The sequence below is a fragment of the Lissotriton vulgaris genome, chromosome 7 (genome assembly GCF_964263255.1).
Source record: "Lissotriton vulgaris chromosome 7, aLisVul1.2, whole genome shotgun sequence".
NCBI classification, from domain to species: Eukaryota; Metazoa; Chordata; class Amphibia; order Caudata; family Salamandridae; genus Lissotriton; species Lissotriton vulgaris.
Window position 1 is genome coordinate 947,923,291 of NC_141695.1, and position 540,013 is coordinate 948,463,303.

General features: G+C 45.0%; 1 protein-coding gene and 1 long non-coding RNA gene across 2 annotated transcripts; one reads left to right on the top strand and one right to left on the bottom strand.

Annotated features, from left to right (window-relative positions):
* Positions 1-67,560: 67,560 nt before the first annotated feature.
* Positions 67,561-69,494, bottom strand: LOC147702800 (uncharacterized). The gene is made up of 3 exons (XR_015297248.1): positions 69,417-69,494; positions 68,691-68,906; positions 67,561-67,768 (listed from the first exon to the last, which is right to left on the bottom strand). It is a non-coding gene; the product is annotated as an uncharacterized LOC147702800 (long non-coding RNA).
* Positions 69,495-206,840: 137,346 nt separating this feature from the next.
* Positions 206,841-457,408, top strand: APBB3 (amyloid beta precursor protein binding family B member 3). Its single transcript, XM_086931390.1, has 13 exons — positions 206,841-206,970; positions 207,312-207,423; positions 315,567-315,754; positions 333,190-333,260; positions 342,634-342,694; positions 343,298-343,432; positions 350,715-350,842; positions 366,509-366,623; positions 371,032-371,119; positions 379,396-379,479; positions 382,551-382,666; positions 446,254-446,439; positions 455,788-457,408. Exons 2-13 carry the CDS (start codon positions 207,375-207,377, stop codon positions 456,013-456,015), a joined length of 1,449 nt encoding a protein of 482 aa, XP_086787516.1. The 5' UTR covers positions 206,841-206,970; positions 207,312-207,374; the 3' UTR covers positions 456,016-457,408.
* The last annotated feature ends 82,605 nt before the right edge of the window (positions 457,409-540,013 follow it).

Genomic DNA, 540,013 nt, shown 5'->3' on the forward strand with positions numbered 1-540,013 from the left:
TCAGCAGCGGACAGGTACTCTGGGAGCAGAAGTACCCACACTTTTATAATTCCATTCCATCCAACGTTCTGTCTTAAAAAGGGGGACATGGTGCTCGCATTAATGCCTCTCTGTAGTGCATGTTGTGTAGTGTATGCATTTATTGTTTCAATGTTTGGAAAAAGGGGAGATATGTAGTGTTGTAGTCTAGTTTATGCACGTTGCGTGAGCACGCAACGTGCGGCGGCGGCCATCTTAGAGATGCGCGCGCAGCACCAATTCATTGGCGCGAACGCCGGAGCGCGAGACGGACGGCTCGGGGCTCTCTGTGTGTACCACTTGATAAATAAATACTATAACCCACAAGCAAGTGTCTAATGGTCATTGGGGGCAACAAACAACATTACAATGGCGACGAGACCGGGATGGCAGTGAAAGAAAAAGAACCCCCCCCAAGGAAAAAGTACTTAGACAGCCAAGCGGGTCCAATTGACGAACCACCGGCACCAGCAGAACCACAGACCACCTAGACACGAGACTGCACGCGGCAGTCAGGACACCAGAGAGCGCGGCAGAGCCCATACCCCCAAGAAGGTAGGCGACTTCAGCACAGGGGGAGGATATAAGACTGAGAAGGGAGCAAACCGACCAGGACACCCCACCAAGCCGTACCACATAGAGCAGGAGCGCTGGCGACCCCCAGGCACAGCGGAGGGGCAGAACAGAGAATCCCTCAAGCACAGATAGACCATCAAGAAGAGAACAGCACACCAGGGAGCCCAAATAGCCGTGGTGAAGCCCCGACAACAGAAAGGCGCAAAAGGATGAGCATGCAGACAGCGTCAGCCACGGCCCCCGTGCAGTTCCTACCTAAACCAGGGGAACCGATTATGAAGTGGGAGGATTGGAGAGACTACATTGACAACTTTATTGAAGTGTTGGAGGACAAGAGTGGGGAAAAGTTCTCCAGCAAACGCAAGAGACGAATACTACTGCACAATCTAGGCCCGGAGGGGTTAAGGGTTTTCAAGAACTTAGTACCCAAACCACGAGCAAGCACGGACGATGATGTATATGCTCACGCCATTGAGGAGCTGAACGAACATTATAAGCCCACAGTTTGTGTGTCAATAGACAGGTACAATTTCCAGCAAAGGAAGCAACTTCCAGGAGAGACGGTAGAGGAATATGTCGCTGCATTGAGGAAGCTGGCGTCCACATGTAAATACGATACGTTCCAAGACGAATTAATTAAGGACCAGATCGTTATGCACACGACGAGCACTGCAGTTCAAGACAAGCTATGGGCCAGCGGTGACACCACACTACAGGAATTGATGATAATAGTCAGAAGAGCGGAATTGGCGCAGAGGTGCGCAGAAGCGGCGAAAAGAGAAGCGACGGTGAGTCCGATGGTGAACAAGATTGATGACGAAGAGCACCACAAGGAAAACAGGGGCAAAGGACCCCCTTGGAAAGGACCCAACAGGTGGCAAGGGAACCCAGGACCACCGGGTAGACAGATGGGGAGCCACAAGAAATCGTGCTATAGATGTGGGAGTTGGGCACATGAGGCCCACGACAGGAAGTGCCCAGCGTTTCGCGCCAAGTGTATGTACTGTGGAATCGTAGGGCACTATGAAAAGGTGTGCCGAAGGAAATCATCCAAAAGTGTGGTTAAATTCATTGACCAGGGACAAGAGGACAGAGAGGTGGAAGATCATGAAGAGGAAGACACGGTACTCTGTATCTATGACCAAGTGTTGAGGGTGGACAACAAAAGGTCGACTAAGCCAGTACTGGACATGACCATCGGTGGTGTACCGATAAGTATGGTAGCGGATTCAGGGTCACCCTATACCATTGCACAGCGGGCAGTGTGGATCGACACCTTCAAGCCACACCTGGGACCTGAATTGGAGAAATTGGACATCAGGCCAGTCACATACAATGGCGACCGCATACCCATGTTGGGGTTCAGACCACTGGAATTCGTATTCAGAGGACGCAGGGCCTACTGCAAGTTGTACATATCGGAGAAAGGCCCATCAGTGTTGGGATGGCTGGACCAAGGTGACCTGGGCTTCAAACTTGATCCGGGGGGTAAGGAGCAGATCTTGCTCACCGACCTGGAGACATGGCCAGACCTGGAGAAGTGGAAGGCAGACTTTCCCAAAGTCTTTGGAGGCACGGTGGGCAAGCTAGAAAAGTTCGCGCACAAGATTATCCTCAAGGCAGATGCCACACCGGTGGCCCACAAGGTGCGGAACGTACCACTGCCGGTGCGAGAGGCGGTGCAAGTGGAGCTACAGGAACTAGAAAAGAAAGGAATAATCGAGCCGATCACATGTGCCGCATGGCTGGCGCCATTGGTGGTGGTCATGAAACCCAGTGGGAAAGTCAGGCTCTGTGTAGACCTGCGCGAGCTAAATAAAAACATTGTGGTGGAGAAGTTTCCCTTGCCAAGAATTGAGGAAATGCTAGCCATGACGAGGGGCATCAAATGGTACTCAACCATTGACTTAACATCCGCTTACCATCAAATCGCCTTACATCCAGAGAGCAGAAGATTAACGTCATTTATAACTCCATTTGGGTGCTACCAGTTCCGCCACATGCCGTTCGGGCTAGCCTCAGCGGCAGCGGTGTTTCAGAAACTTATGCACCCGTTGTTTAAGAATATGGACGGCATCCAGTACTTCCAGGATGATATTCTGGTGATGGGGCGAGACAAATTGGACCATGATGCCAAACTCACGAAAGTCCTGAAAACGTTGGAGAGCAAGGGTTTAGCGGCCGAATGGCAGAAATGCCGCTTGGGTATGAAATCTGTGACATACTTGGGACATGAGATTGGTGTACATCACACCCAAAACTGAGAACGTCAAAGCGATCTGTAATGCACCCCCGCCGGCCAACAAGGAAGACGTCAGATCCTTTCTAGGTATGGCGGAATATTACAGTAAATTTGTGCAGCACTTCGCAACTAAGACACACCACATGAGGAAACTCACCAGAGACAGCTCAGTGTTCCATTGGACGGAGGAGGCACAAGAGGAGTTTGAGACTATCAAAAAGGAGGTAGTGGGAGCCATTCCCCTGCAAGGATATGACCCACAAGGGAAGACGGTGCTAATTACGGACGCCAGTGACAAAGGCTTGCGCGCTGTGTTGATGCAGGATCGAGGTCAAGGGGTAATGGAAACGTTGAGCTTTGCCTCGCGCACATTGAGTGACACGGAGAAGAAATACAGCGTCATAGAGAAAGAGATGCTGGCCGTGGTGTGGGCCATGACGAGATTCAGACAATTTCCGTGGGGCACCCATTTCAAACTGAAGACAGAAAACAAACCTCTAGTGAAAGTGCTAACGTCCAGTGGCCATGCAAGTGCCACCCCTAGAATCTTAAAGATGACACTGAAATTACTAGAGTTCAGATACGACGATGAGTACATCTACTTGAGTAGAGCGGCAGCCATGGAACCAGGGAAGGAAGACCAGGCCGGCGGGGAAGAGATGGTAGCATTGGCTGAAGATCAAGAGAAGGCCATAAGCAACCAAGAGTGGAGCGAAGCATATGACAAAGACCCCATTATGCAGGAGATGAAGAGGTACATAATGCAGGGCTGGCCTGAGAAGAAACAAACCAGCGAAGCTCTCGGACCGTTCTATGAAATAAGAGAAGAACTGTCGTGGATGATTATGGAGTGTTCATATATCGGGGAGACAAGGTGATCCCTCCCTAAAGCATTGTAGGGAACTTATTGGCGCTACTCCACGAAGGACATATGGGAATAGTCAAAATGAAATTAAGAACCAAGCAAGGGTATTGGTGGCCGGGCATGGATCTAAGAACAGAAAGATATGTCAGGGAATGTCTGCAATGCCAGGGCGCAGACAAATCACTCAAGCCTCTGCGCCCGCATTAGGAAAATTTGATCCGCCACAAAACCCATGGGAGGAGTTGTCCATTGATATCTTGGGCCCCATATTGGATGGACTGGGCATATAAAAATATGTATGTGTCATCATCGACAGATACTCGAAGTGGCCTGAGATGAAGGTGGATGAAATCATGGACACGGATATGATCTTAAACTTCCTGGACGACACGTTTCTGAGGGAGGGCATTCCCAAGTCGATCCTGAGCGACAACGGCCCACAATTTACCTCGGAGAAGTGGAACAATTTCATGGGAAGAAATGGCATCCTCTCCAAGCATACATCGATCTACCACCCAGCAGGTAACGGCCTAGTGGAACGATTTAATCGGGTGGTGATGGGCTTGGTGCAAGCTGCAATAGCAAACAACAAGGACTGGGAAAAGGAAATATGGAGAATGCTCTGGGCCTACAGGATCACCCCCACAGGCACAGGATACAGCCCATTCCAAATCCTAAGAGGCCGTGACCCTTTCACGAAGGACAATAGAGTGTGGAAGGAGAAAACCATAGTGAGCCAATGGTCGCTGGCAGTGGTCCAGGAAAATCTGGAGAAGGCTCAGGCCATATATGCGAGGCATTACGATCAGCGGCGGAACGTAAGGGACACAGGACTGGAAGTAGGTGAATGGGTCCGTGTGAAGTTGGCAACGATGCAAAGAAAAGGGGACATCAAGTATAGTAAACCGCTGCAAGTGAAGGAAGTGTACGATAGGGCTGCCCTGTTGAGCGATGGAAATGTGTGGTCGCAGGACCGCATGGCGAGATGCAACAAAGTGTTACAATGGGAGCAAACAGGAAGAAGAATGGAAGTAACAGAGGATTTGAGAGTTGAGGAAGGTTGGGTCGATGGAGAAATAGACATGCAAGGAGAAGAACCCGGTGAGCAGCGGAGCAAAGGAGGAAGTCCCAGAGCAGAGAAGGAGATCTGCTCAAAGGGGCCAAGAGAAAGCCTGGCTGGGCCGAGCGGCTGGGGAACCAGTGCAGAGACTCCTGTGAGAGAGACCATGGCCACCCCGGCAAGACTTACCCGCAGGGGCAGAGCAGTGGTCAAGCCAGCCAAGTTCCGGGACTATGACATGAGCGACGGACTGTGAGTTATATTGTTTCAATGTTTGGAAAAAGGGGAGATATGTAGTGTTGTAGTCTAGTTTATGCACCTTACGTGAGCACGCAACTTGCGGCGGCGGCCATCTTAGAGATGCGCACGCAGCACCAATTCATTGGCGCGAACGCCGGAGCGCGAGACGGCCGGCTCGGCGCTCTCTGTATGTACCACTTGATAAATAAATACTATAACCATGGCTTTAAGTAGGATTAAAAAACTGGGGGGTCTCTCAAAGGGGCGTGGTCAGTGTAGTTAGGGGCGTGGCTTTATAACACGTACGCAAGAAATCTCTGTTTAGCATAGTGTGCCACCCGGATTGTATTTTGCGATTTCTGTCGGTGCATCCAGATATGTGATAAAAACAAGTCACATCATACTTAGAACAAGTAAGGACAATTGGCTTTGTCAATGGTGATTAGTTGCATAAGATAAATAAGCGGCAACTATGGCTTGTTACATATAATATTGAAAAAGCTTCCACTTAAAGCCCTGGTGACCCTACCATAATATTGCTGCTCTTTCAAAAAGAGAAGGGAAATCCATAAAGAACATTACTCTTTAAAAGATTTCTTTCCCCCACAGCGCTCACCTGGCATGACATCATGCCGTAACTTATCCACTGGTGAGGAGTGAGCAGTGTGAGCAGCGCACATGACGTGCCTGCTGTCTCGAAACTGGTCTATAACGGGCTCTGTTTTGTGCCCTGGCACTTTTTTCCGGACTGCTGTCACTGCAGTCCGGGAAAAAACACGGACCACCTGTGCCAGGGCTCAAAACAGAGCCCGATAGAGACCCGTTTCGAGGCCCCCTTTAAAAAACTGCCGGTGCGCAGACCCCTTGAGACCCGGCCCACTTAACGCCCTGACTATAACCCACAAGCAAGTGTCTAATGGTCATTGGGGGCAACAAACAACATTACACGTTGGTGAAATTATGTCTGAGCAGATTCTTTTTATGCAAGTAAATGTACTCACTGCTATATTGCAGACCTGGCAACCCTTTTAACCTGTAAAATGGGAGATATTGTAAACAAAAGCGGGGAATGTATTTTCCCCATCGACTTTTTAGGTCTCGCCTACGCTAATACGTAAGCGATGCATTGGCGAGATATTAAGTAAGGGTCTTTTAAAAGTGCTCCCAAAGGCTACAGGCGGATCGGGTACAGTGCTAGTGCGCCGGGTGCGCGCACAAGTTGTCCGCCTGCTGATCACTTTCACAGCCGCTTTGATGTTCTCAGTGAGCCGCGCGGCCACTCAGAACATCAAAGCGGCAGCGAAAGTGATCACCATTTACGTGTGCACCACTTGCGTTCATTCTGGTAACGTTCTCATGTACTCGCCTGTCAGTGTATTTCTAATAATGTCTTGCTCTACCGTCGCTCTGATGAGCAGCCATCCTTAACATCCTTCATTTTATTCATTCCTTGCTTCCTTCTCCATCCATTTTGCCCATCTGCTTTCTTCTTCCCCACCCCGACACCCTGTCTTCCATCTTTCTTCCCATCTCCTTCCTCTTCCTTCTTTTCTTCCTCCAGCTAACACCGATTTCTTTTCTGTCCCTTCTTATCCAGTCCATCTGGGTCTGTTATGTTATGTTATGTTATGTTATGTTAAAATTCTTATAAAGCGCAATTACACCCAACGGTTTCATTGCGCTAGAGGCAAAATGGGACCAAACAGGAAGAGGTGCTAGCTACAGAGGAGAAGAGGGAAAAGAAAGAAGAAGAACACCTAATCAATCGCATGCCTTACGAAACAGGTGGGTTTTCAGAAGAGATCTGAAATGGATGTAGAAAGTAGCGAGTCTGAACTCCAAAGGGAGCGCGTTCCAGAAAGAGGGGACAAGGAACGAAAATCTAAGACCTCCATACTTCCTGCGTTTAAAAGTGGGAATTGTGAGCAGAGCGAGATGGGTGGATCTAAGATTGCGCAATGGAGAGTAATGGTGGAGGAGAGAGGAAATGAAGGCAGGGCCGAGGCCGGCCAGGGATTTAAAAATGATACAGCCCAGTTTAAACTCACAGCACTTGGCTACCGGGAGCCAGTGAAGGCAGGGGACGGACATGGTGGTGCCTAGGCTGACAGAAGATCAGTCTAGCAGCCTGGTTCTGTACCAGTTGCAGGCGATTCAACTGGTAAGCAGGGATGCCAACATAAAGGGAATTGGCGTAGTCTAACCTGGAGATTACCAGAGCCAGTAGTGCCAAGGTGAGGGCCTCCGTCGTCAGGAAGCGAGATATCTTCCGGATCTTGCGCAGGTGAAAGAAACTAGACGAGACCACCGCGTTATTATGGGGCTTCATCGAGAGATCTTTACAGATGATGACTCCTAGGCTTTTAGCATAGTCAACAGGGCGAGGGGGGGGGGCAGACATGGGGGCCAAAAATTGGATCTCCAAGGGTTAGAAACACCCCTGATCAGGACCAGCTCGGTCTTGTCGGGGTTGAGCTTCAAATGGTTTCCCCCCTTCCAGTCACTGATAAAGCACAGGGTAGATTGAAAATTGTGAATGTATTGGGCCGAGGAGTCAATGTTAATAACCAGCTGAATGTCGTCTGCATAATTAAAAGCAGTGACATTGTAGCCACGTAAGAAACGAATAAGAGGGGTAAGGGATAAATTAAAAAGAAGAGGGGAAAGGGAAGAACCCTGGGGCACGCCACAAGTCAGCCTAACTTTGTCGGCAGAGAAATGGGAGAGCCGGACAGCCTGGTGACGGTCGCCGAGGAAAGAGCGGACCCACTCAAGAGCCAGCCCCTGGTTGCCGGCTTCGCTGACACGGCGACCAAGATGTCATGGTCGACCATGTCAAATGCGGCTGATAAATCCAGGAGCACCAGGATCTGGTTGATCTTAAGGTCCGCCCCCTCCGCAGCTCCTCCATCACTGAAAGGATGACTGATTCAGTTGAATGGGCGGGTCTAAAACCCGCCTGTTGAGGTTCAAGGAATTGAGTACGTTCAATGAAGGAGCTCGAAGAGCTGGTGACATGGGCTTCCAGTACTTTGCTAAGGTAGGGGAGCAGGGTCTGTCCTCTGCCACTTTCTATTTTCTCGGCGATTCTGCGCTTCTTCCGCTCATTCACTTTCTGTTTCTCCTTCGCCTCCCACCCTTACATTTTTGTGGTTCTGTCACTCTAGCTCAATTTTTATCCACCTGGCCTCTTTCTTCTCTGGCCACTTTTAATCTCTGCTTTCTTCCCTCATCTCTCTTGCCCAAGAATTCCCTCTATTGTGCTCTGTTTTCTCTTCGCACCTCTAGATTCATGTCTCCAAACTGTCTGGCTTGTCTTTCTATCACTCTATCTCTTTCTCCCCAGCCTCTACAAACTCTCTCCTTTCTTTCTGGCGCACTTTCTATTTTCTCAGCGATTCTGCGCTTCTTCCTCTCAATCACTTTCTATTTCTCCTTCGCTTCCCACCCCTACATTTTTGTGGTTCTGTCACACTGCCAGATTCCACTGTCCCAACCTCTCTTCTAACACACTGTTCCCCTTTACATTTTCTTGTTTGTTTTAAATCATAAAGTGTCTAAACTGTTGTGATCTTTTTGTGGGCCTGCCTTTGCAGATGACAGCACCAATTTAGACCTCCGCCATCTCCTGGCAGTATAAATCTGTTTATTGCAGTGAGCGAATAACACTGCAAAAATATACAAGTCAGCGGCACAAACAGGTCTTGTAAATATTGAACTTACATAGTGACAGCAACATGGAAATAAAGTGCCTTTTCCAAAGAGGAAAATAAAATAACAAGATTTATAATGTAACAAGAATCTAAAGCGTCTTGTTAAATTCGTATTGGGACAGGCTATATAGAGGCAAAAATCTCACTGCCCTTTGCCTTGTTTACCATTATTTTGAATTAACTCTGCAAAAGCCTAATTGCTTTGCCCCGTTTTTCCTTCCATGTATTTATTTATTTATTTATTAAGCAATTTGTATTGCGCAGACTAAACCCGAAGGTATCAAGGCGCCTATCAAAATCAATAAACAGAAGATATACAGAATATAGAATGCCACTAATGCAGAGTGCCACTAGGGGTATGCAAGTATGAAAAGATGAGTCTTGAGCGCAGATCTAAAAGTTTGCAGAGAGGGGCTAGATTTTACTTCGAGAGGGAGGGCATTCCACCACTTGGGTGCCAAAAAGGAAAAGGCCTTACCTCCCCATCTTACTTTTCTGACACGAGGTACCGAGAGGAGGAGTTTGTGACCGGAGCGAAGATTTCTACTAGGGTTGTGCCGAGAAAGAATGGATCCCATACTAGTAAGGTTGGGTTTAGCAAGAGCTTTGTACACCAGGCACAAGGATTTGAAGCGGATCCGGTATTCAACGGGGAGCCAGTGCAGTTGTTTTCGGGCTTCAGTGGCAGAGGCACGCTTAGGTAGGTCAAGAGCAAATCTCGCTGCCGCGTTCTGGACCACCTGCAAGCGCTGTAGATGACTCTTGTTCAACCCTGCATACAGCGCATTGCAGTAGTCTAGACGCGAGCCCAGGAAAGCGACAGCAAGTTGCTTTCTTGCCTGGGGTGACAGGAAATGCCTGATTTTCCTCAGTGTGTGGATAATCCCCCAGCAGGTCGAAACAGTCCTGTTGACCTGTTGGCACATACTGAGGTTGGGGTCGATCATAACTCCCAGGTTTTTAGCTGACAGGGTGGGCTCGGGACATGCACCCAGCGAGTCCGGCCACCACTCCGCCGACCAGATCGATTCCTTTCCACCAAAAACCATCACCTCCGTCTTCTCCCCATTCAGCTTTAGTGAATTGTGGATCATCCACATGTAACATCTTAGTTATGTTATCTCTATGTATTGACATTTGTATTTAAACATTTGTTGGTCTTTCACTACTAGAGTGATTGTAGTTAAATATTTTTATGATGTACTCTTTTTAATGATATGATGTATTCTCCTTGATGATTTGATCTTGTGATTTGATCTTGTTTTTCTGTTTGATGTCTTATTAAATGGATACTATATATATTTTTTAATTATTGTGTTCTTGTATTCCTTATGGAGCTGTTCCAAGTATGAAACAGATATGAATGATAGCCCTATGTGTGGGAAGTGAGCTAAACCGAAAGTGGTCAGTCCAAAGGGAATCTTTCTTTTTATGTGTGATTACAGAATACCACTTTCCTGCGACGAGCCAAAAGGGTGCTCAGGCCATCCAGGGCAAAGCATCTCTCACCCACACATCTACCCATCCTCTTACCCACTCATCTGACCACCTTCTTACCCACTCATATCACCATCCTCTCATCCATTTATCCATCCTTTCATCCACTTATTCAACCATCCTCTCACTCATTCATTATTCTATCCACCCAACCATCCATCTTTCACCCACCCACAAACGCATCCTTCTATCCACCCATTGATCTTTCACCAACTCAGTGTTCATCCTTTCACCCATTCATCCATCAATCCATCTTTTCACCCACGTATACACTCATCCTATCACAAATGTATCCATGATTTCATGCACCCACTCATCCATATATCCTTTTATCAATCCATTCTTTCACCAGCTCATCCATCCGTCCTTTTTCCCCTTTTCTTCTACTAGTCCTTCTTTTTTCTTCTTTATTGCGTTAATGTTGCCCGTTTATCTGCCAAGTTGCAGACAGGAGAGGTACATATAGAGCCCCACCCCGCTCTAGCTGCTAAAATGGGGGGTTCAAAATGTCAATGCAACAGATCTATGATCTGTGGCTCGGAACCTGGGGTGTGGCCTTTGGGGATACTGCCCACCGGTTATTCACAGCTGTCTCTCCCGTCTCCTTGTAACCCTGCCCCTCTGTTTCTAACCCGCTCACTTATTTCATCTCAGCCTTTCAGTCTATCCTTGTGGCACTCTCCACCACCAGTCCAGGCTGTCTCTGCGCTCCTCTAGTCACCCTGTCCCTTCCTTCACTAGAGTCTCTGCTTCTTACCGGTCTCCTCCATTCACTTCACCCCTTCAGTCTCTACTACTTGCCCTCCCCATGGGCTGTCTCTCCCTCTCCGAGTCACTCTGTTCCTCCCTTCACCAGAAGCTCTCGGATTCTTGGTGGACTCCTCCTGCCACTGTCTTCTAGTGGTACTGCCGTCCTGTACTACACGGGCTATCTCTCCCCTCGTTATTCTGTCCCTCCTTTCAGTAGAGGCTGTCCTTTTCTCAACCAGTCACTCATTTCGTCTCAGTCTTTCAGTCTCTCATGGTGAGGATGGGGATGGAAGAAAGACTTGAGGGGACACCAGGGAGGAATAAAGTGATAACATTTGTGAACCTACATCATTCCAGTGCAGAGAAGCAAGGTGACTGGCCGCCTTCACCACCTGGCATGTCATCGTGCCAGTGCAACGAGGCAGGTTGACTGGCTACCTTCAGCAAATGGCATCTCATTGTGCCAGTGCAGTGAAGCAGAGTGACTAGCTGCCTTCAGCAGCTGGTGCAGGGTGGCTGGCTGCCTCACACACACACAACCACGCACACACAACCACTCACACAACCACACACACACATACACAAAACAACACACACACACACACCCACAACCACACACACAACCACACCAACACACAACCACACACACAACCACACACACACACACACACACACACACAGCCACACACACCCAACCACACACAACCACACACAACCACAATCACACACACAACCACACACAACCACACACAACCACACACACAACCACACACACACTACCACAACCACAGACACAACCACCTACAACCACACACACACACAACTACACAACCACAAACACACACACACAGCCACACACACACAACAACACATACAGACACAACAACCACACACAACCACAACCACACACACAACCACATATACAACCACACACACAATCACACACACACAACCACACACACAACCCACACCATCAGTGCACACTTTCACCAGGCCCAGACACCATCAGTCGTCAGTGCACGCTTTCAACGGGCACAATCACCACCAGCCATCAGTGCACGCTTTCACCGGGCACAAACACCACCAGCTGTCAGTGCACGCTTCCACCAGGCACACACCACTAGACATCAGTGCATGCTTTCACCAGGCACACACACACCACTAGACGTCTATGCACGCTTTCACCAGACACACACACACCACCAGCCATCAGTGCACGCTATCACTAGACACACACACATGACCAGCCATCAGTGCACGCTTTCACCAGGCACACGCCACCAGCCGTCAGTGTACGCTTTCACCAGGGACACACACCACTAGCCGTCAATGCACGCTTCCACCAGGCACACACACCACCAGCCGGCAGTGCACACTTCCACCAGGCAAGCACACCACCAATCATCAGTGCACAATTTCTACAGGCACACACACCACCAGCCATCAGTGCACACATCAATTGTTAACGCATCCACAATTAACTATTGTGGCAATTGCACTATGGCGCACTTTACTTTTAAGCATATTCACCTAAAGCGCAGCATGCCACCATTGCTAAAAAAAGAATACACATTTTTTTGGCCTCCAATTTATTACTTTTGTTGCAATTGGTGTTGCAATATTTTAGCAATGCCATTAGCTTAAACTTAATTAATGCAAGACCTATTGCATTACAAATGCTTGTTTTTGAGGCCGAAGCAATTTTAGGCAGGAGACAGCTAAAATGAAACCAATGATGGCTTCAAAAGTCTGGAGTCTCCCGCAACTTTTCAAACCAAAATTATTGTGGCGCGGGTGGCTCACGGTCACAGTGTCTCCCTGGCCTGCCCTTATTGATATACTTCAGTCTCTCGTGTACTTACTGGGTCTTACCCCTTCCACCCCTTGTGCCTTGAGAAGAGGCTTCAGGGCCTCAGAGTCCCGAGGAATCACACTCATCTCCGGGACTGCCCTGTGTGCCAAATATTGATCAAAGAGAAGGGAAAAAGTTACAAGGAGAGGTCGCAGTAAACAAGATGGGGCATTTACTAAAAGCAAGCATTTGCAATGCAATAGGTCTTGCAGTTACGCGAGTTTAAGTTATTGGCATCGTAAATAACAATGCCTTTTATTTATGTTTTTAAAAAGAAAACAAAAATAAAAAGCATTGTTATTTGCAATGTCAATAGCTCAAACTCGCCTCAATGCGTGACCTATTGCTTTGCAGATGCTTGTTATTATATGGCAAGGTTCTCCTAGCAAGGCAAGAGAACTTGAACAGGAATTAAATCAGAATACATTGAACTCGGACTTTACAGGTACAATGATCAATTAGGAAATAGAATTTCTGAATGTTAAGATTAGGATAGAGGAAGGTAAGATGAATAATACTACAGTTTTTAGAAAACCAACATCAGAAAACCTACTTACTATATATATGCAAATAGTTTTCACTCAATAGCGTGAAAGGAGAGCATCCCGTGCAGAGAATTAATATATGAGAAGGAACTGTAGCACAGAGAATCATGTAAGGAAACCAGTGATGACATGAAATCTTGATTTAAAGTTTGGAGGGTACACTGAAAACACAATAAACAGGGCAGTCGACAGAGCGATTTGTAGGCCTAGGGATGATGAATTATTGAAAAATCAGGAGGTGGTAGAGAGTGGACCCACTGAAACATCTAGACTTATAAAAACATACAGAGGAGATGAAATGCGAGTATGTAGCATATTGCACACAAATTGGTATCTAATCAGAAATTATCCAGTAATAGGGAGAGATGTTTCCAGAAGATCGTTACTTACTTTCCGTAAAGCTAGATTTATGAGAGATCAGTTGAAGAATGAACGGTTAAGTTAGAAACCACAATAGCCACCTATTCAACAAGGTCTCTGTAAATATCAATCGTGCAAAGCTTACATTATTGGTCATAATGTTCAGAAACTCACCAATCCATTTCCTAATAAAAGCAAACCACTGAAGGCAGTATATTATTGCAAGACTGAGTTTCAGTATACATTCTCACATGCACATGTTCTAAGAGGTATTTAGCCAGTACCAAATTAGGAAAATATAAGAGAATCATACAACATCTGTGTGTAATCAAGAACATGGATAACAGTTACCCAAATAGCAAGACACCTCTAGGAGAAACATAATAGAAAGACGAGTGGTCTTAAGTAGAGTGTCATTTCTTCAGTTCCTTACAATCATTTGAAGTGGGTGGGGAGAGAGATAGGGAAGGAGTGTGAAGAATAATTTAATCCAAGTATATTTTAGGGCTGGATACAAAGAAGTCTTGTGGTCTAAACATGGATGAGGAACATTTGCACAGCTATGAGTTGGTATTTTATCAATAGCCTGCAGTAGGAAGGATATGCTTTATGTAAGCATTAAAGTTGATTGATAGGAGTGAGAAATTATAATGATCTATATAAACATTTACTTTTTAGTTGACCTGCAGGGAGGTTAAAGTTGAACATCCATCAAAACCAAAACATTTAAATGAATCACACAAAAATAAGTGGACATTAAACACAGATTGTAACTTATATTGATTGTTATTTTCAATAGGAATACAAATGAAACACAGACTCAAGCCCATATGGGCACTATTAATACAATGTTTTGAGGACACATGAGAATGTATTTTGAGTTATTTTGTAAGATGTGTTATAATGAGGTTACATAGTATCAATAAGTAAAGAGACTGACAGTAAGTTGGTGAGTACATTGCTAATAAGGATGAGTCCACTTTGGTATGATGGCATATTCATGAATTAATGAAGAATTATATAAGCGTATAGAGTATTATTGTGGATACTGAAACAAGTGATACAATTTTAATATGTCAAAGTTTGTAGAACTTTTTTCATGTAAGCAGACAACTGTTGTATTAACTTCAGCTGAATTTAATTTCTGTTAATCAATCGTACACGATCACATGGTGTGTATGTACTTGTTTTACAACAAAAATTGTGTATTCCATTGTGAACAAAGCTACTGAGGTAGCTGAAAATCCTCAAACCTCAGTCTTCTAATATATTTGGAGTAATGACATCTTTCTTAGATGAAAGAGAATGTATTTGAGTGTGTATATATATATAAAGAAAGCTGACGGCACTCCAAGCTGGTGATACTTCATTGGATTTATTGGCAGACCCCCTACCCCATAAAAAGACAGACGCGTTTCGCCGTGAAACGGCTTCCTCAGTGAAAAAAAAAAAAAAATATATATATATATATATATATATATATATATATAAAAAATTCAACTCACATACACACACACAAATACCATAAATTTCTGAAGCACAAGTCTTCATATACCCGGCAATACTGAATATTTTACTGAAAAGGGAGGACTTCCTTAGATAGGGCCGCCCTGTATCTCCAAGGATAAGGTTTAATCTACATAGTAGCTGATCTTCAAAAGACACGTTTTTACATGGTTGTGAACTCTTTTGAGGACAAGGCTTTAGCTATAAATGTATGTAGTGGGTCTCCGATGGACAACACTTTATGTAACCGGTGAAACAGTAAATCTCTCAAAGGAACAGCTTTATGGAATCATACTTGCCAACTCGCTCACTTGGCAGGTGTCATCCTCTTTTCAATGATATTCGCTTTGCTAAAATGCAACAAGCCTCCATAGGCCATCATAAGAGCACTCTGTTTGGAAACTTGTATCGCCCCTTAAACATGTGTTTAGACCATTAATTGTCTACTGATCACCATCAAGTGCTGTCCAATAGATTGACGGCTATGTATATATATATATATATATATATATATATATATATATATAGCAATAAAGCCGATCTTCGAAAGACTGGTATTTCTGTGATGCGTTATACATTTCTAAAGGACCAGGCTTTATTTATAGTGCTGACTTAACAAGTGGTGCAGTGTCACTGTGTGTAACTCCAGTTAGTACTCGGTTTACGGCTAAGAGCCCTCTAAATGCTGGACGTTTTAGGTTTATAATTCTGATAGGAAGCATAGCAAAAGGTCACAGACTGCAAACTTGAGGTGCATACAAAATGACACAGGGGCACTTAGCAGCTGCGTGCACGAATATAATGGTATTTCACACTAATCGGTGGGTGTCTAAGGATACAGATGCATGCACTGAGATACAGCTAAACAATGATAAAAGATGCAGCAAGTCTTGCAGAATAATATAGCTAACCCATTAACCTCTCCTTGGTCTAATTTTACCTGCCTTAATTGCTTCACCCCTCCAAGCCCCCGTGCACTGTCACTTACCGAGGTCCAGTTGGGGTGTGACATCCTTCCTTCTGCACTGCAATCTCTCTCGCAAGGAGTCAAGTTGTTTCTTACGCACCTAGATGGTGCTCCAAATTCCAGACATGCTGCCGACAGACAGCAGCCGGAACCACCAACGCACGAGCCAGTTACTCAGGGGAAGGTTTTGGCGATAGGATGACTTTTCCACACCGCCCACAGTAGTTTCCCAGCCCTCTTCCAGTCTGTGTCTCGGCTGCAGCCATCTTAGAAAAGTACAGTTTTCCCACTGCTTAAGGAAAGCTACACAATCCGTATAGATGTCCTTGTAGCGCCATATTAAAATGGGAATGCGTCATCGCGCAAGGTCGCTTAATTAAGAACGGACATTTGTGCCTGAGAAAAACTCGAATAACAGACCGTCCTAGGTTTAAGAATAATAAGCGCTCGCCATTCCCGCTGTTTATTTTTGCATCACGCTTTCACTTTAAAGTGAAAGCGAGATGCAAAGATAAACACACTGCACCATGTCTCCTTTTTTGTCTGGGCCATCCAGGCTGGATCGCACAGCTTGTTTACATAACACGCTTCCTTGCGATAAGAAACTGCTTCACGACAGCCGTGAAGCAGGCGATCCAGTCCGGATGGGCCGGACTAAAAAGCCAAAAGGAGGCACCCCATGAAGCTTATTTCCAATGGCAGGCCACTATTTACCATAAACGGTGACGCCAGCCAATGGAAACAAGGGGCAGGGCTTCAAGTCCTTTTCTAAAAGTATTTATTAGCAATAAATCTCACCGAGCGGACTGCGCATGTGCGCAGCAACGCTAGGCGAGACCTAAAGTGAGGCAAAAAGGGAGCAACCAGAAATAAATAATGCCACATTTAATTATGCCACTGATCGCTGATCAAGCATAAGAGAGGGTTTTAAAACGATACAGACTAGTACTGGCAATGGCAGCGCAGCTGTAGCATGACTGCAGTACATTAATTATCCTACAACTGGATCCGACCCCACTGGCGCTGATGGCAGTGTGAATCTGTGGAAGATCTTGGTGACTGCTGGAGTGTTCCTCAGCAGCCCAGAACAAATGCAGCTGAGCCAGAATGATGTGTAATTGCTGCAGGAGTCCACGAGGTGCCGTCGGACACAGACTGTCAATTACCGCCGGCTCACTTCGCAAAGAATAAGTGCCTGAATGACGGGTATCCTAGGCTTGCTAAGTTGCTAATACTTTTATAGTTGTGACAAAGTTTGTATAATTATATGCAATTACAAATGTGTGGCTTTTAATGAGATTATTACCTTTCACATCTTGCTCATCTGAGCTACTAGATAGTAGCATACATAACTTAGTGGCATTTGGACAACACATATGCCTCGGTACTTTGTAGGCATGGTCAAAATCACGAAGCCACATGACATGCGCAAATTAAAGCTGGCAGTTGCAATAGCATGCAATTTTGTAGAAATAATTCCAGTCCATAGTTACTTATCTTTTTCACAGATCCTCAATACCTGCATGTACTTCAATACTCACAACATATAGTAATCATGTGCCTTCTCTTCTTCTTAAACTTTGGGGTATGCAGGTATTTACTTGACACTTTTATTGTTTTTTCGCACTCAACATAGTTATGTCCTGCGATCTATTAATCTTGGAATATTACACTAGTCTCTTCTTCAAAAAATAAAGACAAGAATAAAGACAAATATAAAAATGTAAAATATTTTTAAAAATATATTTTTTGCAGATTTGTCTCGAAAAAGCAATTTAATTAAAACAGCTGTACAGTGTTCATGTGGACTTTTTAAATACATAACAGGTATGCTGTATTAATTATAATACCTTGTGGGTAGTAAAAGAAAATTTGTAAGTGACTGTCCTTACAGATTGAGCAGATATGTTTATCTTCCTTTTGCGTTTATTTATGAAATCATCTACAATGAATCACAATGATGTTATGCACGTTATGTAACAATTGTTTAGGGCATTTTACTTCTCAGCATCATTCTCCCTGTTTCACAATCTCTGTTTTTGTTTGAATAGGGATCTGAGCTGTCTCCCGAAGAATATGTTTAAAATGAATCGATGTGTATTTCTGCTATGTCAGCATTGTACTTGATTGGATATAAATTTGAGGTGTCTTCTGATGATCATGTCAAAAACGATCTGGAGTTGATTTCTGTTACATTACAAATTTTTCCTTGCTGACTATATATTAAGTCTGGGTCACTCTTTTTTGTCAACATTTTGTAAATATTGTGTTTTTATAGGATGTATGACGTTAGCACGCATACTATTACCACGCATACTATTACCACGCATACCTTTACAACGCGGTATTTACAACGAATACCGTTACAACGCATAGCGCTTTGAGGTGCTGGATAGTGGTAAGTATAATTTTATATTCCAACTCCAGTCCCCGTGGACACTAGGGAAGGTGTTGGATATAAAATTATACTTATTCCCTATCCTAGAGCGCCCCCCAGCGCAATGCGTTGTAATGGTATGCGTGGTAATGCCTGCGTTGTAATGGTAGTGCGTGGTAAAAAATGCGTGCTAAACGTTGTATACCGTTTTTATATTATATAGTAATGTTTGTTTATTATGTATTTTTATAGCCTTGAAGAAGTCCCATTGGGACGAAACGCGCCGCGTCGACTATGAATTTTGTGTTGTGTTTTTAACAAGAGAATCATGAACAAATGAATAAAAGAATAATGGAAGAATACGATTTATTTGTTTCATTTTGGAAGATGCTGTATTAATGTCCAACTATTTGATCTTTACATACTACTGTTAACCTTAGAAACTGTGCAAGAAAATAGATGTGTGCTGAGCCAGTTTGCTTTTTGTGTTTTTGTGTTTCCAATTAGAGGGGACGTAGGGAGGTCACGTTCCCGTCTCTTAGCACCACATTTTGAGATAAGAAGGGAGATGATAATCCTGGTTGTTAGTGGCGCTACAACAAATATCGGCAGTTTATAGGAATCTCCCTTAAGATCAATCAGAGTCGTTGGGTGCCTAGGTATGGGTTATCATCCAAACCCACCGATGATCCAAAGATCTACTACTAGTTGTGAAAATCCTATCACACCAACTTAGATTATTAAATCACAATGTCCCAAAATTCACAAATGCAATATCATGTTGAGTGAAAACAATGTTCATTTAATCCATAAGATTTTCTCCAAGTCCAGCCAACACGTGTTTCGTCGTAAGGGTAGGAACCCACGACTTCATCAGGGCTGATTTTCAAAAGGTGGCGAACTGTCTGCCTTCTGGCTGGTTATAGTTCCGACCCAGCCTAATCTGGCTGGGTTGCACGAATCCTGTCAAAAATCACGGGTCTTATCTCTATTTTCGTGCTCTGTAATACGAGGTTGATATTTTTGCCTGTTTTTAGCTCAGGAACTGATGCACAATATCCGAATAAATATTCTGTGTGTCCGCACTCCCTCGTATCCGGTCAATATCCAATCGTCCCGTCACCATAACTGATAATCGGGCGATCCCTTTGAACAAAATCTATACAGCAACAGTATAGATTTTGTTCAAAGGGATCGCCCGATTATCAGTTGGGGTGACGGGACGATTGGATATTGACCGGATACGAGGGAGTGCGGACACACGGAATATTTATTCGGATATTGTGCATCAGTTCCTGAGCTAAAAACAGGCAAAAATATCAACCTCGTATTACAGAGCACGAAAATAGAGATAAGACCCGTGATTTTTGACAGGATTCGTGCAACCCAGCCAGATTAGGCTGGGTCGGAACTATAACCAGCCAGAAGGCAGACAGTTCGCCACCTTTTGAAAATCAGCCCTGATGAAGTTGTGGGTTCCTACCCTTACGACGAAACACGTGTTGGCTGGACTTGGAGAAAATCTTATGGATTAAATGAACATTGTTTTCACTCAACATGATATTGCATTTGTGAATTTTGGGACATTGTGATTTAATAATCTAAGTTGGTGTGATAAGATTTTCACAACCACATTTTGATTTTAACTATTATATACTAGACTGACTGGTGCAGGTCTCTAGTGATCTGACCTCCTTTTTCTTGTTGTGTATTGTATAGTTTTGCGTTGCTCACAGGTAGCACCCATTCTTTTTTTAATACATTTATTTATTAGATTTTTGCATACAACATATGACATTCAGGACTTACATGCCATTCCTCTTTCATCTTCTAAGATAATGAACATATACATATTACAGAGGGGTAATCGCATTGACATTTTCTATTTCTATCTGAAAAGATCAAACATAGGTGATATTAGCATTAACCTGGGTTACTGAGCATATACCCTTCCCATCTGTGACATTTTCCAAAGTTAACAGATTAGAGTACATTGTTATTTAATCATTTACAGACATGTGGAGACTCTCAAGTTGTTATCATGTGGTGGCTAGAGTTTGTAATCTCCTTGGGAAGTATAGTTAATGGAGTACCATAATTATGTTATTCCTATTATGGCAGCGTTATCCCGAATTATATCTGGTACTATTGGGTGCAGTCTCGATTGTGTTATCAACAGAGTCAGTGAGGAGGTACGTAGGTAGCACCCATTCTTTCCATTCACTGATGTGTATTCACACACATTTACCCACTGGTATGCATACGTCAACCAATACAGCCTTCATCCAGACTTACCCAGAAATCCATCACCTGATTGTTTACGTGCCTCTTGGTATAGTCTCTGTGCATACGACTGCATGCACATATCTTTTTGGTTGTGCGTCCAGATGTTTCACACAACATAAGATATTTACTAAAAATACCTTTTGCACGTGAAATAATTAGCCAAATCTTGTGCCTTTTCCAATGCTTGTTTCTGGGGTGAGAAGAGATTATGTGCGTGAAGGTGTACAGTGTTCATTTCCACTCATTTGTTTACAGTACTTTTATTTTCTGTCTGTATGTTATACTATTTTATTGTGTCCCGCCAAGAAATTAATGGGTGAAACTTCTGGTATTTATGTTTCCCTCGTCTTCATTGCTTGATTTTGCTTGCGAGAAAGTGTCACTCATAGTCATTGAAATGCTACTTATAATTACACTGAAATTACGAAAATGCCACACTTGGCAATCTGAAACCTTGGCAGCTATGATAAAGACATGCAGCCACATAGTATACAGTTGTCTCAAGCGACCTCCGCCCATTTATTTATGCTCTCTGGCCACACCTGGCCAGAGAGTGCTACAGTGTGTGCAGGCACTTCCGGGCCAAGGGTCCCGGGTCGGTGCTCACCTGGCATCTAGACCACTACAGCCCATCCCAAGTCAGTGTTCAAACAACTTAAAGAAATCAGCACACAAAGTCTGAGAGCCTTTGACTTGGCCTTGGTTTTGGCCTCAGGTTGTACTTCCATTGGTGGCCTCCTCGACTCTCACGAGGGCTGTCAGGTGACTGGGTACTGTTGGCCCCACTTGTCCCAGCCTTTGCGTTCATGGGTGAAGGTGGGCTCGCCATGGCTTGTTCTCCATCTGGGCATGGTGAGATGACCTCCGCCGTTGCTCCTCCACTCTTTGCGGATCCGTATGGTATCTGGTCTACACCACAGCCCTGAATTCTCTTGAACCAGGATATGTTTTGGGTGATTGTTTCATCACCTCTTGGTGCCGCGAGGGCAGTCCCATTTAACTTCATTACGGTCCATGGCTCGGGTTCATATGTAGTGCCAAAATCCCCTACGCTGCAGCAGTTCCATATTAGGACTGTGCACCCTGGCGCGATGACTCTGGTCTTCGCTCTTCTCCTCTCGATAGTCCGCTCTTTAGTTGCCGCTCATCGTGCCTGGGTATTTCCGGGGTCATAAGGTTTCAGGGCCTAGCCGTCGGCTGCGGGAACGGTGTCTCGACAGGGCCCATTAAGCATCAGGGACCAGGGTGATCTCTGCGTTGTGCAGTGAGGGGTGCTGCAATACTCCCTTAGGAATCTGTGAAGCTCCGCCTCTGGGCCCGTCTGTTCGAATACCGCAATACGGAGGACTTTGTTGAGGGTCTGCATGAAGCGTTTGGCTTCCCCAATTTCCTGCGGCCATTGGGGTGTGATTTGGTGGTGGTGAACTCCCAGCATCGCCAATGTGTCTCTGAACTCTGTTCCTTGAAATGGTGGCCCATTGTTGGTCTTGACTTCGTGGGGCAGCCCAAAGAGTGCAAATGTCTTCTCTAGGACTGGCTGTAAGTGAGAGAAGGATGTGGAAGCAATCACCTCGACTTTGGGGTATTTTTGTGTAGCTGACAATTAACACAACTGTTACCCTGCCGTCTGGAAAACTCCTGAAATCCAGACTTACTCGTGACCACGGGGACAGCGCCGGGTCTTCTGTTATCACTAAGGGTGGGTGTTCTTGGCGGCTGGTGAGCTGGCAAGGTCTGCAGTGTCTCACTAGGGCATCACACCTTTTCCCTCATGCGTGACTTCATCCGCATGGTTCCTTGGTGTCCCCCGTGGGCTAGGGCCGTGGCTTGTTCTTGGAGACTTGCAGGAATGACAATTCAGGAACTTCTTAGTATCACCCCATTGGCAGCGGTGCTTAGCTCATCCCGCACTTTCCAGAATCTTGGTAGCCGGACCCTGTCTGCTTCATTCCATCCATTCACGCCGTGAAGGAAGTCTTCCCAGGATCCTCTTTGGCCTGAGCTCAGCACTTGCATTAGTAAAAAGTCTGTGCTGGTTTCTGTTTTGATTTCGTCATTGAGACACCATGTTGATGTATTCTTCCGTTCTCAGCTCCTGATCGCCTCTGTCTCCATCTATCTCTGGTGGATGTTGTGACAAAAAGTCTGCTGGGTTTTTCGCCCTGGGTCAATAGACTAGTTCCATTTGCTAGTGCTGTAACTGTATTGCCCAGCACTCTATTCTTGGTGTAGGGTGTGGAGCAGTGCTTCTGAACAGCGAGATTAGTGGCTGGTGGTCTTTCACGACTCGAAAAGGGTGCCCGCTGACAAACAAATGGAAGTGGTTGCAGGCCCACTTGATCGCTAATGCCTCCCTTTCAATTTGTGAATATCGGGCTTCCGTTGGCGTGAGGACCTTGCTCGTTAACGTGAGCGGAGTTAATTTCCCAGGTTCCGTTTCCTGGGTCAGGAGGGCGCCTAGACCAACAGGGTTTGTATCCACCAAGAGCTCAGTCATCCGCGTGATGTCAAAATACGCCATGGTCATTTTACCCTGAAGTGCTGCTTTGATCTTTTGGAAAGTTTCTGCCCCACTTCCAGGCAGCATCCTTCTTCGCCAGGGCGCACAGTGGTTCGGCTAGCGTGGCCAGGTTTGGTATGAACCATCCGCAGTGGGTGGCCATCTCTAGGAAGCTTTGGGTCTCAAATGCAGTTGTTGGGGCAGGGGCTTGCTGTATAGCTTGCGACTTCCATGGGTCCACCTTGAGTCCGTCATGGCTAAACACTTAGCCAAAGAAATTGATGGACCTCTGAAAGAATGCACATTTGTCACAATGAAGGGTGTCTCCGTGCTCGGCGAGACGTTGAAGAGTGGCCCGGAGGTGGCGATGATGCTCCTGCATGGTTGCCAAATGTATTAAAATGTTGTCACTGACATTTAGTACTGCCTGGAATCCTGATAATACTTCTTGGACGGCATTCTGGAATATCTATGCCAGCGCCGAGAATCCAATGTTCAGTCTTTTGTACCAGCGTAGGCCTATTTGGGTTAAGAAAGTTGTGATATACCATCTATCTTCAGCTAGCCTCAACTAGTGGTATCCTACGTTGAGGTCGAGCTTGGAGAACCAGCGGGACCCGTTCAGATCAGCCAGGATATTGTCAACGGTTGGCGTGTCAGCACATAGCCTGATCTTGCCAACCTGTTTTGGTTTTTCAGCGATCACCATAGGTGAGATCGATGGCGTCGGCCCGGTGACCTTCTCGATGACTCCTTGTTGTTCAAGATTGCAGAGCTCTTTCTCGAAAAGCGGTCTGAGGTTGAACGGTATTCGCTGGTGTCGCAAGGCAACTGGTTTCACCTCTTTGTCTATGTGTAAGTTTGTAAGCCTCTTCATGCACCCGAGTCCTTTGAATAGTTGTGGCAAGAGTTGTAGAACATCTTTGATCTGCAGGGTATTGACTTTGTTGGCAAACTTGACAAGGCCTAGTTCCTCGGCTGCGTGGCTCCCCACTAGGATGTCTGCTTTCCTGTTCTTCATGTGGAATGTGGTGGTGACCTTGTGATCCTCTGGCTTCACCTGTACGGTCATCTTACTCTTGAGCAGCAGGGGTGTTTGGCTACCATATGTGAGGATTCTGACATGCGACAGAGTCAGTGCTGGTCTTGGGTTTAGTCGCTTGTAATGTTGGCACCCCATCACATTCACAGAAGCTCCTGTGTCAATCAGCGAAGTGATCCGGGATCCGGCGACTTACAGAGCACACGTGGGTGCCTCTTCTGTTTGAGGTCGCTAGCGAATTATATGAGGTAGCACTCGCCTTCCTCATGTATGGATGAGTCCTCGAGGTATTGTGTTTGCCATACTAATGTTCGGGGCATCTTTGGATTTTCGAGGTCTTCGAGTGACAGGTGTTTCACTGATTTTGACGGCGGTCTTCGTCCTCTGCATGGCACATCGTTGGGGTAACGCACTTCGAACATGTCCGTCCTTGCGCCGGACATTCTTCCTGCGGGTGCTCTTCCCTCCTGCAGTATCCGCAGCGCGACCCTTGTGTGCTCTTTCCTGGCCACTGCCCGTGAATACATCTGCTCTGGGTGTGTATGGCATCTGCTCTTTCAGTATTGACCATCAACTGTTTCTCTGCCTGTTTTGTTATGGCGACGTCCATTGCGGTTGCTCTGGCGTTAGATAGGTTGTGTGACCGAGCCATGATGAGGATGTCTTCGAGAGTGATTCCTGGTTGTCGAAGGATGAGCGTCCGGAGGTTCTTGTTCCGGCACCCCTGAAATACTTGGGCCCTCACTTCTTTGTTTTGGTCGTCGTCCGTACATGAGCTCGCCAGCACTCCAAGTCGTACATGGAATGCGTCCATCGACTTCCCTTCCCTCTGGCGCGCCAGGCACAGCTTAAACCTTTCGCAATCAGGGTTAGTTGGGGATCAGAGTGTGCGCTCAGGGCCCTGACTGCAGCATTGTAATCGTTCGGTGCTTAGGTGGGCAAACAGCTTGTATATCTCCTCCCCGCGAAGTGTAACTGTAGAGACCTCTTGACTGCTCCATCTGTTTCCCGCGTTGCTGTAAAGTAGTTGGTGATCCAGAGTATCCATCTGGGAGATGCTGTGGCTGGATCTATGAGTTCACTGAACGGGGGCAGCACATTGATTTGAGAGTGCTGCAGCGTGTTCTGTACGACCTGGTGCCCAGCTTGTTAAGCCAGAGGTAGGTTTTATGGAGCTGCATGTGCTGCCTGGTCCGTCATTGTTATGCATGTGTGGAGCGACTGGTATATGACTTGCTGTGGCGCTGTAGGCTTCTACTCCCTTGCAGGTTGGTGCCTTGATTACTCTTGTGCAGCCGGTGCCTCATGTTTATGGCTCTCACTCCTTTGTAGGCTTGGCCTGTGCTTCTCCTCCCCAGAGCATGTCTGGGCGCAGTGGTGACACTGTGCTCTGGCAGGTGGTAGCATTGTCTGTTGGATACTCGTTTACGGCTCAAAGACAAACCAGCAGGAGGCGAACTGCGAGTGCACGCATCTCAGTGCGGTGAAAGGCAGGCTCTGACATTCACCAGGGAGCGCACAGCTTTAAAGGCTTGCCAACGAGTGCATGGTGCTCAGACCGGGGAGCAGCCGACACTCCGTACCTTCTGGGTCCGTCGAGGACTGGGGCTTGGGCAAACTGACGCTGGCTGCGCTCGGTACTCTGGCTTCCCTCGATCACGGCGGGTGATCCTCGTGCGAGCTTGTGATGACACCGCACCTCGCCCTGCGGGGCCGTCTGCCAGGGAACAGGTGCCAGACAGGCAGGGGGTTTATGGAACGGTGCTTGGGCGATGGATTCCCACCCTTCGTCATCAGTGTGACGGTGCTCGGTTGCAGGAAGGAGCCTAGCAGCAGGGAGCTAATAAGGCCACACAGTATACAGTTGTGGGCGGGAAGTCACTAAAGGCCTCCGCCTGTTTATTTATGCTCTCTGGCAACCCCTGGCGAGAGAGTGCTACATGTGTGCAGGCCCTTCCGGGCCAAGGGTCCTGGGTCGTTGCTTACCCGGCCTTTAGACCGCTACATCTGTGTGTGCAATAGCTGCCACATTTTCAGATTGCTTATATGTCACACTTCTATGATTTCAGTTGCATACTTGCCAACAGAACAGATTCAGGCAGAAGACTCCCGATTTTGTAAGTCCAAAAGGCTTTCTTTCAGGTGTCTCCTGCCTAAAATCTCCTCTTCTTCGATGGAACTTACAGCCTCTTTTCTTCGTATGTAAATTTTAAGTGCACCTGATGGACCGCTAGTGGTGTTAATTCCCTAAGGATTTTGTTGTTCCTCAACTAGATCAGTCAATCAATTTTAAATGTAAATTTAACAATGTAAACAGTAATTATGATTTACAATTAAAACAAGACAACATTTTAAAAGGAATCAACAAAGGCTGAATAAACGATTAAGGGCCAGATGTAGGTGGCTAAATACCGGTCGGTAATGTCGAAATTTGGTAAATTTCAGCGTTACTGACCGGTATTTACCCATGTTCGATGTAGGTATTACCGACCGGCATCAGTAATAAGGAATCAGTAAAAATAAGGGAAACCAATTACTGATTCCTTATTTACCGATTGGCAGACCAAAAATACCAAATCAGTAAATAAGGAATCAGTAGAAAATCGCAAATGCAATGTACAAAAATCGGTAATACCGAATTTTGCAAAAAATCGGTATTTAAGAATCGGTAATTAACTCTGACTCAAAGCAGGTGGTAATCAGGTGCACTGCATATAAACAGCCCCAATATGCAACAGTGTGAACACAATGGCGGCCCTCTACGTGATAGCAAGGCCTCTACGTTTCCGAGTAGCAGGACTGAGGATCTGGAGACGAGAGGAGCGTGTGTACAGACTGCTCGTTACACTGTTCCAACTGACTGAGGCTGAAATTCATGAGAGGTACAGGCTACACCCAAACGCCATCCTGGACCTGATACAGGACCTGCACCCACTCCTGGAGCACCAGACACCAAGGGCGCACGCAATACCCACTCATGTACAGGTACTCTGTTGCCTGCAGTTCCTGGCATCTGGCAGTTACCAAGGTGGAGTCTCACAGAGTTGCTGTCACGTTTTTTCAATAAATTCCTGGATGCCATGTTGCAAAGGATGGCACATTACATCTAATTCACCAGCGCACAGGCAGAACTGCTGAAGTCCAAGTTGGACTTTTATCAGAAGGCCCAGTTCCCACACGTCATTGGTTGCATTGACAGGACACATATACCAATCTGCCCCCCTGCTGCAACTGAGTACATCTACCCCAATCGCAAGTCCACACATTCCATCAATGTCCAGGTCATATGTGATGCGTCTTCCATCATCACCGACATAGTTGCAAAATTCCCAGGGAGCACCCATGATTCATACATATTCAGGAACAGTGGGATCTATACCCGTCTCCTTGCAGGTGAATTTGGAGAAGGCTACCTGCTAGGCAAGTTCATGTGATGCCCCCTGAAGTATACACCTGTCAATCAATCAATCAATCAATCAATCAGTGAATTTGTAAAGCGCACTACTTACCCGTGAGGGTCTCAAGGCGCTGAGGGGAGAGGGTGCTGCTACTGCTCGAAGAGCCAGGTCTTGAGGAGCTTCCTGAAGGTGAGCAGGTCCTGGGTCTGCTGCAGATGAGTGGGGAGGGTGTTCCAGGTCTTGGCGGCGAGGAAGGAGAAGGATCTGCTGCCGGAAGTTGTTCGTTAGATGCGCGGTATGGCGGCGAGGGCGAGGCTGGCAGAGCGGAGCTGGCGAGCGGGGGTGTGGAAGTTGAGTCTGTTGTTCTGGTAGGCTGGTCTGCTGTTGTGGAGTACTTTGTGTGCGTGGGTGAGGAGCTGTTGACGGGGAGCCAGTGCAGGTCTCTTAGGTGGGAGGTGATGCTGCTGCGTCGAGAGATGTTGAGGATCAGGCGGGCGGAGGCGTTCTGGATGCGTTGCAGCCGTTGTAGGTGTTTGGTCGGGGTTCCTGCATAGAGTGCGTTGCTGTAGTCGAGCCTGCTGATGACGAGGGCTTGGGTCACCGTTCTTCTGGTTTCGGTCGGGATCCATTTGTAGATACTGCGAAGCATGCAGAGGGTGTTGTAGCAGGAGGAGGAGACAGCGTTGACCTGCTTCGACATGGAGAGGGAGGAGTCGAGGATGAATCCTAGGTTGCGTGCATGGTCCGTAGGTGTCGGTGCTGTTCCCAGTGTGGTCGGCCACAAGGAGTCGTCCCAGGCAGAGGGGGTGGGGCCGAGGATGAGGAGACTTCCGTCTTATCTGAGTTCAGTTTCAGTCGGCTGCTCCTCATCCACTTGGCGACAACCTTCATTCCCTCGTGGAGGTTGGTTTTGGCGGTGTGTGGGTCCTTGGTGAGGGAGAGGATGAGCTGGGTGTCGTCGGTGTAGGAGATTATGTTCAGGTCTTGCTGATGGGCCACTTGTGCGAGGGGGGCCATGTAGACGTTGAACAGAGTCGGGCTGAGGGATGAGCCCTGGGGTACGCTGCAGATGATGTCAGTGGTTTTGGATCGGAAGGGTGGGAGGCGGACTTTCTGGGTTCTGCCGGAGAGGAAGGACGTGGCCCAGTCCAGGGCCTTTTTCTGGATTCCGGCTTCTTGGAGGCGTGTTCTTAGTGTCAGGTGGAAGACTGTGTCGAAGGCGGCTGAAAGGTCCAGGAGGATGAGGGCTGAAGTTTCGCCGTTGTCTAGTTGGCGCTTGATGTCGTCTGTGGCGGCGATGAGGGCTATCTCAGTGCTGTGGTTTCATCTGAATCCGGACTGGGATGGGTCTAAGATGTTGTTGTCCTCAAGGTGGCGGGTCAGATGTATGTTGGCAATTTTCTCGATGACCTTCGCCGGAAAGGGGAGCAAGGAGATGGGTCGGAAGTTCTTGAGGTCTTTGGGGTCCGCCTTGGGTTTCTTGAGGAGGGCGTTGATTTTGGCGTGCTTCCAGCTTTCTGGGAATGTCGCTGTGTCAAAGGAGATGTTGATGACTTTCCGTAGTTGGGGTGCGATGGTTGTGTCTGCTTTGTTGAAGACATGGTGCGGGCATGGGTCAGACGGAGATCCTGAGTGGATGGAATTCATGACCTTGCGTGTCTCGTCGTCGTTAACATGGGACCAGGAGGTTAGCTGGTTGGTGCAGGTGGCGTTCGGGGTGGGGTCTGTCGTGGTCGGAGCGGACGGGGTGTTGATACTGACGTGGATGTCGGCGATCTTGCGATGGAAGAAGTTAGCCAGTGAGTCGCACAGATATTGTGAGGGTGGGATGTCGTTGGTGTAGGCGCTGGGGTTGGAGAGTTCCTTCACTATATTGAAAAGCTCTTTGCTTTCATGTGCGTTGTTATCCAGGCGTGCTTTGAAGGAAGATCTCTTGGTTGTTCTGATGAGGTGGTGATGTCTGCGGATGGCGTCTTTGTAAGTTGCGTGGCTGTCTGGTGTGCGGTTGTGGAGCCATTTCTTCTCCAGCTTCCGGCATGTACGTTTGGAGGTCTGGAATTCTTCGGTGAACCAGGCGGCTTTCTTGCTGGGGTGGTTGATGGAAGGTTTCTTGAGCGTGGCGAGAGTGTTGGCACAGTCGTCGATCCATTGTCTGAAGTTAAGGACGGCGGCGTCTGGTTCGGTGGGGTCAGTGGGTGGGTCCTGGACGAGGGTGGAGGTCAGCTGATCCTCGGTGACTTTGCTTCCGCAGCAGCGGGGCAACTGTTGGGTGCGGTGGTGCGTGGTTGGTTTCTTGAAGGTGAAGTGGATGCAGCGGTGGTCGGTCCAGTAGAGTTCGGTGGTGTTGTTGAAGGCAATGTGGGTGCTTGTGGAGAAGACGGGGTCGAGCGTGTGGCCGGCGGCGTGGTTGGGTTCGGTGACGAGCTGTCTGAGGCCGAGGTTGGCGAGGTTGGTGGTAAGGGTGGCGTAGTTGACGTTGTTGTTGTTCTCGAGGTGGAAGTTCAGGTCCCCGAGGAGGATGTAGTCCATGGAGGCGAGTGCGTGGGTGCTGGCGAGGTCGGCGATGGAGTCGCTGAACAGGGCCCGTGGTCCGGGGGGATCTGTAGAGGAGTGATCCTCTGAGGGTGGTGTTGGGGTCAGTGTGGATCCGGAAGTGGAGGTGTTCGGCGGAGTTGAGGGAGTCGTCTGCGACGGTGTGGACCTGGAGGGTGGACTTGTGGGCGATGGCTATTTTTCCTCCGACTCCGTTGGTGCGGTCTCTGCGGGAGATCTTGTAGCCGTCTGGGATGGCTATGGCGATGTCAGGTGCTGAGGAGTCGTTCCACCAGGTCTCGGTCAGGAAGGCAACGTCTGGGGGGGAGGTGTTGAGCAGGTCCCAGAGCTCGACGGCATGTTTGTGTCCGCAGCGGGTTTTGAGGAGGATGCATCGAAGGTGGTTCAGTCCGGTCCTTGGAGGCTTGGTGGTTCTGTTGCAGGTGAAGTTGCAGGTGTGGCAGGAGAAGGGTTCGTGGGTGCGTTTCGGGGCGGCCTAGAAGCAGCGGTGGTCTTGGCCGGTGTTGAGAGCGTGAAGGGTGTTGGCGTCGTATCGGAGTCTGGCGTTGTGGAGTGCCAGGGTCCAGGGGTCCTGGCTCTGGGCGCGGTCCAGGTGCGGTCAGGCACAGACGGGCTTGCTTTTGGCGCGCCTTCAGCGCGGCCGCTGTGCGAGTCCGCTGCGCGTCCAAGCGGCGGCCGCCATTTAAGGAGTGGAAGGAGGGAGGGGCAGTTGGGAGGTGGGAGCGAGGCTGCGAGGGGGCGTGGCCTCAGGGGCAGTGACGAAAAAAAGGAGCGGGAAGAAGAGCAGAAAAGGGAGGGGTGGGGGTGGCACTAGAGCGAAGAGGGGAGAAAATAAGTCACAGAAAATACAGAAAGAGGGAAAAATAAGTCACAAGAATGCAAAAATGCAGAAGATCCAGAATACAGAAGCCAAGAATCAGGCAGAGCGCAGGGTCTGACCCGGGTCACGGAGGTGATCCGAGGCAGGCAGCGGGCGTGATCATGCGCAGCAAAGGAGCAGGCACTTGGCGGCAGAGCTGTCCGGCTGCAGGGGGGGGGGGGTGACCTGACCTGCAAGCAGGGTCAGAGGACCTGTTGCTGCGATTGTAGACTGTGAATTACTTACTTACTTCCCACACACAGGTGACAGTGCCTACGCGGTGCGCTCTTTCATCCTGACTCCGTACCTGCACACATCCACCCCAAGTGAAAGGCGATACAATGTTGCACATAGATCGACTCGCAATGTGGTTGAGCGAACATTTGGACTCCTCAAAAGCCGGTTCCGCTGCCTGCACAAAAGTGGAGGTGCACGGCAGTACCAGCCCCTGGTGTGCTGCAAAATCATAGCTGTTAGTGCCATGCTGCATAACCTTGCCACTAAGAAGAATAGGGTACACCTGTGGAAATGTGTGATTCTGAAGAGGAGGGTGAAGATGAGGAAGGAACACAGCCATAGCACAGCACAGCTGGCGGCACAGCTGCAGCAGGTGGGAGATAGAGACGGTCAGAGATCACACAAACGTATTTCTGAGTAAGTAAGGAGACAAAACCAGGTAATCCATTTGTGTCAGGGTGTTTAATACACCTTACAACAGGCACACCGTAACACCAGCTATGTGTCCAAAGGTTTACGTCACCCACAACAGAATGGGATTAGAGGGCTGTTCCTAGATCCTGTGCCCCCGCACACCAGTGCTGCGTTCAGCATGCACACTGTCCTCAGCAGCGCTGTGTCCTGCAGCAGAACCATGCCTCACACTGCACCTCCTGCTTTCTGGCAAGGGGGGGTTCAGTGCTGCGACTACTTAGCTCCTCACAATAGTCCACATCCCCTGTACCAGTGGCAGCAATCTGGTTAATCTGCATCACCTCTACAGCACTGGTGACTGTGACCATGCCCTGAGTAACATCACGGCTGCACTTGGCCATTTCAGGTTGCATGGCCACAGATCTCCTACTCAGCACATGGGTTGCATTGCACAGCCTGTTCACGGACTTGGTGAAGCCTGCAAGTACCTGCCTGTCTCTCCGGCTTGCAGCGCACTCCCCATCGATTCTGCCACAAAACTGCCTCACTGCCTCCGATACCTCCTTCATTCCCTCTGCCACAGTATTGTTGAGGCAGTAGATGGCCTCCGTCATGTCGTCTACCTTCCTGTTGTTAGCCACCATCTATCTTTGAATGGCCCTCATTGTCTTCCCCTGGAGGCACTGCACTTTGAGCATTTGCCCTTCCAGTCCAAAGAAGACACTGGATCCTTCAGCATCAGGACGCTGTGACCTCTGTCGCCGTCTACGGGCACCTGTGCTGGCTTCGTCCGGTGTGGTCTGTTGGGCTTCCTGCCTGTCCTCCTCTGTGGCATCTATCTCCTGGAGTGGAGCCACTGTGTACCTCTTTGACCGTGGTGGTGGGGATGTTGGTGTAGTGCCTGCAGGTGACATGACTTCCTCCTCAATTGTGTTTTCCTCCCTGGAGGCATCGCCAGTCTCAGGGATGTTCAGTGATCTCTTGCCAAAGAGCTGGTCATGGTCTTTGACAACTTCCTCTATGAGGACCTCCAACTCCCTCTCACTAAACTTGTGCTTCCTTTTCCTCCCGGCAGCATCTTTCCCTTTCTCAGGTGTGGACATGGTGCAGTTCCTCTGTGGTAGCTCTCTGTGGTAGCTGGGTGTTGGCTGTGCAGCTCCTCTACTGTTCCTCTACTGTTGCTCCTGCTCCCTGCCTCTCCAACAGCTGCAGACAGCTGCAGATTGAGTGCACCTGCATGGGTGTGGCCACTTCCTGGTTGGGAGGTCATGTGGATGCTCAGGATTGGCTGATTCAACAAATACAGAATTTTTGATATTCCGAATCGCTAATTTACAAATCGGTATTACAGAATCGGTAATACCGATTTGGTAATGCGGTTTTGGTAACTTTTTTACCGATTTCTATGAAATGGCTATTTTTTAGCGATTTTTACCGAATCGGTATTTTTTACCGATATTTTACCTACACCAGTAATACCAATTCCTTAATAACGATTCGGTAAAAATCGCTATTAAGGAATCGGTATTTGGAAATTACCTACATCTGGCCCTAAATTTTTTACAGAAAACAAATTTAAATGGTTTAAATCAGTCAATTAGTCATTAAAATCAAGTAATACTATTATTCTCAAAATGTATGGCTTTAACAAACAGAAATAAATACAGATCAGCTCTAAGAAATAAAACAAAGTTAACAATCAGAGGTCAGACTGACTTGGAGCTACCCCATAAAGGTCAAGTGAGAGTGGGACCATAAACCTCAAGAAGAGGCTTCTTTTAGAAAACAAAATGCTATAAAGCCCATTCATGAATACAATTTTATAAGGGTCACATGATTTGGACCAATTATGTTAAAGAAAGAACAATACAGTTTCGGAAATCACATTGTTCAGCACTTAGCTATTATTATAGTAAATGCAATCAGCTTCATATGCATGCTATCTATTTTCCTATTAATACTAATATTCACAAAAAGAGTTTCCCGTACGTCAATAGGGTAAGTCAGGTTAAAAATGTTGACATGTTTCCAGCTGGCGTGTGAATATCATTCTACTGTCAAATGTGTGACAGGTTGATTGACATTTTAAATCAAAGCAATGACTGCTTTTCAGTGAGTTTTCTGTTACTGTATCTAGACGTATCAGATAACCAACATATGCCTAAAACAAGACCTATTTGTGCTGCCAATGCTTGTTAACAGTATCAGATAAATGAATACTAATAATGATTTTATTGTGAGTAAATAGAATTGAAAATGCTTCAATTTTGAAAATATTCGACAATGCAGGCCGGCAGAGCCGTCCGAGGTTCATCAATCGATAGGATGACATCGTCAGCATAAAGGCTTATAGTGTGTGTGAACCCTCCCATCCGTACTCCAGTCACTGCCGGGTTGTCGCGCACCCGCTGGGCGAACGGGTCCATGTAAAGAGCGAAGAGCAGGGGCGAGAGCGGGCATCCCTGCCGAGTGCCTCGTTCGATGTCAAAGGCCCCAGAGGTATACCCATTAACACGAACCACCGCGGTTGGCCGTTTGTAGCAGTTAAAAATCATGGAGCGGAACTTATCCCCTATGCCTGCCTTCACCAGAACTCGTTCCAGATAAGGCCAGTGCACCCGGTCAAATGCCTTCTCCGCGTCCACCACCAGCATCATCCGTTCTCCTGGAATCCGGGAGGCCTTCTCCAGCAGGTGGACGATCCGTTTCGTATTGTCAACCGTCTGTCTCCCCGGGACAAAACCAGCCTGATCAGGATCTATAAGACCGGGCAAGTGAGGAGCTAATCGGGCGGCCAGGATCCCTGTGTACAACTTCATATCGATATTCAGAAGAGATATCGGCCTGTAAGATCCACAATGTCTTGGGTCCTTTCCAGGCTTGGGGATGACTGTGATAGAGGCCCGTAGAAGATCAGGTGGAATGGCTCCCGGTTCAGCAAACGAGTTGAAGAGGCGAGTAAGGATAGGGGCTAACGTCGTGCAGAACGTCTTGTAATAAAGCGCAGTGTATCCATCCGGGCCCGGCGCTTTGCCGTGTTTAAGCCTGGCAATGGTGGAAATCACCTCCTCTATTCCGATGTCTCGATTCAAGTGTTCCACCTGCAGGGGATCCAGAGAGGGTAGGGTGACCGAATCCAGGTAAGCGGCCATGGCCGTCTCATCCGGTGGCTCACCAGCGTAAAGATCCGCTTAAAACCTGCGGAAGACGGCTGCAATGTGAGCGTCCTCCGTCTCCACCGCCCCCGCAGGGTCGGAAATCTCCTTCACCAGTTGGTTCTGGCGTGTCACCCGGAGCCTATTAGCCAGCAATTTGCCACAACGGTCCCCCCAGTATAAAAGGTATGTCGCAGCCGGAGTGCAGCATACTCCTCCCGGTCCAGGTCCAGGGCCGCTAGGAGCTTTCTCGCTTCCTTGAGCTGCCGCCAAATCCTGGGAGCCCCTGTCCTGCGATGTATCTGCTCAAGCTCGCGGACCCTATCTGTGAGTTCCTCCCTCTTGGCCCGTCGTTCCTTATTGTCGGCAGAGGAGATCGCCAGAAATTCCCCTCGGAGAACAGCTTTCAGGGCCGCCCACTGCGTGGCCTGGCTGGTGTCAGAATTGTCATTGTGGGATAGATATTCCCGGAGCGCGCCCTCAATACGGACCACCACCTCTTTCCTATACAACAACGTGTCGCGGAGGCGCCACGTCCTGGGGGGGAGAACCGCCGGGGGCAAACATAACGTGGCCTCAACCGGGGCATGATCCGAAAGAGACAGCACACCTATTTCCGACCCCGAGGCCAACGCCTGCACCGGAGATGTGACCAGAAGGTGGTCCAACCTCGCGTACGTCTTATGTGCGTGGGAATAAAACGAATAGTCCCTATCCGCGGGGTGCAGGTGTTGCCAGAGATCAAGGAGGTCCACCTCTGCCAACCGAGCCCTACAGTCAGCGGAGAATTTCCCGACCTGCTGGGAGCGCTGCGCCGATCTGTCCATTGTCGAGTCAAAAACTATGTTAAAATCGCCCCGAGAATAATATGTCTATCCTGCGAGGCAGTAATGTCCTTGACCGCTATCTGTAGGAAACGATCCTGCCGTTCATTAGGGCTATACAAGGACCCGATCGTAAAAGGAAGACCCCCTATCTTGAACCGATATGCCAACAATCTGCCTTTCTGTTCGGTGAATTTGTGGAGGACTTCCCTTTTGAAGTGTCTGGCCACCAGTATCGCCACCCCCGCTGTCTTGGTGTTACAAGAGGAGAAGAACTGTGACGGGAACTTATGAGAGCGCAGCCTATGTGTGTCCTGTGGCAGTAGATGCGTCTCCTGGAGAAGACATATTTCCGCTCGGGTGCTCTCCAGTAGAGAAAGCACTGCTCGCCTCTTGACAGGATTGTTCAAACCCCGGACATTCAGGGTCACGACCTTACAGGTGTCAGGGGGCATACGAAAGGATGTAATGGAAAGCAGAAAGACCCCGCGCTAGCAGAGCGGAAAATACAGGGGCTCCGCACCCTACCAGAAGCAGCAGAACAAAGAAGAAAGCATAGGTGTTGTATGTAGCCTTCTTGTCTGGGCAAACCAAGATGCATGCATATTGTCAGGATGACTAGTAACCCCCCGTGCACTGGACGATCCTCCCCCCACCCCCCCAACTCCCTTGTCTCACTCTCCTCCCCACCCCCCCAAACTCCCCGTCCCCCCAGCCCTTCCACCCTCCATCCCAACTCCCCAACCGCCCCCCATCCCGACCCGCAACTGGAACTGCCCCAACCACCCCAATCCCTCCCCCTCGGTCCCCCAAAGAACTCCAAGAAACCATTGTCCCAGTCCGGTCCTCAGCGGACAAGCCTGCGGAAAGTCACAAAAGTGGACGTCCGGCCACTACGCACCCCCTCACCTCCCCCCCTCCCCGGGACCCTCAAACCTGCATTACAGTGAAGGCGATGACCCCGGAATTCCAGGGATGGCCTCTTTCGTGCTTCGCGGAGGATCCTTTCCTTCAGGGGATAATCCGGCAAGAAGGCCAGGATATCAGGAGGAGGCGCTGAAGACCGGCGTTCCAGGCCCACTCTATGTGCCCTGTCTATCCGGATGGGGAAGTCGGCCGATTCTCCCAAAATCTCTCTGAATAATTCCCCCAGGTAGCCAGCCACGTCCTCCCCCTCCTCCCTGGAAGGAATTCCCCGGACCCGTATGTTGCTTCTCCGGGACCGGTTCTCAAGGTCCTCGGTTTGTGCCTGAAGATCAAGATGCTGGTCCCACAGCTGCAGCACCTCTTGCTGCAACTGCGTGATCTCTTCATCCCTGGCGTGGCCAGCCTCCTCCACTGTGGTTACCCTCTCACCGAGGCCATCAACTTCTCTCCGCATCTCTCAAACTTCGCAAGCCACCTCCTATTTTAGCGTTTGAAAGTCCTCCCGCAGGGAGCTGAAGAGGGACTCACGAAAGGATCTTGTGAACGGCGGCTCCCCTCTGCTCGCCCCCTGAGAGCCACTCGTTCGGCTCTGGGATTGCTGCCCCCGATCTTGCCTTGCATTGCTCCTGCTCAACATGTCCAGCAAAGTACGCTCCCCCTTCTTGTTCCCTTTGTTGCCCGCAATTCTGCACTTGGGGGCGCACTTTTGGGTGGTCTCTGGCGCTGCCGGGTAACTGCCGGCACTCGTCTCGCTCTTAGCCGTCGTGCCCTCTCACCGAGAACCAGCGGGTCGGCCTGCACCACCGGCCAGCCCCCCCAGCGTGTCCGCGGCGCTGTCTATGGGCCGCCACCCCAAAGTCCAGCCTCACCGGGCCCTTCAATCCAAGCACAGGGCTAGCACTGGCTTCACCTCCACCGTCGCTGGCATAGCAGGCGTGCGCCTCCCAGGTCTCCTGAACACCCAACAAGCAAGGCGATCGCCGCTTGCGCCTCCCCCCTGCAGGGAGGTCGCCTCTTGATCAGGCACAAAGTGGATAGAGTGTCCAGTTCTTCAGACCACGCACGAGTAACTTGCGTGTGCTCCCATCGCCACTACACAGGAGGGGTAGTTCAGTCCGTGCTGCCTGTTCCGTATATCTCTGCACCCCTGCTGGATCAGGGCGGGTGTTAGCTATACAGTCTGCGCCAATTCCGATTGCTTCCCAGGCCCGGTTTGCTTGGGCGCCAGCACAGCGGTCAGGGCCGTCTTCAATACCGGCAAGCAAAGCGAGCCCCCTCGCAGTAGTCAGGGAGCCCCACCAGCCTTGTATCCGCCCTCAGGGCACCGCCAGAGACACAGGCCGCAGCCGCAGCATCGCGTGATTTTACTCCCCCAGCGGCGTCACAGCATCCGGTCGGCTCACCAGGGGCTCCACCTCGCTGCCGGAGTCATCCGCTTCCTCAAGGATGCAGCGTGGTACCTCAGCAGCACCTTTAATGGGGCACAGCAGGTCGAGGGCATCCCCCAGCACCACTGGGGTCCGGTGTGCAGGCCGCAACCCCGGCCTCTCGTAGCGCTCGGTTCCGGTGCCTGCACCTCAGCTCTTCCACCTCCGGGGGCTAGTTGGCCCGACCACTGGAATCTCCCGCAGGATCGGGCAAGGGGTACCGGTACCGCCAGGCAGGTCTTATAGCTCCGATACACCCACTGGGCTGAGTTGCCGCCGCGAGGCCCGGCTCCGCCTCCGGCCCGCTTCCAAGGCCGTCCCCGCCCTCGGCATTGCCACCGGTCTCCGGGATCGCTCAACCGCAGCCACAGGCGCCTCCGACCCCCTGGGTAGTGGCACTAGGGTTCCCCTTCTTCGCGCTGCCGATTTGCAGCAACCTGGGGGGAGATCAGCGTTGTTCCAGCGGTTTAAGGGTTCAGGCTCGGAGGAGCTCCCGGCGAGTGCGTCCACTCACTCCGCCATCTTGGCCACGCCCCCATCAAAGTTGTTTAAAAAAATCCAGTTAATTCAATGCGTCTCCCTTCATAAGAGACCGGACTTCTATCAGGAGGATTAAGAACTTTGTTTCCCCAAGCATTCCCAAACACTTCTTCTGTAATCATGGTCATCCTTGCCCCTGAATCAACCAGAAGTTGCAAACATTTTCCATCCACCAGAATATCAATAATGGGATCAACACATTCTCCAGACTTATCCTTTACTACCACTACAAAATCAGTTAGAGAACTAACTACTTCACACACAGGATCATACTTTGATTCATCAGAGTACACAACATTGACACACCCAAGAAAAATACACATTCTGCAAAATTTCCTTGTTTTCCACACTTCCGGCATGCTGCATATTTTGCTGGGCAAATCCTTGAATCTGGAAAATGCTTTGGGAAACCACACTTATTGCATGAATTTTTAGAGAAGGAACCCTTCCCCCCTATTTTTATTGGTAACAAATCTATTACTCTTTTGTTCACTATTAGATTTGAATTTTTCTCCCTGTGTTTTATCCTCAACAAATTCTTTCTGTTCTTTGACCACACCCACTGGGTTCTTCTGAGATTTGAGCTCTTTTTTAGATTTTTGTGATAATTCTATACTTTTTACGATGCTAATCATTTCATCTAAAGTGGGATTCTTTAAAGTAAGTAGTTTTTCTTGAACTTTACTATCCCAACAAAGCACAACTATTTGATCCCGAATGAGTTGTGAACAAAAAAGCCGCTACATAAGCTACAATACTTTCTTCACACTCTTGTTTTCTCGTAAAAAACTTGTGTCTAGAAACCACAAGACTACTCTCGACATCAAATTGTTTCTCCATCATTCTCACCACTTGATCATAAACATTCAACTCTTCATCCCCTGCTTCTGCAACAATGGGGGGTAAATGTTCTAGGACAGCTTGACCTTCAAAACCCAAATTGCGTTCCAAAATAAAACGCTTCCTCTCTGCGCTGAACCTCGAACCCCCTATTGTCCTTATATATTTTTCAAAAGCATTATGCTAAACCTTCCATTTCACAGGAGGATCACCTGGAAGCTGTAAGAAAGGTGGGGGAGCCTGTACATTTTGCATACTGATAACTATGAAAACCCTAAATTTTCTACAAATACCTGAAATAGAAAAGTAGTTTTAAAGTACCATATGAATTGCACCTTCAAAATGTGTAAATTGTACAATAAACACTTTTGTTAATTAACAATTACACTTTGAAAAGAAAAAAAAAACAGTTTGCAAAATCAAAAACAAAAAATATGATGAATCCGGGACTGTGCTGCAGTACATAAACCGAGTGAAAATTAAAGAAACCGTCACACAGTCACTTGTTTATCCGTAGCGCTGAAGATGAAATTTCCCTGGTTAAAATATAATACAACAAATGTGAAACCTTCTTGCATGCGATAAAAATCAGCAAAAAATGCAGATCATTAATAAATTAACATTCCAGGAAAAACATCATGTTGAAAGCGCCATAATACTACTGAGCAATAAATAAAACCTGTGACTGTGTTTCTTGTTCCACACACTGTTGTGGTACTCACAATCCCCTTTAAAAAAAATTCCTGTGTTTTAAAAGATAAAACTTAGAAAGGAAAAGAAAAGCGGACCGCCTTCCTCCTTCTTACTTTGGTAATTCAAAATACGCTGAATTCTAATGAAACTGTATGACTTCCTCCACGTTCTTTTTTTTTTTTTCTTTTTACTTACTTTCAGCATTTTAACACAATAAGTCAGTCGTTGACATAGTCCAACATCATAGCTCCACTCTAAATCATTACATAGACCAACAAACTGCATGACCCCACTATTTTGCCATTCGCCAGCAGTTAAAATCAAGCCCTGACCCGCCACCCACAGCGTCTCACCCTGCATCCGAATCTGAGTCATCGTCCCCTCTATCGGGCAATGGATCACAAATACCCCCCCCCTGTAGTCATTCCAAGTCCTCCAGGTTTTAGTCAATTTTCTGGGGCATCCTCTATTTCTAAACACTGCCCTTTCGGTTATCATGGCCTCATCCATGTCTCTGCCCCACGCTGCTAGAGTGGGTACCTCCATCCCGCCCCACTTTTGTGATATATTTCTTTTAGCTACCATAATTCCTAACGTAACCCAACTCTGCCCATGGCGTGTAAGATAATTTGGCTCCCATATATTTAGCAAACATCTACGTGGTTCTGGCAGGAGTGACATTCCCTGTGTTTGTGGCATAGTACGCAACACTTGTGTCCAGCACACTGCTATTCTAGTACAATCCTACATGGTATGAAGAAAGGATCCCTCTTCCCCACAACCACGGAGACAAAAGGAGTGTTCTATTCTTCCCATCTTGTGCAGAACAAGTCTCGTATATTATGATCGGTGTAAGATTCGGAGTTGTACAAGCCTAAGGCGTGAGGATATGCCCACCTCCCTTGGGGATGCCAACGCTTCCTGCCACTCTGAGTCGTCCATATCTCCTATGTCAAGTGACCATTTCGTTTTCTGGAGTCCTGTTGGGTCAGCCAGATTATTCACTAATTTGCAGTAAGTAAATGAGGTAGCTCTCCTCTGCATGTACTCAGTTAATAATCTATCTTCCATAGGGCATGCTTCCGGGACCTCGGAACTAGGCGGCAGCGCAGTCATCAGGGCATGTCTAATTTGTGTATATCTAAATATTTCAAAGGGCGCCAGGTTATAGAGCTGTTGCAGATGCTCAAATGACATCACCTCACCTCCCTGCCACAAATTGCCCTCCTCCACGTTGTTTTAATCCATTAGCATAATCCGAATTCCTGTTTCAATCTCCCAACTGCGCATAACATGCTCACATAAGCCGAAATCTTGTTTCAATACTTCGACTTGTACATGCGCACAAGAAAAATGGGGAAACGAGTAAACTGCTCTTTGACCCCGTGACGCGTTATCCTTTGTTTCACTAGCACATGCGCACACAAAAACGTGGAAAGACGTGGAACTCTCTCGCACTTTGTGACATTATCTCCTTTGCGCTGAATCCCTCTGAAGATTCCATTATGTCATAATTCGTAAAATGAGACAACTAGGGAAGGATCTCTCTGCTCAGAAAACCGAACCGTCACTGTGCCAACTAACCACCAAGTGCACTCGAAACTTCAGATGCACAAGAAATCACCGGATCAGGCAGATTTGGCACTGACTAGTACACACATCCAACAGGTAAACTTTCCCAAACTTCTGTTTAGTTTTTTTTCTTTTTACCACACAAGCATCGGGCAATAGGGTGTGATATAGAACTTGCTCACCTAAAATCCACAGCTTATGTGGAATGTCCAGAAGGCGGGAGTCCAGCGTACTAGTCTGGTTCTATATTTTCACAAAATTTCAGACCTTAGAGATTTATCCAAAATTTTGACAAAGCTGCATGGGAGGAATCTAATACAGCCACACGACACACAGGAAATACTTTACACACGCACGTGTGGGTGGAGACAGGGACAGACCTTGTCGCAAATTTGAAGTAATCACTCTACACAGGAGAGTAAAGGAACACAGACTTTATTGGCTGTATGGCTCCACAGCTTCCAGAAACTGACACCAAGGTCCCTGGGATTCAAACTGTGAAGTTTTATCACTATGACAATGACATCATGAGTAGCTCATGCAAGAAACATCGCCATAGAGCTAAAGAAGAGACTACTACAATATGTTTTTCAAAAGTTTAGGTGTCTATCACCAAAAGTAAGGCCGACCACGATGGAGTGCGGGTCAGATACGGGGACCAGGTTCATCATGGTGGAAACTTTACCCTTTAACTTAATTGTTTTTCTGCAGGAAAGTCCTTATCAACAGGGTTGTCAGTGGGTAAGGCTGCCAACTTGAACCTGAAGAATGGCTCACTGATCACAGCTGTCTGAAGCGCGGGCCATGGGGCAAACCTTGAATCCAACTGGAAGTTTGAGGCTCTCAACATCCACTGTGTGAAAACTCAGAGCGGGCAAAGTCTGAAGTTGCGGCCCAGGAAAGGGTTGTGATCAAGGGGTTGCTCCTCGGCATTGCGCCTGGTGAAATCCTCTACATTTAGCCTTAGAAACTTTCCTGAAAGTCAGGATCCTTTCAGTGGAGCAAACCAGCAAGTTGAGTCTGACCAGCAGTATGAAGTTCATTGCTATGGCTAGGTGCTGGGCCTATGGTATCCTCTGGTTCTTTTTGCAGAAAATTCTAAAAATGTTTCTAAGTGTCCAGTCTTACAATTTTGAATGGGAAAAGAGTACACTCTAACATGAGTAAAGGTCCAGGACCCTTTCATCCCGACTTAGGGATTAGGACTCAATCTTCTGGAACCTGGAAGCCACCAGTTGGAACTGGTCTGCTAGGCTCAGCAGAGATTTGGGATTCTTTCAGCTTGTGTGTTTCCGGATCTGAACAGGAGGGTTGCCAACTAGCCCTTGGAGTCTACTCTTATGTCATGGGTACAAGTGGGGAGCAGGGCCATTGATTTCTCTCCACAGAGTCACTAATAGGTGCAGTCCTCCTTCTGTCTTCAACTGGTCCAAAGGTGTTCTGAAGAGGGTACTGAGGGTTCCACTTTTATGCCCAGTGCCAGCTTGTGGGTGATGGAAACGCCTGGCCACTGCCTAACTATTGGGGTAAATGTTCAAAGGAATGCATCTATTCACTTTATCAGCACTTCCTATGTGTTTTATAGATAAACTGTAATTTGTTACAAATATCAATGCCTTCCCTTCTTCTAAAGTATTCCAATGAATGAATGAATGAAGAATGAATGGGAATTTGTATAGCGCGGACTAAGCTCAAGGGCATCAAGGCGCTGTGAACAGACAAACCTACAGGCACAACCAGCATTACGTACTCAAGCCCGTCTCGCCGGAAACAACCAGGTCTTGAGGGTCTTACGGAAGATTGAGTGAGCTTGTTGATCCGAAAGGGAAACAGGGAGAGAGTTCCACGCCTTGGCAGCAGCCTGTGAAAAGGCTCTTCCACCCCATCTCATCTTTTTGTATCTAGGAACCACGAGCAGATATTTATTAGCTGACCTGAGGTTCCTAGAAGGAGCGTACCTTCAGAGGATATTCTCTATGCCTACTGGGCCCTGTCCATAGTATGCATTGTGGGCGAGGCATAGGGTCTTAAACAAGACTCTACGGTCCACCGGGAGCCAGTGCGGTGAACAGAGAGCAGATGAGGCAGAGTGACGCTTGGGAAGATTCAGCACCAGCCTTGCAGCGGCATTTTGTACCAGCTGAAGGCGGCGCAGCTGCCCCTTGTTAATTCCCAGATAAAGGGCATTACAATAGTCCAGCCTGGCTAATATGAAGGCCACAACCACGTTTTTACGAGCTTCAAGTGACAAAAACTGGGAAATTTTTCTTATGACTCGAATAAGTCCAAAATAAGTGGCGACTGTTCTGGAGACCCGACGAGACATAGAGAGACAGTCATCGATCACCACTCCAAGATTTTTCCCATGGGAGACAGGAGTAGGACAGGTACCCAGGGAATTGGGCCACCACTCACTCGACCAGATGTCAGAGTTGTTCCCAAAAATCAAGACTTCCGTCTTTTCCCCATTTAATTTAAGTCTTTAAAGTTTTGCGCTGAGTCCCTGATCTTATGTGTAATAGAGACCATGATCTGCCTGTCGTCCGCATAAGACAACACCTCCAGTCCAAATGATTTCACCACCCTTGCCAGCGGGGCCACATAAATATTAAAGAGGGTAGCACTCAAGGAGGAGCCCTGAGGCACTCCGGCGACAAGGGGGGAGGACTGAGAGTAAAAATTGCCCATTCTAACGGTTTGAGACTGCTGACTAAGGAATGAGGCAAGAAGGTACAGGGCCTGACTGCCAACCCCTATCTCCTTGAGATGCTCTACCAGTCTCAAGGGAGACAGGGTGTCGAAGGCGGCAGTAAGGTCGAGTAAGATAAGGAGAGTGGTATGCCCTTCATCCACCTGAACTCGAATATTATCCAACACCATGATGAGAGCAGTCTCCGTACTATGAGCCCATCTGAACCCATGTTGGGAGTCATCCAGAATATGGTGGTCCCTCAGGTAAGCGCTCAGGTGTGAGTTCAGATGGGATTCAAGGATTTTAGCAGGGAGTGGCAGAAGGGAAATGGGTCTGAAGTTTTTTTAATTTAGGGGATCTAAGGAAGGCTTTTTCAGGATGGGCCTAACCACAGCAGCCTTCCAGATCAAAGGATATTGGCCTGAGGATATGGCTAAGTTCAAAACGTGAGATGCGGGGTCAAAGCCACCTTGGCCATTTTCATGACTTTGAGGGGACAGGGATCCAAAGGTGACCCGGATTTGATACCTTCAAGCAAGAGGTCTACAGTTTCAGGTAATAGCATCGGAAAGGCACAAAAACTTGCTGAAGTCATTTTACTAAGAGAACTGTTCAGAAGGGTTTCGGAGGAGGCATCAGGTGTCTGCCTGGCATTAAGACTCTCCAGCTGATCATAAATATCGGAGATCTTGGAGCAAAAAAAGGAAGATAGGCGATCGCAAATCTCCTGTGAGGGCTCCACTTTGTCAGAGACTGTAGGAGCCACAAGGGAGTTAAAGATGTTAAAGAGCTCCTTAGGAGTGGCGATATACCCGGTGATCTTGGAGTAATATCTTTCCTTTTCCTCAATTATGGCTGCTTTGTATGCCTTTAGACATTGCTTGTGTGACTCCCTGCCAGAGGTATCCGGGTCCTTCCGCCAATATCTTTCCTTCCTTCTGCACTCTTGTCTCATGTTCCGAAGACTATCAGAGAACCAAGGAGCGGAAGGCGTTTTCCTGCCAAGTAACACAATTTTTTAGGGGCAAGAGAGTCCATCATAGCAGTATTTTTTTTGGAAAGGTTTCCCGCAGCCATATCAACGTTATGAAGGTTGGGTTGCTGGAAGTTGGCAAGAGCAGTGGCGACCGCTTTGTTTGTAAACAGAGTGAGATTTTGTTTTTCAACCACCTTCAACACAGCCCTATGAGAGCCACCTAAAGTAGTGGCCCTCAATTCAAACGAACTGCAAAGTGGCCACAAAAGCGGAAGAGGTGCGCCCACCAGGATTCGGTCATCATTCGAAAAAATCCCGTTGAGGGTGTGGCCCGCAATATGAGTAGGGGTATTCACTAATTGTGGAAGGTCACAACCCAATGGTATACAGTGTATATATGGTGTGCAGGTAGGGTATTACCTCCTGATCCTAGTTGTGTTCAATATTAGTAAGTCAGCACTGTTCCTTTTATGGACCAGTGTCTACCCCCCTCCCATACTATCTTGTCCAGTGAGGCTCACTCATGTTGATCTTAATGTTGTGTGTTTATTATACTTTTTCATTAAAACCATTTAGGAAGTTATTCAAATCAATAACTTGGTAAGCAGTTCACCAATAACTTCTTCAGATGAAATCTCCACTTCGTTTATGTGTTTTCATCATTTATTCAAATTCATGTTGTATGCATATAACATTTAATACAGGTTACATCTGTCTCCTCTTTCCCCAATACATTTTGGACCTTGCTTGTTCCTTCACCAGGGGTTATTTTTCTGGAAACAATGATAATAAATGGTATAAAGAAAAAGAGTGATAGAAGGTATTGAGCAATACATATAATATTCAAATTCATTGCTACACATTCAGTGCCACTAATGCAATATCAACCAATAATACAAACGTTGATAGCTCCAACCTTTAAATTTGAACTAATTCTGATCCCTGTCAGCATAAAACCTCTCACTGAATCAACCTCATGGGACAAACAAAATCAAATTCTAATATCCTCTCCAAAAACGGCACTAAACTAATTATCGAAAAATACAACGCTTAACCTAGAGGTCACCTCACAATGCCATAGACAGATTCCCCAGCGTACAAAACTGCCACAATGTTATTCACATGTTTATATCTCAAACATGTGGGTCATCAAAAGAGGACTTCCTAGGCCCAAAAACCTGCGTTAAAAAATGACACATGTAGCCTATGTGATTGATGCCTGCAGTTAAATGGAAAAGTTAACATTCATTCATCACAGTAACCAAAACCAATAAATGTAAGACTTTATGTCACCATGTGTAAATGGTCTCCATCTTGGAATGGCCCCTTCCTCTCGTTGCTATAAACCGATTCCCCGACGTACACAGCCGCCACTGTAATTCAGAGCCCCTGAGAGTCATACGGTCAAAATGATAAATTCAAAAACAAAGTTAGAAAATGTAAACCATACCATCAAAATTGAAAAGTCATGATCTAAAAAAATTGTCCAATGTAACCTATATCTCCAGGTAGAATTAACTTGACTACAATATATGTTGATAAATGTGTAATTGAACGTTGAACAACGTGCTTTGTTGTCAAATGGGCATATGATTTCTTGGAAGATGTCAATGTATCCGTCTGAGTCCTCTCTATGTCATATTTCTGTATGAATCAACCATATCTCTATCGGGTACCTCATACCAATTTGCTGTTATCCTTCTACGCTTGTCCCCAGTACTTATCCATCAGCCTGCGTACCCTGGTGTCACTTATATCTAGACGTTAGTGTGTGTGTGTGGGCCTTCACATACAAAATATATGCGGTAGACTGTAAATTCATAGAAAATTGTAATCCAACCCATGTTATCATGTTATCATCATTCTAAAGTTATAATAATTGAAGTTGTGTCCAACTCAAAATGCTTAATTTCTCCCTGTGTATGTGGGTTTCTGATAACTCTTGTGGGGAAGGTGGATGTTACAAAGTCTCTTTCCTTAAACAGATCATAAAAAACAGCTATATTGTATTTGGTCATTCATTCCTTTTGGTGTTAGTGTATCAAGTTTTTTGATCTAATAACTCTCTTTGCATAACAGTGTTTTCTATTGTCAACATCATTTCCATTTTTCAGTGCTTCCAGTATCGTAAACCGGAACTTAGGTTATGTCCATGGGTGTTGAAATGAATTGCTAAGGTTGATTTTTCATTGTTAGTATGAATGTTGCTCTTATATTCCATTATTATGATCTTGTTTCTTTGTTCAGTTCTGTCCACATATGCCAACCAACATGGGCATGTCAGTAGGTAAATCACGTTCATGTACTTACAAGTAGCGCTTGTTCTTAATTTGATCTTGGTACCTTTAAAAGGTTGAGCTATTTCAGTACCTTTGATAATATTGTTGTGATTACTGCAATTCAAACCTGGGTTTGTGCCTTTGTATTTGTGCTCAAAATCCTGTTGGGCATCAGCTGTACCCTTTGTCTGTATTAGTTCTTTAAAATTATGGGATCTTTTACAGGCGAACAATGGAGGTTCCTTAAATGTCCCTCTGAAGGCTGGTTCAGTCTGTAACATTAAACCAATATTTCAAAAACTCTTGATTGTAAAACTCCTTGTTGGATATTTAGATAGATAGATAGACTGTTCTCATTGAGTCTCCGTTTGTTATCTCTCATGTTTAGGTGTGATCTGTTCTAACTATCAGCCCTGGTAACTGCCTCCTCCATGACGTTTTCGGGATATTATTTTGCCCTGAATTTAGTGCACTACATATTCTTCACTTGTTCATATTTGTCAATGTCTGGGGCTATTCTTTTTGTGCCCAATAACTGCGAGTAGGGTAGATGATTAGGACATTTTGATGCAAGCTGTCATAATGTAACAAGTTGTTACAATCCATAGATTTCACATAAATGTTCTAGTTTATGTTGTTTCCATTCAAAGTAATTTCTTCATCCAAACATTTTATTCGATTCTCCCTGGTCTCATGTGTGAACCTTACCCAATTGTCCACAGAGTTCAAAATGGACATTGCCTCTGTTAACTCATCTTTCGTACCTTTCCACAATAGAAATGTCTCATCAATGTATCTCTGGTAAGTTAACAAATGTCTTTGTCATTGTTCTAAGGCTAAGACATGGCCCTGTTCAAAGTGTTTCATTAACAGATTAGCATAGAATGGGGCTACACAATAGCCCATTGCATTTTCAATAGGTTGAAGATAAAATGTGTTGTCCCATTGAAAATAACTGTGCTACAATGTGAATTGCATGAATTCCAGTAGAAATATCTTAAAGTTTTCTTTCATGTCCATCATAAGCAATGTCTCTTCGACAGCGCTGATTCCTAAGTCATGAGGAATAGATGTATACAAGAATCTTACATCTATAGTACACATTATAATCTTTTCATCTGTGCGTATCTTGACTTTGGATAACTTATTCAGAAAGTCAGTGGTGTCTTTGAGGTAAGAACTCATGGCGTGAGCATGGGGTTGAAAAGACACATTCAGGTATTTTTACTTTAGTATGGAATTGTTGGTGAGTATAATTGGTTTGAAGGGAGGATGGCGCAGATCCTTGTGTATTTTGATAATGTGAATTGTAGGTGATTTTGGATGTTATTTGCACTAAGTACCTCATCCATTTCCGTTATGATACCATTGTCTAAGGATCTGTTCAAAATGATTCTCAAGATGCTAGAGAATTCTATGGTAGGATTCTCACCAATTTCCATGTAGGTAGAGTCATGAGAGAAATGAGCATTTACATTCTGTAAGAAATATTCCCGATCCATAACCACCTGTGGCCCCCCCTTTCTCAGCTTTACAAAAGGTTGTTCAATGACGCCCCTTTCCTTCATAGTGAAATTGGTGTAACGTTCTTGTCTGTGTTTGAATAGATCTCTCACCTCCGTTTTTACTACTGCCTCAAAGGAGTCCAGTACTTTGTGGCTGAGAAGGGCCATGTATGTACTCTTTAGTCTTAGGTTTCTTAGGTTTCCCTTTTCTTTACATTCCTGTTCATCAATGATATTGTCAAAGTAATTCCATAATCTTAGTGTGCACATACATTTAAACAAGCTAATCTCACTATCCAGTAGCGACCAGTGGTGGGAGTGCTGCCGGGTGCTGACGTGGGGTGGGGGAGGGGCTGAGGGGGGGTAGTAAACCCCAAAATGCTGCCGCCCAGAGGTAAGTACACAAACAAATAAATAAAATGAATTTCGTTGCGCGTGCTACATCACCAAATGCGGTGTTTAGGCCTGATCAAAAAAGTTTATTTTCCCAGGACAAATGTCCATTTTTTAAACAGCACACTCAGGCTGTAGGGACTGGCCTGAAATATTTCTTTGTCACTATAGTGGTGGTACAATAAGTGCTGTGGTCTACTTGTAACATTTAATGTACAGTTACTGGGTACACATAGTGCAATGTACTTGTAGTGTATTGGTAAGTTAAATATGCCAATCAGGGATTCAATAATTCTACATGTTTGTAAGGGGTGAGAGCATATACAATGGACTCTGGACGGCAGCCTGCCAGTGTTCACGGTCCATATACCAACAATAAAGTTCAGCAAAAAGTGGGGGAGGTGATCATGCAAAAGTAATTTTTTTTTACTCAACTTGACGAAAGAAACCTACAGATATCTCCTGTGTTGAGCTAACAGTTAAAGGTGCCATTTGAAGAAGTTCAGAAAGACAGTTCTGGCCCTTACTTTGAAATACTTGACAGTAACTTAGCATTTTGTCAATGAGCTGGTCATGAAAAGGAAACTAAACTCTTTGCCTGAGTAGTTGCTTCATGGGCGTGGTACCTCTATGTCCTTCATGAGCAGGATAAATGACAATTTCAAACCAGCTTATCATGTACATGATAGGCATCCTTCAATACCTTAATGGCAACATGTCTGTTGGTCTTACTATCACATTCCAGATCTCTCTAAATTGCTTTTCCATTAAGTCAGTCAGAACAAGGAGCTTTGGTTGCTTCTGAAGGACTTGAAGAATGCCACTTCTGCTTATCATTTCTCAATTACTATATTTGACGATGTAGCACAGCTATACATGTAAAGTCAATGGTCTTAATGACATATGGAGCCACTGCAAATTGGGGAAGAAGACGTCAACAGGTCTGATCCTTCGCAGGAAGGAATAGCCTTTATAGGTACTCCTATTGTTCTATTCTCTGTGGCAACTTTTCCATTGGATTGATAAATATTATGCTAAGAGCCTGGTGATTAGTGACATCGATAAATATCTTCCTGTAAACAAAGTAAGGGAAGTGTATACATAACTTCACTGCCACAAAGCTGTTTTTCCCAAAGTGCGAGGTGGCTTGTTCTGGCTTTTCAAGAGCTGGATGCCAGGAGAGCTGTCTAGGTCTGGAGGTTCTATATTTGAAGCTTGGATTATCACCTCTAGAAACCACCTTGCCAGACAGTGAAGGGGACACAAAGCTTGAATGAGCCCTATAAGGAAACCACTTGTAAGACAAAAGTGTGAAGCAGGAAACACCTCCTGAATTTGGCCATAATAACAGCATTACCCAGTACTGAGAGGGAAAGACAAGAACAATCAAGAAACCAGTACAGAGACACCCGGGAGCGTTGAGACACACAGAATGTACAATTCAGAGGGGTTATTTAGGAAAAATGACCTGTAAGAAGTCAGAAATCAAAGGAAGTAATTACCCACATCTTGACCTGCGTAAACACCACAGAAATCAATGGGACAGCGGCCAAATGGATTGAGCTAGGTAAAAGAAAGTCCTGCACGATCATGGTACTGTCACTTCCTGTGTGATTGCTCCTTGTGGTGCCCAAAACCAACTAATGACCAACAAATAGGAGGACCCTGCACTGGGACCAGCAGCTGCAGGTAAGTGAAACTATGGGCAGCCTGATAGATGCTTCTGACCCTGCCAACAGGACGTGCTCATCAGGCATGTATGAGTCTCAAGCATGTGTGAAAGGCCCAGTGATGCTTTGGCGGGTATATGCAGCAATTCTGACTGAAGCGTCGAGGTTACTGTCTCATCGCATCACTACTGCGATGGGATTAGCATCCAGAATAATCTCATTGTGAAGTGGGGATTCATGTTTTCCACCTCAGCTATCCTCAGCAGAATGCTCTCAGAATGTTGACGTATCTTACACTATAACCCATCATGCCCCATAAGCCATCATGCACAGTCACTAACTGAACTGGTCTTGCCGAGTAAAGTAACAACACATTATGGAGTGCTGCCTCCAGTGAGGGCTACTATTTTGTGTGGATCAGATCTAATTCCAGTAAGTGAAAAGATTTGGCAGTGCATACTTTGCATTATCACTTTAGCGGTGGCACAGTAAGTGGAATAATAAACAGCGGCAGAATTCACAATTGACTTGGTGCAGAGTAGCGTTAGCTAGTGTCCTGCAGTCTTTCACACATGCATCATGGTAGTCCTGGTAGGGCTTGCCAAAACCTTTGGCAGCAGAGGAAATACAAAAAACTGGGGGTCATTTAGAGTTTGGCAGAAAAGGCGAACCATCATAACTCAGCAGTGATCACACCCCTCAAAGCCGTAGTTCATCCACTCTATTTAGCATTGGTGAAAGTGCTGGGTTTCCTACCAGCTATCTCCGGTACTGGAAACCTCTGCCCTGAGACTGCATCCGCCACTGTCAGGAGTCCTGGCGATGATGCCCTGTACTATTTAGAGCGGCGCAGCCGTCACTAGAATTCTTTCCTGGGGGCCAATCCCAGGTACTGAAATCACTTAGGGGCACATGCATCAACAGAAATTGCATTCGCAAACAGAGCGAATCGCTAAAATTTGCCGTTTGCGAATGCAATTTCTGTTTTTGGTATGCATCACTTTTTTCATGTTTAGGAATCGCAATTGGCTTTGCGATTCTTTATTTTTTCGCAAACGGGATTGCGAGTTTTCCTAAATTCGCAAAAATAAGGATTTCTTAAAAAAATTGCGAAAAGCGGTATGCATGAAAATTCGCTATTCGCGATTTCCATAGAAATCACTATTAAGAATTCCTAAATTTAGAAGAAGTGTGAGGAGGTGCTATTTTTTTTTCTCAAACAGAAACATGTGCAATTGATTAGGCAACTACAAAAGGGGTTTCACAGACCCTCAGGAACTCTTCCAGGATGGCAGCAGTGATTGTGCTGGCACGTAGGTGGCGTTTGAGAGCAGAAGGGAGGAGGAGAAGAATACTGAGTGAAAGAATCTTCAGTTTGCGCATCACTTTGTTTGGGCAGACATATATGATAAGTATAGGCTTAATGCAGACTCAATTTTAGATCTGATAGCAGAATTAGACCCCATATTGCAGAGGCAAACAGCCAGGACTCAAGCCATACCCACCCATGTACAGGTGTTATGTTGTTTTCATCTTCTAGCCTCTGGCTCCATTCAAGGTGTCATTGCTGTTGCGGGGGGGGTTCACAGAGTGCATTGTCTAGATTTTTTAGAGACTTTCGTAATGCAATGCTACATAGAATAAACCATCACATAAAGTTCCCTACAACTCAGCAGGAGTTGCTGCAGACTAAGTTAGACTTCTACAACATGGCACATTTCCCACATGTAATAGGATGTGTAGATGGAACTCATGTTCCCATTTGTCCCCCTTCTGCTAATGAATATATTTTCAGAAACAGGAAAAATTATCATTCCTTAAATATTCAAACAATCTGCAATGCAAAAGGAATCATCACTGACTTAGTTGCCAGTTATCCAGGGAGTGCTCATGACTCCTACATTTTTAAACATAGTGCCATCCATGCTCGCCTGCTTGCTGGAGAATTTGGAGATGGATATTTACTAGGTAAATGCAATTATTCAATGTGAAAAGTATTTAAATGTCATGCTCTTGCATGTAATTGATACTCATTTCCAACTTGTATTTTTAAACTTAGGTGATAGTGCATATGGTGTGAGGTCATACATACTCACACCTTACCTGACTCCAAATACCCACAAAGAACAGCAATACAACCATGCCCATATCTCAACCCGCAGTATCATAGAGAGGACTTTTGGTGTCATGTAGTCTAGGTTTTGCATATTGCATAAGACTGGTGGAGCATTGCAATACCGTCCGGATGTCTGCTGCAAAATAGTTGCAACATGCGCTATCCTGCACAACATAGCTACTAGGAGAGGCCTTGAACTTGATATGGAGGATATGCTACCAAATATTAACAAACAGCCTCAACAACCCCGGCCAAGATTACGTGGACCTGACGCAGCAGAAGGGAGGAGAAGAAGGGCAGAAATCACTCAAGACTATTTTTGACAAAAGGTGAGTTTAATGTAATGTGTTTTACATTTTTTTTAAACTTGACAAATGATGGTGGAGCTTGGCACTTCAAAAAACAATACTGCTTGTAATTTGAAGAAAAAAATAAAGTGAAAACAAACTTCAATCAGTCAAGGTGTAAGTTTCAGAATAACATGAAATCATGACAATATTTGCAAATTAATAATGAAAATCATTTCTTCCTTCCACGCAAACCTAAAGCTTTGGTTTGGACATTCTCAGAATTTTTTGGTTTTCCTGTACTCATATCTTGACCTCTTGCACTACGGCGTTCTGGCAAATCTTTAGGTTTAATTTTGTCATTGCTTACTTCATAATCTATGTTTGGACCCCCTTCATCAGATTTGTTAAGGTTATCTTTAGGCTGCATCTCAGTAGCAGCACTTCTCATGGACAGCATACCACAACAGAGTACCCCACAACATTGCCGAATGTCCTTTTGAATGGAAATTGTATGTTTCATTACTCGTGCATTGCTGGTAGTAACTCTATTTAATGCCCTGGCATATGTGTGCATGCTCATCATTGACCTCATGTGTCTATTGCAATTTGCAATCCTCTGCCCTTCCATTCCATGACAAATGTTCTCCAATGCACTTGCTATGCGGTCAAAATGTTCACATGAGGCCTTATGTGCACCTTCAATCACTTTTGTTAGTGTTGTAAATTTTTTGTTCATTTCAGTAATATTTTCACTGATATCACTGAGTTTCCCCTTCATTATTCTCATGTACATCCCTTGCAGACGCTGCACTTTCAATAATTTCAATTCTACAGCACTTGCAAGGGTGTTATCAACTATGGAGTCACTTTGATTTGTGGACCTTGGCCTTCTCCTGAAGAATTTTTGCAGTCTTTTGTGCCGACTTGACTGTTTATAAGTATTGTTAGGGATTGCTGCAATTTCCTTTTCTACTTCAGGGACATTATTTTCTTCCTCAGTGTCTGAGTTCAGAAGCTGGCGCACTCTCTTCCTACCTTGCAATGTGTGCACAGCTGTAGAAGATAATTTTGACTGTGGATCACATGTGTTCTGCAAATCCATGTTGTTTTCTTCTGAGACATTTATTTCTGTTTCCTTATCAAAAACTACAAATGATAAAGTGCATTCAGTATATGTTTGTTTTAAACTAACATGTTTTAATGTTCATTAAAATGCACATTTCTTTACCAATAAAATGTATGAATGCAAGCATTTAAAAAAATCCTAATGTGATGTTTGATTTCATAACTTACAACATGAAAATTTAACAACCTTTTGCAAATTATGTGGAAAACTACATTTCCCATGATGCACTGCTTCCTTCAATAAAATCCCTTTTTAACTGCCATAAGCAAAAGCAAAGTGTCCGATTCTTAAAGGGGTTTAAACATGAACTTTACTACTATGTGTAATTACATCTTGCAGACCAAGGGCATGAAAATTAAAATTTAACCAATTTACAATGTACACATACCTTGTGAAGTGCCAGCATGCTCAGAGGTGTCTATCTAAATCACTCCAATCATAGCTTCAGTCACAAGCGTCCCCTCAACCAAATCCTCAAGGGGGGAAGTTGGTGTGTCCTTGGTAGGGCCTCCACCAGTTTTATTGGCACTTTTGATCCTTGTCGCAATCCTTTCTTTTGCGCGAGAGCGTAAGTCATACCACCTTTTTTGCAGGTTGGTGATATCTCGGTGGGCAACCCCCACAGCATTTACCTTGGCTTGAATGGCCAGCCAATGTTTTCTTTTGACTGCTTCTGGGACCTTCAAAGACAATTTTCCAAAAATCTCTTCCTGCCTCTGAGAGACCTCCTCTATTAATATCTGCAACTCCTGCTCACTGAACTTCATCTTCCTTTTTCTAGCATGAAGGTCTTGACTTCCAACTTCTGAATCCATTTCTCCCTCTGCAGCTCACAAAAAACAGTCCTCCTGGTGCAGCAAACAAAGCTGTACTGACCAACTGCCACTCCCTAGTTCAAACTAGGTCTCAGGTGCATTCAATTAGTGTGTAGGCTTCCTGGGTGTGTCCTCAATCCAATGCATCAAAATGCAAATTCGCAATTTTGCGATTTCATTGCAAATTCGCAAAAAAATTGCAATTTTTTTGCGATTCCTTAAATTTACTCAAAAATAATGATGCATCCCGTTTTGCGATTCGCAAGTTGCGATTCCTTAAAAATCGCAATTTACGAATCGCAAAACGGAACAATGATGCATGTGTCCCTATATGTCTCCAATTCGCAAGTAGAAAACTTTGCATGCCAAGGTCATTGATTTCTTTTTTCGAGAATAAACTTCCACTTTGGGAATTTATTTGGGAGTTTATCCTCAGAAAACAAAAAACGACCTAGCAGGCACATTAAACACCCACTCGACAAAGCTTCACTGCCTACAACGGACACACTGCAACCGAAGCTCCATTGAAGGAAGGGAGAGTCCTACCTTCCCGGCAGAGATCTCTGAGTATAGTGGGTGGTCATCCTCCAGGGCATCAGAAGCAGCCATAGTCCATGCTGGTCTGGCTTCCTGCAGGCAATCGCCATACTCCAGACCAGAGCCTGACTCCTTTTGCATTGAAATGGACCTATGTGGGTGGCAAACATTGCAATGTATGTCAGGCGTAACTGAGCGCTTTATGAATTCAATTATTATTATTAATCACTCTTCCAGCTCTAGCTGTTGTTAACCTTTGATTAGGAGTTTAGAAAAGATTTACGAACTTTTCAATTGATGTATTATGTCTTAAAGTGTTGGGATCAGATGTTATTCTCTTCCTATAGGCAGATTTGGTAAATACATGTCTACAGACATTCACAGTGTACCACCCATCTCTTGGGCACTGAAACTATGAGAGGGACCCATGGTATATGTTCTATTAGGGGTTCAATGAGTCAAGAGGGCACCGAAAGCATGCCAGGTTTTACAGATATACAGAAACTAAACAGGTACATTGTGTTATGGTTAGATTAAACTAGAAACATACCAATGGCACTTTGTCGTTCCTCGAGAGACAACGAGGCATAAATCCAGTCATAAACAGGGCAGGGATCTACTGGAGCTCTATGCTTGTATTTTCACCTCTGTGGGTTGCAGCAACACATGACCTGGTAACTTCTTCAATTCGTCTCAGTCATCATATTGATTTGTGTTTCTGAATCCACCCGAAATTGTATTCTTGCTCAGCAGATGTAGAGGTTTAGCACAAGTTCGGGGATGCCATCGTCTTCAGTCATCTCATTTGCTCAAATACAATACACTTTTATGTTTTTCAGTTCTAAGCATTCAAGCGGCTTGAGAAGTCACTTGTGTGGTTTCCCAGTAGAAAATTCCACCTCCTGATGTCTTGACTGACAGTTTATCATGTGAGATGGCGGATGGTTTTGGGGGTCTTGTAGTGAGGGATGAGGTCATTGGGAAAGTCTGCAGTTGCATACTTGGTGCAATCATCCTCAGAGCCGACATGCATTGCAGTCATTGGTGGAAGAAAGACACACCCCTGTGTGTTTAAAGACAGGAACTGAAGCACTAGGACTCTTTGTGATTGTCTTTCATTCAACCAATTTTACCACATGGTGTCATTGTGTTTCTGCAGACAACATTGTAAAGTACTACAGGGGTATGACCCGTCAAACAAGTTGGGATTGGGGTAGGTAATCAGAATAAACAAACAATATCCCAACTGGTATTATTAAAAAGACGATTAAACAAGTATGCATTTCTCATTAAGAGAACAGAAACAAGGAGACTCAGTACGTTTTTTCAAAAGCGCTCATGGCATCATATAATAACAAGCACTGGCGTTGCCAATAGGTCTCGCAGTAGGAAAGTTTGAGCTATTGGTTGTGTAAATGACAAAGCCCTTTATGTATTCTAAATGATAACAACAGTGAAAGGCATTGTTATTTGCCATTGTAATAGTTCCACCTGTCATACTGCGCGATCTATTGGCAACGTGAGTGTTGTTCGTGTGTGAGTGGCGTTGTGTGTGTGAGTGGCGTTGCGTGTGTGAGTGGCGTTGCGTGTGTGAGTGGCGTTGCGTGTGTGAGTGGCGTTGCGTGTGTGAGTGGTGTTGCGTGTGTGAGTGGCGTTGCTTGTGTGAGAGGTGTTGCCTGTGTGTGAGGCGTTGGCTGTGTGATTTGTGTTGCCTGTGTGAGTGGCGTTGCCTGTGTGAGTGGCGTTGGCTGTGTGAGTGTTGTTGGCAGTGTGAGTGGCGTTGCATGTGTGAGTGGCGTTGCATGTGGCAGTGGCGTTGCATGTGTGCGTAGTTGAGTGGCGTTGCGTAGTTGAGTGGGGTTGCGTTGTTTAGTGGCGTTGCATGTGTGAGTGGTGTTGCATGTGTGAGTGGCGTTGCATGTGTGAGTGTCGTTGCGTAGTTGAGTGTCGTTGCGTAGTTGAGTGGCGTTGCGTAGTTGAGTGGCATTGCGTAGTTGAGTGGCGTTGCGTAGTTGAGTGTCTTTTAGTAGATGAGTGGCGTTGCGTAGATGAGGGTGAGGTGTTGAGGGTGAGTAAGGATGAGTGAGAGTGAGGGTGAGTGAGGTGTTGAGGGTGAGTGAGGAGTTGAGGGTGAGTGAGGTGTTGAGGGTGAGTGATGGTGAGGTGTTGAGGGTGAGGTGTTGAGGGTGATTGAGGTGTTGAGGGTGAGTGAGGGTGAGTGCGGGTGAGGAGTTGAGGTGGAGGCGTTGAGGGTGAGTGAGGGTGAGTGTGAGGTATTGTCATTGAGTGTGAGTGAGTGTGAGTGATGGGGTGTGAGGGTGATGGGGTGTGAGGGTGAGGGTGTGTGAGCGTGAGGGTGTGTGAGTCTGAGTGTGAGTTATTGTCATTGAGTGTGAGTGAGTGTGAGTGAGGGGGTGTGAGGGTGATGGGGTGTGAGGGTGAGGGGGTGTGAGTGTGTGAGTGTGAGGGTGAGGAGTTGAGGGTGAGTGCGTGTGAGGGTGAGTGAGGGTGAGTGTGGAGTTGAGGGTGAGTGAGGTGTTGAGGGTGAGTGAGGTGTTGAGGGTGAGTGAGGTGTTGAGGGTGATTGAGGGGTTGAGGGTGAGTGAGAGTGAGTGAGGGTGAGGGTGAGTGAGGGTGAGTGTGAGTTTGGGTGAGGTGTTGAGGGTGGGTGAGGGTGAGGCGTTGAGGGTGAGTGAGGATGAGTGAGGGTGAGTGAGGAGTTGAGGGTGAGTGAGGGTGAGTGAGGGTGTGTGAGGGTGAGGGTGAGTGAGGGTGAGTGAGGGTGAGTGAGAGTGAGTGAGAGTGAGTGTGAGTGAGGGTGAGTGAGGGTGAGTGAGGGGTTGAGGGTGAGTGAGGGTGAGGTGTTGAGGGTGAGGTGTTGAGGGTGAGGTGTTGAGGGTGAGGTGTTTTGTGTGAGGTGTTGAGGGTGAGGTGTTGAGGGTGAGTAGTTGAGGGTGAGTGAGGGTGAGTGAGTGAGGGTGAGGTGTTGAGGGTGAGTGAGTGAGGATGAGGAGTTGAGGGTGAGTGAGGGTGAGGTGTTGATAGTGAGGAGTTGAGGGTGAGGGGGTGAGGCGTTGAGGGTGAGGCATTGAGGGTGAGGGCGAGTGAGGGTGAGGGAGTGAGGGGTTGAGGGGGTGAGGGTGAGGCGTTGAGGGTGAGTGAGTGAGGGTGAGGCTGAGGTGTAGAGTGTGAGTGAGAGTAAGAGTGAGGGTGAGTGAGGTGTTCAGTGTTAGTGAGGGTGATGTATTGAGGGTGAGTGAGGGGAAGGGTGATTGAGGTATTGAGAGTTAGTGAGGGTGAGGGGTTGACGTTTAGTGATGGTGAGGTGTTGAGGGTGAGTGAGGGTGAGGGTGAGTGAGGGGGAGGGGTTGAGGATGAGTGAGGTGTGGTGAAGTGTTGAGGGTGTGGGTGAGGAGTTGAGGTGGAGGGAGGGTGAGTGAGGGTGAATCGTTGAGGGTGAGTTGTTGAGGGTGAGGGGTTGAGGCTGATGTTTTGAGGGTGAGTGAGGCTGAGATGTTGATGGTGAGTGAAGGTGAGGTGTTGGGTGAGGCGTTGAGGGTGAGTGAGGTTGAGTGTTGTTGAGTGAGGATGAGTGAGAGTGAGGGTGAGTGAGGAGTTGAGGGTGAGGTGTTGAGGGTGAATGAGTTGAGGGTGAGTGAGGGTGAGTGAGTGTGTGGTGTTGAGGGTGAGTGAGGATGAGTGAGAGTGAGGGTGAGTGAGGAGTTGAGGGTGAGGCGTTGAGGGTGAGGCGTTGAGGGTGAGTGAGGGTGAGGGTGAGTGAGGGTGAGTGAGTGTCAGTGAGGGTGAGGTGTTGAGGGTGAGTGAGGATGAGTGAGAGTGATGGTGAGTCAGGGGTTGAGGGTGAGTGAGGTGTTGAGGGTGAGTGAGGAGTTGAGGGTGAGTGATTGTCAGGGTGAGTGAGGGTGAGGGTGGATGAGGTGTTGAGGGTGAGGTGTTGAGGGTGAGTGAGGTGTTGAGGGTGAGTGAGGGTGAGTGAGGGTGGGTGTGGGTGGGGTGTTGAGGGAGTGAGTGTGAGTGTGTGAGGGGTGATGTTGAGGGGGTGAGGGTGAGGGGGGAGTGTTAGGGGGTGTGAGGGTGTGAGGATGAGTGATGTTGTTTGCGTCTGAGAGTGTGTGAAGTGTCGTGAGTGTGAGAGTGTTGTGATGAGTTTTAGGGGAGCGTGTTTGTGTGAGGGTAAGGTGTTTGAGGATGAGGGGGTGTGTGTGTGTGAGGGTGATTGAGGGTGTGTGAGGTGTTGTTATTCAGAGTGTGTCTGAAGGTGTTTGACGGTGTGTGAGGGTGAGGGTGTGTGAGGGTGAATTTGAGTCATTGGGATTGAGTGGGGGTGTGAGGGTGATGGTGTGTGAGGGTGAGGGGGTGTGAGTGTGTGAGTGTGAGGGTGAGTAAGTGTGTGTGAGGTTGAAGGTGTGTGATGGTGTATGAGAGAGATGTTGTGTTAGCGTTATTGAGCGTGTGTGAAGGAGTGTGATAGTTTTGGTGTGTGAGGGTGATGTTATGAGTGTGTGTATTTTAATATTAATTAAGTAATGTGTTGTTTTTAACAAAAGGTGTCAGATGTTCCCTTTGTATTCGTTCTGTCTTATGTGTATATTTGTATGTAATGTAAGTGTGTATGTTTTGTACTAACTGTGTGTTCTGTTTTTAACGTGTTTGTGGAGTCCCTTTTTTGTTTTTTTTTTCAAAATGGCCGACGTTTTGCGTCACGTCGACGTCGGCTATGTTTAGCGGTCTAGTTTTTTTTTGAGTTGTGTGTGTTTTTTGTTTACGTTTTTTTTTAGCCAATCGGAGCGCGACGTTTTTGACGTAGCGTTCCGATTTGCATACGTCAACGGTGGAATTCCCCAGAACTCGAGAATGTTGGTGCGCGGAAGGCGTGTTCTTGTTCCTGTGGTGTTGCTGCGTCGTTTGACAGGTAAGAATGTAATCCAAAGTTTGTTTTAATGTAATGTAATGTAGTATATATACTATGTTTAAGTTAAAGACTTGCGAAATGTTTTTATTTCGATCGTAATATTTGTAAATGTTTGTAATGTAACGTAAAGTATATTTTTTTATTGGCGATATGTAATGTATATGTTTTGTTAAACTGTAATGTAATGTATTTTTTGTTTTTTTTGGTAATTCGACGTACAAAAGATGTTTTTTGAAATTTGAAGTGCTAAATTTGTTGTAATATATTGATGTAAGTTGTGTCTGCATTATGTTTTCGTGTGATGCTGAAGTAGTCGGATAATATGTTATTGACGTACTTGATGTATGAAAGGAAAATTTGTGTCTTTGCTGACTTTAGTATTCGTAGCAATGTATGAATTACATGTACAGTGATGTAATGTATTTTTTGTTTGCTTTTTGTGAAAGAATAGTTCTATTTTCGTAAGATGTTTCTTATATTAGAACAAATTAAGTGTGAATAACTGCTATTGTGGTATGCGTATGGTTTTTTGTGTAAGTGTCGACTATTGTCTTTAATCCGTCCCATTTTCCGGATGAATCGTTCTTGTTTATTGCCCTCAGAAAAAGTTGACTGTTTCCGAATAGTTGTATTTTTGTAATTTTTTTTTATATTAGATGCAATTCTGTGTGAAGAATTACTATAGTTGTATGCGTACGGTTTTTAGTGTAACAGTTGACTATTGTCTTTAATCCGTCCCATTCTCCGGATGAATAGTGCTTGTTTATTGCCCCACGAAAAAGTTGGCTGTTTCACTTTTGTCTTTGTACATCCTCGTCCTCGCTTCCTGCCACATATTTGTATTTGTTTCCTTTGTGTAATATTGTTGTAATATTGTACGAATTAGATTTACTTTTTGGGCCGAAGCCTGATTACCATCCTTGCATCCTTTTAGGTCAATTTTTTTAAGTATTTTTTGTGTCTAACGTATCTGATGCAGTACTCCGTCGACCCCCTTGTTTTCCGTTGTGAAATTTTTTTATGTGTATGAAAATGGCCTAACATTCCTAAAATTGCAGAGTGGGTGAATGATGCATATTGTGTGAATGATGGAGATTGGGTGAATGATGCAGAGTGGGTGAATGAAGCAGATTGGATGAATGATGGAGAGTGGGTGAATGATGGAGAGTGGGTGAATGATGGAGAGTGGGTGAATGATGAAGAGTGGATGAATGATGGAGAGTTGGTGAATGATAAAGAGTGGGTGAATGATGCAGACTTTGTGAGTGATGGATAGTGGGTGAATGATGGATAGTGGGTGAATGATGGAGAGGCAGAGTGCTGTTGCGTTTTTGAGGGTCAGTGTGGGTAACTGAGGGTGAGTCGTTGAGGGTGAGTGAGTGTGATGTTGAGTGAAGGTGAGGGTGAGGTGTTGAAGGTGATTGAGGGTGAGGGTGAGGTGTTGAGGGTGAGTGAGGGTGAGTGATAGTGAGGGTGAGTGAGGGAGGGTCATTGAGGGTGAGGTGTTGAGGGTGAGTGGGGGATGTGTTGAGAGTGACTGAGGGTGAGGTGTTAAGGGTGAGTGAGTGTGAGGTGTTGAGGGTGAGTGAGGATGAGTGAGGGTGAGTGAGGTGTTAAGGATGAGGTGTTGAGGGTGAGTGAGGGTGATGTTGAGTGTAGATGAGGGTGATGTGTTGAGTGTGAGTGAGGGTGAGGGTAAGGTGTTGTGGGTGAGTGAGGGTAAGGTGTTGAGGGTGAGTGAAGGTAAGGTGTTGAGTGTGAGTGAGGGTGAGATGTTGATGGTGGGTGTGGGTGAGGAGTTGAGGGTGAGTGAGGATGAGGGGTGAATGAATTGTTGAGGGTGAGGTGTTGAGGGTGAGTCATGTTGAGGGTGAGTTAGTGTTAAGGGATGATGGTGTGAGGGTGAAGGTGAATGATGGTGGGCGAGTGTGAGTGTGTGAGACTTATTGAGAATGTGTGTGGGTGTGTGAGGATGTGTTATTGTTTGTGAGGGCGGGTGTGTGTGAGGGTGGGGGTGTGTGAGTGTGGGAGCATGTGAGGGTGTGTTTTTGTGGTCATGAAGGTGAGTGTGGGTGAGGGTGGGTGAGGGTGAATGAGGGTGAGGTGTTGAGTGTGAGTGAGCGTGAGTGAAGTTGAGGGTGATAGTGAGTGTAGGTGAGTGTGAAGTGTTGAGGGTGAGTGAGGGTAAGGTGTTGTGGGTGAGTGAGGGTGAGGTGTTGAGGGTGAGTGAGCGTGAGGTGTTGAGGGTGATTGAGGTTGAGGGTGATTGCGGGTGAGATGTTGAGGGTGAGTGTGTCTGACTGAGGTTGAGGCCTTGAGGTTGAGTGAGGGTGAGTGATGGTGAGGGTGAGTGAGGGTGTGTAATTGTGGTTGAGGTGTTGAGGGTGAAGTTAGTGAGGGTGAGTTGTTGAGGGTGAGGGTCTGAGGGTGAATGAGGGTGAGGTGTTGAGGGTGAGTGAGGGTGAGGTAGTGAGGTCGCACTCTGATGTTTATTTTTTCTCTGACTTGGCTTTTGCTTGTGTTTTTTGGACCCGTATGTGACTTGTTTCGCCGCTATGCATTTTTTTTTGTTTGTTGATTGTTGTAGTTAAAATTATTATGTATGCACTGTTTCTGTTCTCTTTGTGTTTTTTTTGTTTTTATATTTTCTACATTTCAGTGAATGAGCTGCTACGATCGACAGGTAATGACAATTTTATTTTCATATTCTTAAAGAGTGTATTTGTGAGTTCTTATACTTTTGTTTATGAATTTGCTTATTGTGAAGGTAATGTAATTATTGTTTTAGGTCTTGTTTTGCTCGCATTTACCTTCTGTCTGTCTCCTTTCATTAGAGTGTGTTTTGGATTTTATCAATGGCTGCTATTTCGGTTTATTTGTTGCCATGGATTGAGTTCCGTTTTGCCGTACGTGTTTTTCGGTCGCACTTGGCTTGTGTTTAGTAATTTTCTCTTCCACGGCATCCCTGAAGTCCATTCCTGCAGCACGCAGCAATCGCACATTATTAACATTCGGCACCCCCACAGTACCATTGAGCAACATCAGATCATCACTCTTGCCCACTAGAGCCGTATTTAGCACACCCCCAGTGTCATTTAGATATAGTACTGCAGTACTGTACAGCAGCAAAGCATGCTTGTTTTGCTGTAATTGTGTGTGCAACGTAAAAAAAGTTGGCCTAAAGCGTGCACTTCCGGCTGGTGGTGTGTGTGACTGTTGAAAGCGTGGACTGATGCCTGTTTGTGTGCGTGTATGCATGGTGAAAGCATGCACTGATGACTGATGTGTGTGTACGCCTGGTGAAAGTGCCCATTGCTATCTATTGGTGTGTGTGCCTGTTAAAAGCGCACATGTTTTGATTGTATGACATTTGCCTGCTGAGTAATGCTGTAGTGGTAATGAGTGGTGCTGTGGTGGTAAATGTTTGTGTGTGGTTGTAGTGTGATAGTGTGTTCTTGTTGAATGATGCTGTTTTGGTGGTGTAGAGTGATGTTGGTGTGTTGCTGAGTGATGTTAGTGTGGTGCTTAGTAATGCTGTTGTTGTGATGTGTTGTTCTGTGCTAGTGATGAGTGGTGCTGTGTTGGTGTTTAATAATTACCAGCACAGCATAACTCAGCACCACAACAGTTGCACTTCTCCCAACAATGGCATCACTGATGTCCACGAATGCAACACGCAGCAATACCACTTTATCATTCAGCACCCCCACAGTACCATTGAGCAACAATACAGCATCACTCTGCACCACCACAGCCCTATTTAGCTCACGAACAGTCTCATTCATACATACTACAGCAGTACTGATGACAGTTGTGTATGTACGCCTGGTGAAAGAGTCCATTGATAGCTGTGTGTGTGTGTGCTTCTTAAAAGCGTCCATTTTTTTATTGTATGACGTTTGTCTGCTGAGTAATGCTGTAGTGGTGATGAGTGGTGCTGTTGTGGTAAGTGTTTGTGTGTAGTTGTAGTGTGATAGTGTGTTGTTGTTGAATGATGCTGTTGTGGTGGTGCAGAGTGATGTTGGTGTGTTGCTGAGTGATGTTAGTGTGGTGCTTAGTAATGCTGTTGTTGTGATGTGTTGTTCTGTGCTAGTGATGAGTGGTGCTGTGTTGGTGTTTAATAATTACCAGCACAGCATAACTCAGCACCACAACAGTTGCACTTCTCCCAACAACGCCATCACTGATGTCCACGAATGCAACACGCAGCAATACCACTTTATCTTTCTGCACCCCCACAGTACCATTGAGCAACAACACAGCATCACCCTGCACTACCACATCCGTATTTCGGACACCAACAGTCTCATTTATACATACTACTGCAGTACTGATGACTGTTATGTGTGTATGCCTGGTGAAAGTGCCCATTGATAGCTGTTGTTGTGTGTGTGACTGTTAAAAGCGTTCATGTTTTTATTGTATGACCTTTGTCTGCTGAGTCATGCTGTAGTGGTGATGAGTGGTGCTGTGGTGGTAAGTGTTTGTGTGTCGTTGTAGTGTGATAGTGTGTTGATGGTGAGTGAGGGTGAGGTGTTGAGGGTGAGTGGATGATGGTGTGAGGGTGACGGTGTGAGGGTGAGGGTGAGTGATTGTTGGCGAGGGTGAGGCTATGAGGCTTATTGAGAATGTGAGTGGGTGTGCGAGGATGTGTGAGAGTGTGTGAGTGTGGATGTGTGTGAGGGTGGGGGTGTGTGAGCGTGTGGGCATGTGAGTGTGTGGTAGAGGTCATGAGGTTGAGTGAGGGTGTGTGAGGGTGTGAGGGTGAGTGAGGATGTGTGATGTTGAGGGTGTGAAGGTGTGTGAAGGTGGGGGTGGGTGAGGGTGCCTGAGTGTGAATGAGGGTGAAGCGTTGAGGGTGAGTGAGGGTGAGATGTTGAGGCTGAGGGTGAGGGGCTGAGGGTGAGTGAGGGTGAGATGTTGAGTGTGATTGAGGTTGAGGCGTTGAGGGTGAGTGAGGGTGAGGTGTTGAGTGTGATTGAGGATGAGTGAGAGTGAGGGTGAGTGAGGGGTTGAGGGGGAGGTGTTGAGGGTGAGTGAAGTGGTGCTGTGGTCGTAAGTGTTTGTGTGTTGTTGTAGTGTGATAGTGTGTTGAGGGTGAGTGAGTATGAGGGTGAGTGAGGGTGAGGTGTTGAAGTTTAGGTGTTGAGGGTGAGTGAGGGTGAGTGAGGATGAGTGAGGGTGAGGTGTTGAGGGTGAGTGATGTTGAGGAGTTGAAGGTGAGTGAAGGTGAGGGGCTGAGGGTGAGTGAGGTGTTGAGGGTGAGGTGTTGAGGGTGATTGAGGATGAGTGAGAGTGAGGGTGAGTGATGTGTTGAGGGTGAGGTGTTGAGGGTGAGTGAGGGTGAGGTGTTGAGGGTGAGTGAGGGTGAGGTGTTGAGGCTGAGGGTGAGGGGCTGAGGGTGAGTGTGGGTGAGGCGTTGAGGGTGAGTGAGGGTGAGGTGTTGAGGGTGATTGAGGATGAGTGAGAGTGAGGGTGAGTGAGGGGTTAAGGGTGAGGTGTTGAGGGTGAGTGAAGTGTTGCTGTGGTGGTAAGTGTTTGTGTGTGGTTGTAGTGTGATAGTGTGTTGACGGTGAGTGAGGGTGAGGTGTTGAGGGTGAGGTGTTGAGGGTGAGTGAGGGTGAGTGAGGATGAGTGAGGGTGAGGTGTTGAGTGTGCAGTGTGGGTGTATGCCTATTGAAAGCGTGCATTGATAGCTGTTGGTGTGTGTTCTTGGTGAAAGCGTTCATGTTCTGTTTGTGTGACGTTTGTCTGCTGAATAATGGTGTTGTTGTTATGAGTGGTGCTGTGTCGTTGTAGAGTGATAGTTTGTTGATGGTGAATGATGCTGTTGTGGTGGTGGAGAGTGATGCTGATGTGTTGGTGAGTGATGTTAGTGTGGTGCTGATTAAAGCATTTGTGATGATGATTGGTGCTGCATTGTTGATGAGTGGTGCTGTGTTGGTGTTAACTTATTACCACCACAGCATAAATCAGGCCCACAACAGTAGCACTTCTGACAACAGCATCACTGAGCACCAGCAATGCAACACGCAGCAACAGCACATTATCACTCTGCCCCCCCACAGTACTATTGAGCAACCACACAGCATTACTCTTGTATAGTTATTGTCTTTTTAAAAATGTAACAGCAACAGCTATTGTTCTGTATGTAGTATTGGCACATTGAACATTGTTTGAAAAAAATTTACCCACCCAGAACGAAAATGACCATGCTACAGGATATGTTCAAAATATTATCTTTATTTTCAGTAAACACAAATCAATAATTATTTATTTTACTTTGTCAAAAAATTGTAATTGTGAGGATTTTTACTTAATCACTTAAATCTTCCTCCGACATTTCTTTAACAATTTTAGTAATTTTGCCATTGCAAAATATAACCTCACATGTTTGAGGCAAATAATGAAGTAGTGCTTCACCAATGTCATCCACCTCTTCGTCCAACATAAACCATTGTATAAGTGTTTGATTTTGTACATCCATCGATTGATAAATATCTGTGTTGGTTATTTTTGTTGTTAAGGTGCTCCAATCTCCGTTTGTGCTTTCCACGCCATATATTTCGACGTCAATATTATCTTGTGGTGGTGTTGTTACCTGTTGTAGTAAATAAAAACATAGTTATTTTTTTTTCCCCAAAAATGTTACAGTGTGTCTCAGAGAGAGTGTTGTACAGAGGCAGTTGTACAGAGGCAGTTGTAGAGAGAGGCAGTTGTAGAGAGAGGCAGTTGTAGAGAGAGGCAGTTGGAGAGAGAGGCTGCTGTAGAGAGGCAGTTGTAGAGAGAGGCAGATGTAGAGAGAGGCTGCTGTAGAGAGAGGCTGCTGTAGAGAGAGGCTGCTGTAGAGAGAGGCTGCTGTACAGAGAGGCTGCTGTAGAGAGAGGCTGCTGTACAGAGAGGCTGCTGTACAGAGAGGCTGCTGTACAGGGAGTCTGCTGTACAGAGAGGATGCTGTAGAGAGAGGCAGTTGTAGAGAGAGGCAGTTGTAGAGAGAGGCAGTTGTAGAGAGAGGCAGTTGTAGAGCGAGGCAGTTGTAGAGCGAGGCAGTTGTAGAGCGAGGCAGTTGTAGAGAGAGCGTGTTGTAGAGAGAGCGTGTTGTAGAGAGAGCGTGTTGTAGAGAGAGCGTGTTGTAGAGAGAGGGTGTTGTAGAGAGAGGGTGTTGTAGAGAGAGGGTGTTGTAGAGAGAGGGTGTTGTAGAGAGAGCGTGTTGTAGAGAGAGCGTGTTGTAGAGAGAGCGTGTTGATGAGAGAGGGTGTTGATGAGAGAGGGTGTTGATGAGAGAGGGTGTTGTAGAGAGAGCGTGTTGTAGAGAGAGCGTGTTGTAGAGAGAGGGTGTTGTAGAGAGAGGGTGTTGTAGAGAGAGGGTGTTGTAGAGAGAGGGTGTTGTAGAGATAGGCTCTTTTTAGAGAGAGGCTGTTTTAGAGAGAGAGTGGAGAGAGTGTTGTAGAGAGAGCGTGAGTGTGTGTCTGTGTGTTGAAGTGATAGAGTAAGGGGTGCGTGAGAGAGCGTGTGTTCCTTACTTTTAATTTGCTGTGCCTTGTCGTGTTCAATATTTTCTGTCCATTAAATTCATGTACTGTGACATGAGTTAACATGACATATTCTCCAATGTTTATTGAGAAATCAGTAGCCTCTCTCCATAATGTGACTTTTATGTCATCAGTGGCATCTTTTAATGTAATTGATTTTATTGCCGTATGTTGTCCATTAATGAGTACAAGTTTACTTTCCTCTTCCTAAAAAGAAATAATAGTGTTAAAAATGTAAAAGCACAGAAGTAATACGTAATAATTTTCCAAGCATTGAAGACATAATTATTAAGGGCTATTGCTCTTTTCCAATGTACGGTGTTGTTCCCAAGTATGTTAAAAAATCTTGAACTCTGATGCCTCAGTTTGGCGCTCTTCTTAAAACACCTATCAACTTTACTTTTAGAAATGCAGTGTATCTTTAGCTCACCTATTTACACATTGTTAATTGTTCTTATTTGGCTGCTGTACAGATCATTTATGATGGATAGAACCCCTCAGAAACATACCACCATATGTAATGTGTTACAGAGACCACACACAGAACTGCAGCCACTCTAAATGAAAGAACATGTAAGCATCAAATAGTACACATACACACAAAGATACACACACTGATAAAGGGAAAATAAATATTGTCAATGGCATAGACAACACGACACACACAAACGGACAACTCAAGCAGCGAGACCAACAGTATAAATCACCACAACTTACTTCTGAAATGGTCCCACACACTGTCATAAGACTTCTCAAAGATGCCCGCTTTATTTCTTTTATTGGCGAAGCAGATGGTGCAGGAGGCTGCAAAATGTTTTCCGCTTCTTGAATTAGTTCTTGAGTTATAGTCATTTCTGGAAATGTTCTTCTCTCCATGGATAGTGCAACATTAATAGTTCTCTATAATATTCTTCTGGCTCTTTGTCTTTGTTAAATCTGCAAAAGCGTATAATTTTTCGCCGTTTGCGCTTACTTAAAGCATACTTGCTATTTATATTCTGCATACCTACATCCTCCTCTGTACATTCTATTTCAATTTCTTCCTCATCTGAGCTGTAAAAGTTTCTTTCAGCAAGTAAATCTTCGGAGTCATTTATTTCTCTGGTATATTTTTTTTGCTGGAGTAATTAAAATTTGAGGCATAATCAGCTAAAGTACACATTTCTAATGTTTTGGGTCTCTTGCAGTACTTAGCAATAATATTTTCACATTGAATGTCAGTCGAATTTTCTGGCAATGAATTAATAGTTTCCATATCGCGCATTAAATAAGTTCTTTTTTCTGGTGGGCTAGTATTAATAAATACAAATGCCCGTGAACTTTTCCGTAATGGTATCTGAAGAATGAGATATGCTGCTTCTTGAGCACTAATTTCTGTGCAATTGAGGAATTTGTTCCCTATGTGTTTAAGTTGTTCTTTGACATTACTATTGTTTTTCACTTCTTTAGCAGCTTGTGCAATAAGTTTGCTAATTCCTCTTTGCGATTTGCTAATATATGAAATAATATAGACTGCACAAGCATAAGCATCTAGTACAAACTGCAAGTCTATGTTTGCTCGCCAAGCTTTTAAAATCGTACTATTGTAGTTATTAATGAAGCATTCATCTGGTGTTCTTTTAAAAAAAATTGTTGGCTTTTCTAAACTAGTTTGTATCGAAGTGATATATTCTTTATTATCCATCTTAATAACACCTAAGAAATCATCAAAAGAAAGTGTGCTAAAAGTAGCATTATTCATAGCTTCATGGATACGTTTTAGATTATCTTTCCATTGCCTATCTGTGCCTTCAAGTGTCAATGGCTCTAATATGAGAGTTTTTGACATAGGATATTTTGGGTATTGATATTTACATGTTCTTTTTTCTTTGCGGCGGCAATTTTTAGTGTGCCCATGCCTTTGTAAATTTATTAAAGGCTGTAAAACAGTGTCATGTGACTTATTACATTGAATATATTGCTCAATAAAATCATTGACATCTTCTAATGGCGACACACCATAGAGGGGTGCATTTTTTACCCATAGTAATGCATGTATATGTGGAGAACCTCTCTGTTGGAATTCTACTCTGTAAAAGTAGTCAACTATTTCCCCAATTGGATTTGTCCCGTTCATCAAAACACAATTAAACAATTTCCTCACTTGATAGTCAAACTGTCTAGCACATGTAATAGGATCTTCTTGTATTAATCGACATTTAGTTTCCCAAGACATGTTATTGAATTCCTCTTCTGTGCATTCATTTAAGTTTTTAACTCTCAATAATATATTTATTAAATGGTGCCATTTTGTTTCAGCAGCAGATAAAGTCAAGAAAAAAGTTGGTATTCCAAGTTGTCTTATCATAGCAAAAAGATCTCTTTTACAACTTTCCCAATAAGGAGGTGAACTGCGTATAGTTTTCAAAACTTTATAACCTTCATTAAACTGGAACAAATTTTCAATATTATATTTTATATCTTTAGCAGTAATATTCTTACCATCTGTATATTTTTTCCGTATCGAAATATTAATTTTCCCTTGAATTTGCTTAATATGTAATTTTTTAAGTTTAAAGAAAACATTAGTCATACTTTTAGCTACTCTTCTATCATGACTTCTTAATTCCCATTGGCAAATAGTACTATAATGTACCGGTATATGTCTTTCCTTATTGTTTGGCCTTCGTTCTCCACAATAAATTGTAGGGAAAGCCAAAAATTCTGAATCTTTATCCTCATATAAACCTCTTGGTGTATTATATTCAGCTGGAGCTAAACTTAAAACATTTACCCTATTTGAGGTAATTGTTTCATTTGTTAACATAGTATCTAAATTTCCAGCTTCCATGTTCTCAGATGTATCTGAAGAATAGCTTGTGTCGGAATTATCATTTACATTGTTGATTTCTGGAGGTATATACTGCCATTCGGGGTTAATTGTCACACCATATTCATTAAACATGACACTATTGGTTGCTAGCCATGTAGCTGCCTTTTTAACTGTGTTTGGGCGAATATTTTCATAATGCGTGTGCGATCTATACATTAGTTTCCTTTTTAATTTTACTGGGATGGTCATGGCATCATTCATTTGCCTTGGTAAAATTGTAACTGTTGTCATTACATCTGCAGGTACATTAACAACAGCACCTGATAATGATTTTTGAAATCCGCGTGGTAAACTACGAATTTGTAAAAAAGGTATCCTAGGAGAAACTAATCTTTCTTCTAAATCGTATAATTCTAATTCAATTGGTACATTTGGAAATGACATGCCATTTAGGACTGAACATGGTGGTATTTTATCTTTTCTGATGTAAGCATAGCAAGTCATACAAATTAAATTTGTTTTCTTGCTACTAATGTTACACCTTTTAAACATTTCTGTTTCACAAACAGTGCGAGTATTTTTAATTGTTTGTTTATGCCACAACTGGTTGCAAATAGTACAAACATACTCTGGTCCATGCAATATTTCACGATGGAATTTATTAATAATTAAATGGATTTGTTTATTACCTTTGCGTTTTTCTCCCACCGTTAACATTACATTTGTTGGGTTTTTTTCAACACCTTTATTTCCAAGATTGTCAATGGGTCCTTGTGCATCACTTCTATTTTTCCTTTTTTTCAGACTATGTTCTGAAAGGCTAAAGTAATCAAAGTTGATTTGACAGTGTTTATTTGTCTCCAGAATAGAAGTACTTGTTTGTAGCAAATGAGTTTCCTTACTAGTATTGCTATTATTCACCTTACTTTGAGTTGCTAAAGCGTCCATAGAAAGTAAACTCGCTTTATTTGCTTTTCTTTTTCGTCCCAGAGGTAAACTTACAGTTGGTCTGTTTGGTTGACGTACTTTATTCCCAACATTGTCAATGGTTCCTAGTGCAACAGTAGTATTTTCACTATTTTTTGCACTATGTTCAGAAAGTGTCAAGTTTGCTTTTTTTATTAGAGACTGTTTGTTTGTCCCCATAATAGAAATACTTGTTCCTGCCAAATGATTTTTCTTACTCGTATTTCTAATACTGCAATTACTTACAGTACCTAAAGGCTCCGAAGAAAGCAAACTCCCTTCAAAAATCGAATTGTCAATCACTTGAGTAGTATGTCCAAAGATTTTAGTAACTGGAGTTAAATGACTATTTTTCTTGTGCACTCGAAGTGCTTTTTGGAATGTTTGCTTCAAAATTTCTTTTACATCTATTGGTGTTAATTCAAATGGTATGCAATCCTGCGAAGAATTTCTAAATTTTTTGGCTAGATTAATTACATATTCCATAAGTGCTTCAAAAGTTGGAAATTCTAGAGTTACACAGGTTCCATTTGAATGAGGCATGCCTTCATTGTCCCTGCTATGTGAATCAAATACATAGTATGTTTGCCTATTTTTAAAAATAGAAATGACATATACACTCATACAAAGTAGTACCCCACAGTACTTAGAAATCCCTAAATGCAATGCACTGTTAATATCTGGATAGTTTTCATCAAAACGTTTAAGGACATTACCATAGAAAGGGTTGCGTAGAGTAAGTGAATAAAACCTATTATTGTGCTCTATATATTTTGGCAAATCATCAGGATGCATAAGTGTTTCATTGTTAAAAGAATGCATTTGTAGATACAAAGCATCTCCAAGGTCCATGATATAATGTAGATCGTTGGAGTTCCATGTATTAACTGGTTTGCATACATTGTGCAAAATAGCAAAAGTACTATTTGGTAAGCATTGCTTCCCTTTAGATGTACTATTAAATCTTGTATTGCCTTGATGGTAACTGGCTTTTAAACATCTATGCATGTTTTTTTTACTCCCTTTACTTTATTCCTCTAAAGTCTATTCACAGAAGTAAGTCAAATTACTTATGTAATAACTATTTATAGTTGTTTCCAACCAAGAATATTATTTACCTTGATTTGTGGGTGATTGTACCTCAATGGATGAATCTGAAATAAGAGTAATATGAATTGTCAGAATATTATTTACATGAAATGACACGTCAAATCCTAAACAAAAACAGGAAATGCAATTGTAGTTTGTAAAGTTTGTATACTTTTGTGTGAGAGTGTGACAGAGGGCATGATAATAGATTGTGTGTGTGTGTGTGTGCGCCTTCTTTTAGTTTTATGAGCAACTTTGTAGTGTGAAAGTGTGTGATGTGTAGAGTGTATGCTTGTTGCCCTGCATACTGAGTACAGTTTGTGAAGTAGAGAAAAAATGAATGTAGTGAGATAAACATTTCTATGTTTTGTATGAAATGAGTGTTGATAGAAAATACTGAGAAGTAGGGTGAAAAATAATTGAAGCATGAAAGTTAGTGAGCCAGTTAAAGTAATTGGTATTTTTTTTGGTAATGTATTATTATGAACACATCATTCTGACAAAGGAAAGTTGTGAGGTAGTATAGTAAGCGGCAAAGTGTGTGCACTTTGGCATGCGCGAGAAATGATTAATGTGAAAGTGAAATTGATAACTCAGTTTCCCTATAAAATAGTCACTATGAGCATCCTCCACCCCCCAAAAGTAAAGAGTGACAGTATTTTACGTTGTTAGTCCGAATACCTGAGTCTCATAATGCCAGGTAAAAGTGGGAGTCAACTGTTGTAAGAAAGTAGATGAAAGCATCTGCTATTCTAAATAACAATTAGCATGAGGCTTGTTATAGTTGTAAAATAGCAGGAAAAAAACAGTAATGTTAATGTAATAAACGTTCCTGATAAGTAGCAAAGTGTTGTAAGCTTTGTGTGCCAAAGGATGGAGCAGTGGAGTAGCAAGGAAATGTTGTGCAGGGAGGGGACAATATGTATAATTAGTGTGAGCTACATATGCAGAGGTAGGAGCTGACTTTGATAGAGATTCTGTGCATTTATGGGACCTGTGCTGTGTTTGAGTAACATATGGTTCGAATTAGTGTCCCCTGTTTGTTACCATAAGGAGGGCTCATCAGAGTTGGAAGGGTAGGCTGTGCAGGCATGGCCTTCTTATTTGTACAAAGCATTGGCACTTTAGTATTGAATTAGCAGGTCAAATAGTTCAAGAGATGTGGCAAATGGGTGTGAGATGCCCATACCCGAACAAAATGCGTGAGCAGCAGAGTTGGCTCACGAGTGTGCATGCATTTGACTGTGTGTTGATATGTAGTGTAAATTTGTAGTGATGTGTGGCCAATTTGTGTATGTATTGTTTTTGTTAGTAATTGTTATGCAACTGTGCTTTATAGATGTGGCAAAGTAGTTCGATGTGTGTGTGCCTTAGGAGGACCCAGCGGAATAGGCTCTAGATGTAGTTAAAAAAATTTTTGGAAGGAAGGGTGTGCTGTATAATAATAGGTATAGCTGTAGGAATTATAGTCTAAAAAGCCGTGTGTTCAAACGATTTTTTTTAGCTCTAAAAATTCTTAATGTAAATGTTGTGAATTGGTGCAAACTGTATTTTTAATTTAAAAAATGGATGGAATAGCGTAGTATGAAAAATGGGCTGGGCATGTAATGTACAAATGTGCTTTAAATCCCAGTTTCCCATGTTTGTTGTGTAAATTAGCACGACCCAACGTTAGAATGTCCAAATACCAATTGACATGCATGTAATAGATTGCCTAAAAAAAGGTGTATTTTCCCAAGAGAGTCTGTGGGCTGCTTGTGCGTGTTGACGTGCGTAACTAAAAGTCGAAGGTGTGTTTGAAGAACGTGGCGATGAATGAGAGCAAAGCTATGGTGTGCGTGTTTCCGTGTAAGAGAGACTGTGAGTGTGGGGGTGTGTTTGGGATAGAGAATTTGTGTGTTGCTTGTGTTTTAGTGTTTATTTACGCTAGTGAAACACATAAAAATTCTGATAAGTGAATGAGACAGAAGGTAAGGCAGGATGGGTGTGTATGCTTGCAAGATGCACGTCTAAATGTTGTGAACGTGTGCGTGTTTGCGTGCGTGTATGGAAAAGAGAGAGTCTGTAAGCTGTTTGTGCATGTTACCGGGCATGCGTGTAATAAGATAAGGAAGAGGCACTCACGTGTGCGTGTTGGCGCGCGTGTTATTTTTTGTGGGTGGGGGGGATGTTTGGAGAGAGAATTTGTGTGTTTGTTGTGTTTTTGGGCGTATTTACGCAAGTGAAACGCAGAAACATGTGGATGAGTGAATGAGACAAAAGGTAAGGCAGGGTGGTTGGGTATGCTTGCAAGATGGACGTGTAAAAGTCGTGAAAGTGTGCGTGTTTCCGTGGATGAATGGAAAAGAGCTAGAGTCTGAGGGCTGTGTGTTACTGTCGTGCGTGTGGACGTGCCTGATTGGGATAGGATAAGCAAGAGCCACGACCAGAAAGATAATTTTGGTGGACTGTTTGTGCATGTTGCCTTGCGTGCTGAATGGAACAGAGAGATGATTATGTGTGCCTTGCGTGCTGAATGTAACAGAGAGATGATTATGTGTAATAGTTCCAGCAATTGAAAGACAGGGTTGTATGTTTAAAAGTGGGAAAAATTTTTACGTCAGAATATGAAAGGCAGAAAAGTGGAGATGAATGAATGAGACACAAGGCAGGGGGCGTTTGCTTGGAATAAGAACGTGTAAATGTGTTCAAAGTGTGCGTGTTCCTGTGCCTGAATGCAAAAGAGAAAGACTGTGGTCTGTTTGTGCGTGTTGGCGGTCGTTATTGGGATAGGATAAGAAAGAGCCACGAACAGAGATGTTTTTTCGTGTATGTGTCCCAGCTGGTGAAAAAGTAGAAATTTCTTTGATTGTATGCATTCCTGATGGCGGTGTGACTGCACCTTCTGCACGAACGGAAATCGTGCCTCTGAAAGAGTGTGTGCAAGGGAGAGGGGAGAGGCATGGTGAGCTGTGCTTGGTGTTTACTGAGAAGGACCCTGTAGGGCGTTGTAGGTGACAGGGCAAGTCACCACAATAAATATATAGAAAAGAAATGAGCGTCCGCCATTATTTCCTGTTAAAAGGAAGACAAACATGTGTCTAAAACGTGCTGGAGGGAGAGGTGGGGGTAGGAAGCGACAGTAGCAGGGGGAGTTTGCTTAAAAAGAGAAAGTCTGTGGTCTGTTTGTGCGTGTTGGCGGTCGTGATTGGGATAGGATAAGAAAGAGACACGAACAGAGATGTTTTTTTCGTGTATGTGTCCCAGCTATTGAAAAACTGGAAATCTATTTGATTGTATGCATTCATGATGCGGGTGTGAGTGCACCTGCTGCACGAACGGAAATCGTGCCTCTGAAAGAGTGTGTGCAAGGGAGAGACGGGAGAGGCATGGTGAGCTGTTCTTGGTGTTTACTGAGAGTGTTTGTTCTTTGACTGCGTATTTGCGCGAGTAAAAGGCTGAAAGGTGCAAATGAATGAATGAATGAGACAGAAGTGAAGACGGGGCGATAAGGTAAGGCAGGGTGGGTATGCTTGCAAGATGTACGTCTAAATGTAGTGAAGGTGTGCGTTTTTCCGTGGATGAATGGAAATGAGATGTAGTCTAAGGGCTGTTAGTGCATGTCGTGCGTGTGGACGTGATTGATTGCCATAGGATAAGCAAGAGACACGAACATGGTGCAAATGATGTCAAAATGGCATTTAATATGAACGATTAATTGTAATGAAGTCCGCAAACGTTTTGCTGTGGCCCCCTCCCCACCTTACAGAGGTGAAGATAAAAATGAAAATCAAAGTTGTGGTGCATGGATGTGAACGATTCTAGAGTGTTTGTTCTTTTACTGCGTATTTGCGCGAGTAAAAGCCTTAAAGGTGCAAATGAATGAATGAGACAGAAGTGAAGACAGGGGGCGATAAGGTAAGGTAGGGTGGGTATGCTTGCAAGATGCACGTGTAAATGTTGTCAACGTGTAGGTTTTTCCGTGGATGACTGGAAAAGAGATGTAGTCTAAGGGCTGTTATTGCCTGTCGTGCGTGTGGACGTGATTGATTGGCATAGAATAATCAAGAGACACGAACATGGTCCAAATGAATTGAAAATGGCAGTTAATATGAACCATGAATGTAACTGCTAAACACATTTTTAAGATATTGCGAAGTGGTGTGAGATACGTGTCCTAAATGAGTGAGCAGCGGAGTAGTCCAAAAAGTGTGTGCAATCGTGTGACGCTTATGTGGTATGTCATGTTGATCATAGAGTCAGCTAGAGGGAGTGTATAGTGGCCTTTAAAAATACCCTTATTTCACTAAGCGTTTCCGTAAGACAGATAATTCTATGACAACAGTAACATGCAGATGTACTCACCTAAATTATTGTTTGTTGAAGATCACAAGTGGTACAGAATGATTAGCAAACAGTCTGTGTTGTATCTGTAAAAGAAAAAGTATAATTTAGTCACATGTATTACGTCCGTCTTTAATGCTCATTAGAGTACGATTGATAGTTTTTGGGTGAGGTCAATGAAACAAATGTGTTGGTTAATATTATTGTGGATCTGGCAATGTAGTTATAGGAACCATAAGAAGGAGGGTAAGATCGAATAAGAAAGTATTCATGAGCTGAAGTGAGCAAAGTAAAGGCGAAAATGAATGGTAAGAGTGTGCTGTTAAAGGGACCGAAAAGAGTGAACGCTGAAAAAATATCTGTTTAGAAAGTGGAGAGATACAGGGGAGAATGTGTAGAGGTAGAAAGCTTGAAGATGAGAGGAGAAAGAGATAAGGAAATGTTGAGACGACCAAGTAATTTAAACTTGTAAGGAAAAGTCAAGTGTAGTACGAAAAAAAGTACAAATGCACTTACATTCCAAAGTAGTCGCGTAGTGTCTTTGAATCTGTAGTCTTCGTTGCAAATACAGCGTCGTTCCGTGGGTCACTGTTGTGTTTCTGGAGACGAAAAAGGCTATGGCTCACAATGAGCCTTTCGTGATCTTAAATAGGCCGAAGTGGAGAAGTTTCCTGGTAAGGTGTTTGGAAGTGGACAAAGGATGAAAGGTACATCCCCTTCCCTTGGCCCCGGGAGATGTCTCCAGAGATAATGTGTGTAACTCCCAAGTGTGAAAATGTGAATGTGTATGTAGATGTAGGTTCGATTGTGGCGCCACTAGCGACTTTCGTGTCTCCTTGAGGCACCACTTGTTAATGTACGCGTCTTCCCGCACGCAGCAAGGAAGAAGCATTCAGAAAAAAAGTAACGTAAATCCGAGGAAAGCTTATATTTATCCATATATTTTTAAAACTAAACAAAGTATAAAGCAATGAAGGGTGTAAAAGGGTCGTGGGTATAAAGATAATGTAAAAATATTGCGGCGTTGGAGTCCTAAATGTGACGTTAAGAATTCGTGCTCATTATTTCACAATAAATGCTAGTGAAGTAAAAGAGCACTCGGCACACTAAGATGTCAAACATATTGTAACTGTGTAATCTATCCATCAGTTGTGTGTGATAGAAAAGGATGTATAGTGTTTGTGTGTATGCATGTGCTAAGCATATACTGAGGGCTAGTGTTCTATGTAGATTGTTAAGAACTGCACAAAAAGTTCCCGACTGAGGCCTGTGTGCACTGACAGGGAGGGCTGTTTGGACTGAATGATGGTTGTGTGCACTGTGAGTTATGTCTGTGTGCAGATAGTGTCTGCAGTAGGAACGGATATCGTACTGTATGCAGTGTGTTTGAAGGATGTGTGCATTGTTAGTGAGGCCTGTGTGCAGTGTGAGTGACGCCTGTGTGCAGGTGGATTTAGAGTTGATAAAAGTCTCAGAATGAGTTCTGTGTGCACTGACAGTGAGGTCTGTGTGGACTGATTGATGGTTGTGTGCACTGTACGTTATGTCTGTGTGCAGATATTGATTGCAGTACGCACTGATAGCGTACTGTATGCAGTGTGTTTGAAGGATGTGTGTGCATTGTTAGTGAGGCCTGTCTGTAGTGTGAATGACGCTTGTGTGCAAGTTTTTTACTGTTGCGTGCACTGAGTGAGTGCTGGGTGCACTGTAAGTTCTGTCTGTGTGCAGTAAGTATGTGCAGTACGCACTGATAGCGTACTGTATGCATTGTGTTTGAAGTCTGTGTAAAGTGTTATTGAGGGCTGTGTGCACTTTGAGTGAGGCCTGTGTGCAGTGTGAGTAAGTGCTGTGAGCAGTGACTGAGAGGTGCTTGCACTGAGTAACGCACTTGCTTACATTTTTCTTTTGATGGTAATGCGTTAGTGATATGTTTAGAATTAGTGTGCCCTGTGTGTTTGCGAAAGGAGTGAGCAGCGGAGTCTGAAAGGTAGTGTGTGCAGGCATGGCCTTATTATATGTAGAAAGCATTGGACTTTCGTTTCGTATTTGCAGGTGAAATTCTTCAAGAGATGTGGCAAAGTGGTATGAGCTCCCTGTGCCTAATGAGTGAGTAGCCGAATAGGATGAAGATTGTGTACATGCATGTCACTAATGTGTGTTGATAAGTAGTGTACATTTAGTGTGATGTGTGGGCAAGTTGTTTTTTGTTTGTCAGACATTGTCAATTCCGATGACACAGACTTTTATATATGTGTCGCAGTGTTGTGATCTGTGCGTGCATTAGGAGGGAGCAGCAGAATTGGCTCAATATACTGTGTGGATCAAAGGTAGTGACGAAGGGTGTGCTATTTAAGAGCACGTACAGCTGTAGTTAGTATATAGTATTGAAGATGCATGTTCTAAATAATGTGTTTTTCGTCAAATGCGTCACTTATTAAAGTGTTGTGAGTTCTATGTAAAAAGAAAGGATGGAAGAGCGTAGTAGGAAGGATGGGCTATGGAGTCATGGGACAAATGTGTTAAAACTGGCGTGTAATATTGTCTGAAAATTTGCACTCCAAATAATTTTCAAGATGTGGCGAAGTGGTGTGATCTGCCTGTGCAAAGTGAGTGAGCAGCAGGGTTGTTTTTCGAGGGTGTGCATTTATGTGACGAATGTGTGTTGTGAATGAGACTGAGGTTAAGACAAGGTGGGATAAGGTAAGTAAGGGTGGATATGCTTGCAAGATGCACGTGTAAATGTTGTGAACGTGTGCGTGTTTCCGTGGATGAATGGGAAAAGACAGAGTCTGAGGGCTGTGTGTTAGTTACTGTGGTGCGTGTGGACGGCCCTGATCCGCACACGTAAAATATCGTGTCATGATGGTCGATTTGTTGTGGGTGAATGCCCTAAGCAGGCCCTTAGGGATGTTGCTATGCATGTTTTGTGTGTAACTTTGCACTATGAAACGTAAGTATAAAAACAATAAGACCATTGTACGTGCATGTCATCGAATGTGTAAAAGAACGTGCCGCTTGACACATTGTTTCTAAAGTTGCTTCCCTTGATTTATGGTTTGTCTGAAAAAAAAGGCGCCTTTCGGTCTCTTTAGTTAACATTTGCATTTCCCCGCGGATGGCCGACAACAGATTACAATCTTTACGACTCTGCTGAAAGCAATTCAGTCTCCTGGGGTGGTTAGGCCACAGACGTTTGACTCTGGCCCCCTCCCCACCTTACAGAGGTGAAAAGAAAGAAGAAAAAAAAGTTGTCGTGCATGAAAGAGAAAGAGTCTAGCCTGTTTGTTTTAGTGCGTATTTGCGCGAGTAAAAGGACGAAAGGTGCAGATGAATGAATAATGATGAAGTTAAGACAGGGATGGATAAGCTAAGGCAGGGTGGGTATGCTTGCAAGATGCACGTGTAAATGTTGTGAACGTGTGCATGTTTCCGTGGATGAAAGGAAAAGAAATAGAGTGTGATGGCTGTGCGTTACTGCCATGCGTGTGGACGGGCCTGATTGGGATAGAATAAGCAAGAGGCACGACCAGAAAGCTGTTTTTGGTGGACTGTTTGTGCATGTTGCCTTGCGTGCTGAATGCAACAGAGAGATGTTTTGATGTTATTGTTTCATCAATAGAAAGACACGGTGTTATGCTTAAAATGAAAAAAAAGTGCACGTCTGAATAAGAAAGTCAGAAATGTGTAGATGAATGAATGAATGAGACAGAAGGAAGGGGGTGTTTGTTTGCAAGAAGCACGTGTAAATGTGGTCAAGGTGTACGTGTTTCTGTGCGTGAATGCAAAAGAGAAAGTCTGTTTTTTTTTGTGCATGTTGTCGTTCGTGATTGGGATAGGATAACAAAGACACGAACAGAGATGTATTATTCGTGTATGTGTCCCAGCCATTTAAATATTGTAAAATAATTTGATAGTATGGATTGCTGAGTCCGGTGTCACTGCACCTGCTGCACGAACGGAAAGCGTGTCTCTGAAAGAGTGTGTGCAAGGGTGAGGGGAGAGGCATGGTGAGTTGTGCTTGGTGTTTACTCAGAAGGAACATGTAGGGCGTTGTAGGTGACAGGCCAAGTCAGCATAAGATATATATTCCAAAGAAATGCGCGTCCAACATTATTTACTGTGAAAATAAAGACAAAGATGTGTCATAAATGTGCTAGAGGTAGAGGTATTGTTCGGAAGAGACAGTAGCAGGGGGATTTTGTTTACAAGATGCACGTGTAAATGTCGATGCTACAGACTTTTCTATATGTGTCGGCGTGTTGTGATCTGTGCGTGCATTAGGAGGGAGCTGCCGAATTGGATCAATATACTGTGTAGATAAAAGGTAGTGACGAAGGGTGTGCTATTTAAGAACACATACATCTGTAGTTACTATATAGTATTGAAGACGTGTGTCGTTCTTTTGAGTGAGTGCTGGGTGCACTGTAAGTTCTGTCTGTGTGCAGTAAGTGTGTGCAGTACGCACTGATAGCGTACTGTATGCAGTGTGTTTTCTGAAGTCTGTGTAAAGTGTTAGTGAGGGCTGTGTGCACTTTGAGTGAGGCCTGTGTGCAGTGTGAGTAATTGCTGTGATCAGTGACTGAGAGGTGCTTTCACTGAGTAACGCACTTGCTTACAGTTTTATTTTGATTGAAATGCGTTAGTGATATGTTTAGAATGAGTGTGCCCTGTGTGTTTGCAAAAGGAGTGAGCTGCGGATTCTGAAAGGTAGTGTGTGCAGGCATGGAATTATTATATGTACAAAGCATAGGCACTTTCGTTTCGTATTTGCAGGTCAAATCCTTCAAGAGATGTGGCAAAGTGGTATGAGCTCCCTGTGCCTAATGAGTGAGTAGCCGAATCGGATCACGATTGTGTAGATGCATGTCACTAATGTGTGTTGAGAAGTAGTGTACATTTAGTGTGATGTATGGCCAAGTTGTGTATAGTTTGGCAAACATTGTCAATTCCGATGACACAGACTTTTATATATGTGTCGCAGTGTTGTGATCTGTGCGTGCATTAGGAGGGAGCAGCAGAATTGGCTCAATATACTGTGTGGATAAAAGGTAGTGACGAAGGGTGTGCTATTTAAGAGCACGTACAGCTGTAGTTGGTATATAGTATTGAAGATGCATGTTATAAATAATTTGTTTGTCGTCAAATGCCTCACTTATTGAAAGTGTTGTGAGTTGTATGTAAAACGAAAGGATGGAATAGCGTAGTAGGAAGGATGGCCTATGGAGTCATGGGACAAATGTGTCTAAAATGCCGTGTAATATTTCCTGTTATTTTTCACGCAAAATATTTGCCAAGATGTTGCGAAGTTGTGTGATCTGCATGTGCAAACTGAGTGAGCAGCAGTGTTGTTTTTCGAGGGTGTGCATTTATGTGACGAATGTGTGTTGTGAATGAGACTGAAGTTAAGACAGGGTGGAATAAGGTAAGGAAGGGTGGGTATGCTTGCAAGATGCACGTGTAAATGTTGTGAACGTGAAAGTTTCCACTATGAAACGTAAGTATAAAATAAAAATAATAAACAACAATAAGACCATTGTACGTGCATGTCATCGACAGTGTAAAAGAACGTGCCGCTTGTTTCTAAAGTTGCTTCCCTTGCTTTATGGTTTGGCGGAAAAAAAAGGCGCCTTTCGGTCTCTTTAGTTAACATTTGCATTTCCCCGCGGATGGCCTACAACAGATTACAATCTTTACGACTCTGCTGAAAGCAATTTAGTCTCCTGGGGTGGTTAGGCCCCAGACGTTAGACTCTGGCCCCCTCCCCACCTTACAGAGGGGAAAAGAAAGTCGTGCATGAAAGTGAAAGAGTCTACCCTGTTTGTCTTAGTGCGTATTTGCGCGAGTAAAAGGACGAAAGGGCCAGATGAATGAAAAGACTGAAGTTAAGACAGGGAGGGATAAGCTAAGGCAGGGTGGGTATGCTTGCAAGATGCACGTGTAAATGTTGTGAACGTGTGCATGTTTCCGTGGATGAAAGGAAAAGAGATAGAGTGTGATGGCTGTGTGTTACTGTCGTGCGTGTGGACGGGCCTGATTGGGATAGAATAAGCAAGAGCCACGACCAGAAAGCTGATTTTGGTGGACTGTTTGTGCATGTTGCCTTGCGTGCTGAATGCAACAGAGAGATGTTTTGATGTTATTGTTTCAGCAATAGAAAGACACGGTGTTATGCTTAAAATGAAAAAAATAGTGCACGTCTGAATAAGAAAGGCAGAAATGTGTAGATGAATGAGACAGGGAGGGATAAGCTAAGGCAGGGTGGGTATGCTTGCAAGATGCACGTGTAAATGTTGTGAACGTGTGCATGTTTCCGTGGATGAAAGGAAAATGGAAAGGGGCGACCACTCGGTCCCCCCGAACGTATGGCGGAGTGCCTCGATCCCCCCGGGAAGCCATTTTGGGCGGGAGGCGCGTCTCGGCTGGTATGCCCGAAGCGGCGTAGCCGGGGCGCGCCTGTTCCCGCCCTAGAGTGGGCTGGCCTAGACACTGACGCAGCCAGCCACGCCCTCGGGACGGGCAGGGGCGGGTTTACGCCCGCCCTGAAGACGGATAAAAGGAGACGCAAGGCCAGAAGACGTCCTCTTGTTCTTGTGCTCCGAAGCTGCACCTCCTCGCTACACGTGAGCTCGGGACAGAACAAAGAGCCAATTTTGAGCGTTTTGATCTTTTTCTTTGTCTTCCAGATACTTCGTCGAAGAAGATGCCCAGGAAAGGCGAAAAGAGAATGACGACTGACCAGATGGTTCGGGCACTCTTTAAAGATATGTCCGACATAAAGAAACGGTTGGCGGAGCGAGATGGGGAGGAGGGTTCGGGCCCTTCGCCGGCTGGAGGGAGACCTAAGAGGCCGAGAAAGGTTCCAGCCGGTGGGGACGTCCCGGTTCCCTCTGCTCCTCTCGAGGCGCCGACCCCAGTACCGATAGAGGGGAATCCAATCCCGGGGGTCGTCTCCCCGACATCCAAGGAAGACATGCCCCCTGAGCTGGCAGCACAGCTAGCAGCGTGGTTGGGGGATAGTGGTGATGGCGCCACGGCTGCCGAGGCACAGGCGCTGATAAAAGGGCTTCGTGAGAAGAAAGAGGCAGCTAGAGTGGCGGGGATAGACAAGCCGCAAGCGGCAGAAGCTGCGTCCGGTGCAGGTAAGCGGCCATTGCCGATTGCAAGGGACGAGTCAGCACCCTCTCGTAGAGAGAGATTGGGACAACATGTGCCGTTAGCTATAAAAGAAAAGATCTGGGCGGGAGAGTACGTGAATATTTTTTCCCTGCTTGTTGATCATTATGATGTGGAGCATGTGAAAAGTCAGAAGGACTTGATGCATCCGAGTGTTTGGCGCGCAAAAATGGCCGCCTTTAAGGTTAATGAGAACATTGGCAACTGGGGCAATGCATGGGGTATTTTCACATCGATTTTGGGGGAACGTAGGCCCGAGTTGCTCCCTGAGTTTCCCGTTTACCAATCACGAATTATGGGTTACTCGACAACGTATCAAGGTAACCATTGGTTGTTATGACAATCTGTTCAGAAAGGAAAAGGAACATAACAAGAGTTTGGCTTGGGATTGTTACGATTCGTTAACTTGGGACAAAATGAAAGAATCAGGAATGTTAAGAATGCCATTGGTCGGGAGCAATGTTGTTGATTACTCCCGCCAAAATGTGGGGACGCCCTTTCGACCAAGTACGAGCACCGACGACCAGTCAAGGCCCGCAGGCAATACAGGGAAAAAGGGTTTCTGTTTTAATTTCAACAAGGGGAAATGTACCAGGCCTCCGGGATCGTGTAAGTTCAAACATGAGTGTAGTACGTGTGGGTCGTCCCATCCTGAGTCATCGTGCAGAGCCAGAACGGGTGAGAATGGGGGTAAGGGGGGCGCCAAACAGGTCTAAGCTAGGCCGAGGGGCGCCTTTACCAACCCCGATTGATACCTTGGCAATGATTCCCTGGCTCAGCGAATACCCGGATCGTACTTCTGCCGGGGTGTTACGGAACGGTTTTACACATGGTTTCCGCATCCCGGTAGGGGACTTTCAGGGTGTAGGGACGTGCAAAAATCAACTTTCCGTTTTACAACATACATCGGTAGTGCAGGAGAAAATTCAGAAAGAGGTTAGCCGGGGACGGGTCGCCGGCCCGTTTAGTGAACCCCCGGTACCAGGTTTCGTTTGTTCTCCGTTAGGGGTGGTCCCCAAGAAGGACCCGGGTGAGTTCCGTTTGATCCATAATCTGTCTGCTCCACGAGGTCTTTCGGTGAACGACGCAATTGATCCAGAAGTTTGTTCGGTGCGATACGCATCTTTTGATGAGGCAGTAGCCATCTTGAATCGCCTGGGGCACGGGACGTTGATGGCGAAATCTGATATCGAGTCAGCGTTCCGGTTGCTCCCGGTACACCCAGACGATCAGCGTCTTTTGGGATTCGGGTTCCAGGGGTCATTTTACATGGATAGGTGTATGCCAATGGGTTGCTCTATTTCTTGTGCTTACTTTGAGCAATTCAGTACTTTCCTGCAGTGGGTGTTCATTGAGACAGCGGGTTTCCGAAATGTAATGCATTACCTTGACGACTTTCTGTTCCTTGGCCCCGCCGGTAGTCCCGAATGTGCCCAGGCTTTAGACAAATTCTGTGTGTTAATGGGTCATCTCGGCGTGCCGTTGGCACCGGGTAAAACTATGGGTCCCACGACTTGCCTCGAGTTTCTGGGGATCGAGTTGGACTCAAGGGAGGGGTGCTTCCGTTTACCAGCTAGCAAGGTGTCGAAATTCAGGGCAGCCCTCCAAGTATGTTTAACTGCATCCAAAGTTACACTGCATCAGTTGCAACAGTTAGTGGGAAAGTTGAACTTTGCCTTGAGAGTGATACCAATGGCTCGCCCCTTTTCCCGTTCAATTGCCCAAGCGATGGTTGGCCTGAAGGAGGGTCATCATCGCACAAGGTTATCGACTGAGGTCCGCCAGGACATGCGGATTTGGTTAGCATTCTTGGCGGACTTCAATGGCCGAGTTGTCTGGAACAAGCCAGTCATGTCCTCCGATGAGCTTGGGCTATGGACAGATTCAGCAGGAAGCGTAGGTTTTGGCGCCATCTTCGGCACAAAATGGTCGGCACAGAAGTGGCCCCTATGGTGGCACGAGAAGGGGCTGACAAGTAACATCGCTTTCCTCGAATTATTTCCCATTCTGGTGGCCCTGAGAACCTGGCCAGATGGGTTCAGAGATCATTCTGTTGTGTTCTGGTCCGACAATATGACCGTAGTAGAATGCATCAATAGTCAGGCAGCCCGTTGTAAATTGATTTTGAGGTTGCTCAAAGAAATTGTCTTACTGTGTATGCAACTGAACGTGGTATTCAGAGCAAAACATGTCCCTGGGGTGATGAATCAGGCCGCTGATGCACTGTCTCGTTTTCACATGCAGGCTTTCTCGGGTTTCCTTCCTTCAGCGGACCCGGAGCCGGCACCCTTCCCCGAAGCTCTCTGGTCTCTCGGTGCCCCGAACTTCGTCACCTCGTGGGAGAGAGTCTAGCACCCAGGACAAGGAAGGCATATGAAGGGGCGTTCCAGGCCTATTTAGCCTTTTTGGGGGCAGAGAGAGGGGGACTTTGGGGGCAGGAGGAGTTGGTAGTACTTTTCCTGATGTCCTTACGTAGGGCTGGGAAATCGGTGGCCACGGCCCAAAGGCATCGTGCCGCCATTTCCTTTGTTGCCAGGGCCCATGGCATCCTGGACCCGACAGCGTCTTTTACGGTGCAGAAAGCGCTGCGTGGGTGGCAACGTCTGGAGGGTCGCAGAGTAGACGTAAGACGACCGATAGGTCTAGACAGGTTGTCCCAGTTGCTGACCACACTCCCTAACACATGCTCGTCCCCGTTCGAGACCTGTTTGTTCCGGACTGCATTTATGCTGGCATTTCACGGGGCTATGAGAGTTAGTGAGCTAGTTGCAAGGAACAAACGGGATGTGACGGGGGGCTTGTGCAGGGAGCAGGTTCAGATCAGGGGTGATGCGATGATTGTCTCCTTTCTCAGGTCCAAGACTGACCAAGATGGGAGGGGGGACTGCACGATCATTCGCAGGATCCCCGAGTCATCCATGTGTCCGGTTCAGTGCTTAGAAGATTACCTAGCACGAAGGGTGGCATCATGGGGGGGGACATTGTTGAGGCATGTAGACGCCACCCCGCTGACGAGGTTTCAGTTTCAGCGGGTGCTTGCAATGGCCATTGCCGCAGCGGGCTTGGACCCGGGTGAATTTGGGACCCATTCCTTTCGTATAGGGGCTGCCACAGAAGCTACAGCCAGGGGTCTTAATGTAGAACAAGTGAAACGGGTGGGGCGTTGGTCCTCCAATTGTTATAAGAGGTATGTGCGATTGCACATGTTGTGAAGCTGTAATCATGTACTCACGCTTCTTGTCTTTTGTTTGTTTTCAGTTGCGCAAGCCTACGCGGCAGGGCGGACTGTGCAGTTGACCCAACACCAGGCCAGCGGTCACACATCACCGGCTGAGAGAAAGGAGGTGTGGGTTGTAGGCCACTCATACGTGAGACGGGCCGCAGACGTATTCAAAGCAGGTGATATGATTCACGTACCTGGGGAATACGGGTACAGAGTGTCCTTCTACGGAAGGGGCGGTCTCTGTATTGACCAGTTTCAGGCATTTTTTGAGGGTTTGTTAGAGCGGATGAGGTCACCGCCGTCCATAGTCATAGTACATTTGGGGGGCAATGATCTAGTCACCACCGGTAGACGACTTCTCCTGGAGGCTATGCTTTCCACGGTAAGTTGGTTAGCAAGGAGAGTTCCGGGGTGTACAATTGCGTGGTCTCATATGATCCCACGAAAAGTGTGGCGGGGGGCTATCTCGATCCCTGCTTTGAATCATTCCGTTAAAAAATTAAATAACAAAGTGAGTCGGTTGTTCCGTTCCAAGACATTGCATTCGATCTCGCATAGTTGTATTAATGATGACAGTATGTATTTGGGGGATGGTGTGCATTTGTCAAGGGTGGGCAATGAGTTACTCATAGGTGACTTCCTAGCTTGGTTAAAATCGTTAAAACATGACCTTTAGGTAGGAGTTTGGTGGGGGGTCCGGATAGCCGGTCAACTATCCGGACCTGTGGCGGTAAGGTCATGATCGGTGAGCACTAATTGGTAGATCCCTATGAGTGGGCGTCACCCAACACGGATGGGAGCGCTCGGGGGAGGTGGCCATTGGCCCCTCAATGGGGAGGCGGTCCCGTCTAAGGGCGGGTCGCCGGAAGTTAAGGAAAGGCGGTCAAGGCCCCTTCCTGTGTAGGAGGGGTTACAGCCCCCTCCTGAGGAATTTCCCGGGGCCAGGGTCATCTGCGACGGCAGATGCGGTAAGTTGTGTGGGGTGGGGGGAGGTCCACGATACCTTCTAGATACCACACACAAGTATTCGAACGACCTTTAAATGGCGTCGAGTCTTAAGTGCCCCCGACAAGTCAAGGGAAATTGTTAGTAGTTGCACTTGAGGTAAGCCTCTGTGCTGTCGCCCTTCCCAAGTGGGAGGGCTAAGTCTGGTTAGGGATCTTGACACCGGTTATGACCTTGCCGTTGGCCCTTAAACGTTAGGATGTACAATTTCAGTGTTTATAGAGAATGTTTCTGTAGGATGCTAGTTCGGCTAGGAGAACCTCTGTATTAGAGAATATGTTAAGATTAGCCAAACATCGCAAATGTGATAATGAAATTGTACATAATATGAAACGTTTAATGTTTAATTTTTTGTTTTAATAAATACGGCCGCGGGAGGGTCACTCCCTCCCACATCCAAAAACTTTGAAGAACTGTTTCCGGTTTCCCTTCTTTTGGGGATCGTGTTGAGAGGGGGTGGCGGGTATCTCAGCCATATGGAAAGGGGCGACCACTCGGTCCCCCCGAACGTATGGCGGAGTGCCTCGATCCCCCCGGGAAGCCATTTTGGGCGGGAGGCGCGTCTCGGCTGGTATGCCCGAAGCGGCGTAGCCGGGGCGCGCCTGTTCCCGCCCTAGAGTGGGCTGGCCTAGACACTGACGCAGCCAGCCACGCCCTCGGGACGGGCAGGGGCGGGTTTACGCCCGCCCTGAAGACGGATAAAAGGAGACGCAAGGCCAGAAGACGTCCTCTTGTTCTTGTGCTCCGAAGCTGCACCTCCTCGCTACACGTGAGCTCGGGACAGAACAAAGAGCCAATTTTGACCCACCCACCAGCCCCTGAGGACAGCAAGTTGTTGTGCAATAAAGTGGATTTTCTAAGTATGTTCTTCCTTTTTCGTTTACAGGTTGTGAAAGTATCAGTTTTGTGTTTTTCATAATAAAGTATGGTGAATATCATTTAGGTTGTTACGATTAAAAGGACTTGATGTAGTGTTGCTTTTTGAGCATGCTCTTTCGGTCGTAGCGACCAATGTTTTCATAAGTTCGAATTGTCGTATTTATTTTTTGGTAGGCGGTAAGGTCATGATCGGTGAGCACTAATTGGTAGATCCCTATGAGTGGGCGTCACCCAACACGGATGGGAGCGCTCGGGGGAGGTGGCCATTGGCCCCTCAATGGGGAGGCGGTCCCGTCTAAGGGCGGGTCGCCGGAAGTTAAGGAAAGGCGGTCAAGGCCCCTTCCTGTGTAGGAGGGGTTACAGCCCCCTCCTGAGGAATTTCCCGGGGCCAGGGTCATCTGCGACGGCAGATGCGGTAAGTTGTGTGGGGTGGGGGGAGGTCCACGATACATTCTAGATACCACACACAAGTATTCGAACGACCTTTAAATGGCGTCGAGTCTTAAGTGCCCCCGACAAGTCAAGGGAAATTGTTAGTAGTTGCACTTGAGGTAAGCCTCTGTGCTGTCGCCCTTCCCAAGTGGGAGGGCTAAGTCTGGTTAGGGATCTTGACACCGGTTATGACCTTGCCGTTGGCCCTTAAACGTTAGGATGTACAATTTCAGTGTTTATAGAGAATGTTTCTGTAGGATGCTAGTTCGGCTAGGAGAACCTCTGTATTAGAGAATATGTTAAGATTAGCCAAACATCGCAAATGTGATAATGAAATTGTACATAATATGAAACGTTTAATGTTTAATTTTTTGTTTTAATAAATACGGCCGCGGGAGGGTCACTCCCTCCCACATCCAAAAACTTTGAAGAACTGTTTCCGGTTTCCCTTCTTTTGGGGATCGTGTTGAGAGGGGGTGGCGGGTATCTCAGCCATAGAGATAGAGTGTGATGGCTGTGTGTTACTGTCGTGCGTGTGGACGGCCCTGATTGGGATAGAATAAGCAAGAGCCACGACCAGAAAGCTGATTTTGGTGGACTGTTTGTGCATGTTGCCTTGCGTGCTGAATGCAACAGAGAGATGTTTTGATGTTATTGTTTCAGCAATAGAAAGACACGGTGTTATGCTTAAAATGAAAAAAAAAGTGCACGTCTGAATAAGAAAGGCAGAAATGTGTAGATGAATGAATGAATGAGACAGAAGGAAGGGGGTGTTTGTTTGCAAGAAGCACGTGTAAATGTGGTCAAGGTGTACGTGTTTCTGTGCGTGAATGCAAAAGAGAAAGTCTGTTGTCTGTTTGTGCATGTTGTCGTCCGTGATTGGGATAGGATAACAAAGAGACACGAACAGAGATGTATTATTCGTGTATGTGTCCCAGCCATTTAAATATTGTAAAATAATTTGATAGTATGGATTGCTGAGTCCGGTGTCACTGCACCTGCTGCACGAACGGAAAGCGTGTCTCTGAAAGAGTGTGTGCAAGGGAGAGGGGAGAGGCATGGTGAGTTGTGCTTGGTGTTTACTCAGAAGTAACATGTAGGGCGTTGTAGGTGACAGGCCAAGTCAGCATAAGATATATATTCCAAAGAAATGCGCGTCCAACATTATTTACTGTGAAAATAAATACAAAGATGTGTCAGAAATGTGCTGCAGGTAGAGGTGTGGTTCGATGGCTGTGTGTTACTGTCGTGCGTGTGGACGGCCCTGATTGGGATAGAATAAGCAAGAGCCACGACCAGAAAGCTGATTTTGGTGGACTGTTTGTGCATGTTGCCTTGCGTGCTGAATGCAACAGAGAGATGTTTTGATGTTATTGTTTCAGCAATAGAAAGACACGGTGTTATGCTTAAAATGAAAAAAAAAGTGCACGTCTGAATAAGAAAGGCAGAAATGTGTAGATGAATGAATGAATGAGACAGAAGGAAGGGGGTGTTTGTTTGCAAGAAGCACGTGTAAATGTGGTCAAGGTGTACGTGTTTCTGTGCGTGAATGCAAAAGAGAAAGTCTGTTGTCTGTTTGCCCTGATTGGGATAGAATAAGCAAGAGCCACGACCAGAAAGCTGATTTTGGTGGACTGTTTGTGCATGTTGCCTTGCGTGCTGAATGCAACAGAGATATGTTTTGATGTTATTGTTTCAGCAATAGAAAGACACGGTGTTATGCTTAAAATGAAAAAAAAAGTGCACGTCTGAATAAGAAAGGCAGAAATGTGTAGATGAATGAATGAATGAGACAGAAGGAAGGGGGTGTTTGTTTGCAAGAAGCATGTGTAAATGTGGTCAAGGTGTACGTGTTTCTGTGCGTGAATGCAAAAGAGAAAGTCTGTTGTCTGTTTGTGCATGTTGTCGTCCGTGATTGGGATAGGATAACAAAGAGACACGAACAGAGATGTATTATTCGTGTATGTGTCCCAGCCATTTAAATATTGTAAAATAATTTGATAGTATGGATTGCTGAGTCCGGTGTCACTGCACCTGCTGCACGAACGGAAAGCGTGTCTCTGAAAGAGTGTGTGCAAGGGAGAGGGGAGAGGCATGGTGAGTTGTGCTTGGTGTTTACTCAGAAGTAACATGTAGGGCGTTGTAGGTGACAGGCCAAGTCAGCATAAGATATATATTCCAAAGAAATGCGCGTCCAACATTATTTACTGTGAAAATAAATACAAAGATGTGTCAGAAATGTGCTGCAGGTAGAGGTGTGGTTCGGAAGAGACAGTAGCAGTATACTGTGTAGATAAAAGGTAGTGACGAAGGGTATGCTATTTAAGAACGCATGTGGCAGAGATGTAAACAAACTACATGCGCGGCCGCCATTTTTTTTTTCCTGGGAGGTGCTGGTGTGGCAGGAGTGCTGATACGGCAAGGCTGTGTTGGCGGGGAGAAAGAGAGGAGGTGCTGATGTGGGAGGGGGAAGTCGCGGAGAGAGAGGGGAGGTGCTGTTGTGAGAGGGGGGAGTTGCTGGTGTGGGAGGAGTGCTGCTAGGGCAAGGCTGTGTTTGCGGGGAGAGAGAGGGGAGGTGCTGTTGTGGGAGGGGGGAGTTGCCGGTGTGGGAGGAGTACTGCCAGGGCAAGGCTGTGTTTGCGGAGAGAGAGAGGGGAGGTGCTGGTGTGGGAGGGATGAGTTGCTGGTGTGGGAGGAGTGCTGCTAGGGGAGGAGAAGCCCTGGACGTGAATGCTCGTGCATGTTTGATCACGTGATTCACATGAACTGCAAGAAAACCGCGGCTGAAAGCCCTTTGGTTTGAAGAGAAAATAGCCGACTTGAATTCTCCCCATTTCCCATTCCTGCGGAATGGTAAAGGCGAGACCTAAAAAGAATTGTTAGGCGGTTTACAGTTATAGCAGCACTGTAAGTGAATGGATAACAAAACATCCCGAATTGGACTTGGTGCTCAGCATGTGCAAGTGACACAAAAGGTGGCGACGCAAGTGACAATTGTGGTCAGCATATGTGGCGCATAGTGAATTGTGCTTGAATATATACAGTGAATTAAGGAAAACAATGTGGCTCCAAATGAATAACTAAGCATGAATTTCTCAGTTGTGTTGGTTTATTTTGGATGAGCCACACTGGGGGGCTGCGCCTTTTATTGCGCTGAACGGTCGACGACGTTTCAATCCACTTTGATTGGAATCATCTTCAGGACTGGGTTGCAATTGATCAACAGTGCTGGAGGAATCCGAGGAGGCAGTTCGGAACACTGTGTTGATCAGGATCGCTGGGGAAGCGATCAGTGCAGTAAATTGAACCACTAGGCTATAAACTGGCCATCATCATCCCAATCTTCATCAGTTTCCAATATAGAGCTTCAACCCAAAGACAAGCGCTACCCAAGAGCTCAAGAAAGTGTGTGGCAACACACCCTCTTGGAATAATCCAGTCTTCACATCTTTCCAGAAAGTGAGCAGATGAATTGTTAAACTGAAGTGTTCAAACAGCTTGTTCCACAAATTACCACATTGTCCTACAAATGATTCCCCCCCGCCCTAAAATCTGAGCTATCTTTGTTGAACCAGTAGTTGATTGTCATTAGATGGGAGATTCCGGCAGGAATGCTGCAATGTGATGTTATTTTTAGGTTGAGCTTAGCTCTGCGAGACATGCTGTAATAGAATATGCACTGGAAGCCCTGCCCACTTTCACCCATATTTGTCATTGGCTTATATTGTTGTCCTTCTTAAATGCGGGCTTCTGATTCATAAATAGGCTTGTTAGTCCCTCCTTGGTACTGCCTTATCGGCATTTGTTACCACCCATTACAACTGTAACTTTTACTTGGCTTGTTATAGGGTCTGCATTGTAAGTGGGTCAGCACTATTTTCTTTATTGACACTGATGGGGACAATGGCAGCTGCTTTCTTTTGTATTTACATGCTGTGCCCATCTCCTGCTATAGGGAATCTGCGCTCAGTTTAAATTTATTTTTAAAACTTTGAATATGAACGTGGTGCCCGCTTCAGGGACAACGTGCTCTGATTATTTTTATTTTTTTTAAACTTTAATACTGAGCAGGGTACCCGCTTCACAAACACGGCGCTCTGCAATACAATAGGTATTGTTTTTGCAAAACTTGAACTGTTTGCATTGAAAATGACAATGCCATTTAATATTATAAAAGGCATTGCCATTTACAATGCCAATAGCTCAAAAACTAGCAATTTCAAGACCTATTGCATTGCAAATGCTTGTTATGTATTTGAAGCATTGCCATAATTTACTTTATGCGTCATGGCTTTTTAATTACATTTTTCGAGACCTCTTAGTCGCAGATAACTGTTGTTCAGGAGCTAGATTTTTTACTGCTCATACTTACCACTGCTTTCTAGATGGTCTTGAGATCAATAATGAATTTCCATAGTCCATCTTTCTGCTGCCTACTGTTATGGCCATTCTGGCTCCCTCAGACTCTCCCTCCCCATAAATGACTGACTTGTGCTATCCACTGGACTAATAGGCAGGGTCACCAAAAGAGGCATTAGGTGTATGTGGCCTTTAGATGGGCCCTGACCAAGACTGATGACTTGGGGGCTAATTTAGTTCAAAATAAGTTTATTGAAAGAAAGTCATCACACATCAATACTTCGTACAATTAAATATTTGAGGATATATAAAACGAAAAAAGGCACTATTTATATAACAAGTTTTGTCTAGGCGGAAGGAAGAAAAGTGAAAAGAGAAAAAAATAAGAAATATAAGGAGCTGGTTTATATAAGCCATAAGAGAGAAGGAGAAGGAGAAGAATGAAAAAAGAATTAATATACTATGAGTAAGCAAGTGTATGAAATATCAAGAATAATATACTAAACATTATATTAGCAATAATAAGGAGGTCAGGGAGGTTGAGCAACTTCCTGTATCAGGGGGTAAGAGCAAAATATCTTTTTGCACTTCTATCCAAAAACTGTGTAACAGGAGACCATAGTTGTAAACGTTTCTCAGCAAGAGATAGAGGGCATACCAATGTTGTGACCAATCTCTGATTATGACAGACCGCGTACCACCAGGCCAAATAAGATAATTTTGACATATCTTTCCAGTTCATTGTTATCTGTTGAAAAGCACTGCCAACAACAAGTCTATAATCTGCACTTACGATTGACTTATAGGCCAATCAACAGATAGGCTGCCTTCAAAGATATTAGTGTATGAAAAGGGGGCTGTGCAGCGAAATATAGTATTAATATGAGACCATACTTATTTTCAAAATCTAATTACAAACGGACATGTAAACAGTAAATGTTTTAGATCAGGATGTTCGAGAGAGCACTACCAACAAGTAACAGGAATTTCAGCATGTATTTTGTGTAAGGTCATAGGTGTCAATAAAAGCCTATTATAAATAAAGAAGAGAGCTTGTGTAGTTTTTGCTGCCCTAGATGATTTCCAAATTTTTGTCCAGATCCTGTTCCATAAGGTGATGGACCAACTTATTTCGAAATCTGCTTACAAAAAGAGTTCCATCTTTGTTTTGTCACTATCAATGGGAGAAAGTGTCAAATGGGAATATATACTAGACACTTTAGGATTTAACTTGAGAAAATTGTACCAAGTATCATCATTCAGAGAGGAAGAAGGAATAAGAGCTTGAAATTGAACTTGTGCCTCATGTATTGCAAATCATAGAACTGCAAATTTTTGTTGAAAGTAAAGGGGTAGTTGAAAAAGAGAGCTTTCTTGAGAGAATGTGAGTAATGTGTCTTGTTCAAATAGTTGTTGTACCCAAAGTAGTACTTTATTTCTCCAAGTTTTCCAATAAATAGGTTTGATTAGTATATATTTGTTATGCCAAATGGTGGTGGTGAGAAAGGTATCAAGAATGCTCAGAATAGAGTGAAGGGTAGAGTTTAATAACTTGCAAGAGTGCTTAATAACCTGTGTAGACAATTTTCACTTTTTGTGTGTGAAATATATATATTCCTGAAATGAGAAAGGTGAGACGAACGACTTCTCCAGGTCAACCCAAAGTGGTCATTCTGATGAGGAATCAGACACCCACTGGGATGATCGTCTTAACTGGAATGCTTTATGGTATTTAGAGAAATCAGGCAAATGTACACCTTCTTCCGACTTTGGACTTGACAATTGTAATGGTGACATTCTAGATTTCTTTTTGTTCCATTGGAAAGATAAAAGGATGGAATGAATCCTATGAAATAACTTAATTGGTATAGTTACTGGAATGTTGGATATAATGTAGAGTATAATTGGGGTCAACATCATTTTGATGGTGTATAGGCGACCCCACCAGGACAGATAAAGGGGGATGGTATTTTGACATGCATATAGATAATTTATTTAAGCATTTATCAAGATTCAAAGAAATTGACGTCTTAATAGAGGGAGTGAACCATAGGCCGAGGTATTTGATATGTTGAGGGCTTCATGTAAAATTAGAAATTAAGAATTCCTCTATAAAATTGTATCTGGTCAAAGGTAAAATGTCACATTTTCCATTATTTAGTTTATACCCAGATACCGCGTTATAGGAGTCAACCTCCCTCAAAAATGCTGGGAGTGGAGATTGTGGGTGAGATAGAAATAAAAGTACATCATCTTCATAAGCTGTAAGTTTCACGCGTTGAGTGTTATATGTAAACCCAGTTATGGAATGATTTTGTCAAATTCTGGGTAGAAAAGATTCTAGTGCTAAGTTAAAATGGAAGCGGGATAAAGGGCAATCTTGACTTACTCCTTGCTGTAATGGAAAAGTAAGGCAGTTAGCAAAAATGATTTTTGGGCCAAATCCAAACCACTTCAGTGTGTGAAAAATAAAAAGACAATATACTGTATAAAAGGCCTTCTTCGCATCTAAGGCAATCGCTTCAAGAGGGCTTGAAAGATGTGATGTTTTCTATAAGATATAAAAAACAAGCAGGTGCTATCAGTGATACAACGTCCTCCGACAAAGCATGATTGTTCCTTGCCAAGTAGCTCAGCAGCTATGATTCAAGGCGAAGTGCTAAGGCTTTGGAGAATATTTTGTAGTCAACATTGACTAGGGAAATGGGTTTGTAATTTTTGCAAAAACGTGCATCTTTTCCCTCTTTTGGAATGAGACAGATTAGAGCTTCCAAAAAGGAACCTGATGATTTATGTGACTCAAGAAAAGAGGATATGAGGGTGTGTAACTGCGAAAGTGCGAATAAAAGGCAACTGTTAATCCATCTGGACCTGGAGCTTTAGTGTCTGTAGAATCTTCAATGCACTTAGCAATTCCGCTTGTATTATATCGGATTCTGAAGGGTCGAAAATTATCAATAGGTCTGAAGGTTTCTGGATGGTAGAGAGATAATGGGACATGTCTGTATCTAAGGGTGTATTCTCTAGTGTGTAAAGTGATTTGAGGAACTGCACAAGCTCTTGTAAGATCTTAGAGTCTTAATGTCTTGATGTCAATAATGGATACAATTTAAAATTTGTTCTGCTTAAACTTGAGGTAATTTGCTAACAATTTACAATTTACAATTTACCTTATTTGTTTTGGCCACCATAAAACGATGCACTGGATTTCAATAGATAAAGAGATGCATTCTCTGTAGAATCCTTATTAAACTGAATCTTTCTTTTTAAAAGTTCTGCAGGCTATCTTTGGATTTAGAGGTATAAAAGGAGTGCTCCAGTCTCTTTATTTTAAATAGAAGTTCAGCATTAAGTGTTCATGAATGTTTCTTTTTGCTAGAGATATATCTGATGATAAAACCTCGTGCAGCAACTTTAAAATTATCCCAAATTGTGTGGAAGGGGATACTGGGAGATTGATTAAAATGAAAGTATTAGTGAAAAAAAGGTGACAAAAAAGGAGTTAAATTTAGGATCTAAAAGTAGGGAATTATTGAAACAACATCTTTTCAGAAGAGCAGGTTGGGATAGTATGTTCAACTGAATTCAAACAGGGGCAGGATCTGATATAAGAATGGGGCTCATTTCCGCTGCGCATAAAGAAGACATTATGCAAAATAAAAATATGATCAATTCTGGATTAGGTCTGATGAGGAGGGGAAAAATAGGAGTATTCTTGTGAGGAGGGGTTGTGTAATCTCCATTCATCTGTTAGTTTTCGTTGCTTTATGGCTTGTAAAAAAACCTTTACAAGCTTTATTCGAGGTGAAAAAAACCTTGGATTTTTGGTCTACAAAGGGATCAACCCCAAGGTTGTAATCACCTGCAAATATAAAGTTTTCTGCTGGGTGGTTTGTGTGGGACTGAAAAATTTGGGACCAGAAAGGACCATCTCCATTAGTAGGGGCATACACATTGAGCAAAGAGACTAGAGTCCTCCCTATCAATAAATTGGTGAACAACCACCTGCCCTCATTTTATTGGGTAAACAGCACAAGGGTCAACATATGACACATTATACATTCAATCATCCCATATGTCCTCATTAAAGCCCCCAACTAACCCCATAAATAACCCTCCCCCGCTACTGTTGGTGTGGGCATATTTCAAGCATATATTACAATAGTCAGGAGAAGCCTAATGGATCAATACTCATCTGCAGCTGCATTCGATGGAACTCAATACCGTACTCATCCTCCCTAGTCTTCATCTTCCAAGCGTGGCTCAGTGGTTAGAGGCGGCAGACCCGGAAGCTGAGATCGGCCGTGGACCAGGGTTCGATTCCCCGCCTCGGCGGGTCTCGGGCTCAAAATTCCACGGAGTCGACAATTCTCGCTCCGGTGCCTACTCGACTCACGGGGTCACACTCTGCGACTCTGGGCAATAGCTTGCTTAATCTCCACTACGGCCCCTCGCGGCGGGATGCCTGGCTTTCACCTTGTGGATACCCAGCCGGGGTATCTCACAGGGGAATACCAGGACGGGTTCCCTAAGCAAGCGCCTTGAGACCCCTGGGTTAAAGTGTTGCACTATACAAATCGAAACACATTTACATTTACACTTGAGAGTTCCTTAGCGCTTGCACCAATGCCTCCCATGCCCGTGCCATCTCTAAACTCTTCTCATTTGCTGTACGGGTGGCCTGCCTAAGTCTGACCGTACTCTCACTGCGGGCCCATTTATATAATTCAGTTGTCAAATCTCTGTTGTTTTTTTTAACGTTATAGTTGCACTATCGATGATGATGTACGAATTCCCCTCCTAATATGGTACATGTCTAGTAACTAGATATTAATTGAGATCAATCTTTGGTGTTTCTTTAATGCATTTATGTATGTATATCTATGAGGATGCTTATAATGAATTCTGTACTTATAGATAAGTTTTTAACTGTTTTTAGACTTGTATGTGTAAACTGATATGACCTTGTGTTTTTTCATGTATGTATCTTTTATGGCTAAAGCGGACGAAATAAAGATAATAATAATAATAATAATTCAGTTGTCCATCTCCTACTAGATGGCCCCTCCCTCGACTTCCAGTGCCAGGTTATTTCCCTCTGGGCTTGGATTAGACCTAAATCAATGAACTTGCTAGTAATTTTTGTTTTAGTCGTGTGAGGAACCAGAGCAACAGACACGTCACCATGTCATACTCCACCTGCCTGTCAGTAACTTCATTAAGGAGCGCCCCACCTCAGACCAGTACTGCCCCAGCTTTGGACAATCCCACATCATATGGTCCAGTTCCGCATCAGGCGTCAAGCATCTAGGGCACGCTGCGTCCTGCGCGTGGAAATACTTGCTGATCTTCCCTGGAGTGAGGTATGTTCTATGTACTATAAAAAAGTGTACCTGCTGGAACCTAGCATTTCTACTCCCTTTCCATGTCCTCCTAAGGATATGGCCCCATGCTGTATCCGGTATGGGTCGCCCCACACTCTCCTCCCATTTCAATTTCAGTGCTGTACGTGGTGCTAAGCCCTCGTGTAACATTCTAGAATGTAAGCAAGTGACCGCTTTGAATGTTCCCGCCGCCATTACTACGTACTGGCAAGCCATGGTGGTCAGTGGTTCCGTCTGCCCTGTCTTCCAGTGTTTCCGTATCGCCGTTGTGTCAGCCGCATGCAAGAGGAAACTCCCATCAGGAAGGCCAAACTGGTCCTGCAACACCCGAAATGGCAATAACTCGCCATCAGTATAGAGGTCGCCTATCATCTGAATTCCTAACTCTTCCCAGTCCATGAGCGAGGACCAGTCCCCTCCGTGCGGCAACGCTGTTACCATACCCAGAGGAATTTCTGGTGCGTACGAATGTGCTACCCCGGCTCTCCGTTGGCTTCTGTTCCAACATAATCGCAGAGTCTTCTCCTCCAATGTTAAATCCCGTACGTCCAGCTTCTGCTGCATGATTATATACGAGAGGACATGCCTCTGTATCCCAGCCCCTCGGGCCAGGCCAGGGCCCCTGAACTCTACTGCAACATTTTGGGTAAGGATCTGCAGTTGCGCTGCCAAATAATAAAGTTCAAAATTAGGAACTTCCATTCCCCCTTCCGTTTTAGGCCTCATCACCGTAGTTAATGCTACCCATCGCCGTCCATGCCCCCATAAAAATTCCGTAGTCAGCGTTCTTAATTCCCGAAATATTCGCTGAGGGATCCATATCGGCAGCGTTCGGAAATAGTAGAGCAGCCGAGGCAAAGCCACCATTTTGAGCAGTGCTACTCTCCCCACTACCGAAAGAGGAAGAGTTGCCCAGAATGCCACACAACCTCTCAGGGCTCTTATACAGCTTCCTATGGTCACTTCTAGCATGTTGTCAACTCCGTGATAGATACGGACTCCCAGGTAGGTGAAACATGACCGTTCCCAGATAATGTCCCCGGCTAGCCGCGGTTGGGGCATCTCCGCTCGTATCGGGAAAAGGCCCATTTTACTCCAATTAACCCTAAGGCCTGATAATTTTCCAAATCTCAACAACATACCTATCGCACCCTGCAATGCCGCTCCCGTGTCCTCTAAGAACAGCAACAGGTCGTCCGCATATAATGATATGTATTGCGGAGTCCCCTCACATTCAAGACCCCTAAATTCCATCCCTGTCCTAGCCTGGGCCGCCAGAGGCTCAATCGCCAAAGCGAACAACAGAGGGGAAAGTGAACATCCCTGCCTCGTTCCTCTCCATACAGGATAATCGGAAGATATTACTGCCCCCAGTCGCAACCTGGCAGTCGCTGAGGAGTATAACACTTTTGTCCAACGCCCAAATTGTGTGCCTAAGCCGAACTGCTCCAGTCCCTTACGAAGGTACACCCATTCCAGGCTGTCAAATGCCTTTTCTATATCTATTGATAGCACGGCTGACATCAGTCCTGTTCCTAGGTTGCTCCCCAGTACCCGTAGCAGGCGACGGATATTAGTCGAGGTATTCCTGGTCGGGATAAACCCAGCTTGATCCTCATGGACCAAAGTGGTCATGTGAGGCAGCAGTCTGGTAGCCAATATGTGGCTCAGGATTTTATAGTCCACCGTCAACATTGACAGCGGCCTGTAAGAAGTCACATCACTCTTCTCCTTCCCAGGCTTTAAAAGGGGAACAACCAACTCCTCTCTCATTGACCTAGGCAGGTGACCTAGCACCGCCGCTTCCACATAGATCTCCAGTAAGTGGGGTGCCAAAATGTCTATATATTTTGCAGAAAATTCTATTGGCAGCCCATCCACCCCCGATGTCTTGTTCCGGGCCATCTGCTTGATAGCACCCCTAATCTCCGGCAATGTTATGTTTTGGCCCAGTGTCTTAGCGCTCTCCTCATCCAGTCGTGGGAGCTGAATCCCCACCAAATAGCCCTCTATGTATGACTCTTCAGCCTCCAGGTTACTTTGATAAAGGGTCGTATAATAATCCAAGAAGCACAAGAGGACTGCAGTTTGGGAACAGACCATTTCTCCCGTCGCCTCACTCACGCTCATAATTGGGCAACCGCTTGGAATCTGGCTCGCTAGTCTCGCTAGGAGTGTGCCCACCTTATCCCCTTCAGCATGAACCTTCACCACGTACTGTCTATAGTCATAGCTCCTCAATCTCTCTGTCTCCGCAGCCACTAGTTCCTTAGCCTCCCGTAGCTGCGTTTGCAGCGCCGGTTGCTCTGGTCTCAGCTTCTCTATGTCCCTCAGTGCCCTCTCTGCCTCTTGTACATCTGCAAGTACAACTGTCCTTTCACCTGGATATATTTACCAATGCATAGCCCTCTCACCAATACCTTAAATGCATCCCATTCTACTGCCCTGGTAGATGCCGTCCCTCTATTCTCGGCGAAGTAGTGTTCAATGCCCTCCTGAATTTCTGCACGAAATGCCTGATCTTCAAGGGTCTCCGGGCGCAATCTCCAAGTGGGGACCGCCGCCCCCATGCGTTGCCATTGAAGGGACACCAATTGGGGATTGTGATCGGAAATGGTCCTAGCCAAATATTCAGAGTGTGTTGCCAGGGAAGCTATTGAGTGGCTACATAAGATGGTGTCAATTCTAACATGTAGTTCATGGAGTGCCGAAAAGAAGGAATAATCCCTATCACTGGGGTGGTGCCCTCGCCACACGTCAGTTAGTTCCCACCTTTCTTGCCAGACTGACATCTGCATAGAAAGCCTACGGATCGGGGAATCAACCAGTGGAGGATGTGATCTATCTAATGCTACATCTGTGATTGAATTGAAATCCTCCCCCCTAATATCATCGGGCCCGCCAGATAGTGTGCTAATGTCCCTGATATTGTATCTAGGAAGCGGGCTTAATCTACATTCGGAGCATAAACACTACAGAACACCACATCTCGTCCATACAATTTCCCCTCCACTGCTACATATCTACCCTCTGGGTCAACAACATGATTTGTGGCCTGGAAAGGGACCCCCGCTCTCACCCATACCAAGGCTCCCCTGGCAAATACAGAATAGGCCGTGCCAAACACCTGGCCCGCCATCGCCACTGTAATGCAGTGCACTCCATTTTGGTGAGATGGGTCTCCTGAAACAACGCTATCTGGATCCCACGTCGCACCAAATACGCATGCACCTTATGGCATCTGGACATGGTATGCAGTCCACGTACGTTCCATGTAATACATTTCAATTCAGGTAACGTCCCCATTGCAATTGTTCCCCAACTTCTCCTCCTTCAAATCTCGCCTGCCCACACCGAGGCTGCTTAATCCCCAATTCTCAACTTCCCGCATAACACCCGTCGCCCTCCCCCCCAGAACAGGACCCAATAACAGACCATCAGCCACCATCCAAACTTCCACAACAAATCACACAATTCTATCCTGCAGTAGCCACTACAGGTTGCCTTAAGGGCAATGGCAGGGTGGTTCAGCCTCAACAGGTGGCAGCCCTTGCCGCTACCCCTCGCCCCTTGATCCCATACGATAGTGTGTCACAGTCATAGTGTTCTCATACGTCATTAGGTACATTAGAACCCCCAGGATCAGTCCATAAGAGGAGTCCTTCACGAAGGGTTGTTCATCCAGCATTCCTTCTGCTGTGCCGGGTGTGACCTCCGGGCCCTTAGTGCTGTCTGCATCCGAAAACTCAGTGCCCAATTTTCTCTTGTCATCCTCAGAGTCCGCCCCCATCACCGACTCCTCTCTCTGTGAGCCCGTTATTTCCGCCGTCGCCGCCAGAGCTCCTCGTTTATCAGCAGCCATTTGAGTGATCTGTTGTGCTTGCTGAGTTTTCTTCCGCTTACGGAGACGTTGCGATTTGTGCATTTGTATCTGTTTAGGTGGTCCGCGGTCCCCTTTGCCTTTATGATCCGTGCCCGCTCTGTATGATTCGAGCCACGTCCAAGCTTCCTCGGGCGTCACGAAAAACTGCGTCGAGCCATCCCTGATCACTCAGTTTGGCTGGGAAAATCAGTGAATATTGGATCCCCTCATCTCTGAGTTCTTTTTTAACAGCCAAATATGAAGCCCTGCGCTTTTGTATCTCTTGGGTGTAGTACGGGAATATCGTGACTGTGCCATTCCCCACTTTAAAAGGCCCTGTTGAACGTGCCCTCTGTATTAGCAGATCTCTATCTTTGTAATGAAGGACTCTGGCCACTATTGGTCGGGGAGGGCGGCCAGGCAAAGGCGGTTTGGCAGGGACCCTGTGCGCTCTCTCAAGTGTGAAGAAGGAGGATAGTCCTTCCGGGGCCACCGCGGTTTTGAACCAGTTCTCCAAATAGACAATCATGTCAACTCCCTCTGATTTTTCGGGCAGGCCAACCACCCGTACGTTGTTGCGCCGATTTCGACTTTCTGAATCTTCGGCCCGTTTTTCTAGAATTGCTAAGCGTTCCAACGCATCCCCCAACTTATGTTCCACCATCACCAGCGCTGGCTTAAAGTCTTGAACGACCAATTCATTCTCTTTTACCCTGTCCGCCAACTTTGAGTGGTCTGCTCTCAGGAGTCCCAGTCCTGTTGCGACCTGTGCTATGTCCTGGTGTAGGGAGTCCTTCGATGCCACTATAGCTTCCAGGATTTTATCAAGGCGTTTATTTAGCCTCTGTTCCGAAGTCGTGCCCTCAAGTTCACCACCTTCATCACGGTTGTCCTCCTGCCCCACAGCCTCCTCCTTCCTGGTCTTTGGTTTCATCTTGTATTAGTATGCGTTCTACTGTTCAGCAGACTTACTTTCCTCTGCGCAATTACCTTCGACTAGTGGCTGTGTGGGCTATTATTTGAGTAGGGTGCAACCGAGTGTGTGGACAGAGCACAGGACCCCCGTTTCTGCAAGCCCACGGCCCCTCAAAGTCTGCCCTCACAGTGGGGAGCACCAGCCAACCTCCCACTACAATCCGCAATCAATCCTAAGTTAGCACTAGTCAGCCATGTCCAACATAGGTCTTCACGCCGTCCCCGTGGGCCCTGGTTATTTTCTGGCTCTCACTTTCTCCGCCAGCCATTGCGCTGCTCTCGTCACGGATCTAATGGTATCGCCTCGTATAAATCCGGAGCTCCGTGCAAGGTTTCAATATTTCTTGTGTGCCCAAGGTCAGAGTGCCACCTTTAGACCCGTGGTTGGCCATGCCCTGTTCAGCGCTCGCATGTTCCAGATATGTCTGTTCCACTCGTATTCAGGACACAATAGGCTCGGTCTTCCGCTCTGCTACGACCCTTTTCCTTTCAGTCCCAGGCTTGCTCCCACTATTCAGTGCCGCTGGCTGTGCATCCCCGCCCCCCTCCATGCAGCGCCGCGGACCTGCCTCCACTCCACCTCCGTAGCACCGGGTTCAGGCCCGCGCCACCACACTCACCGGGGACCGCGGGAAGACTCCTCAGGCGGCTGCTCGTCTGCCGTTCCGTCTCGGTGTTCCCCCAGTGCTCGTCCTGCTGCACAACACCACGCTGGGTTTCAGGGTCGCTTGGTAGCCTCTTCAGAGGGTGCGCGCTGTCCACTCCATTTACCCTAGCTTCTTAGCGCCCCCGCAGTACTCAGGTTTCTGTAATTCTGCCTTTGCCCAGGGGCCGCTCTCCGCTGCACAGGTTTTCACCGCACCACCAGCCAGCCGTAATGTTCTTCTATGCGCGGCCTGACAGGCGTGCTACACCTCGATCAGCCTGCCCCCGGGCGCCATTTTAAGAGCTTCGATCCGGTCTATTGTCCTCCGTCTCTTTAGAGCCTCGGGCCTCTTTACTCCCCACTACCGTTGATCTCTGTTTAGAGGCAGCAGTCTACACTCTGTGCTGTGCGCACTCGGCTCTCTCATTCGGGGTCCTCGTTCCTTCTGAGATTACATGTCGCGGCTCAGCCCGCTCCCATCAGCCGATCGCCGCCGCCATTTTGCCACTTCACTTCCGGCCTCCCCGATAACTCAACTCTCTTCAGGATCGCACTGGAGCCTCCGGATGGTGTGATGTCAGTCAGGCAGGCTTCCCCAGTGGTTCCGACGTACGCTCCTCCAATTTGGTCAGTGTACTGGAGGGTTTTCAGGATATTTATCGGGCACAGAGCTATCAGCTCACGCCGCCTCTCCCATCAGCGCTCAAGCCACGCCCCAACCATCTGCCCTCATCATCTGACTCTTGAGATATAAGCTTAACATTTAAACCCTTATGACATAATGTTATAACACCATTTCTCTTGCCATCTCCAGGTGAGAAGAAAACGTCACCTACCCAATTTCTTTTTAGTTTTAGTGATTCAAATTTTGTAAGGTGTGCCTCTTGCAATAGGGCTACTTTAACATCTAATTTAGATAAGTATGATAGAACTCGTTGTCTTTTGAATGGGGAGTTTAGACCTCTGAGGTTCCATGTAACAATTTTTAAAGACATAAAATATTCACATTAAAGTAATCACAAAACACACCAGCAATGATTTAAAGGATATCAACCTTAGACCAAAATACGAATACAAGTACGACAAGAATGAGACTCAAAAAGTTGATAGATAGAAGAGGAGTAAGACAAGAGATACAAAAATAATAATCAAAGATTGTATAGAAAAAAAGTAGAATTGAGTAGAAAAAACAAGTTAGAGTCATCAGAGAAGAAAATCTAAGCTAGTCTTAATAGAAGAACATAGAACATGCCTACAAAAATTCCATAAAGCACAGGTGTGGGGGGGATGAGGCCACTTGGACTAGATGACAGGTCCAGACTCCATAAGGCAAGGAAGGAGGACGCAGCACAAATCACATGAAAAACGGGAAGGCCATATAATGAGAAGATGAGACCTGTAAGGAATGATCAAGAACATTGTCACTTAGGGCCTGATTCTGATGCGGTTAGGGAAGCATTCCCACCTAGGGCCTAATTCTGATGCGGTTAGGGAGGCCTCCTAAGGGCATTTGCTCCTTCCAAAACGGATCGGGAACGTGTCTTCCCGACAAAGGGCCCAATTATGATGCGGTTAGGAACATATGCTCCCATTGAAGTCAACGGGAGTCCAACAAAATCGTATCTGGAAGCATCAGGATGCATCGTACTCCATCAGTCCGACTCTCCCGATCTGAGTGGGTTGGAAACCATTTCCAAACAGATTCGGTCGGGAAACTTTCCAACCCGCATCAGAATCAGGCCCCTAATAACTTTTGCTAAGTATTAACAATTTCCATATTCCATATCCTACAACTATAGAAGAAAATTATACAATCTACCTAGCACTCTCTATAGAGGTGCCCATAGTAACTGTTGTACAAGAATTAAGAAAACTTTTCAGTGTAATAGGGTCTTCATAGGTGGTTGTCTTGTTGTTATAAGTTACTTTGAATAGACAAGGGTGAAAAAGGCAGAAGCAAACACCAATAGAGGGAAGATCTGGTCTCTGCGCCTGTTGGCTGTATTTTTTGTATAATTCTGCGGAAAAATAGAGGATTGCCTGACAAGGAATCTTATTTGATGGATCTGACTGCCTTCAGGACTTTAAGAATTATAATGAATTGTAATTGTAATGAGATTTTTAAAGCGCATGGCTGCCCGAGAGCGTCCCAGCGCTGTCAGAAGATCTGGATAGATCAGGCGAGAGTGGGAAGATGGTTAAGGGATCAGCCAAGTCTTTAAAGTCTTTTAAGAAGATCAGTATACTCCAAAAAGTACATTATAACCCCTCTTGGTTTTCTCATGTTGGAAGCAGTGGTGCTTGGAGAGCCTAATCTATGGGTGTGCTGAATGTCAAGAAGATTGCCCTCTGCTAAATTTAGAACTATTGGAAGGAATGATTTGAAAAAGGCGATGGGATCGGAGTGTTCTGAGCCCACTGACAAACTATACATACGTACATTGTTCCTTCTGTTCCTATTTCCCAGGTTCTCAACCTGTATCCGAAGGGATGCAACCTGAGAGTGAAGAGCGTTAACCTTAATAGTCGTTGACTCTAGAGATTCAACATTTTGTTCAGCTGTAGTAATTCTTTCTTCCATCCATGTCCATCTGTCTGTGAGGATTTGTAGTTTAGAATTGGTCTCCTCCACAAATGTACGTAAAGCATGCATTTCTTCCAAAAGAAGATCCATGGATACAGTTGGAACTTGTTTTGAAGGAGACGGAGAGTCTTTTTTCAGGCGTTTGGTAGGTGCTTTACTAGATGTAGAAGGCACAGTAATATTGGATGAGGAAGCATTTTTAGGCAGGGAGGCTGCTGAGTCATCCATTAAGGCAAAACATGTGAGGAAAGTTTATTGATTTATGTGTTTGTGAGTAGAAGGCGTCAGCAAAGATTTTAGTTTTTTCAATCTGCCCACATGAGAAGGCAGTAATACACAGGTTAGAATATTTACAGCGCAGATATCCCTTTATATTAATCTGAAAGACTACTTGAAGCAACACAATATACATTTAAACGGGTAGAAGAATCAGTGAAAATCCTGTTTAAGCATGGAAACGTATAATACTAAATCAATGCTTAATCTAAGGTAATTAATAAAGTATTGTTAAATATATTTGTGCAGGAATTCTTTGAGTAATTGAATATTTGGTGAAATATGCTCTAAACTCCTACTGATAAACATGACTTTCACCTCAGAGAATGTCTCATAATGAAACAGAAACCATCACTCTTTAGTTATCAAGGTCTGATAAGTATGAGATGCTCCGCATGGTTCCTTGAAGCATTTCAAAATCTTTCCTGAAGGGGAAGAGTTTTATTAAAGCTGCCACATAGCATCACTCTGTAAAATGTTGGTCAGCGCAGTGCAAGGACCACTTGTGACGAGGAGAGTGGAGATGAAATTAAGAGGAGCAATGAGTCTGAAAAAAAAGACTTACTGCCACATCCTCGCGGGTTCTTTCTTCAGGATGCGACTCAATTTCCAGACCGCCCACGCTTAGCCATGTACTTCATTAAAACAATGGGGTAACCCAACAAAAGTCAAAGGGCCTGGGTATCAATTAATAAAGAAAACAAGGTGGTCCTTTACATTTAATTAATCTTCAATAAATGAAAGAATAATACTTTTCACAGTGTTTTTCAATCCTAAAAAAGGAAAGAATGGAGAAAACACAACACTAAAGAAGCCAGATACATAAACCAGTTAATAAAGGTTTAGACCAATTTTATGAAAAATCAATTTTCAGAATTCGAATACAAACAAATTATTTTGCAACACAACATTAATTAAAAAACATTTTTTCAATTAGGCACAGTTTGAAAAAACTGCTAGATGCAGTGAAAGAAGTGAAAAGGTATGCGCTCAAGTGAGTGAAAAGAAGAAGAAGAAAGCAAGAGTATAACGAATTAAGTAGAACTAAAATTCAATTATTCTAAATGAACAATAGGGAAGCCTGCCCACAATACAATTCAGAACAGGAGAGGGACAGAGACACAAGGGTGCAGGCCCCTAACGCACAGTCAAGACGGGGGGATGGGCGTCAACGTTTCGACTCTAACGCAATGGAGGGCAGATTAACACATCTGCTACGGGTCTTCTTCAGGACAGGGAAGGGATGGGACGGGACCGGGAGAGTACCTGGAAGGGAATTATTACAATGTATTAATAATCCCAGCTTCAATTCCAATTGAGGGAAATGAAACAATAAATAAAATACTTTACCACGATTTCAAAGACAATGCAGATAAGTGACCGATAATAATTCAAGGCGACCTGCAAACACAAAATGAAGTAAAATCTGGCTGAGTGCCTGTCTCCATTGGCACAAAAATATATAGTGAATTAACATGTGTATTATTACAAAAGGCACTCACTGATTAATGGTGTGCCCAATGGTTCCAAATGCTGCCTTCAGATTAGGCTTGTAGATTTAATTAAGAAATGCCCCAGAGCGATTATTTCCAATCCATTTTCTAAAGAAACGATGCGCGAAACATATAATTACTTAACCATCCTACATCCTACACAATAATCCCTTATACACAATTACCATAACATCGAGTTCATTACACTACAAACACCTACACTCACGAGTCACTATCAAGGTGAGGGCAGGAAGGGGTTAAGGATGTCCCTTCAAAATAACTTGGGAAACCAGCAGTCAGTTCTGTAGAAAGAAAACCACTGTTAGCTACCGCCAATCGTCATAAACCAGATAATGCACTCTATAGTCCATAATGTTAAATAACCCGTCTCCATTTACCTCAAACAACGTCCTCAAGGCAAAAAAACGGGGGGTGAAGGGTGTCTTTCCAAGATATTCGAAGGTGTGTTTATTCAGCCTGTAAACGGTTCTGTAGAAAAAACACCACTATTATCTAATATCAGTCCTATTCAAGGGGAGCAATCATACCAAGATCCAAGATCTACATACGGAAACTGCATTTACCTAAACGGGTCTAGCGGTCGCGTACTCAAAAGAGGAGCGGAGGTTCCAATTCAAGTCAAAACAGAGGGTTTCATAAATGCCGGGGCAACAGCGTCCTAGTCCGCGGTTCCATACGCAAGCTACTTCGATGTTTACCACTAGTTAAACGCATGCGCGAAGGTGTCAAAGAACGTCAACATGCAGCGTGATACTACTACGCTCCGAGTCAGAGGTCAATACTTACAACAATTCAAAATTTGCAAACATTCGTGACAAGAATTTTCAATTCTATTAGGGACTAGGAGGCGAGGATTATGCTATCTCATTTCTTTAATGAAATGCCCAGCAGCCATAGAAATAAAAGAACTACAATACCCAGAAACACATGGGCAACAACCATAGAGACTGTGGTATAAAAGGTCATAGAGACAGTCACTCTTCCTCTTTCTTTCGTGAGAACAAATCCAGGAAAACAGAACAAAGCCAATCCGGAAAGTCAAACAATGAAAACAGCATCACCAATCCAGGAAGGCCAAGGAACATGCCGAAGGCAACCAGGTGAAGGAAACTGAAGGAAGAAGACTCAGATGAAGCAGGAAGGTGGACATCAGACAGTTCAGAAGACTCCTCATTTGGGATCAGATCCTGAAAAGAAGACAAAGCCGTAATACCAAGCTACGGACAATAGTGTGCATAAAAACAAGGGAGGGTGAATAAACAGTATGCATATAAGGAAAAACATCATGAGCATAAATGCAGAATATGATCCATTAAGAAATGCATACACAAACGGGTGGGGTAATCCTCGCCTCCTAGTCCCTAATAGAATTGAAAATTCTTGTCACGAATATTTGCAAATTTTGAATTCTATTGCAGGACAGGAGGCTCCGACTATGCTTGTTCAAAGCTGACCCACTACAACAGAAGCAACAGTATCAATAGGTTTAAAATAAAACGTCTTGAAAACAGAGTCTGAAGACCAATCAGCGGCTTTCATAATGTCAAACAAAGTGACCCCCATGGAATAAGCCTTAGAAGCCATGGCCCCACGAGCTGAGTGTGCTCCAAACACAGAAACATCGATCCCAGCCTCAGCCATGAGCCAACAAACCAATCGAGCTAGAGTAGCAGGGGTGACAGGACGGAAAGGCTTTTGCAAAGCAATTAACAACTGACCCTGCATATCTGCACGAAAAGAAGCAGTACTTACCTCATAATCCTTGAGGCATTGGACGACACACAGATTAGGACGAGCAGGGAAAGCGGGATAAGAAATAACAGTAGTGTTCGTCTTAGTACGCTTGATAAGATGAAAGGTAACGCCATCAGGCGTGAATCGGCGGCCGGCCAGATCCAAAGCACGGACATCAGACACGCGCTTGCAAGAGATCAAGCACAGCAACATAGTCAATTTGGCCGACAGTTGCTTACGGGAGAGCAAAGAATTAACAGGCCAGGCCTCCAAAAAACGGAGCACAACCGGCACGTCCCATAACGAGACATATTTAGGGCGCGGAGGGTTTGCGAAACGAATACCCTTCAGTAGCTTAGAAACCAGTGGGTGTTCACCTGCAGGCTTGCCGTCCACCGGGAGGTGGCCCGCCGAGATGGCCGATCGAAAATTGTTCACTGTGCAGTATGCCAAACCCGAGGTAGCCAGTGAAGCCAAGAAATTGACTATGACAGAGACATCCGCCGAAGCGGGATCAACTTGTTGTTGAACACACCAGTCACACCAACGCTTCCAGGATCCCCTGTAACGTTTGTGAGTGCCGGAAGACCAGGCGTCAGTAATTAATCTGGCAGCGTCTGCAGAAAGGCCTGGGACTGACCAGCGTTCCCCGAAATCCTCCACGCTAGCAGGAGGAGAGAGTCTGAGAGAATCAGGGGATGCGGATTCCGAAGAGGATCTAAGAGGAGATTCCACTTCCGGGGAAGAAGGAGCGGCACTGCACAACTCATCTCCAAGAGAATCGGGAACCACGGTTGAGCCCGCCAAAGTGGAGCAATCAAGATGATCTCCGACTGGAACCGTTTCGTGTAAGCCAGAACCCTGGGTATCATCATGAAAGGGGGAAAGGCATAACATAGAGTCAACAGCCACTGCTGAAGAAAAGCATCCGTGGCCAGGGCCTCCGGATCCGGTCTCTAACTGAAGAACAGAGGGAGCTGAGTATTGAGCCGAGAGGCAAACAGATCCCTGTGACACGGACCCCAAGTCCGGAGAAGAGCGCGAAAGACACGGGGATGCAACCTCCAGTCGCTGAAGTCTTTCAGGTGTCTGGAGTGCCAATCCGCAATCTGACTGTCGCGGCCGGGAAGGTATTCCGCAATAACTGTGATCCTGTGCTGCAGACAAAAATGCCAAAAGTCCTTGGCAATCTCCGCCAGAAGCTTCGAGCGAGTACCGCCCAGCTTGTTGATGTAACGGACTGCAGACACGTTGTCCATGCGGAGAAGAATGCAGCACTGGGTCTGAAGGGGAGAGAAGCAAAGGAACCCGCCAGGAGTTCCAGACAATTGATGTGGAGTGAGAGCTCCTGAGGAGACCAACGACCCCCCGTCGAGACGGAACCACACCGGGCTCCCCAACCCCACTGACTGGCATCCGACTCGATCACCAATTCCGGAGAGGTCCCGAAGAGACTTCACCACCGGCCTCAGAAGCTTCGTAAAGCACCAAGAGAACCCTGTACTCGTACCATTTCCCCAGCCACTGAAACTGAAGAAAGCGCCGATGAGGGGGAAAGATCGGGACCGACAAGTAAGCGTCCTTCAGATCCAGACGAACCATCCAGTCCTTTTCCCGCAGAAGATCTCTCAACAGATGGATGCCCTCCATCTTGAAATGCCTGTAAACCACTCCCCCGTTGAAATCTTTTAGGTTGAGAACCAAACGGGATCCCCGCCTTTCTTTTGCACCAGGAAAACCATGCTGGCGAACCCCTGTGGATGACGCACGGTCGGAACTATGGCTTCTTTTGACAGAAGAGCTTCCAGTTCCACGGAAATGAATTCCTGATCCTGCGTCGAAAAAGAAAGAGGGGGAGGAGGGTGGGTCTGATGCGGGCGTTGATAGAATTCTATTCGGAAACCCTGAACCGTCTCCAGAACCCAAGCATCGCTGGAGATTAATCGCCAATTGTAAAGGAAATACTGTATCCTGCCCCCAAGAATCACACTGCATGCAGGAATTAGGCTCACCTGATGTGTTGGAATCCTGGTATCCACCATAGGATCCTCCAGAACGACCTTTCTGGTACTGGCCACGTCCTTTCTTCGAAGGGTAGAACTTGGACTTGTTCGAATAACCGGAGTCTTGCTGATGGCCTCTGTGGGACTGGGTAGGCTGACCACGGCCGGACGGACGTCCCCTACCATGTCCGGCCCTGCCAAAAACCGGACGAAAGGCCCGGCGTAAAGAGGCTTGAGCTTTGTCCAAGCCACTAAAGGTGTTGACAAATTTTGTTAGCTCCTTTAAGAAAGGTTGGCCAAAGAGCAAACCTTGGGCCTCCGGACCAGCCTCAGAAGTGCACAGCTCAGCAAGTTTGGGATCAAGTTTTAGTAATATCGAACGACGACGTTCGCTAGAAATGGCACAACTTGCATTGCCGAGTTGGCAAATGGCTCTCTGAGCCCATTCAATTAGTTCGTCAGGGTCCACCATAGTGGAGGACTTTCACTTCCATAGTCATAGTACAGGCCTTGCAGGCCCCACACTTGTAATGGCCCAACACTGGAGGTATATTCCATAGGGTTGTCTGTCCTTCTACATTTTTCGGTTTTAGGAGAGAATGGACCACATAATCTCTTATGCTTCTTCCTTTTCGAAATGCATGCATTGGAGGTTCCAATACTCCAATCTCCTCTCCAACTAAATGCCAGTGAGAATTTATGATTTTCTTCATTTCTGTGCTACGAGTGTTAAAGGTAGTCACACATGTCATCCTTTCCACTGTATTCTCTTTTTTATTCTTCGGTTCCAGCAAAAGGTCCCTATGGCAAAACCATGCCCTCTTACGTGCTTTTTTAATCAGACTCCTGGGATAACCTCTATCTATCAGGCGTTCAGTTAATACTTCTGCTTCCGAAAAATAATCAATCTTGCGGCTGCAGTTCCTACGCAACCTCAGGAATTACCCGTACTCCATCAAAATGGTGGACAATGCCCTGCAAGGAGCGCTCGTGATCAGGAGAGGGTACTTGGATGTAAGCAGAACATTGAGACTCAAACAACCTACTGCTGCATCATCTCTGGTATCTAGCAAGCATGCAGCCCGATTTTCAGCGGTCTTCAAGCATAACGAGAGTTGCTGGTGCCGTTGGTTCCCGTGCTGTTCTGAGAGAGCTACTCGGATACCGCCATCTTCCTCGGGTGGTAGCCACATCCCCTATGGGCTGACGTAGAATTTGGTAGGCAGAGATAAGTGTGTCGGTATGGCAGAGTACTTTACTCCTGCTATACTGAGGGTCCTCCGCCTGCCAAATTTAGAGTTGTCTGCCAGTCTTGCAGGCAACTCTAGACATTGGCAGAATGTGGAGAATGTACTCTTGATTCCAAGTTTTGTATGATATATTTCTAAAGGCGTTTGTAAAAAGTAATGCCCAAAAGGTTTCTTCCACTGATTTTGGTGGTAACCAGTAAAATAGTTTTGTGAGCTAATAGATCACTGCTGAGATAATCTGTTGCTCACAGCAGTGTCTCCGCCTTTCATAATTCTCGTCAATAAATTACATAGTAGCATCATCTATTATTTACAACACTAAATACACAAAAAATAAAACAGTGGCAAGTTGTATACAAAACAAGAATGCCTACTCCAAGTTCATTCAGATATCATTATTTAACATTCTGTGAGACAGCACATCAGTGCATGCATTTCACTTCAGTGGTCAACGCACCAGACAGCACAAGCTGTCTGGCTGCAAAAGATCTATTTTGAGCTTACCAAGAGGTTACAAGGGTTTACATTCTGTCCATTGCTTACCATTGATTGGCTTAAGTGTCACTTTTGTTTGCTTGCTTCTTATTTGATGGCTTTCCTTGTCCACCATGTATTTGTCCCTCCCCGGAAGCATAGTCTCTTTGCCACCCTCTTTAATGGCTGACTTATGTTCTTCCACTGCTCACTTTTAGTGAACTGCTTTTTTCTTTATGGTTAAGCACTCCATCAGTGTGCATATATTTTCCAGCCTTGTCCCTCTTGGTGTCTCTCCCCTCTGCCAAAAACCCATGCCCTGCTCAGTGCTTGTACTCTGCCTTGTGACAGCCTGCTCTCTCTCTCATGTACTTTCCCGCCTACCCAGCGCTACATTTGAACAGGTAATTTCTTGTGTTTAGCACCAGTACAAAAAATGTCATCACTAGCATTTAGAAAATCTGCCAAATGGTGGCGCTGTCTATCTAGTTTAGAGGTGAGCACAACAACAATTGTTTATTTATGCAATATACATTATAAAAGACTAATTCCTGCCACCCAAGCCATTCTTATAGCTTTAGGGGCCTCAGATAGTCTGAATTGCCCCAGTTGTAGGACTGCAATGGTTAGTAGTTGTCTTGGTGCTGGCAGCACTGGCGGGGGCAATGGGTGGCGAAGACTGCAGTGGCCTCCTGAGGAGGGCCTTGGCACTTATATTTTTTTTACAAATTAAGTACTGCGCCTATCCCAGCGTGGTCTGTGTTGCTGTCTCTCGTGTGCTTCTCCCCCTCCAGTGTGTTGCTCTGTTTCTCTTGTGCTTCTTCCTTTTGCCCCATTTTTCTCGCTCCCTTGTGCCCCCACCCACTTTCCATTGCTATTAGCAGCCCACTTCACCCACCTGACCCACCCCCATAACATCAATTCTATTTTTATAAACATTCGTTTTTTGGGTTGAGCCGGCAGCAGATTGCTGCCGGCCCTCTGCAAATGAGCTTCAATGCACTTTCAGGTTTTTTTTTCGGCCTAAATGGTGCCCATTGAAAGAATGGCGCTCCTTCCAGGGTCCGACTGGGATAGAAAATAGGCCCAGGCATCAAAATAAAAGAGGCCCCCTTTAGCCAATCAGATTGCTGAAAAGTGGCTCACGTTTGCAAATCTGGGTAGTTTTGAACTTGTATAGGTGTTTTGGAAGGTGTGGAAGATTGTATGCAGTTGTGCTTGCTGCAGTCAATGATTGTGGTAATATTAAAGAAATCAAAAGTAAAATCTGCCGTCCCCGACTATAAACAGGTCCACAAACAGACAAAAAACGTGCTCAATCACAAAATGTTAGGCCAGCCCTTCTGGTACTGCAAGCTTACCCTACAAGCCAGTCCCACCTTGGATGCTTGGAGCTGAAGGAACGCTCTATATGCGAAATGCTGCGTTTAGTCCAATTACGCGATCTGGCTTATGTTTTCTGAAACAAGTGTGTACTCACTCCTAATCAGCGATCTTTTCAATGTCAGTTCCATAGCCACATTCTGTAAGTCATTCATTCATTTGTGCGTTCTATCAGCTAATAATTAATTCTTTCATTAATTAAACTGTGCTCGTGGGCAGGTAGTCTCATGCAGGATAGCAAACATTCAGAGCAAAGTTTTGACTCGGAAAAATAATTAGACTCGCACCTCTCCACGGGGGTCAAAGAAACAACATTTATTTACTGTATGAATCCCCCACCATCCCTATGCACAGTGGCATGGCACATCATGCGTCACGTCGAGTGGAAGGCATCCTTTCACCTGAGTTGACTAGGGAGCCCAGGCAATATCTTTCCAACACAGCCACAAGCTCCCAGAGGAGGAAACGAATCTGGCAGTGCCATGCGTTCTGCTGCAGACGTTTGGCGAGATCAACTCCCTGGACCCATAATTACCTCTCTAATTTTAGATAATGTTAACATAAGGTTGTCCCTCAGCTGCTTAAGGGGCGGTTAACAAGAAGGATGAACCTACACAACAATTGCAAGCACAAAACACAACATGAGGACGAGGAGCAAGCAAGAATGATACTTTTATTAATTTACACCTGGCTTCTTGAGAGACTTTTAAACAATCCTGTCTGTGACTGAGTCTTATTACAGACACTTTTCTTTAAAAGCAGTTAGTATTCAGTTTCCAAAACAAGTTTCCAGCCCTGAAATTACACCTTCTCGTATGCAATCATTTCTGCAGTGATGAGAACATAGATGGCTAAGTGCTCTCTGGTCGCGTATTGAGAATATATGTGCAAAAGAAATGGACTTCTAGGGGAGTTTGAGAATAGGGCGCCCCGCCATGTGTTTTTTCTATGTGGTTGAGTGTGTCGTCACAGAACCAAAGCACACCACAAGACACACACTAGACCCCATCTTCACCACAAGCGACAGCATCAAATACAACTCCACCGCATAGCTCACATGGACCAACCACTCCTTAATCCACTTCCAAATTAACACCACTCATGTCAACACCCCTACCAGCTTCAGCACTCCAGGCCACAGCTGGGCTAAAATCACAGAAGCAGACTGGCTCAGCAACCTCAGCACTGATCAGCCTAGCCCCACATACAACATCGACAAGCACATCAACAACATGATCAAGAACTCCCTTACACCCATCAAACCCAACAAGCATAGTAGATAAAACAAGCAGGCCAGATGGTACACAAAAAATCTCTGTTACATCAAACTCAACTTTAAACAGCGAGAAAAGAAATAGAGAACCATCCACTAACCACCGCTAGAACTACCTACAAAACTGCACTCAAATCCTATTACCAGCAAATTAGAGACAGCAAGAAAAAAGCACTGGTGGACTGCATTGAAGGAAGCTCCAACAGCTGCAAGGAAATCTTCTCGATCATCAAGGATTTTACCTCACCCTCAGCCACTATCAACATTGCTGCCTCCCAACAACTCTGCGACAACCTATCCAACTTCTTCCACAGCAAAGATCTACAGCAACTTAGCACCTCAACACTCCCCAGAGAACTCATCGCTAACCTACCCACCACCAACCCAATATGGCCACCTGACTGAATGGACAACCCTCACCTAAAAGGACACAGGTTTAATAATGTGAACCATCCACTCAGGGGCCCTAATGGATCCATGTTCCCACCTCATCTACTAACGTATCCACGCCCTCACCACATCTACAACCTGGGAACATCACCAATCAGTACTACCCTGACCCACATCATCAACATCTCCATCACATCTGCCACTTTCCTGAATGAATGGAAACTTGCAGAAATCAACGCCCTCCTCAAGAAGCCCACAGTCGACTGAATCAACTGAGCAACTTCTGACCCATCTCCTTGCTCCCCTATGCAGCTAAAGTAATTGAGGAGGCAATTAACAAGCAACTCACAACCCACCATGAACTTCCCCATCTTCTAGACAACACACAATCAGGAATCAGAAAGAACCACAGCAATAAAACAGCACTCACTGCATACAGCAACGACATTCAAAACATTATGGACTGAGGAGAAATAGTAGCCGTCATCCTGCTCAACCTCTCCGTGGTCTTCCACACTGCCTCACACAACACCCTCATCAGAAGACTCCATGAGATTGGCATACAAGGATCCACTTTCAAATGGGCCTGTTCCTTCCTCATGGGAAGAACTCAAAGGGTCAGGCTGACCTCACATCAAAGACCAAGAAACTGATATGCTGTGTCCTATAGGGATCGTCCCTCAGCCCCATTCTTTTCAACTGCTCAGGACCACCAACCTCCTGCGACGATACTTCTGCATCTGGCACTCCAGCCCCATCTGCTGGTACTAGTTGTGATCCGAATATGGCTCTGCGCTACCAGGCTTCCATATGCGTAATCCAACAACTCAGTTTCACTTCGGCCTCTTCCAATAACAAATCAGCCCTTTCCTCAGGGGCTTCTTGGCCTCGAAGGCCATTTCCAAAACGTTTGAAAGTGGATTGGATATATTTAATAGTTTATCATGATGTGCTCACCCTGCTTGATCTTTGCCCTTCTTAGGGTCTTTCACATATTTCTTTAGAAAGGTTAGCATTCCTAGATCAATGTCTGGGCTGTCTGCGATCCTGCAAAGTAAATTGTGTCTGATGCATTCGGGCAGCAATTTATTCCACTTTTTTATATCAAAGTTTTTCGTCCAACAGGCCTGAAGATATTGTCACTGCTGGGACAGGGACCCAGTCTAATGATCTTGGATGTATAGTATCCTCTGGATTGAAGGATAACAGATTAAGCATGAGCAGAAATACAATCAGTATTAGGGGTAGTGTCTCTCAAGCTCTAACATTTCTGCACCTTAGATCTGAAGTGGTCAGAATGGGTTGACTGATCTGTGTCAGTATATGGGTCCACTCTTTTGGATGTCTTATCTGAGTTGGTACCCCAACACTATATCTGGGGTCACCTAGACAGTCCTGGGACAGCATTGACAGCATCTTGGTTGGAAGCCTATTATGGTACATGGCTTTGGGGTGCTTATTAACCTCCCTCCCGATGGTATAGCTGTTGATCCAGAGGGTGGGCCACCATCCTGTCTCTTAGCGTACTGCGATTGCTGTTTTGTGAAAGGCTGTAGAGCCAGTTGTCGACAGTGTGTTTTGTACTAACTTGCTTAAGGGACCACACTCTAGGTCAGTGATACTCAAAGTGCGGCCCAGAGCTGCATGCAGCCCTCCTGACTTTTACATGTGGCCCCCTGGTCAGGAGCAACACGGGCTAATGTTTACATCAATTAGCACAAACATAAAACATATGTCAAATAAACCGGCAAGCAAATGTGTAATGGTTAATTGACATTAAAGAAAGATAGTAAATAGGGTGTCCTAAACCACTTAACTTTAGGAACACCTTCATTTATAAAGACATCTTGCAGTAAAAGTATGATAAAATATGTTAATAAGTAATTAACATGCAGAATCGTTTCACCGTAGTACATTAGATTATCAGTGCATTGAGAAGTTTTTTTTTTTAAGTGATAATTTTCAAACATGCATTGAAAAACTTTCATGGTTTCCTACACCCTGATAAAAATGCCAATAGTGTATGAAGAGGCAAATGAGTTGTCATGTGCTTTTTATGGGGACCGGGGTTTCTATTATACATGAACATATCAGGGAGGAAAGTTATGGAACTCCCTTCCCAGGGCTCTCCGTTCACAGCCAGCACTGCAGCTATTTAGAAAGCAGCTTAAAACTTGGCTGTTTCCACTTTAAGTAGCATGATTACCCAGGTTCTAGTTCTCTCTAATCCTGTGGTACCTTTCTCTTGGTCTGGATCCGCTTAGCGCTAAGACAACCTCGGGTAAGGCGAGCTTTATAAAACACTGTCATTTATTCATTCAACAACATATAGTTTATTAAATCAAACACGGGAGAAGGCTTTGTACAGCCCATATCCTGAAGTTATGTTATGTATTTCAAAATCCTCATATGTGATAGTGAAGAAAAAGGAGGGAAAGTGAAATAAAATAATTGCCTAGGATCACACAATTTGGTAAAGCGGAGAAGCCGGGATCAATCCCACGTTTTTGGTTTCACATTGTGCAATTCAGACACTTTGGACCTTGGGGCTCTATTAGGATGGAGGGGGGACTTTGTCCGCGCGCCATCCCGTCGTACAAAGGGACCACCCGCCATAAGGGCAGGGGTCCCGTGGCTGCCATTAGGATGTGCCCGCCAAAGTGGCAGGCGCATCCTGCATTCCTAACGTTGTGGCGGGCGGTGCACTCAGCACCACCTGCCACAATGCCACAATGGTGTTATGGGGGAATCCCTAAGTTCATTTAATCAAACACCTAAAAGATGATGGGAGGATGATTGCTATGAATCTAACCATAGGCGATTTTCCAGGAAGCATTCCAAATCATTGTTCTTTTGCTCACCATGCCACCTCAGGTTAGACCCAGCCATATGCAAATCAGTCTTGACCCTGCTCCAACAGGAACAGTCCAGCCCCAACTGCCAAGCCAGGTCCCTTCTTAACCAGAACACAAGCAACCCAAGACCTGTTTCGCCATGTGGGATGGAATGCTACACTGTGTGATTGCCAGTGGTTAGACTTATTGCAAGCATACTCCCATCATCTTCTTTGGGTTTTATGTAACATCCTCAGTGGCTAAGAGTATGCCCAGACGTGAATCTCTTGCTCCCTGTGCCAATATAATGAAGCTACACTCGACTGAAGTATCCCCAATCAGGGCGAAACCAAAACTTCGGTTGCGTGTGTTCCAGTTCAAACAGGTCCTGACTAGGCACTTCGGGCTGAACTGTTCCTACTGGATCTGAGCCAAGACTAAATTGCATATGGCTTGCTCTAAACTGAGGTTACATGGTGAGTAAAAGAACGACGGGCTGGAAGCTTTCCTCAAGCGATTGCCAGGATTAGACTTACTGCAAGTATACCCTCATCACCTTTAATGTGTTTCAGCCCATTTACTGCCTTATGTAGCTGGCCTGGCACAGTCATTTGAAAATAATTTGCCCCTAAACAGGCAACTATTGCAGCAAGGACAAGGCTGGTCCCATATGATTTTATCTTCTGAGGCCTCTATCAAGTCTGGGCACTGAATTTTGCCCAAGCTGCATCTTTTGCACTACATAAGTAGACATGCTCAGGTAAAGTGAGCCATAATATTTAAATTAAGGAGAGTGAATGCACTTGCAATTCACACTTTAGATAGAAATGAGAAAAGGTGGATGATTTATTTCAGTATGTATCTGGAAAAAATGAACTGACAATTCCATTAAACTTATAGCTCATAGTCGGTGTAAATTGAAATTTCACTCTCAGATTTTTAACATAGGGAACAAGTGCTAGAGCTTGGGGCCAGAAAGGATATTCCCAAAACGGGGAATCTCGAAAAGGTAGTAGGATTTCAGTCTGTCCCCAATTATATTCAGAGGGATAAAACACATCCAGGTTTCCACTGTGGGAAGTCAACTGTACAGACTGGAGGCACTCAAATCTAGGTTGCATGTTATCCTAAAAAGTATAGAGCGGGAATATCGGCGGCAAAATATCGTGTTACATAAATAACTCCGCAGAAATATCGAAAAGAAGAAATATCGACAACAAAAATATAGTTTGACCAGAATATCGACTGACAGGTAAGTAATATCAATAACAATAATATAGTTGTAATAAATATCGTTTACAAAAATATAGTTAACAAAAATATCGATTTTTTAATAATTATAAGTATTTTAGTGTTTTTAATGAGTATTGTTTGTCAATTTATTATATGTTGTAGCATTTTATTAGTTATTAATGTATTTTATATTGAATTTTGTGTTATTAGTTCCGTAGCGGGTTGTGGGTTTATAGGGGAATAGGGTGGGAAGTAATTTAAATATATTACATTAATTGATTAATTAATGTGTTAATTTAATATAAATTGTTTAATAATTATGTGTTAATTAATTTCAATTAGCTAATTGATAATTAATTATGTTAATTAATTATGTTAATTGTTTATTTAATTTTAGGTGTGTGTAGTGGACTTTATAACAGAAAATGTTGTGAAGTAATTAAATTGTAATTGAATAATTATTAAATAAATTATAAATTAATTATAATTAAATAATTATTAATTGTAAAAGAGTAAATAAATGTAAGTTTTTGTTGTGGTGTTTATAAGTGTATATGGTGTGAAAGCTGTCAATTAATTAATGAATACACTAATTTAAAAATACATTAATAATCATAATTAATTAGTAAATATTAAATGTAATTGAGTAATTATTTTTAGGTTTGTAGGTGTTTGTTAATATTAATATATTTAAATGTATATATTAAATATGTTTATAATCTAAATTACATTTTATACTAAATTTGATAGATGGTTTTTATTTTGTTTTGAGTTCCAGCGCTTTCCCTACTGTTGTACCCTGTAGAGTGGGAATAGTAATTTTTATGCCTACACTATCCAGCGCTTTCCCTACTGTTGCACCCTCTGGAGTGGGAATAGTAATTTTTACCCCTACGCTATCCAGCGCTTTCCCTACTGTTGTACTCACTGGAGTGGGAATAGTAATTTTTACCCCTACGCTATCCAACGCTTTCCCCACTGTTGCACCCTTTGGAGTGGGAATAGTAATTTTTACCCCTACGCTATCCAACGCTTTCCCTACTGTTGCACCCTTTTTTGAGTGGGAATAGCAATTTTTACCCCTACGCTATCCAACACTTTCCCTACTGTTGCACCTTCTGGAGTGGGAGTAGTAATTTTTACCCCTACGCTATCCAGCGCTTTCCCTACTGATGCACTCACTGGAGTGGGAATAGTAATTTTTACCCCTACGCTATCCAACGCTTTCTCCACAGTTGCACCCTTTGGAGTGGGAATAGTAATTTTTACCCCTACACTATCCAACGCTTTCCCTACTGTTGCACCCTTTGGAGTGGGAATAGTAATTTTTACCCCTACGCTATCCAGCGCTTTCCCTACTGTTGCACTCACTGGAGTGGGAATAGTAATTTTTACCCCTACGCTATCCAACGCTTTGTCTACTGTTGCACCCTTTGGACTGGGAATAGTAATTTTTACCCCTACGCAATCCAGCGCTTTCCCTACTGTTGCACTCACTGGAGTGGGAATAGTAATTTTTACCCCTACGCTATCCAACACTTTCCCCACTGTTGCACCCTTTGGAGTGGGAATAGTAATTTTTACCCCTACGCTATACAACGCTTTCCCTACTGTTGCACCCTTTGGAGTGGGAATAGTAATTTTTAGCCCTACGCTATCCAGCGCTTTCCCTACTGTTGCACTCACTGGAGGGGGAATAGTAATTTTTACCCCTACGCTATCCAACGCTTTCCCTACTGTAGCACCCTTTGGAGTGGGAATAGTAATTTCTACCACTACGCAATCCAGCACTTTCCCTACTGTTGCACTCACTGGAGTGGGAATAGTAATGTTGACCCCTACGCTATCCAACGCTTTCCCTACCGTTGCACACTTTGGAGTGGGAATAGTAATTTTTACCCCTACGCTATCCAATGTTTTCCCTACTGTTGCACCCTCTGGAGTGGGAATAGTAATTTTTACCCCTACGCTATCCAGTGCTTTCCCTACTGTTGCACTCACTGGAGTGGGAATAGTAATTTTTATCCCTATGCTATCCAACGCTTTCCCTACTGTTGCACCCTTTGGAGTGGGAATAGTAATTTTTACCCCTACGCTATCTAACGTTTTCCCTACTGTTGCACCCTCTGGAGTGGGAATAGTAATTTTTACCCCTACGCTATCCAGCACTTTCCCTACTGTTGCACTCACTGGAGTGGGAATAGAAACTTTTACCCCTTCGCTATCAAATGTTTTAACTATTAATGTTTTCATATTTTTATTAAATGTATGTATTTTTATTGTTATATACTTTTATGTGTTAAATATATGTATATGTACACATTTATTAAGTTTATAATGATTAAATTTAGTTAATTTGTTATAAATAGTTAAAATATAAAAGTAATGTAATGTATTTTGTTAATAATAGTTATATTTTAAAAATATTTAATTTAATTTATAATAATTATTAAAGTCGATATTTTTTACATATATATTTATTACATCTATATTTTTGAGTCGATATTTATGTACTTACCTGTTTAGGTATAGGGAGTCGATATTTTTGTAAACGATATTTATACATCTATATTTTTGTAAACTATATTTTTGTTAACAATATTTTAACATGGAACCATTTTAAAACAGCATATGAGTACTGTCTGCATACATAAAAAAAATCAAACTGAAAAAAGATCATACATAATTTAAACAATAAAGATGGGTGGGGGGGTGGAAATCACATTTTGAGAGTCCCAAAAGCCACATTTTTTATGAAAGAATTGAAAGAAGAGCTACTGACCTCATGCGGCACATCCTTCAAGAAATTCTCAAAATATATCAAAGATTGTGAGAGTGAGATTATTCATCCTAGATAAAAGTCTGAAGATCTGCGGTGGCAAACACTGCTCACAGGCCCAAAAGGATAAGAGTTAGCAGAAAACACTGAGCGGCACAGGAGTGTTGCTCATACACATTTCCAACCACCACAGTCTCCATGATGCATCCTGCATGATAACCAGCTTACATAGGCTGTAACAAATAATTACCCTCCAATTGTTCTCATCATTGAAGGAGTGCTGCTTTCTCAAGTAGCTTTATCCCATCCGGTAGCTGTGAGATTGGGGTAGTAGTTCCTCTGAACATCTAGGTGTAAATATGCTTTTTTCAGCAGGGTGTGACATAACTTTATTTTCACTGGGCACAAGCCCTGATATTAATGACATATAAGCAAACTTGCTGTAGAGATATCAAATGAAAGAAGATTTGTATGTAATATTTCTGGGAAAAAGTGCGGTGGGATCTCAAAGTCCCACTGTTAGAAAACAACTAAATAGAATCAACTGCTTCTATTGCAGAGAAACAAGGAAGAGTATGAGGATGCTGCAGAGATTGTACTTCTGAATATCGACTCCAACAATATCGTGGTATAAGAATACTGAGGACAAAATATCTAGGGACAAAATGTCGAAAGGTAAGCACATATAGGGAAGGATAGATTTACTCTTCGTAACTCCACATCTACATACCTTGAAGATATATGTACTGAATAGGTGTCTATTTTTGTAATTAGGTATAGATAATCTAGAATCACTTACCTGTCAATATTTTTTTAAATAATTTGTCCTCTATATTTTGTCCCACCCATATTGTGAGTTTGATATTCAGAGGGCGTACCACTTGAGAAGGGAGAGATCCCAATCAAGAAGAGATTTGCAAAAAAACTTCTGTTCAGTAAGATTGGCGAATTGGTTTATTTTAACAACTCCGGCAGTGTAGGCAGCTTATGATGCACTCTGTGAGTTTTGATCGCAAAAAAAAAAATGGACAGGTCATGTTAGGGCCAGAGAAATGTTTTTGGTTATAGAAAGCAGACTTCGTCAATTTAATTGCACACATGTAATAATAGCGATTCACCTACCAGTTAAACTTGGAAAAACGAGTATGTTCTTGCCACAATTCAGGAGCATTTCTTTCTTGGTACTCAGCTCGGGAGAAAACAAGGCATCTTTGCTTCAGAGATTTCTTACAGAAGACTTTAGTGTGGCCAACTGGTCAAGAGCATTCTAAGTTGCTTATTAGAACAATTTAACATCATATGTGCAGGGCGGGACTGGGAACAGAAACCGGCCCTGGCAACCTGCAGAACTGGCCCCCCCTGGGGTGAGGGAGAGTGCAGCCGAGCAGTTTGCGACAGCCGATTTTGTTACGGGGGCTGATATTGCCGACATCCAGTAACAAAAACGGCCCCCAGAGCCCAAAACTGGCCCCCACCCTAGCGGCCTACCGGGGAAACGCTTGGTGCCTGCTATGGCCAGTCTGGCCCTGCATATGTGGATTATTCAAGAAATCAATATTTGAAAACGTTGCTAATGATACTAAATGCATGCTAAACATTTTACTGTGACATTTAACCATTTACAAGACTTTACAATTACTAAACTCCTGATCCTCTTGATAGGCACTAAGAAATAGTTCCAAAAACCACAATACAGAAGTCGTCAGGCCATGAAATACTAAACGGGGGCCCAAACTGGCATAATGTAGTGTCTGCATAAACAATACCTAACCTTTGCTATGACTTGAAAACAGTTCCATAAACCGCTGTCAAGGTTAAAGAGGAATGATCCAAATGGAGACGTAAATTTCCTATTAGCATGGATTTAGCCTTTGCTGAGCTTACGGGAAAGAGCAATTCAAGTGCAGAATGATGACATCAAGTGCAGAATGATGACATCACAACCAGGAAGTGTGACTCCCCATGCTGCACCTGATTGCCTGCACCTGTTCCAGAGTCAGTTGCTGGCTGAGAGACAGTGAGGAGGGAGTGTGGAATTGTCTCTGAAACCAAAGTTGCATAAATGGAATCCCAGGGTTCTGAAAAGCAGGGTGGGGACAAGCAGGCTGATGAACAGAGCAGGAAAAGAAAAAAAAATTCTCAGAGAGGGCGCTGGAGGTACTGACTGAGGAGGTAGTGAGGAAACATGAACTCCTGTTTGGGAAAGCCTCACTTCGTGTTCCTGAGGCCAGGAAAAGTAAAATATGGTCTGACATTCAAGAAAAGGTAAACGCCATAGGCGTAACTCATTGTACCACAGAGGACTTAAGGAAGAGGTGGTACGACATGAGGCAGAGATCAAAGGAGAGGATGGCCACAAGATTGGCAGAGGCAAAGGCAACTGGAGGTGGGACCTCCATCACACCAGATCCGACGCCCCTGGAGGAGTTGGTGGAGGGCACCCTCATTCCTGAGGCAGTGACGGGCGTGGCTGACCTTGACAGCTCCAACATCAGAGACACCACAGAAGGTAAGATGCAAGCCAATATCCCCAAAACATCCCCATCCCACTCCTACCCTAACATCCCCATGCATGAATAGGAATCCGGTCCATGTTTTGAGGGTCACCCAGTGAGGCATTATGGGAAATGTAGTCCCATGTTCTGTAAGTTGGTCCAGAGACACATACAAAGGGTACATAGGGAACAGTCACACTAGCAATTGTAAATAGACAAAATAGGCAAGTAGGCATGTCATTTGTAGTATCAAGAACTTTATTGAAATGAAGAAAAAAAAATTGACACACAACTCGTGTGCTATTATTTGGCAGATGGACCAACAACAGAGGACACTGTGGCTGCAGTGGGGGAGACAGCTACAGCAGAGGACCAGGCAGGGCAGGAGAGCCAGGGTGCGACACGGGACACACCATCAGCCCAAAGCAAACGGCGCAGAATTGTTCCTGCGCTGATACCAATGCCATCCGGGTCAACAGATGCAGAAGAGGACACACAGGCTGCAGCTACTCCAAACACAAGTCAGGGCAGATCACAAACATGCGCATCAAACACGACTGGCAGTGGTGCAAGACAGAGGACACGGGCCAACACCAGCAATGCCTCCTCAGGTACAGATTTCGTCTTCGCAGGGCTGGAGGGCAACATGTTGCGTGTGCAGCGCCTGCAAAGTAAAGGGATCACATCAATACAGCGCCAGCTAGCACAACACAACCGGCACATGTCAGAGCTGAGGCTTGGTGTCACAGCAATTGCACAAGCCTCAGAGGCAAATCTGAGTGAAGCTAGTATTGATAGGCAGGCCCGGCGCAGGGAACAACGTCCGTTACACACCCGCCTGGACCAGTTTGCAAGGGCTGTCAGCCGGCAATCCACAGCCATATCCATGCTAGCATGAAGAACTGTCAGCATGCAACATGAGATGGCACACTGCTGCCAGGACGTTGCCAAGAGCATGGTGCAGGTGACCCATGCACTCGACCAACTGCGGGCTGCTGTCACTGGGGGAATTGTAACGCCAGGGAGCCTAGACACAGATGGGCAATCCAGCAGGAGCATACCTACTCCACCTATTCCTGCAGAAAAGCGTAGGAGTGGCCGCCAGGGCAGAGCTGTGGACGACAACAGCAAGGCAACTGCACAGGCTGAAGGAGGTACATCAGGGCGTGCACGCCGGAGGTAAAGGGGCGGCATGCACAATGGCATGTTGTGAGGCAACACATGCCATGAGGTCTACCTAAGTCACTGATATTATGGCACTGTGAGGACATTAACATGTGCTAACTACAAAGTTACAGTCACACTGTGTGACTTTGCATATCCTGCATTTAAGGAAATAAACATATTTTTTTTACATCAACATTGGCCATTGTGGTCTATTATCTCACCTAGAAGTAGTTCTGTGTGATGTCATCAAGTCTCAGGCGCCCAGCAGCTGCCCTGGCTCCTCCTGCACGTCTGCGTTGGGGGCTGGATCCTCCTCATCGGATGTGTCAGACTCTGTCAGATCCACTGGGGTGCCCTTCTTGGTAGCAATGTTGTGTAGCATTGCGCAGGCCACCACAATCTTGCAACACATCTCCGGGCTGTACTGTAGAGTACCTCCACTCTTGTGGAGGCACCGGAAACGGCTTTTGAGGATTCCAAAGGTCCTCTCGATGGTGGCTCTTGTGGCTCTGTTGGCAGTGTTGTATCTCCACTCAGCAGCTGTGGTTGGATTAAGGTAGGGTGTGAGGGTGTAGTCCCTCACACCATATGCACTGTCTCCTGCAGGGATAAAGTATGTAGATGTTTAGCGAGATACTGCAAGTTTAAACATTTCATACTACTGTTTGTGTGTGCCATAGAATTACCTAGCAGGTATCCCTCTCCAAAATCGCCATTTGTAAGTCTGCGATGTAAACCACAGTGTCTAAAAATGAATGAATCATGAGTGCTTCCAGGAAATTTTGCAACTATGTCTGTCTGTGATTACATGTTTGGCATTGCAGACTATCTTGATGTTTAACGAATGGTATGATTTTCTGTCTCTAAAAACATACTCATTGTGTGATGGGGGGACAGTGCGACATGTGTTCCGTCTACGCAGCCAATCACGTGGGGGAATTGGGCAATTTAGTAAAAATCCTGTTTTGTTTGATCCAGTTCCTGTTATGTGTCTGGGAATTTGATGTGGTGATGCATCCTCTGCATCATAGCATTGAGGAATGCACGGAAAAAGCGTGAAAGTGCGCTCTGGGACACCCCTCCTACTGTGCTATTACCCCCTGAAAACTCCCTGACGCTAGGAGTTGCAGTGAGCACAACACCTGTATGTGTGTGGGAATGGCGTGTGCCTTGTATGTGGGGTGCTCCATTATGGGCGTCAGCTCCTCTATTAGCTCCAGGATACTTTCTGGATGCAGCCTGTAGTGCACATGGATGTCCTCCTCAGTGCTTTGGAAGAGGGTGATGCGTGTCCTGTAGATCATCTCCTGGCGTCTCCTTCTCTCTTCAGCCTCTCGGATACACAGCCTCCTGGCTATAACATAAAGCCCAGCCATTGTGAGGAGTCACTGTTGCATTATGGGCCACTTTAAATAGTTTGCATCTGATTACCACCTGGCCAGAGTTGGTGGTAATTGAGAAGTGCAAAATTGCGATTTTCGAGAATTCGCTATTTGCGACTTTTACATACATGGGGAATTGCGAATTCGCATATTGCGTGATGGTATTTGCGATTTTTGCAAATACTGAGACGCAGCTTGCAAATTCGCATAATTATTTGCAGAATCCACTATACGCAAAATTGGTAATCGTAAATTTTGCGATTAGCAATTTTGCATGGGACATTACTTACCTACATCGCATCACACACTTTTGCGAACGTAAACAGCCGGAATTCTGCGAATTTCTGGGTTTGCGAACGGAAACGACCTACCTACATATGGCCCTATATGTGCTTCTAATGCAGACTACTGATCAGAATATATCTGCTTAGACACAGATGACAGGATAGGTGACAGAGTAGCCCTGACTCATAAAGACTATTTGGAATGGAGCCAAATACAATGCAGCTGCCCTTGCCATGCATCTCCCAAAAAAGGGGCCCTAGCATTTGTCGTCTCACAGGGGCTAAAAAGTTTTTTGTGGAAAAATGCTCAGAACATATTCTTAGATTATATGAACTTTCAGAGAGACCTGTTAGCAGTCTCCCTCTTTGCTCACAGCTAACTCAACACTGCCACAGAAAAAAGGATCAAAGAGTCTCCAAACTTGGCTTCATTTAATAACGAAGTGGACTGGATCTGTTATTGTTAACAATTGTTTTTGTTGGGCAATCTGTAGATCCCCTTTGCCATCAGGTGCAACAAAGTGAGAATAAAATTATAGCTTAATAGGAATTGTGTTTTTGATAGAAAAAGGATCAAAACTATACTTCCTGCAATTAACCCCTCCCCTGCTGATGACGGAACTGCTCCGTCATCAGCCGCGGTGGCGCTGTGCTGATGACGGAGCGGTTCCGTAATGGCCTGCCCGACGCTCCTGCGCGGCGCGAATTCCGCGCCTGCACTGAGCGTTCTATTGAGCTGGCGGGGCCAAGACGGACCAGCTCCGTCATAAGTACAGCGCAACCGACGCTGGTGACGGAGCGGTTCCGTCACCAGCATGCGCCCGCCGCATTTCCGCCCCGCCCCCTTAGCACTGCGGCGCCGCAGTGAAGGGGTTAAAGAAGCATACCATGGACAACATCCGGCTTCTGAGAGGCTTGCAGTACAGACACCTTTACTCTTTATTTGTTTGTTCACAACCTGCATACCCTCTGCAGTGGTAAAGCCTACCTGATGGTTTACATACTTAAAACAAAAGGTTCCATTATAGACAAGCCAACACTAGAGACAGAATATCCACACACAACCATTTCACACATCCCTCTTCCAGGAGTGTTTGAAGTTAGATAAGTGTAGCATATACGGAAAAGTGTTCCCCATGATCCTGCCTCCCTTATTCATTTGTAGTAGGAAAGAAATTTGAGGTAGAATAGTCATTAAACATTTAACAAGGAGTGGTACACCTCATAACTCTTCATATAGCAAGTTAAAAAAAAAGTGAAAACAAGCACCGGCAAAGCCTGTAGGTCTGGCCTTGGCAAGGGGTAGGCTGGTTATTTCTTTCCTTTAAGTATTTGTTACAAAAAGAAAAAGAAAACATGTTGCTGCCTAAACCTGATGGTTACATGACTCCAATATTATTATTTTTTTTAAACGAAATTACTACCTCACATAATTTTAAAAGAATAGTGCAAGTGCTTCCTAGCAAGGAGATGTACTTAGAACAGGCATAGAAACCCTTCTTCTCCTTTTAGTTTTAAGGCACTTCAAAGGAAAATATGATTTTTACTGGCACAAAGAAAGGGGACTGTTGGCTTTGAATAACGGACTCCTGAAAACATAGTTTAAACACACAATGATGATTGAAATATTTAAAAAAATTATACATAAAAGAAAAAAGCATATGCAATTTTTGGCCCACCAGCCCTGTCACCAAAATACACCTCTTTTTTTTTTAGGTTTAAAGTATTTTATTGAAGCAGGGTAAGGAAGGAAACAACAAAAACAACATGAAACCACAGGTGCCCCTCAAAATTAGTGCGTATGGTACATTAGATACATAAAGGCAGTCCTTTCGACACGGTGGGCACAGTCGTGCCTGGATCTCACAGCTCGCGCTCCTGTGGGTGAAAACAAAAGGGGGAGAAAGGAAAAAGGAAAAAAAAAAAAAGGGGGGACAGCCCAGCCCCTCCTCCCACCCAACCAACAACCCCCCCACCCCCTGTACTGTGCCGTCAACCACTCGCTCTTCCTCTGTGGCAGCCTAATGTCTACCCCCACTACCAGTTGCCAGCTTGGGCCGATCAAACAGGCGGGTCTGGCGGCGGTGACAGCCGCAACAGTCTAAGATACCTAGGGCAGATGATTTCTTTGAATTCTGAGCATAACAAATTATGGAAGGGTGCCCACAGTGCCTCAAAAGCGTCGACGTCTCCCGCCACTACTAGAGACAGCTTCTCCATGCCAAGGACATGCCACAATCTGTGCAGCCAGCCGACAACAGTGGGGAGCGTGGTGGAGCGCCAGTGGATGAGTATGTTCTGTACTGCTGACCCCAAAGCTATCGCTGTCTGTCTACCCCTTTTAGATCTGAGAGGGTACATCAATCCATTGGGCAAACCCAGTAGGACATATGCAGGGAAACGGGGTAGTTCTATTCCAAAGCATTTGTCAACCACATTGAGAACCTCCTCCCAGTAAGGAGCCAGAAGGGGACAATCCCACAATATATGAGTAAGTGTGCCCGTCTGACCACAGTTGCGCCAACATGTCCCAGGTATTGAGCGGTCCATCTCATGCAATTTCTCAGGAGTGTGATACCAATAGGTTGTGATTTTGGTGAAGGTCTCTGTGAGCCCGGTGTGATAGGCGGAGTGGCGCGCTCGGTAGGAGATGTGGTCCCATTCAGTATGGCCCAGCACTCGACCAAGCTCCCGTTCCCACCGCTCCCTACCCAGGTTATAGATGTGAAAGGGGGGGGGGCTGCAGCATCTTATACAAGTCGGAGATGAGCTTGGCGTCCGACGAGCGAGTCACTAGCCAGCGCTCATACGCTGTGATCGTCCGGTCTGCCGTCGCGCGCACTTGAGGCTGTTGCGCCCAGTGACACACCTACATATACCGCATGCGTTCCGTCTCGGGGAGGCCATAATCCCGACGCAAGTCCTGGAAGGGAACGACACCGCCGCCCGCCAGTGATCATAGGCTCCAGGCTCCATACCCGGGCCAAAGTCCGGGTTACCAATCAGTGGTGTGAAGGGAGAGGGAAAGGTAGTGAGTTTGTGCTTGGTAGCCACAGAGTCCCACACACTAAGCGGGACCCGCGTCACAAAGGAGGCATAAAGGTTAGGGGGCCGATGGGCCCGTCTCAGGAAAGGCACCTCTTGTAGCGTTCTGCCTGCTAACGCCTGGTCCTGAAACAGCCAGTGTTTATCCGATTCCCACCGGCTCCACTCCACCAAATAGCGCAATTGGGCGGCCTGAAAATACTTCTGCAGGTCTGGTATCCCAAGTCCACCAGACTCCGGCGCCAGCGTAGCTATGGTCCGTTTAATCCTAGGCCTATGGCCCTGCCACACAAAATGTGCGATGGCCAATTGAGTCTCCGCGAGCCATCCTTTGGGAGGCTGTAGCGGGAGCGCCCTGAACAGGTACAGGACCTGTGGTAGGAGGGTCAACTTCATTGCGGCCACCCTGCCCAGCAGCGACAACGTGCCCCTATCCCAACGGGCCAATTCCTCCTTGATCTTTGCACTCAAAGCTGTGTAATTGGCCGTGACCATCGCGGGGAGTGAGGGCGCCAAAAGGATCCCCAGATACGGAATCCGGTCCCCAGACCAGCTCAAGGGGAAAAGCCTCTGCAGGTCAGCTCTGGTGGCGCTAGTCAGTGAGATATCAAGGGCCGAGGACTTCCCAAGGTTCACCTTGAAGCCCGCCACCGTGGCAAAGAGGTCCAGTTCCGCAATACATGCAGGCAGGGACCTTCGCGGTTCATCGAGTGTCAGTATGACATCGTCCGCGTAGAGGCTGAGAGCATGGTGGAACTCTCCCATCCGGACTCCTATGATGTCGGGGTTCTGGCAGACCCTTTGAGCGAACGGCTCCATATAAAGAGCGAAGAGCAGAGGGGACAGTGGGCACCCCTGTCTTGTACCACGCTCTATTGGAAAGTGCCGAGAGCTGCCCCCGTTCACCCGGACCACCGCGGATGGAAAGCGGTAGCAGTTGAAAATCAGGTGCCGGAACTTCTCGCCGACCCCAAACTTGCCCAGGACCTTCTCCAAATAAGGCCAGTGCACCCTGTCAAACGCCTTTTCCGCGTCAATGGAGAGGAGCATGCGTTCCCCGGGAATCCTCGAGGCCTTCTCAAGGATATGAGTCACTCTCTTCGTGTTGTCCACAGTCTGCCTGCCTGGTCCAAAGCCGGCCTGATCCGAGTCGACCATGCCCGGGAGATGCAGTGCCAGACGTACCGCCAGAATTCTAGTGAAAACCTTCAGGTCTGTGTTCAAAAGCGAGATTGGGCGGTAGGACCCGCAAGCAGTCCGATCCTTGCCCGGTTTGGGGATCACAGAGACCGTAGCCTGAAGAAATTCAGGGGGAATGGCACCCGGCTCCGAAAATGTGTTAAAAAGACGCGTCAACAGAGGCGCGAGCTCCTGGCAGAAGGTCTTATAGAAAAGAGGGATGAAGCCATCAGGTCCCGGGGCCTTACCAGTCTTGAGCCGGGAGATTGCCGTAACCACCTCCTCAATCCGGATCTCCCGCTCCAGATATTGGGCCTGATCCGGCGTCAACGACGGAAGCGACACCGAGTCTAGATAGTCCGTTTCCGCCCGTGCGGAAGGGGCCTCGCCAGCGTAGAGGTCAGCGTAGTAGTTGCGGAAAACTTCCGCGATCTGCTCGTCCCCCGTGACTGACCCCCCGGTAGGGGTAACTAACTCCTTCACCCGGTGCTGTTGGTGTTGCACCCTGAGCTTGTGCGCCAGGAGTCGGCCGCACCTGTCCCCACCGGTGTAATACTTGTGCTTCAGGCGAAGCACCGCGTACTCCGCTCGGTCTGTGTCAAGAGCGGACAGGAGTTTCCTGGCGGCCTTCAATTGCCTCTAGACTCGGGGGGCGCCTGTTCTGTGATGTACCTGTTCCAGCTCCCGCACCTGCCGAGTAAGCTTGTCCCTTTTGAGCTGGCGATCCTTGTTCTCCGCCGAGGAGATAGCGATAAATTCGCCGCGGAGCACAGCCTTCAGGGCAGCCCATTGCGTCGCGCGGGTGGTATCGCCGTTGTCGTTTACACGCTGGAAGTCCGCTATGGCCGCGCAGATCTGTTGCACCGTCAATCGCCTGTGCAGTAACGTGTCCCTAAGACGCCAGACCCCCCTCGGGCGAGCCACTGGAGGTAGACGGAAGGTGCCCTCCACCGGCGCATGGTCGGAGAGAGAAAGGACCCCTATGTCGGCATTCGAGGCTAGTTCGAACATCGGGCCCGTCACTAGAAGATGATCCAGCCTCGCGTAGGACTTGTGGGCATGGGAGAAATAGGAGTATGCGCGAGTCGCGGGGTGGAGGCGGCGCCACAGGTCGTGCATGTCAAGCTCCTCCAGTCGGGTACGAACCGAGCCCGAAAGCTCCCCCGACTGGTGGCGCCGCTGCACAGACCTGTCCAGAGTCGCGTCAAAGACCACATTCAAGTCCCCCCCTAGTACAATGTGCCTGTCAGGAGTGGATGCCACGTCTTCCAGCGCCCTGTGCAGAAATTGGTCCTGATGGTCATTGGGGCCGTATATTGGGCCTACAGTAAACACCAAGCCCCCCACCTTGATCCTATATGCCAGAAGTCTCCCCTTCTGCTCCGCTACCTTCTGCAAAACCTCCCCTCTGAACCCTCTTGAGAACAAAAGCGCCACACCTGCTGTTTTAGAAGCACTGGAAGAAAAGAGTTGCGTGGGGAACTTAGGGGTGCGCATTCTGGAACAATCCTTGGCCAGCAGGTGGGTCTCCTGCAGTAGGCAGATGTCGGCCTGGGAGTTCTCTAACAGGGACAGGACAGCCCGTCGTTTAACCGGATTATTCAGCCCCTTCACATTCAGAGTAACAACTTTAAGGGCCATCATGGAGGGGAACACCAGAAACGCACATGAAGGCGGGCAAGGCCCACCGGGCAAAACACAGAGGCCACAGCAAGAAACATCATCTCACAGCGAAAGCAAACTTCCCAACGGCACAGTACAGTCCCCGAACCCCAAAACACCCCAACTGTGTGGACCCCCCCCCTCCCCCCAGAACCCCGCACACCCAGCCCCACACTCCCCCCAATCCCCTTCCCCCAACAAACCCCCAAACTCGAAACTTTCCCCAGCAACTCCCCTTCCTCCCCCCCGCTCCCAAAGCCATTCAAAAACGTCATTGTCCCAGTCCGGTCCTTATCGGACAAGGCCGTGGAAAGTCGATCGAGTGGACGTCCAGCCACCACCACCAGCACCAGCACCCCCGCCCCCCCCTACCCCTAGAACCCCCGCACCTGCAATGATGAAAAGCTAATGTAGACTCCCCCCGGAGTAAGTTCAGGCCGTCAAGGCCACATCGCCGTTCGTTGTCGCTCTGGAGGCCTCCTCTGGATAGCGCTCGACATGTCCGCCTGAATCGTGGGCGAGTCAGGCCTTACGGGCGGCGGGGATCGCCTCTCTCCGACCTGTTGCCAGCCGTCTCGAGTGCTTCGCCTGCGGCGCGGCGCCGGGGTGTCCGTGTCCGAAGCCGTGATCCCCAACACTCCGCAGACGTCCTGGAGGGACCGAAGCTGATGCAATGTTCCATTCCACCGGAAAATCAACCGGAAGGGGTGTCCCCACAAATACTGCGTTTCATGCTCCCGAAGGAAGTCCGTGGCAATTTTAAATGTTTTCCTCTTCTGCAGCGTGATCGTGGCTAAGTCTTGATATAGAGCCACCGGGTGATCTCTGAAGCGGAAAGGCTGCTGCCGCCGCGCCTCGCGGAGAATCCGCTCCTTCAAGGGGAAGTCTGGTAGAAAAGCCAAAATGTCCGGGGGGGGCGCCGAGGCCCTGCGAGGACGGCCAACCCTGTGCGCCCTGTCGATACGTATTTGGAAGTCCTCAGGCTCCCCCAGGATTTTGCGGAATAGGGCTCCCAGGTAGGCGGCCACGTCCTCACCCTCTTCGTTGGACGGAACACCCCGGACCCTGATGTTGTTCCGCCTGGACCGGTTTTCAAGGTCCTCGGCGTGGGCCTGTAACTCGATCTGTTGTTCCCGCAGCAGTAGGACCTCCTGCTGCAAGTGGGCGATCTCCTCGTCTCTAGAATGACCAGCCGCCTCCACAGTGTTAACTCGCTCCCCCAGGGAGTCCACTTCCCTTCGGACTTCCCGGACCTCTCCAGCCACCTCCTGCTTCAAAGTCTGAAAATCCTCCCTCAAGGAGCTAAACAGCGACTCCAGGAACGACCGGGTCACTGGGGGCCCTCCGCCGTCAGCGCTCCTGGAGTTGGCCGGGGGGCTCGGGGCAGGCTGCCCCCCCCCGCTGCGCAGGGCACCGCGCCCCAACATGTCCGGCAAAGTCCGATCGCCTCTCCTCTGCCCCCTGGCATTCGACATCTTGGAGAGGTGGGAATCACCGACGTCCACAGCTCAGTGAGTAGGCGCCACAGGCCGGGGCAGCTGAGCAACAAAAGCTGGCCGGTCCCTCAGTCGCTGGCAAGGGGGCACTGCAGTCCAGAGGCCCCGGTCGAGGCCGGGCGGCTGCTCAGAGTTCCTCAAAATGGCCGCCCGTTACAGGCAATGGGGCCAACGCCCAGGGAACGAGGCCGACCCCCGTCACGGGACCACATGCAGGGCGCACAGTCAAAGGGCAGGCTCGCAGGGCGCGAGGCAACCAGGGCCGGCTCGCCGGGATGTGCAAACGCGCTGGAAGCGCGACCTTGCTCCGTTGCGGCCAGGGGGGGACCGGAGCAGCCACGTGGGGTAGGCCTTCTCGAGCCCCGGTCTTGCGTAGTTGCCGTAGGCCGGCTACGCCTCCGCTGCCACCGTCTATTCAGCTCCGCTCCGTCGACGAAGGCCGTCTCAGCACCCACCCAGGCGCCGTGGCATGGGCACGCCGGCAGGCCACTCGCAGTCGCTGAATCACCTCGCCGGAACACCAAGCCTGAAGGTCTTGCGGCTCTCGGGCCTCCCGTAGGTCGCTCAGCGGGCCCCGCCTCAGTCGGTACCCGAGCGGAACCACCGCCGCGGCGGGACAACTGGGGTTCGCCGACTGCTCCGTACCACCACGGGGATCACCAGGCGTGGTAGCCGCTCGATCTGGGGGAGATCAGCGGGTGTGAGCGGTGCAGGGTTTCCAGGGGCTCTGGAGCTCTCGGCAAGTGCGTCCTCTCAGCCCGCCATCTTGGCCACGCCCCCATACACCTCTTTTTAGACAATAGTGTCTGTGATTAGCTAAAATGCTGACAGGCCCATGATTGCAGGCATGGATAACCTGAGGGACACACGCAGAAGCACTGAGTATGTGAAGTGACTGAGCATCTACAATAGCTTTGAGCAATAGAGGAGCGGTGGCAGGGAAGACATGCCTGCTTCCATACACCGGGAGATTTGAAAAATGCTCCTGCTGGGTGGGAGCAGACTTTTCTTTCCCTGCCCATGCAGGCAAGGAATTACAGATTGCTCCCACCTGGAGGTAGCAAACAAAAACAGCTGCTCCCTCCAAACAGGAACAATGCTGGCTCCGCCAGGATGCTGGGAGCAGACTTCGGCCACGCGGCCCTGGTGCTTCCCCTGCAACCTTTAACTAGTGGTTTGTGAGTGCCCATTTAGGCACTGGAGCACTCATCTTTGGCCCTGGGAGTTGGGCTCCCCAGAGCCCAAGGAGGCACAGGGAGGGGCATTGCACTGCAATCTCCTTCATTTAAAAATTAGGCCCGAGGGATGAGGTCCCTGGGGCCAAGGAGGCTCGAGGAGGGGGTCTGCATGCCCCCTTCTCTTTATTTATAAGAAAGGTCCTGAGAGGTGGGGTCCTCCTGACCCAAGGATGGCCGGGGAGGGAGGCCCCGCCCCTCCCCTTGTTTCAAAACGAATGCTCTGGAGGATGGGGTTCCCAGGGCCAAATTTTGCTCAGGGAGAGGGGCTGCACCCCTTTCCCCAATAATTTTATAAGAAAATAGTCTCTTCGGTGGGGTCCTGGACACCAAACTAAATAATAAATGAGCAGCAGGACCGCTCATTTATTATTCACTGCTCCACCACGGGGCACCCATAATGCCCTGCAAGGCTTTATTGTTTAATTTCGTAGGCTTGGTGGTGCCTATAGAATGGAGAGGGGCACCACCAAGTATTTTTGTAATGTTGGGGTCTTCACGAAGTTAAGCAGCCACCCAGAAACATAAAAAAAGTAAGTCTCCTGGGTCGTTAAAACTATGCCCCCAGGAGAGCTTATAATGTTTGTAATGCACTTCCGAAGCTGGAGCTTTTGCGCCACAGCTAGGAGTAGTTCTATGGTGGCATTTTGTGTGGCCTGAAGAGGTAGAAAAATGATGCAAGGGTTTAAAAAACCAAAAAAAAATAGGTCTCTGACTATCTTTTTTCAACCACAAAATGTATTAAATAAAAACTGTGTAAAAAGAAAGAGACACAAGTACAATAAACCCTTATCAAAAATGTTTTACTAATAAAAACAAAGGAATATTGCATTGTAGGAATGAAATGATGAGTGTTATATTTTGATGTTGCAGAAGGGCACGTGGCATAAGGTTGGCTGCACAGAGGCCAGGCGCTCAAAAGGCCAGGCCTTGCAGCTTACCCTGCTCAGAAGCCAGGCCCTGTGGCCAAATCCCTGCCACCTTCACCAAAGGTCATGCACAGCGGGATTGTTGGTTGCCCGAGGGTGGTTGTATGCAAGCAACCCTTCAGCAGTGCATGGCAGGAGTTAGTTTTATGTATGGCAATAAAATGTGACTTTAATGTAAAATAAATCCTAAAACTTCAATGAAAAACCAAAGGTTAAAGTGCTGTTATAGTTAGGTGAAAATGTCAAATAAAACATGCCATTTTAAATGTACAAAAGCACTGAAAATTACCAGTTGTAATTATTTCAAATAACTATAACTCACACCCTCACCAGGCACTGCTAATTACTTCACATATATCTCTCATGACATCTTCTATGATATCATTAAAATCACTGCAACATTTGCAATTACATTATTGATGACAAAGCTGTGCATGGTGCAGGTTCGGGTTATGGTTACCTTGGGCGCTTCAGATAACTATAGCTGGTAAAGTTCTGTGGTTGTATATGTTTAAAATAGCATATTTTAACTGACATTTTCACATAACTATAACATCACTTTAACCTTTTTTAGTGAAAAAAATATAAATATAGACAGATAGATAGATAGATAGATAGATAGATAGATAGATAGATAGATAGGTAGATAGATAGATAGATAGATAGATAGATAGATAGGTAGATAGATAGATAGATAGGTAGGTAGGTAGATAGATAGATAGATAGATAGATAGATAGATAGATAGATAGATAGATAGATAGATAGATAGATAGATAGATAGATAGATAGATAGATAGATAGATAGATAGATAGATAGATAGATAGATAGATAGATAGATAGATAGATAGATAGATAGATAGATAGATAGATAGATGTTATGTTAATTGTTTATTTATTCAGCGCACGTCCGCCCATGGGCTTCATGGTGCTATTGAACAGTGGGTTTGAAGACATAACACAGCGAGGCATTTTCGGCAGTCATCTATTTAGAGTATGCCTGTTTAAAAAGCCAGGTCTTGAAAGCATGTCTAAAAGAAAGAAGGTTTTCAGTTTGTATCAAGGATTCTGGCAAGGTGTTCCAAAGGGAGGCTGCAAGGTAATGAAAGCTGCTGCCTCCCTGACGTTTTTTCTTATACTGGGGTAGCAAAAGTAAATCTTTATGGGCTGAACGAAGGCTGCGTGAAGGGATATTTTTACATATCAGCTGCCTTATAAATTTCGGGCCCTTATTTTCCAAAGCTTTAAAAATAATACATCCGGCCTTGAATGCGGCTCTCAGGCAGCCAGTGTAGTTCTTCTAAGCCTGGCCTGATGGACTGCCACTTAGGTTGGGTATGCACCTGTTACAACGCATTTTTTACAACGCACTACCACTACAACGCAGGCATTACAACGCATACCATTACAACGCATAGCGCTGGGGGGCGCTCTAGGATAAGAGGTAAGTTTAATTTACTATCCAACACCTTCCCTAGGGTCCACGGGGACTGGAGTTAGAATAGTAAATTATACTTACCACTATCCAGCACCCCAAAGCGCTATGCGTTGTAACGGTATGCGTTGTAAATACCGCGTTGTAATGGTATGCGGAGTAAAAGTATGCGTTGTAACGTCATACATCCCTTAGGTTGCTTATAAAAAAGCCTGGCTGCCTGATTCTGCAGATACTGCTGACCAACTGGAAGACCCAGATAAAGACTGTTCGAAAAATCAAGGCGGGATAAGACCAAGGCGATGACTGCCTGAATCAGAGCCGAGTGGGTTAAAAGATGGGTGATTTTCCTTATCTTTCTCAACTGGAAGAATCCAGAAGAGACTACCGTTCCTATCTGGCTTTTCAGTGAGAGATCCTCACTGAGGGTTACCCCCAGACTCTTGACGGAGTGAGATTTGCTGGGGGTATTTCCCAAGTCCAAGGGCCAAAAATGGGGGCCCGAGCTGATTTCACTTTTCCCTGGCAAGACAAGTTCTGTCTTGCCCGGGTTGAGCTTAAGATGGTTCAAAGTCATCCAGCTTTGGATGTGGGTCATAGTGGCTTGGAATTCTACAACTGCATCAGGAGAGCTCAGGGAAAAAATAAGTTGTAAATCATCTGCGTAGCTGTATATCGTGACATTGTGATTTTTTAAAGAATACAACAAAGGGCGCAGATACAAATTAAATAATAAAGGGGACAGGGAAGAGCTCTGAGGAACTCTACAAGAGGTACTGATTTTGGGGGCTGTGAACATACCTAACCTCACAGATTGAGTGCGTTCAGATATGAAGGACTGCAGCCAGCTCAAGGCAGGGCCACTGAGGCCGGCCTGTTCGACACGGTCGACCAAGATGGAATAGTCAACCGTGTTGAACGCCGCTGACAAATCACGGAGCACCAGAGCCTGATGCAAGCTGTTATCAGCATTGGTTCTTAAGGTATTCTGGACTGCAAGTATGACTGTCTCTGTCGAGTGGCAGGGACGAAACCCTGCTTGATTGAATTCTAGGTATTCAGAAGATTCAATAAAATTGGAGAGACAGTTGGTGACATGGGCCTCCAAAATTTTCGATAAGTAGGGTAGAAGAGAGATAGGCCTAAAGTTTGTGAGGTCCAGTGGATCAATGCCCGGTTTTTTAGTCAACGGGATCAATAGTGCATGTTTAAAACTGCTAGGGACCTTACCCTGAGCAAGAGATTCATTAGGTAAGGGAGGGATGCTCTGGGGAATGGTGCGTCCTATTTCTTTAAAAATGTAAGGCGGACAGATGTCGTCGGGCGACCCCGATTTGACTCGTGTGAGGAGTTCAACAAACATTTTGTGACCAATAATAGGAAAAGTGTATAGTGTTGAAGGGTTGTAAAAAATATCATCTAAAGGGGTAGGGGTAGGAGAGCTAGTTATATTTTGTTTTATTTTTGCGATTTTTTCACTGAAAAATTGGTTCAATGAATCACAGAGTTTCTGTGTGGGAACTGTGGGGGGGGCTGTCCTGTCGTCATTGCACAAGTCGTTCACAATGCTGAATATTTCTTTAGATCTGTTCACTGAATTCAGGATTTTTGCAGAGAAATATTCAGTTTTGTGTTGGAGCAGAACCTTTTGGTACGCCTTTCTGGCAGAACAGTAAATTACCCTATCAAGTGGTAAATAGTTCGCTCTCCACTTTCTTTCTTTTTGTCTGATTTCAAGTTTTAGTTTCTTTAGGTCAGAGGTGAACCATTTATGAGCGTTGTTCCCTCGTGATCTACTAAAACTAATCACGGGGGCATGACAGTCTGCGGCTTGGTGCAGCCACTGAGTGAGCATAGTTTCGGCTGTCTCTATGTCTTTACTTTGCACGGGGAGGGAAGAGTTCAGTGAGTTTAAAAATGAGGGTAGGTCCATGGTTTTCCATTTCCGGATTTCTCTGCCTGCTTGTAAAATAGGTTTAGCGGCCCCCTTGATGGAAAATGAGAAATAGATAGTGAAATGGTCTGACCAACTGCAAGGGCAAATGGTCTTTAGCTGTAAGGGCAGGTTAAGTGACCAAATCTGATCTAAGCTGTGGCCCTTCTGATGGGCTGGAGTGTGTATATGCTGGTTCAGGTTTAGATCTGTTAGTAGGTCTGTCAGTTCAGCTGCCTGGGGGTCCAACTTTGCATTATCGAACCAGTAATTTAAGTCCCAGATCAGAAGAATTTTAGAATAGTTGGTAACATGAGAGGCAAGTTGTTCTGTTAGAGTTATAGGAAAAGTGGCCATCGACTGGGGTGGGTGGTACAACAGAACCAGTACTAATGCTCCACTGTCAGTATCCAGCTTAATGACAATGTTCTCCGTATCTGGAAGGAGTAGAGACGGTAGTTCTCTAAATTGGTGGGATTTGGGAATAATAGCTGCAACTCCGCCCCCGGTTTTCCTAGGTAGGCGGTTGACTGAGAGAATGTAGTAATCAGATGGTAAAGATGCAAGTATGTCTAGTTAAGAGCCTGGAGTGAGCCATGTCTCAGTCAATAAGAGCATATCTGGTTTCTCTGACGTTAGTAGGATAAAGATATCGATCTGGTGTTTAACCATCGACCGAGTGTTGAGGTAAATACATCTGAATTCTTGTGTAAGGCCGGTGGTAGTTGGGTTCAATATATTTATAGGTATTAGATCATCAGCTGAGATATTGGTGTTCACTATCTCCAGCTGAGAAATGCGCTTAAGTGTGTGTGGGGATAGAGGGGGGCGCGAGTTAGCATTAGGTTTGAATGCGATTAACTCAGAAGAGTAGATGTGTATTTGGCCAGAATCCGTGGCCCCTGGTCCCGAACGCTCACGGATGGGCGCAGACGAGCTTAACTCAGGCGCAACTCCGGCGCGCCTTCGTCGCGCCCGCTGCGCTCCCGTTGACACATAGCGTTTTATGGGAGTGAGCCTCGGGCAACTGGACCGCTGACTCTGGTTCCAGTGCTCTTCAGGCTCCTCCCAAAATGGCACCCGCTCTCTCCACCAGACCGGCACAGGGAACCGCGGTAGGGGAGCCGCCCTCCACACTAACGGCAGGGGAGCCGCGATGGACCGGGGCAGAGGGGGCCCTAAGCAGCAGGTAGGATTACAAGAATGTTCGGCAAATTAATACAGTACGGTACAAATCTTAACAGCGAGGCGCCTGCCTTTAGATCTGCAGAGCACCGCAGTATTGATGAAGCAGAACGGAATTCTACCAAATTTGGCAGAAAGCAGCATCTTGGTCCCGGGAGCATGTTTTTGTGATTTGGTGTAATTCCATTCAGAAGTTTCAGCGAAATTAAGGTTTAAAAATATATAGCTATTTAATGCCATGGTGGATCCACAGAGCCGACAAATCTCAAGATGAAATCTCATTAGCTCCCACATCATCAGCTAAGATGTGATGGCAACCCTTTTAAAACATAGAAAACATAAAGGGGACAGGGTAGAGATACTCTGCCCCCCTAGGCCAGCAATTGTTTTATGAGCGCCGCAAATCCACAACTCCAATAAAAGAAATGTTGGCCTCCCGCCTTTTAAAATATTACCACCTTTTTTGAGGAGTGGGAGTGTGCGGCCCTCCTCCCCGAGCCTCTAAGAGGCACCAGGGACCACATCCTCTGGGCTGCATTTATTTATTAATATTTAATTCACCAGTGATAGGAATCTCAAGGAACTATAACTCATGCCCAAAAGTAAATCTATCTTGCGAACTCACCATGCACTGCTAATTACCTAAAAAATGACATCATAAAATGTAATGACATCTGAAATAATGTAATAATCTTCATGGAGTCAAGGTGTAGTTCCAAGTTAGCATTTATTGTAGATGAAGTTACAGATGGTATAGGTGAACCAAGATGGTAGTTAAATGGTCAAGTAAGTAGGTAAGTTAGCTAGCAAGTAAGCCCCACCTGGAGCTGTCCTCCTGGACACTCAGCCTTCCATCACCAAGTGAAGGCCCATCTCAAAGCCAGCATTCTATGACATACATAGCATTCTAAATACAGACCAGCTGGAAAGGATGAGAAGACAGATGACAGATAAGGAGATTAAGAAACACTTTACAACATAATTGATAACATCACTGCAACATCTGAGATTACATAATTGATGACAAGACTGTGCTTGGCAGGGGGGCAAGTTATACTTACTTTAGAGCATGGGTTATAATTGCTTATAATGAATGATGAATTTCAGTGGTTTTGTTTGTTTAAAATGGTATGTTTAGCTGAACAGAATAGCACCAAATTTGGCAGGAGGCTAGATTTTGGTCCAGAATGTGTGCTTTTAGTAAATTGGTGTAAACTCATTCAGCAGTTTTTGAGAAATTAAGGTTCAAATATGATATGTATATAGAGGTGCAAAGAGTCTGCAGATCCAACAAATCTAAAGATCGGATTGACAGCCATCAAATCAACAAAGATGGGGTGGAAGCCATTTTAAAAAGTATGAAACAAGATAGGGTGGCTAACCCTATGCTATGCACAGTGATGGACTCCTAAGTCTACATTTGTTTTCAAACTTAGAAATTCACTGAAAAGAAACAAAGGTTGAAGTGACATTATAGGTTGGAATTGTATTACTAATTATCTTGGAATTAATTGGAAAAAACAGAGGTTAAAGAGTAGTTACAGTTAGGTGAAAATGTCAGTTAAAATAAATTGTTTTAAACTAACAAAACCACTGAACTTCACCAGTTATAGTTATTTAAAACTTGCACCCCCACCATGCACAGTGTTGTCACCAATGAAGTTGTCAATGTTGTCATGGGACGTATCACGGGTGTTGTACTATGTATGGTCATAAGCAGTACAAAGATGTCAGCAGATGAAGACTAACTACCTCATCCCATCTATCCATAGAGGTTCTTTACTCAGTGGCCTCTGCAGGCTCCACATTTACCCTTTTCCTATTTCAGGACTATTTCTCCTCAGGGTCCTGGGGCCATTTAGGGAGCCTGTTTCCAGCCTGCTTGTTGCTGTCTTCATCTTCATACTTCCTCACTCTAGTACAGGACTCACAGTCAGTAACATTATAGTTATTTGCCTGTACATTGAAAAGTAAAAATAAGTAATTACGAAAGGAGAGGTTGATGGAAAGAGGTAGCAGATAGGAGAGAGAAGGAGTGGGTACTGAGAGAAGGGAACATCGCTCCATACAGTGAGTCACGGTTGTGACAAGCTTGCCAGGGTTGCTTTTAGCTGCCAATCTTTTCTCATGTCCCTTTTCAATCAAAAGACCTGTTCCTCTGCAAACTCAGAATACAGCTTGAAATGCACATTCAGCCACATCATTATCAGCCCTCCTACTGTTTTCCAATGTATTTAATGGTGGTTGCTACCAGAATTTGCTTTGATTATTTTCAGAAATTTAAATCCTTCCAAAATGCACCACTCGATGAAGATGTGTTTATTACCTTGTATATTTTATTTTTGATTCAAACATTCTTGTGTAGCACCCCCTTGTGACATAGGCTGTTCAGAAAGAGAGAGAGACATTGTGTGTGTGCTTGGGTCTACTCCTCACATACCCAAAAGGGCATTCTCCCCTTACAAATGCCACATGTCGGGGTTATTACTGGCTTTATGTGCAGCATTATACTCTCCTCAAGCCCACACCCAACAACACCAGGCAAGTCCTGACCGAGAACCATCAAGGGAGAGGGAAAGGAGGAAGCCTAGAAAAAAGCCTGTGGCTGAGGCCTCGAGGCTGACTGCAAGGAAATGGGTTACACCTGGAGTCACACTGAAAGAAAAGCCCTGAACAGAGATGGCGGGAGGGTCCTGGATGATTGCCTATACCCCAGGAGGGTTAGTAGGCATAAGTAAGTAAGTAAATAGGTAAACAAGTTATGTGCAGCTATAGTTTGGCTACAGAAAACACCCTGGGGATCCAACATCAGCACTTGGAGTATCACCGGAGTGATGAAAGAGGGAGGAAACTTGGTCTGTTGCTTGAAAGTTTAACTATTGTGAATGGTAGATTTGTTAGGGATCAGCCTGCTCAGTGCACCTTTGACAATGGTAAAGTGCTACATTAATAGATTATGTAGTGATCCCTAACAAAATTATTTGTTTGATAAAAGATCAAGTGGTAGGAGGTTTAAAAGGTAGTGATCATAAAATTATAACTCTTACTTTGCAAAGGGATGTACGTTTTACAGACAAGTGGCAAAACTATGCTGCAATATATAGGTTGAATACACGTACGCTAATTTGCACAAGCTAATTGAAAAGTTATACTCAAAATAGAATAAAGGAAGTCTTGCAAGTTCAATTGTTGATGAGTACACAGCTTATGGTACATGAGTATGGGACCCTAATTGCCTCCATAAGCAAAATGGCAGCAGAAGATATAAAATGTGGTAAGGTGGAAAGGTTCCGGGGGACTGCCAAAAAACAGGCTATGGTTGCATTAAATAAGAACAGAAGGGAAGCTTATAAAGGAGGTGGGGAAAACGTAGCATTTAATTAAAGGCTATACGAGAACTTATAGGAAAAATATTCGGAGAATTGCTTGGGAAGAGAATACATAGATTAAAGCAATAGCTTTGTTGAGAGGGGGAAATGCAAAGGTTTTTTGGGTAATTGTAAACAGAGTGCTGGGGGTGACAAAATGTATTGTAGCAGCCCTGGTACCCAAAGAAACTTGAATTAGCTACTTATCGGAGTTGTATAAAGCTACAGAGGCTGAAAAAGATGGGATAGGGAGTGGACGTGTTAAGGAGTCAGAGCAAGGGGAAGAGGTTTGCCACGGGATCCCATCATATAAGGAGATAGAAACCATCATAAAGGGCTAAAACATTTAAAGGTTCAGGGCCCGGATGGCCTCTCCTCCGATATAATTAAACTTGATGCAAAATTATGTGCCCAAATATTAGTAGCGGTTTTCAGAGCTATAGTAAATGGTGCAGGATATTCCAGAAACCTGGAAAGGAAGTATAAGGGTCCTGCTCATTAGAAAAGGGAAACGGGGCCTACCGCCAAACTATCCTATGAGCACGCTACTTGATATTCCCAGTAAGATATTTGGGAAACACCTCCTAGGGTTGTTAGAGGACTGGGTAAGTGAAGCTAATAGGCTCCAGAGAGTCCAAGTTGAGTTTCCAAAAGGTTATTCAACAATGGACAGTTGCCTTATATTACATTTTTTAACTGAAAAATATGTCTTTAAGAAAAAGCAATCTTTAAACGGGTGATATCTTGATTTGTCAACAGTGCTGACATAATAAATAGGCACTTACTTTGGGAGAAGATGAGGAAATTAGAGTTCCCATCAGGTCTGCTAAAACTGATTATCCAATTACATGAAGGCCCATGGACTAGAGTGGAATTGGAGGAACATGGTGCATTAACAAGAAAAATAGACCCCCCCTAACAGATTACGGCAGGTGTACATATTGGCCCCCCTCTTGTTTTCCAAATATATAGCGGACGCTATGGTTGGATTAAGTGCGGTCTGAGCATTCTGGCCAAAACTTGGCAAGGAGGCCATCCCAGTAATATTTTATGCTGATTATACGGTTTTGTTGGATCTGACGCAGGTTGGCCTGCAGAGACAATTGGATGCAGTCCAACTTTTTGAAAATAAATATGGCTAAGACTAAGGTAATGGTTTTTATAAAAGGGAGGGGACAGAAGAGAAGGCCTACGTGGTGGCTAAATAGTGCTAGAGTAAAGGAGGTAAAATAATACTGCTATCTTGGCCTTCTGTTCAGGTATAATCTTAATTTTACACTGCATATAGATATGCAGGAAGGGAGGGTTAAGGCCATTGCAGGAGCATTACTTAGGATGGATGTTGCACTGGGTCATACATCCATTGAAGTGCTCAGGGAGACATATAATGTAAAAATAGTGAGTTTGCTGCTGTATTGGTGTGAGGTTTTTCCCATAGGCTTTGCAAGAAGAATGCAAGTCATTGAAATGAATGTCTGGAAGAAATGGTTGGGCCTACCCAGAGGAACTGTAAATAGTGCTCTGAGACTTGAATTGGGTGTAACCAAGGTCCTGGTTAACTATAAGCAACGGCTCCTTAGTTATTGGTTTAGTCTACTTAGAGCTGAGGAGGGTTCCTTAAGGCAAATCATAAAATCCGGCATGTAGGAAAAGTATGCTGACAGGTGGGTGGCTGCCCTACTGGATGTTAAGGCTTCATTAGATATTACAGTAGGGGTGAAATTCCAAGGGATGGCTGTCACACAGCAGAAGCAAATAGTAACTCATCTAGTAAAAGAGGGCTCTAGGACTTACAATCTAGAAGATGTGTATAAGAAAGATAACCTGTGCCACTTAAAGGATTTTGGGTATGAGGTGCATATACAACCTTACTCACAGGATATAAAGAGCACACATATAAGGAGGTGGGCATTAAAGGTTAGATTGGGGCAAGTACCAGCTTTTATACGATGAAAGCTGATCCAGCCAGTTGTGAAGGATAAAGCAATGTGCCCCTTCTGTTTAAGGTGACCACTGACCTTTTTGCATTTATTTATAATCTGCTTCAAATTTGCTGCTAGCAGAAGAACATTGTTACTACCGACCTTTAGCTTGACTCAGATTAGACATACAAAGGGTCTCCTTCAGTTAATTCTAGGATGTAAAAATATGCCCATGGCTATGAAGTAGGGAATTTTTTGGCCCTTGTCTAGGATCAGTTAATTAAGGGGAAAAAAGGCCTGTTGCACTAGGAATATGGAATGCAGAGGTTGTGATGTTTTAGTTACATTCTCAAATATAAGAAAAGGTAATGAGAGGACAGGTAATTTTACTTAATAGTAACAGAACAAGCATTTTGCACTTTGTCTATCCCCGCACAAAAGAAAAATCACCATCTATACATTAATAAGTGATTATTTGTAGTATATAAAATTTTCATGTCTGTTTTATTAAAGGTCATTTGGTTTATAGAGGACTGTTGAATTATAGTTTCTCTCCTTTTACTATGTAATTATTTCTTAATATAAGAAACCATTTTTTATATTTAGCGATTCTTTTATTTAATGTTTTTGACTTCTAGCATGAGAGATAAAAATAATCACAACTGTGAAATTATTGCAATAGTTTGCACAAAACCCTATTGTGTGGCATGGTCTAGGGGGGAAGGAAGATGGCGGATTGACACCACCTCTGGGAAGTAGATGCAGAGCGGTCTCTGAGCACTCGTGGAATCAACGGTACAAAAGGGGGTGGTGATGGATGGAGCATCTGAATCGATCAAACACTCACACCCAGTCAAAACATCGGGTTTAATCCATCACCGTTCTTTAGCCCAATCTGCCACCGCAGTTCAGACATGGCTATATGCAAATCAGTCTGACCCTGTGCCTCATGGGAACAGTCCAGCCCGAACTGCCAAGCCATGTCTTCCCTGGACTGGAAACAAGCTTCGAGGACCGGTTTCTGGCATTCCAGCCGTCTTCAGCCCGGCTTGCTTGAATCCAGTGGCAAAGTGAGCAAGGGACTCACGTCTGAGCATACCCTGCCACACTTATGGCGGCCAAAAGCGGTACAAAAGGGGGTGGTGATGGACGGAGCATCTGAATCAATCAAACACTCACACCCAGTCACGGATTGTTGATCTTATGTAGTCAACTTGCTTCAGAGATCCTTTCCAGAACTGGCTGACTGGGACTGGGATAGTAAAATTCAACTGGCTCAGAGACTACCACTGAAAACTAACAGACCTCCTGGTCGCTTTCCTAGACCTATTTTTATTTATTTGGGGAAGTTTCTACTACGACAAGCACTTTCCATTAAAGCTAGGCCTACAACTCCTGTTCGAACAGAATTTTTTTCAATGTTTGTGAGATCTGATTTCTGCAAAGACACTATGGATCGTCGTTGGAGACTTCAAGAAATGATTGACCCTTTGAAGGCGGCTGGGGCACAGGTCTGTCTTCAGGACCCTGGGCGTCCAACAATAATGAAACACGGTCATACCAAGATGGTTTATTCGGAGCAGGAGGCTCAGGAAGTGCTGAAATCTTGGCGACAAGAGTCTGGGAAATAGACTGGATAATTTTCTGTATTTTGTGATGGTATAGATCTCCTTCTTTCATGATTTTTTATTTGGTTGGTACATAGCTGTCAATTTGCCTTGAAAGAAGACTTTTTTTGTCTTTAGTGTATGGCTGGAGAGACACATTGCATCCGAACTTCCTAAGAAGGCTGCCTCTAAGACAGTATTAAGGGGGCGATTCCTTTCTCAAGGCACGGGGTGGGAGAGATGGGAGGGATGGTGGGGAGGGATACTGGTTGTAAGGTTAAAGCAGTGGATTGAAACAAGATTTTTCTTAGAGGATGGATGACTTTAATAGGAACTGGCAGGAAGTTTGAAATAATTGAGATATTGGTTATTATAAATGGCAGTGATTAACTTTTTATGTTGGAATGTAGCTGGGCTAAACACTGCTCGTAAAAGACAACTTGTTAGAGAGGAGTTAAAGATGTATCGTCCTCATTTTGTTTTGGTTACAGAAACGCATATAGCATTTAAAGATAGGGCACTGCTTAATCAAATAAGGAATAGTACTGTGATCTGTTCTACTCAAAGTGTTTCAATAAAGGTTGTGGCCATATTGGCCAGTAAATTTTGGGGATATAAAATTGAACCGACTAAGGCAAATGGAAGAGGAAGGTGGGCTATTGTCCAAATGGTTATCTACGATTCTAAATATGTTTTAGCAGTGATCTACGCGCCTAATACAGATGACCCTTCGGTTTTCAATACACTAATGCTTAATTTGCTTGCATTTCAGGGAATTTTAATAGTCATGGGAGACTTCAACTGTGTTATGAATCAGACCGTAGATACAACCTACCGTCGCCTGGTTGCAAGAATGGGGAAAGTAAGAAATTCAGTATTAGAATTGGCAAGGGTGCATGATTTAATAGATGCTTGGTGAACCCTATATCCAGACTCCCCGGGGTTTACATTCTACTCTTGCCCGCATAAGCAATATTCGAGACTGGATATGGCTTGAGCCAGTAATGCAGCCTTGAGCACAGCAAAGGTGGAGATTTGTCCGAAAGTCACCTCAGATCACAACCCAATTATATTAAGTATTCGATCAACAGGGGCTGTTAAAATTGGTCACCCCTTTTCTTTTCCATGATATTTGGTATCTGATGAGGAGTATACACTGTATATGGGGAAACATTTGGCTGAATTTTTGAGTTTTAATATTCCTACTGCCTCTTCCCATATGATTTGGGACTCTATGAAAGCGTTTATTAGTGGTAGCACTCAGCAATTTATATTATCTAAAAATAAAGCTAAGGAGGATTCTGTTAAGGAGACTTTAAGGAATTTAGTTGGGCTTGAACTTTCTCATGCACAATCAATCAGAAGACAGGATGAGGATCAGCTATCAACCTACTTTAAACTTGTTGGGACAAAGGAGAAAGTATTGGAGATTATTAAGGAAAGATTTGCAATGGTCTTCAATAAATTTCGGTGGGAACAGTCTGAGTACAGTGAACAAATTGGGAGAGTTCTAGCTTATAAAATTGCTGATAAAAAATGTAAAAACAAGATAGCTGAGATTAAAGAGCGGATAATATCATTGACATAGTAAGCTAGGGCGATTTTGGAACAATTTGCTATCTTTTATGAAGATTTATATGCCCCCTTGAAAATGGTTGAACTAGGAGAGGTGGCTCAATATTTAGACAATGCGTGGATCTCATCTTTAACAGATCAAGAGGCAGCTCAATTGGAGAGGGAGATACTAGTGGAAGAAGCATGGTTAGCATTGACTTCCCTTGCCACGGGTAAGGCCACAGGTGAGGATCAGATCCCGATTGAATTCTATAAAACATTTAAGAACATCTTAACCCCATTGTTCATAGGAGTGATTAAAGAAGTAGAAGATACAGGGGCGGTTCCTCCTTCATGGGATAACACGAATATGGTATTATTTAAAAAAAATAATAACCCGTCTGTCTCCAGTTATGATAAAGCTGGTTTCAGGGCAACAACGTGGTTTTATTAAAGGAAGGAATACGACCACTCATATTAACACTGCCATCATGGCATTTGAAATGGCTGAACAAGTCAAGAGCAAACTAGGGATGATATTACTAGATATAGAAAAAGCGTTTGACTGTCTGGCTTGGGCTTATTTGTGGCCTACCCTGTCGGTAATGGGAATTCCATATCGATATTTAATATGGGTAAAGGCGCTTTACCGTTTACCCCAGGCTAAACTGAGCTATGAGGGGTTACAGTCTAGTGGGTTCCGGATAAATAGGGGCACACGGCAGGGGTGTCCTGTAGAACCCCAGCTGTTCGCCTTATATTTTGAACCTTTTATTCAAACTCTTACAATGAACGAAGGTATTCGGTCATTAACTAGTGGAACTGATGAGCTAAAACTTAACGCTTATGCGGATGATATTGCAATCTTCATGATAGATCCAATCCAGTTGCTAGGAGTGCTTAATCAAGAGGCAATTAGATTTGGCATTTTTGCCGGCTATAAGCTAAATATCGATAAAACCCAGATTTTGTTCAATTATACACCGGAGACACCCATATTGGGACACTGTCCGGAGACCACATATCTTGGAGTGTATATAACTCCAAAGATTCAAAACATTATTAGATTAAACTACAAAGCACTTTTGATTGATACTACTAGGAAACTTAAGAACTGGCATAAGCTTCCCATTAGTATCATTTGACGATGTAATATTGTCAAAATGACAATTCTTCCTAGGTTTCTTTATTTATTTAGATCTATTCCTTTGAAATTGCAGAATCTATTTTTTTTAAAACTAGATGGGATAATAGGTAGCTTTATTTTGGGGTATGAGCGGGCACGTTGGGCTATTGAGTTCTTAAAATATCCTTTTGGTCAAGGCGGTCTAGGATTGCCTGACTTTAAATTATACTATTGGGCTTCATTTACGAGCAGATTTCGGAGCCTGCTCTCTAGTAGTGACCAAGATTTTTGCCATAAGCTGCTGTTAAATCAGGATAGTAATAGATTTCTTTACCATATACATGATCCTAACTACTACAAAAGGGTACGTTTTAAGACTTTAAGGGACATAGCTTCAAATTGGATAGAAATATCTAATATGTACTCTTTGCCAATTGATTTTTAATAAGTTCCCGTTTTTGGATAATCCACTTCTCCCAGACATCTTTCAAGGTGGTATAGCCAAACAATGGGCTAGTATGGGGGTAGATAAACTTGGAGATTTATACGATACGGAGGGCTTTCAAACTTTTCAAGACTTGAAAGACTCTATTTCTTTACCACAACAGCATTATTATAAATATTTCCAATTAAGGGATTACTTCTTGAGATCACAAGGGCTTAAAATTGTGGAATCCCATCAATTACTGACTTTTTTTCATGAACCTTCCCAAGGAAAATCAATTGGTATTGCGTATCAATTATTTAGTCAGAAAAAAACGGATCCTACTGGCCTTTTAGCTGAGAAGTGGAGTGCAACGCTGGGGGGGGAAATATTGGGTACAATAAAATGTGCACTTATTACATTAAAAGATGCTGTGTGAAGTCGCTGCGGGGTCGGCAAATGGGCATCGCCATGCAAGCGGCCACGCGGCACATATTTTCACTGTGGGGATCCACAACTAAGCCTACACACACGGGATGGCTTCATAAGCTTTGGTTCACCCTTGGGATGGAACTCATCCACACCACACTCACTAACTCTACTGAAGCCTTTCGGAAGACGTGGCTTCCTTTACTGACCCTCCTATCCAAGGAGTTCAATGAAATCACATGCCCGAAGTACCTTCGAGTCCTACGTCTTACCAATGCCACCGACGACTCTCGGTGACTTCCCGGACAGCCACACTAAACCTTCCTGGAGCATTAATGGTCCCACTGACAATTCAGAGCACACTGGTCGGGGTGGGGGGTGGAGGGGATCAGGGGGGGGCGGGGAGTTCTTGGTTGTTGTTGTTCTTCTCATGTAATTTGATTGCTCTGCAGCTCTTTCGCACTTACGATGTCGTAATGCTCCCATGGCATATTTATCTTGCTTGTTCCTTCATGATAGGGAAGACATGCTTGTTTGTCCCGCCCGCTATTAATACCGCTTGCCTGTACCTCTTGCTGAGATGTCTCGATATATGCTTGCTGAAATATTAAATAAAAACACATTTGAAACAAAAAAACAAAAAAAAGATGCTGTGTGGTCCATGAATGTTGGGAACATTATATGCGAGCAGACTCAAACGTGACTTTTATCTCAGCTCGTGGCTGACCCATGCATGTAAGAATGTTATGTTTCAAGTTGATGTGGAATGTGGAAGCGTGGATGTGATGGGAGGTTGGGACATTACAGAGCAGACTTCTTTATGAGCAGATGTGCAATTAAACCTCGCTGCTCTTCACTGTGTCTCCGTGTGCTTCCTTTCCTGACAATTGGATTTATTAACATTGGCAATGAGCGGGATTCGTTTCACCGCAATTTCAAGCTTATGGAATTATTTTTATCTTATTTTGATGTGTTTTCCTTCGACACCAAACGGATGAGGAGCTTGTTACTTCAATCCTTCAGGATCACTGTGTTTAAGGATTGCTCACCAGTGTAAGGACTTGTTTTACTTGTTATTTTATTAACGTGAAGAAAGGGAAAGATTTACTTTTGCTACCGCATACCCGCTGCATTTTTTGAGTGGCTCAGGAGTTCCAAGTGCTTTTGTCAGCCTTCTCTCTGTTTCGAACTTCTTTTTGGAACTCCGGATGAGTCATCTGTGCAGCATTGTCTTCCTTTCGACGCACGCTACGTGAATGAGCGTCATTATGTGAGGTATTACAGCGTGAGCGCCATCTTGGATGTTTATCGTATCCTAGCAACATCACCTTTTCACCTGAGTTTTACAAGACTTGCAGCGTCAGGATTTCGATGCGTCAAGGATTATTGTAGTAACTACGACATTCTTCGGTGACACGCACACCCTGTGTCACATATATATTTATGCATATTGTTTTAATATTATATTATTTCACAATCAGATTATTTCTTCAATATTAGATTAGCCAGCTCTAATTTTCAAGTTGTTTTAGTGTTACTTGTTTAATCCACCATGTCAGGTATTTTGCCCCCTCCTTCATTTTTATCTTCTCCAGGTGATCCCCCCATGACTTGGGAGATTTGGGAACCTGTTTGTTTAGCTTATGTTGAAGTTTTGGAGGGAGAGGAATGCAAACCTGATAGGAAGCTTTCTCTTTTAAAACATTGTTTAGGTGGAATTGCTTTGAAAGAATTTAAAACCTTACCTGCACTACTGAATCCAGGTAATCTTAATGCATACTAGCAGCCCGCCCCAGCGTTGCCTGGGGCAGAAAGGGGCTGGGGGCAGTACACCCGCTCCCGCCCGACCCCCTCCCGTCCCGACCCGACACCCTCCCGACTCCCTCCCGCCCCCACTCCTCCCGCCTGCCCCTCTGTGCACACCCGCTCCCCTCCCGTCCTGACTTCCTCCAGTCCTGACTTCCTCCCGCTCCGACTCCCTCCCGCTCGGACTCCCTCCCTCCTGACTCCCTCCCGCCCTGATTTCAATGTTTACATTACCTGAGCTGCCGCTCCGCTCCTCTTCGCCATGACGCGCCCACGCTCCTCAGCTCCAGGTCCGCCGCGATTTCAATGTTTACATTACCTGAGCTGCCGCTCCGCTCCTCTTCTCCATGACGCGCCCACGCTCCTCAGCTCCATGTCCGCCGCTCCAACACGTCGTCATCACGCACATCGTCGCGTCGCGTCGCGTCACGGCCAGCGCTAGGTCCCCGCCGGCGCTACTTTCAGGGGACTACTTTGTTTACAAATTAAATTTTTTTAATTTACTTTTTTTAATTTTACTTATATAGCCTATGTCCATCTACACACCCTGACATTTTCATAGATGTATCGGGTGTGTAGATTGGCGCTGTGGTTCCTGAGTTTACCTGGCCAAAAGGTGCAAGTTCTCTCTTTATAATAGTAGTATAGATGAATATGAATCCTCGCAACTTAATCTGCATTACAGTAAAAAAAAGAACATTGTATCCATCGAAAGGTTTATTTTTTATTCACGAAAACAACGAGCAGATGAACCTGTTGAAGACTTTGTATCAGGTCACTAGCTGTCACATGTGATTTTGAACACATATCATATGAACAGGTTCTTAGAGACCAAATTTTAATGAGGACGAATAACAAGAAAGTTCAAGAACGTCTTTGGACTACATCTGACATGTCTCTGAATAATGCCATTGACATAGCCAAATCCATTGAACACTCCGAAAAATGTGTGAAAGAGATTAGAGGTAGTGATAAAAATTATGTTTTTAACGTTCCTAAGGAGTCTGATAAACAAAGAAAACATTTTCTTTTTCTTTTTAAAATTTTTGGGGAACCTTTATTATTACTTCAAGCAATTACAAGCATGGGCCTACAACCACCCCGGCGGGCCGCTAGTCAAGTCGTAAGTACAGCAAATCAATGTGGGGTCTAACAAGTGTCCAGGATATGACTTTTATTCAAGCGTATTGGCCGAAATTCAGGATTTATGAAGGTTCATTTTGCAATAAAGAAAAAACTAAGAATCAATGCCATACGGCCATACATGGTCCTACAATAACAAGCATGAATCAGGAAATCCGCAAATAGTGCAAATACAATTGAAGTATTGGGGGTAAGGTATTCGAGTCAGGATAAATGTAAACACAAACCCGTTCCGTAGCAAAGCTGCACCCCACCCCTCAAAATGAAACATACTGTAGGAAACATGATAAACAACGACACTAAAAAGGAAGAAAGACAAAAGGGCCATAGAAACAAATAACGGACAAATTAACAAACCCCATCGCCCTACCCCCCACCCTGCACCCCTGCAGAAGGCCACGGCCTACCCCCCCCCAGCAGCGTGCCTGTCGCCCTAATTAAGAGACCCGAAATATAGAAAAAGAGGAGAAAGAAGAAATGAAGAAAAAAGAAGAAAACAGTGGAGAAGGGCCCTCGATCTTGCCACCCGGCCCCCCCCCACCCCCGTGCCCAGTAAACATCCTAAAAGCAAGATCAGAATAGCCAGGAAAACATTAATCACCGACTGCACCATCAATATAATCCCCGCCAAGTGTCCCCCAAATCGCCGTCAGCCAACAATAAGTCCACTGGATTCTAGACGGTATCACCCCTGGCCCTTTCTATCAGTAGTACCAACATACGTCCACTTATCAATCAGCATACAGAGCGGCGTGGAGGGTCCAAGTGAGCCGGGCGGACCGGGACGTATTATTACTCCATGGGACTTCAGCAACCAAAACCCAGCCGAACATGTATGGCGGATATCCGTCTGTGTCGGTATCGACCCCGAAAACATCCTCAAGTCCGAGCACAGTCTCACCATCCAAGGAGAGAGAGTCACACCATCCGGCGAGCGCTGAGACGTCGCCGGGGCAGCCCAAGACATAGATCGGCGTTGTTTCCCCAACCGCCGATTAGATATGTGCCCCGACGAGTCACTCACATGTACTACAGATCTGTCCAAGGCGATCTCATGAGCCGGGTCTTCCAGCGTCTCCACGAACCTAGGCGCAGCTGGAGCACTCTTCACTGACATAGAGGAGGGCACGTCGGCATTTCCTTGATATCGAACTGTGCCCGTTTGGAACGGCGGGACAACAATGGCGGCCATCAATTGGAGGAGCCAAGATGGCGATCGGGACGGTCGTGTAGGCTCCCGGCTCCGCAAGCCTTTGAATCCCGCACCGACATCCTGACCTCCATCCTGTAATTGTGCCGCGGCGGGACGACGGTATAAACGCGCTGTTGCTGTTCGCGTTCCTCTGAGGTCTCTGCCTGCCGGATAACTGGAGATATTGTCGAGATTGCTTGGAGACTTCCATAACCTCGGCTCCGGGACTCGTGTTGCTCTGCGCCGCTGGATGCTGCTGGAGCGGCATCGGACAGTCGATCTGGGGCGGAGCCGGCACTCGGGGACACACTGCCTGCCGCAAAGGGAAACGGACGAGATCCTTTCCGCTGTGAGGGGATTTTCTGCCACATGCGGATTGCACACACTGGCGAGGTGAGAGCCCTTTTGAAACTGCTTCTCCCTTGTGAAACGCTGGTGACGGGTTGTGCCGACCCCATCTTGGAGCTTGCACGTTACTGGCGGCTCACCTTCGACTTGGCCCCCGTCTTGAGCTGAAGGAGGAATGGCTCTCGCTGTGGATCGCTCCCTAGCAGTGTGTCCTGTTCTTATCAGCGGCCCAGACTGCAGCCTCCCGGTGCCGATTTTGCCCCCCTTCCATTGTGGTTCCCCTGACGAGGTGGAAATGGCTGCTGGCTCCCTGACTGGGAAGACGGGTGCTACCTTGCCTCAAGACTGTTTCACCCTGCCTGGTTTTGAGCTGTGTGTTGGACCGTGTGTACCGCTTTGTGGTGAGGAGCTGTTGGAACTGCAGCCTGCTCTGACCTGTGGTGCCGTTCAGGCCGCTCTTGCTGACTTCCAAACTGCATGGCGAGCAGGCTCCCGCGCGCTGAGTCAGAAGCTTGACGATGTCGCACTCACACTGGGGCGAGCGCGACTGGCCAGCTCCCAGCGTTGCGTTGATTTACCTTTGCCTGTCCCTGAGGCGGCTACCACGTTGCCACACGTGTACAATGAGGAGCGGACTATCCCTGGCTATATTAGTGTCTGCTCGTCCACCAGCTTTGACTGCGCTACAGTGTTTCTCTCCCCGCCGAAGATTGAGACTTTACCCATGATGTCGCTACTGTTGCCTCAAATGCCATTTTCGAAGTTATTGGCCCCCCTTGCTGCCTTCGCCTCGCAAGCCTTTTTCTTCCTACAATGGAATGAGTGTCATCGTGCGACCTTTGGGGTGCTCATCTTTTGGGACTATGGATTTTATGGTAACTGTCGACGTCCATTTTGTTGTCACACGCCTCTTCTTTGCCGAGTGTGGCCACCTTGTCCCTTTGTTCTGCTTGGGGCGGGCTCTTTTCGGGGGCCATGTTTGAAGGGATTTCTACGAACAGGCCAGGGCTGATGGTTTCCTTTTTGCTATTTCTGACTGCTTGGCTGGCGGAGACCCGGGTTGGAACGCTTTTATGATACACTTGGCTGTGCGATATGTGATGCCTCTCCCCTTTTAATGCTGTAACTGACATTTGTTGTTATTGACTTTTGTTTATGGGGTGGAGGTCTTATGCAGGGCTGGGGAGTCCGGGAGCGTGTGGATTTGGCCCTCCTCCGGTTTTATATGATTCTCTTTTTCTTTTCTTCCTTTCTTTCTGTGTCTATATTTCGGGTACTCTTTTTTTGGGCGACGGGCACACTGCTAGGGGGGGGTAGGCCGTAGCCTCTGCATGCGTGTAGGGTGGGGGGTAGGGGGGGGTTTATTTCGTCCGTTTTAGTTTCTATGGGCCTTAATTTTTTCTTCTTTCTAACTTCTTTTCTTTTCTTATTTCTGTCTTTGGGTCCGTGGGTTGCTTGATACGTGATGGGTAGCGGCCGGCATGAAACATGATGTTTGCTTGAATATCCTGTTGTATAAATCCTTATGCCGCTATTCTGACCACAGTTTTTCTTAGTCGGGTTTCGTTGCTGAAGTTGCCCACTCATGTCGTAGGTGGATGGACTGGACTCTGATGTTTCTTAGTTTTTACATTTAAAAATGCTTAAAATTTTTAAGATTAACCTTCACGTATCCTATTTCTCGGTGGTACGATGATACTCAGTGTAATTCTGATTGCTTGTCAATTTGTATTGCGGGGCTATCGAGTTGCCGTATAACCTGCTACAGTGCTTAAAATGTTTTCGAGGCCGGCCGGATGGTTGTGGGCCCGTATTTGTTTGCTGATACTGCACAATAAAGGTTTCCAAAAAAAAAAAAAACAATGGCGGCCATCCTTCTTCCCAGGTCCCGGGCATTACGGATCAGTGTCGCATGCAGGGTCGTTAAAGCAGCCAATATATCTTTGGACGTGGGCTCTTTCTCGTGCCGCCAGTCCCCTGAACTCTCCGGCACAACAGCTTTTCTATCCGGATGTGGTCTGCGTAAGAGGGTGCCAGCCGCCATCTTAGCTGATCCGGCCTCGTCCTTCTTCACCTCACCTCAGGGACCGGGCCCCACACCAGGGCGCAACAGGATTCACAGCGAGGACCCAGAAAGTCAAGGCAGGCTTCCCAGAGAAGAGTCACCAAAGGGCTAAACAAAATCTCTGCCGCTCCCCGGGAGCCGCCCGCCGATTCCGGGGGTAGTCCTTAGTTATGCCCGGACACAAAACTGGAAAGGGGGCCAAATATCATGCACTCCCCTCGACCCTGCTTTGCCACGCATCCCCACGAGGCACTCCGCTAGATGGACTGGGTCGTCACTGTCGCCATTGGCCCATCAAATCTGCGGCGCCCTCCGGCCGACTCTTCACCTCCACCAATGGCCGCTGTTGTCGCAGTCGCAGCCGGCTGCTCTTCTCACTCGACACCCTGGTCCCAGCTCCGTGAGGGCCGCAAAACAGTCGGGGACATTTCTTCGGGTCTGCCGCACGTAGAAGCCTAAGGAGCAAACGGTCAGTGAAAGTTTTCCTTCGCCTACTTAAATATGCCGTTACGGCTCAGGATAGTTGCCAGGATGTATGCGCGGGGTGAGAGGGCTCACGGAGCCGAGCGTCTATGCGGCCATCTCGGTCGCTAGCTTGGCTCCTCCTCCAAAAGAAAACATTTTCAACAGAGAAACGACAATTCATTTAAAATTGATGGTAAATTCAGAAGTACCAAATATGGAGAAAAAAATCTGCACCTTCTTTGCCACAAATGTGGAAGCAATGGACGTCTAGCTGATTTTAAAAACTGTCCTGCTATAGGGAGAACTTGCTTAAAATGTAACAAAAAGGGTCATTTTGGAAAATTTTGTAAATCAATTCCTAAAAGAGTGAATTATATTCATGACAATTGTGATAATGATAGTCCATATGATGATAATGAGTACGAAGTCAACACTGTTATTAACATTTGTGAGGGTGGGGAATGTACCAAATTTACCTCATGTTTTATCACTGTTGATAACATCGATCTAGAGTTTCTTGTAGATTCATGTGCATGGTACACTATTATTTCTTTAAGCATTTTTCATGACAAGTGGCCTAAAAAACACTTTTTCCACCTGATGTTTCTCCTGGAGGTTATACAGGACACAAGATTGATCTTGTTGGTTTTTCTGTGCCAATTTACTGTTCTCTGGCCATCATACTTTTGGGAAAATGTATGTTGCAAGATCAGAGCAAACATTATTAGGGTGGCCGCATCAACAACAATTAGGAATTGAACTGGATCCCAGAGCTGATCCTCCAGTCTACATTATGGAGTCCCAAGGTCTTGCCAACAAATAGAATTCCCAATTTGTCAATAACTTTAAAAACACATTTCCAAATGTTTTCAGTGGGTAACTAGGAAGGTATCAAGGTTTTGAACATGTCATTAAATTACATGACAACGTTGTTCCTGTTCGGCACAGAGTGAGGAACGTCCCTCTCACATACAGGAAAAAATTGAAGGATATGCTTAAAGACTTATGCCAAAGAAATATCATAGAACCTATTGAGTTTTCTCCTTGGGTTTCTCCCATCATTATTTCTGTTAAGTCCTCAGGTGAGCTCAGGATGTGTGTGGACCTTGTCAGTGTGAACAATGCCTTTTGGGTTGATGCCCACCCCTTACCCAATCTTCATGAGATGGTTTCCACACTAGCGGGTGCACAAGTATTTTCTTGTATTGATTTGGCTAGTGCATACCACCAGGTTGTTCTTTCTGAGGAATCTAAAAACATCACGGTTTTCATTACTCCTGGAGGCTTTTACAGATATTATCAGATGCCCTTTGGCCTTGCTAGTGCTGCCTCAGTGTTTCAAAGACTCATCATGAGAGACACTTTGGAGGGACTAAATGGTGCCTTTGCATTTCAGGACGATATACTTGTTTACGGCAAAAATGATGAAGAACATGACGCAAATTTAGAATGCGTAATTGCTGCTTTGTCAAGTCAAGGAAGGGTCTTACTCTCCGTCTTGACAAGTGCAAAATCAAGGAAAAGGAAGTAGAATATCTTGGGCATACTCTTAGTGGAATGGGGATCAAACCTAAACGTAACCACATTGGAAGCATTGTAAATGCTCTACTACCTACTCCCAAAGCACAACTTGTAGATTTCCTGGGTCTCATTGAATTGTATGCAAAGTTGATACCGAATTTTGCTTCTAAAGTAGATCCCTTTAGATGCCTGTTAAAGAAAAATGCAAAATTTAATTGGACTAATGATATGACTAACGCTTTTGAAAACTAGGAGTTCATTGTGAATTCTCCATGCCTCAAACCCTTTGTGTGTGGTATGAAGTGCATTGTCATGGTAGATGCTAGTAGCACCGGTTTGGGTGGTGTCCTCTTACAGAGAGATAATGAAAAAGAGTGGGTTGTTGCGTATGCTTCTAGAGCATTGAGAGCTGCAGAGAAACATTACTCTGTTATAGAAAGGGAGTTACTGACGGGTTTTTGGGGAGCTGAACATTTTAAGACCTTTTTGTGGGGCACAAAATTTATTATAAAAACTGACCATAAACCGCTTGTATTTTTAATGGCCCCAGGTGGAGGCCAGACCATGTCGGCGCATCTTGCAAGGCTAGCTTCCAGACTACAGTCTTTTCAGTTTCAGATTGAATATGTTCAAGGAAGAGCTAATGTGCACGCTGATTGCATGTCCAGATTAATTTTACCTACCGAAATTACAGATAAGGCCCAAGATGAAGATTGTGAAGTGGCTTTCACCATGTGGGATATTAATTTAGTGTATGGTGAACAATCAAATTTACAAGAAGATGTTTGGTTTACGGAATTGGAAAAGGACGTAGAATTGTGTAATGTCAAGAAGTGTTTAGCACAAGGTTGGCCTGAACAGAGGAAATTATCAGGGGAAATGATGAGTTTTTTAAAGTTCAAGTAGAACTAGCTGTTGAGAATGGTTTAATTTTGAGGGGAGATAAAATTATACCTCCTTTTTCACTCAGAAATACGATCCTTGAAATCGCTCATGAAGGGCATTAAGGGATTCCTCTCACTAGGAGACGTGTCAAAGATTCATTTTGGTGGCCAAGCATTGGTTCTTGTGTGGATCATTTTGTACGTTCTTGCATTCATTGTTCAAATAGTGACAAATCTGCTGTAGCTCTACGTCCTGAACCTCATCCCACAGATTTGCCTCTTGGTCCCTGGCGTAAACTTGGTTTAGACATTATTGGTCAGTTCAGTAGTTTACTTAAGCATGAATGCTTTGGCATTGCTCTTATAGGCTACTACTCCAAATGGCCTGAGGTCAAAATGGTCAAGGAAGTTACCTCTCATAATGTTATTGAGTTATTGGATGATATTTTTTGCAGCGAAGGGATTCCCCAAAAATTTGTAACTGATAACGGTCCCCAGTTTGTTAGCAAAGAAATGGAGGATTTTATGCTGAAATGTACTCACAAGAGAATTGCTGTTTTCCACCCAGAGGCCAATGAGCAGGTTGAGTGGTTTAATAGTGTTGTGAAAGAGGCTATGCAATTGTCTATTAAGGGTGGTTTAAATTGGCGTAATGCATTACAATCCATGGTATTGGCGTATAGGACTTCTCCCAATTCTGTCACTTTGATCAATCCAATGATTTTTTAAGGGTGGATTATGAGACAGTCCAACACAGAGTTGAATTATATAAAAACAGAATAAAACATGCTATGAAAGCAAAAATAGATTTGGCAACTAAACATGTGATTAATGTGGGCGATTTAATTCGCATAAAAAAGAAAGTGTTAATAAGGTTTTTCCCGTATGTTCAAGTCCAAGGAAAGTAATTGAAGTATTCAGGAATGCTGTTAGAGTTGATGGTGGTTCTGTTTGGAATCTAAACAGAATCTCCTTGTTTAAAGGTGTTACTTCTTGTCTAGAAGACCTTAACAGCAATGTATTCTTAGATCTTGGGCAGCAAAGTGACCAAGGGAATCCTGCTCTTCCCAGCTGCAGTTCTGAAAATTCTAGAATTGTGCGCACCCATCGCCTTCCTGTTAAGTACAAAGATTTTGTCATGAGTTAATCTTGCATTTATTGTTAATCAAATTTGCTTTTTGTTTCTTTTTAATGTTTTATTTCAAGAGGGAAGGTGTGTTGGGAACATTATATGCGAGCAGACACTAGTGTGACTTTTATCTCAGCTTGTGGCTGACTCGTGCCATGTAAGAATGTTATGTTTCAAGTTGATGTGGAAGGGTGGTTGTGATGGGAGGTTGGGACATTACTGACCAGACTTCTTTATGAGCAGACTTGCAATTAAACCTCGTTGCTCCTCACTTTGTCTCCGTGTGCTTCCTTTCCTGACAATTGGATTTCTTAACAATGAACTTAAAGCTTCAGCATTTTAAAACTATATGAATGGTATACCATACGCCCGATAAAATTGTAAGATGGGGACAAGCAACCACGCAGCATTCTAATAATAAAATGCGTTTTCCTAAATGTGGGGGACACGGAGTAAATATTGCTCACATGTTTTTTATGTGCCCTATGCTAACATACTTTTGTCAAGGAGTTCGGAATGTATTAAAAAATCAGCTTGGCCTAGATTATATTTTTTCTACAATGGAGATAATGCTGGGCTATAGAGAAGATGCTAATAGAGCGAAGAAGGCTCTAATGGCTATAGTTATAGTCTCTGCTAGGTTGGCTATAGCCCGGGCATGGATTTCTCTGAAGCTGTGCAATGTAATGGAGTGGTGGAGTATCTTTAGCGAAATTTTTCACAAGGAAAAGCTTTGGCTAAAGTCAGAGGTGTTAAGGCAGTACGAAAATGTAATACTATCTGGCAGGGTATGATTCAGCATCAAGTTGTCAAGTAATGTTCCTGCTATATGTGTTTTGGACCTTTTTCATTACTTAGTTAGTTCTTTTTAGTGTTATTTTTAAATATATAATTTCACCTGCCTAGCGTAAATGAAATGAATATGAAAAATTATGTGATGGCTGAACTTCTATCTGTAAATTTTCTGTTTGAATCCTCTGCAAATAAAATGTAAAAAAATATATTAAAAAATGAACCCTATGGTGTTTTGCACAGGGATAAATGTTAACCCTGGTTGGAAACAATATGGAAAAAATGTTCCCGTGATAGGGGGTTAAGGTCTGTCATTTTATTAGGAATTAGGTGAAAGTTTAATGCTTTTTAATGTTGTTATACATAAAAAGGTCAGGGTTAAAACGAGTACTTGTTGATTTTAAATGCTTATATATAGGCGTGTAAAGTATATTTGTATATTAGTACCCACATTGTTTTTGTCTTTGTTGCAAAAGTATACACTTTAACATGATGTGAATTATGTGTGTATATGAACTGTTTGTATGGCCTTTTTAGGCAGGATACCAAACTGTTAATAAAAACTGGTTTGTTTTTTGCCCTTATAATTATTTTTCACCTATTTTTAACTTTTACGTCCTCTGGTAAGGGTGGGCCTTAGCGCGCCCACACCGCCGAGGTACACATCTAACGGTCCTGAAGAAAGCCCAGTAAAACTACACATATACGGGGAGAAACATGTCAACCCCACTTTAAGTGGAAATATCCAAAATAATATTTGGTAGTTTCCAAACACATACAATTTTAACCATGTCAGGCTGACCACTGAATAAACATTTTTCTTCTGGTACCGCTCCTTGACATTTTTAAACCACTATTTTTTCACACTATTGTCACAAAAAACCAGCTCCGCAGTATTCTGGCATTGTAGCACACCAGGGAGGCACTCGGCTTCTCCTGGTGGGCCCGATGATGAAGCATGTCACCACCCAGTGTGACGAGTGAGGGCTTCTAAAAAATCCCTAATGATTTCCAGTGTGAATTATTCAGGTTGATTCCTTCTCTGTTCCTGTGCTTATATATATACATATATTTCGCTTGACACTATTTTGTTGTTTAACATAGATTGACCTGGGGGACTGAGAGTGTCCCTGTGTTTCCCTCTCTCTCTAATTGTTACTACATACAGTGTGGAGATTACGCCACGAACTGCTGGAAAGAAATTCTGCTACCACAACAAACTGAGCCCCCAGCGCAATCATGGAAATTAGGCCGCCCCAGTGGAATCACTAATGGAGCAGTAAACGCCTTTGCACAAGTAAGCCTGATTACTGATTCTCCTACTGCTCACAATACCACGCTTTCCGCTGCTAGAGAGGTGACCGGCGGGGATAGTGCATTGTGACCGGGATACGAGCATGAGCGCACTTGCCTGAGACTGCTGCAGCTCCCGCGACCATCTTGCGTGAGTCCCTTAATAAGACGCGGATCGCTCAGCTTGTTGGTACGTGGGGAGCGAGGTGCGCTTGGACCTCCTAATGATATTTATATGCACGCTTACCAGACGCCGGTGTGGGAACGAGTGGCTAAGAGGTACGTTACTCCTCGCCTCACCACAATCCATGCACTCCATATGGCGTGGAGGCTGCTGAGCCTGCAGATCAAAGACACCCTAGCTATTACCAACCAGTGGCACCTCAGTTTTTTTTTTATATATTTCTTTTGAATTAAAGCAAATCAACCACAGAATACATGAGTGCATAGAACATACGAGGGCTGTCCACAATATCAACATACGATACAATTAGTGATGAGCTGAGGGGGGGGAGAGGAGGATAGTGTACTGAAGAGACACAATGTCAGCGTCAATAATTAGGGGTCAGAGGGAAAGTGGGACATCAAAGGTTGCAGTCGCAGGTGGTATACATATGTTCCCCCTGTATCGATTCCACAGGCCCCATACATTATTCCATTTCCTCGGGCGGCCCTGAGCCAAATACACAGTTTTCTCCCAGAACATGTACCAATCCATGTTTTCTATCCACACCTCAATAGTGGGCGGCCTCTGGGACCCCCATTGCTGTGCTATGTTCCGTTTAGCAATCATGGCCCCCAAAGTCACCCACCGAGTTTGTGCCGTATTGAGATCAGTCGGCTCCCAGACATTCAACAAACATCGCCTAGCTTCTGGCAATAGGGCCACCCCTGTCACTTCTTGCATTACCCCATGGACCCTGCCCCAAAATTTTACCAAATATCGACATTCCCATATGATATGGAGAAATGTTCCCAAGTGTCCACATCCCCGCTGACACAGACCCTCTGTCGTAAAACCCATTTGTACTATTCGAGGACCTGCGATATATATACTCTGTGTAGTATTTTAAGCTGTACCAATCTCAGTCGTGCTGGAATCGCGACCTCCTTTGGTGAGGAGATCGCCGATTGCCAGTCCTGATCATCAAGTTCTAGGCCGTCTTGGGTCCATCTATCCCGTAGTTGTGTCAAAAGGTCCGCTCTATGATTAATCGTTTTCTTATAAACAAGGGAAATGGTACTATCGAGCAGATAACCGTCCAAAATACAGTCCTCCAATGGGGCTGTCTCCGGTATCTCCACCCCCTCAGGGAAAACCGATGCCAGTGCATGACGAACCTGCGCACATCGAAAGTATTCCGACTCTCCTAATTCGTATTCAGTCTGTAAATCTACAAATTACTTAATCTTTCCTTTCACCCAGAGGTCGCCTACTGTGGAAATGCCAATAAGATCCCATTTGTCAAAACTCTTTGTATTCCACAGTCTGCCGAACCTCTCAGAGCCGAAAAGCAGGGTCGCTAAAGGCAAACGGTCTTTCCAGCCAAGCGAGCTAGTAGCATCGCCCCATATCCGCACTGCCATTCTAGTCGGCCCAGTCAAACTCTTCTCCACAGACCTAGTATACAACGCTCTGTTGTAATTGCCTCCAGGAAGTATCCATCTATCCATGGCATTGCCGGGATCCGACACAGGCCCGTACATACCATGATTAATAGCCACCAACTGCAACACCCAATAATATCTTTTGATATCAGGGAGAGCAATCCCCCCATCATACCACGAGAGCGCCAATTTAGCCAATGCTATACGCGGTCTACCATCCCATAACAATTTCCGTTGCAAACCCTCCAATTCGCCAAAATACTTTGCTGGAACGATATCAAGGGTATTCTGGAGGGCATAGAGAAAACGAGGAAGTGACATCATTTTAAAGAGGGCAGCCCGACCCAACATAGACAGCGGAAGCTTCTGCCAGCACGCAACATCACGCTTCAGCCGAATCAACGGGGGGAGAAGGTTCTGTTCGTATCTGACTACAGGATCCATAAAGACATATATCCCGAGATATTTGAACCCATCCTTCGTAATTTGGATCGGACAATTACGAGCCAAAACAGGCGCATCACCACACAGGACATACAAATAAGATTTCGCCCAATTTATAGCCAATCCTGAGTTTCTACCATAGGAGAGCAGAACATCACAGAGAGCATTCAACGATTTCCTGGGAGAGGTCAGATACAATAAAATATCGTCCGCATATAATGAAATGCGGAGACCATCGAATACCTTTGATCGAAGGCTCCCAGCAAAGCCAAGCCGCTAGAGGTTCAAGGGCCAAAGCAAACAAAAGCGGGGAAAGGGGGCAGCCCTGTCGGGTGCCCCTCCCAAGATAAAATGGCGCAGAGGCACGACCATTAACCACTACTTGAGCAAGGGGTGCGGTATAGAGAAGACGCACCCAACTGATGAAGTCTGGGCCGAAAACAAACTTGGTCAATACTGTCCATAGATACGGCCATTCAACGGTATCAAAAGCCAGCGTGGCGTCTAATAACGCCAAAACGGCTGGCTCCCGTAACGTAGAGGCCCTCGCAAGAACCCCATGCAGACGCCTAAGATAAGTGGCACCTCAGTTCTGTCGAGGAAATTACCTTACTGCACAGGCACAGAACTGACACAATAACCAGCGCTTTCCTAGGCTCACCTCCATTGAGTCCAAAATGGACTCAAGGAACACTCGAATGGACTCCATCGTACATAAGCTAGCCAAACATGAAGAACGGATCGTGGATGCTCAGAGGCGCATATCAGACAGCGAAGATCCCATGTCTCAACTGCAAAAACAGATTGCCCAAATGGATAAGATCCTTAAAGTAATTACCGCAAAAAAGGAGGACTTAGAAATGCGCAGTAGGCGTAATAATGTACTTATCATTGGAATTCCAGAAAGTACGAATGCTGGCCGAATGGAAGACTTCATCGAATGCCTGCTGCACAAAAAGCTTGGTGCTGCAACTTTCTTGCAGCAAATGACAATAGCAAGAGCACATCACTCACTGGGCCCTCGACCTCCCCCGGGAAGCAATCCACGCCTGATCATCGCTTGATTCCTTAATTTTCTGGACCGTGATACGGATTTGAGATTGGCACAGGCAAAAAAGGCATCTGAACTTTGAAGGCAATGACTTCACCATATACCCTGATTTCACTACCGCAGTGCAAGAGGCGAGATGTAAATTCATTTCAGTCAAACAAAAATTACGTCAGGCACAAATTGCCTATGCATTGTTGTATCCAGCACGATTGTGAGTCACACACCGGGGCAAACAATACTTCTTTATTAACATACACCAGATGGAAGACTTCCTTAAGCATATTAAACGACAAAACTGTCCTCTCACAACGCAGAAAACTCCATCCAGATCAATATCTCCAGCATTAGACTAAGCTTGGAGGTGAGGGACACAACCTTTTTACGCTGTTGCGGGATTGCGGAGGCGCTGGAAATCTTCAGCCGCATCTATGAACAAAGAGAACCATCACCTTACCTAAAGAATGCTTACCAGTCTGAGCGCTCCAGCACGTACTCTGCTTGGAAGGCATTTACATGCCGTTATACACAGATAAGTGGATTGGGTGGCTGGGAGGCGGAGAGAGAGAAGAAGTAATGTACGAAATGGGACAATAACATGAACTATGCCGGGCAACCCTCTTCCCCCCCTCGCAGATTAAGTTTGTACACTCCATCATCAGGTGGGAAGAGAGAACCTTGTGTGCCCCTGTTGTACCCTCCAAGGGCATTCCCCCAAATAATTTGCGACTTTAATAGTTGCATAGTGAGTTATGTTGTATGGAAGGTGGGTGGGCAAAGAAATTCCAGCATAGTCGGGTTGCTTTTGTGGGGGGTTGGAGGGATTGGGAATATTATTTCATATTCTAGTAAGATATGGTATAACTGGATAGGTTTGTTGATACATGCACAGAGCATCATAGACAGTGGCAGATCTGAGACTTCTTGTAGCACTTTTCTGATACTTACCTTATGTCTCAAGACACCGAAATATAAAAAAATACGAATATTGACATACAAACAACAAAGCCCCTGCACTGGACAAACAACAATAATGTCTGGGTGACTTCGAGTTTCAGTATCATAAGTCAAACGTGCACATCGAAATTTCCAAAGTCAATAGACCACATAGTGCGGAAAAAGGAATTCAAATGATGTAAAGTTCTTGGTATAAAACACCGGTTTATTGTTCCTCTTGTACTGGCCAACACGTGTTTCATCGCAGGGAAACAGACTGCGAATCTTCAGGGCTGGATATAGATACAAAAGATGCATTTGTAAGGATGTTCTACACGAATTATATTAAAGTGGTTTGTGAAACCTCGGTGAACACTAGGCATGCCATAAAGTGACATTGTGTCAAGATGTGACTTGGATTCTGTTGTACAAGTGACTTTAGTGAGAGTGAAATGTGATATTGGTTCAGTCATGAGTCTACAGATTGTGCAGATTTGACTACACTTTAGCAATCTAGAGCATTATTTTTTTTAATTTTTTTAAAAAGAACACAAAGACCAGTGCGAAAAAACATGAAGAGTGGCGGAGTAAAAAATAAGTGTCTGTGTTTATTATCGGGTACAAACCCCCATTGTGACTTGTAGTGACTGTTTGATAAGTACATATGAACCATGCTGTCCAACACATTACATATGCTGCGTTGAACCTAACGGTAAACTTAGCAGTGTATAATCGATTTGGAAGTAATTAAAACAACCAAGGCAAAGGTAGATTGCACTCATTTATGTCAGAGAGGGGCGTTAATTTATTAAATAGATTGTGCTTATTCTAAAGTTTCATGTGTGTCAAGGTATCTTTTTTGGTAAAAAAGAGGCTCGTTTTATTTGTTTTGTTCTAGACAAAACAAACCCCAAAAACTCATATAATGTTATGTTTTAGACAAAACAAACTCCAAATGGTATTTCGTTCTGAAGCCAAGGGGTAGTGTCCACAGTTGAAGTGGAAACGACAATTAATTTGCACGCCACTGGTCAGTGCGAGTGCATAACGGAAAAGGAGGATATCTGAAGATAGGTCCTGGTAGTGAAAATCTGTTCACCAAACGGAACACCAACTGTAGAATACCTCGTATGTGTATATACACGTGTTACGTGGTATTCCGGTAATTTGAGCCCGTATTAACATGATTGCCGGTCGTACCATGGGAGTAGAACCAAGTCCGGATTGTTTACAAAAAATGTACAGAACTATAGGACTCACCCTCATAAAGAATGAACCGGAAATGGTGTTGTGGCCAAAGCCCGAAAGGGCGAAGTGTGGAAAATAAACGTTGCTCGCGTAGTTTGATGGTTTCTAGAAATATACATAATGCGTGTCATATAGAGTTAAATACAATGACGGGTATCTAGACTAGACAACAAAAAGGGGGAGGCGGGAGGTTTAACAAACCCCTTGATTAGTACTCATACCTTAATGTAGTAGAAAGGAAGCCATAACCGGGAGGAGAAGATTTAAAGCAGTAGCGCTAAAGTTTGAGAACACAGGCGGATACACCTGTAAAGGGAGTAAAGAAAACAAAGGGGTATAGTGGATGCCTCCTCCTTTGCATTTTGGCACTTATCGGTAAAGAGAAATGGATCAGTTAAAACCGCGGGATTGTTTACCTGACTGATTATGTTCCCCCTCCTGTAGTTCCCGACGCCGTTTTTCAAAGACGGTCACCTGACAGGAAGTTGGGACATCTTTTATGATGTGGTTCCGATTATGTGTTCTTAAAGAACTAGACCGGCGGTGTGTTTTACTCCTAGTGCAAACACGGGTCTATTTAGAAGAAATACTAGAATACGCCGTTATGTGGAGTAGGTTGATAATTGGTGAGGGGATTTCAGAAGAAATACTGTTTCTTCAAAAAGTTGGTGTTCGAAAAAAAGGGGGTCACATCTTTGGGATTACAGAGAATCAAAAAACGGGGGTGGAGCAGTAGTTAATTGATTGGTTCTTGGTCTCGTGGATGCTTATCCCTAAAGGTTATGTTGTGTGTCAGTCAGAAGACGACATAACAGTGAAATACATGGTTGTCAGCTAAAATTGCACTGTATTAAGTGAAATGAAAAACACACAGATCAAAGAAACAACAAAAAAACAGACGTTTACATTTATGTGGCAAACCTATTAATTCTGTTAGAGTAGTGTCCCGGGGGCTCAGGGAGGATTGGAGGTTCGACCACTGGAGAGGGAGGGGCCGGCTCAAAGAGAAACACTGGGGCCTTGATTAAAGGTTTTAAGGAGGGCTTTATTGATATATACGTTTTCTTCATGAAAAGGAATAGAGTCTTTTAGTCTCTGGGTAACGCTGAATGCCTAGAGTCTTTAGTCACTGGGTAACGCTGAATGCCGCGGTGCCTTCTGGTCGTGGAAGTCTTTGTCTTGATGCGTCTCAATAACAGGATCCCACGTGGAACCGGAAAGAAAAGGAAATTAAGAGAAGGCGGATTACTGCCTGCACTCTGGGTGGGAACACACAAGGACCGGGAGTGAAGGACACGCAAACCCCGTGAAGTGCTCCAGTTAACTACGGGAGTGACGGGAGGTGCTCGTGCTCAGGGAAGGGTTTAGTTGCAGGAAGTTTTACACCGGGGGCTGTCTCCGCCTCCCAACCCAACCCGCGACCCGGCCCCGTACCTCTTTAAGCCACGCTCCTCCCGTGGGCGCGTGGCAGGGCGACTCGTCCGACCGTTGGCCTCCTGGCTTGTCGTTTCCGTCTGCTTCTCTTCCTTGACCTGGTTCCGCGCTGCTCTCCTCCTCGATCTCCTCCGCGGGGAAAACGCCGTCCGTCCTCGATGCCGTGCTTCCTGCTTTTGTCGTCACTAGGGGCGTGACTCCAGAATCCCAGCCATCGGCCTTAAAGGAGCCGTATACATTCACCCCTGATGGCCATTCCGTGTCGGGGTCTCCTTCTTCCTCATGCCACGTAGAAGTCGGCGGCTGTTGAGACAAGACGCAAGGTGAAAGGGGGGTGGCGCACCACCAGTCTTTATACTCAGGTGTCTCTTGACAGTCAGACCCGTGACAAGTAGCATACTCTCCAATGACATTGTGACATTCATTACGTATTGGTATAAAGCCTGTTGGTATTAGTATACATTTATGAATATATTGGTGCTCATGCTGCAATGTGGTGATGGGTATAAAGTATTATAAATAAATTTGAAATCTTGTTGCAATGTGATGATGGGTGTATAACAGAATAAGTCTAGGTGCATACAAGTCTCAGTTTAGTTCCCCAAGAAATATTGCATCTCAGGGTCGTAGTTTAGTCCGAATTCTATACTGCGAAGACGCATAATCCAAGTTGCTTCTTTGCGTCTTAGAGCCAGCTCCCGGTTTCCACCCCTTATATGGATGGGTACCGTTTCAATGCCATAGAAACAGATACGGAAGTCTTCAATGGTAGGCTGGCATTTGGCTATATGTAGGGCAACAGGATATTTTGGGTCTTGTTTTTGGATTGCCCTCATGTGTTCAGAGATTCTGTCTTTCAAGCTCCTTATTGTGCTGCCCACATATTGTTTCCCACACTGACATTCAATTATGTATATCACATATTTCGTGGTGCAGTTGATGTTTACTCTGATATCATATGTGTCTCCATTTGGTCCATTAAATTTCATGGTCTTGTGTTTGGCCCATTTACACATTACACAAAAGCCGCATTTGAAAAACCCCTTGCTGTGTTGTGTCAGCCAATCAGGGGTCATATCTGTTCGTGGAACAGTGGGGCTGAGTCTATTCCTCAACGTTCTTCCTCTGCGGAAAGCTATTTGAGGAGTTGAGGGAATCATATCTTTTAGTACTGGATCATTTCTTAGCAGACTCCAATGTTTAGTCATACTATTGCGGATTGATTTGTGTAGACTGTTGAATTCAGTGATCATTCTCACTGTAGAGTCTTTCGCCTTGTTAGAGTTGTTAATCTTCAGTGTCTCTGGTCTTGTAATTTTGGTTAGTCTCTTTTTGGCTGAGGATAGGATGGTTTGAGGATACCCACGTCTTTCGAATCTCAGTTCCATGTCCTGTAGGGTATCAGCCAGGTCACTCTCTTTGCTGCAGTTCCTTCTGGCTCTAAGAAATTCCCCAAAAGGTATGGATCTAATCTGGTGTGACGGATGATAACTGTCTGCTCGAAGAATAGCATTACACGACGTGGGCTTCCTGTATAGTCTGCTATGTAGTTTGTTTTCGAGGACGTAGAATTCCAAGTCCAGAAACTCCATTTTAGTTCTACTGGACTTCATGGTAAAGTTCAATTCCCAGTTGTTATGGTTAAGGTGTTCGAAGAAGCTTAGGAGTAATTCATCTGAACCCGTCCAGAGTAAAATGCAGTCGTCAATGTAACGTCTCCAAAAAAGTATGGAGTCGGTATATGAGCTGCCTTGGGTGCCCCAAATGTGGTCAGCTTCGAAAGCACCCATGAAAAGATTGGCGAAAGATGGCGAAAACTTTGAACCCATGGCTACTCCGCGTTTTTGTCGATACCAGTTTTTTTGAAACATGAAGAAGTTATTGCTAAGGATCAGGTTCATCATGGATATTAACATTTGGGTATGAGCCCACAGGGATGCCCGTCTGTTGGATAGAACCCGCGTGACTGCTTCTATACCCAGGACAGGATTAATGCTCGTATAGAGGGCGACCACATCCATTGTCACTATAGTAGTGTTTGGTTGCCATTCCAGGTCGCTTAGTACACTCAATATATGTTTGAAGTCCTGTATGAAGGAGGGTAGGTTTTTGACCAGTGGGCCTAGAAATACATCCACATGTTCTGCCAGTCTCTCAGTGGGGCCCCCTATACCAGAGACAATGGGTCTGCCTGGTGGGAAGGGGAGATCCTTGTGGATTTTAGGAAGGGTGTATAGCCATGGGAATGTCGGTTTGAGTACTTTGAGATACAGGTATTCATCCTCATTTAGGAGACCATCTTCTTTCCATTTGTGTAGGTGGTTGTTGATGGTCGTTGTCAAAGTACCCATGGGGTTAAGTGCGATCGGTTCATAACAAGAGGTGTCTGCTAGTTGATTTAGTATTTCGTTGTTATAGTCGTCTGCATTCATGATCACAATGTTACCTCCTTTATCCGCCTCGCGGATCACAATGGTGGAAGTCTGTGTGAGTGTGATGAGGGCAAGACGCTCTCCTTTGGTGAGATTGTCTTTAAAAATAAACGTTTCATTGAGTTTCTTGGTGTTGATTTTGTTGATGTCATCAAGAACCCGTTTGTAAAAGGTGTCAATGTTGTTACCACCTGGTAATGTCGGTGTCCATGTGGATTTACTTTTAAGACCACTAACAACCCCCAGATCTGTGTCTATGTTCAGTTCTTCTAGAAGCTGTCCCATCTATAGGGGGCTGTCTTCACATTCAGTAATAGATAACAGTAGATGAATGGCTTGTATATCCTTTATTGTTGTTACATTATCAGTTAAAACATCAGGAATGCTTTTAACATTTTTGGTGTTGGTAGTTTTTCCAGCAAAATACTTTTTTAGTTTAAGGCTCCGTATAAATTTAAAGAGATCTATTTTTGTTTGGCATGTGTCTCCTGTTGAGTAGGGGTTGAAGTTAAGACCTTTAGAAAGAAGGTTGGTCATGTCAGGAGTTAGTGGAAAAGAGGAAAGGTTAACCACTTGAACTTCATTGTATTCGTTCTCTATTTCTTTGCTGTTCCTGACCTTAGTTTCCTTCGGTAATCTTCGTTTGCCGCCCCTGCTGCCTCTATGGGTCTTTGATTTGTTGTATCCCTTTGGGGTTGGGTCTTGTTCCCTTTGCGCATACGTTCTAGTTCCACTAAAAAAGGGGTACTGTTGGTGTCTTGCGTGTCCCCCCTTTCTTGTTCAGGTTCGCTTACACCTGCAGAATTTAGGGACGCATTACTGGATGAGACAGAGCTGGGGGCAGATGAGATGTTGCCACCTTTTTTGGGATTATTGGGTCGAATTAGAGAGTCGTATTTGCGATCATAAGTAAAAATTCGACCATTACGGTAACCTGCGTCATCTCTTTTAATTTTCCTAGCCTTCCTGTTTTTTATCTCTTCCTGATGTTTAAATAATACCTCATCTAGAATGGTGTAATTTTTTACAGTGGGTTCAGGCAGGTTAAGACCTTTTATTTCTTGTTCAAGTGTCGCAATTTCCCCCAGTAGTTTACTGGATTTGCGATCCGCACTCTCTATCAGAATGTCCATGAGGGCAAAAGAGTTGTTAGTTACAGAATCTTCCCATTTTTTTACTAGGTCTAGATCAAGATCATCATATGTCGGGAAGGTGGGAGAGCGTAAGCCTCTCGGTATTTGTTTTAGACGCATATATTGTTTAAGAGTCGTAGAGTCCCACCAGCGTGAGTTCTCTTGTTTTTTGAGTCTTTCTAGTTTTTTGAATTTATCTTTAAGGCCCTCCACTCGGGGGGGACCAGCATTAGCCGTGGCAGTGTGAGCAGGCATGCCTTTGGCTAGATTTTCAAATAAATCTGCTGCTATTTTATCTCTATCCATGTTGGTGTAGAGATGTTGTTGGTTGATTATGAGTCGATGTGCTTAGTAGAGAGTTGAGATTTTGGAGAATATAATGGCGGGGGGCAGCCTTCACTGGAAATCAATATGCTATTGATCTACTGGGAGGGTTTAGGGTATTCCAGAATTGACCAGGCACGCACCTGAGTAACCGCAAAGTATTATACTGCTATGGAGTATAGAAATCCAGGCAAAAGGGCGGGCGGTAATCCCTCGTAACCGCTCACGGTTGGATCAAGAGAATCCACACAAATTGCACACAAACAACAAAGCCCCTGCACTGGACAAACAACAATAATGTCTGGGTGACTTCGAGTTTCAGTATCATAAGTCAAACGTGCACATCGAAATTTCCAAAGTCAATAGACCACATAGTGCTGAAAAAGGAATTCAAATGATGTAAAGTTCTTGGTATAAAACACCGATTTATTGTTCCTCTTGTACTGGCCAACACGTGTTTCATCGCAGGGAAACAGACTGCGAATCTTCAGGGCTGGATATAGATACAAAAGATGCATTTGTAAGGATGTTCTACACGAATTATATTAAAGTGGTTTGTGAAACCTGGGTGAACACTAGGCATGCCATAAAGTGACATTGTGTCAAGATGTGACTTGGATTCTGTTGTACAAGTGACTTTAGTGAGAGTGAAATGTGATATTGGTTCAGTCATGAGTCTACAGATTGTGTAGATTTGACTACACTTTAGCAATCTAGAGCATTATTTTTTTATTTTTTTTTAAAAAGAACACAAGGACCAGTGCGAAAAAACATGAAGAGTGGCGGAGTAAAAAATAAGTGTCTGTGTTTATTATCGGGTACAAACCCCCATTGTGACTTGTAGTGACTGTTTGATAAGTACATATGAACCATGCTGTCCAACACATTACATATGCTGCGTTGAACCTAACGGTAAACTTAGCAGTGTATAATCGATTTGGAAGTAATTAAAACAACCAAGGCAAAGGTAGATTGCACTCATTTATGTCAGAGAGGGGCGTTAATTTATTAAATAGATTGTGCTTATTCTAAAGTTTCATGTGTGTCAAGGTATCTTTTTTGGTAAAAAAAGAGGCTCGTTTTATTTGTTTTGTTCTAGACAAAACAAACCCCAAAAACTCATATAATGTTATGTTTTAGACAAAACAAACTCCAAATGGTATTTCGTTCTGAAGCCAAGGGGTAGTGTCCACAGTTGAAGTGGAAACGACAATTAATTCGCACGCCACTGGTCAGTGCGAGTGCATAACGGAAAAGGAGGATATCTGAAGATAGGTCCTGGAAGTGAAAATCTGTTCACCAAACGGAACACCAACTGTAGAATACCTCGTATGTGTATAAACACGTGTTACGGGGTATTCCGGTAATTTGAGCCCGTATTAACATGATTGCCGGTCGTACCATGGGAGTAGAACCAAGTCCGGATTGTTTACAAAAAATGTACAGAACTATAGGACTCACCCTCATAAAGAATGAACCGGAAATGGTGTTGTGGCCAAAGCCCGAAAGGGCGAAGTGTGGAAAATAAACGTTGCTCGCGTAGTTTGATGGTTTCTAGAAATATACATAATGCGTGTCGTATAGAGTTAAATACAATGACGGTTATCTAGACTAGACAACAAAAAAGGGGGGGGGCGGGGGGTTTAACAAACCCCTTGATTAGTACTCATACCTTAATGTAGTAGAAAGGAAGCCATAACCGGGAGGAGAAGATTTAAAGCAGTAGCGCTCAAGTTTGAGAACACAGGCGGATACACCTGTAAAGGGAGTAAAGAAAACAAAGGGGTATAGTGGATGCCTCCTCCTTTGCATTTTGGCACTTATCGGTAAAGAGAAATGGATCAGTTAAAACCGCGGGATTGTTTACCTGACTGATTATGTTCCCCCTCCTGTAGTTCCCGGCGCCGTTTTTCAAAGACGGTCACCTGACAGGAAGTTGGGACGTCTTTTATGATGTGGTTCCGATTATGTGTTCTTAAAGAACTAGACCGGCGGTGTGTTTTACTCCTAGTGCAAACACGGGTCTATTTAGAAGAAATACTAGAATACGCCGTTATGTGGAGTAGGGTGATAATTGGTGAGGGGATTTTAGAAGAAATACTGTTTCTTCAAAAAGTTGGTGTTCGAAAAAAAGGGGGGCACATCTTTGGGACTACCGAGAATCAAAAAACGGGGGTGGAGCAGTAGTTAATTGATTGGTTCTTGGTCTCGTGGATGATTATCCCTAAAGGTTATGTTGTGTGTCAGTCAGAAGACGACATAACAGTGAAATACATGGTTGTCAGCTAAAATTGCACTGTATTAAGTGAAATGAAAAACACACAGATCAAAGAAACAACAAAAAAACAGACGTTTACATTTATGTGGCAAACCTATTAATTCTGTTAGAGTAGCATACTCTCCAATGACATTGTGACATTCATTACGTATTGGTATAAAGCCTGTTGGTATTAGTATACATTTATGAATATATTGGTGCTCATGCTGCAATGTGGTGATGGGTATAAAGTATTATAAATTCATTTGAAATCTTGTTGCAATGTGATGATGGGTGTATAACAGAATAAGTCTAGGTGCATACAAGTCTCAGTTTAGTTCCCCAAGAAATATTGCATCTAAGGGTCGTAGTTTAGTCCGAATTCTATACTGCGAAGACGCATAATCCAAGTTGCTTCTTTGCGTCTTAGAGCCAGCTCCCGGTTTCCACCCCTTATATGGATGGGTACCGTTTCAATGTCATAGAAACAGATACGGAAGTCTTCAATGGTAGGCTGGCATTTGGCTATATGTAGGGCAACAGGATATTTTGGGTCTTGTTTTTGGATTGCCCTCATGTGTTCAGAGATTCTGTCTTTCAAGCTCCTTATTGTGCTGCCCACATGTTGTTTCCCACACTGACATTCAATTATGTATATCACATATTTCGTGGTGCAGTTGATGTTTACTCTGATATCATATGTGTCTCCATTTGGTCCATTAAATTTCGTGGTCTTGTGTTTGGCCCATTTACACATTACACAAAAGCCGCATTTGAAAAACCCCTTGCTGTGTTGTGTCAGCCAATCAGGGGTCATATCTGTTCGTGGAACAGTATTTCTTCTAAAATCCCCTCACCAATTATCACCCTACTCCACATAACGGCGTATTCTAGTATTTCTTCTAAATAGACCCGTGTTTGCACTAGGAGTAAAACACACCGCCGGTCTAGTTCTTTAAGAACACATAATCGGAACCACATCATAAAAGACGTCCCAACTTCCTGTCAGGTGACCGTCTTTGAAAAACGGCGCCGGGAACTACAGGAGGGGGAACATAATCAGTCAGGTAAACAATCCCGCAGTTTTAACTGATCCATTTCTCTTTACCGATAAGTGCCAAAATGCAAAGGAGGAGGCATCCACTATACCCCTTTGTTTTCTTTACTCCCTTTACAGGTGTATCCGCCTGTGTACTCAAACTTGAGCGCTACTGCTTTAAACCTTCTCCTCCCGGTTATGGCTTCCTTTCTACTACATTAAGGTATGAGTACTAATCAAGGGGTTTGTTAAACCCCCCGCACCCCCCCTTTTTGTTGTCTAGTCTAGATAACCGTCATTGTATTTAACTCTATACGACACGCATTATGTATATTTCTAGAAACCATCAAACTACGCGAGCAATGTTTATTTTCCACACTTCGCCCTTTCGGGCTTTGGCCACAACACCATTTCCGGTTCATTCTTTATGAGGGTGAGTCCTATAGTTCTGTACATTTTTTGTAAACAATCCGGACTTGGTTCTACTCCCATGGTACGACCGGCAATCATGTTAATACGGGCTCAAATTACCGGAATACCACGTAACACGTGTTTATACACATACGAGGTATTCTACAGTTGGTGTTCCGTTTGGTGAACAGATTTTCACTTCCAGGACCTATCTTCAGATATCCTCCTTTTCCGTTATGCACTCGCACTGACAAGTGGCGTGCGAATTAATTGTCGTTTCCACTTCAACTGTGGACACTACCCCTTGGCTTCAGAACGAAATACCATTTGGAGTTTGTTTTGTCTAAAACATAACATTATATGAGTTTTTGGGGTTTGTTTTGTCTAGAACAAAACAAATAAAACGAGCCTCTTTTTTACCAAAAAAGATACCTTGACACACATGAAACTTTAGAATAAGCACAATCTATTTAATAAATTAACGCCCCTCTCTGACATAAATGAGTGCAATCTACCTTTGCCTTGGTTGTTTTAATTACTTCCAAATCGATTATACACTGCTAAGTTTACCGTTAGGTTCAACGCAGCACATGTAATGTGTTGGACAGCATGGTTCATATGTACTTATCAAACAGTCACTACAAGTCACAATGGGGGTTTGTACCCGATAATAAACACAGACACTTATTTTTTACTCCGCCACTCTTCATGTTTTTTCGCACTGGTCTTTGTGTTCTTTTTAAAAAAAATTAAAAAAATAATGCTCTAGATTGCTAAAGTGTGGTCAAATCTACACAATCTGTAGACTCATGACTGAACCAATATCACATTTCACTCTCACTAAAGTCACTTGTACAACAGAATCCAAGTCACATCTTGACACAATGTCACTTTATGGCATGCCTAGTGTTCACCCAGGTTTCACAAACCACTTTAATATAATTCGTGTAGAACATCCTTACAAATGCATCTTTTGTATCTATATCCAGCCCTGAAGATTCGCAGTCTGTTTCCCTGCGATGAAACACGTGTTGGCCAGTACAAGAGGAACAATAAACCGGTGTTTTATACCAAGAACTTTACATCATTTGAATTCCTTTTTCAGCACTATGTGGTCTATTGACTTTGGAAATTTCGATGTGCACGTTTGACTTATGATACTGAAACTCGAAGTCACCCAGACATTATTGTTGTTTGTCCAGTGCAGGGGCTTTGTTGTTTGTGTGCAATTTGTGTGGATTCTCTTGATCCAACCTTGAGCGGTTACGAGGGATTACCGCCCGCCCTTTTGCCTGGATTTCTATACTCCATAGCAGTATAATACTTTGCGGTTACTCAGGTGATTGCCTGGTCAATTCTGGAATACCCTAAACCCTCCCAGTAGATCAATAGCATATTGATTTCCAGTGAAGGCTGCCCCCGGCCATTATATTCTCCAAAATCTCAACTCTCTACTAAGCACATCGACTCATAATCAACCAACAACATCTCTACACCAACATGGATAGAGATAAAAAAGCAGCAGATTTATTTGAAAATCTAGCCAAAGGCATGCCTGCTCACACTGCCACGGCTAATGCTGGTCCCCCCCGAGTGGAGGGCCTTAAAGATAAATTCAAAAAACTAGAAAGACTCAAAAAACAAGAGAACTCACGCTGGTGGGACTCTACGACTCTTAAACAATATATGCGTCTAAAACAAATACCGAGAGGCTTACGCTCTCACACCTTCCCGACATATGATGATCTTGATCTAGACCTAGTAAAAAAATGGGAAGATTCTGTAACTAACAACTCTTTTGCCCTCATGGACATTCTGATAGAGAGTGCGGATCGCAAATCCAGTAAACTACTGGGGGAAATTGCGACACTTGAACAAGAAATAAAAGATCTTAACCTGCCTGAACCCACTGTAAAAAATTACACCATTCTAGATGAGGTATTATTTAAACATCAGGAAGAGATAAAAAACAGGAAGGCTAGGCAAATTAAAAGAGATGACGCAGATTACCGTAATGGTCGAATTTTTACTTATGATCGCAAATACGACTCTCTAATTCGACCCAATAATCCCAAAAAAGGTGGCAACATCTCATCTGCCCCCAGCTCTGTCTCATCCAGTAATGCGTCCCTAAATTCTGCAGGTGTAAGCGAACCTGAACAAGAAAGGGGGGACACGCAAGACACCAACAGTACCCCTTTTTTAGTGGAACTAGAACGTATGCGCAAAGGGAACAAGACCCAACCCCAAAGGGATACAACAAATCAAAGACCCATAGAGGCAGCAGGGGCGGCAAACGAAGATTTGCGAAGGAAACTAAGGTCAGGAACAGCAAAGAAATAGAGAACGAATACAATGAAGTTCAAGTGGGTAACCTTTCCTCTTTTCCACTAACTCCTGACATGACCAACCTTCTTTCTAAAGGTCTTAACTTCAACCCCTACTCAACAGGAGACACATGCCAAACAAAAATAGATCTCTTTAAATTTATACGGAGCCTTAAACTAAAAAAGTATTTTGCTGGAAAAACTACCAACACCAAAAATGTTAAAAACATTCCTGATGTTTTAACTGATAATGTAACAACAATAAAGGATATACAAGCCATTCATCTACTGTTATCTATTACTGAATGTGAAGACAGCCCCCTAGAGATGGGACAGCTTCTAGAAGAACTGAACATAGACACAGATCTGGGGGTTGTTAGTGGTCTTAAAAGTAAATCCACATGGACACCGACATTACCAGGTGGTAACAACATTGACACCTTTTACAAACGGGTTCTTGATGACATCAACAAAATCAACACCAAGAAACTCAATGAAACGTTTATTTTTAAAGACAATCTCACCAAAGGAGAGCGTCTTGCCCTCATCACACTCACACAGACTTCCACCATTGTGATCCGTGAGGCGGATAAAGGAGGTAACATTGTGATCATGAATGCAGACGACTATAACAACGAGATACTAAATCAACTAGCAGACACCTCTTGTTATGAACCGATCGCACTTAACCCCATGGGTACTTTGACAACGACCATCAACAACCACCTACACAAATGGAAAGAAGATGGTCTCCTAAATGAGGATGAATACCTGTATCTCAAAGTACTCAAACCGACATACCCATGGCTATACACCCTTCCTAAAATCCACAAGGATCTCCCCTTCCCACCAGGCAGACCCATTGTCTCTGGTATAGGGGGCCCCACTGAGAGACTGGCAGAATATGTGGATGTATTTCTAGGCCCACTGGTCAAAATCCTACCCTCCTTCATACAGGACTCCAAACATATATTGAGTGCACTAAGCGACCTGGAATGGCAACCAAACACTACTATAGTGACAATGGATGTGGTCGCCCTCTATACGAGCATTAATCCTGTCCTGGGTATAGAAGCAGTCACGCGGGTTCTATCCAACAGACCGGCATCCCTGTGGGCTCATACCCAAATGTTAATATCCATGATGAACCTGATCCTTAGCAATAACTTCTTCATGTTTCAAAAAAACTGGTATCGACAAAAACGCGGAGTAGCCATGGGTTCAAAGTTTTCGCCATCTTTCGCCAATCTTTTCATGGGTGCTTTCGAAGCTGACCACATTTGGGGCACCCAAGGCAGCTCATATACCGACTCCATACTTTTTTGGGGACGTTACATTGACGACTGCATTTTACTCTGGACGGGTTCAGATGAATTACTCCTAAGCTTCTTCGAACACCTTAACCATAACAACTGGGAACTGAACTTTACCATGAAGTCCAGTAGAACTAAAATGGAGTTTCTGGACTTGGAATTCTACGTCCTCGAAAACAAACTACATAGCAGACTATACAGGAAGCCCACGTCGTGTAATGCTATTCTTCGAGCAGACAGTTATCATCCGTCACACCAGATTAGATCCATACCTTTTGGGGAATTTCTTAGAGCCAGAAGGAACTGCAGCAAAGAGAGTGACCTGGCTGATACCCTACAGGACATGGAACTGAGATTCGAAAGACGTGGGTATCCTCAAACCATCCTATCCTCAGCCAAAAAGAGACTAACCAAAATTACAAGACCAGAGACACTGAAGATTAACAACTCTAACAAGGCGAAAGACTCTACAGTGAGAATGATCACTGAATTCAACAGTCTACACAAATCAATCCGCAATAGTATGACTAAACATTGGAGTCTGCTAAGAAATGATCCAGTACTAAAAGATATGATTCCCTCAACTCCTCAAATAACTTTCCGCAGAGGAAGAACGTTGAGGAATAGACTCAGCCCCACTGTTCCACGAACAGATATGACCCCTGATTGGCTGACACAACACAGCAAGGGGTTTTTCAAATGCGACTTTTGTGTAATGTGTAAATGGGCCAAACACAAGACCACGAAATTTAATGGACCAAATGGAGACACATATGATATCATAGTAAACATCAACTGCACCACGAAATATGTGATATACATAATTGAATGTCAGTGTGGGAAACAATATGTGGGCAGCACAATAAGGAGCTTGAAAGACAGAATCTCTGAACACATGAGGGCAATCCAAAAACAAGACCCAAAATATCCTGTTGCCCTACATATAGCCAAATGCCAGCCTACCATTGAAGACTTCCGTATCTGTTTCTATGGCATTGAAACGGTACCCATCCATATAAGGGGTGGAAACCGGGAGCTGGCTCTAAGACGCAAAGAAGCAACTTGGATTATGCGTCTTCGCAGTATAGAATTCGGACTAAACTACGACCCTGAGATGCAATATTTCTTGGGGAACTAAACTGAGACTTGTATGCACCTAGACTTATTCTGTTATACACCCATCATTACATTGCAACAAGATTTCAAATTTATTTTTAATACTTTATACCCATCACCACATTGCAGCATGAGCACCAATATATTCATAAATGTATACTAATACCAACAGGCTTTATACCAATACGTAATGAATGTCACAATGTCATTGGAGAGTATGCTACTCTAACAGAATTAATAGGTTTGCCACATAAATTTAAACGTCTGTTTTTTTGTTGTTTCTTTGATCTGTGTGTTTTTCATTTCACTTAATACAGTGCAATTTTAGCTGACAACCATGTATTTCACTGTTATGTCGTCTTCTGACTGACACACAACATAACCTTTAGGGATAATCATCCACGAGACCAAGAACCAATCAATTAACTACTGCTCCACCCCCGTTTTTTGATTCTCGGTAGTCCCAAAGATGTGCCCCCCTTTTTTTCGAACACCAACTTTTTGAAGAAACAGTATTTCTTCTAAAATCCCCTCACCAATTATCACCCTACTCCACATAACGGCGTATTCTAGTATTTCTTCTAAATAGACCCGTGTTTGCACTAGGAGTAAAACACACCGCCGGTCTAGTTCTTTAAGAACACATAATCGGAACCACATCATAAAAGACGTCCCAACTTCCTGTCAGGTGACCGTCTTTGAAAAACGGCGCCGGGAACTACAGGAGGGGGAACATAATCAGTCAGGTAAACAATCCCGCGGTTTTAACTGATCCATTTCTCTTTACCGATAAGTGCCAAAATGCAAAGGAGGAGGCATCCACTATACCCCTTTGTTTTCTTTACTCCCTTTACAGGTGTATCCGCCTGTGTTCTCAAACTTGAGCGCTACTGCTTTAAATCTTCTCCTCCCGGTTATGGCTTCCTTTCTACTACATTAAGGTATGAGTACTAATCAAGGGGTTTGTTAAACCCCCCGCCCCCCCCCCCTTTTTGTTGTCTAGTCTAGATAACCGTCATTGTATTTAACTCTATACGACACGCATTATGTATATTTCTAGAAACCATCAAACTACGCGAGCAACGTTTATTTTCCACACTTCGCCCTTTCGGGCTTTGGCCACAACACCATTTCCGGTTCATTCTTTATGAGGGTGAGTCCTATAGTTCTGTACATTTTTTGTAAACAATCCGGACTTGGTTCTACTCCCATGGTACGACCGGCAATCATGTTAATACGGGCTCAAATTACCGGAATACCACGTAACACGTGTTTATACACATACGAGGTATTCTACAGTTGGTGTTCCGTTTGGTGAACAGATTTTCACTTCCAGGACCTATCTTCAGATATCCTCCTTTTCCGTTATGCACTCGCACTGACCAGTGGCGTGCGAATTAATTGTCGTTTCCACTTCAACTGTGGACACTACCCCTTGGCTTCAGAACGAAATACCATTTGGAGTTTGTTTTGTCTAAAACATAACATTATATGAGTTTTTGGGGTTTGTTTTGTCTAGAACAAAACAAATAAAACGAGCCTCTTTTTTACCAAAAAAGATACCTTGACACACATGAAACTTTAGAATAAGCACAATCTATTTAATAAATTAACGCCCCTCTCTGACATAAATGAGTGCAATCTACCTTTGCCTTGGTTGTTTTAATTACTTCCAAATCGATTATACACTGATAAGTTTACCGTTAGGTTCAACGCAGCATATGTAATGTGTTGGACAGCATGGTTCATATGTACTTATCAAACAGTCACTACAAGTCACAATGGGGGTTTGTACCCAATAATAAACACAGACACTTATTTTTTACTCCGCCACTCTTCATGTTTTTTCGCACTGGTCTTTGTGTTCTTTTTAAAAAAAAATAAAAAAATAATGCTCTAGATTGCTAAAGTGTAGTCAAATCTACACAATCTGTAGACTCATGACTGAACCAATATCACATTTCACTCTCACTAAAGTTACTTGTACAACAGAATCCAAGTCACATCTTGACACAATGTCACTTTATGGCATGCCTAGTGTTCACCCAGGTTTCACAAACCACTTTAATATAATTCGTGTAGAACATCCTTACAAATGCATCTTTTGTATCTATATCCAGCCCTGAAGATTCGCAGTCTGTTTCCCTGCGATGAAACACGTGTTGGCCAGTACAAGAGTAACAATAAACCGGTGTTTTATACCAAGAACTTTACATCATTTGAATTTCTTTTTCAGCACTATGTGGTCTATTGACTTTGGAAATTTCGATGTGCACGTTTGACTTATGATACTGAAACTCGAAGTCACCCAGACATTATTGTTGTTTGTCCAGTGCAGGGGCTTTGTTGTTTGTGTGCAATTTGTGCGGATTCTCTTGATCCAACCTTGAGCTGTTACGAGGGATTACCGCCCGCCCTTTTGCCTGGATTTCTATACTCCATAGCAGTATAATACTTTGCGGTTACTCAGGTGCGCGCCTGGTCAATTCTGGAATACCCTAAACCCTCCCAGTAGATCAAAAACGAATATTGACATAGAATGTCAGGGGCCTGGGAGACCCACGTGAACGTAGGCAGATATTGGCACATCTAGATAGACAACATTGCTATGCTTCAGGAAACACACTTCGAAACCAGATATACCCCTGTGTTTGCCTACAAATGGGCCAAACATAGAGTGTTTTCCTCGTATTCCAGATGCACGGAGATTCTTATAAAGAAATATTCTCCATGCATCACAGATGGCATGAAATATGACTCCAAAGGGAGATACTGCATGATGTGGGGTAGATGAAATCACACTCTGTCACATTAGTGTGCTGTTATGGCCCAAATGTAGATGATCCAGAATTCTATATTACAATTTGGGCAAGAATTCTGGAAATAGGCTCTACGCATGTAATATGGGGAGGAGATTAAAGTATTAAATCTTGTCAGTGATAGATCTAATCCTCTCCCACACTACTACACTAAGAACCATGGTATATTACCCATTATATTTGCTGACAATGGCCTATTGGATACATGGAGGTATATTCACCCTGAGAAAAGGGAAGGAATACACTACACAACAATGCATTCCACATGGGCGAGGCTGAACTTCTGGGTAGTTACCCAAGGTATTGGGCCATGGATAGTTAATGCAGAGCATTTAGCCAGGCCATAATCCTATCATACCCCGGTCTACTTGACACTATCCCCTCCAACATTGTGTGCGACTCCCAGAAACTGGAGACTTATTCCAGAGGCACTGCTAGATACCATTTTCAATTCCGAACTGGTACAAGAAACTACAGATTTTTTCCAAAGGAATGTAGCCTCAGTCATACAAATAGGTATAGTATGGGAGGCCTTGAACGTCACTATGTGCGGCTTCTGCATAGCCAAGAGCTTTGGAGTCTTGCTGGACAGAAGTCGGTACTTACAGAATTTAGAGGGAGAGCTAAAAAAAGCTGGATGGTGAAATTGGGAATGATATAAATGGCCCACTCCAAGCAACCTTCAGGGACAAACTTTCGGAATATAAAACTACTGCCGATAGGGAGACCTGATTCAGGGGGAAATATTTCATGGCGCACAGATACGACAAAGGGGAGCGACCATGCAGAGCCTTGGTGGAAGGAATCTGCAAACCCTGTTTCTCCAATTATGTCGCAGAGCTCTCAGATGATGACGGGGAGAGACATAGAGATAGCAGGGACATATTAAATATTCTCACCACATAATATACCAATTTATATAGTACCCATAGGCATCAAAAACTAGATCTTTCTGATTATCTGAGGGATCTAGCTATTGGATGGTTAGGAGACACACAAAGAGAATTCCTTGCAGCTCCATTTGAGGCGGATGAGGTACACACTGCCATTATGCAAAGGAAATCAGGTAAAGCCCCGGGTCAGATGGTCTCCCAATAGACTTTTACAAAAAATACATAAATCAATTGATTATATACTGAAAGAGGTCTATGAAGAAGCCCAGGAAAGAGGCATTCTTCTGAGCTTCATGAGAGAAGCTCTCATCACATCTCTTCTGAAACTGAGTAAACCATCAGATTCATGCGACTCCTACAGGCCACTGTCCTTAATTAATAATGATGCAAAAATATTTGCCAAAATACTGGCTAATAAACTTAGCCTTCTGATGGAGATGTTAGTACTGCCTGATCAGGCAGGTTTCATTCCAGGGAGGGGGACATCCAATAACCTCCGCACATTATTCTCTATACTGCATAATGTGGACCCGAAATTGGCACTCGCTGCTGCCTTCTTCGACGCCACGAAGGCCTTTGATTCAGCTGAATGGGACTATTTATTCACTATATTGCAATCTATGGGTATTCCCATACGTTTCCTGGCATGGATCCTTCTATTATACAACTCACCCATAGCCAAATTCCTCGTTAATGGCCTAGTCTCATTGCCATTCTCTGTTACGCGGGGCACGAGACAGGGGTGCCTACTTTCCCCTCTCTTTTTTGCTCTTGCAATTGAACCCCTTGAGGCCAAAGTGAGACAGCATCATCAAGATAAGGCTCTGCATTGCCAAATGCACCCAATAATCATCTCTCTATATGCATACTATATTACCCTGTATCTCAGAAACACTCAGAAGAATCTAAACCCCATACTACGAGAATTTGTCCTCTTAGGGGAATTGTCAGGAATATATATAAATTGGAAGAAATCCCAAATTTTCCCCTCACCACATCTACGACACCATTTAACCCTGATTTCCCAATACTTTGGTGTGCCACAGAGGTGAAATATCTGGGAATATATATTACTGCTGATTGAGCGGAGCTGATGCACTTAAATTATGGCAGGTCCTTAGAAAACATCACTAGCCATGTCACAAAATGGATCTCTCTTCCCCCATTAATGGCGGGCGCACCTCTCCAATAAAGATGGTTATTCTCCCTAAACTCTTATATTTATTCATGAACATCCCATTTGACCCTGACAGACATTTTTTTACGGCCCTATGCTCTGATATGATTAGACTAACGTGGGGTGGCAAACAACCTAGATTGAAGTGAGATGTGCTTACTAGGCCCTTCTCCCAAGGAGGATTTGATGTTCCAAATCTGAAATTGTACTATACCTGTGCACAAGCTCACAACGCCCAGCACTGGATCCCCCCACCTAAATATATGCCACAAGTGGTGGTGGAACAGTGGCTGGCAGATCCCATACCCCTGGAGGGAGTCATATTAAACACACCTCAACCCTGAGATACCAATCTTACAGCAGTAACATGCACGGCGAAGGCTTGGCAGCAAATAGTCATACACATGCGAGTTCCTATGCCATATTCACCTGTACTCCCCCTAGTATATCATCCTAAAATGCCAGTATTACCAGAAGGTGTTTTTAAACAAACCAAACATAAGTTTGGCTTACACAACTGGGGAGATTTATATTTGAACTTGATATTTCGCACATTACTACAGATGTTTACTACATCAACACCCACTCCCATGGACATTTTTTTATATGTCAGATTGCGACAAGGCATTAAAGAATATATGCCTTCATATTCACAAGAACCACAAACGCTCACTCCACTACATACATTGTTACAAAACGAGACAGCTTCCCATAGGTTATATCATAACATATACTGTCTTCAATCAGACCCTGGTACACTGTGATGCACTGGGAAAGTGGCCAACACAAATAACGGAGAAACAGTGTCTCTACTGCTGTAAACAGACAGAGCAGGTGTCCTCCAGTTGTCGCCTGCGCATCATTCATTACAAATGTTTACACTGCACATACTCTACACCCATTAAAATGTATGATTACAAATTACGAGATAACGACTGTTGTGACAGGTGTGGGATGGAAAAAGGCAGGCTTTCTACACCTCGCTTGGATTTACCCCAGTATTCAGGAATATTGGAAACAAGTGTTTGTAGCCATATAACAGATGACATCGCCCTCAATCCAGGCTTCGCCTGTAACTGTTCTCTTGGGCTACACAGAAAATATAGCGGTGGCACACTGCTATTTAACTTCTACTGGGCTTCTACTAGCCAAGCGAAGAATAGCATGCAGATGGGGACGAGGCAGAGCTCCTAAATTCAAGGACTCGATTAAGGACATGATATTCTGGCAGGATCAAAAAATTATTTATGCGGAACGACTCCCACTGACCTCGAGTACCAGGGACATTTGGGATCCCCTCAAAGCATAGGTTGTGTTATGTTATTTTAATTTATAATGTGCATGGATACTCACGAGGGTCCTGGCGCAATACCAACAAAAAGGGAAAGGTGTCCATTTAAACAAATAGATTTGTTTTCAAATGTTTCCTTAATATCACCAGGTCCTGAATATTACATAGGGCAAGGGGCAGGGCAATCCAGGCAGCAGCCGCCTTCCTTGTCAATGAATTACCACCAAGCCTTTGAATCGAGGAACCAGCGCCAAGCGGAGGGACGTGGCGCGCAGCTGTCTAGATGGAACAAAAAAAGAAAAACGTTTTTGTAGATATAATGGTCCAAACCCATGCAGCGCTCTGTGAGCCACAACCAATGATTTGTACTTAACCTGTTCCGCAACGGGAAGCCAATGCAGTGAATATAGATAATGTCACACACTGCTCCTGGTAGAAATACCCAGAAGTAGTCTGGCCACTGCATTTTGGACAACCTGCAGCTTTGTCAGCAGGTAGCTTAGGATGCCAATGTAAGGTGCATTAGTATACTCCAACCAGGAGAAAATGAGTGCGCATGTCACAGTTTCTCTCGCTCCGTGGAGTAGAAGAGGGAAAAACTTCCTCAGAGTTTTGAGGAAGCCAAAGCAGTTGCCGGCCAGCTTCTTAATATGGTATGAGAAAGACAAGCTCTCATCAAACGATACCCCAAACTCTTGGCGGGTTTCCCTAGAGAGATTGACACTGGGAGCTCAGGAGGCCAAAGAGATTCTCGGAAATTGGGAGAAAATTTCCTGAAGGGGAGAATTTCGGACTTCCCCTCATTGCACTTTAGCTGTGCAGCTGCTAACCATTTAAAAATGGATGAGAGGCAGTGATGGACCAAAGAGACCGACTCATCTTCTCACACACCCAATAGACATCACGAGAAGCATGTAGACACTGATGAATAATGCTTAAGTATTGCCCTCGCACGAATAACCGGGGAAAAGGAGAAAAACACTGTTATGGTCCTGAGTGTAACATTCCCATGCCATGTACTACAGTCAAACTGTACCAAACGATGAATGTGTGTAAGTAATATATTACAGACCTCTCACTGAAATGCTACTACCGAAAGTATCAAGTATGTTTTTTTGTTGACACATACAATGTATATGTGTATACTACCTGTGCAATTTATGTATCATGATTGTTCTATGGTTTAAAATTAATAAATACATTTTAAAAAAATGTTAAGCGCCGAGAACAAGCTTCTCAGTGTTTACGCTTTTCTAGAGTTGGAGGCCTCCGCAGTATCCTGGCGTGGTAGCACACCGGGGAGGAGACATTCGGCTTCTCCCTGAGGTAATATAAATTTTTATAGTCAATTGTGTATCCTAACGTGAACCCCACCGTCTCCATGTACGAGCTTAAAGTGCATGTAACTTCCCTCCTCGACCTGCTATGAAGACGCAAATACATTTGCGTCCAACGTTAACATGTCCTCTTTCAGATCCACCATGAATGGATCGAATATTCAGTTCCTAAGTATGCCTTGCCAACGTCTTTTCATGGTGCACTCCCACGTTTTTCCTAGCCCTGCAGAGCTAGGCCCTGATTTCTGCCATCGAGCCCTTTCTGTTCTCTGCCTCCTGAAAAGCTGCAACGTGGGATGCCTCCCTGACCTCTGTCCTACTCCCTGCGCGGCGAGCGGTGCCCGGCTCGGCCTGCTTGCCTGCCAAAGACAGTATTTTGCCTTCAAGTTATCAGTATAGCCGAGTTCAGCTCCTCGAAAACACATTCCAGTCTAGCAGAATAGATAAACATTTCCCCGGCTGCAGAGCAAAGGGCCCGGCCTCTCTGCCTCCATGCAAGTAATTCATTGCTCCTGTTACCATGGTAGGCCCATGGCCCCTCGCATTACACGCAGACACGTAGTCACATATGCACGCATTAATTGTCAGTATAGAGTAGCCTCTGCCCGAGAGACCTTTCCTTCTAGATAATATAGTTCCCCAAACACAAGATATCAGATATGATTTAGGAACGAGTTGATCTGACATGCCAGACTTCTGTCTCTTTCCTCTAGTGCTAAATGTCAAGTCCCCTGCACCCTCCAGCCTCACGTCAGTCACACGTCATGCTGCTGCGCGCGCATCCTTGCTACAGATTTCTGCTGACACTGCAAGATCCCACTAGGTATCTACCCACCTGTGACACTTTCATGTGACGTTTTCTAGCACACACCTCTGTGTACGCCCTAGTGCACGCCTTCTGATTACGTATTGCTACGCACATGTGTTCTTATCTCGTTTCTCTCAGCTGTTACGCCTTCTGTATTGATCACCATTCTGTGCATTAACTATAAAAGTTGTACTCTGTCAATAAAGTATGCTCTATCCCTCCCTGATCCTTTATGGTGAAAGGAACATGATATCCTGGTTCGAACCATTCCATTTTATGGAATAAAACCCCTTTTAACCCAGCTGCCACGGACTTTGTCTCTTTATTTTCGATTGAGTTATTTTATTTAACTTTACCGCATAGAAATTCCGACGGTAAATATTTATTTACCACATTAATTTGGCGCCCGAATAGGGACCCCTCCCACACCCCACGCGCCGGTAGGTACGTTGCAGGCTTTGCCCCCTGCCCCAGCCAAGACGGACAATTACGCGTACCCGCAGGATTTCCTGTATCTCCCTCAGGCCTACGGAGGTGACGGAGACTGCGATCAGCACCCAGACGAGGCGGTGAGGAGTGCGGAGGATCCCGACCAGAGCCCAGCCAAAGAGAACAAGGTCCGAGGTATCTAGAGGCCACCCAGTTCTGAAGTATCTACGTCACGAGTCGAGTCGAGTCCAGTCCGGTCCAGTCCAGTCGAGTTTCCGAGGCCTTCCGTTCCGTGCTTCCCGGTGAGTACCGTTGCTGGGGACGCATCTAGACGGGTGCATTACTATGTATCCGGTAAAGACGGGTTTGGGTACACAGACCCGGTCTGCACTGTTTTAGCAGTGTATCTGTACTGTTTAGCAGTATATCAAGACATTCAAGGGTTCGATTTTGTTCTCGTTTTAGAGTTCAAGGGTAGTCAATATGTGTTCAAAATGTTTTTATGTGATTAATGTCGTGGTATGAGTGACTGTTTGATATACATTACTGTGTTTCTGTGTCAAAAGTGTGTTCAGGTTCAAGTAAGTATCAAGTACCGAATATCAAGATGCCATTATTCAGCAAATTAAGACAGATAGGAACTAGGAAAGGGATACTAGAGGAAGCAATTCCTGTCCCACCCAGGGACACTCCTGGAAATGTTATGTACCATAAGCATGGCTTCGAAGCCATACTGTACCTAGATTTATGGGCCGATTATACTAAGAACCTAGAAGAGAAATACAGATGGCCCGTTACAGGGACATGGGATGCAGATTGCATCATGAGAGTAGAAGAAGCGCTATGGAAAAAGAAAGCCAGACAATCTCAGAAAGATGCCATAGAATTGTGGCGTAAAGAATCACATAAAAGAACAGAAAAAGAATTCAGAAAAGCAGAAAAACATAGGGAAGATTCAGAAAAAGCCCGAGAAAATGAATTAGTTGAGGAAGGTATACAAGTCAAAGCAGAACAAGTAGACCGACAGCGAAATACTCTTGCGAATGGTATGTATCCTCTTTTGGCCGAGGGTTTACCTAAGGCCACTCCGGAAGTACCAAAAGATCTGCCCCCTCCATTAGTTCCGACTAAATTACGCCACAAGACCGCAAAGGACATATTCCTTTCTTCCTATTTAGACGACGTAGCTCCCGCATATACAAATGCACGTGTCCATGTACCGCCTGCTGATGGCACCCCGCCCCGAGATAATCTACCACTTCCGCAACAACAAACTCCTCCTCCCGTTCCACATCCTGCACCTATTCCCCCAGCCCTTCCTGCACCTATTATTCCTGGCATTCATCCACTAAATCCTTTTGGACCTGGCACCTCGGGAGGTGCGACAGGAGGTTTTCAAACACCGCCACAAACACATCGATTGACTTATAGGGATTTAGCAAAACAACGTACACCTCAAACAGCGAGTTACAACATACTTAAAGAGCCTCTCACAGACTGTAGATATGATCCAGTACCCGGTAAAGACGACAGAATGATCCTAGCATCAGTACGTCTACGACGAGTTGCAAACTATTTAATGTTACTACCAGGAATGATTGATCATCTAGACAGAATATATCATTTTGTCCAAACGGGGGAAGGTCCTGAAAGTATTGGCGAGGCCATGGCATACCAGAAAGTTGACACTCAAAGTATGATATTACGTTTCTTCATAAACTGCTTGATAAGAGACCAAGATAGGCCTGGTGTAGACAAGGAAGAAATGAACGCACTTAACAAATGGGGTCAGAATATAGCAGACGGAAAGCATGATAAACAGAATTGTATAGATAACATGTACAGAAGGATCCGAAAAGCAGTAGTAAAAATACACAAAAGAAGACAGCCTGAAAGAGAAATAGATACAGACAAGAATGAATCCTCGGAGGAGGAGGAACAACCAGAGACCACAGCAGAAGCTTTGCAATTACCAGCTAGAGAAATGATAGCATATGTAGGTAAGGGAAGACCCTTTAATAATACAATACGTCCGGTACGTCCAGAAAGCAAGAGACTTTTTCAAGCAGCCATGTCAAACCCGAGGATTCCTGAACATTTGTTTCAGGCTACCGATAAAATACTTCAAGATCGAATGGGGTACCATGTACTCAATTCCATGGATGAACAAGAACTAGCCCGGTCCGCCGTACAATGGGCTGACAATTCTAGTATGTATAATGATGATACAGTAGCTCAGACGTTCTGAGCCTTTCCCCTGATGAACAAAAATTAGCTAGTGTATACATGATTCAGCATCTCATTACGTTGTTTAAAAGCCAACACTCTGATCCAGGTCCCTTACCAGACATATTGGTAGAACTGCTCTCTAATAGATGGAGAGGCCTAGGTACCGATTTAATTAAAGAAATTCTAGAACATAGACACAAGTATAGTACTTTTCTGAAACCACAGTTTATGTCAGCTCCACCACCCCCAGAAAGAAAAATGTTTTACTTCGACAGACAGAATCCCTTACGAGAAGTACATCCAGTAAGAAAAGAAGATGACACACTAGAACGTGTATATGTATATACACCCCTCACTAAAATAGAATTGCTAGAAATGAAGAAACTAGTACCCTGTCACGATAAAGACCCTGCAGGTTTTCACCGAGAAATTAAAGATATGCTACTCATGGGTGACTACACGTATTCAGATATTATGAAAATGTTAAAAGTACTGTTGCCAGCTGGCATTTACGAGAAACTCAAAGAGAAAGAATGGGAGGTGGGAGATAAAAAGATTAATTGGACCGAAATAGAAGACGAGGAAAATGGTCGTACTCCAGGGTTAGGCCTTGGGGAAAAAGCTAAAGCATTACCAGGATTAATTGTACAGGTTTTGCCAAGATTATTGACAACGAAAAAGGAAGACTGGGACGCAATCTCAGCTTGTAAACAGAAACACGATGAAGACACTAGTGATTTTTATTCTAGATTCGAGAAATGTTTTATTATTAATAGTGGCCTGAAACCAAGTAGCGAGTCATACCCGCACCTTTTTGTAACCAAATTAGTCGAGAATTCCCTGCCCCAGGTTAAGAACCGTGTATATAAAGTCGAGAGCACATGGCAAGCAAATACGCCATCCCAAATGTTACAAATGTTACAGTACCACCAGAACAGAATTAGAGAAGAACAAGATCACGAACAAAGACGTATGAAAGATACGAAAATGAAAATGTTAGTCGCTCAGTCAGTCCCAGCTGACGGTCAGAAAAGGGGTATGACACAGTCTAATAATTCGGCGGCTCCTGTTAAAGGGACATGCAACTACTGTAAACAGCCAGGTCACTATGTAAATGAATGTGCAGTCCTGAAACACAACATATCCACAGGTAAAACTAAAGAGAGACCCCGTCAGCCTAGACAGGACCAGATTCAACATCAGGTCCAGCAACATGTTCCACAGAACACCCAGCCAATGCATGCTCCACAACAGACAGTACAGACAGTAGCGGCACCACAGCCACAGCCTATTGCCGTGACACAGCAAGTTTCACGACAGATGTACCAGTATGCACAATCTGATTACCCCGATTATCAGCGATACACATGAAACAGCCTAGAGAGGGAAGTTGGCTTGCCTCTTATTGAAATCCCTGTAGATCAAGAGGGTCCTTATGTACATAGTCAAGTTTTGGGAAAGGATAGAAAGTTTCTGATTGACACAGGGGCAAGTCGAACAACGATAAGTCACAATGAGGTTCCAGGGGCACCCCTCTCAGGCTCACAGAATGTTTCCCTTGGTTTTTCAGGACAGCCTATTGTTAATGAAGTATCGAAACCTGTTCCCCTAGCAGTTGGTCCATTGTCACGCACTACAGACTTGCTACTCACGAAGTCATGTCCAGAAAACTTGTTAGGTATCAAGACACTGAAGGCTCTAGGAGCCGTGATATGTTGTTCTCCGGAAGGAGTTAGACTATTTCTGCGTGACTTTAAAGGTCACTATGTGTTACGAGATTTTGATGACAGATTGAAAAATGTACCAAAACATTTGTGGGCGAAAGGCCCAACTGATGTAGGTTGTATGCACATCACACCATACCGTGTTACACTCAAGCCAGGAGTTGTACTGCCCCGAATCCGACAATACAAGTTACCACCCGATGCTGGAGTGGCTTTACTGGAAATCATTGAAGAGCTCATTGCACAAGGAGTAGTTGTCGAAACCGACTCCAATCTATGTAATTCCCCTATCATTCCGATTCTTAAACGTACTGACCCGAATGCCCCACCAGTTTATCGGTTGGTGATTGATCTGCGAGAGCTAAATAAATGCATTGTGCCACAGTACCCTGTGGTCCCTGACATCTCATCCTTATTGACTGCTATTGATTCAGAGGCGACGTTCTTTACTGTAATTGACCTCAAGAACGCCTTCTTCAGTGTCCCCATTGATCCGGAAAGCCAATATCTCTTCGGATTCTGTTTAAATGGCCAAAGCTTCAAATTTGCACGCGCACCTCAAGGATTCACAGAAAGCCCCAGCATCTACAGCCAAGCATTAAAAAGACAACTTGCCAGTATTCAAATGCCAGTTAACACTGCCCTGCTGCAGTACGTCGATGATCTGTTGATCACCGCTCGTAGCGAACCTGAATGTGAACACGCATCACTGACAGTCTTACATTTTCTGGCTGACAAGGGACACAAGGTTTCCCCTTCAAAGTTACAATTCTGTGTTCAGCAAGTGGTGTACCTTGGGCACTTGCTGTCCAAGAGGGGGAGACAGCTAACACCTGACCGCATCGAGTTAATTGCACACTTACCGCAACCTATGACACAAAAGGAAGTGCGGGCCTTCATTGGCCTCACCTCTTACTGCAGGCAATGGATTCCCCAGTACGCATTTCTAGCCAAGCCACTTATACAGTTGACAACACAGGAGGCAGCGACTTCGACTGTCCTCCCTTGGACTCAGGAACACACACAGGCTTTTGATGAATTAAAGAAAGCATTATGCCAAGCACCAGTTTTAGCAACACCTTGTTACAGCAAACCTTTTACACTCTTTGTTACAGAACGTGATGGTACAGCATTGTCTGTCCTCACACAAGATCAAGCAGGTTCACATAAGCCTTGTGCTTATTTTTCGAGTACATTAGACCCAGTAGCCCAGGCTCTGCCTGCGTGCTTAAAATCAGTTGCAGCAACGGCCTTAGCAATCCGACAAAGTGATTCCATAGTGTTAGGACATCCTCTGACAGTACAAGTTCCACACTCTGTGGAAGTTCTTTTAAACAGAACACAGACTCAACACTTGACTATAACACGACTGACAGGTTATGAATTGACATTGTTCCAGCCACACATAGAAATCCGACGCTGTAACATACTCAATCCTGCCACATTGTTACCTTCGAACATTACAGATCCAGCTCCACATGACTGTATAGAGATCATTAATGCAGTAACAAAGCCGCGACGAGACTTGACAGATGTTGCACTGACAAACCCAGACCTGACACTTTACGTGGATGGTTCATGTATGAGAACAAGCACAGGCGAATTAGTGGCCGCATATGCAGTGACCACTGAAACTGAAGTCAAAGAAACACACCGTATTGATACATTGTCTGCTCAAGCTGCAGAGCTTATTGCTCTGACCCGAGCCTGTATAATAGCCAAAAACAGGAATGTTAACATATACACAGATTCACGTTATGCATTTGGAGTCGTACACGACTTCGGTGTACTCTGGCAGGAAAGAGATTTCTTGACCTCTCACGGAGCCAAAATACAACATGGTCCCCTCATTCAAGCACTGTTAGAAGCAATACATCTGCCTTCAGCCATAGCCATCATGAAGTGTAAAGCACATACTAAAGTTACCGATACCATTTCCCAGGGTAACGACCTGGCAGATCAAACCGCAAAACACACGGCTCTGACTCATACACATGCAGCTGACATGACAAAGACAATAGTTCCGACACCGACACATTGCATGACAGTTAAGGATCCCGCACTAGATGTACTTGGCATACAGACACATGCTACTCCAGACGAAATAAAGAAATGGACTGAACTAGGAGGGGTCCAGACAGATCAGGGATGGGTGACGAAGGGAAAAGCCACATGGTTTCTCCCCGACTCTATGGTTCAAGTTATGATCAACACTGCACACAGTCCAGCACACCTGGGAGAAAAAGCCATGTTAGACAGTTTACAGAATCTCTGGTACAACAAACATTTACGAGCAGCAGCAAAACAGAAAGTGCGTACTTGCATGATCTGTTGTCAGTTCAATCCAGGTAAAAGCATTCCCGTAGAGCAAGGTGGATTCAATCCTCCCGATCACCCTTTTGAAGTCCTCCAGATGGATTATATCCAGATGGAACGATGTCGAGGTTTCAAATATGTCCTCGTAGTCGTTTGTGCACTTTCCCGTTGGACAGAAGCATATCCAGTCCCAGATTACACTGCTCCGACCACTGCCAAGCAGCTGGTTCGTGAATTCTTCCCACGGTACGGTTTGCCTCGTGTCGTGTACTCAGATAACGGCCAACCATTCTCGTCCGAATTAATGAAGCAGGTTTCACTCCTGCTAGGATATCAGTGGAAATTCCACTGCGTCCGACATCCCGAGGCAGCAGGTCTCGTGGAACGCCACAATCAGACACTGAAAACACGTCTTGCTAAAATCTGTGCCGAGAAAGGGGTAGACTGGATAGTCGCCTTGCCAGTTGCATTGTTTTACATGGGAATGGTTGCACACTCTAGAACAGGGCTATCCCCATACGAGGTGGTCTTTGGTAGGCCACCGAATATGTGGGGGACGCCTCTGCCTCGTAAAATTACTGATGTTGATAGTAACATGTTGACAGATTACCTTGCCTCCTTGATGTCTGCACTACAATCTTGTCGTTCACAGGTAGCTGCAGTCTTTCCCGACAATACCGAGGTGAAGCCGCATGAGATTACACCGGGGGACTTTGTTTTTGTACGACATTTCGACAGGAGAAGCCCGCTGGAGCCCCGCTGGCAGGAGCCGAAGCTCGTCTTATTGACCACGAGGACGGCAGTGAAGTTGGAGGGCCGCAAAGGATGGGTCCATATGAGTCATGTTAAAAAACTTTACGGATCGCCGCCAGAGACTGACTCTTCCTCCCCCTCTAAGGACTGCCCAGATTCCAGTGACTCTAAACTTCCCCTGGTAGAGAAAACTCCTCAACAAGAGTATAAATTAAAGCTGAGGTCTAGCAAGTCAGACAGTTTAATTGTTTAAGTCCTCCCCTAGGTGAATTGGTTAGACAGTTTCTGACATGTACCCGTTAGACCCCCATAGAGAGAGAGATAGACAGAAACAGCTCAAGAAACGAAAATATTGTAAATCTCTTCGTAGTCACTGTATTGTGACATTATTGATTATGTTTTTTCTGAGTCTTACGATTATTGCTGCAAGTATTCTGCTACACATGTATTTCCCTCTTTCCATACATGCACATTTCTTTTCAAACAGCACTGTCGAGCATACTTTCAGTGGACTACCCCCGCATGAGTTAGCTTACCGACTTGCGCTGCGCAACAATACTTTTATCAGTATGTTACATCATTCTCATCAGACCAGCAATGCTACCAATTGTTGGATATGTGGCCGACTTCCTCCCTATCAGAAATACAAGGGAGTCTTGCCCCTCTTTCCGTATCCGTTCACACATAATGGTTCCTGTGGTGCCTGGTTTAGTTTAATAAATTCATTAGACTCCGAGTCCATAGTCTACAAAGGCAGTTGGATATGGGGAAATCTGAACACAGTTCTGCATAAAGTATGTTACCCTAACAAGGAGGGTCTTCCACAAAGGACAGGGACCGATCTAGAAAATGAAGTATATGGATTAGGTAATTATACACTCAACCTCATGATTCTAAATGTTCAGTCTGATACAGGACCAGACTTACCCTCTATGTCAGTATTACCCGTCAAAGGCGAATTATGTGTCAGAAAGAATGGTTCAGTACCTCTAGGTCATAGTAAATGTACTACTGTGATCGAATTCAGTGATAAAGGCAAGTCTACATTCAAAGCTACCCGCCATTCCTATTTCATTTGTGGTCATACAGCCTATATACGTTTGCCACTAGATTGGGATGGGACATGTTACATTGCATTCCTTCTGCCACCTGTTTTCCTAGCTCCACCTGATTATCATAGAAACTCCCATCTAGTTCATAGACCCAAGAGAGATCTCCCGCTTGTCGACTATACTGAAACGGCATGGGAACGATACACAGATTTCAATAAAGGTTTCTTTCCCTATTTAGGTGCTGTCTTTAATAGTAAATCTATACGTCACTTAACCAGAACCCTCGAAGCAGTAGTGAATGAAACTACTTCCGCCCTAGGTAACTTGACCGAGGAACAGTCTGCTATGAGACTTGTCGTTCTTCAAAATCGTCTCGTCCTTGACGTCATCCTGGCCGATAGGGGCGGGGCCTGTAAAGTCCTCGGATCGAGCTGCTGTGTTTTCATTCCAAATAATGCACCGTCAGTATATAAAGCCATTACACGTCTCCATAAGATTGCAAGTCAGATACACCAGAATCCAGGTACCTGGACTTGGTCCGGTTGGTTCTGGAGCGTGTTATCAGCCTGGGGTTGGAAAGTCCTATCCTTCCTCGGAATAGCCCTTCTCATAGTATTCAGTTGTTGCCTATGTATACAATGTGGGCCGGCGATTTGCGGCTTGTGCGCCACATCTTGTTTTCCTCATCCAAGTCCACGTTCTAAATCCCGTCTGAAAAAGGAAGAGCAAATGATGTTATATGAACAAATAGATGGACTAATGAGGATTGATGTATCATGAAGGGTCCGTAGGGGACAAGGAGGGAATGAGGTAATATAAATTTTAATAGTCAATTGTGTCCCCTAACGTGAACCCCACCGTCTCCATGTACGAGCTTAAAGTGCATGTAACTTCCCTCCTCGACCTGCTATGAAGACGCAAATACATTTGCGTCCAACGTTAACATGTCCTCTTTCAGATCCACCATGAATGGATCGAATATTCAGTTCCTAAGTATGCCTTGCCAACGTCTTTTCATGGTGCACTCCCACGTTTTTCCTAGCCCTGCAGAGCTAGGCCCTGATTTCTGCCATCGAGCCCTTTCTGTTCTCTGCCTCCTGAAAAGCTGCAACGTGGGATGCCTCCCTGACCTCTGTCCTACTCCCTGCGCGGCGAGCGGTGCCCGGCTCGGCCTGCTTGCCTGCCAAAGACAGTATTTTGCCTTCAAGTTATCAGTATAGCCGAGTTCAGCTCCTCGAAAACACATTCCAGTCTAGCAGAATAGATAAACATTTCCCCGGCTGCAGAGCAAAGGGCCCGGCCTCTCTGCCTCCATGCAAGTAATTCATTGCTCCTGTTACCATGGTAGGCCCATGGCCCCTCGCATTACACGCAGACACGTAGTCACATATGCACGCATTAATAGTCAGTATAGAGTAGCCTCTGCCCGAGAGACCTTTCCTTCTAGATAATATAGTTCCCCAAACACAAGATATCAGATATGATTTAGGAACGAGTTGATCTGACATGCCAGACTTCTGTCTCTTTCCTCTAGTGCTAAATGTCAAGTCCCCTGCACCCTCCAGCCTCACGTCAGTCACACGTCATGCTGCTGCGCGCGCATCCTTGCTACAGATTTCTGCTGACACTGCAAGATCCCACTAGGTATCCACCCACCTGTGACACTTTCATGTGACGTTTTCTAGCACACACCTCTGTGTACGCCCTAGTGCACGCCTTCTGATTACGTATTGCTACGCACATGTGTTCTTATCTCGTTTCTCTCAGCTGTTACGCCTTCTGTATTGATCACCATTCTGTGCATTAACTATAAAAGTTGTACTCTGTCAATAAAGTATGCTCTATCCCTTCCTGATCCTTTATGGTGAAAGAAACATGATATCCTGGTTCGAACCATTCCATTTTATGGAATAAAACCCCTTTTAACCCAGCTGCCACGGACTTTGTCTCTTTATTTTCGATTGAGTTATTTTATTGAACTTTACCGCATAGAAATTCCGACGGTAAATATTTATTTACCACATCCCGATGGGCCCGATGATGAAGCATGTCACAAACCAGGGTGGAGCGTGAGGGCTTCCTGAAAAATCCAATGAGATTTATTTCTTTCACCTTTCTCCCTCGCTTGTGCTTATACACACCTATTGAATTACACTCTTCTGTTGTTTGAAATACATTTTCCTGGGGGACTGAGAGTGTTTTCTTCCCTCCCTCTCCCGTTGTTAAAACCAAGGCCTTTAGGCTTGCACAGTATACGTCTGTGGCACGTTCTGCACCACTGTGGAATGGTTTTCTGAACGCACGCCAAGAGGCGGGCAGTTTCTAGCAGGAGAGCTGCAACTTCCACCCACGCAAAATCATGAGATCACTGCTCAAGTCACTTAAATGACTGGTAACTCTTAGTCATCAAAAGCAACCGCAGCGCCCTCTGCCCCCAACCTCTGCTCGTGGCTGCTTCGTTTTACGTCAATTCGCACCCGCAAACCCACAAAAATGCATAACAAATACATTATAATATAGTCGCGAATAGCAAACGGTCTGCTCAGGAGCAGAGCGACGGGGTTCTTAAAGTCAGCGTAACTTGCAGGCTACATTAGTCAAGGCATTCTGATGCAGGTATATATTAGTCAGGAAAGTATGAAAATGGTAGTACAATATTGCATATAACTGGACCGTTTGCATCGCGCGCTTTCTAAATGGCTTGTGTGATTTCCCGCGCAGTATGCCAGCCTCCGCTGTTGCATCTCCTCGGTACACCGTGAGCACCCTGTGTCAGGGTCGGGATGCTGCATTTCCTGATGCCGAGAGAGAGCGCCCGCGTTATTGGTGGCAGCTCAGCAACGGTACAGATCAGCACTGGACAGCTCCCCTCCAGCTCCGCCCGCATCCCTCCCCCGCCCTTTCCATCTTTCTACCTCCTACTCCCCGCCCCTGGTCCAGGCAGCTCTCAAGCTCTCCTGCCTCCCTGGCACATGGGAGCCCCTGCATTGCTGCCTGCCCTTTCACTGCAGCGGGAGGGAGTGGGTGAGTACCTGCAGTTCCCTTCTGCCACGCGTTCCCTCCACCTACAGCCATCATATCTGGCCACACTTTCTGCTTTCAGGCATCTCTCGCGCAGCCTTCCTGCCTGCTTCACCCCTGCCTCTCCTCGAGCTCTCTTACAAGGGTTGCTGCTTGTTGCCTGCTGCTCCCGCCTCTTCACCTCCCACCATCTACTTCTCCCGTTGCTCACTCCATCCCTCATTGCCTGTCCTCCCTTCTGCTTCCTTCCCTTGTTCTCGCTCCACCTCTATGCTTCTCCGCATTCAGTGCTCGCTCACTCTCGCCTGTTACCGGGTTTGCTCACTCTTCCCTGTTGGTTCCAGCACAGGAGGACCCGCCACACCCAAGACCCCTGCTGGTGCTGCCAGCGCGCGCCTGCTGCCACCATGCTGGGGAAGGACTACATGTTGGCCATCATTCTCGTCAACTATGACGGTGAGTGACCCCTGGGAGCTGCCCCTCCGCGGCACTGGTTTCATCTGTACGGGGGCGGGTTTGTCTGACTCCTCTCAGGAGCAGGGTGCAGGCGCAGCTGGTAAGGGTCTAGGCAGGGCAGAGTACAGTCAGGACAGGGTGCAAACGGGGCAGGGTACAGTCAATGCTGGTGAAGTCACAACTGGGCGCAGCCAAAGCAGGAATCAGGGCGGGGTCCGCCCTGGGAAGTTTGCAGGTACGGCTGCGGGTAGCCAACTCTGGCTCCAGAGAGGGCAACCTCTAGGAAGACAGTGGACACCCAGGAGAGGATGCAAACAGAGCCAGCTCCAGGCAGATCACGGTGCAGCCAGGACAGGGCCATCCTGGAACGCTTGCAGCCAGAGAAGGGCCCAGCCCAGGCAAGGTGCAGCCAGAGCAAGCCCCAGTCAGACGTCCGTGCTTCCACTGCAGGGGGCATCCAGAGCCGCGAGCAGCCAGGACAGGATGCGGCCAGAGCAAAGGCCAGTCAGGGCAGGGACAGACAGGACAGGATGCGGCCAGAGCAAAGGCCAGTCAGGGCAGGGACAGACAGGACAGGATGCGGCCAGAGCAAAGGCCAGTCAGGGCAGGGACAGACAGGACAGGATGCGGCCAGAGCAAAGGCCAGTCAGGGCAGGGTGCAGATAGGACAGGATGCGGCCAGAGCAAAGGCCACTCACTGCACGGTGCAGACAGGACAGGATGCGGCCAGAGCAAAGGCCACTCACTGCAGGGTGTAGATAGGACAGGATTGGTGGAGATAGGACAGGGTGCAGCCAGAGCAAAGGCCAGCCACAGCAGGGGGAAGATAGGGCAAGGTGGGTGCAGACAGGACAGGGTGCAGCCAAAGCAAAGTCCAGTCGCGCCAAGGTGGGGATGGGGCAGGGTGGGTGCAGATAGGACAGGGTGCAGCCAGAGCAAAGGCCAGTCACAGCAGGGTGCAAATAGGGCAGGGTGGGTGCAGATGGGGCAGAGTGTGTGCCTATAGGGCAGGGTGCAGCCAAAGCAAAGCTCAGTCATGACAGGGTGCATATAGGATAGGGTGGGTGCAGACAGGACAGGGTGGGTCCAGACAGGACAGGGTGCAGCCAGAGCAAAGTCCAGGCATGGCAGGTTGCAGATAGGACAAGGTCGGCCAGACAGTTGTGGCTGGCATGACTCCTGGGTGGGGGACAGGTGGTGGGGGCGGGGCGGTGGGGGGGTTGGGAGAGTTGCATGGGCGTCTGTGTGGGGAGAAGGGATTTAAAAACGTATAAAAAAACACATACCTTACCCGGTCCCGCGCTGCCTCCGCTCCTGGCCAGGTCCGGTGTTTTCCTGCTCTCCTGCCTCCGGCAGTAACAGAGATAGGGCAGCCTCCCTCCCCTCCCCTAAGCCAATCACAACACTGCAATGGTAGCGTTGTGATTGGTGAAGACGGCGCCCAACCAGGCGCCTATGGGGAGGCCATTTTCACTATGTAGGCTTGTCTACATAGAGAAAATCCAATGTGCGCATGACTGGTTTGGCCGGCCCCAGAGGGCCGACCAAACAGTGGGGGCCCAAAGCAATGGGCAAGCCACTCCTCCTTCACCTGCCCACCCGCCTGCACCCAACCAGGCATACCCTTCTGCTTTCTTGCAGTGCGAGAAAACAGTGGGGTAATGCTCCTCCGCCCTAATGGAGGAGCGCCCCTGTAGCCAGAGCAAAGGCCAGTCACGGCAGGGTGCAGATAGAGCAGGATGCAGCCAGAGCAAAGGCCAGTCACGGCAGGGTGCAGATAGAGCAGGATGCAGCCAGAGCAAAGGCCAGTCACGGCAGGGTGCAGATAGAGCAGGATGCAGCCAGACCAAATGTAGTCACAGCAGGGTGCAGATAGGACCGGATGCATCCAGACCAAAGGGTAGTCACAGCAGAGTGCAGATAGGACAGAGTGCTGCCAGAGCAAAGGCCCGTCACGGCAGGGTGCAGACAGGACAGGGTGCAACCAGAGAAAAGGCAATCAGGGCAGGTTGCAGACAGGCCATGATACAGCTAGAGCAAAGGCCAGTTAGAAGGGTCCAGACAGAGTGCAGTCAGAGCAAAGGCCAGTCAGGGCACATGCAAGATTAGGACACAGACAGGAGTTGGGTTCTGGAGTAGGCCACAAACAGAATGATTTGAGGGTGTAGCCAAGCTCTGGGCTTTCGGGTCAGAATTTGGGCAGTATCAGGGTGCACATGGAGTTGGTCTAAGGCAAGATTAGATCCAGTATCATGTTTCAGACAGGATCATTGTACTACCAGGGGCATTATGTAGCCAGAATCAGGATTTACCCGTCAGAGGATACAGCCAGGACAGGGCTCAGCGAGGAGACGGTGCATTCCGAATCGGAAAGAAGCCAGGATCAAGATGAAGCAAGGACCAAGGTGTAGCCAGGATGAGGCTGTGAAATCACAGGGCAGCTAGGATATCCACACAAGGAGGGTGCAGGGTTTAATGTCAGCAAAGGTTACAAGATGTATTATTGGAGACTATGCTAAGTGGACCACTTACTCTTGAGGAACTGATATATCAAAATGCTCCTGAGCAGCCTAGTCGGCCCTTGATTAGCCTCAAAATCTAGTAAAAGGAACATTCAAAACAAGGCTAGCGGCCTGGTAAAATAGTTGTTTGATGTAACACTTGAGATATTGTTTTTAATATTGGTAATTTTATTAAATGTTTTGTTTATATTATATAGGAAGAAGTGTAAATATCATGATAATAAATAGTTTTATCTTTAGACAACACAAAAAGCGATATTTGTTTTATTGTTGCTATTGTTGTGGTTTTAATTAACTGAACAACAAACGTATTTTGTACCGTTTTGTACCGTAATGTCAGCAAGGATCATGGGGCAGCAGCGACCAATGCGCAGCCAGGGTCAGGGTGTGAACTCCCAGGGCAGCTAGGACACTTGTACACAACGAGGGTGCAGAGGTTCAGCCTGAATGCTGTTGCCCATGAGAGTGCAGGTAGAATGAGGGTTCTGGGTCAGGTGGCAGACTGGGGTAGGGTTCGGGAACACAGCCAGCATAAAGAGTTGAGATGCTGTGTCAGAGCGCAGGGATTGGTGCATTGGACCACAGAGAGGGATCAGGAACCATGGTCAGGGTGAAGAGTCAGAGGGAAGCACCCTCAGGGCACGGGTGCAGGCTTGCTAGGGCTGCATGATCCGGTGGGGAGATCAGCCTGCAGGACCTGGTAGGATTAAGGAGGCACGTCCTCACGGTGCACTGTCAGTGTGCAGCTGCTGTGGAGTGGTGTGGCTCACTGGTTAGAGGCGGCAGACCCGGAAGCAGAGGACGGCCCGGGACCAGGGTTCAATTCCCGACGTGGCAGGGTCGTGAACCAGGGTCTGTGGACTCGATAATTCTCGCCTCGGTGCCTACTCTAACCAGCGATCACACTTGGCAACTCTGGGCATTAGCTTGCCTCATCTCCACAACGGCCCCCCACAAACACCGGGAATGCCTGGTTTCACCTTGGAGATACCCAGGAGGGAACATCTCACAGGGAAAGCCAGGACGGGTTCCCCAGTGGTCTATAGCGCCAGGATGCCTCCGGGTAGCAGTGCGCTTTACAAGACACACACATTTACATTTACATTAAGTTCCAGGGTTAACATGTAGGACCAGGGCTCATTAAGAGTAGGGCATGATAGCGCGATAGTGCGTGGCACAGTGGAAAAGAGGATTTGGCTACATAAAGCAGAATGTAGAACATGTATACCACGTGTTGATACAGTTGATAAAATCTCTATTTATATGACCACATTTTGGCCCATATTAACATCAGGTCCCCTGACAGATCAGAGAGTTTGACAGGGATTTGGCAAAAGCTTTAGATGAATATTCCCCCCATGAGGACCTAGAACAAAGGGAATATCTTCTTTGAAAGCATATGAAATGGTCTCGAACTAGAATCCCTGTTGGAACCGGAGGTCTCTGGTTGGCACAGGTATGCACTTGTGACAAGCAAGGACCCTCAGCTCCACGTCAGGGCAAGGGAACTACTCCTTCGAATAACCCCTGCTCACCCTCTAGGTAGTGTGGCGCGAGCAGACAAGGCTAATCCTCAGGGCGATAGTAAGTTAAGCATTCATGATCACACACAGTAAACCCACTGACCCACCACAAATGGACACCAGTCGTATGATTGTATCAAAAATACGTATACTTTATATAAAAGTTAGATTCAAGCAGGATTATCACAAGACCACATAACGTTTAGTGAGTTGAGGTCACCAGATTACAATAGGCAAGCTTAGTCTTTAAATGTTCGTTGTTCAGCAAGGTACGAAGACAGGGAAATAAGAATGTTGCGGACCCTGGATCCGGGATGAACTCGGGACGGAGTTCAAGTGTACCTTGCTGGGTGAAGTCCGAGGCGTTTCAGGCGCGGCTACTGGTGAGGGCGGACCCTGGATGAGGCTGACGGTTCTCCAGAGGATCTCTCCGGCTCGGTCCCCCTCGAGGAGCGAGGCGGGGGAGCTAGACTGTGGGGGGTTGCGGCGATCCGGGATCGATGCAGCGCACGGGGCGAGGCGCCGTTCAGGCCTGCGGGACGCACTACTTCTTAGCACGCCGGGTCGTACTCCTGGATCTGTGAGGGGCATCGCCTTCTCGGGCAGACGGGTGCAGCACCAGGCTTCCGGTACCACTGTACGGGGAGGCCTTTCTTGGGGTGCGGCACGAGCCTTGGTATGCAGGAAACCAAAGATAGACAGTCGGGTACGCTATGACGTACAGACCGTCCGAGGCTATGAAATGCTCTCCGTGCAGATTCCGGCTGGAGAAGATGAGAGGCACACAACGCGCTCCGTTAGCGGCGAGGTGACAGGAGAGCGGGCGGCCCGGCACTGAAGCGGAGAGTGACTCAGGGATGAGCGGGGCTCTCTACGGCGGGGGGACCAGGCTCCGAGCTGTCATGACCTGGGAGGGGGCGAAGGCACCCGAGTCACAACTCTGGCGAGGGAATAAGAACTGAGGCCCAACAGCAGACGGGCACAAGTTGATAGAGCCCAGTGGTCCTGGGGTTCCGTTCAGGGCGCAAGCTCTCGATCAAGCCCTTGGAGATCGTTTCAGGCACAAGTCTACAAAGTCCTTTCTGGTCCTTTCCTCTCCGTTCTCAGCAAGGCACCACTGCAGGCCAGTCTAACAGGATACAGACTGGTTTCCATCCTTCAGCTTCTCTTGGTCCTTCTAGTCAGGCAGAGGTTCGTCATGGTCAAAACTGGATCTCATTTGTAAGGAGCGGAGCTCCTATATTTATACTGCGTTTCTTTTGTCTTTGCAGGCCAGGGGGCCTGAGCTTGGTTCAACCCGGTTCTGGAGTACTTTGTTGACAGGACGCTGCCGTCTTCTTTCAGGGTGCAGGGCAGAGACATCAGACGCTCCGCAGGAGGTGGAGCCAGCATTGTGGTGGTGGAGCACAACCCTATTCAGAGTCAAGGACTACTCCGCCCACCCATCCTGGAGTAAGCACCCCATCAACCACCTGGAGCACCCAACTATCCCCGGGAATCTCCCAGCCCTGTCACTCACACAAACCCTGACAGCAGATACACATCCTGGCAGAGGCAGGCTGAACAGTTTAGGCGAGCAAAGGCTAACTTTCTAAAAGTAGCATTTGCAAACACAGGATATTAAAATAAACCTTGCTAAAGGAAGTATTTTATTATTCTGACTTCAGGTACACTAAACTCGACCTGCTACCGTGTCCCCTGAGCCTGCCGGGACTATAGGGTGTAATAGCTCCGACAGCTCATCTGGCCTAAGAGAACAGGTAGCCCTTCAATAGTGAAGAACGAGAAAGGGCGGTAATTCACTACTAGGACATGCCACTCTCTAGGCTTGTCCTACCTTACGCTTACATTGCACCCTGCCCGTGGGCCTACCATAGGGGTGACTGATATGAAGGTGAGGGAAGGTTCCCGGACTGGCAAGCGTGGGCACATATCTTCCAAGGCCGCTTCTGTGGGTGGCGCAACCAGCTCTGTAGGCCCACTAGCAGCATTTGTATCTAAAAGCCCAGGCACGCCTCGTGCACTTTACTGGGGACTGACAGTAAACCAAATAATCCAATCGGGGAAATCAATTACACATACACTTTACATTGGGAGCACTTGCACTGCGGCACGGATCGGCCGTGGCGCAGTACCCTGAGCATCGGACACCAGCAAAACATCTGAGGCACATCAGCAAAAAGTGGAAGGGAAACTGATGCCAAGGTGCCAGGTCTAACAATCCCCACACAAGAGAACACATTTCAGTAATTCACAATAACATCTCAATTAAGGAGCATGAGTTGAGTTGATAGTGTAAGAGAAAAAAGAGCAATTTTATAAGATCAAATACAAATTCATAATTTCATACGAACTTAAGAAAAACTATAGCACAGCGTGCTAATAGTTGTAGTACTAACCCTTCGGCAGGAAGGGAAAGTCGGGGTGATCCTCACAACGTGTGAGGAGCGAAGTTAAGGAGTTAGCTCACAGACAGCGTCAGCCAAAGAATCTCAAAGAAACAGCTCACACGAACGCCTCATACAGAAGTCTCGTTCTATCCTGACCATTCCAAAAAACATGGATTCTATCACTCATAGTTATAACCTAAAGTTAAAAGCCCGTCCCTACTCTTGCATCAAAATCCGGGAAAGTCTCTCTCCTCATTGGTCAAAAAGCAGAGTGTTAAGTCACACCACTTCCATCGCTCTTCTCTTTCAAAAGTTCTTTGTTCAGTTTTACGCTGTCATCATCATCCTTCAGCAAAGGAAACCAAAATCTTCTTCTTCTTCGACACAAGCATATCCGAAATTGTTTGTGTCCTACTTTTTTAAAACATTTGTTTATTGGCATTTAGAGAAAAATACAAAGAATCGATGTTCAAATACGCGTAACCTGATGTTACAGAGAAGGATGACAAATATGGCATAACAAGAAAAACAAAAACAAAGCAGAAACAGCTCAGTTTGATCATGTGTTGAAGTGAGATTCTGCATCGAAAACAAGAAAAGCAAGGCACAAATGTACGGATATAGATTGTAAAGCATTGTTCAGTGTGAAGGCTCTTTATAAGAAGTAACACAATTCAGCAACAGTAAACACATTATAGGGCATCCAGGTAATCGTTAGTTGTTGTGTGATTTAATTCGTGGATAGACGCAGCAGCCTGGATAGGAACTGAAATTCGGACAGTTAACCAAGCTAGGAATGGTCCCCTGATGCTGGTGGTAGTAATTCCCAATATATGTTTCCTGCTTCTGACAAAATGTGGTGTCCCGAACTCAGGCTTCGATGTCAGGTGATTTGCGCTTGACCCAGTGCATCGCAACTCTGCGCTTGGCCAACAGTAAGAGCATAGCGAGCAGCCTGCAGTGTCCAACTGGGTCCTCCTTGACATATCCCAAAAGGCCCACTTTAGGTGATGGAGTCATGTTGGGATCCAAAATCTCATTTATATTGCTAAATAGTTCTATCCTCGCCATGGGGTACCGGGTACATTTGTTTAGCCACAAAATAAGTATCTATGTATGCTGTATATTTGAAGCTTGATTTTTTGTTTAATAAAAATATATATATATATTTATATATTTCTATACCAAATTTTCCCATAACCGGGCAACTCCATGCCTTGTGGAGAAATGTGGCATTGGCAGTCTTGCATCGCCACCAGTTCGCATCCGGGGGAATGCCCATGTGTTCAAGTTGTATAGGGGTTCTATAGATGCAATGCAAGTATTGAAAATGTATGAGACGCAATATATAATTAGGTGATAGCATCTCTAACTGCCCTTAACAGAACTCCCAAGGGTCATCTGAAATGGGGTCTTCTAGTTCTTCATTGCAACCCATCAATTCTTTTGGTTGAGTCACTGCGGATGAGCGTTGCATGGAACTATAGAGGCTAGTGATAAGTTTGCTGGGTGAAGGGTTTGTGAGCAGCGATTCTAGTGCTGGGAGAGAAGTTGTGGGGGAAGGAAACTTATCATGAGGTTTACGGCATGTACTTCTCATATTATAGAATAACAATAGATTGGAGAATCAGGAGATATCTCCGGGTTCTGTTGTATGAGGATATATGAAGTTGTCATTAGGATATAGGTCGGCGAACATGTCCCAGTACATGTTGTGTGCGCATGTGAAGTTACCTTTGTTTTGCAGTATTGGTAGCTGTGGATTTTGAGCAAGGATAATAGATGGGGCATATAATATCGAGTGTCCCACACGTAAGCGGAGCCTATCCCAGGCCCAATGTAGAGTGTCTGCAGTATTTAGGGTAACATGTTAGTGTTTATTGGGTCGGTAAAGAGTTGCCGTTAAAGGTAAAGGGCTTCACTGTCAGCTTCAACTGCCATATGGGGTTGAAAGGGGGTGGGAAAGATCCTGTAATGGAGAGACTGTGCCTGTGCACAGAATGCATGCAGAGCTAAGTCGGGTGCGCCCAGCTCACCTTGAGCCAATGGGAGCGTGAACACTAGCCATGATATACGTGGTTGTTTCCTGGCCCATACGAGTGAGATCATTAAAGATCTAAGAGTTTTCAGGAAAGATTGAGTTAGTTGCAGCAGCAGGTTGACAAATAAATATAAGAGTTTAGGCAAGACTATCATTTTAGTGCGACCGGCCAGAGAGATAGGGAGTTTTGACCAGATGGCAGTCTTCTCCTTCAACCATGTTAGTGTGTTTCCAAAGTTCATGCCCCAAAGGTCTTGGATGTTAGTACTTAGCCATATACCCAAATAGCGGACTGGACCAGTCACGCATTGAATAGGATAGTCTAGTTCAAAGGGGGCGTTGTGTTAGTGAGTGGGAGCAGGTAGGATTTGGACCAGTTCATGTGGATGCCTGAGAGGCTGCCAAATTTGGTGAGTTCGCGAAGGACTGGATTCAGATTATCTAATGGATCTCTGCAATATAGTGTGATGTCGTCAGCGTATAACAATATAATTACATCTCTGGTCGAGAAGTCAAGTCTGCGTGTTTTATGGTGTTGCCTAACCCTTGTAGTGAGGGGTTCCATGGCAATGGCGAACAGGAGGGGTGACAGAGGGCACCCTTATCTGGTGCCTTGTGTGACGTCAAATGGGGCCGAAGATAATCGGATTGCGCGTAGCCTAGCGATTGGTTTGGAATAAAAAACCCTGATCTGACTGATAGAGGGTTTAGTCCTAGTCTGCCAAGGATGGGGAAGAGGTATGGCCACTCAAGTGAATCAAAGGCCTTCGTGGCATTGAGAAATGTCACCAAGGCAGGGGTCTGGGGGTCAAGTTGATGTAAGATGGAGAAAAAAGTCCTCAAATTATGCATGGGGAGCGTCCCGGTATAAATCCAGATTTATCAGGTCTAGCGATAAATGGCAATAGGATTTGTAGTCTGTTGACATTGAGTTTTGCATATATTTTCTTATCAATATTTATAAGGGAAAAAGGTCTGTAGGTCGCATTTGTTTGGGGGTTTGCCTGGTTTAAGTAGCATTGAGATGACAGCCTCCCTAGTTGTTGTGGGGAAGTGAACCGTTGTCCAGGCATTCTAAGTACATTTCCATGAGGTGGGGGGCTAGGAGCATGGCATAATTTTTATAGAAGGTGGTTGTTAGGCCGTCAAGGCCAGGGGCATTGTCGGTGGGAAGACTATTAATCACTTGAATTATGGGGCCTTGTCGGTGGGAAGACTAATAATCACTTGAATTATATCTTCTATGGTAAATGGTTCATCCAGATATTCTCTGTGAGTATTGCTGAACCATAGCAGCTGCAAGGAATGTAAGTGAGCAGTGATGTCGGAGTGAACATGTGGCATCTAGGAGGTGTATAGTGAGGTGTAGAATTCGGTGAGGTGGTCGTGTATCACTTTGGGGCCTCTGATGGGTTCATCGTCATTGTCTAGGAGTTCTGCTATATAGGGAGAGCTACGCAGGGGTTTAAGTATGTTGGCAAGCATTTTGCCTTGTCGGTCACTTTCTCCATACCGCCTGGCTGTGGCAAATTTACCCATGAATTTTAAATCTCTGGTTGCTTCCTCTTCGAAGTCAGAGATCTTTTTGCGAATGGGTGCTAAGAGTGAAATGTCATTAGTGTCGAAGTATTAGAGTTCTAGTGTTCTGATTTCAGTTTCTAGTTTCTGTAATGTGCTGCGTGTAGCCTTCAGCACTCCCACCTGGCGATCTATACATTTCCTCCTTATGAGGACCTTAAAGGCCTCCCAAAGAACAGAGGGAGATGATACTGAGCCCTGGTTTAAAGAGAAATATTCAATGATGTTGCCTTTGATTTCTGCCTGGAATGCTGAGTCTTGTAAAGCATTGGGGGGGGGGGGTCTCCACATGAATTCACGTTTAATAGATGTAGGGAACATAATAGTCCTTGGTAGGTGCTGTGCATCTACTGTCCATGTCGCCATGTCTCCAGAGATCCGCCAGCGGTCCAATCTAGACCAGTAGTTGTGTTGTGATGAGATACATGTTCCTTCTCGTTTGTGCGGGTTCAGTTGTTCCATTTGTCTACTAGATGACTGTCAGACATGATCAAGTTTAGTGCATGACCAGAGCGGGGGTGAAGAGCACGACCAGAGCCCAATCTGTCTAAGTTATTACATAGGATTGCGTTAAAGTCTCCCCCCTTACAACCGTGTCATATCCCATAGCAACGACCTTTGCCCAGTACAGGTTGTCTACGTTCGGTCCATAAATGGCGAGGATGACTATCTGCATTCCATCTAGAGTCCCTTTTAATATAATGAATCTTCCTTCCTTCTGTATCTATATTTGATTGTGTCAACGTCCAATTAATCCCATTGCAAATCCAAATAGCCACTCCCCTTGCATAATTGGAGTAGGTAGAAGAATGGCATATACACCAGCGCTTTTTCTTCAGTTTATGCGAGTCAGCAGAATTTAAGTGGGTTTCTAGGAGAAAAAATAAGTCCACCTGTTGCCTAGCAAGGAAACCGTGAACCAGTCATGCCTTCCTGTGATTGTTGAGGCCCTGGACATTCCAGGTCAGGAAATTGTATGTTGCCATCCTAACTGGTTAATAATGAAATGTAGAGTTAATGCGATTATCTTTAAGTGTAAATGTCAGCTGTCTCAGTGTGACAGAGCCGTCGCTAGAGTGCCTCACTCTGTGTTTTGCGAGCAAAAAGTCTGTGTTGCAGTGTGAATCTTCAAATTGTATCATGAAATATTGTTTGTGTGCTTCCACGATAACCAGTAGAAACTACTTAACAACCCCTCCATCCCCTACCCACACCAACCCCCCAAATTAGTCAAGTATTTTAAACCCCGCCTCCCATCCCAACAAATAAAACAGTAAACATTAGTGGAGTTCAAAGGGGGATCTCCGAGTGGCCATGGGGTCGCTGGCGTACAACCCAACCCTCTGGATGAGAGTGGCTAAAGGAAACTTATCCCTCAGTGTTCTCAGGCTGTAGCCTGTAGTGCGGCATGGTCAAGTCCCAGAATCACCCAACCTACTTGTTACCTTGTTGGCGATAAGATCAGTGTAACCAATAATCATCGTAAAATAAAATGATTAATCACATGCATCAGTCATTATCATTTAGGGTAGCATCTGAAGTGGTGCGGCTGGTTGAAGCTGGATTCTTGTGCATTGATTTATCAATGTGTGTTGCGAATTTGAGTGCAGATTTCTCATCAGTGAAATAGTGTGGTAGTCCTTTGCATGTAATCTTCAGTTTTGCAGGGTAAAAGAGTGCATAAGTTGTACCGGATTTCTGAAGGAGGAGCCTGACAGGTCAGAATTTGCGTCTGGCTGCCTGCACTGTAGGGGTGAAGTTTGGAAAGAAAGATAGGCTGATACCTTGATGGGTGATGTTTCCCTTTTCCCTGGACTTCCTCAGAACCACATCTCTGTCTCCATAGTTCAGCAGGTGAGCTATGATGGGTCTGGGGGGTAGCGCCCACTGGAAGCCTTCGGGCCAGAGTCCGGTATGCCCTTTCCACAATGAACATGGTTGATAAGCCTTGACCAAACAGTTCGCAAAGGAGGTCCTCAATAAATGTTTCCATTTTAGTGATTGCGGTAGTCTCTGGAATACCAAAAATGCTAATGTTATTGCTTTGTGAGCGAGCTTCAATGTCTTCATTCTTTGCTCTTATGACATTCAAGACTTTCTACATGTGCAATAGGTGCTCTTTTGATTGCACCTGGAAGTCATGTGCGTTGGATGCTCTGTTTTCAAGCTGGTCTAAGTGCATTTCATGAGTGTCCATGCAACTTCGGACCTGATCAAGTTGGGTTGAGAGTTTGTCAAGTTTATTGTCTATGGTTTTGACCTCCAGTAAAATGCTTTGTATGTCATCATCTTGTTTATCTGGGAGATTGCTCACCGTCGATTCTGTGTATTGGTCCAAATCAGTTTTGGTAGTTTGTGTAGATCTTCTGCTGTTGAACGATATTTTTGTTTGCTTTGTGTCGGTTTTTCCCCATCGTTTTCTCTTGTGGGTGATTGATGGAGAGCGCCCGGGTTTGTATGACGCCGCTGGTGCTGGTTTCTGTGGGAAGTGGGCAGGCGAGAGAAAAGTATAGGATCTCCGGTATCCTTTGAAAGACCCAGGGCTGTTGAATATTGGATAGTGTGTGCACATTTCTGGCATGTATTGCTAGGTGCGTTGTAGCTGTCGACTTTCGCCCACACAATAGGCATACATCATCAATGTGCTCACAATTGTGCAGAAATGTTGAAACTGAATTAATGGGCGTTTAGCATTGTGCCCAGGTGTTGAACAGTACAGAGTGATTAATTTAAATCTTAGCTTGCCTCAGCCGGTTGCATAGGGCGGATTGCTCTACTGTCATTTGAAATTTACAATGTGCGACAGTTGGCAAAAGAGCAGGTCAGAGGTTATATTATAATGACAGTGTTATATCAATAGTATAGCAGCCTCCCGTTCAACCTGTGGGTGATCGTAATTGGGATGATACCTTTTCCCAGGATCGTTTGACGGTGATGAGAGACGGCAGCCGCTGCCCAGGGCAAACATATGAGCGGTGCGGTGGAGTCGGAGTTCAAAATTAATACACTTACCTGCATACGATGCAACCACCGCAAGTGTAGTTTCCTCCAACCATACATCTGCTGCTCTGGCTATTACTTTGCTGGCCTCTTCAGGACCGCGCAGGAAGGACCGGCCCCGTCCAGTCTCTGGCCTCGGTCCTGTGCACCCAGCAGCATTGTAGATTCTGTGTGCTGAGCCGCGGTGCGCGGAAGTCGCCCGAGCGTAGGCTGACTCCGGCACCGGGTCTGGCGCTAAGCCGCTCCGTCTCTCTCTGTCAGTGCAAGGCTGCTGACCGATTGCCTAGCGTCGTTTCCCACCTTGATGCGTCATGAACGGGGCCTCCCTGAGTTGGGCCTGATGTGTTCTTCAGCCCGCGGCGCACAAACCGCTCACTGTTATACGAATGTGAGGGGTGTTAGCAGGCATGGTCGGCCGATCTGCGCGCTCCGCCACTGCACGGATACGCGCCTATGGCAGGATCGTGACTTCTCGTGTGGCTAGGCCTTCAGCACTGGCAGGGCCGTTTCTAGGTGTTTTGCTGCCCTAGGCGAGATTTGAAAAATGCCCCCCCTCCCTCCCTTTTACTACTATCACTCTCCCCCAGTCATCCCCGCGGATTAATTTAATTTAAGTTAATTTATTCTTCAGCCCAACTCTCTTGGTTACCAAGTACTAGGGAGCGAATTCAACGAGTTAACATTTTCTAACTAACAGCCTAGTCTGCAAAAAATCTAACATTTGGACGTCATTCAATAATAATTCATCACCAAATACTCTCGTAAAACTGATTGGTGAAGAATGAAGGGCAAACTTAAAACACACCCGAAAAAGAAAATAGAAATAAAACTTTCCTGTTATGAAACAGCAACTGTACTAGAAAGTTCTGGCAGTGCCGAAGAAGGATCGCTTTTTACGAGGCTACCAGGACCCTAATGCCCCCACCCCCACCTTGTAGGACCTGGCAAGATAGTGAAGATCCTGGCTGAAGTGCAATGCATTGAACCTCGGGGGACTGGAAAACATAAAGATCTACTATAGTGTGGTGAGTCATACGTCATTGTGTATAGACTGTGACACAGTGTGATGTTTAAGCCCCAGCCTAGGCCAGTAAAAACCAATAATATTTCCAACCTGGCTGGCCGGGGTTTTCTGAGAAAGGAGTGTTTGGAGTCTCAGTTTAGTGGTGGGATTGCTAACTATCACATGACCATCCCTCCCAGAGCTGGTGACAGTCTCCATAAAGAGGATGCACATTGGATGGCGATGGAAGCTAGCCTGCCCAGGAACAATGTTGGCTTACACAGTGGGGACCGTGTGTATTAATTGGGGGCTGTTACCCCTAGGAACCGTGCTCTGTCGGCCCGTGCAGCAGCTGATCTATTGCTCCCATGTGCAGCGAGGTAACGATAAAGAAAAGGGTACGAAAGACATCATTTCTGGCATGTTGAGTGGCCCTTGTAAACTAGTGTGAGGTTCTGCTTCACAATCAGCTTTGCCAGTTTTATTTGTTGGAATCGAGTGATTTATTGTGCTTTGCATCAGGCTTACCTCCCTCCGCCCCCCCCCCCCCACACACACACACACACTGTTAAAGATTAGACTGCAAAACGTCAACATTATCGGCGCCATCTTGCCCCTTTTCCAAGCCCATTCGTGCGCGTAAGCGGCAGCCATTTTGAGCACCATGGCCTCCCTGCCCCTCGCTGATAGCCAGCGCGTCTCTCTCTCTCTCTTAACCTCACAAGCATTCCCCCGCACACTGACAACCCCCGCTCTCTCATGTCTTGGGTCATAAACCCCTCTCCAGCGCAGTTTCACCACTGAATCTCATCCTGTTCCCAGCGCGACACCTCCCCTCATTCCTTTCATGGCCTCAAACCCTTTTGATGCAAACCCCCTTTTCCTGTATCCCCGTTTGTCTTCCCTGTTCCCAGGCCGCCACCTGGCTCTGCGGATACTGTTTATTACCCCGTACAGTAGGAAGCCTCCCCTCCCCATCAAAAGACCCCCGAACCGATCAAAGCCCCCACCCCATGAGATCCGATCAACCCCATGCATTCCGTGAATCGGCGGAATGCCCTGCTGTGTGACAACTATCACCTGTTGTGACCGGGGTGGGGAATCCGACTGTAAATGTATGTGGGAACGGGTCTGAAGGGGAGATTCCGAGGATGTTCTTTCTAGTACTAAAGTATTGCGAGAATGTGTTATGTGTAATAAAGGTCGTAAACTCCAGTATAAGAGGCCAGGCCTCAGAGATGTGGTTAGAGCACCTCGTGACGATACTTGCTGTCTGAATTGATGTGTTCTCCTCCGGAGAGAATAAAATCCTCGTTTCCCGCCTTCCAGTCTCCAGCGCCTGCTTCTTCATTGATTAATATTGGTGGGTCATAGAGGCGATACCGCCGGGCAACATAAAAGGGTCTTTGGTTACCGGTTGTCTTTGGAACCCTTTTTAACAATTGGCGTCCCAAACGTGGGGCCCATCAGCGACTCGTGGATCCAGTGGGAGAGGTCCCGACGACAGAGTGAACGACTGCAACGATCGGAAGGTACCCTGTCCGATAGACCCTCGTCTGACAGCCGATCATCCGAACTTCACTGGTTCCGAACAGACCTCTCTCGAGTGATCTGCGGTCCTGACTGGGAACCATCAGGAGTGCCACGAGAAGTACGAAGAGAAGAGGACGATCGGGCGCTGGATTCGGAAGACGAGAAACTGTCCATGCGGTCCGGGTAAGGTCGTGTAAACACGACGAATTGCGAAAGTGATAGATAATTGAAAGTAATTGATAATTGTTGAGAAAATACTAGTATTACTCTTTGTTAATTTATTGGAGATTCACTGTCTACAAACGGAGAAACAACAGGCTCTCCCTTTATAAACAGCGAAGGATAGGTACGCACCCGTCGGACCTATTTTTCTCCCCCACTGAACAATTGCCCCTTCGCCCCATTGATTAACTGTTAAAGATTGTTTTCTGGAGATTCTCTGTCTGAAAACAGGGAAGATTAGGTCCCCTCTTTACAGATAGTGAAAGGGTAGGTGACGCGAACCTTTGCGAGCCTACTTATTCTCCCCATTGACCATATTGATTTTTTATTTTTGACCTAACGTTGATTGATTGCTCAGAATTGGTTCATGAGGTATTCACTACGTGCAAACAACGTAGAATAGAAATATTCTGTCTAGTCTTTGCGCGCAGTGATAAGATAGGTAGTGCTGACTATTATCCCATTGCGATCCGTCATGCCTGTCTTCTCCCCACTGGTTAGTAGCCTGTTTAACCCGGACCGCTTATTAGAGATGAACCATCCGGCTCCGCTGGAAGGCACCCCTAATAAGGACATGTTCACAAAGCATGGATTAGTCGCTATAGCCTATAGCCAGCTGTGGCATAAATATACGAAAAGGGATCGAGAAAGTCAGTGGCCACTGATAGGATCCTTCGAAGACGATAGAATAATCGCACTAGAAACAGCCCTTGGTAAGAACAAGACGACGTCCACTATGCTTGACAGCTTCGGCATGTGGCGAAAGGAAGCCGAACAACGCAAAAAGAGAACCGAGAGTAGGTTGGGAAAAGAGCTGCGGAAAGCAGCCCACCTAGCGGCCCAGAAACTAGAGAAAGAGATAAAAGAAAGAGAGGATACCAAACAGAAGCTAGAAATAGAAACATCAAGCCAGTGCCTGGTTAGAACTCCCTCCACGCTCTACCCTGATTTACACTCAAAACAGCGAACCAACGATGATCTGCTGCTAGGTCCTCCGATCATCCACATGCCCCCTCCATACGCCCCTTCCCAACCCTTAGCCCAACGCCCACTATCCCCAGGTACCACCGAGAGTAGCACCACGGCTTCAGCCCCCATGGCCTCCGTGCCGGCTGAACTCCTTGTACTAGATACTACGCAAACGACAACGCTGAGCGACCCGGAAGCCCGAAGGGGTGGTCCTGCTAGAGCATATAGACTAAACAAACATGAACGAGCAGGGGTCGACAAGATAGCAAAGATACTGATAGAGAGGAGGGAGGATGAAGAGTCCGTCATGGATGTGTTTAATTCTTATACTAGGAGTCACAGACGACACTTCACTGTACAGCTGTGTTACCATGTCTTAAATGCATACGAGGACCGATATCAAGAAAAGGGTCCACAGAGCCTAACGACTCTGTACCGGAAGGTTGACATCGGGGATGAGAGTGAGAGTGATGTGACGGACCTCCTTACGCGTACGCTTGAGGTTTTCCGCCACCTCACTGAACAAAAGCCAAAAATCGAATCCACTACCTCCGTAGCAACCAACCCGCAAACTGAACGACCTAACACTATGATGCCGATACGAGAGGCTGCCCCTTACTGGGTTCCTCCACGAGGTGAAGGGACTCACGATGATGCAAACCACAAAGATGCAAAGGGAAGGGTAGTGTACAATTGGGTCTACCAACCATGGGACCGGCAAGAGATTCTGACCTTCCGGAAATCTCTGCCAGACCTACGTAAAAACCCCACTGCCTTCTATACTGAGTTGGGTACGGCCCTAGGATCGACGATTATGACTCTAGCTGACATCGACTTGTTTTTCGGGTTATGTCTACCAGCTGATGTGTGGAAGCAAATCCGGAAAGTCGACCACTCTGAGCTGTTTGGACATAACTGGTCACAACTTGATGGCATAGACAGACAACGAGAACCCGGACAAAAGCCTTTAAAAGCCATTTTAGACCTCCCGGATAAAATCGTGCAGAAATTAAAAACCCTGATCCCAGAAAAGAAAGTGGACTGGTCGATAGTAACGGCTTGTCGCCAGAAACCTCAGGAGGATGTATCGGAATACTTCTCCCGGTTTGAAACGGTGTTCTCCGATTACAGCGGCCAGGACCTGACCACTGCAACCGGACACCATCTGTTTGTCCAGAATTACGTTAAGGGCTTATCACCGGAGGTCTCGCAGAAACTGCAGGCCAGTGAAAGTAGTTGGGCAGCCTCCAAACCTACGGCTATCCTCCAGATGGCCCAATATTATGAACATCAGAAAAACGAAAACGATAGAACAACAGAGAGGAAGAAGAAAGAATTAAAGGAGAGGGTGATGATAGCACAACTGCAAGGGGTGACTCTGGGACGAGACCAATACCGGGGAAACCATCAGATGAACGTCCCTAAAACGGCACCTCCCAAAGACCGTGCTTCAACTCCCCACATTGGACGTACAGACATTAGAGAGGACCAGTGTGCCTTCTGTAAAGGATCGGGCCACTGGAAATCTCAGTGCCCGGTTCTTTTGGAACTCACCAGAAACAGAGATCCTAGAGATTCAGCAAACGAACCAAGAAATAGGGGACCACAGCGAGGGCCCCCAAACAACGCAACTAATGATAGATCCAGTAGACCAAACACATTTGATCGACCCCGACAGAACCAATGCCAGCAATCTGACTACGATGACGTTCATGACTTTGCATAGGACTGCCTAGGGCAAGGGAGGGATCCAGTCGAGCTCCATGTTGACCAGCAAGGCCCTTATGTCACTGCTAAGGTCTTGGGTACAAAGTCACCATTCCTGGTAGACACTGGCGCAACACGTAGTGCATTATCTAAACGACTGATTCCAAGGGCACCCTTGTCTGGCTTACTAATAACATCGACAGGTTTCGATGGGACGCCCTCCACTAACCCTTTGTCCGCCCCAATCCTCTTTGACTTAGAAAACAACACCACTGACACCACGTTTTTACTCTCCTCCAATAGCCCTGACGCAATTATGGGACTCGACTTATTGAAACACTTCCGAGCAACGATTAGATGTTCTCAAGATGGAGTCCGAGTTTTCCTTTACGACAATCCTGTTCTGCTTAGACATTGCCCCCCCAGACACATGTTTTCCATCACCGACGCTGACACTTCCCTACTTGACACTCTGCCTCCGTATCTGTGGGCCAAAACGGATTCGGATGTAGGGCGCATGATGATTGACCCAATACACATCACTGTTCGACCAGATGCAACACTCCCAAAACTTCCACAATATCGAATATCGCCCGAGGGCGAGAAGGCATTGGTAGAAATCATCCAATCACTGATAGACGCAGGAGTGGTAGAGGAAGTAGTTAGCAACGTTTGCAACAGCCCAATCTTGCCCATCATTAAGAAGCAGGGAGAAGGGGATGAGAAAGCATACCGCTTCATCATTGACCTTCGGGAGATCAACAAAGTGGTGGTACCCCAGTACCCTGTGGTCTCGGACATTACCACCATCCTGACTTTGATTCCCTCCACTGCCACCACCTTCACTGTCATTGACCTCAAAAACGCATTCTTTTCTATCCCCATCCACCCAGACAGCCGATATCTCTTCGGTTTCACCCTAAAAGCCCGCTCATATAGGTTCTGCCGAGCACCCCAGGGCTACACAGAAAGCCCTAGCATCTACAGCCAGGCCCTCAAGAGACAACTGGATCAAGTCCAGTTACCCGATGGAGTGGTATTAGTACAATATGTCGATGACATCCTCTTGGCAGCCGACACCACTCCACTAGCTGTCACAGCCACCATTCAACTCCTGCATTTCCTTGCAGAAAATGGCCACAAGGTCTCCAAGAAGAAGTTGCAATTCTGCCAACCCCAGGTCACTTACCTAGGCCACCTTTTGTCCAAAGACGGAAGGAAACTGACTCCTGACCGGATCCAAACCATTCTCGACACCCCCGTCCCTAAGACCCAGAAACAGGTCCGCTCCCTACTAGGCCTCACCTCCTTCTGCCGACAGTGGTTGCCCAACTTTAGCCTTGTAGTAAAACCACTGCTTTCATTGTTAGCAAAGGACATCCCTCTCCCACTCCCTTGGACCCCTGAGTGTCAGGCTTCTTTCGTGCAACTACGAGATGCCCTCTGCTCGGCCCCTGTGTTGGGTACCCCCGATTACACAAAGCCCTTCTCCCTTTACACCCATGAGAGGGAGGGGTGCGCTTTATCTGTCCTGACCCAGTCCATCGGCCCAAAGCAACGACCATGCGCTTACTTCTCAGCCACTCTTGACCCCGTAGCCAGAGCCCTGCCTGCTTGCCTTCGAGCCGTAGCTGCTGCTGCGATCTCTATCCGACAGAGTGAGGGGATCGTGCTCTCGAATTCCCTCACAGTACTGGTACCCCATGCAGTTGACACCCTCCTAAACCAAACCAAAACGCAACACCTGACGAGTGCACGGCTGACAGGATACGAACTGACTCTGCTCGCATCCCACATCACACTGAAGAGATGCACCACACTGAACCCAGCAACCCTGCTGCCCTTACCAGAAAACGATCCCAATGTGCACCCTGTACACGACTGTGTGACCCTCACCGACGAACAGACCAGAAGTAGGGTTGACCTCAGAGACACGGCTTTCCCCGACCCCGACGGAGAGCTGTGGGTGGACGGTTCTTGCATCAAGCTCCCCGATGGCACCACTTCAGCTGCCTATGCAGTCACCACGGCTCGAACTGTAGTCGAGACAGCCCGCATAACGCAACGATCTGCCCAGGCAGCGGAACTGATTGCCCTGACACGAGCCTGTATTCTAGCAACAGGAACCACAGCAAACATTTACACCGATAGCCAGTATGCCTTCGGGGTGGTTCACCATTTTGGGCTCCTTTGGAGGGAGAGGGGATTCTTGACCTCACACGGCACCCCCATTTTACACGGGGACCTAGTCTCCGCCTTGATCGAAGCCGTCCTTCTCCCCAAAAAGCTTGCAGTCATCAAATGCCAGGCACACAAAAAGGTGACAGACATTATTGGACAGGGAAATGCACTAGCCGACCTCACTGCCCGAGCGACAGCTGAAAATAGGACGACAACACGCATGTACGTGACCAGGTCACAAGCAGAAAAATGGACTGACGCTAGGGACACTATCAGAGACATTCAAATGGCTAGCACACAACACGAACTGACTGAATGGACACGGGTGGGACTGAAAGATGACGAAGGCTGCTGGCGGACAAAAGACACAAACAAATGGTTGTTACCTGACTCATACCTGATTCCCATATTGACTATGGCACATTCCCCTGCCCACATAGGATCAGCCCCCATGATTGAACTTGTCTCCAGAGTCTGGCACAATGATAAGATCACAGAGTCCGCCAAACGCCTGGTCCAACAATGTCTGATATGCCTGCAACACAATCCCGGGAAAGGAACTGTAGTACCCCGGGGAGGGTTCGGGGTCCCGAATCACCCATTTGAAGTCCTGCAGATGGACTACATCCAACTAGACAGATGTCAAGGCCTGAAATATGTACTTGTGGTAGTATGCTCATTTAGCAAATGGGTGGAAGCATATCCAACCCGTGACAACACTGCTATGGCCACAGCAAAAGTACTGTTAAAGGAGTTTTTCCCCCGTTACGGCCTTTGTCGAATTTTGTGGAGCGACAATGGCCCCCACTTCGTAGCTGAAGTTATCCAACTCATTTTGAAGGGGTTGGGTGTAAAACAAAAGTTCCACGCAGTCTTCCACCCCCAATCTGCTGGACTAGTGGAACGACATAACGCCACACTGAAACTAAAATTGGCCAAAATAGTAGCTACCACAGGACTGAAATGGCCAGACGCACTCCCCTTGGCGCTGCTTTCAATGCGTTCCACCCCCACCAAACACCACTTGACACCATACGAGGTTGTTTTCGGCCGGCCTATGAATGTCTGGTCTGCACCAAAACCAACTTCCATTCATGACGTCCCGGACGTCCTAATGTCTGATTACTTATGTCAGTTGACTAAAACGCTGTCTGTTATCCATCAACAGGTGCTGCATGCCATCCCTGACACTTCCAGGGGTCCCGGACACACCATTCAGCCTGGGGATTTTGTCCTGATCCGGAACTTCCAGCGTGCCAAGAGTCTGGAACCCCGGTGGACGGGCCCCTGGCAAGTCCTCATCACCACCCGAACAGCACTACGGGTGGAGGGAAAACGCAACTGGCTGCATGCACACCACTGTAAGAAGATCTCCTCGACCCTGACCTCGACTGAAAACATCGACAGCCAAGAAGAGCTCCTGAACAAGGACCGACCGTCACTAACCTGCTATCCTGATACCGACACACTTGAACTTTCAAAATTCTCTGATCCCACAGTGCCATCAAAAGAAGGGTATTTCCTGCGTCGAAAGGAGGGAGTCTCGGCTAAGTAGACCACGGACTGAGTTAAATCTCAGAACGGTGACCTAAACACTACCAAGGGTTACCCGGAGAGAAGCAAAGCAAAGTCTGTGGTTCTGCCCGCTACCGAGCCCCTTGAAGATGATGGAAGCGCCAGATAAGAAGATGATGGAAGCGCCAAATAAGAAGATGATGAAGGAAACAGGAAATACCCACCGCAGAAACCCAAAAGCAGACAAACTCCATAGCCCAAAGACTATTGCGCTCTTCATCACAATCCTCCTCTGCTTTCTCCTCATGACCACACTCTGGATTGTGGAAGAAAATGCACCTGCTCACGAAACATTCCTGACCACTGTCCAGCCTACCACCATGAAGGAACATTATCTGATCTCGCTCTCTCCCCAACTCAGAGAGAGGCGAAAAGAATTTTGGAATAACTCCTTCGTACAACTACTTCACCAGCACAACCTTGCCACCAATGCCACCAACTGTTGGATCTGTGGGTTGCTACCCCACGCCACTGGACACTCGATACCATTCATCCCTTCACCTTTCTCAGTTCACGGTTCCTGTCTTGCCTGGCTGATGCTTCTGCAAGAAAGCTTTAAGGACAATGCCACCTCCAGCAAAACGGTAACGCATTTCTACCACGGGGTCTGGCGGAACAGAACAAAGACACACTTCTGCCCGCAGACCAACAACAACACAATCCACTTGGACATCCCTGCTAAAGAACAAGTTTAAATGCAAGTGTTCAATAATCCAACCAGAACCACCTTCTCCTACCTGCGAAAACGAACGGCTGCCACTCTGACTGTGGCCCTGTCAGTCATCAACGTCACTGGCCACATGTGCATGGAAGGGCTTGGGACTTAGCTGGTAGGCCACAGTGCCTGCCGGTTTTCCAGAACTCTGGACTCCATCGACCCGCCTTCCTTTGTGGCATCTCCAAACACGTATTTCGTCTGCGGCACGAAGGCTTACACCTGGCTCCCCAAAGGCTGGGGGGGCACTTGTTTCATTTCCTTCATCCTTCCTCCGACTTATGTGGCACCAGCAAATCATCACAGACAAAAGCGAGCCAAGGACATCGAACAAGCCGATTCAACAGGAGCGCAATTCATCGATGCTATGAAAGGACTAGTCCCCCTCTGGGGCCCGATGGCAAACAGCCGTGCCATCCGACATCTGACTCAAGCAGTCGAGACAACAATGAACATCACGGCTGGTATCCTTGCTAACAACACCGCTGAACTTCAAGCGGTCCGCTTGGTGGCCCTCCAGAACCGCCTTGTCCTGGATGTGGTTCTTGCGGACCGTGGTGGAGCATGCCGCATCATTGGGTCCAGCTGCTGTACATACATACCGGACAACTCACCCTCAGTGTACAAAGCCATCGAACATCTTCACAGACTCTCTTCAGAAGTACACCAGGAACAAGAAGAATGGTCGCTTGGTGGTTGGTTCTGGAACACCGTTAAGAACTGGGGTTGGAGACTGTTCACCATTATCCTGATTCCTGTAGTTGTGATGTGCGGTCTATGCTTAGGAATTCAATGTCTGCCACCTCTGTGTTCATTATGTGCAAATTGTATTTGCCCTAAGACTGTGGACTTTGAAAACGAACGTATGAGAGCAATATATGATGCCGAGGTTAGGAATTTGATGAAGATTGACATTGAGTAAGCAAGTTGGCTAAGATATGTTGAAAAGGGAGGACTGTTAAAGATTAGACTGCAAAACGTCAACATTATCGGCGCCATCTTGCCCCTTTTCCAAGCCCATTCGTGCGCGTAAGCGGCAGCCATTTTGAGCACCATGGCCTCCCTGCCCCTCGCTGATAGCCAGCGCGTCTCTCTCTCTCTCTTAACCTCACAAGCATTCCCCCGCACACTGACAACCCCCGCTCTCTCATGTCTTGGGTCATAAACCCCTCTCCAGCGCAGTTTCACCACTGAATCTCATCCTGTTCCCAGCGCGACACCTCCCCTCATTCCTTTCATGGCCTCAAACCCTTTTGATGCAAACCCCCTTTTCCTGTATCCCCGTTTGTCTTCCCTGTTCCCAGGCTGCCACCTGGCTCTGCGGATACTGTTTATTACCCCGTACAGTAGGAAGCCTCCCCTCCCCATCAAAAGACCCCCGAACCGATCAAAGCCCCCACCCCATGAGATCCGATCAACCCCATGCATTCCGTGAATCGGCGGAATGCCCTGCTGTGTGACAACTATCACCTGTTGTGACCGGGGTGGGGAATCCGACTGTAAATGTATGTGGGAACGGGTCTGAAGGGGAGATTCCGAGGATGTTCTTTCTAGTACTAAAGTATTGCGAGAATGTGTTATGTGTAATAAAGGTCGTAAACTCCAGTATAAGAGGCCAGGCCTCAGAGATGTGGTTAGAGCACCTCGTGACGATACTTGCTGTCTGAATTGATGTGTTCTCCTCCGGAGAGAATAAAATCCTCGTTTCCCGCCTTCCAGTCTCCAGCGCCTGCTTCTTCATTGATTAATATTGGTGGGTCATAGAGGCGATACCGCCGGGCAACATAAAAGGGTCTTTGGTTACCGGTTGTCTTTGGAACCCTTTTTAACAACACAAGCAATTCTGATGCATATTTATGGACGTCTATTTGCTAAAATGTCTGGGTGAATGACGGCGAGGTCGCGCCCCCATTTGAATCCACCGGTGACGTCACAGGGCGGACCTTTTTGCCTCATAACAGCATCCCTTTTACTGCTCAGTCCTACGATATACGCAAGAAGGGGTTAAATGCTAAGGGTAAACATGTCTCACAAAGCGCTGCTTTTCTAGACCCCCGTGGCCCAGAAAAGGTCAAGATCGGGGTCGCAGCAGCTGGCTACATCCAAGTGCCCTTTATATGTTGCTATTGGCTGAGCAGAGACTCGTGCAAGGCTATTGATTGATTGGCAAAGAACGCTCTTGAGGCAGCATTAATCGCACACAACTCCTACTCTAAATAACATCCAGACGTCCGCATGAATTTTAGTTAACACAATAAAATTCAGGAGAAACAGGTACTCTTAATGAAGGTCTAAATAAGATATCAAATCTGCGCATCAAGATACAGAAAAATGCAGAAAATAGAAGTGGTTGAAATATTAAAGTAATCAGCGTACATGAAACTCTGAAAGTACAAATAGTTCTCTATCGTTATCTAAATGAAGAATTCTCGATTATAGGAACTGCCACTGGGTACCCGTCTACTCTCAGTCTCCAGTGTTGTCCACTGCGTAGGAAACAAGGAGAGGAAGAGGTGCATGCAGTCCCCAGTGATGTAGGCTGTGCACCAGCCAACACAAGTAGAACTGTGATCTCCTCACCTGTACTCTGGGTGTCCGGTGTGTCGTTGCCTTGAGCGGTGACGTGGCCACGAGATGAGCACAGAGGTCTGACGAGAGCGGGCGCACATGGCTGCCCCCTGTGGCGCCCAACGGGACGACGTCACATCACGTCACGTTGAATATTTGAAGATGCAAATGCGCTTTTGAGATCGAAGACAGTTCACTCAAGGGCCAGGGCCGGTTCTATCATTAGGCAAGACTTGGCGGCCGTTCACTCATGAGATTTTCAAAACTCATGGTTTTTGCCGCCCTCCCACTTTTGCCGCCCTAGGCAGCCGCCTAGTCTTGCCTAATGGTAGAAACGGCCCTGAGCACTGGACGATCAATCTGCAGCTGCACGGCAATGCCGATTCCCAATTTTGCAGGAGGGGGATCACAGGCTCAACCTCCAGCAGATGCTCACTTTGGTGAGAGATAGTCCCTTAATGCCAGGTAAGTGCCGGATTTTGAGCTCGGCCAGCAGAGCGCACTTAGCAAGTGGCCATCTTGCTGCTCTGTTAGGCCACGCCTCGAGTTTTTGGCCTACTTAAACATATTGGACCTGAGCACTTCTTCTAGAATAAATCTATACAATTTTAAGTGTCATTTACCGCCCATTACCTCAACAAATCAATTATATCCACCGGGTATGTATTTCTCTTTTTGAATATTGTTTTATTTACTCAAATATTTTGTATATTCGTTTTTTTACAACACATACTTTTTTCTATATACACTCTTTTTAGTACTATACATATAAAATTGTACTATTTACACATCACAGCAAGCAATTTACAAAAACATCTACAACAAATAAGAAATGAAAAGTTAAGCATTCACATATTGTTTCCAAAAAGCCCCTATTCTTTATATGGATGCTCTATATCATATTATCTAAAGAGCATTCCTCAAAAATACAGATACACCTTATTAATGCAGTATTAACGGGATCAGTTATATGATCCTTCTACTTTATACTGCTGATTATTATTTGTCACCGAATCTCAATTTAAAGGGTGTCCGTTTCAAAGGTTGTCGACGCGTTTCAGCCCCTTATTTTCTGGACCTCATCAGGACTAGGGCTTTAGCATTAACATAACAAGTGTGCTGCACGTACAACATGAAAAAACACTATTTATTGTCTACATATCCACATGGTATTCTCATAATGAGGTAATTTATGCAGGACCTATATATATCTCATGCGTGACCCTATATTGTTCAAAACTACAAAATATACTATATCCTGAAGTGACGGCAAGTAAGACTCCAACAAACGCGTCCCAAGGTACACTTATCCTACACACCACCACTGTGTAGAAATAAATACCTCAATAGTGCTACCGCACACACCTCCATAGACCAAGTGACCAAAGTGAAGCTGTCCAAATATGTGGCAATAATAAACCTCCAATGGAACTGTTTATGCACATACCGATTGGAATGTTTCAATTTCCAATTAATTGTCGGAAGTAGCGGCTAAACACATATATTGGGCTGTGGCCCTTCCACTTTGTTTCTCTATATTGAACTGGCAACTGTGGCTCACCTTAAGGATGATAAAAAAGAGAAGAGATAGGGAGGGGGAGTGAATCGGGGCGAAAACCAGAAGAATAAAATATATACAGCAATACCGAAATGGTATTGAAAAACCATCTCTATACCAGGTCTACTCAAATTACGAATTCTCCAGAAAGTCTAACGTGTACGGTATTTAATGGAAACCAACCTACTTCTGGCCGTCTGACGTCATCTTATCCAACTGTGTCGCCTCGGAAGTAGAAAATATATTCCACAAAGTGTAAGCAAAACCGGGACCTATCGAATTTCTGTAAATAAGAACTGAGGGATCGAGCATTGGATTAAACGTTCTCCATAGTTAATCTTATTACCGCAAACGTACATAGTGATTGTCATAAAATGTGGTACTGAGGGATGATGGGCAAACGTTGCTCATAAATACCCTAAAATCCACACATACTTAATGTAAAATTACATAATGGCCAAAGGGTCAAAAAGTATAATGCGCAGAATAATCAGGAGATTACACATGTATGCATAAATGACCCCACATGTGGTTTTAGCAACGATTGGGGCATGGCAAGGTACCACACATATCCATCAAGAATGTTTAATTCAATGAAATGATAATTGAATTTTAAAGTTGGAACTACTGATCCCACAATGCTTCATTGCGGGTGGAGTGTCGATTCTGTATAAATAGAGGAAACAAACAAAGGACTGTGTTTACTACCGTGATCAAGACCTAGTTGGTCGAAACGCATAGGAGGAGAGTGATGGTTTGAATAAGTCCAGTTTAATTGTCCAAGGAGAGTGCCGCATATATTTTTTCTAATTGGTGATAAATATATATATATATATATTTATTACATAGTGGCGGTAGTGTAATTATACATGAGTTTCCATAGGAAGTTCATTTTTTGTTTTGCTAATAACTTTGGCGCTGTTTGTTGTATCTTCACAAAACTTTACACCTTAGCTCCTTTCTGGAAAGCTTCGGGTGAGCTCTCAAGCGGGGGCTTAGAGAAAAGGGGTCCCCAAAAACTTTTTCCTCCTGAAATTTTCATAGGAAACATTTTACAACGATACAGAGAAAATATTTGAACAGAATTACACCAAAGCTAAATCTATACTCAGAATCTGTACTTCTTGTGATTCAGTGTAAATCTATTTAATACATTTCGACTAATCACAGTTAAAATATCAAGATATCTGGGTGGCTGGCCCTGCTGGACTACCTTTGAGCTCCTGTGGGGCGGCAAATTCATATAATAAAGTGTTTCGAGTGGTCAAGAGGGCTTTTTCCCATCAGCTGTCTTTCTACCGCAGGAGTTAAATGGGCCTGCGAAAGCTTGCACTGTCATTGGCTGGTCGCAATGTGAACAAAAATGCTGCGTCTGCTGTTACAGGACTTGGGGTTGTAGTCTCTGTGTCCTGCAAATAAAAAAATATGGTATAAGGGGCAGGGTAAGAGTACCCTGACCCCTTAAACCTTGTAGGGGGGGAGGGTCCCAGAGATTCCAACTGGGGTTAATTAAAAAAGAAATTGGGGCACACAATCCCACGGGAGTCCCGAGGTTGACCAAGCACCCTCTGGCTCCCACAGGAGTCCCACAGGATTGAGACAAAAGTTTTAAAAAGGAAGAATGTGGGGTAGGCATCCATGGGAGTTTGCCTATTAATGGGACTGGCCCTCCTGTGGCACTTTGGTTGTCTGCATGAGGTTGGGCACAGGTGGGACTTGTCCGAAGGCCAGGCCCTGAGGCCAATCTCATGCTGGACATGACCAGAGACAGTGTGTGATGGGTGGTTTGCCACCTGTACGGTATGGGGTGCTGAGCCTGACCACAGGCCAGGACCTGTGGACAACCCCACACTGCATACAGCCAGAGGCCATGTGTGGTAGGTTTTGGCCAGCCATGGGGTGGGAGTTGACTGGCACCGGGATTTGGCCACTGCGACCAGACACTGCGGCCAACTCCAGACCCAGACCCACCCCAGGGGAATTTTAATGAAAAGGGGCAAACCCATATTAAAGTGTTTTAGACTTGCAGGTCACAGCAGGATAGGGATGGTGTGGGGCATAAAACAGAGGTATGATGAGATGCGAATACTTTCAAAAAGGGGTACCTTAATACCTATGTTAAAAATGCCCTCTTTTCAGCTTTGTTCACACAAGAATGCTGCTCACCAGTGGTGCAGCTTAAACTGTGAGGGACAACTGTGTGCTTCAGTTCATTACCCTAGTTACAGTTCCATTGGTAAAAAGAATGAACCCAGCATTATTTTCCTTTTTCAGCCAGGAAAAAAGAAAAGATTAATTCTATTGTTCAGTTTATCCCAGGTGAAGTATGTTGTTCAGTTATTCCTGGATTTTAGTTTCTCGTATATGCATTCTGGTTCAGCCTTTTATCCCCACGACAAATTTAAAACTCTTTTCTGCTTAAATGACTGGCTCTTGGAGGCCAAAAGAAAGGAATTCAAGTTATTATGCATTTTTCTGCTTTTGAAACTCAGACATTTACATATTACTGCACAAGCCTCTCACTAAGGGACAGAAGTACAAAGGCAATTAATGCGATTCCCTAAATCAGAGGGCGTTGAACCACTAAATGGCTTGTATTCCCATTGGTCCCTGCTTGGCGAATCACAAAATTGGTTTACATACTGAATCTCAATTTGGAACGGGCATGGTTAGGGTGTCCCTTCCAAACTACGATGCATATCCTACATAGCAATGATTTGTGATTTGCGACTTTGGTTGCAAACCATTTCTGTGTTACCTACTCCTCAAAAAGAGCTTGTCACTCATGCACACATGCCTTTGTAACTGTGAAAAAATGTTAGTTTAGGAAAGGGCAGTAGTCCAAGGGTCACTTCCAAAACGTTAGCAATTTTTTGGGCCCCGTGGGCACTATGCATAATATGGTCCCTGGAGGTCATTACACATTTTATATATGCATGCATCCATTTATACTTATAGTTTTACTTTATCCTTGGTCAATGTAGATCTACAAGGGCCGAAATGCAGGGAAATAACAAGACTGGATGACTTACTCACATGTACGGTAGAACAACATGAGATCTTAGTAGAGCCTCAAGTTTAGATAACATGAGGTCTAATCTGCAGCACTCCCGTATCAGTGTAACATGCCAGCACCAAGTGATCAGTACCAGCTGTAGGGACATAGAATAATCGTTGACAGCTGGTTATATACTGTAGAACGATCTACCTGATCTGGCGAGACAGCATAGTAGGTTCAAATTCCTACTACTGAAAAATGTGTGTGCAGCCTCTAGGGCGCAGGTTTAAATCCTACCAGGGACCTTACAGAAAGTACACAAAAGTAACTACAGTCTATTGACATCAACCAATACCTCGCCCATGCAGTGCGCTATGTTTCCTACAAAATGCATTTCTTCCATGCACGACAAATTCAGGGCAAGTGCACATTCATATGGACCAAGTTTGCTCCATCCATTTATGCTTTTTTTGTACATTTTTAGTATCAAGAGATCCATCTATTATGGCCACTTCCTGTCATTCCACTACACAGTAAGCACAAGCAGCTAGTGAGACCTTAGCTCCTAATGAATAAGGATGCCCTGCAACTGGGCACATTTTGCTGCGGCAGCAGAACGACGAGGCGCGATAAAGTCAGTGCAAGGAAACAATCGATCTGTATGTGGCTGGGTTGTTGCCAATGTGTCTGTTTCTCAGAAAGTATATTTTTATGCTGTTATCGCTAAATAAATAAAATGTGCCACTCTCACTTTTTTTAAGTTATTTGTTTTGTGTGGCATTCCGCACTCTTAGCACCAGACACCAATTAGCTGAAAACAAGCACCACGTTGTCCACGGTAAAAAAAAATGCATACTTTGAATCTGCCGAGAAAGGTAAATTGTTGTTTTAAAATCTTGTCACTTTGTGTGAATTCTAAGCTCACTTATCCTGTTAGCTTGAAAATGGCATTGGATTTGCTCTATTACCTGAGCCTTTAGGAGTATGTATTAAGTGCCCTTAAGGGCACATGTGATGGGGAGTACTTGGGCATTTTCATCGATGAGAGAAAAAACTTATATGGTTGACACTCCCTAGAAGGCCCTCCATAATCTTCTTTCCTCATCCAAAGTCCACAATGAGGCCCATTATTTTACCTATTCATATGCACGAAAGTACTGGGGGTTCAGCGCTTGCGCTCTGAACAAGTGTGCTAGTCACTAGTGAAACAAGAGCATGTGTGCAAATATTAGTAAATCTTTCCCTGGAGACTTTGATAAGGTGACCCCAAAGGAGTACCAGAAAGTCTCGCCCACTCCCCTTTTGGAAGATTCGTTAATTCTCGCTGAAGTATTGATCAATCCACAGAGGACAACGAGGAAGCTATAAGATGTTTTTGTAGGTACTGAGCACATCGACTCACCAATCAGTAAAATCAGGCCAGGTTTTCAGCCTACAGGTATGAAACAAATTGACCCCATGTTTTTGCTCATTTATTTATTTATTTACTTATATAGCGCTTGCATTGAACCCATAAGGGGTATCTCTGCGCTTAGGACGGACCGTGAGGATGTATTGCAGCTACAGCTGAATCAAGCACAAAAAAGAGTAGTCTTAAGCAGCTTCCTGAATTGTAGGTGATGCATTTTTTCAAAATTATGGGGCGCTCGTTCCAATATCAAGGGCCAAAATGGGAGAGGGCCTTCCTTACTCGAGGCACCACAAGAAGATTTTTGACACCTGAGCGACGAGATCTGGAAGGTAGATACGGTGTAAATTTCTCCGAAAGGTAAGAGGGGTCTAAATTAAACAGCGACTTGTGGAAAAATGCGCAGATTTTAAATCTTACCCATTGGCGGATAGAAAGGCAATGCAGCTGCATAAGAAGAGGGCGGGAAAGTGTCCTAGGAGTAGCATTGAGGACCAATCGCGCCGCCGTGTTCTGGACTACCTGCAGTCTGCTGAGCAGGGCATCACTGGCAGAAGTCAGCAGGCCGTTACAGGCCGTTACAGTAGTAGAGACGGCTTAAAACAAGTGCCTGAGTTAGAGTTTTCCAGGTTGAGTCAGGGAGCAGAGGGAAGACTCAACGGAGCAGGCCTGTTGTGTGAAAACAGGAGCCGACTGTCTGAGCAGCATGCTCCTTCAGAGTGAGGGCTTGATCCAAATGGATACCCAAGTTCTTAACCGTCAGCTTGGGGGCAGGATGAGGACCTAGATCGATCAGCCACCATAGGGAAGGGGCTTCTCCGAAGAGCATAATCTCTGCTTTCCCCACATTGCACTGGAGGAAATTACTCTTCATCCAGTGGAAAATAGCTCTCATACCGTTAGAGAAGGCCAACTGCACAGAAGGAGTAAATCTGTTGAATGGAAAGAGCAACTGAGTATTGTCGGCAAAGGATATGGGGGTGAACCCATGCGTCCTCAGATTGGCCAAGGAAGCGACATAGATGTTAAACAGCGTAGGGCTCAAACATGAGCCCTGAGGAACTCCCTTGGACAGTTCTGTCGGAGCCGAACGATACGGGCCTAAGTTGACAGTCTGGGAGTGAGCTGATAAAAAGCTCATCATCCACTGCAAGGCTGAATTTCTTAGTCCGATCTCCTTTAGTCTTCTGAGCAATATACGGTGTGGTACTGTGTCGAACGCAGCAGATGGGTCCAACAGCACCAAAATCATAGAGTGGCCCTTATCTAGGGTCATCCTGATGTTATCCGTGACCACTAGCAGTGCTGATTCAGTGCTGTATTTGGGCCTAAAGCCGGACTGGGAGGGGTCTAAGCAGCCCGTAAGTTCGACATGATTCGAGAGATGATTGTTGACATGTTTCTCCAGTAATTTGCCCAGAAACGGAAGGATTGAAATAGGGCGGAGGTTGGAGAGATCCGTCCAAGGGACTTTAGTGTTCTTGCGAATCTGCCTGAACTGTGCAGCTTTCCATTCTGACGGTACATCTCTCAGGGAGAGATTAATGAGAGATTGGATTGAGGGAGACAAATGATTGGCCAAGAGAGGGATGACTTTGGCTGCGATAAGGTCCAAAGGGGACCCTGATTTTATCTTATAAATCAATAATTCAACCTCAACTGATCTTAGTGTTGGGAAATGCTCTAACAGTTGAGCATTTGCCTGTTTTAATTGGTCAGATGCAGTTAGGATCTGCGGCTGTTTTCCTGCCCAGATGATTTTTTCATAGATAAGCTCTATTTTCTGAAAGAAGTAGAAAGCAATATCATTGCACAGCATTTACAAAAATGGACTGCATTTTATATCTTAACTCCACCTGTAGATATCTTTGCTGATGATTGACGGTTCTTATGAAATTCATTTTAGTAGACTCTCAGACTTTAAATGGGGCGGGTCCTCACAGCACTGTAATCCTGTGGTAATAAAAAGTATTTTATTTGGGTCTCTACAGGTCCCTATATTGGCGTCCTTAACTTTAAAGCAAAAACAAAAACAGATCAATTTCGCAGCGATGACTGTAAAAACCCTTAAGGTGATCCATTTAAAATTACACATTTTACTTGTACTTCATCCTGCATTCACTTAGAACATTAGCTTTTTCCAGATGCTGTATTTCTATGTTTTCTCATACATGGTATGACTCTAGTAATAGTGCATGCTGAGGTCTGAGTCACCTTTGGGTGAATGCATGAGCTCGGTATGAGGGTGGATGTACAAGCTAATGCTGAAGGCATTGTGAGTTTCTAACAGTGTATGTAGTGGGTCATATAGATGTCCAGCCTGCACTTTCATCCAATCATTGGGCTCTCTGAAGAGCGCACCGAGTGATGGTCACATATATCTGCCAATTGCAATTACCATTTTATGTGACGATGTGATGGAGTAATACACTGCTGTTGAAGAAAGATAAAGAGAGAAAGAAAGTGAGAGAGAGAGTGTGTGAGACAGAGGTAGGGAATATGATTGATCGGTGAAAGGGGGAAGTGACCCAAGCAAGAAACTGATGAAAAGATAGGAGATGAGGTGAGATATGCAGATGGAGTACTTCAGAAAAAAGAGGGGAGAAAAAGGGCCTAGGTGCCTAACAGAGTGAGAGATTTCAGAACAAAAGTGGTATGAAGGGGAGAACAAGGGCGCTAAAGATATTTTGAAACTCACTCCTTCCACATACCCTTTGTAATGTTTATCTCAGAGTCTCATTTTTCAGATTTGAAACATTTTTAATTTTGGTAATTTGCAATAACATCATTGTTGTTATTCATTTATTAATACTACTAAGAAGCATCCACAAGGCTAGCAAGTCTGGCTTGGTTTAGTTCTATGTGTTGATTGTTATGTGAAAAGCCTGAATGCAATAATTAGAAACCTTAAAGAGAAACATTCAGATACCAGTGAGGTGGCCTGCTGCACGAAGCACAGGATTCTAGTTTACATTTATTAAGCCATGTAAGTAATTACTTATGCCACATCTCTCAAAGGTATGCTTATTTAGATACACCCCTTTTAGAAAACACTGTCCCCACCTGTTTCATCCCACTTAAAGCACTGCTTGACGCTAATTAAAATCAATATTAAACAAACAGATATATTTTTTTATAAACAATGTGTTATAACATCCTGTTTAAAATTGTATTCACTTTTTACAGCCCATTAGCTGGTAAGACTGAGCACCTCTTGAAGTACATAACCACAAGATCAAGTTTGATTGGAAGAGACGTCAGTTGTCGTGGTTCCAAGGTCAATAAAATGAGTACCATTGATACAGATATAAGATAAATGCTGTGCTAACAAAGCACCACGTGGAATGTCAGTGCATGATGTGTATGTTAATATATCAAACTTGGATGAGACTTTCAGGTGCTGTCGAAGTAGATGTTTCCTCAGATGTTGAAACACAAAAGGCCCTATTTATGAAAAAACATGAAGGTGTGGAAGAAGATTGACATATGTACTTCACAAACTTTCATGGGTCTTTTCTTTTCATTAATATCCCCCTTAGTCTTCCAGGAAAGCTGCATGGGCAGATGCTCCTGACACACTAGAGGCAATGCCATATGGCTTTGCACAAGGGCTTTATGTGGATTGATCTGGTATAAAGAATAGAGAGGAATGGAGCCTTCTGTCAAAGTGCTTGTTCTTAGGTCTCACCTTCCATAGGCAAAATCTCTTGTTTGGAATATACTAAAAACGTCCAGTGGGCTGAGTGCCTTTCCATTGCTTACCATGGGTTTGCCTTATTGTCACTCCTGTTTCTTTGCTTCTTATTTGACGTATTGCCCTCCTCTTGTATTTGTCCAACCCTTGGAGTGTAGTTTCTTCACCATCCTTTTGATTGGCTGACTTGTAACCTTCCACTTCCCACATTTAGGGTACTACTTTTTTAGGTTTCGCCTCGCCGAAGGATGCGCTCTGCGCATCTTTTCGGCGCAGGCGAAATCCTGTTGAGTTGCATAGTGTGGCTTGGTTCGGCCCTCGTCCTTGATTGGCTGGCTCCGTAAACGGAGCCTTGCCATTGGACGAGGGGCCTGTCCGTCAATGCCGGACCAGACACGGGGGCGTTCCCGACATTCTTTGGCTTTTGCCGACGTCACGGGACGCCGGGAACGCCCCCGTGTCTGGTCCGGCATTGCCGGCACTACTGCGTCTCTTCTTCCCGTTTCCCGCCCCGTGACTGGCCGGCCGGCCAATCCTAGCGCGGCCGGCCGGAAGTGCCCGCCCCCCCGCCGCCCAGGGGAAGAAGGAAGACGGCGGCCCACAACAAGTATGGCGGCCCACGCGGGGCTCCCGTGGCCTGCCTGGAGGGAGCCCCGGAAGAAGCGGAGGACGTTGCCGGGCAGGTGTTGGACGGCGACATAGGCGAGGTCGAGGTGAGCAAGGGCCCGGAGCAGGCACAGAAGGTAGAGACTGGTGCGGGCAGAACGGGGGCCATAACGAGGGCAGCATGCGATCGAGTGAAAACAGAGAGAGATCCAGGCGGGTCGCGCACTGCCCCTATGGTGATAGCGGGATAATTCCCTGAGACAATTCAAAAATGTAGGGATGGAGAGTACACAGAGGCCGGGGCTCAAATTTCCCTCTGCAATGTTGTCAAAATGTTTAGGAGCGCGGTTTAAGCTGTGAATACCTTTTTCTTAATGCACGATGTTACAGCGCTTGGGCCAGGCCTCGGGGGGCCGCAAACTGCGCACAAGCGGAAAAAGTATAGTACGAGCTTGGTGTGGTACATGGTGAGTACGATGAGGAGGTTAAAAGACTCTTGGCTTGCTTAGTGATAAAGCAACAGGCACGGTCTAAGCATTGGCCTCGAAGTGGCCTTCTGAACTATTTACAGACGGTATTTTGAGGGCGAGGGACCGCGGGCGATGGTACGGGGCAAACGGCAGTAGACGATTAATTTGCACCAAAGGTTTTGAAGTACGTTTGCTAACAACCCTGTTTTGGGCGTAAGGGCAACAAGGCGGAAACACGCACAAGTGAGAAGAAGTTAAAAGATACCCGCACTTCGTTTTGTCGGGAAAGGAGCGTAGCTAGTAGCGTTACCAATTGGCTTCAGGCACCCGAGATCCACACCGGGTCTCTTCTCTTTTACTACCAACTGCACCCGTGGCCCTGCCCCCTTGCGCGCGCGGTGCAGCAAAAACACATAAATAAATAACTTAGTGCGGCAATATTCACCCCGTCGGGAATAGATGCAGCGCGTGCGGAACTGGTTTGGCTTAAATAAATAAATAATAAGGAACCAAATCACACAAGATGAAATAACGGGAGCGACTTACAAGCGCTACAGATTAGGCCGAACTACCAGGGTAGTGGCACATATCGGGGAATGGATCCTGTAAGCGCATTTCGGGGTAGAGTGAGCACAGGCAGGTACCGGGGCTTACGGAACCCCAGCCCAACACATTCTAGGGAAGGGGCATAAAAGGAATATAGCGTACCGACTAAGGCCCGGAGAGAGTACAAAAATGTATATTTAAGATGCTGTCAAAAGCGAGCAGAGAGGCAAGGCTGCCCTCTGGTGGCCCCATTAGCAATGGTGCTCTAACTCAAGAATATCGAGTTCGAAAATGCCCGGTGGCCATAGTGTGATGAAAGGTCAGGAACGATCTGAAATTAAAAGTCCCAACACAGAGGATCACGTTCAAAAGCCACGCTAATAGGCTTAGTCACATCACCGCAGGTTCAAGGTGGAGCAAGGGGTTAGCACACCTGTGTAGCCGGGTTATTTGAATGCCTTACTGTGGAATTATCAAAGCTAGAGCAGTGATGCATTGTGCTACAGAACGAAGGGAAATAAACATTTGAAGTGCTGCCTGGAACTATTCTTGGTTGCTAGAAATTGCGTGGGAGGTAGTCACCGAGTTAAAGTGTTTTTCTTTCACTGTTAAAGATGTTTGAGAACTTGTAGTTCTAGCATTCCAAAGAGCCTTGGAGTCCAGCGGGTGTAAAACACATGCGGGAGTCCACGCAGTGGGTGCAGTAACGGAATACTTTCCTTGCCCTCTGTTTCCAAGCGTCCCATTTGTAGAGGCCTCGTCTGGTGGCTCAGTGGATTTCTGCACCCATCGCCGGGGCCTGTGTTAGACCTCATGGTCACAGGTTCAAATCCCGGCGGGCCCACCCAGCCTCTCATTCATCTGGGGTCGATAAAATGAGTACGAGTTGGGGGTAACAAGAAACAGCTGTTATTCAGCATCGAGGTGAACGTGCTTTTTAAAGTACATATGTTCGATTATGTTATGCTAATGAATCTGAACAACCGATCCAACCAATGTCACTGCTACTGACCTCCGCCAACCCAGAGCCATGGCAGAGAACGGCAGAATAGTAGCAAACTGTCGCACGTCACTACAAGTGCTCCAGTGGTTTATGTTTTGGAACGCCGGCCATTTCAAAGGGGTTAAACCAGTCAATGCTTTCTTTGGGCCTAAATACGTTAATTTAGCAAGCAAGAAAGCGATGCGTCTAAAAGCAAGCATGGGCAGTTTTGAACAGCCGAGTGAGAATATATCGCGTGAGGATCTTGATATACAGGTTGCGCAAACGTTGGTTACCTACTGTTTTGCAGCAAGCCGTTAGTTATAAAAAAAAAACAAGCATTTGCAATGCAATGGTCTCGGCATCATTAAAGGTAGAGCTATTGGCATTGCTCATGACATTTTTTTTCTTTAAATCAAAAATAAAACTCTGCACTCACCACTCTGCACTCACCACCACTCTGCACTCACCACCACTCTGCACTCACCACCACTCTGCACTCACCACTCTGCCCTCACCACTCTGCCCTCACCACTCTGCCCTCACCACTCTGCCCTCACCACTCTGCCCTCACCACTCTGCCCTCACCACTTTGCACTCACCACCACCCTGCACTCACCACCACCCTGCACTCACCACCACCCTGCACTCACCACCCTGCACTCACCACCACTCTGCACTCACCACCACTCTGCACTCACCACCACTCTGCCCTCACCACTCTGCCCTCACCACTCTGCCCTCACCACTCTGCCCTCACCACTCTGCCCTCACCACCACTCTGCACTCACCACCACTCTGCACTCACCACTCTGCACTCACCACTCTGCCCTCACCACTCTGCCCTCACCACTCTGCCCTCACCACTCTGCCCTCACCACTCTGCCCTCACCACCACTCTGCACTCACCACTCTGCACTCACCACTCTGCCCTCACCACTCTGCACTCACCACTCTGCACTCACCACTCTGCACTCACCACTCTGCCCTCACCACTCTGCCCTCACCACTCTGCCCTCACCACTCTGCCCTCACCACTCTGCCCTCACCACTCTGCCCTCACCACTCTGCCCTCACCACTCTGCACTCACCACTCTGCACTCAGCCCTCACCACTCTGCACTCACCACCACTCTGCCCTCACCACTTTGCCCTCACCACTCTGCCCTCACCACCACTCTGCACTCACCACTTTGCCCTCACCACTCTGCCCTCACCACCACTCTGCCCTCACCACCACTCTGCCCTCACCACCACTCTGCACTCACCACTCTGCACTCACCACTCTGCACTCACCACTCTGCACTCACCACTCTGCACTCACCACTCTGCACTCACCACCACTCTGCACTCACCACTCTGCACTCACCACTCTGCACTCACCACTCTGCACTCACCACTTTGCCCTCACCACTCTGCCCTCACCACTCTGCCCTCACCACCACTCTGCACTCACCACTTTGCCCTCACCACTCTGCCCTCACCACCACTCTGCCCTCACCACCACTCTGCCCTCACCACCACTCTGCACTCACCACTCTGCACTCACCACTCTGCACTCACCACTCTGCACTCACCACTCTGCACTCACCACTCTGCACTCACCACCACTCTGCACTCACCACTCTGCACTCACCACTCTGCACTCACCACTCTGCACTCACCACTCTGCACTCACCACTCTGCACTCACCACTCTGCACTCACCACTCTGCACTCACCACTCTGCACTCACCACTCTGCACTCACCACTCACTACTCTGCACTCACCACTCTGCACTCACCACTCACCACTCACCACTCTGCACTCACCCTCACCACTCTGCACTCACCCTCACCACTCTGCACTCACCCTCACCACTCACCACTCTGCACTCACCACTCTGCACCACTCACCACTCTGCACCACTCACCACTCTGCACCCCTCACCACTCTGCACCACTCACCACTCTGCACCACTCACCACTCTGCACCACTCACCACTCTGCACTCACCCCTCTGCACTCACCACTCTGCACTCACCACTCTGCACTCACCACTAGGTAGAGATAATACTAGCACCCTAGCCCGCTCACTGCCTTTTGTATCTGAAACCTGCAGGGACTTTTGTACAGGCTGCATGCAAAGCTTGACATACATACATCTTGGAGCACCTTGGAAGTGTTGCAGCAGAAAGAGCAGTCGTTTTAATTTAAGTAGACTTTTTCGTCGACGAGTGCAGCTCATGAGGCATGCATCTACTTTTTTTTTTTTTTAAACTCGCCTATTTCCATAGTGAGTTGTTGTAACTTCATTCATTTCATTGAGTGTTACTTCAGTATTACTGGTAAAAGTCATCATCACGTCGATTATGTCAGGTTAAAGTAGATTAGCCTTGCCTTTTTATGCAATATTGGGCGCAAACTCTTAGTTAGCTTTTTTTATATCTACTATTTTTGGCAGCCTTGTCATTTGGAATAGAAATGCTTTGCAGGTGCGCATTAGCAGTATAGAGTAACTTGGATTTCTAAGGGCATTCAATGCAAATCATATCGTGAGATTGCAATGTCCGTCTGTCTGTGTGCCTGCGGTGATCGGCTGTCTGCCTGCCTGCAGTGTCTGTGGTCCGTCTGTCTGTCTGTGTGTGTGCCTGCAGTGTCCGTCTGTCTGTGTGCGTGCAGTGTCCGAGGTCCGTCTGTCTGTGTGCCTGCAGTCTCTGTCTGTCTGTGTGCCTGCAGTGTCTAATGTCCGTCTTTCTGTGTGTGTGCTGCAATGTCAGCCTGTCTGTTCGTTCCCCCAGCAAAAAAAAGTGAGCACCTACTGTCAAGGCAACTACAGTGTCATGGAGCAGCCCCTCTCCTATCTGTTCCTTCCTTCAACAAATCTCGCACCGGGTGAAACGCCGAAGATGCGCCACTCCGTGCCAGCAGGAATAAGAAACAACCCTTGTGTCTAGGTTTACAATGTCAACCGGCCAGGATACGGTGCCTGTCTGTGTGCCTGTAGTGTCCATCTGTCTGTGTGCCTGTAGTGTCCATCTGTCTGTGTGCCTGTAGTGTCCGTCTGTCTGTGTGCCTGTAGTGTCCATCTGTCTGTGTGCCTGTAGTGTCCGTCTGTCTGTGTGCCTGTAGTGTCCGTCTGTCTGCCTGTAGTGTCCGTCTGTCTGTGTGCCTGTAGTGTCCGTCTGTCTGTGTGCCTGTAGTGTCCGTCTGTCTGTGTGCCTGTAGTGTCCATCTGTCTGTGTGCCTGTAGTGTCCCGCTGTCTGTGCGCCTGCAGTGTCCATCTGTCTGATTGCAATGTCCGTCTATCTGTGTGCCTGCGGTGATCGGCTGCCTGCCTGCCTGCAGTGTCCGTGGTCCGTCTGTCTGTGTGTGTGCCTGCAGTGTCCGTCTGTCTGTGTGCGTGCAATGTCAGCCTGTCTGTGTGTCTGCAGTGTCCGGGGTCCGTCTGTCTGTCTGTGTGCCTCCAGTGTCCGTCTATCTGTGTGCCTGCAGTCTCTGTCTGTCTGTGTGCCTGCAGTGTCTAAGGTCCGTCTTTCTGTGTGCGTGCTGCAATGTCAGCCTGTCTGTTCGTTCCCCCAGCAAAAAAAAGTGAGCAACCACTGTCAAGGAAACCACAGTGTCATGGAGCAGCCCCTCTCCTATCTGTTCCTTCCTTCAACAAATCTCGCACAGGGTGAAACGCCGAAGATGCACCACTCTGTGCCAGCAGGAATAAGAGGACTTTGCAAACAGCAAAAAAAAATGGAGCACATTAAAACTTGGCTGCGCAGCCATGTAAGAGGCAGGGCATGTCTGCGCTTGTGCAAAGTAGTATATTATAACCAGCCACGTAAGAGGGCCGATCTGCGCTTGCGCAGAGTCCCCATCTCCAGACCTCACACGCGTCACCCAGCATCACAGGCACTGGTCACGCTCGAACCCACGCCATCTTAAACCTTTGCACCTAGGATCTCCGTGCAAACCAGAGCGCTCCACAGCCCGGGGATGAAGTGCTGTGTAAATGTCACAGTGCAGTACATGGTATAGGCCAATTCTACTACAGTACCTGCTTCAGTGCACACTTGCACTGAGAGCAACTGCTGTGCTGTGACAGCTGTGTGGGCGGATGGCTGTGAGAGCTGTGTGGGCTGTGAGAGCTGTGTGGGCTGTGAGAGCTGTGTGGGCTGTGAGAGCTGTGTGGGCTGTGAGAGCTGTGTGGGCTGTGAGAGCTGTGTGGGCTGTGAGAGCTGTGTGGGCTGTGAGAGCTGTGTGGGCTGTGAGAGCTGTGTGGGCTGTGTGGTGAGGGCTGTGAGAGCTGTGAGGGCTGTGTGGGCTGAGAGAGCTGAGAGCTGTGTGGGCTGAGAGAGCTGAGAGCTGTGTGGGCTGAGAGAGCTGAGAGCTGTGTTGGGCTGAGGGCTGTGTGGGCTGTGTGGGCTGAGAGAGCTGAGAGCTGTGTGGGCTGAGAGAGCTGAGAGCTGTGTTGGGCTGAGAGCTGTGTGGGCTGTGTTGGGCTGAGAGCTGTGTGGGCTGTGTTGGGCTGAGAGCTGTGTGGGCTGAGAGAGCTGTGTGGGCTGTGAGAGCTGTTGGCAATGTAAATAACAATGCCATTTATTTATAAGTCCTCTCCTCCTCTAGCCCTCCTTCTCCTTCCCGCCCTCCCTCTCCTACCTGCCGCCCTCTCCTTTCTGCCCTCTCTCACACACTCCTACCTTCCCTCCTGTCCTCCCACTCCTTCTTGCCCTCCCTCTCCCTTCTGCCTATTTTCCTTCTTGCCTTCCCTCTCTCTCCTGCCCTCTCTTCCTTTTGACCTCTCTTCCTTCTTCCTTCTTACTCCTGCCCTCCTACATGCCCTCCCTTTCCCTTCTGTCCTCTCTCTTGCTCTCCCACTATTTTCTGACCTCCCACTCCTCCTTGCATTTTCGCATTCCTACTCTACCTCTGTATCCTCCCCACTCTTCTTTGCATATGCCTTCTCAACATGCGCTATCACTGCACACAGCCTCTCAACACACGGCCTCTCTGCACATGCCTCTCTCCATATGATCTCTCTGCACAGGGCCGTGTGTAGAGAGGGCAAGTGAAGAGAAGGCATGTGTAAAGTGGGCGTGTGCAGAGAGGGTGTTTTCCAGAGAGGCACTCCATATTTCTGTGTAAAGTAAAACACATCAACGTTTTACACATAATTCAAAGAAGTTAGAAAAGACCATTTGTCAAAAGCAATACCAAAAGCACAAACTTTAACAAAGGCGAAACCATTGCATTGTAAATGCTTGTTTCTTTTCCTTTCAGCACTCCAAGGGAGTGCATGTGTTTTATTTTCTCTCTCCCCTTGTGTTGCTTCTCCTCCACACCCCCCTTTCCCCTGCTGTGTTGCTTCACCCCCCCCCCCCCCCCCCCCTCAAGCTCATCTGGTGTGGTCCAGTGGGAACTCTTGAAATCTGGAGGCCATAAAAAGCATGGGCTGCTGTGAGAGGGCTGTTCAGGGTTAAATAGCGAAAGTGGTTGTTCAGTGTTCAGAACCACGCTGCAAGCCATCCCTATATATATTTTGTTTACCTAGCTGTCAGTAGCTGGAAAGCGCTGCAAGGCCTTTCGCGTGTTTCGTGCTTGTTGCAGAAAGTTTTTCGCGCTGCTGTTGAGTTTAAGACCTCTGGTCTTGCTTGCTTTCTTCCTAAGCTTTGTTATCGGAAGTACTTTCCAGTCAGGCATGTTACCCTGCATTCAAAGTCGTTTTTCCTTGAATTATGTTGCAGTATTAATGCAGGCATTTCGACTTTACATTTGGTAGCCAGATGAGAGATGTCCTTGTGTTACTCATGAAAATAAAATATCGCGTTATAGTCATAAAAATGCTATAGATGGCGTTTCCAGATTCAACAATACATTTCATTTTTGTGTTTTCTATTTTTATTACAGTTATCTCTTTGCTTTTCCCTATTTTGTGATTATTTATGTTTTAAGTGAGATGCCATGAACATGCAATGTTTGTGTTGATTTTTTATTTTAAGTAGCCAGAGTAATAGGACTTTTGATTCTGCTTTCGAGCAGCTAAAGCCCTTAAGTACAGCTGATTGATTTTTCTTAAATACACCAGTGTTAGTGATTTGTAGCTTGTTATCAGCTGTCGGCTTTGCTGTGATCTTGCAGCCACACTTGAACTTGTCTTCGGCTGCTGCTGCTTTTTAAGAGCGGGACTCTTGCTATTCTCCGCTGTTAGGTTTCTGAGCATTGTTTTAGCCGATGGCTTTACTTAGATTTGTCCGCAGGCTGCGCAACATTATTTCTGTCCTATCTCTTGTTTTTAGGTGGGCGACAGCAAATGTTGGTTCTATTGTGGCGCTGCTAGATTTCAGTGCGCTTCGATTTCCTTTCATAATGTTTAACTGCAGCCGCAACCGAGGCAGGTTGTACAGACTACAACTCTTCCTAAGTACTAGTTCAGGATTTAGCATTTTTTGTTACGATTGTGTAAAAAAAGCAATTTGAAGCCATGGCTCAAAATATATCAGTGCTTAATTAAAAACAAAAAAAGGTGCTGGCCCTCATCAGGTGCTACTGCTGCTTGGACCACCCATTGTCTCTGACAGCACTACCCATGACAGGACCAACACAACTAATAACCATCATACCTTAAAAGTGTGACAGTTCAGTCTATTCAAGGCCCCCAAAGGTATAAGAACGGCTTAGGTGGCACAGTAGCATAGGAAGGGGGGGGGGGGTGCTGTGGTGTGGGTGTCATCACAGAGGGGGGTGACAAGATGTCACTGAGTGGGGTGACGAAATGGCAAAATATGTGTAACTTTCTTTTTTCCTCATTTTAATAATTTTAATGTGGGCAGTGGGGTGACAAGAAATTTTCCGCAACAGGTACCACCTGACCTTGCTACACCACTGGGGTGGCAACTCATAATCATTTTAATGTACATTGAATTAATAAACTACTGCTGTTGTGCTCATCTCTAAATTAGATAAACAGTGACACCGTGTGGCAGACTGTCATAAATGATTGTGCTGACAATGAAGTGCCGGTGCCGAGCACCGGAGACCACTGGCTTAAACTAAGCACTGAAATACATGTTTCCAACATACACTATATGGTATTAATAAATGAGGCTTTGGAAAATTTAAAACCGAAACTCTGTGCCCGGTTATGTAAATCAATGTTTTCGGTTGGTGAACTATATCCACAAACCAGCTAAGTGGTACAGCCTACAGCTCTTCTGCAGGGACATGGAAACATTGGCATGATACAATGATCTGAAGTTAAAACAACAAATTGCCCTTTTACTGGGATTTTGCCTTTAACTTGACTAATGCACCCACACAAGGGATCTGTGTGCATTCACTGGTGGTGATTACTGGTGGGTTCACTTAGCATTTCATCCTTCCAAGGATGATAAATGAGTATCATTAAGTTAGGTAACAGTATACACCTGCTACCTGTCAATAGTATCCTAAGACCAACTTGACGGTCAACACTTTCCTTATCCATTATTCATATGTTCCTGCTTCTTCTTGTGTGTACATTTACAATATGTTTTGGATGGAATGTCATTTTTATGCGAGGCTATTTTTCACAAGTAATTGAAGTATGATCAACAGAAATTGCCAGCTCTAAGTGTAAGACAAGCATCATAACTTTAATGGAATAGGTAGTTTACAACGTTGCTCCAATCAAAAGCTTAGGCCAGAAGGCATTCCAAAGGCCCAGCTCTTCAACAGTTCATGCACACAACTCCCCCCCCCTCTTCCACAACTCCTGCACATCTCTCTTCTCTCAGCAGTATATATGCATCTTCTCACATAACCCCACATACCTCACTTTATTAACAATGGTCAACAGTTTATCAAAGCTATAATAATGTACTTATTTATCACGCCAAACCTATTGACTTTCCAATGTGCATCTTCTGTTTGTCCTTGTACAGGAGAATAGCCTGTTTACCATGCTTTTAATTGGATGATTTGTATCCTTTCATTGCTCAAATTCTAGGAGCTATATTTTAGTTTCTCTTGTAACATTGCACAGGAGTGCGTGTGTTTTCTTGCTCTCCCTCGTGTGCAGCTTGCCCTCAAGTAGCCACCTCCCAACCCATGTGCTCCCTGTTTCACCCCTTTCTCCACCCAGGCATCTATTGCTTCCTCCAACCTAACTTTTTTATATTGTATTTTAATTTCCACCTAATGGCCTCAAGCTCGTCCATTTCCCACATCCACTCTCTGCCATACCCCATTGCATTGATTTCTACCCCCACCTGCGCCCCCATTTTTCTCCCACCACTTTTGTCACTCTCCTTTGAAAAAATGTTTTTTCCATGTTTTTGGAGGATCCGGCAGCTCTCACTTGCTGCTGAGCCACTCCGTTGTCACAAAGTGGTTTCATGCACCTTGAATATGTTTTTTTGTATTTACTACTACTACATATGGCACCTGCCATCTTGGAACAGTAAGAAAAAAAAATTAATAAAAAGTGGCAGCAGCATCATTCTGCATTCACATTAATACGTCATCATGCTGGGCCAAAACAACATAATGCCATGTACACGTCATTGAGCTGTTTTTCGATTTTGTGGTACATTTTTTCTGATGCTCTACAGCATTGACAAAAAGCCTTTCAATCTGCAAACGCTGTACAGCACCATCAAAAATCATTGACAAAGGCAAACTGTTGAAAATGTGAGACCTATTGGCTTTGCCAATGCTTGTTTTTATCAGTGAGTAAAGCTTTTTTCCCTGTGGACAAAGCCTTTTCACTACCACCTCGGCAAATATTCTACTTCCCTTACTGGAAGGAGAACATTCCAAGGTCAGAAAGCAGTCGAAGAGGAGTTTGAGAATGTTCACAAATATACGAGTTTGTAAGCGTTCCAAAACCTCCAAGGCAAACCACATTTTAGAACACCCACATCCCACCCCTTGACTGGAAGTTACTACTGCTTACTTAACAGCAATCATAGTGTAGAAATATGCAACAGTACATTGAATGTGAAATTGCATTTATATAGCGCTTGCTACCCCTGATGAGCATTGACGCACTTTACAGCTTTTGGCACTCTACCAAGGAACCCAAAGTTAGTTGTCAGTCCATTGCTTATTGGGGTTAGTCTTGCATGCTAAAGCAAACCGTTCCTTGCATTGAAGCTTTTTTGAGGTACATTAGGTACTTAGGGGTTATCATTAGAGGGGACTTTATAAGAGAATAATGAATCCATAAAAGATTTAAGACAGAAAAGTATGAGATTCAGAATACTTTATATACTGAAGAGGCGTATAAAAGAGAAGCAGAGGTGCATTCAAAATAAATAAAGTAAGGACATTGTAATTAAAGGTGATTGTTCCATGCAGGATTTTAATTAATATAGCAGCTGCAACCATGAAGCAGCGCAACATTTAAGCACACCCCAGTAGTATATTCAATATCATCAAGTATTCTTACCATTTATGCAAATCATTTTACACCACACATAAACTAAATGTACAACATCCACCAACTTAAAATATGTCAAGGCAGCTGATAAATACATTGCAGCAATCATAATTCACTGCATATTCACTCCAATCATTACTTGGTGTCAGGGACTGTCCAGGACTTTCTGGGACCAAAGTGAAGGACGTGGCAAGGACTGGGAAATGGGTAGCAAAAGTACGCAGAAAGAGGAGTACTGAAGTGCCATTAATCATACAGGAAGTCAGAGGAGAAAAGAGATCCAAAAGGTACCCTGCACAAAGGAACAAGATGGCTAAGACTCAGAAAGGACGGGGACACCTGAGGCGATTTAGCATTCCGAAAAACTACACCCAGGACGAATATGCATGACATATATATGAAACAACATTAACAGTAAAGGGGAGTGTGGGGTAAAGCACTCAGGAGCCCCACACGGTAAGACTGAAGCTCAGTACGTTTCTTACCCACAATTGCTGTTACAGATACTGACTGCAAATACCCACATATAGGATATGCGTGCAAAGGCAGGGTCTGTGGAGCTTAAACCTATGGTGATATAAATGTAACTCAAAGACAATACTCACAGTGAACAAGAAACACCATCTAGGTAATAAGCTGTGCCCACGGATCCTGGCGATCAAACAGGAACACGCAAGGCAGTAACAGCAAAGAAATAGAGCTAATCACAAGCACAATAGACAAGCAGCTTGCAAGGAGCAGGGCTTAACAGGAAATCACAGGGCACACATGGCAGAAAGCATGTGACAAACATACCAGGTAACAGAAGCCAGACAGCAGAATACAAAGACAACAAACTAGGAACTGGAACCGAGAAAATGGGAAGAAAGGCAGGGACAGGAAAAGGATATACAGAAGAGGAGACTACAAGGGTATACTAGAATAGTGCAGGAACAGGAATCAAGAAAACAAAGTAGCATAGAAGGCAGTGCTGGGGCAGGAACAAGAATTGAGCAAAGGCTCAGGAGTCAAGGGGGCACGGCAGGCAGTGCTAGTTCATGAACAGGAATTTACTAAAGCTTCAGGAGTCAAGGTAGCACTGCAGGCATTGCTAGTTCAGGAACAGGGAAATTACTAAAGCTTCGGGAGTCAAGGTAGCACTACAGACAGTGCTGGTCAGGAACAGAGAATTACCAAAGCTTCAGGAGTCAAGGTAGCACTGCACGCAGTACTAGTTCAAGGAACCAGGAAATAGATACAGCTCAGGAAACAAGGAGTCAAGAGAGCACTGCAAGCAGTGCAAACCAGGAACAAGAAATAGCTGAAGCCCAGGAACAGGAACAAAGAATAACTATAGCTCAGGAACTCAGGAAACAAGGTAGCACTGCGGGCAGTGCTAATTCAGGCACAAGGAATAGCTATAGCTCTGGAATCAAGGAACAAGGATTAACTATAGCACAGGAATCAAGGAATATCAAAAGCTCAGGAAAAAAGGATTGGTCTCACTGGAAAACAGCTACAATGACCAACCCTGGGCTGAAGGGAGCTAGGGCATAAAAGAGCTCACAGTAATCACATGCATCAGGTGTGAGCATGCTAGCAGCAGCCAGCCTCAGGTGAGCTGAATTCCTCCACTCATCTTTGGCCTACAGGGGTGTAGACAAAGCAGTGAGCAGGGGATTATAGGTAATGGAGTTTTCAGCATTATCAGACTGGCTTCCACAAAACCCGGCATGGATTGGGAATGGATGTAAATTCCTAAATGGTGTCCAAATGCCTGGAAGTCAGGATATGCATGCAGGGGAGTGTCTGGAAGCATATTAGAAAACTGGAAAGCCCCACAATTCGGCTCCCTGGTGGTTGGCACGAGAGCACAGGGAGTGAATCGTGACACTTGGTTCGAAGGTGATGTCCCCTGCACCCAGCTGAAAAGCACGATGCCCTACAGAACAGACACCTTGACCTGCAGATTGGATTCACCTGAGGTTACCTTAACTCTCCAGCATCCACCTTGCGTCATAATGCATCCATATGTAATGTGTGTGCAACATGCTATTCTCCTTGAGCCTGGTACCTGTGTATAGCATCTATTCTCCGTGTGCATGGCCACTGACTCAGCCCTGCCATATATATATCTTGAGAAGCAGCTGGTCTGGCTATAGGAACCCTTCAAGGGGCATGTCACTCTGAAACAACCCTCCTCAACTTGCCTACATAGCCCTCCACAGCTGGGTGTAGGGGGCACCACAGGGGTTACATATGGCCTAGTTCACAAGGGTCTCCTTTCAAATGTAGAAACCAATAACCAGTCGGACAGCCCATAGTTGTTCCAGAACAGAAGTGTTTGGGCAGAGAACTTTCTCCGCCTAATTTCATTGACCTCTGTAGTGACCCTTTTCTCAATATCACATGACATTCCAGAAATCTGAACATCTTACTATGAGAGTCAAGGAAATCAGCAGTAGGCTTCACTAAGCATATATTCTGATAAGATAATCAATGAGCTTAGCACGCCACTACCCGAATCAACACCTCTGAAATAACAGCAGCATGTGCCCATTCAAGGAAAAGTACCATACTTGTGTATCTGCATTACTACATACAGCCAACAGTCACTGTAATTTGTGGTGCTGGTTGGCCGCAGTTTTATTACTCATTACATATGTCATATTTGTACAACTACCAGGCACACCTTCTTGGGGCCGGGGTCATAAATCATTATCATACATTATCGCAAATTGTGTATCACTCCATGCTTTTGGACATCATAAATCAGGGGTCTAAATCGTCGGGTATCGTAATTCATTCTGCCGCAATCGGTAAATAGTTTGCTGTCATAAATCACTCTGCCTGACCATCATAAATCAGCAACCATAAATCATGGTCATAAATCATCGGCATGTCATAAATCATTCTGTCACAAATCTGTCATAATTTTGTTGTTATAAATCCTTCCGCATGAGCGTCATAAATCATCAGCCATAAATCATCGGCTGTCCATAAAGCACTGGTTTGTCTTTTGCTCATTTGCATCTCGCAGGGTCGTAAATCACCCTGACAGCTCATAGACTGTTCTTTGTTGTTTTCCATGTCCCTTTGCGGGTGAGGGTAGCCTATCCCCGAAGTTAGGCCCCAACTCGCTACCTTGCTAGTCTCTGTTGTGCCCTGCCGTCTGGCGGGGGCTGGGCTGCGAGTGTTGTCTCCGTTTGCTACCCCGATTTTTGTCAGGTGTACTCACCCAGCCGTGAGGCATCCCAGAGTGAGTGGCCCTCCTTTACACACCGCCCTGTCAGTGTTATTCCATAACCAAACCAATACACCTTTTGTTTCCGCCCCTTCTTGGTTGGATTTGCGCTCTCTTTTCGCTCTCTTCACGTGGGGGGAACTTCTTCCCGGAGTTAGGCTTCCAACTAGCTACCTTGTTAGACACTTTTGTGCCCTGCCGTCCGGCTAGGGCTGGGCTGCGAGTGCTGTCTCTGTTTGCTGCCCCCTTTTGTTAGGCCATTTCACTCAGCCGTGAGGCATCCCAAAGTGAGTGCCCCACTCCCACAAACCGCCCGTCGGTGTGTCTCCATAGCCAACCATTGTACCATTAGTTCCTTTTGTCCATCTCAGCACTGCGACGCTGCTGTTGTAGGTGTGGGTGGGTGGGACTCGAACATCTTTGCCGCTGCTCCCCCAGCTTCCTGAAGTGAAGGTGAGCTGCCCAGGGGGAGCGTTGCCTTATAGCCCCCCTTTCTCTCTTCCCTTTGTTCTTGGAAGGGGGGAGAGAGCCTCAGGTGCATTTCGCCATGCATCCTTTCCTGGCGGCGCAAACCAGCGCCAACCAGATCTGTTCCTTAGTGGGCTCTGGCGGCCGTTATGGCGCCGGCCTTTGAGGCTCCCTTTGGGGACGGCCTTTACTATCACCGAAGGGCTCACTCAAACATTGGGTGATCTCTTGGAGCAGTGTTTCCCAAATGTGGACGGCAAGCCGATTTTTGGTTGGTCTCGAACGTCCAAGGAATAAATAAAGATGACTTTAAATTCAGTATCCTGTCACATTTGCTGCTCTTCAAAGACAGAGGTTAAATGTCAGTTTGTGTCTTCTAACAAATGTCTGCTTATGTGTTTTTTTAAATTTCAAAATCATTTTTATTGGAAACAAATAGTGCAAAAGCATTACAGAAGGAACAGGAGCAATCGCATAATGGGATATGAAGAGTGGGAGAGGAACAACACAATATGCAAAAGGGTTATGGTGTCATGGTAGCATAGTGTCATAACATATGATAATATCAATGAGCCATAGTATCACAGTGTCACAGATGGTAGAGACAAGTGAGGTGCTATGAGAGTATAGGCAGAGTATAATGATTTGGAATACCCCAGAATAGTATTAAGATATGGAGAAGGAGAGAAGAAAGAGAGATGAGAAAGTGGAAAGGAAAGAAACAGAAAGAGAAAGAAGCAATGGAGAAGGGGGTATTGGATGGGTAAAGGGTGTGGAGGGAGGGGAGATGGAAGATGGGCAGGAGTTTGGCCTACATTGTGCCAAGGAGGGTGTAATCTTATTTGTTGTTAGGTTGGACTAAGTAGATGGCCAGTTTAGGGTCATGTTATGTATGGTGTTAGAATTTTTCAAAATAGATTCCCATTTAGTTTGTATTTAATGAGGGAGGAGGTTGTGGCAGTCAATATAGAGTAGAGTTTAGGAGCTATGTGTCCCCCCTTAGTTATATCCTTTGCTGTGGTAGGAAGGTTGGGTGCTCTTGGGCGTTAATGCTTGGTGGTAACGGCTTTGATCCTTAGAAAAGGATATATGTTCAGCGGAGGAGGCTAGGTCCCCTTCCTGTAGGATGCCTTTCTGTGTCTATTTCCCAGGAACATATTTGTCCCCTCTGATTTGAGGTTATCGTTATGCCATATCAAGGCAAGGGTAGAGTATCATATTTTATTAGGAAGTTTGTTGTCGATTTTCTGCAGGGGCTGTGCTGTGCTGGAGAGAATGATGGAGGAATTCGTCGTCCTTGTTTTATTGGTAGTAATAAAAGAAATTGTTAAATAAGAGATCTATCTTTGCAAAAAAAGGTGTCCGACATTTGGAGCTGTGACATGCCAATTAAGAAGTTAATGAGAGGAGAGATCATCATTTTGATGGTTGAAATACATCCCCACCAAATGATGAACCTGGTTGACCATTTATCTAGTATATCTTTAATTTTGGTTATGGTTCTATTTCATTGTGGTCAAAGGATTCTCTATGGTTTTGGCTAAAACAAATGCCTATTGATGTTATTTTGTCTGGAGCTGTTGCCCCCAAAAACTGAACAATGCAGTCGGCATTCAATGGCAGGACCCGCATTTTGTTCTTGTTAAGAGTGTAACCTGAGACTTGAGCATAATCTTTGATAGATGACTTGATGTTGGGTATGGAAGAGTCAGTCTGAGTTGTTAAAAGAATGTGGTCTGCATATGCTGCCACATTTTGTGTACCTACAGAGAATGGGATACTGAGAATAAAGGGTCTCTCTCTAATTTATATAAGTAGTGATTAAATGGTGAGTAGAACAAGTAGTGGAGAAAGGGGGCAACCCATTTCTAGTGCCTTTTTGTAGTTTGAAGCTGTGTGACAGGGTTCCATTAATATTAATTCTGGGCTTAGGTTTCTTATAGTGCGAGAATTATTCTAGATAGATTTGGACTGAGATTAAATGCAGAAAGAATAGCCTGTAGAAAAGACCACAAGACCTTGTTGAAAGTCTGTTCGGCATATAATGGAATCGTGAAGGTGGGTTGGTTGTGATAGTGAGCTTTTTTCAATGACATGACTGAACAGCCTGATATTGTCCTCACTGAACCTTCCCCCAATGAATCCAGATTGTGACAGATGCATTATTATTTGGAGGAAGGGTTTCAGTTTATTGGTGAGGATTTTCACATATGTTTTGAAGTCAGTGTTTAGTAAGCGGATTGGGCAGTAGTTCTTGGGACTAAAGGAGTCTTTAGCTTTTGCAGCGCTCCCTGTGACCGTTCCCGTGGATGAGAAATAAGAGAAGAGATCATGCAGGGTTGTGGTAAGGGAATATCCCCAGATATGGGAGAAATAGTCAGGGAAGCCTTCAGGCCCTGGTACCTTTCCAGCTTTAAGTAATTTAATCATGTTTGTAATCTCACTTTGGGTAATGGGTTTCTCTTGTAAGGTTTAATTTTGTTGTCTGTTTTTGTGATGGGGATCGTGTTATGGTATTGCAGGCAGGTTTCTCAGGGAGTGTTCTTGCTTTTAGAGTGAAGGTTGCGATTCAGATTCATTTTGTCCACAAGAGGAGATACTTTTATTTTTTTGTACAACGATGTGTACTTTGTCTCTTAAAATGTTATTGTATTCATATTTTATCTGCGTTAGCTGATTTAACCTGATTTTCTGAGTTTAGTTTAAGATCCTTCTCCAGGGATTTTATTTGTTGTTCTAGTTTATCTAAACAGCGGTTGTCTTGTTTATTTTTCCAAGACATTAGTTTGGTCATTTGAGCCCGGATGGTGGATTTGAGGGTGTCCTGTACAATTTGGGGACTGTGTCCTGAGTTTCTATTAAATTCTATGAATTGAATAATTTTATTTTTAATATTATCCCTAAATATAAGGTCTTCTGTAAGAAAATTATTCATTCTCCAGGTTTTTGGTTTGCTTGTGGATTGGGAGATATCGTATAGGAGGGATATGCAAGCGTGGTCTAATACTTACATTGGTTCGATGGTGGGGTTGTAGGTGTTGGGGATGTGAGCCACACCTCCTAATATGAAGTCTAAATGAGAAATACAGTTCTGGAGATGGGAGAAAAATGAGAAGTCCTTGCTAGTAGGGTTAATAATCTCCATACATCCTTCAGCTAGAGGGCATTGCATAGGTTTAGCATTTGTTTGTGAAATTTGTTTGGTCTAAAGGGGCAGGTGAAGTTCCTGTCTAGAATACTGTCCCTCAGTTGGTTAAAGTCAAAACCCATAAACTACAGTGTGAGGGGATGAGTGATAACTTTGTTTTTAGCTGTGACCAAAAAGATTGGTGGTCATTGTTGGGAGTGTAAATATTTACCACAACAATTTCGGTGCTATCCTTTTGGAGTTTTGACATTAGCCATCTGCCTTCCAGATCGCATTCCGAGGATGTCAACCCAAGGTCTAAGGAGTTGGAAATAAGGGTAATTAGGCCATTTTTAGGTCTCGGCCTAGCATACACTGCGCAGCAGTATCGCGCAGCCGAGATTTAATGTCAACAGCATTGGGGGCTGGAACCCGCCCCTCTTCTCCATTGGCTGGCTTCCTAAATGGAGGCCAGCCATTGGAGGGGAGGGGCGTCGCTCCGTTCAAGCCCCGTCTTTTTCTGATTCGGGGCGTCTTTTTTTCGCTTCTTTCTTGTTTTCTTTCTCGCCTCTTCCCATTGGCTGGAATTTTACCTTCCAGCCAATGGGAAGAGGAGAGAAAGAAAACCACGCCCCGAATCAGAAAATGACCGTGCTTCAGCCCCTTCCCGTGCCCGCCCCTGTTTCAGCCGATCCCGTCATCAGAGGCTTGTAATCACTGGCGGTCAGGCGTGGTGAGTAGAGTACTACACCTCCTATGAAAATGCTGCTGCGCCTCGTCGGGGATACAAAGTGAAACAATAACATTCTCAAAGCAATTTCATTGAAAACGTCTGCTGCAGAAGATACTTTTCATGTGGACGGTGGATGCGTTGTGTGATAGTGATAACTTTCAGCAGTATCACATAAAACTGCCAAAAAAACGTGCCTAGGGGGCAATGTCAAATAATAACATGCAGTAGTCGGCCACACTGAAGTTGTTGGGAGTGGATGTGCCGGTGTGGGCTTCTATTCTTACATAGTTTAAGATGGTTCCTGCATCTGACATACATGGGGTAGGGGTTGGGTGCCACAACTCTTCCTCTAAACTCGGAGTCTTCATACTTCTAAGGCCGGGCTGGACGCCTGGCACACTTGGGTGAACAGAGCTGGCCTGAAGGCGGGCGCTCCTGGCCCCCTCCCGCCGGGCCTGCCCCTTCCTTCATGGCTGGCCACCGCGGGAGGTGCGCGGGGCGGGGGAAGCAGCGTGTGGCGTCCCTCCCCCTGCCGCTCAGAGTTTGGGGCGAAGATGGAGGGTTACAGGAGTTTCCTCTGCTTCCTTGACTGCAGCCTGGTGCTAGACTGCCTGCAGCCTGGTGCTGGACTTCCTCGCCGTCCTCTTCGCCCTGATCTGGGTCTTCCGCTGGCGGGAAGGGCTGGGCTGGGACGGAGGCCTGACCGAGTTCAACTGGCACCCCGTGCTGATGATAGCGGGCTGCACCTTCATCCAGGGGATCGGTAGGTGCGTGCCATGCCCCGGGGAGCGAGGGACTTGCCACTCAGTAAACAAATGCTGGCCTGGATGTCCTCAGTTGTGCACCAATGCCAGCCCTGTTTGCGTAACCGCACAGTCGAGCCGAGCTACTTCCCCCGACTTTGGGTGTCTGCGTCTGTAGTGGACGGATGTTGAGTAACTGTCCGCATTCCTCTGCTCATAGTAAATCACACATGCATCAAGGGAGCTCCTGCGTAGCTGCTGCACAGAGCACAGCGGTGCACATCTGCACCAGCTCAAAATCTTTACTGGCCAGAGAGCTGTGTGTGGCTCTGTGTGTGTGTGTGTGTGGCTCTGTGTGTGTGTGTGTGTGTGTGGCTCTGTGTGTGTGTGTGTGACTCTGCGTGTGTGTGTGTGACTCTGTGTGTGGCTCTGTGTGTGTGTGGCTCTGTGTGTGGCTGTGGGTGTAGCTCTGCCTGTGTGTGGCTCTGTCTCTGTGTGTGTGTGTCTGTGTGTTTGTGTGTGTGGCTCTGTGTGTGTGGCTCTGTCTGTGTCTCTGTCTGTGTGTGGGTGTCTCTGTCTGTGTGTGTGTCTCTGTCTGTGTGTGTAGCTCTGTGTATGTGTGTGTGTGTGTATCTCTGTCTGTGTGTGTGTGTGGCTCTGTGTGTGTGTGTGTGGCTCTGTGTGTGTGTGGCTCTGTCTGTGTGTGTGGCTCTGTCTGTGTGTGTGTGTGGCTCTGTCTGTGTGTGTGTGTGGATCTGTGTGTGTGTGTCTGTGTGTGTGTCTGTGTGTGTGTGTGGCTGTGTGTGTGTGTCTGTGGCTCTGTGTGTGTGTGGCTCTCTGTGTGTGTGTGTGTGGCTCTGTGTGTGTGTGTGTGGCTCTGTGTGTCTGTGTGTGGCTCTGTCTGTGTGTGTGTGGCTCTGTGTGGCTCTGTGTGTGGCTCTGTGTGTGTGGCTGTGTGGCTCTGTGTGCGTGTGTGTGGCTCTGTGTGTGTGTGGCTCTGTGTGTGTGTGTGTGGCTCTGTGTGTTTGTGGCTCTGTGTGTGTGTGTAGCTCTGTCTGTGTGTGTGTGTGGCTCTGTCTGTGTGTGTGTGTGTGGCTCTCTGTGTGTGTGTGGCTCTGACTGTGTGTGTGGCTCTGTCTCTGTGTGTGGCTCTGTCTGTGTGTGTGGCTCTGTCTGTGTGTGTGTGGCTCTGTCCGTGTGTGTGTGTGGCTCTGTCTGTGTGTGTGTGAGAGAGACTCTGTCTGTGTGTGTGTGTGTATGGCTCTGTCTGTGTGTGTGTGTGTGGCTTTGTCTGTGTGTGTGTGTGGCTTTGTGTGTGTGTGTGGCTTTGTCTGTGTGTGTGGCTCTGTGTGTGTGTGTGTGTGTGTGTGGCTCTGTGTATGTGTGTGTGGCTCTGTGTGTGTGTGTGGCTCTGTGTGTGGCTCTGTGTGTTTGTGGCTCTGTGTGTGTGTGTAGCTCTGTCTGTGTGTGTGTGTGCCTCTGTCTGTGTGTGTGTGTGTGGCTCTCTGTTTGTGTGTGCTCCGTCTGTGTGTGTGGCTCTGTCTCTGTGTGTGGCTCTGTCTGTGTGTGTGGCTCTGTCTGTGTGTGTGGCTCTGTCTGTGTGTGTGTGGCTCTGTCCGTGTGTGTGTGTGGCTCTGTCTGTGTGTGTGTGTGGCTCTGTCTGTGTGTGTGTGTGTGTATGGCTCTGTCTGTGTGTGTGTGTGTGGCTTTGTATGTGTGTGTGTGTGTGGCTTTGTGTGTGTGTGTGTGGCTTTGTCTGTGTGTGTGGCTCTGTGTGTGTGTGTGTGTGGCTCTGTGTGTGTGTGTGTGTGTGGCTGTGTGTGTGTGTGTGTGTGTGTGGCTCTGTGTGTGTGTGTGTGTGTGGCTCTGTGTGTGTGTGGGGCTCTGTGTCCGCTAATACTCTCTACTACTCTCTAATGCTCACCTATTGCCATTGTAAATGACAATACCATTTATTTATGTTTAAAAAAACAAAAAATGAAAAAAAATGCCATTTGCAATGCCAATAGCTCTAACTTTTTATAAAGCAGAGACCATTTCATTGTAAATGCTTGTTCTTTTTTACGGGAGGGCACAGGAGAGGTCATTCACCCACTGTTTCCCATAGAAAGTTGGCTTTCTTCATAGCAACTTTTGTCTCTTGTAAGAGAATTAGGAGACACTTAAATTTGTGGAACTCAGATTTTATGATGCTTCGTGGGGTGGTCCAATCCCTTTACAATGAGGGATAATATCTCTATGTTATGTATATATGGGATATGTGGGTTTTGTAGAGTGTCTGTTGATGTGTAGAAGGGAGAGTGGGTGGATTGATGGTAACAATGCCGCTAAGTGGAGATAGAGGGAGGGACGGGGATGGATTGGGGTTGGGTGGGGGTGACAACAGGAGGCTAGTGGTGGGAAATGGTGGGAGTCATAGGGTAGAAGGGGCTGCTTATGTGTTTTTAACATGAGGATTTGTGCTTTCAAACTCCTGAAAAGTAAAGTGCATTATGTGACAATCTTGCTAGAGTACATCGAGTGCAAAACGAAAGGGTGTAATTTATTTTGTAACACAACAAAATGTAAATAATTATAAATGAACTGTACACACTCAAAAGTCAGGAAAGCAAATATGGTGCACCTTTGTGTAATTCAGAAGTGTATTGGAAACAAAGATTTTAATAGGATCAAACCCAATCACCACACTTTACCTGGTGATGCACAAATAACAAGTATTCACTGAAATATGATTTCCTCATATTATTATTTGTGACTTTTATCAGTAAAAGTCTATGCAAATTTAGCGGCCATTGCAATGGAAAATGTGCTGTCTGTTAATGACAGTGAGCTACTCACATGATGCCATATCTACATTAAAAAATAATCTGCTTTGTGTCCATAAATCTAAGTGGGTGGTGAAAGTTTGTCTATCTAAAAATTGGGTCGTGGTTCTAGAAAGTTTGAGAAGCACTACTTTAGAGGAATCCTGGCAAGTGTCAAAAAAAGATCAGTTCAGTTGAAAACGTATCTTTAGGACCTAATTTGCGTTTATGGTTAGACCGCCAGGGTTTCAACTTTCTCTATTTCAATTCAGCTCAATAACTTTACAAAGACAAATCAAATCCAGTTAATTTGTCCTGTGTGCTTATGCAGAGGTATAGGTAGAAGTTGTTTATTTTCTTTGTTTTCTATATGGGTGTCTGGGAGGCCTGGAAGATTATAGGCCACATAATACTACTGTACGCAGTGGCGTCACTAGGGGGGTGCGGGGGGTGCGGACCGCACCGGGTGTCACCCCATTTGGGGTGACACCAATCTAGTAAGTGAGCTGCCTGGCTACAGTAATGCTCACTGGCTTTAGTGCAGCGCACGCCACCACGGTGCGCTGTGCGCAGTTGCGCACGCACCTTCTTACAAAAAATTAAATGCACTCACTGCAGCCTGCAGCACGTCGCCACGCACGCACCAGCATGTGATGATTGTCAGTGTCTGGTGCGATGTGGATGCGTGCGGCGTACGCCGCGTACCCAGCAGTTTGTGGGTCCCAGGGCCGTCAATCTTGGCGCTACCAATGACGGCCCTGGGACAGCCCCCGCGCGCTGTGCGCACCTGATACGTCACGGCGGTCACGCGCTTGCCAGTGAGAGGAGACAAGAGTGCGTGCGTCGTGATAATAAAGAATCAGATTCTTCGGGCGGGGTGCACCGTCACCGTGTACTTTTATGAGCCGGGTATGTAAAGTTCAGAAACTCATCACGAGTGCTGAGCCCGTAAGTTATCTCTATGTTTTATGTTTTTCTTTTTACTTTGATGACACCCGTTATTACTCCAAGTGTCGCCGCTTTTGTTAGAACGCATACAATTAGAAACTATCATCTCTTGTTGCACAAGAACGTCATAGGCACACTGCCTGTTTATTCCCACTGTGTGAGCACTCGGAGGGATATTTTCTGCACATTTGGCTAAAGTGAGTGCTCCTCGCTATGGCGTGCATCCCGCTTCTCATGCTTACGCAGGTGTTTCTCTAATTAGAACTACTGCCGCCGCGGGGATGTATTTGTATAAGGGAAAGGCCTGACGTGGCACCAGGCCAGATGAAGAGGTGACATCTGGATGTTCATTCAGAGAAGGAAATGATTTCATATCGGCACCTATAGACTGCTTTAAGGCCTGCCCTTTGAATAATACTATAATATGTACTTACATAGGGCCCTTAGGTCAGCGGGATTTTTCCATTCATCTGCTAAATTGTTATTCTCACTTTGCTTCCACCAAGACCAACATGCAGCATGAGGCAATTGGTCAGCTCACTGCAGCCATTGGTTCTATTTGGCGGCATCCATGGTATGTCAGCAACCTAGGAGCAAGGAGGCCTTTTGAGCAGCAGTCAGGTGCGCACCATGCCTGTGACCCCTGACTGCTGCTCAAGCCAATGGAATCAGAGTTTACAAACAGCATATGTAAAATAGGTATGTAAAACTGTGCTTGCAAATCTGTGCTCATGTGAATATCACTCAGTTCACGTCGCGGGTCTCTGTAATTTCATTCTGTTTGTTAACCTGCTCCCCTCCTTGTGAGTTTGTTTCTTCAGTGTGTTAGTCACAGCAGCCTACATATCCACTCGTGACCCTGTGTTTGACCGAGCTGTCAAAATGTGTGTGTGGCTGTCAATAACTATGTTTGTGTGATTCATCTATCCCAGTGTGAATGTCTCAACTGTCTATGCATGTTCACTTATGTGGCCCAGTTCGTGCATCTTTTGATTCATCTGTCTGAAAATGTGCGCGCCAGCTGTCCCAAAGGGCGTGTGAGAGCTCTTTTGAATGTGTAACACCTCAGCTTTTGTAATATTCCACTCTGCTTGTTGTCCTATATCAACATGCACAGGGGTTCCCGTTTCCAATCTTCCGTCATCACACAGCCCCTAAGTGGTATCCGGTGTGAGCAGCCTAGACAACCTTTCTAGTGAATGGGGCTCTGGGGGTATGTTCTATATGTTTGTAGCAGCTCTTATTACTATTGGAAATGGGAAAACAACGTATTTCCCAGTCAATACTGGGATGGGAGATATTGTATGTTTTGTTAAGGTGAGTACATGGATGTGAATTGGGGTGAGCAACAGTAGGTTCAAATTGCAATCTAACACGAGCAGATGTCTAGCTCGAATGTGAATCTGATTCGAAGGAGGCAGGCACCCTTCACATGACATTGGCAATGAATTGAGAGATTTGAAGTTGATACATGAAAATAATACGTGAACATAAACTTTTTCTTTATAACTGGCAATTGCCGCTGTTTTAAGACTAATACATTATCCGAGGACCTGCCACTGGGTAAAATTCGAGGGCTCTTCTTTGATTCTTTGAGAGAGGATGTGGTCCGTCGGCTAGATAGCCGACTTTGGTGCTGGATACCAGGGTTCGAGCCTCGGGGTCGCGTCCACATCCTGTGATTCTTGTCAAATCACTTAATCTCCCTGTGCCTGAATATGTACGTAACCGACGCTCATGTAAAGCGCTCCAATACCTTCGGGTCGAGTTTGCGCTGTAAATCTGCATTAAAAAAATGCTGTGTTTTAACTGTCATTATATCATTTTAGTGGATAAAAACTTTGTGTCAGCCCTCTTCATCCATGGATCAGTTCCAAAGTTATTCCCATTTTACTTCTCCCCACTACAGCAGTGATGATGGTGTAAGCCACTGGTTTTCTTCCTCTGTGAGTGGCAGTATTTTTCCTGTCCACATGTGCAAGCCTGCCTAAAAAGAAGAAAAACAACGGCTCCTGTGGGATAATACAAAAAGCTTTTGTTAGAAATGACGCACAATGGCAATATGGGGGGTGGTTTGGATGTCAGAAAAAGAATCTGTCTACACACTTGAACAGTTTGGTTTCTCATCCAAACCACACCCCATATTGGCATTGTGCGTCATTTCTATCAAACTTTTTTTGTATTATCCCACAGGAGCCGTTGTTTTTCTTCTTAATCTTCATACCCAGGATCCTAGTGAGTAGGGTTCCCTTGTTCCCCCTTCCAGTGCCTAAAAAGAGGAGCACTTCAATGCCAGGGACAGTGAACTAGTACTTTACTTGTGAAACGCCCTTTTCTCTCCATTCTTTCCACATGTTTTATTTTGTGTAGTCATCCATGTGTTTTAAACCATGTTCTTAGGTTACAGTAATTCAAAGTTGATGGTAGCTTTTTTTTGGTGCCAATTGGAATAACATTTTCTTATAATGTACATTACAAATAAGAAGGGTTTCTATACCATGCCTCACTGCATAATCCTGACAGAAGGCACCCATACGTTTGTATTAAAATTTCATGCCACGGTTGATGTTTCCTAAACTGCTAAATTTATTAACAGCCATACACACCTGACCTGCCTCCCTCTGTTGTCCAAGTAGCTTGCTGCCACCCACCTCCTTCATTCTCATTGTTTGTGTTGCTTACCCTCACCCACACTCCATTGTTCTCTGTTCGCTGCGGAGGAGGTCCACGCGGTAAGTTGTGAGGGGGTGACACCATGAGTAACCCGCACCGGGTGACACCAACCCTAGTGACGCCACTGACTGTACGCCCGTGTTAGACGTGTCTGTCAGACGCTCGGGCAGTGAGGGTTTGGACTCGGCTCAGAAATGAAGCCGCGCGGAGCCGCTGACCCCGGTGAATGTGGCTGATGGATGCGGATCGACAAAATCCGCCGATAAATCCAGAAATACCCAGCCAAGATACTAATCCGGCGGCTGAAAGCTTCTGGTTTCCTAATTAAATTCTGCGGGCTGACATCGGTGAGCGGAGCCCCGGGCCGGCTGCTCTCGGGCGATGAGGACATGTTTAATGCAAATGAAATGAAAATCCCTGACGATTGAGGTCGTGAGAGGTTTCACTGGATGGCTCAGTGACGTCAAGCAAAATGATGGGACCCCCGTGCAGGATGTGATGAGGGCCCCGGAGTCTCCTGCTTCTCACAGATATGTACTGGTCTTGGGCTAAAGTGCTGGGGGCGCAGCAGGGGCCTGTCTTGAGCCCCAGGGGCTGGTGGGTTAGGTCACTTTGTGCTCTGCACAACATTTGTGAGCAATGCACTACCAGACACATTTCTCCCTTTTAACCCACTGCAATATATTTGCATCTACTTTTCTTTAGATAGTGCTAGTGCTACACATCGCGTTTTTTAAACAACTAAAGCTCTACGTGCTACCGGACTGGAAGGGGCAATTGCATCGTTTGGGTAATGGTTCCATTTGGATGGATCTGTATGCGGGCCTACATTTTTAAATGACTCTAATAACGCCCATTAATTAACACAGCATATCTTATATTGATCCAGGCTAGTCGAATATACTCTTAGTTGATAATGCTGGGGGAGATAGCGCCTTGAGGATTTACTGCTCCTTGTTACGCCATCGATCCAAGTTATTCCTTTCTTTTGTATCCTGCTTTTTGCGCTTCTGTCTGTTTCTTAGCCTGGAAAAATCAGTGCATCAGGGCAGTTCCTGGCCGTGCATTATCTGTGAATTTCTTGTTTTCATGGTCCCCAGAGATCCGTGCCGGTTGAGACTGGTGTGTTGGGCCCTTACATTGGCTCACTCAGTTTGCTGAGGAATGGAAGTAAGTGCAGGGGTCAGCGGCGTAGCAAGGTCAGGTGGTACCCAATATGTGGACAATTTCTTGCCACCCCCGGCTTGACACAATGGCAAAAATATGTCTTTAAAACACATATTTTTGCCATGTTGTCACCCCCCTCAGTGATGACACCCGGGGCGGCCCGCACCCACCGCACCCCCCTTCCTGCGCCACTGGCAGGGGTGGAGCAGATGCCCAGGCCAGCTATTTCCGCCGAATTTCGGTATCACATTGTAGACTGGTTACATTGATAAAAGTGCTTCATTCTGCCGATGGAACTGCTGAACCCCAGTAGCACAGAGGTGTAAAGGAGGCCCTTGCTGCGAAGGGGCGGAGGGCAGCCCTTCAGTATCGATGAGCGAGCTGCTGCAACACGCCCAGGATAAGCTTGCAGGAATTCAGAAGGAAAATGAGCAACACAGAGGCCTTTATATTTGACTTTTTACTTGTCCATTTGCTTCTCATTCAAATCCGAGATCAAGCATCAGGCAATGTCTTCTGACAAACTGCAGCATGTTCAGCATGGAGATTGGCCTTTATTTTGCCTTTCCTTCATTGCAAAGTGAGGGATTTTTGTTGACTGAACCAAGTGACAATCTTGTTGGGGTGCAGGATGTGGAATGTTTTCTGACACACAACAAAATTTAAATACTTGCAACTCAACAAAAAATATTTCAAAACACATTGGCAGCAAAGGATGTACAAATGAGGTACATTTTCTGTAATTCTGAAATGTGATGGAAAGAAAGATTAGAATAGCATCGAAACAAACCCACATCTTTAGTTGTGTGATCCACAAATGATAAATATGCTCAGAAATATGAATCTCACACGTTGTTTGTTCACCATGTAGGTTTAGTCACAAAGCTGCATGTCAGATGCGAACGTTTGTTGTCATTTCATGATGGCATTTCAGTGGAAAATGTGGTTCCCGGAAAGGGCAGTGCACTACCACACCATGCTTTAGTCACAGTTGGGACAATGTGTTCCAAAATGAAACCCTGGTCATACACTACTCTCCCACCATTCTCCTACTGAAGAGACAAGACTCATTTGCTACACTTGTACTTTGTGTAACGCTTGGATTATCAGACATACTTTTGACTTCACTGCCTTACCATGGATGTCTGCACCCCCTCTCTTAAAACTGTTCCAGCACCACTAAGTGTGTTGCATTGTAGAGTGGCCTGTGTGGAAAGTGCTTGTTGCATGATATGATCAGAGAGTTGTTCTTATCCTGTCATCCCTCACGGCCTGTCAGCATGTAGTTGAACAAGGAGGAGAGAGGGATCAAATGCTGGACCTTTACATCACAGTTGTATCCGGATGGCGGTCAGGGGTGTGGCCTGCAGGGCTGGCTTTTGGGAGGTGCGACCAGTGCCATTGCACCGGGTGCTGACTTCGGGTGTGGGTGTCCTATTTGCAAGTATATTATTCTTTTAAAGCACCTGCTGCCGCGTTGATGGCCTCCAAACATTTTCAGGCAACTATATAAATGTCAAAATAACTTCCGTGATTAATGTTCTTGATGGAACGAGATGAGTTTTGTACAGAGGAAGTTCTGACTCATCCAAATGTAGCACAGAGAGTTAGTATGCCTGCTGCAAAGAAAATGTACCATTCAGATCACAAAGTACATATAATGTAAATAGGCCAGTGGGTTACTGCTTTTGTCTGAGAGACCCTTTTGTTACTTGCAGTTTATACATTATGATCCTAACATGGAACTGTGAGCTATTAACTGTCATCAAAGAGCTGCATGCAAACTGCAAGGTATGGTTTAGAGCGTTATGATTTTTCCCCAGGCTTTCATTATCTTAATGTTGCAAAAAAAGTTCATTTGGATAAAAATCAAGTCTGATGATTAAAGAGAACCCCCAATCATCATGCTAAGTTTTAAATTCTGAGTTTTTGCTTCTGTAGACCAAGCACTGTTAAACTATACTGCCTACCAGTATGGATGGCATGTGATGTGTTTCCTACACCTTGTAGTCATCTGCCTTATGTAACATTTCCTATACACTGATTTACATACCTATGATTGCTTGTCTCTGTGTAGTGTGTGTCATGTAAAGTGCTATGACACCCTACACTGGTATGAGTGGCGGCGGCGCTATAAAACTAATTAAACACATCTGAGAGAGAGTGGTTAAGGAGACTGGAGGGGCAGTGGTAAAGAGTGTTAGTGAGGGAATCCATGGCGGAGGGGGTCATTGGGGGGCACCAAAAAACATTGTTGCACTGGGCGCCACCAGCGCTAAAGCCGGCCCTGGTGGCCTGTGTGGTTAGCTTGGTGTTCAGCATGATGAGTGGGGATGTTGCTGCGAATTCTTAGCCATGCTTATCTTATGAGTCAAATTATATATACTAATGGATAATTACACAAGTGTTCAGTTCTAATACTCTTGTGGTAGAATTCAGGTCCAGTTCTTGCGGTGGTGTGGACCTGTGTCATCTGATACGGTCCTTGTGGGCGCAACTGAATCTGCTTACTGGACAGGGTGATCCTGTTTCATGTGCTTCGGAAGAGTCTGTACTAGTGCCCTGAAATTCGAGTCAGCGAAATTGACACTCATGAATTTTTTTTACATTTCCAATACATTTCTTTGCTAGACTTTCCTGCAATTCCTGCAGAGCTGCAATTCAGGACAATTCATATAATGATTGCTGAGTATACGAGGGAAAGTGCGGAAAAGGATCAAAACTGCTGAGATTTAGACATTGAGGTTGAAATACAACTAGTTGCAAGTCTGTGGGTATCAAAACCTGGGCCTTTGAAAAGAAGTATCTGTTTTGTAGCTACAGAGGATCAGCTTGCAATAGGAACCGCTGGCAAAGCCAAGAGGGACTCTAGGAAAGGTGTATTCTTTGTTGCGTTACATTCCAGGTATGGTGTCTGCAACATCCAGTCTAGATAGAGAATAGTATTTAAGAACAACTAAAGCAAGCTGTTCCATTCAAAAGTCTGATATGTCGCTCAATATTAGAGTTTAGAACAATTTATTGCTCCTCAATTTGGATGCTGGTGGGAAAGAATTGGTGTGTCCTGTACTGTGCCTGTTGTCAATGAACATGAAGCATAAATCTAAAGAACATGATGCACCGGCATCTCTGGGCCGCAGAAATCTGGTACAGGCCATTAATGTGATACAGACCACTCTGACAGAATTATGAACCAGGCTATGCGACCAGACACAATTTGTGCAACTGGAATCAAATGCAGTCGAGCAAAAAAAGCAGGATTTGGCAGTACTTCCAGTTCCCCTTCTGAGATGTATAAATACATTTACTCTGAATCTTCTTCCCTGCCTCGCCCAGCCGATTTTCGAGCCGGCGTCTGGCAGCGGTGGGCGCCATCTTAGGTGCTGCTGGGGGAGCGCTCTAGTCGCGCCGGCCTCCCGCCCTCCCTGAGTATTTAGTTGGGCTTCTCGGCGGCCGCGCTGCCTTTCGAAGCTCTCCCTAGTGAGTGCAACTAGGGCTGTGAGCTTGCTGCTTGATTTTACTGTGTGGGGAATACCTTTTACCATTTTAGGAGGCACTTGGACTTTTTAGGAAGCATTTGGGCATCGTTCTGCTATTTTAGCATTGGGGACTTTTATTCTATGATAATTGGGGAAATATATTTTTAGGCACTCTGACACCCTTCACACGCTCTGAATCTTCTTCCCTGCCTCGCCCAGCCGATTTTCAAGCCGGCGTCTGGCGGCGGTGGGCGCCATCTTAGGTGTGGCTGGGGGAGCGCTCTAGTCGCGCCGGCCTCCCGCCCTCCCTGAGTATTTAGTTGGGCTCTCGGCGGCCGCGCTGCCTTTCGAAGCTCTCCCTAGTGAGTGCAACTAGGGCTGAGAGCTTGCTGCTTGATTTTACTGTGTGGGGAATACCTTTTACCATTTTAGGAGGCACTTGGACTTTTTAGGAAGCATTTGGGCATCGTTCTGCTATTTTAGCATTGGGGGCTTTTATTCTATGATAATTGGGGAAATATATTTTTAGGCACTCTGACACCCTTCACACGCTCTGAATCTTCTTCCCTGCCTCGCCCAGCCGATTTTCGAGCCGGCGTCTGGCGGCGGTGGGCGCCAACTTAGGTGTCGCTGGGGGAGCGCTCTAGTTGCGCCGGCCTCCCACCGTCCTCACACCACTATATAATGTGTGTCATGGCCAGACGGCGCAGCGGGCTGGCGCAGCGGGCTGGCGCAGCGGGCGCGCCGTGCGCGCGCCTAAGCCAAGCCCGTCTGCGCCCATCCGCGACCGGACACGGCCCCCACCCCTGGTCCAGACAAACGAGTGTGTTGGAGTAGGAGCGATCTTGTAAGTCTTTCCACCTCTACCTGCATGCCGGGCCTTCATAGTTTAAAGATAGGGGAAGAGGGAGGGTGCAGGCACTGTCAATTTCGTTTTAGCACATTGACAGTGGATACCCGGGGCAGTTCCACCTTGTCCTGTGGCCTGCTTAACGTGAGATCGTTGCGATGCCGCAAGCACGATATATATGATCTTCTTGTGGATAGACAATTAGACTTGCTCTTCCTCAGGGAAATGTGGTTGGATGCTCACTCGGACCCCGACATCATTCAGGCTTTGCCAGAAGAATATCTGATGGTGAGACTGGACAGACTCGAGGGCAGAGGGGGAGGCATAGCGATTGCTTTTAAACAACAGTTCGCTTGCCAATTGGAATTAGTCCCTTTGGCGGGTAGCAAGGTTGGGGTTTTCACCATAAAAATTAATGGGGGTACCACAGTGAAGGGCTATCTAATCTACCGTTCCCCGGGACCACTGGCAAGGTTTAAAGGGAACCTACTAGAGTATGTCACGGAGACAGCACTACGGAGAGACAAGTTTCTGTTACTCGGAGACTTTAACATGCACTTAGAGGATCCATCAGATACAGGAGCGATGGAGTTTTGTCAAGAACTTCAGGCCTTACAGCTCGAGTTAAAGGGTCAGCTTCCAACACATCAGCATGGCCACTTGCTCGACCCGGTCTTTGCGAATTGGGAGGATGCCACAGTGGCGCCCCCGAGCCCTTCCCCTGGACAGACCATTTCATGGTGCCATTTAAAATTCCTATCCCTAAACACAAGGTGTCAGACCCCCCGCCCCTCAACTACCCCAGGCGTAAATGGGCCAGGTTCTCCTTGCCAGAGTTCAATGAGGCTCTTATCGCAGGGGGCCCTCCTGGAGGCGATGACGCGGATACGGCAAACAAGTTGCTTAACGACCGTATCCCGGCTGCACTGGATCGTACGGCCCCTTTAGGCCGACCGAAGGAGGGCGGCCGTAAACAGAGAACTGCACCGTGGTTCAATGAGAAACTACGAGGCGCCAAGAGGGACTGCAAGCGGGCAGAAAGGCAGTGGAGAGCAGCCTATGACAGCCTGGCGAGAGAGATATCTCGTCATTAGACGAGCATATCATAACCTGATTAGGACAGCGAAAACTGCTTATTATGCAGACAGGATCTTGGGTGCTGATAACTCAGCTAAAGAACTGTTTAGTGTCTATAAATCCCTGGCTGTCCCCAAGTCCTCAGTAGGATTGGAGGTCTGTTCAGTTGCCGCCTGTAATCGTATTGCTGACTACTTTGGTGACAAAGTGTCTAAAATTTATTCAGCTTTCCCTACCCAACCCAAGGCAGGGGGAGAGTTTGAAGCATCTGCTAGAGAGGCAGGTGGACAAAATCTGCTGCTTAATTTCACCACCCCCCCAGCAGACGACCTGATTAAAATATGTAGATCTGTGAAATAAGGCTCTCCACGGGACCCAGTATCACCCAAGCGGCTGGGGGACAGCCTGACAACGCTAGAACCTTACATTAGGCATCTGATGGATGTCTCCTTTAGGTCCAGCACCATGCCAGAGCAATGGAAACAAGCCATGGTGCTTCCCCTCCGCAAGAAGCCGAATATCAGCTTCGAGAAACTGGACAACCTGCGTCCCATCTCCCTTCTACCCTACTTCTCCAAAGTGGCGGAGAAGGTGGCTAATATGCAGTTAATGCATTATGTAGAAGACACTAACCGGCTACACCCCACCCAGTTTGGATTTCGGCCCCGACATTCGACGGAGTCAGCGCTCCTCATGGCTTCCGAAACCATTAGGAAGGGTGCCGATGAGGGCCAGACTATGGCCCTGATCCTTTTGGATCTCAGCACTGCGTTCGACACTGTAGCACATTCCATCTTGCTACAGTGTCTGAACAAAGGGGGAGTAGGAGGGGCAGCGCTGAAATGGATCCAATCATTTCTTTCTGGCCGAGGTTTTCAAGTCAGGCAGGGCGACTGCTACTCCGAGCGAGTTGCCTTGGACCAGGGGGTGCCGCAGGGCTCATCCCTGAGTCCAACCCTTTTTAATTTGTATGTTGCCCCGGTTGCTACCATAGTGGAGAGTCACAGCCTGAGCATGGTGTCGTACGCCGACGACACGCAGCTGGTCATCTCCCTCTCGCGAGCACCAAGTCTCGCGACGGACATCTTCAGAGCATGCATGCAAGATCTTGCTGCCTGGATGTCTGCCAATTGCCTTAAACTCAACGGAGGCAAGACTGAGGTGCTGGTGGTGGGGGGAGACCAAGCGGCTTGGACGTCGGCGTGGTGGCCTCCTTGCCTGGGACTAGCACCAATTCCCTGCCAGGAGGCGAGGAATTTGGGTGTTTGTTTCGACTCTAAGCTGACTTTTGGACCCCAGGTGAACCGGGTAGTTGGTGCCTGTTTCGGGATTCTTAAGAGCCTTAGGAAGGTCTTGGAGCTTCTGCCAATCAAAGCCCGTCAAACTCTAGCACATGCACTAGTCACGTCCAAGATGGACTACGGCAACCTGCTCTATCTGGGGACTCTTGAGAAGAACCTGAGCCGCCTGCAGGTCCTGCAGAACGCTGCAGCGCGACTGGTTCTCAAATTACCCAGAAGAGCATCATCTAAAGCCGCGCTCCAGGCCCTGCACTGGCTTCCGGTGAGAAGCAGGGTGGAATTCAAAGCACTATGCACATGCCACCGGATTGTTAACAGCAGGGCTCCTCTCCCTCTGCAGGGCCTGTTAACACAATACGAGCCCCCCCCGTGATCTCAGATCTTCTGGCTCGGGGCGCCTATCCATTCCTAAGGTATCTAAAGTACGGATGGGCGGCAGATCCTTTAGGTATCTGGCGGCCTCAAGCTGGAACAAACTTCCTGTGGCACTGCGCCTGGAACCTTCAGAGCGCACCTTTAGAGCCAAGTTAAAAACCTTCCTATTTGCCCGGTAGTTGGGTCCCTGTCCCTGTACTTTCCTAGTAGCACTTGCTTTTCAGCGCAGGGACACGCCGTGGTGCGTCACCAAGCGCTCTATAAGACCCACCTATTATTATTATTATTATTATTACTGTGGCAGCACGGGTCCCAAAAGACTGAGACCTCGAACAACTGCCTTGACTGCTTCCCATTGTGATGGCCCCAAGAGTAGCAGCACTGGGCCAATGATGGTTCTGTTAGCCCTGATGTCTGTGCCAAGGGCTCTGAAGGGAGCAGAAGGGTTTACAACGTCGACATTGATATTCAAGCCATGTTTATTTTGTTTTCACTGCTTGCACTGCTCCAAGTCCCACAACTGCAACCAGGAGGCTGTTGTGAGACAAAAATTTGGATAAGTAGCCAATCCTTACCAAAGTTTGCATAATATTGCTTTTACTACCTCTAACATTTTGATGATTTAGTATCCATGAGGGCTGGATGACAATATGTCCCGATTTCAGTGCTTACTTTGTAAAAGAATGAGTGGCGGTGGCCAGGGCTCTGCTCAGCGACTGGAGCAATTCAATGTGGGTGTTCCAGATTCCAAGACTGCGTGGTCCTAAATCCATCTCATGCCTCGTCAACCACCAGACACTCCTAGTCCATTAATCTCATTCTTGCAGATTCTTGCTTTCAACCTTGGTGAAGGTTTTTCTCTACCTTCTTCGTTCCACTGTGGTTTTTTCCAGTCTGGGGCGCTCTGTAAGTGTCTGTTGCAGAAAATAAGTGCTGGTCCCCAAAATGTTTATTTGTTGTTGCATTGAAGAAGAGCATATAATAAGACAGTATATTGTGTATTTATTTATCTCCTTCTTGGACACATTTCTTTAGGATACGTCTTTGCCTCGATGCAGTTCTGCCATGGCTTTTTTGGGCTGTATGTATATCGGGAGTTGTTTCCCCTCGTGCTCCGGTTGGTGTCGGATCGGAATGATCTGTGCCATCCGCAGATTATTCGCCTTCTGTCCGTGTCTCGGTGCCCGGGGGCTCCGCGAGCACAGTGACCTTAGAGTATTTTTAGCATCACGAAGCAGGAGGCGAGATATGGTTACAAGCCCTCCTCCTGCCTCTGTGCTGTCCAGACTGCAGGTGGGGGCGTGGCTCTGCCCTGCAGGAGTCTGCTGCAGGCTCGAGTGGCCAGGACGGGCCCTGTGCCAGTGCACACGCCGCACACCCAGCCGTCTGGGACAGTATCAATCCAGTCGTGTTTTGGCACCTGAACAAAGCATACATTAATCCGCCCGAAAGTAGTCCGCAGAACCTACAGCCTCTGGGACATAGAATAGGCCTCGCGGCATGATTGGTGACTGGTGCTGGGATAGTCCAGGGTTTTGGTACAAACGTTATGAGTTTATTAGAAAATGAGCACTTTAAGACTCAGCTGGAGTCTGTGGAGCTGGAGACAGAGGCCTGGTGCGGGGCTGAACAGACTCTATGATGTGAAACTCAACATTAATGAGTGAGACGAGGTATTTATTTATTAACTTCATTGTTCTAGTCTCACGAAGTCACACTCCGCACTTTCCCTCCTTTCTTTCTTTTCGAAGACCCTCTCCTTCCCTTTTACCTCTGCATGCCTCCTGACTATAGAGTATATAACTAGAAACAGAGGTTCGTGTAAAAAAACGAAAGCAATAAACAATATTGAAATGCACGATGGCAATAAATAGGGGTAAGGAGGATGTCCTAATGAGAAGTAAGACCATATGCAACGTGATACTAGTAAGTTCAGAATGCTTATGTACATAAATCCGATATTGAAGGAGCTTATTATCCCCCACACAACCAATAGAGTCCTTCGTTCATCTCACCTCAGTACCTAGAATTAAGAGAGCCCGCTCCGGCGGCCGTCTCTTTTCCTACAATGCTTCCAAGCTGTGGAACACTCTCCCACTGGATATCCGGGCTCAACCGAACCTGCTCTCCTTTCGTAAACTCCTAAAGACATGGTTGTTTCCTTAACTCACTTCCCTCTCACCTTCTTCTTCTTTCTCTAGCGCTGGGACGCTTACGGGCAGCCATGCGCTCTATAAATCTGTAAACATTAAACATTAAACATTCACAGTTATATTAAAAATAGGTGCATGGTGTCCCCAAGTGAACATGGAACTTATAAAACCGTGCGTGACATTTTGTGACATAGAGAAAAGGTTTCTATAATGACAAAAGTGACAATTAACTTAGTACAAAAATGAACACAGCATTTTAATATGGTAATCAAGACTGGTGAATGGTTTGCTTTTGCTATTGTCGACGACGTTTCAACCCCATTAGCAGTATGGGGTCTCTTCAGGACCTATCAATGCAGGCACATCTGAGAAAAAATAATAAATTGTCCAAGTGACAATGGTGCACCCCAATGGAAGTGAAAGTATTGGAAGGGTACTCACATGGGACCCAGTCGGGAACCCAGTGAGGGGAAGGGCAGCCTTGTAATGTGCTATGTACAATGACCAGCATACATATCCATATGACACAGCAATCCGTGTAGTCAATTATTTAAACATGAGAAGATACGACAGGGCGTGTTGATTTGACGTGTTTCGGATGTGCAGGAATGATGACCGCAAGATGAAACCAAGAACGCAGGCAGCCGCTACGCATCAAGAAAGAGAACCACACAAGTTCTGTCTCCTCTTGTGAAATTACCTGACTATAAAGGCCACTGCAATTCGCATGTCTAACCATATCCCTTCAATCTAACAATAACAATTAATTAAATTAAATAGAAACGCTTTCCTTAGACTACAACGGCTAGAAAATATGGAAGTGGTCCACACCCTAGCTACATTTTTGAACTTTTGGTAAAGTTTAGGAACTCGATGTAACGTATCATATGTATTTATGTATCTTAGACCTTTTTAATCTATTAGATTTTAATGTACATGACTTTTTTTTGCTTGTTGTTCTATTGTTATTTCTCTGTTTTTTAAATGCACTTGCCACTTTGTGATCATACCCCTGTTTTTAAAATACATGGTGTACCCATGATGGAAACGCACTGGCACTTTGTGACTTAACATTTGTTCTTAACAATGTTTGCTTTTATGATATTACTTTGTATATTGAAATAAAGCTTTTTGAATTTGAATTTGAACAATTAATTCTATGAACCATTTGCTTGCCACATAGCACCCACTATCAATCGCGCCTAGTGAATGCATGGAATTGTTTCCATGAGAGCACAAAACCAATCCCAATAACAAACAAGCATTTACAATGCAACGGTTTCGCCTTTGCAAAAGTTAGAGCTATTGGCATTGTAAATGACAACATTTGTATTTATGTGTTGGTTTTGAAAACAGATAAATAAATTGCATTGTCAATAGCTTAATCTCTCGCTAATGCAACACACACACACACAGAGAGGCCCCCCACACAGAGCCCCCCACACACACCCACAGAGCCCCCCACACACCCACACAGAGCCCCCCCACACAGAGCCCCCCCCCACACCCACACAGTGCCCCCCCACACACCCACACAGAGCCCCCCTCACACTGCGAGATATGTGACTAGAGGCCTCGAGGCAGACAGGTTTTCTCAGGCTCCGATTTAAAACACCCCGTCCTATCTTGCAGATGGACAGGGGAGGGGTGCATTTTCTAATTTCTACTCCATTTCAATAATCCTACAGTTTGGTAGCTGCAGAAGTGGCTATAACTATTTCACTTCCATGAGTGATATTGCAGGTCTCTAACTCTTTATTTTAGACATCACTATTATTTTTTTCACAGAAGCAAAGTTTATTGCAATCCTTGTGGGGGAGCTAGTGTTTCTTTAAACTTTTGCTACAAGCACTCTCTGTACTGCACTTGTCCTATGTTCAGAAAGGTGCTGTGTCATGTTTGACTCTTATGTTCTCTTTTGGTTCATTGTTACATAGAATAAAGTCTTCCTGCATCCGTCTGAGTCTCTTTGAGTCCAGTTGACTCCCTTTCCTTCTTGTAAAAGCCATAGTACCTCCTGGTTTCCGCCAGGATTCTTCAACTGGCAGTTCTCCTAGTTGCACAAGTTTGTGCGGCACAAGTTGTATAGCAGCATGTCATTTGATGCCATTTTGCAGGCCTGTACTTAACGGTGCTCAAATCTTTCAGCGCATCTGCGTAGGTGTGTGGTGCATGCGCCTGATTACATGTGAACCTTATTTGAGGTGCAGGCGCCGGCAGAACCTCAAAATGTACATATCTACTACTTCACCCCGTTAAAGGGACAGTGACTTTGTCTGACATCCCGAGACCACTAGCCACCAGGAGCCTGCATAAAATATCAAGAACACTCCTCGCGCAGGTTAACGTGTAGGTGGGGCGTCTTCTTCAGAACGGACTCCTAAAAGCTGTGTTAATATAAGCTTGTGTTCTTGTGCAATGTAACTGGTGCTAATGTAAAGCGTTACCTTCCAGTCGAGTTTGCGCTCTATAGAACTGCAAAAAGAAGCTGCTTAGCTGGGCCATTAGCGAGATTAAAGACTGCTTGTGGCATGTGCATGCACAATCGGCAGCCAATCTCTTCCTTATCTGAGCATTAACACTAAAGGAATGTCTCTTTATAAAACGTAGTTTCCGCAGCACGTCATTAAACAGCACACAGAACAAACCGTGCCACCGGTGGGCTTTCAGATATCACTCGGAGACATTTTTAAGTTCAGGCGCATGGGATTCACAACAATTAGAACGAATCACATTATTGGTTTCTCCTTTCTTTGTGTGATGATATATTTTATAGATTGGGTGCGACTGTTTGGCACCTACAAAATCATCTCAGTGTTTTAGTTAAGGACATGAATACAGTCCCCGACATGGACCTGTCTCAAAGTGCGTTTTTAAATACTTTCAGGTCCGAGACCAGGAGGGACCCAGCCCACTTAAAGCATTGACATGTTCTTGCCCCTGTTTGTAGAAACGCCGAACCGCCATTAATACACTCAAACATTTTCAAAATTGGTTTTTATTGTTTAGGCCGAAGAGTAGGGGGACCGTGAGAGGAAGTTAGACCCAGGAACAGCGCAAAAAATGTTTGACATCACCCAGGAAACATTGATGTAGACATTTCCAGAACAGGCGCGTGACAGATATGAGAAATGTAAAGACATAAAAATGCAAAACAGCAATAATCGTGACGTTCCTTTTACTGCACCACTCCAGTTTACTCCTGCAGCTGTTGCTCTGCCTTCTCTGTCACCCCTGCAAGAAAATGTTCAAATCGGCCTAAAGAGGACACAAGCCAAGAAGCTGTCCCGGCCCGCTCTCTGGAGGGGTCCGCGCCCTGCTCTGGACATGAGGCAGAGATTAAGGGCGATCGCTGGGCGGAGCCAAAGATGGGCCTGAGCGATGCCGCACCGGAACTCAGGACGCAGGGGGCCTCCCACTAACCCCACACCAGGAATGACACGCCCGGAATGAAGGGCACACCCCAGTCATGTAACACCTCCTTCCTCCGCCTCTAGGCGTATCCCTGGCCCCACTGCTCCTCAATCCTACCAGTCCCGCTGGCTGACCCCTTCCTCCGGAACGAGGTCCGGTTTAGCGTCTTCATCTTGAATACCCAAACGTATAGAAGCCGCTGTCTCCTGATATGTATGTAGCCTACGAAGGAAATGTGGCTTAGACGATAGTTGCTAAGTTAGGCCGGGTCATTGAAACTTTGCACTGATGTAAACACTTTTAAAAATGCACCTTTTTGTTGCTTCTGTAATTTGGAACGGAGCAGAAACATTTTGACTGGCCACATTGCAAAAAAAGATTTCCACACCAACGGAAAACAAGAAGCACGGGCACACCAACGGGGGGAGGGGGCGGGAACGGGCACACGGACAGCGGGAGGGGGGTGGGAATGGCAACATGGACAGCGGGGGGGGGGCGAAAACTGGATAAAAATAAATATTTAAAAATGCCGCTTACCTGCAAGGAAAGAAATCGCGCAGCCCACCGCATCCTGGCAACTTCAATCTCGCAGCCCACTCCTGCAAAGGACACTTTGAAACTGACCAAAACAGGACGAGAAAAAAAAAATAACATCCGCCCACCGCCGGAATGACGTCACAAAGGGGCTGAATGAGAAAAAATCTCAGGAACGCCCACGAGTCGCCTCACAGAATGACGGACGCCTCGGTCTTCCAATGGCTAGCCTCCATTTATGGAGCTAGCCAATGGAAGACTGAGGCGGGACAAAGCCCACATACTGCAAAACAAAAGATTTCGCCTGCGCGAAACGCTGCTTGCGCAGCTTTTGACAAGCGAAACCTAACCAGTGCTTAATTGAGCCAGTGGTTGTGGGTGGGACCCAGCGTAACAAATGTTTTGGGACCAGCACTTCCTCAACAGACTTTAATCCAGAGCGAGAGAGAAATAGACAAAAGAGGAAAGAATGAAGAAGATGAAAATGAATAAACAGTGTCATAGAAAGAAAGCAGGGATGAAAAAGAAACTGGAGAAGTGAGATAAATAGGTGTTGTGTTCTATCTAGGACCCCGATCGATATTGTGACCTCATGCCGCAATACATATACCTATAATGGCATAAACTATCAGAGCCATATTTCAGTAACTCGTCTCTGCAGCTCATGACAATCCATGACACAGCAGAAGCCACTTCCTTAGATTCCTAGATAACACACCAAGTTCTTTCGACATTTCAAACCCCCCAGCAACCTGGGAAAGCCTCGCTTGCTTTGTTTTGATTAGTAACAGAACTCCTGCGAGCACTGTAAGAACGACCAGTTCTTAGTGACATCTTTATTGACGTCTTATGTCCAAAAACTTACGTCAAACTCGGCACCTTTCAGGTATAAACATACCAGCGTTGCCTTAAGGAAGCTCACAGTGGTGGTGAATACTGGAGCAGAACAGCTGTCCCTTGCAGAGCCCAGCAGATGCGAGAAGCCCACGGACGCTGCCCCTCCTCCTCCTTGACGCGTTGAGAAAGACGCTGTCTTTTCTCCTGCCGAGAAAATCCAGCTCCGGCGTTTCGAGCCTACCCTTGCAGGTAACTGGGATATCGGGTCCTGAGAGGAGATACCAGACCTCCTGCATTCCATTCCAGAGGTACTGTGTTGACTAAACCCTTAGAGAGAATTCTTGAAACAAACTCTTGGCAAAACCAACTTAACTTAAACTGCTACTTACTCCCTCCCATGTGTTAGGCTTAGGTCAGGTACACCGGGGTAGGCGTAGTTAGAAGCAACAGTTGAGGTCGTTAGCCAATGTATATATGAATGTATATATTTTATTCATTTTAACTATCTTATGGCTAAGAAACCATATCAATATTTTTACAGTATTATTTCGTAATACTCCTTTTACTGTACGCACTTTTCATAATAACAAGTCTTGCAATTGTGGAAATTCATTTCTCTTGCATGAGAAGGAAGACTGCTCAATAAATAATATCTTTTATTGAAAACGCCCGTCTCTCTATTCTCTGCATCCTGGTGAAAGTAAAATCTGCACAACTGACTGAGTGAAATAGCTGTCTATTGTTTCACACGACTCAAGAGATTGACTCTTATTCTGAGGAGCAAAGTTGTCATGTTAATGCGGTTGTCAGAAGCTGAATCCCTTCTTGTCTGAGCCAGGGAAGCTTATCACTTCCCATTCAGTCAAGAAAGTTTCCAGTGACCTCTGAGCTAGCTGGCGCAAACCTAAATTAAGTCTAACATAGTCAGTAGAGACCTAGAAGACCGCAGACCTACGTCTACACTGCTTTTTATGTTATTCCAATGCGCAGGACCTATAGGGAAAATAGGAACTACACTACATGGCACCCAACGTTTGGTAAGGCGATAAAACTAACGGAAGACATTAGAGTAACTCAGTCGTGCTTTTTCACACAGACCCTTACTCCAATAGACGTCTGGAGTGGGTGAAAGGTTAAAATCCGCCGGAACTCAGTAGGAAGAGATTCCTATGTAAAGTTTCTGGTTTAGTCAACGTTGAAGGATACAGTGTTCCAAAATATTGTGCACCGAATCTTTGTTTCCTTGAAAACCTGATCTGCAACAAAAAACCTTTCTGACAGTAAAATGAGTGATGAAGAAAGGGATGCTGCTATACTAGTAAATCAACTAATGGAGGAAGACACGAGTCTCCTACAGACTGGCCAGAATGCAATCCTCATGCCGGTCAACATGAGAAAAACTATAACGTTAAAACTTATAGAAAACGGACTGACATCACGAGGTGGTACAGTCATTTTCATGACAGAGGCACACGAATATCGGCAAACAGAAGTATTCTATTCTTGGATAAACTTTCCAGCGGCAAACGCTACAACACACAAGTTTCACTATTACAAAATAGAGGAACCACCGGAAGAGTACGCTCCTTTCGAGGAGATTGAAATCCCATTAAAATACCAAGAGCACCTGCTCTGGTTTAAAGGTGCCCTAAAACATAATGATCACATTACCAGGCTCGGTCCACTAGGTAGACCAGGAGCAACGTGGCCGGTTCTAGCCAGCTACACACCACATCCAGACATTGAAAAAATGTCAAGAGAAGAACTTTTAGCACAGCTAAAATTACTGATTAAAATACATAGACAGTTAGTCCAATATGTAATGTGGACTGCAACAGTCCAAACAGCGGTTAACGTTCCACAACTGACCCCTCATCAGGGGAACACAAATAAAATTACACCACAAACATACAATCATGTCTTGGAAAAACTCCTGCAAAACGGGAACAAATTCCGTTCTGGTTAGCACAGAAAATTACTCAAATAGAGGCAGTATTCCCGAATACTACCCCTATTGAGAAACACAGAATTCTGACTATCTGCCTTCCAATGGGGGTCGCACCACATGTGGAGGACTGTGACACTTGGGGTACAGTCTTTGCTTCCATTTACACAAAAACACATGGTCTGTCCATGGCGGTAATACCAGATGTGCTAAAACAAATACGGTCCAGAAACTGCTTTAACTCTTGGTATGAAATTACTGAAAGACTACAAGCAGGTCTCGGCTATCTTACTAGCCAACATAAAAGGAGAAGCAGCATCTATGGCGATCCGCCAGAAATTGAAAAAAACAGATATAACAGATCAACCAATTGAGCTTACCAGAATTATAAAAAAATGCCATGAAGAATTAGGTAGAGATAGTTTGGGTGAGAAAGCAGTAAAACCCCAACTACTCGAAAATCCTGTAAAATTATTTATTAAAAATAATCGGAACACTCCTAAAAAGAGCTGGGATGGAAATAAACAATCCACTCCCAAAGAAAAAGTTTTCCAGTCCAGAGGAAGGTCTCCTCGGCGAAGGGAAAGAACTCCGACTCGAGAACACCAGTCTCGCCAGAGGGAGCACTCTGAGAAAAGATATAACAGGGATAACTTGAAAAAGCCTGATAGGTATCAAAGTATTGATACACGTCCCTCTCGATCTTTTTCGCAGAAATCAGAAAGAAGAGGACGATCAGACCCAAGGGAAGATCACACCAAGTCCAAAGACAAGGAACCTGCTCAAAGTAAAAAATTACAATTCTCAAGGAAGAAGGTAGCCAGTATTAGAGTAATCGAACATGCCGAGAATACTGAGGACACAGCTGAAAAACGGAGAGTGGGCGCAGACAATGCTAGACAGTGCAGCAGAAATCAGCATAGCTCGCAAGATCCTGATGAGTCATCTGGAGACAGTGGACACGAATGAATACATTCAAGTAGAAACTGCAGACACCAGAGTTAGCGAACCTCATAGGATATACGAAATAACACTGTGTATAGAGGGAGATAAGACTAGAAAAATAAGGGGTCTATTTTGGGATAACCTCTCAGAAGGCTATGACATCCTGTTAGCCGAGAAAGATTGGCCCCCAGAGTTTGTCAAGGAGTGCCCTCATGGCGAAGAAATGATTATGCCTGCCTTCTCAGATCACATTCCAATTCACACTAAGTATATATATGAGAGGAAATGGGCAGTAGCCCAGGCACCAGCATTATATAAAAATCATGTAGGATAGGATGAGGACTCTCCTCGTCACAAAATCCAGTTAAAAAGTCAACCAACTGCACAAAGGCAGTACCCAATTAAACAAGAAGCTAAAAAACAGGTCAAGGAGATTTTAGATCAACTTGAATACCAAGGGGTGATTGAAACATGCACCTCTCAAATGAGCAATCCTTTGTTTCCTGTCTCCAAACCGGACGATTCGTATCGTCTAGTATTGGACTACAGACACCTTAACTCATGTTGCAAAACATTTGCAGAACAAAATTTGCATAGTGCTGCACTAATGAATAACATAGTTCGCAAAAAAATACAAAACGACATTAGACATATCTAATGGGTTCTTTTGCCAAAATATTGCACCAGAAAGCAGGTATTTGACCGCTTTCTCAATAATGGGGGTCACAGAAAAATTTCTGTAGGCTCCCACAGGGATTCAAGAACAGCCCAGGAGTATTCTCAGCCAGAGCAACAGAGTTACTACAAATCTATGATGATGAGGCATTATCATATGTCGATGACATCTATCTCACAGACGACGACTTGGATACTCACTTGAAAAAATGAACACCATAATACTTGGGTTCGCAGCAGAGGGTTACAAATTCAACTTTAAAAAGTCGAGAATTGCCCATCTAACAGTCTTATTCTTAGGATACGAATTATCAAGTGAAGGAAAAAGCCTAGCGGACAACTTCTTAGAAAAGTGCGCTGTACTCCAAGCCCCAAAAACGCTGAAGAACTTACAATCGATTCTAGGCTTCCTGATTTTCGGAAGAACTTACATTCTAAACTACGCAGAAAGAATTAAACCTCTCTACGAATTAATAAAACCTGATTTTAAACCAATCAACTGGACTCAAAAACACACAGAAATTTTGAGATCGCTGCAAACAGACATGTTAGCAAAAACAAAATTAGAAACACGTGACAATACACGCAACCTTGTAATCCGAGTCATCCCAGGAAGATGCGGATTCATGTACCTGACCTCTAATGAGGGAGAAACGGTACCAATAGCTTACAAATCACATTTGTACACACAAGCAGAAAAAACATTCAGTCTCACAGAAAATACTGTGAAAGCAGTACAAACTGCTATAGCGAAAGAACGAGAATTAGCACAAGGCAAAAGGATCCCTGTTCTCACAGCAGAATCCGCCTTCGAGGCACTATTCAGGCCAGTAAACCTGCCTACAGTATCACTGGATCCGAAATGGATACAGTGGGAAAATTCTCTTGCTGCAGAAGACGTGAAATACTATTTCGCCCCGCACATGAAAAAACTGAATGATTTAAAATATGAAAAAGAATATCCTCTGCCAATCGAAATTCTCCCTCTAGAACAGTACTCCTGTATAATCTATACAGACAGATTTGTACAGCATTACAATGTAGAAGATAAATCCTATGATGCAGCCTGCGCGATTGTTAAAGGTCGCTGGCTCTGCGGTAAATTCAGACCGAAAATAACAAAAACTGAATCACTGAGAAAATGTTCGGCTCAACGAGCTGAAATCAGATCTTTAAAGATGGCGCTTGAAAATGCCGAACGTGAATTCCCGACACTAATCGTGTGCGATTCGCATTTTTGCGTCAACTCCTACAATAATGATTTGCAGAACTGGATTCAAAATGATTACAAAGATGACACAGGTGCCACAATCAAGCATAAGATGCTTTGGAAACAAGTAGTTCTTTTACAGAAAGAACTACAAAAGACTCACGTGATACACACTCTGAGTCATCAACGTGATGGCGTTCACGTTGCAGGGAATTCATTGGCTAATAAAGCCATAGTGGAAGCCAGTAAACCGGCTTCCGTAGCCATGTAGTGTAGTTCCTATTTTCCCTATAGGCCCTGCGCATTGGAATAACATAAACAGCAGTGTAGATGTTGGACTCCGGTCTTCTAGGTCTCTACTGACTATGTTAGACTTAATTTAGGTTTGCGCCAGCTAGCAAAGAGAGCACTGGAAACTTTCTTGACTGAATAGGAAGTGATCAGCTTGCCTGGCTCAGACAAGAAGGGATTCAGCTTCTGACAACCGCATTAACATGACAACTTTGCTCCTCAGAATAAGAGTCAATCTCTAGAGTCGTGTGAAACAATAACTTTTTGGGAAAACAATCCGGCACACAGCGTTCCCATGAACTCTGAATTTGGCCTTCAGCTTTGAACAACAAAAGCTACTGAAAAGCGTTTTTGAACTAATTTTTACCCGCTCACCAAGAAATTAATTTTTCCAAAATATTTACCTGTTTTCCTGGCACACGTCTGTTGCTTAAAGTAGAACTATTCATAAAGAACAGAGCTTCTATTTTTAGTAAATCTGGAGACAAAATATAAACTCAGCCTCTAGCACATTTTTAATGCAATAGTAGTTAATATGTGATGAAATAGTCTCGCCCTTCTTTTCTGTACTTAGAGACATTTCATGTGAAATTATTCGCAAAGTCGTTCAACTGAATACATATGCAATATTTCTTTGAATGATTACTATGCTTGATAACGTACAGTACCAATTCATTTCCATGTATTTCAAGTACACCATTTCAAACGCAAAATGTATTTTGGGGTCGGTATGAATACACGTGCTTCTTATTGCTTTAGTTTTAGTAATTTGATGGACATAAATTCGTGGAGTGGGTGTTGTTTTCTATCTAGGACCCCAATCGATATTGTGACCTCATGCCCCTATACAGCTATAATCAATACATATCCCTATAATGGCATAAACGATCAGAGCCATATTTCAGTAACTCGTCTCTGCAGCTCATGACAGTCCATGACACAGCAGAAGCCACTTCCTTAGATTCACAGATAACACACCGAGTTCTTTCGACATTTCAAACCCCCCAGCAACCTGGGAAAGCCCCGCTTGCTTTGTTTTGATTAGTAACAGAACTCCTGCGAGCACTGTAAGAAGACCAGTTCTTAGTGACATCTTTATTGACGTCTTATGTCCAAAAACGTACGTCAACCTCAACACCTTTCAGGTATAAATATACCAACGTTGCCTTAAGCAAGCACACAGTGGTGGTGAATACTGGAGCAGAACAGCTGTCCCTTGCAGAGCCCAGCAGATGCGAGAAGCCCACGGACGCTGCCCCTCCTCCTTGACGCGCTGAGAAAGACGCTGTCTTTTCTCCTGCCGAGAAAATCCAGCTCTGGCGTTTCCAGCCTACCCTTGCGGGTAACTGGTATATCGGGTCCTGAGAGGAGATACCAGACCTCCTGCATTCTATTCCAGAGGTACGGTGCTGACTAAACCCTTAGAGAGAATTCATGAAACAAACTCTTGGCAAAACCAACTTAACTTAAACTGCTACTTACTCCCTCCCATGTGTTAGGCTTAGGTCAGGTACACCGGGGTAGGCGTAGTTAGAAGCACCAGTTGAGGTCGTTAGCCTATGTATATATGAATGTATATATTTTATTCATTTTAACTATCTTATGGCTAAGAAACCATATCAATGCTTTTACAGTATTATTTCGTAATACTCCTTTTACTGTACGCACTTTTCATAATAACAAGTCTTGCAATTGTGGCAATTCATTTCTCTTGCATGAGAAGGAAGACTGCTCAATAAATAATATATTTTATTGAAAACGCCCGTCTCTCTATTCTCTGCATCCTGGTGAAAGTAAAATCTGCACAACTGACTGAGTGAAATAGCTGTCTATTGTTTCACACAACTCTAGAAATTGACTCTTATTCTGAGGAGCAAAGTTGTCATGTTAATGCGGTTGTCGGAAGCTGAATCCCTTCTTGTCTGAGCCAGGGAAGCTGATCACTTCCTATTCAGTCAAGAAAGTTTCCAGTGACCTCTGAGCTAGCTGGCGCAAACCTAAATTAAGTCTAACATAGTCAGTAGAGACCTAGAAGACCGCAGTCCTACGTCTACACTGCTGTTTATGTTATTCCAATGCGCAGGGCCTATAGGGAAAATAGGAACTACACTACAGAGGCAGGAAGTGCCTGGTACTTGATTAAAGCGGCATGGCGCGCAATAAAGACTACACAACCTTGGTATTCGGCACCTTGACTCCAATAGCACCGCCCACAAGCATCTGAGCAAAACTTTGGACCCCGACACTGAGGCCCTCATTTACAAGAGGCCTGCATCGCTGGAGCATCACTTATTATGACAATTTGGTGGCGCAGGCCTCTCAATCATATCTATGGGGCGACGCAAATCCACCCTGCGTGACTATGCATGGCCTTATAGACATGGAGTAAGCTAAGACAGCGCAAAGTGATGCATTGCCTTATTCTGCGTCACGGAGGCGTTAAATGGACATTGCCGTGGCTGTTCCCACTCAATACCCATTGATTATGACACTGCCCCAGATTTAAACATCACATAAACCTGAGTCAGCACCAAAAACGTATGCCTCTCCAGGGCAGGCTAATGTGGAGAAATATTTACATTTCTCCTCGTTCTTTCATCTTTGTATGTGTGCTGAGTTAAGCAGCACATTATAGAAAGATGAAAACACCTCCATAGAATGTTTTTGAGCAGGAAGGTGCCCCTTCCTACACAAAGACAATCAAGCCAATAACACAGGCACCTTTGCACCCAGGGTGCCTGCATTGGTACGAAGCTGCATTCTGTGCGCCGGCTGAAAGGACAGGAAAGCACAGTATCTTGTAAATACGGTGCATTTCTGCTCTTTCGAATTGGCATAGGGCAGCTCATCAAAATGACTTGCGGCGCTGTCCTGTGCCAATTCTTTGTAAAAGAGGCTTTTATTCTTTAACAAATGATGTACTGTAATCAATAATTACCTATAACCATTGGACTAACCATTAACATTGGGTTTATGTTGAGCGTGCGACTCACCATACAGAGCTTCAACACCTAATCTGGGCTAATAAGCACTATAAAAATACAATTTAAATTCAATTCAATCCATATTTAGGACTCGCAATGTGTGTGGCTTTCATATAGCCTACCTCTCTGGCAGCACATAGAGCTTGCAGACACTGTGCAGCTCTGTCAATGTGCACGGCTTACACACATTATGCATACCTGGCCTGGTGTCTGACTTGCAGACAGTGTGCCGGACATGCAGGATGTAAGACTACATTCATGGCTCACACAATCGAGGGCATTTAACAAGCTCACATTGCTGGTAGTGCATAGGCCTTTTAGAGAGCATGCAGGGATGTCAATGTGACCTCTGACTCTTCTTAAGGGCCGATTCGGCCCCCTGCCACGGTTCTGACTGTGGTCTGATTTCAGTTTTTTCTCCCTCCTGCCTGTTTGTAGTTCGTTTTTGTTTTTCAGTCTGCCCCTGTATTGCCGTGTGTAGCCCACCTGCCCCACCACCCCCCCTTTTCTGCTCTCTTTGACCCGTTGTTTCCCGCCGCTGTCCCCCGCGGCCACGGCCCCTCGCCACCCCGCTCCCGCCTCCCAGCTGCTCCTCCCTCTCTCCATGCCTTATATGGCAGCCGCTGGCCGGACGCACGCAGCAGGCGTGCCGCTGGACCTAAGGCAAGCCCGTCTGCGCCCATCCTCACCTGGACCGTGCCCAGCGCCAGAACCCCTGGACCCGGCACATACCACAACGCCAGAATCCGATACGACGCCAACACTCTCCATGCTCTCAACACCGGCCGAGACCACCGCTGCTTCCAGGCCACCCCGAAATGCACCCACGGACCCTTCTTCTGCCACACCTGCAACTTCACTTGCAACAGAACCTCAAAAACCCCAAGGAATGGATCCAACCACCTTCGCTGCATACTCCTCAACACCTGCTCCGCACAAAAGCTCGCCTTCGAGCTCTGGGACCTGCTCAACACCACCGCCCCAGATATTGCCTTCCTGACCGAGACATAGTGGAACGACTCCTCGGCACCTGACATCGCCATAGCCATCCCGGACGGCTACAAGATCTCCCGCAGAGACCACGCCAATGGGATGGGAGGAGGTATAGCCATCATCCACAAGTCCAACCTCCAGGTCCACACCCTCGCAGACGACTCCCTCAACTCCGCCGAACACCTTCACTTCCAGATCCACACCGACCCAAACACCACCCTCAGAGAAACATTCATCTACAGACCCCGGACCCCGGGCTCAGTTCAGCGAGTCCACCGCCGACTTTGCCAGCACCCACACACTCACCTCCACGGACTACATCCTCCTCGGGGACCTGAACTTCCACCTCGAGAGCAACAACGACGCCAACTCCACCGCCCTGAGCGCCAACCTCGCCAACCACGGCCTCCAACAACTCGTCACCACACCCACCCATGCCGCCAGCCACACACTCGACCCAGTCTTCTCCACAAGCACACACGCCACCTTCAACCACACCACCGAACTCCACTGGACTGACCACGGATGCGTCCACTTCAGCTTCAAGAAACCAACCACGCACCACCGCACCCAACAGCTGCCTTGCCGCAGCTGGAGCAAGGTCACCAAAGACCAGTTGACCTTCACCCTCCACCCTCTCCCAGAACCCACCCACCGACCCCACCGACACAGACTCCGCCGCCCGAAACTTCAGACAATGGATCAACGACTACATCAACACCCTCGCCCTGTTCAAGAAACCTTCCATCAATCACCCCAGCAAGAAAGCCGCCTGGTTCACCGAAGAACTCCAGATCTCCAAACGAACATGCCGGAAGCTGGAGAAGAAATGGCTCCACGACCGCGCACCAGACAGCCACGCAGCCCACAAGGACGCCATCCGCAGACATCACCACCTCATCAGAACAGCCAAGAGGTCATCCTTCAAAGCCAGACTGGATAACAATGCACACAACACCAAAGAACTTTTCAACATAGTAAAGGAACTCTCCAACCCCAGCGCCAACACCAACGACATCCCGCCCTCGCAGGATCTGTGCGACTCACTGGCCACCTTCTTCCATTGCAAGATCGCCGACATCCACGACAGCTTCAACTCCTCATCCGCCCTGACCGCAACAGACCACACCCCGAACGCCACCTGCACCAACCAGCTGACCTCCTGGTCCCACGTCAATGACGAAGAGACAGGCAAGGTCATGAACTCCATCCACTCAGGATCTACATCAGACCCCTGCCCACACAACGTTTTCAACAAAGCTGACGCAACCATCGCACCCCATCTGCTAAACATCATGAACATCTCCTTCAACACAGCGACATTCCCTTAAAGCTGGAAGCATGCCGAAATCAACACCCTCCTCAAGAAACCCAAGGCTGACCCCAAAGACCTCAAGAACTTCCGGCCCATCTCCCTGCTCCCCTTCCCGGTGAAGGTCATTGAGAAAATTGCCAACATGCAGCTGACCCACCACCTCGAGGACAATAGCATCCTACACCCATCCCAGTCCGGATTCAGACGCAACCACAGCACCGAGACTGCCATTATCGCCGCCACTGACGACATCAGGCGTCGGCTAGACAACGGCGAAATCTCAGCCCTCATCCTCCTGGACCTATCAGCGGCTTTAAACACGGTCTGCCACCACACACTAAGAGCACGCCTCCAAGAAGCCGGAATCCAGAAGAAGGCCCTGGACTGGACCACGTCCTTCCTCTCCGGCAGAACCCAGAGAGTCCGCCTCCCACCCTTCCGATCCGAAGCCACCGACATAATCTGCGGCGTACCCCAGGGCTCCTCCCTCAGCCCGACCCCGTTCAATGTCTACATTGCCTCCCTCGCACAAGTGGCCCGCCAGCAAAACCTAAACATCATCTCCTATGCCGAAGACACCCAGCTCATCCTCTCCCTCACCAAGGACCCGCACATCGCCAAATCCAACCTCCACAAGGAAATGAAGGCCGTCGCCGATTGAATGAGGAACAGCCGTCTGAAACTAAACTCGGACAAGACGGAGGTCCTCATCCTACGTTCCACCCCCTCTGCTTGGGATAACTCCTGGTGTCCGACCGCAATGGGATCAGCTCCAACACCCACGAACCACGCACGCAACCTAGGATTCATCCTCGAATCCTCCCTCTCCATGTTGAAGCAGGTCAACGCCATCTCCTCCTCCTGCTACAACACCCTCCGCCTACTTCGCAGGACCCACAAGTGGATCCCGACTGAAACAGGAAGAACAGTGACCCAAGCCCTCGTCAGCAGCAGGATATACTATGACAATGCACTCTATGCAGGAATCCCGGCCAAACACCTGCGACGACTAGAACGCATTCAGAACGCCTCATCCCGACTGATCCTCAACGTCCCCCGCCGCAGCCACATCTCCCACCACCTCAGAGACCTGCACTGGCTCCCCATCAACAAGAGGATCACCTTCAAACTCCTCACCCACGCACACAAAGCACTCCACAACACCGGACCAGCATACCTGAACGACAGACTCAACTTCTACACCCCCGCCCGCCAGCTCAGCTCTGCCAGCCTCGCCCCGGCCGCCGTCCCGCGCATCCAACGAACGGCCTCCGGCGGCAGATCCTTCTACTTCCTCGCTGCAAAAACCTGGAACACCCTCCCCACCCATCTACGTCAGACACAGGACCTGCTCACCTTGAGAAGGCTCCTCAAGACCTGGCTCTTCGAGCAGCAACAGCAACCCCCCCCCCTCCCTCAGCGCCTTGAGACCCTTACGGGTAAGTAGCTTGCTTTACAAATTCACTGATTGATTGATTGATTGATTGATGTCTTGCTGACACTGCAGGGTGCTCGCTAAGTGCAAGGCTGTTTTCAAGGCCGGCACTGAGTGCGGCATTCAAGACAGCGTCCAAAGCCAGCAGCATACTGGGCTCGTAAACAATGTGCAGGCCTGGCACTACTATGGTTTACAAAGTAACGTGCTAGCAGAATTCAAGGCTGCCCTTGGGAATAGCAGTGTACAGGGCTGACTGTGTGTAGGGCTGTCAAGATCAGTGCCAGTGTTCTGGGCTGGCAGTGCCCAGAACTGCCCATGTTGTGCAAATCAGATCATAATTCCCACTGTGGTCAGGGATGCTTGTGATGAAAGATGCCCCTGAGCAGAACTTAGAAAGCAGAACTTCAGTGCACTGGAATTCCAGTTTGAACGTCTGCCTGCGGGGTGTGGGGGCCAGCAGGCAAAGCCTCCTGAGGTAATAGTTCACTAGGGCAGCATAACTGACCAACTGGCAACATTGCTTTGGGGGGACAGTAGAACCAGATGGATCAATCTTAAAATCATATTTGCGTTTCATTAGGATTAAAAACTTTTCTATATCTGTAATCCTAATACTAATTATGGCTCACCTCTCACCAGTCAAGGCCCACCTCTCTCCCTAGTCAGCGCTCACCTCTCTCCCCAGTCAGTGCTCACCTCTCTCCCCAGTCAGCGCTCACCTCTCACCAGTCAGCACTCACCTATCTTACCAGTCAGCGCTTACTCTCACCAGTCAGTGCTGACCTCTCTCCACAGTCAGCACTCACCTCTCTGCAGTCCGCGCTGACCTCTCTCTGCAGTCAGCGCTCACCTCTCTTCCCAGTCAGCGCTCTTCTCTCTCCCTAGTCAGCACCCACCTCTCTTCCCAGTCAGCGCTCATCTCTCACCAGTCAGCACTCACCTCTCTCACCAGTCAGTACTCACCTCTCACCTGTCAGGGCTCACATCTCACCAGCCAGGGCTCACCTTTCTCACCAGTCAGCACTCACCTCTCACCTGTCAGGGCACACCTCTCACTAGTCATCACTCACCTCTCTCCCCAGTCAGCACTCACCTCTCACCAGTCAGGGCTCACTTCGCACCAGTCAGCACCACCTATCTCACCAGTCAGCACTCACCTCTCACCAGTTCAGGCTCACCTCTCACCAGTCAGGGCTCACCTTTCTCACCAGTCAGTGCTTGCCTCTCACCAGTCAGTGCTTGCCTCTCACTAGTCAGCGCTTGCCTTTCACCAGTCAGCGCTTGCCTCTCAACAGTCAGTGCTCGCCTCTCACCAGTCAGCACTTGCCTTTCACCAGTCAGTGCTCACTCTCACCAGTCACCACTCACCTCTCACCAGTCAGCACTCACCTCTCACCAGTCAGGGCTCTCCTCTCACCAGTCAGGGCTCACCTCTCACCAGCCAGCGCTCACCTCTCTCACCAGTCAGCGCTCACTCTCACCAGTCAGTGCTCAGCTCTCTCCCTAGTCAGCGTTTGCTCTCACCAGTCAGCATTCACCGCTCTCACCAGTCAGACTCACCCCTCTCCACAGTCAGTGCTCACCTCTCTCTCCAGTCAGCGCTCACCTTTCACCAGTCAGGGCTCACTTCTCACCAGTCAGCGCCACCTATCTCACCAGTCAGCACTCACCTCTCACCAGTTCGAGCTCACCTCTCACCAGTCAGGGCTCACCTTTCTCACCAGTCAGTGCTTGCCTCTCACCAGTCAGTGCTTGCCTCTCACTAGTCAGCGCTTGCCTGTCACCAGTCAGCGCTTGCCTCTCAACAGTCAGTGCTCGCCTCTCACCAGTCAGCGCTCACCTCTCACCAGTCAGCACTCACCTCTCACCAGTCAGGGCTCACCTCTCACCAGACAGGGCTCACCTCTCACCAGTCAGCGCTCACCTCTCTCACCAGTCAGCGCTCACTCCCACTAGTCAGTGCTCAGCTCTCTCCCCAGTCACCGTTTACTCTCACCAGTCAGCATTCACCTCTCTCATCAGTCAGACTCACCCCTCTCCACAGTCAGTGCTCACCTCCCTCTCCACAGTCAGTGCTCACCTCTCTCTCCGGTCAGTGCTCACATCAATCACTAGTCAGTCAGTGCTCACCTCTCTCACGAGTCAGCACTCACCTGTTCATCCAGTCAGTGCTCGCATCTCTCACCAGTCAGCGCTCATTTCTCTTTCCAGTCAGCTCTCGCCTCTCACCAGTCAGGGCTCACCACTCTCCCCAGTCAGTGCTTACTTCTCCCACCAGTCAGCGATCGCTTCTCTCACAAGTCAGCATTTACCTCTCTCATCAGTCAGCACTCACCTCTCTGCAGGCAGCGCTCACCACTCTCTGCAGTCAACCCTCACCTCTCTTCCCAGTCAGCGCTCATCTCTCTCCCTAGTTAGCGCTCACCTCTCACCAGTCATCACTCACCTCTCTCCCCAGTCAGCACTCACCTCTCACCAGTCAGGGCTCACTTCGCACCAGTCAGCACCACCTATCTCACCAGTCAGCACTCACCTCTCACCAGTTCGGGCTCACCTCTCACCAGTCAGGGCTCACCTTTCTCACCAGTCAGTGCTTGCCTCTCACCAGTCAGTGCTTGCCTCTCACTAGTCAGCGCTTGCCTGTCACCAGTCAGCGCTTGCCTCTCAACAGTCAGTGCTCGTCTCTCACCAGTCAGCGCTTGCCTCGCACTAGTCAGTGCTCACTCTCACCAGTCACCACTCACCTCTCACCAGTCAGCACTCACCTCTCACCAGTCAGGGCTCACCTCTCACCAGTCAGGGCTCACCTCTCACCAGTCAGCGCTCACCTCTCTCACCAGTCAGCGCTCACTCTCACCCGTCAGTGCTCAGCTCTCTCCCTAGTCAGCGTTTGCTCTCACCAGTCAGCATTCACCTCTCTCACCAGTCAGACTCACCCCTCTCCACAGTCAGTGCTCACCTCTCTCTCCAGTCAGTGCTCACATCTCTCTCCAGTCAGTCAGTGCTCACCTCTCTCACACGTCAGCACTCACCTGTCTCACCAGTCAGTGCTCGCATCTCTCACCAGTCAGTGCTCATCTCTCTTCCCAGTCAGCGTTCGCCTCTCACCAGTCAGGGCTCACCTCTCTCCCCAGTCAGTGCTTACCTCTCCCACCAGCAGCGATCACCTCTCTTGCAAGTCAGCATTTACCTCTCTCTCCAGTCAGTGCTCACTCTCACCAGTCAGCGCTCACCTGTCTCCCCAGTCAGCGTTCACTCTCACCAGTCAGTGCCCAGCTCTCTCCACGGTCAGTGCTCCCTCTCACCAATCAGAGCTCACTTTCACCAGTCAGCGCTAACTCTCCCCAGTCAGAACTCACCTCTCTCTTCCTAGTCAGTGCTCACATCTCTCACCAGCCATCGCTCACCTCTCTCCCCAGTCAGCGCTGACCTCTCTCCACAGTCAACACTCACCTCTCTGCAGTCAGCGATCACCTGTCTCTGCAGTCAGCGCTCACCTCTCTTCCCAGTCAGCGCTCACCTCTCTCCCTAGAGAGCGCTCACCTCTCTCCCCAGTCAGTGCTCACCTCTCTCCCCAGTCAGTGCTCATCTCTCTCCCTAGCCAGCGCTCACCGCTCTCCCCAGTCAGCGATCACCTCTCTTACCAGTCAGCGCTCACCTCTCTTATCAGTCAGCGCTCACCTCTCTTATCAGTCAGCGCTCACCTCTCTTGCCAGTCAGCGCTCACCTTTCTTACCAGTCAGCACTCATTGCTCTCCCCAGTCAGCGCTCACCTCTCTTACCAGTCAGCGCTCACCTCTCTTATCAGTCAGTGCTCACCTCTCTTGCCAGTCAGCGCTCACCTCTCTTATCAGTCAGCGCTCACCTCTCCCCCCAGTCAGCGCTCACCTCTCTTACAAGTCAGCGCTCACGTGCTGGTGTTCTCCCATCCATACTTCCCATCTGCATGTTTCCCTGAAGTGCCCTTAATTCTATGCTTCCCCTGAAACTCGCAGGAAGGGCACAGATTCACACCCAACTAACTATTCAAGGAGAGGTTAGGACAATGTACTATCCTAACTCCAGTTCTCTAAGAGTTCTGGAAGTGCTTGTTTGTGAACCTTGCTGTACATTCAGCAATCAGGGATAGTAATACTGGCATGTGAGAGCAACGCATGTGCATGCGCAGAAGAGAGTGAGGGGCACTTGCAGACAAGAAGCTTGAAAAGATGGAACACTGTACTCAGAGAGATAAGCAAAGGAAAGTGTGGGTGCTTTTCCTGGAGTCACCTGACAATCAGGGGATACAGGGCTCAGACTGTGACAATAAGAGCCTTTCACCTTTGGTTTCCTGGAGCTTTATCTTTCTGTTGGATCCACAACTGATCATCAAGTTAACCCCATTAGTGATTGACCTTAGGGAGCTGGGAGAGCTGTCCAAGGAGTACCTAAGCGATCGCGTTGAGCAGAGACTCGGAACTTCATAACAACAGAGATAAAGATTAGCACAGCAAGATTAGTCCATAAACACACTAAATTGCCCCCTGAACTTTTGCAGCGCAATCTGCATTGCACTTTGTTCCAATGGCAGTGGGTACAACTGTACTATGGCAAATAAGGTACGGGCGTCCTTACACTATCTGCAGGCTGGCACTGGGTCAGATGCTCGAGTGGTCCCCACATCCTCGATTGCACACAGTGCCTTTGAACGTAGGTGCGGGGGTCACACGCGTCGCTGCCTAGGCTGGCTGGCTACGCTGAGGCACCGCACTAGCTGGTGCCTATGCTTGCAGGCACTTTCTAGTGAAACACAGGCTTGGGCCTCTTGCAATGTCCCCAGTGGTGCAGTTGTGCACATGTTCACACCTCTAGACCAGAAGAGGAGGGGTTGTGTAGACACCGATAGACAGAAGCTGGACTTGCACGTTCCAGAAGGGGAAGCAGAGCTCTCCTTCGCAGGGTCTTCCTCGGGCTCAACGCTCCAATCCCCGACCCAAACACATGAAGAGTCCACTCCAGGTGGCAATGGGGATGTTACTGAGGTTGGAATTGCAAAGGCATGTTCAGGGTTTCTTCTAATGTCTCGCCATAAGCACTTCTCCCTTCTGCAGTGGTAATACTGGCAAACACAGTTTGACGTTTTCCTAGCTCTGGGCCATTGCAGGCGTTCCCTCACTGGTCCTGTCTTTGGACTCACTTTCATCATTTCCAGTCCCTTTTTGTAATGTTTCGCAGGCCGGCCTGAGTGTTCAAAGTTCCCAATGAAAGCACAGATTTGGGGCGCTAGTTAACGTGCTGGGGGCCCACTGCAGTGAGACCAAGATCACAAGGCCTCACTGTAAGGCCTTATCGTGCAGACCCTTCCCTGGATGACAGCGGACCAACTTAATTTCTTCCTGTCAGCTCCTCAAGGTCCTTCTTTTCTAGGTAGTCTTTCCTTCATGCAAGGGTACCTCCTGCGCCTCTCCTCTGCAGAATGTAATCTCTTCATCATAGTTGGTTCATCTGGCATGATGCACAACTTTCAAGATTCTGTTCATGACCTTTCAAGGGGAGCTGGCAATCCGTGACCACAAACCTGGAGGTCAGAAGCCTTTCTCAGTCTCCGCTAGTGTGGGACCCCTGGCTCTGGTCGATGAGAAATCCTGGCACAGGTACTGCAGGTTTGTGCCCACATACTTCTACTCAGTTTACAGAGCGAGACTGTGGATTCCACATGGCGGGCCCTGGGACCAGTTTGAGGCTTTTCCTGTCGTTTTGTGTGTTTTCACATTCTGGTCAAGCTACAGACTTTGTACTCTAGTGCCAGAAGGAAGAAAGGTTAGGATTGGGAATTCCCCTCCAGGGACACTCAAAACAAACACACAAAATAGGGAGAGGCTTCCTCACCCAGCTACTTTTTAACACATTGTGGTTAATACATCTAGGAGAATTGATCAGCCAGGTCAATGACCCTCCTATATTTGAAAGGGGCCCTCATTCTCAGGAGTGCTTTAGGAGAGCTCTGCAGTTGACAGTGCTGTGTGGCTGATTCCTTCCAACATCCATGTAATGTAATCCTTTCTGTATCAGACAAACAACAAAATAGGTGCTCAAAGCTTCTCCTGCAACACATGTATATTGTCACTATACACGTGACATATACTTCTCACATTCATGGCGTAAGGTATCCAGTTGCAGGAGAATGGCACACAGATGTAACCAGGATAGGCCAATAGGCAAGGGTCCCTGTGAAGGCAGCAGGTACTAAGGCCTATCTTTCACTGCCTCTATTATCAGTCTCTAGCACTACTGTCAGCCCTCCACAGGTGAGTGAGCTGGCTGTAGTTACTCAGTAAGGAAGGGATATATGGGCAGTACCCCTCTAGAGCAAAGGCAAACAACTACAATGTACCTTATGCTATTATTTGGCGCACGCACTCGCAGAACATTAAAGACCGATAGTAAGTGTGAAAAAAGAGGCCAGGATCAACAGGAAATGATCATATGATTGTGTTGATCTGAAGAAAAAAATTGTTGAATGGAGGAAAAACACACAGACAGAAGTGCAATGGTGCAGGGAAAAAGTACAGGAAGTGAAAAAAGAAAAGTTAAAATAAGTATATGTAGTTAAAAGCAATGAGTCAGAAATTCACAGTTTTTCATAAATAATCTGTGGCCAGTTTGCCGATGTTTTGACCTCAACAGATAATAGGCAGGGTCTTCATCAGGACAAGAGAATAGTTAGGCGTCCACACACACAAACACACACCACCCAACCCCACCTGCAATTAGACATTTGCATTGAGTGCAATGTTTGGACTTGATTGCTCCCTTCACATACTCTATAGGTTGCTGTTGGAAAGAACTTGTTTGAAAATTACACAGACCCCACCAGTTCTCAATACATTTCTATGAACACTTTCCATGTAAGAACATGGGCCAGAAAGATCCTCCTGTAGAAGTGTGAGATGAAAACGAAGGAGATAGAGAGAGAGAGACTGCCTGGAAAATAAAATAAATCCAATGGGGACATGAAACAGATAAGAAGAAAAGCAGCCAGATGATTATATTGAACAAGAGTTATAAAATGGTGATGTTCCCAGAAAATAAAGGCAGGGATAAATGATAATAAAAATATGTATTAACAATACGTAGATAGGAAGAGGGGAAATGAGAGGCTTAAACTGGATTTGTTTCATGTGCAATTTTTGTATAGTGAAGTGTCCATCAGTTATTTGGCCTCTTGGTCCTCCTGGATGTTACACTATGCAGTTTGGTACCTGCCGTTCATGTTTTTTTCCAAAATGCAGGGGGAATTTTAGGGGTTGGTTTGCAATTTTCACCTGATGTGTATTTCAATGAATGCCAAAAAACCAACATTCTAGTCGTAGCAAAAGTGACATCATGTGTACTTTGACCAAGATAGCATCACAAGCTTAACACCTTGTGCCATTCTTACTTCCTAGCTTACTAGTTGTTGATGAGGAGTTAGTTAAATAGCAAGGGATGCAAACTCTGTGTTCCTATTTTTTTCTTACTTTCCACATGCGTCTATCGGTGCGTAAATCAGTGTCTCGCTGGATTAATGGAGGTGCACGTGTTTCCTTGTCCCAGAGGCTATGCTTCTCATGTCTGTAAATTTCCAGTCCCGGTGTCAGATCATTCGGAGTCACTTTGTCCTTGTAAATGTATATGTACACTTGTAAAGCACACAGCTGCCCCCGTAACGGAGCGTCCCAGCACTGTATAACGCTGTGGAACCCTTCCTGGCTCTCCCTCTGAGATGCCCCTCCTGGGCACCCCCAAGGTGAAGCCAGGCATCCCAGTGTTGTTGGGGCCGTTTTGGAGATTAAGCAAGCTATTGTCCAGAGTTGCAGCATGGGACCCATGATTAGAGTAGGCGCTGAGGCGAGAATTATCGAGTCCGGACATTGAGCCAAAGACCCTGCCGCGTCGGGAATTGAACCCTGGTCCCGGGCCTGATCTCTGCTTCAGAGTCTGCCGCTTCTAACCAGTGAGCCACACGTCTCCACACTTTGTATTGTTGGGCCTGGTGTAAGTGTATTTCTTGTCAGTGCTTTGGGTTCCTGTGTCAAGTCAGCTGGTTTACCTCATGGAAGTCTGTGAAATGGATTGACGTCCCATGACTCCTCCCTCAATTAGCACCAGAAGGAAGATCTAAATAGGTAGGGATTCTTCAGAGTCTGACAGATGCAGGATGTCCCGCATCCACCAAACTCCAGATGAGCTCCTCCGAATCAGACCTACTTCCCATAGCCGAACTTCACTCACACACACACACACACACACGCACGCACTAAATAGTATTCGACACATCTGCATTTTACACTAGGCAAGTACACAAAGGATTTATCAAAATACCAGCAAAAATCTTAATCATATTGGCAAAGATGAATGTTTGAAATGTACACATGATAAATAACCCAAACATTATATAGGTAGGCGTCTAATTAGAAAACTACCATAAGACGAACTTTGATAGGAGGGGCCCTATTACGAATACGGTACACTTTCCTTGTTTGCGCCACAGTGCACCTTTCAATAGGTGCACCCACTGCAAATAAGGAAAGCAAACCGTATTTAAATAATGTGCTGCCCCCAGGGCAGCTGCGTACACACGCTGCCCTCAGGGCAGTGCATTCAAATGAAATGTGGGGCAGCTGTTTGCAAGCTGCTCTGTCTTTCACTGCACTTCTAAGGGGGGGTAGACATCCCCTTACAGGCGGATGGTTTGAGTGATTGCACCTGCTTGTAGGGGCAGGTATAAGGGGTCTATAGGACCCTGTTTCTACCCCTCCCGAGAGGGCTGCCTTTAAAAGTTGCAATGAAAGGGCTACCTTTTTATGGCGCACTTTCAGTGCTCCTCTTAAAGGCATGTTTTCCTCTGCGCTCACATTGGTAATATGGCACAGGTGCAGAAGCAAAGTGATTCCCTCATTTGCATGGAGCCACGCCTGATGCAAATGAGGGTACATCCTCTCAAGATAGTGCTGACGTAACATGTTCATCAGTGCTATCAGTGTTACAGAAGGGGACACACAAGCATCTACAGCCCCTTTTTTGTAATACCATTGTGCCCCAGGGGCACTCAAAGTGGGCGCTGCGCCCGTAGCACCCCCAGGACACAATGAATTACACAGGCCCAGGGGTGCAAATTTTTGCAAAGCTGAAAAGCTAATGAGTGCCCTAGAGCTGCATGCTCCCATCAATACCAGCAAGCAATATACAATTCAACCCAGCTCCCTGGACAAAGATGTTCTTTGCTCTTTATTAGAAATGCATGCCCTTTTCTGTTCTCTCTTATAGGGTGGAAAACCATATGTTACAGGGCCTCTCTATTTCTCAAACTATTCGTGAGAATGTATTGGGAATTACACATATATAGCATTGTTTATCTAGCTCTTATTTAGTATTTATTTTTATTTAATTATTTTAGGAGTTTTGTATAGCTCTGATACCCAAGGGTATCAGAGCGCTTCACAGCAAATACAGTAAAGTGCAAACAGATGATACAGGAGGAAAGTGAAACACGGGGGGTTAGGAGAGGGAAGGGAGCAAGACTATGGGCGAAGTGGCATAGGAGAGGAGGGTGCAAGCCAAGTCTGATGATCATCCGAGCATATTAGATAATTAAGCCGTTTATGTACACAAAAATTATATGGAGCTACCTGGGCTGTCAGTCCTCTCAAAATCGGTCGAGGAGGAGGGTTTTGAGTAGGCTCTTGAATTTAGGGAATGAGGATGTTGTTCTGATGTGGGGAGGGATGGAGTTCCAGATTTTTGGACCGTTCCCGGCAAAAGATTTGATTGTGGTTTTGTGCTTGTGAGTTTTTGGCGGGATGAGTAGTAGAGAGTTGGAGCTCCTGAGGTTTCTGGACTGGCCTGCCCTTTTGAGTTTGGCAGCCAGGTATTCCGGTTTGCCTGTGTGCAGGGCTTTGTGCATGAGGCAGGATGTTCTGAAGTTGGCTCATAACTCAACTGGGAGCTATCTGAGTTCCCTGAGTGCTGGCAAGATATGATCAAATTTCTTGATTCCAGTGAATATTCTGGCTGCTGCATTGAGAGTTGTCTTCAGGAGAGTGAGGTGGGATTTTGCTGTCCCCGTCAAGGTAGCGATCCCGTAGTCTATTCTGGAGAGGAACCAGTGCTTGGGTGGCTTGTTGAAGGTCTTTGTGTGGGAGGAAGGGTTTTATTTTGTATAGTAGTTTAAGGTTGAGAAAGGCACTTTTAGCGGATCTTGTGATATGTTTCTTCATGTCCAGTTTTGGGTCTAGGGTGATCCCTAGAGATTTTACCGAATCCGCCAAGGTGAGGTTACCATTGAGGGCATCAATGGCTTTAAGCCATTCTTCGACTTGTGGGTTTTGTTGAAAATGTAAAAGCAGCAGTAGTGTATTTGAGGAGGTGAAAATCTATTACCGAAAAACGACGCTAAGATCAATTTCTATATAAATACACACAAGTGTATATAACACAAGTATGTCATGTATGAGTAAAAATGCACAGTTGTCTACATTAAGGATATTACAAGTCACTGAGGTGTTTCTTGAACATACAGAGACACGAGGCTGCACTCTGAGTGCTTTTAATGGTCAAGAAACTCCGAGTTGACTTGCAATAACCTTCATAATGCAAATTAAAGGGGCATTTTATTCCATCTACTATGGGAACCTCTTGTCGCCTGCTTCTCTCAATATATATTACATGTGTGACATGCAGCACTATTATGTGTGACACCTTCTGCTGGCACTGATTATTGAAGCTATGACGGCATGACCTGCTGATAGTGTAACATATGAAATGGGCTTCTTGGCAGCTAACTTTAAGCAGCCTCCAATCAGCAGTAGCGCTGGCGCATAAAAGAAACAGAAATAATGTATTCCATCAGGGAGAGAAGCCCATTTGCGCTCCTAAAACCTTTTTCCACGAAATAAATCACTTTTTTGTTTCTCATAGAGACGGGCTCTGCTCATTCCTGCAGGCGGCTAAGGTTGTGTTTAAGATTTAAGAGCTAGCTAGGGACGTTGGAATGTGGGGCCAAGTACTGTCTATGTGCCGAGATAGATAGTTTTACAAACTGCTCTGCACACCAACTTCATTCCCCTTAATTTCCCTGGGGCGCTGTGATGGCTCGAGTTGCCCGTAATAACTTATTACAAACTACTAAGTGCATCGCTTTCGTATAACACATTCTGATGTTGGAGCGCATTTGCAATAAAGAAATAAAATGCAAAGTAATATAGGGAAATTACAGTCTCCACTTGTTAGAAAGATGCCATGCTAAATGCCATCAGGATATAGGAAACAGGGTTTAGGTCACAAAGGCCATAGTGTTAGCGGGCACATTCCTTGTCTAAGTGTCTTCCTGCACAGAGATGGCATTTCCCTCTTTATAACGCGTGGGAACTGTAATTTCGCCATATAAACATTCCAAATACAGACAGGGATAGAATCACACCGGGAAGGAGAAGAGGATAATTCGTCACGGTATCCCTGTTTCCATGTCAGTCCTTTCCCGTTTGTAGTGACAGTCTGATCTCACTCCCAGAATCTGTTTATTTCCTCTCAGAATTTGAGTATTCTCTGCCCATCTGTCAATGAGAATGTATGACGTTACAACGCATACTTTTACAAAGTATACCTTTACAACGCTTTTTTTACTACGCAACTTCCATTACAACGCATTCCATTACAACGCATGCCATTACAACGAATTTTTAAAAACTACCTTTACAACGAATTCCATTACAACGCATACCACCTTTACAACGCATACCATTACATTGCATGTATGGTAAGTATTGGATAGTGTAGGGGTAAAAATTACTATTCTAACTCCAGGGGGGTAAGTGTTGGATAGTGTAGGGGTAAAAATTACTATTCTAACTCCAGGGGGTGCAACAGTAGGGTAAGTGTTGGATAGTGTAGGGGTAAAAATTACTATTCTAACTCCAGTGGGTGCAACATTAGGGTAAGTTTTGGATAGTGTAAGGGTACTATGCGTTGTGATGGTATGCGTTGTAATGGAATGCGTTGTAATGACTGCGTTTTAATGACATGCGTTGTAATGGTATGCGTTGTAGTGTCATGCGTTGTAATGGTTGCGTTGTAATGGCATGCGATGTAATGGATCTTGCGTTGTAAAAGTTTTGTTGTAATGGTAGTGCGTTGTAAAGGTTGTTTCCCGTCAATGAGTTGTCCCCTAGCTCCTTGTCAGTCTGTCATTTGCCCAAGTGCCTGTGAGCCCCCATGGCAGGCTCTAGAGAAGAGTTCAGAGGAGCAAGAATTGTAACGCGACACAAGGCTTTGTGACACGAGACCAAAAAAGGAGCACTGGCAAAGAGTGAAAGCAAAAGTTGGCTGGAGAGGGATGACATTAATCATTAATGCCCCATAATCACGGGCCCTCGTTACCTGATATGCACCAGTCTGCAACATCCTACCAAAGTGGTTTTACAAATACAGGTATTTTTTCACTACAACTTTTCAGTGTCTTAAAGCCGAAATCTGTGTTTAAGGAGAATTCAGGATAGACATTGTGCAGCCGATAGTTGCCTATTATATTAAGTTGTCATAAAACTTTCAATAGTAACTGAGTGCAATATATATCTACAAACAATATTTTACTTTGGGGAATTAGAAAAACAAAAGGCACGTGCAGAAGGCACAGCCAACGCACAGACTTTTTGTTCATTTCTGTTACTGCATGGTTTCGTTGAATTGGATTTTTACAGCTACCGTGAGGCTTATACTTTTAGCACTTACTTTTGGAAACCGGCACTTTTTTCCTTGTCACACTTTCACCCAGAGGAAGTGAAATTAAAATACAGAAAAGCGGCGGGGGGGGAGAGAAAGATAAAAAAAACAGTGATAAAGGAAGAAAATAGGGATGAAGAGGAACCCTAAATAGTGCGGTAAAGAGCGGTTGGTGGTGGATTAAAGAGGCATGGCTAAATAGTGAGGACGACACCGATCCGTAAGTGCCGGAAAAAGAGTAGGTCCTTAACAGCACATAGTTGTAATCATAAGACCACATTAGATATATATAAGATACGTGAGCCTGGAGTGGCAACCTATACAAGCCTGCATTGTATTACTGGAGACCACCAACTAAGCACTGCTAATGATTATTGATAGAACAACGTAACACTGGAAGTGACATGGCTGAAAGGAGGGTGGGGGAGGGAAATATGTGAGTGTTTTAGCTTAGATTTGTTAGGGCTAGTGATGCAGAGCTATTTTAAGGGCACTATTAAGAATTTGAGGTTATTCCCCTTGACTCATGTCTATTTTTTCTCCAAGACAAGGAGGATTTTTTTTATTGTCCAGTCAATTATTCTGCGATATTGTAATTGAAAGTATCATGGATATACTCTAAAGATCCTATATTTATATGATTGTAAAGCATGCCAAGAGGGGAGAGAACAGACTTAAGATTTTTGAATTGCCAATGTATTGAATTATAAACCTAATAAAGTTTGTTTACAAAATAAAATCAAGGACTGCATATGATTTCAATGCGTTATCTATCAAATATTTGTTGTTACATCTAATTTGAGGTGTTCCCAGACATCCTGGACTGGGTAAAGCCAAGGCAGGTTTACCAAAGGTAAGCCCGTCTACGCCCGTCCGCGCCTGGACCGCGCCCAGCGCCAGACCCCCTGCCTCTCGCGCTGCCCAGCCCCCCCGCGTTACCTACGATGCCACCACCCTCCTAGCCCTCAACCCCGGTCGCGCCCCCACCTGCGTCCAAGCCGCTCCCGGACACACTCATGGACCTTTCTCCTGCCACTCCTGCAAATTCAGCGGCACCGACAACATCTCCGCCACGACTACACCACAGATTCCCGGCCCCAACCACCTACAATGCATCCTTCTCAACACCCGCTCGGTCCACAGGCACGCCATTGACCTATGGAATCTACTAGACACCCTCTCTCCAGACGTCGCCTTCCTCACGGAAACATGGATGAATGCTTCCTCCGCTCCAGACATCACCATTGCCATCCCTGAAGACTACAAGATCACTCGCAAAGACCGCACTGACCACACAGGAGGAGGAATCGCTATCGTCCACAAGAAATCAATCCGCATCTCAACCAGCTCTGACGCCAACCTCGCCAACTCCGAACACCTTCACTTCCAGATCCACACCGACCCCAAAACCACACTCAGAGGCACCCTCCTCTACAGACCACCAGGACCCCGCGCTAAATTCAGTGAAGACATCACGGACTTCATCACCCCACACGCGCTCCCCTCCAAAGACTACATCCTTCTGGGAGACCTCAATTTTCACCTTGAGAAGATCAACGACCGCAACACCGCCACCCTCGTGGACAACCTCGCCAACCTCGGACTTAAACAACTAGTCACCTCCCCCACCCACATCGCAGGTCACACACTCGACCCCATCTTCACTTCCAGCAATCATGTCTCCTTCAGCCACACTACGGATCTCCTATGGACCGACCACAGCTGCGTCCACTTCACCTACAACAAGCCGAAACCCATCAACCACTCCCAACCTACCCTGCAAAGAAACTGGAACAAAATTACCACGGACCAAATCTCCGCTTCGCTCCTTCGAAACTCCCCAGCCCTCTCCTCTAACGCCAACGAAGCCGCCGCCAACCTCACCCTATGGTTATCCAACACCGCCGACACCTTAGCACCACTGAAAAAACGTCACAGCAAACCTGGCAGCAAGAAGGCCTCATGGTTCAACGATGATCTTAAGAAATCCAAGAAACTCTGCCGCTCCCTTGAAAAAGCCTGGAAAAAAGACCCAACCACCAGCACCAAGGACGCCTTCAAAAGCGCCACCCGCACTCACCACCAACTGATCCGTAAAGCCAAGAAAACAGCATTCAAAGATCGACTTGACAACAACGCCCACAACAGCAAGGAACTTTTCAACATCGTCAAGGAATTTTCCAACTCCTCGGCCAACTCCAACGACATCACCCCCTCTCAAACCCTCTGCGACTCCCTAGCCTCTTTTTTCCACAACAAGATTGCAGACATCCACAACAGCTTTGACAACCAACCCGGAAACCAACCCACCCTACCAGCTGCTGACCATCTTCCCCCCGTAAACACCCTTAACGCCTGGAACTCAATCTCCACTGAGGACACCATCCGCCTGATGAATTCCATCCACTCTGGATCCCCCACAGACCCATGCCCTCACCACATCTTCAACAAAGCAGACTCCGTCATAGCACCTCACCTCCGAGACGTCATCAATTGCTCCTTCAACTCCGCTACCTTCCCAGAAGACTGGAAACACGCCGAACTCACCGCCCTTCTGAAAAAACCAACAGCGGACCCCACCGAACTCAAAAACTACCGCCCCATCTCGCTCCTTCCATTCCCGGCAAAAGTCATCGAGAAAGCCGTCAACAACCAACTCGCCGCCTTCCTCGAAGCCAACAAATCCCTCGACCCCTCACAATCTGGCTTCCGAGCAAAACACAGCACCGAGACCGCCCTCATCGCAGCAACAGACGACATTCGAACTCTACTGGACAATGGAGACACAGTCGCCCTCATCCTCCTCGACCTCTCCGCAGCATTCGACACAGTCTGCCACAGCACCCTTCTACAACGCCTCAATAACATCGGAATCCAAGGAAAAGCACTTGAATGGATCACCTCGTTCCTCACCGGAAGAACCCAAAGAGTCCGCCTTCCTCCATTCAAGTCCGAGGCCTCTGAAGTCATCTGCGGCGTACCTCAAGGATCCTCACTCAGTCCCACCCTCTTCAACGTATACATGAGCCCCCTCGCGGCCATCGCACGCCAACACAACCTCAACATCATCTCTTACGCGGATGACACTCAACTGATCCTTTCTCTCACCAAGGACCCCTGCACCGCCAAAACTAACCTACACGAAGGAATGAAAAAAGTCGCCGAATGGATGAAACAAAGCCGTCTGAAACTGAACTCAGACAAAACAGAAGTCCTCATCCTAGGTACATCCCCCTCTGCCTGGGACGACTCCTGGTGGCCGGAAGCCCTCGGAAAAGCACCCATCCCGACAGACCACGCACGGAACCTTGGCGTCATCCTGGATTCTTCACTCTCAATGAACAGACAAGTCAGCGCCGTATCCTCATCCTGCTTCAACGTTCTTCGCATGCTCAGAAAAACATTCCGCTGGATCCCCTCCGAAACAAGGAAAACAGTCACCCACGCTCTGGTCACGAGCCGACTGGACTACGGAAACACCCTCTACGCAGGGACCACCGCTAAACTCCAGAAGAAACTCCAACGAATCCAAAACGCCTCAGCCAGGCTCATATTAGACATCCCACGTAACGAACACATCTCTGGTCACCTTAAAGACCTCCACTGGCTACCCATCAATAAGAGGATCACTTTCTGACTGCTTACCCACGCACACAAATCACTCTACGACATCGGACCAGATTGCCTCAACTCTCGACTGTCCTTCTACACCCACTCCCGCCAACTACGTTCTTCCAGCCAAGCCCTCGCCACTGTACCTCGCATCAACAAGACCACCATGGGAGGCAGATCCTTTTCATACCTGGCTGCTAAAACATGGAACTCACTCCCCGCTTACCTTCGCCTCACCCAGAACCACCTAGCGTTCAGAAAGCAGCTTAAAACGTGGATATTTGACAAATAATCCTCCTCCCCTTCCTAAGCGCCTTGAAACCCTCTGGGTATGTAGTGCGCTATACAAATTATTTGACTTGACTTGACTTGACTTGTAAAGCCTTACCTTAGATTTAAATCCATTCATAGGCTCACATTTTGTACATAGTATTAATACAAAATATGGATGTAAAAATATTGGGAGACACAAATATTGTGTCACACATTATTGTGCTGTCAAACATAATGTGGAACATAATATAGAACAGAAGAATATCATTTTTACAGTACTTTATAATGTTTTGTTAATATAGTTTTATATATTTTTTTAAATAATATTTAGTTGAGTTTTATTAGTTTGAATGTTATTAGTTATTATTTTAGAGTTAAGTACATTTCATTATTTTAGTTTCTTTTTCTAATTTGATAGTATATTTTAATTTTAATGTGTTCTATTTTATGTTAATTTTCTTTGGTGGTAAATTTTCAAATATATTTCATTGATTGTAACATGTATTTTTATAAGTTGCAACATGTTAATTTGCTATTTAATTATGTAAATATTTCTAAGTTGTTTAATGGATAGTTAACAAATATTGTAATATTATATATATAATATAAATAATGTGTTTTGTTATTTTATTCTGTTAGTATTTTCATTTGAACTTTAGGGTGAAAGGGTCAGAATTTCACATTTCAGTTCAATTTTTGTAATTGTAATTGTTTAATATAATGTTACGTATAATATAGTATGCCAGTTTTATAAATTGTTAACTATATACATATCTATATACCTATACATATATAAATATATATACACAAAATAAATTATATACAAGTAATATATATATATATATATATATACTAAATAAATAAATGACATAAATATATAATAGATATACATACATATATATAAATTAAATGTATGTAATTTATTTTGTATTGACCTAAGATGGGAAAATTATAATTGAGTTTTCTAAAGTTTAACATTTTCTCTACTGTTACTTACACTCAAGTAGAATTACTTTCACTACAGTTGCTTACGTTGGAGCGGGAATAATAAATCTGACCCCTCCAAGTCCAACATTTTCTCTAATGCTGCTTTCAGCAGAGTGGGAATAGTGAAACTATCACCCCCAAAGTCCAACACTTTCTTACTGTTGTTTAGAGTGTAGTACAAACAGTAAATCTGACCCCTCCAAAGTACAATACATTCCCTACTGTTGCTCAGTTTGAAGTGAGGATATTAAATCTGAGCCCTCCAAAGCCCAACACGTTCTCTATTGTTGCTTTTTTTGGAGTGGCAGCAGTAAATGGAAGTCCTCCAAAGTTCACCATATTCCCTACTGTTTCTTATATTGGAGTGTGAATAGTAATTCTAAACTCTTCAAAGTCCAACACGTTCCCTACTGCTGCTCAATTTCAAGTGGTAATAGTAAATCTAACCCTTCTGGAGAAATGTGTTGCTTACATTGAAGTGGGAATAGTAAATCTAAACCCTCCAAAGTCCAACATTTTCTCTCCTGCAGTTTATGACAGAGTGATAATAGTCAGTCTGACCCCTCCAAAGTCCAACACTTTCCGTAGTGTTGCTTATTTCGACGTTAGACTATTCATTCGGTTCATTTGAATCTAAATATTTGTTATTGTTTGGTTATATAATTAATTTTAATTTTAAAAATGATTTTAATATTTTTATATTTCCTTTTGTAGCAATGTATTTTTTATTCATGTGATTTTATATTTATTTCATGCTGTTATACTTTTTTATATTTACAAATTTTGTGTTTCTAATCATACTTATTACTAGTCTTTTTTATTATTTGTGTTCAAATGATATTCTTATTTTTAATGCCATGTTAATTGTTTATTGATATTATTTTAAAGCATATATTTTTACTTTATGAAATTTAAAGGTATACATTTGTATACATTTTATGTATTGTAAATATATCTTTTGAATTGTAATATTTGAAAGTTACTTACCTGTTGTCTGACAATATTGTTATCTTCTATATTTTTGTTGTTGTAATTTTAGACTTTTCATATAGGGTATGTAGAGTCAGTATTTAGGTTCTCAATATTTTAAAATATTTTTGTTGCTGATATTTTCATTTACAATACTTTGTCATACAACCACTGTATACATTATTGCGAACTGTATGACACATACTTTTATTTCTCTCAAATAGTATATGTTGGAAAATTGATGTTCACATTACAGAGTCCCAAGTCCACATGAGGAATAAAGAGTTTCCCTTTGTTCTTTCGAGCAAGGCAGACAGAATGTTGCAGGTTCAGATTTGCACAACCTTAGTCTCATGGTTGCGCCAGCTTTACTACATCCTAAAAATGGATGATGTTGTTTTAGAGGCACTGTGGTTTTATTCATCATTATGTGATAATGCGTATTTCAATACAGCTTGCGTACGGGTCCCAAAAATAAGCCTTACATTCTAGGTTATTCATAAAGCTGTTAATGTTAAAGTGCTTGTTTTTTGGGGGGGAACTCATCACAATGTTACCCAGCGTTTGCTTATGAAAGACAATGATAACTTGGCAAAAAATGTTACATGTGAAGAACTCAGTTTTTGCTGTTGTCAGCTCACATGCTGTTGTTCTTGTATTTTCATTATCTCTTCATTTTCTTGCAGACAATGTGTGGTCTGATCAGAATTTGGAGCCAGACCCCCTTCTCCCGCCAGGATGGAGGACCATTCGAGATACATCTGGAACCTACTATTGGCATGTGCCTACGGGGACCACCCAGTGGCAGCATCCAGGGTGTGGGTCTAGTACAGGATCCAGTCCTCTTGCGGGCGAGGACGCGTTACAGGAAACAGTAAGATTGTCCAGCAAGAGGGACACGTGTACTTATTTATTTCCCCAAAACACAATACATTGTCATATTTTCCAAGGGTGAAGCACATTTGTTGTTTTCCCAGAATCTCCTGGTTTGTGGTATCCTTAAGCAAAAGGGTCCATGATTTGTCAAAAGTTAGCTGAAGTTTCCAGGATCAATGTAAGGCTTCCAAGGAGATGAAACACATTGGTGAGTGTTTCAAGATCATGCTTTGTGTTCTAGTCGAGGATGGGGGCTCTCATCGGGGTAATCATGTGTTCAGGTTTTACACATGATTGCTCCAAAGAGCAGATCGACACACAAACAATTGCAGCAAATACAATACACACAAGATCACATTGGATAATATATTATTGAATTATTAATAACCTTGAATTATAGGTTAACCATCCTACTAGAAACCCTTGTTCACATTGTAGGATCCACTGATATTCACAACATACCATCTCTCTGTCTCCCAATATCTATGTGAGATTTGCAAGTCACCACTGAATGTCAAATTCTGCAGCCAATAGTTTATGTAGAAAATCTAAATGTGTCAAACAAGATGTCTCAATATACACAACAAAATACCTCTAACACCATCAATAGGTTTTTCATTCTGCCTCAGTGGTTATCTCAATTGACCGAGGGCTACCATTTATTTATGGAATCATTCAATATTTTTTAAATGCAAAGAAGAGGTAACCATCACCTGGTATTCTCAAGACATATGACCCCTTCTATTCTGAAACAGTGTTTTCAACACTAATATAAAAACACATATACACTATTTTAATTGCAATCATTAATGTGACCTAATACTTAGACAAAAAACATACAGACAACCATGTTTCTGGTTAGGACAGTGCAATACACATTTCTTATTGACAACAGTGGTCAGTCCTACATTCTTATCGTATAATTGAGACTTTATTATATTCGGTCCTCAATTATTTTTTAGTTCAGGTCCTAGAGAGGTAAGGGACTTATTATCAGACTCTAATGCAAAGCATCAACTATTCAGATTGAGTGTGCCTGATATGAAACAATGTCTTCGAATTAGGTAGGTCTGAACCTCTCTTTTTGACAAGCCAACGCGTTTGGACCTTCAGTTGATGGGACCAAATGCAATCTTTCAAGCGAAGGTCTTCATCAGGGCGGGGCTTTAAGGCGGTAGGACTTTGAATGCCGTTTTGTGGCTCACATGTAGGAATAACATGGTATTCCTATGTTCCTTTGTATGGCATTTCAAGCAGGGTGAAAGTAATCAAGTCCAAGTCTGCTGTCACTTTCTTTTAAGGGCTCTTCTTTTGCGGTGTGTGGCTCCCGGTCTGCGGTGATTTGAGGATTTTGCCGCTCAGTCCGTTATAACTCTGTGTCAGCAATGTGTTATGTTGCTTCGGCATTGAACTACCGGTCCGCAAGATGCCTGGCACTAATTTCTCTCAGACTCTGTTACAATAGCATGTCAGTTTTGTGCAAAATGTACTTTGCACCTATTTCCAGAAAGGTTTCTGTGCACACCAACTGATCCAATATTGACGTTAAGGTTTAAATTCTAATTATAAATCTGTCTCAAATGTGCTCACATGAGAAAGCTTGGCGTCATCAATACTGCTTTTTTAGTTTGGAGATGTCCAGGACAGCCATTTATCACCTCTCTTCCAAATTTCTCCAGTGGAACGTTAAGAGCAAAGTACCTTAATTTGACTCTTACAAGGCATCCCTTCTATCCCCCCACTGATGGATTTTCACAGATGTTAAGAGAAAGTCACAGTCAGTCAAATGCAATGTATGAAATGTTTGTTTGAGAATCAAATAGGCCGACATTAATTGCTTCAGAGATAGAATGTTAGTTGTAAAGTTAGCTGTATAGCACTGTAGTCTCCACACTCCAGTGTTTATAGATATTTAGGGATTAAGTTCTACAAATATATTTGTTTTCTAAAGGCCAACCCACTGTTGGTCCCCAAGCCGTCCCTGGTCTGGTATCAGTACATTGTACTGGAATACACATCATTATCATAGTTAGGGATGAGGTTACGGTTAAAGAGTGGATATAGTAAAAGAACAGAGAGGGTCTCTATTCGGGATCAACAATGGACAAAAGAGGGTACTTGATGTTTTTTTTGATGACACATGAGATGGCCCTTAATGAAATGCATGTTCTGCTGGTTTCCCAATTGGAGGAAAAAGGAATGATAGATAGATTGAGAAGGCGTTCCTTCAGTTTTTTCTCCTCTTTGCATCTCTTGATTTCCAGTTTGATAGTGTCATTCTTTGTATGTTGTATCGGCTTACTGAGAAGGTGACATTTTAGGTCAGGAAGGCAGCCTGGCTGGGAGAGTACCGGCCGGGCAGTGATGTGGGGAGGGGTAGGGGCAGGGTGGGGGGTAGTAATGTATGGATTACGGAGTTTAACAGGTAAGTAAACATATAAATAAATAAAACTAATTTCGTTGCATGCACTGCATCACCAAATGCGATGCAGTGCGCGCAACAAATTTTGTTTTCGTTGCGTCTGCTCTTCCCCCTCCCCACGTCACTGCCCGGCCGGTACTCCCACTACCGGCCACGGCTGCAGGAAGGGCCTAAAATGTCACTGGTTTTGGTTGATTCAATAGATCTTGAAGATGGTGCAGGTCTGTTGCAACCTTAAGAGCATTGTTGTGTTGTGGTTGCATTTCCTTAGACCTTGGAGATAGGTGTATGAATGCTGAGCGCTGTTAGCTGAGCCATTTCGGAGTCTGGCGCTCCATACAGCGGGTCATCACCACTATCCTGGGAGAGAGAACCCTGCTTTGTACAATGGTTATGAAGTTTACTTTAGTAAGGCTGTGATTTATTCTGAAGAGGAGGCATAGTTGATTTAAGGATGCTTGAGTTTTTATGGTGACATTGGTTCTGAAACCTAGAATGCTAACAATGACAAATCCTAACCCTTTACATGTGCAACAAGTTGTTTGTGATTTCGTCGAGGGTTTGTGCAGAAGAGCCACTCCTAGACTTGGGCTTGTTTAGAGCTGTTGACATTATTTAAGTCAGTGCTTAATTTGTAAAAAAAAATAATTGCCACAGCCCTCCTCAGAGGGCCACTGCAGCCTGCACCACCCATGGCCACTGCCAGCGCTGCCAATGACAGTACCTACACAACTACTAACCATCAAACTCCTACAAGTCCAACAATCAGACTATTTCAGGTCCCTAAATCTCTTATAAGAATGGATTGGACAGCAGGTTATTAGTTGCTTTTAATGTATATTGAATTAATAAACAACTGTTGTTCTGCTCATCTCTAATTTCCACAAATAGTGCTGTCATGTGGCAGACTGTCATAAGTTACAGTGTTAACAGTTAAGTGCCGGTGCAGATCACCAGAAACCACTGGCTCAAATTAACCACTAATTTCAATTGGCCTACGTTTTAAGTCAGTCCTCGACATGAGGCATTGTTTGTATATATTTCATGTACAGTATCATCAGCATACAGGAGGATTTTGGTAAAGATTATTCTAAAAGGCTCCATATGTAGATTAAAGATTGTAGGAGAAATGGATGTTTGAGATATTCTTCATTTTACTAGTGTCTGCTGGGACCTTCAGGTATTAATCTGGGTGAGTTGATGCTGTTTGGCGAGACAGGAGTAGTTAATAAATGTAGGCTGGTGCTGTTAATCCCAAAGCATGATGACAGGATGTCTATCAGGGCCAGATATTTAAGGGTGTTGAGTCTGCTGACTGAACTAGAAGAACCAGGAGGGGGACTCAGTGGAGAGGGTTGCTGTCCTTGTGCTGCAGCACAGGGCTCCACATGATCTATAGCTCTATAAAAGGAAATTGATTTTGATTTTTTCCATCAGTTCAGTGATTTTTGCTATCACGTTTCAAAGGAATGGTAGATACTTCGTTGCTTGATCCATATATATTGACAGCTTTTTGAAGAATGGGAACAACCTGTCCATTTCTGAGAATGTGCTATGTGCTGGCCTTCTTTATGTTAAGAAGGCTTGTCGGGGTAGTCTTATCTATCTAAATTCGTAACTCTTGAGTCCTAGAATGTCTGTGATTGGTCAATTTAGAGTTGGATGAACATCACCTCATCGTTTTACTGTTTAATTTGTGCGGAGTCATCCTTATGTCACGAAAAATAGGGGTGCCATTGTCCAAATTTTTACTTCCTTCGAAGTGTCCTTTAAATTGTTATTCGATGTTCTTTTCCCACTAGTCAACTTGCTGACTTCAACAAACTTGGCTTGGGCCCCATGAAGTAGGCCACGCTGTCCTTGACCCATACTGCTCAGTCACAGGCAGTTTGCATCTCCGATCTGGCGCATGCGCACTTCTACCGCCATCTCGGAATTTCAGTCAGCATTCATCTTTGTTGGTTCACATAGGTTTCAATTTAGGAACTATTACAGAAACAAACACAAATAAATATACATTTACACAATAAAGCCCTTTCTGTTTACCTCCCCCTTTCTAATGATATCCCAGTTAGTATTTACCTAGCTTTAAGCAACACATATGCGTGAATTTACTTACCAATCTTCATGATTTATGCCACAAATAAACAGACAAAAGTCTATTCATGCAATTCTCAATTAGATTACAACAAATGTGTACTCTTTATGACACAATATTCTACAAATTAGTGAATTATGTTTGGCAATTCCATGCAATTTAGTATCCCACTTGTTTTTGTGTATGTGCATTCTATTCTATGTTGATTAATTTCAAAACCACACGTTTAGTGCTTATTACTGTTATGGAAAGTTGGTTTCACAAGGGGTATACAAAAACATTTGTTTCCACCTTGCTCCATCAACTTCCCACTTTAGTGATTTTATCACCAAATACCTCCAAAAATGTAGGTGTGCTTTATCTCAACATGTTTTAAATTCTTTTAACTAGTACATGTTACATTTCTGTTTCTTCTAACTTCTTTCATCTTGATAAAACTTTTCTTTAAACTGTTCCATCTCAATATCACCTTTTTCTCTTTCCCTGTTTTGTTTTTCTTCTATCTTTTTCTTCAAAGACCTTTTGACATTTCTTCTCTGCCTATATTGACAACTTAATCTCAAAACTAAGATCACTATTATTATTATTATAGTTACTGGTGTTAGTATTTTACCTATAATAGATCTACTTATTTCATAAAACCAATTTCTAACTGCTGATAAACTTCTACCAAGTTTCTCAAGAACACCTTCTACTTCTAGTGGTTCAATTTCTTTATGCAATTGTATAATATTTGTAATGTATCTCTCAATGTTCTGACTTTTATCAGGAATCGATGTACAACAGCGTTGCACCTTTAAAATTCCATAGACTCCTCCTTCTTTTGCCCAAATTATATCTAAAGCAAGTCAATTTTGCATTACGAATGAGAAAAGGTGGCTTTTCATAAGTTTTGGATTTTAGGGCAATGTTAGTGAGATCAATGGGTGCAAGTCATTTGTGATATTCCATTTACGTTTGGAGATGAGAGGGTCAGAAGTTAATTGCCTGTTATTCAAAACGCAGAATGTGACTTTATATATTTTACATATGAAGAAACATATCTCTAGGTTTTGCACTGACTGGAATGTCTTGGTTTGGATTGATGCAGTGCTTGAAGGCTTTAAAGAAAGCTCTGAATCTTTGTGAGGCATCACAGTGGTCTGGGGTATAGTGGATGGTGCTGGCTATGGTGATGGGCTTTCTGCAAGATGAGTGCAGCGTTATGCATTTGCAAAATATTCTTGGTAGTCACCTAGGGGCTTATTTACAAGCCTCTTGCACCTCTTTTGCATAATATTTAACATGGGAAAAGTGACGTACGTGTGGCGCGAGGGGTTTGTAAATAAGCCCCCTAGTTGCTAGTTCATTTCTTCTTTGCAAATGATATTTGCTATTGGTGAGTTTATGGCTGCACTGGTTTATGAATGCTTTGCTTTTACAGAATTTAACTTCAAGGATAATTGGTGTCAATATTGCCTTGGCTTGTCCACTAAGGAAATGAGCTCAGAGGTGGAGTTTACTTTGGCTTCAAGGAATGTGTGATTTTGTTTGAGGCACCTAATTAAAAAGTATTGAAGAATTGTGACTTGTGATGACGGGGGTCCAAGATGGCGGATTGACACCGCCTGTGCGGAGGAACGCTGATGTCTACCGATTACACAGGGCTGAAAAGCGGATAACTTGGTTGGCTCAACTGTCCCGAAACTTACGAAGGAGAAATTGATCAAATTTAAACGGAAAATTGGACTTACTGGCTGTGCTGGCTGAGCGGGGCTGAGCTGGGCTGATACGGCAGGGCTCGGCTGTGTGAAACCCGATAACGCAGGACAGCTGAGGGCGGAGTGCTGAGATGGAGCACTGATCGATACGGTGTTTGGAGCCAGAGCCAGGGCAGAGCAAAGCGGATGCTGCGACTCCGGCTGATCGAGAGCCGGGTGAGGGGACTGCTCTGCTCCATACAACTGCAGCAGCGTCTTCTCCCTGTAACTGTGAGGGGCCGGGCTGCAATTAGTTGGCTCAGCCTTAAAGTTTACCGGCACTCTAATATCTCAGCAGTTTCTGCAAAACCGGCAGTGGAGTGCGGGGAAATGGCGCCGAAACTCCAAGGACGGAGTACGCGGATGACGACAACGGCAGCGACGGCTAAGCAGATAGCACCGACCAGCCTTGCGGTCTCTGCTCCGGTCGGGAATGCATTGGAAAATTCAACGGTGGCACACAAGATGGCTCTGGCAGGCAAGAAAAACTCTGGTAGGCAAGAGAGAGTGGAAAATTGTTCAGTTGCTGATAAAATGACCCCTCGCCTCCCTATCGATTCGAATACTGTTAAAAATGACTCTGTCTCAGATATTTTGTTACCAGTGATACAAAATAATCTTTTGTCTCCACACTTAAATGGCTCTACTGGGGCTGGTTGCAACATTGTAAATAACCAAGAGAATCAGCAAACAAGCAACATGCTAAAAGACAGCGTTTTGGTTGATGTTGATAATGGTACGGGTATTGTTACTCCTGCATTAATTATAACAGAAACCATTACCCCTGCTATGACTCCTCAACCTATGTCACTAACTGTGACAATCAATGGCGCTCCAACACATTCAGCGATACAATGTGCTGAGAGTAATAACATGAGCATTATACAGGCTACACAATCTACTACTACTCTGGCACCAAGAGACGAGGAGGTATTAAGTCATGAATCAGTGGGGCTTAAGGAGAATATAGGGGTGGAGCACTTGGAACACCTGGAGCATACAGATGGAGTAGAAACTGATGAGGAATATTATGACGTCTCTGACATGGGTAATAATAAATCCTTCACTAAAGATAAAGCTAATAGCATTAAAAAAGGGAGAGGTAAAATTAAGAATAAGTCTAAAAAGGTGTTAAATAAATCTAAAACTACCTATGAAATCGATAGCGGAGAATAGTCCGATTAGACAATGGGTACAATCTAAGGGTGGAGTGAAATCAATGGAAATCTGGAAATAGCCCAACTGAGTCAGGTACTATCTCAGCAGATGTCAATGACCTTACCACCGTGACGGATCTGACTGCTAATGAGAACCCTGTAAAAGAGACAATCGGTGGTGGCATTCCAGCTCATAATAATGATAATAATAATAAAGGGGTTTATAGAGCGCCTGGTGACGCCATCTCGGCGTGTCCCCGCGCTATGGAGAAGAGAAAAGTTCAGTGAATAGGTAGGCTACACTCTATAGATTGTAGAGGTGTGTTTTTAGGAGTTTTCTGAAATTAGCCTCTGTTTCTACTAGCCTAAGTCCAACCGGGAGTCGGTTCCAGTTGTTGGCTGCTAACACTCTGAAAGAGCGGCCTCCCAGTTTAGCTTTTTTTACACGGGGGATCCTCAGTAGGCCTGTTCCCATTGAGCGTAGTGCTCTATTTGGCTCATAGATATGGACAAGGTCTTGGAGATATAGAGGAGCTTTGTGCCATATTAAGAGTGCTTTGAAGATGACTCTCTTCCTTACCGGCAGCCAGTGTAGAGCCGCTAGAGAGGGTTTAGAAGCTGCTCTTTTCTGGAGTTTTAGGACCAAACGTGCTGCTGTATTTTGGAGGACTTGCAGGCGCCCCATGCTTTTTTCAGTGGTACCTAGGAATAAAACATTTCCGTAATCCATACGGGAGGTTACCAAAGCTTGAGTAATGGTACGTCTGGCCTCCAACGGAAGTAGATCTAGGGTGCGATTGAGAGTTTTTAGCACTCCAAAGCACTTTCCCACTAGTCTATGAATATGTCCATCATAGGATAGTTTGGGATCAACCCATATTCCCAGATTTTTTGCCTCTTTACAGGGAGTGGGCATAGGGCCTAGGCAGGATGGCCACCAGTCAACCATCCAACTTGAGTCGTTCCCTCCAATTACCATTACCTCCGTCTTGGAGCCGTTAAGCTTCAAGCAGTGAGAATTCATCCATCCTGCTAGGTCCTGCATGCAGGCCTTGAAGTTAGCTGCCGCAATTGTTGGTGCTTGGGACAGGGAGATCAGCAGTTGGGTGTCGTCGGCGTATGAGACTAACTCTACACCGTACGTTTGCACCACATCTGCGAGGGGGCCATATATAAGTTGAACAAAGTGGGGCTCAGGGCCGAGCCCTGAGGCACCCCTTGTTCTAAGGCTATCGCCGACGATGTAAAAGAGCCCCACTGGACCTGAAAGCTACGGTCTGTAAGAAACGCTTTCAACCAGCCCAGCGCTGATTCAGTGACATCTGCTTTGTTTAGACACTGTAGCAAGATGGAGTGTGCTACAGTGTCAAACGCCGCACTGAGGTCCAGCATGATCAGTGCCATGGTGTGTCCAGCATCTGCCCCTTGTCGCAAGGTCTTAGTCGCTCCCAGAAGGGCCGTCTCAGTAGAGTAGCCCGGCCTGAAGCCAGACTGAGAGGAGTGCAGGAGGTTGTTCTTTTCCAGATGTGACATTAGCTGACTGTTAGCCACTTTCTCCGCCACCTTGGCTAAATACGGTAGCAGGGAGATTGGTCTTAGATTTTCAAGTATTTCATGGCTAAAATTAGGTTTCTTTTTGATGGGAAGAACAATCGCTTTTTTCCAATCTTCCGGGAGTCTAGCGGAAGCAAAAGAGACTTGGGGCACATGCCTAATATACGGCTCCAGTACCGTGAGGCTCTCTCCCAGCACCCTGGGTGGAGCTGGGTCCCGAGGGGAACCAGATTTGATACCCTGACATATACTGCTTAGTGTCTCTGGTGGGGGTACCGAGAAAACCTGTAGACATTCCTCCACTGTACTTATGCCTGCCATTTCTTCAAAGTCGCGTCCACATATCGTGTTGCCAGAGAAGGTCGCATAAATGTCTCTAACCTTTCCTGAAAAGTAATTCGCTACTCTATTACATTCTTTAACAGAGTCATTTTGTGGAGTATTATCATTAGTTACCACTGAAATCTCCTTGAAAATTTTAAAAAGCTCCTTCGAGTAGTTTTCTGCCTCCCCAATACGATCTTTGTAGTGCATGGCTTTAGTTCCTCGCAGTTTAGTGTGGTATTTCCTTTGTGCTTTCTTATAACTAGTCTTAATTTGAGGACAGAAGTCTTCCCGCCATCTCCGCTCAAACAACGCAAACCATATTTACTACCTCCATCACTTCCTCTTGTATTTCTACTTCTGCTTCTGATGGGATTGTTGAATTGGGTTCATCACTGGACATATTACCCCCTCCCAAATTGGACTCTCAACTAAACTTAAAGCCTACATCAATTGCTCCGGCAACAGTCTCTGATACACTCTCTTCCATCTCTAATATATCGAACGCAGTAAATCTTACAGTGTCAACTACAATAGCTGCCTCAACATCAGTAATATCTGAGACAATACCGAGCACAGGATTACTAAATGAATCAGTAACAACTGAAATAACCGAATTACAGAACTTTAATGATCGACTTTCGGCCAGCACTTCTCATAATAACGCTTCTTCAGCAGATTGGACACTTCAGGGAGAGGTATCCTCCTCATTCCAGATGATTTTACAGCTACTAAATGAGCAAAAATAAGAGGCTCAATCCCATTACCAGCAGATGAGGGAAGATAGTTGTAAGACTCAGTCTTCCCTGCAGGAAATGTCATGCAAACTTGGCGCTATTTCCCAAGAGATGGAAGAGCTTCAGCAAAGAGTTGTTTTTACGGAGGAGAAATCAGCCTGCTCTGAAATAGCTGTAAATAAACATGAGTCCCAACTGTACCAAATGCAAGTAAAGCTTGAAGATTTGGAAAATCGGCAACGTCGTAGGAATCTACGCTTATTTGGAATTGCGGAAGGGGCCGAGGGAGCTGATGTGAGAGCATTTATTGTTCATCTGCTTCAGAAAGCTTTTCCTGAACTATCTGATTGGGACTGGGACTCACAGATACAACGTGCTCACCGACTTCCTCTTTTCCAAAGAAATAAGAGTAGTAAATATCCTCGCCCAATTTTGATATATATTGGTAATTTCTTGCTTCGCCAGGCTATCTCACTAAAAGCAAGACCAAATAGTCCTGTTACCATTGATTCAACTACTTTCTTTGTAAGATCTGATCTAAGTAAACTTTCTATGGAACGACGATGGAAACTGAAACAATGTATAGATCCAATAAAGGAACTAGGTGGCCAAGCTTACTTGCAAGAACCAGCTAAACTGAAAGTGCTTAAAAATGGCCGAACATATTACTTTCTGCAAGAAAACGAAGTGGAAAGAGTACTGGCCGATTGGAAACTGGAAAAGAAAACTATTACTGAATAGCGTCCCATTTTTTTTTCTTTCTTCTCTTTTCCCCTTTTTTTTCTATATAGAGTGGTTTTTTTCTCTATTTTTTTTTTTTTTGGTGATGTTATAACAAAGATGTAGGATGCCGTATGAGATCAATAGATAGAACAGGATTGTTTATATAAGGTCTCAATGCTAAATCCCTTTTTTTCTCCCTCTCTTATTTGTTTTAATATAAAAGGCAATACAGAAATGTAAAAAGTGAAATATCACATAATAATTAGACGTGGTCTACAACAAACTGTGTTTATATTTGAACGCCCAAAACCTCGAGGCGTTTAACCCCGCGCTGAAGCTGCCAAACAGAACGGCAGCTGTTCAAATGGGGGGACCTGTAAGTAGGGGTGGGGGTGGGTGGGACAGGCAGCTGCCTGGCAAGGGGAGGGTGGGGGGTGGTCTTTCTTGGGGCAAAAATTGCATCTTGGGGCTAAATAATTATATTATCTGGAAATATAACAAGACGGATATGATTTTTTTCGAGCGTTTTAAGAATAGGGATCTGTATCTGTTGCAATGCATTTAATAAAATGTTTAGTATGGAATGTGGCAGGCCTAAATAATAAGAGTAAAAGAAACCTTGTGTATGAGGAGCTCAGGATGTACAATCCGCAGATCGTGGTCATTACTGAAATGCACATCTATACTACTATTATAAAGGAGGAACTTTGAGGCTTTGAGGCGGGTAAACTCGGGAACCACAGCGCCAATCCACACACCCGATACATTGTTGTAATCCTCAGGGTGTGCAGATGGACATAGGCTATATAAATTAAAAATAAATACGTTATTAAAAAATATAAGTAAAAAAAAGTAGTCTCTTCAAAGTAGCGCCAGCCGCGACGTGCTTGCTGACATCAGGAGTGGCGTACATGCGAGGAGCGGCGTACAGGAGCGGTGGAGAACAGCGTGGGGAGGAGTGGCAGACATCAGCGCGGGGAGGAGCAGTGACAAGGAGCGGCGGAGATCAGGGGAGCAGCGGACATGACCGGCGGACAGGCGGTGAGGATCGGTGGGCAGACAGTGAGGGGCTGCAGAGATTGAATATTCACTGTACTGTACGGCTCTAATAATTTAGTGAGAGCTGGTACCGGACCTATCAGAGGAGCTGCACGTGCTCTCCTATTAAAGGGCCCGCACGGGGGGTTTTAAGGCTGCAAACACTGCGAGCTCTTACGCTTTCTTCCCCATGGCAACCACTGTACCACTGCCATCTTTTCAGCCCCCCGCTGCAGCTGTCCGGACATCGCCACCAGTGCTGGGAAGGTACAAGCATGCCATCTCTGCATTGTTTTTGGTATGCTGTTTTATGTTAAGGTAGAGGCTGTTTGTATAGCACCGGTGGCAGCCATGGATTGCTTCTAACCGCTGAAAATCATGTTGTATCGTCAGGTGTGAGCCAGAGTGGAGCAGCTGCTGTGTTCTTCTCGGATAAGAGCGTAAGGTGCTGATAACATGGAATTGTGAAACGCGCAGAGCACTGCTATCAGGCCCATGAGCACAGTGAATATAAAGCATGTCTGCTGTTCAGAAAAGGCATTTCCTTTGAAATTGAATCAATTAGTTGTCGGGGGAAGTGACGGGACAGTACAGGAACTTCTGAGGGCAAGCAGGTACTCTGTGACACTAACTACCTGCACTTTTCCATTAAGGAGATAAAGGAGGCTCAATAAAAAGAGCATTTATAAAAATAAAAAAAAGCAAAGAATGTATAAAGAAAGAAAGAGAAAGCACACGTAGACAATCTGTTCTGTTATGTTAATCACTGGCAGGTGGATGGGTAACGTTCAACACAATGAAAATAGAGGGGATTAAAAATATAAAAAGGTAGTGGACACAGCCTGTGCGTCACGCAGAGCACCTGGGTCACCACTCTGCGGAGAACAGTCAACAAGTCCTAATAATGTGTCTCGTGGGCAGGTACCAAACGGGGCATTACAGCAGGAAAAAGTGACATGAGCAGTGACGTGGGCAGGTTACACAACGTCAGGGCGGGCAGGGGGCCCTGAGCCATGATTGCTCCCGCACAACGTCGGGACGGGCTGCTAGTAGCCTATAAAGATAAAAAATTATTAAAACAACTTGGATATGATATTATGGTTTGTACTGAGTTTAATGCTTCTATCCGGGGGGTGGCAATATTAAAACATAGACATTTTAAGGTAAAAATAAACAGGACATTAACTGATAAGGCTGGTAGCTGGGCAATAGTACAGATAACACGGGAAGGTCACAAATTTACTATTTGTGGGGTGTATGCATCAAATCAAGATGAACCAAAATTCATTGATCAAGTGAATATGGAATTACTTTCATGGGATGGGGAATATATTGTGCTTGGGGATTTTAATTGTATTATGAATTATAATTTAGATACAACTAGAAAAGGCAAATTTCAGAGAATGAGGAAGACTAGGGCGGCAATTCTAGATCTTGCTACGATTCATTTACTTAAGGATGCATGGAGATGCTTACACCCCCGGGTACCCGGTTATACGTACTATTCTGCTGCACATAAATTATGCTCACGCATAGATATGATATGGGTTACAGACTCTATTCTGGAATCTAGCACTATTACAATATGTCCAAGAGTAACCTCGGATCATAATCCAATTATTTTGACATTTAAGATATCAACAGAGCGACCTTCACCACGCCCTTTCTCCTTTCCTAGATATCTATTTACAAATACTAATTTTGTTAAGCAACTGAAAGAACAAATAAAGGAGTTTATAGACATAAATATCTATTCAGCTTTACCTTTAACAGTGTGGGATGCATGTAAGGCCAGCATACGTGGATTTACACAACAATATATATGGCGGCAAAATAGAGAATGCCAATCCCAAAATGAGCAAATGATTGCCGAAATACTTAATCTTGAACACCAATTATCTGAAACTTTATCAACCGGGGTAGAAAATTTAGAAGCTTTAAATTTTAAATTGATTGAACTAAAGGTAGCGATGAAAAACATCTTTAGGGAGAAAAGCATTATTAAATTAAAAAAATATCAACTTAACCAATACGAAAATGGTGAAAAAATTGGCAAAGTTCTTGCTTATAAAGTGGCTGAAGATCGCGCTGAAAATGCTATTAAGGAAATTAAAGGGGATAATAATCAGATCTTTCAGGATCCTAAACTAATATTACAACAATTTGCATCCTATTACCAAGAGCTCTATACGCCAGAAGCTGTAGTTAAGGAAGATAATATCAAAAACTACATAACAGTAAATAAAGTTAAAATTTTGGAGGTTGAACAATCTGATCAGCTGGCAGTTGATATTACAGCAGTAGAGATTAGAACAGCTATCAACTCCTTAGCAAATGGCAAAGCTGTAGGAGAGGATTGTATCCCCTTAGAGTTATAAAATAAAATTGCATGGAAGAGCTAATCCCATTGCTTATTAGAGTTATTCAAGCAATTGGTAATGGAGAGCAGGCTCCAAAATCGTGGAACCTCACTAAAATTATTTTTTTTCTAAAGAAGGGTAAACCATCGCAGGAGAGAGGCTCCTATCGGCCAATTTCGCTTATCAATAGTGATGCAAAAATTTTCGCAAAAATATCGGAAATCCGACTTGCACCATTAATGTCTTATATGGTATCACCCCAACAACATGGGTTTATACCAAAAAGAGATACCACGGCACATATCAATATGGCCATTTCTGCATTTGACCTGGCAAGAACTAAACTAACCCAGCTCGGTATGATTTTATTAGATGCAGAGAAAGCATTTGACCGAGTGGGGTGGGATTTTATATGGGCAGTGTTGCAAGCGTTTGGCATAAAAGGTCAATTCTTGAAATGGATTCAATCACTATATGACATGCCGCTGGGAAAGGTTTGTTATAAGGAAAAATGCTCTTCTACTTTCATGATGAGGCGAGGGACGCAGCAGGGGTGTCCTCTATCCCCTTTCTTATTTGCCTTAGGGATGGAACCTTTCCTAATAGAACTTCAGAACCAAGCTTTTATTAAACCTTTTGTAAACGGCCCAAACTTTCTTGATATAACTGTCTATGCGGATGATATTGCCGTTTTTTCTACGAATGTGCCTGAAACTATGACGGGCATTTTAGTAGAAGCGGGGAAATATGACTCAGTGTCCGGCTACCGACTGAACACTAGTAAAACCCAAATTATCTTGAATCATCAATTACCATCGTCGGTGATAGGGATATGTGATGTAGCAACTTATCTGGGGGTAAAAATCTCATCAAATATAGATGAAATTGTGGCATTAAATTATGAACCGCTATTAAAGGAAACTGCTATATTATTTAAGAAATGGCACAAGCTTCCACTTAGCATTATTGGCCGAATAAATCTGGTTAAAATGAAAATACTGCCTAAATATCTTTATCTCTTTCGCTCTATCCCCTTAAGGGTAAATAATTCTTATTTTTATAGGTAAGAAGGTATTATTAGTAGCTTCATTTGGAGCTATAAGAAAGCAAGGCGAGCTATATCTCTTCTTAAACTTCCTTTTTATCAAGGTGGATTGGGCCTTCCAGATATTAGACATTATTATTGGTCCTCCTTTCTGACCCGCTTTCGAAGCTTGTTGATTCCTGATAAATGCTTATATTTTCATAAATTTTTGCTGGGAGCAGACGCAGCTATGTTTTTTACAGATTAAATGACCCCAATTATTTTAAACGTGTTAAGTTTAAGACGGTGCTGGATACCGTTTATATTTGGCACTCCATTCTTACTAAGAGTAAGATATCTTTATTTCATGATAAAACTCCACTATGGTTTAACCCAGGTTTTCCTGAAATTTTTCATGATACAGCAGGTGGCGTATTATCAAAATGTGGCATTAATCTGCTCGGAGATTTATATGATCATAGGGGATTTTTTTCATTTAAAAGACTGAAAGTCTGCTATAAACTGCCAGAAAGGGCGAGATTTAAATATTATCAGATTAGGGATTATTTCCTGAGGAAGATAGAACTTACTTCTCTGAAAGAATCTGAAGTCTGGAATTGTATTTACAGGGAAGAAGATAGAGCACTGATTAGTATACGGTATAAAATATTTTCTGGATATAACACGAATGATACTCATAAATTGGCTGAAAAATAGACTAACAAGATGGCAATAGAAATAACATCAGATTTTATCACCTCCTCTTTAAATAGCCTTAATCTTGCTGTTCAATCCTCAAATCTTAAGTTACAGTTATTTAAAACTAGATGTCAATTATGCTATACACCGGATCGGATTCTTAAATGGGCAGTAAATAACAACTTCAATGATCGTACAAAATGCCCAAAATGTGATTTAAGGGGGGGCTGATATCATTCATATGTTTTTCTCTTGTCCGAATCTTGTTGAATTTTGGAATGGAGTAACTAAAGTTATCTCTACTAAACTCGATACTCCTATTATACTCTCACTAAAAGATGTATTTGTAGGAGTGTCAGGGGAAAATAATGTGTTATTTGATTTACTGAATATTTTAATCACTTGTGCTAGACTGACTATTGCTAGAGTCTGGGTTCAACAAAACTCACCAAAGGTCATGGAGTGGTGGAGTCTTGTTAAAGAGATACATAACATGGAACATTCCCTTGCAAATACAAGGGGTCTACAGACTAAACGGAAAGTGGACAGAATGTGGGGATTAATTATGTCATAAAATTGCTTCTTTAATTCTTATTCTTTCGTCTCATCACGTCGATGAAGATTAATTCTAATATTTTCTGTATATGTCATGCTGTATAACGTCGATGAAGATTAATTTTAGTATTTTCTGTTTATGCATTGCTGTATAATTTGTTTGATGTTCCCCATGATGCAAAAAATAAAAACAATTATAAAAAATTAAAAAAAAGAATTGTGACTTGTGACAGGAGTGTTTCTGTTGAGGTTGGATTGTAGGTGACCTGTGGCCGAAGAGGATAGCTAGAGCAACGTGACCCTACACAAGTAGTTAAATCACAGATGTCATTTCAGAAAGCACGCAAATCCAACGATGAGATCAAGACTTTTATGTAGGATAGTTCAAAACCTTGGTGCCTAAAGCCTTCCTAGAAAAGACGGTGGGTGGGGAAAGATTCCTTCCTAGCCCCCAATATAGAAATTCTGAGTCGGTCCAAAACATTTTTGTAAGCGTGATTTGGGTTTGATAAGGGGAACCAAAGTAATAGGATTTAAAAATGTCTTTATTGATATCACCTTGTGTGCAATATTTACTACACAATACAGCTGCATTGTAGTAGTAAGTAGTGAACAGGTTACTGGTGACCACAAGGCATGGAGCTCAGTAAAGGATTATTGATTTCTGTAGTCGTGTCACGTTTTTCACAGAGCTGTCTCTGACATGAATATGTTTGCTGGTGCTTCTGCAACTTTATTTTTTACGTCAACATTTTTTATGAGGAGAGATAAGCACATAATGGAATGCAAATAATATACAATTTTATGGATGCATTGCAGGAAGGGTCTAATCCACGGACCATTTTTTACATGAAGTTAGATCACACTTAAAAGAGGGTGTATCAACTGATCAGCATCATCACACACACCCCTTTAAAGCCTACTGTAGAACATCTTCACAATCTTGCTGAAAACATTTACAGTCTTTAGGTGGTTATAAAATCACATTCTTTACTTTCTGCAGGGATCTCATCATGTGGCAGTAGGGCAGGAGGTGAAAGAGAGGCCCTTTCCAGCACCATCTCTAAACAGAAGGTAAAGTGATGACGGGTGACACACCTATGAGACACGTTTCTGAATTAACCTTGGCTAGTTTTGCTATTATTTATTTATTTGTTTGTTTGTTTGTTTATTTATTTATCATGTATTTATGTTTGTATTGGTAGTCACAAAAATATTTTAATCAGAGATGCTGAACTTAAGCTTGTTTGTGGTATATAGGACAGCCATAGGTGGATTGGCATTTTGAAAAAGCAAAATAAATTTGAATGCTAACAGTGATGATCTTAGGCTCCACCATTTAAGTGGGCAGTGAAGACAGAATTGTAATGACATGTATAAAACGACTGTGATGTACAGGCAGCAATATAAATATGTATAAAGTATGCAACATATTGACGAGGTTTTCAACCAGGCCACATCTCCCTAAAGAACACTACAGAACTATGCAGAAACAATCCAACAACTAGGTACCACTCATATCACTCGTTGACTGTAAGATTGCCTTTGTCCCTGTACAGCACTCCACCACTGTTTAAGCTAGGGTTGGCCTATATAAATACCTCATACATTCATGGTCTGACCATTGACCACACCTATGCCCTTCATTCCCAGATCTTGCAGAAATCTGGGCAGTCACTTGCCTTGGGAGCATTGCCCAACCCATTCACCACATTATGTAGGCCATGGCTTTAGGCAGTCCCAGTTACACTTTGGGCATGAGATTATATTGCCTCTTACCCCAGAAGCCACAAGTGATGCCTTTTGACCTTTCAAAAAAGGCTTTGGGGACTGAGCACAATCTTTGCCTGAGAACCCACGTGATAGTCTGACCTTTAGCCACCATCTGCACTTTTTTCTAATAGCAGCGCCTCCTGCCCTGTGTCCATTACCCCACGCCAACCACTTTTTCTTTCATTGACTCCTTAGCCAGTGTTATCAACACACAAAGCACGACTGCTAATTATCATTCAGGATGAGTTTAAAATGCATCTTTGGCCACCTTAAGTTTCAAGTGAAGGGTGGGAATTACTTGCTCATCTCAGGGGCTCTGGCTCCATTTATCTTGTTATTAAGTCATTAGGCACTTTACATGACAAGCTGTCTCTTTACAAAACATATTTACAAAAATATGGGCATTTTTATAAATATGCAGTTAGAAACTACATCTCTAATTGGCAGAGGTATGCCCCCTGTCGAATTAGGGATCACAATCCTAGTCAGAGTAAGTCAGATACACACTATACCTGTGCTCACCCTTTGGTATCTTGGCACAGAGCAGTTAGGCTTAACTAAAGTCTTTGTGCAATACTTAAAACAGTAAAACAGTGACAACACCACACAAAAATATAACACATCTGAATAGAAAAATAGAACTTAAATTATTGAACAAAACAAGACCAAAACAACAAACATCCAATAAGTAGAACCAAAGGTATGATTTTTTAAAGAATATCTGCAAATATAGTGCTTAAAAGCATGAAGCACCAACCGGGGACATCTGGTCGTGCTTCACCAGGGTGAATCAAAGAGTTCAGGTCGACCGAAATGGAGCGCAGGTCGGATATAGGGAACAAACTTGTCCCGCTTAAAAATTACCTTTGAATGATGGATGCATAGATGTCGAAGACCCGATGTGAGGAGCAGACGAGGTGATCAGTCATTGCGGATCCGGCTGGATGTTGGGAATGCGTCGGTTCTGATCTGGGCAGTCAGAGATGCGTCGTCAGAGAACCCTTTATGATGGAGGCAATACTTTGTCATTGTCGAGCCACACAGCCAGCGATGCAATGTCTTTGTCCTCTACAGCAGCGGTGATGTGTTGGTATTGTGGGGAGATGTGTGACTTCCGACTACCTTAACATTGATGTGTGGTTTGTTCAGCAAACAGCCAAGAAACCTACTTCCAAGAACTGGATTGGCACCACTTGGCAGGGCAAGACTCACAGTTCACAGAGTCCGGAGGCTGTAGCAGGGCTGTTGGAAGTCTTTGATGTCCCTGAGACTTTAGAACAGGAGGCAAGCCAGCAAGCCAGCAAGCCCTTGGAGTCACTTTGGTTCTGGGGATGTAGAAAGACAGGCCCAGTCCATCTCCCTCCCAGGCAAGGAGAGCATCAGGCAGCAGGGAAGGCACAGCAAAGGAGGAGTCCATCAAAGTCCAGCATCGACCACCAGAGTGACAGCCCTTTCAGCAGCACAGCAGCCCTTCCTGGCAAAATTACCTCAGGGCCAGAGGTAAACTGTGTTGATGATGTCAGGGGACCATTACTTAAACCCGGTTCTGCCTTTGAAGTGGGGAGACTTCAAAGAGAGGTCTTTGAAGGGCACACGCTCCCTGCCTTTCCTGCCCTGGCTCCAGACTCACTACTGAGGGGTATGCAGCTCTTTCTGTGGGGACAGGCACCGCCCATTCACGTGCAAGTGTAAGTTCCTCCATCCATCCTGCCCAAGATGACCCATCAGGATGTTAATGGCCATCCATCAGGATGTGAGTGGCCCATCAAGCATACCTAAACTCCCTTTGTGTGTGATTGTCCAGAGTTAATGCACAAAGCCCAGCTGTTACACACCCCGGACGTGTATTCAGACACAGGCGGAGGCATAGAATGGTTAAAGTGAGAAAATGACAACTTTCTAAAAGTGGCAATTTCAGACTTACAAATTAATATTTGACTATACCATACATTGTGATTATAAATTGTGAGTCCAGAGACACTAAACTCAAAATATCTATATCTTGCCAATTGGAAATAACAGTTATGAAATGTAATAAGATAATTCCAATGTTAACCTATGTACTGAAAACAAATGTAAGAGTTTTTCAGTACCAGTACATGTCAAACTCAGCAAACTCAGCAAACATGCCAATAAGAGTTGAGATCTCTTGAGAAGCAACATGTGAGACCTCCTGTACCTCACAGAAACCTGTCTCAACCCCAAGTCGGCACCTGACATCTCCATGGCTATACTAAAAGGCTAAAATATCCCACAACAAGACTGTCCTTACAAGCCAGGAGGAGGACTTGCCATCATCCATAAGGAAACCATCAAATTCTGCACATCCAAGGCGAACAACACCCCATTCATGGAACACATACACAAACGGCAACTCAGCGACCGATTCATCCTAAAAAGAACCCTCACCTATCAACCACCAGGACCGCGGACCAACTTCAGCAGCCTCATCATAGACTTCATCCCCCTCTTCACCATCCTCTCCAGGGTCTTCATAATCCTCTGCGTTTTCAATTTCCATCTAGAAGACCTAGTCAATCCTGCTACAGGACCCTCCTTGCAAGCCCAGACAACACCAGACTTACCCAGCTCATCACAGACTCAACTCACATTGCAGGACACACACTAGACACAATCTTCAAAACCAACAAAAGAATCATATACAATTCTACCTCACTGCTCACATGGATAGAACATTCCATCATCCATTTCCAAATCACCACACCACAAGCCAATGCGCCCATCAGCCTAGCATGCAGCAGCAAGAGGAAACATCTTCTAATCTGACTGGCTCAATGACCTCCACATGGACCAACCCAAGATCACCAAAAACCTCAACGAGAACATCACCAATTTCAATGAGTGTATCAAGAACTGGGAAGACTAGTTTGCACCAATCAAAGCCAACAGACAAAAAGAGCATCAAACAAGCCAGCCGGTACATAGGCAACCTCCAAGAATCCAAATGTCACAGCAAACAACTAAAAAGAAGATGGAGAACCAACCATGAGATCACTACCAGAACCACGTACATGGCTGCCCTCAGAGGTTACCAAATGCAAACATGAAACACCAAAAGAAGAGCACTAGCGGAATGCATTGAAGCGAAGCGAGCATTAAGAGCTGCAAGAAAACCTCCATTGTCAAAGAATTCCCCACCCTCGAAGCCGCAGTCAACATCATCACACTCTCACTGCAACTCTGCGACACCTTATCAAACTTCTACCGCAGCAATATAGCAAATATCTACAGTAACTTTGAACTATAACTTGATCCCAGAGATCTCATCTTCATCCTGCCCAACATCATCCAAGGCAGACACTTACCAAAATTGAAGACACTTACCAGAAAAAACAGCAGCGATCATGCAGATGGTCCACTCCGGAGCCGCAACAGATATTTACCCCATCATATCTACAACACAGAAGGGTCTCTTGATCAGCAACACCCTCACCCACAACATCAATACCTCCATCAGATCCGATACCTTTCCAGAACACTGGAAACACGCTGCAGTCAAGGCCTTCCTTCAACAACCATCGCCCAACCCACACAAGCTGAGCAACTTCTGTCCCACCTCGCTGCTTCCCTACCCAGCCAAAGTGATGGAGAAGGCCATCAACAAACAACTCACCAGCCACCTCAAACTACACCACCTTCTGGACCACTCCAAAATCAGGATGAAGAATTAACCAAAGCACCGAAACATCACTCACCGTGACCACAGATGGCATGGAAACATTACTGGACCAATGAGAAACTGTAGCACTCATTATGTTCCAACCTCTCCATAGCTTCTGACATGGTCTTTTACCACACACTCATATGAAGACTTCACAACCTTGGCATCCAAGGACCAGCCCTCAACTGGGTAGGCTCCTTCCTCACAGGAAGAACACAGAGGCCCTAATTACGATGTGGGGCAGAAATGCTCCTGCCGAACACCATAACGGTCTGGAACCGCCCGACCATAGGTCGTGGGTTTTGACAGCCTGATCTGGTGACCATCCATAGGGCGGTTGGAAACATCCATTCTACAAAGAAGGCTTGTGTAGTGGGTGGAATAGACCCACAGCACAAGCTTCCGTTGTAGAATAGATATTTTTAAGCATCCCTGCACTGTGTGGCAGGCACCATGCGGTGCCTCACACACATTTTACAGGGATGTTAAGGGGTGCCCCACAGGTGCCCCCCAGGTCATTAAGCAGGGGGCCGGTGAGAAGGGCGAAAAGCTGACATGGAATGGCTGTCGGAAATTGACATCATAATCCCGGTGCCGGAGCTGCTGTCACTATGGGATTAAGCTGTTTTTCTGATGTACCAACGGGTTGACCACAGGGGAGATGTCGGTGGGACACACTGATATCACAATTAGCCCCAGAGACTACCACCCCATACATGAGAATGCAAGAACCTGATCTGCAAAGTTCCTCAGGGCTCATCCCTCAGTTGCACCCTGCTCAATATCTACATGACTCCGCTTGCTAACATCATGAGATCCAAAGGCATACCCATAAAATCCAATGGCCATGACACCCATCACTAGAACCAACTTTACTAACTACATGATCATGGTGGCAGAATGGATGAGAAACAACTGCCCGAAGCTTAACTTCAGCAAGATGGTAGTGCTAGTCTTTGGTAACAAGAAGTCCTCCTGGGATTTTACCTGGTGGCTGTCAGAGCTAGGACCCACACCAAAACCCACTAACCAAGCCTGAAACCGGGAAGGATCACTGAAATAATATCGACCTAAAAAATATCGAGTTGCCATAATATCGTTGACAAAATATCGATGGACAAAATATCGACTGGCTATCTTTAAACAGGTAAGTACAAAAATATCGACTCTAAAATATCGAGTTACTAAAATATAGACTGTAAAAAATATCGTTTTTTTTAAATGTCTTTAAATTAAGTTAAAACTAATGTAGTAATAAATATATTTATTATAAACTTACTTAAAATTATTAAAATACTGTTATATTAATAAATGTTTATTTTAAATTAAAAAAAATATATAAAAAAAATACATATATATTTATATAAAACATTTTTTATTAAATAAACATATAAAATAATTTTACCGTAGCATAGCAAAATAGTTAACAATTATTGTAACAACTGTAGTGAATTCTACAATAGCTAAAGCGTTGGATAGCGTAGGGGTAAAATGTACTATTCCCACTCCAGTGGGTGCAACAGTAGGGAAAACGTTGGATAGCGTAGGGGTAAAATTTACTATTCCCACTCCAGTGGGTGCAACAGTAGGGAAATCGCTGGATAGCGTAGGGGTAACATTTACTATTCCCACTCCAGTGGGTGCAACAGTAGGGAAACCGCTGGGTAGCGTAGGGGTAAAAATTACTATTCCCACTCCAGTGGGTGCAACACTAGGGAAAGCGTTGGATAGCATAGGGGTTAAAATTACTATTCCCACTCCAGTGGGTGCTACAGTAGGGAAAGCGTTGGATAGCGTAGGGGTTAAAATTACTATTCCCACTCCAGTGTGTGCAACAGTAGGGAAAGCGCTGGATAGCGTAGGGGTAAAAATTACTATTCCCACTCCAGTGGGTGCAACAGTAGGGAAAGCGTTGGGTAGCGTAGGGGTTACAATTACTATTCCCACTCCAGAGGGTGCTACAGTAGGGAAAGCATTGGATAGCGTAGGGGTTAAAATTACTATTCCCACTCCAGTGGGTGCTACAGTAGGGAAAGCGTTGGATAGCGTAGGGGTTAAAATTACTATTCCCACTCCAGTGGGGGCAACAGTAGGGAAAACGTTGGATAGCGTAGGGGTTAAAATCACTATTTCCACTCCAGTGAGTACAACAGTATAAATAGGCAAAAGTTCATAATTAATTATAATTTATTGAAAAATTAGTACCAAGTAAATTTATTTTCCTAGACCAATTACTTTTATTTACCAATTCTTTTTATTTTCATGGACAATTATTAATTAATTAAACAATGTAATTAATTAACTTTATTAATTAATTATTTATTGATTTACTTCCCACCCTATTCTCCTATAAACCCACAACCCACTACTGAAACGAATTTACTATAAATTAATTATTTATCAATTAAACAATTATTATGAATTACCAATTATTTTTTATTTAATTACCTATTAATAATTATTTTACAATTAATAATAATTTACATAATTAATTCATTATATTTAAATTACTACCCACCCTATTCCCCTATAAACCCACTACCCGCTACTGAAACTAATTTACTATAAATTAAATATTTATCAATTAATCAATTAGTATTAATTATTTGATAATTATTATTAATAATTACATAATTAATTAATTCTATTTAAATTACTTCCCACCCTATTCCCCTATAAACCCACTACCCACTACAGATTTATATTATACAATTATTAAAAAATAGTCAAAACTTACCTTATTTCCCATTTTCTTTTGTCTATATTCTATCTAGTCGATATTATGTCTAGTCTATATTTTTGATTCGATATTTTAGCTATTAATATCGATATAACTCGATATTTTTGTAGTCGATATTATGTCTGGTCGATATTTTGTCTAGTCGATATTTTTTACTCAATATTATGTCCTGTCTATATTTTGGATTCGATATTATGTCTGTTTACCCCTACGAATGCAATACAAGATCTTTAAATGGCAACCACAGACTACCAGACATACTGTCACACATCACATTACATAACAAGCAGACTCTGCTATGACAACGTACTCTATGCTGTGATCTTCAAATAGGTCCTACACAAACTCCAGACCATTCAGAATGCCGCAGCAAGACTCATCCTCAACCTCCTTCATAGCACCTGCATCTCAGCACACCTCAGAGAGCTTCACTGGCTCTCCATACACAAAGGCAGCCAATTCAAACTCTCATGAATGGATACAAGCTATTGCACAACAGTGGACCAGCATACCTGAACAACCGCATTCAATTTCACCAGCCGATCAAACACCCACACTCGATCTCACAGAGGCACACACCCAGCATTCGCAAAAGTAGAATAGGAGAGCACTCATTTTCCAAAACATGCTCCCAAAATATGGAACGACCTCCCCATACACATCAGACCCATCTCTTCGCTTCTCGAAATCCGCAGGAAGCTGAAGACCTGGCTCTTTGATAAACGCTGTGGGGCCCAGTGCCTACGCACCATGCTCAAGCAGCTGGATACCCTGGGGGTTGATTAGCATACTGCACAAATCCACTTAACAAAACATAACCAAACTATCAGATATCTATAATTTTTTATTTGCAGTTTTTTGGGGGGATTTTTGTAAAACTCAGTAATGATTTACACCATGTAGCACTAAACAACAGCTCTATAATAACGCAAAATTCATGCAACATTTGTTCATAGTTTGTCCAACTTTTTTATTACTGTCTTTTGGCAAAATTATAACATGGTAAGAAGCATCATGCTTGGGTTACACTTTTAAATTTCTCTCTTTTAACCAATATGCACAGAGCTTACTAGAATCAGTCTCAAGTGTAAGTGATTTTTTGTAATGTTGTATGCAGATGCCCAAAAGAGGGTCAAAGTAGCAATAAAAATGGGGAAATTACAACGCAATGCCTTTACAACGCAGCAAATACAGCGCAAGTTCCATTACAATGCATGCTATTACAAAGCATGTCATTACAACCCATATGCCTCACTGACCAGCACCTTCCCTGAGGTAAGCATCCAGTGGTGTTAGAATAGTAATTTATGTTGTAATGGTACATGCCTTGTAATGACTTGCGTTGATTTGGAACTGTGATGTAATGGAAGTTGTATTGTAAAAAACACATCATAAAAGTATGCATTGTAATAGTTTGCGTTGTAACGTCATACATCGGTGTATAAATGTGTTGCCTGATGTGAGTCACACAATAGTTAGAATCTTAGGAGCAGATTTACAAGTCCCTTGCGTCACTTTTGCGCCACCGTTGTGTCACTTTTCTGATACAGCGGTGGCGTAAAAGTTGCGGCCCAATTACAACGTTACGCATCTAGGGAGATGTGTCACGTTGTAAAGCCCTGTGTCACAGTATACCTGCGTCAGGTATAATGTATGCAAGGTGGGCGTTCCCATGCAGAAAATCCATGTAGAACTGACGCAGTGAAATTTACAACATTTCACTGCGTCACTCTACGCCTTCGCTGCGTCAAAATCCCAACACGTGCTCAGACCAGGTGTAAGGAATGACGCAGGGCTTTTTGACTGGGATTCACCCATCTATTGTGGTGCATTGCTGGAGTTGCGTCACTTTCATGAGATACTCCAGCAATGCGTTGCACGGAGTGCGCGCTGCATCGCATTTGGCGATGAAGGGCGCGCTACGAAATTAGGTTATTTATTAAATTGTTTACTTACCTCCAATTATCCATATTCCAAATTTATAGAACCCCCCCACTCTTCCCCTCCCCCGCCCCGCATTTCCGCCCCACCAGAACTCCCTCTACAGGCCGTGGCTGGCCATGGAGCGCCGTATTTACAATACAGCGCATCCATTGTAACGCAAAGGCTTTGCATGGTGGCGCAGGGAAAGTCACGCATCTCTACAGATGTGTCACTTTCTTGTAAATCTGCCCCTTACTGTGCAATGTTGTCAGGTAACTCGCCTTTCTGTAAGTAGCATTGCAGACATAATTCATCTCTCTCTGTTGCAGAAGTTCTCTCTCCTGGCCTGATGAGGATTTTTCTCAGGGCACCACTGATCCAGGATCCAGGGTAAGAGCGTTGCTAATTATTTCTCACTACTTAAATCATATCCAAGGCCAAGATGAGTAAAAATATGAGGGATGAAGGTCATCTACTTTAATGTGGAAAAGAAAGAGCAGCAATTGAACTACGATGTGATGAGATGCAACCAAGGCCTCCTCCTGCCTGACCACCCATATTGTGCCTGAAATAAAACATAGTCCCCTCATTGCCATAGGGATATATTTCTCACCAAAGTTGAGAGCTGAGTAGAGACTCCAGGGGAAGACTTGGCAATCATGTTGGGAAGCCTCAGGGGGAACAGGCAGTGGTCTGGGCCAGCAGGTGGGTTGATGTCCCTTGAAGGCTACCATCTCTCCATATGCAGCTATTCACACAGGGTCGTAAATAGCATCCTGCCTCGGTAAAATTGATTTTGGGTTGTCATTTTGCAATGCATCCTTTTGATACATAGGGCACATCTCAAATTGCATCCCCATTTTCACACCAGTAGGTGTGCAAACTGTACTTCCTGATTTGCAAATGGCTCTTGGTTTATTTGTCCCGGCTTTCGTGAATGATTCCATGAAGCCTGCAGTAAGGAACTGTTTCCCATTAAGTCTGTTCTTTCAGTGTTTTGCAGTGCGCTCACTGGGGTGGGTAGAGATACCTGAGGAAGACCTGGCTCCAGGAAAAAGTGGCATCACTGTAAACAACTGCATCCAGCAGCTGACACACAGTAAAGGCGAGGGCAGTGATCTGAGAGAGGTGAGTATTTGTCTTCAATCCAAAAAAAAATCCATCCATTCCCTCATTATTTTTTTTGTTTTTGCTTTTGTACAGAGCACGCACTGCATTATGACAGCCACTGGCATGGACGACAAATGCGCTGATTCTGAGTTACGCAGAATTCCATGCAGGAGATCCCCAGCGGCAGTGCTTAATTTGTAAAATATTAAGTGCCAGGGCTCTGACCAGGAGGCCACAGCAGCTTGCACCACCCTTCGCCCTTGTCATTGCTGCCAAAACAACGACTAACCATCTCTCTCGCATGTAAATACAACAGTTCAGATTATTCCAGGTCCCCAAAGCAAAAGGAATTGCTGGTTAGGCCGGTATTTGCAACTTTAATGTATATTGTATTCCTAAACTATTCTTGTTCTGCTCATCTTTAAATTAGATGAGCCGCGCCACCATGTGGTGGACTGTTCCAAGTATGGTGTTGAGAATTAGGTGCCGGTGCCGAGCACCGGAAACCAATTAAGTGCTGGTGCTTAGCATCGGAAAGCCCCGGCTCAAATTAAGTACTGCTCAGTGACCGGAATTACAGTTACTGCTCTGTATCTCCGAATGGAATCCCGCACATTAAGAACTAGACCCCTCAGAATCGAGAATAAGTGTGCAGACACAGAATTACCATGCTGAATTCCAGGTTATTTGCTGTCCGAGGCATTTAATACTCCCATATACCCCCTGCCCATTTACCAGCTGCCTGGAGCAGATGGTATATGCGATCAGTGGCTTCCCTGCAGGGTGAAGGGGGCTGAGATGCTAGTGGGAGGGAAAGGGATGAATAGTTTAGGGAGGGGGAGCCAGAGAAAAACGTTGTCAGGCTGCAGCCAAAGCCTCATGTGATTTTACCAGATCATGTTCCTGAACAAGGGAAGACCAAGTGCAGGAGCATGAGCCAGCCGTGACCAGGTGCAGTGGAATTACATACAGTAAATCTGCTCCACTCAGTAGAGGCTGCTACAGTTTGGGGCTAGTTGGGTGGGGGTTTGGGGAGTGAATGAAAAAAAAGCACTTACCTGAAACGGCCGGCTGCTGCCTCTCCTCCGCCCTCGTCCTCTTCCTTCTCCCTTTGTTGGCTTCTTCTTGTCCTTCCTGTCCCGGCCTGCGCCAATCACAACGCTGTTGTGATTGGTCTGAGTGCCGTGGATTGGCAATCAGATGGGTAGAGGGAACCTGTGCATGTTCCTCACCAGGCTGTGTAATGAAGCCTGGTGGCAATATACAAAGCGCGCATGACTTCTTAGCCAGTCCAAGAAGGCCGGCCAAACAGTCATGAGCACTTAGGTAGTGCAAACCACTGCTCCCCCTGCTCTGGCCAGCCCTGCCCCACCCTGCCACTAACTTCAATAGGAAAAATAAAATGATATTAACGTTATCATTTTCATTTTTCTTTTGAGCCACTGGCTCCACCTGACTTATTATTGGGGTGAATGAGGGACGGGTATCCATAGCAGGTGCTACCTCTTGCTTGGTCTATGGGAACTCTTGCACTGCCTCTCTGGTCCCAGAGGTGATAACATCAGCAACGGGAATGAAAAGCATTATTCTAAGAGCCCTGTTTACTTTTGGTTATTTACTTCGAGACTTGCGATCAATGGAGCCCTTCAGCAGCAAATAAAAAGCTGTGATGGCTAATCATGGGTCGAAGCGTCATCCTGTGACACCACAGGAGGTCAAATTATGTAGAAAATTAATTCTGCTCTCCCAGGGCACTTAGTGAATCGATGTCTGTTCCTTCACAGTGCTTTTATGGGAGAGAGGAGGAGTAAAATCTCTTTCTTTCACGGTCAAAGGCTCAGCACCCAGACTAAACTATGCTTTTGACTGTTGTGTCCCACAGAGATTCACTGTAAAGTTCATGTATATTTAATGACAAATATTTAAAAATAGCTCTTTCCACTTACAAGATTTTAGCTGTAACATTTTTAGGAACCATATTTTTTTCCCAAAGAGCTAGGAGTGCAGCCTGGTGTAGGCAACATCTAAGTGGGAAGAGAGATGCAAGGCAGTTCTGTGATCTTACCAATAAATTAATTAAGGGCTAAACATTTTGGGCCTTATTTATGGGAAGTGTTGCATTGCTGCGACAAAGAAGCAATGCAGCACTTCTCAGTGTGCCCTCCTTGCGGCACCATTGATGCGTCATATTTACTGTATGACGCATCATGTCACAAGGAATGACAGATACGTCAGTATAACCCTGGTACTGCTTGACCTCTCGGCGGCCTTTGATACCGTCGACCTCGGGATCTAGGCCGACAGGGTCGAAGAGGCTGGCATTAGGGGCCCAGCTCTCTGCTGGATCAAATCCTTTCTAAACAACTGCTCTCAGGCAGTCCGCTCCGGCCCATTCACTGCCCCCAAGCTAAAAACAACTTGTGGGGTCCCACAGGGCTCGTCCCTCTCCCCCACCTGTTCAATATCTACCTTCACCCACTAATAAGCGCCCTTAAGGAGAGAAGAATCACCATTTTCAACTATGCTGATGATCTCCAACTCCTCTTCCAGATCGACAACTCCCCTCAGTCGATATCTGACTTCAAAGACACAATGACTTTCATCCACCAATAGATGGATCACAACCATTTAAAACTGAACCTCAGCAAAACCGAACTTATACTCCGCCCCAGGGTAAGTCATGCGCTATATAAGCTTCATACACACACATACACACACACACAAACTCATTGGGGCCCACACTACTGGCCAAGCAACCTAGGCCCCCCACCCTCTTCCGCCATCTCAATAAAAAGCCTTGGGGTTATCATAAGCAACGACCTGTCCCTCAAAGCTCACATAGGCACCGTGATTTCCACCTACTTCCTGCAATTACGCAAAATCAGGAAAATAAGCAGGCTTTTATCCCAAACTGCACTGATCCAGGTCATGATAGCCCTGGTTTTATCCTGGCTTGACTATGCAAACGCCACCTTTCTGGGACTCCCAATTGGACTAACCAAACGACTACAACTAGTGCACAATCAAGCGGCTAGACTATTTATCACAACCCAGAGAGCAACATGACTCCCCTCTCCTAAAAAACTGCACTGGTTACCTATACCCCAGCGTTGTACCTTTATAATCGTCTGCCTGGTGTACAAATCCCTAAACAATCACAGCCCCAAATTTATCACTGACCGCATTTCCCGTTATACACCCTCGCGCAACCTCCGCTCAGCCCATCTCCACCTCCTCACAGTACCCACCTTCAAACTCAGCTGCGGTCGGTAGTGGGAGTACCTGCAGGGCGGTGACGTGGGGAGGGGGAGGGGCAGGGTGGAGGGTAATAATGTATAGGATTATGGTGCTTTACAGGTAAGTAATCATGTAAATAAATAAAACGAATTTTGTTGCGTGCACTGCATTCCCAAATGCCATGCAGTGTGCGCAACGAAATTCGTTATATTTATTTATTTATATGTTTATTACCTGTAAAGTTCCGTAATCCATAGATGATTACTCCCCACCCTGCCCCTCCCCCTCCCCACGTCACCGCCCTGCAGGTACTCCCACTACGACCGCGGCTGTTCAAACTGAAGCGGCAAGGGGGCTGCAGGTTCGCAACCCTTGCCCCTTGACTATGGAACTCCATCCCAGTGGAAATCAGATTAAGCACAAACCTTATCAAATTCAGAAAGTCTCTCAAAACATGGCTTTTCTCATGCGTTATAATTAATCATTTCGAACTGGCGATCCCTCTCCTCATCAGCGCCAAAAAAACATCCGGTGAACGAGAGCTCTAAAAAACCCTTCTAACATACCATAACATAACATAACAAAACTGTTGTATTTGTCGGCGCAAAACTGAAGCCTTGCTGGAGTTGTGTGTAAGATATTGATGCAGTAGTGTCCTAGAAAATCTTATAGGTTTCAACGTGCCACTTCTGCAAGGCTTTTTGCGGAGTAGCACCCACCCTGCATACATTATACCTGGTGCAGGTATAATGAGGTGCAGGGATTTACAAAGTGATGCATCTGCCTAGCTGTATCACTTTGTAAATAGGGCACAATGTGGCACATTTTTTATGCCACCGGTGCCACACAAAAAGGGGCACACCGGCAGCGTAAAAGTATCACAAGGGCTCATAAATAAGCTCCTTTATTTCTTCTTGGTGCACAAATTAAGAATACTTTTTGTTAATTTATGTCATTTCATGTCATGTTGTGTTATGTTATGTGTGTTATATTATGTTTTCCAACGTGATTACCAATTGACATTATAATGTATTGAATAGGATCCATCCAATCCTGTATAGTCCCCACCTGTTCAATAGTGCCAGGTATACACAGGGACATTCATAAATAAACAAAATAGTTTTGTGTTTGATTTGAAAATATGCGTATAAAAAGATGAAAAACAAGATATATTGGTGAACAAGGATTGACAAAGCCAAGAGGTCTGGAATTGGCAGCCAGCTTTTAGGCTTTGGCAGTTCCTGTTTTGTTCTGTCATGGTTTGTGCAAAACCTTTTTTGTTGGGAAAGCAGCAGGCTCTCATCAATCTGAAAACGTTATTAGCTAAACATATTTTTAGTGCAAAAAAACAACAGAAAATTGGCCCTGAAACCTGAAATGCCCTTCCCCTACATCTTCGTGCAGAACAAAACCACAAGAGATTTTACGAACTACTGAAAACTTAGCTCTTCCAGCTCTAACAAGTGACCACTCACAGTATAGTATATCTGAGTATTCCGCTGGCGCTGCGAGACCTACGGGTGATACACGCGCCTGACAAATACCAATATATAATACAAAATACAATACAAAAAACAGTTTCAACAGACACAATCTGACATGGTATGAAATAGAAGTTGTCAGATAAACAAAGGACACTCCAAGGGGAATTTACATTATTAGCAGAAGACAGGAACTGATAAAGCTGGAAAAGTGCCCCATGCTCAATTTGGAAGAGCTGTTAGAAATGGGCTTGCTGTCATATCAGACTCTAAACACAAAGGATACACCAAAATAATAAAGTTAAAAAAAACTTTCTAACTGAACAGAACTACCTTATGTGCAGATGTGCTCCTTTTGAAAGAGCAACATGCAGTCAATCAAAGTCAAGTTAGCCAGTGACTGAAGTGGGCTGACCTCCTTTCCTGGTGCTGCATGTTGTTGTGGGCAGAAGCAAAATATGAACGACACAACACCAATTGATGAGGACAGCTGGTTGAAACCCCTTTCATTCATTATATTCATTATATTATGCATGTATTTTATTTAATATCAAAATGACTTGCCTAAAGCCAGACCTAAGAATTAGAGAAAGACACCAACACTTAACAATCAGCCTGGTCTTAAGGCAACTGAGCTGTGTCACTTTTTCTGTATGATGACAAACTGATTATTAGTATATCAGTTGGTAATAAGGCCTCGTTACTGGCATAATAGTTGCCTGATGGGAACATTTTACTGGAACCATAAGTGTCTACGGTTTAAAGCTGGCTGTGACACATATGATATATTCCATCTCTATTCAATATAGTGACCTTACACAGTATACAGACATCTCAAAAGTTTTACAACTATTACGTAGGTGCACATTTTTTTTAATTCTTTTCGCCTTTTCCTGGTGCCAAATAAAATAAATGTGAAAAATCCTAGTTGTGTTTTTTTCTTTACAGAATGTAGAAATGCCAGTAAGATTAAAAAAAAAAAACAGTGAGAGTAAAATGCGCAGACAAATAAATGACAAATATCCATGAGGCACGCTTGTAAATAATACATGCACATATATGTTAACCTAATTTCTTGGCTGATGAATAAAGATTGGCTGAAAAAGCAGATGCACAGACATTAAGCAGTAAAGTTAGTAGGATCAAAAATGCTGTGACTTTTTCTTCAAAGTTCTAAAGTTCATTTCATCTCGAAAAAGCCACGGTAGAGTTCCATTTTGTAAGGCTCAGCAAGTGAAATAATTCATTACAATAGTATTTTTAGGGGTACGGCCTATGGCTGAGCTGGGGGTAATAGAGAGTTTTTGAAGTCCACTGTAGTGGTGCAATCAAGCGAAAGGAATAGTGTAAGCAGTTTTGTTGGCATCAATTACAATGTTTGTGGCAAAAGTTTGCTGTTTTGCCGCCTGTTGAAGAGCTTCATGGGAGCCCCTTAGCAAAGTGACTCGGAGCCAAAGTTGAAAAGATGTTTCCAAGGGACTTGACTGCCCGGTGCCAGCTAAGTGCACCACCCTTACACTGTTACCATCTGTCTTAAGTTACTTTATTTTAAAAAAAACTTTTTTTTTATCTCGACACACTTTAAGAAAAATTCATTTCGATTTTGAATAGGAGCTCAATAATAGAAGGCTATATTATAGCAAATAATACACATATTGTAAAATAGAAAATAGGAAAAATATTTTCAATCTTTCCAAAAGCAATTGCCAACATGTGCTCAACAAATTTACGCCCACTTACTTAAACAGTAAAAGAAGGCACTTACTCCATGTGGCACAATCATATAATTCATATTTGAGGATGTTTAATCATTTATTGCAAAAATGTGTACTGATATTAAAGTAACAAAAGTAAAAAGTTTATATTGTTATAATTCAACAAAGAATGTAATATTTACACCAATCTATCTATTCTATAATTATATCGAATTTATTAATAAGCTAATATTGTTTGCTAAAAAAAAACTCTTGCGCTGTTTACATACAAGATAAGTTTTTCTTAGTCTTATACCTTGAAAATACAATACTTGTTAGTTCTTTATCAGAACACTGAAGAACATGATGGGTTTTAAATCAGACCACAAATGAATCTTTAGAAGAAACCTTTGTAAAGTGCATCTTGTTAGTGAAATCCTTCCTATGGGTACCCTGGTTCCACAAACGAGTCCAACATCTAGGGCAAATAGGCCTTCCCTTTATTAGCACTTGGAATAGTCTTGGGAGAGCTAATCTCCAGCCATATTTTCTTCTAGGGCTTGGTGGGATTTTAGGCTCTTGGGCTCTGGACTCCTCTTACTCACATGCAGGACTCTCAGGATTCTAGATCCTTCAGAAAGAAAGAAACACTGACAGCCTTGGGTAGTAGTTACTGCTGTAGACAACTTTTGCATTTGATCCTTTAGTGAGAAAGTGCAGTCAGACACTGCCAAAGGTTTTTAAAACAATGATAGAATAATACAGCATATAAATCATCGCCAAAAGTACTTACCTGGTCCATTTCCTATTACTCTCAAACTCATTGTAAGCTTTGTGGTTGTTTGGGAGAAAGTACATAATATATGAGCTGCTCCTCTGTCTCCTAAGGGCCAGAACATGGTGATGATCCTTAAGAAAGACACGATGAGCCTGGTGGACCCCCTCGACCACAGTCTGATACACAGCCAACCAATCGTCAACATCCGGGTGTGGGGCGTTGGCTGCAATAATGGCAGGTAAGTGCCTCTTCAGCCCATTACTGTATACAAATGAAGGTATTAGATCCTACTACTGATCAGCCCGGATCTAAACAATTGAAAAACAGAACGAAATAGCTGATCAGGATTGTTTAAAGAGAATTCAAGGTCCACATACCCAAACCGTACTGCGAAGCAATGGTTATATATTCCAAACAAATTTATTGTCATTTAGAATCAATTTGCATTAGTTCATCAGAAACATGACATGAAAAAGGGACTTTCTATCAAAACAGTCAGTTCAAAAACATGCAAGAATATATACAATATATACAAATATACAGACATTTAAGGTAAGTACTCAAGATGGAGTGACACCAACAGAAAACACTTGAAACCAGTTACATTGCAAAGTAATCACAATCATAAATCACCTTTACAGAAAAAACACAGTTTACACGTAAAGAAAACCAGTCCTTTGACTAGAAAACCAGTAGACAGGCGGATCTAGAATGGGTTTGCCTGCCTGTCTCAAAACACCTGTGGTAGAGTATTATATAGATTGACAGCAAGGGCCCACACGAGTGGTATTAGTTAGTCCCTAGCTGCACCCTTCTTTCTTGACACAGGCTGGGGGTCAACGTGTTTCGAACCGTGAAAAGTATGGGTTCTCCTCAGGACTGGGACTGGGTAAGAGTTTACCTGAAAAAAGAATTAGGGGGTGGTGTCATAAACTGTATGTATTCCTAGTATTGTCATATTCAGAGATTCCTCTCTGTCTCTCTACCAAAGGATAAAAGGAAATTTACGTTATCAGCAAGCACAGAGGCTGCACAGGGGAAAATAGGTTGAACATCAGGTACGTGTTCTGAAAGAGCAAGAGTGGAGGCATTCAGAACTGTAAACAGCATAGTTGGCGTGCTGGTACACAGGCGGGTTTGAGGGGAAAACAAAGACCAACTACCTGTATGAGGTAACAAGGTGTCCGGATCCAGAGCGCCCACGGCGCGGTACGCAGTTCAGGAGGCGACTCGCATGTTCTTTATTATTTTCTGGGAAGGCTGGGTGGCAGAACAGGGAAAAGAAGGACAGCACTTTGATGGGCAGTGGGAATCGAGCGAGTCAGGTTTGTAGTAAAATGGTACAGAGAGTCAATTATCGCACGAACGAATATATAACCATTGCCACGCAGTAGGGTTTGGCTGTGTGGACCTTGAATTCTCTTTAAACAATCCTGATCAGCTATTTCGTTCTGTTTTTCAATTCTTCAGCCCATTAGCCACAAATATAGATGCAGCAATATTTCTACTCACTGTATTCCAGCCTTAAAGCCAGCAGGTAGTGCGGTTTGCAACAATTCTTCAGGAACTGCCGTAATTGTTAGTAGGTTTGTTATTTTAAATTCTCCGGGTGAATCGATGTACAATGGAGATGGTAAGGGGGATGTGTTTTTAAACAGAATAATATAATGAAGTGTTATGTGTCTGTATACAACAAGAATATCCTGGGTCTCCCAGTGAAGTATTCTAAAAATAATTCTGCCAAAGAAAATATTACTTCTCAAACTGGTCGAAAACACTGCAATTAATCTAGCGCTGAGAGGTTTCTAGACATGTCATACAGAGCTGCAGGGACATAAAGTGGCAAGCCCAAAATCACACTGTTAAGAAGAGACTCCACACAAGAGTCTCTTGACAACCACTAGAGTGAGCTCACCACTAGAGTGAGCTCACCAACATAACACACACAATATAGTTTGTTGCGGAAATCAGGTCTAGAAATCAAGCTTTTTGGCTACATTGTTAGGAACTCAGCCGTCGGACACCATTTCAACAATAGGGTTGAATGAAATATATTTTCTGAAAAAATAACTTCAGATCAAAATTGCCCTAAAACCCTTTTTCAAGTGGTAAAAACGTTGTCAGATCCTGCAGACACTGTTCAAGTCACCTTCTTTTCACAACATCAGTGCGACAAATTAGCAAACCTTTTCCCGTACACTCGAGCATAACTGCGGTCACTCACATCCCGACCCTCCTCATTTGCTGAGCTCCTTTCAACATTTGGACAGCCTGATCTCATCGCTTCTTACTGGCACCAAATCAAGCTCACCTTTAGACCCCTGTCCACCTTTGGTATTTTGCAAGCTTGCCCCATAGTTGCTGCACCTGCTTACTCAGCTTCTGAATGCATCATATTCAGAAGGCATTGTCCCGAAATCTTGGAAGCACAGAATGGTCATACTCTTGCTGAAAAAGACAAATCTTGGCCTTTTCATCTGATCCAATTGGAGGCCAATCTGTCCTTTGCATACTTTGGGAAAAGTTCTGGAAAAAAACATGAATAAACAGCTCATGTTGTATACAGAACTAAGTGGCATGCTTCACCCTCGCAATCGGGCATCAGAGCAGGCTCTATAGCACGGAGTCAGTTCTTTTCTGCGTCACTGAATATCTAAGGCACCAGTTAGATACTAGTGATACAACTGCTTTCTACTTCTTAGATCTTAGTACCGCATTTGACACAGTTAACTATAACACTCTTCTACAAAGATTAGAAGAGATGGGTGTGCAGGGCAAGGCCTTGTCCTGGCTAGGTTCTTTCCTGCAGGACTGTGTCTTCCAGACACACACTTATCAGCATCGCTCAAGCCTTACCATTATCATCTGGCATGCCTTAGGGCTCCACCCTCAGGCTGACCCTTTTCAATCTTGGCCACTTGCAGGGACTGTGGAAAGTTGTAGTCTCACAATCTTTGTATACTCTGAGGACATCCAGATTGTGGTCCCCCTGTCATCACAGGAGAATCAGAGTGCTATGCCTTACACAAGTTTCATCTTGGATGAACGCTAACTCCCTTAATTTGAATGGGGATAAGACTGAGATCCTGTTGGTTTTCAACCTCCCCCACCTTTCGGTACCTCAGCTTGGCCCGAGCTATGGGTAATAATCGAACACCAGTATCTGTGGTTAAGAGGCTTGGACACCAGTACCTGTGGTTAAGAGTCTTGGGGGCATATGTACAAGGGAAGTCACCTTCAGAAACGGAGGGCTGCACCATATTTACAAGAATATGGTGCAGACCTGTGTTTACCCCTGCACTGGCGCTACACTTAGCAGCCTTACGTGTCTGCGTTGGGGGAAGATTGTTTATGTGCAGGAAGGCCCCGTTCCTGCACATAAACAATCTTTAAATGCCTTTTTGTAACTACTATGTGTGCTGCTTAATGCAGCACACATAGAAGTTGCAAAACAGCATTTAAAAAAATGATTGTTTATGTGCAGGAAGGGGGACCTTCCTTTACATAAACTATCATTGGCCTATTGCTGTTTTCATGTGTGCTGCACAAGGCAGCACACATGAAAACAGCAAAAACAAGGAGAAAATAAACATTTCTTCTTCTTGTGCCAGGGTAAGACCAGGTTTTCCCTGGTCTTAATTCAGGTACTGCCTCCTATTTATGCCTCCCTTGTAAATAGGAGGCAGCGTCAGAAACATTGGGTGTTGTGGTGGAACACCCCCAGCAACACCCATTGCCCTCCGCTTTCAAGCTAAGCATAACATGAAAGGGGGCCTTATTTACAAGGTAGCGTTGAGCCACATTAAGTGGATTAAAGCTGCCTTGGAAATAAGGCGATGCACCTATCGCCACAGGAACATCGCGAAAAGTGACGTTCACATGATTAGAGGGGCTTGTACATATGCCCCTTGGTGTTTGGCTGGATGACAGGTTGTCTATGAGTCATCAAATTAACAAGGTCGCTTCCACCTGTTTTGGTATTCTAAGATGCCTTAGGAAAATTCTTAGAAGTCTTCCTGTCTCAGCCCAAAGAACAGTAATCCAGGCCTTGATTAACTCCAGGCTGGATTATGATAATATTCTCTATCCAGCCGCTCTGAAGATCCTGCTTAAGCGACTTCATAAAGTGCAAAACACATCCACAAGACTTTCACTACACCCTTCTAAATTTACGTCGACAGCCAGCGTTTTCCAAGATCTTCACTGGCTACCAATTGAACAATGAGTGCAATTTAAAGCACTATGCTACGTGCATGAATGTTTCTCTAATTCTGACCCCATCTTTCTCAGATCCTTGGTGTCACCACATAAACATAGTCATTCTTTGCGCTCAAGCAATCTTTATACTTTTTGTAATCCCCAGAGTAAAGCAATCTCAGCAATGAGGTTGAGCTATTTTCTATTTAGGTCCTAAGCTGTGGAACTCCTTCACCCTGTCTAGGAGAGTATGTTGCTCTCTTTTGGTTTTTTGCAAACTGCTAAAAACCTGCTCTGTGATAGAGAAAGCATGACTTGAGGTATAACAAGGAGCATAGCGCTGGGAAACCAATTTTGGGTAGCCATGGGTAGCCATGCGCTTTACAAATCTCTATACTAATTATAATAATAATAACAGTAGATGAGTTTCCACGAACAAAATAAGTAGATTAAAGGCCCACAGAGATCAGATTTTTCATTTGCTGTTTCACAGAATGATTATAATCACTCCTGAAATGTAAGGGGGCTTAACAAGTCTGATGACCTCATGTGGAGAACAGATTTCACTTGCACTGTTAGAGCATTGCACTCATGGAGCACTGCAATGATAGAACAACTATGTGGAAAAAATGAAGGGGCATATTGACAAGCCCCTATCGCCACCACAACCTCACTTTTTAGGTCTCGGCTGGTGAAAGCAGCGAGCATACGCTGCTCTCGTCATACGAGAGCTTCTTGGAATCAATAAATATTCCAAAGCTCTCGGAGGCGGAGTTGTAGCCCCGCCCATCTTCCTCATTTGCTGGCGTCATCTTCTATGCAAAATGCTGGCATCTGATTCTTAGTCCCTCCTTGTTGCTGCCTTGTCTCCTTTTGGCTCTGCCCACCGGGATTGGATCGTTTACTGGCGGTGTGACACTCTCTCCTTCATTAGTCCCTACGCACTTTTTTATTCTCATTCGGCTTTGGAAAGGTCAGCCGCGTGTTTACTTTTGCATCGCGCTTTCACTTAAAAGCGAAGCAAAACTAATCACGCGGCTACCTTTGCGGTACCGCGCTTGTTTCATCCCGACGGTTGAGTCTTCCTCTGTCTAATTCGAGCCTGTGACTTGCTGGTCGTCTCTTTTTTGAGGTAACCGATACACTATCCCACCGATCTATCTCGGATAACGTTTGGAGTTCTCGTTTGTGTATTGATGTGATAATGGAATGCTCTTTCTCTGGCATGGCTGCGCTTTGAAACTCTTCAGGAAGACAGGTTGTCTTACTTCCCTTTGGATCTGGTTCTACCCCACCATCTCGACTGGCACTTTCTCCAGCTAGCCCTGGTCTCAGCTCCCGTCTAATGCTACGCAAGTTGTTGAGCAATATGACCGCAAAGTACCACTAGACCTTGAAGAAATAACGATATGACACTAACTACCGCTGTGCTGCAGCGCCTTTAAGCTCTACACATCAGGTGCTACTTTCCAACTATCATCTGGCACTTTTTTCACAACCCCAGACTGACGAAAGGTTCAATCAACAAGTTGTATTTCAAACCAGCAGTTTGCATGCATAACTCAGCAGCTGGTGAACTAACCCGCTGAGCTACCTAGCAGGTAAAATTTTAGCTGAGTTTTTGAAGTGGTACCGGGACAGTCGCTCTACCCACTTTTAAGGAACTGGGATTGTGGTTCACTGGGCCTAGGAGGTCCTGGAAAGGAATGACCCGGTACAGGGCATCATGAACTTGCCCTGTTTGCTGGAAACCCCTGTGGTCTCCTGCAGCCGGCGCCTCTCGTTTTTACCATGCATGTGAGGATGGGGCCATCGGCGGCTACCCAGGACCCCGGAACACCGCATGCTACTGTGACTGGACACCGTGGATATGGTCCCTGTTTTGGGGGAGTGTGGTCAGCTCTGTGTGGAGTTCTTTCAACCTGGCCTCTTCGTTGTCCTCCTCATCCACGAACTCGCAACATGACCGTCACTACCACGGGACCAAGCAACACTCCGTGTCCATCTTGATCTACCGCTCGCCCGTCTCCCTGTGCGGGAGCCATGATGCTTACCACACGCTCTCTTCAATTCGCCTTTCTGGGAAGAAGGGTGGGCGCGCGCAGTCCGAAATGGTTAGCGTTCTGTTAGTGGGGGGACCTTGATCATATTTTACATACAAATTGTTGGAAAACAGAACATTTATCTGGATGTGGGAATCCCCACTGGGCTGGCTTGTACCAGGAGTGTACGAAAATTAAATGAAATGAAAAGTGGATTTTCTATAGCGCAGCTGCCACGCCTACCGGACTCTCCTGGCGCTGTGAGTGACAAGAATCAGCTGTATAGAACAGAACCTAGATAAGGTCTAGACAGCAGGCCTCCGATATTCCAAAGATTCACGTCTTTAATGCTTTTCTGAACTGCCCCTCCTGTTCAATTACTCTAAGTTTTTTTGGCATACTATTCCAGGCCTTTGCTCCCAGAACAGTGGCTGATCTTCCGCCGCTGGTAGCTAATTTAAACCGCGGCACCTTGAGCAGGCTTGCAGTGCTGGATCTCAATGTTCTTACAGTGGTATAAGGCCTAAATCTTACTGAAAGATATGTTGGGCCCAGGAGACGATGTGCTCTAAAAGTCGTCAGTAAATGTTTGAACAGAATTCTTTTATGGACTGGAAGCCAATGGAGGGTCTTCAATGCAGCCGAAGACGACGCCCTACGTGGCTGTCCTAGGACCAGTCTGGCTGCAGTGTGCTGGACTACCTGTAGTGTCCTCAGGATGGTTTTGTTAATTCCTGCAAGGAGACTATTACAGTAGTCCAGCCACAATAATATGAGAGCCACCGCCACTGTCTTCTTAGCGGCCAGTGGGATCAGATTGAAAAACTTTGTCAAGGTTTTTATAAACCCGAAACAGGTCCTGTTTATTTTCAGGACATGGGGTATAAATGAAAGGGCAGAATCAAACCACCCGTCTAGAATTTTTGCAACTTCCACCGTTGATGGAGCGGCTGTGGTATTATCTGGCCACCAGTCCTTTGGCTGGAAAAGGTTGTTTTTGCAGATGGGTAGTAATTCTGTTTTATCAGAGTTACAGCAGAGATGGTTATTTTTCATCCATTTTATTACTGCTGTAAAACAAGATTTGAAGTTTTCTTCCACATCAGTAGAATTCTTGTCTAAAGACAGGATCAATTGGGTATCGTCGGCATACGACGTGATTTCGATCCCATAGTTCGAAATCAATGAGGTAAGAGGGGCCATATATATGTTAAATAAGAGAGGACTTAAAGAAACCCCCTGTGGCACACCAGTGGAGATGGCTTGTGCTGGTGACAGGAAGGATACCTGCAAAATCCCCTGCTTCCTATTTGACAGGAAAGATGTAATCCATGCCAATGCAGAATCGGATATGCCGCAAGATCTCAATCTGGCTAGCAGGATGTTATGTGAGATGGAATCAAACGCTGCAGACAAGTCTAAAAGAATTAGGACTGCCTTCTTGCCATCATCCATTATAAATTTAATGGTGTCTGATATCTCAAGTCTCGGTCGAATGTTTTGATCGAAAACCGGATTGTCGGGGATGGAAAATCTGTGCTGACTCTGAGTAACTAGAGAGTTCCTTGTATACTATTTTCTCTGTAATCTTACCTTTAATAGGTAAGAGAGATATGGGCCTGTAATTAGTAAGATTTGAGGGATCGATGTTCAATTTTGTCTTCAAGGGTTTTACTGTAGCAAATTTGCACTCATCTGGCACAGTACCCGTAGCAAGTGATGAATTCACAATATCATTGATCACCGGGTTGACAATGTCAATGATATCGTGTAATAACATCGGAGAGCAGGAGTCAAGTGGAGAGCCCAATTTACAGGCCAATATTGCCTCCTTGGTCTGGGAGAGCGTGGCCAGTTTAAAGGCTTGGAGGCCAGGTCTATCATCTCCTTTTTCAGACACCTGTCCCTCAATAAGCTCCGAGTAGTCCTGAGTCACAAAGTTCTTTTGAATGGCCTTGATCTTATCTTCAAAGAATGTTGCTATTTCATCACATAGCTTCTGTGAGGGAGGGATTTCTACATGTACGCCCTTGGGATCTGTAAAGGATTTTACAATTGTAAAAATCTGGTTTTGATTATGCTTTGCCAGGGTTATTTGATTAGGAAAATATTATTTTTTTGCTGATTTAATAGCTGAATGGTATTTTTTCCTAACATTTTTAAAAGTCTGCAGGTTGAATGCATCATATCCGTTTCTCCATCTGCGTTCCAACTGTTTAGACTGCAGATGAAGTCCTTCTAGTTCTTTTGAGAACCAAGGGTCCTTATGAATTTTCCTTTTGCTCAATCTGACTGGACGCTTAGTTGGGAGCAATTCTTCACCTATAGACAATATCAAACTGTGAAACCGGCGAGAGTCTTCTCCTGGTTCTCCTATGAGAATTGGGACCTTATCTTGTGCGACTGTTTGCAAAGAGGAATTAGTAATTAGATCATACCACTCCTTCCTTGGGGCCCTTACTTCTGTCTTCCTTGCCCTACTATCCTTATCAGAAGCCACTGTCAGTAGTGGGTGTACCTGCAGGGCAGTGACGTGGGGAGGGGGAGGGGCAGGTTGGGGGGTAGTAATCTATGGATTATGGAGCTTTACAGGTAAGTAAACATATAAATAAACGAATTTAGTTGTGTGCACTGCATTCCCAAATGCGATGCAGTGCGCGCAACGAATTTCGCTTTATTTATTTATATGTTTACTTACCTGTAAAGCTCCGTAATCCATAGATTACTACCCCCCACCCGGCCCCTCCCCCTCCCCACGTCACCGCCTGGCAGGTACACCCACTACCGACCGCGGCTGCTTATCAGGAATCGGAATGTCTAATGGATTGGAGCAGTGGTCAGACCAGTCCTGTGGAATTGGATTTCCTGTCTGAAGTGCGCTAAAGTTGGTACAAACAGCATCCAGGGTATGCCCTGCCCTGTGTGTTGGTCCCTGGACTATTTGCTTCATACCCAGCAAGTTAACCATTTCCAGGAAGGATGTAACCCCTGGGCTGTCACAGCATTCTAAATGGAGATTGACATCGCCAAGTAGCGAAAAGTTTGCATATCTAAGCATAGCTTCGCTAAGTACATCTCCAAGTGAGGAATGCCTTACAGTTGCCTGGAGGGCGATATATCAAAACCCTGGAGAAGGAGAAGGAATTATTGATAGTACAGCTAATCCCCATGTGTTCTGCTCCTCTAAGTGGAGTGGTTTTCAGTGGGGTGCTATTAATCCTTTAAAATTGTGCCATACGTGTTGAAGGTGGGCGCCAATAGCACAAGTGTTACCTCAATTTGGAATGTCAGGAGTGTGCCAGCAGTGAGCTCAGAGGGTTCCGGGGGCGGGCCAAATGTTCTGGACTGGGTTGGTGCTGTTCTTTTTGGGGTTATATCTGTAGTACAACACTCTGCCCCTACGAGTGCTCGCGGTGTGCCAGGAATGTGCTAGCTGTATGACTGGCTGTGGCCAGGACTTTGCCAGAAGGTTTTTACAGGCATGCCAAGAGCGTGTCATAAGTGTGCAAGAAGGGTTATGCCTTGAGTTTAAAAGTGTGTGCCGTTACTGTGCCCGGGATGTGCCGGGCATGCGTCATGACTCTGGTAGTATTGTGCTAGAACAGGCGGGAGTTAGAAATTTACATGGAATATATTGGCGGTGTGCCAGAAGTCTCTATCAAGCATTTGCCATCTGTGGCATGGGTTGTATTAGCACTCTGCTTGAAGTGGTTATAAATGTGGGAGGATAGTGTCAGCAGTGTGGATAGGGTGTGGTAGAGTGTGCCCGCAGTGTACTAGGAGTGTGCCACGAGTGTCCAGAAATGTGCGAGGGCAGTGTCAGCAGTGTGTCAGGATTCCGTAGTCAGCGTGCGCAGTGTGCCACCTCTGTAAATAGATTGTGGCACAGGTGCAACAGCAGAGCACTTACATGTGAGCCAGGAGCGTGCTGCATTGTGCAGCACACATAGAAACAGCAAAATGCCATTGATTGTTCATGTGAAGGAAGGTGACCCTTCCTGCACATAAACAATCAATAAAAAAAAGACGTTTTGCAACTTCCATTCATGCTGCATTAAGCAGCACACATAGAAGTTACAAAATGCCAATTCAGATTGTTTATGTGCAGGAAGGTACACCTTCCTGCACATAAGCAATCTTCCCCTACAACACAGGCACCCTTTCACTATGGGGCAAGGGTGTCTGCGATGGTGCTAGGCAGCTCAAATTAGCACCAGCACCGGGGGAGGCGCAGGGCTGCACCATATTCTTGTAAATACGGTGCAACCCTGTGTTTTGGAAGTGGTGGAGCGTGGCGTGAAGCCAAGGTGGCTAACGCCGCGCTCTGCCACTCCCTAGTTAATATGCCCCAAAGTGCTTAATGAGAGCGTATACATCAAATGGGGCTGGGAAAGAAATATATCTTTGTGTCAGTCATAGACAATTGGAGGGCTATAGTCACAATATTGAAATGGAAGAAACTGTTGGGATAGAGGAAGAGAACCTGTATAACTAGTGCACTGTAGGACACGACAGATAGGATATAGATTATAGAACGAGTATAATAGCACCGTATGCTGTGGAATTTTTCTTTACTTCCTGACGGAATTTCCACAGTAAAATTAATGGGAATTTCGGTAGGAATAAAAAGGGCAACTCGTGCTCCTTGTTTTATCCATAGGAGACACTTTTCTCACTTCGCTGAACATTTATTAAAAATTCAGAGCTTTTCCTCCCATATACTTTCATCTTTTCAAACGGATTTTCCTATTTTAGCACAAAATATTTAAATACATTTTCATTTTAATTATGAATTACATATCCCCAAAATTTGTTTTTGCTGATTTGCAATGTATATTTCAGATTGTTTGGAATCCAAAATGATTTTCAATCTCATCTTCTTTTCACTCAAAATTATTATTTAATTATTTTTTGTTGAAAATTCAGTTTCTTTTTTCTGCAAATTGTTTTAGTTTTTGTAGTAGCTTTTTCCACTGAAGCTTGAGATGTTATTTGTGCTCTCTTGTGGATAGTGGGTTCGCAGGTGGAACTAGCTATCATTCATCCAAGTCAGGTGACATCAACGTAATTTGTATTTGCCTCTTGAAAAAAACACAAACACACTGTCAGAGAAGGTGTTCCCTTAATTTCTCTTCAGGCTGTGCCTGAACAAAACAGGCAAGGGTCAGATAGAAATCTGACAGAAGTATGTCATAATCTTTGTAAGGCGCAGTTATCAAATGAACAGCCCACCGCCTATGTTATAGTGTGACATGCCTTCTGGTCCTGATGCCACAGGTGGTGGTGGAGGGATTGAAGAAGCCTAGCATGACCTGGTGCATGTGAGATGTACGTGATTACAGAAAAAGTAACATTTCTGTGGGTTCTTTGATAGAGGAAGCAATGTAAAATAGTGCTCTGTATGTTATATGCATCCTATGTATGAAACATTTCATCTGCTTTGCATAAGTATTACAAGTATCAATTCCTCACCCTTTGTTTCCGAGTACGCTAAGGGCCCAACCAGGAATCCTGAACCGACTGAGTAGGGATCAATGCCTGGTGCCTTCACACGTTGCAGGGCCTTCTCTTGCCTGTACCGGGAACAAACAATTCTTATTCGAGATGATTGAGGCTTGAGACCAGCCAAGGTCCCAGCTTTCCCATCCTCATCTCATTCATGAGACAAGAGCAAAAACAGGCAGAGTTTGCGTCTTCACTTTCTGTTCTTTCTCCTGTCTGAGAGGTGAAGATCACCTCAAAAGTAAAGAATGTGGCAAAGCGAGAATGACTAAGGATAATTTTGTCATAACCAACTAGGAGTACGGCATGTGCATTTTCTCTGGCTGACAGGCAAACTGAGGGCCACATGCTTCATGCATTAAACTGGTCGCAAACAGCCCGATTTGCAGAATGGGGTCGTTTGCGACTGGTAAAATGCTTTTTGATATTTATAAAATCCAATTAGCATTTCGGTAACATGTTACCGAATCACAATTTGGAATTGCGAATACATACCGATTCTGTATTAGGAAGTGACGTGTTTAGGATGTTCCTTCATAATAACGAATTGCAGCGGTATGTCGGAATGTTTTGCGACCGAAATGCGGTTGCAAAACATTCATATTTTACCACATGTTTCAAGTAGGTGGTAACCCATTCGCAAACCAGACGGGGGCCCAAGGGACCCCTTCCCTGTGGTGAATGTTGGTAAAAATGTTTTTAAGAGCAGGCAGTGGTCCCACGGTCCGCTCCCTGCTCATAAAAATGCAAAGAAAACTTAAAGTTTTTCTTTTTTAAACGCAACCCATTTTCCTTTAAGGACAACAAACTCCATTAAAAAATATATATTACTTTATTTAAAAGCAGTACCAGATATGGTGATCTGCTGACCCCAGTAGGCCACCATCTCTGTGATTTTAGTGATTCCTAATCATTTAGGAGCCTTTAAAGGCCAGCAGCCTTATTCTTTGGAATCTTGCATGTCCCTCTAACACTTCCTCACAAATAAAGAAAATCCTAGAAGACTTCCCTATGGTGACGAAGAATGATCAATGGATAACTTTGTCAATCAACCAGCATAAATGTCGGTTAAGTGCTGGACCCTTTCATTCACTTGTATATAAGATCTAAGGGTGTCAACAACCTCCCAAAAGGGGGTATTAACGACCAGACAAAAAGCGCTGCTAACTTTTAATACACTAACCTGATCTAGTTGACCCCAGGCCTCCTTCCTGATGGCTTCTTTTTTCTCTTTATTAGCCTTCATATATCTAAGTCTACTTAAAGACACCTCAGTACCAAACCGGGGTATTTGTTTAAGAGCATAAATAAGGTTATGACGAGCAAGAGAAACAAGCAAGATCAAACCACTTAGGAGGTTTTATTCAATTTAGCATGAAAGAAACAGGCAAAATACTTTTTTTGTGCAGATTGGATTCAAAGAATTTAGTATCACAATCAATATCAAGGATGTGAAACAAATCTTTAAAAAAACCTGAAATTAAGCTTTTAGAATTTTTTTTGGGAATTATAATAGCACAGCAGAATCTATGAACCCGAACGTGGGTGAGTTCAGACACTTGGTAAGTATCAACCCTATTTTGTTTTTAGAGATACCAGTGCAAAGACATTGATAGAGGATTATGATTACTGAAATTGCTAGTCCTGATATAAAATCCCAAACAAGACAACAAAGAGAAGCAGAAATTAAAATATAGTCAATATTAGTATTATGGCCGATTTTAGTAAATGAGAGAAATTTACTGTGGGGACACTCATCCACCCCATTATTAGTTAAAAAATAAGTTACGTTCCTATAGTAGGTCATTCAAAGCGTCACTCTGGAAAGAATAATTAAAGTGCAAGGGGCAATCAATTCAATAATCCAGAGACTGATCAAAGAGTTGACAAATGTGCTTTATTAGATGCAAATTAAAACAATATAAGAAAAATATGTACTGGCGAAGCACTTAAAAGCCATCTTTCAGATATTCAAAAACCCCGGTTTATATTGATTACAATTATCATTCTTGTAATTAACAACTAGCATCTTCTGGTGTTTTTTTTTTAAATGGCAAACAAATTGGTGCGCAAGTATCAATCAAGTTTGGATGACATTTCTGAGAAAGTGTAATCATAGTAAGCAGGCCCCATCTTGCCTTATCTGAAGCAATGGGTATAGCTGGAGTAAAAAAAACAGAAGAATAATCACTCAAGAAAAAAAGTAGTCAATGTCCTATTATCAGTTTTTTAATCAATACCTGCAATATTCCATCATAAAACGTTCCACTTCACCAAATGGGGAGTACTGTAGGATGGTAAAGTAACTGCAATAGGAGACCCATCATTATTCACTAGCAAGATATTGTTCAGATTAAGTTAATCAATGTTATCAATGGCTGAAATCGGTTAAGTATCGGGACATCATAATTAGAAATAACTGGAAAAAACGTATACAGAGTGAGACGCCAGAAAGGAACTAAAGTAAACTAAACTAAACTCAGAGATTCAAATGTGTGACCTGTAAGGAAGACGCTCAGATTAATGCCATATACGGGATGACAATTTGAAATATTAGATTTGGCTAGCATGTTCCTTCAATTGCCTTTGGTATTTTTATTTGTGAACTGTGTTTTCTCCTTAAGCAAGCGTATGGTAAAAGTCAGTACGTCAGGTCCCCAAACATGCTTATCATCCATAAACATAGGACATGATCTGTCTAGCGCCAGATGTATGTGAGATTCATGGATGAGACATTTGCATGAAGGAGAAAGCCCCAGAGAGCGTCAGCCTCGTGTGGGGTTTGGACCGGGAATGCCTTGCCAAATATTGAAGCTGCCAGTTCAATTTTCTCTGATAAATCCTGAAATTCTTAAAATGTTGTATTCTGTGATTTGTTAATTCACACCCTTTCTTCGCCTTTTTTTCTCTCACTATTCCATGCGCTTTGGCCAAAAAGAGACAGGTAAGAGTTTTTTTTCTATAAAATGAAATAAAGATAGATGGGTGTGGATAGGCAAACTTTTACCGTGTCTCACAACAACAGTTGCTTCACAGAGCCCATCATTCCAGGTGTTGTGGGTATTACTAGAAAAGAATATTACCTTTTTTCCCCCTACAAGTTGACCCAATTTGAAGTGGTGACATTTTTGCAAGGAAACATCTCTCCGGCTGTGTGAAATTTGCACACACTTTGTCATCTTTATTCATTTGTGACTGGATTACTTGGCCAATACTTGGCCCACAATGTCCTCCTGTGGTAAGTGATACGTTACCTGCCCTCCCTGCTCTGCTGCCACACCTCTTCCGTTTATCCGTCTTGGATCCTCTTCTGGTGCTATTCCGACACCCCTTCCCAAACCTTATCTGCAAGGCCCACTCCCTCCACTCTGTTGCCGAAAGGGAGATCACCGAGACTGACCAGTCATTCCGACAGACAAGAATGGCTTGAACAGAGTCCTCCACATGTCAAGAATGGTCCAGAACTCTTTCATAAGAAACAACCTTATTGAACCTCTCCACAGCTCTAGGAGCCATACTCGCTTTTCTATGATAAATGACTTCCACTTTCTATTGAACCCCCCGCCCCCCACCTTCTATCACAGTTTATCTTTTCAACCTTTGCCATTTTCCAATCTACCACTTCTCTTGCAGTTTCTTAATTTTTTGTTAGATATATTTATATAAAATGCAATTTCTATAATTTCTAAGTGCTGTAAATAACAAGTGTTACTATTGCCCAATTTAATGATACTCTATTTACCACCCTCAAAAGGATCGAAGGGTAAGTCTGCCTTGGCACAATTTGAACGTGTGACCACCACTTCACCACGTCTCAGCAGCTACCCTTTAACCCACTGCTGGCATAACACTGCATCTGACATCTACCATCTCCATTGAAATTGTGATTAGAAGGGTTTACACCTCATCAGCTATCAGCTTTGATCCCTGTTGTTTTGTGAATGTATGTTGGAAGTCGTATGTAGCACCCTCACTATATACCATAGATGCACTTGTATAGTGACTTCAGAAAACACGCGAAAAGAATCAGGAGAGGTGTATAGTGCTGAGTAACTTCACATCACTTTATGAATCATAAAATAATTGTCAATACTCAGCTTGGTCTCACATAAGATCCCAATGGGTAGGCTTACAGTAACATTATTCGTTCATTTTCATTGCAGAGACTTTGCCTTTGTGGCCAATGACAAAGACACCTGCATGCTAAAGTGCCACGTGTTCCGGTGCGACGTACCCGCCAAGGCCATCGCCAGTGCGTTGCATAGCATGTGCTCTCAGGTACTGGACAGAGTAACCTACAAGTGATATTTAGTCAGAGCATTATTTGGGTGTGTTCTCAAGCATGCTTGCCATACCTCTGCAAGAGCAGGAAACTTTTCTTCGATTATTAACAACACCATCTTAGCACTGAAGAAAGGCCAAAAAATCAAACAACATGTGGTTCTTTGGGATGAGTGAAGACCATAAGGATGCATCTCAACTTAACAACATCTTTCCATTTGGGATAGGAGGAGATGTGAAATGTTATAGTAGCAAAATATCTAATATGAATGTCCAGATGGATGTTGACAACAATTAGCTGTTTTGAGGTCTGTGGGACCCCAAGTATCGGTGTTGACTGGATGTTGAGTGTTTGGAAAGTCTGGGATCTGTGAAAGTACGGGTGTGGACTGGATGTTGATTTCTTTAGGGCCTGTGGGATCTGTGAAAGTACTGAGGTTGACTTCATGTTGACTGCTTTGGGATCTGTGTGATCTGGAGAAAATGCAGATGTTGACTGTTTTGGGATCTGCTGACCTGTGAAAGCAAGAATGTTCTCCGTATTGATGTCTGTTGTTTACAGGACATTTATTTATTTAAAGTTGTTATATAGCGCCTGTCATTGGACAGGTATTAAGACACATTGCATCGCCCCAAATAATTTATATGACAATGTAAATTATCACCAGGAAAAAACGGGAGATGTGACAGCCAGGGGAAGATGGTTAGTGGGGTGGAATAAGAAGAGGTCAACAACATTCAATTAGATTGATCTCTTTGCCCGTTGACCCTAAGCATTTCTTTAGTGAACTTCTTATGGCTATGAAGTATGATACCCCCAGCTTAATGATAATGTATCATCTACCATAGATTTCACACTGCCACTTCAATCATTGATTCTGTATATTTATGAGCCATGAGGTCAAAGGTCAGTCTTGGATATCATTTCTTTCCTTTTCCAATGAGATATTCAATTATTGATTTTGACCTGCTCTCAATTTGCGCCTTCATCACGAAAAAGATATGAAAAATTTCTGTTAATAAACAAAGTGATTGCCTCGTCATGTTGTCAATAAGATTCATAGAAGGCCAGAAAAAAGGTTACATGATAGTTGAGAAAGAACACCTCCCTAAATCCTTCCTGCCGACCAATAATCTCAATCTTGTGCTTCGTCTTTCTTTGGAGATGGGGCACAATGTATCTTATTCCCACGTAAAACATATTTAGGCCTGTTCACTGTACACTTGGCCATGCATAGGCATAATGATGTTACCTTCAACCACTCAACAGTGGAGAAGTGTGGCTCAGGGGTTAGAGGCAGCAGACCTGGAGCTTGAGTTCGGCCCTGGACCATGGTTCAATTCCCCGCCTCGGCGGGTCTTGGGCTCAAAATTCCACGGACTCGATAATTCTCGCTCCGGTGCCTTCTCGACTCACGGGTGTACACTCTGCGACTCTGGGCAATAGCTTGCTTAATCTCCACAACGGCCCCTCGCGGTGGGATGCCTGGCTTTCACCTTGTGGATACCCTGCCAGGGTTATCTCACAGGGGAATACCAGGACGGGTTCCCTAAGCAAGCGCAGAGATGCCCCAGGGTAAGTCGTGCGCTATATAAGTTTCATTCATTCATTCATTCATTCATTCAACATGTTTGATTGGTAGTTAACTTGTGAAAAAGTAAGTGCTGGAGCTCTCGTCAGGAGGAAGCTTGCACCAGCACATTGCTCCTATTAGCGCCGTCTATAACAGAACCAACTACTAAGCATGAAATCCTACATGTGGGGGAGAGGATGTGGTGTAACGGCCAGAGCTGCTAACTTTGGAACTTTGGAACTGGGGAACCCAGGATTTAGTCCCGGCGTATGCTCAACATTCTGTGATTCTGGGCAAATCACTTAATCTCCCTGTGCCTACCAAAAATGAATGTGTCCTTAACTGGTGCTCATGAAAGGATCTATAATACCTTTGGGTCGACTTCTCTGGTGCTGGTGTTGACGATTAAGTGCAGATGCCAAGCACTGGAAACCACTGGGTCAAATTATGCACTGTGTATGATGGAACGTGATACTGAAATTATGGACCTACCATGCCAAATGTATAGAGACAGGCCCCAAAACATAAAATTTATGAGTGAACTCCAACCATTTTCTTGAAAAATAAAGTGCTGTAGAGTAATCTTAGTGCAAAGTACTATCACACTCGACCTCTATGGCTATGTTTATTTACCTGAGGGGAGGGTGATGACTTTATATTGTTATTTTCCAAATGTGAAAAAGCTATTTACTGACCATAAAAAATACTGGCCCTCATTATGATGCCAGTCAGAAGAGCGTCCGACTGACATCGTAGCAGGATTGGGACTGCTTGACAAAGTGTCAGAGGTCCCACCTGCTGAATTACAATGCGACCTCCAGCGCGGCAGAAGGAAACATGCTGTACTATTGCGGCTTATGATCAGTGGGAAAAGGGCCGCATCGTAAGAAGCAATAGTAAAGGGTATATTTACAAACATCCATGCACCGTGTGTCAGGAACCACGTGGTGCCTAGCACACGGTGCATGAATGTTGGGAGGGGCAACAGATATGCCCCCCTGGCCCCATTGCGGAGGCCTTTGGGTGACGAGGGTCCTGCTAGAGGCCCTCAAAGTCACTTTCCGACAGCCTTGTCATGGCGGTCCTACCGCCATGAAACAGCTGTGGGAAACTGACATCAAAATCCCTACGGTGGTTTCTCTGCAGGCAACGCATCATTGTAGGGATTACAGATCCGATCGCGGCCACGACGGCCTCCTTGAGCCTGTCTGAGACGGCAGTCTTTCCCCCCGCTCGATACGCTCCGACCACCCGCCTCGTAATCCGACGGTCAGACCGCAGCCCAGATGTCAGATGAATCGTCACTGATAGCCTGTCGGTTGCAGTCCGTCCTACATCATAATCAGGCTCACTGTTATGTACTGTTACTAAAGACTGAAAGGAGAGAACAAGTGAGTGAGTGAATATGTGAGTGTGACAAAGATTGATTAAAATACTAATATTTGGCCCAGCTATGGGTTCACTATTTGACGTTGATCCAGGTTGCAATCTTATGTACTAGGACACAGCAGTTAAACGCCTAACTTTATACACAGAGGTCAATTTCAGGGTATGGGTTTCAAAGGATCAAAATTATTGAAGAAGTATTTTGTAGTTCTTAATATATTCTCCCTTCAGGAACACTTGTGCAGTGTTTCTTAGGGCCTGATTTAAAATTCGGTGGATGGATTACTCCGTCACAAACGTGATGAATATCCCTTCTGCTTAATTACAAGTGTGTGATCGCGACGGAGTATACATACCGGCAAGATACAGATCCACCTGCTAAATCTAAAAGCGGGTGAACCTTAGGTTTAATAACGATGGAGAGCGCTCTATCTCTGCCGTGATTAAGGCCTCCAATAGCCCTGTGGAGTGAGGCCCTTCGGAGGCTCGCCTCTAATTCCACTCACCTAATTTCAATGGACTGAATTAGAGGTCAGTTTTCACTGCCTGTCACTACAGGAAAACCCTGGAGATAAGGAGCAGTGAAAACTGCTAAATCTTACCCCTGACATGGGAAAAAACACCCCTGGCGAAGAAAGCATTTTCTTTTTTATTTTCAAAATAGAAATCCTTTTGAAAAAAAAAAAAGACAACAGTTTGGTGCACGGCTCTGTCCGTGATGGCGGGTCCTAACAAAACTTCAGAAATGGCCACCTGCCTACATATAAATTAAGCACTTAACATTATTTTGCTCAGTTCTCAATGTGGTTTAATAACTAAAGGCACGGAGAGCGGCAGGGAGTTTGAGGCACCGGATACTCATATCTTTCTGCAAGATAATGAGGGAAGATCAGCGTAACTTTAGCAAGTTTGCTAAATTCAACAAACATTCTCAATTTTGTGCTTTTAAGGAAGGTGCACAATCACCCTTAAGGGTCTCTAGGCGCTGGCGGCCGTCGGGAAGATTAAGCAAGCTATTGCCCAGAGTCACATGGTGCTGGGCTAATCTGCCGCCGGTGCCAGGATCCCCAGATTCCGGAGTCAGTCGCCCTAGCCGCGGCGCCACACCAGAGATGGCCCGAGTCAAAGCGGCGCCTGCTTGTTTCAGAGAGACTCCTAAAGGTTCAGGGAGACCAGAGGTGGCAGCATGTGGGGCTTTAAGAACCACAGTATAGCAGAGGAAAACAAAGGTCGAGGGAAACCTAGGGAAACATAATCTGTAATGTAGACTAAGTCAGAAACCTAGCAGTTTCTAGAGAAAGCCCTAGTCATGCCATGTTGTATTAAAATGTGGTTACCCCTCGAGCTCTCTAACTTGAGCCGGTGGGTACAGTGTCAAAGGAAATGTATTGTACGGCTTGAAGATTTAACGAGACCTGAGACTCGTGTTTCCCTTCTCTGTGCAGATCATTTCTGAGAAGGCTGTGTCGAGCAACAGCATCACTCGATCGGTTACCTTGGAAACCATCTCGCCAGAGGATTTACCGCTGCAAGGTAACTGTGTTGTGATGCCACGTTTTCTCTTCTCATTTTGTTCCTATGTTTTATTTTTGAGATGGAGAGAGTTATCCTTACATACTGCCTTGTACAACAGTGTACCCAGTGACACAAGCTTTGCACGAAAATAGTATCCGACAACCCTGTGCCTCTAAAGTCTGATACATTGATAATGGTGAGATGTGAGGCTGAATCCAAAAGGCATTTACGGCTACTTATTTATTTTGCAAAAGCGCTATGACATTTCCAGCAGTCGTGTTTTATATAAGGTTAATAATGGTGTATAGCTCAGTCCTTATCATGGTCTACATGAACCAGAGGGTGATCGAGGTTTTGGATGGAGTTGCTGTTTTGCGGGGTATATTACACAAACATGCACATATTTAAGAAAGTAACAATATGCTCTGCAAGAATGGTCACTTGTTCATGAGGATGGGTTCAGAAAAGGGAATGCATCACCTGAGAACGAGACTTATCCATATATATAGTGTAAAACAAACAAAGGCTTCTCCCGCTCACTTCAAAATTACCTCCCCAACTTTTTAGTATATGCTTTAAATAGCTACCCAAATATAATTTGAAAAGATATGCATAATGGGACTCGGACATTTTAAATGATCCGTCGATATTCCATGCTTGGTGAAAAAGGCTTTTCTTAGTGTTACAGGTTGCAAAAATGCACACGACCATTGAGTTCACTTGAGATGTGCAGCAATAAATCGTCTTGTATATAGTGACAAGAAATACCATTGGGGTGAACGTGCAATTTAAAGCATGTTGTGTTAGATTGTGCTAGTTCAGCAACACATTTGATGGTGTTTTTACATTATTTATCTCGTTGATGGGTGGTGGTTACGGTTGCATGCCTTTACATCGCAAGTTTTACAGCGCATGCTGTTACAACGCATAGTGTTGGGGGGCGCTGGATAGTGAATAGTTTAATTTACTATTCCAACTCCAGTCCACGTGGATAGTAGGGAAGGTGTTGGATAGTAAATTAAATCTATTGCCTATCCTAGAGCGCCCCCCAGCGCAATGCGTTGTAATGACATGCGTTGTAAAACTTGCGATGTAAAGGCATGCGTCGTAAAAGTTGCGTTGAAAAGGATGTTCCCCGGTTGTTACCCTTCAAAACCATTTTTGTAAATTTTGTAGAGAAAACAACAGTTTTTGAAAATTCAGTCTTTAGAGAATAGTGGCTTGTAATGACATTGATACAAGTTTCTCAGGCTACATTATAAGAGGAATTGCCATCAAGCAAATTGCGGTATAGCAGGTTATTTATATGTCACCATGACTTTCTCTGCTTCAATCATATGTCTATGCCAACTTGAAAGTAATTTAAACTAAAGTCAGTGGCCTCTAATGTTGCAGAATATGTGTGTTAATTACTGCACCTGGTAAATTCTGTTATCCCAGGGTGGGTTATTTCCCAGGTGTGGAAAATACCAGCTATTCCGAGTTTGACATTGCAGAATGAGGTGTACCATGCAGAGTCAGTGTCTACAGCACCAAATGGTATATGTTTCATCAGGACCAAAATATCTAAACGTAATAGCCGTATTACACACAATACTATCTCTGGAATTCTGCGTGCTCTGAGCTTATACCAGAAAAGAGTTCTATCCACCCAGCCAAAAGCTGCAGAGAAGTCAATGAAGTAACTGCCAGCTGTCCTACTGTGCAAACAAACTTCCAGGCCTACTTACAAAAGGAAAACAATGATGGGTGATATCATGACTTTCAAGGAATCCATCACGATCCTACAAAATGATGTAATTAAAATAAATTAAGCCAGGAATTCAAGACATGCAACACTTCCCTATGAACGATCCATCTGTCACAGTGATTTAGGTAAATAAATCTATATAAAGATGAACACATCTGCTTCTTTTTAGGTTTTGCCTGCACAGCGTGTGTGAAATCTCTTGTGAACAACAACAAAAAAACTTAAAACGGGCTTAGAGCCCTCCCAATATTTACCGTTGCTTACCATTGGCTGGCTTCAATGTCACTCTTATTTCCTTGCTTCTTACTAGTCAGCATCTCCTCATTGCCTCTTGTATTCTTCTGGGCATCGTGCTTGTCCCTGCTGTGGAGAATGGTCCAATTACAGATTCCTGACTGTGGTCAGTGCACTACCACTAGCCACAGGCTCTTGTAGGTCTTCTTTTTTTACATTTTATCATGCACTCTTGTAGCAAGCATATCTCTGTGGTCCGTCTCCATCCCCTGAAATTACTGCTCCCTCCCTCGTGTTGCTTTCCCTTGCCCGCCTTCCACTATCATTGTTTCTCCCGCCCACCTGTCCCGCTGTATGTTGTTGGTTTCCTACCCCTCCTTCCTCCCGCTGTCCGTTGTTAGGTTAATCTGTTCATCCTCTCGTTGTCCATTTGTTTGGTTGGTTGATTCCCTGCTCTCCTCCCTCCTCCCACTGTCCACTGTTTGTATGGTTCATCCCCATCCCCCTGAACTCCTCCCACTGTCTGTTTGGTTCTTTCCCTGCCCCCTCCCTTTGTCTGTTGTTTGTTTGGTTTTTCCCCAACCCCTGACCTCTTCCTTCTGACTGTTTGGTCCGCTCCCCAACCTTGTCCTTCTCCCACTGTCTGTTATTTGTTTACCACACCCACCCTTCCCTCTTGTGTTGCTTGCCCCCCTCAAGCCCCTTACACTGTTTTTACTCATATTGCACAGCGGCTGTGCAACGTGGCTTATAGGAAAAAACTGGTATGACACAGTCAACGCTGGCTCAATCATAGTGCTGTTTTTTTTTCTTTAAGCCATGTTGCACAGCGGCTCGCTCTGCCTAAAACAATATTGAGAAAAACAATGGATCTTGCATCAGTGAAACCTTTTAGCTTTGCCAATACTTGTTAATGATTGACTTTATACTTACCTCCTTCAAGGTGTATAGCCTTGGTTTTCCGCCAGAATCGACACTACTGATAAAGTGAACTGGAGGCTGCTAAATTATTACCCACTTCAATTTGATGGCATCCAGGAGCTGTTACCTCTGTGTTGAGAAATGTGCTGTTGCCAATAGCTGTGATGAGACCTCATCCGTTTACATGTCCAGGAGAAGAGGAAGGACATCTTGTGCTCTTGTTTCCCATTGCTTGGTTGAGCATCTGCATCACCTTGATTGCATTGGAGTTTTCCAGCTCACAGTTATCTGGATTGTGGTTCTGTGAGCTTCATGGAGTGCCAGGCATAAAGGGTGCCAGTGAGACTGAAAAATTCAGTACTGGGCAAAGATGAGATTTTTCCTTTTGTGCCAAACAGACACCATGAGTTTCACAAAGGGGTGTGGACAGACCTCCTAATCTGCCCTTTCTAAGATGGTGGTCTTTTCATAAAATGCTATCCAAGGTTCCCAACCAAGGAAAAAGTGGAGTCTTTCCTGAGATGTAATTTGCTGATTCAAACATATATAAGGCATTTCCAAGTGAGGGATGCATCACAGCCTATTGGTTCCCTTATTATTCATAGCATTCTATGCCTTTCGGCTCCTATTTCGGCCCATGCATTTTATTTCTCCCAGTTGACATTTGTACAGGATCTACTTCTGGATATGCTTGCTTGGCTCTTTTCTCTTCCCTGATCTTAGAGGGAGTTTGGTGTCTTTTTAATAACTTAAGTAATATTCAATCACATTTCTGAGGAGGTTTTTTATCCTTAGTGGTTTACCCATACCTGGGACCCTCTTAAGGAGACATGTGACACCTTTCATTTGTACTTTTTATCGTGCAGGGTGGCACTGTGTTTACTGGGAGTAGTCCCCCTTTCTTCAGGCAACCAAGAAGGGAAGTCAACAGACCATCTCAGCTTCCACTGCTTGAAAGGGGCATGGCTTGGATGTAAGCCTTCAGTAAATTTCACTGGATTGTAAACAGACATGAAACCCTTTAGTTCGCGATCAGTTTATGATCTATTACCTAGTGCATTTGAGAAGTGAAAAAGAGGCCTTGGTATAAAATAAACCTAACCACCGGAAATGTTGCCTTGCATATCTTGTATTGCATCCTTATCACATTCTTGACAATCATTCATTTTGAATGCACATTTTCTAACTGTAATCCCGCTCTTATATTGATTTCTTCTTCTTTTATACTCGATAAAGTCTGTGTCCACACTCATACATTTAAACTGTCTCAACAACATATTCAACAGCCCTACAAGGATTAAAGCATCCAGGGTTCAAGCGAGAGGGCATACTTGGTCCTTTAACCTTACAGTAGCGAACAGAGGAAACAACTGCTCAACATTTGGATAATAATTCCCATACAACTGTCCGCAACCTCATTTACATTATTACCGTCTGTCAATTCAGTCGGATTGTATCACAGCTGCTCAATTGCATCCATACTCTGAAAACTCCAACTTGTAATAACTAAAGTTATCAACAAATACATATCAATAATCAATAATGCAAGGCTACAAAAATAATATGGGTTCTCTCCTTTTCGGTTGGTGCCCACTAGTGTGACCATTCAGCACCCAGAACAGCTTTCCATTAAAATTATTCTTCAATTTATCTGACTTGACATTTACCAAAAAGAGAAGTTGGCATGACCACAAAAATATTCCAGTTGTCTTCAAACTACTTTTTGAATGTAGTCGAATCAACCTGTATTCAGTTTTATGTTCAAGTCACATCAGACAGTTAAAGAAGACACCTGTATCATTACCATAGCCTTTTAAGTGCACTTATTTCTATTTTAAAATTAATATTTCTTCTTAGTTGACTGCAATAAATCTTTTGAATTTGCCTCCTCCAAGGATTAACTTCAATTGAAACTAGTCTTTCACTGCCACCTCTTAGACATGAACGTTGTGCCTGCCAAGCAAACGGAGTTAAGACAAGTGTTAAGAGGCTGCTTGAAGGGCAACCCTCTTAGGTTTTTCATCACTACACAATCAAAACTGTATGCGTGTGGATCCCAAAGGCAGGTCTCCTCGCAAGAAGCAATTCAAGATGTATCCACATGGGAATTAAAACAAGAATCGTGTTGCAGATGAGTGAAGTCCTATATGTTCCAAACAAGTATTGGCCATTCAGACCCTCATCTCAGCTCTGTGAAAAAGTTTCAGCAACCGTGTAAAGTGAAGGTTGATATATGCCTTAAGCTTCAACTTGGAGAGGGAAAATCACCCCTAGCTTTCCAAGTCTCAACGTGTTATTGTTTGTGATCGTCATACACAAGCTTGGTTGTTTAAATAGAGGTATTAGCAAGACTTTCTAGTTAATCAACTTTTCAAAATACAAATGGAATTTACAACCAATCTGCCATCTTATATTCTTGTAAGACACTACCCAAGAGTTATAACTCCCGATTGAAAGCCACACTCCTGCCCTGCCACCGGGACTCAATTTACTGTAAAGTAGTCATCGAAAGATGCATACTTTACACTGCAAATGTCAGGGTCGATCGCCTCATTGACGGAAGCCCCCTTCGGTGCCGACAAATTATGGATGAGCCTGTACTCCCCCGGGTCCTTTTTAGGCACCACCCCTAATGGGGAACATACAAAATCAGCTGTTGGTGGGTCACCAAAAGGTCCTGCAACCCGCCCCAAGCTAACCTCCTTGGCGATCTTTTTGGCCCCCCGAAAATCGCCTGCCGGGATCCTGAAGCCATGTGAGAAGCCATCTCGCAGGATCCCAGCGGACGCATGATCAGGGTATCTATTCAGCCATTGGGTCAAAGCCAGGATATCTACGGGTGAAGGTGTGAACTTCCGGGGCAGCGCATCAATCCTGCTTGGTACCCTCTTTACCTCCGGTACCATTGGCTCTGGATCGGCAGCTAGTTTCAGGGTGTGAGGTGTTACCACAACTGGAGCACGCATGCCTAAACTTACACGTTCCTTGCGGCCTGCTACACGTCCCCTTATTGAAGCCCCAACACACTCCTCGCTTACTTCCGTTCCCGCCCGATCTAGGCTGAGACTCCCACCCGTAGCTTGGCCGAAAGGGCTGCGCCTGTTTCTGTGGAAAGGCCCTGGGGCCGTTTGTGCTCGACCCTGAACCACCCGCTGATCCCGGCAAGAGCTGTGCATGCCAAGATACCGTATCTAAACAATCCCCCAAGTCAGTGTTTCATTAAACTCTTTTGCCTTTCTAAACGCCATGTCATACCCTTTCCATTCTTCTCCTCAATACTTCTCATGGAAGCTTGTGATCCTGCTCTGGTAACAAGCCAGGTCACTCAACACTTCTGGTGTACGTTCAGCGATAATCACTACAAAAATAGAAAAGGCCCTGATCCAGTTCATCATCGACTCCTCGACCCTGAATTCTGCCATTTTCGCCCGCCATACACTGGGGTGCCATAAATCCTTCTGAGTCTTGGCATATTCTAACTCTCAATGATCAGTTAACAATGAAAACATGTTAATATATTTATTGGCCCATACCATCTCCTTAGTAACCATGGGAATATGTTGCGCCAAGCTTTCCCGCCTTGAGGGTACCACGCCCTCACTCATCATTGGGAGTGATCTCTTACCGGCCTCCGCCGCACCTCCAGCCGTGTCCGTCGACTTATTCTGGTTTTCGACAACGACCACCTTCGGCACCTGTGGAGAAATAGAAGGCACGTTCGCCGCCCCAGCACCCCTTGTCTGCCTTAACTGCTCAATAATCAGTCTAGCTTCTTCGGCCGGGTCTTCTAGAGCCGCGGATCCCCCCGCTCCCTTCTTCAACCAGGGTAACACAGCCGCCAACTGAAGCGCTAATTCAGGAGGCATTTGGTTGTCATCCAGCGGTGTGATAACCACAGGGATTGGCAATCCCCCATCCGGTGTGGGTACCGGGCAGTACGCTGGTGCAACTGGGACCGGTGGGACTTCCATCGGGACTGGGGCCTCGCTAGGACCCGCTTTCCCCTTCTTCCTTTTCCCCTTATCCCCCCCTAGGATAATGTTTGGCAAAGCAGGCCCTACGATCCTCTTAGGTCGCCCCGAGGGCCCCTCTTGGGCCTCCACTTGTTTCCTGAGGGCCGCTAAGCCGCGCCCCAGCTGGTCTACTTTACCGAACTTTCTGTCCATCGCCGACACTTGGTTCACCAATGTGCGCAGCATACGTTCCATCTCGGAGCTCTTTCCAGTCTTCTTACCAGGCATGTCCGCGTTCAACGTTAGCTCAGCCTGTCCTCCCGAAGTGACTTGGATTCCAGCTACGCCTTGACGACTGAAACAGAAAAAACAACGATTACACGTTCAAAAAACAGCAGCTTGTTCCCTTGAGGGCTCACGAGCGACGAGTTGTGCAGCCTTCAGAGCGCAGGAACAAGAGGACGCTTCCCTGGATTCCCGTGCCTTTTATCCAGCAGCGGGAAGGCGGGGGCCGCGCCCCCATCCCGCCCATAGGTACACGGACTTCCGGGCGGGTGTTTAGGACAACCCTTTTAGGTGGTGGGGGCACGCTCCGACCACGCCGCTATGGGCATACCGGCCGGGACATGCCCCCCGCCGCAACGGTTTCCCGGGGGATCAGGGCACCCATCCATACGTTCGGGGTGACCGAGTGGTCTCCCCTTTCCATTCAGTCATTCAAACATCCGAATTCATACCCACACATACTCATACGTCCTAAAGCTCAGGGTTCAAACAATGTATGATTGACAAATGAAAAAAACAAGTGGACCAATCTCCCCCATATATATGAATAACATCAATATTAGTTCATACAGAAAAAATAACATAAACACAAATACAATCAATAAATAACGCCTGTTGAAAGATATCAGTGGGCCCCCACTGCCCATTACCTCGCTTTAAACTCCACGAGACCTATCAATGAAATACTGGTTTTTAATATATGTATCATTTGATTACACTTTGCTGATATTCTATTTATTGACTGTATTTGTGTTTATGTTATTTTTGCTTTTGGGTCATGTATGAGGTGGTGGCATAGTATCCATATGAAATCCAATGACCTTTGAAGAAACAGGCATTCCATTTGATGCCACGTTTGTTCAATTTTATAACAGAGTGAGAGTATATATGAATAAACCTTGCAGGAAAAATAGATAAATTAAGAAAGTGTCAATTGAAAGCAAAATGCAAAGAATCTAAAGTATTTTGAAAAGGGGTGGTAGAAGAGAATTTTAATATCTAAGTTGAAAGAGTCAATGTGAAGGTATACATGATAAACCCTAAGCAATGACAAGCATTCTGATTTTCTGTTGCCACCTAGCTGTGCAAACACTAATCAGAAATATCTAATGCATGTAGGATAATTCAGCAATGCTCCATTGTCTCCTCAGTTGACATTCTTGATGCGGTGAGGCAGTCCATTCAGAAGTACGATACGCTTTACGTTGGCAGCCGGCCAGTTCCCAAGCCAATGGGTAAGTGATATCCACTGACGGTGCAGTCTTCCTTCTCTTTGTCCACATTAAGATGCATTTATTCCCGCATTCTATTCTGCTTGCTAAGCAGGGTACAGATTTGTACCATTTTTTCGCTTCAGCATCTTTAAAAAATGTATTAATAATTCAGAAGGTTTCCTGATACTTTCCTTGGCTCATAACATGAAGCAATCCTTGCATACCTAATCTTTTTTCTTATTATGTAGAATCGTTATTTGCTCTATGTTTACATGGTAGTTGTAGAATGATATTGTTAGTGCAGGGCAATCATTGCACGTTCTGTAGCACATCCTACGAAAAGCATTACTCGTAAAATAAGGTTTGCTTTTCGGAGAGGGCTTAGGTATCACCACATGGCTAAGATAATGGTTATTAGAATGATTCAAATTGCAGCAATAATAAGACATAGCCTTCAGAGTAGGTTGGCAGTAGTTGATTACTTTATTAAGCCTTGATTGTGTGACTGGAATATTTGTTGTTAAATATCTACACTGCAGGTAACTCTCAATGCTCAGTATTTGGTATCTCCTTTAGTAGATAATGGTGGGCAATATCAAGTGTTCTACATAATTTAGCATGTCAGCGCGGGCTCAGTTGCTCAGTTGGGCCATGACAGTTTTGTTTTGTTTTGCTAACACTAGTTCACACAATTAGCTAAATATTTTGATGACAGCATAAATGTAAAGTTTCTTGATCTTGAAAAGTTGATAGCTGAATAACTGAAATCTCACTTAGATTGTAAATATTGAAAGCATGCATGGCAGCGTACGTAGGTTGTTATGAGTATTGACTCAAACGTGGAAGAGGAATTGACCTAAACCGGTTGAACACAAGACAAATGGAGGCTTTGTCAACTTACAACAGTTGAAGGAAGCATTAATGAAAGCTCATTACTATTATAATGATTAGTGGCTGTGTGAATGCAGGCTCACTCAAAATATAAAGGTTAAATGAAGCATGAAACAAAGGAAAAATAACGGGTTGAATAGCCATGTTTTGATATGTTTACGAAAGTGCCTTTGATTGCTCATCCGACGCAGGTGCACTGGGAGTTCACTCCATGCTCTGGTAGCTACAACAGAGAATGAGCATCCACCTTTCTGAGATAGCCAAAACTTGGAAGTTAATACCATAAAAGGATTGCGTTGTTGTGGTGGGTATGAAATGGGCTGTCCATTCGGACAGTTATTTCGGTCCTGTGGTGTGAAAGGTTCTATAGGACAGTACCTTGAAATGGATGTATGACGTTACAACGCATACTTTTACTCCGCATACCATTACAACGCGGTATTCACAACGCATACCACTACAACGCATAGCGCTTTGGGGTGCTGGATAGTGGTAAGTATAATTTACTATTCTAACTCCAGTCCCCGTGGACCCTAGGGAAGGTGTTGGATAGTAAATTAAACTTACCTCTTATCCTGGAGCGCCCCCCAGCGCCATGCGTTGTAATGGTATGCGTTGTAATGCCTGCGTTGTAGTGGTAGTGCGTTGTAAAAAATGCGTTGTAACAGGTGAATACCCCTTGAAATGGATCCTCTGATGAATGGGCAGCCGGTGTAGCTGGCTGTGATGCTGAGAAATGGAAGTTGATTGTGGTATTTTTAAAATGAGGCGAGTCTGACACTGCTTGTTTAGGTAGGCTGGGAGACCAAAATAGAAATCATTGGCATAATCAAGCCTAGCGTGATCACGGCATGTACAACTATTTTGAGCGTCTCAAACATATGAAAGGGAATACATTTCTTTATCGCTCCAAGCATGGCGGAGCCCATATCGGCCACTGCAGAAATTTAGAGTTGGGAGGAGAGTTGATTGTCAACTTTTACTCCAAAATATTTACTCCCAATTGTCTTGAGTGGAGCTGAAGAGTAAAATGTCGATCTATTCTGATTTACCTTTAAGACTGGTCTCTCTCATCCGATCTAAAAATGATGAAACAGGCATGGAAAGATTCTTGAGTGATACTTGTACCTTTATCGATTTAAAAGATCATCTGTGTATCATCTCCATATGAGATATTCTTGAAGCCTAACGCTTCAACCGAGGGTGACAAAGGGGATATATAGATGTTGAATAAAGTTGTACTTTGCAAAGAGACCTGTGGTACTCCCTGGTTTGGCTGTTTACTTCTTGAGGTGAAGGAAGCCATCCATACAAATTGCTCTCAGTCAACCAGAAATATTTCAATTCAGCCCCAGGCTGGCCCACCAACACCAATATCTGCCAACCTTTTCAGGAGAATGGACTGAGAGACCATCTCAAATGTTGCCAATAAATCTGACATAATTAAGGCAGCGTTCCTTCCTTGGTCAAGAGCAATTTAAATTAAGTCCGCCACTTCTAAAACGTAGATCTCCCTACTGTGTTGGGGTCTAAATCCAGACTGAGTTTGATGTAGTACACTGAACAGTCCCAAATAATCGGTAAGTTGTCCATTAATTTTCGATGCTGCAGGCAGAAGAGATATTTCCCTTTTGTTGGCTGGGATGGTAGGGCCTACTGTAGGTAACCTCAGCTATAACCTTTTCCCAAGAACGTGGAATGCATGCAGAGTCTAAGGACAGATTGAAGATCCTGTTAAAGTTGGATTGATTACATCATCTGCCATAGGTAGTAATCAGGGCCTACATGGGTTATTAGGAGATCCAGATTTACACAATAATATCTTCCAAACCATTGTATTGAGTTGTATTACTTCATTTCTACAGCATTTTCTTACCTCTTATTAATGTCTCGAAGTGGGTTTGCAAATAAATTCAATGGTATTGATTCTGAGCTGCATGGATATGAGAAGGGTGTTAGTAGCCGTGTCATCTATGAGTGTTGAGTATTGCTGTTGGGTATAATGATCGGAATGAAAAACAGATCCATAATAACTCATTAACTTTCAACTGTGGAGAACAATATTTCATTCATCAAGAGATAGACCCACCAGAATCCAACAGCAATTAACTTTGAATACTTGCACCCCGCCTTCTACATGCAATGTAATTTGGGCAGATCTCAAATTTACAGAGCTGCCTTCTTTCTGTTGTGCTTTGTAGGGATAGAAGTGTTAAATGATACGATTGAGAAGTTGACAACTACGACAGACCGGGAACAGTGGAAGACAGGAGTGATGGAAGTTTCTGACACAGTGGTCGCAGTGCATCCACCAGAGGTAATAAGATAGAGCTCAGGAAATGTGTGCACAGCAAGCTAAAGTAATTTTCCTTGGATCACACATTTTGTTGCATGGGAGCCATCAAAGTCGCAACTGGGCAGCTTTAGAGATACTATGCACAAGTGCAAAAAAAGGCAAATGCATTTAACTTTAGTTTCTACATGTAGAATGGTGAATGGGGCAAACCAACTTTATTAGAGTCCAGAGCAGAGAAAAGATTTTATTCCAGGACAATAGTTTGCACATTTTATGGCGACTAACTCATTATTTCTGTATATTAGTTATTAAAACAATGAAGAAGCGTAGTCCTTCAGTAACAATAAAATAAAGATCTAACTTATCTTTGTACTACATTTACTATTTGTGTCATAAAAAAGTAACACTGATGTTGCCTCAAACCTAGCTCCCTCTTTTACATGTATAAAGCGGATAAAAAACATTTTCTGCAAATTAAAATACAGTGCGAAAACAGTGTGGGATCAATGTACCGATGCTTCACCCTGGTTCAAGACTTCAGGTTGCAGGAGATACCTTTTGCTCAATTTCCTTATACATAGGCACCAACATCTTTCTGTATTTCTAATAGTACAATTATTCTGTACTGTTATGCTTGGTGCTGTAGTTGAGATTTTGGAGGGGTAATTTCAACCACCCTGGTAAAGCATCAGAGAGGGAGACATGGTACTTGTATGTTTGTATTTGCATGTATATGGTATTTTTATAGCACAAACCTAGACAAAAGGAACAGAGTTCTGTAAAGGGTGATAGACAACCAAACGGTCAACGAGTGATAGGAGAGGAACTGGTTTATTGTATTGTAATGTATTGTTCTCTAAAGAAGAGAGCAGTCATCTCTTTCCTAAATTGGATTAGTGTTGTGGCAGTGCTTAGGTTGTTCCAGATGGGAATGGCCTGCTGTAATTCTTTTTCTTGTTTACTCTTCTTAGTCTACATTCTAATGGTGTCTTAGCTACAGGTATGCAGATGGTGTGCTTGTCTGCAAGATAAGCAGGGTGCTGGTTGTGATGGCTTTGTAAATAATGCAGCTAGTTTTAAACATGGTGGGGTTGGAAAGGGGGGCCACTAGTGTTATATCAGGATGGGTGTGATGTGATTATGTTTCTTCAGCCCTGGATGAAATGTTCTGCTGCATGTCAGATGCCCCCATGGGGAACAGACGTGGAATCGGGAAGACTATGGAGCAGTGTTTTACCACCATCCAGAACAGCAGTTATCAAGTTGTTTTCTGGAAGAAATTGTTTCATTTTCTTTCTAACAAGGGTCTCTATGTGTATTTTGTATCCAGTGAAGGTTGGGTTATAAGCCATCAAGGTTCATGCCATTGAGTCAGGGTTGTACTGTTGTTGTGTGTTGACAAATACCAGGAATTCGCTCTTGGTTGCATTGAGCTTTAGAAAGGTGCTGGGCATCCAGGTCTGGATAATATGCAGGTGTTTGAGGCATTGAACATCTGGTGCACAAGATACTTTCAAGTAGAGTTGTGTATCATCTGGATATTGGAGAATCCTAATGCTGTTATCTACATGGTAGAGCAACAAGGGGCACGAGGAGACAGTATCAAACCTGGGTGGGCTCTGCAAGTGATAGGGGTCTGTGGGACCTGGAGACACAAACGTGAACAAAGCAAATCTCTACTTACACAGAGTCCAAGGAAGTCAATGAAACTTTGTCCTTTGCATAGAAGGCTAAAGTTTCCCAACTTCGCCTGAGTTTACGTTATTTCTTCATCTGGCCCAGGCCATGCAGCCAGATGTCCTTGTCAAGAGAGACAGGACTTAAGGGTGCAGGGAGTTATGTTTACCCACTGTCACTTAGGGCAGCCGTGGGGAAACACAAAAACTGCCACTCAGTAGAGGTGTACTTCTCATTCTCTACTGCTTGATATCAAGCTCTGGTAGATTGAGCTGAACTGTTCTTATTGGAGCACGGCCAGGGCTAAACTGCATATGGCTGGTTTCAGTTTGAGGTGGCATGATGGGCAAAAAATCAATGGACTGGATTTGGCCCATAGTAATTACTCATGGCTGAGATTGATTCAGGCAATACACATCCCTTTTGTTTTCCTTGGTGCGATGCTTTAGTGTGACAGGTATGCCCCGATGAGGATACTCATACAAACTGTGCTGCAAGACTCGAGTGGTACCCTAATAAATTGACCAAAACTGTTCTAGGGCTGCTTGGTCTCCCGCTCCGAAAGGACCAGTCCTATCAGTTCATGTTGGACAGTTCCTTCTGGAGCATCACAAAGACTGATTTGCTTATGGTTGGTTCCTGTCTTTGGTGGCATGGTGAGCGTCTATCCTCTTGTGTTGTTCTCACTAGAATGTTTGAGAGAGGTGAAGCAGAAATGTTCTGGCTGCTGCGCAGGGCCCATTTTTTACTCCACTTCAAAAAACAAATAATATCATTGACAGATTTTTGCTTCACGGCGCTGATAACGTTTTTGAAAGTATGTTTACTGGGGAAGTAGATGTTACACAACAATTGAGCACAAAGAGGTTCTCACCCGTCAATGCCTCACAGCAGTTTGACAGTCAGTCAATGTGCCCCAGATGAGAAAGGAAAGTAATAAGGAGGATTCCTCTGATGCCTGGTAAAATGGGACAGGTAAACAAAAAGAGGGTTGAATATCACCAAGCAATGTTGGAAACAGCAAAAAAAGGAATTTTAACAGAGCCAGTTTTGAAAAATCCACACACTGCGGTGGTCTTCCCTTCAGTGGCTAGCCAAAATCTAAATCAAGTGGGCAGACCGCCAAGTTCGGGGGCAGGAAGACCCTTAAAAAGTTGACGATGTGACTTGATTCACCAAGGTCTAAATCAGGCCCTAAGACTCTGCTTGCACACAAAGCAGGAATGTTGCTGAAGGGAAACCGTGTCTGGTAATTGGGTTGACAGATATTTTTCCTGTTCCAAACTATTAAAAACATTTGCATATTTAATATTGCACATCATCCCTTGAATTCTGGGGACAACTTCAGTGCAACTAGTACTGGTTTGTTACCTGAAGGATCTTCTGGTAATACCAGAAAAAATAATGTTTTTGTCAGTTATTCCTGAAAAATATTGGGAAAAGTTAAAGAAGGTTGATGAGTGACTTCCGGGAAACATCCTTTACAACGCAACTTTTACCACGCAGTGCCTTTAGGACGCAACTATTACAACGCAAACCATTACAACGCATTGCGCTGGGGGGCGCTCTAGGATAGGGAATAGATTTAATTTACTATCCAACACCGTCCCTAGTGTCCACGGGGACTTGAGTTGGAATAGTAAATTAAACTATTCACTATCCAGCACCCCAAAGCACTATGCGTTGTAAAGGTTTGCATTGTAATACTTGTTGTAAAAGCATGCGTGGTAAAAGCATGCGTTGTAATGTCATACATCCGTGACTTCCCGTTTGGACACAGTTGGAAAGTAAGGCCTCTTTTCCATATTTTCTCCTTCAGTGAAACTGTTCCTTTAGTGATTTCCAAGTCCTAGCACAGATATAGAAACAGTCCTGCTGCTGATAGCCTGATTTGCTCCCACATTGCCTCTCTTGGCCTATATGATAAGTGCATTTCTGTGACTGGATAAACCGCTTTGCTATGTTTCTTTTATGGCCTTGAACGCGTTGCACTTCATGTCACTCTGCTATTTTATTGTACTGAAAATTTATTTTAGCTTGCTGACTGTTCTATTTAGCTTTTTCGCCAGATTGCAGTATCCTTTTTCAAAATCCAAAACATGATTAAATCATATTTAAATGCATTGTCATCACCTTGAAATATTAATCCTCTTCAATTCATGTAAATAGGTTATACCCTAGAGTTATTTTTACTACCTTGAGAATGAACAAAAATGACCCAATTTTTCTGAATTATATTTTATTTTATGTTGATGTATTATTCTTTTTTTTAGTTGGATTGAACATTTTCCTATTTTAATCTTGTTTCTTGAAGTTAATGATTTGACTGAGTAATTTTTATGGGACGAATGTAATCCGTTGAGTCCACCTGTGCCCAGAAGGCCTGAACTCTTAAGCTACTTTGATGTGACTCCCTTCATCAATGTTGCGATGCCTGATCCAAGAACAGCTTACTTGAAGCGATTTGTGCGTGTGTCGTCATCATTATTACTAAGCTGACACAATACCGACGTTACGCATTAGAAACAAGCTATTATTATTGTCTGAATGTCGCTGGTGGAGGTCAAATGGCGCACATCGCCGGTGGTCTATTTGGGGTAACCAGACTCTTTCTCTGGTTCATGGTGGCCCATGAATGTGGCACTAATGTCAATGTACTAGGGTGGGCGCTCCCCTGTTGAGAGATTTCAATGGTCTATTGCTTTCTCATTTTGCTACCATTGCAGATAAAGCTTTCTGGATGGGGAAGTTACACCCCAAACATGTTGTGCATGACTCCAATTGAGAACTAATATCAGCCAATCTGGCTGTTCACTGCCGTGATGTCACAGCTGCAGGGCAGTGGGGAATGGTTTCTTCTTGTTTTGCATAAAGTCTGAAGAAATAGTGGAAGGTGCACAGCGTTTCTTTTTACGTAAGTTTTAAGTATCTCTCATGGGTTGAGGGCGCGGCCTGGGTGGCGTCGCTTGTCGTCAGAGACCTTTAGTAAGCATACACAAGTTGTGCTCCCAATAAACATTAGAAGCATCCCCTGGCGCTCCACTCATTCATCTTCTGGCATTCCAGAATTCCGTATTTATCACAATTATCTGGTTTCACAGATTTCTTTTATTCATCATTATTCTCATTTGTTTCTTTTCAAGGCTTATATTCTATTGCTCTTCATATAAACCGACATTTCAAAATTTGCAAACATTCGTGACAAGAATTTTCAATTCTATTAAGGACTAGGAGGCGAGGATTATGCTTTCTCATTTTTTTAATGAAATGCTCAGCAGCCAATAAAAACAAAACTACAAATCCCATGAACACTTGGGAATGACCATAGAGATTACGCTATATAAGGTCCAAACATTAGTCCTTCTTCCTCTTTCTTTGGGGAAACAGTTCAACATCAAAAAACAATCCCAGGTAGAGTAACAAAAGTAGTTCCAAGCACGCTGCCAAAATCCAAAGGATCCTGTAGCAGAGGATGGAGGAATCCTGGGTTCGAAAAGCAGGCAACATAGGGGACTCTTGAAGAAGATCAACCACATCATTTCTGGTCTGAACCTGAAAAAGATACAGAGCCGTAACATCCAAATAATGGAGTAAAAATCAAAGCAAGTCAAGGGGGGGAAAAGAACAAGGAGAAATAGACCTGCAACAATATGCAATTATTATACAGTACATAACAATGCAACAGAGTCAAAATAAAGGGTGGGATAATCCTCGCCTCCTAGTCCTTAATAGAATTGAAAATTCTTGTCACGAATGTTTGCAAATTTTGAATTCTATGTCAGGACAGGAGGCTCCGATTATGCTTGTTTAAAGCTCGTCCACCACAACAGAAGCAACACTAAGAATCGGTTTATAATAAAACTGCTTGAAAACAGAGTCCGAAGACCAATCTGCAGCTTTCATAATGTCAAATAGAGTAACACCCATGGAATAAGCCTTAGAGGCCATTGCCCCTCTTGCAGAATGTGCCCCAAACACAGAAACGTCAATGCCCGCTTCAGACATGAGCCAGCGCACCCAGCGAGCCAGAGTAGTCGGGGCAACAGGACGAAAAGGTTTTTGTAATGCAATTAGCAATTGACCTTGCATGTCCGCACGCAAAGAAGCGGTACTCACCTCATAATCCTTCAAACACTGGACAACACAAAGATTGGGATGATCAGGAAAAGAAGGATATGTAATGGAGGAAGTGTTGGATTTAGTCCTCCGAGAGAGAGTGAACGTAACCCCTTCAGGGGTGAAACTGCGACCCGCAAGATCTAAAGCGCGGATATCAGAAACGCGTTTGCAAGATACCAGGCACAGTAACATTGTCAATTTTGCGAATAATTGTTTACGAGATAATAAAAGGTTAGTAGGCCAAGCCTCCAAAAACCTCAGGACAACAGAAACATCCCACAAAGAAACATATTTAGGAGTGGGGGGTTTTGCAAGACGAATCCCTTTAAGCAGTTTGGAAAGCAAATGATGTTCACCAACAGGCTTACCATCAATCTGGACATGGCCAGCAGAAATAGCAGAACGAAAACCATTAACTGTCCGATAAGCTAGACCGGAGGTGGCCAAGGAAGTCAAAAAATTAATGCTTAGACTGACATCCGCTGAAACGGGATCAACTTCCCGTTGAGCACACCAATCACACCAGCGTTTCCAAGCTCCTCAATACCGCTTGTGGGTATTGGGAGACCAGGCGTTACTAATGAACTTGGCAGCGTCGCTAGAAATGCCTGGGATCGACCAACGATCCCCGAGATTCGCCATGCCAGCAGCTGGAGAGTGCCGGACAGAATGAGGGGATGCGGATCTCCGAGAGGATCCTGCAACAGATTCCACTTCAGGGGAAGAAGGAGTGGAGGTGCGCAACACATCTCCAGGAGAACCGGGAACCACGCTTGAGCCTTCCACAAAGGAGCAATCAGAATCAGCTCCGCTCGAAACCGCTTGGTGTAAGCCAGCACTCTGGGAAGCATCATGAAAGGGGGAAACGCATAACAAAGAGTCGATGGCCACTGTTGGAGAAAAGCGTCCGTGGCCAGAGCTAAGGGATCCGGTCTCCAACTGTAAAACTGGGGAAGTTGCGCGTTGAGGCGAGAGGCAAACAGATCCAGGTGACACTGGCCCCACTGCCGAAGAATGGCACGGAAGACTCGAGGATGAAGTCTCCAGTCGCTGAAATCCCGAAGATGTCTGGCGTGCCAATCCGCAACTTGGTTGTTGCGGCCCGGGAGATATTCTGCAATAACCGTGATCTTCCGTTGCAGACAAAAATGCCAAAAATCTTTGGCTATCTCCGCCAAAATCCTGGACCGAGTCCCGCCCAGTTTGTTGACATAGCGGACTGCGGACACATTGTCCATTCGGAGAAGAATGCAACAACTCGTCTGAAGGGGAGAAAAACACTTTATCGCAAAGGAACCAGCTAGGAGCTCCAGACAATTTATATGGAGAGACAGCTCCTGGGGCGACCAGCGACCCCCCGTCGAGACAGACCCGCAACGGGCTCCCCAACCCCACTGGCTGGCATCGGATTCGATCACCAGTTCCGGAGACGAACCGAACAGGGCTCGACCATTCCAGGCCTCCATGTGGTCCAGCCACCACTGCATCTCCCCCCGTACTTCCTCCGAAAGAGGAATTTGATCCGAATAGCGGAGGCCTTTCCGGAGATGCTGAATCTTTAGGCGTTGCATCGCCCTGTAGTGTAGAGGACCTGGAAAAATCACCTGAATGGAAGACGCCAGAAGACCTACCACACGTGCCAACGACCTCAATGACACAGTCGGTTTGGACATAACAGACGTCAATTCCCTCCTGATGTAGCGCAGTTTCTGATTGGGCAAAAGAAGTTGGCAAGTCACCGAGTTTATCTGAAAGCCCAGAAAGTCGATAGATTGAGTGGGCACCAAAACCGATTTCGGGACATTGACCAGAAAACCTAGAGACTGCAAGAGTGTGATGGACCACTCCTGATGTTGCAGAAGCTTGAGAGGACAATCCGCCATAAAAAGAATGTCGTCCAGATATATGATCAGTCTGACACCCCTGGAACGAAGATGTTGTACAACTGGCCTCAGCAATTTCGTGAAGCACCATGGTGCCGACGAAAGGCCAAACGGGAGAACCTGATACTCGTACCAACGCCCCAGCCATTGGAACTGGAGAAATCGGCGATGGGGCCTGTAAATTGGGATGGACAGATATGCATCCTTCAGGTCCAGACGGACCATCCAATCTCCCTCCCGAAGGAGATCCCGCAGAAGATGGATGCCCTCCATCTTGAAGTGCCTGTAAACCACCCCGCTGTTGAAGTCTTTCAGGTTGAGAACTAGGCGAGACCCGCCTCCTTTTTTCTCGACCAGAAAGACTGAGCTGACAAAGCCCTGTGGATGGCGTTCGGTAGGGACAATTGCTCCCTTGTTGAGGAGAACCTCGATTTCTTCTGACAGACAAGCCTGAGAGTGATGGGAAAAAAGTATAGGAGGTGGAAGACGGGACTGATGCATTGGGTGATAGAACTCTATCTTGAAACCCTGAACGGTCTCTAGCACCCAAGCATCGTTGGAGATCATGCGCCAATTGTTCAGATAAAATTGCACTCTGCCCCCCAACATCACATCGCATGCTTGAATTAGGCTTACCTGTAGCGCCGGAATCTTGATAGTGGCCTTGGTGTCCACCAGATCGCCCTTTGCCGTATTGACCTTTTCCTTTACGGGAAGGATAGAAATTGGCGCGAGTGGAGTATCCAGTGTCATACTGCCCACCACGCTGCTGCGAGGCACCTCTCTGGGACTGCTGCTGCGACCCACGGCCGAACGATCGTCCCCGTTGTCGTCCGGCCTTGGTAAAAACCGGACGCATGGCCCGGCGCAAGGTCGCCTGTGCCTTATCAATTCCGCTGAAGGCGGATACAAATTTAGTCAGTTCCTTCAAGAAGGGTTGTCCAAATAAAAGGCCCTGCGCCTCCGGACCGGCCTCTGAAGTCGCCAATTTTGCCAATTTGGGATCCAACTTGAGGAGAATGGACCTACGCCGTTCTGCAGAAATAGCGCAATTAACATTCCCTAGCATGCAGACCGCCCTCTGAGCCCACTCGATGAGCTCATCTGGGTTGACAGTTGCCGAAGCTTCCTTAGCTTTTCAGCCTAGATCTAGTATCTTGGAAAGGGGGCCAAGCATGTCCAGTAATTTATCCTGGCAAGACCTCCAGGAACGGTCTAGGCCTTTCTTAGGATCTTTTGAATACTTTTTAAGGTAGGTAACCATCATCGGGTCCACCTCCGGAGTCTCTGCTAGGTGGTCCGCAAGGTCCGGTCTCAGGGCATTCGGAGCGAAGTCTAGCCCGGACAGGCGCCTCAACGGGCTGGCGAACATGCGCCTCAAGGTAAGCGGCCACTGCCGGAGCGGGTAACCACGATGTCGAATTTGGATGGACAATGTCCTCTGGTTCAAAATTTAAAAGGAGAGGACGCTCAGGGGCGTCAACAAAATGCTCCTTGTGGAGACGCTTCTTTGGAGGGGTAGAGTCCTGACCTGAAGAGGCCTGAGCATGGTCTGACTCCTCCGTGTAATGTGACGCAGAAGATTTGGGCTTTTCCGAAGTCAAAACCTTCGCCAGGCTCTGAAAGTCCGATTTATGTGGGTTATGAGGCGACTTGGCGGACTTCTGGGATGGAGGTAACCAGCCCTGTTGAACAGCATATTCATTCAAATGACGTTTCAGGGGATTAATAGCCCTAACAAGCGCCTTATTCACTGAAAGCTGTACACCTTTATCCAATTCCTCCACCAGGTTGTACTCAAGAGAGTCATCCTCTTCTTCATTATAAAAACAGTCATTATCTGCGTCATAGTAATCAGCCATCGCACCAGAGTGCAGAAATGCAATGCCCACAAGATGACTGGAACAGATATTGAGTATCAAAGATACAATTAAGGGGGAGTGACAACCCCAAATCAGGCTAAAGTGAGGTTGGAAGGACCAAACTCAAAGCAAAACAATTCAAATGTGGAGGGAGACAAGTCTGCCAACAAAAATCACTCTAGGCAGAGCCTATGCACACAATAACAGCAACCAAAGCACTTTCCTGTGCTCCGGCGTAGAACGGGGTCGAAAGTTCAGGGCTGTGGGCGTGACGCTGGTGAGAAGCGTTCCTTCACTCGACCGGCGCGAGGAGAAACAGCCTGAAGCCGGAAATAAAGCAGCGCGCATGCGCGACGCTGCTGCCGCTGAAACACCGGCTCGAGAGCGCTCGCGCTCTCCTAAGAAGCCGACGACTCCTGCTCCCACTCCACCAACGCAACCGGGCACACAAGCGGCCAGGCGCAGGGAGGCGAACACACGCTCCCAAGAAGACATGCCGCAAACGGACGCTCAAAAAATACCGGCACCGAAAGAGGAGCCAAGAGAAAGTACACAAGCACCGCGCACAAGATATACAAGCAGCGGAATACAAGGCAAGTGTAAACAACAATATGCCACAACAGCAATATCAGCAAATGCAATGTAATAAAGGTAAAGAGACTTAACTGGCTGCGGAGCAGCAAAGAAAGAGGAAGAAGGACTAATGTTTGGACCTTATATAGCGTAATCTCTATGGTCATTCCGAAGTGTTCATGGGATTTGTAGTTTTGTTTTTATTGGCTGCTGAGCATTTCATTAAAGAAATGAGAAAGCATAATCGGAGCCTCCTGTCCTGACATAGAATTAGTTAGTCCAATGCATTTCGGGCTTTAATGCCCTTCATCGGGGACCAAAGGATGAAAACAAGGTACATAAAGAACGTAATCAGTTCATTGAACTCATAGTGTCATCATAAGCATACAACTCAAAACAGAATGACATAGTGAAATGCAACTGTATGGTGAAACGTAAAAAAAGCCCAAGTGACCGTGATAAGGTGCATAGAGATAAATAATCACTCAGGTATAGTTGTTTACGCGGTAATGTTTCCAAAGGTTTGTGTGGACTGTGAGGGAAAATTCGCCATTAGAATACGCTAAGTCCATGCTCATTGGTTGTTTCTTATCTGATAGCTCATTGGTTGTTTCACTCCATCGCCTTTCATGTTCGAGCACAATTGTTGATCGTGTGGGAGACGCTGCGGCGTCCAAAAAGTAAGTTCTGTGTCACTCGTTTTTGTACTTATAGGTGGTATTTTAAGAATGGACTTAGCGTATTCTAAAACTGCATCATTGACTGAGTACATCAATGCCTAAAAGCCTCCTGGCTGGGGTTACTGCAGTTTAATGAAGCATTTGCTGCATTACAAGATAATGACGTTAATTTGTTAACAACAATGATTGCAGTAAATCCTCGGCTCTGCTCTTGTAATCCTCACCCCTTCGTTAGAAATTCACATTCATTCCCTCACAGCCTGCCTTCTTTATGCATTGGCGTCAATTTATAGTTACAATAACTGTATATATTTCCATGGCACTCAGTGAGTTTTCCTAATAGATAATCACTAAAATAATGTGGTTCGCATGTGTAAATGTATCAAATTCAAGCTCCAAAAGGTTACAGAAAAAAAGTAAAGGTGGAAACAATAATCACTTCTGTGCACACCAAAAAAATAAGAGGTGTATGGAAAGTTTATTTTGCCAAGCAACAATTCAGCTAAGGACTTATTTAGCGTTAAGTGCAAATTATGTTTTGCATCCTCTTGTCCCAGTTGCAAAAATTAGGAAGAGAAGGAACCTGGTCTCATCCAATAAACTATTAGCAGGAAAACACGAAATGCAAAAATAATACACGTAAATCAATTAAAAGTATTGACCTCTGAGACAAGAACTCTTTAAAGGTATTTAAAATACATGTTTTCTTACAACAATAAGCTTGAAGACTACAGTCGACTGGACAGGTGTGGTCTGGAGTTATGAATTATAATCTGCCTCAAATAATTTAAATATTCTTCTTTAACAGTTTTGAAAACTCCTTTAAGTGACTTATCTGTACTATTCGTGCAGTTGGTATTTTTCTGCTGAATATCCTTCCGTTTATTGTGTGTAGGTGGTTTGTTTTACAAATTGAAGTGTATGAACCTCCAACTAAAATAACTTCCTTTCATCGCACACTGCTGCAGAGGAAGGGGTGGTAACTGGCCATTCCCTGCAGGAAGGGAAAGTAGATGACTCAGCAGTGTACAACTTTAGTACCTATTGATGCATGTTGTCCTTGGAGTTTAACGAACAATAATCTCCCAGCTCTTCCTCAACATCAACTACTGGAAAGAGGTTGCTGAAGACAAAGGCAGGGTTGTCCACACTTTCTGATCCTCAAAGCCGAAGCGAGAACCTGATGAGCTCGCCCATGAGTGGTAATAATGTTTCTGTTTGAGGCGGTGAGCACAGTGCAGCCCTTTAGTTGGGCTTGATTCATTGCAAAAAAGCAGACTGTTAACCAGTTGCTGAAAATGGTGCCCGATGTGGTTGTAATCAGGAATTTGAATTTTGCCTTTATATATTTAAATATGTCCTATCAGAGTACGCACCCAGAACAACAGAAAGAATACATGTCTTACATTAAGACTTCCAGGACAGAGCCTTCATCATCAGCATGGGAAAGGATCTTTACATGGTGCGCAGATGAACTTTAAACTAGGGTCTTTGCGAAAGCTCTCCTTGTTTTAAGCTCAGACTAGATGAGCTTTTTGAGTAACATATCATTGGGAAGACCTACTGTTCTGTAGTCCTTGTTTCAGTTCAAACCTGCCACCAGGGAGTGTTCAGTCTCATCCCAGTGTTTCTGTGGAAGCTCCAATATTTTGGACCAATGTAGATTGCCTTATACTGGCACCTCGTCAAACATTGGGTCAGGATTGTCTGAAGTCTTGGATGATGGAGGAGGTCGGACCAGCATAGGGAGGTCAACTTTTTGAACAGCTTAAATTGGGCTGTGAAATGATTCTCAGCTTCCGCTATAATCGCAGAGTGAAAATCTCCCTTTGGTCATTAGATAAATTTGCAAAACCCCTTTGTATTAACCTGCAAGATCTTTTGTCAGCATACCTTCTTGACTTCCTCTCAAGATGTCTTCTATCAATTCTTCCATGAACTAATTGTTCCTCCACAAAGTAGCCACTTTATTTACATTATGGGAGCAGAACCCAGAACTCCAACATTTAAGATACCAAAAAATTCAGATCACCCCAAATTTTCTTCAGGCACTTCTGCTCCATGTTGATCTTGCACTAAAAGGCACCCTCTCCAAAATCAAACCTAACATTAGTTTTGTAGAGTTGCCAATAAGTAACTGGGGCGACTCAATAGCTGAATTGTAGATTAGAGAAAAGTTAAAGAGTTTTATTACAAATTCTTAAAATCAAGTGATACAGATTACATACCATGAAGGCTTAAATGCAGAGTTATAAAGAGTAGTCAGAATCAGAGATATTCTAAATCAAAATGAACAGTAAAATCATAAACTAGTTGGACAACATCTCTAGTGGAATGGGAAAGTCTTCTAAAATCTATCTGTAAGAATTACTCACAAAAAAACGGCCTGCACCCCAAACTGAAGGAAGTTAAGGAAAATCTCTGGTTCATCCCCTAAATCAAGGGGTCCTTATACACAGTTCTTGCATAGCAAATTAGGAAAAATGCAGTCTCATTGTGGCATGATCAAAAATAACAAGTTATTCTACAATCCAGAGTTTTCTGCATAACTTCCAAAGTTCATAAAAACAAACGCATTTTAGGAAAGCATTGATCATCTTTCATGTTGTTGCTATCCAAAGATGTGCAAAGAAATATGAACCATTTGACAATGAGCTTTCTACAACCAAATAAGACTAGATCCACCAACGGAACTACAGTAGAAGGGCTTTGAAACATGTTTGTAGCTCAAACCTCACAAGTTCATTCACAATACATGCACACTAGGAAAAGACTATTATACCGTCTTGTTTTAGCTTTGTGGAGCCTATGGGGATAGACGATGGGACGGGGGAACAAGATGGGAGGGGGAAGAGCAGGAGTGAAAGAACAGTCTAAGAACAGCATCCACATTAACTAACATGGGGCCATATGTGATGGAGCGGTAATTTCTTCTGGTAATTTCTCAATGCAAAACCCTCATGCTACCTCTGATTTACCGCTCAAAAGGTGTTGGGCCCTTCACACCATGTAATACCTTCAGGAGACTTTAAATAAAGATAAACTGTCAAAAATGCAATTATTATTTCAAGCCAATAAAGAGAGTTGTTGAGTGTTTAAAGGGTTTTATTTTCTAGTAAAAAGTTAATTTTCTCTGACCCTTTATTCATTAATAAAATATCAATCAGGTTACAGAATTTGAAAACCAGGAAAAATAGCATTAATACAGAACACATTACAGTCTGCATATAGGCATAACATGTAGGAATGTGGCGCAAAATGTCATTCAAGACTCAGAGTTTCTAAGAAAAATATAGTCTTGCAAGGCTAATCAAAAATCAAATAGTTTGCAAAAATCTCCCATTAAGAGAAATAAATGCATAAGTCAAAAAAAATCTTTTCAGACCTAATTAATTAGTCAAAGCATAACTGAAGTTTAGCATCTAATTCTATTTAATCAGCTGTTCTTCTGCATCTGTCTGTGTCTAAAGAGCAAGCAGGGAGGGAGACAGCCCGCCCTTCACGAGACCTCAAAGGAATGTGGCCAAGATATGACTTGGAAGCAAGAAACCTCCCCCTGATTCTCCTCGGACGCCCCTGCAGCACCCGTGACGATCTCGTACCTAACCCATAGGCTGTCTGGCCTAATCTGTTCCTTCTCTTCAAGAGCTCACGAACCCCCTAATGAGCCTAGAAGCCAGCTGAGCTGAGAAAGCCAGCCCCTGTCAGTTTTTATACACAAAATTTTGGCAGACTACACAAAATGTTGCATTTCAGGAAAACCTGTACGTTGATTGGTCAAGCATGATGGCATGAGTTTGCACTTTCCTGACGCATTAAAAAAAACAGTTTTAACAAAAGAAGCATACATGAATAATACATTTATAAACATTTGCAACATTTACTAGGGAAAATGTTTCATTTTAATTCTTCCTTTCTTTTCTCAGCGCAGTAGGACGGATACTTTAGTTAGCTGGTACATTGGCACAATCAGAAGAATGTACAGTTCAAGCTGTCCTTCACTTCTTGGCATGAGGAAAGCTGCCACAGTCTGCGCATGCTCCCTTCTCATTCAAAGCAAGCCATAGCTTTTGATGGTTTCACAGGCAGCCATTTAATGGTAGGCCCCAAAAATAAAATAAACAAAAAGATAATGTTAATTTCATGTAAATCAGCACATTATGTTTCCAAACTCCATACAAATACTCATTATAAATGTTTTCCTAGCCAAGCTACTAGTGTAAAGCAGCTTTTCTATTATTTATGACAACATGTAAAATAAATGTGCACTGTACAACAAAGAAAAAGAGGTGTTATTAATGAAAATATTTATCAAAATATGCAACAAGTCAAAGTCTCTTTAGACAGAAATAGTGGATTTAGATTACATGGGATGCGCTGGGAAGAGAGAAACACATTCTATTAATCTTCAAAGCTAAAAAGGCCACTTTTCTCTACATTGCAAAAACACATGTTAATTCAGCAAAAGCATGTCAGACTGATTTGGCCTCACTTTCATATTTTTTTATGTGCCATGTTTTTAACTTGCACCAAAATGTGCGTGGCAATTTAAATGCAGTCTGTCTGAAGCACAAAAATAAAACAATGCCTGACTGCAGAGGAAATCTGCTCCATCAATCCACCCTTCTGATAATTCAAATCATAATAAAATGATTTATAATTAATCACACATTTCATTTTCAAAAGTGACTTTTTTTTTTTTTTTTTTTTTTGCAAAAGCTGAGCATATAACAATTTTACTTCTATTTCTAAGGCAAACACAAGTCTATCTGTAATCAGATCATATATAGCCAAGCTCAAATGTTTTAGTGCAGAGTTCTGTAAGTAGCTCCTTGGAACAGTAGTCTTCTTTAAAATAAGTAACTAAAATAATAAAAAAAGAATTCAACAGGACAGTTTCAGCATATCTTTTCTCTTTGTCATCAGCTTGCCATCAGAATGGCTCATTGGCATTCTGTACCTTTTTCAATGCAAATTAGACTACTTAGGTGCTGAGAAACTCGGACAGAGCACCATCAATCCTTGGCACTTTTTCAATCAATGCCTTTCACTCTTATTTTCACTTTGATCAGATTCAGATGATTCACCACTTCATCTCTCAGACCAAAGCCGTTGCACCATCCATTATGCAGATCTTGTGTAGCAGCTGCAATCTGGTGAGAAACTGCACACTGTACATCAACCAGATCTACACAGCCATGGCTAGTGTTCTCCTCAGTGTTTTCCACAAGTGCATTTGCATATGCATTTTCAAGCCACTTTGGTGTTGGTGAGACACCGTCTTTGGCAAAAGGTAACTCAGTGCTGCTATTGTGTTGCTTTATTATGCTTGACACTTCAGGCAGATAGCTGCGATCCATTCCTTGTCCAATCTGTTGTTCTGCACTCATTATCTTTGAGACCACATTATAATCTGATTTCAGAGAAACTGGCAATCTATACCTGGGCATCAGTCTTTGCAATAACACTTTTGCCACTATGCAGTTGTCACTTTTCTCAAAAACTGTTCCGATACAACCCTGTTGTGCTGCTTCAAAAACATTTTCTTGAGCCTCTTTTAATACACCTGTGAATATTCCATAGAATGTGCATGCTAACAGAACACAAATGTGTGCAACTGAATAAGCATTTCTCTCTCCCATGACAACAGTGACTCTCATTTGAGCAGATATACTGCATGTTATGGTAAGGGCAATCAATTTCGAATTTTGGACCGGGGCAACTACTGAAAGCCATGAAGCTTTGACAACATAATGTTCAAGGAGCACAGCATGTGCTGCTTTTGATGTGTCACCTTTCAAACATGGGCCATCTACAAAGTGGACATTGTTGGGCTGACTCAGACATTCATCATTAAAGTCTGATTTTGGCTTTATGCATATTTTCATGATATTTAGACACTCATATTCATTATCATCACAAACCAAATCATTTGCTGACATTTTTGTGACGTTAGGGTCAAAGGTCATTGGGCAATACATCACAGACCTTTGAACACAGTCATCTTTTTGAATAGGCAATGAGAGAGTGCAGCCCTCCCTCTCACTGCAAATTGGTATATTTTCTTTTAAATAAACTTTCATTCCTAGTGCTGGGACGCAACATTCTTTCTCTTTCAACTCTAGGAATGCTTTTGTGCAATTGTTGTCCAATGGAAGCGGATCAGACACACCTTTGTGTGTCAGCCTCAGTAAAGGCTTAGCCACTAGGGAAAGGTTTAGTAACCACTCTCTACAGCAGCTAACCATTCCCAAAAATGTCCTGACTTCTTTCTCAATTTGAGGTGGATTCATCTTGGAAATTATTTCCACCCTCTCTGGTGACACCTTTCTACCTCCCTTTCCAATTTTGTGTCCCAGATATTCATCTGCTTTTTGACAGTACTCCTGACTATTCTCATGCAATGGCACTGTTACATGGACTTTGCAAAAATCAATAAAAGTAAGCCATTCTTCAGCACATGGAATGTGAAAAAATATATTGGCTGGATTCGGTACCACAGGACAACATGGAAAAAATATGCTTTTAATCTCCTGCACTATTCTGTTCTTTTCATTTATTTTCTGTGAAACTGTGATCAGAAAGTTACACAAACTTCTAATCAAGTCCATCAAAAATCCTTTTATTGGTAAAATTCCTGCAACTGATGGTGTCCCTGAATACATGTCATTTGGTTCTAATTTTAGTAAGACATCTTCTGCACATGTTATTAATCTGACATCCTTCTCTGTGAACTCTCTTATTTCTGTGTTTATTTTTTCCAAAGCAGAAGGTAATTTTTCAACTGTCTTTTCTGAAAATAATGCTACAGCTGTTTCTTGTTGGGCCATTTTAAAATGTACATCCTCATCAGGAATCTGAAAAATAACATTATCTGATGCACAGTAATCTGTGCTGTTTAATTTGCAAAACAATTGTTTTCCTGCTAGGCCTGAGTCACAGACAACAGTTTTGCAATTTTCCTCAAATGGGCCTAATTTTGGTGCAAATTTTTCTGAAACTGGATTTGTAATTTCTTTGTTTAAAACTCCTGCATTTAAATCTGGACTTTCCACTGCCTTCACAATGGACTTGGCAAATTCAGAATTGTGAGGGTTAAAACTCTCATTTTCAAACACAGCAACCTGTTGGACTGGGTTCTGATTTTGTCTCTGGAAATAATTCACATTTTCTCTGGACATCTTATTTAAATTAATTTGAGCTTTTTCCATATTTTGTGGGACCATCTTTGCTTGGAAAATTCCTGCCATAGGTACCTGTTTCTGGTTTTACATTTGCATTTGCTTAGCTGGCATATTTTGCTTCTGCATTTCTCCATGTTTTTGTGCATCATGTTTAAATTTATTTTTCTTCTTCCAATGCTCAAATCTGCTATAAAGATGGCAAAAGGACATATTTTCCAGCAGTACAACATCCATACCTGAATTTTCACAAACCAAAACACCTTTACTTCCATCCTGTGTTCTTTTAATCTGTACCCAATCAACAGCCTTTGCTGGCACTCCACCCTTCAGGAAAATAATTACTGCTATGTTTTCCTCCATATCAACAGAAAATGATGGTGCATTCATGCAAACCCTTTTCATTGTTTCTTCACCTGGCCTCTGCACAACTTTAGATTCAAACCACATTTTATTCTGCATGGCAATGTAAAAGAACATTTCCAAAATAATGCACAGCTCTTTTAAAATCTCAATAAATCCATCAACATTTGGGTACCTCAGCATAATTCTGTCTCTCAATTGTGGGATTGTGTTCAGAAATGCTGCAAATTCACTTTTATTCTGTGGCATAGGAACATGCACTTCTCCCACCTTTTCTCTCAATGAGTAAGCAAAAGCTTCTCCCTCATTCTGCTTATTATTTTTCTCAACTAAATCTGGTGGCTTCTTTTCCTTATCCAGTTTCAATGCAAGGTCTGGTGGTTTCTTTTTCTTCTCATGTTTTCTTGCCCATTTGTCTCCTAATTTCTCAAACCCATTGCATTTAAAAACATACTTTATTTCTGCAATTTGCAATTTCATTTCTGAAGAACATATTTTCTCATTTGCTTCATCATCCATATGTACCCTAAAACTTTTCTGAAATGGGAAACTTCCTAAAACATCAAATTCATAATTTTGGATCAAATCTGTCAGGCCATTATGTGTAGTTAATGCACATGCAACTGTTTCCTTACTCAGGGAAATTAATTCTTTTTCCTGACACTGGTTCACATTTTCATTATTTAAACAGCATGGACTGTTATTTTCTCCACGTTCAAGTGCTGAATTTAAAACACTAAGCTGTTTCTCTTTTTCAGGGCCTGTGTTAATATGTTCTCCCATGTTTTCTATCTTTTTAATCACTGCTGCTTCCTCTAAGCAGGTTTGAAAAATCACATTTTCAATTATATTTATTTTATTCTGAGCTGTAGATGTTGTAAAGGCCATTTTTCCCTCACCCTTCAGTGCTTGGGGTAATTTCTGTTCAATAATCTGTGTATTCTGAGTTTCTGAAATAAACCCTGCCATAATCACTCCTTCTGCAGCTCTTTGAACCTTTTCAGTAGGGACCATATTAATTGGGACAGTCATAATTTTTCTATTCATTATCTGTGCATCTGCAGTTAGCACTTCTTGGACTGAATCAGGCACATTTGAAGCAGTAACACCTGTAGGTATCACTGTCAGTGCTGAATCAACAGGTAATGGGTCAAAATAAAATGTTTGCACAGTTTTCTCAATCTGTGTTTTTCTCTGCTCAACAGAAGCAGTAGCCACTGTAGTGCTTACTAGTACACTATTTTCAGTATTTTTAATAGGAACCACATAAAGTGGTGGACACTCAGTTAACAATGCATCCATTATTTCATCACCTGAATCATTATTTATTTGAAGCTCTTTATCATCATTAATTCTCTTCTCCTGCATTTGGTGCTTTACCTTTTTATCCTCACTTGCTTTCTCTCTTGCTACCTTTTCCCACATGCTTAAGGCCTCAAATTGTGCAGCTTTAGATTGTGTCTTTGTTTCACATAACACTTCCCTTAATTTGTCAATAATTTGCAGTTCAAAAGTACCATCTTTTGGAAACCTCAAAACACCCTCTTTTTCAGTAATCTTGCACCATTGGTGAACCCACATACATGTATTTTGTCCCAAATTGGTAGACATAAAATGCACAGGTGTTCCTTCAGGAGCATCACCAATAAAAAACAAATTTTTCACTTTACCTCCTAACAGCTTCTTTAAACCTTCAAACATTTTCATTGTTGCAATAGTTCAATGCAATGTCTTTTTTCCAAAGCTGTCAGTCTCAATATCAGTCAGTTTTACTCCTACTACTGACCCTCCACAAAATCTTACTGCAATATTTCTCTGAATCAATAACTCTGTTAGTAACAACATAAATACATTCGCTACTCTGTCTGTTGTGCTAAATAAAGGATAGATTTATATTCACTGCGAGTAACACATTCCGCTTACCCTTCACAAAGTAAGACTTTCCATTTACTCTTCAAACACTACAGGTAAATCCCTTCCGCTTACCCTTCACACAAGCTCAGAAGAACCTGCTACTCCTTTGGACTTATCCTTCAGGATATATCTTAGGCCAAAGTTTCACCAGCGAACCCTTTTGCTGTCACTCAAGCTCAGAAGAACCTGCTACTCCTTTGGTGTGACCCTTTCTAGGTGATATCAGACCAAAGTTTCACCAGCGAACTCTTTGCTATCAATCACTCACACGGAAAATAGTCCCTAATTTAACACTGCCAGCCCTACCTAGCTTCTCAGTGCTATTCCAACAGACGAGTAACCTCAGTGCAGTGTGGCTTCCATTTACCACCCGCTATTCCTTCCCGGGATTCCACAGGTGTGCATACCTGCGTGTTTCAAACAACATAGAACAAGACACTAACTTAACATGAAGAGTTAAAACATGTAATCAATAACCAAAAATTATGTCCTATGAATTTACCAATATTTAATCAATAACACCATCAATTCAAAATGAGCAAAATGTCACCAAAAAAAAAATCCTTACTATTTTCAACACTTCAAAAATACATACATGCTAGCATATTGACAACATTTCACAACCCTATTTATACTCACACCACTTCTTGCATCACCTTCCAGTACTGCTTTGCCAGTCTTCAGGTTCTGAGCATTGGAGTCAGGAATCAGGACTTGGACATTTATCTAACTTGGGCAATTATTTTATTTCCCTCTTAAGGTCAATGATCCATTAGTTGAGTAGTTGATGGTGAAATCAATAATCATTAATCACCAAACTAATCAATAATGACCATCCTCTGATTACCAAAAACTGGTGGAGCGGTAATTTCTTCTGGTCATTTCTCAATGCAAAACCCTCATGCTACCTCTGATTTACCGCTCAAAAGGTGTTGGGCCCTTCACACCATGTAATACCTTCAGGAGACTTTAAATAAAGATGAACAGTCAAAAATGCAATTATTATTTTAAGCCAATAAAGAGAGTTGTTGAGTGTTTAAAGGGTTTTATTTTCTAGTAAAAAGTTAATTTTCTCTGACCCTTTATTCATTAATAAAATATCAATCAGGTTACAGAATTTGAAAACCAGGAAAAATAGCATTAATACAGAACACATTACAGTCTGCATATAGGCATAACATGTAGGAATGTGGCGCAAAATGTCATTCAAGACTCAAAGAGTTTCTAAGAAAAATATAGTTTTGCAAGGCTAATCAAAAATCAAATAGTTTGCAAAAATCTCCCATTAAGAGAAATAAATGCATAAGTCAAAAAAAATCTTTTCAGACCTAATTAATTAGTCAAAGCATAACTGAAGTTTAGCATCTAATTCTATTTAATCAGCTGTTCTTCTGCATCTGTCTGTGTCTAAAGAGCAAGCAGGGAGGGAGACAGCCCGCCCTTCACGAGACCTCAAAGGAATGTGGCCAAGATATGACTTGGAAGCAAGAAACCTCCCCCTGATTCTCCTCGGACGCCCCTGCAGCACCCGTGACGATCTCGTACCTAACCCATAGGCTGTCTGGCCTAATCTGTTCCTTCTCTTCAAGAGCTCACACACCCCCTAATGAGCCTAGAAGCCAGCTGAGCTGAGAAAGCCAGCCCCTGTCAGTTTTTATACACAAAATTTTGGCAGACTACACAAAATGTTGCATTTCAGGAAAACCTGTACGTTGATTGGTCAATCATGATGGCATGAGTTTGCACTTTCCTGACGCATTAAAAAAAAACAGTTTTAACAAAAGAAGCATACATGAATAATACATTTATAAACATTTGCAACATTTACTAGGGAAAATGTTTCATTTTAATTCTTCCTTTCTTTTCTCAGCGCAGTAGGACGGATACTTTAGTTAGCTGGTACATTGGCACAATCAGAAGAATGTACAGTTCAAGCTGTCCTTCACTTCTTGGCATGAGGAAAGCTGCCACAGTCTGCGCATGCTCCCTTCTCATTCAAAGCAAGCCATAGCTTTTGATGGTTTCACAGGCAGCCATTTAATGGTAGGCCCCAAAAATAAAATAAACAAAAAGATAATGTTAATTTCATGTAAATCAGCACATTATGTTTCCAAACTCCATACTAATACTCATTATAAATGTTTTCCTAGCCAAGCTACTAGTGTAAAGCAGCTTTTCTATTATTTATGACAACATGTAAAATAAATGTGCACTGTACAACAAAGAAAAAGAGGTGTTATTAACTGAAAATATTTATCAAAATATGCAACAAGTCAAAGTCTCTTTAGACAGAAATAGTGGATTTAGATTACATGGGATGCGCTGGGAAGAGAGAAACACATTCTATTAATCTTCAAAGCTAAAAAGGCCACTTTTCTCTACATTGCAAAAACACATGTTAATTCAGCAAAAGCATGTCAGACTGATTTGGCCTCACTTTCATATTTTTTTATGTGCCATGTTTTTAACTTGCACTAAAATGTGCGTGGCAATTTAAATGCAGTCTGTCTGAAGCACAAAAATAAAACAATGCCTGACTGCAGAGGAAATCTGCTCCATCATATGTATGAAGGCAATTTTGCGATCGCAAATGCCGAAATTCAGCGTTTGCGATCGCAAAACAGCAGTGTCATATGTATGACACAAAAGTACCCCTCGCAAAATAAGGAATCGCAAATTTTCCGAATCCCTATTTTGCAATTTCATTTAAGGAATCGCAAATTGCGATTCCTTAAATTTAATGTAAAAAGCACAGAAAAAGTGCAATTTGGACTTAAGGAATCGCAAATCACCACCAACTTCAAGCTGGTGGTAATTTGCAATTTCCTTGAAAAATGCACTTTTATGCATTTTTCAAAGTGCCATGTGACTCACATACAAGCCCTTAGGACATGTATGTGCTCCACATCTGCACCCATGCGCATTTAAAGGGTGTCTTTTTGACAGCCTTTTAGAAAAGGGGGTGGTGATGAACAGAGTGTCTGAGTTAAACAGACCACTCTTACCCAGTCCAAAGATCAGGGCTTGATCCATCACCGTTATTTATCTCACTGCCCCATCCCAGCTCAGAACCTGGCTATATGCAAATCAGTCTGTCCCTGGCCCAGTGCATCATGGGAACAGGGCAGACTAAACTACCAAGCCAATTCTTCACCAGAAAGGAGACAAGCTACCGGGGACCGGTTTCTGGCATTTCAGCCTTCTTCGGCCCGGCTTGCTTGAATCCTGATGGAGCAGTGAGAAAGGGACTCATGTCTGAGTATACCCTGCCACACCTATAGTGGCCAAAAACGATTTAGAAAAGGGGGTGGTGATGAACAGAGTGTCTGAGTTAAACAGACCACTCTTACCCAGTCCAAAGATCAGGGCTTGATCCATCACCGTTATTTATCTCACTGCCCCATCCCAGCTCAGAACCTGGCTATATGCAAATCAGTCTGTCCCTGGCCCAGTGCATCATGGGAACAGGGCAGACTAAACTACCAAGCCAATTCTTCACCAGAAAGGAGACAAGCTACCGGGGACCGGTTTCTGGCATTTCAGCCTTCTTCGGCCCGGCTTGCTTGAATCCTGATGGAGCAGTGAGAAAGGGACTCATGTCTGAGTATACCCTGCCACACCTATAGTGGCCAAAAACGATTTAGAAAAGGGGGTGGTGATGAACAGAGTGTCTGAGTTAAACAGACCACTCTTACCCAGTCCAAAGATCAGGGCTTGATCCATCACCGTTATTTATCTCACTGCCCCATCCCAGCTCAGAACCTGGCTATATGCAAATCAGTCTGTCCCTGGCCCAGTGCATCATGGGAACAGGGCAGACTAAACTACCAAGCCAATTCTTCACCAGAAAGGAGACAAGCTACCGGGGACCTAAGCGTGGAAGGGTATTCTCAGATGTGAGACCCTTGCTCATTGCACCATCAGGATTCAAGCAAACCGGGCCGAAGACGGCTGTAATGCCAGAAACCGGTCCCCGGGAGCTTGTTTCCTTCCCAGTGTAAGAATTGGCTTTTGTAGTTTGGTTTGCCCTGTTCCCATCATGTACTGGGACAGGAACAGACTAATTTGCATACAGCCAGGTTCTGAAACTGGGATGGTGCAGTGAGCTAAAAAACGGTGTTGGATCTAGCCCTGATCTCTTGACTGGGTGAGAGCTTTCTGCTTAATTCAGAGACTCTGTCCCTCACCACCCCTTGTTGTAAATATTTTTGTCCACCCTAAGCGTGGAAGGGTATTCTCAGATGTGAGACCCTTGCTCATTGCACCATCAGGATTCAAGCAAACCGGGCCGAAGACAGCTGTAATGCCAGAAACCGGTCCCCGGGAGCTTGTTTCCTTCCCAGTGTAAGAATTGGCTTTTGTAGTTTGGTTTGCCCTGTTCCCATCATGCACTGGGACAGGAACAGACTAATTTGCATACAGCCAGGTTCTGAAACTGGGATGGTGCAGTGAGCTAAAAAACGGTGTTGGATCTAGCCCTGATCTCTTGACTGGGTGAGAGCTTTCTGCTTAATTCAGAGACTCTGTCCCTCACCACCCCTTGTTGTAAATATTTTTGTCCACCCTAAGCGTGGAAGGGTATTCTCAGATGTGAGACCCTTGCTCATTGCACCATCAGGATTCAAGCAAACCGGGCCGAAGACGGCTGTAATGCCAGAAACCGGTCCCCGGGAGCTTGTTTCCTTCCCAGTGTAAGAATTGGCTTTTGTAGTTTGGTTTGCCCTGTTCCCATCATGCACTGGGACAGGAACAGACTAATTTGCATACAGCCAGGTTCTGAAACTGGGATGGTGCAGTGAGCTAAAAAACGGTGTTGGATCTAGCCCTGATCTCTTGACTGGGTGAGAGCTTTCTGCTTAATTCAGAGACTCTGTCCCTCACCACCCCTTGTTGTAAATATTTTTGTCCACCCTAAGCGTGGAAGGGTATTCTCAGATGTGAGACCCTTGCTCATTGCACCATCAGGATTCAAGCAAACCGGGCCGAAGACGGCTGTAATGCCAGAAACCGGTCCCCGGGAGCTTGTTTCCTTCCCAGTGTAAGAATTGGCTTTTGTAGTTTGGTTTGCCCTGTTCCCATCATGCACTGGGACAGGAACAGACTAATTTGCATACAGCCAGGTTCTGAAACTGGGATGGTGCAGTGAGCTAAAAAACGGTGTTGGATCTAGCCCTGATCTCTTGACTGGGTGAGAGCTTTCTGCTTAATTCAGAGACTCTGTCCCTCACCACCCCTTGTTGTAAATATTTTTGACAGCCTGGCACCCTTGAGATTGCAGTTTGCAAATAGCGATTCTCTAACTAGGAATTGCAAATTGAGATTGTGTTTGTATTCATTCATTCATGCCTCTAGGCCCATAGGAATGAATGGGGATGTATTCCTTAATTGCAATTCGCAATTTGCGATTTGCAATTAAGGAATATGTAGGATTCGCAAAATTATTTGCAACTCCTACATACATAGGGTTTTGTGATTCTCCAATAGCGATACGCAAAAAATCACTATTTGAGAATTGCAAATGGTACTTTTCATACATATCGCCCATGGTGTTTTGTGTAAATGTGGCACAACTAGATTACATTAATAATACACTTCTGTAAAGCATGTTAAAATAATTTCAACTGCAATATTATTTACCATCCCATCTAAGACTGTATTTTTGAACGGGTGTATTAGGAAATCTTTCTACCTCAACAGACGACAAACAAGAGGGTGTGGTCCAACAGCTACTCCATTGACACTCACGTGGTCTGTAGAAATGGTGGACCTATTGGTGTTTATCAACCTAAAAGCCTCCCCTTAGTAAGTTAAAGAGTCTAGAAAATTAACCACCAAAAGTATATACACTTAAAATGGATCTGAACCCTGTCCAAACAAAAGTTGTTCCATACATCTCATGCAGATTGATATGTGTTTGTGGTTTTTGCGGGCTGGGATTGTCAGATGAGCTGAGTAGCGTCCAAGAAAGTTCCTGGGGATCTCCAAGCATACTCTAAATTTCTTTAGGACGCTAATGTTAGAGATTGGTGGAGGATCATTTTGTGGAATTGGCCCTGTGAGTTGAGGGGAGACTGGGGAATTATGGAATCAGAAAAAGATAGTTGGAAGAAAGTTCCAGTAAGTTTGGGAACCAGATCAGAGCTTGCATAAAGGAGTCAACAGGACCGGCAAGACCTTCCGTCAACGAGCCTGAAGTAATTGCTGGCAAAAAATGATTTGCAGTTTGCAGTACCCAAGGATTAGCTGTAACGTTCAGCCAATTCAGAAGGTAAAAGGCTAACCAAACGCCTATTCAAGGACAAGCAGAAGGGCTTGCCTGTGGTATGAGCTCCCTTTTGGTAAATCCCTTGGTTCCTGAAGGCTCTGCCTCTTCAAAGGAAAGAACTGGGGTTTGGAATCTTGTAGGTAAAAGTCAGAACCTTTGTATTGTACACCACTGCTTGTCAGGGATCGGACGGCTAAGCGATTCATTCCTTTGTCAGCCCTGTCAAAAACCTGCAATCCAAATATCTTCAGTAAGAGGAATTGGGCCTTGTCAATCAATGAAGACGTGGGAACATAGATTGTCCTATATTTCTCTCCTCACTGTAACCCCCACCCACTATTCTCCTTTATTGCTATTTTGCCTGTGAGTGCTTCTGTAACTTTTCGCCCTGAACTGAATCAAATAGTTCAACCCTCTTTCTTCTATAAATCTAACCGACACCCCCCCCCCTCCTCCTCCCAAACACTGACCACGGTCTCTTACCTGACTCTCCCTCCTGTCCAACTCGGCCCTCCCTCTCTCTCCCGGTGACTCCTTTGACTGTTTACTTTCTCCCTTTTAATCTTACCTGTTCTCCCTCTTTCCCTTCTACCACGGATTATCTCACCCCCTCTTACCTCTCTCTATCTTGGTACTCTCCCCCTAACACCCCCTCGATGACCATAGTCAGCACTATCCCCCCTCTCCAAATTCTCCACCCCTTCCCCCCTCCACATCCTGTCTCCGCCCTCTCTCTCCCCCTCCGCAACAGTATCGCCTCAACATGCCACCCCTCAATCTCCCCCCCACAATTCATGATTCTACCCTCAGCCAACATGGTCCCAACTCATGGACCATTCTCTACCCCCCAAATCTCTCCAAAAAGGCAAAGGAATTTTTTAAACACAAACCACTTATTCGGCACCCGGAAACATTAATTGTCGATAACTACCTCAGCCTCTCCTTCCTTATTAAAATTAATTACATCTTCTACTCCAAAAGCCCCTCCAAATGGACAAGCACTTTCCTCCGCCACCTTACAGTATCCAAATCAAGTAAAATCCTGTATGGATTCAAACTGTCTACCACCCCCTCTTCATCCTTCCCTGGTGAAATTGACATCTCCATATTTAAATTTCTTGTTCCAAGCATCTGAACACCACCTTGCCTTCTTCGAGCATCATTTCAATACTTTGTACTTCTTACTATCCAGTCATTCCTCATATTCCCAACCTCTCGACACCCAGCTGCTCTCTCTAGCACCCTCCCCCTCGACCCTTCCATCCCTCCCGAGATGTCACAACTGCTAATGCTTTCTCCCAAATCCTGACCTCCAACCACCCCCTCTCTCCCAGGCCCCTTCCTCCACCTGACATCTCACAACACTCTCGGTCCATCAAACCCACACACCCCCAATGACCGACTCCCCCTGCACCCCTTGCCACTTTCCTAATGCCTGGCCTCCCCCCTGGAATAAGTCAATGCTCCCCCTTGCCCAACTTCCCCCTTCCAATATGCCACTCAACTCGCGGAAGCCGTTGTCGTCTTTCCCCACTCCCCTCATGCCCTCCTACCATCCCTAACCTCCCTAACCTCATCTTCTAACTCTAAAAAGAGCCTGTCATGTTCCCCGGTCATACCTCCATCTCACCGCACGTACACCCCTCTTATACCCCCTCCCGGCCTCTCCCCACCTCCCCACATCAGCTCTCCTCCCCCGGCCAACACTAAACACAACCTATCTCCCCCCTCTCACCACCGCATCACCCCTCACTCGCTTTATCTAGACCCTGTCTAACATTGAGCACAATCTCTCAACACTGACGACTGAACTCACGCGACTTAGAAAAGACTTAAACTCCCTCAACTCCAGATCCCTCATTAACCGTCCCAGCCACCCGGCCCCTGGCCCACAACACACTTCTAATTCTAAACTATGGAGCACTACACCCCTCGACTGTCCCATACGCCCCTCTGTGCTTTGAACAATCTCTCACTCTCCGACCCCCTTGACCTTTGCAACTCCTACCTTCCTAAATCATTGATTGACGAGCCCCCCACCCCATCACAAAATTCCAGTTATCGTAGGGAACTGCAGAATTCCCACCTCTCCCGCCTCACCTAGGCCCCCACCCCAACTCACCACCATCCGCTCGTGCTCTGTCCCTAAAAACAACTCTAGACCCTCTCCTGCATGCTAGTGAACTTCCACTTGGCTGACCGTCACGTAATCTAGATTTCGGAGACTATCCTTAGTGAAGCCATTGACATCACCTTCCTCATGGAAACCTGGTTCAATGACCATTCATCTGCCAGCCTAGACTTACTCGCTCCCCCGGTTACTCCATCATCAGAAAAGATAGATCTAAGAGAATAGGGGGTGGACTAGCAATAATCTTTAAAAATGAACTTCAACTTTCCCTTATCAAGTCCACTAACCATGCTACCTTTGAACTCCTGGAAGCCGAACTCAAGCATCAGGGGTCTCCCTCAATTTGACTACATAATATCTATCATCTTCCTGGCGAGCCCCTTCCCTTCACTGAGGAAATGTCTGAACTTCTTGTCCAACTCTCACTTTCGAACTCAAAACATCTCTTCCTTGGCGATCTTAACCTTAACTGGAATGAGCCCAATGACCACCTCAATCAACCTCCTCACCAATCTCCTTGAGATCAGTGACCTCCAACAGCTTTGTCACTCTCCAATCCACACTAAAGGGGCCACTCTTGATGTCATCATTGCTAACAATGACTTGGCCTCTCTCTCTAACATCATCCCCACGACTGGTCCGACCACCACCTCATTCTGTTCTCAATCACCACCTCAGCCCCACCCTCTCTCACCAAAATCATCAAATCTAAGAAATGGACTAGAAAGCTCAACAACATCTCTCCTGGTGAACTTGAGTCTAAACTCCAAGCTTAACTTTGTCTCTCCCCTCTCTCACAAAATGCAAATCAACTTACCGAACATTATAACAAATCCATCACTGACATCTTAGACATAATTGCCCCATACAAACTAAAAACCATAAGAAACATACCATCCAAATCCTGGTACAATTCCAATCTCAATAATGAAAGATGCACACTTAGACTCGCCGAAAGAACTTGAAGACAACTCCCAACTCCCGCCCATCTTGCCCTTCTCAGATCTGCTAGAACAACTTACAAGAAACACATTTTCACTGAAAAGGCCTCTTCTTCCGTACTCAACTTGATCTGGCCAAAAATAGACGAGGAGAGCTTTTCAACTTCCTCTGCCCCACACATGATGACAGCCACCACCAACAGATGTGAAGAAATTGCAAACTTTTTCGCCAAAATAGATCAATCCTTCCTCGCATTCCAGATCTCTCCCAACCCCCTACTTAACGCTAACTCCACTATCAACTCTCCCTCCTCAACAACTCACCCCCGATTCCCCCTCACACCTTCATGCCACTTTACCCCCTGATTACTGCCTGCCCAATCCACAACTTAAAAACAATGCCTCCAGGCATAACTTTCATCCTGGAACGGAGCTTGATGTCTCTAACATAATTTCTAATCTCAAACCTTCCTCACACACTAATGACCCTCTTCCTTCCAACCTTGCCTGCAAACTTAAGCATATCATCACTCCTTATTGGGCTGCTATCATCAACTCCTTTCTCTCCACAGGTTGTGTCCCTGCCTCCCTACAACTTTGACAAATCACTCCTATTCTCAAAAACCCCAATGCTGACCCTAATGACCCTAACAATTTCCGCCCAATCTCCAACCTCCCCCTGCTCTCAAAAGCCCTTGAAAAGTGTGCCCTGCTCCAACTAGATAAACATATCGACCCTATTAACCTACTAGATCCCTTACAATCTGGCTTCCGAAAAGACTGCAGTACTGAAACAGCCTTGCTTAAAATTTTGGACGACATCCACCACTCCCTTGACAATGGTGAGACTTGCCTACTTATTCTCCTCGACCTCTCCACCGCATTTGATACTGTCAACCACCCCGCCTTACTCAATGTGCTTAAAGCTCATTTTGGCATTAATCGTCTGGTTCTCAAATGGTTCTCCTCCTACCTCCAACACAGAACACAACAAATCAAAATCCTTAACTGCCTCTCAAACCCCACACCTGTCTCCTTGGGTGTCCCTCAGGGATCTATTCTCTTCCCCTCTCTCTTTAATCTCTTTATGGAACCCCTTACCACCATCCTCAAACAAGCCGGTATAAACTACCACCTCTATGCTGATGACAACCAACTCTACTATAAGATTAAATCCCACTCTGATATTCTGCTCCTCAACAACACCCTGACCAAAATCCAATACTGGTTATGCACCAATCATCTCAAACTCAACCCCAAAAAAACAGAAATCATTCTCTTCTCTCCTAAAAACAGCACTCTGCCTATCCAAACTTGGATCTCCAACCTAAGTGCCCTCACCTGTCTGCTCTCCTTAACAAAGTCAGTAAAATCCCTCGGTATCTCCATCGACACAAACCTATCCCTTCAGACCCAAATAAAAAACTCTGCCAAAGGTGCGCTCTTCACGCTCTGTCACCTCAAGAAACTCAAACCCTTTCTCCCAGCTGACAACTTCAAATTGGTTGTCCAATCTTTAGTCCTCTCAAGAATTGACTATGGTACCGCTATCCTCTCCGGTACCCCAAAAGTTCACCTAGCACCAATCAAATCACTGCTAAACCTAGCTGCCAGACTAATCACTGACTGCAAATGCATCAATCCCATCTCCCCAGCCCTCAAGTCCCTTAAATAACTACCCATTGAAGGCAGATCCACATTTAAGATTGTATGCATTACGCACAAAGCCCTTCATCATGAGAAACCCGCTGTATCTCACTAGTAAACTCAACAAAGCGGGCTGCTCTCAATCATTGAGAAGCACCAACTCTCTCCTCCTTATCCCACCCCTGACCAAAAAGAAAACTACGAAATCCCGCTCCTTCTCTGGAAATGCCCCCACCATCTGGAACACCCTCCCTAAAGACCTGCGCTGCAACCCCTCATACCTCCTTAATATTTTCCTCTCCCCTATCTTTTCCTTCCCTCTCCCTTTACCCTCCATTCCCCTTCCCGCATCCGCCTTGCTCACCCCTTACATATTCCCTCCCCTCAGTCATTAATTCCCTTCCTTTGCCAATGTTCACTCATCCATCCTATCCACGCCTCCCCTCCCGCCACCCCTGTTCCCTTATCCCCCTCCATCTACCTGTTACTGTATATAACCTTACTACTTTTATGCATTGTATTGTCCTGTTATTATTTCTCACCAGACTTGACCCTTCATTGTTTTATTTTAACTGTACCTTGTAACCCAACCTGTGTGAAATCCACGTTTTGTGCTACTGTTTTATGCCTGTAACTATACTCACTTTGTAAAGTGCTCTGATACCTCCTGGTCCGGCCAGCTCTATATAAAACCTTTAAAATAAAAAAATAAATAAAATAAAACATATTTACTCATGTCCTTAATGACAGAATCACTATGTAATAGCCTGTGGACCAACCTAATTTGTTGCCAAATTTCCCAGATTATAGTCTGCGGCTCTAATGCCTTCGCATTGCCCAAAAGCATGCTGCTGTTTGTGCCCAATTCAATAAAGTGTTGGGATCATTCCCTGAGCCCTCCGGTCTTGTCTCATTCTGGTTACTGGACCTGATAAGTTCCAAAGCTTAACAAGGCAATTTTTCCAAGCCCAATCAAACCCTTTTTTCAGATCTTTCCCAAATTTAGAGAAACAATTGTCATGTTAAGATCAATAGAAGGGGTTGCTATAATACATTTTTAAACATTTTTATTTAGTCACTTTCCAAAGCTACAATGTACATATATGCAGCCCAAAATGTTTTGAATTCAGAAAAACTGAAATTACAATCAGCATCCCATAGCACTGGCCACAACCTCTGGATAGTGGTGTGTCAAGAAAGCAGCCCAGAGCTTGGCATAGTTGTTCCACAAAACCCAAGTTATGATAGAGTAGATTGCAGATAATTCATTACAATTAATGAACTAAATGATGATCAAGCCTGTCCTTGCAGGCCAGCACCCTTCCACAAGTCATTCTCAACATCACTGCTAGTTCAGGGCGTGATTATGTTGTGTGTTAGCAAACATACCTGTAGAGGGTCCTAAATATTTCTGGGCTTACTAGCTCCCTTGCCCTAGTACAGCCCATCCGCCTCTTTACCAGCAATAAAGCTATGAAGGTGAACTACCACACATTACAGGATGTGTTAACAGGGCGTCCTAATAAGGCAAACTTGGAGATAGCACTACGGCCATCATGTCTGAGAGGTTTTGGAAAACCTCACACCGACATCTTCTAATCTACGGGCAGTACAAACTAACATGAATGGGTTTGCTGAAATATTATCAGGAAATGATGGGCTTTGGCATTTGGACCTCAATCTACTGCAGACTATGTTGCCGAACGGTTGTCTTAACCGTGCTGAAACATAAGGCGCTACTTGCTCCTAAGAGACCCATTCATTGAACTTGGATGATTTATCAGCATAGGGACTAATGTAAGTTCCCTGGTAGAGTCCAAAACAGTATTAGGAGAATTCAGGGAATGCAGAAGCTGAGTCGTGGTCTCGGGGGTCTGTAGGCGAGGGTGCCTCTTCGATTTGGAGTTGGAAGTGGAGGTGTTTCGTGATCAGGGTGGTGTGGCCTCCAGTGGTGGGTACAGTGGATAGTTTCTTTATGGATGATGGTGATTCCCCCTCCGTGTTTGTTGATGCAGTCTCGGTGTGCTATCTTGTAGCCGATGGGCGTTGCTGAAGTGATATCAGGCGAGGAAGTGGGGTTGAACCAGGTCTCGGATAGGAAGATGACATCACTGTAAGAGATGTGATGGTGTCCCCAATCTTGGGGGTGTGCTTGTAGAGTGATCATTCGTTAACCAGGAACAAGTGGAGTTGTTATGGAGCAGTTGTGGTAGGTGTGGTGGTGGTGGCCATGCATGCTGGTGCTTCAGTGTTGCAGGAAAAGAGTGCCAGCAGGAGAACGGTCCTACCATTGATCATGGAGAGGTGCTGTAGAAGTTGTTTTTGCAGAGTCTGTGTTCCGGGGCATGGAGCTCAGGCAGTGGTGTATCTGTGAGTAGTGGAGGAGCCAGGGTTCTTAGCACTGGGTGCGTTCAAGATGTGGACAGATGCAGACGGTGTTGCAGCCTCCATCAAGTAGGTCCTGGGAGGGGCACTGTGTGGCGGTGGGTGGGGCTGGCACAAGATGTAAAGTGAGCGGGAGATGCCTTGAAAATGGCAGAAAAAGCGAGCAGGCAGAAGCAGCTAGCCGGTGAGAACAACAGAAGGAAACACAGAGAAAACAGTGGTAAAACTAACTTAGCAGTCTAATATTAATACAGTAAACAGGGGAAAACAATGACAAGATGTACTAAAACTATTAAACCTAGAAATAAACAGAGGACTAAGCGGAGGGAACAGAGCAAGACAGGATATTACGCAGATGGCAATCTGAGGGATTAGACAAAAGAAATACAAATTGTGCAAAACAGAGTGAGCTAAATAAACAATGCTAAGCATAAAGGGTTACAGCAGAGTGCAACAGCAAAGCAGCAGGGGAGCTGGCACGAAGAACCACAGCCATCCCATGACAGAACAACACAACTGCTACACAAAAATATAGCAGTCGTGGAAATGTATGGCTGCTATGTTACAATGACTGCAACTGACATGTTTGTTTACTTACTAAAAAAAGAATTATATATATCTCAGTCAACCACACTCAGCATCACCAAGATCCTGAAACAACCAGGGGCATAAAGAGTATGGTACAATGGCCAGGAATGCTGTTGTGAGATAGGTAAGAACAACAAAGACACATAAGAGTTCTATCAGGATGGAAGTGGGTAGTAGTAGTTGCCGAGCCTCTCAGAAACTACCATCATACATGTACGCACACCTTGGCCTCCTACCAGGATCCCCAGTTATTGCAGCTATCTCACTAGGCTCACCCATGCTTTGTACATTGGAATGGCAGGCGGGGACAAGGGCAAGTGCAGTGGCCAATCTGTTCTGACCAGTGGGTATAGACTACATAGTTAATCAGAGGATGTGTAAATACAGCCAATATGGCTGGAACACTAGAGGCTGAAGTATTGACAACAGTTTCACAATGTCCAAGAGGTACTCTCCAGAACAGACAGAGAGACAGAGCATACTCACCAACAGGCTGAGGTCGAGAACTACTTGAATCCTCCTCTCCCTCATATGACCTGCTGCAAACATACAAAAATTCTGCTGTTACAGAGAATTATATTTCATGGTATCCTTGCCAATTGTTTTAATTCTTTATTTAGGGGGGAGGGGAGAGAGAGAGAAAGAGAGAGAGAGAGAGAGAGTTTTCCTCTCTACAAAACATGGTTAATCATGCAGTGACCTGAACTGAAGTCGGGGTGCCCCCTTAGTTGGGACTGCCAGTATGCTGTTCTGTAAGGCAACGGTCTGAGAGAGTGGATAGATTGAAGCACCCCCCTAAAAAGCAATTAACTATAAGGTCAGGGAAAAGGAGGGAAAGAGAAACAACAAAAACTAATGAGTGATATCCCTCTTGGCCTATATTACTTTACATAAGGCTTATATTAAGCTCATACCTGGGACACAAAGAATTACTCTGCTACACATAGTAATCATGTTATTATTTTTCACATTTTATTTTATTTTTTACTTTTTTAGATCAATCAACTCTTATATTTCTTTTTTGCGCAATATGTTACATTATTATCATTTGTAGATCAATCTACAATTTCGTCATATATAGATCTGGAAAATATATGAAAATGTATCAGTTCTTTCACAAAGATATATATACAAATGCAAATCTTTTTCAGAGACTCAATCTGTACAAAAACATGTAATATCCATAAAACACAAAACTAATTGGCGGTCGACGCTGAGAAAGCGTTCGACCGTGTCCACTGGCCTTACCTGGAAATGGTACTAGCCAAGATCGGGGTGGGGGAGACATTTCGATCCCTAATCTTCAACTGCTACAGCGCGCCCTCCGCAGTATCGAGAGTCAACGGCTACACATCGATCGCGCTCCCCATCGAGAGAGGGACGAGACAAGGGTGCCCACTGTCACCACTCCTTTTCGCCCTCTACATGGAACCCCTCACTTATAGGATTCGGCAACAGCAGCATGCTCTTGGCATCAAATTCGGCGGCGATCTTCACACCATCAGCCTCTATGCGGATGATGTCCTACTCACCTTGGATCATCCGCGGACGGCGCTGCCGGCGTGCATTGCTGAGCTTGAGGCGTTTGCTACGGTGTCCGGATTTAAGATGAACACGGACAAATCCATAGCGTTAGACCTGTCCCTTACAGCCTCGACCCGAACTTATCTACAGACCCTCCTACCTGTTCAATGGGCTACAGATACAGTTCCATACTTGGGAATCCAACTCGCCCCGACCTTGACCAGAATGGTCACGACCAACTACGCTACTCTGCGCACCCGCATCCGAGGGGAAGTAGATCAGTGGAGACATCTTCCCCTATCCTGGCTGGGCCGCATTGTGGCAGTTAAGATGACCATCTTGCCGCAAATCTTGTATCTCTTTCGTGCCTTACCACTTAGGCCCCCCTCAGGCTGGATACGACAAACCCAATCGGACCTAGCCCAATTTATTTGGCAAGGTCAGAAGCCCCGGCTGAAGAGAACACTCGCCACTTTGGCTCCGGAGGAGGGAGGTTTGGGCGTTCCTGACCTGTATCAATACTACCAGGCAGCACAACTGCGCTATTTGGTGAAATGGAGCAAGTGGGAGTCCGACAAACACTGGCTCTTTCAGGACCAGGCAGTGGCCGGGCGGCCGCTGCAGGAGATACCGTTTCTGCCTCAAGCAAAGGCCTGTCAACCTCTATGCGTCCTCTATAACCCGGGTTCCCCTAGAAGTCTGGGATGCAACTAACATACTTCATGGCTTGGCCACGTTCCCTTCTCCACTCACGCCCCTGGTGGACAACCCTGACTTCACCCCCGGAACGGCTAAAGGGCTCTTTGCACATTGGAGACCAGCAGGTTGCCGCTTCCTCTATCATATATACAGCTTGGAGGGGTACTTCCTTTCCAGCTCTTTAAGCAGAAGTACAACCTCCCCGAAACAGAGCGTATGAGATATTTGTTAGTGCGTCACTGGGCGTTGCAGCCGCAAGTCCGAGAATCAGCTGACAGGAAATTCACCCCATATGAACGCTGGCTTTTCTCACGCACCTCCAACTCCAAGCTCATCTCAGACCGTTATAAACTGATTCAGATGCCAACCACACACATCTACAATCCGGGCAGGGTACGATGGGAAAGGGAACTGGGTAGATCCCTGAGTCATAAGGAATGGGGGAACATTGCATATAGGGCTAGGCACTCAGCGTACCACATGGGACTCACCAAGACACTCACTAAAATATCTCTATACTGGTACTACACCCCTGAGAAGCTATCAGAAATGGACCCTTCAAAAGGGTAAGCTCTACTGGAGAGGTTGTGGGCACACCGGAACTTTAATACACATTTTGTGGGAGTGCCCGCTCATCCAATCATACTGGACACACATCTTAGATGAAGTAGATGCACACTTCCAGACAGAAATACCCCACTTTCCTGCTTATATCCAGCTGGGCCTTCCCAACGCGCTGACTTACCCACTGCGCTCTCGCAGGGGCCGTCAAATGGCCATAGCCCTCGGGTCTGCTCTGCAGAACATCCTTTTTTTTTTTTTTTTTTTCTTTTTTTTTTTTTTTATTTTGTAATTTTCTTTATTACAACAAATAATTATGAGCATTTCCGATACAACAAGTCTTGATTATCAAAATACAGTAGACTTATGGCCAAACACAAAGTACACCAAGATATCAATCTTCTAAAAGAAAAATAAAAGAAAACATAAACTGAGATCAATGCTGTTAGAAGCCCAAAACAAACATTTAACTTCAAAACTAAAGACTAGTACTTCCCTCTACCCCTAGTTATTCCTTCTTTGACCCTCTTTCCATTTGCATAATGGCTCCCAGATTCTTCTCCCCAACCGTCTTCCACTCCTACCTTTCCGAGCAAAAATGTTTTCCTCTATATTATACGCATATAGAGTGTTTGCCAGCCAGCATTGCATATTCGGAGGGTTTTTATCGAGCCATGCCCTGGCTAATGTTAATCTATAGACAGCCATTACCACAAAGAGGAATTCAGCATATTCGGGATAATTTGTCTGCACATCGTCACTCACCCCTAACATAACCAAAGCTGGCGTAAGTGTTATCGTAATATCCAAAGAGTTCGCCAAAAACCCCTCAATTCCCCTAATCAAAGTTCTTAACTGTGGGCATGAAGCAAAGATGTGTACGCTGTCTGCTTCCACTTCATTACATCTAGGACAATTGATTCCTTGATTCCCACCCCATTTAGCAATCTTTGCTGGTGTAAAGTACAGAGAGTACAATGTTTTATAATGCTGCGATTGCAGCGGGGCAGCGCATAATATCGTTGCTCCAAATTTCAGTGAATCATAAAAGCATCTTGGATCAATGCCCAATTTGTCTTCCCATTTTTTACTAAATTTATCTAAGTCATCCTGCTTACCTTCCACCAATGCTGCATAGAGCGTTTTAATAGTGCAATCTCCTGCCAGTTTTATTTTTTCCAATATACCAACTTTATTGAAGCCTGCAGGACCCCCGACTTTGTTATTGAGGAAACTTCTGACCTGTAGGTATTTAAAAAATCCCCTGTTATCTAACCCATATTTCCCTCTCAGCTCTGAAAATTGCATAAAGCCATCTTGTGCATACAGGTCTCCAATTTGTGTAACCCCCTTCAGTGCCCATTCTGCCATAATATGATCTCCAAAAATGTCTTTTGGTAGTGATCTATTGTTAGTTAATAAAACATATCTGTTATATCTCCCAAGTTTTACCCTTTTCAAAAATGCATTCCATGTCGTAACGGCTGCCTTAACAGTTTTAAACTTAGTCCTCTTGAAATAACTGTAATCAATACACTTTAAAAAACAATTCTCTGCATTTACCCCAAGGGTTACAGCATACACATCTGTAGACATTTTCTGGATTCTATCATCGTCAGGGCTTCCACCAATAAGACCTTGGATATACTGCAGCACACAAGCCATATAATACAAACGAAAGTCTGGTGCCCCCCACCCCCCTTTTTCTCTCGGAAGTGTCATGTATCTATATGCTCTCCGGGTTTTACCTTGGGCCCAGATAAACCTATTGCATATAGCTTCTATACAATTAAACCAACTGGCTTCAACCAGTAATGGTACCGCCCTAAATATATACAGAAATTTTGGTAAAATCAGCATTTTGATAATATTTGTACAGCCAACTAGTGATAGGTGCAAATTGTTCATTCTATCTAAGTCTTTTTTCATTTGAGTTATCAAGGGATCCATATTATTCTCCACAATTTTACTTATCTCTGCCGTCATTTGTACCCCTAAATAGGATGCTGTACTTGTCACTCTTTCATCATTACATCTTGCCCACTGGTTTTTAACTATCTGTGACTTAGTTGTATTCAGCTTATAACCAGAGAACTGGCCAAAAATCTCAGCTTCCGATTCAATTGCCCTAATGGCGGCTACTGGTTCTGGAGTCAAAATAGCAACGTCATCCGCATAAGCTAAAGATTTAAGTCTGCGCCCATTTATTACCAATGGCAATATTTGCTGGTTCATCTCCAGTTTGCGAATATAAGGGTCAAGGTACAAAGCAAACAGCAAGGGAGAAGAGGGGCAACCCTGTCTTGTGCCTCTCTGAATGTTAACTGCATTTGTATAACCTCTACTAATTCTTAACTTGGCCGTAGGTGCTATATATAGCGTTTGCATAGCCTTTATAAAGCCTGGTCCTATGCCATGCCACCTTAAAACTTCCCACAGATATCCCCATGAGACCCTATCGAAAGCCTTTTCGGCGTCGAGGAACACTGCTGCCATAGGTTCTTCCAGAATATCTGCAGCATCGAATGCCGTGATAACCTGCCTGGTGTGGTGAGTTGTCCCTCTCCCTGGAATGAATCCGTGCTGAGAGGGTATAACTAAGGATTCGACTTTCTTAGAGAGTCTTTTTGCCATTATTTTTGAGAACACCTTTGCATCGGCGTTCATCAAAGTGATGGGCCGGTAGGAGCCTGGGACGTCTGGCGGTTTACCTTTCTTAGGAATAACTATGATGTCTGCGCCACCCCAGGAACATGGAACAGTTTCACCCAGTTGTGCCAGCTCCATTATTTTAAACATATCCTCTAGCAGAGGAGTCTGAAATACCTTATAAAATTCAACTGGGATCTGGTCTGGGCCAGCAGCCTTTCCAGATGGCAGTTCCTTCAGTGCTTCTACAAATTCCTCCATCTTAAACTTTTCTTCCAGCTCAACTCTGTCTGACTCCTCCAGGTGAGATGGCTCAATATCCCTCAGGTACGCCTGCATATCCTCCTCACTTCCATGTCCATCTGCCTTATACAATTCCATATAATATTGCCTAAAAACCTCCCTAATCTGCTCCGTATCTTTAACTTTATCCCCGCGACTGTTTTTCATCTCCTTAATATCAGCCATCCCGTCTCTCTGTCTAGCTCGCACCGCTAGAATATGCCCCACCCTCTCGCTAAGTTCATATGCCTTTTCTTTATTGGCTAAATATTTCTCCACCGTCTTTTTTGCCATCCCTTCCATAGCTACAGCTTTAAGGGCAACTAATTTTAACAGATTCTGCTCCACTGGCGCATGTGCTTGTATGGCCAACATAAGCTCCTCCTCAGCCTCCCTTAGTGCTTCATTATTTCTTTCCAGTTCCTCCCTTTCTCTTCTTTGTAATCGGATAACATAGCTTAAGGTCTCTCCTCTTATACCAGCTTTAAAAGCATCCCACACAACTCCTGGCGATGAAGTACCTCTATTGATTGTCCAGAATTCGTTAATCCATGCCACCATCCTTTCCCTATATTCACTATCTTGCAAGAGTACTCTATCAAAGGTCCACTGTGTTGGCTCCTTATTTCTCCTTTGCCCAATATTTACATCTAATACAAGTGGGCTGTGGTCTGAAATGATCCTCGGTTCTCTTTCTATCCTGGCATCTGTTATTAGCCCTCTTGTTATTAAAAAATAATCCAGCCTGACTAAAATCTGGTGTGGTGCTGAGAAGAAAGTACTCCCGTTGAGATTCGGATGACAATGTACCCAGGGATCCTCTAAAGAGTTATTCTTTACCAAGTCTACTAGAGCCCTATAGGTTCTTTTTTTCCTCCCTACGTACCTCCTTTTAGGGTCTAAAAAACTACTATCTAAATCATGAATATTCAGGTCACCACATAGTATAATAGGCTCAGGCCAACAAGCAAGTTCAGTGTCTAGAAATTGTAAAATATCTGGATCATCTCCGGTAGAGCCATAAACTGAGACAAGTGTAAGAGTTTCCCCCCTAAACAGTAGTTCAACTATGGCCCACCTCCCCCAATTATCCTCCAGCTTTCTTTTAACTATTATATCCTGTTTCCTGCCCAGTATCGCCACTCCTCTTGTTTTAGTATTCTGATTGGTTTTTGCCAACACCTTAAAGCCTAATTGGTCAAGTAAACAGGCCTTTGTCCCCTCTATATGTGTTTCCTGAATACACACTAAATCTGTTTTAAAAGATTTTAACAGTGCCGCTGTTTTTAACCTCTTATTAATCTCATTAAGACCACAGATATTAATTGATACAATTCTACAGGACATTAGTAATTCTTGACATTACCATTTCCCATTTAAACCAGCCGAGATTAATAGTTACCCTTTTATTGTGCGCCTCAGCCCCTACAGCCTTTTTTTTTGACATAAAGCCTTTTTTACCTCCTTTTGCCACACCACTACTGTGCTCATACCCATCCTGTATGTCTCTCCCCTCCCCTCCCCCCTCCCCCATCCCCCCCTTGCCCCCCACCCCTTGGAAGCCCCCCCCCCCCTTGCTACAGGCAAATAGGCCAATCCTGGCCTATGTGTAGCCGACCGAACTCTGCAGTGTCGCTACTCTCTCCCATCCTTTCAACAACTCATTTGATAGTGCCATCTGAACCAAATGGCACTACCATCTAACTTCCTTATGGAGTTTTTGGTGGAGTTCTCCGGGGAGACTGTGATAGGGTTCTGGTTCTTGCACCCCTCTCCTTCCCTTTATTTCTCTCTGTGACTTCTGCCAGATACTCTGCTGCTTTTATCTCAGATGTAAACATCTTGACATAGCCGTTCTTGATGACTTTTAATCTAGATGGAAACAGAAGGTATGCTTCTGCCCCCTGTTTCTGGAAAGGACCAATCATCTGTCTTAATTTCCACCTTCTTTCCACGGTGACGTGGCAAAAATCTGGCCTTGAGAAAAAAGTGTTACCATCCACTGTAATTCTTGAATCAGGCCTAGCTTTGTCGATTATCTCCTGTCTTGCTAGGAAATTACCCAAAAAGACCAACATTGCTCTTGGGAGTTCCTTCTCCTGCCCTCCCCGGGGTTTCTTCTTGAACAGTGGGTCCCTATGTGCTCTTTGCACCTCCAGATCCCATTGCCATTTTGAGTTAGGAAAGGCCTCTTCCAAGATCCTAACCACATACCCTCTAGGATCCTGTCCCTCTTTTCCCTCTTCCACCCCCAAAAGTCTCACATTGTTCCTTCTTTGACGATTTTCAAAGCTTTCCAGCTTCCACTGGAGGTCTTCCACCACTTTTTCTTGATCCGTCTTAAAAGTCTGCCAATCAGTCACTTCGTCTTCCACCCTACTAGTCCTCTCTTCCACTTGTAACACTCTTTCCTCGACCTCTTCCTGCTTTCTGCTTACTTTCCTTAATGATAGTTGCAGCTTTTTCGTGTCTCTTTTCGCCCTTCTGCTCTCAGTCCTTGCCTCCTTTTGCATCTGCTTCAGGGTTCCAAACAACATTTCTAAGGTTACCCTTTGGTTATCCTGCTTTCCCTCCTTTTCCCCTCTTTCCTGCTCACTTTCTTTGTAGGTTTCTGAAGTAGCGGCGTAGTCCCATGATAATTTCTTAGACATACTGCTTCTTGAGCCTCTTCCACTTCTTGTCTTTGCTCCCAAAGTACCCTTTTTCTTTTTTGTACCTAATTCACTGGGACAGTTGCTAATGTCTGAGTTGGGAGTAGATTCGGACCCACTTTCCCCCTCCTCTGTTTCCAACTCACTTAGTTCTGATGAGTCTGTTCCCTCATTAACCGAAAAAAACTCTGGTGAGCCTCCCCTCGCACTTCTGTCAAGGCTTTTATTATTTCTCCCTGAGTCTTGAACCAGACAGAGCCCGTGCTGTGACCCCTGCTGCTCCGTTAGACTCTGCGTGCTGCCCCAGCTTGCTTCAGTAGTCTTCAGGCGATTATCAGGCAGTTCCGCCTCTACTGCCAAAAGAGCGTCTAGCATTAGCTCGTTATTTATATTTATAGTTATAGTTTGTTTAGGGGCATTACTATTGTCAATGTTACTGACCGGTTCGTATTCCACTGTTGTACCCGCCGCTGACTCCGTCTGCTCACCTCTCACGGCATCTGGAGCTTCTGGTTGCTGCTCCGCGTTCTCCATACCGCCTCCAACGCTGGTTCTCTGTTGCCTAGCAGCCGAGGCTTCGCTGCCGCTGCCTGCGTCCTCGCGGTCTGCGGCGTCTGCTTCCGCGTTTGTCTCTTTCTGCTCGCCGGTAACTGTCGGCTGCTGTCCCTTCTGCCGCTGTGTGTCTGCGGGGAGCTCTATGCGGGGGATCGCCAGAGGGATCTTCGTAGTAAACGACTCAGGTAAAGTCGCTTGCCTCTTCTGGTCCCTTCCAATTCCATGCGCTGCATGCGCTCGCTGGGGCTTCCCGTCTGGTGCGTTCTCTTTTACCAATTTGTGCAGTGCTGATCGGGTCTCAGGTCCCGCTTCTACTTTCTTCTCCTGCTGCTTTACTGGCGTAATCTTCATATTACGGCTCGGTAGATCCAACGCTTTCCTTGCAGGGGCTGTCTTTGGGATAGCCCCCTCTCTCATAGCGGCGCCTGAAGATTTACTCGATCCTGGTGCTGCAGGTTTATCTTTATCCGCTTTCAATCTTTGGGACATCTTTGGGAATACTTTCATGCCGTTTAGAAAACCTCTCCAACAGCTAAGCCAGTCTGTCAGTTTCCTCTTTACTACTATTACAGGGGATTCCCACGATCCCCTCAACCAGACCGGGATAAGTACATCAGCTGTATCCAGGGAAGTACGGTCAGTCAGAAACCACATCCCTGGGGTCACCAATACTCCATCATCCTAGGAAGGGAGAGAGTATAGAGTGCGACTTCTCTCTACAGAGTCACGGCGGCCATCTTGCCTCCTCAGATGTACCTGTTCTGTGCTGCAGAACATCCTTAAGCACTGGCGTGCCACCAATGTCCCTACCACCATAGGCTGGCTCCACCGGATGTGGCATGTGCTAGGTATGGAGAAGCTGTCACTCACCGCAGCAGGGAAGGGGGACCAATTTGAGGAACTCTGGCAACCTTTTAGGGCTCTACTGCTGACTGAATTCACGGAGGTAACGTGTCCTAGATATCTCAGATTGTTGCGCCTGACGGCACCTATAGCTACAGACCCTTAGGTCCTCGAGGCATGAGATGCTCAGAAGTTGAACGAATGAGCAGTAGAGAGACTGTTGGAAGCTCTGGACTGGGTGGGGGGAGGGAGGAAGGGGGGGTTTGGAAGGGAGGGCGGGGCTAAGGGCGGGGGGAAGTTTTTCTTGTTTTTTTTTTAGTTCTAATATTTTCTTGGTTCAGTGAATTTTCGTCCCCGACAGGTTGGACATTGCTGTTATTACCAGTATAGCCTTGTACTTCATGCCTCCGCTGAGCATTACTACTCATACCTGGTGTAACCACACTGCTTATTGTACTACATTGCACTGTCTTCCAATAATAAAAAGATTTAAACCTAAAACACAAAACTAATTAGAAAATCCAAGTTCACAGTCCCCCATACTCATTCATACCTCTTCTCACTCGACATCCACATCACTTACACTCCAAACATACACACAATGCACCCCAAAACCAGGTTACATGCACAGATGAAACCCTAAGGGTGAGCAACTCAACCCTCTAATGCTGTGCTGTGAGCTGGGGTGTTTCACGCAGACTGGTCAACACGCTTTTCGATGGCCTATTTTGCTTTTCTTGCCATCTTCTTTAAGACCTGTTACTTCAAAGAATTGTAACTGGCTGGATGGCGGGGGAGAGCAATTATGCTTGTACTGTCTGTAGGCACGTATATAGATACATGTTGGTATGTCACCACTGTTGGTTTTCAGATTGCTGCTCGTGTGCTCTGGGTATAATCCCTATGCTGTTCTTAGCTATTCCTTAATGTTGTTCATTTGTCAACAAGGACTTCTCTTCCAAATGAACGATGCGGTAATGTGCTGTATCACGTACGGTTGGAAATGTCATACATTTCTCTAACACTTACGATGTTTTTAGTGTTTTCTCTTGTTTTGTCCTTCTTTTCTTATAGCACTTTCGTGTGGAAACTTGGAGAGGGGTTTTTCTTATCTATGCCTCTTTGCTCTACTGGGCTTACATCTCCAGTCGAGCAGCATGTCCAGCATTGAGTATTTTAATGACGTCTCTGTCAAGAGGGATATCACTCATTAGGAACGGTCTGAGAGAGCTCGGTCAGTTTAAACTTAAGTTACATTCCAAAGGACCATCTCAAGGAAGAGACAGACTTGTGTACCATAATTCAGATGCTCGTGGCTCCAGGGCAGTGGCATTGCAAGACATTTTGCTGCCCGTGGCGGTCCCTCTGTTTGCCAACGCGATGGACACTGGTAAGAGCGGGGGGAGAGGTCTGCCACCCTCAAAACTCGTGCTGCCTACTCCAGGCAAAACAGAAAACTTGTCCTCACATCAGACTTTTGTCCCAGTCCCTCTAACCACTCGTGATAGGCCTGCTGCTTCAAGTAGGACATCTCATCCTTGCACACTGACTATGGTCATTTAAAAAGCCATCTGGATCAAAACTCCATCCGCTACCTTTTCTTGCTTTCCCCAACCTCATCACCTCCACTCTTCACTGTAATAACTGTAGCCAAGGCCTCAGAGGGCCCTATTAGGATCTTGGTGGATAGAATACTCCATCACAAATGGGACGAATATTCCATCCGCCATATTACAAGTTCCAAAGGATAAAATGGAATTGTAATTAGGCGGACAGGATATCCGTCACGTTTATACTGGAGCAACCCTGTCCACCAAGTTTGTAATCAGGCCCAGAGAGTCTACCAATAAGCTTAAGTTTATGTTTTTAGTTTATGTGGAGTGCTTGAGATAGTTCTGTACAGACTGAGACAGGAGGTTCACTGCCTGTGCTCCTATTTTGAGTGCAAGTGACAGCTGCTTAGCTGTGCAGTTACTCAGGTAGGTTCCGAAGGCCGAGCTACAAGGTTTCACTCTACAGTGGTCATGCCAATATAGGATTCCTCTGGGAAAGTGGCATTCAGTGCTGGAATCACAGAACCTAGGTGAATAAATGCTGAAAGGAGACGTAGAAGAAGGTGCTGACAGTGTATTGAAAGTAGGGCAGTCATGGTATTGCCAGGAGCTACACTTTAATAATTTCTGGTGCTAGCACAATGCTGGCAACGTAAAATTACTGCGGGTGATCTGGCGGCAGGTATTACCAATCCAAAAAGTTTCTATTTCTTCTAGATGTGAATTCAGTCCTTATGCTGGGATCCATGCTCAGATTTGTGGTTTCACTGAAAACACCAGGAAAGTGACAGTTTAGCGGGTAATGTGGAAATATAACATATAACCAGACTGAAAACTTGTCAGTCTTGCAACAAAAGGAGACGCAATAACACACTCCCCCTCTTCCAGTGAGATCTCTTGCAGCTCTTCTGCTGCTCAAAATCGTCTTGCCATTTTCCCTCCAAAATTCCAAAGACCTAACAGCCACCAGTTTGCCGCCCAAGGTTTCAGAGTTGCCATTTTGGAGGACATGGTGGAGGCCAGCTCAGGAAAAGCATGGCATTGTATATTTTCAACACAGTAGTCCACATCAGGGAAAAAGAAAAATTGAAGCAATATGGATTCCCCTACTAAAGTTGCCATTAAGTAGAGCCAGGCCTTTGTTTTTTTTCTGCCCTGGACTGTGGATAAAACAATAGATTGAAATACCTCACCACATTATCTCCTTCAGTACCCTGCAGTTGGTAAGTTCCTATCATACTGTATGCATTGTGCGGCAATAGAGGGTAAGAGCATGTCTGTGAGAGCACAGTTGAGGATTTAGGTAGGCCAAGCCAACAGCACAATCCTGTCACAATAAAAGAGTGACGGTGGAATAATTACTGCACTGCCTAATCTTATCCTATATATTTTGCAAAGTATAAAACTGGTTTTATTTTGGTGGGTGCTGAAACCACTAAAGTTGTGAAGAGCAGTAAATGTCAAATGGGATAACTGTGAAAACACAATTGTGGTAACACTCCTGAAGATAAGTAAGCCAAGATACTACTAAGCACAAAGGAGTCGAGAGGGATACTAAATAGGGCACCCAAACAACAATATTACATACTACATCACATATAGGCATGCACCTTTAAGTGTCTGGAAGTGGGTATAGACCCTCGCTGCATGTAGAGGCTTCAAAACCTTATTGATGTTGATCCAGCAGAAGCGGCATGAAAATGTTATACTGTCACAATGTCAATCAATTAACCATGAACCAAACTACAATATAAATCTATTATAACCAAAGAGTTCGGGCCATAGAAACTCTGCAACCACTTACAAACTTATGAGGTGCTCTGATAGAATTTATTAGGAGCTAATGGGGACTCAGATAAATATAAATGGATGCATTATCCTCGTGTGTACCTATAATGAAGAAATTGCCTAACCAACATTAGTCTAGCAATAACATGTCAAATAAAGCATTCATAATAAGGACAAACTCAGTATATTTATCTAGGTACTTTTATCTAAACTTCAAATATGAATGGTTAATACACAAAATACATTAGAACATCAGTACTTTGGTTAATTCAATGAATACAGGTAATCTCACAATAAGATGCAAAATAGGTCAAATACATCATGAATCAATTACTGGTGTGAGGAGAGAAAGAGAGTAATAGAAAATGCATATTGCAATTTCAGAATGCAATTTGAGATTTCATACAACCCTATATCAATGAGCAAAGTCTGTGCACAGGCAACCCTTGAATCGGAAAGGTATAGCATGCGCAACATCATCAGAAGATAATGTGCAATGAGAGATAATCAGGATACTTCAGTTCAGGGAATCAAGGTTTGGACCAACAGCAGGTCACGTCCAGAAATGCAAAGGAAACAATCAGCCAGCCAGCAGCAGCAGCAATATCAGTTCTTGTAAAGACGGAAAGAGCAAGACCCCCTTCGTTTCCTTCCACAGACTAATTATCATCTTGGCTGCTAGGGGTTTTCCCGCTGGGTGCTAACATTTAATAAATCCCTTTATCCATGACAAGGTCAACTCGTCATAAGCACAGGGCAGGTAAAACCCATGACGAGTTGACCTTGTCATGAGCACTGAAGAGGTAAACCTCGAACTGTTTCAAAGTCAAAACCTCAAATGTATCTTCTTCACCGGCTTACACATTTCCATTGGTTAGGATTCATGGTGTGATTGTGACATGTTCATTCTCCGGTCCATGTCATCCAGAACACTGACAAACCACTTTGTTTCCTTTATACAACGTTAAACTACCTCGGAAATAGGAAGCACGTTGAAACTCGAAACACCAAGTACCTTGAACATCCGTGCGAGATTCCATGTTCATTTGCAACAAATGTGTCACTATCATTCATAGACAGAAATACTCTAACATAGAAAGAAACTTCAGCAATAGGGAAACAAACAAATCAGCATTTTAAATAAATAAATAAAGGACAACATACATTATTTGAGGCCTTTGTTTGTAAAAGGAAAAAATACACTTGTCAAGGATAATTCCAATGCTTACATAGGAAAAAAAAACACAAAATCATAATTTTAAAAGAATCGACATAGCATATTTACATGTAGACATTGTATCTATTTGCAATAATGTAAAGGAATACACAATCACTTTTCTAGCATGAAAATAAACACAACAAGAATCATTCTACTTTAAGCCACTTCTCATTATCAAATTTTATAACAATATTTGGCATTTACTTTTGCACCCTGTTCCTTAATATATTTGGTAAATCGCTCTCATAACATAAGTCAGCTCTCATTTCTCCAGCTTATTTCTCCTCTGCATTCTTTTCATCGCAGTTTTAAGAAACCGTGAATATTTAGATCACTTTTGCACATTTTACATTGTGCTTTTTCTGAAAACCTTTGCAGGTTTAGTTCATCACATGATTAGTACGTTTTAATAATTATTAGTTCACACTGGATGAGCAGACTCGATCAAGCAAGTTTATTCCCAAATAATCACGCTTTATTAATGCTCAACAACTGTACGCAAATGTAAGTGTGCTTTCTGCTACCGTCTATAAATCTATGGAACCATAGTGGTACACATCGAAAAATAAGAGCAGACTCCTCTTGGTATCTACCATTGGGTACACTGATATAGGTTGCCCAGTTTTCCTGGCTTCTTGTCATTGGTGTGTTCCTGAGTCTGCATGTGATTGGGAGAAGTTTATGGGGGCAGTCTGTGTCTGGAAGTGAACTGTCCCATGAAGATTTATCGTCAGTGTTATTGTTAAGATTGTTTACCATGTCTGTCCTCCCTGGAGTGCCCCTGCTGTAGAGTGTTTTCCTTGAGTGCCCCTTCCTGTGGAGTGTATTCCTTCAGTTTCCCCTCCTGTGGAGTGTATTCCTTTAGTGCCCCTTCCTGTGGAGTGTATTCCTTCACTGTGCCCTCCTGTGGAGTGTATTCCTTTAGTGCCCCTTCCTGTGGTGTGTATTCCTTTAGTGTTCTCTCCTGTGAGGTGTATTTCTTTAGTGCCCCTTCCTGTGGAGTGTATTCCTTTAGTGCCCCTTCCTGTGGTGTGTATTTCTTTAGTGCCCCTTTCTGTGGAGGGTATTCCTTCAGTGTCCCCTCCTGTGGAGTGTATTTGTTCAGTGCCCCCTCCTGTGGAGTGTTTCCCTTTAGTGCCCCTCCTGTGGAGTGTACCCCTGTAGTGCCCCTCCTGTGGAGTAAACCCCTTTAGTGACCTCTCCTGTGAGGTGTATCTCTTTAGTGTGCCCTCCTGTGGAGTGTATCCCTTTAGTGCCCCCTCCTGTGGAGTGTATTCCTTTAGTGTCCCCTCCTGTCGAGTGAATCCCTTTAGTGTCCTCTCCTGTGGAATGTATCCCTTTAGTGCCCCCTCCTGTGGAGTGTACCCCTTTAGTGACCTCTCCTGTGAGGTGTATCTCTTTAGTGTGCCCTCCTGTAGAGTGCATCCCTTTAGTGCCCCCTCCTGTGGAGTGTATTCCTTTAGTGTCCCCTCCTGTGGAGTGTATCCCTTTAGTGTCCCCTCCTGTGGAGTGTATCCCTTTAGTGCCCCCTCCTGTGGAGTTTACTCCTTTAGTTACCTCTCCTGTGAGGTGTATCTCTTCAATGTCCCCTCCTGTTGAGTATATCCCTTAGTGTCCTCTCCTGTGAGGTGTATCCCTTTAGTGCCCCCTCATGTGGAGTGTATCCCTTTAGTGTGTCTTCCTGGGGAATGTATCCCTTAAGTGTGCCTTCCTGTGGAGTGTATCCCTTTAGTGCCCCCTCATGTGGAATGTATTTGTTCAGTGCCCCCTCCTGTGGAGTGTATTCCTTTTCTGCTTTTTACTGTGTGGTGTATTCCTTTAGTGCCCCCTCCTGTGGAGTATATCCTTATAATGTCCCCTCCTGTGGAGTATATCCCTTTAGTGCCCCCTCCTGTAGAGCGTATCCCTTTAGTGTTACCTCCTGTGGAGTGTACCCCTTTAGTGACCTCTCCTGTGAGGTGTATCTCTTTAGTGTGCCCTCCTGTAGAGTGTATCCCTTTAGTGATCCCTCTTGTGGAGTGTACCCCTTTAGTGACCTCTGAGGTTTTGTAATTCTCGAGTCTGACTCCATTTTGTTCTGTGCCACCATTTTGTGTTGCCCTCACGTAGGCCTGTGAAGGTAGCCTGGCGAACAAAGTGGCATGGCCTTCTTAGTTCATGTATACATTAACTAGGTTTCTTTTTGACTCTGAAATGAACTGTAAGAAATTGACCTCTTCGCCTGACTGACCTCGCAAAGTCAATTTCTCTGATCGATCTTTGTCTGAGATTGCCGATCAATGTTCAGGACATCATTAACTTTTAGTTTCCTTGCACATGCCTTATCTTGTTCAGCATCTGTTACTGTTTCTTTTTTATGTTTCTTCATTACATGGGTTATGCTTTCAATTACAGGTTTGTCCGGCTTGTGGAGATTGAATTTGGGACATTCCTAATAATTAACTTTTGGGTTGGGATACTGTAAATTGAGTTTTTGTTATGTGATACTTTGTTTGAAAATGTACCTTATTGGCTAGAATTTTGTGCAGTGGGTGTACATTTATAATGTGACTATTGGGTATAAAAGGAGACGTTTCGCCTTAGTAAAATGAGCCGTCTCCTGAGAATTTACACCGTGATGTATTTCTAGAATCACTGTTACTAGCTGCAGCTAATAAACTTGGTCTCTGATGCCATCCAGAAGTATTCCGTGTTACTGTATACCAAGACAGGTGAACTCGAAGATCTTAGGCGTGCCCCTGACGCCGCTGGGTTAAACCCTGGTTCTTCAACTGGCGCCCAATGTGGGGCGACTTCAGCGGTACTGATCCAAGCCCGAAGATTGTGAGGAGCCCCGTGAGGAAATTCTGGAGGGCGGCCGTCACTTCATCGACCCCAGCATGTCGACATTAACCGAAGGCTTTTTTTCTGCGAGGCTTCCCCTTTCCGACTGCGAAGGACTGCTGCCCTGACTGTCGCCCTGTCTTGGGCCCTCTTGTTATGATTTGTAAGGCGAGACGTTAGACGGTCTTCTGGTGCCATGACAGACATTTTGGTTAAGTATAAGTGGGTCGCTCCCACGACTTTGTTTTGTGTCTTGGTTTTGATTCGGCCATTGCAATAGTCGAAGCCGAGGGGTTCGTATATTTGCGAGTGTATCATTTTTGATAACCCCTTGAAGTTTGAAGCAAGACTAGTGAGCTAAAAGATGACTTGTTTTAGCAAATTTAGGAAATGGTTTTGTTGTAGTTGTAATAGGGATTCCCGATTGGAGGACTCCGACTCGTGTCCGATACCTCCGGTTGGAACTCCAACTTATGAGCTCTATTCAAAGCATCTATTCTATTCAATGGTGTAGGTCCCATTACCTTTAATGAAGTATGGGTCCATTATACAAGGAAAGATAGTGTTTTACGATGGCCCCAATATGGTAGTTTTGAATCAGATGTTTTAGATAACCTAGAAGTTGCGCTATTTAAGAAGAAAGCCCGGCTGGCGATGTTTGACTCTTTCCGCCTTTGGCGTAAGGAAGCCAAACAGCGAGAAATTAAGCAAGCTAAAAGAGATAGGAAGGAAAGGAATATATCGGTAATGCAAGCTGCTAGGCAGTTTAGGGAAGATGAAGAAGATCGTGCGATTGAAGAGTCAGATTGACAACATTGCATGGCCATTGACAAATGTTACCCGGCTTTGCCATCCCCCCTTTCAAATGTGACTGAAGACCCTGAAAAGGATCCTTTGATGTCACATTTACTGAGATTACCACCCCCTTATGTTCACCTCCGTTATCTCCAGTTGTTGAACCCCTTGTTGTCGTTCAACCCCTGTTGTTGTTCAGCCACCCGTTGCTTCACAGGTGGTTCTTCCTCCCCCGGCGCAGCCCCCTCCAGGGCCGCCAGCCTTGCCACCAGCCTTGCCTCAAACTCCTTTGCCTTACACTCCTTTATCTTTGACTTCTCTTATTTCTGTCCCTACGTCTCTGGCGCTTCAAAACACTTTGTCTCCTGTCCTCATGTCAACTTCTTCTCCTTCTGCTCGGCAACGAATGACTGAGACTGTCACTAGTCTTTTCTCTCCTTTCTTTGGGTCACTGTATATGACCACTGTTTCTGAACGGAGACGTAGTCAGCTCCCTGGTCCCGAAGAGCGGGCAATGTTAGATCTCCTTGCTCGTAGATGGGTTTCGAATACCTCCAAGTACAGTCCACAAGTGGTTATGGATATCTTCCTACAGTGGGAGGCACCAAAACAAAGGTATGTTTTTGATGTCATGTGTACCTTCCTTCGTCATGAGAGGGAAGATAATGAGTTGGGTTCAATTCCACTGGAATTGCTTAATGTTCAGTCTGAATTTGCTAAAAGGACGATAGTGGGTTCCGATGTTGAGGAAGCGGTAGAGACACTACTCACTTTTAGGTCTAGACTTCCACCTCAGTCATTGTTCCAACCTGACCCTTCTGTTAGGAGAAAAGTGAAGCAGTATCCTATGAGAGAGGTTCCCCCTGTATGGAGAGAGGCAGTTGTGGCTGATGCCGCTCATGGTATTGCGGCTGCACCGGCTCATTTTCAGCGAGTGTGGGTGCATGTCCCTTGGAAGAGAGCTGAGGTCCTGGCTCTTAAGCAGACCTTGCCTGACCCCCGTAAAAATCCTGCTGGTTATTACAAGGAGTTGTCTCAGACAGTTTATGCGTGTGTTATGAATTTAGCTGACATAGATATGTTAATGGGTAATGTAGTTCCTCAACCCTTGTGGGCGAAGATCCGTCACGAGGATAACGCGCCAGAGTTAGGAGATACGTGGGTTATTATTACTACTGCAGATGGTCGGCAGGTAGGAGGTGCCAAACCTGAACCCTTAGTTGCAGAACTACCTAGTAGGATTATTAATTTAATGAAAACTATGATGCCTCCTCTGCGGGTGAATTGGGACAAGTTAGCAGCATGCAAACAAAAGAAAGACGAGAGTGTGTCTGATTTCTTCACTAGGTTTGAGGAAACATTCATTGATCATAGTGGTCAGGACATGAGTACAGAAGGTGGTCAGAGGTTGTTTGTAGATAAGTTTGTTTTTAATGTACTTCCTGAACTTTCTAATAAGTTAAAGGACTCTGAGAGTTCATGGGCTGTTTCTTCTTCGGCCCAGACATTGGCTACTGCACAATACTATGAGAATAGAGATAAAGATGAGAAGGATAAAGTAGAGAAGAAGACTAGAAAATTAAAAACGAAAGTTCTTCTGCAGCAGGCTTATCCGCCTCGCCCTAATCAGCGTCAGTTTCAGCAACCTTCCCAGTTTCAGCAACCCCCACAGTTTCAGAAACTGTTGCAGAAGTCTGAGTCTTTTGCTTCGCGACTCCCGCTAGGCCCTAATCAGTGTGCTTATTGTAAAGAAAAAGGTCACTTCAAGAATAGTTGCCCGATCTTGCTACAGTGTGCGAATGGTATGTCTGGTCTGAGAGGTCGTGTTGGTTTCCAACAAGTACCTAGGGGTTGGGGACGTGGTACGTTTCCCCAGAATGAATGTTCCTTTTCCCCTCAGAATTCTATGAATTATTTTGACCAACAGAATGTTCCGTCCGTCCAGTTCGCTCAGTACTACACTGATGATTATTATGTTGGGAGTGATGGTTTTAATGATAGTTAGGACAGCCATGGACAAAGGGAGGGAGTAGTGTCAGTCCCAGTAGACCAGAGTGGACCTTATGTTGAATTGATTACATCAGATGTGGCAGAACCTTTTCTTTTGGATACTGGTGCAGCAAAGAGTTCTATCATGCACTCTAAACTCCCTGGCGCACCTTTGTCTGGCTTGACCAATGTTTCGGTAGGATTTTCTGCCGCCCCAGTTTGGAACCCGGTTTCTTGTCCTCTGCCCCTTTCTATTGATCCCTGTGAATTGGAGGCTCCCCTTATTCTAACGACTGGCTGTGGCACTGGCTGTGGCGAGAATCTGTTGGGTTTGGACTTGTTGAAAAGATTGCATGCGACATTACAAAGTGATTTCCCCGATGTATCTGTCTAAGGATCGCCTTCCACTGGAACTGCGTTCTCTCCCTGACACACTTTGAGCTACAGGTCCCAATGATGTTGGTCTCTTGCAGATTCCACCCTACGTTGTTACCCTTAAGTCGAATGCTAAATTACCTCGCATTTCTCAGTACACAATTTCCAGTGATGGCGAAAGAGCTCTTTTAGCGATTATCTATGATTTGTTTGAGAAAGGTGTGGTTGAAGAAACGAGAGGTAATGTGTGTAACAGTCCTGTTCTGCCTGTCCTTAATCGTACTGACTCTTCTCAGCCACCTGTGTATCGGTTTGTGATCGACCTTCGAGAGGTCAATGAGATTGTTGTGCCACAGTTTCCTGTTGTCCCGGACATTACTGCTTTATTGACTATGATCCCTGCCTCAACTGCTTGGTTTTCTGTTATTGATCTGAAGAACGCTTTCTTCAGTATTCCGATTGCTGAGGAAAGTAGGGATATTTTTGGCTTTTCTTTAGGAGGCCGCAGTTTCCAGTTTAAGTGCGCTCCTCAAGGTTATTGTGAGAGTCCCTCCATTTATAGTCAGGCTTTGAAAACTCAGCTTGATACTCTTGCATTGCCTTCTGGTGCTACTCTTATTCAGTATGTTGATGTTTGCTGTATCTGGGGGCCACGGGAAAGGCTCTCAATCGCCTCCAGGTGCTGCAAAATGCTGCCGCTCGCCTTATTCTGAGGCTTCCAAGAAGATCTTCCTCAAAGGCAGCACTCCAGGCCTTGCACTGGCTTCCTGTTAGGAGCAGGGTGGAATTCAGAGCCCTTGCCACGTGTCACCGCATTCTGGGTGGCAAAGCCCCTGCCCCGCTACAGAGTCTGGTCACCAGGTATGAGCCAACAAGGACTCTGCGCTCCTCCTGCACAGGTCTTCTAAAAATTCCAAAAATTAAGAAAGCGCGTATGGGGGGAAGGTCGTTCAGATATCTGGTAGCGAAGCAGTGGAATGACCTTCCGTCAGAGTTACCCTTGGAGTCCTCAGAATGCATGTTTAGAACAAAACTTAAGACTCACTTATTCAGACGGTAGACGGTTGTGCTGGCTGCTTGGACTACTTACCCCGCTTTTCATAGCGCGGGGACACGCCTGTAGGCGTACACCAGGCGCTTTACAAATTTCCCTAATACTAATAATAATAATCTGTTGGTTGCTGCTGACGATGAAGAGATTTGTAAAGAAGTTACTCTTTCTTTGTTGCGACACCTGTCTGACCTTCATCATAAAGTGTCACCTTCGAAGTTGCAGTATTGCCGCCAAGATGTGACCTACTTAGGTCATCTCTTGTCAAAGGAGAGAAGACGATTGACCCCAGGGCGTATTCAAGCGATTGCCCAAATGACTGTGCCATGCACACAGAGAGAGGTGCGTGCCTTCTCAGGTATCACCTCGTATTGTAGACAGTGGATTCCAAATTTTTCTTTGCTAGCGAAACCTTTGTTGGCACTTACTCTTAAGGACACACCACACCCTCTTCCTTGGTCTGACGAATGTCAGAAGAGTTTTTCTGAATTGGGTGATGCATTGTGTTCTGCTCCGGTGTTGGGTACCCCCGACTACAGTAAACCTTTTACACTTTATGTACAGGAGAGAGAAGGTTGTGCGTTGTCAGTGTTGATGCAACAATTTGGAGACAAGCAGCGCCCATGTGTGTATTTTTCAGCTACTTTAGATCCGGTAGCTAGGGCGTTGCCTAGTTGTCTAAGAGCTACAGCGGCACCGTCTGTTTCTATCCGACAGTCTGCTGGTTTGGTATTGGATAATACATTGATTGTGATGGTCCCACATGCAGTGGATACCCTATTGAATAGAACGAAGACTCAACATCTTACCAGTGCGCGTTTGTCAGGTTATGAGTTGACGCTTTTGGCTAGCCATGTGCACAGCAAGCAGTGCAACACATTGAATCCAGCTACATTGTTGCTGATTTTTATAGAGATAGATGCTCAGGAACAGCATGACTGTTTTCTCCGGACAGAGGAGGAAACGAAGGGCAGAGTTGATCTGAAAGACACTCCTCCTTCGAATCCTGATCGTACCCTATGGGTAGATGGTTCGTGCTTTAAGCTTCCGAATGGAGAGACGACTGCAGCATATGCTGTCACAACTTTGCACATGATTGTTGAAACAGCACGTATTGCACAGAATTCAGCGCAAGCAGCAGAGTTGATAGCATTGACTAGAGCATGCGTGTTGTCAAAAGGAAAGGGAGTGAATGTTTATACGGATAGCCAACACAGTTTTGGTCGCTTGTGGAAAGAGAGAGGATTTCTTACTTCCCATGGTACGAAAATTCAGCATGGACGATTAGTGAGTGAACTTCTTGAATCACTTACTTTGCCGACCCAAATTGCGATAGTGAAGTGTAGTGCGCATAAGAAGGTTACGGATGATGTGGGTCGAGGGAATGTGTTTGCAGATGAAGTAGCGAGAGAAACGGCGAAAGATGTGACGAGTCGGATGTATCTTGCAGGTCCTGCCAGATGGGTTGTGGAAGGAGGAATGTGTGAAGATACAACAGAAAGTGTGAAGATGAGTCAGGCAGAAGCTACTGAGAAAGAATTGAGTATGTGGAGAGAGAGTATGGGAATGTTGGATTCAACAGGCTGTTAGGTTGAGTTGTCAGAGCACCAGCGATGGTTGTTGCCGGATGCATATGTGCTTCCGGTGGTTACTATGGCTCATGGGTTGGCTCACATAAGTTCAAAAGGGATATGTAAGTTGTTGGGTCCGGTATGGCAGAATGGTGGAATTTCTAGGTGTGCTGAGAATTTGGTTAAACACTGCATGATTTGCTTGATGCATAATCCTGGAAAGGGAACCCCAACTCCAGCGGGTCATTTTGCTCCACCAACGTATCCATTCGAGGTAGTGCAGATAGACTACATTCATATGGAAAGATGCAATAACTTGAAGTATGTCCTTGTGGTTGTTTGTGCCTTTTCCAGATGGATAGAGGCCTACCCCCTAAAGGATAATACTGCCTTGTCTACAGCCAAGGTTTTGCTAAAATAATTTTTTCCCAGATATGGCTTGCCGAGGATGGTATGGAGTGATAATGGAAGTGAATTTGTGGGTCAGATTTTGAAGAAAGGATGTGTGGGTCTGGGTATTAAACAGAAATTTCACGCTGCGAATCACCCCCAGTCAGCAGGCCTGGTCGAGTGCTATAATGGCACTCTGAAGCTGAAGTTGGCCAAGGTGCAAGCGAACTCTGGTCTTACATGGCCCGATGCCTTACCATTGGCACTTTTGTCCACGAGAACGACAGTACATTCTCACGTGGGACTTAGCCCATACGAGATTGTTTTGGGACGTCCGGCGAGTGTCTGGGGTGTGCCGAGGCCTAAGAAGTACAGTGATATCGAGTACCCTATGTTGGTTGACTACTTACATGATTTGACTGCTAAATTGCCTGTTCGTCAACAACAGGTCCATGACACTTTGCCTTCAGTTTCTGTAGACGCAGGCCACACGATTCAACCTGGCGACTGGATTCTAACTAGGAATTTCAAAGAACTTGGAACCAAGATGGACCTGTCCATACCAAGTCCTGTTATCAACTCGGACTGCTATTAAGGGTTCGGCAAGAAAAACTGGGTATATGGTACCCATTGCAAGAAGATACCTTTGCCCTTACCGTACGATAAGTGGGTCCGGGAAGGTGTTGCCGATTCCGAGAGTGAAAGGGTTCCGAGATTTGTACCTTTTAGCGATGCACTTCTGGAATGGACTCAGTCAGAACGTGCGGATGATGAAGTCTTGCAAGAAGCTGTGCCGCCGTGTTTGAGACTTAATACTACGCACCCAGAGACACTCTTTCAGGATCAAACTGTGCCTGGTAAAGAACGCTACAACTTAAGGTCTAAAAAAGGCAAATAAAATCTGAATTTTTTTTGTGAATTACACTCTTTCAGACAAGAGACTATTTTTCTTTTTCTTTTTCAAACCCCCATCCGGGTTCAGCTGCAGGGTCGCGGTATAAGACTTAAGGGGTGGCCCGCGTATTGACAAAAGGTCTACGGTTCTAGGGACGTCGAGGACGCCTGGACGCACACTTGAGTGAAGAAGGAAAATTGCCGTGAGCAGCACGTTAGAGGATGGAGTCTGTTGTAACTGAAAGAGATGTTGAGAGAATAGATCTTAAGACAAGATTTTGTACATTGATACATAGCAAATGTTTTATAATATTGTGCTTTTTGACGTTTTTAAGTATCACGTTAGCTTGAGTGGGTTGGACTGTCTATGCTACACAACAGACATCTGCACCCACCTCCCAACCTATGCTTTCTTTCACTGCTGTTTCTTTGCACCAGTTTTATACGTTGCCTGAACATGAACAGACAAGGAGATCAGAATTTGTCAACAACTCGTTCATACAGTTGTTGCATCAGCATCAGTTAGTAGTAAATACCACTAATTGTTGGGTTTGTGGTCTTATGCCTCATACGACAGATAAAGGTATTCCATATTTGGTTTGCCTTTTTCTTTTAATGGGTCTGTGTGGGATTTTCAGACCATGTTTATCTATGCAAATGAGGTACACCCCTTACGTACCCTTAAAGATAACTCGAGCAATAGTGCCTTGATAAGGGGAATAGTAGCTATGATCCGAGATATTGATGCACATAATGCTATCCCTAAGGATGAGGTGCAGGCTTACATTGGTTGGAACGTGACTGGATATAGTACCAGCTTGACAGAGAAGGTGAGACGAAAAAGGTCTCCCCCTATTTGGATTGTACCCCACCAAGGCCATTTTTGTTTGCAAGGTAATGGTCAGAATCCGAAAGCTCAGCTAGGTAAGAGTGTGTGTTCTCAAACCTATGTCTATTCAACTCGGACTTCTCCACCGTTTGTGCCAGCTAAAGGCACATATTTTGTTTGTCATGACAGAGCCTACACATGGTTGCCACCTGATTTTTCAGGAACGTGTTATGTGGCGTTTCTGCTTCCCCTTACATACACTACTGCTTCAGACTATCATAGAACGAGATATGGTAGAAGTGTCTTCAATCAGGAAGATACTGCAGCACACGAAGTAGGAGATTTCTTCAAGGGCTTCCTGCCCTTTTCGGGTCCTATGATCAATAGTAGTCATATTCGACAGCTTGTCCGCGTTGTTGAAGCTACTATTAATGAGACAGCAGGTGCTCCTAGTAATGTTACAGCTGAGCTTCAAGCGGACCTCCTTATGACTTTGCAGAACCGTATGGTATTCGACATCATACTTGTAGATCGAGGAGGAGTATGTAAATTGATTGGATCCAGTTGCTGTGTTTACATACCAGATAATGCCCCTACAGTGTACCAAGCTATCTCTAGGTTGTATAAAATCTCGGAGTCCATCCATGTAGACGAAGGAGACTGGTCATTGACGGGATGGTTTTGGGGACTGCTGTCCAAATGGGGATGGAAGACTCTGACATTCCTTGGTAGGGTTTTAACCATCATTTTCTCTTGTTGTCTTTGCATCCAGTGTGGTCCCGCTATTTGTAGTCTTTGTGCTACTATGTGTGTTCGGAGACCTGTCCCAAGAGAAGTAGAGAATAATAAGATGATGCTACAGCAACACCTTGATGACCTAATGAATATCGATATAGACCTAGATTCAGATTAACATGAGTCTTAGGTTACTGCCTACGTAATGGCAAAAGGAGGGTCTGAGGATTTGTAATTCTCGAGTCTGACTCCATTTTGTTCTGTGCCACCATTTTGTGTTGCCCTCAAGTAGGCCTGTGAAGGTAGCCTGGCGAACAAAGTGGCCTGGCCTTCTTTCTTCATGTATACATTAACTAGGTTTGTTTTTGACTCTGAAATGAACTGTAAGAAACTGACCTCTTCACCTGAAACTGACCTCGCAAAGTCAATTTCCCTGATCGATCTTTGTCTGAGTTTGCCAATCAATATTCAGGACATCGTTAACTTTTAGTTTCCTTGCACATGCCTTATCTTGTTCAGCATCTGTTACTGTTTCTTTTTTATGTTTCTTCATTACATGGGTTATGCTTTCAATTATAGGTTTGTCCGGCTTGTGGAGATTGAATTTGGGACATTCCTAATAATTAACTTTTGGGTTGGGATACTGTAAATTGAGTATTTGTTATGTGATACTTTGTTTGAAAATGTACCTTATTGGCTAGAATTTTGTGCAGTGGGTGTACATTTATAATGTGAATATTGGATATGAAAGGAGACGTCTCGCCTTAGTAAAATGAGCAGTCTCCTGAGAATTTACACAGTGATGTATTTCTAGGATCACTGTTAGTAGCTGCAGCTAATAAACTTGGTCTCTGATGCCATTCAGAAGTATTCCGTGTCTCTGTATACCAAGACAGGTGAACTTGAAGATCTTAGGCGTGCCCCTGACGCCGCTGGGTGAAACCCTGGTTCTTCACCTCTCCTGTGAGGTGTATCTCTTTAGTGTGCCCTCCTGTAGAGTGTATCCCTTCAGTGTTCCCTCCTGTGGAGTGTACCCCTTTAGTGACCTCTCCTGTGAGGTGTATCTCTTTAGTGTGCCCTCCTGTGGAGTGTATCCTTTTAGTGCCCCCCATGTGGAGTGTATGTCTTTAGTGCCCCCTCCTGTGGAGTGTATTCCTTTAGTGTCCGCTCCTGTAGAGTGTATCTCTTTAGTCTGTCCTCCTGTGGAGTGTATCCCTTTAGTGCCCCCTCATGTGGAGTGTATTCCTTTAGTGCCCCCTCCTGTAGAGTGTATTCCTTTAGTGCCCCCTCCTGTGGAGTGTACCCCTTTAGTGTACTCTCCTGTGAGGTGTATCTCTTCAGTGCTCCCTCCTGTGGAGTCTATCCCTTTAGTGCCCCCTCCTGTGGAGTGTTTTCCCTTAGTGCCCCCTCCTGTGGAGTGTACCCATTTAGTGTTCTCTCCTGTGAGGTGTATCTCTTCAGTGTACCCTCCTGTGGAATGTACCACTTTAGTGGCCCCTCCTGTGGATTATATCCCTTAGAACCCCCTCCTGTGGAGTGTACCCATTTAGTGTCTCCTCCTTTGGAGTAAACCCCTTTAATAACCTCTCCTGTGAGGTGTATCTCTTTAGTGTCTTCTCCCGTGGAGTATATTCCTTTAGTGCCCTCTCCTGTGGAGTGTACCCCTTTAGTGCCCCCTCCTGTGGAGTGTACCCCTTTAGTGTCCTCTCCTGTGAGGTGTATCTCTTTTGTGTCCCCTCCTGTGGAGTATATCCCTTTAGTGTGACCTCCTGTGGAGTGTATCCCTTTAGTGCCCGCTCCTGTGGAGTGTATTCCTTTAGTGTCCCCTCCTGTGTAGTGTATCCCTTTAGTGTCCCCTCCTGTGGAGTATATCCCTTTAGTGTCCTCTCCTGTGAGGTGTATCTCTTTAGTGGCCCCTCCTGTGGAATGTATTCCTTTAGTGTCCCCTCCTATGGAGTAAATCCCTTTAGTACCCCCTCCTGTGGAGTGTACCCCTTTAGTGTTCTCTCCTGTGAGGTGTATCTCTTTAGTGTGCCCTCCTGTGGAGTGTATTCCTTTAGTGCCCCCTTCTGTGGAGTGTATTTCTTTAGTGCCCCCTCCTGTGGAGTATATCCCATTAGTGTCCTCTCCTATGAGGTGTATCCCTTTAGTGCCCCCTCCTGTGGAGTATATCCCTTTAGTGTGCCCTCCTGTGGAGTGCATCCCTTTAGTGCCCCCTCCTGTGGAGTGTACCCCTTTAGTTTCCGCTCCTGCGAGGTGTATCTCTTTAGTGTCCCCTCCTGTGGAGGGTACCCCTTTAGTTTCCGCTCCTGTGAGGTGTATCTCTTTAGTGTGCCCTCCTGTGGAGTGTAGTCCTGGGTCTAAATTAAGGAAAGCCCAACATGTTTCACTGCCTGGGTTTTTTGCCAGAGTCGCATCTAGGTGTCAATAAATTATACCACTATATATGCTTTAATGCAGGGTCCAGTCCCATGTGGTGGGTTTGCTTTCTAGCAATTTCTATCCATTATGTTAAGGGTTGTCTATAAGGTCAATTGAAGCAAGTGAATAAGGGGTCATTGGGCACCATTATGTACTTCATCACTAGTTGTTTTTCTAGTCCAATTCCAAATAGAATACTGCTTTAATGGGAGAACTGACATTCAATTCAGTCTCTTCACAAAGGGCCAACTTCCCATCTTTATTCCTGTCACAACCAGAGACGGAAGATTTCCATGCACTGCTGCTGGTATGCCTCTGAGGCCCTCAAAGAACCCCCCACCTTCCTTTACCTTCCCTATTGTAGTTCATATGCTGCTGGCTGGGGCACCATAGTTTGTTAAATGTCAGTGACAGTGTTCAGCGATCATGTCCAGTTTGAAGTCTGGAAATACTGCATCTCCACTGTAAGAAGCAACTGCTCGCGTTGTTGTCTTACAGTAACAGAACTCGTCAGCTAAGACGTGGGCCTTAGAAAGTATTACCATATCTTGGATGGCCTCTGATTACATCACTCCTGTCTAGTCCCGGAGTGTATTTTTTTAAAAAAATTATTGTATTAGATGCGGATCCTTAGCTTAGCCTCTAAGTACCTGAATGCCCACCGGCCATGACTCTGGTAGAGCCGTGCCTTCCAGGCCCCTTTCTATTCTCCTATTTGGCATTAGCAGTAGCCCAACCATCCACATGGAGTTAACATCAGATTACTATCAGACTATTAAACCGGAACGAATTTCTAAATCATTTAATTAAGAACGTGTGAGGGCTGAATGACCTTAACCACATTTTAATCCAGCCTCTTGAGAGGAAAGGCATTGCTCAACCAGGCCAAAAACAACAGCAGGTAAATTGACTAGTAACTTGCAACTGAAAAGTATTTGTAAGTTGTCCCCTGGACATCTCCATTGTTTAACACTTTGGTTCGAGCTCTAGAGCTTTGAATTTGTGGTTTATATTTAAATGACTTTAATTTGTGGATGTCTTCAGGTTACTTTCAATTGGAGACTAGAACCCCCAGTGCAAAAGGGCTTCAGCATCTGTAGTAACTTGGACGTCCTGTGTGCAAAAATTGGAGGTGTATATGGTCTTTCAGGCAATTATCTATGTGTATTTTCCAATATTATTTTATATGTTATTTCATTTAGGGGGATGACGATGAAGATCTAATCTGGGACTGTCAAGTCCGCTATGTGACCTTTATTGGCGTTGGGAAGGACCCCCGAACTTTTGCATTGATTGTGGATGTGGGGAACCAGCGATTCCAGTGTGCGGTCTTCTGGTGCGAACCTGATGCAGGAAACATCTCTGAAGCTGTGCAGGCAGCTTGCATGGTGAGTATATCCTGTGGCAGATGTGAGTGGGAATTATCGATGAGCTAATTACAACCAAAAGTCCTGATATTTACAAGCCCCCCACCACTGGTAGACCAGTTGTGTCCTGGATAGGGTCCGCACTCGAACGCCTTTCACCCTTCTTTGATGTGTTTTTGAGACCTTTGGCGAAAAAAATGCCTACTTTCCTAGAGGATACAAAGGATGTGCTAAACCTCATCAAGGACATACCTTTTGACCAGGACAGGAGGATACTCATTAGCTTAGATGTTTAGTCACTATATACTAATATCCCATCCTTGAGGTGATAGACAGAATCCTAAATGAGATAGTGTGGGAACCAGTGACAGACCATGAGTTTTTCTTGATTTGGCACATCTAGCCTTAACTCAGAACTATTTTGAGTATGGGGGAGAATTCTTATAAGTGCATGGGACATCAATGGTGAGCACATTCGCTCCCAGCTTGGCATGTCTGTATGTGCACTCCTTCGAGTCTGAGTAAGTGCTTCATCCCTCTAACCCGTTTAGGGCACATATTAAGTTGTGGAAGCGCTACATAGATGGTATGCTGCTAATCTGGAAAGGGAGTAAGGAAGATTCCTTGTCATTCTCTCATTGGCTCAACACACTGAACCCCTTACTTAGATTCATCATTACTATAGGTGGATTGACATTGGCCTTCTTCGGCCTACAATTAAGTGCTGATGAGGGCCTTCTGGAAACAGAAGACAACTATAAAGAAACTAACAGGAACAACATACTCTGCTTTGAGATCCCTTAGTGAGAACCTCCCAGTGTGTCAGTTCTTATGTCTGAGACAAAATTGTTCAAATGCGAAGGACTAACAGGCCTATGCAAAGAGACTCACTGAGAAGCTGACAAAGATAGCAACCTCCACATATCATCAGAAAAGCTAATAAGAGAGCCCTAAATAACAAAAGGGAGCAATTGATATGTACTTTTGAAAGGACCTCTCAGGACAGATTGATCTGTGTGACATGTTTTCACCTCTTGTCTAATAAGTTGCTAAAAATCATAAACAAGAACTGGGGTATACTGGAGTTGGTGGCCTTGGGTTTAGCATACCTATGTACTTCTTCAGAAGAGCTAACCATTTGGAATATATGCTGGTGCACACACCCAAGTAAACCAGCAGCAGATAACAGATAAACAGCACTCTGGGGCATACCAACACCAGGAGGACATTCCCCTTGCGGTAACTGTAGCGTGTGCTCCTTCACAAAGAGGATGAAGGAAGTCGATCTAGGGCTCAACCCGAAAGGAGACTGAAAAACCTGCCCAACTGAAATTGCAAAAATGTAGTATACATCATAAGATGCCCTTGTAATCTACTGTATGTAGGGGTAACATAAAAGAGTGTTAGAATGAGAATAATGAAACATCTCAGCACCATATGGTGCAAACGAGATGCCACAAAACCGACAAAATACTTCATTAAGAAGGGACACAGTGACAGAGACCTGGAATGGTGCGTTACTGAGAAACTGAGACCAGTATAAGAGATATGACTCTACTGCTTCTTATCTTCGAGCAGAGTTGGATGTACAGACTTAGCACCGACATCCATGGGCTACGTGACAAGATAACCTGGGGCTTCTTGAATTCCCAAAAATAATGAGACCGAGAAAGGAGGTATCCTTTGGTGCTAGACTCATGGGGATATGAGGATACACCATGTGTTCATTTGGAATCCTGGAAAACCACTGATGATGAATTAACACTGACATTGGTGGTCAGGGGAAATGGCCGCTTCTTGAGGCGGCTCCGTCCGAGAGCACCCGCCTGTGCATTTATCCGTCTTACATTGATCCGGCACCTGGTGTATCTATCCACCGGAATGCAGCAGAAAGTGAGGGGGTTTGAATTAGATCATCCCCATGAAATACTGATTGGCGACTCCGGAGAACGAGCTGCTGATGCATATGGCCTGGAGAGGAGCCGCCACCCTTGTTGCGCTGATTCTGCCGCACTGTGTCCTGCGGCCCCATCTGGCTGACCCTCAATTCTTCGGCACCTACACGCACTCCAGGGGGCTGGTGATGGTTTGAGCACCCGTAACGCCAACTGCTGAGTCTGCGCCCGCGGCTGAGGCGGCGTGTTGAGAGGCGCCCGAACGGCGTGGTTCCGGCGAGATCCTGACTGTCTGCTTGCTGCCGGCCGCGGCGAGATCTTATTTGCCCCAACCATCGGTGCCGGTGAGTGATGGCTGCTGTGTCCCTCGTCCTGCTTGGGGTAGTGCCCGGAAGCCGCCTACTGCATTTGAAAGCAGTGTGGCATCATTCAAGACTGGGCATATTTCATCACTGCTGAGAGACTTGGCCAGAGTGCAGTGGATTCGCCTCTGGGTCCCCAGTCCCCTAAGCTCCACAGTATATTTCCCCGGCTGGCTCCAACTATAATAAGCGACAATGCATAGGCTTGGTGAAGCCCACTGAGACACGTGGGAGCTGGGGCAGATCTGACTTTCCTCGTGGAGGCCATGAGGGAGGCTAGACATGCGGCAGCCATATTGGGCTGGTGTACACTGCCGGGGGTGCTGGGCCCTATTGTCATCGGGGGCCTCGAGTGACTGCCTGGCCCAGCTGGGAATGGGCCCTGATGGAGGCGTGGCTGTGCGGAGGACGCCGATCCTGACATCCTACTGAGGGCGGTCTGTTCTGCTGACTGAGCTTGGATGTTTGTGTCCCTTACCTTGTGCCACTAAGCCAGGCCTGGCCTGCCGTAGTTCAATTGATGATTCAGGCAGCCCCCCAACTGCACAGGTCCATTTTGTACCCCTTCATTTTGGAGTTCCCGCCGGCGGAGCCGGTTACTCCATAGCAGGGGGTCACAGCTCTAAAGCAGCGATGCAGGCCAAACTGAATAAGTATGCGTGGGATGGTGGCTCCGGCGCAAGCTCGAAGGAGGGACCCACTGTGCATGAGAAGCCACAGACCGGTGGGAAAATGCAAGAACCAACACTACGGGACATTATGGAAGCCATCACAACAGTGCGCACATCATTGGAATCGCGCATTGATGCTGTGTCCTCGGAAGTGTCCCTTATCCAGGCAGACATGCGCTTAATGAACACTCATCTGAAAGACGTTGATATCAAAACAAACTCACTGGTTGAGGACACCTCTGACCTGCAGCGTAAGATGGAGGCCATACAGACCCACGCCGCAAAACTGGAGGCACAGATGGACAATTATATGGGGCGCTCCCGGCGTAACAACGTCCGCATATTGGGGTTGCCAGAGCGGGCAGATGGGCCATCAGCGGACCTCTTTGTGGAGGAATTGATCACCACCTACCTGAAGCTGACAGGTCTCTCCAACTTCTTTTCCATCGAAAGGGCGCATCAAGTGCCGGGCGGCCGGCCAGAACCCGGAGTCCCCTACGGTCCTTGCTGGCTAGGGTCTTTAATTTCTGGGTCAGAGACATCATCCTGCAGTGTGCCCCGTCAGTGACACCAGTGGCATACCAGAACAGTCGCATCACCTTCTTCCCGGACTTGGACCTCAAGGTGCAACGTCAGCGACGCAGTTTCCTGGATGTAAAAAGGGCGCTTTGTGAGCAGGAACTGAAATATGCCATGCTCTTCCCCACCAGGCTGAGGGTGGAATCGGAGGGGATGGCCTGGTTTTTCACCACCCCTGAGGAGGCCTGGGACTGGCTCGATGGATGTGGCAGGCCCGAGGAACAATCGCATCCAGAGAGCAAGACTGGAGGAGGGCACTGGCATATCCGGCAGAAGTACCCCACCTGAAGAGCAAGAGGCGGCTACTGGAGGGCCGAAGTGACTGGTCTGTATGTTAGTTCCATAAGTGTGGTGGGTTTCTTTCGCATCTGGGGGTGGCTCGCAGCAACGGCCTTCCCCCCCCAGTACTGCAGACCAGGTAATCGAACTGTGATGAGGTTTCGCTGGAGACTCTTCTACAATAGACTTAATGTGACTTTCCATTGGTTCCAGGCCCTCCTGTAGTGGTCCCACAATATTTTGGGGGGTTTGATGGCTGCTTCCAGTCCATCTCAATTTGTGAATTATGGTTACTAGCTGCTAACTGCCATGACGGGTGCTCAGTGGGTTACACGCACCCACAAGTTTGGTGAGGGCGATAGGCACTCTTCTAGTTTGGGCGGGCAGGAGGTTTTGACACCGCCAAGCAGGGAGGCAGGGAGGGGGGTTTCAAGGGTTGTTTTTTGAGTTGTGGGATTGTTTCTATGTGTATTGTTTTTTTTTGTTGCACAGGCATGATACATTTGGCAGGTCTCACATAAGGCCAGATACAGGTTCCTCTTCTTTGTGGTACACGTTGATGACTGGTTCATGGAGCTCAGGACAGGCTCCCTCTGGGGACCGTTCTGGGTGGTATCCTCTGGACCTTTATGTTCCTCTAGAAAGGAGTGATGGGTATGGCGACCAGACAAAAGCTTTAATTACTGTCTTGGAATGGCAACGGGCTGGGTGATAAAATCAAAAGGGGTGTGGTTCTCCAATTTTTAAAGCACCATACTCTGGATGTCATATTCTTACAAGAGACCCACTTGCTAGGTAATGCATGCAAGGCCCTGTCCCACTGGGGTTTCCAATTAGCGGCCCACTCGGCTTTCGGCTCTGGCTCCCGGGGAGTGGGCATCCTGGTCCAGAAATCGTTCCCCCTGACTGTTGCCTTGGTTCGCACCGACGCTCTGGGCAGATTTGTAGCCCTCTCTGGGACTTGGGAAGGGTGCACACTCAATCTTGTCTCAGTCTATATACCACCAGGCTTGCACACCCAAGCCAACATAGACCTCGGTGATCTCCTTCTCAGCTTACCAGACGGCAGATTATTGGTCGGGTGACTTTTATTCTATTGTCTCTGACTCACTAGATCGTTGGCTCCGGAGGGAATTGCCGCCCTCCCGCAAGCGGATTCATAGCTTTATTGGCGCAATGGACCTTGTCGATATATAGAGGGGCCTACACCCGACCGATCTTCAATACACTTATTTATCGGGACCTCACAGTAGCATGTCCCGGACAGACTACGTGCTGATGCTAACTCACCAATTTCACACTGTTAAAGACATACAACATCTGGCCAGGGGGATCTCTGACCACTCGCACATTCGATGTAACTTGGAGGTGGGTAAGCCCACTTTTGGCAATGTGGCACCAATCAACTCCTGGTATCGCATGAACCCCTCCACCGGGGACATGGACCTGAGCGAGACGGATCTATGTTTTCAGGAAAACAAGGGTTCAGTTGACTCGTCAACAGTACTATGGGAGGCCTATAAGGTGGTTATACAGGGGTGGTCTTGGCACAGATTGAGGGACAGCAGAGGGAAAGGAGGGCCACCATGGCACGCGTTGAGGAAGAGATCCTTCACTTGGAAAATGCAGTTAGGATACATGACTCGGTAGAAGTGCGCCAGAACCTCCGCATAAAGGTTAAGGAATTCTCCGACTTAGCTACAGAGGCTGCTAAGGCACACCACCGGGCCACGCTCAGTAAGATCTATGATGTGGGAAACAAGGCAGGTAAATTCCTGTCATGGTTGGATCGCAGGGACAAGTCCCAGCACATTGTGGTAGAGTTGGAAACTGACTCTCCTCCCCGTCTTATAGCACCACAAGACATTGCAGACTAACCTCCTGCTGCCTCTGGTGCGTTTTAAAGCTGACGCCCAACACTGGAAATCGCTCCCATGGACTCTCTTGGGGCACGCTGCACTGTTCAAGATGATGTCTCTTCCCAGACTTCGATATGAACTACAGAATACCCCGCTCCCGGTCTCTGCTACATATTTCAGGGACCTCAATAGTGTGGTCCGAGGTCTCTTGGGGGAGGACAAGTCAGAACGCATTGCCTCCCATAAATTCATGCTAGGTTGGTTTGATGGGGGTATAGGGCTTCCAGATTTTAAGAAGTATTACTGGGCTGTGCAACTCATGGCCATTAATCAATGTACCTACAGATCACAGGACCCCTGCCTTTCAAATTGATATATGGCTCCTCCCGGGGGGTTGCTTCGGAGGCACGATATATGCATGACCTTTGCGGCCTGCCCTGTCTGGCCCGACCGGACACGCAGTAGCTATATAGAAGGCATCCAATAGAAGTCTGGGCTGGGAGGGTAGACTCACACAAGCCACGCCACTCTGGCACAGTGAACAACTGGGTAGGCTGATCCTGCTGAAGGGCTTTGACAAATGGGACCTCATAGGCATCTCCAGGGTGGGCAACCTAGGGAAACCGGGGGATGTGGTGCCCGTTTCCTGACTGCAGCAGGAATACGAACTCCCTCAGTCTGAATACTTTAGATATCTTCAGATCAGACATGCCCTGCTTGCAGTTCTCCCCAAAGGTAGCGACCTTCCTCACTCCACCCCACTTGAAGATAGGATACTCAACGGAGACCTGCCAGACAAAGCCATATCCCTATAAAAAGCTCATTAGCAATATGGCAGATCCTCTGGCCAGCCTGCTTGCCAAATGGGACCACGATGCAGGGCTGAATGATGAGGAGTGGCGGGCGGTGGTCGCTTCCCCTCGTGAAGTGGCCATTTCCTCCTGGCTCCGACTGGCCCAACTTAAACTACTTCATAGAACCTACCTGTCAGGGCCTTTGATGGCTCGCATGGGTTACATCCCGGAGGGCGGCTGTGTATGGCAATGTGGGCAAGAGGGCACAGATACTCTGGGAATGTGATGTGATCCAGAGGTACTTGGAGTGGGTGGCAGGTCGAATGTAGGAAGTACTAGGGCAACAGATCCATTGCAAAATAAGATTAGCATTGTTGAATATTTGGGATCCAACTGGCTTGAACACCAGGAAGCGACTGTGGGTTACACTTTGGCTCATGATCGCTAAGAGGAACATCGCACTGCTTTGGAGGGCTCCATAACTGCCAAAAATATTGGATTGGTCCAACGATATGCACTGGTGCATGGTGACAGAAAAATCTATCTATGAAGCGAGGGGGTGCCCGAGCAAATGGACACATATATGGGGACAGTGGAACACATACAGAGGGGAGATTTATGCGCTGCAATAGCTAGAGAAGACGCTATGAAGGGATTTGATGTCTAATAATGATTATTGCCATCTAGATACTGTAATATGTACACCAGAGGGGGTAAAGACTGTGTATTGTGTGAGTTTCCTTGATTACCTGTGCCTTAATTATGTAACATGCCTTTTTTCTTCAATATAAAATCTATTAAGAAAAATAAAAATTGAAAAAACACTGACATTGGTACTGGACACATAAGTCTAACATCAACTATGGGCTATATCCACAGGTGTTAACTAAAGGATGCCTCTAGTCACATGTTAGCGCTGACCATTCAGTGAGGTTGGGAAGTTGTACAATATGATTATAACCTGTGAACACTGGTTTCTCAATACCCCAATGGTTTATTTTTTCAACTGCGTCCAATTGAAGAGTGGACCATTTTGTCAATTTCAGGACACTGGGGTGTTTTGACCCCAATGGTTCATTTACATGTTGGTGCACAATACATCGGCACAGTCATAATAAGATGGAACTAGGACAGCACATTTTACGGTCCCCTGACACCACACCAATGTCTTGGCTGATCTAAAAATTAGTTTCAATCATGTTGCAACACATATCTGTTAATGCTCTTAGCTATTATTTAATCTTGATGAGATGAGCATTGTCCTCCCATTTGAGCTCACATAACTGCATTCTGGGACTTGTAGTTTTGCTTTTAACATTGCACATATAACCTACAAAATCTCAGCATTCGAAATTATATTGACTAAGAAGCCAGGACTGTGTGAAGGTCTCATACATTAGTCAGAGTCACATGGCAACTATCGCTCTTTATTGATTGTGGGGGGGTGTAAGGAATGCTGTAGTTGGGGGGAAAACCAACTAAACTAGTTGTCCCCACAGTGATCAGACCTAATTTGTATTAGCAAATGTTCCCTGTGGGATATATGTGAGTAACATAGATGCCACAGTGTCCTCTTCTATTACAAGTTAGTTAAAGAGACAATGTATCAAATGTTGCAGATGCCTTTAACTTTCAACAATCTGTGTTGTGGAAATGAAATACAATATGAACTATAATATGTTCAAATATAATTGAGACAATTTATATGCAGTTTCCTGTCAGTGAATGAACAATAATTTAGTTACAGGATACTTTGCTTTTTTTGTAGCCTTGCCTCCAACCCTGTCCTCACAATCACTTACCCTGCTTCTCATGCATTTGAACCATGGCCTTTTCTTGACTATAACCATGTGGGGAGTGCATAGTCAACGCTCCACTTCCAGACGCACTCCACATTTCTGGATACCAGATCCAACCGTTAATCATCCGTTTTATGCTTGTTCGTGTTCATCCTAGTTTGACCCTAATATTGCCATACTTTCTTCCTCTTTTTTGACTGATCCACATATGAGACAAATTGTAAACGATTGGATCTGGTATCCAGAAATGTGCAGTGCGACTGGGAGTGGAGCGTTGACTATGCGCTCCCCACATGGTTGTACTTAAGGATGGTGTATTCAGGGCAAGGCACTGCCCAGTTCAGCACGCAAATTGCCAAGGATGTTTAACACCTGCTAGCGGTTTTCCCGCTGTGTGCTGGGTTTTCGAAAATCCCGAGACAATGACGAGCTCAGCTCATCATGAGTGTACGAGAGGCGTAACTCATGACGAGCTGAGCTAGTCATGAGCATCGAAGGGGTTAAAGACTCAAGGACTAAACAATGATTTCATTGAATAAACGTGGTGTGCATACCACCCACCTCTTTCAACTTTTCTTGACTTTGGCATGCAGTCCTTGCGAAAGGAGGTCAATATGTGAAGCCGAACCCCCAGTCACCACCTTAACCCCTTCGATGGTCATGACGATCTCAGCTCATCATGAGGTATACCTCTCGTGTGCTCATGACGAGCTGAGCTCGTCATGACCACACCCATTTACATTAGGGCCCAGCACAGGAGAAGGATACCATCAGCAGCGATGGTGCTAGGGCACAGATACGGAATAGCCGTTCTACCCTTCTCGTAGGTCCCCAACTGGCCATTGCCGTTTCCCTCCATAAAAGCACTTAATGAAATCATTATTTTGGTAACTGCTTGGCGTCATTAAACCATTCATCCAGCAGGTACTTCTCGCCAAACCCGCCTTCAGCAGCAGACACAAAATGAGCCTGTCACTCGTTTAGTTAGCCGAGCTATTTTGCTACAGCCAGAGATGACGCACTTGGGCACTGTGGTTTCCCTGGCATGAGCAATAATATTGAACGCGGTTGTATGAGCGGGATGAACCAATAAAGCTCTTAACTTCTCTCCCTTTATGTATTTCCTCTCAGGTCCAGTACCAGAAATGTCTGGTGGCCACTACGTCGCGCGCAAAAGCCAGCTCCCACGCCAGATCGTTCCTGAAGATGAAGCGCGCGGCCTCCGTGGACTCCCCCATAACCCCTTTCGCCTCCGCCGGTCACCCCATGCAGAAGGGGATGAGCTCCAGCCGAAAAAGGGGAATGAAGGCTATATTTGAAGCATTCAAACAGAAGCATTCAGTGGTGCACACCCCTTAGGAGGAATGAGACACCTGCAACCTGCCACTGCCCTCGGGGCAGTCTCTGATTGCTAAATAATTTTGTGGACATTTTTCAGCAGGTTCGGTAGTGTTTTCATTAAGAAGGGCAGAACTGAGACATTGCAGTGGTCGCGTGTTCCTGCTGCAAAGGAGAACATGTCATCGAGGATAATGACTTTATGGATGGAAAGCAGACAGCATAAATAATTCAGCATAATTGAAGTGGTTAGTTTTACTGATCGATAAGGTCTTAGGCATTCTAGGGAGTAGTGATTACAAATTGGCTGTACGGTTGCTGTGTATCAGGTGTAATTTATTGTAAAAACTGATTATGGATATTGCTCTGCAAGGCACCTGGGCGGAGAGTCCAGTTTTCCAGAGATGTGAGTTTGTTCATACAGTGAATATTAATAAAGCGATTCTTCGAGGCCAGGCAAAGGAGCACGCAAGGTGCAGACACAGGAGGGCACACTGGAGTAGGCAAGGGAACTCACAAAGAGCAGACAGGGGACATCTCCCAGGAGCAAGTACGGAAACGCAAACAGGGGCAGTAGGAGGGTCACACAGGAGCTAACAGAGTGGAGCAAAGCTTTCAAGTTTGGGAAATTCTTGGGAGTTAGAGCTAGTCAACAAATATGTATAAGAACAGGACGTGATGTTGTTAGGTATTGGCCTCAGTTCAACGATAAAGCATTCAAAATGAATGTACAATGATTATAATAACCAGAAAACCTCAACAAGATAACCAAATGGCTGACAACAGTTGTGGATTACCTCTCTGAAGGGTCCAATTTGGCATTCTCTCTTCGAAAGAAGGAGTCTGTAGGTGGGCTCACGAGGGGTGCTGTTGCTTCCTGAAGCCCTGCAGCTCCTAGAAGCCGCTCTGCAGAAGCAGAACTCTGAACAGGTGTGCATTTAGAGATCAGGGTCTAGCCCTTCCCACAGGGGTGGCACTACAGATCAGCCAAGCATCCAAATGCGTGGGACTCACCCGCAGTGAGTGAGAGTTGATGCCTGCCTTCCAGTATCCCTGTGCCTTAGCAAGCTGTAAGGTACTGTCAGATATGTTTTGGAAATTTCCTACCCCACGGTCCTGAGCCAGGATCTAGCTGTCCACCGCCCTGCTGCTACCAGTACAAGTAGGTGCTAGTAAGGCACAGAAACATATCGAGCATAAGGAAGGATGCTGCGAGATCAGAAGAAACAAACTTCTAAAAACGGGCAGCATGAAAGAAACTATTTTCGACCTGTTGTCGATCAAACCATACAACTAACCCCCAAAACAGAGGAGAACAAGGATTCTTTAAATGTGATCTTTTTATTGTGCTGCCCCATGTCTCCGGTCAGGGGTAGGCTGGGTTTTCTAAATGTTATACTTAAATAAGAATTACGACCTCTCAATATTATGTGATCTTTTCCAGGAGTCGATGCAGCATCATGGCAAACATTCAAATAAACGGCATGCAAAATTGAAGAAAACACATCCCACTAAAAGTTGTACAGGGTGGTGCAGGCAGGTTACCATTTTTGCTATTGAATAGCGAATCCTAGTACTAAGCAGGTAGAAGCTGGGCGCAGATTAATTTGCATTCAGTACTAAAAATAAATATATATTTATTTATGTAGATGACAATTGGGAATTAAAGTAGGCGGCTGAGTGGGTAGGCGTCCTTTTTCATGATTTATATGATTTAGCGCCATCTAGTGGCGAATTGGTGGACAGCGGCAACATTTCAAAGTCCTTTAGTCCTTCTCACCGTGGATTCCACCGCGAGACAAAAACACAAATATCAGAATTTTGGCATGAGTTGTGTAGAGTATTTTAAAGGTGGGTGAGCCAGGAAATTAACAGGGAGGGGTTGAGCCAAAGCCAGTGCCGGACTGGCTTCCGGGCTTTTCTGTGTGCTGCCGAGCTGGGGGCTAATTTCCAGCCACGGCCCGTGGAGGGAGTTATGGTGGGAGTGAGAAGCGGGGCGGGGCGGGGGGGGGGTGGGGGGGGGGTGGGGGGGCAGGATGGGGGGTGCTAAAAACCGGAGTATGGATAATTTAAGGTAGGTATTGTATTGTATTGTATTGTAATTGCATTTATATAGCGCTTACTACCCCTGACGAGGCCTCGAAGCGCTTTTTCGGCGGGTAGCACGCTACTCCGGGACCCACAGAGGATTAGTTTTGAATTAGTATAGTGAAACATGCAAGTACATTTTAAGTGGTGTATAGGTTAGTCAGTTATTTGGATTTGGAATGATAGCAGAAGGATAGAGGAGGACAAAGATTAGTATTTATTTATCGCTCACTTGTTGACGCAGCACACACAACCGCCCGTAAGCCAGTCCGGCCCTGGCCACAGCCGAGGAAGTGGGACACTGATGACGGGCTCTAAGAGCCAGACACGGCTGGCAGTGGAAGTACCTGCAAGGTGGTGACGTGGGGAGAGGGAGGGGCAGGGTGGGGGTTAGTAATGTATGGATTACGGAGTTTTACAGGTAAGTTAACATTTAAATAAATAATACGAATTTCGTTGCACGCACTGCATCACATTTGGGGATGCAGTGCACTCAACAAAATTTGTTTTATTCATTTATATGTTTACTTACCTGGGAAGCTCCATAATCTATACATTACTACACCCCACCCTGCCGCTTCCCCTCCCCACATCACCGCCCTGCAGGTACTCCCACTGCGGCCGTGGCTGAAAAAAGTTTCACATTACAAAAACTTCTCTTATAACGTGGAACGGTTGAATTAGTACATTACTTTATATTGTTGAATGTGCTAAAAGTGATTATTTCTTAAGATGAACATGGAAGCATTCATGCCACTACCCGCCCCACCCTGACAACGATGCCCGTAGTGGAAAACAACCATTACAACGTAGTCATTACAATGCACTACCTTTACAACACAGCTATTACAACGCAGCTGCCTTTACATCGCATGCCATTACAACGCATGCTATTGTAACGCATATCAGTACAACACATGACATTACGAATGCATTATAAGGTAAGTAATGGCGATTTTTTAGTTTTAGGATGGGTATGGGTTTTGGGGTACATGGTGTTAGTATTTTTACCCCTACACTATCCAACACATACCCTACTGTTGCACTCGATGGAGTGGGAATAGTAATTTTTACCCCTACACTATACAACACTTACCCCACTGTTGCCCCAAAAGTATCATGCATTGTAATGGCATGCATTGGAATGGTAGTTTCTAAACATGCATTGTAATGGCATGCGTTGTAAAGGCATGCATTGTAATTGCTTGCTTTGTAACCTCATATATTCGCCCATAGTGAACCAAGCGATGGGCCGGGTGCCATCTGCCTCCTAAATATAGCTCATGTACAAGAGAGGATTTTGTATTGCACATATACCAAAGCAATGTAGTTCAAGCGGCTATCAAATGCACTGATGAAGGAAAGGAGGCACGGTAAAATAAAATAATTGAGTAGGATCACACTGTGTTTGATTGAGATAAGGAAGCCGCAACTCATCACGGTTTCCTGGACTCACGCTGCGCAATTTAACCACTGGTCTTTCATGACCGTGCTTTCACTGTGAAAGCTTGCTGCATTTTAAATGATCCATTCAAGGATGGGCAGGCCGGACTGGGAACCACAACCGGCCCTGGCAAAGTGCTCGGCTGGCCCCCCCTCCCCACTCGGGGGGTTGGGGAAGCCACCGAGCTCTTTGCTGGGGCCGGTTTTCAGCCGATTTTGGTACGGGCCGTTTTTGCAGCTATGCCTGTAACAAAATCGGCCCCAGGGGCCCAAAACCGGCCCCCAACTGTGCGCTATGGCCAGTCCGGCCCTGGGGATGGGTGGAGGCAGCAAGACGTCAGGAAAAGGTGGTCGGGAAGGCGGTTTGTACAATGGAGCAGGAGGGTCGGCGGCGGCAGGGCAGGCAGAAGCTATTTGAAGCAGGCTCAGCTCGTTTTGAGCTTGACGGTCCAAGAGAACCTCGATCTGAGCCAGGCCAGGCTTTTGGTTCAAGCCTGGCTCCAGCCCTCAGTGGCTCCCCCTCCTCGAAAAAGTCATAGAAAAATCTTAGTGGCTATGAACAAAAAGAGCCTTTAATCTAATTTACCATCTTTCAAGGTGAACTCTCAGGGCCTTAAGGCATCTCTCTTGCTTATGGTGGTCTTGTATCACACTGAGATTCCAAGCTCTATACACTTCTAGGCTACATCCCGGTCACAAACAATGTGAAAAATTACATAGAGACTTAATAGGTATAGGAATAGATTACTATACTTTTGGTATTAGACGATTAATGGTCATAAGTAACATTCTGTAGTTATCTTTACATTACATCGTTTCTGTGACGTTTAAAATTCTTATGGCGTTTGTACTTTGCGTATTACGTATTTAAAGGCTTAGGTAAACAAGAACTGAGCATTACCCAATACCTTCCGGTCAAGTTTGCGCTATATAAAACTCCGGAATAAAAAAAAATGTAATTATTGAACTAACTCCTCAGTGGCACATAATAACCATGACAGGTATATCTTGGTAATTAGACTAATACTGTCCTTTGGTAATTCCATCCATTATGGCAGCAGGCCTCAACCAGCGAGGGGACCTCTTCTTTTGGGGGAGGGCTCTAAAGATATCCATGGGTACGATTTTTCTAAAATACTTGGGGAAATGTAATTTCGAAACGGAAATGTGAAAAATATTGTATTGTTGTACATGATACATATGTCAATAGGAATAATATTTTTTGTTAAAATGTCATGGACGATATATATCCATCGACCCCAAATTCCTCGTATGCGTTTTAATTCCCTCTCTTGCAGTATATCAGTAATTATACACACTGTATTTAGTGTAAGAGACAAATGGAACACAGTGGGTATTTTGTTATACGTCCTTTGACAAGGGCCCCACAAGATATCAATTCAAAAGTGTGTCTTGCTTGCAGTGTTTTACATTGCATACATTTATTGTGATAAATTTAAAAGTATTCAAATGTAAATTAACATCAACATCTATTGGAGGTAAACGCCTGAACCGCCATTGTAATATTTCAGGTTTCTCGAAAAATAACGTTTGATATAAAAACTATGAGAAAATAATTCTTGGGGAGGAGGCAGGGTTGATAAAATTATTTCAAATTCAGCATGAAGAGGTTTGGAGGCCGCTACATTATGGGTGTGAGAAAAGAGACTGTCACATTTTTGAATTACCCAAAAGTCAGCTATATATGCTCTGCAGGAAGGTGTATTTGGGAGAATAAACTAAACATGCAGATGAGGATCGCATTTGGAGGCAGAAAAATAAATATCTCATATGCATTATGGTAATATGTTTAGATTCAGTGTATAGAGTCAGTTTTTATAGTCTGTAGTTTTGCAAAGGGAAGACTAGCATATAGCTCATCAGGGTGACGCAGTCCACTATGTAAAGTCTTTATTACAAAAAATAACACACAAAAAACAGGTCAAGTTCCTGTAGAAGAACAGGTTAGTACTCGAAGCAGTGATTTCATGTTTCAGGATAGTGCCAGAAGGGTGTAGTTGTGTCAGTAGGGCAGCTCAAAAGGATTGCCTAAACCCAACACACCTATCATAGAAGCAGAGAAAAGAAAAGAAGGCATATGTCAGCTCTAGACTTGGGTATATAGCATAGTTTTGATTCTCTCCAGAGGCCACTCTCCAATTATTATACTCGGGCTGAACAAAGCATGGAAATGGCCACAAGAACTTGGGGGCATATTATCAAGGGATTTATCTCCGCTTTTTTGGCTTTAAAAGCCAAGAAAGCGGAGATAAAATTACCTCCCTATCAGCAACAGGGTGATAACACGCAAATTTGCATGTTAGCACCCTTTTTCTCTACGCTTCCCCTTGCATCTCTAATGAGATGCAAAGGGGGCGTTCCAGAGAAAAATAATAGGAGAAATGTTGTTAAGCGACATTTCTCCTATTATCAAGGATTTCGCTAACCCTGTTAGTGATAAAAAATAGCAGAGCTAACCGCGGTTAGCACTGCTTTTTTTACACCTGGTATTTTCCTGACTTAGCCATGATATCCTATGGAAGGTGGATATCATGGCTAAGTTTGTAAGCCACTATCATCAAGCTAACGCCAAACTTTGAGAGATTATCGTTGGTTTTCCAGCGATAATCTCTCAATTGTCAGTTAGCGTGAGGATTTTTATCACTTCTGAGATAAACCTTGCTAATAGCAAGTCATCTCTGCGATAATTTCCGGCGATGCGTAGCATTAAAAAATTTGTTGCTAAGCATCGTTAGCGTTAAATATCGCTTAACGTTGGAAATATGCCCCTTGGTTTTTATATAGTGAGTGCCATCACAATCTCTTCTTCGTACGAAGCGGTAAAGAATAGCTCTCATAGACGTAGAAAGATAAATTGACCAATCCTCCTTACCAGGATGTGAAATTGTGGCCTAAAGCTCACACGCAACTGTGAGTAGTACATGTTTACCTCACTGCGCCACCTTGATTGGCGATTTGCTTAGTGTGTTATGCTGCAGAATAATTGCAACCAGAATATAATGTTTCTAATAACCTTTGGTCCTGTTTCAGAAAAACTCAGCCTTGATGCCCAGAGCAAAATCTACAACTTCAAATATACGGGATATACAACAGACTTACTTTTACTTTTTACAACTAGAGAACTTGAAATCACACGAAAAAGTATTTGTAGGTTTCATTGGGTAAACTCCATCTCAGGACATTGCAGGCCCGTAGAAAAATGTTGCAGTGTATGCTGGGCTCTCCCATGTAGATGTTTGGTAATCTGTGGTTCAGAATCAGGCCAGAACCAAAACAAGCCCTGGCCAAAATGTTACAATCCTCCATGAATTGCACCCTGTGGGTGAGCGTAGTGAGTGATCCAGCAGCCACACAACAGGGTGTGTGTGAAGAAGGATCAAATGTGGGAATTTCTCCCCCAAAGAACATTTTAGAAAGAATGCTGCAAATTGTGCAAGTTGCTGCACAATTTTCCAAATATATAAACTAAGGGCTTTCACGGCTGGATTGTGGTAGCTGATCCAGTCTACGAGAAGCCTGCTAGCCAGAATGCTCGAATGACCAGTTTAGACCAGCATGAGACTAGATTGGGAGCTGTAATGCTGGGATTGCCTCACAAATTATTCTCACTGAAACCAAGGCCTTCACTACTTTATGCAATTTGGAAAAATTTAGAAGAATGAAATAGATACGTGAGTATATTACACAAGTTGTGTGTTTGTGCTCGTAAAACCACTGGGCCGGGGAAAACACAAAACAAAAACCGGTGCTAAGTAACTAAACTTTGTTATTAAGTTTTACTATTAAGTATGGAAAAATATTTATGTATTCAACTGTAAATAATAAAAAGGGTACTAGAATTCATATACAGCGAATGAACCTTGAACTGATTGGAATCTCTCCGGGACATCTCACTACCTCACATTTTGGTGACCTCTTGACAGGCAAACTGCCTCATGTTCTAGAAGGAAGGACAGAATAGAGACATATGATGGAGGCAGAACCTAGTCCTAGATTTTGATAGCCAAATACAAAGATTTTAAATGGTTGCCACCAGACCCCACTTCCCAGAATGCATCTGGACTGGAACTGAAAGGGCAACTCCAACAATTATTCGAAAGAATCCCTTATTTCTTAATGGGGGGTTTCGATCTTTATTTTACATGAAGTAAAAATATAATGTACAAGTAAAAAAAAGGTTACTCCAAAAAGCGACACCCTATTTCTAATATTGAGATTACTCGCTCTCCTAATGAATTAAATGTCAACGTCTGTGCACCATCCTCTGATCTATTGTGAGACTGCCCTACCACCCTCTTACATGTTTATCTTGTTTTGTGTATTTGTGTTCATCAGCATGTGCACACTCTCTTTTTTATCATGCAACGTGAATTACTGAGTTTCTTTATTCCAATTTCTAGCATTTTTAACTGTGCATAAATTGCGAAACAAACTTTAACACTAGACTTCTCTATCCTTTGGCAAGTACTGCCCGGCAAACACATTCTTGCATTATTTCCTTATATACGTACTCCTTCAAGACTTACCAATATTGCACTAAGTCGTACAAAATGAAACCTTGGATTGTTCCGCTCACAGAATGGCCCTGCGCTCTCACAGCCAAGGAAGACAGCAATCAAACGGTCTCATATTTTAATCAAACTTGTCATAACTATCTATTAGGGTGATGTAAACAGAAATCTCCAAAATCAAATAATATATATATATAGATGTTATTTAATACACAACAAATCAATATCAATAAGAAATATTTGTGTACTTCATTTCATACATTTTATTTTAAAATCATATCTCAATCCACAGTCTTTAATTCATCAATGTTGTTAGTCCATAAAATGTGCTGTTTAACATACATAGTTGGTTTCTGATACCATATGAAGTTAGATTATATCACATATAAAAAGCACACTCTTCCTTTTTGTATTTATGTATTTCCTTGCTCTTTTAATGAATACCAAATACTTAACCTCGTACGGGACGTCTCATTATAGGTCCAAATTTCATTTGTTCAGTCCCATATTTTTTATTATTATTTTAATGATGCTCCCTAAAAACAAAACGCTTGCATTTTTGCAGCAAGAGCAAAAAAATACTAGGCAAGATGTTACATTGGAACTAAATCTGTCAAAATATATATCTGCTGTATACAATATTAGCCCTGAAGAAGCGTTGTATATGTTAAACATGTTGACTGTAGTCAGAAGGCTGTGGGAAGAAAAAAAGCCTGTTTGTGTCAGTAAAATCTTATGTGTGAGGAACATATATGTGGCTTCTATCATCATTTCAATAAAAACAACAAGGAAGAGTGTCATAAAATCTAATGACATGTGGTGTCATAAACCAACAAGGTATATTAAACAGGGTATTTGATGGACTAATAGCAGTGATTAACTATAGACCATGGATTAAGATATGTATATATATAACATTTGTTTATGGAAAGGTCAGATTATGTGTCCCAAATAGATATTAATGAATTGCACTATGCTGTTCGTGTTGGGTGGCTCAAATATATATTCGAAACACTGCACTATTTGTATAGTGAAGCTAAAAACAGAGAGACTGATTTACGAGAAAAAGGCATCCACATACATTCATACATGTACTCCTACTCAGGTGTAGACGAATGAGTCTTTTGGGGTATTCACAAACACATTGTACATTGATTACCTATACCTGTGCTATTGTATGCATATTTTGGATTCATAAATCTTCATTTGGCTTTGCAGACAAATCTATTCAAGTCATTTTCCCTACATGGGGGAAACAAGTATTATGCAAGGATAGAGCTTTACCTATCCCCCCCATGAACGGTGGGGATGTAGTCTTCGACTGGAAATGCATTACGAATCGAATCAATTTCTTAATGAGACAAAACATGTGAACACTGTCTTTTGTGTATACACACACGCACACACACACAGTAAAGGTTAGACTTTTTTATCATGTGCATAGCGCAGCAAGACAGGCAAAAAACATTACATTATTTCTATAACTTGTTAGTGCAGGCGTGCTAGAAATCATGCTTAGTTTGAACAGCATACTTATTGTAAGTAGACAAGCCAGACTGATTCTATTGTGCTTATTACAGCCAGGCATACAGACAAAACGCAAACACTGAACCACTTTGCCCAGACCTACTCATTGCACTACTTCTGTCATGTGTTTAATGAGACCCGGCACACAGTAAAAATGGCACTATTTGAATGACCTGCTTAACAAAGACAAACAACTGACTGTAAACAATATACTGTTGGTATCAAGTACTAACATCTGCCAGACACTCACAGTGCAAATACTGCACCATTCCTAGCATGTGCCTGGTGTAGCTGGATACATCGATAAACAGTAAGCATTGCACTAGCTGTGTTATGTTCTTAGGGTAGGCAAAGAGACACATTGTTAGCATTTTGCCATTTACATTAAGTTTTGGTGTTGAGACAAATTATAAACACTAAAATATTGTGTTCAGTCCAAGACTAAAACTAATCACCTCTGGTGGTAAACATGATAGTAGAGGCCACTGTATTGCTGGGCTTACAATCATGAAGTGTAAAAAAAATCTGAAGTACAGGCTTTGTTAAACCACCTAGTATTTGGAATACAGTATCAGCTCACATGAGGCTTGCACCATGTATCCTAAGCTTCACAAGGGATATGAAGGCCTGCCTCTTCAAGGAACACCTCATAACCTCCTGATAAGGATTTACAGTTTCATTTGCCATTAGTCCGAAATAGGACTTTCTAGCTGTTCTCTGTATAGTACACAATCCTTATCACTCCATCAGCCTAGGTCTGCCCCATACTGATATGTATAGCAACTAGCTCTGTTATTTCTCAACTTGGTTTGCAATATACCAATACCAAAAGTTCCTATCATATACACATAAAGATAGATACAATATCAGACTTTAAATACTGCAATGTTAATAATATTTGCTCAGAGCAACCACTCATAAAAAAGTAAACTATTGCAACATAACCCCCACTATGTAGAGTTCATTGCATCTACCAGCAACATTGACTCCTTTACATCATCAGTGCAACAACAGCACTGTATCAGGTTAAGTTATAGAATTAAATTGGAGGTAAGGATACATTGAAATATTTATGAAATGAAATTAACAATTGCACATAATTAAATTATATACTACAATTTAAAAAATAGAATAAAAATAAAATAGTACAAGGGTTCACGTAGGTTTTTTCCCACCAAGATGTAATATTGAGGTATTTCAAATATTATTTTGTTTAAATAATTTTAAAATCATCATTGAACAGTAGGGATCACAATGCTTAAGGTCAGTCAAAAACTAAAACAATAAATACAAAAGGCCAACAATACATGAAAATACAAAAGTGTGTGGTTTTTCAAGATGGTTACTCAAATGTACACTATTTACATATTTTATTTTATTTTTAATTCAAATAAAATAAATTAATATTAGCCAAAAATCAAATTTGGTGTAAGGGAAAAGATAACAATATTTATTACATTAAAATAAATATGTTAAATTAGATAAATAAAACTAAGCAGACATGGGGGGGTTAGCGTTAAGGATTAGTTATTGGACTACAATGAATACAACATTAAACTAAAAAGAACATACATTTAGAATTAGGCATAGGAATGAGATTATGGCTAGGTTAAGGATAATTATTAAACACAGTTAATTAAGAAGAGCATTTTAGGTTAAATGGATGGCAAACACAAATATTAAAAAAAGCCTTAGAATTACAATTATTAAAAAATAAAACAAAAAGTTAATGTAGATATAGGGATTTGGTAGGTTAGATATAGCACAGTCGAGATAATGGGAAAATTTAAGTAAATCTTACTTTGACGGTGTAGTAGAAAACGATATGTAGTGGCAGCAATCATTTAGCAATAGTAGGTAAGTGGCAGCAATGTAGTTGCAAGTAGGTGTGGAGGTGGTTGATGTAATACACTACAAAATTTTTCCTGGCAAACATAAAACCCATTCTGTAAACAATGCACTCTGTATCATATGCTAAGTGCAGTCATACAGTAAAAACAGACCACATAAACAATCATTACTGAACTATTATTCCAAGTGCATAGTGCAGAGGGACACTCAGGCCCTCATTACGCGTAGCCTCCTAATTCTAATGGTTAACGGCCAAATGAGATTTGCAGTGTTTCTGTGGATCTGTGTATTTGCACATAGAGAGTTCTGCTGTGGTAGTTCTTCATCTCTATGGGGCCCGTCAGGGTTCTCCTTGTAATGGCCAGGATTTTCTTCACCCCTTGAGTTACTGATTGGCCTGGTATTGGTAACTTCAAAACTTGGGTAAAATCTGGAATATTTTTCCTGCTGCACAAAATGAGGACCTAAAATGATAAACTCTGCTTTGTTTGTAGCTGCTTATTTTGCTGTTGGGCAGAGAACGCAAACACCACCCTATTTTATTCACGCATTAATTCAAGCAGATAGACTGTAAATACTGCTCTATTTGTTCAATGTGCTTTATGAGCCCCGGGTGGCTTGACATGCTCATCTTGATTAGATGTTAAATGACTGTATCATGTCTTTTTTAAAGCTATACACACAGAATTATTGCTGAATTACATGTTATAAGTGCCTATATTATTTGTGATTACACAATGGGGGAGCTAGAGGGAACACAACCTATCCTAATATGACCCTTGTCTGCTTTTGACGGGTAGATGAGGTAGCGGATAGGTTTACAGTAGCACTTAACCCATTATGAATGTGTGACTACAGGGAAGTGCCCCCTTGTCATGACCAAATTGCAAAATTGCCCTTAATGTGAAAATTAACACTTTCCAGATCAGGTCTGGGAGAATTAGGCCTCGTGTAATTGCATGGTATGAATCACACGAGGCAAGGAGTTCTAAAAGCTCTAAAGAAGGCCGTTGACCCGATCGGGCAGTTTATTAGACCAAAACATATTGGTCAAATATTAAGGGTATATGATTCACTGCTATTGAAATAACATTCACTTTAAAGTATTTTAATCATATCTGTGATACCGATTAAATAAAGGGGAATTCATTTGGGTGAACCCCAAGGTATTTTCACTTAAAAAACATGGATCCCAGCTTCTATCCAGTTAATATTTATCAGGAATTCACACGACTGGCAGACTCTGTCAAGGAGGCTTCCACCTACCTTGGCTTGGAGAATTCGCCAATGATGAAACATGCCAAAAAATAGTGATTGTGGGGAGGAGAGGTAACCACTGGTGCAACCTTTTTTCAAAAGACCTAGGCACTTTAGTTTGGTAACTATTTTATTTGTATTTTATTTTATTTGTACCATGTTCGGCATTTAGCCAGACACACATACCGACCGAAAACACTTCATTTGCTGTACTAAGTGTGTGCAAAGTTGTGAAGTTTTTTGCAAACTTTGCGAATGTCTATGGAAACTTTGCATTGTGTTGCAAAGTTTTGCAATTTGCCACATTTGCATAAATATTTGACAATTTATTTCACGTACATTCATATTCAACAATAACAAAATTGTACTGGCTAATATGCAGTTTGCAGAGAGGTAATGTTCTTTTCCTGTCCAAATCCATCATGCACAGACAAGCGCTGCACAAGGGAAACTAGAAGCGCTTATGCTTCCTTTGTCTGTATGTGATCAGAGAGAAAGGTTTTTTTTAAAACAATTTCAAAGGTGAAGATATGGAACTTTAAGGGCGAGAAAAGAACTTTTCACAGTTCAGTGTAGACACGGAGAAACGGTAAACACCATCCAACATGTCTCTTGTCTTTCCGAGGAGCCCTACACAAGAAAAGAATGCTTCGTGTAAGGACAGTCTGTTAGGTGAATTAGTTACATTTATGACTTCCTGCAGTAAGACATAATGCCCTTTCTGTGGCTTTCCTTATCAATATATTTGGACAAACAGCCCCAATGCTCCTTAAGATCTACTTCAGCATGACTAAAAACAGACTAAAAACAGAAACATTGTATTCTCCTTGTGAAGTGCAACAATCTATGATAATGATCCTGGACGGAGCGGGAATACAACACAAGGCTATTGTTTCAGAAACAAAGTGCTAAGAAAGATAGACAATCTTCACTACAACAGTACTCTGGCCTCTCAGCCACACAACGCGGCAAAAACTGATATACACAAATTGATATATACTGATAATCAGATATAAAAAAGAACATGAAAAGTACCTGCGCCGCTTTCGATTTTCTCAGGAAAAACAGACATTTTAGCAAAAAATTTCCAGGATGACTTTTGCAAAAAGGTGTTGATGTTCAACTTTAAATATTCAGATCTTGGATAAAACATCTTCCACAATCCCGGGTTTTTGATAAAAAAAATCCTACAAAAATGCCTTTTGTAAACAGTTACTCTTTTACTGTTCATACAAATACAACCATTCATTTTAAGATTCTACAATTAAGCCTGTTCAGAAATGTTTAATTCATTTTATGTATAAATGATATCTAATTTCTTGAATTGTATCACTGTGGAATCTTATTCTGTGAAGCTATGACCTAAATTGCAATGTATAGGGTGGGCTAGTATTCATATGACAGATCTCTCTTAACCCCTTAAGCGTTGTCGTCGGCCAACGGCCGACGGCAACGCTACCTCCCCAGTGCTGCGAACGACCGTTGGCCGACGGGCCAGCACTCGTTATTCGAACGTTCAGCACTGGGTGCTGAACGTTCGACGCAGCTAAGGTGTTAATTTTATGATCAAAGGATTGTGTTTCCTATGATACTGTATTTAACCAATATATCACCAGTACCTGAGTGAATTAAACATCTTTCCTTATACATCTTGTTTGAGGAAATCATTTTTTTTGTTGGTTTCTATAATACCACAATCTGCTGGAATGAATGGTGGCCATGGAATACCACAGAGAACACATCTTTGAGAAATCAGAGTTTTATTTCTTTCTTTTCGTTGATAAGACTCATGCTCCCTTGAATACTCCTTTAAACAGTATTGGCAAAGCCAATAAGTCTAGCTTTAAGACGCTCATGCATGCATACACATGCATGAACAAATGCACAGACTATTTTTGTCATGTCACTGTGGGCCCTACAGCGAGGCACTGCAATCTTGGGGAATAAAAAGCAGACCATGTCCAAAAAATGGGAGAAAATATGGAGTGCATGGGACAAGTACAGATACTAGACACACGCAGACATGATTGATGGGGAACGAGGGAGAAAACGTTTTAAAACAATTGGGGCAGCGGTGATCCCTTTCTATGGTGTGTTACACTTTATCCCCGGCCTGAAACTGCTGATGGCGTAAAATGTGATCTCTAATTACGACGATGGGATGCTTGTTTGTTAAATAAAAATCATTTAAAAAATAAATTAAAAACAGCAGACCATAGGCATAGCAGGAACAGAAAGAGCCAGGTTGCACAGAATTGAGACAAAAACAATGAGACACCTGAAGTGCAGAAGGTATAGCTAGATATCTAGACCCCGGCTTGCTGTGCCACAGGACTCAAGCTGTCATTCAAAGATGAGGCAACATGTTAAAACCAGCATGAGGTTGCATGCATTCCCAATCGAGGTAACATTACTTAGCAGTTTGGTCTGGACTAGACATATTAGTGCACAGCTGATTTGCATATGGTTGGTCCCTGAATATAGTAGTACAGTAAACAAAAGGCAAATGATGGACTGTTGTGCAGTTCAGATGGATATTTAGTATTGTGATTTAGTCAAGCATTCCACTTAGCTCTTTTTAGGTCGAGCAGACCTACTCTCAATGCGTGAGCATTGAGAGTGTCTGCTTCAGACCTTTTGTGGCCCGTATTTAGGAATGTGGACAGCTACCAGACGCGCGCTTTGACGAGGTCAGATTTCACCTCGGGAGCGAGCGTCTGGTAGCTGCGCATGCGCGGTGCAAAGCCCTCACACACAGACACAGGCAGCCCCCACCCCTCTGCATGCACGCACACACACACACACACACAGGCGCGCGCATGCACACGCAGGCATACGGCACACATACAGGCACACTATCCCCTACCTCGCATTCTCTCTAAATCACACACAGTCACGCATGCGCACACACATTCCCTCGCGCACACACGCACACACACACGCACACACTCCCCCCCACCCCCCCCAAGCATACACACAGGCACGCACGCACTTCACATCAGCCCTGGGCCCCACTCACCGACTGTGCTCTTCCGGCAGGGCTCCTCACGGCGCGGCGCGTCTCCTCATCTGAATCGGGGCTCCCTCAGGTCAGAGGAGCCCCGCAACAGGCGCCACACTCCTCCTTCTCCCTGGCCCCCTCCTGGGGACCCGGGCTACACCGGACGGCAGGGCGCTCCATGCGCCGGCAGCTCGCGGACCTCGGGAGGCGGGACTTCCGGTCGGCCGCGAGCGGATTGGCCGGCCGCGCAAGAGCTTCCGGGTCGCCGCGGGCAGCGCGGCGGCGCCCTTTTTTAATGAAAGGTTTTAACAACGTTGTATAAAACGTCCCATTGCTCTAGCAAACTCCCAAAGCGCCGTGACATTTCAGAGAGTCACGCGCAGGCGAGCGAAGAAACATTTTGTGCAGACAGATTTCAGGAGGTGGAATACGTGAATAATGGCTGCATGAAAGCGTATTATACGTTGTGTAAAATGGACGGTCAAAGGAAGCCTGGCATGCAAAGGGAAAGATAAGATGGGCGGAAATACGGCTTCTATTAAGAAGAGGTGCTAAAAATCCAATTCTGGTGTTTAAAGACAGGAAATGGTAACTTTCCTCTACACCCACTAAATCAATGTATTTGTTCTAAGTAATATCCAAATATGCCTAACTCGCTTGCTAAAAGAATTCCCAAACACATTACCCGGGCTTTAATTTTATTTGAACTTCAATCTCGCCCTAATGCGGTTTGCGTGATCTAATTACGGAACATGTACCTCCCAATTCTGGAAATAACCCAATTCTTCAAAACGCCCTGTGATGCAGTTACACGACCCTTGGTACGGGTTGCACCCACCTTTGGGTTGCAAATGTGCTTCCCGAGGCCGAAGGTTCGCGGCGCTCTGTTTAGTGTGAAGCAACAGACGCCTGATGAAGATGGCTATCACGTTCACAGACTCCAGACGCTGAGAGGACAAGGACAGAGCGTGCGTCTGCGGCAGAGAGGGCTCGAAAACAAGCATGTGGAGGTCAAGTGATGAAACAGAGGCCAGACGTCGTGAGAAAAAGCAAACGATAAGTCATCCCGGTCGCACAAAATGCGGTTACCATTGCAGTTAATGTGTGCAGGGACCTGGGCTGAAGATGTGAAAGTCTATTGCTTCAGAGCGCGTTGCCTTTTCCTCCTCTCCTGGATGATGCTACAATTTGATATAGTATAGTACAGGCATTGACTTTAAAGCAGTACTGGCTAGCACCCTTTATTGCACTCATCCATATGACTTTTGTCAGGTTGGTACTGTTCCACTGGTTTGTATGGGACTGTATAATGGCAGGCACAGCCCTGTGGTGCATTCCCCAGTATTTCTTCCATCAGAGGTGGCCTTTATACAGGGTGTCTTCACTGCATACAGGTTCCAGTGCATTTATTTATTTATTTATTTATTTATTTTATTTACAGAGTTTTATATAGCGAAAACTTGACCTGAATTGGGTGTCTGAGCGCTTTACATATCACCAGCTGCATTACATGAGGACACATTCATTTTTGTTGGGCACGGGTAGATTAATTGATTCGCCCAGAATCGCAGGATGTTCAGAGTCATTGCCTAAACTGGAACCCAGTTCCCCAGATTCGAGGTTGACCGCCCTAGCTGTTAGGCCAACTCCTCTCCCCATGTTTCTTCCAGCAATGTAATCCATTGTCGTATTGCACACCTGTTGGACCCTGACCGTCCACAGCAAAGTAACCCAAACCTTTAGTGATGTTATCTTGGGCAGTGCCTGCAGGAGTCACTTGCAGACCGTGTGGAGACGTGGGACGTGATGTGAACTACAGGGGACCCTGCAGACTTTGGGGAAGAGTGTTTAGGAGGCCTTGTGTGGGTGAGGTGCAACACTTCCTTCCTGGCACTCCTGTAGTGTACCCTCGGTATTCTTGTACCCTTGGCCCATTATACTTTGTCTGATCATTCTATATTGTGGCATTCTGCTCAGATGAGAAACATGCCTTCTCTCCAATAACTCAAAAGTCATACTCCTATCTGTCCTTCCTTGCGAAACATACACAAAAGGACACATGCTGTTCTTTGCCAGGGCCCAGATTTTATAAATCCCTACATATACATAAATACATTTATGCATGCGTAGATAAAGAAGGCCATAAATATGTTGGACTAGAGGTGTCAAATTTGTTTAATTTAAACCTATTTAAGTGATCAAAATGCTTTCGTTTAATTGTTAAACCATTAGATATTTAATAGAGATCTATATTTCACCTGCCAAATGTCTTCAAAATCAATAAACATTATAAAAGAGAATAATGGCTTGCCACATTAATACTAGTCTACAGTATTTAATTTGAGCCAGTAGCTGCAGCACTTACTAATGGGGAACAGCAGTGCCATCTGAACACAAGGGCACGCTGGGCAATTGCCCGGGGGCTCCACGAGCATAGGGGCTCCACGAGCATAGGGGCCCCATGCAGACTAGAATAGCGAATAAATAAAAACATTGCCATTTACAGTACTAATAGCTCAAACTTAAATAATGCGAGACCTATTGCATTGCAAATGCTTGTTTTTATTTTTCTCAGGCGTTATAACAGTGTTCACTGCTGTTCTCCATACATTGCTCTACTGTGGTGACAGCTGCTGTCACTGCTGTGTTTCCTGCTGTTGGCAGTTGACATTGTTGTGTTGCTGTTTTCCTTGCTCTGGTTACAGTGTGGTTAATGCTGATGTCCCTGCATACCCAGAATCTGTTATTGCTGTTGTTATCTCTACCCTTATTGCATCTATGGTCACTATTTAGTCCTTGCTGTGCTCACGGCAGTTGTGACCCCTGTAGTCCCTGCTCTTGTGACAGTTGTTGCAGCTGTTGTTTCTGCTGTGGTGGCAGATGTGATTGCTGCCGTGGTCCCAACCGAGATTGCAACATTGCTTGCTACCTTGATCCATGCTATTCTAGAAGCAGTTTTTGTTGTTTCCCCTGGTGTGCTGGCAGATGTTGTACCTTTTGTAGTGGCAGTTTTGATTTCTAATGTGGTCCCTGCTGTTGCTACTGCTGTGATTGAAGGTGTCATCATTGATGAATCCATCATGTAGCTGTTACTATTGTTCGAGCTGTTGTTGCTACTGTTGTGGTGGCAATTGTTGAAGCTGTGGTGGCAAATCTGCTCCTGGCTGTAGTTGCCCTTATTCCTGTCTTGATGGCACCTGTCGTTCCTGCTGTGATCCCTGCTGTCACTACAACTGTGGTCGCTGCTGTGGTCTCTGCTGTGCTGGTAACTGTTGTTGCAGTTGTGGCAGAAGTTGCTGCTGCTGTGGTACATGCTGAATTGGCAGCTGTTGTTATTGTTGTCCCTGCTATGGTTACAACTTTGGTCAATGCTTTCTCCCAAGCAGCTGTTGTTGCTGCAGATGTCCCTACTGTGGTGACAACTATGGTTCCTGTTGCAGTTCAAGTAGTCATTGCGGCTATCATACTCAGGGTCGGATTGGGATCACAATTCGGCCCGGGCACTGACGAAAAAAGTGGCCCATATTCAAGAGGCGTGGCCCATATTCAAGAGGCGTGGCCCATATTTAAGGGGCGTGACCCACATTCAAGGGGCGTGCCCTTTCATGAAACACCATTTGCACAGACTAGGAATGAAAGTGGGAGGATACTGTTCTTGCACACGACACAGGGCCAAGGTGCCAGAGGCCTACATGCTGAGCAACTAAAAAAAATAGTAAGGCCCCTTTTTGTCACAAAATTATTCCAGCCCTCCAGCACAGGAGCACCTGAAAAGCAGCAAAGCCCCTGCTATTACTAACCTACTCAGCCCTCCCCAGACCTTCAGCTCAGGAGCACATGAACAGAGGTAAGGCCCCTGCAATTAGTACATTAATCAACCCTCCAGGTCTTGGGAAAATGTCCTGGCAGGGGAGCACAAAACACAGCTTTCTGGGTCATCCAAGGTAGCCAGGTAGCCAGGGGGTAGGCTGAGGTGAAGCTGGTGCATGGGAAGTGCCTTCCCAGTGTGTTCTGGCAGTTTGAGTATTTACCATTTACTGTAGTATTACCCTTGTACCTGTGTATGGTACCCTTTTGTAACTTGCACACGTCACTTTTCTCTTGTAACACACTGTTTGCTACCTCTCACTTTTGTTTGCTTTAGATACTTGCACAAGTGCCACCATTGCCTACGTAACGTTTGTTCTTGTGCTGGAGTGTCTGCCATTAATTGCAGTATTATACCTCTACTTGTATTTTGTACGCTTTTGTAACCTGCACACATATCTCTTTTTCCTCCTGTAATGTATCGTTTGCTCCTCTTGTATTTTGGTTGCTCACTATTGTCACTTTTGATTCATGTAACTTAACGTTTGCTTTTGTAACTTGTCCACTTATAATTTTCTCCTCATGTATTATTGCTGTTCCTAGTGTGAAGCGCTCTGACACCTTCGGGTAAAGTCCGCGCTATATAAAATCACATAAATAAATAAATAAAACAAAAAAATTCCAAACATCACCAGGCCCCCACAGCAAGACCCATTCTTCCTCGCCCCCTATGCCCTGAATGTGAAGGGCTATGCCCTGAATGTGAAGGGCTGTGGGCGAGGTGTTAAGACTAACACCGTTTCTGGGCTGCGTGGGCGCCAGGGGGCCGAGGTGCAAATGGCTCAAAGGCCTGAGAAACACCTGGCCCCCAGGGAGGCCGATTATTGCAAACAATCACCCCTCCCCAGCCCAGCCTCAGCTTGATTGCTTGGCAGGGTAGGGGTGAAGGAGAGCCCACAGGCTGCTTTCATTTTCTCAGTCTCTGTCTCCATGCACTCTGTGGGCCGTTTTTTTTTCTCCCCTTTCCTAGTCCACTCTCTGTGGACTGGGACAGGGGAGAAAAAAAACGGCCCACAGAGGGCACTGAGGCGCCGGCCCTTCGGCCCATTCCCGAATGCCCGCCTTGCCAATCCGCCCCTGATCATACTTGCTGTTCTGGGAGCTGCTTTTGTCCTTGCTATCATGGCAACTGTGGTCTTCCCTGTTATCCCAGCTGTTGTTTCTCTGTGGTCCGCTCCATGGCTACAGTTGAGGTCGTTGCTGTGGTCTTCGCTGTTGTGGCTGTTATTGTACCTGTCATGGCTGTGACACTGGTCTTTGGTGTGGTTGCAGCAGTGTTTGTTGCTGTTGTGCTTGTTGGAGTGGAGGGGTGATTGCTACTGTGGGCCCGATTCACAAAGGTAAACGTACACTTTTGTGTAAGTTTGTTCTTTTTTGGTATTTACACAAACAAACAATATAATAGTAATATTACAACTGCGAGGCTCTGCTGTCAGGGCGGGACCTCCACACATAAAAATATAGGCCTGTTCGATCTTTTTATGTGTGGAGTTTTCCGTCCCAGCGACGGCTCGTGGAGGGAGTTACGGTGGGGCAGGAGGGCGGGGAGGGGGAGGGGCAGGGTGGAGGTTGCTAAAAACCGGCATATGGATAATTGCAGGTAAGTAAACAATTTAATTAATAAAACGAATTTCGTAGTGCGCCTTGCATCGCAAAATGCAATGCAGTGCGAGCTACGAAATTCGTTTTATTAATTAAATTGTTTACTTACCTGCAATTATCCATATGCCGGTTTTTAGCAACCTCCACCCTGCCCCTCCCCCTCCCCGCCCTCCTGCCCCACCGTAACTCCCTCCACGAGCCGTCGCTGTTCCGTCCTGACTGCGGAGTCTCGGCAGTCATACAATTACTATTAAACTGTTTGTTTGTGAATGCCGAAAAAGAGTAAACTTACACAAAATTATAAGTTTATCTTTGTGAATCAGGCACATGGTGTCAGGAATTTGAGGCAGGTTTGACATATCACTGGGAGACATCCGGCAAGGCAAGCCTGTGTGGGAAAATATAGACAGCTTGCGGGAAGAGATAGGGCAGACTACAGATCTCAGATACACTTGCATGCAACAGAAGAATTGGTTGCAAGCAGTGGAAAATAGGCAATGAAAGTTAAACTCAAGATCTAGAAGTTTGCCCCTTTAGGTACTCACTTACTACTAGATGAGGCTCCTCATGTCCAGGACAATCTAGGCAGTAGCAGTATTTAAGACTGATGGCAGCATACATTAGCTGTATAATGGCTTTCCGTTGTATTGCACAGCATCCCAAATCGGCTAGTAGGAAACCATATTCAGATTCCCACACTGTGGCAGCTTTGGTCAATCCCATGTTTACTGATTATTACAGCTGTGGTCAAGCTGTTGCCCTACTATGCTTCCAATTGTCAGGACGTTTGCACTCTGTAACACGTACACTGGCTCCATAGAGTGTTTATAAGTGTAAAACAACTGTTTGATAATTGCAATACAGGTTTTACACAGTAAAAAGGTTATATATGTATGTAAGCTAAACTTACATTTGGAATTAGCTTTGTGACTCGGACCTTATGTTAGAGGGTTTCCCTAAACTGAGCGCTGTGGTTTGAGCTATCTCTGCACGAGACACATCTAGTGTAATAAAAAGACTGCAGAGTTTAAACTTCCCCTGCCAGATGACCCACCATTGAGCATCTTTCTTAGATGAAGAGGTGCTGCATGGTTGCATTTATCCCTGCCAGCCACTCCTGGTCTAAACATGTCTTCAGGGTAAATGTAGGCTGCATATTTGCACCTGCCCCTGCCAGCACAGTTTTTGTGGCTTCATGCTGCTTGGTGCACTCAGAAGAGGGATAGGTGCCTTGTTGTCCCATTGCACTGGATAAACAAGTCAGATGGCTTTTCTTTAAGGTATCATATTCCCATACTCTTAAAATACAGAAATATTGTATTGTAATCCAGGCTTCCCTGGCAGTTCAGTAGCTTTATTGGGAGCCCTGCGATCCTTGAGTTTCTTATTGGGCATCTTCTTGGGTGCCAATGTTGCAGTTGCTCCGGTGGTGGCTCCACCAGTGTCTCACCAGTTGAACCCGCTGCCCTGTGATCCTGAGTGTGTTACGGGTGGACGTCAACACAATGTCAGTCCACCTCGAGGGTCCGGCGTCCCTAGCCTTGCCAGCCTTGCAGGTGCAGCCTCTTCCATCGACGGCTGGGCCGCTGCAGGAGGAACAGCTGGCACACCACCTAGGACAGCCACAACCACCACACTGAGCCCGCCAGGAACAGCGCAAGGACCATCTCCTCTTGCGGAATACTGCTGCCTCCTCCATCATCGTCTCCGGATACCTGGACAACTGGGCCAAGCAGACAGGTAGGTGAGAGCAGGCAGAGCTGCTGCTTGCCTGGAACCACATACAGTAACTTCAGTGCAAATGCTTCTTGGAAACAGGCTGAGCTACCAGGGGGGGAGTAACCAGCATTCTTTAACATCGGGGGGTCCATGTCAACCGTGTCAGCCACACATGACCATCTTAGATCAGAATGACTCTCAGCTGAAACGATTCTCAAAGCAGAGTCTATCCACTCAAAGCAGAATCTATCCTCCACTATTACTGATTCCCTGGTGGACTCTAAAATTCTGGCTAACTCGAATCGTGAAATGGTTGGTACTCCAGGTGAGACTCCTGGCACTGGTGGTGTTAGCGGCATTGGGCCGTACACCTCAGCACTCCAGATAGGCGCCCTCTTGGGCCCTTTTGGCAATTTACCAGCTAAGGATCCTCCATTAATTACTGGTAGAAAAATAATGGCTGAATTTTTTCTTGTCTGCTCACACTCACTGTTCTTGAGTCTGGACTCACTGCGATTGGGGAGGCTTCTCGTGGGTCCACAGGGATCACTGTTGCTCATCTGAGGAATGCTAACTTGCTGCATTGGGGGCCACAAGGACTCCTGCAATCGATGGGGGCCCTACCAGGGCCAGCAAGTCTCCTATTACTACCTTGGCTGAGATTGGGATAGGCTCTCGCCCCAGCATCCATACTAATTAGGAGAAAGTTTCTCACAAAAACAAGAAGTGCTGGAAGCCTTTTTCTCTCTATCTGATCTCTCAAAGAAAAGTAGCCTGGCCACGTCTGGTGCAGACCGCGAATGTGATCCACGGGATGGGGTAGAAGCATCAAAGCCCAAAGCTGGTGATAAGGACAAAGAGACTACCACAGAGGCCCTTTCTGAGCCAATGGAGGTTCCCAAAAGTCCCTTCAGCGTGGGAAATATTGCTGAGACTTGTGATGATGATCTGATGTGGGATCCTGAGGGAGTGGATTTAACTCCCACAAATGAGACTATGTTAGTAGCACGTTCAGGAGCATTTTCAATGGATTTCGTGGAAATCGGGGACATTCTCCCTTGGCCAAGGTCATTTGTCTCCTGCGATATTTGGGAAATCTCAGTCGCAGCTTGGTGCCACAGAGGATCCCTCCTTTGCCTCTATCTACAATCTGCTACAACTGCATAGGGAGGAATATAAAAAGGACTCAATGTCCCTTAAGACTTCCCATTTAAAAACACAGGTGTTCTTGTGAGAAATGTCGAAACACATGGACATATTGCACGGCCGCTTGAATTACATTGAAACTCTATTAGCTAGTTTGGTGGAATCAATGCTAGTTATCAAAAACCAAGTAAGCCAACCTGACGGCAAATTGCAGGTCATGTCCCAAAAGCTGGAAGATGTCAAAAATCAGATGCAACGGAATAACTTGCGTGTATTGGTGATTCGAGAAGAGAATAAGGGGGATGACCCCAGAAGACACATTGTCCATTTATTTCAGCAGTTCTTCCCTCAACTTAGTGACTGGGACAATGATTGTCAGATATAATGGGCACACAGATTTCCCTTCTGCAAGCCAAATGATCTTTGTGGGGAACTTTATTTTTGAGCAGCAAATATTTCAGTTGGCTCGTCCAAGCAAAACAGCCAAGAACTGCAGTGTTGAATTCCTTGTCAGGTTTGATTTCTGTCAGGAGATATTAGAATGTAGATAGCAGCTACAGGAAACAATCTCTTCTTTTCAGAAGCTTGGTACTACTGTTTCCTTACTGGAACCTGCAAATTTGAAGACATTCTTCAAAGGCCAGACAATTTACTTGCAGGATCCAGGAAAAAACCTGCTAAGACAATTTCTGTTTACACATGCTCTATGTGATGCATGGCAGGCCCGCCGAGCTAGCGAACCCGGTTTACCTTCCATTCTAGTTCAGACCACTCATACTCTTCAATAGACATGCTTTTTGTAAGTTATTGTCACGACCTGCCACATCAAGACCTATCCAGCACCGATACCTGCTTCCACTGCCCACGTGGCAGCCCCAACATCCTCCCTTCTTGCCTGCAGGACTTCTGGGCTGTGGCTGTGTGGTAAAGTCAGTGGCCGAGGAGGTCACTGATAGTGGCTTTGTTGGGGCCCTTTGTAAATCACAATTGCCGCCATGACATTCTTTGGCCTTGGTACCATTACAAAATGACCCCCATTTTCAAGGCTCCTGAGAGACTTGGGAGTCTAAGAAGATTGCTCTAACTCTTGGTGGCCATCTTGAGTTCAGCTGCTATTTAAAGGCTTCCTGTCTGGGGTCCCATGCCTCTTATTCAGAGATGTCTGGAGCATCAGAGGAGCCGGAGCAGCAGGTAGGGCCTTCAACAGAGTAAAGGTCGTGAAAATCTTTAGCCACTAACCCACTGAGTGGTTCAGAGGACGTTCATGGATAGGAAAGCCACCTTTCGGTGGTTCTCTGTTTCTTTTACTGTTTGAACACTTTTGTATTGGAAACAATACCAAGTGCTGGAACTCGAGAATCCTCTTACAAGGAATCAAGGCTGTTAACTTAATAGCAACACTGCTTCCTAAAGACTACTCAAGGGGTGATTAAAAAACAGAAAGCATGTTGTAAAGACTGTGTGAAGTTAACACTGGTGTATACTTGTGCAAACTAACCCTTGGACATTTGATGACAGCTAATTTGATGTTTGCATGTATGATGTTAACACTGGCAGGTTCAAAAGGAACTTTGTAACCCAGAGCCTTGCTTATTGTGTCTGTGCTGCTCTTGTGTAGTAGTGTCAATTTGTGAGAATGCAAACATTTGTATAGGCCAAATACCAAGGGATAAGAAAGTTACCTATGTCAGTGTCTACTGTGTTGCCCCTAGAATTGTGGGTGTAAGTTCTCAGGATACTGGGAATAGTATTTCAGTCAGAATTGGAAGTGTGAGCACTGTGCATCTGTGGTTACTTTTCTTCTACAGGTCTCCTTCCCCGCAGTACCCTCCCTAATTGCCTTCCCCCCATTTGGAAACTCTGATTCTTTGTGCTGGTCAGTCAGAGTGGGAGCTGCCAGAAGGTGGGCTTCTGAGATGTACTGCTCCAGAGGATCCAAGCCTTTGACATTTATAGTTTTATACTCTCGGTAAGGAGCCAATTAAACTCTAGAATTGTCTTGAATCATAAATCATTGTCATTGTTTCTTACGCCTAGTGAATTGGTTAATGTTAGACCCCCACCTAGATGGGCCTTCAATTATAACCTCCTACTGGATGCACAGCATATTACTTGGATGGTATCAGGCCTAAAAGAGTTCATTTGTTTGAATAAAGGGTCTGCCAATCCTATTATGTTCTGTGTTAGAAATTAGTTCTCTAGTTAGCAGCACTCCCTGTCCAAACAGTCTGGGATGCTTTAAAAGCTTTTGTTCGGGTCAGACTACCAGGTATCTCATCTGTGACGGGAATGTCGAGAATAAGTTATAGAAGCTGCTTCAACTGGAGTTGGAATACGCACTCTCACTCAAGTCCTGTAATCATGTAAAAAAACTGAAAGAATGAGAAGTGCTTTTATAGCGCACGCCTACTCAAGAAGAGCATCTCAGTGCTTTTTTAGACAACTGAAGATGGAGCAAAGAACAAAAAAACCTGGCACCATGTCATTGCTATAGATTGAATTAGAGTGTTTTCAGCTCCTTCCTAAATTGGGCTTCATCTTTAATAATGCATTTGATATATTCAGACAATTGACTATGCAACGAATGCAATTGAATAAAATGGCCTGGGATAGGGCATGTTCAAATTATTGGGCAGAATGTCTGTCAGGTTTTGAGAATAGTGAGAAGATAGGTAATCTATTGGCATTTCAATTAAAAGACAAGAGTAATGAAAACGTAGTAACAAGCATAAGAGATGCCACTGGTAAATAGTTACTGGTTGCTTGGCAATTCTCACAGTGTTTCACAAGTTTCATTCCAGCCTTTGATAATGATGATTGCCGAGTAGGTCAGGGTATGATTGATCACTAGCTTAAGTCTGTCCAACTAAATCAACTCAGAGCTTTACATAGGGTTGTCCTGGATGCTCCTAACACTAGGGAGGAGATTGAAAAGGCCATTGCACAATTAGCAACAGGTAAAGCGACTGGACCTGATTCCATCTCGACATAATTTTATAAACATAATTTCACTCTTTTTTGATCTTGTTAACTCCCTGGCTTTTTTCTACACCACACTCAAGGGGAGAAACGTACTTTGCAGTTTTCATTAAAAAGAATAAGGATCCATTAAACTGGGCCTCAAAGCCCCATATCACGAATTAACTATGACTAAACAATTTGCATGTGGATATTGTCCAATCATTTGGCTGTATTAAATGACCCCATGCAGCATGGATTGGCACCCTCACGGGATACCATTGCTCATATCAACCTAGCCATATCCACACTTAATGTGGCTGGAGAGTCAAAAAAAAACACTGGATGATCTTGTTGGATGCTGTAAAAGCATTTGACAAGGTCTCCTGGCGATACCTGTGGGCACTTATGTCTGTGATGGGGTTCAGCTCTGGATTCATCACAAGGACTCAGTTGTTGTACTCCTTCCTAACTGCGAGGATCACTTGCATGGGATCATTGTCTGACGCTATACAAATTGGTGATGACATTAGTCAGGGATGTCCTTTGTCCCCACTTTTCTTTGCCCTCTATCTACACCCATACATTTGGGCACTTGAATCCTTCTCTTTTATTCCACCCTTGAGGTTCCATACTTGAGAGGCCAATCTCCTGGCATACTGAGACAATATTGCGAATATCCTTTCCCGAGAAGGCTATGCCTGCCATTGAAATGCAGCTGCATAATTTGGGCAATGCTCAGGATATAAACTGAATGCGGACAAGACAGAAATTGTTTCTAATGTTCTTCCGGAATCAAGTGAAGCTCGATATGTTACATTGGCTGGATAATTTGGCATTTACATTTCCCTTTGTATAGAAGTCATTGTTACTCTCAATTATGAAGCCTTCTTAATGGACTTTCTTTCCATATTCAGGAAATGTGATAAATTACACCTCAGCCTAATTGGCAGATGTAACATCATCAAAATGATTATTCTGCCTCGATTTCTCTACTTGTTCAGGGCCATTCCTTTGTAGCTGTATAAAGAGCTTCTTCAATAAGGTCAAAAGCAGCTGGCTGAATTTTGTGTGGCAAATTAAAATGCTCAGTGTGCTTTAAGATGCCATCAGCTTCCTTACAGCGAGGGCATGCTGGCACTTCCATCTCACTGGGCACTATTTTTTATCTGCTTTTATCGCAATGCTATCAGCAGAAGTGGGGGCAGGGCTTTGGAATCTGGATGGCTTATTTCCAGATTATCAGATCTTCTCCCAGATGGTTATACTCAGTAAGGGTCTGCTTGATACAGCCTATTTCAAACGTACCAGGGTTAAGACTCTTTGGGTGTATCATATGGTTTGGAAAAATATGTGTTCTAGCTGCCATATACTGCTGTTCCATCCATTTACATCTCTTGGGAACAATTCTAATTTATGTGAGATGCTGGCGAGGTTCTCAAGCCATGACTCTGGGTCAGCGCTATAGAAACGGTGTCCTTCTGACATTTCAGGAGATCAGTATTTAATATAGGCTCCCTAGAATGGGTCCATCCTGTTATTTACAATTAAGATCATTTCTATCACATCTCTCTTCTAACAAAATTAGTTGGAGCAATAATGAGTTTCTAGAAAGCTTCATTAGGGTCCCCCCATGCGTGGCAATTCTCGTTTTTTTATTTAGTATTGACCAGTCAGTCCGAGGTTCCAGTTCCGTCTTCACGAGAATGAGCCGTGACAGTGTCAGCAGGGCTCGATGAGTTCTAAAGTTCAGTCTTCTCCTCAAGGGGATGAGCCGCGATCAGATCAGCAGGGCTCTCTTGTCCAGGATACAACTGCCCGCTAGTTCTTGGGCGACCCTTGATATAGCGCAGTGGCCCTTTGATGTCCGGACCCTCGCAGGCGGAGATCTCATGCCCCAGGGCTGGTCGTCGGGGAGTTCCGTCGCCTGGCCCATTGATCCTCTTGAACATGCGTCCGGGGATTCCCAAACGCCCAGCAGGGTCTGGAGCCAGCTCTCGGGGAGGCCAGAGGTGCGATCGAAACCAGCCCACGGGGGAACGCCAGAGGTGTGAGCGAAGCCAGTCCCTCAGGGAGGCCGGAGGTGCAATCGAAACTCCTTGGTCCTATCTCACTCAGGAAGTCCTCTACCCCCCAGCCGGGCATGGCGCGTCTGCAGCCTAAGTTTCGATGGGACCGGGGTCGGGCAAGGCTATGGGGTCAGGGACCTCGGGAAGGGTAATGGCGGCCGGTGGCTCTGTGGGGGGATGCAGGTTCAGGGTGCCCGGCACCGGGAGGAGCATGCAGGGATGGTCGTCTGTTGTTAGGGTCGCGTAGGGAGCGGGGCGGACAGGGAACGGGACGACCAGGGGTTTCGGGGTGCAGAGCGGGCTAGCGGGACACTGAGGAACAGGGGGGAACCACACCACGAGACCAGGTCCAACACTCACATACAACCACACACAACCACACACACAACCACACACACACAACCACACACACAACCATACACACACGCAACCACACACATAACCACACCTACAAACACAACCACAACTACACACACAACCACAACTACACACACAACCACACACATACAACCACACACACAACCACACACACACATATAAACACACACACACAACCGCACACACAATCACAATCCCAACCACACACACAACCACACAGACAGCCATATACACAACCACACACACAACCACTCAACCACACACACAACCACACACCTACACAACCACACACACAACCACACACACACAAACACACACACAAACACACACAACCACTCACACACAACCACAACCATACACACAACCACACACACAACCACAAATGCACACACAACGACAACCACACACACACACACAACCACACACACAACCACACACACACAACCATACACACACGCAACCACACACATAACCACACCTACAAACACAACCACAACTACACACACAACCACAACTACACACACAACCACACACATACAACCACACGCACAACCACACACACGCATATAAACACACACACACAGCCGCACACACAATCACAATCCCAACCACACACACAACCACACAGACAGCCATATACACAACCACACACACAACCACTCAACCACACACAGAACCATACACCTACACAACCACACACACAACCACACACAACCACACACACACAAACACACACACACAAACACATACAACCACTCACACACAACCACAACCATACACACAACCACACACACAACCACAAATGCACACACAACGACAACCACACACACACACACACAACCACACACAAAAACAACCACACACAGACAACCACACACAACCACACACACACCCACAGATACACAAACAACCACAGACACACACACAACCACACACACACAACCAAACACACAACCACACACACACAACCACACACACAACCACACAAACACAACCACAACCACATACAACCACACATCCACATACACAACCACACACACACAACCACACCAACAACCACAACCACACACAACCACAACCACGCACACAACCACACACAACCACACACACAACCACACAACCACACAACCACATGCACAAGCATCACAACCACACACAAGACCAAAACACACAAAACCACACACACAACCACACAAAACCACACACACACAACCACACATACAACCACACACACACCACACACACTCACACAACCACACACACAGCCACACACACACAACCACACATACAACCACACACACACAACCACAACCACACACAACCACACACACAACCACACATACAACCACACACACACAGAACCACACACACACACAACAACTTACACACACAACCAAAACCACACAGAACCACACAACCACACCCTACCACAACCACACACACAACGACAACCACACACACACAACCCCACACATAACCAAACACACACAACCACACACACATACACAACCACACACACACAACCACACACACACACACAACCACACAGAACCACACAACCACACACACACACTACCACACCCACACACACAACCACACAACCACTCACACAACCACACACACACACACAGCCACAACCACAAACACAACCTCAACAACACACAACCACACACATAATAACACAACCACACACACAAACACACACACATAACCACATGCACAACCACCACACACACAACCACACCCAACCAGACACACAACCACACACACACAACCACACACAGCCATACACACACACAACCACACACACAACTACACACACAACCACAACTACACACACAACCACCCACAACCACACACACACATAACCACACACACAACCACACACACAATCACAATCCCAACCACATACACAACCACACAGACAGCCATACACACAACCACACACACAACCACTCAACCACACACACAACCACACACACACACAACCACACACAACACCACACACAACCAGACACACACAAACGCACACACACAACCACTCACACACAACCACAACCATACACACAACCACACACACAACCACAACTGCACACACAACCACAACCACACACACACGCAACCACACACACAGCCACACACACACAACCACACACACAACCACACACACACAACCACACACACAACCACACACAACCACACACACAACCACACACACAACCACACAACCACACACACAAGCATCACAATCCCACACACAACCAAAACACACACAACCAAACACACAAACACACACAACCACACTCACAACCACACACACAACTGCACACACACAATCACACACACAACCACAACCACAACCACACACACAACCACACACACAACCACAAACACACAACCACACATACAACCACACACACAACCACAACCACAACCACACATGCAACCACACACACACAGAACCACACCCACACAACCACACAGAACCACACAACCACACACACACTACCACAACCACACACACAACCACACACACAACCACACACACAACCCCACACACACAACCACACATACAACCACACACAGACAACCACACACACACAAACACTCACACACACAACCACAACCACACAGAACCACACAAACACACTACCACACCCACACACACAACCACAACCACACACACAACCACACACACACACAGAACCACACACACAACCACACACAACCACACACAAACCACACACACACAACCACACACACACAACCACACACACAACCACACACAACCACAACCACACGCACAACCACACACACAACCACACACACATAACCACACACACAATCACACATACAACCACAATCACACACACAACCACACATACAACCACACACAGTCACACACAACCACACACACACAACCACACACACACACAACCACACACACAACCACACACAACCACACACAGGCACACAAGCACACCCACACACACAACCACACACACAACCACAACCACACACCCAACCACACACACAACCACAACCACACACACAACCACACACACAACCAAAAAAAAGAGGTGGCAAAGAAGATTAGTCTGAATTGTGTTTTGAGTAATAAACATTTAGTTAAAAAAAACACTGCTACAGTGAAAAGAAAGCAAAAAAACATGCTTTTTGGAATCCAAAGAACGGTAACGAAGAGATATAAGTTATTGTGTGGTGATTTTGAGTGTTTTAATGCTATAATGCAATCATTCCAATTGATTTAGAATAGTACAACAGCCCGTAGCATGAGGTGAGAGAGAAATACTACTCTGGGACTCATGCGCTGGTCTGGCGAGACTTTTAGTGAGGGCTCAAAAAATGCTACCATGGCCAGCCTAGAGCCTCAGTGCATGTGCACGGGCACACGCTTAGGTGCAGAGGTGGCATATGCCAAACCTCGTCATGCTCATTAAGCGCTCGCGATCACTTTCACTTTCACCCGCAATCACTTTTGCGGCACCCCTTTGATGTTCTCAGTGAGCCGCGCGGCCAAAGAGACGCCTCCAATCAACATGCCGGTGACTGCTGGCTTTCATGCCGGTGACTGCTGGATTTCACCAGGTTCAAGCACTATCATGCTCATCATTATGCCTTATACATTTTTGAGAGGTGTAAACATCCAGCCCTTGAAACTCTTAAAGCATGGCCAGGATGTCACCTCTGTGTATGGGATTTCCCCGTGGCTGCATTCCAATGTTCTGAGGCCCTTCAGCATGTCAGCTGCTCGCTCTAAACTTCAGTGCCTGCTTCGCAACACCTTGCAGATAGCGCCGTATGTTTACAGACTACACACTTTCTGTATGCACTGTTATTATGTAGCATTTGTATTCAGTTTTGGGTTTTCTCCTCAAGGAATTTCTTTCACCGGTAATGTTATACGTTCTTGTTGCCTTGCACGTAGACTGTGGTCTGTGTTTTTTTCAGTTCAGTTTTGACTGACTTTAATTCGTATGAATTTCTTTCGTTTTTGTAAATGACCTGTAATGCTCCTAGCTTAATGTAGATACATTTTCTTTGCTCATATTTTTAAAGGTAGCATGGGTTTTCAATCTGGTCTGATCCTACCACAGATTAGATCTAGAATTGTCCTTGGCCCCCTCCATGTCACACATGCATAGTCACCAACACACATGGGTTACATACAATTCATGCTGATGTCCCATGTGTCGGCAGATGTGAACCTTGAATTGCCACGTTGCCACGCTACAATTAAAATACCACTGTCTTCTTACAGAAGCTGTAAGTGACTTCCATGTTTCCTAAGGGGTTTTCTGCAGCATTGATTTCATTGAAGTTAAATGCTAAACCGGATTTAAGGTAGGATGCCTGACAGCGTTTTTTTAGAGCATCCTCTTCAATTCATATTTTTTATTGTTTTTATTAGTTTCTGGCACGGAGGATTAATTGACTAATTCATAAATGTTAAGCACCTTTGCTTCCTGGTACTTGTTCATTTTCCCCCTGCCCTCCACCCCCTGCATTTCCCTGCCTGCCTTCTTTAGACAAGATAAGGATTTCTCTTTCTCTGCAATTATGAGATATGTGCCACCTTTGAAGTACACAAGGCTGTGCCAATCTTTGTAAGCCCCTAGCCGGCATGACAGGGGACGAAGCCATGACTTCCTACCAATCTGCAACTTGTTGTGTGTTTGTTAAAGTTTATTAATATGCAGCATGTTCATTGTCAAATAGCTGTAAATGTCTATTTTTAAAATACGTATCTATAATGTGTGTGTGTGTGTGTGAGCATATATATATATGTATGTGTGTGTGTGTATAGATATATAGATATATATACGTGTGTGTGTATGTAGAATGTGAAGTTGTCAGATGTAATTTGAAGATATTTGTGTCACATGTGGAGCAATGAATTACACAGCAAATTAACAGTATTGCTCGATGAATCGTCACAAGCCTGTGCTGACCTATGATGTATTATTTACATCGACAACTCTTCCTTCTTTTTGTGCATTGTTGTACGTATACAGGCATGTGAATGTATGTGTGTCTATGTGTCATACGTGCAAGGTGCTTCTTTAGCTTCTTTTCTGGGTAGCACCTGGTGCATCCGAAACCCACATTTCACAGGGGTGATGAATTAACCAGGAATTATTTTCCGTAACTCACTGAAATCTCAATATTTCCTTTTTATTATGATTTTTTTCCAATGGGAGTCCTAGTCGGTGTCGTATTTCCCTCTCAGCAGCTAATTAGTGTGTAAGGATGACAATGCATTTAGAGTTAGAAAGCATCCAATCGTTGCCCACCTTTATACCAGCCCCTTGTTTCATCAGCATCCTCTCCATGACTGGTCAACATACTGTGAACATTCGAACAGCAATTAGACCCCAAATGCTAATTGAAAATTGCAGAGTGCAGCTACAAAGGTCTCCACCTTTAGAGAAAAGTGTACTTAACACCACAAATGTTTTTTCCAGTCCATATGCCACCCACTCAAACTATTTGATTTTTTTTTTAAGATAGATGACCAAACCGTATAGTCCATTATTTAACTTACTGTTTTAAACAATAGAATTACTATGTGAAAAAAGGGGTTGTAACTGTACCAAAATGAGCACACAATATGAAAATGATTAACATATATCATACTAGGGTTCTATGAAGCAATTTCCGGTTACCTTGGTTTTGAAATGTCAAGAAGGGAGTATTGGGGTGACGCTATATCATGATGCCGAGGACCAAATTATAGGCAGCTAATCATTTATATATTTTATATACCTAACTTCCAGATTTATATACTCTGCCAATATATAGACCTTCAATGTACGCAGATGTGGAGCTAAGAACAATACATTTATACCTCCCTATGTGTACTTACCTTCTCGATAGTTTGGTATTCAATATACTGGTCATGAAATTGTGTGACCTCAATATTCCCTCTCCGATATTTCCTCCTCAATATTCCATACTACAATCTGTTTACAAGCCCCTGGCCTCAAGATGTATTAGACCAGGGCACCCCAGATGTCAGATTAGGACCATCACACACATTTCGTATGCCCTAATAAGTATTTTTATTTTACATAAGAACATTTGTGCAGTTATGGGAAAATGTTTATTGAAAACTGCAAGCTTAAAGGGCTGTATTTTTTGGCTCGCTGTAGTAGTTACTATGGAAAACATTTAATGTATGTTAGTCGCAAGGTGTGTGTGGAGAGGTCACAGAACATGTTTGGTTCCCAAAATAATTATTATGTACACATTACACGTTTTACAGATATTATCTTCATGATCTAGCTAACATTGTGGCACTGATTACAGTGAAATAAGTATAATTTGTTTACTTTTTGAGAATGCTGGGAAAGAATTATCCTACGCTGTGTGTTTTGATGTGTCATTATCTAAACGCATTGTCATACTCGTAGAATATGAAATCAGACGAGAAGCTCAGTTTCTAAGTCTACTATTTCATGAAATACATAATTCATAGCAGAAATGTAACATCTGAAAATTAAGTCAAATCATTCAAGAGTATTGCACAATCTTTGTGAGTTGTGGGCTTTAAATCTACTGACTTTTTGCAATAAAAGTCACCAACTATGTAATAGTCTCTCTGCTGTCTCTATTTCTGTCTGCCTCTACGCTCGATTGCCTTTCTTCTCTCTGCTCCTTGCATTCCTCTCATTCTTTTTCTGACTCCATACCTTTCCTTTGCCTCCCTTCTTCTGGGAGTACCTCTATTTACATCGTTCTGTATCGCTGTCTACCCTTCTTTCAATTATATTGCTCCCTGTTGACCTGTTTATTCATTAAAGAAAGAACAGACGTCCGGGTTCGTGGGACAAAATGTTTTCTCTTGGCATGGAATCAGTGGGTATCACTTTCTATAAATGTGGGTATTTATTACCCTGAGGAAGGCAAATTGAGTACACACCTATTTTAACATTTTCACTCAGTACTCAGAAAAATTCTGCTGTATAGAAATATTTGTATTTAAAATAAATTTAGAAAAATTGCACATAAATGAGTTTCGAAGGACAGGTCTAGGACCTTAACAATGTTGTGGGCTATTGGTTTAAGTATCTATAGTCAAACTAGTACATTCACTTGTTAAGTGCACACACATATGGGAAACTCTTAGATTAAAAACATATATCAACTCAAACGTTTGGTCACAGTATTAGATTTTATTACACATTGTACAATGTAAAAAAACACATTAAAAACATTTATCCATAAATATGATCATCACAATGTTAAAAAGGTCAAAGAATCAAAAGGTTGACGCGGCGTTTCGGCTTTTTTCTAGTATGCCTTCATCAGGACAGATTCTAGACAATTAAAATCATAAAACACAGAGTTACCAAACGAGTAAAATACGTAAAATACATTTTTTCAGTGAGCACTCTTACATCCTAAGCCCCTTGCTTTAGAATAATCAGTTATTTTTACTTTACCAACATATTCTCAGTGCAATCCATTAATCATTTTTTCTTTCTATTTTACAAACAGTGCAATTAACAGATTTTTCATATGTCTCCTACTATCTCTTTTTGCCTTCCCCTTGCACCTATGTAACCCACTGTCGGGGACCCCCAGTGATTCCAATTACCCAAAAAAGAAGAAGTACCTCCCATAAATCAGGTGCGTACCTTGTTTATCCAAATGGATGTGATTATCCATGTGGTTTGAACTGTATGGTTCTACCAGGAGTCCTTTTTGGTTATATGGACCTCGGTGCTTTGCTTCACTATTATTCGCAAAGTTGCTCTGTTTTATAAGTAAACACACAAATGCTCAATAAATATTATGTTAAATCATTTTATACCACAATCTTCATTATTTATTTAAAATTGAGGACCCTCTTTCCTACCGAAGTTGTGGGTGAGTTAGATTTGCACTCCTTCAACTTATGATTGTATTCTCAGTGGCCAGAAGGTTTCTTTCCCTCTTTAAGTCTGCCTAAGGGTATAAAGGTACAGATAAATATCCCTGTTTTATACCCATAAACTTGTATTTGTGTCCTCACTTGTATGTAGGTAGACACATACCTTGATGGGGCTATGTCTCTGCCGTGTATTTAACTGCCAGGAGGAGCCACCGTTCTGTAATTTAGGGGCCGGGTTCCCTGTAGGGTGAGTTTATCTATTAATAAAACCATTTTTATCTGTAGTTTAATTGTACATTTTATAACCCAGTGTGGTACATATCCTTTTCTAGCTACTCACCGTAGGAACTGTATGGATAATTATAGACCTCAACCTCTTTCAATTAGGTCAGGTAAGTTTCGCTGACATCTTCTTCTGTCATTAGCTGATATCTGTAGGGATTGTATTACCAGCATTAGAATTTTTATTTACTCAAAAGGTTCTGTTTCTTAAAGTGCTACAATTAAAAATAGATTTTGAGTTTTCTAGCTGCTTCCGCTTTTACACTACCATTTATTTGCCTTGTTAATCTTTAACATTCTATGTTATGTCCTCGCGCTGGGCCAATTCATAAAATTATTCTTACAGGGACGTTTAGTCTGAAGACCACTGTTAGCGCCTCTTACCCGTGATATATCAGTCGGCCTCCCTGCTCCTTGCTTCCTGACAGTTCTTGCTTCCGATCTCCGCACGGCGTTCAGAAAAGAATGAACAGACCGTGTATTTCGCTTGCCTAAATAGTGGTATTGTAATTGATTTGGCGCCAAAAAGACGCCGCGGCTGTAGGGACTCTGACGGCCGCCTGGGCAGGGGCGTAGCCGAGTTGCCGCGTTGTCATGGTTACGTTTGATGACGTTGCCATGGTAACGTTGTTCTTTAGACGGCGTGTAACTTGTGCCGTAGTGAATTTCCTCCCCGTACCCCGTCTGAATTCCGGGCATTTTATAAACAGAACGTGAAATTCCTCGGTGCCCCTCTTCTCTTTATGTTTCGATGGTGTTTTGTTTTATTCATTCGATGCGTTTTATGGGCGGGTTAGAATTCTCGTAATACTACCCCCATTGGTTATCTCCGTATTATATAGCCCGCCGCTATTGGTTAAGTTAGCGACCGGACACATGATGAGTACTGTGTATACCGCGTTGCTATGGAGATGGAAAAATTCCATTATTAGGAGGTAAAGGAACTCTATTATTCGTAGGGTGCATCCCGACCCCGTCTCTCGTATTTATTATGGGTCGGTCTGCCCGATGCTGTTTTAAATATTATTATATACACTCTATCTTCTTGTGTTTCGGATTTACTCGCGAGAGACAGTGTTTCTAAGGCCCCTGCTCTATGGCTAAAGTTCGCTCTTAGCCGCTTAGACTAAGGTGACCAAATATGACCACGTAGTTCTATTACTGATTACTGTGTATAATTTTTCTTGGGGATTTATATATTGTTGAAACTCGCTGTTTTGGGTCTGTGGTTAAGGGGACACCATTTAAGCGCTTTGTTTTGAATAAGTGATTTATTTTCTTCACTGTTTTCGGGCGCATTATAGAAAAGTTCCCATTAGTTTCTAACTTATCCACTATTTTTCAACGGAAACTGGTACATTTGGAGTATGGGAGAAACTTATTTCCATAAGTTATGCTCTTAATTCAGAATTATCTTCTCCCAATCCTCCCTCGAGTTCAGCCCACATCTTACGCTGTTCAGGGAAGACATGTAAAATTGCTCTCTCTTTTTCCTCTTATTATCTAGATTGCCTCCTCTTTTGGTCCCTATGATTTTCTCCAGTCCGCACCATTTCAAGTCCTCAATCCGGTGCCCTGCCTCCTTCCAGTGTTCAGTGAGAGGTGCCCCTAATTTATTTGTCCTGATTGCGGACCTGTGCTCATTCAAGCGCAGTCTAACTTCTCTGGACGTTTCTCCTACATAGGATTTCTGACAAGGACATTGGATCAGATATATGATATTTTTCGTCCTGCAGTTCATGAAACTTTTTATGTTCACTGATCTTTCATTTACAGTCACTGTTTTGCCTTTAATAATGCTGCTACAATTGCTACACCCTGAACAGGGAAATGTCCCTGTTGGCATAGGGGTATCGTCAATAGTACGTTGGCTAATAGTGCTCTTCTCCCTATAGGTGTGAACTAGGCAGTTCCTGATGGTTTTGTTTCTTCTGTATGAAAAAATAGGTCTGGGTATCGGGGTCTGGGTTTTGTCTCTTATTAAGTGCCAGTTCCTGTTTATGATGTTTTTAACTCTGTGGCTCACTTGAGAAAAATTAGTGACAAACATGATGGGATCTTGAGGATCCTGGATCTTCTCTTTGGGTTGAAACAGATTGTCCCTATTGAAATATTTGGCCCTTTTATACGCGTGTCTAATCATTTTCTTGGGGTAACCCCTATTTAGGAACTTCTCCTTGAGGTTGTCTGCATGTTTCTCATAATCCTTCATGGACGTACAGTTCCTTTTGAGCCTTAAAAACTGGCCGAAAGGGATATTGTTCTTCTGTGACGCCGGGTGATTGCTTTGGAAATGCAGCATTGTGTTTCTATCCGTGGGTTTTGTGTACAATTCCACGGTTAGGTGGCCGTCCGTGTGTTTAATAATAATGTCCAAAAACTCTACACATTCTTTATTAGTGTGTGAGGTGAACTTCAGATTGGGATCTCCAAGGTTTAACCAACGGAGAAATTCCTCCAGTATTTCTTCCTCACCTGACCAGATGAAAAAAATGTCGTCTATGTACCTTCCCCATTCTGAGATATTCTCATAGAAAGGGGCAACAGGATTGTGAATATGCACATCCTCAAACCTGGAGACGTACAGGCATGCCAGACTAGGGGCACAGGTGGCCCCCATGCTGGTCCCCTTGATCTGCCTGAATAGGTTATCTTGGAAGAGGAAAATATTGTTTTTTAGGATTAATGTAATGCACTCCAGGATGAAAGATTGATGGTGTTCAGTTATGTTCTGTTGGGTGCCCAAAATTTCTTCCATAATCTCTATGGTACTATCTTGCGGAATGTTCGTATATAGCGCTTCTATATCCAGAGTCACTAGTGTCTGTTTGTCTGAATTGAACGCCAGGCCCTCAATTTTCTGAATCATATGCGTTGTATCCTTGATGTATGCTTTTTGTTTTTGAACTATGGGCTGTAAAAATACTTCGACATACTTACTCAAGGGCTCTGTAAGAGACCCTATACATGAAACTATAGGCCTCATGGGTGGATCTTTTAAGTCTTTATGGACCTTGGGAAGGCCGTACAGCGCTGGAATTAGTGGATCTAAATTTATCATAAATCTAAATTCATCCTCACATATTATATTGTCCTCTTTGGCCTGTCTCAACATCCTTCCTATATCTTCCTTCAAAGTCTGCCATTCTCCCTTATTGGATTTACTGTAATGGTCTTTGTTGTTAAGGAGTTTATACATTCTGTTATTGTAGTCCATAGTCTCCATCAATACAATACTACCCCCCTTATCTGCTGGTTTGATGGTTAGGGTTACATCTTTTTCTAAGAGTTCCAATGCTTTCTTCTCTTCTCTGCTGAGATTTTGTGGAGTCCAGATTTTTTGTTTTAGGAGATCTTCTATGCTCTTATCTATACATCTTTCAAAAGCCTCTATATCCTTGTGTACTAAGTTGAGGGATGGAGTCCAAGTGGACTTATTTTTAAGACCTGACTTGTTATGTCTCGGAGGAATATCTTTTCCTTCAAAAAACACACGAAGTCTCACTTTCCTAAAAAAAATTTGTAGATCCCTTTCTAGCGCATATTTATCTACAGGGGAGCAGATTGCAAAACCCAACCCTTTCTCTAGTAGTCTCATTTCTATTGGGGTAGGGTCATGGTTAGATAGATTTATCACTGCCGCTTTCTGTATATTATTTAGTCCCATTGTTTCTGGCTCCTGGTACGTGGACGTTGAGGGTGTTGGGCCTGTGGGTATTGAGGTTGTTGGTTGTAATTGTTGCGGCCTCTCCCCCTCCCCCTTTGTTGCCCAAATTGCTGATTGCGGTTGCCTAAAAAAGATAGACCTTCTTTCATCTGTGGTTGTTTGTTATGTTCACCACTTTTGGTTTTGTCATTACTCTGTTCTCCTTCTGAGTCACTGCTTGTGTAAGATGTGTCAAAAAACCTCACCTTTTTTTTAGGGAAATTTCTCGGTTGGTTGTGCCACTGTCTACGGGGTTGGTATTGTTCCCTAGGACGGTCATAAAAGTCCTTCTGCAGATAGGGATACACGAATTCCGGATCATAGTTCTCTATATCTTTCTTTAGTTTGTTACTCTTTTTTTGGACCAGATATTCACTATAGCCTGTTATGTCATTCTGTATCTCTTCCAATTTTGCTTTTGCATCTTCTACCGCTGTACTATCCTTTAATTGACTTTCCAGTTCTTCTATTTCTCTCCGTTCCACCACTAGGAACTCATTTGCTGTCTCTATGATTAACAGGATCCAATCCCTGCTACAGCGATTCGCTACCAGTGTCCATCTTTCTATAAACTTCCTATCTGTAATAAAGATGCCTGGCTCATTTGTCACCTGTAAACCTTTCGGTATTACTCCATTCTTGCAGTAGTCTACTAAGAATTCCGCATGGAGATCTGCTCTAACCACTTTCTTTTTCTTATTCCATAATTTCTCCCATTGTTCCTCATCTGATTTGTCTAATCTGACCGGGGTTGTTGTGTTTCTGGGTTTATTATTGTGTATTAGTTTGTTAAATTGATCTTCCGAGAATGTGTATGTCTTAATTCCCTCCATTCTCCCAGTTAGTATTTAGATTTTATATTTTATAAAGATCTTTTATAGAGTTTTAAGGGCTGTTCAATCAATTGCCCAACTGCTCAATTGCAGTTGCAAGGTGAAACCTCCTCGGCTAACAAGCCGAGTGAAATTGTAAAAACAATAAGGAGGACCCCACTCTACGTAGTAGAGGACGGTGGGGAAAATGTCATTAAAGAAAGAACAGACGTCCGGGTTCGTGGGACAAAATGTTGTCTCTTGGCATGGAATCAGTGGGTATCACTTTCTATAAATGTGGGTATTTATTACCCTGAGGAAGGCAAATTGAGTACACACCTATTTTAACATTTTCACTCAGTACTCAGAAAAATTCTGCTGTATAGAAATATTTGTATTTAAAATAAATTTAGAAAAATTGCACATAAATGGGTTTCGAAGGACAGGTCTAGGACCTTAACAATGTTGTGGGCTATTGGTTTAAGTATCTATAGTCAAACTAGTACATTCACTTGTTAAGTGCACACACATATGGGAAACTCTTAGATTAAAAACATATATCAACTCAAACGTTTGGTCACAGTATTAGATTTTATTACACATTGTACAATGTAAAAAAACACATTAAAAACATTTATCCATAAATATGATCATCACAATGTTAAAAAGGTCAAAGAATCAAAAGGTCGACGCGGCGTTTCGGCTTTTTTCTAGTATGCCTTCATCAGGACAGATTCTAGACAATTAAAATCATAAAACACAGAGTTACCAAACGAGTAAAATACGTAAAATACATTTTTTCAGTGAGCACTCTTACATCCTAAGCCCCTTGCTTTAGAATAATCAGTTATTTTTACTTTACCAACATATTCTCAGTGCAATCCATTAATCATTTTTTCTTTCTATTTTACAAACAGTGCAATTAACAGATTTTTCATATGTCTCCTACTATCTCTTTTTGCCTTCCCCTTGCACCTATGTAACCCACTGTCGGGGACCCCCAGTGATTCCAATTACCCAAAAAAGAAGAAGTACCTCCCATAAATCAGGTGCGTACCTTGTTTATCCAAATGGATGTGATTATCCATGTGGTTTGAACTGTATGGTTCTACCAGGAGTCCTTTTTGGTTATATGGACCTCGGTGCTTTGCTTCACTATTATTCGCAAAGTTGCTCTGTTTTATAAGTAAACACACAAATGCTCAATAAATATTATGTTAAATCATTTTATACCACAATCTTCATTATTTATTTAAAATTGAGGACCCTCTTTCCTACCGAAGTTGTGGGTGAGTTAGATTTGCACTCCTTCAACTTATGATTGTATTCTCAGTGGCCAGAAGGTTTCTTTCCCTCTTTAAGTCTGCCTAAGGGTATAAAGGTACAGATAAATATCCCTGTTTTATACCCATAAACTTGTATTTGTGTCCTCACTTGTATGTAGGTAGACACATACCTTGATGGGGCTATGTCTCTGCCGTGTATTTAACTGCCAGGAGGAGCCACCGTTCTGTAATTTAGGGGCCGGGTTCCCTGTAGGGTGAGTTTATCTATTAATAAAACCATTTTTATCTGTAGTTTAATTGTACATTTTATAACCCAGTGTGGTACATATCCTTTTCTAGCTACTCACCGTAGGAACTGTATGGATAATTATAGACCTCAACCTCTTTCAATTAGGTCAGGTAAGTTTCGCTGACATCTTCTTCTGTCATTAGCTGATATCTGTAGGGATTGTATTACCAGCATTAGAATTTTTATTTACTCAAAAGGTTCTGTTTCTTAAAGTGCTACAATTAAAAATAGATTTTGAGTTTTCTAGCTGCTTCCGCTTTTACACTACCATTTATTTGCCTTGTTAATCTTTAACATTCTATGTTATGTCCTCGCGCTGGGCCAATTCATAAAATTATTCTTACAGGGACGTTTAGTCTGAAGACCACTGTTAGCGCCTCTTACCCGTGATATATCAGTCGGCCTCCCTGCTCCTTGCTTCCTGACAGTTCTTGCTTCCGTTCTCCGCACGGCGTTCAGAAAAGAATGAACAGACCGTGTATTTCGCTTGCCTAAATAGTGGTATTGTAATTGATTTGGCGCCAAAAAGACGCCGCGGCTGTAGGGACTCTGACGGCCGCCTGGGCAGGGGCGTAGCCGAGTTGCCGCGTTGTCATGGTTACGTTTGATGACGTTGCCATGGTAACGTTGTTCTTTAGACGGCGTGTAACTTGTGCCGTAGTGAATTTCCTCCCCGTACCCCGTCTGAATTCCGGGCATTTTATAAACAGAACGTGAAATTCCTCGGTGCCCCTCTTCTCTTTATGTTTCGATGGTGTTTTGTTTTATTCATTCGATGCGTTTTATGGGCGGGTTAGAATTCTCGTAATACTACCCCCATTGGTTATCTCCGTATTATATAGCCCGCCGCTATTGGTTAAGTTAGCGACCGGACACATGATGAGTACTGTGTATACCGCGTTGCTATGGAGATGGAAAAATTCCATTATTAGGAGGTAAAGGAACTCTATTATTCGTAGGGTGCATCCCGACCCCGTCTCTCGTATTTATTATGGGTCGGTCTGCCCGATGCTGTTTTAAATATTATTATATACACTCTATCTTCTTGTGTTTCGGATTTACTCGCGAGAGACAGTGTTTCTAAGGCCCCTGCTCTATGGCTAAAGTTCGCTCTTAGCCGCTTAGACTAAGGTGACCAAATATGACCACGTAGTTCTATTACTGATTACTGTGTATAATTTTTCTTGGGGATTTATATATTGTTGAAACTCGCTGTTTTGGGTCTGTGGTTAAGGGGACACCATTTAAGCGCTTTGTTTTGAATAAGTGATTTATTTTCTTCACTGTTTTCGGGCGCATTATAGAAAAGTTCCCATTAGTTTCTAACTTATCCACTATTTTTCAACGGAAACTGGTACATTTGGAGTATGGGAGAAACTTATTTCCATAAGTTATGCTCTTAATTCAGAATTATCTTCTCCCAATCCTCCCTCGAGTTCAGCCCACATCTTACGCTGTTCAGGGAAGACATGTAAAATTGCTCTCTCTTTTTCCTCTTATTATCTAGATTGCCTCCTCTTTTGGTCCCTATGATTTTCTCCAGTCCGCACCATTTCAAGTCCTCAATTCGGTGCCCTGCCTCCTTCCAGTGTTCAGTGAGAGGTGCCCCTAATTTATTTGTCCTGATTGCGGACCTGTGCTCATTCAAGCGCAGTCTAACTTCTCTGGACGTTTCTCCTACATAGGATTTCTGACAAGGACATTGGATCAGATATATGATATTTTTCGTCCTGCAGTTCATGAAACTTTTTATGTTCACTGATCTTTCATTTACAGTCACTGTTTTGCCTTTAATAATGCTGCTACAATTGCTACACCCTGAACAGGGAAATGTCCCTGTTGGCATAGGGGTATCGTCAATAGTACGTTGGCTAATAGTGCTCTTCTCCCTATAGGTGTGAACTAGGCAGTTCCTGATGGTTTTGTTTCTTCTGTATGAAAAAATAGGTCTGGGTATCGGGGTCTGGGTTTTGTCTCTTATTAAGTGCCAGTTCCTGTTTATGATGTTTTTAACTCTGTGGCTCACTTGAGAAAAATTAGTGACAAACATGATGGGATCTTGAGGATCCTGGATCTTCTCTTTGGGTTGAAACAGATTGTCCCTATTGAAATATTTGGCCCTTTTATACGCGTGTCTAATCATTTTCTTGGGGTAACCCCTATTTAGGAACTTCTCCTTGAGGTTGTCTGCATGTTTCTCATAATCCTTCATGGACGTACAGTTCCTTTTGAGCCTTAAAAACTGGCCGAAAGGGATATTGTTCTTCTGTGACGCCGGGTGATTGCTTTGGAAATGCAGCATTGTGTTTCTATCCGTGGGTTTTGTGTACAATTCCACGGTTAGGTGGCCGTCCGTGTGTTTAATAATAATGTCCAAAAACTCTACACATTCTTTATTAGTGTGTGAGGTGAACTTCAGATTGGGATCTCCAAGGTTTAACCAACGGAGAAATTCCTCCAGTATTTCTTCCTCACCTGACCAGATGAAAAAAATGTCGTCTATGTACCTTCCCCATTCTGAGATATTCTCATAGAAAGGGGCAACAGGATTGTGAATATGCACATCCTCAAACCTGGAGACGTACAGGCATGCCAGACTAGGGGCACAGGTGGCCCCCATGCTGGTCCCCTTGATCTGCCTGAATAGGTTATCTTGGAAGAGGAAAATATTGTTTTTTAGGATTAATGTAATGCACTCCAGGATGAAAGATTGATGGTGTTCAGTTATGTTCTGTTGGGTGCCCAAAATTTCTTCCATAATCTCTATGGTACTATCTTGCGGAATGTTCGTATATAGCGCTTCTATATCCAGAGTCACTAGTGTCTGTTTGTCTGGATTGAACGCCAGGCCCTCAATTTTCTGAATCATATGCGTTGTATCCTTGATGTATGCTTTTTGTTTTTGAACTATGGGCTGTAAAAATACTTCGACATACTTACTCAAGGGCTCTGTAAGAGACCCTATACATGAAACTATAGGCCTCATGGGCGGATCTTTTAAGTCTTTATGGACCTTGGGAAGGCCGTACAGCGCTGGAATTAGTGGATCTAAATTTATCATAAATCTAAATTCATCCTCACATATTATATTGTCCTCTTTGGCCTGTCTCAACATCCTTCCTATATCTTCCTTCAAAGTCTGCCATTCTCCCTTATTGGATTTACTGTAATGGTCTTTGTTGTTAAGGAGTTTATACATTCTGTTATTGTAGTCCATAGTCTCCATCAATACAATACTACCCCCCTTATCTGCTGGTTTGATGGTTAGGGTTACATCTTTTTCTAAGAGTTCCAATGCTTTCTTCTCTTCTCTGCTGAGATTTTGTGGAGTCCAGATTTTTTGTTTTAGGAGATCTTCTATGCTCTTATCTATACATCTTTCAAAAGCCTCTATAGGGGGGGCGTGGCCAAGATGGCGGCGTGAGCAGACGTGCCTCGCCGAGCTCCCGCCGCCGGCCGCTGAATTAAGCACATTTCCAGCACTTGCCCGGCTGCAACTGACCCTCGATGACCACCCGACGCCAGTGAAGTGGCAGCGACGACTTTTGAGCCGGCCTGGTGTCCGGCGACAGCCTGATCCCCACCGCGAGAGCAACGGCGCCAGCGGCCTAGCGCGCTCCCGAGCCCTGGTTGGAGGCGAGAGCGAGGCCGAGGTGGGTGGAGCCACGGAGCCGCCCGGAGTCACTCGGGATCGGCAGTAGCAGGTCCGGCCCGCGCGGAGCTGCGCGAGGCCTCTCACAGCGGTCTGTGGGGGCTTCTGCGGACCTGCCGCACACCCGGGACGGCTGAGTGACCTTCGCCCGGTTTGCCACCGGCCCCGCTTGAAGACCCAGCAGCGGCGCCTGGCGTGCGGAGGTGAGGCCCCGGAGCAGGCACGTGTCCCCAGCGCGAGGCGGACTCACAGCAGCGGAGTGGAGGTACCGGGGGGGTAGGACAGTGGCTCCCGGTTGGGGTGGAGCGACCTGCACCGAGGAACCGCAGGCTTGGGTGGCCTGCCCTCTGCACGCTGCTGCCGCTGACGCCGAGCGCCACGCGCCACGCCGCGGAGGCTCTGTGGGGCGCCTGGAGGCCGCGGAGCTTGGCCCGGAGTCGGCCCGAGGAGCCCAGGGGAGCCCAGGGGAGTAGAGAGCAGAGTGGGGGTGAGCGGAGTGGGGGAGGTCAGGCGTTCCCCCCCCCCCCCCCGGCGGGCCTGCCCCTGCAGGATTGCCCCCATCTAGACTGCACCTACGGGCCTCGTCCCCCAAGCGGGGCGCCCTGCCTGTTGCAGCGGAGTGTACCCCAGGGACGCATACACCGGCAGCCACGCACTCCCGCAGCAGTCTCCGCGGAGGTGAAGGAGGCCTACTGGACGTGAGAAGGCCCAGCTACCTTGCTACGCTCTTGGACCTAGAGGAGGCAGGGCGGACCGCGGCGGACGCCATCTTGGCGGCTCCCTAGCTGGATTTTCCCGCCTCACCGTTGGACCCGGAGCCCCTGCGCCTTTCCTGCGCCCCTGCCGCGCCCTGCGACGCTGCACTGCCCGCCTGGATTTTGGGGACCGCGGGGGTGCCACCTCCACAACGTTAGCCACGCAGACCCGGGTTGGCACCCAGAGGGCCTGGGACTTGCTTCGCAGCCGACGGAGGGGCGAGCCTGAGGGCCCTGCAGCGCGATGTCCGGCGGGAGGCCCAGGAAGGACCGCTCCATCAAGGACCTCTTCACCCCCCCCACCACGGGGAAGCGGAACGGCCCCGCAGGCTCTACCCCCCGAGTGGACACAGACAAGAAGGGGGGGGCCTCATCGCCCCCCGAGGAGGCCGACCCCGAAGCTCCAGTCACGCGGTCCTTCTTGGAGTCCCTGTTCTCTAGCCTGCGTGAGGACATCCATGCCCTGAAGAAGGAACTTCAAGATGAAATCAGGGAGGTCCGCCGTGACACCGATGCCATAGGGGAGAGAGTAGCAGACCTGGAGACCAAGAGTGACACACGTGACGCCGAAATAGAGGCCCTGCGACAGGAACTGGCTCGCATCCACGACCAGCAAGTGGACCTCCAGACGCACGCCGAGGACTTAGAAAACCGCTCCCGGCGGCATAATATTCGGATCAGAGGTGTGAAACTGTCCCCAGACACAGAGGACCTCTTCCAGTTCACCCAGGGCCTCTTCAATCACATCTTGGGCCGTCAAGCGGATGCCCCCCTCCATCTGGACAGAGCCCACCGGACGGGCCCGCCGAGGGCCAACGCGACGAACCCGCCGGACATCCTAGTGTGCGTGCAAGACTACAAGACGAAGGAGGAAATCCTGAACAAGGCTCGCCACATGGAGAAGATCTCCTTCGGCGGGCACTCCCCGGTGCTTTACCAAGACCTGGCTGCACTCACTTTGGAGAAGAGACGCACCTTCCGCCCGGTAACGGCGGAGCTGAGACAGCGCAACATTTCCTACAGCTGGGGGCACCCCTTCCGACTGATGTTTCGGCTGGGCAATGTCCTACACCAACCACGCACTCTTCGAGACGCCTGCCAGGTGCTGGGACTGGACGAACCGAGAACTGAGGCCGAGTCGCCAGGGGCCAAATCATCTAACGAAGCGGGCCCAGGCCGCTGGCAGCAACAGCGGCGCAGACGCAGGCCGCGACGCCCGGCGGACACGGAGATAGAGGAGGGGCGGAGGTCTGCGGTGGAGACGGTGGCACAGGGCCTGGCGCCTGCGAACAATGGCTGACTGATGAGAGAGCAACGCACTGGTGGTACAGGAGTTAGTCATGCCGGGCTCCGCTAGCCCGGCGGCGGGGGTTCGTGCAACGCACTCCTTGTCCTTCCCTACTGATGACACTGACGTTCCACCGGCATTGGTGCACTCCGAGTGAGCGGACCTGCTTGCGACGTCGCCACTGCTCCCATTCTACGGACTTACCTCACCACGGGTCCAGCGGCCATGGGGCTGGACCTGGGACAATGATAGACCATGTTTCTTTGCTTGTTGGGGAAAGGGGTTGGGGGGGTTACGGGTGGGGGGTGTTGAGCGGGGGGAGTTTGCACTGCAGAGGGGGGGGTTCAGGCGGGACACTTGTCCCGATTGGGGGGGCAGGTTGAGTTGGGGGGTTCTTGGGGAGAGGGGGGGGAGGGGCGGGGGGGTTCTCCTTGTCCAGGGCCTTCGGTCGCCAAATGGCGCTCTGCCGCGACCCCTAGCGCAGTGACTTTCGCGACCCGCGGGCCCACGATCCCGGCCGCGGGGCAAGCTTGGCTTTCCTGGTACGACTCCTGCTATGCCACGACACCTCATAGTGCTTACGCTTAATGTGCGGGGACTCAACAGCCCGAATAAACGCAGGGCGATATTGTCCTACCTCGAGCGCTCCAAGGCGGATATCTGCCTGCTTCAGGAAACACACCTTGTGCGCAGCGACCAGCATAGACTCAAATCCCGCGCGTTCCCATGGCAGTTCTTTTCCTCTTCCCCGAAGAAAACTGCAGGGGTGGCGATCCTAGTGGCTAAATCCTTTGAGGGGAAAGTCCTCCAAAAAGAGGCCGAAGTTAAAGGGCGGCTCCTACTCTATAGCTTCCTAATCGCGGGCCACACCTTGCTGGTGGGTTCTGTTTATGGCCCGAACGAGGGTCAGGAAAGGTTCCTGCATACAGCCCTAGAGACCGTTACAGCCACCACACACACTCATTTGCTACTGGGGGGGGACCTCAACATAGTCTTTCATAACACAGCGGATCGCTCGGGTCAGAGATCCGGTCAGGTAGGGGCGCTCACGGCGGCGGGTCACGCACACCTGACGGACTTGGGTCTCATCGACCTCTGGCGGCACGCACACCCCCAAACTACCGCCTACACGTATTACTCGGCGGCGCATAAGACATACGCGAGGCTGGACTATTTTCTGGGCTCCTCGCAGCTGGCGCTACAAGTGGAGAGCGTGGAGATACTGCCAGCCTCGCTCTCGGACCACTCCCCGGTGGTAGCGACGCTTCGGGTAGGAGCGATGCCGACTCCACAACGGCACTGGAGGCTGCGGGACGGTCTCTTACACTCGGCTGACACCCAGGCCCGGCTCTCGACGGCGATTAACCGTTTTCTGGAGCACAACGCCAATGATGACACTACCAAAGCGACCCAGTGGGCAGCCCTCAAAGCGGTCTTACGCGGGGAAATCATCTCCGTCGCCACAGCCAACAACAAGGAGAGGGAGCTGAAACGCGCCGAACTCTCCCAACGCGTGGCGGAATTGGAACAGATGCACCAACGCACAGGGGCAGCCAGAGCGTGGCGTCAACTATGCGCCGAGCGGAAAATGCTAGCTGCCTTGGACCAAGATGTGGCGGAATACGCCGCGATGCGCCTTAAACACGTCTACTATACCGGTGGCGACCGCTGTGGGAGACTGCTGGCGAGTAGGCTTCGGGCGCAAACCCAGAGGCAACAGGTGCGCTCGCTCCGGTTGCCCAGTGGCGACCTGGTCACAGAAAACGCAGCGATCGCAACGGCCTTTGGCAATTTCTATGCGGCGCTCTATGACGCGGATCACTTAGATCCGGACGCCCGCCTAGCCTACGTGCGGGGTGCGGACCTCCCCGCCCTCACCCAAGCCCAGGCGGACTTTCTGGAGAGGCCCATAGCCCTGGAAGAGGTCATCTCGGCCATTGCCCGCCTCAAGGTCGGGAAATCCCCGGGACCCGACGGCTATACCGCGGCGTTTTACAAGACCTTTTGCCAGCAGCTTGCCCCCCTCTTGCGCGACCTGTTCAACACGTTTGACACGCCTGGCGCCATACACCCGGACTTGCTGGAGGCGTCGATTTCTGTTATTCCCAAGCCCGGTCGTGACCCGGCAGCCTGCGGCTCCTACAGACCCATATCGCTACTGAACGTAGACCTGAAGCTCTACACTGGCATACTAGCGAGCCGCATCGCCCCATATATGCAACAACTGATAGATCCCGACCAAGCGGGCTTTATCCCCCAACGGCAGACCAGCGACAACACCAAGCGGGTGCTGCACCTCATTGAGGCCGGATCGCGCACTAAACCCGGTTGCATGCTGCTCACCATTGATGCGGAGAAGGCCTTCGACAGAGTACACTGGCCATACCTCAATCAGGCCCTCCGTCACTTCGGCTTTGGAGAGAAACTCCGCCACCGCATCTTCAATTGCTACCGCCGGCCCAACGCCGCGGTACGGGTGAACGGGCACACTTCCCCGAGATTCGACATCGGCAGGGGTACACGCCAGGGATGCCCGCTGTCGCCGCTCCTATTCGCATTATACATGGAGCCGATGGCCCAGAGGGTGCGACAACATGCTCACATCTCAGGTATCAAATTTGGGGCCGACACGCATAAGATCAGCCTGTACGCTGACGACGTCTTGCTGTCCCTCACTGACCCGATGCGATCCCTGCGCGCTCTCTTCGTGGAGCTGCACACCTTCGCCCTGGCCTCGGGCTTCAAGATCAACGAAGCCAAATCTGAGGCTTTGAATGTCTCGCTGAGCCCAGACGTGGTGGCCGAGATTAAATCGGAATTCCAGATCCAATGGTCGGGCGCAACCGTCCCATACCTGGGCGTTCGCCTGGCTCCTACTGTCCGAGACACTGCGCGGGCCAATTACGAGGCCCTCACCCGCAAGCTCCGGGAGCAGCTCCGGTGCTGGAAGCCACTCACGCTGTCGTGGTTAGGAAGAATTGCCGCAGTCAAAATGACACTGCTGCCGCAGATTCTGTACCTGTTCCAGACGCTCCCCCTGGACCCCCCGACGGGTTGGCTCCAACAAACGCAATCGGAACTGTCACGGTTCATCTGGAACGGCCGGCGACCCAGGTTCAAGCACACCCTCGCCACTCTACCCCCCACGAACGGAGGGGTCGGGGTGCCAGACCTCACACTGTATTTCCAGGCAGCTCAGTTGCGCACCTTTGTGGAATGGTTCCAGCTAGAGTCCGGTAAGCACTGGCTCTTCCTCGACCAGGCAGTAGCCGGCCGTACCCTCCAGGGTGTGCCCTTCCTCCCGCGCCGACACCGTCCTCACAACCTGTACGCCTCTGCAATCACCAGCGCAGCCCTGCGGGTGTGGGATAGAGTGGCCGTGGCCAAGGGGCTGACCACCTTCCCCTCACCCATGACTCCTATCTTTGAGAACCCCGACTTCACACCGGGCCTGGACGCCGGCACGTTCACGACGTGGCGGACGACACCCTGCCGCGCGGCGGGACACATGTTCGATCTCAAGGGCGTACTGTCGTTCCAGCAGGTCAAGGCAGATTACGGCGTGGCCGAATCAGAACGTTTGCAGTACCTGCAGGTGCGCCACTGGGTGCTCCACCCCTCGGTCCAGCCCGGAGCCCAACGGCACCTCACGCCTTATGAGCGATGGCTGCTGACACGCACCTCCGACAAGAAGCTGATATCGGACCTCTATCAGCAGCTGCTGCTCACGCAGGCACACACATACAATGCGGGCCAGGTCCGGTGGGAGAGGGATTTGGGGAGGCAGCTCACTAGGAAAGAATGGGAGGGGATATACCATAGAGCCAGACACTCGGCGCACCACACTGGCCTTACCGAGACCTTGACGAAGGTAGCAACATACTGGTACCACACCCCTGAGAGACTACACCACTGGGATGCCCGAATCAGTGACAGATGCTGGAGGGGATGTGGGGAACTAGGGACACTGGAACATCTGCTTTGGAGCTGTAAGGCGCTGCGCCCCTACTGGGACCCTATCCTGGATCTTATAGATGCACATCTAGACACACAACTGCCGCGCTTCCCAGCGTACATTCTGCTAGGCCTCCCAAACGCACTCATGTATCCTCTGAAATCCTGGCGCGGGCGCCTGATCGCGCTTGCGCTTGGGGCTGCAGTCCAGAACATTGTGGCGCACTGGAGGGCGACCCAGGCTCCGCAGCAGCTGGGGTGGCTTCACCGTCTGTGGGCAATCCTGGGAATGGAGAAACTGTCGCTGGCGGCAGCGGGGAGGGGGGCGGACTTTGCGGAGCTTTGGCGGCCATTCCTCGCCTTGCTTACTGGAGAGTTCCGGGAGGTGAGCTGTCCACGCTACCTGCGTCTGCTCCGCTTGGCGGAAACACCCCTCCCGGACCCCAAATCACATACCCGCAAGCGCACAGGCCCCGCGCGCGTGGCATCCACTGACTGTTGAGAGGGGTTCGCAGCCTATAGCTAGAGCCCGGAAATGGACAAGGAGAAGGGTGGTGCGGGGTGGGGTGGGTGGCGGGGTTGTTTACAGTTCTTTGATTCTCGTTTTCTTACAATGCACTAGCACTGATCAGCTTGCACCGTTGTAGCACCTCTTAAGACGCGGCCGGCCCTTTGGGTTGTAGGCGGCTTGCTGTGTTAATAAGATGACTTATCCGCTGGCCCTATGCGGGGCGTCCGCGGGGTCGCTGATCTCGGCCTCCCTAGACTGGTTACGGCCCTTGCAGAAATAGATGAGGTGCATTTTTTGCTTATGCTCAATAAAATATTTAATACACAAAAGCCTCTATATCCTTGTGTACTAAGTTGAGGGATGGATTCCAAGTGGACTTATTTTTAAGACCTGACTTGTTATGTCTCGGAGGAATATCTTTTCCTTCAAAAAACACACAAAGTCTCACTTTCCTAAAAAAATTTTGTAGATCCCTTTCTAGCGCATATTTATCTACAGGGGAGCAGATTGCAAAACCCAACCCTTTCTCTAGTAGTCTCATTTCTATTGGGGTAGGGTCATGGTTAGATAGATTTATCACTGCCGCTTTCTGTATATTATTTAGTCCCATTGTTTCTGGCTCCTGGTACGAGGATGTGCATATTCACAATTCACATATTCACAAAACCCACGGATAGAAACACAATGCTGCATTTCCAAAGCAATCACCCGGCGTCACAGAAGAACAATATCCCTTTCGGCCAGTTTTTAAGGCTCAAAAGGAACTGTACGTCCATGAAGGATTATGAGAAACATGCAGACAACCTCAAGGAGAAGTTCCTAAATAGGGGTTACCCCAAGAAAATGATTAGACACGCGTATAAAAGGGCCAAATATTTCAATAGGGACAATCTGTTTCAACCCAAAGAGAAGATCCAGGATCCTCAAGATCCCATCATGTTTGTCACTAATTTTTCTCAAGCGAGCCACAGAGTTAAAAACATCATAAACAGGAACTGGCACTTAATAAGAGACAAAACCCAGACCCCGATACCCAGACCTATTTTTTCATACAGAAGAAACAAAACCATCAGGAACTGCCTAGTTCACACCTATAGGGAGAAGAGCACTATTAGCCAACGTACTATTGACGATACCCCTATGCCAACAGGGACATTTCCCTGTTCAGGGTGTAGCAATTGTAGCAGCATTATTAAAGGCAAAACAGTGACTGTAAATGAAAGATCAGTGAACATAAAAAGTTTCATGAACTGCAGGACGAAAAATATCATATATCTGATCCAATGTCCTTGTCAGAAATCCTATGTAGGAGAAACGTCCAGAGAAGTTAGACTGCGCTTGAATGAGCACAGGTCCGCAATCAGGACAAATAAATTAGGGGCACCTCTCACTGAACACTGGAAGGAGGCAGGGCACCGAATTGAGGACTTGAAATGGTGCGGACTGGAGAAAATCATAGGGACCAAAAGAGGAGGCAATCTAGATAATAAGAGGAAAAAGAGAGAGCAATTTTACATGTCTTCCCTGAACAGCGTAAGATGTGGGCTGAACTCGAGGGAGGATTGGGAGAAGATAATTCTGAATTAAGAGCATAACTTATGGAAATAAGTTTCTCCCATACTCCAAATGTACCAGTTTCCGTTGAAAAATAGTGGATAAGTTAGAAACTAATGGGAACTTTTCTATAATGCGCCCGAAAACAGTGAAGAAAATAAATCACTTATTCAAAACAAAGCGCTTAAATGGTGTCCCCTTAACCACAGACCCAAAACAGCGAGTTTCAACAATATATAAATCCCCAAGAAAAATTATACACAGTAATCAGTAATAGAACTACGTGGTCATATTTGGTCACCTTAGTCTAAGCGGCTAAGAGCGAACTTTAGCCATAGAGCAGGGGCCTTAGAAACACTGTCTCTCGCGAGTGAATCCGAAACACAAGAAGATAGAGTGTATATAATAATATTTAAAACAGCATCGGGCAGACCGACCCATAATAAATACGAGAGACGGGGTCGGGATGCACCCTACGAATAATAGAGTTCCTTTACCTCCTAATAATGGAATTTTTCCATCTCCATAGCAACGCGGTATACACAGTACTCATCATGTGTCCGGTCGCTAACTTAACCAATAGCGGCGGGCTATATAATACGGAGATAACCAATGGGGGTAGTATTACGAGAATTCTAACCCGCCCATAAAACGCATCGAATGAATAAAACAAAACACCATCGAAACATAAAGAGAAGAGGGGCACCGAGGAATTTCACGTTCTGTTTATAAAATGCCCGGAATTCAGACGGGGTACGGGGAGGAAATTCACTACGGCACAAGTTACACGCCGTCTAAAGAACAACGTTACCATGGCAACGTCATCAAACGTAACCATGACAACGCGGCAACTCGGCTACGCCCCTGCCCAGGCGGCCGTCAGAGTCCCTACAGCCGCGGCGTCTTTTTGGCGCCAAATCAATTGCAATACCACTATTTAGGCAAGCGAAATACACGGTCTGTTCATTCTTTTCTGAACGCCGTGCGGAGATCGGAAGCAAGAACTGTCAGGAAGCAAGGAGCAGGGAGGCCGACTGATATATCACGGGTAAGAGGCGCTAACAGTGGTCTTCAGACTAAACGTCCCTGTAAGAATAATTTTAGGAATTGGCCCAGCGCGAGGACATAACATAGAATGTTAAAGATTAACAAGGCAAATAAATGGTAGTGTAAAAGCGGAAGCAGCTAGAAAACTCAAAATCTATTTTTAATTGTAGCACTTTAAGAAACAGAACCTTTTGAGTAAATAAAAATTCTAATGCTGGTAATACAATCCCTACAGATATCAGCTAATGACAGAAGAAGATGTCAGCGAAACTTACCTGACCTAATTGAAAGAGGTTGAGGTCTATAATTATCCATACAGTTCCTACGGTGAGTAGCTAGAAAAGGATATGTACCACACTGGGTTATAAAATGTACAATTAAACTACAGATAAAAATGGTTTTATTAATAGATAAACTCACCCTACAGGGAACCCGGCCCCTAAATTACAGAACGGTGGCTCCTCCTGGCAGTTAAATACACGGCAGAGACATAGCCCCATCAAGGTATGTGTCTACCTACATACAAGTGAGGACACAAATACAAGTTTATGGGTATAAAACAGGGATATTTATCTGTACCTTTATACCCTTAGGCAGACTTAAAGAGGGAAAGAAACCTTCTGGCCACTGAGAATACAATCATAAGTTGAAGGAGTGCAAATCTAACTCACCCACAACTTCGGTAGGAAAGAGGGTCCTCAATTTTAAATAAATAATGAAGATTGTGGTATAAAATGATTTAACATAATATTTATTGAGCATTTGTGTGTTTACTTATAAAACAGAGCAACTTTGCGAATAATAGTGAAGCAAAGCACCGAGGTCCATATAACCAAAAAGGACTCCTGGTAGAACCATACAGTTCAAACCACATGGATAATCACATCCATTTGGATAAACAAGGTACGCACCTGATTTATGGGAGGTACTTCTTCTTTTTTGGGTAATTGGAATCACTGGGGGTCCCCGACAGTGGGTTACATAGGTGCAAGGGGAAGGCAAAAAGAGATAGTAGGAGACATATGAAAAATCTGTTAATTGCACTGTTTGTAAAATAGAAAGAAAAAATGATTAATGGATTGCACTGAGAATATGTTGGTAAAGTAAAAATAACTGATTATTCTAAAGCAAGGGGCTTAGGATGTAAGAGTGCTCACTGAAAAAATGTATTTTACGTATTTTACTCGTTTGGTAACTCTGTGTTTTATGATTTTAATTGTCTAGAATCTGTCCTGATGAAGGCATACTAGAAAAAAGCCGAAACGCCGCGTCGACCTTTTGATTCTTTGACCTTTTTAACATTGTGATGATCATATTTATGGATAAATGTTTTTAATGTGTTTTTTTACATTGTACAATGTGTAATAAAATCTAATACTGTGACCAAACGTTTGAGTTGATATATGTTTTTAATCTAAGAGTTTCCCATATGTGTGTGCACTTAACAAGTGAATGTACTAGTTTGACTATAGATACTTAAACCAATAGCCCACAACATTGTTAAGGTCCTAGACCTGTCCTTCGAAACCCATTTATGTGCAATTTTTCTAAATTTATTTTAAATACAAATATTTCTATACAGCAGAATTTTTCTGAGTACTGAGTGAAAATGTTAAAATAGGTGTGTACTCAATTTGCCTTCCTCAGGGTAATAAATACCCACATTTATAGAAAGTGATACCCACTGATTCCATGCCAAGAGACAACATTTTGTCCCACGAACCCGGACGTCTGTTCTTTCTTTAATGACATTTTCCCCACCGTCCTCTACTACGTAGAGTGGGGTCCTCCTTATTGTTTTTACAATTTCACTCGGCTTGTTAGCCGAGGAGGTTTCACCTTGCAACTGCAATTGAGCAGTTGGGCAATTGGATGAACAGCCCTTAAAACTCTATAAAAGATCTTTATAAAATATAAAATCTAAATACTAACTGGGAGAATGGAGGGAATTAAGACATACACATTCTCGGAAGATCAATTTAACAAACTAATACACAATAATAAACCCAGAAACACAACAACCCCGGTCAGATTAGACAAATCAGATGAGGAACAATGGGAGAAATTATGGAATAAGAAAAAGAAAGTGGTTAGAGCAGATCTCCATGCGGAATTCTTAGTAGACTACTGCAAGAATGGAGTAATACCGAAAGGTTTACAGGTGACAAATGAGCCAGGCATCTTTATTACAGATAGGAAGTTTATAGAAAGATGGACACTGGTAGCGAATCGCTGTAGCAGGGATTGGATCCTGTTAATCATAGAGACAGCAAATGAGTTCCTAGTGGTGGAACGGAGAGAAATAGAAGAACTGGAAAGTCAATTAAAGGATAGTACAGCGGTAGAAGATGCAAAAGCAAAATTGGAAGAGATACAGAATGACATAAAAGGCTATAGTGAATATCTGGTCCAAAAAAAGAGTAACAAACTAAAGAAAGATATAGAGAACTATAATCCGGAATTCGTGTATCCCTATCTGCAGAAGGACTTTTATGACCGTCCTAGGGAACAATACCAACCCCGTAGACAGTGGCACAACCAACCGAGAAATTTCCCTAAAAAAAAGGTGAGGTTTTTTGACACATCTTACACAAGCAGTGACTCAGAAGGAGAACAGAGTAATGACAAAACCAAAAGTGGTGAACATAACAAACAACCACAGATGAAAGAAGGTCTATCTTTTTTAGGCAACCGCAATCAGCAATTTGGGCAACAAAGGGGGAGGGGGAGAGGCCGCAACAATTACAACCAACAACCTCAATACCCACAGGCCCAACACCCTCAACGTCCACGTACCAGGAGCCAGAAACAATGGGACTAAATAATATACAGAAAGCGGCAGTGATAAATCTATCTAACCATGACCCTACCCCAATAGAAATGAGACTACTAGAGAAAGGGTTGGGTTTTGCAATCTGCTCCCCTGTAGATAAATATGCGCTAGAAAGGGATCTACAAAATTTTTTTAGGAAAGTGAGACTTCGTGTGTTTTTTGAAGGAAAAGATATTCCTCCGAGACATAACAAGTCAGGTCTTAAAAATAAGTCCACTTGGACTCCATCCCTCAACTTAGTACACAAGGATATAGAGGCTTTTGAAAGATGTATAGATAAGAGCATAGAAGATCTCCTAAAACAAAAAATCTGGACTCCACTAAATCTCAGCAGAGAAGAGAAGAAAGCATTGGAACTCTTAGAAAAAGATGTAACCCTAACCATCAAACCAGCAGATAAGGGGGGTAGTATTGTATTGATGGAGACTATGGACTACAATAACAGAATGTATAAACTCCTTAACAACAAAGACCATTACAGTAAATCCAATAAGGGAGAATGGCAGACTTTGAAGGAAGATATAGGAAGGATGTTGAGACAGGCCAAAGAGGACAATATAATATGTGAGGATGAATTTAGATTTATGATAAATTTAGATCCACTAATTCCAGCGCTGTACGGCCTTCCCAAGGTCCATAAAGACTTAAAAGATCCGCCCATGAGGCCTATAGTTTCATGTATAGGGTCTCTTACAGAGCCCTTGAGTAAGTATGTCGAAGTATTTTTAGAGCCCATAGTTCAAAAACAAAAAGCATACATCAAGGATACAACGCATATGATTCAGAAAATTGAGGGCCTGGCGTTCAATCCAGACAAACAGACACTAGTGACTCTGGATATAGAAGCGCTATATACGAACATTCCGCAAGATAGTACCATAGAGATTATGGAAGAAATTTTGGGCACCCAACAGAACATAACTGAACACCATCAATCTTTCATCCTGGAGTGCATTACATTAATCCTAAAAAACAATATTTTCCTCTTCCAAGATAACCTATTCAGGCAGATCAAGGGGACCAGCATGGGGGCCACCTGTGCCCCTAGTCTGGCATGCCTGTACGTCTCCAGGTTTGAGGATGTGCATATTCACAATCCTGTTGCCCCTTTCTATGAGAATATCTCAGAATGGGGAAGGTACATAGACGACATTTTTTTCATCTGGTCAGGTGAGGAAGAAATACTGGAGGAATTTCTCCGTTGGTTAAACCTTGGAGATCCCAATCTGAAGTTCACCTCACACACTAATAAAGAATGTGTAGAGTTTTTGGACATTATTATTAAACACACGGACGGCCACCTAACCGTGGAATTGTACACAAAACCCACGGATAGAAACACAATGCTGCATTTCCAAAGCAATCACCCGGCGTCACAGAAGAACAATATCCCTTTCGGCCAGTTTTTAAGGCTCAAAAGGAACTGTACGTCCATGAAGGATTATGAGAAACATGCAGACAACCTCAAGGAGAAGTTCCTAAATAGGGGTTACCCCAAGAAAATGATTAGACACGCGTATAAAAGGGCCAAATATTTCAATAGGGACAATCTGTTTCAACCCAAAGAGAAGATCCAGGATCCTCAAGATCCCATCATGTTTGTCACTAATTTTTCTCAAGTGAGCCACAGAGTTAAAAACATCATAAACAGGAACTGGCACTTAATAAGAGACAAAACCCAGACCCCGATACCCAGACCTATTTTTTCATACAGAAGAAACAAAACCATCAGGAACTGCCTAGTTCACACCTATAGGGAGAAGAGCACTATTAGCCAACGTACTATTGACGATACCCCTATGCCAACAGGGACATTTCCCTGTTCAGGGTGTAGCAATTGTAGCAGCATTATTAAAGGCAAAACAGTGACTGTAAATGAAAGATCAGTGAACATAAAAAGTTTCATGAACTGCAGGACGAAAAATATCATATATCTGATCCAATGTCCTTGTCAGAAATCCTATGTAGGAGAAACGTCCAGAGAAGTTAGACTGCGCTTGAATGAGCACAGGTCCGCAATCAGGACAAATAAATTAGGGGCACCTCTCACTGAACACTGGAAGGAGGCAGGGCACCGAATTGAGGACTTGAAATGGTGCGGACTGGAGAAAATCATAGGGACCAAAAGAGGAGGCAATCTAGATAATAAGAGGAAAAAGAGAGAGCAATTTTACATGTCTTCCCTGAACAGCGTAAGATGTGGGCTGAACTCGAGGGAGGATTGGGAGAAGATAATTCTGAATTAAGAGCATAACTTATGGAAATAAGTTTCTCCCATACTCCAAATGTACCAGTTTCCGTTGAAAAATAGTGGATAAGTTAGAAACTAATGGGAACTTTTCTATAATGCGCCCGAAAACAGTGAAGAAAATAAATCACTTATTCAAAACAAAGCGCTTAAATGGTGTCCCCTTAACCACAGACCCAAAACAGCGAGTTTCAACAATATATAAATCCCCAAGAAAAATTATACACAGTAATCAGTAATAGAACTACGTGGTCATATTTGGTCACCTTAGTCTAAGCGGCTAAGAGCGAACTTTAGCCATAGAGCAGGGGCCTTAGAAACACTGTCTCTCGCGAGTAAATCCGAAACACAAGAAGATAGAGTGTATATAATAATATTTAAAACAGCATCGGGCAGACCGACCCATAATAAATACGAGAGACGGGGTCGGGATGCACCCTACGAATAATAGAGTTCCTTTACCTCCTAATAATGGAATTTTTCCATCTCCATAGCAACGCGGTATACACAGTACTCATCATGTGTCCGGTCGCTAACTTAACCAATAGCGGCGGGCTATATAATACGGAGATAACCAATGGGGGTAGTATTACGAGAATTCTAACCCGCCCATAAAACGCATCGAATGAATAAAACAAAACACCATCGAAACATAAAGAGAAGAGGGGCACCGAGGAATTTCACGTTCTGTTTATAAAATGCCCGGAATTCAGACGGGGTACGGGGAGGAAATTCACTACGGCACAAGTTACACGCCGTCTAAAGAACAACGTTACCATGGCAACGTCATCAAACGTAACCATGACAACACGGCAACTCGGCTACGCCCCTGCCCAGGCGGCCGTCAGAGTCCCTACAGCCGCGGCGTCTTTTTGGCGCCAAATCAATTACAATACCACTATTTAGGCAAGCGAAATACACGGTCTGTTCATTCTTTTCTGAACGCCGTGCGGAGATCGGAAGCAAGAACTGTCAGGAAGCAAGGAGCAGGGAGGCCGACTGATATATCACGGGTAAGAGGCGCTAACAGTGGTCTTCAGACTAAACGTCCCTGTAAGAATAATTTTATGAATTGGCCCAGCGCGAGGACATAACATAGAATGTTAAAGATTAACAAGGCAAATAAATGGTAGTGTAAAAGCGGAAGCAGCTAGAAAACTCAAAATCTATATTTAATTGTAGCACTTTAAGAAACAGAACCTTTTGAGTAAATAAAAATTCTAATGCTGGTAATACAATCCCTACAGATATCAGCTAATGACAGAAGAAGATGTCAGCGAAACTTACCTGACCTAATTGAAAGAGGTTGAGGTCTATAATTATCCATACAGTTCCTACGGTGAGTAGCTAGAAAAGGATATGTACCACACTGGGTTATAAAATGTACAATTAAACTACAGATAAAAATGGTTTTATTAATAGATAAACTCACCCTACAGGGAACCCGGCCCCTAAATTACAGAACGGTGGCTCCTCCTGGCAGTTAAATACACGGCAGAGACATAGCCCCATCAAGGTATGTGTCTACCTACATACAAGTGAGGACACAAATACAAGTTTTGGGTATAAAACAGGGATATTTATCTGTACCTTTATACCCTTAGGCAGACTTAAAGAGGGAAAGAAACCTTCTGGCCACTGAGAATACAATCATAAGTTGAAGGAGTGCAAATCTAACTCACCCACAACTTCGGTAGGAAAGAGGGTCCTCAATTTTAAATAAATAATGAAGATTGTGGTATAAAATGATTTAACATAATATTTATTGAGCATTTGTGTGTTTACTTATAAAACAGAGCAACTTTGCGAATAATAGTGAAGCAAAGCACCGAGGTCCATATAACCAAAAAGGACTCCTGGTAGAACCATACAGTTCAAACCACATGGATAATCACATCCATTTGGATAAACAAGGTACGCACCTGATTTATGGGAGGTACTTCTTCTTTTTTGGGTAATTGGAATCACTGGGGGTCCCCGACAGTGGGTTACATAGGTGCAAGGGGAAGGCAAAAAGAGATAGTAGGAGACATATGAAAAATCTGTTAATTGCACTGTTTGTAAAATAGAAAGAAAAAATGATTAATGGATTGCACTGAGAATATGTTGGTAAAGTAAAAATAACTGATTATTCTAAAGCAAGGGGCTTAGGATGTAAGAGTGCTCACTGAAAAAATGTATTTTACGTATTTTACTCGTTTGGTAACTCTGTGTTTTATGATTTTAATTGTCTAGAATCTGTCCTGATGAAGGCATACTAGAAAAAAGCCGAAACGCCGCGTCGACCTTTTGATTCTTTGACCTTTTTAACATTGTGATGATCATATTTATGGATAAATGTTTTTAATGTGTTTTTTTACATTGTACAATGTGTAATAAAATCTAATACTGTGACCAAACGTTTGAGTTGATATATGTTTTTAATCTAAGAGTTTCCCATATGTGTGTGCACTTAACAAGTGAATGTACTAGTTTGACTATAGATACTTAAACCAATAGCCCACAACATTGTTAAGGTCCTAGACCTGTCCTTCGAAACCCATTTATGTGCAATTTTTCTAAATTTATTTTAAATACAAATATTTCTATACAGCAGAATTTTTCTGAGTACTGAGTGAAAATGTTAAAATAGGTGTGTACTCAATTTGCCTTCCTCAGGGTAATAAATACCCACATTTATAGAAAGTGATACCCACTGATTCCATGCCAAGAGACAACATTTTGTCCCACGAACCCGGACGTCTGTTCTTTCTTTAATGACATTTTCCCCACCGTCCTCTACTACGTAGAGTGGGGTCCTCCTTATTGTTTTTACGACCTGTTTATTCAGCCTACCCAGATGTTTGACTTATTCTTTCATTTTCCTTACTCGAAGGCGATCTTATCGCTGCTGTTTCTCTTACTCATCCCAATGTGTCATTTACTTTCTTATTTCTCGTGCTCTCTCGGTCGCCCCATGTTTCTCTTAGATTTTCTGCAGCCAGATGGTTTGCTTATTCTCTCATTTTCTTTACTCAAAAGTGATTGTACCCCTACCCCCTGTTGTTTTCTTTATTATCCTTTAATACTTTGCCACCTCTTGCTGCCCCCTCTACCAGCTTCTTCTAGTGCATATTTCTGCCTTTTTGTTATTTTCGTCTCTGTCTCAGTTGGCATTGCTAATAATAATGCAACACTGGCACATAACTGCCTCAAACTAACTACACAACATAAAACAGATCACAGTTTTTCAAATCAGCCAAATACCTGAAACTGATCACAGTACGTGAAACAAACTTCAGTACGATATCTGAAACTGGCCACAACCCTTGAAACAAGCATATGTGGTACTGAGTGGTATTATGTTGAGTGTAGTTATGTTGTATTGAGTAGAGTGTAAATATGTGTTGTAAATATTTGTTGTGTAATTATGTGGTATTAAGTGTTATGTTGTGGAGAGTATTTATGTTGCATTGATTAGTGTGTAAATATGTGGATTGTAATTGTATGGTACTGAGTGGTATGAGGGGTGTATTTATGTTGCATTGAGTAAAGTACATAACTACACTCAACATACTACCACTCAGTACCACATAATTACACATCACATAATTACACTATATTCCATACAATATAATTACACTCCACATACCACTCAGTACTGCATACTTGCACGTCACATAATTACTCTCTACTTAATGCAACATAAATACACTCCACACATTACCACTCTGTGCCACATAATAATAACACAACACATAATTACACTGTACTCAATGCAACATAAATATACACCTTTCATTCAAGTTCGTGCTGTATGAAAAAAAAGCAATGCAATAGGTCTCACATTACTGAATCTTTGAGCTGCTAGGCTTGCATTATCATTAGCAATGCCAACAGCTCAAACTTTTATAATGCGAGATCTATTGCATTGCAAATGCTTGTTTTTAGAACGAGTGGTTTATCCCTACAACGAACACTTGTGAAAGGATGATTGAAGGTGTTTAATGTAAAGATTCTTGTATTTGTGGCGAATGACATTTGAAGTATCTAGGCTGTTTTCTTAATAAAAATAATTGACGTGATTGGGATCCTTTTAGTTATGCTTTTAATAATGGCCAATTTGTGTCTACCTAAACAGCTCAAGTGGATCAAAAATTACTAAAAACCCGCCACACGTTGCGGCTCAGTGGGCTGTCATTGCTCTTTTAATGTGCGGTGACAGGTCTTTCTTTTGCTGATTGTTGCCTTTAGGTGTTAAAATAATACTAATGCGCTGCAACTTCTGCTCAGTGTTAACATTGCAGGAAAGAACACTAATGATTTAATACTGTGACAAACAAAATGCCGAATGGCGCCGCACAATGCGTATTTCCTTGCCACATAATTTAGCTAACCCTGCTGCACAATTCCTCTGGCTCTGGTTAGAGGCCTGTACAAAAGTTGGCTTCATTGGTTAAACAAGCATTAAAAATGCAGTAGGTCTCGCCTTTTATCAAGTTAAAGCCATTTGCTTTTCTATACAATACCATTAGCAAAGCAAATGGCTTTAACATAATCAAAGGCGAGACCTATTGCATTTTCAATGCTTTTTCCTTTTGGTAAACAGGGTGTTTCAACCGGAGTATTCAGTTTTTCTCCAGCTCCTGCAGAGAAAACATATACACTTATGCGTTTGCATCTAGTTTTCTAAAGTGAATGTTGAGGTTGTCAAGCTCTGCAGTGGAGCAAAATGAGTTCTGGTGCTTGAATTGGAACAAACTGTATTCTGGTGCTTCAGTGACAGCACCAACACGTGTGTTGCTTTTGTACATTTAGTAAAGATTCAGGTAGCTTAAACTGCCCAGTGCCCGATGTGACTGGCTGTCTAAGTCGTGCTCTCTTTTAACTACGTACTTTAGTTTTCTTTTTAGGTCGATGAACCGTAGGCTTGGCCGCAGGCCAAGCCGGAAGTCTAGAGAATTATTGATTCTTAGAGTGGCTGCTTTATCCCGCCTCTCTTTTCGTCTCTCTTCCATTGGCTGGCTTCCTAAACGGAGGCCAACCATTGGAGGAGAGAGGCGTCCCTCTAAAGAAGCTCCGTCTATTTCGGATTCGGGGGCGGTCTCGCTCTGTTGGTTTCACTTTTAAGCCACGCCCCCGAATCCGAAGGCAGCAATAGCGGTGTAAGAGTGCTGGTATCACTAGATGCTAGAGAGCTTAAACGAGTAAATTGGGCCCTCTAGTGTAAAATACACTAATGTTTCTTTGCTGCTCTATTTACACACCACCTCCTCCTTCGGACCGTGTGGCCAGGTTTCCATAGAGATGGTTCACGGGCTCCTCCTTTACTGATGTGGGAAGCCATCTGTGTGTTACGTCACTTCCGGTGTGGGTGGCACAAGTACAGAAATTGTTGTACAGAACTCAGCAAGAGTCGAAGGCGGAAGTGCAGGGGCTCCGGATCGACATGAGCTGGTGAGGAGGGAGAACCGCCCCCACCTGGGGAAGACTCGTTATCACTGGGAGGGTTTGGTGTTGTTTAATGACAGCCTCCAGGTATCAGCCATAGAAATGCATCCTAATGAACACTCCATTTTCTGTTTCACGGCCGCCTCTGGCGATAGACTCCCAATGACTTCATATCAGTCTTCAGCCACAGTTATCCTCAGTACTACCCGACCCTCGAATCACCAACCCCACGACCCAGAACCCAACAGGTATTTACTCCAGGTTACCCATGCCCCTAACTCCCCCACCTGAGATTAACAACCCTGATTACCCATTGATAACTAATACCCTGCCCACTTCCTGGTGAGCACTACCCGACCCTCGATTCACCACCCCACGGCACAGTATCTAACAGCCTTTCGTTTTTGTGAGCCTGATTGTATCTGCAACTTGTTGATATGTCAATTCCACCAGGAGTACCTATAAGACTCGTTGCTTATTTAACTTTCTTAGTTCTAATGTAAAGCGCTCTGACACCTCTGGATAAAATAAATAACAGCCATTTACTCCCGATAACTAGTGCCCCCCCCCTCCTCCACCAGTCTGTATCCAACACCCTACGAGCAGGGGCATCTCTTGGTCAATAAGACTGGGGGGTGCAAACTTCAGATTTCTCAATAATCAAGATGAGGGAGACTTAAATGAGACTGGAAAAAAAGATGAGGGCAGATGGTTAATGGCATTTTAAAAAAAAAATCCAACCAATCCGCATTTTGTAAGGCTTTCAAAACAGAGACAGTGAAAGTGTGTTACTGTGGGCATGTAAAAATCCCAGGTGACTTCCGATAGACACTTCTCCATACCTGTCAGGAAGCACCTGTAGCTCCGAGGCTTCCACCGTGCAGATGTTGTGTGAATGCAATGTGCCACTTAGAACGGTATCTGCTCGTGTTATTTATCGAAGAAGATACCGTTTTAGAGAGCATATTTAATAACTTGTTAAAAAAAATTACAGAGCTTTTCGCCATTAGGTCGATTTGGCAACTAATATGATACGGTCACTGATATCTATAGGGGGCACAAGTGGACGAAATATTGAATCAAGCAAATACGGCTTTTTATCAACACCACATGAGGCATGTTTAAACTGGAATGAATTACTTTCTCGAGGCTTGGGTTGAAAAGTGTCATATGCAATTAAGCATTTTTTCAGTTTCTGAAAGATTCTTTCATATTCCATTACTCCCTCTCTCCCTCCCACGCTCCATCTTCCTTCCTTCCTTCATTTCTTTTTTTCTTTCTTTCTTTCTTTCTTTCTTTCTTTCTTTCTTTCTTTCTTTCTTTCTTTCTTTCTTTCTTTCTTTCTTTCTTTCCTTTTTGCTTTCTTTCTTTCTTTTCTTCCTGCATTTCTTTCGTAAATATATAACTATGTGTGTGTGTCATTTCATTATTTATATTATCTTTATGAATCAAGCTATGTATTTTTTCATATATGCACATATATAGGGTTACCAAATATGTGTGTGTGCGTGCATGTCATTGCATCATGTCATTATGCATCCCAGGAAAAGAGAGCATATATTCCCTGCCCCGTGGCTGTGTTTGCTTCCCTGCCCCCTGGCTGTGTTTGCTTCTCTGCCCACTGGCTGTGTTTGCTTCCCTGCCCCCAGGCTGTGTTTGCTTCCCTGCCCCCTGGCTGTGTTTGCTTCCCTGCCCCCTGGCTGTGCTTGCTTCCCTGCCCCCTGGCTGTGTTTGCTTCCCTGCCCCCTGGCTGTGTTTGCTTTCCTGCCCCCTGGCTGTGTTTGCTTCCCTGCCCCCTGGCTGTGCTTGCTTCCCTGCCCCCTGGCTGTGTTTGCTTTCCTGCCCACTGGCTGTGTTTGCTTTCCTGCCCCCTGGCTATGCCTGCTTCCCTGCCCCCTGGCTGTGGTTGCTTCCCTACCCCCTGGCTGTGCTTGCTCCCCTTGCTGTGCTTGCTTCCCTGCCCACCCGCTGTGCTTGCTTCCCTGCCCCGCCTGGCTGTCCTTGCTTCCCTCCCCCCGGCTGTGCTTGCTCCCCTCACTGTGCTTGCCTCCCTGCCCCCTCACTGTGCTTGCTTCCCTGCCCCCTGGCTGTGCTTGCTTCCCTGCCTCCCTCGCTGTGCTTGCTTCCCTGACCCCCTGGCTGTGCTTGCTTCCCTGCCCCCCTGGCTGTGCTTGCTTCCCAGCCCCCTGGCTGTGCTTGCTCCCCTGGCTGAGCTTGCTTCCCTGCCCCCTGACTGTGCTTGCTTCCCTGCCCCAGGCTGTGCTTGCTTCCCTGCCCCCTGGCTGTGCTTGCTTCCCTGCCCCCTGGCTGTGCTTGCTCCCCTGCCCCCTGGCTGTGCTTGCTCCCCTGGCTGTGCTTGCTCCCCTGCCCCCTGGCTGTGCTTGCTCCCCTGTTCCCTGACTGTGCTTGCTCCCCTACCCCCTGGCTGTGCTTGCTCCCCTGCCCCCTGGATGTGCTTGCTCCCCTGCCCCCTGTCTGTGCTTGCTCCCCTGCCCCTTGCTGTGCTTGCTCCCCTGCCCCCTGGCTGTGCTTGCTCCCCTGCCCCTGGCTGTGCTTGCTCCCCTGCCCCTTGCTGTGCTTGCTCCCCTGCCCCCTCGCTGTGCTTGCTTCCCTGCCCCCTCGCTGTGCTTCCTCTCCTGTGTGTGTATGTGGCTCTGTGTGTGTTTGTGGCTCTGTGTGTGTATGTGGCTCTGTGTGTGTATGTGGCTCTGGGTGTGTATGTGGCTTTGGGTGTGTGTGGGGGGCTCTGTGTGTGGGGGGGGGCTCTGTGTGTGTGTGGGGGCTCTGGGTGTGGGGGGGCTCTGTGTGTGTGGGGGGGGCTCTGTGTGTGTGTGGGGCTCTGTGTGTGTGTGGCTCTGTGTGTGTGTGTGTGTGTGTGTGTGTGGCTCTGTGTGGATAGTTTTTTAGGGTAGCTCTGTGTAGGGGGCTCTATGTGAATGACTGTATGAATGGCTCTGTGTGGGTGGCTCTGTGTGTGTGTGTGTGGGTGGCTTTGTGTGTGTGGCTCTGTGTGGTGTAAATGCAGTAGGTCATGCATTTGCGAGCAATTAAGCTATTGGCATTGTAAATGACAATGCCATTTATTTAACGATTAAGCTATTGGCAATGTAAATAACAATGCCATTTTTTTATGATTTAAAAAAAAAAATGTCATGAGCAATGCCAATAGCTCTACCTTTAATGATGCCGAGATCATTGCATTGTAAATGCTTGTTCTATTATGATTGCGGGGCTTACGAAGCCAGGGAGGAAGTGAGCTTCTTATGCCTTCCCTCGTGCTGGCGAGATCTCTGCACTTTCAACCTGTCAAGTTGCAGTCAGGGTCCTCAGAGATTGCCATGCTGGTCTGAGAGGGACTATTTGTTGAAATTATTTGAGCTAGATGCATAAATTGCAGGGCACAGCAGGAATCTGGACAGTCTTTGAATACAAATAAGGAACAAGACCCTCCAAATAAGTGTCACATGGAAGCTGTGATATTGGTGAGATAGACTATTCCCCTCACATTGATGTATGTTTACTAGGGATTAAGCATGGGCGAATTTTGCGAATCTGGCGTTTGCGAATTTGCGTATTTGTGAACTCGCAATCCGCAAAATCCACGAATTCTCGCGAATTTGGGGATTTTTTTTTTTTTTGTGTTCGCAAGGGTTTCTGCCAGTTCGCGAGGGTTTGGTACCAGTTCGCAATTGCGAACTTACTTGTCGGCTCGCAACGGTCGCGACTATGTTGTTTCTACGTCTGGTTCATCATCACAGGTTCCCAGCACCCTCTGTTTCACCACTGCCAGTCTGCCACCCTCTGTTTCACCCATGCCACCCTCTGTTACATCAATGCCACCCTCTGGTTCATCATCACTGTAGATTATGGGGGGGAAAGCAAGCACACCTGCCCTGCTTCAACTGACATGAATTAATTTGGGGTTAGTTTATTAATGTGTCACTGTTTTAAAATTCCAGGTCTGGCACCTGCTTCCTTATCAGTAATTTGCTTTCTGTTACAGTGCAATTTTTTTTCCAGGACCTTTGTGGCCTACTTGTAGCTATTCTATGAGCCTGCTGTGAGGGTCAGAGCAGGGTCATACAATTGTTGCAACTAGCAACTGAACTCTGGAGGGGCCCCAGTCAGGAAGCACTACAGGGAATGGTTACTAATGAGGAGTTTGAACTCTTGCACCTGCTGAGTGCTTTCAGTTTTGCAAAACTCATTTTTCTGCAATTTCGCGGGATTCGCGGAGCGCGAACTTGCGCGAGATCGGATTCGGAAGCCGCGAATTCGTGCGAATATGCGATTTGTTTTTTTGAGGTGTGTTAGTTCGCAAGGTTTTGTGCGTTTTAGCGAGCCGCTTGTAGCGCAAGGCGCGAAGTTACCCTCGCGGTCGTTCAAGGGCGCGGCCATCTTGTTTGCATGATGTATTTCCGTTTCCGGCGCGAAGTGTAATCTCGCAAAGTGTGCGGCTCGCTAGTACAATTTCGCGGGTGTTGTCGAGGAAAATCTCGCGCGAACTTACCCGCGCGGTCGTGAACGGGCGCGGCCATCTTGTTTCTCATTCATTGCTATGGTTCTGGGCATGCTTTTGGTATCCTCTCTGTATCTCTGCCATCCTTTGCTTGTTTGAAGTTTTTTTTAATCTATTTTACTTATTATCTATCTCTCTATTTTTCTTGCTCTATATTTTTGTGTTTTCTGCTACTTTTGGTTAATTTTAAATTACTTTTTTCAACTCTTTACTTTTCTTCTCTTCCCTATTCTATTTTCTTTATTATTTAGCTTCCTTTCTGCCCAGACCATGGTGAAGGGAGCCGGGAAGCATCCCGAGAAGGGGAAGGGTCCCGCACCCCGTGCCCGGCTCCCGTGCGGGCGTTTGAGGGGGGGAGCAGGTCGTACCCCGGGAGATCTTCAGCCCGGAGGAGGTGGCCGCACTATTTTTTTATGTTCAGCGCCGCCTCCCCAGGACCATCATGGCAGGCGGCAGGATCGGTAGCGGGTACAGGATCCGGGAGCGCCGGAAGCGGTGGGAGAAGGTGTGCCGGGCCATGTACCACTACTCTCGGGTCCGGCGCATCTACAACCAGGCCACCCACCGCTGGACGGATGTCCTGAACCGTGAACGCGATCTGCTCAACCTGCTTGGCCTTGAGATCCCCGGGCTTGGTGAGTAGTAGTAGCTATTTCTTTACTACTCTGTTTTCTCCTGCTCTGTGTGTTATTATATTGCAAATTTTTGTTTTTTACCAAGAGCAATAATGCTGCTCATTACATTGTAGGTAAATTATATTTCAAAATCTTCTGTGCATTTCAGGTGCACTGCTCTCCTTCTCAGTAGTGTTGCAACTATGCTTATTTGTTTTCAATTTTGTGTTCATTTCATTGGCCTGTGAAATTATGTATGAGTGTAGTTTAAAGAACTGCGTGATGCTAGACACTAAGGTTCAGATTTTTAATTACCGGCGCATCCCTGCAAAGTAGCAGGGATGTGCCAGTAATTGTGCGCCACGCCACCATCACCCATGGTGCGCTGTATTTACAATGCGGCGCACAATGGGCCCAAAACGTCACCAAAGCGTTACGTATCTGTGCCGTAAAGGCGGCGCATTGCTGGAGTTGCGTCGCAATGATGGCGCAGCTCCATCAATGCTCGGGGGTGCCCTATCTCCCCAATGCTGCGTCAAGCCGTACGTCTGCTTCAAGCAGGCGCAGGGTTTGAGTCACGCATCATTGTCGTTAAAGTGAGTGATTGAAATTTTGTAGATTTCCCTCAGCCACTTTTAGGATGCGTTCCTGTGCAGGAACGCCCTCCCTTGCGCCGGAACACCCCCTGATGGCGCAGGGCTTTACAACGTGATGCATCTCCCATATGTGTCACGTTGTTAATATACGCCGCACCATTGCGCCTCTTTTGTTTTGCCGCTGCGTCACAAAAGTCACGCAACAATGGAGCAAAAGAGCCGCAAGGGGCTTCTAAATCAGCCCCTACAGACTCAAGTCCAGTCCTTCCTTTGTACACATGGCGATAAGAAGAAATAGTGGTGGTGTATTGATAGTTTGAGTATTTTAATGACTGGTTAATGTAGTAGGAAACTTTAGTGTTGTCGCTGATCTGCAATCACGATGGACTTTGTCTGTCACTTCGCGTGCTGCGGACTGCTGCCTGCCAATCCTAGGCAAACCTTTTTAGTACTTTGTTTAGTGAGTTACATAAGAAGTTTCCAATTCGACCGTCCGCAAATCAAGCAATACTAATAACGTAGTAGACCACATGAGATCGCTCAATATATCCCGTGGAATAGTTGTCTATTTGCTATTTCGCCAAAATATTTTGTTATTGTTCTTTTGAAATGTTTGATTTGGTTGACAAATATCATCCATGTTTTCTGGTCTTTCTTTCTTTCATGTTGTACATCAGCTCCCCCCAGGGGCAAGAGGACACAGGAGGAGGAGGAGGGTGCTGTTCAGGATGCAGGCGAGGATTGGGCAGGCGAGGGCTCCTTTGCTGGCCCCAGTAAGTTTTAATTTTTATATAGAATACTTATTTTTTCCTAGCGTTCCTCATTCGATTTTTTCTAAATCGTCTTTGATCTTCTTGTAGACTGGATCTAAATTCTTATCCTGCCTCGACTATGACTCCCTGTGGTATCACTAGATTATTCTTATTAGTCTGTCTGTGTAGCTAACTAAGATTGTACATTTGGCAATTCCATTGGACTCCCATTCTAGTCAGCAATAGCTCTATGCACTGAGTGCAGTCCTCTGGGATTGTCCATAATGTCTTTTCAAGTCTTCTAAATGTTTATGCTTTGACAATTGCCAAAAATAAAAAGGTGAATGACCACCAAGAAAGAATAAGATACTACTTTACTTTTGGTTTGGATAGTAGGACAATCCATTCTACTACTGATGCAGGGACAAATCTGCACAAACAGAACTATGGACACTAAATAATGCATTGCTTAGCTTATCAATTATAATAGGTGCTGTTAGACTTTCCACATACCTCAGTGATAACAGACTTTGTAGTTGAACCCCCAATCTCCTTACTGACTAGATAGTGTGGCAGAGTCATTTAGCTCCCAAAGTCACCGATGATTGATCCCCAATGATGTCAGAGGCACGGACTCATGCTTGCAAAAATTCCAAAAACTTTAGCTCATCCACTCTAGTCTGGAGGACCAAAAACCACAGAGTCTATTTAAGTTTAAAAGCTTTATTAAAAGTAAACACATTTATTAAAATCAAGTTTGTCATAAAAGTAAACGTTTAACTGAAAATGGAAAAGTGCTTAGTGCTGACGATTAATTGGACACATTTCTTGTGGTCGAGCCGAGCTCTCACCTGGTTTGAACTTGATCCTGCTCATGTTCTTAGAAGTCAAGCTTCTGTCTGTTAGGAGAAAAAGTGGTGCGTGTTAAAAATAAAAAGCAAGCATTCATCAGTTGTGCCAAAAAGTGCAGCAAGACAACAGCCTTCCCTGGAAAAAGGGACATTTTTACTTTGGAGTAGACCGTCACAAATTATTACATTGTATTCTGGTTTTTTTCACATTTCTTTCTTCCTCCTAGACCAAATATTATATAGTAGTGAGTGGTATGTTCTAACATTCTTAAATGTACTTTGTAGGTGGAACATCTTGAGGCGGGGCCAGCACGGAGGTGCTGGTATTGGACGAGGGGAACAACTCTGGGGAGGAGGCGGTGCAAGTGCCGGACATGCCTGTGAGGGATAACGCGGTGGTGGCGGGCAGAGGTAAGCTATATATTCCTTACTTATTGAGATTGAAGACTGCAGAGTGTGCTTTCTGCACGGGTGTATTATAAATCAACCAGGTAGTAGCCTCCTCTAAATGTACTTCGACTTAGCTGTGAAGTTTTTGTCGAGAAGAATCCCAATCAGATCTGAGATGAACTTGATAGATGGGATGAACGAAAAGCGAAAGAAGGGTGTAAGTAAGTGTGGAAGGACGAGAAATGTAATGATGACTGGCAAAGAAGAATGATATGTGTTTGCTTGGTCCCCGAGGTGGCTGGGAAGGAAAGAATATGGTATGGTGCATGGCTGGGTGAATGATGAAGCAAGGATGGGTGGAAGGAGAACAGCCTGGGTGGGTGAAACAGAAACTGTATGTGTGCATATACTTTGAATGGATGGATGCCTGGATCATGGTACTATCTGACTCTTAGATAGCATATGTGTATCTAGAGAGAGTAGACGGTCACTGGATGAACTAAGTGTTACTTTGAAGAGCATGTAACACCGCACCCACACGTCCGTTCCAGTGTAGAAAAGGCAAGGAAAAGAAGTTGTAATTTTGTCCAAATACTACCATGAATAGTAGCAGTAGTTTGTATTGCAACTGCAAGCACAGCATATATCCGGTTATTACGGTGGACACTCCCTACCTCTCTTAATAACTTTAGTTTAGTTGTAGTACGTCATTCATGTGTGGGTGTATCACTGTTCACTCAATAATAAGCAAAGCACCTAAAGTCATCCCATATGTCATCAAATACATCCCATGTGAAGTGATAGATAATCAGATGTTTTAGCTTCTTCATTTTCCTTTTCTAGTACTCATTTGCACTGAAGGGTGAAAGCTAAATTAATTAAGCAGTAGCCCTTTTAACAGAGTATTCTCAGTGCCACCCGTAATAGAAAAGTAAGAGCTTCACCACCTGCATGTACTGGAGCGGTACAGTAACGCAAGTCTGTCTCACTCATCATGGTGTGCGTCTGTTTTTCTCGGGTGCAAGTTCACTGCGCTGGCATTATGCCGGCTTGCATAAGATAACGTACCAATTTTCCTAAACAAGAGAGAAAAAGAAGAATAAGACTGGTGTACTGTCATAGTCGACTGTAATGGAAGTCCATAGTGCTCGTAGAATTTGTTCCTTAAACTCCCACTAATGTTAGAGCAAGGATGAAGAAGTCGGAGGTTACATAGATACTGTCCTCAATAGTTATGTACTGTGCTTTCAATTTGCTACTTGTACTGTGACACAACTTTCTGCTCAATCATTTTGTGTTAATCTTAAGGAGCATTGGTTACAGACTATGTCTTTCTTTCTTCATATAGTTGCTCCTTCCAAATCAAACAGACCATCAAGGAGGGAGCTGGCTCGAATGGCCCAGCAACGGAGGCTGGATGCCACTGTCTCCGAATATCGGCAGCTGGTGGCTCTGGAGGAGGAGGACACACAGTCTACCGGTACAACAACAACATCCACTGGGACAGCTGCATCCTCCTCCGTGCCCCCACGGGCTGCTAGCCAGCGCAGTGCTCCAGCGGTACGGAGCCGGGCTACCAAAGCCAACCGCCACCGCCGAGCAGCAAAGACAGCAGCTGCCCCCCACAGGATTTGCAAGGCACGCCAGCGCCGCTTATGCCTCAGAGTGTCCTACCTGGAGCAGGAGGTCCTAACCTATAAGAACTTGGTGGAGGGACTCCGCTTCGACCATGCCACCCTCCGCAAGGAGCATGATGCCCTGGCCGCTAAAGTCAACAGCACTCTGCCGTAGTGTCCCTTGCCCCTTTTTTAGAGACTTTTGGGGGATGGGAATTGGGAGTTGGGTTGTTTTTGGGACTTTTGAAGGACAATCGTTGGGGTTAGGGAGGGTCTTGCAGGAGATTATTTTGTTAAGGCTACAAAAATATACTTTTTGAAACTTTATCTGACCATACCTGTTTTTTACTGCTTTTGAGTCTGGTGGGTGGGGGTTAACAGTAAGTTTGTTTTCCTGAATAGTCCTAGGACTTTAGTAGTACTACCGTCAATCTCTCGTCTCTCCTAATACTCCATTATACTACCTCCAACCAAACGCTTATCTTACCTGTAATTTGTGTTTGAAAGTAGGGCTAGGCCCAGGGCTGGCTCCACGGGAAATGGCGATTAAGGTTGGCAATCCTGGGTGGATGAAATGTCCTCCTCATTGCGGTGGTACTAGTGGTGTGACACAGTGGCAGTTGCATGCCTATGGAAAAAAAGAAAATGAAACCTGGTTTGTCCTTACTGTAGCATTACAACTGTATGATAGAGAATATAGCAGGTGACAGTACACTAGAACAGTGCCACAACGTAGCCTAACAAATGGTAAAGTATTGAAAGTATAACTTGTACTTGTGTTGGATTTCTTTGACATTGGCTACTACAACAAGAAATAGTACTGAAGCTGAGTAAGTCTAGAATATATCCTCAGATTCCTTCACCAGCCTGTTGCTATGACCTTATCCTCCCCAGCAAGTGTGTGGAATTATTGATGTCATTTAGTCACACATCAAGCAAAACCACACAGCCCGGGGGAAGAGGGTTAGGGTTTGGAAAATGAATGGGAATGAGGGTTTCTTTTTGGGTAGGTTTTGTTGAGGGAAGAAAAAAAAAAGCACATCACGGACAAACAATAATTGAAGATAAAGAAATCTTTGGGTACAAAGCAAACCATAAATCTTTTAAGTGAGATAAAGGAAGTGCATGCACTACTGCATGCATTGTTACTGAAAAGTAAGTAGTACTAGAATGCGACAGTACAGGGCTGCAGCGTTTTCACTTGCCTATCTCTGCACTCAGAGAAACACTTCTTACATTAAATTAGGTTTAAAAAATAGCCGAAGTAAAACCTATAGAATGGCTGTAGGGATCAATTTAGAAGCAGAGAGAGATCCAAGAAATGCAGTCACACTCATAGAAGAAAACAATGGATACAGTATCTGTATGTTGTTGTAGTTGTCCTGTAGAATTTGGTAAGTAAGTTGCATGCAGCAAACAATTCCTTTTATTAGCGGCACTCCTCCATTCCAGCTGACACTTCGTCCATCAATGTTGGTGACCAGAAGACACCCTGTCCACTGCCTGCCTAACGGATGCTGAATTGGGGCTCGCTAATGTGAAGCCTGACTCCATCCTTTTTTCCCCATTGCACAGACTGAAACCCGGCCTGTAATTATTGAACGAAAAACAGGAAGTGATATATTACAACACCACTGATAAATAAATATAAGGTATGTACGCTGTGTAGTGCAAAAGTCACACTTTGATTTTTCTAATAGACAGTACAATATTTTTGAAAGTGCGTACCTTTTGAAGGATAAATAAGTATGGGCAAATTAATTTAGCGGATTTTTCCCCTCAAGCTAGGTGTACTGTAAACTGTGTTTTAGAACAAAATTAGACCTTCCCAGCAGTGCTCCCACCCAGACCCTTACTAAAGCCAGTCGCAAAAATGTAGAAGACCCCCAATCAGATCTCAAAAAACGAGGCCTAGCAGAAAACTGGTGACAAAACGTACTTTGAAAGTAAAAGTAGGCCCAAATACCCCCTTACCCACTGTGGATTGTATTCAAACCACTTGCAAGCAAGCAAAAGTATCCACATCGCTCCAAGACTCGAAACCCCCCCTCACCCAAACACATGCAATAGAAATACTGCTAACCCTAACGAGCCCTAAGTTAAGAATAGTGGCAAAGGCTTTCTTTAACTATGCCAAATCCCCCCTTTCCCACCATGGATTTTCTTCAAATGACTTGCAACCAAAATTACACATTCTCACGAGTGCTCTAAGACCCCAGAAATCAGTTGCAAAAATCTAGAACACCCCGAAACACATGCAATCCTGCTGCTAGGGCTAACCCTAACGAACCCTAAGTTACAAAAAGTGCCAAAAGGCTTTTCCTTATGGATTTTGTCCAAACCACTTCTATCCGGTATTAGACCTTCCCAGGAATGCCCCAAGACCCACCAACCCACCCGCCAAAAAGCACAACACCCCCAAACAGCCTAAAAGAAAAATCTCATACTTACAATATTTCTCGGCCTTCGGTCCAAACGCGGTGTGCAGCTAGGTCATAACTCCCGTTTTCCACCACGGATTTCCTGAAAAACAAATGCAATCAAGATTAGACTGGCCCAGCAGTGCTCCCAGACCCCAAAACTCACCCACAAACACCCGGAACCCCCCCCCAAAGAGCACCTGAAAGGCAAGCAAGTCAGCAAAAACGCAAAAAAAATTCCGCCTCCGATTTGGTCCAAACCACTTTTATCCGGTATTAGAGCTTCCCAGCAATGGCCCCAGCTCCGTCAACCCAGGAGAAAACTAGTAGAAGACCCCCAAACAGCCAAAAAGCAAAAGTACAAAAATGTGGACTTAGTCATTTTCTTGTCAATTTCCAAAATCACTCCGTGTGTGCTCTGCAGCTAGGCCCTAACTCCCCTCTGCCACCATGGATTTGCTTCAAACCTCTTGCAAACTAAAGTATCCCTAGCCAGCAGTGCTCCCAGACCCCGAAACCCACCCACAAACACCAGGCAGCCCCCCCAAACAGGCCCCCGAAAACGCTACATTGAGCAAAAGGTCAGAAATAGCAACAAAAAAAATCTGCATGGATTTTGTCCAAACCACTTCTATCCGGTATTAGACCTTCCCAGGAATGCCCCAAGACCCGCCAACCCACGCGCCAAAAAGCGCAACACCCCCAAACAGCCTAAAAGGAAAATCTCATACTTACAATATTTCTCGGCCTTCGGTCCAAACGCGCTGTGCAGCTAGGTCATAACTCCCGTTTTCCACCACGGATTTCCTGAAAAGCAAATGCAATCAAGATTAGACTGTCCCAGCAGTGCTCCCAGACCCCAAAACTCACCCACAAACACCCGGAACCCCCCCAAAGAGCACCTGAAAGGCAAGCAAGTCAGCAAAAACGCTGACACTTCGTCCATCAATGTTGGTGACCAGAAGACACCCTGTCCACTGCCTGCCTAACGGATGCTGAATTGGGGCTCGCTAATGTGAAGCCTGACTCCATCCTTTTTTCCCCATTGCACAGACTGAAACCCGGCCTGTAATTATTGAACGAAAAACAGGAAGTGATATATTACAACACCACTGATAAATAAATATAAGGTATGTACGCTGTGTAGTGCAAAAGTCACACTTTGATTTTTCTAATAGACAGTACAATATTTTTGAAAGTGCGTACCTTTTGAAGGATAAATAGGTATGGGCAAATTAATTTAGCGGATTTTTCCCCTCAAGCTAGGTGTACTGTAAACTGTGTTTTAGAACAAAATTAGACCTTCCCAGCAGTGCTCCCACCCAGACCCTTACTAAAGCCAGTCGCAAAAATGTAGAAGACCCCCAATCAGATCTCAAAAAACGAGGCCTAGCAGAAAACTGGTGACAAAACGTACTTTGAAAGTAAAAGTAGGCCCAAATACCCCCTTACCCACTGTGGATTGTATTCAAACCACTTGCAAGCAAGCAAAAGTATCCACATCGCTCCAAGACTCGAAACCCCCCCCCCACCCAAACACATGCAATAGAAATACTGCTAACCCTAACGAGCCCTAAGTTAAGAATAGTGGCAAAGGCTTTCTTTAACTATGCCAAATCCCCCCTTTCCCACCATGGATTTTCTTCAAATGACTTGCAACCAAAATTACACATTCTCACGAGTGCTCTAAGACCCCAGAAATCAGTTGCAAAAATCTAGAACACCCCGAAACACATGCAATCCTGCTGCTAGGGCTAACCCTAACGAACCCTAAGTTACAAAAAGTGCCAAAAGGCTTTTCCTTATGGATTTTGTCCAAACCACTTCTATCCGGTATTAGACCTTCCCAGGAATGCCCCAAGACCCACCAACCCACCCGCCAAAAAGCACAACACCCCCAAACAGCCTAAAAGGAAAATCTCATACTTACAATATTTCTCGGCCTTCGGTCCAAACGCGGTGTGCAGCTAGGTCATAACTCCCGTTTTCCACCACGGATTTCCTGAAAAACAAATGCAATCAAGATTAGACTGGCCCAGCAGTGCTCCCAGACCCCAAAACTCACCCACAAACACCCGGAACCCCCCCCAAAGAGCACCTGAAAGGCAAGCAAGTCAGCAAAAACGCAAAAAAAATTCCGCCTCCGATTTGGTCCAAACCACTTTTATCCGGTATTAGAGCTTCCCAGCAATGGCCCCAGCTCCGTCAACCCAGGAGAAAACTAGTAGAAGACCCCCAAACAGCCAAAAAGCAAAAGTACAAAAATGTGGACTTAGTCATTTTCTTGTCAATTTCCAAAATCACTCCGTGTGTGCTCTGCAGCTAGGCCCTAACTCCCCTCTGCCACCATGGATTTGCTTCAAACCTCTTGCAAACTAAAGTATCCCTAGCCAGCAGTGCTCCCAGACCCCGAAACCCACCCACAAACACCAGGCAGCCCCCCAAACAGGCCCCCGAAAACGCTACATTGAGCAAAAGGTCAGAAATAGCAAAAAAAAATTCTGCATGGATTTTGTCCAAACCACTTCTATCCGGTATTAGACCTTCCCAGGAATGCCCCAAGACCCGCCAACCCACGCGCCAAAAAGCGCAACACCCCCAAACAGCCTAAAAGGAAAATCTCATACTTACAATATTTCTCGGCCTTCGGTCCAAACGCGCTGTGCAGCTAGGTCATAACTCCCGTTTTCCACCACGGATTTCCTGAAAAGCAAATGCAATCAAGATTAGACTGTCCCAGCAGTGCTCCCAGACCCCAAAACTCACCCACAAACACCCGGAACCCCCCCAAAGAGCACCTGAAAGGCAAGCAAGTCAGCAAAAACGCAAAAAAAATTCTGCCTCCGATTTGGTCCAAACCACTTTTATCCGGTATTAGAGCTTCCCAGCAATGGCCCCAGAGCCGTCAACCCAGGAGAAAACTAGCAGAGGACCCCCAAACAGCCAAAAAGCAAAAGTTCAAAAATGTGGACTTAGTCATTTTCTTGCCAATTTCCAAAATCACTCCGCGCGCGCTCTGCAGCTAGGCCACAACTCCCCTCTGCCACCATGGATTTGCTTCAAACCTCTTGCAAACTAAAGTATCCATAGCCAGCAGTGCTCCCAGGCCCCGAAACCCACCCACAAACACCAGGAAGCCCCCCAAACAGGTCCCCGAAATCGCTACATTGAGCAAAATGTCAGAAATAGCAACAAAAAAAAATCTGCATGGATTTTGTCCAAACCACTTCTATCAGGTATTAGACCTTCCCAGGAATGCCCCAAGACCCGCCAACCCACCCGCCAAAAAGCACAACATCTCCAAACAGCCAAAAAGGAAAATCTCATACTTACAATATTTCTCGGCCTTCGGTCCAAACGCGCTGTGCAGCTAGGTCATAACTCCCGTTTTCCACCACGGATTTCCTAAAAAGGAAATGCAATCAAGATTAGACTGTCCCAGCAGTGCTCCCAGACACCAAAACTCACCCACAAACACCCGGAACCTCCCCCAAAGAGCACCTGAAAGGCAAGCAAGTCAGCAAAAACGCAAAAAATTTCCACCTCCGATTTGGTCCAAACCACTTTTATCCGGTATTAGAGCTTCCCAGCAATGGCCCCAGAGCCGTCAACTCACCCGCAAAGAAGTAGAACACCCCCACAAGTGCTGAGTCTTTCTTCATTGGGCGTAATCCAGCCCTCTGCTTTGAGGGAAATAGGAGTCTGGAGGAGGAGGATAGAGGAGCATGTTCTTCTGAACTTGTGAACCTGAGGAATGCAGACTGCGGCACCTTCGAATCAATAAGCAAACAAGTGAAGACAGTTCTGCTGATGGGCTTGTTTTTGTGATTAGGTGATTAAAGTTTGAAATATATTAACTGTGCACAACAAAGAAAGACAGACACACAGGAATAAAAGTGAATAAGGACAAAAAAGAAAGTTATTGATTCATTGTCTCATTTTCAGGGTTCGGTGTCAGGGAATAAGAATAAGGCTTCGTCATCATACTCTGCGAATTCAGGCAGGGTGAGCTCAGTGTCACCTAACAGAGAAGAAATTCCCTCATCTACATTGCTGTCCACCTCGTCTTCATCCGGCGTGCTTTCTCGTACTTTGTAATCTGGTGGTATGAGGTGCTGATTCATCTTGATCATTGTTAACCTCTCCACATTTTTGGGCGAGAGGCGGCTCCGTTTGGGAGTTACAATGCCACCAGCAGCACTTAAAACACGTTCAGAAGACACGCTTGCGAGTGGGCAAGACAAGTAGTTTAAAGCCAGGTTGGAGAGCTGTGGCCACAATTCTTTTTTCCCATGCCAATATGCCAATGGGTCAGCATTAACATAGACCTCTGTTGAGTCATTCAGATAGTCCTGCACCATCGACTCAAGGTCCTCCAAGGTTCCTCTACTTTGCTTAGCTGTTGCTGTGACCTTTTGAGAACCAAACCAAAGCAGAGTTAGCCAATCCTCTTCAGCATCCAATGTTACTGTTGTGTCTGGTGCAGATGATCTGGTTGCCGGTGTCTTTAACGGCTGAGAGGTCACTTGTGCCACAGCCACAGGTGCAGAAGTGGATTGTTTTGACTGGGGATGGCCTGCTGATGCTGATGCTGATGTACTGCCTTTTCCTTCAATGAGCTGCCGTTCTCTTTCAAACCTCTTGGCTGACAAGGCTAGCCAACGTTTGTACTTTGTAACATCTTCATCAGCAAAAGGAAAGAATGCTCGGCCTGCCAGCGCCTTTTTGTAGTGTGGATCCAGAATAGTAGCACAAATGTAATGCTGTTCTGAGTGGATCATTTTAAGACGTTCATCACCTTGTAGGCGCTCTAATAATTTCTCCGCCAAAACAAAAGGGTCTTGGTTTTTTTCATCTTTTTGAAACACAGAAGACACCGCCTTCAGTTGGTGCTCCAGCATGTACAACAATGGGATAGCTTTTCCCAAATTACAGTCCTCCTTGCTGACTGCACGCGTGAAGACCTCAAAAGGACGAAGCATGTCTGTCAGGCTTTTAACTATTTCCCATTGCGCCGCATCCATCCTCAGGTCCTTCTGAGCTGTACCCTGTTTTAAGAAATAGTAATTGAGTACCGTATACTGCTCATACAGACGCTCAAGCATGTAGAAGGTTGAGTTCCAACGTGTTGCCACCTCCTGGATGAGTGCTTTCACTGGCATTCGACGTTCATGTAGCAGGCTCCTCAGATGCTTCCGGGCCTTAAAAGAATGGCTGAAATGGTTGCACATTTTTCGGCAGGTGTCCACTACCTCGCACGCTGGACTGTCTTTATCACT

Excerpts from the sequence above, each read along its gene's own strand:
- APBB3 (XM_086931390.1), top strand. The coding sequence starts at position 207,375 with ATGCTGGGGAAGGACTACATGTTGGCCATCATTCTCGTCAACTATGAC. Across the intron at positions 333,261-342,633 it reads GCACCATCTCTAAACAGAAG|AAGTTCTCTCTCCTGGCCTG; the intron begins GTAAAGTGATGA and ends TCTCTGTTGCAG. Across the intron at positions 371,120-379,395 it reads AGAGGATTTACCGCTGCAAG|TTGACATTCTTGATGCGGTG; the intron begins GTAACTGTGTTG and ends TTGTCTCCTCAG.